A 576,716-nucleotide genomic window follows, 5' to 3' on the forward strand; every position below is an offset into this window, starting at 1 on the left:
ATATACATGAAGTAATATGGTATAATGCAAAGATACACAAATGCAGAAGATATACAAAAAAATATACATATAAAATGACATTCACATTAAAAGAATTTTATGGACCGGTTTCCCTTGTTGTTTAATATAAATATAATATATAGTAATCGGACAAGACACTCAGCATATGACAACATATATATGATTATATATATCAAAGGGAATAAGAGATCCTTTGTTAGGTAAAAATCTAATCCATATCCATTAACCTATGATTTTCCACATATATGCAGCATATGCTAGCCTTTCAATAGTGCACTATATTAGATAGGAAATACTTATTACACACCAATCCAACATTCCACTATTATTAAAACAAGTAATATTCCAACAACATTTTTGGTTGCAAGCATATAGTAAGGGAGTAAAAAACGCATAATATGAACTAGGGTGCTCATATTATGCGTTTTTTACTCCCTTACTATATGCTTGCAACCAAAAATGTTGTTGGAATATTACTTGTTTTAATAATAGTGGAATGTTGGATTGGTGTGTAATAAGTATTTCCTATCTAATATAGTGCACTATTGAAAGGGTAGCATATGCTGCATATATGTGGAAAATCATATGTTAATGGATATGGATTAGATTTTTACCTAACAAAGGATCTCTTATTCCCTTTGATATCTATAATCATATATATGTTGTCATATGCTGAGTGTCTTGTCCGATTACTATATATTATATTTATATTAAACAACAAGGGAAACCGGTCCATAAAATTCTTTTAATGTGTATGTCATTTTATATGTATATTTTTTTGTATATCTTATGCATTTGTGTATCTTTGCATTATACCATATTACTTCATGTATATTCACATATATGAATTTGCCATTGTATATCTCCATTTTCTCGGATCCCTTGCAACTACTACTTGAGGAGTTGCCTCTAGTGAAACCACACATGTGAATTTAATCAGTGGAGCAGGGATCTGATATAAGGGAGTTGGTTATACTTTAAGTCAGAACATGACTAAGACCTGAAGCGTCGAAACGCGTTGTTCTGCCATCTTTCTGACATCTATCATGGTATCTGCTGGATTTTTACTGCCTTATTTTCAATAAAAAAGGATTTTTTAATCTACTCCTGGCGCTGGAAATCACTCTTTCTACTTCTAATCTGGATGGTTGCCGAACCTTGTTCCGTGCGCAGGACCCCTGATTACAACCAGCAGGTCATTCCCCAGTGAGCTGGACCCTCCCTTATCTTTTTTTGTATTCAGTACAAACAGGGATTGGCCCCCTTCTCAGCGAGCTGGATATTTCATTCTGTGAATCCCCCTGACTGTGTGTGTCCTAATGGGAACCGGTCGCTCTCAGCCCTTAGCCACATTGAGGCCTATTTTAGACCCATGGTAAGGTTTTAATATTAGAGAGTGTAGGTACTATCCCAACTGGGTACACCTTGACGTTTGGTGGGATAGCTTTATGCTTTTTTTGATCAAAAACAGTGTTTACTAAGTACCCTATGTTTATATGAACTATGCTTTTATTTAGTTACAGCAGGGTATGTTTTCACAATTTTTTTCCTTGATTTCTTTTTGTCTCATGGCCAGTGTGAACATGGTCTCACAAGTTCCATGTATACCATCTCATACTCCGGCTCACTTTTTTTTTTTTTTGTTTTTTTTTTTGTTTTTTGTATTTGTTTTTTTTTCTTTTTAATGAGCTTCAGTGTGCAATGCAGAGGTGCTGCAAATATCTTAGCACCAGTGGGACACTAATGAAGTCCAACAGCCACTTTTAGGATGTCACTAAGTTTCCTCAGTGTTTGGTATTATAATGGCTTTGTAACAATGAGCTTGAGTGTGCAATGCAGAGGTGCTGCAACTATCTTTGCACCAGTGGGACACTAATGAAGTCCAACAGCCACTTTTAGGATGTCACTAAGTTTCCTCAGTGTTTGGTATTATAATGGCTTTGCATTAATGAGCTTGAGTGTGCAATGCAGAGGTGCTACAAATAGATTTGCACCAGTGGGACACTAATGAAGTCCAACAGCCACTTTTAGGATGCCACTAAGTTTCCTCAGTGTTTGGTATTATAATGGCTTTGTAACAATGATCTTGAGTGTGCAATGCAGAGGTGCTACAACTATCTTTGCACCAGGGGACACTAATGAAGTCCAACAGCCACTTTTAGGATGCCACTAAGTTTCCTCAGTGTTTGGTATTATAATGGCTTAGTAACAATGAGCTTGAGTGTGCAATGCAGAGGTTCTGCAAATATCTTTGCACCAGTGGGACACTAAGGAAGTCCAACAACCACTTTTAGAATGGCACTAAGTTTCCTCAGTGTTTGGTATTATAATGGCTTTGTAACAATGAGGTTGAGTGTGCAATGCAGAGGTTCTGCAACTATCTTTGCACCAGTGGAACACTAATGAAGTCAAACAACCACTTTTGGGATGCCACTAAGTTTCCTCAGTGTTTGGTATTATATTGGCTTTGTAACAATGAGCTTGAATGTGCAATGCAGAGGTGCTGCAAATAGATTTGCACCAGTGGGACACTAATGAAATCTAACAGCCTCTTTTAGGAAGCCACTAAGTTTCCTCAGTGTTTGGTATTATAATGGCTTTGTAACAATGAGCTTGAGTGTGCAATGCAGAGGTGCTGCAAATATCTTTGCACCAGTGGGACACTAATGAAGTCCAACAGCCACTTTTAGGATGCCACTAAGTTTCCTCAGTGTTTGGTATTCTAATGGCTTTGTAACAATGAGCTTCAGTGTGCAATGCAGAGGTGCTGCAAATAGATTTTCATCAGTGGGACACTAATGAAGTCCAACATCCACTTTTAGGATGCCACTAAGTTTCTTCAGTGTTTAGTATTGTAATGGCTTTGTAACAATGAGCTTGAGTGTGCAATGCAGAGGTGCTGCAAATAGATTTGCATTAGTGGGACACTAATGAAGTCCAACAGCCACTTTTAGGATGCCACTAAATTTCCTCAGTGTTTGGTATTATAATGGTTTTGTATCAGTGAGCTCGAATGTGCAATGCAGAGGTGCTGCAAATAGATTTGCACCAGTGAGACACTAATAAAGTCCAACAGCCACTTTTAGGATGCCACTAAGTTTCCTCAGTGTTTGATATTCTAATGGCTTTGTAACAATGAGCTTGAGTGTGCATTGCATAGGTGCTGCAAATATCTTTGCACCAGTGGGACACTAATGAAGTCCAACAGCCACTTTTAGGATGCCACTAAGTTTCCTCAGTGTTTGGTATTCTAATGGCTTTGTAAAAATGAGCTTCAGTGTGCAATGCAGAGGTGCTGCAAATTGATTTTCATCAGTGGGACACTAATGAAGGCCAACAGCCACTTCTAGGATGCCACTAAGTTTCCTCAGTGTTTGGTATTATAATGGCTTTGTGACAATGAGCTTGAGTGTGCAATGCAGAGGTTCTGCAACTATCTTTGCACCAGTGGGACACTAACGAAGTCCAACTGCCACTTTTAGGATGCCACTAAGTTTCCTCAGTGTTTGCTAGTATAATGGCTCTGTAACAATGAGCTTGAGTGTGCAATACAGAGGTTCTGCAAATATTTTTGCACCAGTGGGACACTAATGAAGTCCAACAGCCACTTTTAGAATGCCACTAAGTTTCCTCAGTGTTTGCTAGTATAATGGCTTTACAATGAGCTTGAATGTGCAATGCAAAGGTGCTGCAAATAGATTTGCACCAGTAAGACACTAATGAAGTTTAACAGCCACTTTTAGGATGCCTCTAAGTTTCCTCAGTGTTTGGTATTATAATGGCTTTGTAACAATGAGCTTCAGTGTGCAATGCAGAGGTGCTGCAAATATCTTTCCACCAGTGGGCCACTAATGAAGTCCAACAGCCTCTTTTAGGATGTCACTAAGTTTCCTCAGTGTTTGCTAGTATAATGGCTTTGTAACAATGAGCTTGATTCTGCAATGCAGAGGTGCTGCAACTATCTTTGCACCAGTGGGACACTGATGAAGTCCAATAGCCACTTTTTAGGATGCCACTAAGTTTTCTCAGTGTTTGGTATTATAATGGCTTTGTAGCAATGAGCTTGAGTGTGCAATGCAGAGGTGCTGCAAATAGATTTGCACGAGTGGGACACTAATGAAGTCTAACAGCCACTTTTAGGATGCCACTAAGTTTCCTCAGTGTTTGGTATTATAATGGCTTTTTAACAATGAGCTTGAGTGTGCATTGCAGAGGTGCTGCAAATATCTATGTAGCAGTGGGACACTATTGAAATCCAACAGCCACTTTTAGGATGCCACAAAATTTCCTCAGTGTTTGGTATTATAATGGTTTTGTATCATTGCGCTTGAGTGTGCAATGCAGAGGTGCTGCAAATAGATTTGCTCCAGTGAGACACTAATGAAGTCCAACAGCCACTTTTAGGATGCCACTAAGTTTCCTCAGTGTTTGGTATTATAATTGGCTTTGTAACAATGAGCTTCAGTGTGCAATGCAGAGGTGCTGCAAATATCTTTGCACCAGTGGGACACTAATGAAGTCCAACAGCCACTTTTAGGATGCCACTAAGTTTCCTCAGTGTTTGGTATTCTAATGGCTTTGTAACAGTGAGCTTGAGTGTGCAATGCAGAGGTGCTGCAAGTATCTTTGTACCAGTGGGACACTAATGAAGTCCAACAGCCACTTTTAGGATGCCACTAAGTTTCCTCAGTGTTTGCTAGTATAAAGACTTTGTAACCATGAGCTTGAGTGTGCAATGCAGAGGTGCTGCAAATATCTTTGCACCAGTGGGACACTAATGAAGTACAACAGCCTCTTTTAGGATGTCACTAAGTTTCCTCAGTGTTTGGTATTATAATGGCTTTGTAACAATGAGCTTCAGTGTGCAATGCAGATGTGCTGCAAATATCTTTCCACCAGTGGGACACTAATGAAGTCCAACAGCCTCTTTTAGGATGTCACTAAGTTTCCTCAGTGTTTGGTATTATAATGGCTTTTGTAACAATGAGCTTGAGTGTGCATTGCAGAGGTGCTGCAAATACCTTTGTACCAGTGGGACACTAATGAAGTCCAACAGCCACTTTTAGGATGCCACTAAGTTTCCTCAGTGTTTGGTATTATAATGGCTTTGTAACAATGAGCTTGAGTGTGCAATGCAGAGGTGCTGCAAATATCTTTGCACCAGTGGGACACTAATGAAGTCCAACAGCCACTTTTAGGATGCCACTAAGTTTCCTCAGTGTTTGGTATTCTAATGGCTTTGTAACAATGAGCTTCAGTGTGCAATGCAGAGGTGCTGCAAATAGATTTTCATCAGTGGGACACTAATGAAGTCCAACAGCCACTTTTAGGATGCCACTAAGTTTCTTCAGTGTTTAGTATTGTAATGGCTTTGTAACAATGAGCTTGAGTGTGCAATGCAGAGGTGCTGCAAATATCTTTGCCCCAGTGGGACACTAATGAAGTCTAACAGCCACTTTTAGGATGCCAATAAGTTTCCTCAGTGTTTGGTATTATAATGGCTTTGTAACAATGAGCTTGAGTGTGCAATGCAGAGGTGCTGCAAATAGATTTGCATTAGTGGGACACAAATGAAGTCCAACAGCCACTTTTAGGATGCCACTAAATTTCCTCAGTGTTTGGTATTATAATGGTTTTGTATCAGTGAGCTTGAATGTGCAATGCAGAGGTGCTGCAAATAGATTTGCACCAGTGAGACACTAATAAAGTCCAACAGCCACTTTTAGGATGCCACTAAGTTTCCTCAGTGTTTGATATTCTAATGGCTTTGTAACAATGAGCTTGAGTGTGCATTGCATAGGTGCTGCAAATATCTTTGCACCAGTGGGACACTAATGAAGTCCAACAGCCACTTTTAGGATGCCACTAAGTTTCCTCAGTGTTTGGTATTCTAATGGCTTTGTAAAAATGAGCTTTAGTGTGCAATGCAGAGGTGCTGCAAATTGATTTTCATCAGTGGGACACTAATGAAGGCCAACAGCCACTTTTAGGATGCTACTAAGTTTCCTCAGTGTTTGGTATTATAATGGCTTTGTGACAATGAGCTTGAGTGTGCAATGCAGAGGTTCTGCAACTATCTTTGCACCAGTGGGACACTAACGAAGTCCAACTGCCACTTTTAGGATGCCACTAAGTTTCCTCAGTGTTTGCTAGTATAATGGCTTTGTAACAATGAGCTTGAGTGTGCAATACAGAGGTTCTGCAAATATTTTTGCACCAGTGGGACACTAATGAAGTCCAACAGCCACTTTTAGAATGCCACTAAGTTTCCTCAGTGTTTGCTAGTATAATGGCTTTACAATGAGCTTGAGTGTGCAATGCAGAGGTGCTGCAAATAGATTTGCACCAGTAAGACACTAATGAAGTCTAACAGCCACTTTTAGGATGCCTCTAAGTTTCCTCAGTGTTTGGTATTATAATGGCTTTGTAACAATGAGCTTCAGTTTGCAATGCAGAGGTGCTGCAAATATCTTTCCACCAGTGGGCCACTAATGAAGTTTAACAGCCTCTTTTAGGATGTCACTAAGTTTCCTCAGTGTTTGCTAGTATAATGGCTTTGTAACAATGAGCTTGAGTGTGCATTGCAGAGGTGCTGCAAATACCTTTGTACCAGTGGGACACTAATGAAGTCCAACAGCCACTTTTAGGATGCCACTAAGTTTCCTCAGTGTTTGGTATTATAATGGCTTTGTAACAATGAGCTTGAGTGTGCAATGCAGAGGTGCTGCAAATAGATTTGCATCAGTGGGACACTAATGAAGTCCAACAGCCACTTTTAGGATGCCACTAAGTTTCCTCAGTGTTTGGTATTAAAATGGTTTTGTATCAGTGAGCTTGAGTGTGCAATGCAGAGGTGCTGCAAATATCTTTGCACCAGTGGGACACTAATGAAGTCCAACAGCCACTTTTAGGATGCCACTAAGTTTCCTCAGTGTTTGCTAGTATAAAGGCTTTGTAACCATGAGCTTGAGTGTGCAATGCAGAGGTGCTGCAAATATCTTTGCACCAGTGGGACACTAATGAAGTACAACAGCCTCTTTTAGGATGTCACTAAGTTTCCTCAGTGTTTGCTAGTATAATGGCTTTGTAACAATGAGCTTGATTGTGCAATGCAGAGGTGCTGCAACTATCTTTGCACCAGTGGGACACTGATGAAGTTCAATAGCCACTTTTTAGAATGCCACTAAGTTTTCTCAGTGTTTGGTATTATAATGGCTTTGTAGCAATGAGCTTGAGTGTGCAATGCAGAGGTGCTGCAAATATCTTTGCACTAGTGGGACACTAATGAAGTCCAACAGCCACTTTTAGGATGCCACTAAGTTTCCTCAGTGTTTGGTATTATAATGGCTTTTTAACAATGAGCTTGAGTGTGCATTGCAGAGGTGCTGCAAATATCTATGTAGCAGTGGGACACTATTGAAATCCAACAGCCACTTTTAGGATGCCACTAAATTTCCTCAGTGTTTGGTATTATAGTGGTTTTGTATCATTGCGCTTGAGTGTGCAATGCAGAGGTGCTGCAAATAGATTTGCTCCAGTGAGACACTAATGAAGTCCAACAGCCACTTTTAGGATGCCACTAAGTTTCCTCAGTGTTTGGTATTATAATTTGCTTTGTAACAATGAGCTTCAGTGTGCAATGCAGAGGTGCTGCAAATATCTTTGCACCAGTGGGACACTAATGAAGTCCAACAGCCACTTTTAGGATGCCACTAAGTTTCCTCAGTGTTTGGTATTCTAATGGCTTTGTAACAGTGAGCTTGAGTGTGCAATGCAGAGGTGCTGCAAATACCTTTGTACCAGTGGGACACTAATGAAGTCCAACAGCCACTTTTAGGATGCCACTAAATTTCCTTAGTGTTTTGTATTCTGATGGCTTTGTAACAGTGAGCTTGAGTGTGCAATGCAAAGGTGCTGCAAATAGCCTTGCACCAGTGGGACACTTATGAAGTCCAAAAGCCACTTTTAGGATGCCACTAAGTTTTCTCAGTGTTTGGTATTATAATGGCTTTGTAACAATGAGCATGAGTGTGCAATGCAGAGGTGCTGCAAATAGATTTGCATCAGTGGGACACTAATGAAGTCCAACAGCCGCTTTTAGGATGCCACTAAGTTTTCTCAGTGTTTGGTATTCTAATGGCTTTGTAACAGTGAGCTTGAGTGTGCAATGCAAAGGTGCTGCAAATAGATTTTCATCAGTGGGACACTAATAAATTCCAACAGCCACTTTTAGGATGCCACTAAGTTTCCTCAGTGTTTGGTATTGTAAAGGCTTTGTAACAATGAGCTTGAGTGTGCAATGCAGAGATGCTGCAAATAGATTTGCATCAGTGGGACACTAATGAAGTCCAACAGCCACTTTTAGGATGCCACTAAGTTTCCTCAGTGTTTGGTATTATAATGGCTTTGTAACAATGAGCTTGAGTGTGCATTGCAGAGGTGCTGCAAATACCTTTGTACCAGTGGGACACTAATGAAGTCCAACAGCCACTTTTAGGATGCCACTAAGTTTCCTCAGTGTTTGGTATTATAATGGCCTTGTAACAATGAGCTTGAGTGTGCAATGCAGAGGTGCTGCAACTAGATTTGCATCAGTGGACACTAATGAAGTCCAACAGCCACTTTTAGGATGCCACTAAGTTTCCTCAGTGTTTGGTATTATAATGGCTTTGTAACAATGAGATTGAGTGTGCAATGCAGAGGTGCTGCAAATATCTTTGTACCAGTGGGACACTAATGAAGTCTAACAGCCACTTTTAGGATGCCACTAAGTTTCCTCAGTGTTTGGTATTATAATGGCTTTATAACAATGAACTTGAGTGTGCATTGCAGAGGTGCTGCAAATACCTTTGTACCAGTGGGACACTAATGAAGTCCAAAAGCCACTTTTAGGATGCCACTAAGTTTCCTCAGTGTTTGTTATTATAATGGCTTCGTAACAATGAGCTTGAGTGTGCAATGCAGAGGTGCTGCAAATATCTTTGTACCAGTGGGACACTAATGAAGTCTAACAGCCACTTTTAGGATGCCACTAAGTTAACTCAGTGTTTGGTATTATAATGGCTTTATAACAATGTGCTTGAGTGTGCATTGCAGAGGTGCTGCAAATACCTTTGTACCAGTGGGACACTAATGAAGTCCAAAAGCCACTTTTAGGATGCCACTAAGTTTCCTCAGTGTTTGGTATTATAATGGCTTCGTAACAATGAGCTTGAGTGTGCAATGCAGAGGTGCTGCAAATATCTTTGTACCAGTGGGACACTAATGAAGTCTAACAGCCACTTTTAGGATGCCACTAAGTTTCCTCAGTGTTTGGTATTATAATGGCTTTATAACAATGAGCATGAGTGTGCAAAGCAGAGGTTCTGCAAATAGCCTTGCACCAGTGGGACACTTATGAAGTCCAAAAGCCACTTTTAGGATGCCACTAAGTTTCCTCAGTGTTTGGTATTATAATGGCTTTGTAACAATGAGCTTGAGTGTGCAATGCAGAGGTGCTGCAAATATTTTTGCACCAGTGGGACACTAATGAAGTCTAACAGCCACTTTTAGGATGCCACTAAGTTTCCTCAGTTTTCGGTATTATAATGGCTTTGTAACAATAAGCTTGAGTGTGCAATGCAGAGGTGCTGCAAATATTTTTGCACCAGTGGGACACTAATGATGTCTAAAAGCCACTTTTAGCATGCCACTAAGTTTCCTCAGTGTTTGGTATTATAATGGCTTTGTAACAATGAGCTTGAGTGTGCAATGCAGAGGTGCTGCAAATTTCTTTGCACCAGTGGGACACTAATGAAGTCCAACAGTCACTTTTAGGATGCCACAAAGTTTCCCCAGTGTTTGGTATTCTAATGGCTTTGTAACAATGAGCTTGAGTGTGCAATGCAAAGGTGCTGCAAATAGATTTTCACCAGTGGGACACTAATGAAGTCCAACAGCCACTTTTAGGATGCCACTAAGTTTCCTCAGTGTTTGGTATTATAATGGCTTTATAACAATGAGCTTGAGTGTGCAATGCAGAGGTGCTGCAAATATTTTTGCACCAGTGGGACACTAATGAAGTCTAAAAGCCACTTTTAAGATGCCACTAAGTTTCCTCAGTGTTTGGTACTATAATGGCTTTGTAACAATGAGCTTCAGTGTGCATTGCAGAGGTGCTGCAAATATCTTTCCACCAGTGGGACACTAATGAAGTCCAACAGCCACTTTTAGGATGCAACTAAGTTTCCTCAGTGTTTGGTATTATAATGGCTTTGTAAAAATGAGCTTGAGTGTGCAATGAAGAGGTGCTGCAAATTTCTTTGCACCAGTGGGACACTAATGAAGTCCAACAGCCACTTTTAGGATGCCACAAAGTTTCCCCAGTGTTTGGTATTATAATGGCTTTGTAACAATGAGCTTGAGTGTGCAATGCAGAGGTGCTGCAAATATCTTTGCACTAGTGGGACACTAATGAAGTCCAACAGCCAGTTTTAGGATGCCACTAAGTTTGCTCAGTGTTTGCTAGTTTAATGCATTTGTAACAATGAGCTTGAGTGTGCAATGCAGAGGTTCTGCAAATATCTTTGCACCAGTGGGACACTAATGAAGTCCAACAACCACTTTTAGAATGGCACTAAGTTTCCTCAGTGTTTGGTATTATAATGGCTTTGTAACAATGAGCTTGAGTGTGCATTGCAGAGGTGCTGCAAATATCTTTGTACCAGTGGGACACTAATGAAGTCCAATAATCACTTTAAGGATGCCACTAAATTTACTCAGTGTTTGGTATTATAATGGCTTTGCAACAATGAGCTTGAGTGTGCAAAGCAAAGGTGCTGCAAATAGAAATTCATCAGTGGGACACTAATGAAGTCCAACAGCCACTTTTAGGATGCCACTAAGTTTCCTCAGTGTTTGGTATTGTAATGGCTTTGTAACAATAAGCTTCAGTGTGCAATGCAGAGGTGCTGCAAATATCTTTGCACCAGTGGGACACTAATGAAGTCCAACAGCCACTTTTAGGAAGCAACTAAGTTTCCTAAGTGTTTGCTAGTATAATGGCTTTGTAACAATGAGCTTGAGTGTGCAATGCAGAGGTGCTGCAAATATCTTTGCACTAGTGGGACACTAATGAAGTCCAACAGCCACTTTTAGGATGCCACTAAGTTTCCCCAGTGTTTGGTATTCTAATGGCTTTGTAACAATAAGCTTCATTGTGCAATGCAGAGGTGCTGCAAATAGATTTGAACCAGTGGGACACTAATGAAGTCCAACAGCCACTTTTAGGATGCCACTAAGTTTGCTCATTGTTTGCTAGTTTAATGCATTTGCAACAATGAGCTTGAGTTTGCAATGCAGAGGTGCTGCAAATATCTTTGTACCAGTGGGACACTAATGAAGTCCAACAACCACTTTTAGGATGCCACTAAGTTTCCTCAGTGTTTGGTATTATAATGGCTTTGTAACAATGAGCTTTAGTTTGCATTGCAGAGGTGCTGCAAATATCTTTGTACCAGTGGGACACTAATGAAGTCCAACAACCACTTTTACGATGCCACTAAGTTTCCTCAGTGTTTGGTATTATAATGGCTTTGTAACAATGAGCTTGAGTGTGCAATGCAGAGGTACTGCAAATAGATTTTCACCAGTGGGACACTAATGAAGTCCAACAGCCACTTTTAGGATGCCACTAAGTTTCCTCAGTGTTTGGTATTGTAAAGGCTTTGTAACAATGAGCTTGAGTGTGCAATGCAGAAATGCTGCAAATAGATTTGCATCAGTGGGACACTAATGAAGTCCATCAGCCACTTTTAGGATGCCACTAAGTTTCCTCAGTGCTTGGTATTATAATGGCTTTGTAACAATGAGCTTGAGTGTGCATTGCAGAGGTGCTGCAAATACCTTTGTACCAGTGGGACACTAATGAAGTCCAACAGCCACTTTTAGGATGCCACTAAGTTTCCTCAGTGTTTGGTATTATAATGGCCTTGTAACAATGAGCTTGAGTGTGCAATGCAGAGGTGCTGCAACTAGATTTGCATCAGTGGACACTAATGAAGTCCAACAGCCACTTTTAGGATGCCACTAAGTTTCCTCAGTGTTTGGTATTATAATGGCTTTGTAACAATGAGCTTGAGTGTGCAATGCAGAGGTGCTGCAAATATCTTTGTACCAGTGGGACACTAATGAAGTCTAACAGCCACTTTTAGGATGCCACTAAGTTTCCTCAGTGTTTGGTATTATAATGGCTTTATAACAATGAACTTGAGTGTGCATTGCAGAGGTGCTGCAAATACCTTTGTACCAGTGGGACACTAATGAAGTCCAAAAGCCACTTTTAGGATGCCACTAAGTTTCCTCAGTGTTTGTTATTATAATGGCTTCGTAACAATGAGCTTGAGTGTGCAATGCAGAGGTGCTGCAAATATCTTTGTACCAGTGGGACACTAATGAAGTCTAACAGCCACTTTTAGGATGCCACTAAGTTAACTCAGTGTTTGGTATTATAATGGCTTTATAACAATGTGCTTGAGTGTGCATTGCAGAGGTGCTGCAAATACCTTTGTACCAGTGGGACACTAATGAAGTCCAAAAGCCACTTTTAGGATGCCACTAAGTTTCCTCAGTGTTTGGTATTATAATGGCTTCGTAACAATGAGCTTGAGTGTGCAATGCAGAGGTGCTGCAAATATCTTTGTACCAGTGGGACACTAATGAAGTCTAACAGCCACTTTTAGGATGCCACTAAGTTTCCTCAGTGTTTGGTATTATAATGGCTTTATAACAATGAGCATGAGTGTGCAAAGCAGAGGTTCTGCAAATAGCCTTGCACCAGTGGGACACTTATGAAGTCCAAAAGCCACTTTTAGGATGCCACTAAGTTTCCTCAGTGTTTGGTATTATAATGGCTTTGTAACAATGAGCTTGAGTGTGCAATGCAGAGGTGCTGCAAATATTTTTGCACCAGTGGGACACTAATGAAGTCTAACAGCCACTTTTAGGATGCCACTAAGTTTCCTCAGTTTTTGGTATTATAATGGCTTTGTAACAATAAGCTTGAGTGTGCAATGCAGAGGTGCTGCAAATATTTTTGCACCAGTGGGACACTAATGATGTCTAAAAGCCACTTTTAGCATGCCACTAAGTTTCCTCAGTGTTTGGTATTATAATGGCTTTGTAACAATGAGCTTGAGTGTGCAATGCAGAGGTGCTGCAAATTTCTTTGCACCAGTGGGACACTAATGAAGTCCAACAGTCACTTTTAAGATGCCACAAAGTTTCCCCAGTGTTTGGTATTCTAATGGCTTTGTAACAATGAGCTTGAGTGTGCAATGCAAAGGTGCTGCAAATAGATTTTCACCAGTGGGACACTAATGAAGTCCAACAGCCACTTTTAGGATGCCACTAAGTTTCCTCAGTGTTTGGTATTATAATGGCTTTATAACAATGAGCTTGAGTGTGCAATGCAGAGGTGCTGCAAATATTTTTGCACCAGTGGGACACTAATGAAGTCTAAAAGCCACTTTTAGGATGCCACTAAGTTTCCTCAGTGTTTGGTATTATAATGGCTTTATAACAATGAACTTGAGTGTGCATTGCAGAGGTGCTGCAAATACCTTTGTACCAGTGGGACACTAATGAAGTCCAAAAGCCACTTTTAGGATGCCACTAAGTTTCCTCAGTGTTTGTTATTATAATGGCTTCGTAACAATGAGCTTGAGTGTGCAATGCAGAGGTGCTGCAAATATCTTTGTACCAGTGGGACACTAATGAAGTCTAACAGCCACTTTTAGGATGCCACTAAGTTAACTCAGTGTTTGGTATTATAATGGCTTTATAACAATGTGCTTGAGTGTGCATTGCAGAGGTGCTGCAAATACCTTTGTACCAGTGGGACACTAATGAAGTCCAAAAGCCACTTTTAGGATGCCACTAAGTTTCCTCAGTGTTTGGTATTATAATGGCTTCGTAACAATGAGCTTGAGTGTGCAATGCAGAGGTGCTGCAAATATCTTTGTACCAGTGGGACACTAATGAAGTCTAACAGCCACTTTTAGGATGCCACTAAGTTTCCTCAGTGTTTGGTATTATAATGGCTTTATAACAATGAGCATGAGTGTGCAAAGCAGAGGTTCTGCAAATAGCCTTGCACCAGTGGGACACTTATGAAGTCCAAAAGCCACTTTTAGGATGCCACTAAGTTTCCTCAGTGTTTGGTATTATAATGGCTTTGTAACAATGAGCTTGAGTGTGCAATGCAGAGGTGCTGCAAATATTTTTGCACCAGTGGGACACTAATGAAGTCTAACAGCCACTTTTAGGATGCCACTAAGTTTCCTCAGTTTTTGGTATTATAATGGCTTTGTAACAATAAGCTTGAGTGTGCAATGCAGAGGTGCTGCAAATATTTTTGCACCAGTGGGACACTAATGATGTCTAAAAGCCACTTTTAGCATGCCACTAAGTTTCCTCAGTGTTTGGTATTATAATGGCTTTGTAACAATGAGCTTGAGTGTGCAATGCAGAGGTGCTGCAAATTTCTTTGCACCAGTGGGACACTAATGAAGTCCAACAGTCACTTTTAAGATGCCACAAAGTTTCCCCAGTGTTTGGTATTCTAATGGCTTTGTAACAATGAGCTTGAGTGTGCAATGCAAAGGTGCTGCAAATAGATTTTCACCAGTGGGACACTAATGAAGTCCAACAGCCACTTTTAGGATGCCACTAAGTTTCCTCAGTGTTTGGTATTATAATGGCTTTATAACAATGAGCTTGAGTGTGCAATGCAGAGGTGCTGCAAATATTTTTGCACCAGTGGGACACTAATGAAGTCTAAAAGCCACTTTTAGGATGCCACTAAGTTTCCTCAGTGTTTGGTACTATAATGGCTTTGTAACAATGAGCTTCAGTGTGCATTGCAGAGGTGCTGCAAATATCTTTCCACCAGTGGGACACTAATGAAGTCCAACAGCCACTTTTAGGATGCCACAAAGTTTCCCCAGTGTTTGGTATTATAATGGCTTTGTAACAATGAGCTTGAGTGTGCAATGCAGAGGTGCTGCAAATATCTTTGCACTAGTGGGACACTAATGAAGTCCAACAGCCAGTTTTAGGATGCCACTAAGTTTGCTCAGTGTTTGCTAGTTTAATGCATTTGTAACAATGAGCTTGAGTGTGCAATGCAGAGGTTCTGCAAATATCTTTGCACCAGTGGGACACTAATGAAGTCCAACAGCCACTTTTAGGACGCCACTAAGTTTCCTCAGTGTTTGGTATTATAATGGCTTTGTAACAATGAGCTTGATTGTGCATTGCAGAGGTGCTGCAAATATCTTTGTACCAGTGGGACACTAATGAAGTCCAATAATCACTTTAAGGATGCCACTAAATTTACTCAGTGTTTGGTATTATAATGGCTTTGCAACAATGAGCTTGAGTGTGCAAAGCAAAGGTGCTGCAAATAGAAATTCATCAGTGGGACACTAATGAAGTCCAACAGCCACTTTTAGGATGCCACTAAGTTTCCTCAGTGTTTGGTATTGTAATGGCTTTGTAACAATAAGCTTCAGTGTGCAATGCAGAGGTGCTGCAAATATCTTTGCACCAGTGGGACACTAATGAATAGTGATGAGCGAGCATGCTTGTCACTACTCGGTACTCGCACGAGTATCGCTGTACTCGGGCTGCTCGGCGGGGACCGAGTAATCTCGCGATACTCGTGCTGTACTCGTGGTCTTCATTTCTGCATGTTGGCGCTCTTTTGAGAGCCAGCCCTCATGCAGGGATTGGCTGGCAGACCACTGCAATGCCACAGCCCTGTTAGTTGTGGAATTGCAGTGATTGGCCGGCCTGCACAGCGTGACCGAGCCTTTATATCGGCCGGCGCGCTGTGCTCTGCTCACAGCTATTCAGACAGTCAGTGTAGGGAGAGTGTCGCTGATTCAGGGAAAGCTTTGCGGCCCTTTATAGCTTTTTCAGTTGCAGGGCTGCAAACAGTGTGACCAAAAGTCCTTCTCAGGACTATTCTAGTTGTATACAGGCAGGCAGGGTATAGCCAGGTCGGAGTACAGTAGCAGAATCCTTCTCAGGACTATTGTTGCTATATACAGGCAGGGTATAGCCAGGTCTGAATACAGGCTAGTGACCAAAAGAGTCCTTGTCAGGACTATTGTACCAGTATACAGGCAGGCAGGCAGGCAGGGTAGTGGTGACCGTATACCAGCCTTCATCATATCTGGGGCTGGTGTACACAGTGTAAAACAGTCCAGATAGTGTCTGACTTGTCTGTAATTGTCGCTCCCCAAAAAAACCTGTTAGGTTATTATTGCGTCCGTGCTTGGTTTTTAAAACCGCACGTGTGTGCCTGTTGGTTGCAGCGTACAGGTGCACTTGTGTGCAATTTCCACACACTTTGATATAACGCACAAGTAGTGAATATACACGTCAGCAGTGCACAGCATTGCAAAATGCGCAAGGGCATTGGCAAGGAACAAGGAAGTGGACGTGATGGTGGTGCAGGCAGAGGCCGAGGTCGTGGGCAAGCTCTAATTTCGCCACAACAAAGGGCCACATCTAGTCGCTCGCACGTCCTGTCCCAAATTCTTGGGGACCGCAGCAGTACACCGCTCTTGAACCAAGACCAGTGTCAACAGGTTGTTAGTTGGATAGCAGATAATGCTTCCAGTCAGATTGGCACCACCACAAACACTCTGTCTTCCACACGGTCAAGTGTCAGTAGCCGTGATACTGCACCGCACATTTCTGAACCTGATCCTCCTTCCTACCACCAGGCTGAGTACACGTCCTCCTCGGACATTAATGATCCCACACTTGGACACTCGGAAGAGCTGTTCACGTTTCCATTCACACATTCTGGCCTCTCGCCAGCTCATATTGAAGTGGGTCATGAGGAGATCGTCTGTACAGATGGCCAAATATTTGAGCAGCCACGTTCTCACGAAGTTGGCAACGTGTCTCAACAAGTGGTGGACGATGATGAAACACAATTGTCAGCAAGTCAGGAGGAGGAGCAGGGTGCGGAAGAGGAAGACGACGTGGTGGATGATCCAGTAACTGACCCAACCTGGCAGGAGGATATGCAGAGCGAGGACAGCAGTGCACAGGGGGAGGGAGGCGTAGCATCACAACAGGCAGTAAGAAGCAGGGTGGTGGCCCCAGGCAGAAGTCAGGCAACCGTTCCCCGGAACAACACGACGACACAAGGTGCCTGTACAAATGTTAGGTCTTCCCGAGTCTGGCAGTTTTTTAAGTTGGATCCAGATGATTCAAAAAAGGCCATTTGCAACACCTGCCGTGCCAGCATCAGCAGGGGTACCAAAACTAGCAGCCTGACCACCACCAGCATGATCAGGCACATGTCAGCCAAGCACCCGACTTTGTGGGAAGTACAACAGAGTCGAGGAGCAGTGCTTGCTGATGTCACTGCTACGTCTTCGCTGGTTGTGCATGCGAGCCAATCCTCTGTCCATGCTGCCTGCGAACAAGCCTCCTCCACTCCTGCACCTGCAGTTGCCTACGCAGAAAGAACACCATCATCAAGCACGTCCTTGTCCCAGCGCAGCGTTCAGTTATCCATTCAGCAAACCTTTGAATGCAGGCGCAAATACACTGCCAACACCCCACATGCCACAGTTCTAAATGCTAACATTTCGCGACTGCTTGCGCTGGAAATGTTGCCTTTTAGGCTGGTGGAGACTGAAGCATTCCGTGACCTGATGGCGGCAGCTGTCCCACGTTACTCGGTCCCCAGCCACCACTATTTCTCCCGGTGTGCCGTCCCCGCGTTGCATAACCACGTGTCACAAAACATCACACGTGCCCTGAACAACGCTGTTTCACCCAAGGTCCACCTAACCACAGACACGTGGACAAGTGCTTGTGGGCAAGGCCGCTACATCTCGTTGACGGCACACTGGGTTAATATTGTGGAAGCTGGGACCCAGTCTGAGCGAGGGACGGAACACGTCCTTCCCACACCAAGGTTTGCAGGCCCTACCTCAGTCAGTGTTTCACCCACACTCTACAGCTCCGGAATGTCATGCTCTTCAGCCTCCTCCTCCTCCTGCGCATCCTCATCCACTGTGCCCTCCACACCAGTCACAAGCTGGAAGCACTGCAGCACTGCCTCGGCGAAGCGGCAACAGGCTGTGCTGAAGCTAATCTGCATAGGTGACAAACCCCACAATGCAGAAGAGCTGTGGACAGCTCTGAAACAGCAGGCAGATCACTGGCTCACACCTCTGAACCTAAAGCCAGGAAAGGTCGTGTGTGACAATGGCCGGAACCTGGTGGCGGCTTTGAGGCGAGGCCAGCTGACACATGTTCCATGCGTGGCCCATGTGCTCAACCTCGTGGTTCAGCGGTTTATAAAGTCATACCCAGAGCTGTCTGATCTACTGGTAAAAGTTCGCCGCCTGTCTGCACATTTTCGAAAGTCACCTACTGCTTCAGCCGGCCTTGCCGGCTTTCAGCGCCGTTTGCATCTTCCGGCTCACAGACTGGTGTGTGATGTCCCCACGCGTTGGAATTCAACTCTGCACATGTTGGTCAGGATATGTGAGCAGAAGAGGGCAGTTGTTGAGTACCTGCATCACCTAAGCCGTCGGGAAATGGGTCAAACTCCACACATAACACCTGAGGAGTGGAGATGGATGTCAGACCTATGTACCATCCTCCAAAACTTTGAGGACTCCACCAAGATGGTGAGTGGTGATGACGCCATTATTAGCGTCACCATACCGCTACTCTGCCTTCTAAAACGGTCTCTGCTGAAAAACAAACATGATGCATTGCAGGCGGAGTGCGATGAGTTGCAGCAAGAAACAGTAATGGGTGTGGGTGATAACACACAGCCCAGCCTCGTCTCATCACAACGTGCAGTGGAGGACTATGACGAGGAGGAGGATGAAGACATGGAGCAACTCTCCGGCCAAATTGAGGATATGACATGCACACCAGTCATATCCTCGGTTCAGCGTGGCTGGCCAGAGGACAGGGTAGATGAGGAGGAGGAGGAGGAGGAGGAGGAGGAGGACAGCATGTTCAGTCATCTTGTTGGTCAGGCTACTGAAGTCCTGGCTGTTAAGAGTCTGGCGCACATGGCTGACTTTATGGTAAGCTGCCTGTCTCGTGACCCTCGCGTTAAGAACATCTTGGCCGACAATCATTACTGGTTGGTAACACTGTTAGACCCACGCTACAAGGAGAACTTTTTGTCTCTTATTCCCGTGGAGGAGAGGTCAACCAAAATGCAGCAGTTTCGGAAGGCCATACTCACGGAAGTAGGCAAAGCATTCCCCTCACAAAACGCTAGCGGCATAGGTCATGAATCAGTGGACAACCGAGGCGTACAGCCGAGAGAGGCACAAGTCCAATCCGCCAGAGGTAGGGGAACAGTCTTTAAGATGTGGGACAGTTTTCTCAGCCCCTCACGTACCACAGCCCCTGAGGTGCGGGGTAGTGCCACAAGAAATCCTAAGTTTGCCCAGATGCTGAAGGAGTACCTTGCAGATCGAACAACAGTACTCCGACATTCCTCTGTGCCTTACAATTATTGGGTATCCAAGCTGGACACGTGGCATGAATTGGCTCTCTACGCCTTGGAAGTCCTGGCCTGCCCTGCTGCTAGCGTTTTGTCAGAGCGTGTTTTTAGTGCCACAGGTGGAATCATTACAGATAAACGCACCCGCCTGTCAACTGAAAATGCTGACAGGCTGACTCTGATCAAGATGAACAAGGGTTGGATTGGGCCAGACTTCACCACACCACCAGCAAATGAGAGCGGAATTTAAAGTTTGCCATGTACCTCCACTCACCCATGGGTACACACTTCTGGACTTTGGATAATCGCTGGACTCCTCCTCCTTCTCCTCATGCGCCACCATGATGATGACCGTTACAAATTGCAATACTTAGGCCTTTGTTTCAGGTATACCCCCAGTGGTAAATTTTTTCGCCCATTCTTTGCAGAATGGACATTACAACGACAGGAGACCCGCTCCTTTGCAATGGGAACAATGTTTTGAGGCCCTCATGCACGTTTCTACCCAGGGACAACGTGGAGCCTCCCAATTTTTGGCTGCCCTGCCTAAGGGCTATACTATAATACACCCACTTCCTTAAAATGGACACTTAAGGTTTTGAGGCCCTCATGCACGTCTCTACCCAGGGACAACGTGGAGCCTCCCAATTTTTGGCTGCCCTGCCTAAGGGCTATACTATAATACACCCACTTCCTTAAAATGGACACTTAAGGTTTTGAGGCCCTCATGCACGTCTCTACCCAGGGACAACGTGGAGCCTCCCAATTTTTGGACGCCCTGCCTAAGGGCTATACTATAATACACCCACTTCCTTAAAATGGACACTTAATGTTTTGAGGCCCTCATGCACGTCTCTACCCAGGGACAACGTGGAGCCTCCCAATTTTTGGCTGCCCTGCCTAAGGGCTATACTATAATACACCCACTTCCTTAAAATGGACACTTAATGTTTTGAGGCCCTCATGCACGTCTCTACCCAGGGACAATGTGGAGCCTCCCAATTTTTGGCTGCCCTGCCTAAGGGCTATACTACAATAGACCCACTTCCTTCCAATGGGCACTTCAGGTTTACAGGCCATCATGCACGTCTCTATCCAGGGACAATGTGGAGCCTCCCAATTTTTGGCTGCCCTGGCAAAGGGCTATACTGAAATAGACCCACTTCCTTACAATGGGCACTTCAGGTTTACAGGCCATCATGCACGTCTCTATCCAGGGACAATGTGGAGCCTCCCAATTTTTGGCTGCCCTGGCAAAGGGCTATACTGAAATAGACCCACTTCCTTACAATGGGCACTTCAGGTTTAAAGGCCATCATGCACGTCTCTATCCAGGGACAATGTGGAGCCTCCCAATTTTTGGCTGCCCTGGCAAAGGGCTGTACTGAAATAGACCCACTTCCTTACAATGGGCACTTCAGGTTTAAAGGCCATCATGCACGTCTCTATCCAGGGACAATGTGGAGCCTCCCAATTTTTGGCTGCCCTGGCAAAGGGCTATACTGAAATAGACCCACTTCCTTACAATGGGCACTTCAGGTTTAAAGGCCATCATGCACGTCTCTATCCAGGGACAATGTGGAGCCTCCCAATTTTTGGCTGCCCTGGCAAAGGGCTATACTGAAATAGACCCACTTCCTTACAATGGGCACTTCAGGTTTACAGGCCATCATGCACGTCTCTACCCAGGGACAACGTGGAGCCTCCCAATTTTTGGCTGCCCTGGCAAAGGGCTATACTGAAATAGACCCACTTCCTTACAATGGGCACTTCAGGTTTACAGGCCATCATGCACGTCTCTATCCAGGGACAATGTGGAGCCTCCCAATTTTTGGCTGCCCTGCCTAAGGGCTATACTACAATAGACCCACTTCCTTCCAATGGGCACTTCAGGTTTACAGGCCCTCATGCACGTCTCTACCCAGGGACAACGTGGAGCCTCCCAATCTTTGGCTGCCCTGCCTAAGGGCTATACTATAATACACCCACTTCCTTAAAATGGACACTTAATGTTTTGAGGCCCTCATGCACGTCTCTACCCAGGGACAACGTGGAGCCTCCCAATTTTTGGCTGCCCTGCCTAAGGGCTATACTATAATACACCCACTTCCTTAAAATGGACACTTAATGTTTTGAGGCCCTCATGCACGTCTCTACCCAGGGACAACGTGGAGCCTCCCAATTTTTGGCTGCCCTGCCTAAGGGCTATACTATAATACACCCACTTCCTTAAAATGGACACTTAATGTTTTGAGGCCCTCATGCACGTCTCTACCCAGGGACAATGGGGAGCCTCCCAATTTTTGGCTGCCCTGGCAAAGGGCTATACTGAAATAGACCCACTTCCTTACAATGGGCACTTCAGGTTTACAGGCCATCATGCACGTCTCTACCCAGGGACAACGTGGAGCCTCCCAATTTTTGGCTGCCCTGGCAAAGGGCTATACTGAAATAGACCCACTTCCTTACAATGGGCACTTCAGGTTTACAGGCCATCATGCACGTCTCTATCCAGGGACAATGTGGAGCCTCCCAATTTTTGGCTGCCCTGGCAAAGGGCTATACTGAAATAGACCCACTTCCTTACAATGGGCACTTCAGGTTTACAGGCCATCATGCACGTCTCTATCCAGGGACAATGTGGAGCCTCCCAATTTTTGGCTGCCCTGGCAAAGGGCTATACTGAAATAGACCCACTTCCTTACAATGGGCACTTCAGGTTTAAAGGCCATCATGCACGTCTCTATCCAGGGACAATGTGGAGCCTCCCAATTTTTGGCTGCCCTGGCAAAGGGCTATACTGAAATAGACCCACTTCCTTACAATGGGCACTTCAGGTTTAAAGGCTCTCATGCACGTCTCTACCCAGGGACAACGTGGAGCCTCCCAATTTTTGGCTGCCCTGCCTAAGGGCTATACTACAATAGACCCACTTCCTTCCAATGGGCACTTCAGGTTTACAGGCACTCATGCACGTCTGTATGCAGGGGCATTGGTGAACCTCACAATTTTGGACTGCCCTGGCAAAGGAAAATACTACAAAGACTCACTTCCTCAAAATGGGCACATTAGACTCAAGAGGCCTTCATGTACGTCTCTTCTCAGGGACATCGGAGTGCCACACAATGTTTTCACGTAAAATCTTTCATGTATTAATCTCAAAAAGTAACATACACCAGCTCTATCTCACTATTGGGTATGTGCCCTTAACATTTCCGCCATGAAAAATCATTTTGGGGTCATTTTGGAAGGTTTTCTGGTGAGTCCGTAAAAATGGCGTAAAACGCGGACAAAATTGTTCACAGCTGTGACTTTTCAGTGATAAATGCTTCAAGGGGTCTTCCCCATGCTGTTGCCATGTCATTTGAGCACTCTTCTGAGACTTTTGTGACATTTTTAGGGTTTCTCCATGCTGCCGGGGGGTCATTTCACAAAAATACTCGGGTCTCCCATAGGATAACATTGGGCTCGTTGCTCGGCCCGAGTACACGAGTATCTTGGGAGGCTCGGCCCGAGCTTCGAGCACCCGAGCTTTTTAGTACTCGCTCATCACTACTAATGAAGTCCAACAGCCACTTTTAGGAAGCAACTAAGTTTCCTAAGTGTTTGCTAGTATAATGGCTTTGTAACAATGAGCTTGAGTGTGCAATGCAGAGGTGCTGCAAATATCTTTGCACTAGTGGGACACTAATGAAGTCCAACAGCCACTTTTAGGATGCCACTAAGTTTCCCCAGTGTTTGGTATTCTAATGGCTTTGTAACAAAGAGCTTGAGTGTGCAATGCAGAGGTGCTGCAAATAGATTTTCACCAGTGGAACACTAATGAAGTCCAACAGCCACTTTTAGGAGGTCACTAAGTTTCCTCCGTGTTTGCTAGTATAATGGCTTTGTAACAATGAGCTTGAGTGTGCAATGCAGAGGTGCTGCACATATTTTTTCACCAGTGGGACACTAATGATGTCCAACAGCCACTTTTAGGATGCCACTAAGTTTCCTCAGTGTTTGGAATTATAATGGCTTTGTAACAATAAGCTTCAGTGTGCAATGCAGAGGTGCTGCAAATAGATTTGAACCAGTGGGACACTAATGAAGTCTAACTGCCACTTTTAGGATGCCACTAAGTTTCCTCAGTGTTTGGTATTATAATGGCTTTGCATCAATGAGCTTTAGTGTGCAATGCAGAGGTGCTGCAAATAACTTTGCACTAGTGGGACACTAATGAAGTCCAACAGCCACTTTTAGGATGCCACTAAGTTTGCTCATTGTTTGCTAGTTTAATGCATTTGCAACAATGAGCTTGAGTTTGCAATGCAGAGGTGCTGCAAATATCTTTGTACCAGTGGGACACTAATGAAGTCCAACAACCACTTTTAGGATGCCACTAAGTTTCCTCAGTGTTTGGTATTATAATGGCTTTGTAACAATGAGCTTTAGTTTGAATTGCAGAGGTGCTGCAAATATCTTTGTACCAGTGGGACACTAATGAAGTCCAACAACCACTTTTACGATGCCACTAAGTTTCCTCAGTGTTTGGTATTATAATGGCTTTGTAACAATGAGCTTGAGTGTGCAATGCAGAGGTACTGCAAATAGATTTTCACCAGTGGGACACTAATGAAGTACAACAGCCACTTTTAGGATGCCACTAAATTTCCTCAGTGTTTGGTATTATAATGGATTTGTATCAATGATCTTGAATGTGCAATGCAGAGGTGCTGCAAACAGATTTGCACCAGTGAGACACTAATGAAGTCCAACAGCCACTTTAAGGATGCCACTAAGTTTCCTCAGTGTTTGGTATTATAATGGCTTTGTAACAATGAGCTTCAGTGTGCAATGCATAGGTGCTGCAAATATCTTTGCACCAGTGGGACACTAATGAAGTCCAACAGCCACTTCTAGGATGCCACTAAGTTTCCTTAGTGTTTGGTATTATAATGGCTTTGTAACAATGAGCTTGAGTGTGCAATGCAGAGGTGCTGCAAATAGATTTGCATCAGTGGGACACTAATGAAGTCCAACAGCCACTTTTAGGATGCCACTAAAGTTCCTCAGTATTTGGTATTCTAATGGCTTTGTAACAATGAGCTTGAGTGTGCAATGCAAAGGTGCTGCAAATAGATTTTCATCAGTGGGACACTAATGAAGTCCAACAGCCACTTTTAGTATGCCACTAAGTTTCTTCAGTGTTTGGTATTGTAATGGCTTTGTAACAATGAGCTTCAGTGTGCAATGCAGAGGTTCTGCAAATATCTTTGCACCAGTGGGACACTAATGAAGTCCAACAGCCACTTTTAGGATGCCACTAAGTTTCCTCAGTGTTTGGTATTATAATGGCTTTGTAACAATGAGCTTGAGTGTGCAATGCAGAGGTGCTGCAAATATTTTTGCACCAGTGGGTCACTAATGAAGTCTAACAGCCACTTTTAGGATGCCACTAAGTTTCCTCAGTGTTTGGTATTATAATGGCTTTGTAACAATGAGCTTGAGTGTGCAATGCAGAGGTGCTGCAAATAGATTTGCATCAGTGGGACACTAATGAAGTCCAACAGCCACTTTTAGGATGCCACTAAAGTTCCTCAGTATTTGGTATTATAATGGCTTTGTAACAATGAGCATGAGTGTGCAATGCAGAGGTGCTGCAACTATCTTTGCACCAGTGAGACACTAATGAAGTCCAATAGCCACTTTTTAGGATGCCACTAAGTTTTCTCAGTGTTTGGTATTATAATGGCTTTGTAGCAATGAGCTTGAGTGTGCAATGCAGAGGTGCTGCAAATATCTTTGCACCAGTGGGACACTAATGAAGTCTAACTGCCACTTTTAGGATGCCACTAAGTTTCCTCAGTGTTTGGTATTATAATGGCTTTGCATCAATGAGCTTTAGTGTGCAATGCAGAGGTGCAGCAAATAACTTTGCACTAGTGGGACACTAATGAAGTCTAACAGCCACTTTTAGGATGCCACTAAGTTTGCTCAGTGTTTGCTAGTTTAATGCATTTGCAACAATGAGCTTGAGTTTGCAATGCAGAGGTTCTGCAAATAGCTTTGCACCAGTGGGACACTAATGAAGTCCAAAAGCCACTTTTAGGATGCCAATAAGTTTCCTCAGTGTTTGGTATTATAATGGCTTTGTAACAATGAGCTTGAGTGTGCAATGCAGAGGTACTGCAAATAGATTTTCACCAGTGGGACACTAATGAAGTCCAACAGCCACTTTTAGGATGCCAATAAGTTTCCTCAGTGTTTGCTAGTATAATGGCTTTAACAAGGAGCTTGAGTGTGCAATACAGTGGTGCTGCAAATATCTTTGCACTAATGGGACACTAATGAAGTCAAACAGCCACTTTTAGGATGCCACTAAGTTTCCTCAGTGTTTGGTATTATAATGGCTTTGTAACAATGAGCTTGAGTGTGCAATGCAATGGTGCTGCAAATAGATTTGCACGAGTGGGACACTAATGAAGACTAACAGCCACTTTTAGGATGCCACTAAGTTTCCTTAGTGTTTGGTATTATAATTGCTTTGTATCAATAAGCTTGAGTGTGCAATGCAGAGGTGCTGCAAATAGATTTGCACCAGTGGGACACTAATGAAGTCAAACAGCCACTTTTAGGATGCCACTAAGCTTCCTCAGTGTTTGCTAGTATAATGGCTTTAACAAGGAGCTTAAGTGTGCAATGCAGAGGTTCTGCAAATAGCTTTGCACCAGTGGGACACTAATGAAGTCCAAAAGCCACTTTTAGGATGCCAATAAGTTTCCTCAGTGTTTGGTATTATAATGGCTTTGTAACAATGAGCTTGAGTGTGCAATGCAGAGGTGCTGCAAATATCTTTGCACTAATGGGACACTAATGAAGTCCAACAGCCACTTTTAGGATGCCACTAAGTTTCCTCAGTGTTTGGTATTATAATGGCTTTGTAACAATGAGCTTGATTGTGCAATGCAGAGGTGCTGCAAATATTTTTGCTCCAGTGGGACACTAATGAAGTCTAACAGCCACTTTTAGGATGCCACTAAGTTTCCTCAGTGTTTGGTATTAAAATGGCTTTGTAACAATGAGCTTGAGTGTGCAATGCAGAGATGCTGCAAATAGATTTGCATCAGTGGGACACTAATGAAGTCCAACAGCCACATTTAGGATGCCACTAAATTTCCTCAGTGTTTGGTATTATAATGGTTTTGTAACAATGAGCTTGAGTTTGCAATGCAGAGGTGCTGCTAATAGATTTGCACCAGTGAGACACTAATGAAGTCCAACAGACACTTTTAGGATGCCACTAAGTTTCCTCAGTGTTTGGTATTATAATGGCTTTGTAACAATGAAATTGAGTGTGCAATGCATAGGTGCTGCAAATATCTTTGCACCAGTGGGACACTAATGAAGTCCAACAGCCACTTTTAGGATGCCACTAAGTTTCCCCAGTGTTTGGTATTCTAATGGCTTTGTAACAATGAGCTTGAGTGTGCAATGCAAAGGTGCTGCAAATAGATTTTCACCAGTGGAACACTAATGAAGTCCAACAGCCACTTTTAGGATGCCACTAAGTTTCTTCAGTGTTTGGTATTGTAATGGCTTTGTAACAATGAGCTTCAGTGTGCAATGCAGAGGTGCTGCAAATATCTTTGCACCAGTGGGACACTAATGAAGTCCAACAGCCACTTTTAGGATGCCACTAAGTTTCCTTAGTGTTTGGTATTATAATGGCTTTGTATCAATGAGCTTGAATGTGCAATGCAATGGTGCTGCAAATAGATTTGCACGAGTGGGACACTAATGAAGTCTAACAGCCACTTTTAGGATGCCACTAAGTTTCCTTCGTGTTTGGTATTATAATTGCTTTGTATCAATAAGCTTGAGTGTGCAATGCAGAGGTGCTGCAAATAGATTTGCACCAGTGGGACACTAATGAAGTCAAATAGCCACTTTTAGGATGCCACTAAGTTTCCTCAGTGTTTGCTAGTATAATCTCTTTAACAAGGAGCTTAAGTGTGCAATGCAGAGGTTCTGCAAATAGCTTTGCACCAGTGGGACACTAATGAAGTCCAAAAGCCACTTTTAGGATGCCAATAAGTTTCCTCAGTGTTTGGTATTATAATGGCTTTGTAACAATGAGCTTGAGTGTGCAATGCAGAGGTGCTGCAAATATCTTTGCACTAATGGGACACTAATGAAGTCCAACAGTCACTTTTAGGATGCCACTAAGTTTCCTCAGTGTTTGGTATTATAATGGCTTTGTAACAATGAGCTTGATTGTGCAATGCAGAGGTGCTGCAAATATATTTGCTCCAGTGGGACACTAATGAAGTCTAACAGCCACTTTTAGGATGCCACTAAGTTACCTCAGTGTTTGGTATTATAATGGCTTTGTAACAATGAGCTTGAGTGTGCAATGCAGAGGTGCTGCAAATAGATTTGCATCAGTGGGACACTAATGAAGTCCAACAGCCACATTTAGGATGCCACTAAATTTTCTCAGTGTTTGGTATTATAATGGTTTTGTAACCATGAGCTTGAGTTTGCAATGCAGAGGTGCTGCTAATAGATTTGCACCAGTGAGACACTAATGAAGTCCAACAGCCACTTTTAGGATGCCACTAAGTTTCCTCAGTGTTTGGTATTATAATGGCTTTGTAACAATGAGCTTGAGTGTGCAATGCATAGGTGCTGCAAATATCTTTGCACCAGTGGGACACTAATGAAGTCCAACAGCCACTTTTAGGATGCCACTAAGTTTCCTCAGTGTTTGGTATTCTAATGGCTTTGTAACAATGAGCTTCAGTGTGCAATGCAGAGGTGCTGCAAATATCTTTGCACCAGTGGGACACTAATGAAGTCCAACAGCCACTTTTAGGATGCCACTAAGTGTCCTCAGTGTTTGGTATTATAATGGCTTTGTAACAATGAGCTTGAGTGTGCAATGCAGAGGTGCTGCAAATATCTTTGCACCAGTGGGTCACTAATGAAGTCCAACAGCCACTTTTAGGATGCCACTAAGTTTCCTTAGTGTTTGGTATTATAATGGCTTTGTATCAATAAGCTTGAGTGTGCAATGCAGAGGTGCTGCAAATAGATTTGCACCTGTGGGACACTAATGAAGTCAAATAGCCACTTTTAGGATGCCACTAAGTTTCCTCAGTGTTTGATAGTATAATGGCTTTAACAAGGAGCTTAAGTGTGCAATGCAGAGGTGCTGCAAATATCTTTGCACCAGTGGGACACTAATGAAGTCCAAAAGCCACTTTTAGGATGCCACTAAGTTTCCTCAGTGTTTGGTATTCTAATGGCTTTGTAACAATGAGCTTCAGTGTGCAATGCAGAGGTGCTGCAAATATCTTTGCACTAGTGGGACACTAATGAAGTCCAACAACCACTTTTAGGATGCCACTAAGTTTCCTCAGTGTTTGGTATTATAATGGCTTTGTAACAATGAGCTTGAGTTTGCATTGCAGAGGTGCTGCAAATATCTTTGTACCAGTGGGACACTAATGAAGTCCAACAACCACTTTTACGAGGCCACTAAGTTTCCTCAGTGTTTGGTATTATAATGGCTTTGTAACAATGAGCTTCAGTGTGCAATGCAGAGGTACTGCAAATAGATTTTCACCAGTGGGACACTAATGAAGTACAACAGCCACTTTTAGGATGCCACTAAATTTCCTCAGTGTTTGGTATTATAATGGATTTGTATCAATGAGCTTGAATGTGCAATGCAGAGGTGCTGCAAATAGATTTGCACCAGTGAGACACTAATGAAGTCCAACAGCCACTTTAAGGATGCCACTAAGTTTCCTCAGTGTTTGGTATTCTAATGGCTTTGTAACAATGAGCTTGAGTGTGCAATGCAAAGGTGCTGCAAATAGATTTTCATCAGTGGGACACTAATGAAGTCCAACAGCCACTTTTAGGATGCCACTAAGTTTCTTCAGTGTTTGGTATTGTAATGGCTTTGTAACAATGAGCTTCAGTGTGCAATGCAGAGGTTCTGCAAATATCTTTGCACCAGTGGAACACTAATGAAGTCCAACAGCCACTTTTAGGATGCCACTAAGTTTCCTCAGTGTTTGAAATTATAATGGCTTTGTAACAATGAGCTTGAGTGTGCAATGCAGAGGTGCTGCAAATATTTTTGCACCAGTGGGTCACTAATGAAGTCTAACAGCCACTTTTAGGATGCCACTAAGTTTCCTCAGTGTTTGGTATTATAATGGCTTTGTAACAATGAGCTTGAGTGTGCAATGCAGAGGTGCTGCAAATATCTTTGCATCAGTGGGACACTAATGAAGTCCAACAGCCACTTTTAGGATGCCACTAAAGTTCCTCAGTATTTGGTATTATAATGGCTTTGTAACAATGAGCATGAGTGTGCAATGCAGAGGTGCTGCAACTATCTTTGCACCAGTGAGACACTAATGAAGTCCAATAGCCACTTTTTAGGATGCCACTAAGTTTTCTCAGTGTTTGGTATTATAATGGCTTTGTAGCAATGAGCTTGAGTGTGCAATGCAGAGGTGCTGCAAATATCTTTGCACCAGTGGGACACTAATGAAGTCCAACAGCCACTTTTAGGATGCCACTAAGTTTCCTCAGTGTTTGGTATTATAATGGCTTTGCATCAATGAGCTTTAGTGTGCAATGCAGAGGTGCTGCAAATAACTTTGCACTAGTGGGACACTAATGAAGTCTAACAGCCACTTTTAGGATGCCACTAAGTTTGCTCAGTGTTTGCTAGTTTAATGCATTTGCAACAATGAGCTTGAGTTTGCAATGCAGAGGTTCTGCAAATAGCTTTGCACCAGTGGGACACTAATGAAGTCCAAAAGCCACTTTTAGGATGCCAATAAGTTTCCTCAGTGTTTGGTATTATAATGGCTTTGTAACAATGAGCTTGAGTGTGCAATGCAGAGGTACTGCAAATAGATTTTAACCAGTGGGACACTAATAAAGTCCAACAGCCACTTTTAGGATGCCACTAAGTTTCCTCAGTGTTTGCTAGTATAATGGCTTTAACAAGGAGCTTGAGTGTGCAATGCAGTGGTGCTGCAAATATCTTTGCACTAATGGGACACTAATGAAGTCAAACAGCCACTTTTAGGATGCCACTAAGTTTCCTCAGTGTTTGGTATTATAATGGCTTTGTAACAATGAGCTTGAGTGTGCAAAGCAATGGGGCTGCAAATAGATTTGCACGAGTGGGACACTAATGAAGTCTAACAGCCACTTTTAGGATGCCACTAAGTTTCCTTAGTGTTTGGTATTATAATTGCTTTGTATCAATAAGCTTGAGTGTGCAATGCAGAGGTGCTGCAAATAGATTTGCACCAGTGGGACACTAATGAAGTCCAACAGCCACTTTTAGGATGCCACTAAAGTTCCTCAGTATTTGGTATTATAATGGCTTTGTAACAATGAGCATGAGTGTGCAATGCAGAGGTGCTGCAACTATCTTTGCACCAGTGAGACACTAATGAAGTCCAATAGCCACTTTTTAGGATGCCACTAAGTTTTCTCAGTGTTTGGTATTATAATGGCTTTGTAGCAATGAGCTTGAGTGTGCAATGCAGAGGTGCTGCAAATATCTTTGCACCAGTGGGACACTAATGAAGTCCAACAGCCACTTTTAGGATGCCACTAAGTTTCCTCAGTGTTTGGTATTATAATGGCTTTGCATCAATGAGCTTTAGTGTGCAATGCAGAGGTGCTGCAAATAACTTTGCACTAGTGGGACACTAATGAAGTCTAACAGCCACTTTTAGGATGCCACTAAGTTTGCTCAGTGTTTGCTAGTTTAATGCATTTGCAACAATGAGCTTGAGTTTGCAATGCAGAGGTTCTGCAAATAGCTTTGCACCAGTGGGACACTAATGAAGTCCAAAAGCCACTTTTAGGATGCCAATAAGTTTCCTCAGTGTTTGGTATTATAATGGCTTTGTAACAATGAGCTTGAGTGTGCAATGCAGAGGTACTGCAAATAGATTTTAACCAGTGGGACACTAATAAAGTCCAACAGCCACTTTTAGGATGCCACTAAGTTTCCTCAGTGTTTGCTAGTATAATGGCTTTAACAAGGAGCTTGAGTGTGCAATGCAGTGGTGCTGCAAATATCTTTGCACTAATGGGACACTAATGAAGTCAAACAGCCACTTTTAGGATGCCACTAAGTTTCCTCAGTGTTTGGTATTATAATGGCTTTGTAACAATGAGCTTGAGTGTGCAATGCAATGGTGCTGCAAATAGATTTGCACGAGTGGGACACTAATGAAGTCTAACAGCCACTTTTAGGATGCCACTAAGTTTCCTTAGTGTTTGGTATTATAATTGCTTTGTATCAATAAGCTTGAGTGTGCAATGCAGAGGTGCTGCAAATAGATTTGCACCAGTGGGACACTAATGAAGTCAAACAGCCACTTTTAGGATGCCACTAAGCTTCCTCAGTGTTTGCTAGTATAATGGCTTTAACAAGGAGCTTAAGTGTGCAATGCAGAGGTTCTGCAAATAGCTTTGCACCAGTGGGACACTAATGAAGTCCAAAAGCCACTTTTAGGATGCCAATAAGTTTCCTCAGTGTTTGGTATTATAATGGCTTTATAACAATGAGCTTGAGTGTGCAATGCAGAGGTGCTGCAAATATCTTTGCACTAATGGGACACTAATGAAGTCCAACAGCCACTTTTAGGATGCCACTAAGTTTCCTCAGTGTTTGGTATTATAATGGCTTTGTAACAATGAGCTTGATTGTGCAATTCAGAGGTGCTGCAAATATTTTTGCTCCAGTGGGACACTAATGAAGTCTAACAGCCACTTTTAGGATGCCACTAAGTTTCCTCAGTGTTTGGTATTAAAATGGCTTTGTAACAATGAGCTTGAGTGTGCAATGCAGAGGTGCTGCAAATAGATTTGCATCAGTGGGACACTAATGAAGTCCAACAGCCACATTTAGGATGCCACTAAATTTCCTCAGTGTTTGGTATTATAATGGTTTTGTAACAATGAGCTTGAGTTTGCAATGCAGAGGTGCTGCTAATAGATTTGCACCAGTGAGACACTAATGAAGTCCAACAGACACTTTTAGGATGCCACTAAGTTTCCTCAGTGTTTGGTATTATAATGGCTTTGTAACAATGAGCTTGAGTGTGCAATGTATAGGTGCTGCAAATATCTTTGCACCAGTGGGACACTAATGAAGTCCAACAGCCACTTTTAGGATGCCACTAAGTTTCCCCAGTGTTTGGTATTCTAATGGCTTTGTAACAATGAGCTTGAGTGTGCAATGCAAAGGTGCTGCAAATAGATTTTCACCAGTGGGACACTAATGAAGTCCAACAGCCACTTTTAGGATGCCACTAAGTTTCTTCAGTGTTTGGTATTGTAATGGCTTTGTAACAATGAGCTTCAGTGTGCAATGCAGAGGTGCTGCAAATATCTTTGCACCAGTGGGACACTAATGAAGTCCAACAGCCACTTTTAGGATGCCACTAAGTTTCCTCAGTGTTTGGTATTATAATGGCTTTGTAACAATGAGCTTGAGTGTGCAATGCAGAGGTGCTGCAAATATCTTTGCACCAGTGGGACACTAATGAAGTCCAACAGCCACTTTTAGGATGCCACTAAGTTTCCTTAGTGTTTGGTATTATAATGGCTTTGTATCAATGAGCTTGAGTGTGCAATGCAATGGTGCTGCAAATAGATTTGCACGAGTGGGACACTAATGAAGTCTAACAGCCACTTTTAGGATGCCACTAAGTTTCCTTAGTGTTTGGTATTATAATTGCTTTGTATCAATAAGCTTGAGTGTGCAATGCATAGGTGCTGCAAATAGATTTGCACCAGTGGGACACTAATGAAGTCAAATAGCCACTTTTAGGATGCCACTAAGTTTCCTCAGTGTTTGCTAGTATAATCTCTTTAACAAGGAGCTTAAGTGTGCAATGCAGAGGTTCTGCAAATAGCTTTGCACCAGTGGGACACTAATGAAGTCCAAAAGCCACTTTTAGGATGCCAATAAGTTTCCTCAGTGTTTGTTATTATAATGGCTTTGTAACAATGAGCTTGAGTGTGCAATGCAGAGGTGCTGCAAATATCTTTGCACTAATGGGACACTAATGAAGTCCAACAGCCACTTTTAGGATGCCACTAAGTTTCCTCAGTGTTTGGTATTATAATGGCTTTGTAACAATGAGCTTGATTGTGCAATGCAGAGGTGCTGCAAATATATTTGCTCCAGTGGGACACTAATGAAGTCTAACAGCCACTTTTAGGATGCCACTAAGTTACCTCAGTGTTTGGTATTATAATGGCTTTGTAACAATGAGCTTGAGTGTGCAATGCAGAGGTGCTGCAAATAGATTTGCATCAGTGGGACACTAATGAACTCCAACAGCCACATTTAGGATGCCACTAAATTTCCTCAGTGTTTGGTATTATAATGGTTTTGTAACAATGAGCTTGAGTTTGCAATGCAGAGGTGCTGCTAATAGATTTGCACCAGTGAGACACTAATGAAGTCCAACAGCCACTTTTAGGATGCCACTAAGTTTCCTCAGTGTTTGGTATTCTAATGGCTTTGTAACAATGAGCTTCAGTGTGCAATGCAGAGGTGCTGCAAATATCTTTGCACCAGTGGGACACTAATGAAGTCAAACAGCCACTTTTAGGATGCCACTAAGTGTCCTCAGTGTTTGGTATTATAATGGCTTTGTAACAATGAGCTTGAGTGTGCAATGCAGAGGTGCTGCAAATATCTTTGCACCAGTGGGTCACTAATGAAGTCCAACAGCCACTTTTAGGATGCCACTAAGTTTCCTTAGTGTTTGGTATTATAATGGCTTTGTATCAATAAGCTTGAGTGTGCAATGCAGAGGTGCTGCAAATAGATTTGCACCTGTGGGACACTAATGAAGTCAAATAGCCACTTTTAGGATGCCACTAAGTTTCCTCAGTGTTTGCTAGTATAATGGCTTTAACAAGGAGTTTAAGTGTGCAATGCAGAGGTGCTGCAAATATCTTTGCACCAGTGGGACACTAATGAAGTCCAAAAGCCACTTTTAGGATGCAATCAAGTTTCCTCAGTGTTTGGAATTATAAAGGCTTTGTAACACTGAGATTGAGTGTGCAATGCAGAGGTTCTGCAAATAGCTTTGCACCAGTGGGACACTAATGAATTCCAAAAGCCACTTTTAGTATGCCAATAAGTTTCCTCAGTGTTTGGTATTATAATGGGTTTGTAACAATGAGCTTGAGTGTGCATTGCAGAGGTGCTGCAAATATCTTTGCACTAGTGGGACACTAATGAAGTCCAACAGCCACTTTTAGGATGCCACTAAGTTTCCTCAGTGTTTGGTATTGTAATGGCTTTGTAACAATGAGCTTCAGTGTGCAATGCAGAGGTGCTGCAAATATCTTTGCACCAGTGGGACACTAATGAAGTCCAACAGCCACTTTTAGGATGCCACTAAGTTTCCTCAGTGTTTGGTATTATAATGGCTTTGTAACAATGAGCTTGAGTGTGCAATGCAGAGGTTCTGCAACTATCTTTGCACCAGTGGGACACTAATGAAGTCCAAAAGCCACTTTTAGGATGCCACTAAGTTTCCTCAGTGTTTGATATTATAAAGACTTTGTAACAATGAACTTGAGTGTGCAATGCAGAGGAGCTGCAAATAGATTTGCATCAGTGGGACACTAATGAAGTCCAACAGCCACATTTAGGATGCCACTAAATTTCCTCAGTGTTTAGTATTATAATCGTTTTGTATCAATGAGCTTGAGTTTGCAATGCAGAGGTGCTGCTAATAGATTTGCACCAGTGAGACACTAATGAAGTCCAACAGCCACTTTTAGGATGCCACTAAGTTTCCTCAGTGTTTGGTATTATAATGGCTTTGTAACAATGAGCTTGAGTGTGCAATGCAAAGGTGCTGCAAATAGATTTTTATCAGTGGTACGCTAATGAAGTCTAACAGCCACTTTTAGGATGTCACTAAGTTTCCTCAGTGTTTGGTATTTTAATAGCTTTGTAACAATGAGCTTGAATGTGCAATGCAGAGGTGCTGCAAATAATTTGCATCAGTGGGACACTAATGAAGTCCAACAGCCACTTTAAGGATGCCACTAAGTTTCCTCAGTGTTTGGTATTATAATGGCTTTGTAACAATGAGCTTGCGTGTGCAATGCAGAGGTGCTGCAAATAGCTTTGCACCAGTGGGACACTAATGAAGTCCAACAGCCACATTTAGAATGCCACTAAGTTTCCTAAGTGTTTGGTATTTTAATGGCTTTGTAACAATTAGCTTGAGTGTGCAATGCAAAGGTGCTGCAAATAGATTTTCATCAGTGGGACACTAATGAAGTCCAACAGCCAGTTTTAGGATGCCACTAAGTTTCCTCAGTGTTTGGTATTATAATGGCTTTGTAACAATGAGCTTGAGTGTGCAATGCAAAGGTGCTGCAAATAGATTTTTATCAGTGGTACGCTAATGAAGTCTAACAGCCACTTTTAGGATGTCACTAAGTTTCCTCAGTGTTTGGTATTCTAATGGCTTTGTAACAATGAGCTTGAGTGTGCAATGCAGAGGTGCTCTAAATTTCTTTGCACCAGTGGGACACTAATGAAGTCCAACAGCCACTTTTAGGATGCCACTAAGTTTCCTCAGTGTTTGGTATTATAATGGCTTTGTAACAATGAGCTTGAGTGTGCAATGCAGAGGTGCTGCAAATAGATTTGCATCAGTGGGACACTAATGAAGTCCAACAGCCACTTTTAGGATGCCACTAAGTTTCCTCAGTGTTTGGTATTATAATGGCTTTGTAACAATGAGCTTGAGTGTGCAATGCAGAGGTGCTGCATATATCTTTGTACCAGTGGGACACTAATGAAGTCTAACAGCCACTTTTAGGATGCCACTAAGTTTCCTCAGTGTTTGGTATTATAATGGCTTTGTAACAATGAGCTTGAGTGTGCATTGCAGAGGTGCTGCAAATACCTTTGTACCAGTGGGACACTAATGAAGTCCAAAAGCCACTTTTAGGATGCCACTAAGTTTCCTCAGTGTTTGCTATTATAATGGCTTTGTAACAATAAGCTTGAGTGTGCAATGCAGAGGTGCTGCAAATATCTTTGCACCAGTGGGACACTAATGAAGTCTAAAAGCCACTTTTAGGATGCCACTAAGTTTCCTCAGTGTTTGGTATTATAATGGCTTTGTAACAATGAGCTTGAGTGTGCAATGCAGAGGTGCTGCAAATAATTTGCATCAGTGGGACACTAATGAAGTCCAACAGCCACTTTAAGGATGCCACTAAGTTTCCTCAGTGCTTGGTATTATAATGGCTTTGTAACAATAAGCTTGAGTGTGCAATGCAGAGGTGCTGCAAATAGCTTTGCACCAGTGGGACACTAATGAAGTCCAACAGCCACTTTTAGAATGCCACTAAGTTTCCTCAGTGTTTGCTAGTTTAATGGCTTTGTAACAATGAGCTTGAGTGTGCAATGCATAGGTGCTGCAAATAGATTTGCATCAGTGGGACACTAATGAAGTCCAACAGCCACTTTAATGATGCCACTAAGTTTCCTCAGTGCTTGGTATTATAATGGCTTTGTAACAATGAGCTTGCGTGTGCAATGCAGAGGTGCTGCAAATAGCTTTGCACCAGTGGGACACTAATGAAGTCCAACAGCCACATTTAGAATGCCACTAAGTTTCCTAAGTGTTTGGTATTATAATGGCTTTGTAACAATTAGCTTGAGTGTGCAATGCAAAGGTGCTGCAAATAGATTTTCATCAGTGGGACACTAATGAAGTCCAACAGCCAGTTTTAGGATGCCACTAAGTTTCCTCAGTGTTTGGTATTATAATGGCTTTGTAACAATGAGCTTGAGTGTGCAATGCAGAGGTGCTGCAAATATTTTTGCACCAGTGGGTCACTAATGAAGTCTAACAGCCACTTTTAGGATGCCACTAAGTTTCCTCAGTGTTTGGTATTATAATGGCTTTGTAACAATGAGCTTGAGTGTGCAATGCAGAGGTGTTGCAAATAGATTTACATCAGTGGGACACTAATGAAGTCCAACAGCCACTTTTAGGATGCCACTAAATTTCCTCAGTATTTGGTATTATAATGGCTTTGTAACAATGAGCTTGAGTGTGCAATGCAGAGGTGCTGCAACTATCTTTGCACCAGTGAGACACTAATTAAGTCCAATAGCCACTTTTTAGGATGCCACTAAGTTTTCTCAGTGTTTGGTATTATAATGGCTTTGTAGCAATGAGCTTGAGTGTGCAATGTAGAGGTGCTGCAAATATCTTTGCACCAGTGGGACACTAATATAGTCCAACAGCCACTTTTAGGATGCCACTAAGTTTCCTCAGTGATTGGTATTATAATGGCTTTGTAACAATGAGCTTGAGTGTGCAATGCTGTCACGCTCCCCGGGTCTTCCGCTCCGCTCCCCGGCTCACCTGCCACGCTCCCCGCTCTCCAGCCTCCAGTGCCCGCGCTTCCCAAGCCTCCTGGTCCCCGCTCCCGCCGCCCGTCGGCTTCCCAGTCCCTGGTCGGCTCTGCTGCGTCCTCCTCTCAGCTTCCTGCCCTGGCTTCTGGCACCCGGGCCGCGCGCACGCGCATTAGGGCGCGCGCGCGGTCACTGACCCTTTCTTAAAGGGCCAGTGTCCACTGACAGGAAATGATGCATACAGGTACAGGGTATAAAGGGGGTTAATGTCCAAGGGAGCGGGGCCTGTTCTTCGTGTTTTCCCAAGCTAGGAGTCAGGTCTCCTTGTGTTCTGTGAGATACTTACCTCTCTGTCTTCTAGAGCCGATCCTGCATCGCCATCCGGTCCTGCTGTATCTCGAACCCCGAACGCTGCCCATCTGCCATCCTGACAGTCCGTACCATCTCGGTTCCCTGCGGTGACCCGTCATCTCGCTCCAACGGTTCCGGACCCCGCCAGACATCATCTCGGCTTCCGAACCTGAGCTCCGTCACCCGGACCAACATCAGTGACCTCGTGGTCCCAGGGACTTCTCCATTGTGTTCCAGTGCACGGACTGTCCTGATACCTAAAGTGCTCCAGCTACCGGACTCCTTTCCCTCATCAGGGAGTTCGGCCCAGTGGATCCACCTCTCGGGTCTGCCCATCCATCTGGCCCTAACAGTAAGAACAGGCCATGGATCCCGCCGAAGCACTAGCGGCCTTGCAAGAGGAACTCCAACGCCAGCGTGAAGTCCAGACCCGCATGCTGAACTTTATGACCTCCGTGGACGCCCGCTTGAACACGCTACAAGCCTCGGTTACATCTTCAGCGCCCCGGGTCTCCACGAGTCAATCCACGGCCCCCGCTCCTGTGGCAGCCTCCTCGGATGCTTCCAGACTGCGTTTGGCCTCACCACCCCGGTACGCCGGAGATCCCAAGACCTGCAGGGGGTTTATAAACCAATGCTCCCTCCATTTCACGCAGCTGCCCCATTTGTTTGCCTCCGACCAAGCCAAGGTCGCCTTCATCATGTCTCACCTAGAGGGCGAGGCACTGGCGTGGATGAACCCCTTGTGGGAGAAGGAGGACCCTATGACCAAGAACCTCCAGGAGTTCCTGCAGGCCTTTCGCAGCACCTTTGACGAACCCGGACGCGCCTCCGCGTCTGCTTCATCTCTTCTCCGGTTACGTCAGGGGGCTCTGACGGTGGGTCAATACGCCATCCGTTTCCGCACCTTGGCTTCAGAACTCGGGTGGAATAACGAGGCCCTAACCGCCGCCTTCTGAGAAGGACTCTCGGGTCGAATCAAAGATGAGCTGGCTGGACGTGACGTACCGTCCACCCTGGACGCCTTGATTACCCTAGCGACTCGAGTGGACATACGCTTTCAGGAGCGGTCCAAAGAGGTGTCCCGTGAGAGACGTCCGGTAAGGCATTCCTCTCCTCCACAGAAGCCCGCCGTACTCCAGTCAACGGCCTCTGGTGTCTCCATCCATGAGCCCATGCAGATCGACCGTGTGCGACAGTCAGAACAACGCCGAGCAGAGCGGCTCGCCAAGGGTCTCTGCTTCTACTGCGGAGAGGGCACACACCTGCTACGCTCCTGTCCAGAGAGGCCGGGAAACTCCAAAGCCTAGGGTTGGTAGGAGAGGCTACCCTAGGTGCTGGGACTCTCTCAGACCCAGTTACATGGACTGTGTAAGTGACAACGGGAGAGACGCGGTTTACGGCTGAGGCGTACCTCGATTCTGGGGCAGCAGGCAATTTCATCCAGCAGGCCACGGTGGACAAATACCAGGTGCCTGTTACTCCACTCGCCAAACCTCTTGTGATTGCCTCTGTGGATGGGAGACCCCTCTCTGACACCATCTCCTGGATCACCAAGCCGCTTGAACTGCGTATCGGTGCTCTGCACACTGAGAACATTGCTCTCTACGTCCTCCCACATATGTCACATCAAATCCTGCTGGGCCTTCCTTGGTTGCGGACACACGAGCCTTCAGTTAGCTGGGGCACTGGCGATATCACTCGATGGGGGTCTTCTTGCCATGAGAACTGTCTGAAGACCATACAACCTATCCGGCGTCCTCCGGTTCCCGAGTCCCTACCGGGACTGCCCTCAGCCTATTGGTCCTTCGTGGACGTCTTTGATAAGGAGTCCGAAGTACTTCCGCCACATCGTCCTTACGATTGTGCCATTGATCTGCTCCCGGGAACTACACCACCTCGAGGACGGATATATCCACTGTCTCCAGCCGAAACAAGGGCCATGTCTACGTACATCACAGAGAGCCTGGCTAAGGGATTCATTCGGAGATCCTCCTCTCCTGCTGGAGCAGGCTTCTTCTTCGTAAAGAAGAAAGAGGGCGACCTACGCCCATGTATAGACTACCGGGGATTGAACCTAATCACCGTAAAAAACAAGTACCCCCTACCGCTCATCCCCGAATTGTTTGATCGGCTCAGAGGAGCTCGTGTGTTCACCAAGTTGGATCTTCGGGGTGCCTACAACCTGGTCCGTATCCGCTCAGGGGATGAATGGAAGACCGCGTTCAACACTCGCGATGGGCACTATGAATACTGCGTGATGCCCTTCGGCCTGTGTAACGCACCAGCAGTCTTCCAAGAATTAGTGAACGATGTGTTCCGGGACCTTCTCTACGTTTGTGTGGTGGTATATCTGGATGACATCCTTGTCTTCTCTCCGGACCTCCAGACCCACCGAGAGAACGTGCAACTGGTTCTACAAAGACTGAGAGAGAATCGTCTGTACGCCAAGTACGAGAAGTGCGTCTTCGAACAGTCTTCTCTCCCCTTCCTGGGTTACCTCATCACCGATACCGGACTGCAGATGGATCCAAAGAAGGTCTCTTCCGTTCTCAACTGGCCTCCTCCTTCTGGACTGAAGGCAATCCAACGCTTTCTGGGATTCGCCAACTATTACCGCCAGTTTATTCCTCACTTCTCGGCTCTGACTGCTCCTCTTTCCGCCTTGACCAAGAAGGGGGCTAATCAAAAGGACTGGTCATCTGCGGCTGACGCCGCGTTTGGCTCTCTAAAGCGAGCCTTTGCCTCCTCTCCTGTACTTCATCGTCCAGAGTTAAACCGCCAGTTCACCTTGGAGGTGGATGCCTCCTCCTCGGGAGCCGGAGCAGTGCTCATGCAGAAGTCCTCCTCCGGGAAGATGGTGACTTGCGGTTTTTTCTCCAAGAGCTTCTCAGCACCTGAACGCAACTACACCATCGGTGACCGAGAGCTGTTGGCAGTCAAACTGGCTCTGGAGGAATGGCGCTATCTTCTGGAAGGAGCAGTGTACCCCGTCATTATTTACACGGACCACAAAAACCTGGAATACCTGCGGACGGCTCAGCGACTGAACCCACGGCAAGCCAGGTGGTCCTTGTTCTTTGCCCGGTTCGACTTCCAGCTCCATTTCCGACCCGCGAACAAGAATGTACGCGCTGATGCCTTGTCTAGGTCTTTCATGCCCATGGAGCAGGAGGAAGAGACATCCCAACCCATCATCTGCCCTAGCAAGATCGTTCCGGTGGCTCCTGTCACTCTGGCCCAGATACCGCCTGGGAAGACCTATGTCTCTGAGACTGACAGGCAAAGAGTGTTACACTGGGGCCATGCCTCGAAAACAGCCGGTCATGCAGGTCAGAAGAGAACATGGAGTGCGATTGCACGTCATTACTGGTGGCCATCTCTTCGCACGGACATCGCCTCTTTTGTCTCTGCCTGCTCCTCCTGTGCCAGGAACAAGACTCCCAAACACCTGCCATATGGCCGTCTTCTGCCTCTGCCCATACCCTCAGTTCCCTGGCAACACATAGCGATGGACTTTATTACGGACTTGCCATTGTCCTCCGGACACACAGTCATATGGGTCGTGGTGGATCGGTTCTCTAAAATGGCCCATTTCGTTCCTATGGCTGGACTGCCCTCTGCCCAGGAACTCGCGGACGCCTATATACATCACATCTTCCGCTTGCATGGCTTTCCATCACACATAGTGTCCGACAGAGGAACTCAGTTCACCTCCCGCTTCTGGAGGGCTCTCTGTAAACATCTGGGAGTGACTCTGGACTTTTCTTCGGCCTACCATCCTCAGTCGAACGGCCAAGTGGAACGGGTCAATCAGATATTGACCTCTTTCTTACGTCACTACGTCAACGCCCATCATGACGGTTGGTCCACGCTTCTTCCTTGGGCTGAATTCTCCCATAATCACCACGTCAGTGAGTCCTCCTCCAGTTCTCCCTTCCATGTCGTCTACGGACTTCAGCCGTCTGTCCCATTGCCTGTATCCTCTTCCTCGGACATCCCTGCTGCTGATGCAGTACTCCGTGACTTTACAACCATTTGGGACTCAGTTAAGGCCTCCCTTGCACGTGCATCCCTGCGGATGAAGAGACATGCGGACAAGAGACGTCTGGATCCTCCATGTTTCTCTCCGGGAGATCTCATCTGGCTTGCTTCCAAATACATCCGACTGAAGATACCATCCTACAAGCTGGGACCTCGCTACATCGGACCGTTTAAAGTCCTCGGCAAGATCAATGAGGTCTCCTACAAACTACAGCTCCCGGCCACGATGAGGATACCCAACTCCTTCCACGTGTCTCTGCCTCAAGCCGGTTGTCCTTGGTCCCTTCTCCGCTGCCGCCAGTCCGGCTCCTCCTCCTATTGCTGAGGACGACATCTATGCGGTAAGGGATATCGTGGCCATGAAGACCGTACGAGGTCGACAGTTCTTCCTGGTGGACTGGGAAGGGTATGGTCCTGAGGATAGGTCCTGGGAGCCCAGGGAGAACGTGGGCACTCCTCTCATCCATGCCTTCCTGTCCCGGTTGCGGGGAGGGGGGCGTGGGGAGGGGGTACTGTCACGCTCCCCGGGTCCTCCGCTCCGCTCCCCGGCTCACCTGCCACGCTCCCCGCTCTCCAGCCTCCAGTGCCCGCGCTTCCCAAGCCTCCTGGTCCCCGCTCCCGCCGCCCGTCGGCTTCACAGTCCCTGGTTGGCTCTGCTGCGTCCTCCTCTCAGCTTCCTGCCCTGGCTTCTGGCACCCGGGCCGCGCGCACGCGCATTAGGGCGCGCGCGCGGTCACTGACCCTTTCTTAAAGGGCCAGTGTCCACTGACAGGAAATGATGCATACAGGTACAGGGTATAAAGGGGGTTAATGTCCAAGGGAGCGGGGCCTGTTCTTCGTGTTTTCCCAAGCTAGGAGTCAGGTCTCCTTGTGTTCTGTGAGATACTTACCTCTCTGTCTTCTAGAGCCGATCCTGCATCGCCATCCGGTCCTGCTGTATCTCGGACCCCGAACGCTGCCCATCTGCCATCCTGACAGTCCGTACCATCTCGGTTTGTAACACTGTAATGGCTTTGTAACACTGAGATTGAGTGTGCAATGCAGAGGTTCTGCAAATAGCTTTGCACCAGTTTGACACTAATGAAGTCCAAAAGCCACTTTTAGGATGCCAATAAGTTTCCTCAGTGTTTGGTATTATAATGGCTTTGTAACAATGAGCTTGAGTGTGCAATGCAGAGGTGCTGCAAATATCTTTGCACTAGTGGGACACTAATGAAGTCCAACAGCCACTTTTAGGATGCCACTAAGTTTCCTCAGTGTTTGCTAGTATAATGGCTTTGTAACAATGAGCTTGAGTGTGCAATGCATAGGTGCTGCAAATATCTTTGCACCAGTGGGACACTAATGAAGTCCAACAGCCACTTTTAGGCTGCAACTAAGTTTCCTCAGTGTTTGGTATTCTAATGGCTTTGTAACAGTGAGCTTGAGTGTGCAATGCAAAGGTGCTGCAAATAGATTTTCATCAGTGGGACACTAATGAAGTCCAACAGCCACTTTTAGGATGCCACTAAGTTTCCTCAGTGTTTGGTATTGTAATGGCTTTGTAACAATGAGCTTCAGTGTGCAATGCAGAGGTGCTGCAAATATCTTTGCACCAGTGGGACACTAATGAAGTCCAAAAGCCACTTTTAGGATGCCACTAAGTTTCCTCAGTGTTTGGTATTATAATGGCTTTGTAACAATAAGCTTGAGTGTGCAATGCAGAGGTGCTGCAAATATTTTTGCACCAGTGGGACACTAATGAAGTCTAAAAGCCACTTTTAGGATGCCACTAAGTTTCCTCAGTGTTTGGTATTATAATGGCTTTGTAACAATGAGCTTGAGTGTGCAATTCAGAGGTGCTGCAAATAATTTGCATCAGTGGGACACTAATGAAGTCCAACAGCCACTTTAAGGATGCCACTAAGTTTCCTCAGTGTTTGGTATTATAATGGCTTTGTAACAATGAGCTTCAGTCTGCAATGCAGAGGTGCTGCAAATAGCTTTGCACCAGTGGGACACTAATGAAGTCCAACAGCCACTTTTAGGATGCCACCAAGTTTCCCCAGGGTTTGGTATTAAAATGGCTTTGTAACAATTAGCTTAAGTGTGCAATGCAGAGGTGCTGCAACTATCTTTGCAACAGTGGGACACTAATGAAGTCTAACAGCCACTTTTAGAATGCCACTAAGTTTCCTAAGTGTTTGGTATTATAATGGCTTTGTAACAATTAGCTTAAGTGTGCAATGCAGAGGTGCTGCAACTATCTTTGCAACAGTGGGACACTAATGAAGTCTAACAGCCACTTTTAGGATGCCACTAAGTTTCCTCAGTGTTTGGTATTATAATTGTCTTTGTATCAATAAGCTTGAGTGTGCAATGCAGAGGTGCTGCAAATAGATTTGCACCAGTGGGACACTAATGAAGTCTAACAGCCACTTTTAGGATGCCACTAAGTTTCCTCAGTGTTTGGTATTATAATGGCTTTGTATCAATAAGCTTGAGTGTGCAATGCAGAGGTGCTGCAAATAGATTTGCACCAGTGGGACACTAATGAAGTCAAATAGCCACTTTTCGGATGCCACTAAGTTTCCTCAGTGTTTGCTAGTATAATGGCTTTAACAATGAGCTTGAGTGTGCAATGCAGAGGTGCTGCAAATATCTTTACACCAGTGGGACAATAATGAAGTCCAACAGCCACTTTTAGGATGCTACTAAGTTTCCTCAGTGTTTGGTATTATAATGGCTTTGTAACAATAAGCTTCAGTGTGCAATGCAGAGGTGCTTCAAATAGATTTGCACCAGTGGGACACTAATGAAGTCCAACAGCCACTTTTAGGATGCCACGATGTTTACTCAGTGTTTGGTATTATAATGGCTTTGTAACAATGAGCTTCAGTGTGCAATGCAGAGGTGCTGCAAATAGCTTTGCACCAGTGGGACACTAATGAAGTCCAACAGCCACTTTTAGGATGCCACCAAGTTTCCCCAGTGTTTGGTATTATAATGGCTTTGTAACAATTAGCTTAAGTGTGCAATGCAGAGGTGCTGCAACTATCTTTGCAACAGAAGGACACTAATGAAGTCTAACAGCCACTTTTAGAATGCCACTAAGTTTCCTAAGTGTTTGGTATTATAATGGCTTTGTAACAATTAGCTTAAGTGTGCAATGCAGAGGTGCTGCAACTATCTTTGCAACAGTGGGACACTAATGAAGTCTAACAGCCACTTTTAGGATGCCACTAAGTTTCCTCAGTGTTTGGTATTATAATTGTCTTTGTATCAATAAGCTTGAGTGTGCAATGCAGAGGTGCTGCAAATAGATTTTCACCAGTGGGACACTAATGAAGTCTAACAGCCACTTTTAGGATGCCACTAAGTTTCCTCAGTGTTTGGTATTATAATGGCTTTGTATCAATAAGCTTGAGTGTGCAATGCAGAGGTGCTGCAAATAGATTTGCACCAGTGGGACACTAATGAAGTCAAATAGCCACTTTTCGGATGCCACTAAGTTTTCTCAGTGTTTGCTAGTATAATGGCTTTAACAATGAGCTTGAGTGTGCAATGCAGAGGTGCTGCAAATATCTTTACACCAGTGGGACAATAATGAAGTCCAACAGCCACTTTTAGGATGCTACTAAGTTTCCTCAGTGTTTGGTATTATAATGGCTTTGTAACAATAAGCTTCAGTGTGCAATGCAGAGGTGCTTCAAATAGATTTGCACCAGTGGGACACTAATGAAGTCCAACAGCCACTTTTAGGATGCCACGATGTTTACTCAGTGTTTGGTATTATAATGGCTTTGTAACAATGAGCTTGATTGTGCAATGCAGAGGTGCTGCAAATAGATTTGCACCAGTGGGACACTAATGAAGTCCAACAGCCACTTTTAGGATGCCACTAAGTTTCCTCAGTGTTTGCTAGTATAATAGTTTAGTAACAATGAGCTTGAGTGTGCAAAGGGCAGGAGGGTACAGTGGCCTTGTTGTGGGTCAGTGTAGAGGAAAGGAAGCCTCACTTTCTATCCTTCCTAATGGTGAAATGCAGCAAGGAACTCCCTGACCTTAGCTACACAGACGCTCTTATCTGTAGCTGTTAAAAACTGTTTCCACGGACCTGACTGTCACCTATGGCTCTGAACCTGCTTTAATTAGCCCTTGCAAGGGCTGAAAGAAACTTCTATCCCTATTCTGTATAGCGCTGTGTGTAGAGCGTACACAGCAGTATCGGCGACAGGAGCTGCGTGAGAGGTGACTGACACCCAGACGCAGAATGCAGATAATGCCATGCTGGAACAAAATGTCCGTTTTTATAATGCAGGGACATGTGACATGGATATCCTATCACACATGCCGTTGCTTCTCTGGCTAAAAGTCCACTTAGCTGTGTGTGTGTCTGGGATTGGCTGACATGCTGGCCCGCCCCACTACACGCGCGCTTAGGGAGTGAAGGAAGAACAGGAAAAAAAAAATTGGCGATCGCCATTATCCCAGCAGCAATGATCTGAACGCGCTGTTCCCACACACTATATGCTGAAATTTCATAATAGTGTGAGTCACAGAGTGACTTACACTATTACAGCGGAAAGCCAGCTAGTAATTATCATGGCTTCTTGCTGCTAGAACCGTTCTCGAACGTAACTAGAACTATCGAGCTTTTAGCAAAAAGCTCGAGTTCTAGTTCGATCTAGAACAGCCCCCAAAATCACTCGAACCGCCAACTGGAGAACCACGAACCACGCTCAACTCTAGTCTCCAACCTCATCAATTTCCCTGTGTGTTTTCATTCCCCTCGTCCTGAGTCCTCCAAGACAACCTCTTCCTGCCCTGACCGAATAGTAAAGTTGTCGTTCCAATCAGGTATCTGTGCTCCTCATCATGTTCTACATTGTCTCCACCAGGAGGATTTACTTTTTGGAAATGAGGGTGTAGATTAGGCTCAGCACCTTCTTCATTGGGGCCTGAATCCCACTCACAAAGCTTCTGGCCATCTGCGCAGATCATTTCCCCTGTCTCATGGAACTCAACACGTCAGATTATCTGCTACACCGGCAAGCTTTAAACTGAATCTGAAAACTCATTTGTTCAGAAATGACTATAACCTTCAATGACACCACCACCGTATGTACCTGACTCTCAACCTACACCACTCTTACTGTCCCCTCCCAAAAATCCTTTAGAATGTAATCCCGTAAGGGCAGGGCCCTCTTCCCTCTGTACCAGTCTGTCTATATTTACTTGTATATGTATTCTGTATGTAACCCCCTTCTCATGTACTGCACCATAGAATCAATGGTGCTCTATAAATCAATAATAATACAAAAATAATAACTTTCTTGTCTGTACTCACTGCAACTTTGGAGCAGACCTCTGATTCCCAGGCTATAGTGTGACTGAACAGCTATGCAGACTCAACCATCTCTGTTACCCCATACTCAGCAGGGCTGGTGGAAACTTGAGAGCTGATAGGAAGCAAGTTCGATTGGGTTGACACCACAGAGGAATGGAGTATTTGGGATCTTGAACTTGAGGTGGAGGAGAGGCCACTTTATGGAGCACTTCAGATCCATTGAAGCAGCTGCTGTTTTGGCCTCATCTACATTTGTTAGTGATGGTGGTGTCCATGAAAAAAGGGATCATATCAGATTATCCATGGGAAGAAGTACACCTGTTCTTTTGGATGGTATTTGTTGTTACAAAATGGTTCCGCCTTAAACGCAAGCAGCCAGCTGCGGTTTCAGTTGCGCCCAGGCATCAGCTGCCATTTAGGGCTGTGCCTCGGGTTGTCCAGCTGGCTGCTTTTTCCTCCACGTCTAAGTGTGGCGAGGCGGCTAGTGCGCATGCGTATGCCGATTTACCCTAGCCGCAGTTTAACTACAGTGTTTCGCCTAGTGAGTATGCTCAGCCTGACTGTACCATTCCTAAGGCTAAGTTTTCATTTCGGGCTACAGCACATGCTCCCACACTTAGTGCGAAAAGCCTCTTTGCACAGGTACTTGCACTCCGTGCCGGGTCTAAGTCCTGTGTTGTGCCTAGACACCATGCTAAAGCTGACAGTCTTTTTTCGGAGACTGTATTTCATGCTACTGAGCATGCTCAGGCACTTACTGCATCAAAAAGACTAGGTCCGGTAATGAACTCTTTGGCCCTGCCCCTGATATGGGGGGCCCATATAGACCACAAGGCATCAGGTGTCCTGACGATGTGGCCAGGCCACTCCCAAATGGCTTGCAGAGGCCCGCCCCATGACTTGTCACCTCATTATTGATGGTCAGACGATGACTGGTGAGGTGTTTGGGTCGTGGCAGCCATGAGGTCATCATTGAAGTTGCGGTTCCAAATAGGACGCTAGTTATGCCACTCATGATGTGTCACTCTACTTTTGTCTGCAGGAGGTGCATTGTGGTCCACCCTGGTTTGGGGAGGACCCAGGTTGTAAAAGGATCTGGAGCCAACAAGGAGATGCGCAGTCTTCTATTATGCTCCGAAAGAGCACACCTCCATGTGTTGAACCCATTGCGGCTTTAGGCCAGAGGTAGGCAGGGATAGCGCATTGATGCAGGCCGCCACCACAGTTGGTAACGCAGAACGGTTAAGACTAGCTTCTGTCCTACCAGTCCTGCTTCTGCAGCCCAGTGGCATTAACAGGTCTGCTGCTGCTGATGCACCTGCTGTCCACAGGTGTGGCCCCTATGCACACAGTCAGCGTACTCAATGGCCCCTGTGTTGTTAACAGGGAGTTCCTGGGCTGGGTGGGCGTGTGGACCCTGTGACGCTAACAGGGCTCCCAGTCTCCAGATCCGAGTGGCGTCTAACTCGGTTCAGGCTACTATTAGTTTCATAGCCACACAGCTCTGTATCCTCCACCTAACCTTCTAGTTGCAAACCTCTCCTTTTCCATCTGGGAGCACGGTGGACACTGACTGCCGATGGGGATATATACCTTTCTCTTTCTTTTCTTATTAATTTTCTTTATATAGCGGTAGCATAGTATATACCACCTTATCCAAATCTGCCAGTCCCACCGTAACAGATGCTGTTTCTTCAGCAAATGTTACTGTTGCTTAACCACCAAACCCACGGACAAAAACTTTTTTCCCCTTTCCAACACACCTGTTCCCCTTTCCACCAGCTTTCCAACACACCTGTTCCCCTTTCCACCAGCATCTGTCCTTTTTCAACTCATTTTGTATATGATAAAAGTGCAACTCTGCAGGGACACCGTATTCAACGCCATCTCAGCACAGCAGCCAGCCCTCGGTCCCTCAGATGTGGACAGGTAAAAGACTATTTCCTCATATCCATGACAAAGCGTTGAGATTCACTCTGTGCAGTGGCGCGCTCGCCACGCTCGGGTCCGGGGACTTCTGCGGCTGCTGCTCGGTGGCTCGAGCGGTGGGCCGGACACGGGGACTCGAGCGGCGCTCCTCGCCCGTGAGTGAAAAGGGATGGTTTTGGTTAGGGAGATTTTTCGTGACGCCACCCACGGGACGTGGTGATAATGGCACCACCGCTGCTGGTAACGGGGATCCCGGGGGAGGTGGTAGGGTGCAGCTGACATGTTGTCCCCTCCATGGGTAGGGGGGTTTGGTGACCCCGGGGCCCAGTGGTGTGACGGGGAGGCTGGATGGCTGGGGTGCAGGATTGCAGGGACATCGCGGCGCGGTGCCGGACGGCACTGGTGTACTTACTCAGACAATCACTGACAAAGTCTCTGGTAAACCAAAACGGCCGGATGGACGGGTCCCGCAGCCGGCTGCAGTGTTGATGTTGTGCTCTCCCCGGATGGCTGATGATGGCTGTCTTTCCTTGCACCTTTGTGTATTGTGTTGACTCCGATGGTTTCCCAAACGGTAGTCCGCTCCTCGACGTATAGGTGCCGGAGGAGCCCGTTTTGCCCGCAGGCGCTGGCCCTTGGATCTCTAGCCTGTGGCGGTGGCTGTATATCCTCACGGTGTGAGCGGCTGCCTGTAATCGGGACTTGGGTAGTTGGGAAACCCCTGGGGTTCCTGTCACTTTCGGGTTTGACTATTGTCGGCGACTCCAAGCCTGGTCGGGGTCCGATGGCCCTGCCTGTGTGCTCAACTTCACTCCGCTCCCCGGTTCAGTATCGGTGGGCCACCGTTCAATCCCGGTCCTACGGTTCCGCAGAGTTCCGCTGACTTCTGCAGATAGCCACCACCATCTGCCAACCTTGCTGTAGGCGCCTGGGCTCCAACCCAGACACGTCAGTAGTTTACTCCTTTCACTTCAAACTCCAAACTGATCTGACTCCTTTTCCCGCCTCCAGGACTGTGAACTCCTCGATGGACGGGGCCAACCGCCTGGCTCCGCCCCACCTGTTGTGGACATCAGCCCCTGGAGGGAGGCAACAAGGGTTTTTGTCTGACTGTTGTAACTGCCTAGGGTGGGGTGTGTGTGTGTGTTGTTACCTGTAACCCCTGGCTAGTCCAGGGTGTCACTGCAGCACTGGTATTTAGTGGAAAAGCAGATCTAAGATTGCATACCACCTTCTGCTGATACTCCTGTTTACGTGCATCCCTTTCTATGGGAGGAATTATTTCGCCAAATTTTGTCTTGTACCGGGGATCTAACAGTGTGGCAACCCAGTAGTGAGAATTACTTCGAATTCGTACAATCCGAGGGTCATGTTGTAGGTAGTGCAGTAAGAAGGCGCTCATGTGTCTTGTGCATCCACGAGGACCAAGTCCTTGGTGTGTTGGTGGCAGAGAGGTGAGAATTGTGCCTCCTTCCTCTGCCCTCCCCCCCAACCTCTCACAACCGAAATGTGAGCAAGCTCTCACTCATCTGCTGAGTCTCCCATGCCCATCGCCAGTTCACTCTCCAGTTCTTCATGGGCTCCTGCACCTTCCTCAACAGTTTTTGCTGATACTATGCGCCCTTGTTAATCCCTCTACCCCACCACGACTGCCGCCTAGGTGCCGCTGACCATCTGGACCTTGTAGATCTTGTTATCCCTTCCGCATATGACTCCTCCTCTACTTCCTCCCCTTCCTCTTGTCCCAACACCTGACTCCGAATAATGCTTACAGTGTGCTCCATCATGTAGATGACCAGAATTGTCACGCTGAGAATGGCATTGCCAGTGCTAAACATCTTCGTCGACATTTGTAAACTGTGCTGAAGAGTGCATAGGTCCTTGATCTGACACCACTCCAGCAGCGTGATCTGCACCACCTCTGGATCAAGTTAGGCCAGGCTATATGTCATAACGTATTGCAGCAGGGTTCGGCGGTGCTGCCACAAACGCTGCAACATGTGCAGATTCAAGTTCCTGCGTGTTGGCACATCGCATTTCAGGCGTTTAACCACCAGACCTAAAGACTTCTGTAGCGACGAAAGTTGTTGAGCTGCTGTGTGTGAACGATGGAAGTGAGCACATAGTGAGCTTGCCCGCTGCACAAGGCCATGTAGGCCGGGATGGTGTTTTAAAAATTGATGGAGAATTAGATTCAACACGTTAGCCATACAAGGCACGTGTGTCACATTGCCCTGACGATGGCCCACAGACAGGTTTGCATCATTGCCGCACACGGCTGTTAAGTCACCAACGGAGTCCACTCCATCAATTTGTACTCCAGTCACCAGGTGACAACGTGTTCCTTTCATGCATAGTGCTGATGATGGGATAGGAGTCGATGCCAGCGGCGTAGGTGGACGCAGGTTATGCTCACCCACTGGGCTGCATTACCTTGACAGATGCAGAATCTCTGGCTGAATGTAGGTGGTGGTAACTCACAGATATCTCACATGCCCATCCTGTCTGCAGACCACTGCCAGACATAGCGATGAACCTCTGGTTACTTTTACCCCCAGTTCAGTTGTATGATTTTGTGTGCTTGTTACCTGACTAATTTTCCTGCTTGCTGTTTATGTACCTTGTTGGCCGATCCGCATTTCACCTCTGCTTGTTTTCTGATTAAGTTCTGGCCGTCCCATTCTGTTCCTGTTCCTCAATTAATGTTTTGACCCTGCCTGACTACTATTCTCTGGAACTGCAGCCTTCCACGGGTATTGATCACCTTGGGCCCTGTGTAATTCCTAATCCCTGTATAGGGGTTAAAGGGTTTCAGGGTTCTGGGGGTCCTGCTTGGTGAGTGGCTTCCCTCTAGCCTATCCTTTACAGCCCATCTGAGTGTGTGGATCAAGGAAGGCGTTACACCATGCTCTCTGCAGAAAGCCATGTAGGCCAGGAGAATGCTTTAAAAATTGCTGGACAACCAGGTTCAATACGTGAGCCACACAAGGCACGTGTGTCACATTGTCACGGTGAAGGCCGCACCCATGTTTTCATCATTGTTGCACCCGGCCTTCCCTGTCTGCTGGTTGAGTGGAGACAACCATTGATGAAACTCGGTCTCCTGAGCTAAACGTTCACAACCTCTCAGCGGTGTGACTCACATTTCCCATACATTTCAAAGTAAACATTTGAACGCCTGATGGCATTGAGCTTTGCTGCCAGCATAGTAAGGAGGTGTGTGGTATTCCTTGTGCGCAGTTACAAGGAAGGGTGGCCTGACCACACAGGGTTTGGGCCGAGGTGGAGGACCCACACGAGGTTGAGGAGGCAGAAGCAGTGTATTAACTTCTACATACAGAGGAAGGATTGACACAACTCGTGGGGACGGCAAGACTTGTACAGCAGACCCTTCTCCATCTCTCCCCATAGTAACGCATTGCCCAGTCAGCGACATGTAACACCCCTGTCCATGCTTACTGGGCCAAGTATCTGTGGTGAAATGCACCCTGTCACACAAAGTCTCAAAGAAGCGGTGATGTTTGGTGTGACATGCTGGTGTAGCGCGGTCACGCCTTTGTTGGAGAAGGAGTGGCGCCTGGGCATCGGCTCTTGGGGCACTGTGATGGGCATAAGGTCTCAAAAATCCTCGGTTAAAAAGGTTGGAAAGGCAGCATTTTGGTAGCCAACAGTTTGCAGATGCTGAAAGTCAACCTCTAAGCCATGTCTATGTCATGCCCTTCTAAAAGCATGTAAAACACAGCAAGGGGACTCCAACCACAGTCTCCCTTGTTTCCACTAATTGGGCCACACACACCCCACTTGACTGGCATCAGTAGACCCCTATTTTCAAGATGAAAAAGATGGTTTGCATGAAGCACTCTCAAAAATACGCGTGCCTTTCGCCTCCCCTGGCTGACCTACGGGAAGAAAAGTCCTCTGAGAGCCATGACTTGTTCATCTTGGTTCTTTTTTCAAAAGCAAGGGGACTCCAACCACAGTCTCCCTCGTTTCCACTAATTGGGCCACACACACCCCACTTGACTGGCATCAGTTGACCCCCATTTTCAAGATGAAAAAAATGGTTTGCATGAAGCACTATCAAAAATACGCGTGCCTTTCGCCTCCCCTGGCTGATCCAGGGGAAGAAAAGTCCTCTGAGAGCCATGACTTGTTCATCTTGGTTCTTTTTTCAAAAGCGAGGGGACTCCAACCACAGTCTCCCTTGTTTCCAGTAATTGTGCCACACACACCCCACTTGACTGGCATCAGTTGACCCCTATTTTCAAGATGAAAAAGATGCTTTGCATGAAGCACTCTCAAAAATACGCGTGTCTTTCGCCTCCCCTGGCTGACCCACGGGAAGAAAAGTCTTCTGAGAGCCATGACTTGTTCATCTTGGTTCTTTTTTCAAAAGCGAGGGGACTCCAACCACAGTCTCTCTTGTTTCCACTAATTGGGCCACACACACCCCACTTGACTGACATCAGTTAACCGCCATTTTCCAGATGAAAAAGATGCTTTTCATGATGCACTCTCAAAAATACGCGTGCCTTTCGCCTCCCCTGGATGACTCAGGGGAAGAAAAGTCCTCTGAGAGCCATGACTTGTTCATCTTGATTCTTTTTTCAAAAGCGAGGGGACTCCAACCACAGTCTCCCTCGTTTCCACTAATTGGGCCACACACACCCCACTTGACTGGCATCAGTTGACCCCCATTTTACAGATGAAAAAGATGCTTTGCATGAAGCACTCTCAAAAATACGCGTGCCTTTCGCCTCCCCTGGATGACTCAGGGGAAGAAAAGTCCTCTGAGAGCCATGACTTGTTCATCTTTGTTCTTTTTTCAAAAGCGAGGAGACTCCAACCACAGTCTACCTCGTTTCCATTACTTGGGCCACACACACCCCACTTGACTGGCATCAGTTGACCCCCATTTTCAAGATGAAAAAGATGCTTTGCATGAAGCACTCTCAAAAATACGCGTGCCTTTCGCCTCCCCTGGCTGACCCAGGGGAAGAAAAGTCCTCTGAGATGGATTGATAGATACATGGATAGATAGATGGATAGATGGATGGATAGATAGATGGATAGATAGATAGATAGATAGATAGATAGATAGATAGATAGATAATGGATAGATAGATAAATAATGAATTGATAGATAGATGAATAGATAGATAGATAATTGATAGATAGATAGATGGATAAATAGATATATAAATAGAGGGATAGATAGATGGATAGATAGATGGATAGATGAATGGATAGATGGATGGATAGATACATGGATAGATGGATTGATAGATGGATGGATGGATGGATAGATATAGATAGATGGATAAATAATGGATAGCTAGATAGATAGATGGCTAGATAGATAGATAGATGGATAGATAGATGATATTACAGCTTTTATTTGTGATGAATGTGTTTCGCCCTCAACAGTATGTGTGATGGAGCAGTGACCCTGCGGAAGCTTGGATCTGATGGATCTGAGTTCTCGCAGGGTCACTGCCGGTCAGTGACGTCACTTTGAGTTGTGCCTTACAGCAGCAGAAGTTCCCGCGACCGTGAGAAATGACCTGGAGTTACCCCTGCAGAATCGTCCCCGGAATGAGGCTGCATTGAGCACTTGCTAACAGACATTGCTGGATCAGTGTGGATTACACCGGACCTGGTTATTTGTGGGGGTTAATAAAGTGGTGACAGAGGGGCTTTTTGGTGTTTTATTTCAAATAAAGGATTTTTTATTGTTGTGTTTATTTACTTTACTTACAGATTAGTGATCACGTGTCATAAATGATGCCATTACTAATCTTGGACTTAAGGCCACTTTACACGCTGCGATATCATGACCAATATCGCTAGCGTGCGCACCCGAACCCATCGTTTGTGCGTCACGGGCAAATCGCTGCCTGTGGCGCACAAAATCGCACACCCTCGTCACACTACTTACCTGCCTAGCAACGTCACTGTGACTGGCGAACCGCCTCCTTTCTAAGGGGGCCGTTTGTTTGGCGTCATAGCGACGTCAATAGGCGGCGGCCCAATAGAAGCGGAGGGGCGGAGATGAGCGGAACGTAAACATCCCGCCCACCTCCTTCCTTCCTCATTGCCGCCGGCGGCAGGTAAGTGGAGGTTCCTCGTTCCTGCGGTGTCACACATAGCGATGTGTGGTGCTGCAGGAGCGACGAACTACATTGTTACTGCAGCAGCAACGATATTTGAGATTAGGGGGCATGTCACCGATGAGCGATTTTGAACATTTTTGCGACGATTCAAAATCGCTCATAGGTGTCACACGCAACGACATTGCTAATGCGGCCAGATGTGCGTCACAAATTCCGTGACCCCAACGACATCGCTTTAGCGATGTCATAGTGTGTAAAGTGGCCTTTAGTGGCAGCTATGGGCCGCTATTAACTCCTTATTACCCCGATTGCCACCACATCACAGCAACCGAGAAGAGCCGGTGACACGCCGGGACTGTCGCATCTAATGGATGCGACATTCTCAAAGCAGCAGCGGGCTGATATTCTCAGCTGCGAGAGGGGGGGCTGAACTATTGCCCTCGCCCTCCCCAGCCTGAAAATATTGGCCCGCTGCTGTGTGCTTACCTCGGCTTGGTATCATTTGTAGGGGACCGCACGACGTTGTTTTAAATTATTTATTTATTTATTTTACTACACGATATAGACCCGCCCACCGGTGGCTGTGATTGGTTTCAGTGAGACAGCTGTCTGTCACTCATCATGGGGGCATGTCTGACTGCAACCAATCAAAGGCACCGGAGGGCGGAGGAAGCAGGGAATACGAGATGGAATGATGGATTAATGAGCGGCCGGCATTTTCAAAAGCTGGAGAACCTTCCACAGTGTGACAGCTTTGCAGCGCCGCGCCTGTGATTGGTGAGTAAGAAAGAGAGAAGAGAGAGACCGACTGACCAAAAAGAAAGCCATGGACCCCATAGGGGGGAGGGGCAACATGACCAGAGGGAAGGGAGGGAGTGAGGGGGTTAATTAAGTGAAAATAGGTGCATTATGGGGCACTGTAGGGGATTGGTGGAAAAAGGGTCCCTGTAGGGGAGGGGGGGTATATACGCAATTGGGGAGGGGTCTTACCTCCCTTGTGACTCCGGACGGTGACGGATTCCCGCCCACCCTCCCTTGTGTTTTGTGAGTTTGTTTTCGGCTATGTCGGTTCAAATAAAAAAAAAAAGAAAAGAAATAATGGACTGAAGAAATTAAAAAAAAAAAAAAAAAAGTGATGAAGGGGTCATATGTTTTGTCGCAGCAGCGGGGGTAGGTCTGGTCCAGAGGCGGTTGTAAGGGATTGGTAGCTGGACCGAGAGGCACTGTCTTGGCATGGTGTCTCTGGGTTCCGGGAAATTGCAGGCACGGGGTTCTGCAAAGTTTGGGGGGCATTAATCCATGGGGTGATTAATACCTCATCTCTGGGTCGGAGTGTTGCATATATTGTTGTTGCGTATATTGTTGCGGATATTGGTGTAGAAAGTAGTTTCTGGACCAGGCCTACATAGGGTTATATGTACCATTTATTATCTATGTATTACCTATTATTATTTGTTTGGGGTCGCCCGTTGGACGGCGCCCTCTTGTGTTAGAATGTTAATAATAGGTAATAAAGGCTGTGGCCAATTTGTTTAAGCAAGTCGCATGCAGTCAGTGTGTTATTTATTAGGTTTAAGTTTGGGGAGTATAGTAAAACCATCACGACCGGAGAATCCTTCCTCAGTGGTCATGGCCGCTGGCTTATATAGCCCCTATGACGCTGTGCGACCAAGCCAATCACAGTAACACTACAACAAAGATGGCTGCGGCATTACTGTGAGGGTAAGCAACATCAGATGTGTTTATTGGCTGGAAAAAGGCGCCAGGAAGTCAGAAATGAAAATGAAAGTATCGAAGCAAATACCATATTATCTGTCAGATAGCGAATACTTCGAATACCCCATTATCCGTTGTATACCGAATAGTGGTGAATACATTCACTCATCCCTATTTATCACACCTTCTGGCGTTAATTCCCCCACAATTGTCCTCCGATTATTAATTGGTTGGAGTGTTCGTTTTTCATATATATCTATTTATTATGATTTTAAACTTATTTAATAAAATTGTAAATTTTAGGTATTTTTTTCTTTGTTAATGCATCATGGACAAAGGAACATCATCCTTAAGATTATTGATATTTTTCATCAATTTTGCTTCTCAGGTCCTCAGACTGATCTCTACTTCCCCATTTTATCTGGTTTCAACTGTGATTTTCATATTGCCCAAACCTGTTATTTGCAACAGGTGAGTTTCAACAACGAACATTACATTCTTGAAACAAAGTTGTATACAAACAATTTTAGAAAGGTACCAACAATTTTGAAAGGCCTATTTTTGAGGCTTTGTGTGAAATTATGTCCAATTTGCCTTTTTTCTCTGTCTTTTTTGTGTTGTTCCAATGCACTTAAATAAAGGAAATAAATGTGTATAACAAAACGTGTAATTTCAAGAATTTTCTGGGAGAAATACTTCATTTTTTGGGACAATTTCAAGGGTGTCATTTCTTTCGGCCATGACTATATAAGAATCACACAATAGACAATAGGTAATAGTCACAGCTCACCTTCTACCCCTCCTAAGAGAATGACAAATCATACAGGATGCATGGAAATTATTTCCATATAAGACAATTAGCACCTCCAATCCTTTGTTACCTATGGTCCATGTATCTACCGCGAATAATTTCTCTAAATGCCACTAATTGCTTCAGGCAAAATAGTGTCTGCAAAAGTACATATTGAAAGAAAAAAATCTACAATCAAAAAATAAAATCAGTAGATAAAAAAAGATATGCTTCACTGCCAGGTTTTAATTAGTACAAAATATTGGTATTACATTCTCTGTAATATTTCACTTTCAATTTCCCATCATTATAAGACTTAACCTAACAATCTACAGTGTGTCCACCCATATCCTGTCCACTGCCATTAACTTGAGAACAGCGGCAGCTCTAGGCATAGAAGTGGTGTCTAGGTATGGTAAAGTAACCATGTGCTACACAATGAAACCACCTACTAAGAAAAGGAGAAGAAAAGGTATACCAACATGGGATCACCACAACAATATATAAAGAAAAAATATTTTATTGATACACGCAGAAACAAGAAAACACATATCTCCGCACTTGGAGTGTGGGCAGACAATAACACAATTTAAAAACACTTAAAAAGCCAAAGGCATGGACACCATACACGCCAGGAACAGTAACATATGAAAAATACAATGTAAATACAGCGAAGGTACTCTATGAGATATTGCACAAAGCCCGGTCCCAGAATAGGTCTGTTTATAATGGTAATAAGACAGAGACTGTATGATATAATATACAGAATAAGTGGGATGCAAAATTGGAAAAACCGCTGTTCAGATACAAACAGATATGCTAACACCTGATATATAGAATATAAGAAATCACACGTGTTGCAGTAAGTTACCCCTATATGCAGTGACCACGGAGGTCAATGAGTCGTACAGTAGAGACCTAGTGGTGCACCATGTGCATTACAGGCAAGTTTATAGCTAATCAGGGTATGGGCAGCACACTGCAGGTACGTATGGAGGTTAGACTAGATCTGCAAAGTATTTAGCACAATACAAGTGCATCAACAGAAGGCAACGCAATAAATATTAATATAGAGCCATGGACTAACAAAGAGTACCACATACAGTAAGTATCTCAGGTATATAGGGATATTCACCATGCCCATCACCCCTATGATAAACCTGTTAATGCACCATGTGCAATATGAACCAGTATATAGTTAATATAGTGTACGCAAAATACTGCAGATATATATAAAGGCTTGGAAAGATCTGCGCAATATATTTAACATGATGCAAGTGTATCAATGAAGGGCAACGCAGTGAATATCAATATGGGACCAATGAGTGTGAAAAAATACCTCATGCAACCAATATCCCTTGCAAAATAAGAGGTGTGAACCATGCCTGTTACTTCTAAAATAGGGCCAAAAAAGCCACTAGGGCCATGCAAGGAAGCCAAGGCAGGGATTTACAGATTTAAGCTAGAGATGCAAGTGCGGGACCGTACTTACTACCCCAAAAGATAATGGCAGCCATGTAGGAGGAGTAGATAAGGAGAGCACCAACTAAGTTCCTGGCGTTGAACCCCACGCGTATCGCCACCTGTACAGTGGCTTCCTCAGGGGAAAAGAAAGGCTCAGGGGGAAGGTGACGCCGAAACGTGCGCATCGGGGCTGGCGTCACATGTGAGCACAGGTCTTCTCTTTCCCAGGTAAAAAAACCTTTTTCTCTATACCTATCATGTCTTCATTTAGGCGGTTTTACACACATCTGCCCTAGATGTCTTTGCATAACAGGCCATACTAACTTTTTTTGAGCTGTGTATATACACTACTTGATAACATTTCCTTACATTGCATACTACAGCCATTATTACTGCACATACTCATGTGAGTGCTAACAGTGCATATTGTTCTGTTTTTTACACTCTCTATGGTCAGCACTATATGTGTTCACTATTACTTGCTTTATTAAAAAGATACCTCATGGTTAGGTCTTTTTGTTATTGCATATATGCCATAGACGTTATTTTTGTGAACAATTGTGTTAATCTGACATGTTACCGTATATCTGATCTTTTCCATTTTAAAACAAATCATTTGTTCTAGTACTTTAATACCTGTGCATTGATACCTGTCCTTGACCTTTCAATATTGATACATGTGATGCCTCTGTTCTAGGTTCACTGCCAGTTGGCATTCATTTTAATAATAAAATTTGTTACATTTTTGACCAAATCGGTTCTTTTTAGAAATTTTTGTTTTATATCTTGGTGCCTTAGTCATTATTACCGTAGGTCAGCTACATCCCTATGACCCACACACTACTTTTTGAACATGTAATAAGTATCTTACTGTTACGGGGAGCTGTCTGATAATAACTGAAAGGAGTATCAGACAGTCAGGGTCCACTGTGCAAAGACTTTGCTGCAGACTATGGCAGAGTGCAATACCTCTGTTAACTCACAGAAGGATATAATAAGTAAGTAAAGCAATTCCTCCCTTACTTGGAGGGTGTGTGGAATGATCTCTGTTAATAATCACAGAGACAAAAGCAATGTGTGCGAAATGGCACCTACCTAGGTCCGCTCTTCTAGTGGTGCAAAAGAGACGAACAGCAGCATAAGCCGCACAAAGCTCCTACCTGCGTTCGCTCCACTAGTGTGCGAGGACACGAACCACTAGATATGGCACCTGCCTAGGTCCGCTCTTCTAGTGGTGCAAAAGAGACGAACAGCAGCGTAAGCCGCACAAAGCTCCTACCTCTGTTCGCTCCCCTAGTGTGCGAGGATACGAACAACTGCCAGACGCAGTATAAGGAACGTTACCCTAGCGGCAACGTCCACCTACGAGTAGAATCACAAGGCCCAGCCAGACCATGTGCCTCAGGCACCTGCCTATGTCCGCTCCCCTAAGAGGTAAGGATATGGACAGCAGCCGAAGCTGTAAGGTATAAGAACGCTACCCTGCCGGTAGCGCTCACCTAGCATAGACAGAGGAATGCCTAGAGGAACGCGCACAGAGCGTCTACTCATATGCATGAACCAAGAGGACTGAGCACCATGCGGCGTGTGTCAGGGTCTTATATAGACTCTGTGCCTCATCCAAGATGGAGGACACCAGAGCCAATCCGCTGCCAGAACGACAGGAGTGACGTCATGCTGGCCTATCACCGAGCAAGACGTCACAAGCACATGACCAACGACCAATCGGCATAGAAGGTGTCAGAGACATGTGACCTCGTGTCAGCGATGATGTCACCCGCACATGTGCAATGGCTCCAAGATTGGACTTAGTCTCCGGCGCTCGCACATGTGCAGTAGCAAGAAATCTGGACTTAGTCTCCAGCGCTCGCACATGTGCAGTAGCAAGAAATCTGGACTTAGTCTCCAGCGCTCGCACATGTGCAGTAGCAAGAAATCTGGACTTAGTCTCCAGCGCTCGCACATGTGCAGTAGCAAGAAATCTGGACTTAGTCTCCAGCGCTCGCACATGTGCAGTAGCAAGAAATCTGGACATAGTCTCCAGTGCTCACAGCAACCGTAACAGTACCTCCCCCTCAAGGGCCCCCCTCCCGGCGACGCAGGTAATCGGCAACTAAGTCGGGAGCATGGACAGCCTCCTCAGGCTCCCAAGAGCGATGTTCCGGGCCATAGCCCTCCCAATCTATCAAGAAGAACCTGCGCCCTCTAACCATCTTAGAACCAACTATGGCTCGTACCTCATAGCTAGAGCGAGAGGAATCAGAGGCAGGAGAGTGCACTTCACGAGCGTGAGGTAAAATAGCCGGCTTTAGCAGTGAGACATGGAATTTGTCATGAATCCTAAGATGGACAGGTAACTTCAATTGATAGACTACAGGATTTACCTGTCGAAGAACCTCATAAGGACCCAGGAAGCGAGGAGCAAATTTGACAGAGCTCACTCTAAGTCTCACGTGTTTTGCAGAGAGCCACACAAAGTCCCCTGGAGAAAAGACAGGAGCCGGGCGACGAAACCGATCGGACACCGTCTTCATACGGTCCTTAGCTGCTTGGATCGACTCTTGAGTCCGATCCCAAACCTCTCTGGCATTAGTTGCCCAGTCGGCCACAAGAGGAGGAGGTGCAGCAGCGGGAAACGGTACCGGTACCCTAGGGTGTTGCCCATTATTGAGTACGAACGGTGTCTGCCCAGTGGCCTCAGCCAGCGAATTGTTAAGGGCAAATTCTGCCCAGGGTAGGAGGGAGGACCAGTTATCGTGGTTCTCAGCAACAAAGTGTCGAAGGTATATAATCATAGATTGATTGGTACGTTCAACCAAACCATTAGTCTCCGGATGGTATGCCGAAGAGAGATTCAACTCAATTTGCAGAAGGCTACAAAGATCTCGCCAGAAACGGGAAGTAAATTGCGGGCCTCTATCACAAATGATACGATCTGGCATCCCGTGAAGCCTAAAGACATGCTTGAGGAATAGTTTGGCTAGTACCCTGGAAGATGGGATTCTCGATAACGGTACGAGATGAACCATCCGGGAGAAATGGTCCGTAATGACCCACACAAATCTATGTCCCTGTGAACATGGAAGATCACCCACAAAGTCCATGCCTACCACCTCCCATGGTCTATCTGGCACTGGTAAAGGATGCAAGAGCCCAGCCGGTCTCTGCCGTAATGGACGGTTGCGAGCACACGAGTAGCAGGAACCGACATATCTCTTGACGTGGCTGGCTAAGTGTGGCCACCAATACCACCTCTCCAGTAACTCTCGTGTCCGCCTAATACCAAAATGCCCACCCACCTTTGAGGTGTGGGCCCATGACAGTATATCATTCTGTCGATCAGGCGGAACAAAGGTCTTGCCCGGTGGGATTTGGTCTAACGTCACAGGGGAGAGCGTATGAAAAACCCTGGAGGGAAGGATAAGACGAGGTTCGTCAATCTCTTCCTGGGTAGAAAGCATAGAGCGAGACAGGGCGTCTGCCTTGTTATTCTTACTCCCAGACAAATAGTTGATGGAGAAGTGAAAGCGGGAGAAAAACAAGGACCAGCGGGCTTGGCGAGGATTCAGACGCTGAGCGGTTTGTAAGTACGTCAGATTCTTATGGTCTGTATAGACCTGGAAAGGATGTTTCGCTCCTTCCAGCAAGTGACGCCACTCCTCCAAGGCTAATCTCAAGGCGAGCAGTTCCCTATCCCCAATGGTATAGTTTCTCTCTGCCGGTGAAAAGGTTTTAGCAAAGAAGAAACACGGCCTTTTTCTACCTGCACCGTTCTTTTGATACAAGACCGCACCAGCACCCACTGAAGAGGCATCAACCTCTAAGAGGAAGGGCTTATTCTCATCGGGTCTTTGAAGAACGGGAGCAGTTGAAAAGTGTCTTTTTACTGCCTCAAAAGCCTGAGATGTCTCAGTAGACCAGGCTTTGGGATTAGCACCTTTCTTAGTCAAGGCCACCAAAGGGGCCACCAAAGTAGAAAAATGGGGTATGAACTGCCTGTAATAATTTATGAATCCTAAGAAGCGTTGCACCGCCTTCAAGGAATGAGGTTCGGACCATTGCAGGACAGCAGAGAGCTTCGCAGGATCCATAGCCAGACCCTCTTGTGAGATAATGTAACCCAAAAAAGGCAATGAGGACTGCTCGAATACACATTTCTCGAGTTTAGCAAACAATGAGTGCTCCCTTAAACGGGAAAGGACACGAACGACATCCTGACGATGAGTCTCCAGATCAGGAGAAAAAATCAGGATGTCGTCCAGATACACCACTACTGAGGATAACAGTAAATCCCTGAACACATCGTTTACGAAGTCCTGAAATACTGCGGGTGCATTACATAACCCAAAAGGCATGACGAGGTATTCATAGTGACCGTCTCGGGTGTTAAAAGCGGTCTTCCATTCGTCACCCTTTCGAATTCGTACCAAGTTATACGCACCCCGCAGATCCAACTTCGTAAAAACTTGAGCTCCTCTCAGTCTGTCAAAGAGCTCCGAAATTAAAGGTAATGGGTATTTGTTCTTTATTGTGATTGCGTTGAGACCCCTGTAATCTATGCAGGGACGCAAATCACCCTCTTTCTTCCGAACAAAGAAAAACCCAGCTCCCGCGGGAGAGACAGACTTACGAATGAACCCCTTCTCTAAACTCTCTCTTATATAGGTCGACATGGCCTCCGACTCAGGTATCGACAGGGGGTAAACCCTGCCTTTAGGTGGAACCGAACCTGGGATAAGGTCTATGGCACAGTCATACGGCCTATGGGGTGGAAGAACCTCAGCACCCTGTTTGGAGAACACGTCAGCGAAATCCAAATAGGGTGTAGGTATGGGAGAGAGATCAGTTGATGCAACCGCAACGACCTTAGGTGGTAAGGGAAGACATCGGGACTGACATTTCGAACCCCAACTAATAATGCTGTCAGACTCCCAGTCAATGTGAGGAGCATGAGTCCGAAGCCATGGAAGACCCAGAAGGACGTCGTCTATACCCTCAGGCAAAACAAGAAAAGAAATCTCCTCTATGTGACCCTGAGACAGGGAAAGGCGCAAGGGAACTGTCCTCAATGTAATGGAGTCAGACAACATAGTTCCATTAACAACACGGACAGGAATAGGCGCCTCTAACATGATAGAGGGAATATTGTGTCCCTTTACAAATCCTGAGGACACAAAAATCCCGTCAGCTCCGGAATCCACAAAAGCCATAATAGGCCATGTATTCTCAGATAACGAGAGCTGACCTGGGATACAACACTTAGAGGGTGCAGAAGACGTCTCTAGTAACCCCCCTCTAATGGTTACTAGGCCAGGGAGTTTCCCTGACGACTAGGACACTTGTTGGCATAGTGCCCAGCCTGACGACATACGTAACATATAGGAGGACCAGACTTGCGTAGTCTGGAGAACGTATGACCTAACTCCATAGGAGTGGGAGATGTTTCAGATGCTGAGGAAGATGGTAGTGGACCCTCAACAACTGGAATAGCCCGATGCTTAGGGCGTGAGGAAGAGACCTCGAGTCTACGTTCCTTATGGCGTACATCGATCCTCGTTGCTACTGTGATCAAGTCCTCCAGAGAAGCAGGGACCTCACGAGTAGCAAGGGCATCCTTGACATAGCCTGCCAACCCTCTCCAGAAGATAGGAATCAACACCTTCTCTGGCCAATCTAGTTCTGCCACCAGAGTTCTAAAAGCAATGGCATAAGAACTAGTGGATAACGAACCCTGAGATAGATCTAACAGTCTCAGGGCCGCATCATGGGTAACCTGCGGACCCATGAATACCGCCTTAAGAGCATCAAGAAAGTCTTGATGTCTCAGAGTAACCACATCAGAGCGCTCCCATAGGGGAGTCGCCCATTCTAAGGCTTTGTCCTGAAGTAAGGAGATGATAAAGCCTACTCTGGACCTCTCCGTAGAGAAGCGAGAAGAGTTGACCTCTAGGTGTATCTGACACTGACTAATGAAACCACGACATGATCTGGCATCGCCAGAATATCTGTTTGGCAGAGCAAGTCGAGGATCATGTGCAGATGTCACCATGGTCTGAGGTTTATCTTCTATACTCTTGAGCCGTGACTCAAGTACTTGTATGTAACGGTGTAACTGCTGATATTCTGCCATAACTGCCAGACCCTTGGCTCAGTCCTAATGTTACGGGGAGCTGTCTGATAATAACTGAAAGGAGTATCAGACAGTCAGGGTCCACTGTGCAAAGACTTTGCTGCAGACTATGGCAGAGTGCAATACCTCTGTTAACTCACAGAAGGATATAATAAGTAAGTAAAGCAATTCCTCCCTTACTTGGAGGGTGTGTGGAATGATCTCTGTTAATAATCACAGAGACAAAAGCAATGTGTGCGAAATGGCACCTACCTAGGTCCGCTCTTCTAGTGGTGCAAAAGAGACGAACAGCAGCATAAGCCGCACAAAGCTCCTACCTGCGTTCGCTCCACTAGTGTGCGAGGACACGAACCACTAGATATGGCACCTGCCTAGGTCCGCTCTTCTAGTGGTGCAAAAGAGACGAACAGCAGCGTAAGCCGCACAAAGCTCCTACCTCTGTTCGCTCCCCTAGTGTGCGAGGATACGAACAACTGCCAGACGCAGTATAAGGAACGTTACCCTAGCGGCAACGTCCACCTACGAGTAGAATCACAAGGCCCAGCCAGACCATGTGCCTCAGGCACCTGCCTATGTCCGCTCCCCTAAGAGGTAAGGATACGGACAGCAGCCGAAGCTGTAAGGTATAAGAACGCTACCCTGCCGGTAGCGCTCACCTAGCATAGACAGAGGAATGCCTAGAGGAACGCGCACAGAGCGTCTACTCATATGCATGAACCAAGAGGACTGAGCACCATGCGGCGTGTGTCAGGGTCTTATATAGACTCTGTGCCTCATCCAAGATGGAGGACACCAGAGCCAATCCGCTGCCAGAACGACAGGAGTGACGTCATGCTGGCCTATCACCGATCAAGACGTCACAAGCACATGACCAACGACCAATCGGCATAGAAGGTGTCAGAGACATGTGACCTCGTGTCAGCGATGATGTCACCCGCACATGTGCAATGGCTCCAAGATTGGACTTAGTCTCCGGCGCTCGCACATGTGCAGTAGCAAGAAATCTGGACTTAGTCTCCAGCGCTCGCACATGTGCAGTAGCAAGAAATCTGGACTTAGTCTCCAGCGCTCGCACATGTGCAGTAGCAAGAAATCTGGACTTAGTCTCCAGCGCTCGCACATGTGCAGTAGCAAGAAATCTGGACTTAGTCTCCAGCGCTCGCACATGTGCAGTAGCAAGAAATCTGGACATAGTCTCCAGTGCTCACAGCAACCGTAACACTTACACTATATATCTTTAAGTGTTGTGCATGGTCGTTTTCTCTAATCAACTTCTGTACATTCTAATCATAGCATTTCTGCATGCAAGTTGTCAATTTGTATTGAATTGATGATGCCCTACAACTTTGTAATTCACTTTTTTTCTCTATCTCGTTCCGTTTTCAAAATAAAAATGCTAACTCCGCTGTTTTCCACTAGGTGGCGCTATAGATGGTTTCATTGCCTAACGCATGGCTACTTTACTATACCTAGACACCACTTTTATGCCTATAGCAGCCGCCGTTCTCAAGTTAATAGCGGTGGACAGGATATGGGTGGACACGCTGTATATTAAAATATTATTGGGACATTTGATTGTGGAGTAGAAAAGTATACTTCTCCAAGGTAGTTTTATCTTTCAAACAGTTCATGTTATGAACACTTTGTCCCATATAATTTCAGTTATCTTGTAAGTTGCTGTTATCTTTGAAGCTATTAATTTTCCATGTGTCACTCAGATATTTTTGGACTTCAATAGCAGGGCTTCGTGTCACTGCATTTAATGCTAGAAGCTTCTGAAACATGTCTAGTGCACGCCATGTAAATTGCTTCCACTGAGAAGGTGTTTTCTGGTAATTTCCTGTGGTTTGCCAGGAAATAAATTTTTCATACTGACTGTCTTCATATGATGCTTTATCCCACGGAAAGTATCCAGTTGAGATGCAAAACAGAAGAATACCAAATGCCCACACATCAAGGCTGGAGTCAAGTTCAAGAGTATCATTTTCTTCTAAAATACATAGTTCAGGAGATGAATATGGAACAGTTCCTTTTAAAGGAGATATGTTGAAACCTTCAAGCCTTGTTAATCCAAAATCAGCAAGTTTTATACAGTGACAATCTTTGTCAAAAAGTAGAATATTATCCAGTTTGACATCTCTATGAACAAGAGCTTTGCTATGCATAAAGTCAAGAGCTTCAGCCAACTGCATGGCACATCGTTTCACCATTATATCAGGTAAACCTACCTAAAAAATAATAAAATATGATAAGAACTAAAAAAGTTAATGTAAATAAGTCAGTTGTATAAAAATATAATGAAAATTAAAGCAGTATTCCCAGAAACAAAAGTTATCTAATATCCAAAAGATGGAGGATCAATTCTTGATTGATGAAATCCTGAGCGTTGAGTTCCCCAGCAATCCAAAATACAGAAATATTTAATGATTTTGTGTGTGCTCGACATCAGTAAGTTAGTAGATAATTATACATCCAGGGAATACTCTTTTAAATATTAATAGCAAATATTTTAATTATTTGTTAACATGTTTGACTCTATTAAACATATTAACAAATTATATGCAGTGTGTCCACCCATATCCTGTCCACCTCCATTAACTTGAGAATGGCGGCAGCTACAGGCATAGAAGTGGTGTCATGTCAAGGTATAGTAAAGTAGCCATGCGTTACGCAATGAAACCACCTATAGTGCCACCTGGTGGAAAACAAAGGAGTTAGCATTTTTATTTCGAAAATGGAAAGGGATAGAGAAAAAAAGTGAATTACAAAGTTGTAAGGCATCATCAATTCAATACGAATCAACACCTTGCATACAGAAATGCTATGATTAGAATGTGTAAAACTCACAAGGCTGAGGAGGACGTGAAGTGATACCTCATGGAGACCTTCCTTCAAGTCAATGGGAATGGTGGCTCACTTGACCTGCCCCCATTGGACTTCTTTCTGTGATGTCACATCAAACAGCAGGTGTATGTGACCCCTCCACCAACATTGTAGGACCTACGATGATGTATCACAGATGCTTGTGCAAACGTGTCACCTACCATATTGCACAATGTGCAGCAATATACAGTATGCTGTCTAGAGTCCAGATGTGCATTGCAGCTGACGGTGGCCACTTTGAGCATCAAAGTTAAATGAGAACCATATGCGTGACCAGCATTCAATATTTTGGGGGTGGTCATGCGCTTCATATCATAGCATTTCTGTATGCAAGGTGTCAATTTGTATTTAATTGATGATGCCCTACAACTTTGTAATTCACTTTTTTTGTCTATCTCGTTCCATTTTCGAGATAAAAATGCTAACTTCGTTGTTTTCCACCAGGTGGCACTATAGGTGGTTTCATTGCATAGCGCATGGCTACCTTACTATACCTAGATACCACTTCTATGCCTATAGCTGCCGCCGTTCTCAAGTTAATGGCGATGGACAGGATATGGGTGGACACACTGTATATCAGGAAGATCTTTCTTAGTGCATTTATGATGAAGTATATTTTTATCTTTTGTCATCTTCAGATTACAGGACCTACAGCTTACTCACTTTTCTGTTGAAAAGCCCTTTGGGCTTGAAATTTTTCAGTGGCAGCATTAAGGAGTACATAGCCACTACTGATTAACTTTCAGCAATAATTTTTTAATTATTTTTTTTATTATTTATGAAATTCCTTGTGTTGTATAAATAATGTATTATCTATATAATATGGGTCAGTGTCATTATGGTGATACCTTATTTGCATAGTTTTTAAAATCTTAATATATTTCCACAATAAATACTGTTAAAAATCATTAGATTTTGTACTGCATATTAACTAGAGATGAGCGGATCACAAAAAATTTGAATTCACCTGTTTGCATGTTTTTTTCCAATAAATTTGATCCACTGAGAAGTTATTCTCCACTAATTGTCTCGGTTATGACAAGGAAATATGGCGCAAAAAGCAACACAACACAAGGGATACACCGAGGACACTTTAACAACGGTGGGTCCTAGCGCTAATAAGAGGAAAATTGGACACCTCCTCAACTTACCTGCAACTGTACTCTGCACTCCTAGGCAGTCCCTATACAGGTTCTTCACCTTTCATCGAGCAAGAACCTGAAGCCCTACAATTGTCCTGGCTAGTGGGTGGACAGGTAAGGGACGCTAGCCCCACCGCTGTACTAAAACAACACACAAGGAAAAGAATCACAGAAGGGTAAACACACCAACAGATTGCTGCATTGGTGGTCCTACAAAATTTGTTAGTGCAGTATCTACACACTGCATTTTGCCAAATTAAATTGCCTGTAGAAAGTTTTAAAAACACTGCTCTGGGTATAACCATGTATTGGAGGTCATAAAAAAAATTGTTAGTGCAGTATCTACACATTGCATCTTAAACATTTAAATTGCCTATAGAAAAAATTAAAAACTTAGTTCTCGGTATAGCAACGTACTATTGGCGGTCCTACAAAAAAAATTGTTAGTGAAGTATCTATACATTTTATCTTGGCAATTGTAATTGCCTGTAGAAAATTAAAAAACACTACGTATTATTATGTATTATTGGCAGTCCTAAAAAAAATTTATTGCAGTATCTACACACTGTATTTTGGCAATTTAAATTGCCTTTACAAAAATTTAAAAATACCGCTCTACTATCTTTTATTCATCTCAATATTTCCTTCCTTATCTGCGAACATTGTGAAAAATGACTCAGTAGAGGCAAAAAAATCAATAAATTGGACTACTACATGCATGAACTGGCACATGTGCAAACAACGTGCCTTACTGTAGTAAAATGCAGACTAACATGCCTACCCAACCACCGGCCACCAAATCAACCACATCTGCTGCTTCCTTCTCCTGTAATCCACACCTCATGAGCCCAGTAGTTGAGTGTCCCACTGAAAGTTGTCAGTAATGTCGTTTCACCAACAATTTAGGACTACCTAAATGTGATCTTTACACAACATTCTTCAGTAGTGCACAAATGAGTAATGCGTGTCTTTACTGATTTAAAAAAAATGCCGGCCCATAGCCTGTGTGTTGCATGGACCATAATTCCCTGTACTGAGGTTTTTGAAGGCAGAGTCTACAAGATGTGTCTCCAGATCTTGTGTAGTAGTTATGGGCAGTCCGGCTTTTTTGGGTGATCCGGTTCCCATGGCTCCGCTCACCAAAAAGAGCCGGATCTTTCAGGTCATTCTCGGCTCCTTATTAAATATGTGTTCACCCCAGGTGAACACATATTTAAGATTATAGTTACGCCGTCAAAGCCCCTCCCACCCATGGCTAAACCCGCCCACTTACAAGTGACCAATTAGATTGTGGAGTAGGCGGTGCCCAGATGCGGGTGGGCAGGGCTCCAGCGGCAAAAAGAGTCGTTTAGTGATTTTAGTGGCTCACACTGGTGATCCGGCTCCTGTCGGTCACTGCAGGGAGCCGGATCTTTTGTGTCGGATCATTCGCGACTGACACATCACTATTGTGTAGAGGCACACAGCCTGTGTGTTGCATGGTCCGCAACTCCCTACTGTTTTAATGCCCTATGGGGAGGGGGCAATTGATGCTACTGTACTGCTGTTTTTGAAGGCAGAGACTATAAGATGTGTCTCCAACTGTTGTGTAGAGGTTACTGCCAGGGTTCTTGGAAAGAGAGACCAACACCTGTGACAGATGCATGTCTTCATCTAAAAAAAAATACCGGCCCACAGCCTGTGTGTTGCATGGACCATACCTCCATGTTGTTTTAAGGCCCTATGGGGAAGGGGTGCAATTGATGGTACTATACTGTACTGTCTGCCTGAAAGGATTTTTAAGATTTATAGTTTCATATGGTTTGGGAACAATATAAACATTACCAAATGGTAAAAATATAAAACCATCTTTTAAAATGCTCTGCCAAGAAGGGAATTTTGTTACTTACCGTAAATTCCTTTTCTTCTAGCTCCTATTGGGAGACCCAGACGATTGGGTGTATAGCACTGCCTCCGGAGGCCACACAAAGCATTACACTAAAAAGTGTAAGGCCCCTCCCCTTCTGGCTATACACCCCCAGTGGGATCACTGGCTCACCAGTTTTAGTGCAAAAGCAAGAAGGAGGAAAGCCAATAACTGGTTTAAACAAATTCACTCCGAAGTAACGTCGGAGAACTGAAAACCGTTCAACATGAACAACATGTGTACCCGAAAAACAACCAAAAATCCCGAAGGACAACAGGGCGGGTGCTGGGTCTCCCAATAGGAGCTAGAAGAAAAGGAATTTACGGTAAGTAACAAAATTCCCTTCTTCTTCGGCGCTCCATTGGGAGACCCAGACGATTGGGACGTCCAAAAGCTGTCCCTGGGTGGGTAAAGAAATACCTCATGTTAGAGCTGCAAAGACAGCCCTCCCCTACGGGGAGGCAACTGCCGCCTGCAGGACTCTTCTACCTAGGCTGGCGTCCGCCGAAGCATAGGTATGCACCTGATAATGTTTGGTGAAAGTGTGCAGACTCGACCAGGTAGCTGCCTGGCACACCTGTTGAGCCGTAGCCTGGTGTCGTAATGCCCAGGACGCACCCACGGCTCTGGTAGAATGGGCCTTCAGCCCTGATGGAACCGGAAGCCCAGCAGAACGGTAGGCCTCAAGAATTGGTTCTTTGATCCATCGAGCCAGGGTGGCCTTGGAAGCCTGCGACCCTTTGCGCTTACCAGCGACAAGGACAAAGAGTGCATCCGAGCGGCGCAGGGGCGCCGTGCGGGAAATGTAGATTCTGAGTGCTCTCACCAGATCCAACAAATGTAGATCCTTTTCATACCGATGAACTGCATGCGGATAAAAGGAAGGCAAGGAGATATCCTGATTAAGGTGAAAAGAGGATACCACCTTAGGGAGAAACTCCTGAATGGGGCGCAGCACTACCTTGTCCTGGTGGAACACCAGGAAAGGAGCTTTGCATGACAGCGCTGCTAGTTCAGACACTCTCCGAAGAGACGTGACCGCTACCAGAAAGGCCACTTTCTGTGAGAGTCGAGAAAGTGACACATCCCTCAGAGGCTCGAAAGGCGGCTTCTGGAGAGCAACAAGGACCTTGTTTAGATCCCACGGATCTAACGGCCGCCTGTACGGAGGTACGATATGACACACCCCCTGCAGGAACGTGCGCACCTGCGAAAGTCGTGCTAGACGCTTCTGAAAAAACACGGATAGTGCCGAGACTTGCCCTTTAAGGGAGCCGAGCGACAAGCCCTTTTCCAACCCAGATTGCAGGAAGGAAAGAAAGACAGGTAACGCGAATGGCCAGGGGGATAATCCTTGTGCAGAGCACCAGGATAAGAAAATCTTCCACGTTCTGTGGTAGATCTTAGCAGAAGTGGACTTCCTAGCCTGTCTCATGGTGGCCACGACCCCTTGGGGTAATCCTGAAGACGCTAGGATCCAGGACTCAATGGCCACACAGTCAGGTTCAGGGCCGCAGAATTCCGATGGAAAAACGGCCCTTGGGACAGTAAGTCTGGACGGTCTGGAAGTGCCCACGGTTGGCCGACCGTGAGATGCCACAGATCCGGGTACCACGACCTCCTCGGCCAGTCTGGGGCGACGAGTATGACTCGGCCACAGTCGGATCTGATCTTGCGTAACACTCTGGGCAAGAGTGCCAGAGGTGGAAACACATAAGGGAGCCGGAACTGTGACCAATCTTGCACTAAGGCGTCTGCCGCCAGAGCTCTTTGATCGCGAGACCGCGCTATGAAGGTCGGGACCTTGTTGTTGTGCCGGGACGCCATTAGGTCGACGTCCGGCACCCCCCAGCGGCGGCAGATTTCCTGAAACACGTCCGGGTGAAGGGACCATTCCCCTGCGTCCATGCCCTGGCGACTGAGGAAGTCTGCTTCCCAGTTTTCTACGCCCGGGATGTGAACTGCTGATATGGTGGATGCTCTTTCCTCCACCCACATCAGAATCCGCCTGACTTCCTGGAAGGCTTGCCGACTGCGTGTCCCTCCTTGGTGGTTGATGTATGCCACCGCTGTGGAGTTGTCCGACTGAATTCGGATCTGCTTTCCTTCCAGCCACTGCTGGAAGGCCAATAGGGCAAGATACACTGCCCTGATTTCCAGAACATTGATCTGAAGGGTGGACTCCTGCTGAGTCCACGTCCCTTGAGCCCTGTGGTGGAGAAAAACTGCTCCCCACCCTGACAGACTCGCGTCTGTCGTGACCACTGCCCAGGATGGGGGCAGGAATGATCTTCCCTGTGATAATGAGGTGGGAAGAAGCCACCATTGCAGAGAGTCCTTGGCCGTCTGAGAAAGGGAGACTTTCCTGTCTAGGGAAGTTGTCTTCCCGTCCCATTGGCGGAGAATGTCCCATTGAAGTGGGCGCAGATGAAACTGCGCGAACGGGACTGCCTCCATTGCTGCCACCATCTTCCCTAGGAAGTGCATGAGGCGCCTTAAGGGATACGACTGACTCTGAAGGAGAGACTGCACCCCTGTCTGTAGTGACCGCTGCTTGTCCAGCGGAAGCTTCACTATCGCTGAGAGAGTATGAAACTCCATGCCAAGATACGTTAGTGATTGAGTCGGTGCCAGGTTGGACTTTGAAAAGTTGATGATCCACCCGAAAGTCTGGAGAGTCTCCAGCGCAACATTCAGGCTGTGTTGGCATGCCTCTTGAGAGGGTGCTTTGACAAGTAGATCGTCTAAGTAAGGGATCACCGAATGTCCCTGAGAATGCAAGACTGCTACCACTGCCGCCATGACCTTGGTAAAAACCCGTGGGGCTGTCGCCAGACCAAATGGCAGAGCTACGAACTGGAGATGGTCGTCTCCTATCACGAAACGTAGAAAACGTTGGTGCTCTGTAGCAATCGGCACGTGGAGATAAGCATCCTTGATGTCTATTGATGCAAGGAAATCTCCTTGAGACATTGAGGCAATGACGGAGCGGAGGGATTCCATCCGGAACCGCCTGGCGTTCACATGCTTGTTGAGCAGCTTTAGGTCCAGAACAGGACGAAACGAGCCGTCCTTTTTTGGAACCACAAAGAGATTGGAGTAAAAACCTTGCCCTTGTTCCTGCAGAGGAACAGGGATCACCACTCCTTCTGCTTTTAGTGAGCACACCGCTTGCAGAAGGGCATCTGCTCGGTCGGGATGTGGGGAGGTTCTGAAGAACCGAGGCGGAGGACGAGAACTGAATTCTATCCTGTACCCGTGAGACAAAATGTCTGTTACCCACCGGTCTTTGACCTGTGGCAGCCAAATGTCGCAAAAGCGGGAGAGCCTGCCACCGACCGAGGATGCGGAGGGATGAGGCCGAAAGTCATGAGGCAGCCGCCTTGGAAGCGGTTCCTCCGGTTGCTTTCTTGGGGCGTGAATGAGCCCGCCAGGAATCTGAGCTCCTTTGCTCCTTCTGAGTCCCTTTGGACGAGGAGAATTGGGTCTTGCCGGAGCCTCGAAAGGACCGAAACCTCGACTGCCACTTCCTCTGTTGAGGTTTGCTTGATCTGGGCTGGGGTAAGGAGGAATCCTTACCCTTGGATTGCTTAATGATTTCAGCCAATTGTTGACCAAACAGTCTATCTACAGATAGTGGCAAGCTGGTTAAACATTTTTTGGAAGCAGAATCCGCTTTCCATTCTTTTAACCACAAGGCTCTGCGCAAGACAACAGAGTTGGCAGACGCAATTGAGGTACGGCTTGTAGAGTCCAGGACAGCGTTGATAGCGTAAGTCGCAAACGCAGACATTTGCGAGGTTAGGGACGCTACTCGCGGCACTGCTGGACATATGATAGAGTCCACCTGTGCCAGGCCAGCTGAAATAGCTTGGAGTGCCCACACGGCCGCGAATGCTGGAGCAAACGACGCGCCGATAGCTTCATAGACAGACTTTAACCAAAGGTCCATCTGTCTGTCATTGGCATCTTTAAGTGAAGCCCCGTCTTCCACTGCAACTATGGATCTAGCCGCAAGCCTGGAGATTGGGGGGTCCACCTTTGGACACTGGGTCCAGCGTTTGACCACGTCAGGGGGAAAGGGATAACGTGTATCCTTAAGACGTTTGGAGAAACGCTTATCTGGGCAAGCATGGTGTTTCTGGACTGATTCTCTGAAGTCAGCGTGGTCCAGAAAAGTACTCAGTTTAGGCTTGGGATACCTGAAATGGAACTTCTCCTGCTGTGCAGCTGCCTCCTCCGCAGAAGGGGCAGGGGGAGAAATTTCCAATAGACTATTGATGGCCCCTATAAGGTCATTTACCATGGCGTCACCATCAGGAGTATCCAGATTGAGAGCGGTTTCAGGATTAGACTCCTGATCCCCCTCCTCTGTCTCATCATGTAGAGACTCTTCTCGCTGAGACCCTGATCCGCGTGATGACGTGGAGGGTCTCTCCCAGCGAGCACGCTTAGGCTGTCTGGGACTGTCATCTGAATCAGAGCCGTCAGGCTGAGATGCCTGGGACCCCCTTGAAGCACGGATTAACTCCAACTGAGGGGGACCGGGGAACATTGCCGCAGCATTGTCCATGGACTGAGTAACTGGCCTGGCCTGCAAGGTCTCTAGGATCTTTGTCATAGTGACAGACATCCTGTCAGCAAAAACTGCAAACTCTGTCCCCGTCACCGGGACAGGGTGCACCGGCGACTCTGCCTGGGCCACTACCACCATAGACTCCGGCTGACGAAGTGGCACAGGGACCGAACATTGCACACAATGGGGGTCATTGTAACCTGCCGGTAGATTAGCCCCACAAGCGGCACAAGTAGCGCTCACAGCCTGTGTCTTGGCACCCTTGCGTTTTGCAGATGACATGTTGTCGTCTCCTCAGAGCAATTGGGGTATACAGCCAAGAAGCGACCTTACAGTGCAAAATATATATATATATGGTACAGAGAAAAAAGTACACAAATATAACACTGTGGCACTAGTGGGGCCAGCACTTAAGTGCTGCTTACCGCCCGCTTAACGCGGGTGTGTGGTCGCCAGAAATCCCTTGTCTGGGTCTCCCAGAGCCTGTGTCCGTTCTCCAGCCAGACTGCATGTAGTAATGGCTGCCGGCGTCCTGTGGAGAGGGGCGGGCCCTGGGCGTGTGCAGACAAAAAGCGGGAAACCTGCGTCCCCCTGTGCTCAGTGAGAGGGCTGGAGCATGTAAATAAGGCTCCAGCCCTCGGCGCTGACTAATCGTACAGCGTCTCTCCCTTGCCCTGATTGACAGGGTGGGGGCGGGAACGAAGCGGAGCTAGGCCGCAGAAGCCGGGGACTAAATTTATAAGCGACGCCGTCGTAAAAGCACGGTCGGCGCTAAGTCCCCGGCGCACTACAAGTCGCAGCCGCGCCGCCGCTCCAGGGGCGGCCGGCGCGGCAGTCCCCAACATATAAAGTCACACAGAAAAACTGTAGTGACTATAACCCCAGCGCGCAGCGCTACTGTCCCCGGCGCACTAGCACACCCAGCAAGCCTGGAGTGTGCGCGGCTTGTACATACGGGGACACAGAGTACCTTAATGTCGCAGGGCCTTGTCCCTGAACTGTACCCAGCTCCGTATCCAGCAGGTTCCATGGGTCTGTGGATGGAGCCCGGCCTCAGGGCTTGTGGGCCGGTAAGATCCCACTTCCTCAGAGCCCCTCAGGGGGATGGGGAAGGAAAACAGCATGTGGGCTCCAGCCTCCGTACCCGCAATGGGTACCTCAACCTTAACAAACACCGCCGACATAAAGTGGGGTGAGAAGGGAGCATGCTGGGGGCCCTAGTATGGGCCCTCTTTTCTTCCATCCGACATAGTCAGCAGCTACTGCTGACTAAACAGTGGAGCTATGCGTGGATGTCTGACCTCCTTCGCACAAAGCAGAAAACTGGTGAGCCAGTGATCCCACTGGGGGTGTATAGCCAGAAGGGGAGGGGCCTTACACTTTTTAGTGTAATGCTTTGTGTGGCCTCCGGAGGCAGTGCTATACACCCAATCGTCTGGGTCTCCCAATGGAGCGCCGAAGAAAGTTTTTTTTTTATCACTTTTCTCATAAATATCCCTCAAAACAAGAAGAATGGTTTATTCATATGAAGACTAAAATCTTAAGAAATGTGGTACAATCCTATTGGTATGTTGCTTTTAGAAAGTATAAAGGCTGCTTTACACCAGAAGATCTATCGTGCAATAGATCGTCGGAGTCACGGTCTTTGTGACGCACATCCGGCATCGCTTGCGATGCTGGCCTGTGTGACACCTCCTAGCGACGCAGTATCGCTCACAAATCGTGAATCATGTACTGCTCGTTAGGTTTCATAATATCATTTAATTTAATTTTTCATCGTTCCCGGGGTAGCACACGCCGCTCCGTGTGATACCCCGGGAACGATGAACATTGCTTACCTGCGACCTGCGGCCCTCGCCGGCTATGTGGAAGGAAGGAGGTGGGCGGGATGTTTACGTCCCGCTCATCTCCGCCCCTCCGCTTCTATTGGCCGGTGGCCGTGTGACGTCCTGTGACGCCGAACGTCCCTCCCACTCCAGGAAGTGGACGTTCGCCGCCCACAGCGAGGTCGGATGGGAGGTAAGTACGTGTGACGGGGGGTTACCGACTTTGTGCGCCACGGGCAGCGATTTGCCCGTGACGCAAAAAGGATGGGGGCGGGTACGATCGATTGTGAAATTGCACAATCGGTCGTACCGTGTAAAGCAGCCTTTAGTAGAGATGAGTGAACCCCCCGCGAGCCGAAATGAACATGGAAGACACATCTTTTAGTCTCTTATGATATTGTACTACTGTTTTGGAAGGCAATTGCTCCCGCCCAATAGGGAATTGCCCCCTCCCCATAGGGCTTTAAAGCACCAGGGAGTTACAGTCCATGCAACACAGGCTAGTCTTTTTTTTATTTTTTATTTTTTTTAAATCAAGACATGCATTACTGGGCCAGTGGCGGGTGAAGGCCTTTGTTTCCAATAACACTGTGAGCCAGTAACCTCTACACAACATTTTGAGACACATCTTTTAGTGTCTGTCTTTAGAAACAGCAGTACATTACCATCAATTGCCCCATTGCTCCTAGAACTTGAAAATAGCAGGGAGTTACGGTCGATGCAACACAGTCTGTGGGTCGGCATTTTTTTTTATTTAAAACAGTAAAGACATGCATTACACTATTAAGCACTAATGAAGAATGTTGTGTAAAGATCATAGAATTTTGGTAGTCCGAATTTCTTGGCGAAACCTCATTAATGACAACTTTCAATGAGACACCCAACTACTGGGCTCATGAGGTGTTGATCATCACAGAAGAAGGAAGCAGCAGATGAGGGGGCAATTCCCTATGGGGATGAGGCAATTGATGGTAATGTAGTGCTGTTTTGGAAGGCAGAGACTAAAAGATGTGTCTCCAAATATTGTGGAGAGCTAACTGCCTGTGTTCTTGGAAACAGAGGCCTACACCTGCCACTGGCTCACTAATGCATGTTTTGAGCAAAAAAAAAAAATACCGTCCCACAGCCTATTTGTTTTGTGGACTGTAGCAACCTGCTGTTTTAAAGCCCTATGGAACAATCCCCTTTGTGGGGATCCCTATGGAACAATCCCCTTTGTGTGCCCCCATTGATTTGGTGGCCGGTGGGTTGGTTAGGGATGGTGGTATACATTTTAACACAGAGAGATTACCACAGCAATGCATGTTGCTTGCTCATGTACGAGTTCATTCATGTAGTAGTAGTCAAGCTTTTTGAATGTTTGACTCTACTGAGTCGTTTCTCCCAATATTGGCAAATAACAGAGGAAATCTGAAGGTGGATAACAGACAGGTGTAGGGCTGGTGCTCCCATACCCATGCCACTACAGACAAGACCCAACTTGGAGACCAATGTTGGAGGATCCAGATTCAAAAACCTTTCAGGCAGACAGCAGAGTAGGATAGTGGCATCAATTGCCCCCTCACCAAAGGGCCTTAAAACACAAGGGAGTTATGGTTCATACAACACAGGCTGTAGGCCAGTATTTTCTTTTTTTTGTAAATCAAGACATGCATTACAGAGCCAGTGGCAGGCCAGAACACTGGTAGTAACCTATGCCCAACAATCGGAGACACATCTTTTACTCTCTGTGTTCCAAAACAGCAGTACTCTATCATATCAATTGGCCCAGTCACAAAGGGGATTGTTCCATAGGGCTTTAACACAGCAGGTTGCTACAGTCCACAAAACAAATAGGCTGTGGGACGGTATTTTTTTTTTTTACTCAAAACATGCATTAGTGAGCCAGTGGCAGGTGTAGGCCTCTGTTTCCAAGAACACAGGCAGTTAGCTCTCCACAATATTTGGAGACACATCTTTTAGTCTCTGCCTTCCAAAACAGCACTACATTACCATCAATTGCCTCATCCCCATAGGGAATTGCCCCCTCCACATAGCGCTTTAAAACTGCAGGGAGTTGGGAGAGGTCTGCCACAAATCAGCAAATGAAATCATACAAAGATTGCAGGTACTTGTAATGCATCATAAACAGTTTTGGCCAGTGTGCCGCCCCCGCGTCAGCAGCTGAGCTGCTCGGATCCGGATTCTCAGTGGCTCGAGGGACTCCGGGTCGTGCGGCCACTCAAATGAAGGGGGTTATTTACAAGGGGTATTATTGAGTTCGTGACGCCACCCGTGGTATGTGGTATCTAGGAGTACCACCGCTGCAGTTGGTGAGTACCCGGGGATGATGGAATGGGAGAGCAAGGTGTTGTAACCCTCCACGGGTAGGGGGAGTACCCTGGAACTCAGTGATTGAAGGGGATGCCGTTGGATGCAAGGGGGTTCACTGTAGTACTCACTCAGTCCATTAAGCAGACACCGACAACTGGTCAAACAAGTCTCTGGACACCACTGCCACTAAGGGGAGTTTAGTTCGGGTCCTGTCCCCAATGGTGCTGCCTGGTGATCTGTGACCTGCCTCCTGGCACTAAGTTTACTTCTCTGATGGTCCCGGTAGTATGAAACTTGCTGGGTCCCGCTCCCCACTATGGTTAAGTGTGGGAGCTTGCTCTCAGGGCTCACGATTGGGATTTTCTGGACCATTTTGGGTTGGAAAGTCCTATCCCCCTCGTTGCGCTAATGTCCCGATTTTGGAGCAGATCGGGAACGGATCTTGAAGGCTCTATTCTCCGCAGGTAAATTATCGGGTTGCCTAAAGCTACTCCCTGACCTAGGGTCTACGTACCAAGTCGTGCCTCGGTCCCGGACCGTTGATTGTGCAAGGCCGCTGGCTGTCCTCCTCGACAGGTCTGTGCCCCTTGCCATGATCCCCTGCGACCGGGAGTCTGACTCTTCTAGGCCCAGACCACCATGTGCTACCTAGATCGTTTCCCAGGAGCCCCGCTCCCGACCTCCTCTTACTTTCACTCCTCAGACTACACTCTTCTCTTGACACTCCTCACCTCCCCTTCCCAACCCCCCCAGGTGGGCGACTCCATTCTACTGGTGTGTTTGGTGGGTGTGGTGCAGGTTGTATCTAGGATTTGATTAGCTGATGTAGGCAACACCTTATAGTTAGGGTCCCAAAACCAAGAAGGAGGTGGATACTGCAAGGGAGGGCAGATTGTGCCATACCCTGTGATGACCCGATAGTCCAGGGGCTCGTCCTGGAGCTACAGGACATCAGAGGTTTATTTTCTTTTTTTTTTTTTTATTCAAAACTGTAGAGAAAGGAAAAGAAGAACATTTTTTTATTTACAGGTTTCATCCAACATTAGGGAGGCATACACTTGAACGTTACTGTAACTTTTGAGTTCATCAGATCAACAATGGAACGCTACCGGTTATGTTAGTAGAGGAGGCTCAACCTGCTCCGTTGCAGCCCCTTCCTGTGACGGTCCAGTCCCAACGTCCCTCCCGGATCCCATCAACCCAACACCCAAACAACCTGACCCGCTGCATATCTATTCAAAATACAATACTTTATTAATAAGTCTTAAAAGGGAAAAATCCCAACATTTTCAAATTGAAGATAAAATACAATAAACCAAAAACACAAAGGAGGGGCCTGGCCCTTAAATCACCCTGGATTTCCCCCTTCCTTGCTGCGGAGGTCGGCACCCTAAAGCCTGCGCAGTTTGGCACCCCCACTCAACGAAGACTATCCCTCCGGATAGTGGTTGAGGTAGGTTTACGGAAGGTCCTGGTTTGGATCTTACCCTGGGGATCCCTAAAGATTGATATATCCAAAAAATCAATCCTGTCTTTCTGAAAATTTGAGGTAAACCTCAGACCCAGATTGTTCTTGTTAAGGTCACCCACAAACCTCCTAAACTCTCCTTCGCCACCCGACCACAGCACCAGCACATCATCGATGTAACACCCCCAGAATGTTATGTGGGGGCTCCACCAAGACGTCTCCTCACCAAAAACGATGGTATCCTCCCACCAACCCAGGTAGAGGTTAGCGTATGTGGGAGCACATGGGCTCTCCATCGCTGTACCCCTGAGCTGGTGGAAAAATCTCCCATCGAATCTGAAAACATTATATTTGAGTATGAGGTCAAGGATAGCAATGATAAACTGGTTATGTGCAGAGAACTGTGTGCCCCTTGTACTGAGGAAGTGCTCCACCGCATTGATACCCAGGTCATGTGGGATGCAGCTATAGAGGGTCTCTACATCAATTGAGGCATAGCAAATATTCTCCTCTATAACCACATCCTCCAATTTTAAGAGCAGATCCGAGGTATCGTGCAAATAGAATGGTAGTGCTGTGATGAAACTCCTCAAAACCCTATCCACATAGATGCTACTATTTTGTGTAAAGGAGTCAACCCCCAACACTATCGGGTGTCCGCGTAGGGGGTCCACCCCTTTATGCACCTTTGGAAGAGAGTAGAAGACTGGTAGTACTGGAAATTTGGAGTACATAAAGTCCAACTCGTTTTTCAAGATCAGTCCCCGGGACTGGGCCCCCTCAAGCAATATGAGGATTTTCTGATTAAATCCCACTGTCGGATCCCTCCTAATGACTCCATATGTGTCTTTATTATCCAGAATGTCGCAGCACATCCTCCTATATTGATTATGGGTCATCACCACCAAATTGCCGCCTTTGTCAGATGGCTTTATGACAATTGCATCATCTTTCATTAAGGTTTCCAGAGCCTCCCTCTCCTACCCCTTCAGATTGCCTTTAGGAGTCCAACCTTTCCTCTTCAGTTGGCCAAGTTCGTCCGTCACTAACTTGGTGAAGATATCAATACTATTAACCTCGGAACTCGGTGGCATTTTTTGACTCTTAGGTCTTAAATCTGTAAAGGGACCAAGTCCCGGAACTGCAAGACTGTCACTCCACAGTTCACTTAGAGTTCTAAAATCCGGGAGGTCTTCCTCAGATATCCCCAACCTTAAAAATTCCTGTTTATCATGACAATTAACGAAACGTCTCCACTTAAGTTTGCGTGAAAAGAGGTTGATATCTTTTATCCAGCCAAACTCATCATATGAGTTTGTAGGAACAAACGAAAGACCCTTAGAAAGAAATTGGCATTCAAAGGGGGTAAGTATACGGGAGGTTAAGTTGATGATGCAATTGTCATCTCTGTGGCTCATTTGTGGTTCATTCTCGCAGGGTTGTTCCTCAGATTGTAAAAGTTCTGATGAGTTTATTTGCTCTAAAAAAGAGGACGCACCTGAGGCTGAAGGAAAGGAGGAGGAAGTATGAGGAGAAGCGGAGGAGTCCACTCTTTGATTTGTATTTTTCTTTGTGAATCTTCCCCATTTCCCCTTTCTGGGGGGACCACTAGTCCGATAACTAGATTTAAGTCTGGCTCCCCTTTCAATGTCGGCAGAGGCTGTATCCGACCTCTCAGTATCAGATGTATCCGTATCTGATGCAGAGCTATCTCGTGGCTGCTCAGCAGGGTCCCCCTGGAGCATGGGGTAAATCCTACCCTCCTTAAACTCCAGCAAATCCCTGCTAAATTGTTTTTGCTTGCGATCTTTAATGGAATTTTGAAACTTTTCTATCGCAAACTGCAGAGCAGCTTCTTTTCTTTGAAAGTCTATATCAGTTTTAAATTTGAGAGCCTCCTCGGTCAAATGTGGTCAGCCTCCTTGATGTATAATCAAATATAATTCTCTCCTCCTTCAAAAGTACACCCATCAGTCGTATAGAACTCTCTGTTAGTTCCTTCTCCCAGGCTGTCAGAAGTTCTGGGGACCGGGAACGTTTTGATGGAATAAGATTTATTCTTAAACCTCTAGGAACAATTTTATTTTTAATATAGTTCTCCAGTGATTATATCTCCCACCAGGATTTTAAATTATCTTTATAACGGCCTGTGAGTTCCTGAAAGATGTTCCTAATATTTGAGGTTCTTGGGGTATCAGAATTTGTCACGCAGTCAGAGAAGGCATCCCTTGCATCTAGTGCCCACTGCTCCCGATTCACAGGCCCTGACAAAAATCCTGCCATCAAAAGATTTGTAAATACTCAGAAAAAATAGCTTAGAAGTACAAGTGTATAAACCTAAGGCAAAAAAACTTCTAAAATACAATACTTTATTAATAAGTCTTAAAAGGGAAAAATCCCAACATTTTCAAATTGAAGATAAAATACAATAAACCAAAAACACAAAGGAGGGGCCTGGCCCTTAAATCGCCCTGGATTTCCCCCTTCCTTGCTGCGGAGGTCGGCACCCTAAAGCCTGCGCAGTTTGGCACCCCCGCTCAACGAAGACTATCCCTCCGGGCCCTAAACTGACCCTGACAATTAGGAGGTGACAGTATTATGGAGGAAAATTCCAAATATCGAATCAACAATCAATTTAAAGAAATGTAATCCAGATACACTATGACCAATACAATTAAATTGGAGGCATAGTAGGGTATAATCACCCAAACAAAAATCACCCATCAACAACCTAATGGTTCCAAACAGAAACATCCAACGCGTTTCCCCTCATCTATTTGAGGTTCTTCAGGGGTGGATAAATTAGTAGTTAGTTCAAGGAACATTAAAACATGAAAGATGCTGGTGGTCCCATGTGACACTGCAAGTAAGCAAACACCCACTTCCCCCCAGAAGTATCAAGTCCCAACAGAACACCGTGTTATGATCAGCACCTAAATGGCCCCAGAATAAAGGACCAAAAATACTAGCACCCACCAGGGTAACCAAATTTAATCAAGGTGTCTATGCAGATAAGGGGTGGACTCAACGGGATAAACAGCATTTGTTCAGAATAGCAAGCATTGGCTACTTATCTTAGGCCACAGTGCACGACGATAAAGGGACATTCTTCATAGGACTCCCTGGATGTGGAGTGAGTCCAAAGCCCCACTACAGCAAAATATACGCTCCTCCGTTCACAATCCAACAGTCCAGAGGTGGCTAGAGTGCTTGAATGTAGATTAGGGTTCAAGGAACCACCCACATAAATATTAGCCTATTTATGGAACAAATCCCAAGTGATCTCACCTGTGATGCAGCGAACATTAACCCTTTCCAGTCTGTTGTTGAAGGAACACGTGTACACACAAGGTGTACGTGTCCATACAAGCACTTCCATCTCTCCATGTGTCACGGTCATGTGATCGGGGGTTTCCCGATGACGCAGACCCGCGCACGCGCATACTCAGTCGTCCACTCCAGAATGCCAGGACGAAAAGATGATCGTCCCACGTGTCCCAGGTCTGTTATGATCAGGTGAGGAGTAATCCCCACCGATGACGCAGCCCGCACCTGCGCACTGTGTGCGTCCCAGGCTGAGACGCGAATAGGGAGGCGCTCGCAAGGATGCAGACCCGGCCCACATCATGTGTCCCGGGCTGTCATGGTCACGTGAGCGGAGTTTCCCGATGACACTACTCGCGCCTGCGCAGTATGTGCGTTCCATCCCGAGACGCACAGATCATATGTTCACTCAGAGGTGGGGCCGTCCTAAGGCGTCTGGATATGCCCCCTTCTCTCTCAGAGTATACAGAGAGAGGGAGCCAGTTATTTAGACCTAAGTATGCAGGGTGATAGTGCTAAGATTAAAGACTGTAAATCGACTGGAATAATAGCCAGCCATTAAGGGAGATAATATAGGTTCATGGTGAGAGCATCCATAAATAGGGTCCATATAAGATCCCATTAAGGTAACTCTGATAAATAATTAGATATCAATAAAAAGATGCAGACCTCCAATAAGGTAGATAAATCAAGCCAGCTCCCTTGCGGACTAATAGGCATGACAGAAAAAATAGTCCAGAAGGAATCGGGCAAGATTCAGGGCAAAGATAGCAAGGAGACACCTAGGAAGGGGAACCACTTTAGAACAATTATAGAAAACAACCGAAGTGTAATTGTTCATTGAGTCCAGATGGACTCACAGTACATAACCTGTGAATCCACCGGGCCTCTCTTTGCAAGATGAGTCTATCCCAGTTACCACCCCTATCCGGCTTTGACACCACCTCGATGGCATTAAAGGCCAAACCGTCTAGTCTACCCCCATTCTCCAAACGAACATGTCTAGATATGGGAGTGTCCCTGGCGTTTCTAATGTCCCCAATGTGGTCTCCTATCCGTCTCTTAAATTCACGCTTTGTCTTCCCAACATACTCCTTCCCACAATCACACCTAAAGAGGTAGATCGCACCAACCGTGGTGCAATTAGCAAATTGTCTGTTGAAGTACGTTCTCCCTGTCACTTCACTGAGGAACCGATCCCCTCGTCTGATGAACTTACAAAAAGTGCATCACCCGCACCTAAATGTGCCCACTTTTCTAGTGTCGAGCCAGGTTGATCCAGATGGAGAGCAATAATTGCTATGGACCAACCTGTCCCGAATTGTTCTACCTCGTCTAAATGTGATGGAAGGAGAAGGGGGTATGGAGCCCGCAATTTCCGGGTCCGCCTTCAGAATATTCCAGTATTTTCCAAGAATTCTACGCACATCCTCTGACCGGTCATCAAAATCCCCAATTATTCTCATCACCTGGGCTGTATCTCTAATCCTCATTTGTAGTGTGACACTTCTTGGTGTAGTTACTGCGTTATTATAGGCTGCAAAGCCATAACCCCCTGAGTCTGAGGAGAGGGATACCTAGGGGACAGTACCTGCGGATGAGAAGAAATTGTTCTTCCAATACAGATTTTTATCAACAAGCAGGTGACCTAAGAAGGAGGTTCCTTTCTAAGGGTTACCCCGAACAGGTTTTGAGTGCAGCCTATAAGAAAACAGTAACTACACCAAGAAGTGTAACACTACAAACGAGGATTAGAGATACAGCCCAGGTGATGAGGATCATTGGGGATTTTGATGACCGGTCAGAGGATGTGCGTAGAATTCTTGGAAAATACTGGAATATTCTGAAGGCGTACCCGGAAATTGCGGGCTCCATACCCCCTTCCCCTTCCATCACATTTAGACGAGGTAGAACAATTCGGGACAGGTTGGTCCATAGCAATTATTGCTCTCCATCTGGATCAACCTGGCTCGACACTAGAAAAGTGGGCACATTTAGGTGCGGGAGATGCACTTTTTGTAAGTTCATCAGATGAGGGTATCGGTTCCTCAGTGAAGTGACAGGGAGAACGTACTTCAACAGACAATTCGCTAATTGCACCACGGTTGGTGTGATTTACCACTTTAGGTGTGATTGTGGGAAGGAGTATGTAGGGAAGACAAAACGTGAATTTAGGAGACGGATAGGAGACCACATTGGGGACATTAGAAACGCCAGGGACACTCCCATATCTAGACATGTTCGTTTGGAGCATGGGGGTAGACTAGACGGTTTGGCCTTTAATACCATCGAGGTGGTGTAAAGCCGGATAGGGGTGCTAACTGGGATAGACTCATCTTGCAAAGAGAGGCCCGGTGGATTCACAGGTTATGTACTGTGAGTCCATCTGGACTCAATAAACAATTACATTTCGGTTGTTTTCTGTAATTGTTCTAAAGTGGTTCCCCTTCCTAGGTGTCTCCTTGCTATCTTTGCCCTGAATCTTGCCCGATTCCTTCTGGCCTATTTTTTCTGTCATGCCTATTAGTCGGCAAGGGAGCTGGCTTGATTTATCTACCTTATTGGAGGTCTGCATCTTTTTATTGATATCTAATTATTTATCAGAGTTACCTTAATGGGATCTTATATGGACCCTATTTATGGATGCTCTCACCATGAACCTATATTATCTCCCTTAATGGCTGGCTATTATTCTAGTCGATTTACAGTCTTTAATCTTAGCACTATCACCCTGCATACTTAGGTCTAAATAACTGGCTCCCTCTCTCTGTATACTCTGAGAGAGAAGGGGGCATCACCGGACGCCTTAGGATGGCCCCACCTCTGAGTGAACATCTCATCTGTGCGTCTCGGGATGGAACGCACATACTGCGCAGGCGCGAGTAGTGTCATCAGGAAACTCCGCTCACGTGACCATGACAGCCCGGGACACGTGATGTGGGCCGGGTCTGCCTCCTTGCGAGCGCCTCCCTATTCGCGTCTCAGACTGGGACGCATACAGATCGCAGGTGCGAGCTGCGTCATCGGTGAGGATTCCTCCTCACCTGATCATAACAGACCTGGGACACGTGGGACGATCATCTCTTCGTCCTGGCGTTCTGGAGTGGACGACTGAGTATGCGCGTGCGCGGGTCTGCGTCATCGGGAAACCCCCGATCACATGACCGTGACACATGGAGAGACGGAAGTGCTTGTATGGACACGTACACCTTGTGTGTACACGTGTTCCTTCAACAACGGACTGGAAAGGGTTAATGTTCACTGCATCACAGGTGACATCACTTGGGATTTGTTCCATAAATAGGCCAATATTCATGTAGGTGGTTCCTTGCCCTCTAATCTACATTCAAGCACTCTAGCCACCTCTGGACTGGAGGATGGTGAACGGAGGAGCGTATATTTTGCTGTAGTGGGGCTTTGGACTCACTCCACATCCAGGGAGTCCTATGAAGAATGTTCCTTTATCGTCGTGCACTGTGGCCTAAGATAAGTAGCCAATGCTTGCTATTCTGAACAAATGCTGTTTATCCCCTTGAGTCCACCCCTTATCTGCATAGACACCTTGATTAAATTTGGTTACCCTGGTGGGTGCTAGTATTTTTGGTCCTTTATTCTGGGGCCATTTAGGTGCTGATCATAACACGGTGTTCTGTTGGGACTTGATACTTCTGGGGGGAAGTGGGGGTTTGCCTACTTGCAGTGTCACATGGGACCACCAGCATCTTTCATGTTTTAATGTTCCTTGAACTAACTACTAATTTATCCACCCCTGAAGAACCTCAAATAGATGAGGGGAAAAGCGTTGAGTGTTTCTGTTTGGAACCATTAGGTTGTTGACGGGTGATTTTTGTTTGGGTGATTATACCCTACTATGCCTACAATTTAATTGTATTGGTCATAGTGTATCTGGATTACATTTCTTTAAATTGATTGTTGGTTCGATATTTGGAATTATCCTCCATAATACTATCATCTCCTAATTGTCAGGGTCAGTTTAGGGCCCGAAGGGATAGTCTTCGTTGAGCGGGGGCGCCAAACTGCGCAGGCTTTAGGGTGCCGACCTCCGCAGCAAGGAAGGGGGAAATCCAGGGCGATTTAAGGGCCAGGCCCCTCCTTTGTGTTTTTGGTTTATTGTATTTTATCTTCAATTTGAAAATGTTGGGATTTTTCCCTTTTAAGACTTATTAATAAAGTATTGTATTTTAGAAGTTTTTTTGCCTTAGGTTTATACACTTGTACTTTTAAGCTATTTTTTGTGAGTATTTGCATATCTATTCGTGGGTCCGTGACCAGGTTAAGGTCCCGCGTGTTGCAAAAGACGACTCTGGTAGGCACAGGAGGTGCAACTATTTACAATACACAAGTCTGTGTTGGCCACAACCAGTCCTGTGACCATGGTCCATTTTTACCACTAAACATAGGTGCACAATTATAACAAAGTCTATGCACCTGGTGTACACACAATATCAACTTCTTAATCAGGTGACTTTCTCTATTGATTAAATCTGATTGATTAAAACTCTTTTGTTTCATAACATTACATAACATGGGAGAAGCAGGAAGCTGATTTGCATATTTCCAGTGCATTCTGGGAAGAGGAGAAGAGTCACCTTAAGCTGATCGATTGCTGGGACTTGTCGGGTCTCGCTGTTTGAGGACATCGCAAAACCAGGGATTGGAGAAGCAGGAAGCTCATTTGCATATTTCCAGTGCATTCTGGGAAGAGGAGAAGAGTCACCTTAAGCTGATATATTGCTGGGACTTGCCAGGTCTCGCTGTTTGAGGACATCGCAAAACCAGGGATTGGACTTTTGCCTATCATACACTACATCAGCAATATGGAAGAGAAGAAAATCCACATGGTCACCTGCAACACATGCTACATGTTTACGGATCTGCCGCACAAAAAAACAACTTCACCTGTGAAAAGTGCAAACTTGTTGCCCTCTTAGAGGAAAAGGTGCAGGGACTGGAAGAAAGAATAGCAACTTTGAAGCTAATTAAAGAACATGAGGACTTCTTGGAAGAGGTAGAAGCAACCGTTCAAGATATGGAAAGTGAGAAAAGCTTCAGAACACATACAGAGGCTGAAAAGTGGACACATGTGACCAAAAGAAGCCAGCGTATCAAGTGGTCGTCACCACCCACACAGCTTAGCAACGAATATGAAGCCCTCATGCTGGAGAACGAAAATGGCACAGCTCAAGATGATACCATATCTACAGGAGAAGACACAGTATCATCAAAAGAAGTTACTTTGTCAACAAAAGCAGAAACAAAAGACACTCAAAAACACTCAGGAGCAACAAGCAGTGCGTCCAGAAAGAAAAGAAGAGTGGTAGTTATGGGCGACTCACTACTAAGAGGCACGGAGGCAACTATCTGCAGGCCGGACATAACCGCACGAGAAGTATGCTACCTCCTGGGAGCAAAAATCAAGGATGTGGCCAACAGGATACCAACTATCCTCGGATCCAAGGACGAATACCCATTCCTATTGATACATGTAGAAACAAACGACACAGCAAGAAATGATCTACCAACTATTTGCGAAGACTTTGAATTTTGGGGAAGAAAATAAAGGAACGTAAAGGGTTCTTTACAGTTAGAGCAGTCAGACTGTGGAATGCCCTACCACAAGAGGTAGTAATGGCAGATACTATAACAGCTTTCAAAAAAGGGCTGGATGATTTCCTCAGTACACACAACATTGTTGGTTATAAATGACTATGTGACCAAATGTAGAACTGGTGGAGGAAGGTTGAACTAGATGGACCTAGGTCTTTTTTCAACCTTAGTAACTATGCAACTATGTAACTATGGAACGTACAGGTTGTTTTCTCATCAATCCTCCCAGTCGATGGCCATGGTGTCAGAAGATGGAATAGGATACTAGATTTGAACAACTGGCTACGACGATGGTGCAGGATTTGGATTCTTGGACCATGGAGTGAATTACCTCTACGATGGACTTCTCGCAAGAGACGGGATACACCTCACAAAACCTGGGAAACACACGTTCGCCAGAAGGCTTGCCACACTCATCAGGAGGGCTTTAAACTAGAAGAAGAGGGGATGGGAGAAAAAACAGCAGACAAGAACATGCAGCAGAAGGACAAACTATTCAAGGGCACTAGATGCCATAAAGAGAACCCAAGACAGGGTACTAAGAAGGAAGCTAAGAAAAGGGGAGCAAAACTTCTTTCCTGCATGCTGACCAATGCAAGAAGCCTAACCAATAAGATGGAAGAACTGGAGCTGGTAATGTATGAGGAAAAATACGACATAGTAGGAATAACAGACATGGTTAGATAACAGTTATGACTGGGCGGCTAACCTGCAAGGATATGAATTGTTTAGGAGGGATCGTAAAAAAAGGAAAGGGGGTGGAGTCTGTCCAGTTTAAAGCCCAGACTAAGAGAAGATATCCAAGAGGGAAATGAAGAGGTGGAGTCTCTATGGGTGGAAATACAAGGAGGGAAAACTAATAAAATCCTCATAGGGGTTTGTTATAAGCCACCAAATATAACAGAAACCACTGAAAATGTATTATTGAAACAAATAGAGAAAGCAGCAAATCACAATGAGGTGATTATTATGGGGGACTTCAACTACCCCGATATAGACTGGGAAACTGAAACCTGCGTATCTCAGAAAGGAAACCGGCTTCTGTCAGTAACTAAGGATAATTATCTGTCCCAACTTGTGCCGGGCCCAACTAGAGGGGCAGCCATTCTCGACTTAATTTTAAGCAACAGGCCAGATAGAATAACAGACGTACGAGTGGATGGGCACCTAGGGAATAGTGACCACAATATAATACAATTCCACTTGTCCTTCAGTAAGGTGCCTTGTAGGGGGGTTACAAAAACACTGAATTTCAGGAAAGCAAAATTTGATCAGCTTAGAGAAGACCTTCGGCAAATTGATGGGGACAATGTCCTCAAAAATGGGAGCACAGAAAATAAGTGGGAAATTTTTAAATCGGTATTAAACACCCACTGCGAGCGAGCCATACCATACGGAAATAAAAGGGTTAGGAACAGGAGAAAACCAATGTGGCTAAATAAGGATGTAAAAGGGGCAATGAATAATAAGAAAAAGGCATTTAAAAAGCTAAAACAAGAAGGCAGCGAAGAAGCATTAAAAAGATATAGAGAAACAAAATAAAATGTGTAAAACACAAATACATTTAGCAAAAGTAGAAACTGAGAGACTCATTGCTAAGGAAAGCAAAACAAATCCCAAACTATTCTTTAATTATATAAACATAAAAAAGATTAAAATTGATGGTGTTGGACCTTTAAAGAACAATGAGGTTAAAATCATAGAAAGCGATGTGGGAAAAGCAAATGTTTTAAATACTTTTTTCTCAACTGTGTTCACACAGGAAAAGCATATGCCACAGGAAATGCAGAGTGATCATGTAAACGCTTCATTAAGTATGACTTGCCTAACCCAGGAAGAAGTGCAGAACCGACTTAGTAACATTAAAATTGACAAATCACCAGGCCCTGATGGCATTCACCCTCGGGTATTAAGGGAGTTAAGTAATGTGATAGACAGGCCTCTATTCCTTATATTTAAAGACTCTATAGAAACTGGGTCTGTTCCACTAGATTGGCGGCTAGCAAATGTGGTACCAATATTCAAAAAAGGGTGTAAAAGGGAACCTGGAAACTATAGGCCGGTAAGCTTAACATCTGTTGTGGGTAAAATGTTTGAAGGGTTTTTAAGGGATACTATTATGGAATGTCTTAATGTTAATAATTGTTTAACTCCATATCAACATGGATTTATGAAGGAACACTCCTGTCAAACTAACCTGATCAGCTTCTATGACAATGTAAGCTCTCACATGGACCGAGGAGAATCATTGGATGTCATTTATCTCGACTTCGGTAAAGCATTTGACACTGTCCCACATAAAAGACTGATACGTAAAATGAGAAAGCAAGGGCTTGGGCCCAGCGAAAATATGTGTAGATGGGTAGGTAGCTGGCTTAGTGATAGAAAACAAAGAGTGGTTATTAATGGCGCATACTCAGATTGGGCCAGGGTTACTAGTGGGGTGCCACAGGGGTCTGTATTGGGCCCCCTACTATTTAATATATTTATTAATGATCTGGTGGATGGATTACAGAGTAAAATATCAGTATTTGCAGATGATACAAAACTATGTAAGGTAGTTAACACAAAGGAGGACAGTTTGCAACTACAGATAAATTTGAGTAAATTGGAGAATTGGGCTGAAAAATGGCAAATGAGGTTTAACACAGATAAGTGTAAGGTTATGCACATGGGAAGGAGAAACAGATGCTACGATTACTTACTAAATGGAAAACTGCTGGGGAAATAAGACATGGAAAAAGACTTAGGCATATTAGTGAATAAGAAGCTAAATTGGAGTGCCCAGTGTCTGGCAGCAGCCACCAAAGCAAATAGGGTGATGGGATGTATTAGAAGAGGTCTGGGGGCACGAGATGAAAACATCATTCTCCCTCTGTACAAATCACTCGTCAGACCACACTTGGAGTATTGTGTGCAATTTTGGGCGTCGGTGCTGAAGAAAGACATTACTGGACTTGAAAGGGTTCAGAGGTGGGCTACTAAAATAATAAATGGAGTGGGTGCATTACAATACACGGAAAGGTTATTAAAATTAGGACTATTTACTCTAGAAAAGAGACGACTTAGGGGAGACCTAATAAATATGTACAAATATATCAGAGGGCCATACAGAGATCTCTCCCATGATCTGTTTGTACTAAGGACTATGACAAGAACAAGGGGGCATTCTCTTCGATTGGAGGAAAGGAAATTCCTACATCAGCATAGAAGAGGGTTCTTCACGGTAAGAGCAGTGAGGCTCTGGAACTCTCTTCCTGAGGAAGTGGTGATGGCCAACTCACTGGAAGAATTTAAGAGAAGAATGGATGCTTTTCTTGATAGCAAAAGTATAGAAGGTTATAAATAGCATAATCTTACAGGTAGATAGGAGAGCGACCAAGATTATTAGAGGAATGGGTGGGCTGCAATACCAAGACAGGTATTTTAGTTTAGTTTAATAAACTTGGGGGTTATTTAGTTTGGAAAAAAAAAGGCTTAGGGGGGATCTAATCACAATGTATAAACATATGAGGGGACAGTACAGCGACCTTTCCAAAGATCTCTTTACACCTAGGCCTGCGACTGGAACATGGGGTGATCCGCTACGTCTTGAGGAAAGAAGGTTTAATCATAAGCACAGACAAGGATTCTTTACTGTATGAGCAGTGAGAGTAAGGAACTCTGTGCCGCATGATATTGTAATGAGTGATTCACTACTAACATTTAAGCAGAGCCTAGATGTCTTTCTTGAAAAATTTAATATTACCAGTTATGTATATTAGATTTTATGACAGGGTGTTGATCCAGGGAACTAGTCTGATTGCCGGATGTGGAGTCAGGAAGGACTTTTTTTCCCCATTGGAGCTTGTTTGACACATTGGGGTTTTTTTGCCTTCCTCTGGATCAACATGTTAGGCTACGGGTTGAACGACATGGACTTAGGCGGGCTTTGCACGTTGCGACATCGCAAGCCGATGCTGCGATGTTGCACGCGATAGTCCCCGCCCCCGTCGCAAGTGCGATATCTTGTGATAGCTGGCGTAGCGAAAATTATCACTACACCAGCTTCACATGCACTCACCTGCCCTGCGACCGTCGCTCTGGCCGGCGACCCGCCTCCTTCCTAAGGGGGCGGGTCGTGCGGTGTCATAGTGACATCACACGGCAGGCTGCCAATAGCGGTGGAGGGGCAGAGATGAGCACGATGTAAACATCCCGCCCACCTCCTTCCTTCCTCATAGCAGCCAGCGGCAGGTAAGGAGATGTTCCTTGCTCCTGCGGCTTTACACACAGCGATGTGTGCGGCCGCAGGAACGAGGAACAACATCGTACCTGTCGCGGCACAGGCATTATGGAAATGTCGGAAAATACACCGATGATACGATAACGACGCTTTTGCACTCGTTCATCGTATCATCTAGGATTTACACGCTACGATGTCGAAAGTGACGCCGGATGTGCGTCACTTTCGATTTGACCCCACCGACATCGCACGTGCGATGTTGCAACGTGCAAAGCCGCCCTTAGGCGGGCTTTGCACGTTGCAACATCGGTAACAATGTGTTACCGATGCTGTAGCGATAGTCCCGCCCCCGTCGCACGTGCAATATCTAGTGAAAGCTGCCGTAGCGATTATTATCGCTACGGCAGTTTCACACGCACATACCTGCCGTGCGACGTCCCTCTGGCCGGCGACCCGCCTCCTTCCTAAAGGGGCGGGTTGTGCGGCGTCACAGCGACGTCACACGGCAGGCGGCCAATTGAAGTGGAGGGGCGGAGATGAGCTGGATGTAAACATCCCGCCCACCTCCGTCCTTCTCATTGCAGCCGGCGGCAGGTAAGGTGAAGTTCCTCGCTCTTGCGGCTTCATACACAGCGATGTGTGCTGCCACAGGAGCAAGGAACAACATCGCACCTGTCACTGCACCGGCATTATGGAAATGTCGGAGGCTGCAGCGATGATACGATAACGACGCTTTTGCACTCGTTCATCGTATCAAAAAGGTTTTACACGTTGCGATATCGACTGCAACGCCGGATGTGCGTCACTTTCGATTTGACCCCATCGACATCGCACGTGCAATGTCGCAACGTGCAAAGCCGCCCTTAGAGTCTCCCTTCAACCTTATAAACTATGAAACTATTACTCCATATTGAAAATAATAAACTATGTAAAACAATAAAAGAAAACACAGATACCTAACAGTTTATACTTTTACATTACAGGGTACCATCAAGATTCTTCCCTATACCACCGTGGGGGCTGACCAAAGTTAACCCGGGTCGACCTTCTCAACTCTAGACCCTCTTCCCCCACTTGTGACATGGCAATACTTTCTGCAGGTTCCTCGCCCTCAGTGACAGGTGTAGATGGTAGGACTCTACGTGTGCGTGGTAAGGGTACAGGTGCTACTCTGTGCTGAAGTGGGTGCATTGTCAGTAAGCCTTTCCTGTTCTGGTTCTTCCACTGGTTGTGGGAATGTTAACACAGGGACTATTACTGCTCCATTCTGCATGGGCCAATCTACTGGGAAGTCACCTAGAATGGTACGGATCATTCTCTTCCTTCCTTCCACCACTTGAGGTCGGGGCTGAGGTCCATCTGCTACTCGTAAGGGCTCTGGACATTTTTTTAGATGGTCCCGAGAGACAGTAGCCGTGGTTCTTCCCTGATCCTTGCTGATTAGGCAAGTCTTTTGGTTGTCGAAGTTGGATGGTTGTACCACATATGGCTCCTTTTCCCATTGATCATCCAATTTGTGCAGCTTTCTCTTCCTCTTTAGCACGATCTCCCCTGGTGAGAAAGGGGTTGCTTTTGCCTGCTTGTTAAAGTTCTTCTCTTGCTTTTCCCTGTTTTGATTCAAACTCTCTTCAACACACTTTTGAATCTGTTTATACTGGATCTGGTGACGGGAGTCCCAATCCGCCCCAGGCAAGTAGGTTTCAGGTAACTCGACCTCCATCTCCAAGTCCACTGGCAGTCTTCCAGGTCTGGCTCTCATCAGGTAAGCTGGGGTGCATTTGGTGGATCCCACAGGAATGTTGTTATAGATATCCACAAGGTCTGGTAGCTTTTCAGGCCACTGGCTTCACTCTTCAAGGGGAAGAGTCTTCAGCAGATTGATTACTAGATGGTTCATCTTCTCGTACATCCCATTCGTCTGTGCATGGTAGGGTGTTGTACGTATCTTTTTGCAGGCTTTTGTACAGGCTACAGAACTCTTGGAAGATTTCAGCCTCAAATGCCAGACCTTGGTCGGTAAGGACTCGATCGACACCTTTGCCGCTGTGCTGGCAGTTAGATCTTTAACAGGTCCCACCACCAGGAACCGAGAGTAGTGGTCTACCATCATGAGCGCGTACGTATACCCACTCCTGCTGGGGGTTAACTTTACAAGATCCATGGCCACAATCTCTAGGGGTTGTTTGGTGACTATCGGCTGGAGTGGGGCTCACTGACTGGTGCCATCTTGCCTTCTCAAAGCATAGGGACCGCAATTCCTACACCAAGCCTCGATGGAGTCTCTCATCCCGATCCAATAGAAGCGACTTCTCAGCAACATCTCCAACTTTTTCCATCCAAAGTGCCCGGCTCCATCATGGTACGCTTCCAGCACCACCCGGACATATGCCCGAGGTATCACGATCTGGCAGATTCTCTCATGTGTCTTGGGGTTGGTTAAGCTTCTGCACAGTTTACCTTGGTGGAGATAAAGCTGACTTCTGTCCTGCCACAGCTTTCTTGCTTCCTCTGGGGTTCCCGGCTCAAGACGGGCACCAGCTCTGGCCAGCAATGCTTTATCTAATCAGATTGCAGGGTCCCGTCCTGGGCCTCTTGCCAACCGTGATGGGGCAATGGATCACAAGTCATTTATTGCTGATAGGTACATGGTCGAGACCGTTCCATATGAGCGGGCCGATGGAACGAAGACAATTCAATCTTCTCCAGGTCATCTTCATTCCTCTCATCATCTAACAGATGGGGCATCCTAGACAGGGCATTAGCGTTAGTGTTCCTGCAGCCAGCCCTATACTTTATGACAAAATCATAGTTCGCCAACCTTGCGACCCACATTGCTCCAATGCTCCTAGCTTCACCGTATCCAGGTGAGTCAACGGGTTACACAGTAAACTTTGTGGCAAGAAGGTAGTGCTTAAACCTCTCCATCACAGCCCATACAAGTGCCAGTAACTTCAGCTTGAAAGAACTATAGCTCTCTAGGTTTCTCTCCATGGACCTTAGTTTCTGGCTAGCATAGGCTATCACCTTCTCCTTTCCCTTCTGCATCTGTGACAGATCGGCTCCCAGCCCTACATTACTGGCATCCGTACACAGTATAAACGGGAGACCGTAGTCGTGATACGGCAGAATTTCATCCCCTGTCAGGACTGACTTCATTCGCTCAAAGGAATCTTCCTGTTCCTTGTCCCATTGGAATGGAGGGCCAGAGGACTTGCCGTGCACAGGCTGTCCCACCAGAAGGTCCTGCAAAGGGGCCGCCATCTGCATGTATCCCTTGACAAACCTCCAGTAGCACCCCATCAGGCCCAGGAACTGCCACACCTCTCTGATGGTGTTGGGCCTTGGCCAATTCTAGATGGCTGTGATTTTCTCTGGATCCGGTGCTACACCTTTAGCACTGACCACATGTCCCAGGTACTGTACCTTCGGCTTCAGCAGGTGGCACTTGGATGGCTTGAGCTTCATCCCATACTTGGACAGTTCCTCAAATACCTCCACCAAGTGTTCCAGGTGTGCCTCGTACATCTTAGAGTACACAATGACGTCATCCAGATACAGCAAGACCGTATCAAAATTGCAGTGGCCCAAGCAGCACTCCATGAGCCTTTGGAATGTCCCCGGTGCATTGCACAGTCCGAATAGCATGCTATTGAATTCACATATTCCCATCAGGGTGGCAAACGCGGTTTTCTCATGGTCTTCTTTGGCAACAGCCACCTGCCAGTATCCGCTGGTGAGGTCAAGGGTAGAAAAGTAAGTAGCAGATTTCAGGGCAGCCAATGATTCCTCAATGCGGGGCAAGGGGTAGGCATCTTTGTGCATGATTTTATTTATCTGTCGGTAGTCTACACACATTCTCATAGTACCGTCCTTTTTTCTTCACCAGTACCAGTGACACAGCCCAGGGACTGCCACTGTCATGGATTACTTCAGCTTCCTTCATGCTTCTGAGTATGTCTTTAGCACACTGGTAATGAGCAAGTGGTATGGGCCTATACCTCTCTTTAAAAGGTGGGTGAGTACCCATGGGTATGCGGTGTTGTACCCCCTTTATCCGCCCAAAATCCAATAAATACTTACTAAAGATCTGCTCATACTCCTGGACAACCCTGTAGACCCCTTGTTTATGATGTGCAGGTGTAGAGTCGGTGCCCACGTGTTGCTCCTGACACCACTTCTCTAACGGTTCCTGGGGGCTGTCACTGGGGAACTGATTGGGCTGCCTTGGGGAACCCGCCACGTGGATGGCATCTGCATTAACTACAAACAGCTTGGCAATAGTGGCATACTTGGGTAGTGTGATCACCTCTTCCCCCCAATTCAACACTCACACGGGCACTCTCCACTTCCGGACATCAACTACCCCCTGGCCGTAAACATGGGGTGCCAATGCTCTGAAGGCAGGGGCTCTACTACTGCCTGGTAATCCTGTCCATGGGAGCCTACAATTGCCCTGCCCCATATCATCATCTCGCTTCGCATGGGCACTATAATCGGGGCCACATTTATTACCCACACACTATCTATCTCACCTCCGGAAAGATGTACCTGTTGCCGCTGCACGAGGGCTCGGATTTCACGTTGCAGGACTCTCTTCTGCCCTGCCCCTGCAGTCTCAGACAGCTGTTGAAGCAAAAACAATACTTCTTCCATACAATTTTCAATGGCATTTGTACCTAAAATAATCTTAGGGTTCCGATCACTAGGGTCATTCTGTACGACTATGAGGCCTTGCCTCACCAACTCTACCCGGCCCACTTTAATGGTCACCTCCTTGAACCTGATTTGAGTCACTAGTAAACCGGTGACGGCGTAGATAGTAATGCTGTCATCTGGTGGGGTGAGTTCATCGTCAAGCCAAAATTTCTTATACAGTACATAGGGAATAGTTGTTACCTGGGAACCGGTATTAAGGAGTGCAGAAGTCGGGATCCCATCCAGGGTAATGGAAATGATGTGCCGTCCCCCTACATACCGCTACCGCCAGTCTGCTGGGCCTTGAGAGTTTATTCCTGGGGATTGGCCCAGCAGACTGGCGGGAGCGGTATGGCCAGTTTTGTTACACTTATAACAAACAGGTTGACCATACTGGTCACTGTTCCGTCCTTTATACACCAGGGTCCTCATCCTCATGCATGGGTTGTTCTCCGGACAGTCAGCTAATTGGATCTCTCTCGTCGGGATGGCCTTGGACTTGAGTTGCATCGCCTCCAAGATCCTTGCGACATAGCTACTTAGCTGCTGTACCTGTGAAGACGAATCGCTGATTCCACCTACAGACACTACTGGGGGAGTTGGCTCCGGCAGTGCCAAGGCAGGGGGATTCACATGCAACAGGGATGTACCAGCTTACCAGGACTGGCGTGGAAAGTCAGGAGCCTCCAGGGGCTGCAGGGCTTTGATTGCTTGCTCCTTCATGGGTAGTAAAGTCCAAGGTAGGATGTTCCAGGGCCCACAGCCGGAGCTGCTTACGGTCCTCCACTGATCCCAAGCCCTGGAGGAACTGCTCCACAAGCATCTTGTTCCCCTCTGGCTCACTGATATTGTTGGTCAGTCTCAGAGTCTGTAGCGCTGCTTTTAGCTTTAGGGCATAATCCCTAATGCTGTCTTGGGGACGTTGTTTACAGCTATAGAACCTCATCCTCAACTCAGCTTCAGTGCGGGTCTCAAATGCAGCTCCCAGTCTCTTAAAGATGGCGGATACTGAGACCCGATCCTCCTCAGTCAATATTTCCACTTCTAATTCAGCAGTGCCGATCAGCTGCCCGAGTACCACAGACGCCCACTGCCACTCCCGTCAGGGCGTATATGTCAAGGACATTACAGATTTTTCTCTTGAACCCCTGCAGCGCATCTGGTCGGCCATCATACTGCGGGAGCCAGGCGGTGCCAGGCACATAGGGCAAGGTGATCGGCATGATGGGCGCGACCGCCTCGGCTTCCGGTGCCGCTGCCCTTGCGACCGGGGCAGCGCCTTCGCCATCTGCATCGCCCTGGTCTGGTGGGGGTAACGCTGCAAGATTTCCATCGTCTGGCGCAGACATCTTTTACCTTCCCCCTTGGTTTTCGCCTTTGGTGCTGTGGCCCTCTGGGAACTTCCAGTTCCGGGCTTAATCTCAAGATGAAGAGCGGGGCTTCGGCTTTGTGCGCTTTTGATAGAAAAGACAGCGTTTTGGCGCCAAAAGATGGCGGAAGACGGCGGAAGTGCCGGAAATGGGAATTTTGACTCGCGGTTTCGACTTCTAAGGCGCCCGTCACCCAGGTAAGTGGGTCCTGCTCGAATCCTGTTTGTGACGCCAGGAATTTGAGGTGTGTCACCCCCGCATCAGCAGCCGAGCTGCTCGGATCCAGATTCTCAGTCGCTCGAGGGTCTCCGGACCCAGGGGTCGTGCGGCCACTCAAATGAAGGGGGTTACTTACAAGGGGTATTATAGAGTTTGTGACGCCACTCGTGGTGTGTGGTATCTAGGAGTACCACCACTGCAGTTGGGGAGTACCCGGGGATGATGGAATGGGGAAGCCAGGTGTTGTAACCCTCCACGAGTAGGGGGAGTACACCGGGACTCGATGGTTGAGGGGAATGCAGTTGGATGCAAGGATGGTCACTGTAGTACTCAGTCCATTAAGCAGACACTGACAACTGATCAAACAAGTCTCTGGACACCGCTGTCGCTGAGGGGAGCTTAGTTTAGGTCCCGTCCCCAATGGTGCTGCCTGGTGATCCGTGACCTGCCTTCTGGCACTAAGTTTACTTCTCTGATGGTCCCGCTTGGGATTTTCTGGACCATTTTGGGTTGGAAAGTCCTATTTCCCTCGTTGCGCTAATGCCCCGATTTTGGAGTGGGTGGGGAATGGATCTTGAAGGCTCCCTTCTCCGCGGGTAAATTATCGGGTTGCCTGAAGCTACTCCCCGACCTACGGTCCACATACCCAGTCGTCCCTCGGTCCCGGTCCGGTGATGGTGGAAGGACGCCGGCTGTCCTCCTCAACAGGTCCGTGCCCCTTGCCACGCCCCTGTGACCGGGGGTCTGACTCCTCTAGGCCCAGACTACCATGTGCCACCTAGATCGTTTCCCAGGAGCCCTGCACCCGACATCCTCTCACTTTCACTCCTTAGACTACACTCTCCTCTTGACACTCCTCACCTCCCCTTCCCAACCCCTTCAGGTGGGCGACTCTATTCCACTCAAGTCGTCCACTGGTATGTTTGGTGGTGTGGTGCAGGGTGTATCTAGGATTTGATTAGCTGATGTAGGCAACACTATATAGTTAGGGACTCAAAACCAAGAAGGAGGTGGATACTGCATGGGAAGGCAGATTGTGCAATACCCTGTGACGACCCGATAGTCCAGGGGTGTCACACCAGCAGTAGTTTAGAAGAAGAATGTGCAGTGTCGGGATAGGTGTTGTGCCACAAATCAGCACATGAAATCAGAAATAGGGATTTGCAGGAACTTATAGTGCATGGAAAACTGTTGCCAGGCAGTGAGGCATCCAAATAGCTCTTGGTGCCTGCTCCAAATTTCACAGGCTGAGGCCAGCACATCAATAGGTATTGTTAGTGCAGTCTGTACACAATGCATGTTGGCAATTGTAATTGCCTTTAGAAAATTAAAAAAAACCCTGTACTCTGGGTATAACCACGTATTAAGGGTGGTCCTAATAAAGATTTTAGTGCAGTATCTAAAAAGTGTTTATTGTGACTTTTCTGGGTCTGCTGTAAATTATGTTACTGGAATCAATTTATAGGTATTGTTAGTGGTGACGGCTGAAAAATCGCCATTGAACAAGGAAAAATGGTGTTCTAACTTTTCCATGTTTGTTCAAAATTATTCAGTGAAATACTATTGTAGGTAGTGGTACTTTTTATGCCTTCACAATATTGGCAACTTAGGCAGGAAATAAAAAATGTATCTTTTGAGTACTTGTGTTACAGGTGTGGGCATGGAGTTGAGAAACATCTCTTTGAAAGGGTACATATACCATGAGTGGTAAATCCCAACAATATGGTTGTAGAATGGGTAACGGGCGGGGTGCTTGAGGTGTACGTGTGGGAAGTTTTATTAGTCAAAGATCTAGTGAGCAAACATCGGCTCAGCCTGTCCTAAGAGAAATGAGAACAACTTATGTTACTGGAGCGGCCTCTTCCTCTTCCTCCACCTCCACATCACACACAGTTCATTCCTCAGAGGTATCACTGTTATGATCCGAAACCATGGAAGACCACCACAAATCATTGGTAAAAGGTGACAAAAGCATTGGCAACTAATCTGGCCACCATGCCCTTACTAACCATCAACACTAGAAGTAGCCGAGGGGTGAACTAACATCCTGTGCACCGCGAACCCAGCCAGAGAACTAGCTATCCTAAAGGAAGGAAAGATGAATAACTCTCTGCCTCAGAAAATAGACAAAGAATAGCAAGCCCCCCACATTCAAAGACTGCGGTGAGATAGGAAAACACAATACAGAGATAGATGATAGGATTAGCAAAAGGTGAGTCCCCCACTGACTAAAATAGGAAAGGACAGGAAAGGGGCTGGTGGTGGCCAGAGAAAAACCCTGCAAAATTCCAAATTCCTGATAGTATAAAAGGCCCTCAAAATGCACGATCTGCACTCCGACCTATACCAGGCGCTCTTGTCATACCAATGAACAGAAAACAAGAATCATTACAAATTCAAAAAGCCACAAACACATGGACATAAAGGAGCTATACTTCAAACATAACTGCAGGGAGTTTCCCAGCTAAGCAAGCTGAAAGGGAAAATCCCTGCATGCAAATAAACTGAAAACAACCACAGCAAATGACAAACTCAGATAAGAGTAAAAGAACCAAACAACAAATAAAGAGCAAGCACTTATCTGAGGTAGATGTGGTGTGGAGCAGAATGAAGCAGGTTGGTGAACAAAGAACAACTGACATCCGGCATAGCCTGCCATCAGACTAGGATTTAAATAAGCAGAGAGTTAGCAATGGAAACACCCATAGCTCAACACATCTGGCTATGTCCAAACCATTCCTGCCCACAAGAGGGAGCCTCCCAGCAGCCAAAGCATAACTGACATTCACAACATATCACCCTAATTATACTAGTTTGTGCACGCGTCAGAAATCTCCAACCAGCAAACTGACTGTGGGGACCCAGACAAGGCTGAGTCTGCAAAGCTTTTTCACACATTCTATCCCAGGGGCATCACAGGTCCGCTCCAAATATTCCTAGACTCTTGAGGAGGAAAGCATCTGCATCGATGTCCAAAATATTTGTGAGTTAGATCCTGGCCCGAACGAAGTAGGGTCCAAGCAGGATCCCAACTTTCCTCAACTAACGTTAAGCTCTGGGGATGATGATGAGACTCAGATACCTGAGTCAAACACATACTGTGATGTGATATCAGGTCAGGAAGAGGAGGAGGGAGACCACATACAGCATGATGGCGAAGTTGTAGATCCCACTTGGTGTGAAAAGTGGCACGCAGAAGGAGCAGGAAGCCAAAGATGTTACAGTGTCGATTCCCGCACAAACATGTAGTGATTAGAGATGAGCGAACCGGTCCCGGTTCGGCTCGAGGCGGTTCGCCGAACGGGGGGTCTGGCTCGAGTTCGGCTCGTCGAACGTTCGACGAACCGAACTCGAGCCCATAGGAAACAATGGCAGGCAATCACAAACACAGTAAAACACCTAGAAAACACCCTCAAAGGTGTCCAAAAGGTGACAAACAACTCACAACACAACACAAACACATGGGAAAGTGACAAGGACATGTACTCATGCGAAAACAAAACAGCTGGACAAGGAAAAAGAGGAGGACACACAGATATAGGCATGGCACGCCCTTCTAAAGTCATGTAAAACACCGCAAGGTGACTCCAAGCGGAGTCTCCCTTTTTTCCAAAAATTGGGCCCCACACACCCACCCCTTCAGTGGCAGCAGTTGTGCCCCAGTTGTACACTTCACAGCTAGATTTGCATCAAGCACATTCAAAAATACGCCATTCTTATCCGTCCCCAGGATGACACCGGGGTAGGTAGCAAAGTCTTTCCTGATCCCAGCTCTGTTCATCTTGGCTTCTTTTAAAAACACAGCAAGCAAGGGTTACTCCAAGCGGAGTCTCCCTTTTTTCCAAAAATTGGGCCCCACACACACCCACCCCTTCAGTGGCAGCAGTTGTGCCCCAGTTGTACACTTCACAGCTAGATTTGCATCAAGCACATTCAAAAATACGCCATTCTTATCCGTCCCCAGGATGACACCGGGGTAGGTAGCAAAGTCTTTCCTGATCCCAGCTCTGTTCATCTTGGCTTCTTTTAAAAACACAGCAAGCAAGGGTTACTCCAAGCGGAGTCTCCCTTTTTTCCAAAAATTGGGCCCCACACACACCCACCCCTTCAGTGGCAGCAGTTGTGCCCCAGTTGTACACTTCACAGCTAGATTTGCATCAAGCACATTCAAAAATACGCTATTCTTAACCGTCCCCAGGATGACACCGGGGTAGGTAGCAAAGTCTTTCCTGATCCCAGCTCTGTTCATCTTGGCTTCTTTTAAAAACACAGCAAGCAAGGGTTACTCCAAGCGGAGTCTCCCTTTTTTCCAAAAATTGGGCCACACAGACACCCACCCCATCAGTGGCAGCACTTGGGCCCTAGTTGCAAACAGGATGTTTTGATTTGCATCAAGCACATTCAAAAATACGCTATTCTTAGCCGTCCACAGGATGACACCGGGGTAGGTAGCAAAGTCTTTCCTGATCCCAGCTCTGTTCATCTTGGCTTCTTTTAAAAACACAGCAAGCAAGGGTTACTCCAAGCGGAGTCTCCCTTTTTTCCAAAAATTGGGCCACACAGACACCCACCCCATCAGTGGCAGCACTTGGGCCCTAGTTGCAAACAGGATGTTTTGATTTGCATCAAGCACATTCAAAAATACGCTATTCTTAGCCGTCCCCAGGATGACACTGGGGTAGGTAGCAAAGTCTTTGCTGACCCATGACTTGTTCATCTTGGCTTCTTTTAAAAACAATGTAAGCAAGGGTTACTCCAAGCGGAGTCTCCCCTTTTTTCCAAAAATTGGGCCCCACACACACCCACCCATTCAGTGGCAGCAGTTGTGCCCCAGTTGTACACTTCACAGCTAGATTTGCATCAAGCACATTCAAAAATACGCCATTCTTATCCGTCCCCAGGATGACACCGGGGTAGGTAGCAAAGTCTTTCCTGATCCCAGCTCTGTTCATCTTGGCTTCTTTTAAAAACACAGCAAGCAAGGGTTACTCCAAGCGGAGTCTCCCTTTTTTCCAAAAATTGGGCCACACAGACACCCACCACATCAGTGGCAGCACTTGGGCCCTAGTTGCAAACAGGATGTTTTGATTTGCATCAAGCACATTCAAAAATACGCTATTCTTAGCCGTCCCCAGGATGACACCGGGGTAGGTAGCAAAGTCTTTGCTGACCCATGACTTGTTCATCTTGGCTTCTTTTAAAAACAATGTAAGCAAGGGTTACTCCAAGCGGAGTCTCCCTTTTTTCCAAAAATTGGGCCACACAGACACCCACCCCATCAGTGGCAGCACTTGGGCCCTAGTTGCAAACAGGATGTTTTGATTTGCATCAAGCACATTCAAAAATACGCTATTCTTAGCCGTCCCCAGGATGACACCGGGGTAGGTAGCAAAGTCTTTCCTGATCCCAGCTCTGTTCATCTTGGCTTCTTTTAAAAACACAGCAAGCAAGGGTTACTCCAAGCGGAGTCTCCCTTTTTTCCAAAAATTGGGCCACACAGACACCCACCCCATCAGTGGCAGCACTTGGGCCCTAGTTGCAAACAGGATGTTTTGATTTGCATCAAGCACATTCAAAAATACGCTATTCTTAGCCGTCCCCAGGATGACACCGGGGTAGGTAGCAAAGTCTTTCCTGATCCCAGCTCTGTTCATCTTGGCTTCTTTTAAAAACACAGCAAGCAAGGGTTACTCCAAGCGGAGTCTCCCTTTTTTCCAAAAATTGGGCCACACAGACACCCACCCCATCAGTGGCAGCACTTGGGCCCTAGTTGCAAACAGGATGTTTTGATTTGCATCAAGCACATTCAAAAATACGCTATTCTTAGCCGTCCCCAGGATGACACCGGGGTAGGTAGCAAAGTCTTTCCTGATCCCAGCTCTGTTCATCTTGGCTTCTTTTAAAAACACAGCAAGCAAGGGTTACTCCAAGCGGAGTCTCCCTTTTTTCCAAAAATTGGGCCACACAGACACCCACCCCATCAGTGGCAGCACTTGGGCCCTAGTTGCAAACAGGATGTTTTGATTTGCATCAAGCACATTCAAAAATACGCTATTCTTAGCCGTCCCCAGGATGACACCGGGGTAGGTAGCAAAGTCTTTCCTGATCCCAGCTCTGTTCATCTTGGCTTCTTTTAAAAACACAGCAAGCAAGGGTTACTCCAAGCGGAGTCTCCCTTTTTTCCAAAAATTGGGCCACACAGACACCCACCCCATCAGTGGCAGCACTTGGGCCCTAGTTGCAAACAGGATGTTTTGATTTGCATCAAGCACATTCAAAAATACGCTATTCTTAGCCGTCCCCAGGATGACACTGGGGTAGGTAGCAAAGTCTTTGCTGACCCATGACTTGTTCATCTTGGCTTCTTTTAAAAACAATGTAAGCAAGGGTTACTCCAAGCGGAGTCTCCCCTTTTTTCCAAAAATTGGGCCCCACACACACCCACCCATTCAGTGGCAGCAGTTGTGCCCCAGTTGTACACTTCACAGCTAGATTTGCATCAAGCACATTCAAAAATACGCCATTCTTATCCGTCCCCAGGATGACACCGGGGTAGGTAGCAAAGTCTTTCCTGATCCCAGCTCTGTTCATCTTGGCTTCTTTTAAAAACACAGCAAGCAAGGGTTACTCCAAGCGGAGTCTCCCTTTTTTCCAAAAATTGGGCCACACAGACACCCACCACATCAGTGGCAGCACTTGGGCCCTAGTTGCAAACAGGATGTTTTGATTTGCATCAAGCACATTCAAAAATACGCTATTCTTAGCCGTCCCCAGGATGACACCGGGGTAGGTAGCAAAGTCTTTGCTGACCCATGACTTGTTCATCTTGGCTTCTTTTAAAAACAATGTAAGCAAGGGTTACTCCAAGCGGAGTCTCCCTTTTTTCCAAAAATTGGGCCACACAGACACCCACCCCATCAGTGGCAGCACTTGGGCCCTAGTTGCAAACAGGATGTTTTGATTTGCATCAAGCACATTCAAAAATACGCTATTCTTAGCCGTCCCCAGGATGACACCGGGGTAGGTAGCAAAGTCTTTCCTGATCCCAGCTCTGTTCATCTTGGCTTCTTTTAAAAACACAGCAAGCAAGGGTTACTCCAAGCGGAGTCTCCCTTTTTTCCAAAAATTGGGCCACACAGACACCCACCCCATCAGTGGCAGCACTTGGGCCCTAGTTGCAAACAGGATGTTTTGATTTGCATCAAGCACATTCAAAAATACGCTATTCTTAGCCGTCCCCAGGATGACACCGGGGTAGGTAGCAAAGTCTTTCCTGATCCCAGCTCTGTTCATCTTGGCTTCTTTTAAAAACACAGCAAGCAAGGGTTACTCCAAGCGGAGTCTCCCTTTTTTCCAAAAATTGGGCCACACAGACACCCACCCCATCAGTGGCAGCACTTGGGCCCTAGTTGCAAACAGGATGTTTTGATTTGCATCAAGCACATTCAAAAATACGCTATTCTTAGCCGTCCCCAGGATGACACTGGGGTAGGTAGCAAAGTCTTTGCTGACCCATGACTTGTTCATCTTGGCTTCTTTTAAAAACAATGTAAGCAAGGGTTACTCCAAGCGGAGTCTCCCCTTTTTTCCAAAAATTGGGCCCCACACACACCCACCCATTCAGTGGCAGCAGTTGTGCCCCAGTTGTACACTTCACAGCTAGATTTGCATCAAGCACATTCAAAAATACGCCATTCTTATCCGTCCCCAGGATGACACCGGGGTAGGTAGCAAAGTCTTTCCTGATCCCAGCTCTGTTCATCTTGGCTTCTTTTAAAAACACAGCAAGCAAGGGTTACTCCAAGCGGAGTCTCCCTTTTTTCCAAAAATTGGGCCACACAGACACCCACCACATCAGTGGCAGCACTTGGGCCCTAGTTGCAAACAGGATGTTTTGATTTGCATCAAGCACATTCAAAAATACGCTATTCTTAGCCGTCCCCAGGATGACACCGGGGTAGGTAGCAAAGTCTTTGCTGACCCATGACTTGTTCATCTTGGCTTCTTTTAAAAACAATGTAAGCAAGGGTTACTCCAAGCGGAGTCTCCCTTTTTTCCAAAAATTGGGCCACACAGACACCCACCCCATCAGTGGCAGCACTTGGGCCCTAGTTGCAAACAGGATGTTTTGATTTGCATCAAGCACATTCAAAAATACGCTATTCTTAGCCGTCCCCAGGATGACACCGGGGTAGGTAGCAAAGTCTTTCCTGATCCCAGCTCTGTTCATCTTGGCTTCTTTTAAAAACACAGCAAGCAAGGGTTACTCCAAGCGGAGTCTCCCTTTTTTCCAAAAATTGGGCCACACAGACACCCACCCCATCAGTGGCAGCACTTGGGCCCTAGTTGCAAACAGGATGTTTTGATTTGCATCAAGCACATTCCAAATCCACAAGCATTTACTCTCCCCAGGATGACACAGGGGTAGTAAATTCCTTCTGGATCCATGACTTGTTCATTTTGATGAACGTCAGTCTGTCCACATTGTCACTGGACAGACGCGTGCGCTTATCTGTCAGCACACACCCAGCAGCACTGAATACACGTTCAGAGACAACGCTGGCAGCTGGACACGACAAAATCTCCAAGGCGTAAGTTGCGAGCTCTGGCCATTTTTGTAGGTTTGAAGCCCAAAAGGAGCAAGGCTCCAGTTGCACAGTCATGGCATCGATGTTCATTTGGAGATACTCCTGTATCATCCTCTCCAGCCGTTGACTATGTGTCAGACTTGTTGTCTCTGGTGGCCTTGCAAAAGAGGGTCTAAAAAAATTATGAAAAGATTCCATAAAATTGCTGTTACCGGCACCAGAAAAGGTCCTACTGGTACGGGTAGACTGTTGAAGATGACGAGACCGTCCCATGTTTGTCAAGTTACAACTGGGAGATTCACTCCCTGCACCTGCACGGTTGTTTGGTGGAAAAGCCGAGCTAAGATCTAGTAACAGCTTCTGCTGATACTCCTGCATACGTGCGTCCCTTTCTATGGCTGGAATTATGTCACAAAATTTGGACTTGTACCGGGGATCTAATAGTGTGGCAATCCAGTAGTCATCATCACTTCTAATTTTGACAATACGACTGTCATGTTGGAGGTAGTGCAACAAAAAGGCACTCATGTGTCTTGCGCAGCCATGCGGACCAAGTCCATGCTGTGTTTGTGGCATAGAGGTGCTACCCGTTCTTTCTTCCTCTGACATCTGACCCCAACCTCTTTCAACTGAAATTTGACCAAGGTCTCCCTCATCCGCTGAGTCTTCCATGTCCATGGACAGTTCGTCCTCCATTTCTTCATGTTCTCCTGCACCTTGCTCAACATTTCGCCTGCTACTATGCGCCCTTGTCGATCCCTGTCCCCCATGGTCCCATGCCTGCTGCGTTGGTGATGATGAACGTCTGGACCTTCGTGATGTTGTTGTCCCTTGCGCATATGAATCCTCCTGTAGTTCCTCCCCTTCATGTTGTCCCACCCCCTGACTCCGAATAGTGTTTAGCGTGTGCTCCAGCATGTAAATGACTGGAATCGTCATGCTGATAATGGCATTGTCAGAGCTAAACATATTCGTCGCCATGTCGAAACTGTGCAGAAGGGTGCATAGGTCCTTGATCTGAGACCACTCCATCAGGGTGATCTGCCCCACCTCTGCATCTCGTTGGCCCAGGCTATACGTCATGACGTATTGCACCAGGGCTCTGCGGTGCTGCCACAGTCGCTGTAACATGTGGAGAGTTGAATTCCAGCGTGTCGCCACATCGCATTTCAGGCGATGAACCGGCAGGCCGAAAGACTTCTGGAGCGATGCAAGTCGCTCTGCTGCGGCGCTTGAACGGCGGAAGTGAGCTGACAGTTTTCGTGCCCTGTTCAGAAGGCCATCTAGGCCGGGATAGTGTGTTAAAAATTGCTGCACGACAAGGTTCAACACGTGAGCCATACAAGGTACGTGTGTCACCTTGCCCAGGCGAAGTGCCGCACCCAGGTTTGCAGCATTGTCGCACACGGCCTTACCAGGCTGCAGTTTGAGTGGAGACAACCATTTATTAAACTCGGACCGCAAAGCTGACCACAACTCCTCAGCTGTGTGACTCTTATTACCAAGACATGTCAAGCTAAAGACCGCCTGATGCCGTTGCGCTCTGCTGCCAGCATAGTAATGAGGGGTGCGTGATTCCTTCTGCGCAGTGAGAACGCTGGTGGCCTGACCAGGCAGGCTTGGGGCGGAGGTGGAGGACCCAGATGAGGTGGAGGATGCAGAAGCAGTGGCGGAACTTGGACAGACAGAGGATTGACACACAAGTCGTGGGGACGGCAAGACTTGTGCAGCAGACCCTTCACCATCTATCACCATAGTTACCCAGTGCCCAGTCAGCGACATGTAACGTCCCTGTCCATGCTTACTGGTCCAAGTATCGGTGGTGAAATGCACCCGTTCACACACAGAGTTTCTCAAGGAAGCGGTGATGTTGTGTGCGACATGCTGGTGTAGCGCGGGCACACCTTTCTTAGAGAAGTAGTGGCGACTAGGCATCTGGTACTGGGGCACAGCGACAGACATAAGGTCTCTAAAATCCTGTGTGTCCACTAGGCGGAAAGGCAGCATTTCGGTAGCCAACAGCTTACAGAGGGATAGAGTCAACCTCTTAGCTTTGTCATGGGTCGGAGGAAGTGGCCTTTTATTTGACCACATCTGAGGGACAGAGATCTGGCTGCTGTGTGTAGACGGTGTTGAGTAGGGTGTCCCTGGAAAAATGCAGGTTTGTGAGGAAAGTGCAGGCGGAGACATGATGTTGCCTTCATCCAACGTTGGTGCTATCGATGTCTGAGAGAGCTGTACACACTCACTTGTTTCCCCTTCCAAACCAACTGACGACCTTACAAGCAAACTGCCTGTTGCGGTTACAGTGGTGGAAGTTTTGCGTGGAAAAACAGGTGTGGCAGCTGTCCCCACAGTCCTAGAAGATGAAGAGCGCGCGGATGCAGTGGAAGGGGCGGGCGGTGGATGGTTCGCTCCGCTAGGCCGCATTGCAGCACGGTGAGCTTCCCACCGGGACTTATGATATTTATTCATGTGACGATTCATGGAAGAAGTTGTCAAACTGCTGAGCTTTTGACCTCTACTAAGAGAATCATGACAAATGTTACATATCACATGAGTTGGGCGATCTTTTTCGATGTGAAAAAAGGACCAGGCTAGGCAAGGCTTAGAGGCCATGCGACCTGTTGATCCACCCCGAATAATGCTCATAGGCAGAGTGGTGGCTGAGGATGCAGTTGTAGACGTGCTACCAGTGCTCCGACTCTGTCCAGGAAGGCGCAAGGTAACTTCGTCGTCGGTTGCATCCTCCTCCACCGCCTCTGTTGACCTCCTCGAGTGCCTGACTGGGGGTTGACAGTAGGTGGGATCTAGAACGTCATCATCAATTGTTGTGTTTGCACTCCCCTCCCCCTCAGACCGAGCCTCTTCTTGCCCTGACGGAATATTTAAGTTGTCATCCCAATCGGGTATCTGCGTCTCATCTTCATCAGTATGTTCCTCATTGTCTATAACCACAGGTGTTACAGTTTGTGACAAAGGGTCAACATTATGCTCAGAAACTTGGTCCTCACGGCCTGAATCTGAGTCACAAAGGTTCTGGGCATCACTGCAGACCATTTCCTGTTCTGTACTCACTGTAGCTTGGGAGCAGACCTCTGATTCCCAGGCTATAGTGTGACTGAACAGCTCTGCAGACTCAGCCATCTCAGTTCCACCATACTGTGCAGGGCTGATGGAGACTTCAGAGCTGGGAGAAATCAAGTGTGATTGGGATGACAACTCAGAGGACTGGTGTTTTTTGGATGCGGTACTTGAAGTGGCTGAGAGGGCACTTGTTGGACCACTTGAGATCCATTCAAGCATTTTCCTTTTTTGCCCATCATCTACCTTTCTTCCTGTTGTTCGTGTCCGTAAAAAAGGGAGCACATCGGATTGTCCACGGTAAGTAGTAGACATCTTACTTTTGCTGGTAGATGGTCTATCTTCAGCAGATGATAATGGAGCTTTGCCACCTTCCCCACGGACAAAACCTTTTTTGCCTTTTCCACCACGCCTCTTCCCCTTTCCACCAGCATCTGTCATTTTGCCACTCATGTTGATTGCGACAAGATTGTGGACTGAAAATGTGGTAGTAAAAATTGAGAGGTGGTGAAGATTGCAGTGGTGGTCTAGCTTTATTAACAGCAGAATAATAAAGAATAAATATCCCTGACAATGCAACTTAGTTATAATTAGTTGGAGTGTGCAACGCAGGCAGACGTGCTGCAAATGTCTTTGCACTAGTGGGACTATAGCAAAGTCCAATAGCCACGTATAGGATGCCACTAGGTACACTGAGTGTTTGCTAGTATAATGGCTTGGTTAGAATGAGTTGTAGTGTGCAACGCAGGCAGACGCGCTCTGCAAATGTCTTTGCACTAGTGGGACTATAGCAAAGTCCAATAGCCACGTATAGGATGCCACTAGGTACACTGAGTGTTTGCTAGTATAATGGCTTGGTTAGAATGAGTTGTAGTGTGCAACGCAGGCAGACGCGCTCTGCAAATGTCTTTGCACTAGTGGGACTATAGCAAAGTCCAATAGCCACGTATAGGATGCCACTAGGTACACTGAGTGTTTGCTAGTATAATGGCTTGGTTAGAATGAGTTGTAGTGTGCAACGCAGGCAGACGCGCTCTGCAAATGTCTTTGCACTAGTGGGACTATAGCAAAGTCCAATAGCCACGTATAGGATGCCACTAGGTACACTGAGTGTTTGCTAGTATAATGGCTTGGTTAGAATGAGTTGTAGTGTGCAACGCAGGCAGACGCGCTCTGCAAATGTCTTTGCACTAGTGGGACTATAGCAAAGTCCAATAGCCACGTATAGGATGCCACTAGGTACACTGAGTGTTTGCTAGTATAATGGCTTGGTTAGAATGAGTTGTAGTGTGCAACGCAGGCAGACGCGCTCTGCAAATGTCTTTGCACTAGTGGGACTATAGCAAAGTCCAATAGCCACGTATAGGATGCCACTAGGTACACTGAGTGTTTGCTAGTATAATGGCTTGGTTAGAATGAGTTGTAGTGTGCAACGCAGGCAGACGCGCTCTGCAAATGTCTTTGCACTAGTGGGACTATAGCAAAGTCCAATAGCCACGTATAGGATGCCACTAGGTACACTGAGTGTTTGCTAGTATAATGGCTTGGTTAGAATGAGTTGTAGTGTGCAACGCAGGCAGACGCGCTCTGCAAATGTCTTTGCACTAGTGGGACTATAGCAAAGTCCAATAGCCACGTATAGGATGCCACTAGGTACACTGAGTGTTTGCTAGTATAATGGCTTGGTTAGAATGAGTTGTAGTGTGCAACGCAGGCAGACGCGCTCTGCAAATGTCTTTGCACTAGTGGGACTATAGCAAAGTCCAATAGCCACGTATAGGATGCCACTAGGTACACTGAGTGTTTGCTAGTATAATGGCTTGGTTAGAATGAGTTGTAGTGTGCAACGCAGGCAGACGCGCTCTGCAAATGTCTTTGCACTAGTGGGACTATAGCAAAGTCCAATAGCCACGTATAGGATGCCACTAGGTACACTGAGTGTTTGCTAGTATAATGGCTTGGTTAGAATGAGTTGTAGTGTGCAACGCAGGCAGACGCGCTCTGCAAATGTCTTTGCACTAGTGGGACTATAGCAAAGTCCAATAGCCACGTATAGGATGCCACTAGGTACACTGAGTGTTTGCTAGTATAATGGCTTGGTTAGAATGAGTTGTAGTGTGCAACGCAGGCAGACGCGCTCTGCAAATGTCTTTGCACTAGTGGGACTATAGCAAAGTCCAATAGCCACGTATAGGATGCCACTAGGTACACTGAGTGTTTGCTAGTATAATGGCTTGGTTAGAATGAGTTGTAGTGTGCAACGCAGGCAGACGCGCTCTGCAAATGTCTTTGCACTAGTGGGACTATAGCAAAGTCCAATAGCCACGTATAGGATGCCACTAGGTACACTGAGTGTTTGCTAGTATAATGGCTTGGTTAGAATGAGTTGTAGTGTGCAACGCAGGCAGACGCGCTCTGCAAATGTCTTTGCACTAGTGGGACTATAGCAAAGTCCAATAGCCACGTATAGGATGCCACTAGGTACACTGAGTGTTTGCTAGTATAATGGCTTGGTTAGAATGAGTTGTAGTGTGCAACGCAGGCAGACGCGCTCTGCAAATGTCTTTGCACTAGTGGGACTATAGCAAAGTCCAATAGCCACGTATAGGATGCCACTAGGTACACTGAGTGTTTGCTAGTATAATGGCTTGGTTAGAATGAGTTGTAGTGTGCAACGCAGGCAGACGCGCTCTGCAAATGTCTTTGCACTAGTGGGACTATAGCAAAGTCCAATAGCCACGTATAGGATGCCACTAGGTACACTGAGTGTTTGCTAGTATAATGGCTTGGTTAGAATGAGTTGTAGTGTGCAACGCAGGCAGACGCGCTCTGCAAATGTCTTTGCACTAGTGGGACTATAGCAAAGTCCAATAGCCACGTATAGGATGCCACTAGGTACACTGAGTGTTTGCTAGTATAATGGCTTGGTTAGAATGAGTTGTAGTGTGCAACGCAGGCAGACGCGCTCTGCAAATGTCTTTGCACTAGTGGGACTATAGCAAAGTCCAATAGCCACGTATAGGATGCCACTAGGTACACTGAGTGTTTGCTAGTATAATGGCTTGGTTAGAATGAGTTGTAGTGTGCAACGCAGGCAGACGCGCTCTGCAAATGTCTTTGCACTAGTGGGACTATAGCAAAGTCCAATAGCCACGTATAGGATGCCACTAGGTACACTGAGTGTTTGCTAGTATAATGGCTTGGTTAGAATGAGTTGTAGTGTGCAACGCAGGCAGACGCGCTCTGCAAATGTCTTTGCACTAGTGGGACTATAGCAAAGTCCAATAGCCACGTATAGGATGCCACTAGGTACACTGAGTGTTTGCTAGTATAATGGCTTGGTTAGAATGAGTTGTAGTGTGCAACGCAGGCAGACGCGCTCTGCAAATGTCTTTGCACTAGTGGGACTATAGCAAAGTCCAATAGCCACGTATAGGATGCCACTAGGTACACTGAGTGTTTGCTAGTATAATGGCTTGGTTAGAATGAGTTGTAGTGTGCAACGCAGGCAGACGCGCTCTGCAAATGTCTTTGCACTAGTGGGACTATAGCAAAGTCCAATAGCCACGTATAGGATGCCACTAGGTACACTGAGTGTTTGCTAGTATAATGGCTTGGTTAGAATGAGTTGTAGTGTGCAACGCAGGCAGACGCGCTCTGCAAATGTCTTTGCACTAGTGGGACTATAGCAAAGTCCAATAGCCACGTATAGGATGCCACTAGGTACACTGAGTGTTTGCTAGTATAATGGCTTGGTTAGAATGAGTTGTAGTGTGCAACGCAGGCAGACGCGCTCTGCAAATGTCTTTGCACTAGTGGGACTATAGCAAAGTCCAATAGCCACGTATAGGATGCCACTAGGTACACTGAGTGTTTGCTAGTATAATGGCTTGGTTAGAATGAGTTGTAGTGTGCAACGCAGGCAGACGCGCTCTGCAAATGTCTTTGCACTAGTGGGACTATAGCAAAGTCCAATAGCCACGTATAGGATGCCACTAGGTACACTGAGTGTTTGCTAGTATAATGGCTTGGTTAGAATGAGTTGTAGTGTGCAACGCAGGCAGACGCGCTCTGCAAATGTCTTTGCACTAGTGGGACTATAGCAAAGTCCAATAGCCACGTATAGGATGCCACTAGGTACACTGAGTGTTTGCTAGTATAATGGCTTGGTTAGAATGAGTTGTAGTGTGCAACGCAGGCAGACGCGCTCTGCAAATGTCTTTGCACTAGTGGGACTATAGCAAAGTCCAATAGCCACGTATAGGATGCCACTAGGTACACTGAGTGTTTGCTAGTATAATGGCTTGGTTAGAATGAGTTGTAGTGTGCAACGCAGGCAGACGCGCTCTGCAAATGTCTTTGCACTAGTGGGACTATAGCAAAGTCCAATAGCCACGTATAGGATGCCACTAGGTACACTGAGTGTTTGCTAGTATAATGGCTTGGTTAGAATGAGTTGTAGTGTGCAACGCAGGCAGACGCGCTCTGCAAATGTCTTTGCACTAGTGGGACTATAGCAAAGTCCAATAGCCACGTATAGGATGCCACTAGGTACACTGAGTGTTTGCTAGTATAATGGCTTGGTTAGAATGAGTTGTAGTGTGCAACGCAGGCAGACGCGCTCTGCAAATGTCTTTGCACTAGTGGGACTATAGCAAAGTCCAATAGCCACGTATAGGATGCCACTAGGTACACTGAGTGTTTGCTAGTATAATGGCTTGGTTAGAATGAGTTGTAGTGTGCAACGCAGGCAGACGCGCTCTGCAAATGTCTTTGCACTAGTGGGACTATAGCAAAGTCCAATAGCCACGTATAGGATGCCACTAGGTACACTGAGTGTTTGCTAGTATAATGGCTTGGTTAGAATGAGTTGTAGTGTGCAACGCAGGCAGACGCGCTCTGCAAATGTCTTTGCACTAGTGGGACTATAGCAAAGTCCAATAGCCACGTATAGGATGCCACTAGGTACACTGAGTGTTTGCTAGTATAATGGCTTGGTTAGAATGAGTTGTAGTGTGCAATGCAGGCAGACGCGCTCTGCAAATGTCTTTGCACTAGTGGGACTATAGCAAAGTCCAATAGCCACGTATAGGATGCCACTAGGTACACTGAGTGTTTGCTAGTATAATGGCTTGGTTAGAATGAGTTGTAGTGTGCAACGCATGCAGACGCGCTCTGCAAATGTCTTTGCACTAGTGGGACTATAGCAAAGTCCAATAGCCACGAATAGGATGCCACTAGGTACACTGAGTGTTTGCTAGTATAATGGCTTGGTTAGAATGAGTTGTAGTGTGCAACGCAGGCAGACGCGCTCTGCAAATGTCTTTGCACTAGTGGGACTATAGCAAAGTCCAATAGCCACGTATAGGATGCCACTAGGTACACTGAGTGTTTGCTAGTATAATGGCTTGGTTAGAATGAGTTGTAGTGTGCAACGCAGGCAGACGCGCTCTGCAAATGTCTTTGCACTAGTGGGACTATAGCAAAGTCCAATAGCCACGTATAGGATGCCACTAGGTACACTGAGTGTTTGCTAGTATAATGGCTTGGTTAGAATGAGTTGTAGTGTGCAATGCAGGCAGACGCGCTCTGCAAATGTCTTTGCACTAGTGGGACTATAGCAAAGTCCAATAGCCACGTATAGGATGCCACTAGGTACACTGAGTGTTTGCTAGTATAATGGCTTAGTTATCAGTTGGAGTGTGCAGAGGACAAGAGGGTACAGTGGCAGGATTGTGGTGCTCTGGGTAGAGGAATGGAAGACTGCCTTTCTATTCCCTCCTAATGGTGAAATGCAGGTAGGAAATCCCTGACCTGGGCTACACAGACGCTGTTGCTGTTTGCAGGACCTGTCACCTATGGCTCTCTGACCCTGCCGGTTGGAGCCCTTAAAAGGACTGCTATAAAGTGCTCTCCCTAAGCTGTCTAACGCTGTGTATGCAGCGCATACAGCTGTATCGGCTATAGGACTCAGGAAGACGGAGCTGCGACAGTGATGTCTGACACCAAAGACGCAGAAGGCAGATAATGGCGTCCGTGAAGAAAATGTCCGGTTTTATAATGCAGGGACATGTGACATGCAGATCCTATCACACATGCCGTTGCTTCTCTGGCTCAAAGTCCACTTAGCTGTGTGTGTGTCTGGGATTGGCTGACATGCTGGCCCGCCCCACAAGACGCGCGCGCTTAGGGAAGGAAGACAAGAAAAAAAAAAAAAAAAAATGGCGATCGCCATTATAGAAACAGCAGTGATCTGAAGGCGCTGTTCACGCACACTATACACTGAAATGTGATAATAGTTTGATTCACAGAGTGACTTACACTATTACAGCAGAAACCAAGCTATGATTTAGCTGTTTTTTGGCTGCTAGAACCGTTCTCGAACGTTTCTAGAACTACCGAGCTTTTGCAAAAAGCTCGAGTTCTAGTTCGATCTAGAACATGCCCCAAAATCACTCGAGCCGCGAACTGGAGAACCACGAACCACGAACCGCGCTCAACTCTAGTAGTGATGCAACCATGAGAAGTACTGCATCTTCAGCCACCACTGTGGCTGTGGGCAGTAGCGGTTGTGGATCTGCAGTTCGCAAGAAGTTTTAACTAGCCTTGGTTTTGAGACCACAAATGATAACCCAATTTGCATTATCTGCTAGTGTTGTAAAGAACGACTGAGTAAAAAATGTAATAATTTGACTGCTACAAGCATGAACAGGCACAACAATCAACATTGCATTACTGTGGCAACCTCACTGCGCTAAAATGCTGAGTAGTAGGCCTACCCATCCACCGACTGCCACATCAACATCATCTGCCACTTCTTTCTCCTCCTGCATCACCAAGGAAAGGATTGTAACCTAGGTCTCCATCCGCAGAACCTCCTCTTGTGTACCTGCTATAGTGGGGGGGAGTGAGAGACCTTCAGGTGGTACAGAAATGGCTGTGTCTGGTGCTTTGGATCCATGGGAGACATTGACAACAACACATGGTTCTCAACCCAGCATTCCATCTACCCCTACAACTCCCTCACAGTTGTGCACTCCTCCACCCTCTCTAAGCACAGCAGCCAGTCCTCGGTCACGCAGGTTTGGTCATGTAAAAGAGCATTGCCTCCCACATATGAGAAAGAAAAGTATTTACACTTGACCATATCTAAATTGTTGGCAACGGAAATGCTGCCTTTCTGGCTGGTGGATACAGATGGTTTCTGAAACCTAATGGCCGTCGCAGTCCCCCAGTACCATTTGCCCAGTCGCCATTACTTCTCTAATAAAGTTGTGTCTGCGCTACAACATCAAGTTGCAGCCAAGATTACCTTCTCCTTGGAAAACTCTGTGTCTCCCAGGGTGCATTTCAGCACTGACACCTGGACCAGCAAACATGGGCAGGGACTTTACATTTTGCTGACTGGACATTGAGTTACTCTGGTGACTGCAGGAGCAGGTGGCGAAGGGGCTGCTTCCGAAGTGTTGAAATAAGGCTTTTTAGTCAAAATTCTGGATCTACCACCTCCTCTGCTTCCTCTACCTCCTCTAGGGCCTCCACCTGCGCCATCAACCTCTCCTTTAATCTACCTTGTGTTACAAGAGTGTCCCCCCACCTACGCACAGTTCGGCCATGGCTCAAAGCAATCAGGCAGTGCTGAAATTATTCTGCATTGGAGAATGCAGTCATACAGCTGGAGAGGTTTGGAAATCCTTTCGGGCCGAGTTTGATCAGTGGCTGTCTCCACGGAAACTGGGGCCAGGGAAGGCCGTGTGCAACAATGGTGCAAACCTGTTAGCGGCCCTACACCAGGGCGAGACCACACATGTGCCTTGCATGGCTCATGTTCTGAGCCTAGTTGTACAGAAATTTCTATAACAGTATCCTAAGCTGGATGCAGTACTGCTGCAGAAGGTATGGCTGGTGTGTGCTCATGTACAGCCCCAGGGCTATGGGGTACTTGGTCCCAGGCCAAATATATTCGGGGAACAGTTCACTGGGTGGCCGTTGCCCAGTTCTGTGATCCTGGGGATAGCTTTAAAAGGGGGATTATGTACAGGGGAGTATTTATAAAGTTTGTATCATGACACCAATTGCGAGTTGCGGTTATGGTGATGGAACCGCCACTGCACAGTTTCTCACCGCTGGGGCTGATGTTGATGGCAGCCTGGATGTTGGGCCCTCCGCAAGTAGGGCCGGGGCCCCAGGGGGGTATGTGATGGAGTTAGGCGGGGAAAGAAGGTATGCCACACAAGGGATTGCAGTTTAACTGGGTTCTTTACTCACGGCAACTTGATAACTGGTACCCGGATAAAGGCTGGTATTCAACGCTGGTTCCCTTAGTCCCAGTGCTGGTGTAGTGACCTGGTGGCTTCTTTCCCCTGCACAATTCTCAAGTTGGTGGGTCCCCATGGCTTGAAGCGTCTGGGGTTCCCCTTCTAGTTGCCTCTCAGTCTTTAGTTCGTATGGTGGCACTTTGAATCCTGTAGGGTCGGTGTTCTGTTCTGGTCCCTGGTTCTCCCGTCACTGCTGGTGCCCCCAGACTTTACGGTCAGGGAGGTCCTGGATGGTCCCCTCACTGTGCAGATTTTATCAGGTCTGCCTGGAGCATTTGCCTGACCTAGGGCTCTGTACCCCGTCGGTGCTATGGGTCTAGGAGTACTCCATTGTACTCCTCCAGCAACAACACGGCTGGGCCCTTAGGTCACCATCACACACTCCCATCAGTGCGGTTACGTCCGTCTCCTCTCACTTCCATTTACTGCCTCTACTCACTTTCTACTACTGACTGTCTGCCCCCCTCCCACCTGGTTATCATCTAGTGGACTGGATCGGCTCCACCCCTGGGTGGCCATCTATTGGGTCCAAGTCTAGTCCGTCACCAGTCCTTGGGGATGGGGGAAAAAACGGGGATTATAATGTTTTTTGCTTTTGCTGGTCTTCCAGGTTCCTGAGGGTAGGCCCTGCATCTTTGACAGGATGCAGTACCTTGTAGCTCCTGATGGGTTCAGGGGCACTACATTGCCCCTTGGTTAATTCCAGCACGTCCTCAGGCTGCAAAGGTGACACAGGTTAACACTTTTCATTTTTCAAACATGAACATTCTTCCAGCACAGGGGAGGCATTTTCTTTAATATTGCTAACTGGAGTACCCTGCCCATCAACCACCACCCAAAGGTCCTGGTCCCAAAACCCCTACGAGGAATGTCACCGGTTTCCATGGTGACTGGGTCTCGGCTGCCTCTGCCGCAGACCCTTCCTGTGACCTTTTCCTCTCCATGCTGGTGGTGTCAATGAGGGTCCTTTGTATAAGGTTATACTCTAGTAGTAGGCGCAACTGGTGCCACTTATTTACAAGTAAAAGTTTTTACTGCTGCCAGTCCTGCAGTGTTGGTCCATATTTTTCAAATCATTATTGAAATCAGGTTAGCTCAACATGCTTTACACACTATCAACATTTTACAGCTTTTAACTCTATTTACATGAGGACACCGTCTTACACCTTTTCCTGTTGACACTTATTCTCTGTATCTAAAGGCCATGTCTCACTTAGCGACATCGCTGCTGAGACACGTTTTTTGTGACGCAACAGCGATTTTCCTAGCGATGTCGCTGTGTGTAACATCCAGCAACGACCTGGCCCCTGCTGTGAGGTCGCCGGTCGTTGCTGAATGTCCTGGACCATTTTTTGGTCATTGCTCTCCCGCTGTGAAGCACACATCGCTGAGTTTGACAGCGAGAGAGCAATGATCTGAATTTGCAGGGAGCAAGGAGCCGGCTTCTGCGGACGCTGGTAGCCAAGGTACACATCGGGTAACCAAGCAAAGCGCTTTGCTTGGTTACCCAATATTTACCTTGGTTACCAGCGTCCGCAGCTTCTAGAAGCCGGCTCCCTGCTCCCTGCACATGTAGCCAAGGTACACATCGGGTAACTATAAGGAAAGTGCTCTGCTTAGTAACCCGATGTGTATTATGGTTACCAAGCACAGCGTCGTTACACAGGTCGCTGGTGGCTGGTGGCTGATCTCTGATCGCTGTAGAGATAACCCCAGCCTCCTTCATGTTCCTCAACATCTCCTTAGCACACTAATAGTGAGTGAATGGTATAGGTCTGTATTAGTGATGAGCGAGCATGCTTGTCACTACTCGGTACTCGCACGAGTATCGCTGTACTCGGGCTGCTCGGCGGGGACCGAGTAATCTCGCGATACTCGTGCTGTACTCGTGGTCTTCATTTCTGCATGTTGGCGCTCTTTTGAGAGCCAGCCCTCATGCAGGGATTGGCTGGCAGACCACTGCAATGCCACAGCCCTGTTAGTTGTGGAATTGCAGTGATTGGCCGGCCTGCACAGCGTGACCGAGCCTTTATATCGGCCGGCGCGCTGTGCTCTGCTCACAGCTATTCAGACAGTCAGTGTAGGGAGAGTGTTGCTGATTCAGGGAAAGCTTTGCGGCCCTTTATAGCTTTTTCAGTTGCAGGGCTGCAAACAGTGTGACCAAAAGTCCTTCTCAGGACTATTCTAGTTGTATACAGGCAGGCAGGGTATAGCCAGGTCGGAGTACAGTAGCAGAGTCCTTCTCAGGACTATTGTTGCTATATACAGGCAGGGTATAGCCAGGTCTGAATACAGGCTAGTGACCAAAAGAGTCCTTGTCAGGACTATTGTACCAGTATACAGGCAGGCAGGCAGGCAGGGTAGTGGTGACCGTATACCAGCCTTCATCATATCTGGGGCTGGTGTACACAGTGTAAAACAGTCCAGATAGTGTCTGACTTGTCTGTAATTGTCGCTCCCCAAAAAAACCTGTTAGGTTATTATTGCGTCCGTGCTTGGTTTTTAAAACCGCACGTGTGTGCCTGTTGGTGGCAGCGTACAGGTGCACTTGTGTGCAATTTCCACACACTTTGATATAACGCACAAGTAGTGAATATACACGTCAGCAGTGCACAGCATTGCAAAATGCGCAAGGGCATTGGCAAGGAACAAGGAAGTGGACGTGATGGTGGTGCAGGCAGAGGCCGAGGTCGTGGGCAAGCTCTAATTTCGCCACAACAAAGGGCCACATCTAGTCGCTCGCACGTCCTGTCCCAAATTCTTGGGGACCGCAGCAGTACACCGCTCTTGAACCAAGACCAGTGTCAACAGGTTGTTAGTTGGATAGCAGATAATGCTTCCAGTCAGATTGGCACCACCACAAACACTCTGTCTTCCACACGGTCAAGTGTCAGTAGCCGTGATACTGCACCGCACATTTCTGAACCTGATCCTCCTTCCTACCACCAGGCTGAGTACACGTCCTCCTCGGACATTAATGATCCCACACTTGGACACTCGGAAGAGCTGTTCACGTTTCCATTCACACATTCTGGCCTCTCGCCAGCTCATATTGAAGTGGGTCATGAGGAGATCGTCTGTACAGATGGCCAAATATTTGAGCAGCCACGTTCTCACGAAGTTGGCAACGTGTCTCAACAAGTGGTGGACGATGATGAGACACAATTGTCAGCAAGTCAGGAGGAGGAGCAGGGTGCGGAAGAGGAAGACGACGTGGTGGATGATCCAGTAACTGACCCAACCTGGCAGGAGGATATGCAGAGCGAGGACAGCAGTGCACAGGGGGAGGGAGGCGTAGCATCACAACAGGCAGTAAGAAGCAGGGTGGTGGCCCCAGGCAGAAGTCAGGCAACCGTTCCCCGGAACAACACGACGACACAAGGTGCCTGTACAAATGTTAGGTCTTCCCGAGTCTGGCAGTTTTTTAAGTTGGATCCAGATGATTCAAAAAAGGCCATTTGCAACACCTGCCGTGCCAGCATCAGCAGGGGTACCAAAACTAGCAGCCTGACCACCACCAGCATGATCAGGCACATGTCAGCCAAGCACCCGACTTTGTGGGAAGTACAACAGAGTCGAGGAGCAGTGCTTGCTGATGTCACTGCTACGTCTTCGCTGGTTGTGCATGCGAGCCAATCCTCTGTCCATGCTGCCTGCGAACAAGCCTCCTCCACTCCTGCACCTGCAGTTGCCTACGCAGAAAGAACACCATCATCAAGCACGTCCTTGTCCCAGCGCAGCGTTCAGTTATCCATTCAGCAAACCTTTGAACGCAGGCGCAAATACACTGCCAACACCCCACATGCCACAGTTCTAAATGCTAACATTTCGCGACTGCTTGCGCTGGAAATGTTGCCTTTTAGGCTGGTGGAGACTGAAGCATTCCGTGACCTGATGGCGGCAGCTGTCCCACGTTACTCGGTCCCCAGCCGCCACTATTTCTCCCGGTGTGCCGTCCCCGCGTTGCATAACCACGTGTCACAAAACATCACACGTGCCCTGAACAACGCTGTTTCACCCAAGGTCCACCTAACCACAGACACGTGGACAAGTGCTTGTGGGCAAGGCCGCTACATCTCGTTGACGGCACACTGGGTTAATATTGTGGAAGCTGGGACCCAGTCTGAGCGAGGGACGGAACACGTCCTTCCCACACCAAGGTTTGCAGGCCCTACCTCAGTCAGTGTTTCACCCACACTCTACAGCTCCGGAATGTCATGCTCTTCAGCCTCCTCCTCCTCCTGCGCATCCTCATCCACTGTGCCCTCCACACCAGTCACAAGCTGGAAGCACTGCAGCACTGCCTCGGCGAAGCGGCAACAGGCTGTGCTGAAGCTAATCTGCATAGGTGACAAACCCCACAATGCAGAAGAGCTGTGGACAGCTCTGAAACAGCAGGCAGATCACTGGCTCACACCTCTGAACCTAAAGCCAGGAAAGGTCGTGTGTGACAATGGCCGGAACCTGGTGGCGGCTTTGAGGCGAGGCCAGCTGACACATGTTCCATGCGTGGCCCATGTGCTCAACCTCGTGGTTCAGCGGTTTATAAAGTCATACCCAGAGCTGTCTGATCTACTGGTAAAAGTTCGCCGCCTGTCTGCACATTTTCGAAAGTCACCTACTGCTTCAGCCGGCCTTGCCGGCTTTCAGCGCCGTTTGCATCTTCCGGCTCACAGACTGGTGTGTGATGTCCCCACGCGTTGGAATTCAACTCTGCACATGTTGGTCAGGATATGTGAGCAGAAGAGGGCAGTTGTTGAGTACCTGCATCACCTAAGCCGTCGGGAAATGGGTCAAACTCCACACATAACACCTGAGGAGTGGAGATGGATGTCAGACCTATGTACCATCCTCCAAAACTTTGAGGACTCCACCAAGATGGTGAGTGGTGATGACGCCATTATTAGCGTCACCATACCGCTACTCTGCCTTCTAAAACGGTCTCTGCTGAAAAACAAACATGATGCATTGCAGGCGGAGCGCGATGAGTTGCAGCAAGAAACAGTAGTGGGTGTGGGTGATAACACACAGCCCAGCCTCGTCTCATCACAACGTGCAGTGGAGGACTATGACGAGGAGGAGGATGAAGACATGGAGCAACTCTCCGGCCAAATTGAGGATATGACATGCACACCAGTCATATCCTCGGTTCAGCGTGGCTGGCCAGAGGACAGGGTAGATGAGGAGGAGGAGGAGGAGGAGGAGGAGGACAGCATGTTCAGTCATCTTGTTGGTCAGGCTACTGAAGTCCTGGCTGTTAAGAGTCTGGCGCACATGGCTGACTTTATGGTAAGCTGCCTGTCTCGTGACCCTCGCGTTAAGAACATCTTGGCCGACAATCATTACTGGTTGGTAACACTGTTAGACCCACGCTACAAGGAGAACTTTTTGTCTCTTATTCCCGTGGAGGAGAGGTCAACCAAAATGCAGCAGTTTCGGAAGGCCATACTCACGGAAGTAGGCAAAGCATTCCCCTCACAAAACGCTAGCGGCATAGGTCATGAATCAGTGGACAACCGAGGCGTACAGCCGAGAGAGGCACAAGTCCAATCCGCCAGAGGTAGGGGAACAGTCTTTAAGATGTGGGACAGTTTTCTCAGCCCCTCACGTACCACAGCCCCTGAGGTGCGGGGTAGTGCCACAAGAAATCCTAAGTTTGCCCAGATGCTGAAGGAGTACCTTGCAGATCGAACAACTGTACTCCGACATTCCTCTGTGCCTTACAATTATTGGGTATCCAAGCTGGACACGTGGCATGAATTGGCTCTCTACGCCTTGGAAGTCCTGGCCTGCCCTGCTGCTAGCGTTTTGACAGAGCGTGTTTTTAGTGCCGGAGGTGGAATCATTACAGATAAACGCACCCGCCTGTCAACTGAAAATGCTGACAGGCTGACTCTGATCAAGATGAACAAGGGTCGGATTGGGCCAGACTTCACCACACCACCAGCAAATGAGAGCGGAATTTAAAGTTTGCCATGTACCTCCACTCACCCATGGGTACACACTTCTGGACTTTGGATAATCGCTGGACTCCTCCTCCTTCTCCTCATGCGCCACCATGATGATGACCATTACAAATTGCAATACTTAGGCCTTTGTTTCAGGTATACCCCCAGTGGTAAATTTTTTCGCCCATTCTTTGCAGAATGGACATTACAACGACAGGAGACCCGCTCCTTTGCAATGGGAACAATGTTTTGAGGCCCTCATGCACGTCTCTACCCAGGGACAACGTGGAGCCTCCCAATTTTTGGCTGCCCTGCCTAAGGGCTATACTATAATACACCCACTTCCTTAAAATGGACACTTAATGTTTTGAGGCCCTCATGCACGTCTCTACCCAGGGACAACGTGGAGCCTCCCAATTTTTGGCTGCCCTGCCTAAGGGCTATACTATAATACACCCACTTCCTTAAAATGGACACTTAATGTTTTGAGGCCCTCATGCACGTCTCTACCCAGGGACAACGTGGAGCCTCCCAATTTTTGGCTGCCCTGCCTAAGGGCTATACTATAATACACCCACTTCCTTAAAATGGACACTTAATGTTTTGAGGCCCTCATGCACGTCTCTACCCAGGGACAACATGGAGCCTCCCAATTTTTGGCTGCCCTGCCTAAGGGCTATACTATAATACACCCACTTCCTTAAAATGGACACTTAATGTTTTGAGGCCCTCATGCACGTCTCTACCCAGGGACAACGTGGAGCCTCCCAATTTTTGGCTGCCCTGGCAAAGGGCTATACTGAAATAGACCCACTTCCTTACAATGGGCACTTCAGGTTTAAAGGCCATCATGCACGTCTCTATCCAGGGACAATGTGGAGCCTCCCAATTTTTGGCTGCCCTGGCAAAGGGCTATACTGAAATAGACCCACTTCCTTACAGTGGGCACTTCAGGTTTACAGGCCATCATGCACGTCTCTATCCAGGGACAATGTGGAGCCTCCCAATTTTTGGCTGCCCTGGCAAAGGGCTATACTGAAATAGACCCACTTCCTTACAATGGGCACTTAATGTTTTGAGGCCCTCATGCACGTCTCTACCCAGGGACAACGTGGAGCCTCCCAATTTTTGGCTGCCCTGCCTAAGGGCTATACTATAATACACCCACTTCCTTAAAATGGACACTTAATGTTTTGAGGCCCTCATGCACGTCTCTACCCAGGGACAACGTGGAGCCTCCCAATTTTTGGCTGCCCTGCCTAAGGGCTATACTATAATACACCCACTTCCTTAAAATGGACACTTAATGTTTTGAGGCCCTCATGCACGTCTCTACCCAGGGACAACGTGGAGCCTCCCAATTTTTGGCTGCCCTGCCTAAGGGCTATACTATAATACACCCACTTCCTTAAAATGGACACTTAATGTTTTGAGGCCCTCATGCACGTCTCTACCCAGGGACAACGTGGAGCCTCCCAATTTTTGGCTGCCCTGCCTAAGGGCTATACTATAATACACCCACTTCCTTAAAATGGACACTTAATGTTTTGAGGCCCTCATGCACGTCTCTACCCAGGGACAACGTGGAGCCTCCCAATTTTTGGCTGCCCTGCCTAAGGGCTATACTATAATACACCCACTTCCTTAAAATGGACACTTAATGTTTTGAGGCCCTCATGCACGTCTCTACCCAGGGACAACGTGGAGCCTCCCAATTTTTGGCTGCCCTGCCTAAGGGCTATACTATAATACACCCACTTCCTTAAAATGGACACTTAATGTTTTGAGGCCCTCATGCACGTCTCTACCCAGGGACAACGTGGAGCCTCCCAATTTTTGGCTGCCCTGCCTAAGGGCTATACTGAAATAGACCCACTTCCTTACAATGGGCACTTCAGGTTTACAGGCCATTATGCACGTCTCTATCCAGGGACAATGTGGAGCCTCCCAATTTTTGGCTGCCCTGGCAAAGGGCTATACTGAAATAGACCCACTTCCTTACAATGGGCACTTCAGGTTTACAGGCCATCATGCACGTCTCTATCCAGGGACAATGTGGAGCCTCCCAATTTTTGGCTGCCCTGGCAAAGGGCTATACTGAAATAGACCCACTTCCTTACAATGGGCACTTCAGGTTTACAGGCCATCATGCACGTCTCTATCCAGGGACAATGTGGAGCCTCCCAATTTTTGGCTGCCCTGGCAAAGGGCTATACTGAAATAGACCCACTTCCTTACAATGGGCACTTCAGGTTTACAGGCCATCATGCACGTCTCTATCCAGGGACAATGTGGAGCCTCCCAATTTTTGGCTGCCCTGGCAAAGGGCTATACTGAAATAGACCCACTTCCTTACAATGGGCACTTCAGGTTTACAGGCCATCATGCACGTCTCTATCCAGGGACAATGTGGAGCCTCCCAATTTTTGGCTGCCCTGGCAAAGGGCTATACTGAAATAGACCCACTTCCTTACAATGGGCACTTCAGGTTTACAGGCCATCATGCACGTCTCTATCCAGGGACAATGTGTAGCCTCCCAATTTTTGGCTGCCCTGGCAAAGGGCTATACTGAAATAGACCCACTTCCTTACAATGGGCACTTCAGGTTTACAGGCCATCATGCACGTCTCTATCCAGGGACAATGTGGAGCCTCCCAATTTTTGGCTGCCCTGGCAAAGGGCTATACTGAAATAGACCCACTTCCTTACAATGGGCACTTCAGGTTTACAGGCCATCATGCACGTCTCTATCCAGGGACAATGTGGAGCCTCCCAATTTTTGGCTGCCCTGGCAAAGGGCTATACTGAAATAGACCCACTTCCTTACAATGGGCACTTCAGGTTTAAAGGCCATCATGCACGTCTCTATCCAGGGACAATGTGGAGCCTCCCAATTTTTGGCTGCCCTGGCAAAGGGCTATACTGAAATAGACCCACTTCCTTACAATGGGCACTTCAGGTTTACAGGCCATCATGCACGTCTCTATCCAGGGACAATGTGGAGCCTCCCAATTTTTGGCTGCCCTGGCAAAGGGCTATACTGAAATAGACCCACTTCCTTACAATGGGCACTTCAGGTTTACAGGCCATCATGCCCGTCTCTATCCAGGGACAATGTGGAGCCTCCCAATTTTTGGCTGCCCTGGCAAAGGGCTATACTGAAATAGACCCACTTCCTTACAATGGGCACTTCAGGTTTACAGGCCATCATGCACGTCTCTATCCAGGGACAATGTGGAGCCTCCCAATTTTTGGCTGCCCTGGCAAAGGGCTATACTGAAATAGACCCACTTCCTTACAATGGGCACTTCAGGTTTACAGGCCATCATGCACGTCTCTATCCAGGGGCATTGGTGAACCTCACAATTTTGGACTGCCCTGGCAAAGGAAAATACTACAAAGACTCACTTCCTCAAAATGGGCACATTAGACTCAAGAGGCCTTCATGTACGTCTCTTCTCAGGGACATCGGAGTGCCACACAATGTTTTCACGTAAAATCTTTCATGTATTAATCTCAAAAAGTAACATACACCAGCTCTATCTCACTATTGGGTATGTGCCCTTAACATTTCCGCCATGAAAAATCATTTTGGGGTCATTTTGGAAGGTTTTCTGGTGAGTCCGTAAAAATGGCGTAAAACGCGGACAAAATTGTTCACAGCTGTGACTTTTCAGTGATAAATGCTTCAAGGGGTCTTCCCCATGCTGTTGCCATGTCATTTGAGCACTCTTCTGAGACTTTTGTGACATTTTTAGGGTTTCTCCATGCTGCCGGGGGGTCATTTCACAAAAATACTCGGGTCTCCCATAGGATAACATTGGGCTCGTTGCTCGGCCCGAGTACACGAGTATCTTGGGAGGCTCGGCCCGAGCTTCGAGCACCCGAGCTTTTTAGTACTCGCTCATCACTAGTCTGTATCTTTCCTTGATAGGGGGACGATCCCCTGTGGGTATGTGATAATGTACTCCTTTTATCCTCCCAAAGTCTAGTGGATGCTTACTTAAGACTTGTTCGTATACCTGCACTACCCGGTAGACTTCGTGTTTCTGGTGTGGAGGGGTGGAATCAATACCTACATGCAGCTCCTGACACCAATCCTCTAACTGCTTTTGGGGACTGTCAACTTCTGCCTTTTCTTGAGGGGTCAAGGGTTTTACTGCTTGGATAGAATCATCGTTGACAGTGAACAGTTTGGCAATAGTAGCGTACCTGAGCAATTTGGTTTCCTCCTCCCCACAATTTAACACTCGCACGGGCATCTTCCTTTGCGAACATCAACTACTCCCCTGGCTGTCAGGATGGAAGACCAATTCTTTGAGTAGATGGGCTTCACCATTGCCTGATAATCCTGCCCATTGAGGCCTACTGCCACCCGACACTATATCATTGTACTGCCCCGCGCTCGGCTGCAGCCGAGCCGCTCGGATCCGGGCTCGTTGGTGGGTGCCTCGAGCGCCTCCGGACCCGGGATCACTGCCCTGAAAGGGGATGCTGGTGCTTTTTGGTGGGGGGTGTTAGGTAGGTGCACGGCCGGAGCCGCGCTTGAGTTCGTGACGCCACCCATGGGATGTGGTGAAGATAGACACCCCCGCTGCAGTTACAGGGCACCCGGGGGAGATGGTTATGCACCAAGATGTTAACCCCTCCGTGGGCAGGGATGATGGCCCCAGGACCAGTTGGGTGTTAGTAGCTGGGCCCTGCAGGGCGGTGCGCGGCCGGATGGCACTGTTGTACTCACTGTTATTGACACACACAAGTCTCTGGTAAACAAAGTTGATGGTGGTCGGTGCCCGCAGCCGGCTGCGTCTGGTCCCCCATTCGGTACGGTGGTCTTGGCCTTCTCCTGCACCATGTAGTGTATTTGGGCTGCCTGCACTTCAGCGACGGAAATCCGCTCCTCGGCTGTATGTATGTCGGGAGAGCCCTTTTGCCCGCAGATGCTGGCCTGTGGGATCTCTCTGCCTGTGCGGTGGCTTTCTATCCCCCTCGGTGGGCTGTTGTCTTCAGTCGGGACTTGGGTGGGAAAGGACCTAAAGTCCAGATCGCAATCAGTAATTTAACTCAGTCCATTGGCTTCTGGACCTCGTTTCAGGGTCTGAGTACCCCCCTGTGTGCTCCGGTTGCCGAGTCGGTTCCCCGGGTCAGTACTGGCGGGCCACTACCCTGTCCCGGTCCACCACGGTTCTACCGAGCTGTCTTCCCGACTCCTGCAGGCTAGACCACCATCTGCCTCCTAGCCAAAGGTGCCTGGGCTCCGACCCCGGCACTTGTATGACTGTCACAGGCCTGTCCTACACTGTTCAACACTCAAACTCAACTCCGACTGACTGACTGCTGTGTTTCCTGCCTCAGGCCGTCTGAACTCCTCGGTGGGCTTGGCCAACTGCTTGGCTCCGCCCCCTGGTTTGTCTATTAAGCTCTGAGGGAGGTGACTAGGTTTTTATGGTTGGCTGGGGTTACCTTATTAGGGGACAGGTGTTATGCGGGGGTCTATCTGTGACTACCTGGCTAGTCCAGGGCGTCACCCTCCCCCTTGGTTAATTACAGACCGTCCGCGGGCTGTCCGACCACCACAGTTTATTTTGTAACTGAACAAGATAAAAGGAGAACATATTTACAATTATAATAGCAATATTTACAATCAAGCATATGGTATTTCTTCCCTTGCGGGAGGCATGTCACTTACACGTTGCAAACATATTAAAGAAACATTTTTATTAACCGGGAATGGGACGGGACCAGCCTTTCAGTTGCCCACCCAAACAAACCTAAACCTTGATGTTGCCTCTAAAAACAGGTCAGCACCCCTTTTCCCCAGTCCAGGAATCGGGTTCAGGTCCGAGTATTGCCCATACGGGCAGGGTACAAAGTTCCATACTCGGCAGTAGAGATGAGCGAACCAGTCGCGGTTCGGCTCGAGGTGGGTTCGCCGAACGGAGGTCCTGTTCGAATTCGGTTCGTCGAACGTTCGACGAACCGAACTCGAACTGCATAGGAAACTATGGCAGGCAATCACAAACACATAAAAACACCTAGAAAATACCCTCAAAGGTGTCCAAAAGGTGACAAACAACTCACAACACAACACAAACACATGGGAAAGGGACAAGGACATATACTCATGCGAAAACAAAACAGCTGGACAAGGAAAAAGAGGAGGAGACACAGATATAAAGAAACATCGATGCCATTACTGTGCAACTTGAGCACTGCTCATTTTAGGCTTCCAATCTGGATAAATTGCCTGAGCTTGCCACGTACGCCTTGGGGATCTTGTCGTGTCCTGCAGCCAGCGTTCTCTCGGAACCTGTCTTCACTGCTGCTGGGGGTCTGCTGGCAGATAAGCGCACGTGTCTGTCCACTGACAATGTGGACATGGCTCTCAGAGGACTTTTCTTCCCCTGGGTCAGCCAGGGGAGGCGAAAGGCACGCGTATTTTTGAGAGTGCTTCATGCAAAGCATCTTTTTCTTTTTCAAAAAGGGGGTCAACTGATGCCAGTCAAGTGGGGTGTGTGTGGCCCAATTAGTGGAAATGAGGGAGACTGTGGTTGGAGTCCCCTCGCTGTGTTTCTAAAAGAACCAAGATGAACAAGTCATGGCTCTCAGAGGACTTTTCTTCCCCTGGGTCAGCCAGGGGAGGGGAAAGGCACGCGTATTTTTGAGAGTGCTTCATGCAAAGCATCTTTTTCTTTTTCAAAAGGGGGGTCAACTGATGCCAGTCAAGTGGGGTGTGTGTGGCCCAATTAGTGGAAACGAGGGAGACTGTGGTCGGAGTCCCCTCGCTGTGTTTCTAAAAGAACCAAGATGAACAAGTCATGGCTCTCAGAGGACTTTTCTTCCCCTGGGTCAGCCAGGGGAGGCGAAAGGCACGCGTATTTTTGAGAGTGCTTTATGCAAAGCATCTTTTTCTTTTTCAAAAGGGGGGTCAACTGATGCCAGTCAAGTGGGGTGTGTGTGGCCCAATTAGTGGCAACGAGGAAGACTGTGGTTGGAGTCCCCTCGCTGTGTTTCTAAAAAAATCAAGATGAACAAGTCATGGCTCTCAGAGGACTTTTCTTCCGCTGGGTCAGACAGGGGAGGCGAAAGGCACGTGTATTTTTGAGAGTGCTTCATGCAAAGCATCTTTTTCTTTTTCAAAAGGGGGGTCAACTGATGCCAGTCAAGTGGGGTGTGTGTGGCCCAATTAGTGGCAACGAGGGAGACTGTGGTTGGAGTCCCCTCGCTTTTGAAAAAAGAACCAAGATGAACAAGTCATGGCTCTCAGAGGACTTTTCTTCCCCTGGGTCAGCCAGGGGAGGTGAAAGGCACGCGTATTTTTGAGAGTGCTTCATGCAAAGCATCTTTTTCTTTTTCAAAAGGGTGGTCAACTGATGCCAGTCAAGTGGGGTGTGTGTGGCCCAATTAGTGGAAACGAGGGAGACTGTGTTTGGAGTTCCCTCGCTGTGTTTTACATGATTTTCGAAGGGCATGACATGCCTAAGAGGTTGAGTTTCATCATCTGCAACTTGTTGGCAACAGAAAGGCTGCCTTTACACCCTTTTGAGACCGAGGATTTTCGAGACCTTATGGCCATTCCAGTGCCCCAAGAGCCGATGGCCAGTCATCACTCCTTCTCCAAGAAAAGCGTGCCCGCGCTACCACAGCAGGTCGCACACAACCTCACCGATTCCTTGAGAAACTCTGTGTGTGACAGGGTGCATTTCACCACAGATACTTGGACCAGTAAGCATGGACAGGAGAGTTACATGTTGCTGACTGGGCCCTGGGTAAGTATGGTGAGAGATGGAGAAGGGTTTGCTGTACAAGTCTTGCCGTCCACACGACTTGTGTGTCTATCCTTCATCTGTATGTACAAGTTCCTCCACTGCTTCTGCCTCCTCAACCTCATGTGGGTCCTCCACCTCGGCCCAAACCCTGTGTGGTCAGTCCACCTTTCCTTGTAACTGCGCTCAAGGAATCCCACACACCTCCTTACTATGCTGGCAGCAGAGCTCAAGGCCATCAGGCGGTCAAATGTTTACTTTGAAATGTAGGGGAAATGTGAGACACCGCTGAGGAATTGTGGACGGTTAGCTCTGGAGAGTGAGACCGAATTTCATCCATGGTTGTCTCCACTCAACCAGCAGCCAGGGAAGGTCGGGTGCGACAATGATGCAAACCAGTCTGCGACCCTTCGTCAGGGCAATGTGACACACGTGGCTTGTATGGCTCACGTGTTGAATAGAGATGAGCGAACCGGTCCCGGTTCGGCTCGAGGTCGGTTCGCCGAACGGAGGTCCCGTTCGAGTTCGGTTCGTCGAACGTTCGACGAACCGAACTCGAACCGCATAGGAAACAATGGCAGGCATTCACAACCACATAAAAACACCTAGAAAACACCCTCAAAGGTGTCCAAAATTTGACAAACAACTCACAACACAACACAAACACATGGGAAAGTGACAAGGACATATACTAATGCGAAAACAAAAGAGCAGGACAAGGAAAAAGTGGAGGACACACAGATATAGGCATGGCACGCCCTTCTAAAATCATGTAAAACACGGCAAGGTGACTCCAAGCGGAGTATCCCTTTTTTCCAAAAATTGGGCCACACACACACCCACCCCTTCAGTGGCAGCACTTGTGCCCCAGTTGTACACTTCACAGCTAGATTTGCATTAAGCACATTCAAAAATACACCATAATTAACCGTCCCCAGGATGACACCGGGGTAGGTAGCAAAGTCTTTCCTGATCCCAGCTCTGTTCACCTTGGATCCTTTTAAAAAACACAGCAAGCAAGGGTTACTCCAAGCGGAGTCTCCCTTTTTTCCAAAAATGGGGCCCCACACACACCCACCCCATCAGTGGCAGCAGTTGTGCCCCAGTTGTACACTTCACAGCTAGATTTGCATCAAGCACATTCAAAAATACGCCATAATTAACCGTCCCCAGGATGACACCGGGGTAGGTAGCAAAGTCTTTCCTGATCCCAGCTCTGTTCATCTTGGATCCTTTTAAAAAACACAGCAAGCAAGGGTTACTCCAAGCGGAGTCTCCCTTTTTTTCCAAAAATTGGGCCACACAGACACCTTATCAGTGGCAGCACTTGTGCCCTAGTTGCAAACAGGATGTTTTGATTTGCATCAAGCACATTCAAAAATACGCTATTCTTAACCGTCCCCAGGATGACACCGGGGTAGGTAGCAAAGTCTTTCCTAATCCCAGCTCTGTTCATCTTGGATCATTTTTAAAAACACAGCAAGCAAGGGTTACTCCAAGCGGAGTCTCCCTTTTTTCCAAAAATTGGGCCCCACACACACCCACCCCTTCAGTGGCAGCAGTTGTGCCCCAGTTGTACACTTCACAGCTAGATTTGCATCAAGCACATTCAAAAATACGCCATTCTTAACCGTCCCCAGGATGACACCGGGGTAGGTAGCAAAGTCTTTCCTGATCCCAGCTCTGTTTATCTTGACTCCTTTTAAAAAACACAGCAAGCAAGGGTTACTCCAAGCGGAGTCTCCCTTTTTTCCAAAAATTGGGCCCCACACACACCCACCCCTTCAGTGGCAGCAGTTGTGCCCCAGTTGTACACTTCTAAGCTAGATTTGCATCAAGCACATTCAAAAATACGCCATTCTTAACCGTCCCCAGGATGACACCGGGGTAGGTAGCAAAGTCTTTCCTGATCCCAGCTCTGTTCATCTTGGCTCCTTTTTAAAAACACAGCAAGCAAGGGTTACTCCAAGCGGAGTCTCCCTTTTTTTCCAAAAATTGGGCCCCACACACACCCACCCCTTCAGTGGTAGCAGTTGTGCCCCAGTTGTACACTTCACAGCTAGATTTGCATCAAGCACATTCAAAAATACGCCATTCTTAACCGTCCCCAGGATGACACCGGGGTAGGTAGCAAAGTCTTTCCTGATCCCAGCTCTGTTCATCTTGGCTCCTTTTAAAAAACACAGCAAGCAAGGGTTACTCCAAGCGGAGTCTCCCTTTTTTCTAAAAATTGGTCCCCACACACACCCACCCCTTCAGTGGCAGCAGTTGTGCCCCAGTTGTACACTTCACAGCTAGATTTGCATCAAGCACATTCAAAAATACGCCATTCTTAACCGTCCCCAGGATGACTCCGGGGTAGGTAGCAAAGTGTTTCCTGATCCCTGCTCTGTTCATCTTGGCTCCTTTTAAAAAACACAGCAAGCAAGGTATACTCCAAGCGGAGTCTCCCTTTTTTCCAAAAATTGGGCACCACACACACCCACCCCTTCAGTTGCAGCAGTTGTGCCCCAGTTGTACACTTCACAGCTAGATTTGCATCAAGCACATTCAAAAATACGCCATAATTAACTGTCCCCAGGATGACACCGGGGTAGGTAGCAAAGTCTTTCCTGATCCCAGCTCTGTTCATCTTGGATCCTTTTAAAAAACACAGCAAGCAAGGTATACTCCAAGCGGAGTCTCCCTTTTTTCCAAAAATTGGGCCCCACACACACCCACCCCTTCAGTGGCAGCAGTTGTGCCCCAGTTGTACACTTCACAGCTAGATTTGCATCCAGCACATTCAAAAATACGCCATTCTTAACCGTCCCCAGGATGACACAGGGGTAGGTAGCAAAGTCTTTCCTGATCCCAGCTCTGTTCATCTTGGATCCTTTTAAAAAACACAGAAAGCAATGGTTACTCGAAGCGGAGTCTCCCTTTTTTTCCAAAAATTGGGCCACACAGACACCTTATCAGTGGCAGCACTTGTGCCCTAGTTGCAAACAGGATGTTTTGATTTGCATCAAGCACATTCAAAAATACGCTATTCTTAACCGTCCCCAGGATGACACCGGGGTAGGTAGCAAAGTCTTTCCTAATCCCAGCTCTGTTCATCTTGGATCATTTTTAAAAACACAGCAAGCAAGGGTTACTCCAAGCGGAGTCTCCCTTTTTTCCAAAAATTGGGCCCCACACACACCCACCCCTTCAGTGGCAGCAGTTGTGCCCCAGTTGTACACTTCACAGCTAGATTTGCATAAAGCACATTCAAAAATACGCCATTCTTAACCGTCCCCAGGATGACACCGGGGTAGGTACAAAGTCTTTCCTGATCCCAGCTCTGTTCATCTTGGCTCCTTTTTAAAAACACAGCAAGCAAGGGTTACTCCAAGCGGAGTCTCCCTTTTTTCCAAAAATTGGGCCCCACACACACCCACCCCTTCAGTGGCAGCAGTTGTGCCCCAGTTGTACACTTCACAGCTAGATTTGCATCAAGCACATTCAAAAATACGCCATTCTTAACCGTCCCCAGGATGACACCGGGGTAGGTAGCAAAGTCTTTCCTGATCCCAGCTCTGTTCATCTTGGCTCCTTTTAAAAAACACAGCAAGCAAGGGTTACTCCAAGCGGAGTCTCTCTTTTTTCCAAAAATTGGGCCCCACACACACCCACCCCTTCAGTGGCAGCAGTTGTGCCCCAGTTGTACACTTCACAGCTAGATTTGCATCAAGCACATTCAAAAATACGCCATAATTAACCGTCCCCAGGATGACACCGGGGTAGGTAGCAAACTCTTTCCTGATCCCAGCTCTGTTCATCTTGGATCCTTTTAAAAAACACAGCAAGCAAGGTATACTCCAAGCGGAGTCTCCCTTTTTTCCAAAAATTGGGCCCCACACACACCCACCCCTTCAGTGGCAGCAGTTGTGCCCCAGTTGTACACTTCACAGCTAGATTTGCATCAAGCACATTCAAAAATACGCCATAATTAACCGTCCCCAGGATGACACCGGGGTAGGTAGCAAAGTCTTTCCTGATCCCAGCTCTGTTCATCTTGGATTATTTTTAAAAAACACAGCAAGCAAGGGTTACTCCAAGCGGAGTCTCCCTTTTTTTCCAAAAATTGGGCCACACAGACACCTTATCAGTGGCAGCACTTGTGCCCTAGTTGCAAACAGGATGTTTTGATTTCCATCAAGCACATTCAAAAATACGCTATTCTTAACCGTCCCCAGGATGACACCGGGGTAGGTAGCAAAGTCTTTCCTTATCCCAGCTCTGTTCATCTTTGATCATTTTTAAAAACACAGCAAGCAAGGGTTACTCCAAGCGGAGTCTCCCTTTTTTCCAAAAATTGGGCCCCACACACACCCACCCCTTCAGTGGCAGCAGTTGTGCCCCAGTTGTACACTTAACAGCTAGATTTGCATCAAGCACATTCAAAAATATGCCATTCTTAACCGTCCCCAGGATGACACCGGGGTGGGTAGCAAAGTCTTTCCTGATTCCAGCTCTGTTCATCTTGGCTCCTTTTTAAAAACACAGCAAACAAGGGTTACTCCAAGCGGAGTCTCCCTTTTTTCCAAAAATTGGGCCCCACACACACCCACCCCTTCAGTGGCAGCAGTTGTGCCCCAGTTGTACACTTCACAGCTAGATTTGCATCATGCACATTCAAAAATACGCCATTCTTAACCGTCCCCAGGATGACACCGGGGTAGGTAGCAAAGTGTTTCCTGATCCCAGCTCTGTTCATCTTGGCTCCTTTTAAAAAACACAGCAAGCAAGGGTTACTCCAAGCGGAGTCTCCCTTTTTTCCAAAAATTGGGCACCACACACACCCACCCCTTCAGTGGCAGCAGTTGTGCCCCAGTTGTACACTTCACAGCTAGATTTGCATCAAGCACATTCAAAAATACGCCATAATTAACTGTCCCCAGGATGACACCGGGGTAGGTAGCAAAGTCTTTCCTGATCCCAGCTCTGTTCATCTTGGATCCTTTTAAAAAACACAGCAAGCAAGGTATACTCCAAGCGGAGTCTCCCTTTTTTCCAAAAATTGGGCCCCACACACACCCACCCCTTCAGTGGCAGCAGTTGTGCCCCAGTTGTACACATCACAGCTAGATTTGCATCAAGCACATTCAAAAATACGCCATAATTAACCGTCCCCAGGATGACACCGGGGTAGGTAGCAAAGTCTTTCCTGATCCCAGCTCTGTTCATCTTGGATCATTTTTAAAAAACACAGCAAGCAAGGGTTACTCCAAGCGGAGTCTCCCTTTTTTTCCAAAAATTGGGCCAGACAGACACCTTATCAGTGGCAGCACTTGTGCCCTAGTTGCAAACAGGATGTTTTGATTTGCATCAAGCACATTTAAAAATACGCTATTCTTAACCGTCCCCAGGATGACACCGGGGTAGGTAGCAAAGTCTTTCCTGATCCCAGCTCTGTTCATCTTGGATCATTTTTAAAAACACAGCAAGCAAGGGTTACTCCAAGCGGAGTCTCCCTTTTTTCCAAAAATTGGGCCCCTCACACACCCACCCCTTCAGTGGCAGCAGTTGTGCCCCAGTTGTACACTTCACAGCTAGATTTGCATCAAGCACATTCAAAAATACGCCATTCTTAACCGTCCCCAGGATGACACAGGGGTAGGTAGCAAAGTCTTTCCTGATCCTAGCTCTATTCATCTTGGATCCTTTTAAAAAACACAGCAAGCAAGGGTTACTCCAAGCGGAGTCTCCCTTTTTTCCAAAAATTGGGCCCCACACACACCCACCCCTTCAGTGGCAGCAGTTGTGCCCCAGTTGTACACTTCACAGCTAGATTTGCATCAAGCACATTCAAAAATACGCCATAATTAACCGTCCCCAGGATGACACCGGGGTAGGTAGCAAAGTCTTTCCTGATCCCAGCTCTGTTCATCTTGGATCCTTTTAAAAAACACAGCAAGCAAGGTATACTCCAAGCGGAGTCTCCCTTTTTTCCAAAAATTGGGCCCCACACACACCCACCCCTTCAGTGGCAGCAGTTGTGCCCCAGTTGTACACTTCACAGCTAGATTTGCATCAAGCACATTCAAAAATACGCCATAATTAACCGTCCCCAGGATGACACCGGGGTAGGTAGCAAAGTCTTTCCTGATCCCAGCTCTGTTCATCTTGGATCATTTTTAAAAACACAGCAAGCAAGGGTTACTCCAAGCGGAGTCTCCCTTTTTTCCAAAAATTGGGCCCCTCACACACCCACCCCTTCAGTGGCAGCAGTTGTGCCCCAGTTTTACACTTCACAGCTAGATTTCCATCAAGAACATTCAAAAATACGTCATTCTTAACCGTCCCCAGGATGACACCGGGGTAGGTAGCAAAGTCTTTCCTGATCCCAGCTCTGTTCATCTTGGCTCCTTTTAAAAAACACAGCAAGCAAGGTATACTCCAAGCGTAGTCTCCCTTTTTTCCAAAAATTGGGCCCCACACACACCCACCCCTTCAGTGGCAGCAGTTGTGCCCCAGTTGTACACTTCACAGCTAGATTTGCATCAAGCACATTCAAAAATACGCCATAATTAACCGTCCCCAGGATGACACCGGGGTAGGTAGCAAAGTCTTTCCTGATCCCAGCTCTGTTCATCTTGGATCATTTTTAAAAAACACAGCAAGCAAGGGTTACTCCAAGCGGAGTCTCCCTTTTTTTCCAAAAATTGGGCCACACAGACACCTTATCAGTGGCAGCACTTGTGCCCTAGTTGCAAACAGGATGTTTTGATTTGCATCAAGCACATTCAAAAATACGCTATTCTTAACCGTCCCCAGGATGACACCGGGGTAGGTAGCAAAGTCTTTCCTGATCCCAGCTCTGTTCATCTTGGATCATTTTTAAAAACACAGCATCAAGGGTTACTCCAAGCGGAGTCTCCCTTTTTTCCAAAAATTGGGCCCCACACACACCCACCCCTTCAGTGGCAGCAGTTGTGCCCCAGTTGTACACTTCACAGCTAGATTTGCATCAAGCACATTCAAAAATACGCCATTCTTAACCGTCCCCAGGATGACACCGGGGTAGGTAGCAAAGTCTTTCCTGATCCCAGCTATGTTCATCTTGGCTCCATTTAAAAAACACAGCAAGCAAGGGTTACTCCAAGCGGAGTCTCCCTTTTTTCCAAAAATTGGGCCCCACACACACCCACCCCTTCAGTGTCAGCAGTTGTGCCCCAGTTGTACACTTCACAGCTAGATTTGCATCAAGCACATTCAAAAATACGCCATAATTAACCCTCCCCAGGATGACACCGGGGTAGGTAGCAAATTGTTTCCTGATCCCAGCTCTGTTCATCTTGGCTCCTTTTAAAAAACACAGCAAGCAAGGGTTACTCCAAGCGGAGTCTCCCTTTTTTCCAAAAATTGGGCCCCACACACACCCACCCCTTCAGTGGCAGCAGTTGTGCCCCAGTTGTACACTTCACAGCTAGATTTGCATCAAGCACATTCAAAAATACGCCATTCTTAACCGTCCCCAGGATGACACCGGGGTAGGTAGCAAAGTCTTTCCTGATCCCAGCTCTGTTCATCTTGGCTCCTTTTAAAAAACACAGCAAGCAAGGGTTACTCCAAGCGGAGTCTCCCTTTTTTCCAAAAATTGGGCCCCACACACACCCACCCCTTCAGTGGCAGCAGTTGTGCCCCAGTTGTACACTTCACAGCTAGATTTGCATCAAGCACATTCAAAAATACGCCATTCTTAACCGTCCCCAGGATGACACCGGGGTAGGTAGCAAAGTCTTTCCTGATCCCAGCTCTGTTCATCTTGGCTCCTTTTAAAAAACACAGCAAGCAAGGGTTACTCCAAGCGTAGTCTCCCTTTTTTCCAAAAATTGGGCCACACAGACACCTTATCAGTGGCAGCACTTGTGCCCTAGTTGCAATCAGGATGTTTTGATTTGCATCAAGCACATTCAAAAATACGCTATTCTTAACCGTCCCCAGGATGACACCGGGGTAGGTAGCAAAGTCTTTCCTGATCCCAGCTCTGTTCATCTTGGATCATTTTTAAAAACACAGCAAGCAAGGGTTACTCCAAGCGGAGTCTCCCTTTTTTCCAAAAATTGGGCCCCACACACACCCACCCCTTCAGTGGCAGCAGTTGTGCCCCAGTTGTACACTTCACAGCTAGATTTGCATCAAGCACATTCAAAAATACGCCATTCTTAACCGTCCCCAGGATGACACCGGGGTAGGTAGCAAAGTCTTTCCTGATCCCAGCTCTGTTCATCTTGGCTCCTTTTTAAAAACACAGCAAGCAAGGGTTACTCCAAGCGGAGTCTCCCTTTTTTCCAAAAATTGGGCCCCACAAACACCCACCCCTTCAGTGGCAGCAGTTGTGCCCCAGTTGTACACTTCACAGCTAGATTTGCATCAAGAACATTCAAAAATACGCCATTCTTAACCGTCCCCAGGATGACACCGGGGTAGGTAGCAAAGTCTTTCCTGATCCCAGCTCTGTTCATCTTGGATCATTTTTAAAAACACAGCAAGCAAGGGTTACTCCAAGCGGAGTCTCCCTTTTTTCCAAAAATTGGGCCCCTCACACACCCACCCCTTCAGTGGCAGCAGTTGTGCCCCAGTTGTACACTTCACAGCTAGATTTGCATCAAGCACATTCAAAAATACGCCATTCTTAACCGTCCCCAGGATGACACAGGGGTAGGTAGCAAAGTCTTTCCTGATCCTAGCTCTATTCATCTTGGATCCTTTTAAAAAACACAGCAAGCAAGGGTTACTCCAAGCGGAGTCTCCCTTTTTTCCAAAAATTGGGCCCCACACACACCCACCCCTTCAGTGGCAGCAGTTGTGCCCCAGTTGTACACTTCACAGCTAGATTTGCATCAAGCACATTCAAAAATACGCCATAATTAACCGTCCCCAGGATGACACCGGGGTAGGTAGCAAAGTCTTTCCTGATCCCAGCTCTGTTCATCTTGGATCCTTTTAAAAAACACAGCAAGCAAGGTATACTCCAAGCGGAGTCTCCCTTTTTTCCAAAAATTGGGCCCCACACACACCCACCCCTTCAGTGGCAGCAGTTGTGCCCCAGTTGTACACTTCACAGCTAGATTTGCATCAAGCACATTCAAAAATACGCCATAATTAACCGTCCCCAGGATGACACCGGGGTAGGTAGCAAAGTCTTTCCTGATCCCAGCTCTGTTCATCTTGGATCATTTTTAAAAACACAGCAAGCAAGGGTTACTCCAAGCGGAGTCTCCCTTTTTTCCAAAAATTGGGCCCCTCACACACCCACCCCTTCAGTGGCAGCAGTTGTGCCCCAGTTTTACACTTCACAGCTAGATTTCCATCAAGCACATTCAAAAATACGTCATTCTTAACCGTCCCCAGGATGACACCGGGGTAGGTAGCAAAGTCTTTCCTGATCCCAGCTCTGTTCATCTTGGCTCCTTTTAAAAAACACAGCAAGCAAGGTATACTCCAAGCGTAGTCTCCCTTTTTTCCAAAAATTGGGCCCCACACACACCCACCCCTTCAGTGGCAGCAGTTGTGCCCCAGTTGTACACTTCACAGCTAGATTTGCATCAAGCACATTCAAAAATACGCCATAATTAACCGTCCCCAGGATGACACCGGGGTAGGTAGCAAAGTCTTTCCTGATCCCAGCTCTGTTCATCTTGGATCATTTTTAAAAAACACAGCAAGCAAGGGTTACTCCAAGCGGAGTCTCCCTTTTTTTCCAAAAATTGGGCCACACAGACACCTTATCAGTGGCAGCACTTGTGCCCTAGTTGCAAACAGGATGTTTTGATTTGCATCAAGCACATTCAAAAATACGCTATTCTTAACCGTCCCCAGGATGACACCGGGGTAGGTAGCAAAGTCTTTCCTGATCCCAGCTCTGTTCATCTTGGATCATTTTTAAAAACACAGCATCAAGGGTTACTCCAAGCGGAGTCTCCCTTTTTTCCAAAAATTGGGCCCCACACACACCCACCCCTTCAGTGGCAGCAGTTGTGCCCCAGTTGTACACTTCACAGCTAGATTTGCATCAAGCACATTCAAAAATACGCCATTCTTAACCGTCCCCAGGATGACACCGGGGTAGGTAGCAAAGTCTTTCCTGATCCCAGCTCTGTTCATCTTGGCTCCTTTTAAAAAACACAGCAAGCAAGGGTTACTCCAAGCGGAGTCTCCCTTTTTTCCAAAAATTGGGCCCCACACACACCCACCCCTTCAGTGTCAGCAGTTGTGCCCCAGTTGTACACTTCACAGCTAGATTTGCATCAAGCACATTCAAAAATACGCCATAATTAACCCTCCCCAGGATGACACCGGGGTAGGTAGCAAATTGTTTCCTGATCCCAGCTCTGTTCATCTTGGCTCCTTTTAAAAAACACAGCAAGCAAGGGTTACTCCAAGCGGAGTCTCCCTTTTTTCCAAAAATTGGGCCCCACACACACCCACCCCTTCAGTGGCAGCAGTTGTGCCCCAGTTGTACACTTCACAGCTAGATTTGCATCAAGCACATTCAAAAATACGCCATTCTTAACCGTCCCCAGGATGACACCGGGGTAGGTAGCAAAGTCTTTCCTGATCCCAGCTCTGTTCATCTTGGCTCCTTTTAAAAAACACAGCAAGCAAGGGTTACTCCAAGCGGAGTCTCCCTTTTTTCCAAAAATTGGGCCCCACACACACCCACCCCTTCAGTGGCAGCAGTTGTGCCCCAGTTGTACACTTCACAGCTAGATTTGCATCAAGCACATTCAAAAATACGCCATTCTTAACCGTCCCCAGGATGACACCGGGGTAGGTAGCAAAGTCTTTCCTGATCCCAGCTCTGTTCATCTTGGCTCCTTTTAAAAAACACAGCAAGCAAGGGTTACTCCAAGCGTAGTCTCCCTTTTTTCCAAAAATTGGGCCACACAGACACCTTATCAGTGGCAGCACTTGTGCCCTAGTTGCAATCAGGATGTTTTGATTTGCATCAAGCACATTCAAAAATACGCTATTCTTAACCGTCCCCAGGATGACACCGGGGTAGGTAGCAAAGTCTTTCCTGATCCCAGCTCTGTTCATCTTGGATCATTTTTAAAAACACAGCAAGCAAGGGTTACTCCAAGCGGAGTCTCCCTTTTTTCCAAAAATTGGGCCCCACACACACCCACCCCTTCAGTGGCAGCAGTTGTGCCCCAGTTGTACACTTCACAGCTAGATTTGCATCAAGCACATTCAAAAATACGCCATTCTTAACCGTCCCCAGGATGACACCGGGGTAGGTAGCAAAGTCTTTCCTGATCCCAGCTCTGTTCATCTTGGCTCCTTTTTAAAAACACAGCAAGCAAGGGTTACTCCAAGCGGAGTCTCCCTTTTTTCCAAAAATTGGGCCCCACAAACACCCACCCCTTCAGTGGCAGCAGTTGTGCCCCAGTTGTACACTTCACAGCTAGATTTGCATCAAGAACATTCAAAAATACGCCATTCTTAACCGTCCCCAGGATGACACCGGGGTAGGTAGCAAAGTCTTTCCTGATCCCAGCTCTGTTCATCTTGGCTCCTTTTTAAAAACACAGCAAACAAGGGTTACTCCAAGCGGAGTCTCCCTTTTTTTCCAAAAATTGGGCCCCACAAACACCCACCCCTTCAGTGGCAGCAGTTGTGCCCCAGTTGTACACTTCACAGCTAGATTTGCATCAAGCACATTCAAAAATACGCCATTCTTAACTGTCCCCAGGATGACACCGGGGTAGGTAGCAAAGTCTTTCCTGATCCCAGCTCTGTTCATCTTGGCTCCTTTTAAAAAACACAGCAAGCAAGTGTTACTCCAAGCGGAGTCTCCCTTTTTTCCAAAAATTGGGCCCCACACACACCCACTCCTTCAGTGGCAGCAGTTGTGCCCCAGTTGTACACTTCACAGCTAGATTTGCATCAAGCACATTCAAAAATACGCCATTCTTAACCGTCCCCAGGATGACACCGGGGTAGGTAGCAAAGTCTTTCCTGATCCCAGCTCTGTTCATCTTGGCTCCTTTTAAAAAACACAGCAAGCAAGGGTTACTCCAAGCGGAGTCTCCCTTTTTTCCAAAAATTGGGCCCCACAAACACCCACCCCTTCAGTGGCAGCAGTTGTGCCCCAGTTGTACACTTCACAGCTAGATTTGCATCAAGCACATTCAAAAATACGCCATTCTTAACCGTCCCCAGGATGACACCGGGGTAGGTAGCAAAGTCTTTCCTGATCCCAGCTCTGTTCATCTTGGCTCCTTTTAAAAAACACAGCAAGCACGTGTTACTCCAAGCAGAGTCTCCCTTTTTTCCAAAAATTGGGCCCCACACACACCCAGCCCTTCAGTGGCAGCAGTTGTTCCCCAGTTGTACACTTCACAACTAGATTTGCATCAAGCACATTCAAAAAAACGCCATAATTAACCGTCCCCAGGATGACACCGGGGTAGGTAGCAAAGTCTTTCCTGATCCCAGCTCTGTTCATCTTGGATCCTTTTAAAAAACACAGCAAGCAAGGGTTACTCCAAGCGGAGTCTCCCTTTTTTTCCAAAAATTGGGCCACACAGACACCTTATCAGTGGCAGCACTTGTGCCCTAGTTGCAAACAGGATGTTTTGATTTGCATCAAGCACATTTAAAAATACGCTATTCTTAACCGTCCCCAGGATGACACCGGGGTAGGTAGCAAAGTCTTTCCTGATCCCAGCTCTGTTCATCTTGGATCATTTTTAAAAACACAGCAAGCAAGGGTTACTCCAAGCGGAGTCTCCCTTTTTTCCAAAAATTGGGCCCCACACACACCCACCCCTTCAGTGGCAGCAGTTGTGCCCCAGTTGTACACTTCACAGCTAGATTTGCATCAAGCACATTCAAAAATACGCCATTCTTAACCGTCCCCACGATGACACCGGGGTAGGTAGCAAAGTCTTTCCTGATCCCAGCTCTGTTCATCTTGGATCCTTTTAAAAAACACAGCAAGCAAGGGTTACTCCAAGCGGAGTCTCCCTTTTTTTCCAAAAATTGGGCCACACAGACACCTTATCAGTGGCAGCACTTGTGCCCTAGTTGCAAACAGGATGTTTTGATTTGCATCAAGCACATTCAAAAATACGCTATTCTTAACCGTCCCCAGGATGACACCGGGGTAGGTAGCAAAGTCTTTCCTAATCCCAGCTCTGTTCATCTTGGATCATTTTTAAAAACACAGCAAGCAAGGGTTACTCCAAGCGGAGTCTCCCTTTTTTCCAAAAATTGGGCCCCACACACACCCACCCCTTCAGTGGCAGCAGTTGTGCCCCAGTTGTACACTTCACAGCTAGATTTGCATCAAGCACATTCAAAAATACGCCATTCTTAACCGTCCCCAGGATGACACCGGGGTAGGTACAAAGTCTTTCCTGATCCCAGCTCTGTTCATCTTGGCTCCTTTTTAAAAACACAGCAAGCAAGGGTTACTCCAAGCGGAGTCTCCCTTTTTTCCAAAAATTGGGCCCCACACACACCCACCCCTTCAGTGGCAGCAGTTGTGCCCCAGTTGTACACTTCACAGCTAGATTTGCATCAAGCACATTCAAAAATACGCCATAATTAACCGTCCCCAGGATGACACCGGGGTAGGTAGCAAAGTCTTTCCTGATCCCAGCTCTGTTCATCTTGGATCCTTTTAAAAAACACAGCAAGCAAGGTATACTCCAAGCGGAGTCTCCCTTTTTTCCAAAAATTGGGCCCCACACACACCCACCCTTTCAGTGGCAGCAGTTGTGCCCCAGTTGTACACTTCACAGCTAGATTTGCATCAAGCACATTCAAAAATACGCCATAATTAACCGTCCCCAGGATGACACCGGGGTAGGTAGCAAAGTGTTTCCTGATCCCAGCTCTGTTCATCTTGGCTCCTTTTAAAAAACACAGCAAGCAAGGGTTACTCCAAGCGGCGTCTCCCTTTTTTCCAAAAATTGGGCCCCACACACACCCACCCCTTCAGTGGCAGCAGTTGTGCCCCAGTTGTACACTTCACAGCTAGATTTGCATCAAGCACATTCAAAAATACGCCATTCTTAACCGTCCCCAGGATGACACCGGGGTAGGTAGCAAAGTCTTTCCTGATCCCAGCTCTGTTCATCTTGGCTCCTTTTAAAAAACACAGCAAGCAAGGGTTACTCCAAGCGGAGTCTCCCTTTTTTCCAAAAATTGGGCCCCACACGCACCCACCCCTTCAGTGGCAGCAGTTGTGCCCCAGTTGTACACTTCACAGCTAGATTTGCATCAAGCACATTCAAAAATACGCCATTCTTAACCGTCCCCAGGATGACACCGGGGTAGGTAGCAAAGTCTTTCCTGATCCCAGCTCTGTTCATCTTGGCTCCTTTTAAAAAACACAGCAAGCAAGGGTTACTCCAAGCGGAGTCTCCCTTTTTTCCAAAAATTGGGCCCCACACACACCCACCCCTTCAGTGGCAGCAGTTGTGCCCCAGTTGTACACTTCACAGCTAGATTTGCATCAAGCACATTCAAAAATACGCCATTCTTAACCGTCCCCAGGATGACACCGGGGTAGGTAGCAAAGTCTTTCCTGATCCCAGCTCTGTTCATCTTGGCTCCTTTTAAAAAACACAGCAAGCAAGGGTTACTCCAAGCGGAGTCTCCCTTTTTTCCAAAAATTGGGCCCCACACGCACCCACCCCTTCAGTGGCAGCAGTTGTGCCCCAGTTGTACACTTCACAGCTAGATTTGCATCAAGCACATTCAAAAATACGCCATTCTTAACCGTCCCCAGGATGACACCGGGGTAGGTAGCAAAGTCTTTCCTGATCCCAGCTCTGTTCATCTTGGATTATTTTTAAAAAACACAGCAAGCAAGGGTTACTCCAAGCGGAGTCTCCCTTTTTTCCAAAAATTGGGCCCCACACGCACCCACCCCTTCAGTGGCAGCAGTTGTGCCCCAGTTGTACACTTCACAGCTAGATTTGCATCAAGCACATTCAAAAATACGCCATTCTTAACCGTCCCCAGGATGACACCGGGGTAGGTAGCAAAGTCTTTCCTGATCCCAGCTCTGTTCATCTTGGATTATTTTTAAAAAACACAGCAAGCAAGGGTTACTCCAAGCGGAGTCTCCCTTTTTTTCCAAAAATTGGGCCACACAGACACCTTATCAGTGGCAGCACTTGTGCCCTAGTTGCAAACAGGATGTTTTGATTTCCATCAAGCACATTCAAAAATACGCTATTCTTAACCGTCCCCAGGATGACACCGGGGTAGGTAGCAAAGTCTTTCCTGATCCCAGCTCTGTTCATCTTGGATCATTTTTAAAAACACAGCAAGCAAGGGTTACTCCAAGCGGAGTCTCCCTTTTTTCCAAAAATTGGGCCCCTCACACACCCACCCCTTCAGTGGCAGCAGTTGTGCCCCAGTTGTACACTTCACAGCTAGATTTCCATCAAGCACATTCAAAAATACGCCATTCTTAACCGTCCCCAGGATGACACAGGGGTAGGTAGCAAAGTCTTTCCTGATCCCAGCTCTATTCATCTTGGATCCTTTTAAAAAACACAGCAAGCAAGGGTTACTCCAAGCGGAGTCTCCCTTTTTTTCCAAAAATTGGGCCACACAGACACCTTATCAGTGGCAGCACTTTTGCCCTAGTTGCAAACAGGATGTTTTGAATTGCATCAAGCACATTCAAAAATACGCTATTCTTAACCGTCCCCAGGATGACACCGGGGTATCATAGTATCATAGTTTTAAGGTTGAAGGGAGACTCTAAGTCCATCTAGTTCAACCCGTAGCCTAACATGTTGATCCAGAGGAAGGCAAAAAACCCCAATGTGGCAAACAAGTTCCAATGGGGAAAAAATTTCATTCCTGACTCCACATCCGGCAATCAGACTAGTTCCCTGGATCAATACCCTGTCATAAAATCTAATATACATAACTGGTTATATTAAATTTTTCAAGAAAGGCATCCAGGCTCTGCTTAAATGTTAGTAGTGAATCACTCATTACAACATCATGCGGCAGAGAATTCCATAGTCTCACTGCTCGTACAGTAAAGAATCCTCGTCTGTGATTATGATTAAACCTTCTTTCCTCAAGACGTAGCGGATGCCCCCGTGTTCCAGTCGCAGGCCTAGGTGTAAATAGATCTTTGGAAAGGTCTCTGTACTGTCCCCTCATATATTTATACATTGTGATTAGATCTCCCCTAAGCCTTCGTTTTTCCAGACTAAATAACCCCAAGTTTAATAACCTGTCTTCGTATTGCAGCCCCCCCATTCCTCTAATAATCTTGGTCGCTCTTCTTTGCACCCTCTCCAGTTCAGCTATGTCCTTCTTATATATCGGTGACCAGAATTGTACACAGTATTCTACGTGCGGTCGCACTAGTGACTTGTACAGAGGTAGAACTATATTTTTTTCATGAACACTTATACCTCTTTTAATACATCCCATTATTTTATTAGCCCTGGCAGCAGCTGCCTGACACTGTCCACTAAAGTGAAGTTTACCATCCACCCATACACCCAAGTCTTTTTCTGTGTCTGTTTTACCCAGTGTTCTACAATTAAGTACATAATCATAAATGTTATTTCCTCTACCCAAGTGCATGACCTTACATTTATCTACATTAAACTTCAATTGCCACTTCTCAGCCCAATCCTCCAATTTACATAAATCTCCCTGTAATATAAAATTATCCTCCTCTGTATTGATTACCCTGCAGAGTTTAGTATCATCTGCAAATATTGAAATTCTACTCCGCATGCCCCCAACAAGGTCATTTATAAATATGTTGAAAAGAAGCGGGCCCAATACTGACCCCTGTGGTACCCCACTATGAACTGAGACCCAGTCCGAGTACGTACCATTAATAACCACCCTTTGTTTCCTATCACTGAGCCAGTTTTTAACCCAGTTACACATATTTTCCCCTATCCCCATTATTCTCATTTTATGTACCAACCTTTTGTGTGGCACCGTATCAAAAGCTTTTGAAAAGTCCATATACACAACATCCACTGCATTTCCCTGGTCCAGGCTTGAACTTACCTCTTCATAGAAGCTGATCAAATTAGTTTGACAGGATCGATCCCTCATAAACCCATGTTGATACTCTGTCATAAGGTTATTTTTCTTGAGATACTCCAGTATAGCATCTCTCAAGAAACCCTCAAGGATTTTACCAACCGTAGAGGTTAAACTTACCGGCCTATAATTTCCCGGCTCAGTTTTTGTCCCCTTTTTGAATATTGGCACCACATTTGCTATGCGCCAGTCCTGCGGTACCGACCCTGTTATTAAGGAATCTGAGAAGATTAAAAATAATGGTCTATCTATCACAGAACTCAATTCCTGTAGTACTCTGGGGTGTATGCCATCCGGGCCCGGAGATTTGTCAACCTTAGTGATTTCGAGGCGGCGGCGTACTTCCTGCTGGGTTAAGCAGGTAATATTCAAGGGTGAATTTATGGCATCACTGGTCATGTCATCTGCCATGGCATTTTCTTGTATAAAAACCGTAGAAAAAAAGTCATTCAGCAGGTTGGCTTTACCCTCATCCCCTTCCACCATTTCACCAAGACTATTTTTAAGGGGGCCAACACTATCGCTTTTCAGTTTTTTACTGTTTATGTAGTTAAAGAATATTTTAGGATTATTTTTACTTTCTCTCGCAATGAGTCTCTCTGTCTCAAACTTAGCTAACTTAATTTGCTTTTTACATATTTTATTTAATTTTCTATAATTATATAATGCCTCATCACTACCTACCCTCTTTAATTCTTTTAAGGCTTTCTGTTTTTCTTTTATTGCTTCCCTTACAGCTCTATTTAGCCATAGGGGTTTCCTCCTATTTCTAGCATGTTTGTTCCCATAGGGTATATTTTCTGCACAAGCCCTATTCAGGATGCTCATAAAAGTCTCCCATTTGCTTTGTGTACTTTTATTACTTAGTACATCATCCCAGTTTATTGCACTAAGATCATCTCTCAACCGTTTAAAATTTGCTTTCCTGAAGTTTAGTGTCCTTGTAGCCCCTCTACTATACATCTTACTAAAGAATACATGAAAACTTATTATTTTGTGATCACTATTCCCCAAGTAACCCCCAACTTGTATATTTGATATGCGGTCTGGCCTATTGGTTAGTACAAGGTCTAGTAGTGCTCCCCCTCTTGGTAGGTAGCAAAGTCTTTCCTAATCCCAGCTCTGTTCATCTTGGATCATTTTTAAAAACACAGCAAGCAAGGGTTACTCCAAGCGGAGTCTCCCTTTTTTCCAAAAATTGGGCCCCACACACACCCACCCCTTCAGTGGCAGCAGTTGTGCCCCAGTTGTACACTTCACAGCTAGATTTGCATCAAGCACATTCAAAAATACGCCATTCTTAACCGTCCCCAGGATGACACCGGGGTAGGTAGAAACGTCTTTCCTGATCCCAGCTCTGTTCATCTTGGATCATTTTTAAAAAACACAGCAAGCAAGGGTTACTCCAAGCGGAGTCTCCCTTTTTTTCCAAAAATTGGGCCACACAGACACCTTATCAGTGGCAGCACTTGTGCCCTAGTTGCAAACAGGATGTTTTGATTTGCATCAAGCACATTCAAAAATACGCTATTCTTAACCGTCCCCAGGATGACACCGGGGTAGGTAGCAAAGTCTTTCCTGATCCCAGCTCTGTTCATCTTGGATCATTTTTAAAAACACAGCAAGCAAGGGTTACTCCAAGCGGAGTCTCCCTAATTTCCAAAAATTGGGCCCCACACACACCCACCCCTTCAGTGTCAGCAGTTGTGCCCCAGTTGTACACTTCACAGCTAGATTTGCATCAAGCACATTCAAAAATACGCCATAATTAACCGTCCCCAGGATGACACCGGGGTAGGTAGCAAAGTGTTTCCTGATCCCAGCTCTGTTCATCTTGGCTCCTTTTAAAAAACACAGCAAGCAAGGGTTACTCCAAGCGGAGTCTCCCTTTTTTCCAAAAATTGGGCCCCACACACACCCACCCCTTCAGTGGCAGCAGTTGTGCCCCAGTTGTACACTTCACAGCTAGATTTGCATCAAGCACATTCAAAAATACGCCATTCTTAACCGTCCCCAGGATGACACCGGGGTAGGTAGCAAAGTCTTTCCTGATCCCAGCTCTGTTCATCTTGGATCATTTTAAAAAACACAGCAAGCAAGGTATACTCCAAGCGGAGTCTCCCTTTTTTCCAAAAATTGGGCCCCACACACACCCACCCCTTCAGTGGCAGCAGTTGTGCCCCAGTTGTACACGTCACAGCTAGATTTGCATCAAGCACATTCAAAAATACGCCATAATTAACCGTCCCCAGGATGAAACCGGGGTAGGTAGAAAAGTCTTTCCTGATCCCAGCTCTGTTCATCTTGGATCATTTTTAAAAAACACAGCAAGCAAGGGTTACTCCAAGCGGAGTCTCCCTTTTTTTCCAAAAATTGGGCCACACAGACACCTTATCAGTGGCAGCACTTGTGCCCTAGTTGCAAACAGGATGTTTTGATTTGCATCAAGCACATTCAAAAATACGCTATTCTTAACCGTCCCCAGGATGACACCGGGGTAGGTAGCAAAGTCTTTCCTGATCCCAGCTCTGTTCATCTTGGATCATTTTTAAAAACACAGCAAGCAAGGGTTACTCCAAGCGGAGTCTCCCTTTTTTCCAAAAATTGGGCCCCACACACACCCACCCCTTCAGTGGCAGCAGTTGTGCCCCAGGTGTACACTTCACAGCTAGATTTGCATCAAGCACATTCAAAAATACGCCATTCTTAACCGTCCCCAGGATGACACAGGGGTAGGTAGCAAAGTCTTTCCTGATCCCAGCTCTATTCATCTTGGATCCTTTTAAAAAACACAGCAAGCAAGGGTTACTCCAAGCGGAGTCTCCCTTTTTTTCCAAAAATTGGGCCACACACGCACCCACCCCTTCAGTGGCAGCAGTTGTGCCCCAGTTGTACACTTCACAGCTAGATTTGCATCAAGCACATTCAAAAATACGCCATTCTTAACCGTCCCCAGGATGACACCGGGGTAGGTAGCAAAGTCTTTCCTGATCCCAGCTCTGTTCATCTTGGATCATTTTAAAAAACACAGCAAGCAAGGTATACTCCAAGCGGAGTCTCCCTTTTTTCCAAAAATTGGGCCCCACACACACCCACCCCTTCAGTGGCAGCAGTTGTGCCCCAGTTGTACACGTCACAGCTAGATTTGCATCAAGCACATTCAAAAATACGCCATAATTAACCGTCCCCAGGATGAAACCGGGGTAGGTAGAAAAGTCTTTCCTGATCCCAGCTCTGTTCATCTTGGATCATTTTTAAAAAACACAGCAAGCAAGGGTTACTCCAAGCGGAGTCTCCCTTTTTTTCCAAAAATTGGGCCACACAGACACCTTATCAGTGGCAGCACTTGTGCCCTAGTTGCAAACAGGATGTTTTGATTTGCATCAAGCACATTCAAAAATACGCTATTCTTAACCGTCCCCAGGATGACACCGGGGTAGGTAGCAAAGTCTTTCCTGATCCCAGCTCTGTTCATCTTGGATCATTTTTAAAAACACAGCAAGCAAGGGTTACTCCAAGCGGAGTCTCCCTTTTTTCCAAAAATTGGGCCCCACACACACCCACCCCTTCAGTGGCAGCAGTTGTGCCCCAGGTGTACACTTCACAGCTAGATTTGCATCAAGCACATTCAAAAATACGCCATTCTTAACCGTCCCCAGGATGACACAGGGGTAGGTAGCAAAGTCTTTCCTGATCCCAGCTCTATTCATCTTGGATCCTTTTAAAAAACACAGCAAGCAAGGGTTACTCCAAGCGGAGTCTCCCTTTTTTTCCAAAAATTGGGCCACACACGCACCCACCCCTTCAGTGGCAGCAGTTGTGCCCCAGTTGTACACTTCACAGCTAGATTTGCATCAAGCACATTCAAAAATACGCCATTCTTAACCGTCCCCAGGATGACACCGGGGTAGGTAGCAAAGTCTTTCCTGATCCCAGCTCTGTTCATCTTGGATTATTTTTAAAAAACACAGCAAGCAAGGGTTACTCCAAGCGGAGTCTCCCTTTTTTCCAAAAATTGGGCCCCACACGCACCCACCCCTTCAGTGGCAGCAGTTGTGCCCCAGTTGTACACTTCACAGCTAGATTTGCATCAAGCACATTCAAAAATACGCCATTCTTAACCGTCCCCAGGATGACACCGGGGTAGGTAGCAAAGTCTTTCCTGATCCCAGCTCTGTTCATCTTGGATTATTTTTAAAAAACACAGCAAGCAAGGGTTACTCCAAGCGGAGTCTCCCTTTTTTTCCAAAAATTGGGCCACACAGACACCTTATCAGTGGCAGCACTTGTGCCCTAGTTGCAAACAGGATGTTTTGATTTCCATCAAGCACATTCAAAAATACGCTATTCTTAACCGTCCCCAGGATGACACCGGGGTAGGTAGCAAAGTCTTTCCTGATCCCAGCTCTGTTCATCTTGGATCATTTTTAAAAACACAGCAAGCAAGGGTTACTCCAAGCGGAGTCTCCCTTTTTTCCAAAAATTGGGCCCCTCACACACCCACCCCTTCAGTGGCAGCAGTTGTGCCCCAGTTGTACACTTCACAGCTAGATTTCCATCAAGCACATTCAAAAATACGCCATTCTTAACCGTCCCCAGGATGACACAGGGGTAGGTAGCAAAGTCTTTCCTGATCCCAGCTCTATTCATCTTGGATCCTTTTAAAAAACACAGCAAGCAAGGGTTACTCCAAGCGGAGTCTCCCTTTTTTTCCAAAAATTGGGCCACACAGACACCTTATCAGTGGCAGCACTTTTGCCCTAGTTGCAAACAGGATGTTTTGAATTGCATCAAGCACATTCAAAAATACGCTATTCTTAACCGTCCCCAGGATGACACCGGGGTAGGTAGCAAAGTCTTTCCTAATCCCAGCTCTGTTCATCTTGGATCATTTTTAAAAACACAGCAAGCAAGGGTTACTCCAAGCGGAGTCTCCCTTTTTTCCAAAAATTGGGCCCCACACACACCCACCCCTTCAGTGGCAGCAGTTGTGCCCCAGTTGTACACTTCACAGCTAGATTTGCATCAAGCACATTCAAAAATACGCCATTCTTAACCGTCCCCAGGATGACACCGGGGTAGGTAGAAACGTCTTTCCTGATCCCAGCTCTGTTCATCTTGGATCATTTTTAAAAAACACAGCAAGCAAGGGTTACTCCAAGCGGAGTCTCCCTTTTTTTCCAAAAATTGGGCCACACAGACACCTTATCAGTGGCAGCACTTGTGCCCTAGTTGCAAACAGGATGTTTTGATTTGCATCAAGCACATTCAAAAATACGCTATTCTTAACCGTCCCCAGGATGACACCGGGGTAGGTAGCAAAGTCTTTCCTGATCCCAGCTCTGTTCATCTTGGATCATTTTTAAAAACACAGCAAGCAAGGGTTACTCCAAGCGGAGTCTCCCTAATTTCCAAAAATTGGGCCCCACACACACCCACCCCTTCAGTGTCAGCAGTTGTGCCCCAGTTGTACACTTCACAGCTAGATTTGCATCAAGCACATTCAAAAATACGCCATAATTAACCGTCCCCAGGATGACACCGGGGTAGGTAGCAAAGTGTTTCCTGATCCCAGCTCTGTTCATCTTGGCTCCTTTTAAAAAACACAGCAAGCAAGGGTTACTCCAAGCGGAGTCTCCCTTTTTTCCAAAAATTGGGCCCCACACACACCCACCCCTTCAGTGGCAGCAGTTGTGCCCCAGTTGTACACTTCACAGCTAGATTTGCATCAAGCACATTCAAAAATACGCCATTCTTAACCGTCCCCAGGATGACACCGGGGTAGGTAGCAAAGTCTTTCCTGATCCCAGCTCTGTTCATCTTGGATCATTTTAAAAAACACAGCAAGCAAGGTATACTCCAAGCGGAGTCTCCCTTTTTTCCAAAAATTGGGCCCCACACACACCCACCCCTTCAGTGGCAGCAGTTGTGCCCCAGTTGTACACGTCACAGCTAGATTTGCATCAAGCACATTCAAAAATACGCCATAATTAACCGTCCCCAGGATGACACCGGGGTAGGTAGAAAAGTCTTTCCTGATCCCAGCTCTGTTCATCTTGGATCATTTTTAAAAAACACAGCAAGCAAGGGTTACTCCAAGCGGAGTCTCCCTTTTTTTCCAAAAATTGGGCCACACAGACACCTTATCAGTGGCAGCACTTGTGCCCTAGTTGCAAACAGGATGTTTTGATTTGCATCAAGCACATTCAAAAATACGCTATTCTTAACCGTCCCCAGGATGACACCGGGGTAGGTAGCAAAGTCTTTCCTGATCCCAGCTCTGTTCATCTTGGATCATTTTTAAAAACACAGCAAGCAAGGGTTACTCCAAGCGGAGTCTCCCTTTTTTCCAAAAATTGGGCCCCACACACACCCACCCCTTCAGTGGCAGCAGTTGTGCCCCAGGTGTACACTTCACAGCTAGATTTGCATCAAGCACATTCAAAAATACGCCATTCTTAACCGTCCCCAGGATGACACAGGGGTAGGTAGCAAAGTCTTTCCTGATCCCAGCTCTATTCATCTTGGATCCTTTTAAAAAACACAGCAAGCAAGGGTTACTCCAAGCGGAGTCTCCCTTTTTTTCCAAAAATTGGGCCACACAGACACCTTATCAGTGGCAGCACTTGTGCCCTAGTTGCAAACAGGATGTTTTGATTTGCATCAAGCACATTCAAAAATACGCTATTCTTAACCGTCCCCAGGATGACACCGGGGTAGGTAGCAAAGTCTTTCCTAATCCCAGCTCTGTTCATCTTGGATCATTTTTAAAAACACAGCAAGCAAGGGTTACTCCAAGCGGAGTCTCCCTTTTTTCCAAAAATTGGGCCCCACACACACCCACCCCTTCAGTGGCAGCAGTTGTGCCCCAGTTGTACACTTCACAGCTAGATTTGCATCAAGCACATTCAAAAATACGCCATTCTTAACCGTCCCCAGGATGACACCGGGGTAGGTAGAAACGTCTTTCCTGATCCCAGCTCTGTTCATCTTGGATCATTTTTAAAAAACACAGCAAGCAAGGGTTACTCCAAGCGGAGTCTCCCTTTTTTTCCAAAAATTGGGCCACACAGACACCTTATCAGTGGCAGCACTTGTGCCCTAGTTGCAAACAGGATGTTTTGATTTGCATCAAGCACATTCAAAAATACGCTATTCTTAACCGTCCCCAGGATGACACCGGGGTAGGTAGCAAAGTCTTTCCTGATCCCAGCTCTGTTCATCTTGGATCATTTTTAAAAACACAGCAAGCAAGGGTTACTCCAAGCGGAGTCTCCCTTTTTTCCAAAAATTGGGCCCCACACACACCCACCCCTTCAGTGGCAGCAGTTGTGCCCCAGTTGTACACTTCACAGCTAGATTTGCATCAAGCACATTCAAAAATACGCCATTCTTAACCGTCCCCAGGATGACACCGGGGTAGGTAGCAAAGTCTTTCCTGATCCCAGCTCTGTTCATCTTGGATCATTTTAAAAAACACAGCAAGCAAGGTATACTCCAAGCGGAGTCTCCCTTTTTTCCAAAAATTGGGCCCCACACACACCCACCCCTTCAGTGGCAGCAGTTGTGCCCCAGTTGTACACTTCACAGCTAGATTTGCATCAAGCACATTCAAAAATACGCCATAATTAACCGTCCCCAGGATGACACCGGGGTAGGTAGAAAAGTCTTTCCTGATCCCAGCTCTGTTCATCTTGGATCATTTTTAAAAAACACAGCAAGCAAGGGTTACTCCAAGCGGAGTCTCCCTTTTTTTCCAAAAATTGGGCCACACAGACACCTTATCAGTGGCAGCACTTGTGCCCTAGTTGCAAACAGGATGTTTTGATTTGCATCAAGCACATTCAAAAATACGCTATTCTTAACCGTCCCCAGGATGACACCGGGGTAGGTAGCAAAGTCTTTCCTGATCCCAGCTCTGTTCATCTTGGATCATTTTTAAAAACACAGCAAGCAAGGGTTACTCCAAGCGGAGTCTCCCTTTTTTCCAAAAATTGGGCCCCACACACACCCACCCCTTCAGTGTCAGCAGTTGTGCCCCAGGTGTACACTTCACAGCTAGATTTGCATCAAGCACATTCAAAAATACGCCATAATTAACCGTCCCCAGGATGACACCGGGGTAGGTAGCAAAGTGTTTCCTGATCCCAGCTCTGTTCATCTTGGCTCCTTTTAAAAAACACAGCAAGCAAGGGTTACTCCAAGCGGAGTCTCCCTTTTTTCCAAAAATTGGGCCCCACACACACCCACCCCTTCAGTGGCAGCAGTTGTGCCCCAGTTGTACACTTCACAGCTAGATTTTCATCAAGCACATTCAAAAATACGCCATAATTAACCGTCCCCAGGATGACACCGGGGTAGGTAGCAAAGTCTTTCCTGATCCCAGCTCTATTCATCTTGGATCCTTTTAAAAAACACAGCAAGCAAGGGTTACTCCAAGCGGAGTCTCCGTTTTTTCCAAAAATTGGGCCACACAGACACCTTATCAGTGGCTGCACTTGTGCCTTAGTTGCAAACAGGATGTTTTGATTTGCATCAAGCACATTCAAAAATACGCTATTCTTAACCGTCCCCAGGATGACACCGTGGTAGGTAGCAAAGTCTTTCCTAATCCCAGCTCTGTTCATCTTGGATCATTTTTAAAAACACAGCAAGCAAGGGTTACTCCAAGCGGAGTCTCCCTTTTTTCCAAAAATTGGGCCCCACACACACCCACCCCTTCAGTGGCAACAGTTGTGCCCCAGTTTTACACTTCACAGCTAGATTTGCATCAAGCACATTCAAAAATACGCCATTCTTAACCGTCCCCAGGATGACACCGGGGTGGGTAGCAAAGTCTTTCCTGATCCCAGCTCTGTTCATCTTGGCTCCTTTTTAAAAACACAGCAAACAAGGGTTACTCCAAGCGGAGTCTCCCTTTTTTCCAAAAATTGGGCCCCACACACACCCACCCCTTCAGTGGCAGCAGTTGTGCCCCAGTTGTACACTTCACAGCTAGATTTGCATCAAGCACATTCAAAAATACGCCATTCTTAACCGTCCCCAGGATGACACCGGGGTAGGTAGCAAAGTGTTTCCTGATCCCAGCTCTGTTCATCTTGGCTCCTTTTAAAAAACACAGCAAGCAAGGGTTACTCCAAGCGGAGTCTCCCTTTTTTCCAAAAATTGGGCACCACACACACCCACCCCTTCAGTGGCAGCAGTTGTGCCCCAGTTGTACACTTCACAGCTAGATTTGCATCAAGCACATTCAAAAATACGCCATAATTAACTGTCCCCAGGATGACACCGGGGTAGGTAGCAAAGTCTTTCCTGATCCCAGCTCTGTTCATCTTGGATCCTTTTAAAAAACACAGCAAGCAAGGTATACTCCAAGCGGAGTCTCCCTTTTTTTCCAAAAATTGGGCCACACAGACACCTTATCAGTGGCAGCACTTGTGCCCTAGTTGCAAACAGGATGTTTTGATTTGCATCAAGCACATTTAAAAATACGCTATTCTTAACCGTCCCCAGGATGACACCGGGGTAGGTAGCAAAGTCTTTCCTGATCCCAGCTCTGTTCATCTTGGATCATTTTTAAAAACACAGCAAGCAAGGGTTACTCCAAGCGGAGTCTCCCTTTTTTCCAAAAATTGGGCCCCACTGACACCACTTCAGTGGCAGCACTTGTGCCCCAGTTGTACACTTCACAGGTACATTTGCATCAAGCACATTCAAAAATATGCCATCCTTAACCGTCCCCAGGATGGCACCGGGGTAGGTAGCAGAGTCTTTGCTGATCCCAGATCTGGTCATCTTGGATCATTTTTAAAAGCACTGGAAGCAAGGGTTACTCCAAGCGGAGTCTCCCTTTTTTCCAAAAATTAGGCCCCACACACACCCACCCCTTCAGTGGCAGCAGTTGTGCCCCAGTTGTACACTTCACAGCTAGATTTTCATCAAGCACATTCAAAAATACGCCATAATTAACCGTCCCCAGGATGACACCGGGGTAGGTAGCAAAGTCTTTCCTGATCCCAGCTCTATTCATCTTGGATCCTTTTAAAAAACACAGCAAGCAAGGGTTACTCCAAGCGGAGTCTCCGTTTTTTCCAAAAATTGGGCCACACAGACACCTTATCAGTGGCTGCACTTGTGCCTTAGTTGCAAACAGGATGTTTTGATTTGCATCAAGCACATTCAAAAATACGCTATTCTTAACCGTCCCCAGGATGAGACCGTGGTAGGTAGCAAAGTCTTTCCTAATCCCAGCTCTGTTCATCTTGGATCATTTTTAAAAACAGAGCAAGCAAGGGTTACTCCAAGCGGAGTCTCCCTTTTTTCCAAAAATTGGGCCCCACACACACACACCCCTTCAGTGGCAGCAGTTGTGCCCCAGTTGTACACTTCACAGCTAGATTTGCATCAAGCACATTCAAAAATACGCCATTCTTTACCGTCCCCAGGATGACACCGGGGTAGGTAGCAAAGTGTTTCCTGATCCCAGCTCTGTTCATCTTGGCTCCTTTTAAAAAACACAGCAAGCAAGGGTTACTCCAAGCGGAGTCTCCCTTTTTTCCAAAAATTGGGCCCCACACACACCCACCCCTTCAGTGGCAGCAGTTGTGCCCCAGTTGTACACTTCACAGCTAGATTTGCATCAAGCACATTCAAAAATACGCCATAATTAACCGTCCCCAGGATGACACCGGGGTAGGTAGCAAAGTCTTTCCTGATCCCAGCTCTGTTCATCTTGGATTATTTTTAAAAACACAGCAAGCAAGGGTTACTCCAAGCGGAGTCTCCCTTTTTTTCCAAAAATTGGGCCACACAGACACCTTATCAGTGGCAGCACTTGTGCCCTAGTTGCAAACAGGATGTTTTGATTTCCATCAAGCACATTCAAAAATACGCTATTCTTAACCGTCCCCAGGATGACACCGGGGTAGGTAGCAAAGTCTTTCCTGATCCCAGCTCTGTTCATCTTGGATCATTTTTAAAAACAGAGCAAGCAAGGGTTACTCCAAGCGGAGTCTCCCTTTTTTCCAAAAATTGGGCCCCACACACACACACCCCTTCAGTGGCAGCAGTTGTGCCCCAGTTGTACACTTCACAGCTAGATTTGCATCAAGCACATTCAAAAATACGCCATTCTTTACCGTCCCCAGGATGACACCGGGGTAGGTAGCAAAGTGTTTCCTGATCCCAGCTCTGTTCATCTTGGCTCCTTTTAAAAAACACAGCAAGCAAGGGTTACTCCAAGCGGAGTCTCCCTTTTTTCCAAAAATTGGGCCCCACACACACCCACCCCTTCAGTGGCAGCAGTTGTGCCCCAGTTGTACACTTCACAGCTAGATTTGCATCAAGCACATTCAAAAATACGCCATAATTAACCGTCCCCAGGATGACACCGGGGTAGGTAGCAAAGTCTTTCCTGATCCCAGCTCTGTTCATCTTGGATTATTTTTAAAAACACAGCAAGCAAGGGTTACTCCAAGCGGAGTCTCCCTTTTTTTCCAAAAATTGGGCCACACAGACACCTTATCAGTGGCAGCACTTGTGCCCTAGTTGCAAACAGGATGTTTTGATTTGCATCAAGCACATTCAAAAATACGCTATTCTTAACCGTCCCCAGGATGACACCGGGGTAGGTAGCAAAGTCTTTCCTGATCCCAGCTCTGTTCATCTTGGATCATTTTTAAAAACAGAGCAAGCAAGGGTTACTCCAAGCGGAGTCTCCCTTTTTTCAAAAAATTGGGCCCCACACACACACACCCCTTCAGTGGCAGCAGTTGTGCCCCAGTTGTACACTTCACAGCTAGATTTGCATCAAGCACATTCAAAAATACGCCATTCTTTACCGTCCCCAGGATGACACCGGGGTAGGTAGCAAAGTGTTTCCTGATCCCAGCTCTGTTCATCTTGGCTCCTTTTAAAAAACACAGCAAGCAAGGGTTACTCCAAGCGGAGTCTCCCTTTTTTCCAAAAATTGGGCCCCACACACACCCACCCCTTCAGTGGCAGCAGTTGTGCCCCAGTTGTACACTTCACAGCTAGATTTGCATCAAGCACATTCAAAAATACGCCATAATTAACCGTCCCCAGGATGACACCGGGGTAGGTAGCAAAGTCTTTCCTGATCCCAGCTCTGTTCATCTTGGATTATTTTTAAAAACACAGCAAGCAAGGGTTACTCCAAGCGGAGTCTCCCTTTTTTTCCAAAAATTGGGCCACACAGACACCTTATCAGTGGCAGCACTTGTGCCCTAGTTGCAAACAGGATGTTTTGATTTCCATCAAGCACATTCAAAAATACGCTATTCTTAACCGTCCCCAGGATGACACCGGGGTAGGTAGCAAAGTCTTTCCTGATCCCAGCTCTGTTCATCTTGGATCATTTTTAAAAACACAGCAAGCAAGGGTTACTCCAAGCGGAGTCTCCCTTTTTTCCAAAAATTGGGCCCCTCACACACCCACCCCTTTAGTGGCAGCAGTTGTGCCCCAGTTGTACACTTCACAGCTAGATTTGCATCAAGCACATTCAAAAATACGCCATTCTTAACCGTCCCCAGGATGACACCGGGGTAGGTAGCAAAGTCTTTCCTGATCCCAGCTCTGTTCATCTTGGCTCCTTTTAAAAAACACAGCAAGCAAGGTATACTCCAAGCGGAGTCTCCCTTTTTTCCAAAAATTGGGCCCCACACACACCCACCCCTTCAGTGGCAGCAGTTGTGCCCCAGTTGTACACTTCACAGCTAGATTTGCATCAAGCACATTCAAAAATACGCCATAATTAACCGTCCCCAGGATGACACCGGGGTAGGTAGCAAAGTCTTTCCTGATCCCAGCTCTGTTCATCTTGGATCATTTTTAAAAAACACAGCAAGCAAGGGTTACTCCAAGCGGAGTCTCCCTTTTTTTCCAAAAATTGGGCCACACAGACACCTTATCAGTGGCAGCACTTGTGCCCTAGTTGCAAACAGGATGTTTTGATTTGCATCAAGCACATTCAAAAATACGCTATTCTTAACCGTCCCCAGGATGACACCGGGGTAGGTAGCAAAGTCTTTCCTGATCCCAGCTCTGTTCATCTTGGATCATTTTTAAAAACACAGCAAGCAAGGGTTACTCCAAGCGGAGTCTCCCTTTTTTCCAAAAATTGGGCCCCACACACACCCACCCCTTCAGTGTCAGCAGTTGTGCCCCAGTTGTACACTTCACAGCTAGATTTGCATCAAGCACATTCAAAAATACGCCATAATTAACCGTCCCCAGGATGACACCGGGGTAGGTAGCAAAGTGTTTCCTGATCCCAGCTCTGTTCATCTTTGCTCCTTTTAAAAAACACAGCAAGCAAGGGTTACTCCAAGCGGAGTCTCCCTTTTTTCCAAAAATTGGGCCCCACACACACCCACCCCTTCAGTGGCAGCAGTTGTGCCCCAGTTGTACACTTCACAGCTAGATTTGCATCAAGCACATTCAAAAATACGCCATTCTTAACCGTCCCCAGGATGACACTGGGGTAGGTAGCAAAGTCTTTCCTGATCCCAGCTCTGTTCATCTTGGCTCCTTTTAAAAAACACAGCAAGCAAGGGTTACTCCAAGCGGAGTCTCCCTTTTTTCCAAAAATTGGGCCCCACACACACCCACCCCTTCAGTGTCAGCAGTTGTGCCCCAGTTGTACACTTCACAGCTGGATTTGCATCAAGCACATTCAAAAATACGCCATAAATAACCGTCCCCAGGATGACACCGGGGTAGGTAGCAAAGTGTTTCCTGATCCCAGCTCTGTTCATCTTGGCTCCTTTTAAAAAACACAGCAAGCAAGGGTTACTCCAAGCGGAGTCTCCCTTTTTTCCAAAAATTGGGCCCCACACACACCCACCCCTTCAGTGGCAGCAGTTGTGCCCCAGTTGTACACTTCACAGCTAAATTTGCATCAAGCACATTCAAAAATACGCCATTCTTAACCGTCCCCAGGATGACACCGGGGTAGGTAGCAAAGTCTTTCCTGATCCCAGCTCTGTTCATCTTGGCTCCTTTTAAAAAACACAGCAAGCAAGGGTTACTCCAAGCGGAGTCTCCCTTTTTTCCAAAAATTGGGCCCCACAAACACCCACCCCTTCAGTGGCAGCAGTTGTGCCCCAGTTGTACACTTCACAGCTAGATTTGCATCAAGCACATTCAAAAATACGCCATAATTAACCGTCCCCAGGATGACACCGGGGTAGGTAGCAAAGTCTTTCCTGATCCCAGCTCTGTTCATCTTGGATCCTTTTAAAAAACACAGCAAGCAAGGGTTACTCCAAGCGGAGTCTCCCTTTTTTCCAAAAATTGGGCCACACAGACACCTTATCAGTGGCAGCACTTGTGCCCTAGGTGCAAACAGGATGTTTTGATTTGCATCAAGCACATTTAAAAATACGCTATTCTTAACCGTCCCCAGGATGACACCGGGGTAGGTAGCAAAGTCTTTCCTGATCCCAGCTCTGTTCATCTTGGATCATTTTTAAAAACACAGCAAGCAAGGGTTACTCCAAGCGGAGTCTCCCTTTTTTCCAAAAATTGGGCCCCACACACACCCACCCCTTCAGAGGCAGCAGTTGTGCCCCAGTTGTACACTTCACAGCTAGATTAGCATCAAGCACATTCAAAAATACGCCATTCCTAACCGTCCCCAGGATGACACCGGGGTGGGTAGCAAAGTCTTTCCTGATCCCAGCTCTGTTCATCTTGGCTCCTTTTTAAAAACACAGCAAGCAAGGGTTACTCCAAGCGTAGTCTCCCTTTTTTTCCAAAAATTGGGCCACACAGACACCTTATCAGTGGCAGCACTTGTGCCCTAGTTGCAATCAGGATGTTTTGATTTGCATCAAGCACATTCAAAAATACGCTATTCTTAACCGTCCCCAGGATGACACCGGGGTAGGTAGCAAAGTCTTTCCTGATCCCAGCTCTGTTCATCTTGGATCATTTTTAAAAACACAGCAAGCAAGGGTTACTCCAAGCGGAGTCTCCCTTTTTTCCAAAAATTGGGCCCCACACACACCCACCCCTTCAGTGGCAGCAGTTGTTCCCCAGTTGTACACTTCACAGCTAGATTTGCATCAAGCACATTCAAAAATACGCCATTCTTAACCGTCCCCAGGATGACACCGGGGTAGGTAGCAAAGTCTTTCCTGATCCCAGCTCTGTTCATCTTGGCTCCTTTTAAAAAACACAGCAAGCAAGGGTTACTCCAAGCGGAGTCTCCCTTTTTTCCAAAAATTGGGCCCCACACACACCCACCCCTTCAGTGGCAGCAGTTGTGCCCCAGTTGTACACTTCACAGCTAGATTTGCATCAAGCACATTCAAAAATACGCCATTCTTAACCGTCCCCAGGATGACACCGGGGTAGGTAGCAAAGTCTTTCCTGATCCCAGCTCTGTTCATCTTGGCTCCTTTTAAAAAACACAGCAAGCAAGGGTTACTCCAAGCGGAGTCTCCCTTTTTTCCAAAAATTGGGCCACACACACACCCACCCCTTCAGTGACAGCACTTGTGCCCCAGTTGTACACTTCACAGCTAGATTTGCATCAAGCACATTCAAAAATACGCCTTAATTAACCGTCCCCAGGATGACACCGGGGTAGGTAGCAAAGTCTTTCCTGATCCCAGCTCTGTTCATCTTGGATCCTTTTAAAAATCACAGCAAGCAAGGGTTACTCCAAGCGGAGTCTCCCTTTTTTTCCAAAAATTGGGCCACACAGACACCTTATCAGTGGCAGCACTTGTGCCCTAGTTGCAAACAGGATGTTTTGATTTGCATCAAGCACATTCAAAAATACGCTATTCTTAACCGTCCCCAGGATGACACCGGGGTAAGTAGCAAAGTCTTTCCTAATCCCAGCTCTGTTCATCTTGGATCATTTTTAAAAACACAGCAAGCAAGGGTTACTCCAAGCGGAGTCTCCCTTTTTTCCAAAAATTGGGCCCCACACACACCCACCCCTTCAGTGGCAGCAGTTGTGCCCCAGTTGTACACTTCACAGCTAGATTTGCATCAAGCACATTCAAAAATACGCCATTCTTAACCGTCCCCAGGATGACACCGGGGTAGGTAGCAAAGTCTTTCCTGATCCCAGCTCTGTTCATCTTGGCTCCTTTTTAAAAACACAGCAAGCAAGGGTTACTCCAAGCGGAGTCTCCCTTTTTTCCAAAAATTGGGCCCCACACACACCCACCCCTTCAGTGGCAGCAGTTGTGCCCCAGTTGTACACTTCACAGCTAGATTTGCATCAAGCACATTCAAAAATACGCCATTCTTAACCGTCCCCAGGATGACACCGGGGTAGGTAGCAAAGTTTTTCCTGATCCCAGCTCTGTTCATCTTGGCTCCTTTTAAAAAACACAGCAAGCAAGGGTTACTCCAAGCGGAGTCTTCCTTTTTTCCAAAAATTGGGCCCCACACACACCCACCCCTTCAGTGGCAGCAGTTGTGCCCCAGTTGTACACTTCACAGCTAGATTTGCATCAAGCACATTCAAAAATACGTCATTCTTAACCGTCCCCAGGATGACACCGGGGTAGGAAGCAAAGTCTTTCCTGATCCCAGCTCTGTTCATCTTGGCTCCTTTTTAAAACACAGCAAGCAAGGGTTACTCCAAGCGGAGTCTCCTTTTTTTCCAAAAATTGGGCCCCACACACACCCACCCCTTCAGTGGCAGCAGTTGTGCCCCAGTTGTACACTTCACAGCTAGATTTGCATCAAGCACATTCAAAAATACGCCATTCTTAACCGTCCCCAGGATGACACCGGGGTAGGTAGCAAAGTCTTTCCTGATCCCAGCTCTGTTCATCTTGGATCCTTTTAAAAAACACAGCAAGCAAGGGTTACTCCAAGCGGAGTCTCCCTTTTTTCCAAAAATTGGGCCCCACACACACCCACCCCTTCAGTGGCAGCAGTTGTGCCCCAGTTGTACACTTCACAGCTAGATTTGCATCAAGCACATTCAAAAATACGCCATTCTTAACCGTCCCCAGGATGACACCGGGGTAGGTAGCAAAGTCTTTCCTGATCCCAGCTCTGTTCATCTTGGCTCCTTTTAAAAAACACAGCAAGCAAGGGTTACTCCAAGCGGAGTCTCCCTTTTTTCCAAAAATTGGGCCCCACACACACCCACTCCTTCAGTGGCAGCAGTTGTGCCCCAGTTGTACACTTCACAGCTAGATTTGCATCAAGCACATTCAAAAATACGCCATTCTTAACCGTCCCCAGGATGACACCGGGGTAGGTAGCAAAGTCTTTCCTGATCCCAGCTCTGTTCATCTTGGCTCCTTTTAAAAAAACACAGCAAGCAAGGGTTACTCCAAGCGGAGTCTCCCTTTTTTCCAAAAATTGGGCCCCACAAACACCCATCCCTTCAGTGGCAGCAGTTGTGCCCCAGTTGTACACTTCACAGCTAGATTTGCATCAAGCACATTCAAAAATACGCCATTCTTAACCGTCCCCAGGATGACACCGGGGTAGGTAGCAAAGTCTTTCCTGATCCCAGCTCTGTTCATCTTGGCTCCTTTTAAAAAACACAGCAAGCAAGTGTTACTCCAAGCGGAGTCTCCCTTTTTTCCAAAAATTGGGCCCCACACACACCCAGCCCTTCAGTGGCAGCAGTTGTTCCCCAGTTGTACACTTCACAGCTAGATTTGCATCAAGCACATTCAAAAATACGCCATAATTAACCGTCCCCAGGATGACACCGGGGTAGGTAGCAAAGTCTTTCCTGATCCCAGCTCTGTTCATCTTGGATCCTTTTAAAAAACACAGCAAGCAAGGGTTACTCCAAGCGGAGTCTCCCTTTTTTTCCAAAAATTGGGCCACACAGACACCTTATCAGTGGCAGCACTTGTGCCCTAGTTGCAAACAGGATATTTTGATTTGCATCAAGCACATTTAAAAATACGCTATTCTTAACCGTCCCCAGGATGACACCGGGGTAGGTAGCAAAGTCTTTCCTGATCCCAGCTCTGTTCATCTTGGATCATTTTTAAAAACACAGCAAGCAAGGGTTACTCCAAGCGGAGTCTCCCTTTTTTCCAAAAATTGGGCCCCACACACACCCACCCCTTCAGTGGCAGCAGTTGTGCCCCAGTTGTACACTTCACAGCTAGATTTGCATCAAGCACATTCAAAAATACGCCATTCTTAACTGTCCCCAGGATGACACCGGGGTAGGTAGCAAAGTCTTTCCTGATCCCAGCTCTGTTCATCTTGGCTCCTTTTAAAAAACACAGCAAGCAAGGGTTACTCCAAGCGGAGTCTCCCTTTTTTCCAAAAATTGGGCCCCACACACACCCACTCCTTCAGTGGCAGCAGTTGTGCCCCAGTTGTACACTTCACAGCTAGATTTGCATCAAGCACATTCAAAAATACGCCATTCTTAACCGTCCCCAGGATGACACCGGGGTAGGTAGCAAAGTCTTTTCTGATCCCAGCTCTGTTCATCTTGGCTCCTTTTAAAAAACACAGCAAGCAAGGGTTACTCCAAGCGGAGTCTCCCTTTTTTCCAAAAATTGGGCCCCACAAACACCCACCCCTTCAGTGGCAGCAGTTGTGCCCCAGTTGTACACTTCACAGCTAGATTTGCATCAAGCACATTCAAAAATACGCCATTCTTAACCGTCCCCAGGATGACACCGGGGTAGGTAGCAAAGTCTTTCCTGATCCCAGCTCTGTTCATCTTGGCTCCTTTTAAAAAACACAGCAAGCAAGTGTTACTCCAAGCGGAGTCTCCCTTTTTTCCAAAAATTGGGCCCCTCACACACCCAGCCCTTCAGTGGCAGCAGTTGTTCCCCAGTTGTACACTTCACAGCTAGATTTGCATCAAGCACATTCAAAAATACGCCATAATTAACCGTCCCCAGGATGACACCGGGGTAGGTAGCAAAGTCTTTCCTGATCCCAGCTCTGTTCATCTTGGATCCTTTTAAAAAACACAGCAAGCAAGGGTTACTCCAAGCGGAGTCTCCCTTTTTTTCCAAAAATTGGGCCACACAGACACCTTATCAGTGGCAGCATTTGTGCCCTAGTTGCAAACAGGATGTTTTGATTTGCATCAAGCACATTTAAAAATACGCTATTCTTAACCGTCCCCAGGATGACACCGGGGTAGGTAGCAAAGTCTTTCCTGATCCCAGCTCTGTTCATCTTGGATCATTTTTAAAAACACAGCAAGCAAGGGTTACTCCAAGCGGAGTCTCCCTTTTTTCCAAAAATTGGGCCCCACACACACCCACCCCTTCAGTGGCAGCAGTTGTGCCCCAGTTGTACACTTCACAGCTAGATTTGCATCAAGCACATTCAAAAATACGCCATAATTAACCGTCCCCAGGATGACACCGGGGTAGGTAGCAAAGTCTTTCCTGATCCCAGCTCTGTTTATCTTGGATCATTTTTAAAAAACACAGCAAGCAAGGGTTACTCCAAGCGCAGTCTCCCTTTTTTTCCAAAAATTGTGCCATACAGACACCTTATCAGTGGCAGCACTTGTGCCCTAGTTGCAAACAGGATGTTTTGATTTGCATCAAGCACATTCAAAAATACGCTATTTTTAACCGTCCCCAGGATGACACCGGGGTAGGTAGCAAAGTCTTTCCTGATCCCAGCTCTGTTCATCTTGGCTCCTTTTTAAAAACACAGCAAGCAAGGGTTACTCCAAGCGGAGTCTCCCTTTTTTTCCAAAAATTGGGCCACACAGACACCTTATCAGTGGCAGCACTTGTGCCCTAGTTGCAAACAGGATGTTTTGATTTGCATCAAGCACATTCAAAAATACGCTATTTTTAACCGTCTCCAGGATGACACCGGGGTAGGTAGCAAAGTCTTTCCTGATCCCAGCTCTGTTCATCTTGGCTCCTTTTTAAAAACACAGCAAGCAAGGGTTACTTCAAGCGGATTCTCCCTTTTTTTCCAAAAATTGGGCCACACAGACACCTTATCAGTGACAGCACTTGTGCCCTAGTTGCAAACAGGATGTTTTGATTTGCATCAAGCACATTCAAAAATACGCTATTCTTAACCGTCCCCAGGATGACACCGGGGTAGGTAGCAAAGTCTTTCCTGATTCCAGCTCTGTTCATCTTGGATCCTTTTAAAAATCACAGCAAGCAAGGGTTACTCCGAGCGGAGTCTCCCTTTTTTCCAAAAATTGGGCCCCACACACACCCACCCCTTCAGTGGCAGCAGTTGTGCCCCAGTTGTACACTTCACAGCTAGATTTGCATCAAGCACATTCAAAAATACGCCATAATTAACCGTCCCCAGGATGACACCGGGGTAGGTAGCAAAGTCTTTCCTGATCCCAGCTCTGTTTATCTTGGATCATTTTTAAAAAACACAGCAAGCAAGGGTTACTCCAAGCGCAGTCTCCCTTTTTTTCCAAAAATTGTGCCATACAGACACCTTATCAGTGGCAGCACTTGTGCCCTAGTTGCAAACAGGATGTTTTGATTTGCATCAAGCACATTCCAAATCCACAAGCATTTACTCTCCCCAGGATGACACAGGGGTAGTAAATTCCTTCTGGATCCATGACTTGTTCATTTTGATGAACGTCAGTCTGTCCACATTGTCACTGGACAGACGCGTGCGCTTATCTGTCAGCACACACCCAGCAGCACTGAAGACACGTTCAGAGACAACGCTGGCAGCTGGACATGACAAAATCTCCAAGGCGTAACTGGATAGCTCTGGCCATTTTTCTAGATTTGAAGCCCAAAATGAGCAAGGCTCCATTTGCAAAGTCATGGCATCGATGTTCATTTGGAGATACTCCTGTATCATCCTCTCCAGCCGTTGACTATGTGTCAGACTTGTTGTCTCTGGTGGCCTTGCAAAGGAGGGTCTAAAAAAATTATGAAAAGATTCCATAAAATTGCTGTTACCAGCACCAGATACGGTGCCACTGGTACGGGTAGACTGTTGAAGATGACGAGACCGTCCCATGTTTGTCAAGTTACAACTGGGAGAATCACTCCTTGCACCTGCACGGTTGTTTGGTGGAAAAGCCGAGCTAAGATCGAGTAACAGCTTCTGCTGATACTCCTGCATACGTGCGTCCCTTTCTATGGCTGGAATTATGTCACAAAATTTGGACTTGTACCGGGGATCTAATAGTGTGGCAATCCAGTAGTCATCATCACTTCTAATTTTGACAATACGAGGGTCATGTTGGAGGTAGTGCAACAAGAAGGCACTCATGTGTCTTGCGCAGCCATGCGGACCAAGTCCACGCTGTGTTTGTGGCATAGAGGTGCTAAGCGTTCTTTCTTCCTCTGACATCTCCCCCCAACCTCTTTCAACAGAATTTTGACCAAGGTCTCCCTCATCCGCAGAGTCTTCCATGTCCATGGACAGTTCGTCCTCCATTTCTTCATGTTCTCCTGCACCTTCCTCAACATTTCGCCTGCTACCATGCGCCCTTGTTGATCCTTGTCCCCCATGGTCCCATGCCTGCCGCGTTGGTGATGATGAACGTCTGGACCTTGGTGATGTTGTTGTCCCTTGCGTATATGAATCCTCCTGTAGTTCCTCCCCTTCCTGTTGTCCCACCCCCTGACTCCGAATAGTATTTAGCGTGTGCTACAGCATGTAAATGACTGGAATTGTCATGCTGATAATGGCATTGTCAGCGCTAAACATATTTGTCGCCATGTCGAAACTGTGCAGAAGGGTGCATAGGTCCTTGATCTGAGACCACTCCATCAGGGTGATCTGCCCCACCTCTGCATCTCGTTGGCCCAGGCTATACGTCATGACGTATTGCACCAGGGCTCGGCGGTGCTGCCACAGTTGCTGTAACATGTGGAGAGTTGAATTCCAGCGTGTCGCCACATCGCATTTCAGGCAATGAACCGGCAGGCCGAAAGACTTCTGGAGCGATGCAAGTCGCTCAGCTGCGGCGCTTGAACGGCGGAAGTGAGCAGACAGTTTTCGTGCCCTGTTCAGAAGGCCATCTAGGCCGGGATAGTGTGTTAAGAATTGCTGGACAACAAGGTTCAACACGTGAGCCATACAAGGCACGTGTGTCACCTTGCCCAGGCAAAGGGCCGCACCCAGGTTTGCAGCATTGTCGCACACGGCCTTACCAGGCTGCAGGTTGAGCGGAGACAACCATTTATTAAACTCGGACCGCAGAGCTGACCACAACTCCTCAGCTGTGTGACTCTTATTCCCAAGACATGTCAAGCTAAAGACCGCCTGATGCCGTTGCGCTCTGCTGCCAGCATAGTAATGAGGCGTGCGTGATTCCTTCTGCGCAGTGAGAACGCTGGTGGCCTGACCAGGCAGGCTTGGGGCGGAGGTGGAGGACCCAGATGAGGTGGAGGAGGCAGAAGCAGTGGCGGAACTTGGACAGACAGAGGATTGACACACAAGTCGTTGGGACGGCAAGACTTGTGCAGCAGACCCTTCAACTTCTATCACCATAGTTACCCAGTGCCCAGTCAGCGACATGTAACGTCCCTGTCCATGCTTTCTGGTCCAAGTATCGGTGGTGAAATGCACCCGTTCACACACAGAGTTTCTCAAGGAAGCGGTGATGTTGTGTGCGACATGCTGGTGTAGCGCAGGCACACCTTTCTTAGAGAAGTAGTGGCGACTAGGCATCTGGTACTGGGGCACAGCGACAGACATAAGGTCTCTAAAATCCTGTGTGTCCACTAGGCGGAAAGGCAGCATTTCGGTAGCCAAGAGCTTACAGAGGGATAGAGTCAACCTCTTAGCTTTGTCATGGGTCGCAGGAAGTGGCCTTTTATTTGACCACATCTGAGGGACAGAGATCTGGCTGCTGTGTGTAGACGGTGTTGGGTAGGGTGTCCCTGGAAAATTGAAGGTTTGTGAGGAAAGTGCAGGCGGAGACCTGATGTTGCCTTCATCCAACGTTGGTGCTATCGATGTCTGAGAGAGCTGTACACACTCACTTGTTTCCCCTTCCAAACCAACTGACGACCTACCAAGCAAACTGCCTGTTGCGGTTACAGTGGTGGAAGTTGTGCGTGGAAAAACAGGTGTTACAGCTGTCCCCACAGTCATAGAAGATGAAGAGAGTGCGGATGCACTGGAAGGGGCAGGCGCTGGATGGTTCGCTCCGCTAGGCCGCATTGCAGCAAGGTGAGCTTCCCACCGGGACATATGATAATTATTCATGTGACGATTCATGGAAGAAGTTGTCAAACTGCTGAGGTTTTGACCTCTACTAATAGAACCATGACAAATTTTACAGATCACAAAATTTGGGCGATCTTTTGCTATGTCAAAAAAGGACCAGGCTAGGCAAGGCTTAGAGGGCATGCGACCTGTTGATCCACCCCGACTAGTGCTCAGAGGCAGAGTGGTGGCTGAAGATGCAGTTGTAGACGTGCTACCAGTACTCCGACTCTGTCCAGGAAGGCGCAAGGTAACTTCGTCATCAGATGCATCCTCCTCCACCACCTCTGTTCACCTCCTCGAGTGCCTGACTGTGGGTTGACAGTAGGTGGGATCTAGAACTTCATCATCAATTGTTGTGTTTGCACTCCCCTCCCCCTCAGACCGAGCCTCTTCTTGCCCTGACCGAATATTTAAGTTGTCATCCCAATCGGGTATCTGCGTCTCATCTTTATCAGTATGTTCCTCATTGTCTATAACCACAGGTGTTACAGTTTGTGACAAAGGGTCAACATTATGCTCAGAAACTTGGTCCTCACGGCCTGAATCAGAGTCACAAAGGTTCTGGGCATCACTGCAGACCATTTCATGTTCTGTACTCACTGTAGCTTGGGAGCAGACCTCTGATTCCCAGGCTATAGTGTGACTGAACAGCTCTGCAGACTCAGCCATCTCAGTTCCACCATACTGTGCAGGGCTGATGGAGACTTCAGAGCTGGGAGAAAGCAAGTTTGATTGGGATGACAACTCAGAGGACTGGTGTTTTTTGGATGCGGTACTTGAAGTGGCTGAGAGGGCACTTGTTGGACCACTTGAGATCCATTCAAGCATTTTCCTTTTTTGGCCATCATCTACCTTTGTTCCTGTTGTTCGTGTCCGTAAAAAAGGGAGCACATCGGATTGTCCACGGTAAGTAGTAGACATCTTACTTTTGCTGGTAGATGGTCTATCTTCAGCAGATGATAATGGAGCTTTGCCACCTTCCCCACGGACAAAACCTTTTTTTCCTTTTCCACCACGCCTCTTCCCCTTTCCACCAGCATCTGTCATTTTGCCACTCATGTTGATTGCGACAAGATTGTGCACTGAAAATGTGGTAGTAAAATTTGAGAGGTGGTGTAGATTGCAGCGGTGGTCTAGCTTTATTAACAGCAGAATAATAAAGAATAAATATCCCTGACAATGCAACTACGGCCCTTAAACTGGCAGCATAAATTGCTAGTATAATGGATTAGTAACTATGGGTTTGAGTGTGCAATGCAGGCAGACGTGCTGCAAATATCTTTGCACTAGTGGGACTAGACAAAAGTCCAATAGCCACGTTTAGGATGCCACTAGGTACACTGAGTGTTTGCTAGTATAATGGCTTAGTTATAATGAGTTGGAGTGTGCAATGCAGGCAGACGTGCTGCAAATATCTTTGCACTAGTGGGACTAGACAAAAGTCCAATAGCCACGTTTAGGATGACACTAGGTACACTGAGTGTTTGCTAGTATAATGGCTTAGTTATAATGAGATGGAGTGTGCAATGCAGGCAGACGTGCTGCAAATATCTTTGCACTAGTGGGACTAGACAAAAGTCCAATAGCCACGTTTAGAATGCCACTAGGTACACTGAGTGTTTGCTAGTATAATGGCTTAGTTATAATGAGTTGGAGTGTGCAATGCAGGCAGACGTGTTGCAAATATCTTTGCACTAGTGGGACTAGACAAAAGTCCAATAGCCACGTTTAGGATGACACTAGGTACACTGAGTGTTTGCTAGTATAATGGCTTAGTTATAATGAGATGGAGTGTGCAATGCAGGCAGACGTGCTGCAAATATCTTTGCACTAGTGGGACTAGACAAAAGTCCAATAGCCACGTTTAGAATGCCACGAGGTACACTGAGTGTTTGCTAGTATAATGGCTTAGTTATAATGAGTTGGAGTGTGCAATGCAGGCAGACGTGCTGCAAATATCTTTGCACTAGTGGGACTAGACAAAAGTCCAATAGCCACGTTTAGGATGCCACTAGGTACACTGAGTGTTTGCTAGTATAATGGCTTAGTTATAATGAGTTGGAGTGTGCAATGCAGGCAGACGTGCTGCAAATATCTTTGCACTAGTGGGACTAGACAAAAGTCCAATAGCCACGTTTAGAATGACACTAGGTACACTGAGTGTTTGCTAGTATAATGGCTTAGTTATAATGAGTTGGAGTTTGCAATGCAGGCAGACGTGCTGCAAATATCTTTGCACTAGTGGGACTAGACAAAAGTCCAATAGCCACGTTTAGGATGACACTAGGTACACTCAGTGTTTGCTAGTATAATGGCTTAGTTATAATGAGTTGGAGTGTGCAATGCAGGTAGAGGTGCTGCAAATGTCTTTGCACTAGTGGGACTAGACAAAAGTCCAATAGCCACGTTTAGGATGACACTAGGTACACTGAGTGTTTGCTAGTATAATGGCTTAGTTATAATGAGTTGGAGTGTGCAATGCAGGCAGACGTGCTGCAAATATCTTTGCACTAGTGGGACTAGACAAAAGTCCAATAGCCACGTTTAGGATGACACTAGGTACACTGAGTGTTTGCTAGTATAATGGCTTAGTTATAATGAGATGGAGTGTGCAATGCAGGCAGACGTGCTGCAAATATCTTTGCACTAGTGGGACTAGACAAAAGTCCAATAGCCACGTTTAGAATGCCACTAGGTACACTGAGTGTTTGCTAGTATAATGGCTTAGTTATAATGAGTTGGAGTGTGCAATGCAGGCAAACGTGCTGCAAATATCTTTGCACTAGTGGGACTAGACAAAAGTCCAATAGCCACGTTTAGGATGCCACTAGGTACACTGAGTGTTTGCTAGTATAATGGCTTAGTTATAATGAGTTGGAGTGTGCAATGCAGGCAGACGTGCTGCAAATATCTTTGCACTAGTGGGACTAGACAAAAGTCCAATAGCCACGTTTAGGATGACACTAGGTACACTGAGTGTTTGCTAGTATAATGGCTTAGTTATAATGAGATGGAGTGTGCAATGCAGGCAGACGTGCTGCAAATATCTTTGCACTAGTGGGACTAGACAAAAGTCCAATAGCCACGTTTAGAATGCCACTAGGTACAATGAGTGTTTGCTAGTATAATGGCTTAGTTATAATGAGTTGGAGTGTGCAATGCAGGCAGACGTGCTGCAAACATCTTTGCACTAGTGGGACTAGACAAAAGTCCAATAGCCTCGTTTAGGATGCCACTAGGTACACTGAGTGTTTGCTAGTATGATGGCTTAGTTATAATGAGTTGGAGTGTGCAATGCAGGCAGACGTGCTGCAAATATCTTTGCACTACTGGGACTAGACAAAAGTCCAATAGCCACGTTTAGGATGCCACTAGGTACACTGAGTGTTTGCTAGTATAATGGCTTAGTTATAATGAGTTGGAGTTTGCAATGCAGGAAGACGTGCTGCAAATATCTTTGCACTAGTGGGACTAGACAAAAGTCCAATAGCCACGTTTAGGATGACACTAGGTACACTCAGTGTTTGCTAGTATAATGGCTTAGTTATAATGAGTTGGAGTGTGCAATGCAGGTAGAGGTGCTGCAAATGTCTTTGCACTAGTGGGACTAGACAAAAGTCCAATAGCCACGTTTAGGATGACACTAGGTACACTGAGTGTTTGCTAGTATAATGGCTTAGTTATAATGAGATGGAGTGTGCAATGCAGGCAGACGTGCTGCAAATATCTTTGCACTAGTGGGACTAGACAAAAGTCCAATAGCCACGTTTAGGATGCCACTAGGTACACTGAGTGTTTGCTAGTATAATGGCTTAGTTATAATGAGTTGGAGTGTGCAATGCAGGCAGACGTGCTGCAAATATCTTTGCACTAGTGGGACTAGACAAAAGTCCAATAGCCACGTTTAGGATGCCGCTAGGTACACTGAGTGTTTGCTAGTATAATGGCTTAGTTATAATGAGTTGGAGTGTGCAATGCAGGCAGACGTGCTGCAAATATCTTTGCACTAGTGGGACTAGACAAAAGTCCAATAGCCACGTTTAGGATGACACTAGGTACACTGAGTGTTTGCTAGTATAATGGCTTAGTTATAATGAGTTTGAGTGTGCAATGCAGGCAGACGTGCTGCAAATATCTTTGCACTAGTGGGACTAGACAAAAGTCCAATAGCCACAATTAGGATGACACTAGGTACACTCAGTGTTTGCTAGTATAATGGCTTAGTTATAATGAGTTGGAGTGTGCAATGCAGGCAGACGTGCTGCAAATATCTTTGCACTAGTGGGACTAGACAAAAGTCCAATAGCCACGTTTAGGATGCCACTAGGTACACTGAGTGTTTGCTAGTATAATGGCTTAGTTATAATGAGTTGGAGTGTGCAATGCAGGCAGACGTGCTGCAAATATCTTTGCACTAGTGGGACTAGACAAAAGTCCAATAGCCACGTTTAGGATGACACTAGGTACACTCAGAGTTTGCTAGTATAATGGCTTAGTTATAATGAGTTGGAGTGTGCAATGCAGGCAGACGTGCTGCAAATATCTTTGCACTAGTGGGACTAGACAAAAGTCCAATAGCCACGTTTAGGATGCCACTAGGTACACTGAGTGTTTGCTAGTATAATGGCTTAGTTATAATGAGTTGGAGTGTGCAATGCAGGCAGACGTGCTGCAAATATCTTTGCACTAGTGGGACTAGACAAAAGTCCAATAGCCACGTTTAGGATGCCACTAGGTACACTGAGTGTTTGCTAGTATAATGGCTTAGTTATAATGAGTTGGAGTGTGTAATGCAGGCAGACGTGCTGCAAATATCTTTGCACTAGTGGGACTAGACAAAAGTCCAATAGCCACGTTTAGGATGACACTAGGTACACTCAGTGTTTGCTAGTATAATGGCTTAGTTATAATGAGTTGGACTGTGCAATGCAGGCAGACGTGCTGCAAATATCTTTGCACTAGTGGGACTAGACAAAAGTCCAATAGCCACGTTTAGGATGCCACTAGGTACACTGAGTGTTTGCTAGTAGAATGGCTTAGTTATAATGAGTTGGAATGTGCAATGCAGGCAGACGTGCTGCAAATATCTTTGCACTAGTGGGACTGACAAAAGTCCAATAGCCACGTTTAGGATGACACTAGGTACACTCAGAATTTGCTAGTATAATGGCTTAGTTATAATGAGTTGGAGTGTGCAATGCAGGCAGACGTGCTGCAAATATCTTTGCACTAGTGGGACTAGACAAAAGTCCAATAGCCACGTTTAGGATGACACTAGGTACACTGAGTGTTTGCTAGTATAATGGCTTAGTTATAATGAGTTGGAGTGTGCAATGCAGGCAGACGTGCTGCAAATATCTTTGCACTAGTGGGACTAGACAAACGTCCAATAGCCACGTTTAGGATGACATTAGGTACACTCAGTGTTTGCTAGTATAATGGCTTAGTTATAATGAGTTGGAGTGTGCAATGCAGGCAGACGTGCTGCAAATATCTTTGCACTAGTGGGACTAGACAAAAGTCCAATAGCCACGTTTAGGATGACACTAGGTACACTGAGTGTTTGCTAGTATAATGGCTTAGTTATAATGAGTTGGAGTGTGCAATGCAGGCAGACGTGCTGCAAATATCTTTGCACTAGTGGGACTAGACAAAAGTCCAATAGCCACGTTTAGGATGACACTAGGTACACTCAGTGTTTGCTAGTATAATGGCTTAGTTATAATGAGTTGGAGTGTGCAGAGGACAGGAGGGTACAGTGCCAGGATTGTGGGGCTCTGGGTAGAGGAATGGAAGCCTGCCTTTCTATTCCCTCCTAATGGGGAAATGCAGCGAGGAAATCCCTGACCTTAGCTACACAGACGCTGTCTCTGTTTTCAGGACCTGTCACCTATGGCTCTGACCCTACCGGTACGAGCCCTTAAAAGGACTTATAGAAAGTGCTATACACTGAAATTTCATAATAGTGTGAGTCACAGAGTGACTTACACTATTACAGCGGAAAGCCAGCTAGGAATTAGCTGTTTTTTTGCTGCTAGAACCATTATCGAACGTTTCTAGAACTATCGAGCTTTTGCAAAAAGCTCGAGTTCTAGTTCGATCTAGAACAGGCCCCAAAATCACTCGAGCCTAGAACTGGAGAACCTCGAACCTAGAACCGCGCTCAACTCTAGTGTTGAATCTGATTCCCCAGCAATTTTTAAAATACCATCCCGGCCTACATAGCCTTGTGCAGCGCGCACGCTGCTATGTGCTCACTTTCATCCTTCGCACCCAGCAGCTCAACAACTTTCATCGCTCCTGAAGTCTGAGGGTCTGGCGGTTAAACGCTGGAAATGCGATGTTCCGACACGCAGGAATTGGAATCTGCACATGTTGCAGCGTCTGTGGCAGCACCGCAGAGCCCTGCTGAAATACGGTATGATGTATACCCTGGGCTAACTTGATCCAGAGGTGGTGCAGATCACGCTGCTTGAGTGGTGTCAGATCAAGGACCTATGCACCCTTCTACACAGTTTACAAATGTCAACGAAGATGTTTAGCAATGGCGATGCCATTCTCAGCGTGACAATTCTGGTCATCTACAAGATGGAGCACACTGTAAGCATTATTCGGAGTCAGGTGTTGGTCCAAGAGGAAGGGGAGGAAGTACAGGAGGAGTCATATGCAGAAGGGACAATAAGATGTACAAGGTCCATATGGTGAGCGGCACCTAGGCGGCAGTCATGGTGGGGGATAGGGATTAACAAGGGCGCATAGTTTCAGCAAAAATTGTTGAGGAAGGTGCAGGAGCCCATGAAGAAATGGAGGACGAACTTGCGATGGGCATGGAAGACTCAGCAGATGAGTGAGAGCTTGCTCACATTTCGGTTGTGCGAGGTTAGGGGGAGAGGGCAGAGGAAGGAGGCACGATTCTCTCCTCTCTGAAACCAACAAACCAAGGACTTGGTCCTCCTGGATGCACAAGACACATGAGCTCCTTCTTGCTGCACTACCTACAACATGACCCTCGGATTGTACGAATTCGAAGTAATGCGAACTACTGGGTTGCCACACTGTTAGATCCTCGGTAGAAGACCAAATTTGGCTAAATAATTCCTCCCATAGAAAGGGACGCACGTATACAGGAGTATCTGCAGAAGGTGGTACGGATTCTTAGATCTGCTTTTATCAGTAAACACCAGTGCTGCACAGAGTGAATCTCAACGCTTTGTCATGGATAGGAGGAAATGGTCTTTTACTTGTCCACATGTGAGGGACTGAGGGCTGGCTGCTGTGCTGAGACGGCATTGAGTACGGTGTCCCTGCAGAGTTGCACTTTTGGTCATATACCAAATGAGTTGAAAAAGGACAGATGCTGGTGGAAAGGGGAACAGTTGTGTTGGAAAGGGGAAAAAAGTTTTTGTCCGTTGGTTTTTTTTTTTGGTTAAGCAAAAGTAACATTTGATGAAGAAACACCATCTGTTACAGTGGGACTGGCAGATTTGGATAAGGTGGTATATACTATGTTACCGCTATATAACGAAAATTAATAAGAAAAGAAAGAGAAAGGTATATATCCCCATCAGCAGCCAATGTCCACCGTTCTCCCAGATGGAAAAGGAGAGGTTGGCAACTGGAAGGTTAGGTGGAGGATACAGAGCTGTGTGGCTATGAAACTAATAGTTGCCTGAACCGAGTTAGACGCCACTCGGATCTTGAGAGTGGGAGCCCTGTTAGCGTCACAGGGTCCACACGCCCACCCAGCCCAGGAACTCCCTGTTAACATCACAGGGGCCATTCAGTACGCTGACCGTGTGCATTGGTGCCACACCTGTGGACAGCAGGCGCATCAGCAGCAGCAGGCCTGTTAATGCCACTGGGCTGCACAAGCAGGAGTTGTAGGACAGGAGCTGGTCTTAAACGTTCTGCGTTACCAACTGTGGTGGCGGCCTGCATCGACGCCTTATCCCTGCCTACCTCTGGCCTAAAGCCGCAATAGGTTCAACACATGGAGGTGTGCTCTTTCGGAGCATAATAGAAGACTGCGCACCTCCTTGTTGGCTCCAGCCCGTTTTATAACCTGGGTCTGCCCCAAACCAGGGTGGACCACAATGCACCTCCTGGAAACAAAAGCAGAGTGACACGTCATGAGTGGCATAACTAGCGTCCTATTTGGAAACGCAACTTCAATAATGACCTCATGGCTGCCACGACACAAACACCTCACCAGTCATCGTCTGACCATCAATAATGAGGTGACAAGTCATAGGGGCGGGCCTCTGCAAGCTATTTTGGAGTGGCCTGCCCACATCGTCAGGACACCTGATGCCCTGTGGTCTATATGGGCCCCCCACATCAGGGGCAGGGCCAAAGAGTTCATTACCGGACCTAGTCTCTGATGCAGAAAGTGCCTGGGCATAGTCAGTTACATGAAATACAGTCTCTGAAAAAAGACTATCAGCTTTAGCATGGTGTCTAGGCACAAAACAGGACTTAGACCTGGCACGGAATGCAAGTACCTGTGCAAAGAGGCTTTTCGCACTAAGTGTGGGAGCATGCGCTGCATCCCGAAATGAAGACTTAGCCTCAGGAATGGCACAGTCAGGCTGAGCATACTCACTAGGCGAAACACTGGAGTTAGGCTGCAGCTGGGGTAAATCGGCACACGCATGCGCACTAGCTGCCTCTCCACACTTACACGTGGAGGAGAAATTGCTCTTCGGGTGTGGACTTGTAGATGCTGTCTATGAACAGAAGGAAAAGCTAAAGGAAGCCTCACTTTCTATCCCTCCAAATTATCAAATGCAGCAATGAATTCCCTGAGTTTGCTGTAACATTAACGTAGCAAAATGTGTATGAGGGTGTCCTGCACAGGTGCTAGAAATAGCTTGGCACCAGTGGGACAATAATGAAATGCAACAGCCAGTTCTATGATGCCACTAAATGCCAGTATTTTTTGTTATCATTATAGCTTATTAAAAACAGAGCAGGAGGGTGTCCTGCACAGGTGCTACAAATAGCTTGGCACCAGTGGGACAATAATGAAATACAACAGCTAGTTCTATGATGCCACTAAATGGCAGTATTTTTTGCTATCATTATAGCTTATTAAAAACAGAGCAGGAGGGTGTCCTGCACAGGTGCTACAAATAGCTTGGCACCAGTGGGACAATAATGAAATACAACAGCCAGATCTATGATGCCACTAAATGGCAGTATTTTTTGCTATCATTATAGCTTATTAAAAACAGAGCAGGAGGGTGTCCTGCACAAGTGCTACAAATAGCTTGGCACCAGTGGGACAATACTGAAGTCCAACAGCCACGTTTAGGATGCCACTAGGTTCACTCAGTGTTTGCTAGTATAATGGCTTAGTTACAATGAGTTTGAGTGTGCAATGCAGGCAGACGTGCTGCAAATATCTTTGCACTAGTGGGAATATACAGAAGTCCAATAGCCACGTTTAGGATGCCACTAAGTTCACTCAGTGTTTGCTAGTATAATGGCTTAGTAACAATGAGTTTGAGTGTGCAATGCAGGCAGACGTGCTGCAAATATCTTTGCACTAGGGGGACTATACCAATAGCCACGTTTAAGATGCCACTAGGTTCACTCAGTGTTTGCTAGTATAATGGCTTAGTTACAATGAGTTTGAGTGTGCAATGCAGGCAGACGTGCTGCAAATATCTTTGCACTAGTGGGACTATACAGAAGTCCAATAGCCACGTTTGGGATGCCACTAAGTTCACTCAGTGTTTGCTAGTATAATGGCTTAGTAACAATGAGTTTGAGTGTGCAATGCAGGCAGACGTGCTGCAAATATCTTTGCACTAGTGGGACTATACAGAAGTCCAATAGCCACGTTTAGGAAGCCACTAAGTTCACTCAGTGTTTGCTAGTATAATGGCTTAGTAACAATGAGTTGGAGTGTGCAATGCAGGCAGACGTGCTGCTAATATCTTTGCACTAGTGGGACTATACAGAAGTCCAATAGCCACGTTTAGGATGCCACTAGGTTCACTCAGTGGTTGCTAGTATAATGGCTTAGCTACAATGAGTTTGAGTGTGCAATGCAGGCAGACGTGCTGCAAATATCTTTGCACTAGTGGGACTATACAGACGTCCAATAGCCATGTTTAGGATGCCACTAAGTTCAATCAGTGTTTGCTAGTATAATGGCTTAGTAACAATGAGTTGGAGTGTGCAATGCAGGCAGACGTGCTGCTAATATCTTTGCACTAGTGGGACTATACAGAAGTCCAATAGCCACGTTTAGGATGCCACTAGGTTCTCTCAGTGTTTGCTAGTATAATGGCTTAGTTACAATGAGTTTGAGTGTGCAATGCAGGCAGACGTGCTGCAAATATCTTTGCACTAGTGGGACTAAACAAAAGTCCAATAGCCACGTTTAGGATGCCACTAGGTTTACTCAGTGTTTGCTGGTATATTGGCTTAGTTACAATGAGTTTGAGTGTGCAATGCAGGCAGACGTGCTGCAAATATCTTTGCACTAGTGGGACTATACAGAAGTCCAACAGCCACGTTTAGGATGCCACTAAGTTCACTCAGTGTTTGCTAGTATAATGGCTTAGTAACAATGAGTTGGAGTGTGCAATGCAGGCAGACGTGCTGCAAATATCTTTGCACTAGTGGGACTATACAGAAGTCCAATAGCCACGTTTAGGATGCCACTAGGTTCACTCAGTGTTTGCTAGTATAATGGCTTAGTTACAATGAGTTTGAGTGTGCAATGCAGGCAGACGTGCTGCAAATATCTTTGCACTAGTGGGACTATACAGAAGTCCAATAGCCACGTTTAGGATGCCACTAAGTTCACTCAGTGTTTGCTAGTATAATGGCTTAGTAACAATGAGTTTGTGTGTGCAATGCAGGCAGATGTGCTGCAAATATCTTTGCACTAGTTGGACTATACATAAGTCCAATAGCCACGTTTAGGATGCCACTAAGTTCACTCAGTGTTTGCTAGTATAATGGCTTAGTAACAATGAGTTGGAGTGTGCAATGCAGGCAGATGTGCTGCAAATATCTTTGCACTAGTGGGAGTATACAGAAGTCCAATAGCCACGTTTAGGATGCCACTAGGTTCACTCAGTGTTTGCTAGTATAATGGCTTAGCTACAATGAGTTTGAGTGTGCAATGCAGGCAGACGTGCTGCAAATATCTTTGCACTAGTGGGACTATACATAAGTCCAATAGCCACGTTTAAGATGCCACTAAGTTCACTCAGTGTTTGCTAGTATAATGGCTTAGTAACAATGAGTTGGAGTGTGCAATGCAGGCAGACGTGCTGCAAATATCTTTAAGTATCTTTGCACTAGTGGGACTATACAGAAGTCCAATAGCCACGTTTAGGATTCCACTAGGTTCACTCAGTGTTAGCTAGTATAATGGCTTAGTTACAATGATTTTGAGTGTGCAATGCAGGCAGACGTGCTGCAAATATCTTTGCACTTGTGGGACTATACAGAAGTCCAATAGCCACGTTTAGGATGCCACTAAGTTCACTCAGTGTTTGCTAGTATAATGGCTTAGTAACAATGAGTTGGAGTGTGCAATGCAGGCAGACGTGCTGCATATATCTTTGCACTAGTGGGACTATACAGAAGTCCAATAGCCACGTTTAGGATGCCACTAAGTTCACTCAGTGTTTGCTAGTATAATGGGTTAGTAACAATGAGTTGGAGTGTGCAATGCAGACAGACGTGCTGTAAATATCTTTAAGTATCTTTGCACTAGTGGGACTATACAGAAGTCCAATAGCCACGTTTAGGATGCCACTAGGTTCACTCAGTGTTAGCTAGTATAATGGCTTAGTTACAATGAGTTTGAGTGTGCAATGCAGGCAGACGTGCTGCAAATATCTTTGCACTTGTGGGACTATACAGAAGTCCAATAGCCACGTTTAGGATGCCACTAAGTTCACTCAGTGTTTGCTAGTATAATGGCTTAGTAAGAATGAGTTTGAGTGTGCAATGCAGGCAGACGTGCTGCAAATATCTTTGCACTAGTGGGACTATACAGAAGTCCAATAGCCACGTTTAGGATGCCACTAAGTTCACTCAGTGTTTGCTAGTATAATGGCTTAGTAACAATGAGTTGGAGTGTGCAATGCAGGCAGACGTGCTGCAAATATCTTTGCACTAGTGGGACTATATAGAAGTCCAATAGCTATGTTTAGGATGCCACTAGGTTCACTCAGTGTTTGCTAGTATAATGGCTTAGCTACAATGAGTTTGAGTGTGCAATGCAGGCAGACATGCTGCAATTATCTTTGCACTAGTGGGACTATACAGAAGTCCAATAGCCATGTTTAGGATGCCACTAAGTTCACTCAGTGTTTGCTAGTATAATGGCTTAGTAACAATGAGTTGGGGTGTGCAAAGGGCAGGAGGGTACAGTGACAGGGTTGTGGGTCTCTGGGTAGAGGAAAGGAAGCCTGCCTTTCTATCCCTCCTAATGGGGAAATGCAGCGAGGAAATCCCTGACCTTAGCTACACAGACGCTGTCATCTTGTGTATCTGTTAAACTCTGTTTTCACGGACCTGTCACCTATGGCTCTGACCCTGCCGGTATGAGCCCTTAAAAGGACTGATAGAAAGTGCTATCCCTAAGCTGTCCAGCGCTGTGTATGGAGCGTAAACAGCAGTATCGGCGATAGGAGCTGCGCCAGTGATGTCTGACACCAAGGACGCAGAAGGCAGATAATGGCGTGCTGGAGGAAAATGTCCGGTTTTATAATGCAGGGACACGTGACATGGACATCCTATCACACATGCCGTTGCTTCTCTGGCTAAAAGTCCACTTAGCTGTGTGTGTGTCTGGGATTGGCTGACATGCTGGCCCGCCCCACTACACGCGCGCGCTTAGGGAAAGAAGACAAGGAAAAAAAAAAAAATGGCGATTGCCATTATACATACAGCAGTGATCTGAATGCGCTGTTCCTGCACACTATACACTGAAATGTCATAATAGTGTGAGTCACAGAGTGACTTACACTATTACAGCGGAAAGCCAGCTAGGAATTAGCTGTTTTTTTTGCTGCTAGAACCGTTCTCGAACGTATCTAGAACTATCGAGCTTTAGCAAAAAAGCTCTAGTTCTAGTTCGATCTAGAACAGCCCCCAAAATCACTCGAGCCGCGAACTGTAGAACCTCGAACCGCGAACCGCGCTCAACTCTACTCGGCAGTCTCTCAGAGGCCCCACGTCCAGGGGACCCCTGACCCGGAGGGTTTGTCACCGGTCTGCATGGTGATGAGACCTCAGCCTACAACATCCCGCAGGCCCTTCCTCCAACTAGCCTCTCCGGAGACTGTAGGACCTGAAAGGGTGGTCCGGGATTATTTACAAGCCCAAAAAATTTTGGATTGCCTGCAAGTTCTCAGCCAAGTTCATGGTAAAACGGGGTAAACAGCGGGAATCAAACAAAATCCCAACGGGGACGGGCATTATGGTAGCCGGGAACCACTACCTTTTAACATTATTAATCTTTAAACAGCAATCTCGTGGCGCAGCTGCCGGTGCTGCCGCTCCCAGCACAGGGCACGGACTCCGTGCTCCCCTTCCTGCCCAGGAGCCAGGCTCACTCGGATGCCCCCGGCGCCGGCCACGACCGGACTCACATTCTGCCGTGGGCCCCACTGCTCAGTGGCCTGGTCGTCCTCTCTACATGGGCACTCCGGCTGCTCCACAGCCGGGACTGGGCACTTGGGAGTGAACAGCTGCCGGAGCCGTCGTCATCTCTGTTGCGGCCATGCTCGGGGCCGGATGGGATGCCGTCGGCGATGCTGGAGCGATGGTGACGGTAAGGCCGGAGGGCCCAGTAGCTGGGTCCTCCCCTTTAGGTGGTACGGGCTCCGCTGCCACGGACTGAGGCAGCGGGTCGGTCGGGGCGGTGACTGTGGACACGGGTGACGAGGGTGATGGTGTGGTGGACGGGAGCAGGCTGGGTCCCTCAGCCGAGACAACCAGTTCCTGGGGAACATAGGGGCATGGGTCACTGCTTACTCGCTCCTCCGAGATCATCTCCATTTCGCGTGCCCGGAGAGCTGCAGCCATGCCCTTCATCTCCGACGTCCACTTCGCCAGCTTGAAGTGAGCTTGGGCCTGGATCTTCCGACACATCCTGCCGCGTTGATGTCCAGGAATGGGTTTCTGCAGAGTCCTGGCTTCCCTGCACTTATCAGCCACGGTTACATCAGCTCTTCCCGCTTCTCCCCCTTGGTCTTTTCGCGGCACTCTCTTCTTCGGCCGATCACTTTCGCTTTTCAACCTCTCGCTTTCCTGCACGGCCGCGTTCCCAGAAGGCGGGGTTTCAGCTTTCACGCCCTTTCTGCGGGGAAGAAGACTCCAGCGGGAATTTTCACGTCAAAAGATTGCGGCAAGATGGCGGATTCTGAAAATTTCGCAACAAATCACCGCTGACTTCACTTCAAGGCGCACTTCACTGGGTAAGTGAATTGGTAAGTATCCTGTTCGTGACGCCAGAAGAGTCGATGTGTACCGCCCCGCGCTCGGCTGCAGCCGAGTCACTCGGATCCAGGCTGGTTGGTGGGTGGCTCGAGCACCTCCGGACCCGGGGTCACTTTGCTCTGAAAGGGAATGCTGGCGCTTTTTGGTGGGGGGTGTTAGGTAGGTGCACGGCCGGAACCGCGCTTAAGTTCATGACGCCACCCATGGGATGTGGTGACGGTAGACACCACCGCTGCAGTTACGGGGCACCTGGGGGAGATGGTTATGCAGCAAGATGTTAACCCCTCTGTGGGCAGGGATGATGGCCCCGGGACCAGTTGGGTGTTAGTAGCTGGGTGGTGCAGGGCGGTGCGTGGCCGGATGGCACTGTTGTACTCACTGTTATTAACACACACAAGTCTCTGGTAAACAAAGTTGATGGTGGTCGGTGCCCGCAGCCGGCTGCGTCTGGTCCCCCACCCGGTTCGGTGGTCTTGGCCTTTCTCCTGCACTGTGTTGTGTATTTGGGCTGCCTGCGCCTCAGCAACGGGAGTCCGCTCCCCGGCTGTATGTATGTCGGGAGAGCCCTTTTTCCCGCAGATGCTGGCCTGTGGGATCTCTCTGCCTGTGCGATAGCTTTCTATCCCCCTCGGTGGGCTGTTGTCTTCAGTCAGGACTTGGGTGGGAAAGGACCTAAAGTCCAGATCGCAATAAGTCAATTAACTCAGTCCAGTGGCTTCTGGACCTCGTTTCAGGGTCTGAGTACCCACCTGTGTGCTCCGGTTTCCGAGTCGGTTCCCCGGGTCGGTATCGGTGGGCCACTACCCTGTCCCGGTCCACCACGGTTCCACCGAGCTGTCTTCCCGGCTCCTGCAGGCTAGGCCACCATCTGCCTCCTAGCCAAAGGTGCCGGGCTCTGACCCCGGCACCTGCCAGACTGTCACAGGCCTATCCTACAGGCCTGACTTCCTCCACTGCTCAACACTCAAACTCAACTCCGACTGACTGCCTACTCGTTTCCTGCCTCAGGCCGTCTGAACTCCTCGGTGAGCGTGGCCAACCGCCTGGCTCCACCCCCTGGTGTGTCCATTAAGCTCTGAGGGAGGTGACTAGGTTCTTATGGTTGGCTGGTGTTACCTTATTAGGGAACAGGTGTTATGCGGGGGTCTGTGACTACCTGGCTAGTCCAGGGCGTCACCCTCCCCCTTGGTTAACTACAGACCGTCCGCGGGCTGTCCAACCACCACAGTTAATTTTGTAACTGAAAAAGATAAAAGGAGAACATATTTACAATTATAATAGCAATATTTACAATCAAGCACATGGTATTTCTTCACTTGCGGGAGGCATGTCACTTAAACATTGCAAACATATTAAAGGAACATTTTTATTAACCGGGAACGGGACGGGACCAGGTCCTTTCAGTTGTCCACCCAAACAAACCTAAACTTTGATGCTGCCTCTAAAAACAGGTCAGCACCCCTTTTCCCCAGTCCAGGAATCGGGTTCAGGTCCGGGTATTGCCCATACGGGCCGGGTACAAAGTTCCATACTCGGCAGTCTCTCAGAGGCCCCACGTCCAGGGGACCCCTGACCCGGAGGGTTTGTCACCAGTCTGCATGGTGACAGGACCTCAGCCTACAACATCCCACAGGCCCTTCCTCCAACCAGCTCCGGAGACTGTAAGACCTGAAAGGGTGGTCCGGGATTATTTTTAAGCCCAAAAGTTTTTGGGTGGCCTGCAAGTTCTCAGCCAAGTTCATGGTACAACGGGGTAAACAGCGGGAATCAAACAAAGTCCCAATGGGGACGGGCATTATGGTAGCTACCTTTTAACATTCTTAAACTTTAAACAGCAATCCCGTGGCCCAGCTGCCGTTGCTGCCACTCCCAGCACAGGGCACGGACTCCGTGCTCACCTTCCTGCCCAGGAGCCAGGCTCACTCGGATGCCCCCGGCGCCGGCCACGACAGGACTCACATTCTACCGTGGGCCCCACTGCTCAGTGGCCTGCTCCTCTTCTCTGCAGGGGCACCCCGGCTGCTCCACAGCGGGTACTGGGCACTTGGGAGTGAACAGCGTCGCTGCTGCAGTCAACTTCTGTGCGAAGATCACCTCCGTTGCGGCCGGGCGGACTGCCGGAGTCATCGTCATCTCCGTTGCTGTCATGCTCGGGGCCGGATGGGATGCCGTCGGCGATGCTGGAGCGATGGTGATGGTAAGGCCGGAGGGCCCAGTAGCTGGGTCCTCCCCCATAGGTGGTACGGGGTCTGCTGCCACGGACTGAGGCAGCGGGTCAGTCGGGGTGGTGGCTGTGGACACGGGTGACGAGGGTGACGGTGTGGTGGACGGGAGCAGGCTGGGTCCCTCAGCTGAGACGACCGGTTCCTGGGGACAATAGGGGCGTGGGTCACTGCTTACCCGCTCCTCCGAGATCATCTCCACTTCGCGTGCCCGGAGAGCTGCAGCCATGCCCGTCATCTCCGACGCCCACTTCGCCAGCATGAAGTGAGCTTGGGCCTGGATCTTCCGACACATCCTGCCGCGTTGGTTTCCGAGTCGGTTCCCCGGGTTGGTATCGGCGGGCCACTACCCTGTCCCGGTCCACCACGGTTCCACCGAGCTGTCTTCCCGGCTCCTGCAGGCTAGGCCACCGTCTGCCTCCTAGCCAAAGGTGCCGGGCTCTGACCCCGGCACCTGCCAGACTGTCACAGGCCTATCCTACAGGCCTGACTTCCTCCACTGCTTAACACTCAAACTCAACTCCGACTGACTGCCTACTTGTTTCTTGTTTGCCTACTGCCTCAGGCCCTCTGAACTCCTCGGTGAGCGTGGCCAACCGCCTGGCTCCACCCCCTGGTGTGTCCATTAAGCTCTGAGGGAGGTGACTAGGTTTTTATGGTTGTCTGGTGTTACCTTATTAGGGTACAGGTGTTATGTGGGGGTCTATCTGTCACTACCTGGCTAGTCCAGGGCGTCACATCAGCATCTTACTTCACGGGGGTATCACAATAGGACCGGAGTCTATTACCCGTACATTACCAATTTCCCCACCAGATAGGTTTACCTGTTGTCTATGCAGGAGAGCTTTGATTTCTCTTTGCAGGACTCTCTGTTTCCCAGCACCTGCAGTTTCAGCAAGCTGACTATTTTCAATCACATTAGTACCCAAAATCATCTGTGGATTCTTATCATTGGCATCAGTTTTGACTACAATCAATCCTTGGCTCTTGACTATGGAAAGTCTGACTGACGGCCTTACTGCTTTAACCTCTTAACCTAAAATAAAACACAAGACTACGTGACATTGGATGTAAAGGCCACAGCAGCCCCGTTTATTATCACCAAAATAATAACACTTTAACCATAAACATAGTAATAATTCAATAAAACATAACCACTAGCAAAGGAGGGGGGGTAATTGAAGAGTACCATTGTACATGACTGCAACATCAGCTCCATTATATGCCCTTAGCCGCACCACACCGACTCGAGGACACCCAGCCAAGTGTTGCCCAACCACTGCCCTGCTGGGACTGAGCCCAGCAGGGACCCACGTTAACATGCCCCGCTGTGACCCAGCACAGCAGGGTCCCACGTTAACATGTCCCTCTTTGACCCAGCACAGTAGGGACCCACCTTAACCACCACACCATTGCACCACCAGGGGTAACCCGCTCCTGCACTGGGTTCCCCCCTGCTCTTTGTGCAATCCACTGACTTCAAATACCCCCCTCCTTTCCGCCACAGCGAGCACGTATGACACCTTGTACGTGCGAGTCCTGCCACCCAAGACCTTCCAGGGCCAACACCACAGTTCCGTTTAACCAATACCTGACTGTCCCCACCATCCAGATGAAACCACCCCATTAAACTTCCAAAAGTAACCAGAGACTTCAAAGCTCCCCTGCCCCTGAACCATCTTCCCTCACATGGCCGGCCGCACTTAAAAACCGGTACCCAGCCGGGCCCAAAACAGCCTGCGCGACCAGTCCCCAACGAAAAGCATGAGATGCCAGCCCTATCCCGAAAGAATTGGATGCGAACTCTGCTTCGTTGAGACCGCAACACTGCAGGCATCTCTGAAAATGCAACAAACTAATAATTGAACCAAGCCAACCTACCTTGATGCAACCAACCGGGGACCCGCATGGGTTCCCCTAACCCATGAAAACACGCTTTGTCAACCAACAAAGATGTCCCCAAAAGGAGTGACACCCTACAAGTGACCGCATGGGCACCAACACCCCGACGGACAGACACAGGCCCAAAGCGGTTATGCCTTGTGTCATGGAACAAGCCCCTTTTCGTCATGGTGCCCAGTTCCCTTACACCCGGGAGCCGCACAAAAACCTACGATTGTCGCTCCACCTACTGGGACAGCACAGTCCTTAAATATCCGACTTCATGGCCATGCCAATCACAATCCATTAAAACATCCTAATTACCCCAGGGCCACCAACTTAAGCCTGTCCAGCCAAACTGAAACCCCTTTATGTTACCGCTGATCAAAACGTCTGTACCCCCAAAAGAAGGTCCAAAACTTCTAACAGACCAGAGCACCTCACCGCTCGAGTAGTGCCCAAACATGATCCAATCAGGCCTGGGGTGCAGGCCGCGGCATGCAATACCCTCGGTTAATAGGATGCCTTAAAACAGCCCCAAATACCAAACAAACAATAGACATCGCTCCACAGACTAAATTGTCGTCAACCTGTACCCTGAAATTACCACTGTAAAGCCAACCTGTGGAACACTCATAAAATCACAAGAAGGCGATAAGACTCGTCCTGCAGTCCAAAGAATCCTTGCCTCCGCTAATTGCACCCTGTACGGGCCCACAGCCAATTGAAAATCATAATGACAGCCTTGGTTTGCAAATGCTTACCCTTGCCTCAAATAAATCCAGGCACCCCCCGACAATTCCAAACTAAGAAAACTGAATAAAGCATCTCACAGCCCCCCAACTCATTCAACACCAAAACCCCTTCGCAGGCAGCCGCCCGTCATACTAGCCACTATACGACCGTCAGTCCCAACCGTTTAAAGAAGACCTGTGCCTGGTAAGTGGCCTATTGCACACGACTGACATCAAATCACCAAAACGACACTAATGGCGAAATCCCTCAGTACATGAACCTGGCATGCAGAGCCCAATATGCTCAAGGTTTGATGAGCCGACATTGGCAACCAGCCACACTACTTGTGCTAACTTCCCAAATTGTCCCACCAAAACTATACCAATGTTGTGTCTCGAGTAGAATGTGTCCCCATGGCATGAAAACCACATTAACATTATGACTGCAGGTCCCAAGCCGCGACAGCTCAGGCACCGGCAGCACCAAGTGGTACGAATAACCAATGTAGCATTGGAAACTTGCCCGACCCCAATTATCCTCTGCCGGTGTACAAATCCCGTCACCACTCACCAAAGTCAGTTACTACACAACGAAGGAAACAATCCAAACATGCCGATATTGAGGGGAGCCATGATCCCAGCCACAACAATATCCTGAAATACATGAAACTGACCTGGAAAACCCGGACCACAACCCACCATGACCGTTGGAACCCCGGTCTTTGTGAAATGATCACCTTCCACCCCCCTGGCTAAGCCTTACAAATTCCATAATCCGCAGTATGTATTCTACTTTTGCTCACTCATCTGCCAACAGATACCAATGTAAAACACTGCCAGTACGTAAGCCCGTCGTCGAGAAATCCCCGCTCAGAAAGAAGCCTGCCAGCAGCACATGCGAATCCCTCAAGGACTGCACACAATGCCAAAACTATCGTGGTGCTGAAAACCCGTAACAATGGGCAACGCCACAACGTAGACCGCCAACCGGAACTCAAAACCTTCTACCGTGTTTCCCCGAAAGTAAGACAGTGTCTTACTTTCTTTTTATCCCCAAAAGCCCCACTATGTCTTACTTTCGGGGTATGTCTTATATTGGAAAAAAATTGTCGAATTTTTTGTTTTAACCATAAAATTAACGTTTATTAACAACCTGAACAGTATTGTATTCACCACAGAACAGTTTTATAAGGAAGTGGCAAGAATGTCTTGTTACAACATACAAGTAAAATATATCTTTGTACCACTGCATAACATGTAAAACAATGAAAAATGGTAAGAACGAACAGTGGAATACTGGAAGATAAAACAGATTTATTCCATGACAACCATGTCATCATCCTCAGGAATATCATCATAAACATCCACACTCTTAGGTTCCTGTGGATTTTCTTGGGACTCTCGGGATGACATTTCTTGCCGAATCATTGGCCCATATTTCTCATGGGTAGCAACGGCACTGTCCTGAAATGAGCAGGCTTTGTCCAGGTAGCCAGCTCGCAGTGCATTTACAACGTAGGTGTTAGGCGGGCTTTGCACGTTGCGACATCGCAAGCCGATGCGGCGATGTCGCACGCGATAGTCCCCGCCCCTGTCGCAGGTACGATATCGTGTGATAGCTGGCGTAGCGAAAATTATCGCTACGCCAGCTTCACATGCACTCACCTGCCCTGCGACCGTCGCTCTGGCCGGCGACCCGCCTCCTTCCTAAGGGGGCGGGTCGTGCGGCATCATAGCGACGTCACACGGCAGGCGGCCAATAGCGGCGGAGACGAGCAGGATGTAAACATCCTGCCCACCTCCTTCCTTCCGCATATCCTACGGAAGCCGCAGTGACGCCGGTAGGAGATGTTCCTCGCTCCTGTGGCTTCACACACTGCGATGTGTGCTGCCGCAGGAACGAGGAACAACATCGGACTGTCGCGTCAGCGTAATTATGGATTACGCCGACGCTGCACCGATGATACGATTACGACGATTTTGCGCTCGTTAATCGTATCATCTAGGTTTTACACAGTACGATGTCGCATGCGATGCCGGATGTGCTTCACTTTCAATTTGACCCCACCGACATCGCACCTGCGATGTCGTAGTGTGCAAAGCCGCCCTTAGTGATCTTATTCCAAGAATTCTTCACCCAGTTAACAATCTCTGGCAGTTTGGGCTTCAGATAGTTCCCACGTACATTTCTCTCCATTCGGTTTTCCATGTAGTCATTGATTTCTGCACGCAGATAGTCCTTGAACGGCTTGTTAATGGCGATATCGAGAGTCTGAAGATAAGCCATCATCCCTGCAGGAATCATGATTTGGTCGATTCTCCGCTCATGAAGGAAGTTTTTCATGGTTTTGGCGCGGTGTGTGCTGGCTGCATCCCAGATCAGCATCCCTCTTTTGTTCCCGCGCATTACAAGCGGCAGCATTAAATCAAGCCACTTTCTTATAACATCTTGTGTGGCCCATGCTTTTTCAGTTTCCAGCACATAAATGCCAGAAATCCGATCAATCTTCTCCTTCTTGCCCTTTGCAATGAGTAGCGGTGTTGCTTTAGTGCCATCCAGACGAATCGTCAAAATGCAGGTGACACGTGCACTTTCATAAGCGGTGGAGGGAACGTACACTGAGGAGGCACCTCCTTGATCAATGGTGGTTTGAGCTGCTTGGCCCATGAACACGGCAGTTTCATCCATGGCGATCATGTTGCAAAGACTGTATTTGAAGAAGTCAATGTCATCCACAAACTTCTTGTAGGCTAATGCACGTTTAACAATCTCAGCATCTTCCAACCTAAAGAGGGTTGTGGATCTTCTCAAAGACAGGTCATTGCGTTCAAGAAAGTTATCCACCCAGTGCTGTGATGCCTTGAATTGTTCAGGGGAAATGTCAAACTGTGGCGACACTGCAAGGGCATATTCCTGAATCTGAGCCCTGGTCACCACCAATGTCTTTGCTCTCCTGTCTGCAACTCACTCAGAGACCAGGCTTTCCAGCTCTGTATACATTGGTTGCCGGCCACATCCAATCTTGTGCTTTTTAGCCATTCCGCTCTCCACTTTTTCACTCAGGTTAGTGTATTCTGCACGCCATTTTTGGACCAGTCGGTGATCCAACATTTTCTCCTTGCAGAACTGCACTACATTTTTGCCCCAAGATTCTTCAACAATCGCTTTTTTATACTCCACGGTGTAACTCTTCCTTTTACCACTGGAACCGGAAGCGCTCATGTCTAGGGGCAAAAATATAGCATACGGTATAAGCACTGCTTGTGGTTCCGTATCACAGTCTCCCATAGGGTTACAGCCCCATACAGTATCCCACACAGCCTCCCATAGGGTTACAGCCCCATACAGTATCCCACATAGCCTCCCATAGGGTTACAGCTCCATACAGTATCCCACACAGCCTCCCATAGGGTTACAGCCCCATACAGTATCCCACACAGCCTCCCATAGGGTTACAGCCCCATACAGTATCCCACATAGCCTCCCATAGGGTTACAGCTCCATACAGTATCCCACACAGCGTGTTTTTGTATGTTGTCCATGGTCCTGATGGACCACGGAAAACATTACTGCTGCTCCCGCGACCTCCACATCCCTCCGCTCATCCCGCTCTAGCCGTCCGCATCCCGCAGTTAAAGGGGCACTGACAGCTAAAAAAACTGTGTAAGGGTATGTGCGCACGTGTGCGTATTACATGCAGTTACGCTACGTTCTGAACCGCAGCGTAACTTGCATGCGTCCTGTGTCCCCTGCACAGTCTATGGAGATTGTGCAGGAGCCGTGCGCACGTGGCATGTTACCGTAGAACGCAGTGATTCGGCTGCTGCCCGAATCGCTGCGTTCTACGGTAAGAAGTGACATGTCACTTCTTTCGTGCGTTCTGCATGCTGTCTATAGGGAGAGGCAGCATGCAGAGCGCACGAATCTGCCGGCACCATGCGCTTCAGAACGCAGCTTTTCAGCTTCGCTCTGAAGCGCACATTTTCGGTGCGGTGCAGAGTGCACACGTGCGCACATACCCTAAAATGTGTTTTTTTAGTGTATATGCATTTTACCTTCTGTGACGGGCGGGGGGGAAAGGTTTCTTTGGAGTAGGGACGTGCCCGAGTAAATTTGCATAGGCGCGTCCTAAGCCGTCAAACAGCTCATGTGGGCACAGCAAAGTTCAAACCTGTACCTACGGTATACCTGAATCTAACCCAGTGTGATACAGTACCACCTGCTGTATTTAATCCAGTGTGACATCTGCTGATACCCACTGGGTTACATTATAAACAATGAGAACAAGAAGAGAAATGGCACAAAAATGGAATGCATAAATATCAATTTTATTAACACCGATAAAAAATATATGAATATCAGGCTAGTCATAAGAATTGCATAATCAAGTAAGACAGAAAGGGGGGGGGGTGAAGTCACAAAGCTGCAAATGGATACAAGACTTGGTATAGAACACAATTGATATAAAAACAGTCCACCCGCCACTAAAGAAAAACAGGGGGAGGGCCCATGAATAGTAGAAAAGATATTAAGGGATTGTGTGTCAAAGGTAAATGGGCCCGGGAAGAAGCCCCTGAACCCCAGCAAGTAACAGGTAACAGAGAACCCCACAACAGCTGAGTATGAGCACAGTACAATGGCTATTCAAAAGCTGAGGAGAGGTACCGGAATAATAACAGAGGAGAAAAAAGTAAAAAAGAGGGACAGGTGTATCAGTGGCAGTCCATAACTAAAGAAGGGGTAAGGAAGAGTTACAATCCAGATGCATAAACCTGTATAAAACAGGGAATGCCAAAGGTAAAAGTAGTAAACATAAATGAGTAAATCTGGATGGTAAGGACTGGCAGTGATACACCTGAGCACCAAGAAAATGGATGAAAACAGTAGTCGTGAACAGAGAGGTGCAGGTGGTAATAGAATAGTATGGACTAGTCGTGGAGCAAAGAGAGGAGACTCTGGTGATAAATAGGAATATCAAGTATAGTCATGGGGCCGAAAGGTGCCATACACTAATAGCACAATTACGGCCAGGTCTAAGAAAATGAGGACAGAGTGCAGCACAGTTCCTGGACTAGTCGTGGAGCAAAGAGAGGAGACTCTAATGTTAGATAAAGTTATCAAGTGTAGTCGTGGGGCCAAGAGGTGCCATAACCTGATGGCACAATTGCGGCCAGGTCTTAAGGAAATGAGGGCAAAGTGCAGCGCAGCCCCTAGACTAGCAGAAGTGAACAGACAGAGAGGAAGGAGAAAAAACAGTGAGTATGCCAGCCAGAGAAAGTACAACGCTGTATAATGCGTTGCTGGCACATCTAAGTAGGAGTACAAGTATACCTGGTGGGGTAGTGGAACGTGGCGGCGGATAGACGGTCCCAACAGCCGTTTCGCCTGGACGCTTTTTCGAGGGAAGATACTTCCATCGAAAAAGCGTCCAGGCGAAACGGCTGTTGGGACCGTCTATCCGCCGCCACGTTACTTCCCTCGAAAAAGCGTCCAGGCGAAACGGCTGTTGGGACCGTCTATCCGCCGCCACGTTCCACTACCCCACCAGGTATACTTGTATTCCTACTTAGATGTGCCAGCAACGCATTATACAGCGTTGTACTTTCTTTGGCTGGCATACTCACTGTTTTTCCTCCTTCCTCTCTGTCTGTTCACTTCTCCTAGTCTAGGGGCTGCGCTGCACTCTGCCCTCATTTCCTTAAGACCTGGCCGCAATTGTGCCATCAGGTTATGGCACCTCTTGGCCCCACGACTACACTTGATAACTTTATCTAACATTAGAGTCTCCTCTCTTTGCTCCACGACTAGTCCAGGAACTGTGCTGCACTCTGTCCTCATTTTCTTAGACCTGGCCGTAATTGTGCTATTAGTGTATGGCACCTTTCGGCCCCATGACTATACTTGATATTCCTATTTATCACCAGAGTCTCCTCTCTTTGCTCCACGACTAGTCCATACTATTCTATTACCACCTGCACCTCTCTGTTCACGACTACTGTTTTCATCCATTTTCTTGGTGCTCAGGTGTATCACTGCCAGTCTTTACCATCCAGATTTACTCATTTATGTTTACTACTTTTACCTTTGGCATTCCCTGTTTTATACAGGTTTATGCATTTGGATTGTAACTCTTCCTTACCCCTTCTTTAGTTATGGACTGCCACTGATACACCTGTCCCTATTTTTTACTTTTTTCTCCTCTGTTATTATTCCGGTACCTCTCCTCAGCTTTTGAATAGCCATTGCACTGTGCTCATACTCAGCTGTTGTGGGGTTCTCTGTTACCTGTTACTTGCTGGGGTTCAGGGGCTTCTTCCCGGGCCCATTTACCTTTGACACACAATCCCTTAATATCTTTTTTACTATTCATGGGCCCTCCCCCTGTTTTTCTTTAGTGGCGGGTGGACTGTTTTTATATCAATTGTGTTCTATACCAAGTCTTGTATCCATTTGCAGCTTTGTGACTTCATCCCCCCCCCTTTCTGTCTTACTTGATTATGCAATTCTTATGACTAGCCTGATATTCATATATTTTTTATCGGTGTTAATAAAATTGATATTTATGCATTCCATTTTTGTGCCATTTCTCTTCTTGTTCTCATTGTTTATAATGTTCTTCAAAGTAGGCACTTCCCCTGTGGGAACCTTCGGTTTGTTTCCCTCAGTGACAATATAATTAGCCATGTATTTTTTGTTTACAATCCACTGGGTTACATACAGCAGATGATACCCCAGTGTGTATGTTTTACTGATGTACCGTATGATTAATACTGGGTGCATTACCGTATTTTAAGCAGGAGGCGGCAGTGACAAGTGCAGGGGACGGCGCGGTGACGTATGGAGGGGGGATGGTGCATACGTGGGCAGTAGGCGGCGCTCATTTGAACCAGACGGAGGCGGCAGACGCGGTGACGTATGGAGGGGGGGACGGTGCGGACGTGGGCAGGAGGCGGCGTGCATTAAGATCAGAGGGAGGCGGCAGACGCGGTGACGTATGGAGGGGGGGACGGTGCGGACGTTGGCAGGAGGCGGCGCGCATTAAGATCAGAGGGAGGCGGCAGACGCGGTGACGTATGGAGGGGGGGGACGGTGCTGACGTGGGCAGGAGGCGGCGCTCATTAAGATCAGAGGGAGGCGGCAGACGCGGTGACGCATGGAGGGGGGGACGGTGCGGACGTGGGCAGGAGGCGGCGCGCAGCTAGATGAGAGGGAGGCGGCACTTTCGTGTTTCCCCGAAAGTAAGCCGACCCCCCCGAAACCCCCGATACGTCTTACAATCGGGGGTGTCTTACTATCGGGGAAACACGGTATATTAGCGGGCCCTACTCCAATGCCCATCCGCGGTTGCCCAAACAGGCACTCCAACCCGGTGTAGCCAAATCCCATGCAACATTGTACCATAGTTTGAGCGCCCAAGGATGAAGCACTCCGCTGGGTCCAAGGCCAGCCAGACATAAAACCATAGGGGGTTTGGCCCGGCCGCACTCTGTGCCGAGACCCAGAACAGCCAAACTACTCCGAAGACAACTGAAAATTACCCAACTCCAAAAAAGCAGAAATCCACCCCATGCTGTATCCACTCGCAGAAACTGAGCCAGTGAAAGCTCAAACCACACCGGAAACGGAAAACAGTGGACTATTATCTTATCGAGAAGATAACTCAACCAGCGCACACCGCCATGCCATTGTTCCACTTGTGAAAGAACTAAGGCAGGCCCCTGGCCCCGGAAATTTACCAATGAACTGTATTAAGATAAGATACGCTATGACCCCTCACAACCCAACTAGTCTCTACTGCGGGGCAACCCAGCCGTCGCTATCAGGGGACTCCTGATAAACCTCGACCAGCCAGGCTCATTCCTCTACAGCCTGCAATAACGACCCTCCACTGCCTCAATAGACAGAAAAACACTCGTCCGCCACCCGTGGTGAACCCAAACAGGGAAATGACTACCGATAAATGCCTCTATCGGTGCCACGGGAATTATATACATACCATTTTTTTTATATATATATATATATGAGCTTCTTCTTAAATCATTGCACTTGGATCTCACCAAAGCACCGAAGTAACTGTAGGGTTCACAACCCTGTTAAATAGACAATTACAACCATCCCAATGACCGCGGCCAACGCACCAGGTCATTAAACTGTCGACGTATACACCCCCGACCCCAAAAAATGTAATAACCTCCATGATCGCAGCAACTACTCCCGTTCAACATTCAAAAAACCTCCCGAGCTCAAGACCCTTGTCCTGGTCGACCCGGTAGCAGAGGACCCCAAACAATCCCGCAAGGATTACAACCTTTCCCCATATTCAGCCAGGCCACAATGCCTGTACCAAACCGCGACTAACTACACAACAACCATAACACTATAGTTAACCCCAGCACCAAAGCGCAAGTTGCCAAACAAAGCAGCACTTGAGCTTGCTGCAGGTCCGACAACTTGTGATCAACTATAACCCCCCCAGAACCAAGACCTTTGAAAAACAAACTCCCCCCACTACTATCAAAATACGAACCCAAGTATGCTGCATCACCAACGTCCCCACCTAATCAATAAACAGAGTACGAGGTGCAAGTGAACCATAAATCTTACCAGGCTGACTCCAAGGTGTCCTCGGAACAGCCGTTAGTGATCCTCTGCGCCGAGCAGCCCCAGGCCCCGGGACCTCACCAGCTTCACCGGCAAGGTCGACCGGACACCCAGGCTGGAAGCCAACTTCAAGATTGTTGCCGACCCGGAGCAGTAGTTAGGTAGCTCCGGTCGCTCCTCTGTCATGCTTCTTTCAGTTGTCCCACACAGGCCCTGCACGGCTGCGTAGACCGCACTATGTGCCGGCCTTCAGTCACATGACCTAACCGTCGGGCCATGTGACGAAGACGTCAGGGCATGTGACTGCGGCGCCAGACCACGTGACCGCGTCCCGTGGCCGCACCGCCCGCGCCCCTGCTCAGCACCAGAGTTTAACAGCGGCCCTGCACTGCTGCGCAAGCTGCATCCGCTGCCCAGGAGCACGGACCAGCCCTGCGCTGCCCGGGAGCACGCACCAGCCCAGCGCGGATGCGCAGGCTGCACTTCCGGGTTCTCCGTCCGGTCACATGACCGCACCGCCGGGCCATGTGACCACGGCATCTGGACGTCGGGGCCAGGCGAGTGCGACGCTGGACCACATGACCGCGCCGCGGGCCACGTGGCTGCGCCACCCACATCACCATACCAACCCCATGCCGCAACAGCGAAGGTCGATGACATCACTCACCTCCACATCGCTGTACTCTCCACAGCGTTGCCTCCCCCGATGTCTTCGCTGCTGCCCGGGATCACGCACTGGCCCTGCGCGGGCGCGCAGGCCGCACTTCCGGGTTCGCCGTCCGGTCACATGACCGCACCGCCGGGCCATGTGACCACGCCATCCGGACACCAGGGCCAGGTGAGTGCGACGCCGGACCACATGACCGCGCCATGGGTCACGTGGCTGTGCCGCCCACATCACCATGCCGACCCCGCGCCGCAACAGAAGGTTCTCCCCCGACGTCCTCGCTGCTGCTGCCCGGTATCACGCACTGGCCCTGCGCGGACACGCAGGTCGCACTTCCGGGTTCGCCGTCCGGTCACATGACCGCACCGCCGGGCCATGTGACCACGCCATCCGGATGCCAGGGCCAGGTGGGTGTGACGCCAGACCACATGACCGCGCCACGGGTCACGTGGCCGCGCCGCCCACATCACCATGCTGACCCCGCGCCGCAACAGAGAAGGGCGATGACGTCACTCACCCCCTAGTCACTGCACTCTCTACGTCGTTGCCTCCCTCAGACGTCCTTAATGCTGCCTCCATCCCGATTACCATTTTTGCTGCTTGCGGAGGGGTCCTGCTGGGCTCTGGATCCTGTGACGGGAGTTCGGTTGCCTCAGCCTCCTCCTCATTCAACGTCCACCGCTGCCGTGTCCCCTGGAACCGGCGCTGCCTATGCCGCTCCACCGCAGCCGACATCCTTCCTGACTGAGGCCTCCTGTTGGACCATCCTCGATTCCAGACGTCTTCCAGGTGCTGAATGACCAACCCCCAACAACTCTGCCCTATATACTAACCCACACTGACCTACCCCTAACTAATCAAATGTCCCTCTAACTCCTGTAGCCCCACCTCTTGGTTTCCCACCCAAAATAGCTCACACCTTAACCCTTTGCTATACCCTCTGGCCTAGCATCCCTCCTAGTCATGTTGCCCTTCCTTGAGCCCCTTTGGGGCAGCAGTCCGGGCTGTCTTTAACTCTACCCTCACCACTTTTATGGTTACTTCCTTAAACCCAATCTGAGTCACTGGTAATCTATTAACAGCATAAATAGTGAGGCCCGAATCCGGCCGGGGGAGTTGAGCATCTGACGAGAATCTCTTATAGAGTACATACGGAATGGTTGTTACCTGCGAGCCGGTGTCCAACAATACAGAGGTGGGGATTCCAAGTTGATAAACAGAACTGGTCATCCTCCCACATACCGATCTTACCAGTCAGATGGGCCTTGTCGTTGAATTCCTGGGGGTTGGCCCTTGAGCCCACGGATTTCCAGTTTAAAAGACACTCTCGTGGAAAATGTCTGGTCTTGCTGCAGCGACGGCAGATGGGTTGCCCAGACGAATCATGGCGATCGCTGCTCCTCCCTCTGTACGATGGGCTCCTCCTTCCTCACAACCATGGAACGTCTTCAGGCCAGTCTGCTAGCTGGATCTTCTCCGCCGGCTTGAGTTCTGGCTGGAGTTGCATCACTTTTAGGATCATGGCTACATCCTTGCTCAGCTCTTGTACCTGAGAACACAAGTAATTTGGAGCATCAGGGGGCGCTGCCTTTCTGTTAGCTTCTACCACAGTTAAGAGGATTCCACTTGCAAGGGTGAGGTACTGGCTTGCCAGAACGGGGGGGCAGAGTCTGCGTTTGCAGGGAATTGCAGAGCTTTTATGGTCCGGTCCTTTAGAACAACAAAGTCTTGGACCCACAAGCGCAGCTGCTTTTGGTCCTCCACTGATTGTAACCCCTGCAGGAACTGTTCAACCATGATCTTGTTCCCTTCTGGATTGCTGATGGGGTCTACATGTTTCAGGGTCCGCAGTGCTGCTTGCAGCCTTAGGGCATAGTCTCTGATACTGTCCTGGGAAAGCTGCTTGCAATTGTAAAATCCCATTCTCAGCTATGCCTCTGTATGGGTTTCAAAAACAATTTTTAGCTTTTCAAAGATGATGTTTGTGATGACATGGACTTAGCAGGGGTTACATTTCTTAAAATTCAGCCAGACATGAAGATAGTTTGTTTATAGATGGGGATAAGCTCTCATTGTTCTTACAAGACTCTTGTTGACTCATGTAATTGCCTTGGCTAATGAAGGCCAGACACCCAGATAAATCAATTATGCAAACTTCCCATTGTATTACTAAGTGAATTGCTAGATGAGCTGTAACTTACCTGTCTCACCCTTGTCTCTGGATATTTCAATATGGCTTGAAATCTAGACAATAAGAGCCCAGTCTTTTCCACCAATCGTGAAGACCCCAATGGTCTGAATGAAGAGCTCTGAGGTATAAGAAGGAGGACTGTCCATTGCCCAGGGAGACTCTTGCTACATGCTTCCAATCTAGGACCTGCGGATCCGATTGGCAAGCCATAACCAAACCTGGATTATAACACTATATGGACTTCAGCATTGAATGCAAGGATTCGGCTGTGATGCTAAGGACTACCTAAGGAAGGAATCCAGCTTGGGACAATCCAGTCATCTGACTACAGACTTTGCAGTCCTCAGTCAGCTCCCTAAATCTGGCGTTATTCCATTCTCTGTGGGTGCCCGCCGAAAGCGGGGTGCTGCTGGATTGGAGTAAGTAGCCCTGGAAGCTCTGAGGCACGGACATTCTAAATCCCTGGTGAGCCAGCAGAAGGGTGAGAAACTGTTGCCTGTTACATTTGTGTGTTTTGCTGGTTATGTGCTATGTGCCGTTAATTGTTTGGGGATCCAATAAAGTCTAAATATTGTGATTCCCTCACTCTGTGTTGTCTGAGTAGTGTTCCGCCCACGGTTAAGGAGTGCGGGCGTTCAGTTGGGATGATCCCTGAGTCATGCTGTCTTTCAAAAGGCGGCCGGGCCAGCGGACGAGAGAACCCACTGACCCCGTGTCTCCACAATTGGTGGCAGCAGTGGGATACTACTCAGCCTGGTTTATCCAGGGGAGCTGCAGAGGACTGGTGTTCGTGGACACCGTCCAGGGCTCAACAACCAGGGAGACACATAAGCATACCTAGCAGGCCATAGGGGAGGCATTCAGGTTTCGGTCGCTGCCATGTCCAACCCCACCAGCTCAGCCATGGGACAAGGACCAGAGAGGAGTTACGATGGCAGCAGTAAATGGATGCTGAAGGATCGGTGCCAGATGCAAAAGATTGAATACAGGAACACTGACACTCGGTCGGACTTGATCCAGAAATTGGTCCATTGGGATGCCCAGAATGATGCAGAGGATGATGAGGACACCGCCGATGTGATACCAGAGGATGTAAACTGTGTATCTCATCCTAGATCCAGTGAGAGTCTGGAAACAAACCAAGCCCACGTAGACCGAGTCAAGGAATTGTTGGCTGCATTCGGGCCTGAAGCTTCAAGAGAAGAGAGGGCTGGAGTTCTGTAATTCGTGTTGGTGGTGTGATGGCGTATGCGACAGAGCAGTGAGGGACGCCAGGCCAAGGAACAATCCAAAGAGCTTTATTGGAACCATAAAGATAAAGCACCAAACATAAATATAAATCCTTAAAGTCCACCTTGCAGGCAGGCATTTTCCAATGCCTCAATTAGTTGCTCCTTAGAGAGTCCTTTGTAGCCGACTCCTATTTCACGGGCCTTTGTTTTGAGGTTCAACATAGTCCAGTTCCTGTATCCTGAGGTCCTGGTTTCAGATGTTGATGGGCAGTTGTCCTCCATTTCTTCTGCTCTGATCCCGCTGCTGCCAACCAGTTTGTGACGAGGTATGCGACAGAGCAGTGAGGGACGCCAGGCTAAGGAACAATCCAAAGGGCTTTATTGGAACCACAAAGATAAAGCACCAAACATAAATATAAATCCTTAAAGTCTGCAAGGTGTCCACAACAAAACAAAAGATCCAGGGGTGCCAGCCAGTATTCCAACGCCAGGGAAAATATGACAATGGTCCTTATATGAGTTCCTTGAGTCCAACAGGGTGAACAACAAAACACAATCCCACGTGGCCACTGATCTCCAGTCTGTAACAGTCCATACACAGGCTCTAGGATCCAGCCTCAGCTATAGATCCTAGTCCTTCTCCAGCCGAGATCCAACTAACTGACCTAACATGAGTCTCATTGTTCTTCTCTCCTGGGATCAACCCCTAAGGTGGGCCCAACTCCGCCTGGACATTTGATGACATTTGATACATGAATGGACTTTAGACTGCTGGCTCTGTTCTGTTTACCAAGTTGTGGATTGGTGAAGTCCCATGCTGAGAAGAACAAACAATCTCCCACCAGTAGTACATACAGGACAGTCAAGGAGAGACAGACTATTACACCATGAGCACAGGCAGGGGAGGGACACTCTGTCAAAGGGAGTTCCAATTTCTTTACCATCAGGACCAACCTCCAGGATAGACTACCACCAAGGAATTCTTCTTCGCTACAGGGACATGCCAGTGTTTAATGATTTTAGCACTGAGATAGATGAACACTTGCAAAACTTTGGGGTGCTAATGCGTATGCACCAGGTGCCCATAAATGTATGGTCCAAATACCTGTGGACAAGCTTGCCGGTTCGAGCCCAGGAGGCTGTCCGATCACTTGGGCCTCAGGACTGCCTGGACTTCGGATTTATTAAGGACACTTTGTTGGCCCTTTTTACCATAACACCCGAAAGACATCGCACTAAGTTCCGGACTATGTCTCGCCAGGGTGTCTCGTCCGTTGAATTTGGCAGTCAACTCTGACGACACTATAATCGCTGGCTCAATGGTCGGGCTGCCAACTCCGTTGCTGCCCTCCAGGATGTGATAGTGCTTGAACAGCTGCTGGAGAAGATGGACCTGGAAATCCGTGAATGGGTAGCTGACAGGAAGCCCGACACCCCAGAGCAAGCAGCGCGATTGGCTGACGAATTTACAGCCAACCAACCCAGCTGGAGACCCAATAGGCCCACTGATCCCAGGAGGTCCCTCAACCATGGATCCCAGCGACCTCCAGACTCCCGTGCTGGACTAACTCATTACCCCACAGAAGCCCCAACAAGAAAAAGGTTCACCAACAGGGCCAGGGACTTGTCTAACCCACGACGCTGTTATACGTGTGGGCGCCTTGGACACATGGCCAAAGAGTGTCTTCCAAGTCACGGCCCCATGCCTGGAGCCTGTCTGCCCGTCCAACCAGTCAACATATGCCGAGATGAACCAGCGAGACCTGAGGAATGCTACTCCCAAGAAACACCAATAGCTGAGGAAGTGGTTTACTCAGTCCATACTCTACGACAGACCGGACACCATAAGCCAGCCAACCTCCATCGCCACATCCAGACGGTCAAGGTTGGTGATATACAGGCTCAGGGACTTCGAGACACTGGTCAGCCCAGATATCGTTCCCACAGAACATCATTTACCTGGCCGCCAAGTGAACATCTCCCTTGCTGGGGGCCAGCGCTTGAACATCCCTCTGGCACGAGTGCAGTTGGACTGGGGAACTGACCAAGGAGAGGTTGAAGTGGGGCTCCTGGACAGCCTCCCCACCCCTGTTATTTTGGGAAATGACCTAGGACAAGAACTATCCAGCCAGTTTGTCACCGCCATCACCCGCAGCCAAGCCAAACACCATCCTGGTGCAGGTCATTCTACCAACCCTTCCGAGGAGAACCCTCCTCCTCAATCTTCAGCCTCCTCCTCAGAGCCATCACATGTGAGTACATCAGATCCAACTGTGGCCATTGACTTGGGGGAGATAAATAGTAAGGAATTCAGGGAAGCCCAACTGACAGACCCCACCCTAGAGATTACCCGTAGTGGGCCTCCCAACCTGGGGGAGGAAATCAGGGGGAGGTGTATAGATGGGAAAAGGGCCCCTTATATTGGGAAAAGCCCAGAAAAACCATGGACCCGTGTACATCAGCTTGTGGTACCCCAGCAATATCGACCCCAACTATTCCGTTTAGCTCATGTCATGTTGATCCGGTGGCTGGGCACATGGGGGCCAAAAAGATAGGGCCCGCCTGTTGCACAGTTTTTTCTGGCCAAAGGTCACTCAAGATGTGCAAAAATACAGAGCCTCTTGCCCAGTGTGTCAATGTATGGTGGAAGCCCCTTGTCGTGCCCCAGTCCTACCCATACCCTTAATAGGAGAACCCTCCTCCTCAATCTTCAGCCTCCTCCTCAGAGCCATCAAATGGCAAGAACCATGGCAACGCGGGTGGGCTTCCTTGACAGGTGGAAAAGGATGATCGAAAACCTATCCTGTCTGGCTATTATTAAGAAGGGGGAGGAATGTGATGAAATGGACTTTGTCAGTGCTTAGCAGGGGTTACATTTCTTAAAATTCAGCCAGACATGAAGACAGTTTGTTTATAGATGGGGGATAAGCCCTCATTGTTCTTACAAGACTCTTGATGACTCATGTAATTGCCTTGCTAATGAAGGTCAGACACCGAGATATATCAATTATGCAAACTTCCCATTGTATTACTAAGTGAATTGCTAGATGTGATGTAACTTACCTGTCTCACCCTTGTCTCTGAATATTTGAATATGGCTTGAAATCTAACCAATAAGAGCCCAGTCTTTTCCACCAATCGTGAAGACCCCCCTGAATGGAGAGCTCAGAGGTATAAGAAGGAGGACTGTCCATTGACCAGGGAGACTCTTGCTACATGCTACCAATATAGGACCTGAGGATCCGATTGGCAAGCCATAATCAAACCTGGATTATAACACTATATGGACTTCAGCATTGAATGCAAAGATTTGGCTGTGATACCAAGGACTACCTAAGGAAGGAATCCAGCTTGGGACAATCCAGCCATCTGACTACAGACTTTGCGGACCTAAGCCAGCTTCATAAATCTGGCGTTATTCCATTCTCGGTGGGTGCCCACCGAAAACGGGGTGCTGCTGGATTGGAGTAAGTAGCCCTGGAAGCTCTGAGGCACAGACATTCTAAATCCCTGGTGAGACAGCGGAAGGGTAAGAAACTGTTGCCTGTTACATTTGTGTGTTTTGCTGGTTATGTGCTTTGTGCCGTTAATTGTTTGGGGATCCAATAAAGTCTTAATTAGAGATGGGCGAACCGGTCCCGGTTTGGCTCGAGGTCGGTTCGCCGAACGGAGCTCCCGTTCGAGTTCGGTTCGTCGAACGTTCGACGAACCGAACTCGAACTGCATAGGAAACAATGGCAGGCAATTCACAAACACATAAAAACACCTAGAAAACACCCTCAAAGGTGTCCAAAAGGTGACAAACAACTCACAACACAACACAAACACATGGGAAAGTGACAAGGACATATACTCATGCGAAAACAAAAGAGCAGGACAAGGAAAAAGTGGAGGACACACAGATATAGGCATGGCACGCCCTTCTAAAATCATGTAAAACACCGCAAGGTGACTTCAAGCGGAGTATCCCTTTTTTCCAAAAATTGGGGCCCACACACACCCACCCATTCAGTGGCAGCACTTGTGCCCTAGTTGTACACTTCACAGCTAGATTTGCATCAAACACATTCAAAAATATGCCATCCTTAACCGTCCCCAGGATGACACCGGGGTAGGTAGCAAAGTCTTTGCTGAACCATGACTTGTTCATCTTGGCTCCTTTTAAAAAACACAGCAAGCAAGGGTTACTCCAAGCGGAGTCTCCCTTTTTTTCCAAAAATTGTGCCCCACACACACCCACCCATTCAGTGGCAGCACTTGTGCCCTAGTTATACACTTCACAGCTAGATTTGCATCAAGCACATTCAAAAATACGCTATTCTTAACCGTCCCCAGGATGACACCGGGGTAGGTAGCAAAGTCTTTCCTGATCCCAGGTCTGTGCATCTTGGATCATTTATAAAAAACACAGCAATCAAGGGTTACTCCAAGCAAAGTCTTTCCTGATCTCAGCTCTGTTCATCTTGGCTTCTTTTAAAAACAATGTAAGCAAGGGTTACTCCAAGCGGAGCCTCCCTTTTTTCCAAAAATTGGGCCCCACACAGACACCTTATCAGTGGCAGCACTTGTGCCCTAGTTGCAAACAGGATGTTTTGATTTGCATCAAGCACATTCCAAATCCACAAGCATTTACTCTCCCCAGGATGACACAGGGGTAGTAAATTCCTTCTGGATCCATGACTTGTTCATTTTGATGAACGTCAGTCTGTCCACATTGTCACTGGACAGACGCGTGCGCTTATCTGTCAGCACACTTCCAGCAGCACTGAAGACACGTTCAGAGACAACGCTGGCAGCTGGACAAGACAAAATCTCCAAGGCATAACTGGAGAGCTCTGGCCATTTTTCTAGATTTGAAGCCCAAAAGGAGCAAGGCTCCATTTGCAAAGTCATGGCATCGATGTTCATTTGGAGATACTCCTGTATCATCCTCTCCAACCATTGACTATGTGTCAGACTTGTTGTCTCTGGTGGCCTTGCAAAGGAGGGTCTAAAAAAATTATGAAAAGATTCCATAAAATTGCTGTTACCAGCACCAGATATGGTCCTACTGGTACGGGTAGACTGTTGAAGATGACGAGACCGTCCCATGTTTGTCAAGTTACAACTGGGAGAATCACTCCCTGCACCTGCACGGTTGTTTGGTGGAAAAGCCGAGCTAAGATCGAGTAACAGCTTCTGCTGATACTCCTGCATACGTGCGTCCCTTTCTATGGCTGGAATTATGTTACAAAATTTGGACTTGTACCGGGGATCTAATAGTGTGGCAGTCCAGTAGTCATCATTATTATTATTATTATTATTGTTTATTTATAGAGCACCATTGATTCCATGGTGCTGTACATGAGGGGGTTACATACAGAATACATATACACGTTACAATAGACAGACTAGCACAGAGGGAAGAGGGCCCTGCCCTTGCGGGCTTACATCCTAAAGGATTTTGGGGAGGAGACAGTAGGTGGGGTGTAGGTTGGGCGGCAGCTCCGCACGGTGGTGGGGCGGCAGCTCCGCACGGTGGTGGGGCGGCAGCTCCGCACGGTGGTGGGGCGGCAGCTTCGCACGGTGGTGGGGCGGCAGCTCCGCACGGTGGTGGGGCGGCAGCTCCGCACGGTGGTGGGGCGGCAGCTCCGCACGGTGGTGGGGCGGCAGCTCCGCACGGTGGTGGGGCAGTGAGGTCATTGTAGATTATAGGCATTTCTGAACAGATGAGTTTTCAGAGTCCGTTTGAAGTTTGCAAGTGTAGTAGATAGTCTGACGTGTTGAGGCAGCGAGTTCCAGGAGACTGGGGATGCTCGGGAGAAGTCTTGGAGTCGGTTGCATGAGGAGCGAATGAGACAGGAGGAGAGAAGGAGATCTTGGGAGGACCGGAGGTTACGTTTTGGAGTGTAGCGAGAGATTAGTTCAGAGATATATGGAGGAGACAGATTATGGATAGCTTTGTAGGTCAGGGTTAGTAGTTTGAATTGGATACGATAGAAGATTGGGAGCCAGTGGAGGGACTTGCAGAGAGGAGAAGCGGGGTGGTATTGAGGCGAGAGGTGGATCAGTCGGGCAGCAGAGTTAAGGATGGACTGGAGAGGGGTGAGTGTATTAGCAGGGAGACCACAGAGGAGGATGTTGCAGTAGTCGATGCGGGAGATTATGAGGGCATGCACTAGCATTTTTGTAGATTGGGGATTGAGGAAAGGGCGGATTCTGGAGATATTTTTGAGTTGAAAATGGCAGGAGGTGGTGAGGGATTGGATGTGCGGTATGAAGGACAGGGCAGAGTCAAAGGTCACTCCGAGGCACCGAACTTTGGGTGCTGGGGAGAGCGTAATGTTATTAATTGTAATGGATAGATCAGGTGGAGAGTGCAGGGGAGATGGAGGAAAGATGATCAGTTCAGTTTTGGCCATATTGAGCTTTAGGAAGCGAGAGGAAAAGAAGGAAGATATAGCAGATAGGCACTCTGGGATTCTGGACAGCAGAGATGTGACATCTGGACCAGAGAGGTAGATCTGAGTGTCATCGGCATATAGGTGGTACTGAAAGCCATGGGACTTTATGAGTTGTCCCAGGCCAAATGTATAGATAGAAAAAAGTAAGGGTCCCAGGACAGAGCCTTGAGGGACACAAACAGAGAGAGAACGGGATGAAGAGGTTGTGTGGGAATGGGAGACACTAAAAGTGCGGTTGGAGAGGTATGAAGAGATCCAAGAGAGGGCGAGGTCTCTGACACCAAGGGAAGAGAGGATCTGTAGTAGCAGGGAGTGGTCAACAGTGTCAAAGGCTGAGGATAGGTCTAGAAGTAGGAGTACAGAGAAGTGGTTGTTAGCTTTGGCGGTAAGTAAGTCATTTGTGATTTTAGTCAGGGCAGTTTCAGTGGAATGATGTGGACGGAAGCCGGACTGTAGGTTGTCAAAGAGAGAGTTAGAGGAGAGGTGGGAGGAAAGTTCAGCATGGACGTGCTGTTCCAGGAGTTTTGAGGCAAGTGGGAGTAGCGATATGGGTCGATAGCTGGTAGTAGAGGTTGGGTCGAGGGAAGGTTTCTTTAGGATAGGTGTGACTGTTGCATGCTTAAAGGCAGAAGGGAAGGTACCAGTTGTTAGAGATAGGTTGAAGAGATGGGATAAGGCTGGAATAAGGATAGTGGTGAGGTTGGGGAGGAGGTGGGATGGGATGGGGTCAAGTGCGCATGTAGTGAGGTGCGCTTTTGAGAGAAGATGTGCAAGCTCTCCTTCGGTGATGGTGGGGAGGAAGTTTATGGGGGAGGAGCAGTGGTCTGTTATATGAAGGGGTTGTGGTGGTTCAGCAGAAAAGACTTGTCTGGTTTGGTCGATCTTTTCTTTGAAATATGTGGCAAATTCTTCTGCGGAGATGAGGGAGGTTGGAGGGGGCAGCGGTGGGCGAAGGAGGGAGGTAAAAGTATTAAATAGCTGTTTGGGGTTGTGTGTTAAAGAGGATATGAGGTTTTTGAAGTAATTCTGTTTAGCCGAGGTAAGGGCCAAGCGAAATGTGTGAATTGCATTTTTGAATGTGGTGAAGTCTTCCTGGGAGTGCGTTTTCTTCCAGCGCCGCTCTGCGGCTCTAGACACTTGCCGTAGTTTTTTAGTGAGGCTGTTGTGCCAGGGTTGTCTATTGATTCGTTTTGCTCTGCCGTTCACAAGAGGAGCGACTGAATCAATAGCTGATGTGAGAGTGGCGTTGTAGAAAATGGATCAATTCTAATTTGACAATATGAGGGTCATGTTGGAGGTAGTGCAACAAGAAGGCACTCATGTGTCTTGCGCAGCCATGCGGACCAAGTCCACGCTGTGTTTGTGGCATAGAGGTGCTAACCGTTCTTTCTTCCTCTGACATCTCCCCCCAACCTCTTTCAACAGAAATTTGACCAAGGTCTCCCTCATCCGCTGAGTCTTCCATGTCCATGGACAGTTCGTCCTCCATTTCTTCATGTTCTCCTGCACCTTCCTCAACATTTAGCCTGCTACCATGCGCCCTTGTTGATCCCTGTCCCCCATGGTCCCATGCCTGCCGCGTTGGTGATGATGAACGTCTGGACCTTGGTGATGTTGTTGTCCCTTGCGCATATGAATCCTCCTGTAGTTCCTCCCCTTCCTGTTGTCCCACCCCCTGACTCCGAATAGTGTTTAGCATGTGCTCCAGCATGTAAATGACTGGAATTGTCATGCTGATAATGGCATTGTCAGCGCTAAACATATTCGTCGCCATGTTGAAACTGTGCAGAAGGGTGCATAGGTCCTTGATCTGAGACCACTCCATCAGGGTGATCTGCCCCACCTCTGCATCTCATTGGCCCAGGCTATACGTCATGACGTATTGCACCAGGGCTCGGCGGTGCTGCCACAGTCGCTGTAACATGTGGAGAGTTGAATTCCAGCGTGTCGCCACATCGCATTTCAGGCGATGAACCGGCAGGCCGAAAGACTTCTGGAGCGATGCAAGTCGCTCAGCTGCGGCGCTTGAACGGCGGAAGTGAGCAAAACAGTTTTCGTGCCCTGTTCAGAAGGCCATCTAGGCCGGGATAGTGTGTTAAAAATTACTGGACGACAAGGTTCAACACGTGAGCCATACAAGGTACGTGTGTCACCTTGCCCAGGCGAAGGGCCGCACCCAGGTTTGCAGCATTGTCGCACACGGCCTTACCAGGCTGCAGGTTGAGTGGAGACAACCATTTATTAAACTCGGACCGCAGAGCTGACCACAACTCCTCAGCTGTGTGACTCCTATTCCCAAAACATGTCAAGTTAAAGACCGCCTGATGCCGTTGCGCTCTGCTGCCAGCATAGTAATGAGGCGTGCGTGATTCCTTCTGCGCAGTGAGAACGCTGGTGGCCTGACCAGGCAGGCTTGGGGCGGAGGTGGAGGACCCAGATGAGGTGGAGGAGGCAGAAGCAGTGGCGGAACTTGGACAGACAGAGGATTGACACACAAGTCGTGGGGACGGAAAGACTTGTGCAGCAGACCCTTCACCATCTATCACCATAGTTACCCAGTGCCCAGTCAGCGACATGTAACGTCCCTTTCCATGCTTACTGGTCCAAGTATCGGTGGTGAAATGCACCCGTTCACACACAGAGTTTCTCATGGAAGCGGTGATGTTGTGTGCGACATGCTGGTGTAGCGCGGGCACACCTTTCTTAGAGAAGTAGAGGCGACTAGGCATCTGGTACTGGGGCACAGCGACAGACATAAGGTCTCTAAAATCCTGTGTGTCCACTAGGCGGAAAGGCAGCATTTCAGTAGCCAAGAGCTTACAGAGGGATAGAGTCAACCTCTTAGCTTTGTCATGGGTCGCAGGAAGTGGCCTTTTATTTGACCACATCTGAGGGACAGAGATCTGGCTGCTGTGTGTAGACGGTGTTGAGTAGGGTGTCCCTGGAAAAATGCAGGTTTGTGAGGAAAGTGCAGGCGGAGACATGATGTTGCCTTCATCCAACGTTGGTGCTATCGATGTCTGAGAGAGCTGTACACACTCACTTGTTTCCCCTTCCAAACCAACTGACGACCTACCAAGCAAACTGCCTGTTGCGGTTACAGTGGTGGAAGTTGTGCGTGGAAAAACAGGTGTGACAGCTGTCCCCACAGTCCTAGAAGATGAAGAGCGTGCGGATGCACTGGAAGGGGCAGGCGGTGGATGGTTTGCTCCGCTAGGCCGCATTGCAGCACGGTGAGCTTCCCACCGGGACATATGATATTTATTCATGTGACGATTCATGGAAGAAGTTGTCAAACTGCTGAGGTTTTGACCTCTACTAATAGAACCATGACAAATTTTACAGATCACATAATTTGGGCGATCTTTTGCTATGTCAAAAAAGGACCAGGTTAGGCAAGGCTTAGAGGGCATGCGACCTGTTGATCCACCCCGACTAGTGCTCAGAGGCAGAGTGGTGGCTGAGGATGCAGTTGTAGACGTGCTACCAGTACTCCGACTCTGTCCAGGAAGGCGCAAGGTAACTTCGTCATCAGTTGCATCCTCCTCCACCACCTCTGTTGACCTCCTTGAGTGCCTGACTGTGGGTTGACAGTAGGTGGGATCTAGAACTTCATCATCAATTGTTGTGTTTGCACTCCCCTCCCCCTCAGACCGAGCCTCTTCTTGCCCTGACCGAATATTTAAGTTGTCATCCCAATCGGGTATCTGCGTCTCATCTTCATCAGTATGTTCCTCATTGTCTATAACCACAGGTGTTACAGTTTGTGACAAGGGTCAACATTATGCTCAGAAACTTGGTCCTCACGGCCTGAATCAGAGTCACAAAGGTTCTGGGCATCACTGCAGACCATTTCCTGTTCTGTACTCACTGTAGCTTGGGAGCAGACCTCTGATTCCCAGGCTATAGTTTGACTGAACAGCTCTGCAAGACTCAGCCATCTCAGTTCCACCATACTGTGCAGGGCTGATGGAGACTTCAGAGCTGGGAGAATGCAAGTTTGATTGGGATGACAACTCAGAGGACTGGTGTTTTTTGGATGCGGTACTTGAAGTGGCTGAGAGGGCACTTGTTGGACCACTTGAGATCCATTCAAGCATTTTCCTTTTTTGGCCATCATCTACCTTTGTTCCTGTTGTTCGTGTCCGTAAAAAAGGGAGCACATCGGATTGTCCACGGTAAGTAGTAGACATCTTACTTTTGCTGGTAGATGGTCTATCTTCAGCAGATGACAATGGAGCTTTGCCACCTTCCCCACGGACAAACCCTTTTTTTCCTTTTCCACCACGCCTCTTCCCCTTTCCACCAGCATCTGTCATTTTGCCACTCATGTTGATTGCGACAAGAATGTGCACTGAAAATGTGGTAGTAAAAATTGAGAGGTGGTGAAGATTGCAGTGGTGGTCTAGCTTTATTAACAGCAGAATAATAAAGAAAAAATATCCCTGACAATGCAACTACGGCCCTTAAACTGGCAGCATAAATTGCTAGTATAATGGATTAGTAACTATGAGTTGGAGTGTGCAATGCAGGCAGAGGTGCTGCAAATATCTGTGCACTACTGGGACTATACAGAAGTCCAACAGCCACGTTTAGGATGCCACTAGGTACACTCAGTGTTTGCTAGTATAATGGCTTAGTTACAATGAGTTTGAGTGTGCAATGCAGGCAGACGTGCTGCAAATATCTTTGCACTAGTGGGACTATACAAAAGTCCAATAGCCACGTTTAGGATGCCACTAGGTACACTCAGTGTTTGCTAGTATAATGGCTTAGTTATAATGAGTTTGAGTGTGCAATGCAGGCAGACGTGCTGCAAATATCTTTGCACTAGTGGGACTATACAGAAGTCCAACAGCCACGTTTAGGATGCCACTAGGTACAATCAGTGTTTGCTAGTATAATGGCTTAGTTACAATGAGTTTGAGTGTGCAATTCAGGCAGACGTGCTGCAAATAGCTGTGCACTACTGGGACTATACAGAAGTCCAACAGCCATGTTTAGGATGACACTAGGTACACTCAGTGTTTGCTAGTATAATGGCTTAGTAAATATCAGTTTGAGTGTGCAATGCAGGCAGAGGTGCTGCAAATATCTGTGCACTACTGGGACTATACAGAAGTCCAACAGCCACGTTTAGGATGACACTAGGTACACTCAGTGTTTGCTAGTATAATGGCATAGTTATAATGAGTTTGAGTATGCAATGCAGGCAGACGTGCTGCAAATATCTGTGCACTAGTGGGACTATACAGAAGTCCAACAGCCACGTTTAGGATGACACTAGGTACACTCAGTGTTTGCTAGTATAATGGCTTAGTTATATTGAGTTTGAGTGTGCAATGCAGGCAGATGTGCTGCAAATATCTGTGCACTACTGGGACTATACAGAAGTCCAACAGCCACGTTTAGGATGCCACTAGGTTCAATCAGTGTTTGCTAATATAATGGCTTAGTTACAATGAGTTTGAGTGTGCAATGCAGGCAGACGTGCTGCAAATGTCTTTGCACTAGTGTGACTAGACAAATGTCCAATAGCCACGTTTAGGATGCCACTAGGTACAATCAGTGTTTGCTAGTATAATGGCTTAGTTACAATGAGTTTGAGTGTGCAATGCAGGCAGACGTGCTGCAAATAACTGTGCACTACTGGGACTATACAGAAGTCCAACAGCCATGTTTAGGATGACACTAGGTACACTCAGTGTTTGCTAGTATAATGGCTTAGTAAATATCAGTTTGAGTGTGCAATGCAGGCAGAGGTGCTGCAAATATCTGTGCACTACTGGGACTATACAGAAGTCCAACAGCCACGTTTAGGATGACACTAGGTACACTCAGTGTTTGCTAGTATAATGGCTTAGTTATGAGTTTGAGTGTGCAATGCAGGCAGACGTGCTGCAAATATCTGTGCACTACTGGGACTATACAGAAGTCCAACAGCCACGTTTAGGATGCCACTAGGTACACTCAGTGTTTGCTAGTATAATGGCTTAGTTATAATGAGTTGGAGTGTGCAATGCAGGCAGACGTGCTGCAAATATCTGTGCACTACTGGGACTATACAGAAGTCCAACAGCCACGTTTAGGATGACACTAGGTACACTCAGTGTTTGCTAGTATAATGACTTAGTTATAATGAGTTTGAGTGTGCAATGCAGGCAGACGTGCTGCAAATATCTGTGCACTACTGGGACTATACAGAAGTCCAACAGCCACGTTTAGGATGCCACTAGGTTCAATCAGTGTTTGCTAATATAATGGCTTAGTTACAATGAGTTTGAGTGTGCAATGCAGGCAGACGTGCTGCAAATATCTTTGCACTAGTGGGACTATACAAAAGTCCAATAGCCACGTTTAGGATGCCACTAGGTTCACTCAGTGTTTGCTAGTATAATGGCTTAGTTATAATGAGTTTGAGTGTGCAATGCAGGCAGACGTGCTGCAAATATCTTTGCACTATTGGGACTATACAGAAGTCCAATAGCCACGTTTAGGATGCCACTAGGTTCAATCAGTGTTTGCTAGTATAATGGCTTAGTTACAATGAGTTTGAGTGTGCAATGCAGGCAGACGTGCTGCAAATATCTGTGCACTACTGGGACTATACAGAAGTCCAACAGCCACGTTTAGGATGCCACTAGGTACAATCAGTGTTTGCTAGTATAATGGCTTAGTTACAATGAGTTTGAGTGTGCAATGCAGGCAGACGTGCTTCAAATATCTTTGCACTAGTGGGACTATACAAAAGTCCAATAGCCACGTTTAGGATGCCACTAGGTACACTCAGTGTTTGCTAGTATAATGGCTTAGTTATAATGAGTTGGAGTGTGCAGAGGACAGGAGGGTACAGTGCCAGGATTGTGGGGCTCTGGGTAGAGGAATGGAAGCCTGCCTTTCTATTCCCTCCTAATGGGGAAATGCAGCGAGGAAATCCCTGACCTTAGCTACACAGACGCTGTCTCTGTTTTTAGGACCTGTCACCTATGGCTCTGACCCTGCCGGTACGAGCCCTTAAAAGGACTGATAGAAAGTGCTCTCCCTAAGCTGTCCAGCGCTGTGTATGGAGCGCATACAGCTGTATCGGCGATAGGACTCAGGACGGAGCTGCACCAGTGATGTCTGACACCAAGGACGCAGAAGGCAGATAATGGCGTGCTGGAGGAAAATGTCCGTTTTTATAATGCAGGGACATGTGACATGGACATCCTATCACACATGCCGTTGCTTCTCTGGCTAAAAGTCCACTTAGCTGTGTGTGTGTCTGGGATTGGCTGCCATAATGGCCCTCCCCACTACACGCGCGCGCTTAGGGAAGGAAGACAAGGAAAAAAAAAAAAAAATGGCGATCGCCATTATACAAACAGCAGTGATCTGAAGGCGCAGTTCCCGCACACTATACTCTGAAATTTCATAATAGTGTGAGTCAGAGTGACAGAGTGACTTACACTATTACAGCGGAAAGCCAGCTAGGAATTAGCTGTTTTTTTGCTGCTAGAACCGTTCTCGAACGTTTCTAGAACTATCGAGCTTTTGCAAAAAGCTCGAGTTCTAGTTCGATCTAGAACAGGCCCTAAAATCACTCGAGCCTAGAACTGGAGAACCTCGAACCGCGAACCGCGCTCAACTCTAGTCTTAATATTGTGATTCCCTCACCCTGTGTTGTCTGAGTAGTTTTCCGCCCACGGTTAAGGAGTGCGGGCGTTCAGTTGCGATGAGCCCTGGGTCATGCTGTCTTTCTAAAGGCGGCCGGGCCAGCGGACGAGAGCACCCACTGACCCCCGTGTCTCCACAGTGTTCACTGATCCCCGGTCGTCATCTGACCAGGTCTAACTTCCAGCTCTGCTGCACCTGTTAACTGTCCCAGCACCACAGACGCTCTCTACATGCCGGTCATCGCATACATGTCCAATAAGGTGCAGATTTTCTTTTTAAACCTGAGTAAGGCATCCGGTTTGCCATCATACTAGGGCAGCCACGTCGCTCCTGGGACATACGGCAAGGTAATCGAAATGATCGGTGCTACCACTCCGGCTCCAAGCTCTGCAGCTTGCGCTGCCGGAGCAGGCCCCGCTGTATTCCCGTCGTCTTGCACCACTGGAGCAGGCCCCGCTGCACTCCCGTCGTCTTGTGCCTGCATTTTTTCCGTCCCCATTAGTTTTTCTCACCACTCTCGTGGGGACTGGAGAACTTCAGGAACTTCCGGGTTAGGTCACTGCCACCCGCGCTTGCAGGAGTCGTGGGTGTGATCCCTTTTCACACCTTTTTCACCACAGCGATGGCGCAGTTGCTTTTTTTCACAAAAATTGCGACAGTTGTACAAGTCACAAAAACAGTCCATAAGGCGCACGTCACCCGGTTTTAACGGGACTAGTCCAATCCTGTTTGTGACGCCAGGAAAGCTGTACTGCCACAGGGCTATGGAGTACTCGGTCCAGGGCCATATATATATATATATATATATATATATATATATATATATATATATATATATATATATATGGGGAACAGTTAATTGGGTGGCCGTTGCCCGGTTCCGTGACCCTGGGGGTAGCTTTAAAAGGGGGATTATGTACAGGGGAGTATTTATAAAGTTTGTATCGTGACACCACTGGTGGGTTGCGGTTATGGTGATGGAACAACGCTGCACAGTTTCTGATGTTGGTAGCAGTCTGGATAATGGACCCTCCTCAAGTAGGGCCGGGGCTCCAGGGGGGTAGGTAATGAAGTTAGGCGCGGAAAAAAGGTAGGCCACACAAGGGATTGCAGTGTAACTGGGCTCTTTACTCATGGCAGCTTGATAAGTGGTACCTGGAGGAAGGCTGGTGTTCACCCTGGTTCCCTTAGTACCAGTGCCGGTTTAGTGACCTGGTGGCTTCTTTCCCCTGCACCCTTCTCAAGTTGGTGGGCCCCCATGGCTTGGAGCGTCTATAGGTCGCCTCTTAGTTGTCTTTCAGTCTTTAGTCCATACGGTGGCAGTTTTAACCCTGTAGGTTCGATGTTCTGTTCCGGTCCCTGGTTCTCCCGTCACTGCTGGTGGCGGACTTTATGGTCAGTGAGGTCCTGGATAATCCCCTCACTGTGCAGATTTTATCATGTCTGCCTGGAGCATTTGCCTGACCCAGGGCTCTGTCAGTGCTATGGTTCCGGGAGTACTCCACCGTACTCCTCCAGCAACCACACGTCTAGCCCTTCAGGTCACTGTCACACACTCCCGTTAGTGCAGTTACGTCCGTCTCCTCTCACTTCCACTTCCTGACTCTACTCACTCTCTACTACTGACTGTCTGCCCCCTCCCACCTGGTTGTGGTATAGTGGACTGGATAGGCTCGACCCCTGGGTGGCCATCCATTGGGTTCAAGTCTAGTTCGTTACCAGTAAAGATGAGTGGTGTTCGAATCTAACCATTGGCCAATTTCAAATTCGATTTGTTTTGGGCGATGTTCGAGTCGTTCGACGAACTCGAACGATTTACTTAACGTTCGACCGTTCGAGTTATCGTTCGATAACGGTTAGATCACCAAAAGCGTAGCTAGTTACTAGCTGGCTTTTCAGTGTAGTACTGTCAGTCACTGTTAATAATGATATTATCAAAATTCACTGTATAGTGTGCGAGGGGGACGGGGTTTAGATCAGTGCTGCTGAGTGCTGAAAGAATGGCGATTGCCATTTTTTTTTCCTAACTGCGTGTACAGTGGGGCGGGCCAGGCTGTCAGCCAATCATAGACACACACACAGCAAAGTGGGTTTTTGCCAGACAAGCAAGGGCATGCTTCATTGGCTGTGCATGTCACGTGTCCTTGCCCTATAAGACCCGGCCATTTTCCCCATTGCTGCCATTATCTCAGTGCTGCGGGTGTGTGTCAGTCACCGCTCCAGCTGCTGCTGCTGCTGTGGGCGCTATACACTTATACAGTGCAATCTACACTTGGTTAGGGATTAGGGACTACTTGATATTTCAGCCCTTTTCAGGGCTAGATTACAGCAGTTCATAGGCATTTTTGCTAGGCAGGTCTGTGCCAGCGCTGTGCAAGGGTTTTTCACAGTGTCTGTCTAAATCAGCTCAGGTAATTCCTTGGGGCATAGTATCAGTGTGTGTGATAGTCAGTGACGTACCACTGCTTTCCACAAACATAGCCCAGTTCTCTATTTCTGCTAGACAATTTGTAACTGCAAAAAGTGCAGGCAATTGTTTGGGGCATAGCATCAGCGTGCGTGATAGTCAATGACAAACCACTGCATTAAACAAACATAGCCCAGTTCTCCATTTCTGCTAGACAATTTGTAACTGCAAAAAGTGCAGGCAATTGTTTGGGGCATAGTATCAGCATGTGTGATACTCAGTGACCTACCACTGCTTTCCACAAACATACCTCAGTTCTCCATTTCTGCTAGACAATTTGTAACTGCAAAAAGTGCAGGCAATTGTTTGGGGCATAGTATCAGCATGTGTGATACTCAGTGACCTACCACTGCTTTCCACAAACATACCTCAGTTCTCCATTTCTGCTAGACAATTTGTAACTGCAAAAAGTGCAGGCAATTGTTTGGGGCATAGTATCAGCGTGTGTGATAGTCAGTGACGTACCACTGCTTTACACAAACATAGCCCAGTTCTCCATTTCTGCTAGACAATTTGTAACTGCAAAAAGTGCAGACAATTGTTTGGGGCATAGTATCAGCATGTGTGATACTCAGTGACCTACCACTGCTTTCTACAAACATACCTCAGTTCTCCATTTCTGCTAGACAATTTGTAACTGCAAAAAGTGCAGGCAATTGTTTGGGGCATACTATCAGCGTGTGTGATAGTCAGTGACGTACCAATGCTTTCCACAAACATAGCCCAGTTCTCCATTTCTGCTAGACAATTTTTAACTGCAGCTAGTCTAGTCAATCCCTTGGGCATAGTATCAGTGTGTGATAGTCAGTGGCATAGCACTGCTGTCAAGAAAGCTACCCCACCTCTCCATATGTAGTAGCCAATTAGCCAATTTTTAACTGAAACAAACAGTTGCCAATTTGATCCCATACAAAATGAGTGGCAAAAGGCCAGATGCTGGTGGAAAGGGGAACAGGTGTGTTTGAAAGGGAAAAAAAGTTTGTGTCCGTGGGGTAGGTGGTAAAGCAACAGTAACATCTGCTGAAGAAAGACCATCTTCCAGCGAAAATAAGATGTCTACTTTTTTCTGTGGACAATCTGATATGATTAAATGGTAAGTCCAGGTATGGTATGCTTGAACAAAATTTCTTTATTTTTCAACAATTATTGTACTGCCCACCCAACGTTTTGGCCCAGGGCTGGGCTCCCACCACGTAGTTATTACACTACCATGCCACTCTAGGCCTTTTCTTGGTGCTCTCACCCTTATCCAGAGGCCCCTAGTATCACGGATGTCATATTGCCCATCCATTTGTCATATTGCATATGATTGATAATCGCAGCACACATATGACTATGTCCCTTTGTGTGAGCCCTTTCTCATTATATGCCTACCTCACCCTCCCTTTTTGGGTTTTCCTTGTCTACCTTATCGGTAGCAACCAATTCCTCCTGTTGGACTAATCCATCTGCTGACTTTACTAAGTCCTGCTGTACCTACATGATTCTTCATTATAACCATTATAACCATTTTCACGGTGCTCTTGACCCCTGATGAAGGCTCCTGCGTGAGCCAAAACGTTGGGCGGGCAGTACAATAATTGTTGAAAAATAAAGAAATTTTGTTCAAGCATACCATACCTGGACTTACCATTTTTTCATATGCTGTGTGCCGGGATTACCCTTCTTGATTGACTTTTTTTTTTTTTTTTTTTTCCCGAGCACCAGGTCATTGCAGTGAGCACAACTTATTCTTCATTGCTAATCTGATATGATTGTCCACCTTTGTTACGGACACGACCATCGCTACCAAATGTAGATGAGCCACAAAAAGAGCAGGTGCTTGAATGGATCTCAAGTGCTCAATCACGTGGCCTCTCCTCCACTTCAACTTCATCAACATCCCAAATACTCCAGTCCTCTGAGGTGTCACCCCAATCGCACATGCTTCCTACCAGCTCTCAAGTCTCTACCCGCCCTGCTGAGTATGGGGTAACAGAGATGGTGCAGTCTGCAGAGCTTATCAGTCACACTATAGCCTGGGAATCAGAGGTCTGCTCCAAAGCTGCAGTGAGTCCAGACAAGGAAATTATGTGCATTGATGCCCAGAAGCTTTGTGAGTCGGATCCAGGCCCAGATGAAGAAGGTTTTAAACATAATGTAGACCCTCATTACCTAACTGTAACTCCTCTTGGTGGAGACAATGAGGAACATGCTAATGACGATGAGACTCAGATACCTGATTGGAATGACAACTTGACTATTCGGTCAGGGCAGGAAGAGGTTGGCTCTGAGGACGAGGGGAGTGAGAATACACAGGGTGATGATGAGGTTTGAGATCCAACTTACTTTCAACCCACAGTCAGCCAGTCAATGAGGTCAGCAGAGGAGGTGGAGGAGGATGCTACTGACGACGAGGTTAGGTTGCGCCTTCCTAGACAGAGAGGGAGTACTGGAAGCACGTCAACAACTGCATCCTCAGCCACAACTCTGCCTCTGAGCAGAAGTCGGGGTGGCTCTGCAGGTCGCATGGGCTCTAAGCCTTGTCTAGCCTGGTTCTTTTTTGACATCGCAAAGGAACACCCAACTCATGTCATCTGTAAGATTTGTCGCTAATCTCTAAGTAGAGGCCAAAAACTCACTAGTTTGAGTACTTCATCCATGAACCGTCACATGGATATGAAGCATAAGTCACAGTGGGAAGCTCACTCTTATACAATGCAGCCTAGGGGAGCGGGCCAGCCACCGTCTGCCCCTTTCAATTGCATCCGTGTGCTCTTCATCCTCTGTGACTGTGGGGACAGCAGTCACACATGGTTTTGGATGCAGACCTTCCACCTCTTTACCTGCAACAGGCAGTGCGATTGGCAAGTCGTCAGTTGTTTTGGAAGTGGAAACAGCTGCTGGTGTTGAGCTCTCTCAGACACCGAGAGCACCACCTTTAGGCAGGCTTTGCACACTACGACATCGCAGGTGCGATGTCGGTGGGGTCAAATTGAAAATGACGTACTTCCGGCAACGCATGCGACATCGTAGTGTGTAAAGGCTCGATGATACGATTAACAAGCGCAAAAGCGTCGTAATCGTATCATCGGTGCAGCGTCGGCGAAATCCATAATTTCGCTGACGCAACGGTCTGATCTTGTTCCTCGCTCCTGCGGCAGCACACATCGCTGTGTGTGAAGTCGCAGGAGCGAGGAACATCTCCTACCGGCGTCACCACGGCTTCCGTAGGATATGCGGAAGGAAGGAGGTGGGCGGGATGTTTACATCCCGCTCATCTCCGCCCCTCCGCTCCTGTTGGCCGCCTGCCGTGTGACATTGCAGTGACGCCGCACGACCCGCCCCCTTAATAAGGAGGCGGGTCGCCTGCCAGAGCGATGGTCGCAGGACAGGTGAGTCCATGTGAAGCTGCCGTAGCGATAATGTTCGCTACGGCAGCTATCACAAGGATATCGCAGTTGCGACGGGGGCGGGGACTATCGCGCTCGGCATCGCAGCATCGGCTTGCGATGTCGTAGTGTGCAAAGTGCCCCTTAGATGAAGGCAACATTATGTCTCCGTCTGCACCTTCCACACAGACCAGTAGTTTGCCAGGGACACCACCCTACTCAATGCCGTCTCAGCACAGCAGCCAGCCCTCGGTCCCTAAGATGTGGACAAGTAAAAGACTAGAAACCTTAGAAAAATATTCAGGGGGGTCTTTAGACAAAGTACACCTCAAAAAATCAAACCCCACCATAAAATTCAATACTTTATTCTATTAAACCAACAAAGTGCAAATTTAAAAACAGAGTAGGTTTGACACATTAAATTCCGGTTACAGGGAGGATTCCGGGCAGATTCCCTATTCTTACCCTTCCTGACCGCAGGGGTCGGCACCCTACACAGATAGACGCAGTGGTGCCCCCGCTCAACGTGGACTGACCCTTCAAACCCTATGCTGACAGTCTTATTCGTGCTGCTGATCTCTGTGAGAGCCTTATGTAGTATCTCGTGAGGTTCTCATACACCCACACAGGCACTCAAGGAAATATGTATTTAGTATGACAGTTATCATTTTTCCTTTTAGATATACTAGATAGAAATCTTTTCTTTACTCAGCATTTTTGTAGATGGCATAGTCAGTTTATCAAGTAGAAGACACTGTCCATGTTTTAAAGCATCAAACTCTGGATATCACCAGTAGATAATGTAGCAAATCGTTACTGCTTCGCCATAAAGCGTAACTCACTGCCCGACGCGTTTCTCCTCCTGGACCAACAATTGAACGGAGGTTCATCAGGGGCTATTCAAAGCTCAGTTGCGCAGATGACAGACTGAAAATACCAATATGTCTATATTAGATGACTGGTCACCATTTTAAGAGTCCATGTATAGCAGTCCCAAAGAAAGGCCATTACTCACATTATATTAGTGCCATAATTAATGATTCAATCCTTCAATGAGGTATTGTTGTTCTTGCTAAAAATATATGTATCTAAATCCATCACATTCTCATCAGATTAAAAACAACAGACTATTTTTGAGACCAATACTCACTCAGAATATACCATTGCCTGGGACTGCATGTTCTATTTGAGCCATGAGTACACAATTCCTCAATGAGGTATTATTGTCAGCTGTAAGACAATATAAGAATCCAATAAAGCCCCCTCATATCCTTCATATTGTCCAGGTCAAATCAGCAATCCCTCTCAAAAGGGGTACTTACTCAGATATCCCACTGCATGGGTCTATAAGCCGGCCGCACGCCAGTAGTGCAAGGGTAATGGCGCCTAGTTCATTTCAAAACGCTGCCAGGTTTAAATCCCCCTCCAGGTCAGCGTCATATTACCTCATTTCCGGTCTTTCGTTCATTGCCGGTCATCCAGGGGGGAAGGAGGCGTTATCCATGGAGCCTGATGTTAATCGTCAGCTGGTACCGCCCACATATGATGCTCTATGACGCGCACCCGATCTCATTGGTCATTCTCAACTGGGCAATGTGGAGTTTCTCTATTTCCGGTTTACGTAGGTCATGAGATCAATAACCCCATCTGGAGCGTTACCATGCCTCCCTTCTGATGCTTATCATCATGGAGGGAGCGTCATAACCGGTCTCCGCTCTCCGCACAGCCCTTATGTGGGAACAGCATCATATTACCTCACTTCCTGTACTGGAAAGGAGTCCGTGCATACTCTGCGAGTGGCGTCATGGTGCCCTACTTCCGTTTCTCGTAGAATACATAATTTTAGGATAATCCATGTCCATATTTGAGGGGGAACTGTATTATTATATATCTAGGATCTTCAAAGGTCCCCAATCAATTCTGGAGTCCTTGTTAACCACCCTGTATTCATGTATACTGTTAAACTCTCCACGTCTTACTATCCCTATATATCACACAGGGACCTCAGATGTACCCTAGCTGTTTACCCCCCCCTATTATTTAAGGACCCATAGCCCTTCATGACCTATTCGTTAGATTTGGACCCATGTAGTCCCTGATCCTGACCCAGAGAAAAATGAAGGAGGACTCTAAAGGAGACCAGTCATTCCCAATTAGACCACTGGCCTAACCCTGCATACAACCTGCATTTGAAATTTGGTCGTGTATGTAAAGACGGTACCTACATTAGCTAACTAAATATTTATAGCCTCATTTTAGACACTCTCCTCCCATTGGAAGGACCATTATGTGTTTCCTGGATAGATTTGTCCAAAATTAAATAAAACTCACAAAGCTCAACTGCTCATTGAGCCCCTCCGGATGTATAGTTCGCAACCAGAAGATCCAACGGGTCTCCCTTTGGATGATCGTTTTGTCCCAGTCTCCTCGTCTCACAGGGACCGGTATGGTCTCAATGGTCCTAAAGGAGAGAACTCCCACATCCCCGCCATGACAACCATTAACATGGCGGGCAATAGGGGTATCCCTTTTATTCCTCACATCTCCTAGGTGTTCGCTATTCCTGATTCTCAGTTGTCTTTTGGTTTTCCCAACATAATTAATTGGGCATGTGCACGTACAAAGGTAGACCACTCCCTCTGTCCTACAGTTAGCAAAATTTCTATTTCTATATACCCTCCCTGTGCTAACACTTGCAAATTCCTTCGATGGAGTGATGTATCTACAGAAGGAACATTTCCCACACCTGAAGGTCCCCATTTCTCTCTGGTCTAACCAGGTACCTGCTTTCTGTGGGGGAGTGTATAAGCCGTGGACAACATGATCCCTTATTGTTCGGCCCCTCCTATATGTCACAGATGGTATATTTGTGATCGATTCACCAATATCCGGGTCATTCACCAGAATTCCCCAGTACTTTCTCAGAATCCCCATCACTTTCCCATTCTGATCGTCAAATGTGCCAATTAGCCTAGTCTTCAAGGCTTCCTCATTTCTCTGTCTTGGGACCAATAGTTTTGTCCGTTCACTTTGCCAAGCGTGTTCACAGGCCGCATTTTTTGTTCCCAAAGGATACCCTCTTTGGATGAATCTATTCCTCAAGAACCTTGACTGTTTGTCAAAATCCTCTACCAAGGAGCAGTTCCTGCGTACTCGCAGGAACTGCCCCTTGGGGATGCCTTTTTTCAGGGGGATTGGATGGAAACTCTTCCAATGCAATAGATTGTTGGTGGAATTAGGTTTCCTATAAATGTCCGTCCTCAACCGTCCATTGGCATCCTTCTGGATGAAGATATCCAAAAATGGGATCCTGTCACCTCCGATCTCATATGTCAGCCTGAGGCCAAGATTATTATTGTTGAGGTGTCCCACAAACGAGATAAATGATTCCTCAGTCCCGGACCATACAATAATAACATCGTCAATGTATCGCCCCAGAAACTTATCTGGGGGCTCCACACTGTGTCCTCTTCACCAAAAACCACTGTATCCTCCCACCAGCCCAGGAACAAATTTGCGTATGTGGGGGCACATGGGCTCCCCATCGCGGTGCCCCTGAGCTGGTGGTAAAATCTCGAGTCAAAGATGAAGTAGTTCTTGGTTAGGACAAATTCCATTAGATTCCGTACAAAACTATTGAGGGGATTATACTGAATCCCATGGGATGAGAGAAAGTAGTCGATGGCACCTAGGCCATGTTCATGGGGGATTCGGCTATATAACGATTTCACGTCTATTGATGCCAAAATGGCCTCTTTTTCCACTGTTACACCCTCTAGTCTTCTGAGTAAATCCATCGAATCTCTAATGTGCGACTGTAAGGCTGTTACAAATGGTCGTAAAATTTGGTCTCATTTCTCTCCTTTTTAAAAAAGAAGACGGAGTGGGAGGGGAAGGAGCCACAGATGTGGAGGGTAATCCTGAGCCAGATGAACCATTGCAATCTGTACCCCCTTGATAGGTGTTTTGATTGTATCTTGCCCCTCCTCCCCTTCTGAAACCTCCCTTCCATCTCCTCCTTGTTGATCCTTTTGGAATCCAAGGATTTCTGTTGTTCCTAATCTCTGAGTCTGACGACTCTGCCTCCGTAGATGAAACATCACTTGGAAAGATATGATGACTATTATCCTGAAAATTGTATGCCTGCTTCTCCCTAAAATCTTTTAGGTCCCTCCCGAACCTCTTGTGCTTCCTATCTTTGATGCTAATTCTGTAGCGTTCAACTGAGGTTTTTAACGCTGTTTCCCTACTAGAAAAGTCTATTTCTGTCTTATGTTTGAGAGCAGTCTCAATGAGTTCCTGCAATCTTACAGTAGTTTTCTGTAGGGTATTCTTCTCTTCTTCGAGAAGAATCCCCATAAATCTCCCAGATGAAGAGATAGACATCTCTTCCCACTTCGCTAGTAGTTCCAGTGACCTCGATCTAGGGGCAGGTGAAATCGAAATGCGTAGGCCTCTAGGGACCACCCGGTTCTTGATGTAATTGTCGAGGGACTGCACCTCCCACCAAGATTTTATATTTTCTTTATATCCAATCAGTAGGTCCGAAAAGATTGATCTCAAAGTTTGTGTTTGTGTAGGGGTTTCCTCATTGAGCAGTTCAGAGAAAGCTTCCTTAGCATCATTCAGCCAAGTGTTATCCCCAATAGGTCCAGACAAAAATCCAGCCATACTAATTCAACTAGAAACCTTAGAAAAATGTTCACGGGGGTCTTTAGACAAAGTACACCTCAAAAAATCAAACCCCACCATAAAATTCAATACTTTATTCTATTAAACCAACAAAGTGCAAATTTAAAAACAGTGAGTGAGTTACGCTTTATGGCGAAGCAGTAGCGATTTGCTACATTATCTACTGGTGATATCCAGAGTTTGATGCTTTAAAACATGGACAGTGTCTTCTACTTAAACTGGCTACGTCATCTACAAAAATGCTGAGTAAAGAAAAGATGTCTATCTAGTATATTTAAAAGGAAAAATTATAAATGTCATACTAAATACATATTTCCTTGAGTGCCTGTGTGGGTGTATGAGAACCTCACGAGATACTACATAAGGCTCTCACAGAGATCAGCAGCACGAATAAGACTGTCAGCATAGGGTTTGAAGGGTCAGTCCACATTGAGCCCCCGCTGCGTCTATCTGTGTAGGGTGCCGACCCCTGCGGTCAGGAAGGGTAAGAATAGGGAATCTGCCCGGAATCCTCCCTGTAACCGGAATTTAATGTGTCAAACCTACTCTGTTTTTAAATTTGCACTTTGTTGGTTTAATAGAATAAAGTATTGAATTTTATGGTGGGGTTTGATTTTTTGAGGTGTACTTTGGACAAGTAAAAGACAATTTCCTCCTAGCCATGACAAAGCTAAGAGGTTGGCTTTCAGCATCTGCAAACTGTTGGCTACAGAAATGCTGCCTTTCCGCCTGGTGGACACACAGGATTTTTGAGACCTTATGTCCGTCGCAGTGCCCCAGTACCAGATGCCCAGTCGCCACTACTTCTCCAAGAAAGGTGTGCCTGCGCTACACCAGCATGTCACACACAACATCATCGCTTCCTTGAGAAACTCTGTGTGCATTTCACCACAGATATTTGTACCAGTAAGCATGGACAGGGGTGTTACATGTCGCTGACTGGGCACTTGGTAACTTTGGTGAGAGATGGAGAAGGGTCTGCTGTACAAGTCTTGCCATCCCCATGAGTTGTGCGTCAATCCTCTGTATGTAGAAGTTCCTCAACTTCTTCCGCCTCTTACACCTCGTCTGGGTCCTCCACCTCCTCTTAAAGCCTGTCTGGTCAGGCCACCTGCGTTGTAACTGCGCACAAGGAATCCCGCACACCTCCTTACTATATATACAAGAGAACCGAGAGTTTTTCATGTGCAAAAGATAGACAATTTTATTAGATACAGAGGGTGAGTTAACCATAAAATCACATAAAATCCACACTTTACAAAACCCAAAGCTGGGGTGTACACCATATCAGGGCATGGTCTCCCACTCTTGGTTGTACGTCCCAATGAACCTCACTGTACCGTCCTGTTTTTTTGGCTTTTTTGAAGTATTAATCAACAACTGTGCTCTGGAGGTCTTTTTTGCACGGTTATAGCCAGATTTTATACTCCTCATACTGTACCCCCTATCACGAAAGCAATCTCTGAGGTCCACAGATTGTGCTTCGAACATGGTGTCGGATGAGCATATCCGTCGCATCCTCAGGTATTGCCCGGTCGGGACGGCGCGAATTACAGATGGATTATGGGCTGAGGACGCATGCAGCAGTGCATTTACAGACGTCTCCTTGCGGAAGACGTCCGTTTGGATCGATCTCTTGTCATCAACGGTAATTAATATGTCCAGGAAATCGATCCTGCATCTGCTGCTTTTGTAGGTTAACTTGATATTAAATTTATTGGTATTCAATTGTCCCATGAACCTATTGAGCTGTTCCGCGTCACCCTGCCACACAAAAAGGATGTCATCTATGTATCGCAGCCAACACTGCACATGGGCGCAAAGCTCAGGGCCTCCGTCACCGAAAACTAGCCTCTCCCAGTATCCCAGAAAGAGGCCGGCGTACGAAGGCGCACAAGCCGCGCCCATGGCAGTGCCCCGCTGCTGCAAGTAAAAGACATCCTTAAAAACAAAAAAGTGTGACAGGGCGAAGCGGAGGAGCTCAATGATCAGTTCGCCCATATCGTCATCGCGACCCGACATCCTGAGGAAGAGACGGACCGCTCTGAGACCGTCCTCGTGAGAGATACAAGTATAGAGGCTCTCGATGTCAGCGGTGACCAAGATCATGTCATCCTCCACAAAGACACCGTCAATGCGACTCAGGACGTCCGTAGTGTCACGCACATAGGAGGGCAAAGCTTCCACCAAAGGTTTTAGATGCATGTATTGATAGGTGGACATTGAATTGAATTGTATTAATAATATGCACCGGATTGGGTGCACTACTATGTGATATCATTGTCACCCAAGACCATGCCCTGATATGGTGTACACCCCAGCTTTGGGTTTTGTAAAGTGTGGATTTTATGTGATTTTATGGTTAACTCACCCTCTGTATCTAATAAAATTGTCTATCTTTTGCACATGAAAAACTCTCGGTTCTCTTGTATATATAATATGCTTTTGAGTTTGTGCCAATTGTGGGGGCTCTTACCATATTGTCCCCACATATCATTATGTTGTGCTTTTTGGAGTGCTTTCCTAACTTACACCTCCTTACTATGCTGGCAGCAGAACTCAATGCCATCAGGCGGTCTTTACGTTGAAATGTCTGGGAAATGTGAGTCACACAGCTGACGAGTTGTGGTCAGCTCTGGAGACCAAGTTTCATCAATGGTTGTCTCCACTCAACCTGCAGCCAGGGAAGGCCGTGTGTGACACTGCTACAAACCTGGGTGCAGCCCTTTGCCGGGGCAATGTGGCGCACGTGCCTTGTATGGCTGACGTGTTGAACCTTATTGTCCAGCAATTTTTAACCCACTATCCCGGCCTATATGGGCTTCTGCAGAGGGCACGGTCACTATGTGCTTATTTTGAGTGACCGCGCGACCCCTCCCAGGTCTGGAGACTTCTCGAGCCACCGCGGCTCCAGATCCGAGCAGTCTTGGCTGCTGACGCTGGGGCGGTACACCTCGAAACTTCTGGCGTCACAAACAGGATACGAGAATGGACTCACTTACCTGGGTGACGTGCGCCTTGAAAGCCGAAAACCGTGAATCAAAATTCCTCTTCCCGCCAATTCCGCCTATTTCTCGCGCCAAAACGCTGTCTTCCCCGTGAAAGCATGTGAAGTTTAAGCCCCGCCCCTTTGTATTGCGTGTGAGGCTGGAACCGGAAGTTCCCAGAGGGTCACTGCACGCGAAAGAGTGCTGAGTGAAAACCGAGGAGGCGTGCCGGAATGTAACAATAGCGGAAGAGAAGCAGGGATGCCAGGACTCTGCCATAACGTTCCTGGACGATGCAGAGGCAAGATGGCGGAGCGCAGCTGGTCACCGGAGCGTGCTGTCCCCAGATCCGTGACTTGGATAGAAGAAGAGACGGAACAGCTGTGCAGGAGAATGCGGACGCAGTTCCTCTTTATACTAAACCACTGGAGGGAAGAGATGAGGAGTCTGGCAATGGCGGTGCGAGCCTGTGAGATGGAAGTCCCAGGAGAAGAGAGGGTAAGTGGTTACCCAGTCCCTGTCGATTACCCTAATCCGGCCACAGCAGCTGAGGGATCCGGACTGCCCCCGCTCGTGGCGAGCATTCCACCGTCACCTACCCCGGCCTCGGCGGACGCTGAGCTGCCCACCCCAATCCCGGCAGCGGAACCTGCAGTACTTGAATATGAGGCTCCAGTTACAGAAACCCCGCTCTCAACCATGGTCCCAGTCATGACAGCGGTCGTCTGGACCAGACCCGGCCGCATCACCGGGCCCGTCCTCAGAGGTGAAGCGCCCGGACCCTGCAACCCCGGCTGCGGAGCAGTCGGTTCTTCAGTTCACAGCTACGGAAGTGGAGCCTACAGAACCACCAGTTCCACTACCGCGCGGCATCCCGATGGCTGTTGGGGCCGCAAGAGTCCACCTAAAGCCAGAGCCAGTTAGGGAGCTGAGGCCGGACGCTTATGCCCCCTACTGGGAACGACACCAGTACCAGTTGCAAGCAGAGATAGCAACCCGAAACCGGCGACGACAGGAGCTTGCCGCCCGCAACAGAGCAGAGAAAGAGCAAGTGAGGAGCGCTGCCTCCCAGGTCAAGGGTGACGGGTCCGTGGCCTTGTGGATTGGTTTAACCCCGAGCAGGGGGTGGGGTTTTATCCGTGAAGCAGGCCTCGCAGTGGGGGTGTTTGTGTCCCGGGGGGATTTAGCCCAGCACCTCACTTGGGGGCATCCTGAGCACAACCTGCAACCTGAACAAATGGTCACTTACACCCTGCATTGCGGAGAGAGGGGCTGGTATGCCCTGGAGGTGACAAAGCATGTGATGTTTTTGAAGAAGGGTTTGTGCCAGCGTCGGTAGCATGTAGTCACAAGGAAGCATGGCTACAGAACCTGGCAATCTACTATTAAAATGTTATAATGCCAGTAGTTTAACGATGCCATAGAACTGTCAGGTATCGGTGTTTTCGGTTGTTATTTTCCAGTTTGTTGTTTTTTATGTAGAAATGTTAGCAAATGAATACTTGAATAACCAATTGCAAATGAACGAAGAAGTTACCTGATGAACAACCAGATTCCTTTACAGAGTGTACACCCCGTACATGGACATGTATGTTATGTTATATATATATATATATATGTATATATATATATATATATAAAAGAAAAAATGGACCATAATCATAGGACTGGCGTGACCAACACAAACTTGTGTATTGTATATAGTTGCACCTCTAAAACCAAGCCCAGGATCTTAACCCGGTCACGGACCCACCGTAGGTTTCCAGGGGTTCAGGTTGTTTGGGTGGCGGGGTATTGGGATCCAGGACATTGGGACTGGTCTGTCGCAGGAAGGGGCTGCAACATAGCAGGTTGAGCATCCGTTACCACTAAAACCGGTAGCGTCCAATCGTTGGGCGATAAACTCTTCAAAATGTTTGGTAACATTTAAGAAAAGTGCCTCCCCTGCGCGAGATGAAAAATGTTAATATAAAGTGTTAACCCTTTTTTTACCTTTTCCCTACAGTTAAAAAAAAAAAAATAATAAACCTCTGGTGTCCTGTAGCTCGGCGACGAGCTACATTTAACCAAGGGCGAATGTGATGCCCTGGCCTATCAGGTCGTCACAGGAAATTGCGCAATATGCCCTTCTGCATGGTATCCAATCCTCCTTGGTTACGGGTCCCTGGCCTTTGGTGCTGCTAAGAACGAGCTAATTAAAACCCTAGAACACTCTGCACCACACCCACCAGACACACCAATGGGTAGCCTGAAAAGAAAAGGGCCGCCCATTTGGGGGGTTGGTTGGGAGGGTCAGGAGTGTCAGGAGCAGTTAGTTGTGTGGTGACTCTCGTGAGGAGAAGCCACCAGTCAGTTGAGAGAGGAGTAACATTGGAGGAAATTGAGAGCAGGGATCCTTGAGAATACTAGGTGGCAGCCGTTGGTCTGGGCCTGTTAGGAGCTGGAACCCAGGTCGCAGGGGATCATGTCAAGGGGCATAGAACTGCGGAGGAGGGCAGCCGGCGGCCTTGAGACATCTCCGGGCAGAGGCAAGGGCACGACAGGGTACGTGGACCCTAGACCGGGAAGTAGCTTCCAGCGTCCCGGTAATTTACCCGACGAGGACGAAGTATTCAAGATTCGATCTCCACCCGCTCCAAAATTGGGGTACTAGCGCAACGAGGGGGATAGGACTTTTCCAATAGAAGTCAACAGCCCACCGATTAGGGATAAGAGGTCACCGCCAAGGCCCATAGATCCCACGGACCAGCGTCTGAGGGCACGGCTCCTTAGGCCACATCCATTCGGGAGCGGACTCCTACGTTTCAAACAGGGAAGTCATTTCTACTTAAAACAGTGCAGAGGACAGAGATAGAGACCACCAGCCGGGTTGGGGACCCTGAATGCAACCGGTTGCGGCACCGACCACCATCACCTTGGTTTACCAGAGACTCGTGTGTTTTACTAACAGTGAGTACACCAGTACCCGCTGCGGTCGCTATCCCCCGCACCGAGCCACCGGGCCCCGGGGCCACCATCCCTGCCCACGGTGGCTGCACCACATCTCCCCCCAGGTGCCCCATAACTGCAGCGGTGGTGTCCCAATTCACCATGCAAAGTGGGTGGCGTCACGAACTTAATACGGCCCAGCCCGTACATATACATCACCCCTTTTATTCGGTGTGTCCGCAAGACCCCCGAGTTCATAGACCCTCAAGCCACCACCCCTGAAGGTCCAGACCCGAGCAGCGCCGGCTGGCTGGCCGGTTGGCACGGAGGTGGCACACCCTGAAACCTGGCATTACGAACAGGATACTTACCCATCCACTTACCTTGTAGAAGTGCGCCTTGTATTGGACAGTCAGCGGTGATCCGTTGCAAAATATTCAGAAGTCGCCATTTTGGTTGCCATTTTTAGGCGCAAAAACTGCAGCCCAGAGTCTTCTTCCCCGCGAAAAGGGTGCAAAAGCCGATGCCCTACCCCCTGGGAACGTGGCCGAAAAGCGAGGCCGGAAGTCGGAAAATGAAACTAGCAGGCCTGAAAGAGGAGTGCCGGCAACAGACCAAGGAGGGGCGGGTGAAGATTTCTGTAGCATGTGACCGAACAGATAAAGGGCAGGGACTCCAGGACCCTGCCACCCTTCTTGTTCCTGGACACCATCAGAGTAACATGGACGACCCGTCTGGCAAGCCCGGAGTGCAGAAGCCCGTGCCCGGACCAGCGGCCTGGGTAGAAGCCCAGACGGAGTGCATGTGCCACCAGATCCAGGCACAGGCGCGCTTTATCCTTGAGCGATGGACGGCCGAGATGGCGGAGTTGGCTGCAGACGTTCGGGCTCGTGAAGTGAAGGCAACCTTGGAGGAGCGGGTATGCGACCCACGCCCCTATGTCCCTCAGGGACCGGCCGACCAGGCTGAGGGGCCCGGCCTGCGTCTGCCCGCCATGCTTCCTCCCTCACCGCCCGCACCTGCCGCTTACACCCCGCTTGGTCCGCTGCCACCAGCATCGTCAGCGGTGTCCATTCCACTGGCCCGCGAGGACCTGCCAGAGGAAGCCGCCGACATCACGCCCGTCACCGCCCCGGCACCCATCCCAGCTCCATGCAAAACCCACGCCAGGAAGGTACCCCATCCGGCCCTGAGCCCAGCATTGATCCCGATCCCAGAGGACACAATGCCCGAGATGACAACGGCCCCGGCTGCCGGCCCGGCCACAGCAGAGGCAGTCCCCAACCGGAAGCCAGTACCACAAGTCACGCTGACCGCTCCCAGATACCCGGCCTCGGCTAAGGCATGGCAAGGATGTAGCTGCCAGGCAGCAGAGCAGGCCATGTCACAGCGGGGTCCCCCATTGCAGAAAGCGTCGGTTGTAGCCGGCATGGAGGGACTCCGGCTGGGCCCGTCTCCCACGCAGGTTGACCCGGAGCAGGCAGCAGAAGCTCCATATTGGGAGCGGCAGCGGCGGCAGCTGGGTAAAGAAATAGCCGCCCGGGAAAAGTGGAAGTTAAAGGTCCTGTCGCGGACCTACACGGAGAAGGACAATTTGCGGAATGCTACGTTTTGGGTGCGGGGCCCGGTCTGCCAGGGTCATGTCTGGCACTTTGACCCCCAGAGGGGATGGGGTTTTATCTTCGAGCCGGGCCTGGAGGCCGAGATATTCGTGTCCCAGAGGGAAGTATACCCGCTTTTGCTCGTCGGCCATCCCGACCAAGACCTGGAGACCGGGGAGTTGGTGGTCTACACCTGACACTGCGAGGAAAGGGGGTGGTTTGCTTTCGATGTGAAGAGGTGGACAAAAACCGAGGCCCAGCACCACACACCCACCTCTCCCCGGCAACTTCATCAGATTAAGAAAGTTAGGTAGCGGTTCCCGGCTCCCTCCCCTGCAAAGTCCCCGTTGGGACTGTCTGTTGGTCCCCGTTTACAGTTAAATCCCCGTTTCTAAAGACAATGGCTTAGAACTTGCGAGCCAACCCATAAACTTTTGGGTCTTGTAAATAGCCCCCGACCTACCTTCTCACCATGCAGCAGTCTCCGGAGAGGCTGATTGGAGGAAGGGCCTGCAGTAGAGTCTGCCGAGGCCCAGTCACCATTGGGACTGGTGACTATCCTCCGGGTCAGGGGTCCCCTTGACGTGGGGTCCCTGTAAAGGACTGCCGGGTAAGGAACTTTTTACCCGGCCCGTATGGGCAACACCCGGACCTAACCTGGACATGGGCAAGGGGTGCCAACCTGTGTTTAGAGGTGGCATCAAGGTTAGGTTGTTTTGGGTGGGTGAGGTGAGAAGGACCCGTCGCGGTTGTTTATATGTGCAACATTTAAGCAAAATACCTCCCGTAAGAGAAGAGTTAAAATATACTTCTATGTAAATATGTTATTATAATTGTAAGATGTTTTACCCGTTTTATTTTCTTTTTCTAGTTCAATAAACGGTGGTGGTCGGACAGCCCGCGGATGGTCTGTATTCAACCAAGGGGGAATGTGACACCCTGGCAAAACCAGGTAGTCTCAGTTAGGCCCCGGCATAACACCTTCCCTCATTAGGCAACACACAGCCGACTTGAAACCCTAGTCACCCCCCTTAGGGAATGATAGACACACCAGTGAGCTTGACCAGGTGGTTGGAACACGCCCACCTAGGGGTTTACAAAGCCCGGGGCGGGAAAGCAAATAGATAAGTTTTAGAGTTCAAGTTGGAGAAGAGCGTGGGCTGAAGCTAAGTGTAGCTCCAGCAGGAGAAGTCTAGATTGAACGGTACCAGGTTAGGAGCCCTGGTGCCACTGGCTAGGTGGCAGACGGTGGTCTCCATCAGTAGGAGACGGGAAGATGGCTCGGTGGAACCGAAGTGGACCGGGACAGGGTTGTAGCCCGCCGGTACCGACACGAGGAACCGACCCGGAAACCGTAGCACAAGGGGGGTACTCGGACCAGAACCAGAACCAAGCAGACTGATTAATTAACCGATTGAGGTCAGGACTAGAGGTCCTGTCCCACCAAAAGTCCCTCATAGAAGACAACAGCCCACCGATTATTGATAAGAGGTCACCGCCAGGGCCCATAGATCCCTTGGGCCAGAGTTTGCGGGCACGGCTCCTTAGGCCACATCCAGCTTGGAGCAGACTCCTACGTTTCAAACTGGGAAGTCATTTCTACTTGAAACAGTGCAGAGGACAGAGATAGAGACCACCAGCCGGGTGGGGGATCTTGAATGCAACCAGCCGCGGCACCGGCCACCATCACCTTGGTTTACCAGAGACTCATGTGTTTTACTAACAGTGAGTACATCAGTACCCCCTGCAGTCGCTATCCTCTGCACTGAGCCACCAGGCCCCAGGGCCACCATCCCTGCCCACGGAGGGGCTAACAACTTGCTGCACCACATCTCCCCCCGGATGCCCCATAACTGCAGCGGTGGTGTCCCAATTCACCACGCACCGTGAATGGTGTCACAAACTTAATACGGCCCAGCCCGTACATATACGTCCCCCTTTTATTCGGGTCCAGAGACCCTCTAGCCACCACCCCTGAAGGTCTGGATCCGAGCAGCGCCGGCTGCTGGCATGGGGGCGGCACATTTCCTTAACATTGTTAAGCATGTACTGGAGGTTGTAGGTTCATGCAATACAAATGTATATGGGACTGACCTGACATTACAATTGATGTACCATATACTGATGGTATTTCTTCTGATGTATTTCTGTATTGATATTGGTTTTAATGCTGTGTATCTGTACTTATCGGGTTATATGGATGTATTTCTGTACTGCTGGTGGTTCTGGTGATGAATTTCTGTATTGCTGGTGGTTATGGTGTGGAGTTTCTGTACTGCTGGCTGTTTTGATAATGAATTTCTGTACTGCCGGTGGTTTTGATAATTAATTTCTGTACTGCATGGCACTTGGTGGGGAATTTCTGGTGGTTCTGGTCGGGAATTTCTGTACTGCTGGTGGTTGTATACCTGTGCTGTTATTAGTTTTGATCTTGTACACAAGTAAGAATTCCTAACTTGTAAGATTGTGTTATACGTTTCTATATTAAAGAGGTTGTTCATTACTTTAACATTGATGACCTATCCTAAGGATATCTTTAGGATATCCTTAGGATAGGTCATTAATTTCTGATCAAACGGGGTCTGGCCTGCCAGCCAATCAGCTGTTCCAGTTACTGGCGGCTGCAGCAGGTGGCCGGAAATGCTCAAATCCGGATTGGCTCCATTTTCTGATTGTAGCCATGGCTTGGTACTGTACATCCGCTCCTATTCAAATCAATGAGGTGCATGTGCAGTACCCGGCATACTTGAGCTCACATGATCGTCCACTCTTGCGTCGTACATTGGAGAATCCTAAGTGTGCAGAGCATTCGTTGTGGGAATCGAGAAGTCTACAGTCACCTAGAGTGACTGCAGACTTTCACTGTAAACCTGGACAATCCCTTTAATTATAAAATTAAGCCCTGTAGCCTAATACTAACAGCATGTAATGTACTCACTGTCAGGATTCAGCTCTTCATTCTGGCTCTAGCAGTCATCACATGTCTGCTCCACTCACATGCAATTTTCATATTTAGTCATGTGACAATTTGCTTCTCTTTCTACTTCTCTGTTTTTTATTGAACATCGAGAGAATTAGGAACAGCAGCTCATCTGTACATGAGTAATTGTGCAGGTCATGAGCAGTCACAAGAAGACTAACCAAACTGCGGGGGAGGGGCACCAAACAGAATTCTTGCCCCAGGTGCCAGAAAGTCTAGATATGTGACGCCCCTGGACTAGTCAGGTCGTCACAGGGTACTGCACACTCTTTATCTCTATTGCTGGACTCAACTCCTCTTGGTTCTGGGTTCCCAACTTGCAGTAGTCCCTCCATCACCAACCAAAATCCCAATCACACTTCGAACCACACCCTGTCAGGCACACCAGTGGGCTGCTAGGCTGGAATAGGGCCGCCCACCTAGTGGTCATGCAGGGAGGTGTGAGGTGACAAGTCAGTGGTGTGGTACCCCTCGAGCAGTGAGGAGCTTGAGGGAAGCTGGGAGTTGGAGCTCCAAGGGGAGAAGTAGATTGGGTTGCAGATGGTAGTCTGGACCCAGAGGAGTTTGAGGCTTCAAGCAACCCAGCAATTAACCTGCGGAGGACAGGGCCTTTATGGACTGTTGACAATCAAAGTGAGGAGGTACTCCGACACAAAACCTCCATGCAGACAAAAATTGTTAAAGATTAAAAAAACATTTTTCATTTTTAATAGATAAAAAACATGGTGAGGATAAAATTTCCTATGATTGACGTGTTTCAGACGCTGGGTCTTTAGTCATAATCATGAGGAGAAACCACACTAGTGAAATATAAATAGTCTTGTGAAAGCTAAAAAAAAGAGGAAATGACATGGTCAAAACAATTAATTATGCAAAATAGAGGACATTAAATATGCAAAAGAGTATATGACCTTAGACTCAATAAATTTACCAAAGATCAGTCCGTTTGTTTAAACCTGCAGGTTGTCTGGTATTCATATATAATATCATGAAGGCTTCTTGTTGGTGTAACATTTGAATATGATTGTCACCTGCAGTGCTTTTTTGTAAAAAATATTTGCTGGTACGCATCTCTGAGACAAGGAGTGGGGAAGGGGGGGTGCAGTTAGGCGAGTTTGAGGAGTGGGAGGGAGTGCTGTTGTTGCTGTCATGCTGCCGGGAGATCCTGTGCACGGTTTACTCCATACTACATACGGTACTGTATGCTGGAGAGAGGCAGGGGGTGCAGAACTACAAGGCTCAGCATACTCCATCCACTAGTGTATGCAGGAGAGGCAGGGTGAGCAGAACTACAAGGCTCAGCATACTCCATCTACTAGTAGGTAAAAGAGATTTTCCGGCTCACCTAATCTGGAAACACCCAGAAGCCATGGATAGTGCACGGAGAAGAAAGGAGTAGCCAGTCCTTGTAGTAATAATAGAAAGGGAAATCACCAGCACTTGAATCCAGGCAAATTTCTTAAAATGAAAAATTCTTTATTTTCGTGTCATTAAAAGTCCATAAATTGGTGGTTATGCCCTGTAACAGAGAGGACGCGTTTCGAACGTCTAGTTCTTATTCAATCTCTACACCAACTAGTCAACGGATTGTTTAAAAAGGGGGCTAAACCCAACCACATGATCAATGGTAACAAGGAGCATGGTGTCTGCTAAGAAATTAACTCTATATGGTAAACTCATTTACATTTCAATATATACATTTGAGACATGTCCATATATATACAACAAGTTTAGTAAGCAAACATTATTTCATTCCTTTTATTCAAACCTTGAGGAAATCTTGTACCCATTAAGAAAATCCATTTTATTTCTCTTTGGAAAAGTATATCCCTTAAATTTCCGCCTCTTTTAGGTAATTTAATTTTTTCAATGGCATTGACTTTCATGCCATTGAAATTGCCAGCATGTGCGTCCCGAAAATGTTGGGACGCACCCGACAATTTTCTGGTAGTGGCATTATTCACATCGTAGATGTGTTCTGATATTCTTTTTTTAAGGGATCTACAAGTGCTGCCTATATATTGTAGTTGGCAGATCGTACAAGATATCAGGTAAACTACATGATCTGAGCTGCAGTTTATTAGGGACGTAATTTCATAGGTTTTTTTATCTGTATATGAGGTAAAGTTTTTGGTATTTGACATGTATTTGCAAAGACCGCAAGCTTTATGGCCACATTTGTAAGAACCTGTAGTGGACAACCAACTGCCAGTGTTTTTTTCTTTTCCGTTGGAAAAGTCGCACCTGTTAGTATGGTCGCTAGGTGATAATACAGATCCTAAGGTACTATTTCTTTTTGAAACAAATTTAACCCCCTCTTTCAGAATATCATGAAGAATATCATCAGTAGCTAGAATCGGTAAGTATTTTTTAATGATTTTAATTACTTCATGATAGTTTTTACTATACATTGTGGAAAAAACCACTTGTGATTCCTTTTGGGGGTTAATTCTGTTCATTTCCAAATATTGAGATCTACTTTTGGTATTAGCTTTAATTTTAGCTTTCTCAAGATTTTTAGAACTGTATCCTCTAGCTAAGAATCTTTTTTCTATGATGTTACATTCCGTCTCAAAACCAATTTCAGTAGTACAACACCTCTTGGCACGGATAAATTCCCCAGTAGGGATGTTATTAATAACATGTTTGGGGTGGCAACTCCCCGCATGTAAAAGGGAGTTCCCTGAAATGGGCTTCCTATACAGACCACAATTTATTTCTCCATTAATACTATTCCCATAGAGTTGTATATCTAAAAAATTAATTTTTGATAAATCTTGGAGAAACGTAAAGGAAAGATTGTGGGCATTGTTATTAATATAAGATATGAAATTTTCAATCTTTTGATTGGGATTTTGCCACACAATAAGTATATCGTCTATATACCTTAAATAAAGTGCAATATCCGATGAAAAAGGATTGCATTGGTTGAATATAAATTGTTCCTCCCACCAAAACATGAATAAACCTGCTAGCGAGGGAGAGAACCGTGCGCCCATAGAACATCCCTGCAATTGTAAATATCCGTTGCCAAGAAAGGTGAAGTAATTATTTTTAAGTAAAAAAGTAGTTACTTCCAATAAAAAATTCTGAAGTTCAAAAGAATAATTAGAGTATTTTTCCAATAGATCTTTTAAGGCTAAAATAGCAAGTGAATGCGGAATGGAAGTGTATAACGATTGTACATCGCATGTTACCCAGCTATAGTTACTAAGCCATTTCATTTGTGAGATTATATTCAATACGTGTTTACTATCTAACACGTATCCAGGAGACATTTTTGGAAGAAATTGTAGATGGTTATCCAACCATTCTGACAAGTGTTCAGTAATTGAATTTATACCTGAAACAATAGGTCTCATTTTAGGGGGGAATGTGTTCTTGTGTGATTTTGGTAGAGCATGTAGGAGTGGTATTAGAGAGGAAGAGGGATTGAGAAATTCTTTTTGTTTTTCACTTATTAGGCCAAGGTGAAAACCATTCTCAAGAATTCTTTCCAAAGATTTTTTAATACCGGCAGAAGGGTCGTACTCGACTCTCCTGTAGGTGTTACAATCCTGTAGCATTTTTAATACCTCCTTCTCATATAATCCCGTATCTAACACTACCACTGCCCCCCCTTTGTCAGAATTTTTAATAATAATGTTGGTATTGTTACGTAAAGAAAAAACCGCATCTTTCTCTGATTTAGATAAATTGTGGGCCATGACTTTTTGTTGTTTGGAAAGAGCGGTCAATTCTTTTTCCACTACATTCTGGAAATCTGACATCTGCTCACATCTTGAAGCAATAGGGTAAAAAGACGGATTAGGAACATTCATTTGAGGAACCGCACAATATGCATTGCAAGTAGTGTTATTATCACTGGACAAGTCATATAGATTTTGTAAAGACATTTGTTCTTGAAAAGATACAGGGGAAAAGTATGTATTTTCTGATGTATCCGAAGCAACAGGAACATTCTCATTATGAAAAAAGTGTTTTTTAACTGTTAATTTCCGAACAAACTTGTTGACATCTAGTATTGTTTTAAAAAGGTCAAATTTTTTGTTAGGAACGAAATTAAGACCCTTTTTTAGAACACTTATTTCACTGTTGTTCAGGATACATGCTGACATATTTATAACAGAATAACTGTTAACAACATTTATTTCTTCTTCCCCCTCGTATAATGGCCATGCTGGTATCCATTGTTTTCTATGTTTTCGACCCCCCCTCCTTGTTTTTTTCGATTTTTTTGGAAAAAGGATTGACTTTTCAAGTTTTTTGAAACATTGAGGGAGGTAGAGGGAATGTCCAAATTAGTATCCGATGTGTCGGTATTATAGTCCGTAGTATCAGCATCCGTAGTTTCAAGATCTGTAGATGAAAAACTAACGCGGCTCGAAGTATTACGTTTTTTGTTGTTTTTTAATATAGATTTAGGACCAGTCCGAGAAAATTTTCTGAAGTTATGCCAATTATAGACTTTATTGTCCTCATAGTCTCTTAAGTCTCGGACAAATTTCTTCTCCTTAAATGTGGCAATCGTGTCCTCTAAGGTTGTGATTTTGGCATTTATTTGGTCTCTCATATTTTTATATGATTCCAAGTTGTTATATTGGACAAGAGAGATTTCTATTTCTTTAATTTTCATTTCCAACTGTGATATTTTATTTTGCTCTTCCTCCACAATCAGTTGAATAAGCTTTTTAGAACAATCAGATAAAATTATGTCCCATTTTCCAACAAAATCTTGGTTGAACTCCACTGTGGGTCTTTTATTCAGGCGGAGTCCTCTGGGGATCATGCTTCTATCAAGATAGGCTTGTAAAGTCTTATTGTCCCACCAGGTGCGTATTCTCGCCGTCATAACTTTTTCCAGTTCCCACAAGAGTTGGTTCAGCTCAGCATGCGTTTCCGCAGGAATGTCATGTTTATTTAGAGAAAAAATCTTAGCAGCTCTCTCCGTTCTAATTTGGTCAGACATAGAGAAATTTTCATGGTTTTGTATGTCATCAGCATTAGTAATCTGGTTTTCCATTTTGTTAGGAACAATAAGTCATATAACACATCATATATGGGAGAACTAATCTTCTTTGTTATATTACAGTCCAAAGATGGTAATACATATGACTTACTTCAAGTTCCTGGTTGGAACAATCAGGGAGCACGGATGGAATGGTTCAAGGTAGAAGGTAAAAGAGATTTTCCGGCTCACCTAATCTGGAAACACCCAGAAGCCATGGATAGTGCACGGAGAAGAAAGGAGTAGCCAGTCCTTGTAGTAATAATAGAAAGGGAAATCACCAGCACTTGAATCCAGGCAAATTTCTTAAAATGAAAAATTCTTTATTTTCGTGTCATTAAAAGTCCATAAATTGGTGGTTATGCCCTGTGCAGAGAGGACGCGTTTCGAACGTCTAGTTCTTATTCAATCTCTACACCAACTAGTCAACGGATTGTTTAAAAAGGGGGCTAAACCCAACCACATGATCAATGGTAACAAGGAGCATGGTGTCTGCTAAGAAATTAACTCTATATGGTGCGACTTTTCCAACGGAAAAGAAAAAAACACTGGCAGTTGGTTGTCCACTACAGGTTCTTACAAATGTGGCCATAAAGCTTGCGGTCTTTGCAAATACATGTCAAATACCAAAAACTTTACCTCATATACAGATAAAAAAACCTATGAAATTACGTCCCTAATAAACTGCAGCTCAGATCATGTAGTTTACCTGATATCTTGTACGATCTGCCAACTACAATATATAGGCAGCACTTGTAGATCCCTTAAAAAAAGAATATCAGAACACATCTACGATGTGAATAATGCCACTACCAGAAAATTGTCGGGTGCGTCCCAACATTTTCGGGACGCACATGCTGGCAATTTCAATGGCATGAAAGTCAATGCCATTGAAAAAATTAAATTACCTAAAAGAGGCGGAAATTTAAGGGATATACTTTTCCAAAGAGAAATAAAATGGATTTTCTTAATGGGTACAAGATTTCCTCAAGGTTTGAATAAAAGGAATGAAATAATGTTTGCTTACTAAACTTGTTGTATATATATGGACATGTCTCAAATGTATATATTGAAATGTAAATGAGTTTACCATATAGAGTTAATTTCTTAGCAGACACCATGCTCCTTGTTACCATTGATCATGTGGTTGGGTTTAGCCCCCTTTTTAAACAATCCGTTGACTAGTTGGTGTAGAGATTGAATAAGAACTAGACGTTCGAAACGCGTCCTCTCTGTTACAGGGCATAACCACCAATTTATGGACTTTTAATGACACGAAAATAAAGAATTTTTCATTTTAAGAAATTTGCCTGGATTCAAGTGCTGGTGATTTCCCTTTCTATTATTACTACAAGGACTGGCTACTCCTTTCTTCTCCGTGCACTATCCATGGCTTCTGGGTGTTTCCAGATTAGGTGAGCCGGAAAATCTCTTTTACCTTCTACCTTGAACCATTCCATCCGTGCTCCCTGATTGTTCCAACCAGGAACTTGAAGTAAGTCATATGTATTACCATCTTTGGACTGTAATATAACAAAGAAGATTAGTTCTCCCATATATGATGTGTTATATGACTTATTGTTCCTAACAAAATGGAAAACCAGATTACTAATGCTGATGACATACAAAACCATGAAAATTTCTCTATGTCTGACCAAATTAGAACGGAGAGAGCTGCTAAGATTTTTTCTCTAAATAAACATGACATTCCTGCGGAAACGCATGCTGAGCTGAACCAACTCTTGTGGGAACTGGAAAAAGTTATGACGGCGAGAATACGCACCTGGTGGGACAATAAGACTTTACAAGCCTATCTTGATAGAAGCATGATCCCCAGAGGACTCCGCCTGAATAAAAGACCCACAGTGGAGTTCAACCAAGATTTTGTTGGAAAATGGGACATAATTTTATCTGATTGTTCTAAAAAGCTTATTCAACTGATTGTGGAGGAAGAGCAAAATAAAATATCACAGTTGGAAACGAAAATTAAAGAAATAGAAATCTCTCTTGTCCAATATAACAACTTGGAATCATATAAAAATATGAGAGACCAAATAAATGCCAAAATCACAACCTTAGAGGACACGATTGCCACATTTAAGGAGAAGAAATTTGTCCGAGACTTAAGAGACTATGAGGACAATAAAGTCTATAATTGGCATAACTTCAGAAAATTTTCTCGGACTGGTCCTAAATCTATATTAAAAAACAACAAAAAACGTAATACTTCGAGCCGCGTTAGTTTTTCATCTACAGATCTTGAAACTACGGATGCTGATACTACGGACTATAATACCGACACATCGGATACTAATTTGGACATTCCCTCTACCTCCCTCAATGTTTCAAAAAACTTGAAAAGTCAATCCTTTTTCCAAAAAAATCGAAAAAAACAAGGAGGGGGGGTCGAAAACATAGAAAACAATGGATACCAGCATGGCCATTATACGAGGGGGAAGAAGAAATAAATGTTGTTAACAGTTATTCTGTTATAAATATGTCAGCATGTATCCTGAACAACAGTGAAATAAGTGTTCTAAAAAAGGGTCTTAATTTCGTTCCTAACAAAAAATTTGACCTTTTTAAAACAATACTAGATGTCAACAAGTTTGTTCGGAAATTAACAGTTAAAAAACACTTTTTTCATAATGAGAATGTTCCTGTTGCTTCGGATACATCAGAAAATACATACTTTTCCCCTGTATCTTTTCAAGAACAAATGTCTTTACAAAATCTATATGACTTGTCCAGTGATAATAACACTACTTGCAATGCATATTGTGCGGTTCCTCAAATGAATGTTCCTAATCCGTCTTTTTACCCTATTGCTTCAAGATGTGAGCAGATGTCAGATTTCCAGAATGTAGTGGAAAAAGAATTGACCGCTCTTTCCAAACAACAAAAAGTCATGGCCCACAATTTATCTAAATCAGAGAAAGATGCGGTTTTTTCTTTACGTAACAATACCAACATTATTATTAAAAATTCTGACAAAGGGGGGGCAGTGGTAGTGTTAGATACGGGATTATATGAGAAGGAGGTATTAAAAATGCTACAGGATTGTAACACCTACAGGAGAGTCGAGTACGACCCTTCTGCCGGTATTAAAAAATCTTTGGAAAGAATTCTTGAGAATGGTTTTCACCTTGGCCTAATAAGTGAAAAACAAAAAGAATTTCTCAATCCCTCTTCCTCTCTAATACCACTCCTACATGCTCTACCAAAATCACACAAGAACACATTCCCCCCTAAAATGAGACCTATTGTTTCAGGTATAAATTCAATTACTGAACACTTGTCAGAATGGTTGGATAACCATCTACAATTTCTTCCAAAAATGTCTCCTGGATACGTGTTAGATAGTAAACACGTATTGAATATAATCTCACAAATGAAATGGCTTAGTAACTATAGCTGGGTAACATGCGATGTACAATCGTTATACACTTCCATTCCGCATTCACTTGCTATTTTAGCCTTAAAAGATCTATTGGAAAAATACTCTAATTATTCTTTTGAACTTCAGAATTTTTTATTGGAAGTAACTACTTTTTTACTTAAAAATAATTACTTCACCTTTCTTGGCAACGGATATTTACAATTGCAGGGATGTTCTATGGGCGCACGGTTCTCTCCCTCGCTAGCAGGTTTATTCATGTTTTGGTGGGAGGAACAATTTATATTCAACCAATGCAATCCTTTTTCATCGGATATTGCACTTTATTTAAGGTATATAGACGATATACTTATTGTGTGGCAAAATCCCAATCAAAAGATTGAAAATTTCATATCTTATATTAATAACAATGCCCACAATCTTTCCTTTACGTTTCTCCAAGATTTATCAAAAATTAATTTTTTAGATATACAACTCTATGGGAATAGTATTAATGGAGAAATAAATTGTGGTCTGTATAGGAAGCCCATTTCAGGGAACTCCCTTTTACATGCGGGGAGTTGCCACCCCAAACATGTTATTAATAACATCCCTACTGGGGAATTTATCCGTGCCAAGAGGTGTTGTACTACTGAAATTGGTTTTGAGACGGAATGTAACATCATAGAAAAAAGATTCTTAGCTAGAGGATACAGTTCTAAAAATCTTGAGAAAGCTAAAATTAAAGCTAATACCAAAAGTAGATCTCAATATTTGGAAATGAACAGAATTAACCCCCAAAAGGAATCACAAGTGGTTTTTTCCACAATGTATAGTAAAAACTATCATGAAGTAATTAAAATCATTAAAAAATACTTACCGATTCTAGCTACTGATGATATTCTTCATGATATTCTGAAAGAGGGGGTTAAATTTGTTTCAAAAAGAAATAGTACCTTAGGATCTGTATTATCACCTAGCGACCATACTAACAGGTGCGACTTTTCCAACGGAAAAGAAAAAAACACTGGCAGTTGGTTGTCCACTACAGGTTCTTACAAATGTGGCCATAAAGCTTGCGGTCTTTGCAAATACATGTCAAATACCAAAAACTTTACCTCATATACAGATAAAAAAACCTATGAAATTACGTCCCTAATAAACTGCAGCTCAGATCATGTAGTTTACCTGATATCTTGTACGATCTGCCAACTACAATATATAGGCAGCACTTGTAGATCCCTTAAAAAAAGAATATCAGAACACATCTACGATGTGAATAATGCCACTACCAGAAAATTGTCGGGTGCGTCCCAACATTTTCGGGACGCACATGCTGGCAATTTCAATGGCATGAAAGTCAATGCCATTGAAAAAATTAAATTACCTAAAAGAGGCGGAAATTTAAGGGATATACTTTTCCAAAGAGAAATAAAATGGATTTTCTTAATGGGTACAAGATTTCCTCAAGGTTTGAATAAAAGGAATGAAATAATGTTTGCTTACTAAACTTGTTGTATATATATGGACATGTCTCAAATGTATATATTGAAATGTAAATGAGTTTACCATATAGAGTTAATTTCTTAGCAGACACCATGCTCCTTGTTACCATTGATCATGTGGTTGGGTTTAGCCCCCTTTTTAAACAATCCGTTGACTAGTTGGTGTAGAGATTGAATAAGAACTAGACGTTCGAAACGCGTCCTCTCTGTTACAGGGCATAACCACCAATTTATGGACTTTTAATGACACGAAAATAAAGAATTTTTCATTTTAAGAAATTTGCCTGGATTCAAGTGCTGGTGATTTCCCTTTCTATCCATCTACTAGTGTATGCAGGAGAGAGAGGCAGGGGCAGCAGAACTACAAGGCTCAGCATACTCTATCCACTAGTGTATGCAGGAGAGCAGACAGCAGCTGCCGAACTACAAGGCTCAGCATCCTTCAGCCAAGACTGTATGCAGGAGTTTTTTTGCCCAAAAACGTAAAATGTAAAAAAAACCAAATGACGTGGGCTTTGCCATATTTTTGTATGCTAGCCAGGTACAGCAGGCAGGTACGGGCTGCCCCCAACCCGCAGCTGCCTATTTGTACCCGGCTGAGAACCAAAAATATAGGGAAGCCCTTTTTTTAATTATTTCATGAATTTCATGAAATAATTTAAGAAAAAAAAAATGACGTGGGCTTCGCACAAATTTTGTGTCCAGCCAGATACAACTAGGCAGCTGGGGATTGGAATCCGCACCGCAGAGTGCCCAAGCTTTCAGGGCACCCCTGCTGCAAATTGCAGTCCACAGCCTCCCCAGAAAATGCCGCTTTCATAGAAGCGCCATATTCTGGTGCTGTATCCAACTCTTCCAGCGACCCTGGTGACGGGTGGCTCGCTGGGTAATAAGGGCTTAGGGCCAGCTGTATAATTATAAACTGGCCCTAAGCCCGAAATTCATGGTGTCATGCTAATATTAGATATGGCCACCATGTATTTCTTGTAAAGATAAAAAAACACAAGACAGAGAAAATATTTTTATTAGAAATAAAACACAACACAATTAGTGACTCCATCTTTATTGAAATAAAGAACCACCCTCCGCAGTAATCCTGAGTCAAGGGCCCCGCGCCGTTCAATCCGGATCCAATATCATCCAATATCATCTGATCGGTTTGCTGGAAGGCGAAGCGATCAGATGATGTCAGGTTAAAGGACATGAATCACATGACACAGCAGCTGATTGTATAAAAGCCGTTTATACAATAAGCTGATGCATCGGTGCAAAAAAAAAAAGCTACTTACCTGTCTGCAAACTCCCGGGACACGACTGATCGCTCCAGGAGCCACCCCTAATCAGCTGCTGTAGTCACCTCAGAGCATCACCTGATCACTTAAACCAGCTGGGCAGTAAAAAGCCGGCCCCACCGCTGGACTTAGACTGTCAGCTGATGCCGTAGCGTGACTGCACCAGCTAATTACTGGCAGGTCCTGAAGCTGATCAGACGTGTCCCGGGAGGCTGCACACCGGTAAGTGAGAGATTTTTTTCTAATGCTTCCGCTTAGCAGCTGGGAGCGGACATGGCGCCAGTGGTAGCAGGGGGAAGAAGAGCACTGGGGGACGGGAGGGGGGGCGAGTACTGGGGGGACACAATCTCCGGCGGCAGGAGCAGCAGAGTGATTACAGGGCAGGTGGGAGGGAGTGGAGGTCGGTGGGGGGGTTTGAATCGGGCGACAGGGGGCAACGGAGGTCGGGGGGGGAGTGGAAGACAGCAGAGGGGAGCAAATACCTTACTGGATGGCAGCAGATCGGGGTGACCGGCCGTGACATCGATCTTCAGCGTCCATGAACATCTTGAAGAGGGCGGGCACCCACCGCCCCTCCACATCTGATTGGAGGGATAGTGTCACATGGCTGCTAGCTCCAATCAGATTGGAGGGGGGGGACACAGAGGTCACCCTGCTCCAGGCAATGGCTGATAATATAGCAAATTTCCAAATTAGCCATGTGGATAGAGCCAGAGGTGCTTATCCTCAGCGCTCTTCAGATTTTACGGTACGCCGTACCGGCGCGTAACACCGCAAAAAAAGCACTTGTCACCTGTATTATTGGTTGTAATGTGTTTCAGGGCATGTACTTTGAAATTACTCAAATCACCACAATGGGCATGTACAAAATGAGATGAAGCACCAGAAAGATTCCTAGAAGTGGGGTTGCGTATGTCATAAATATGTTTGGAGATACGGACACGTAAGGGGCGGCTAGTACAACCGACATACTGAAGATGGCATTACTGACAAGTGATGATGTCGCGGGCGGGGAAGGTGCTGCGCTCACCACGCTCAGGTCCGGTGCTGCTGCTGCTCGGTGGCTCGAGTGGTGGGCCGGATCCGGGGACTCGAGTGGCGCTCCTCGCCCGTGAGTGAAAGGGGATAATTTTTGGGTTTGGGAAGTCAGTCCGTGACGCCACCCACGGTTTGTGGTGAGGTTGGGGGCACCACCGCTGCTCTGGACGGGGATCCCGAGAGCGATGACAGGGAGCAGCGGAGATGTTTCTCTCCCCTCCGTGGGTATGGGGTTTTGGTGGTCCCGGGGCCTGGTGATGATGACTGTAAGGTGGATGGCGGGGTTTGGCGAGGTGCAGGGTCGCGGGGGGGCAGCAGCGCAGTGCCAGGCGGCACGGTGGTACTCACTCAGCCAATGACGTAGACGGAGTCTCTGGTAAAACAAACGGCTGGATGGACGGGTACCGCAGCCAGCTGCGATGGTCACTCCCGGTAGGTTGGCGGTGACTGTCTCTCCCTGCACCTGTGATGTGTTGTCGGTTCTGATGGCTTCCCACCGGTAACCCGATTCCCAGGGTTGTATTTGCCAGAGGAGCCCCCTTTTGCCAGCAGGCTCTGGCCCTGGGAACTCTAGCTGTGGCGGTAGCTGTATTTCCCATCACGGTTGAGCGGTTGCCTTCAGTCGGGTCTTTGCTGCTGGGAAACCCCGGAGGTTCCCGTCGCAGACAGATTTGACCGGTTTAACGGTGACTCCAAGCCTGGTCGGGGTCCGTAGGCCCTGCCGAATGGTGCTGGCTCCTCTTCGCTCCCCGGTTCGGTAACGGCGGGCCACCGCCCGTCCCCGGTCCTCACGGTTGTGCGTCAATCAACCTCGCCTGCATACGGTCACCACCGTCTGCCAACCTTGCTGTATGTGCCCGGGCCACGTACCCGGACACGGTCAGTCTGCTCCTCAACTACCACTTCAATCCTTCCACTTCACTCTCCCTCACTGAACTCCCTTCCTTTCCCGCCTCCAGGACTGTGAACTCCTCGGTGGGTGGGGCCAACCGCCTGGCTCCACCCCACCTGGTGTGGACATCAGCCCCTGGAGGGAGGCAACAAGGATTTGTGTGTGTGACTGATGTGCCTAACCGAGGTGTGGGGTGTGTTGTTGCAGTACCTGTGACGTCCTGGCTTGTCCAGGGCGCCACAATGACATAAATGACAAAAGAATCACTACAATTCAAAAAGACATCATTCTTTAGAATTTTGTTGGTGGCAGTGGACAGAATGAATTTTTCATTAGTCATGAATGGACATAAACCACATGCCCTCCAGCCTCATTTAACCCCTTAACGACCGCCGATACGCCTTTTAACGTCGACAAATTAGGGTACTTATTCCAAACCGCCGCTTTTTAACGGCGGTCAGAAAAAAGGGTCTAGCGCCCCCAAGAGTCAGAAAATTTCCGGGGTCTCAGCTGCCGGGGGTAGCTGAGACCCTGGAGATCATGATTCGGGCCGGTTTTTCCGGTCCCCAGTCACGTGATGACCGGTATACACCGTATACCGATCATCAAGTTATAGCAAATGACCGCGCCGGTAAAAAATGATTTATCTCCCATCTGGCATGATCAAACATGCCAGATGGGAGATAAATCTTTTCCCCGGTTCCCTCCGGTCCCCTCGGTATCCCCAAAGTGCCCCCCCCGACCCCCAACCCCCTCCCGAAAATCCAAGATGGCCGCGCGCACCGGCAAGCACAGCAGCGCGCCGGCCGCATTTACACTGTTCCTATGGTTTCTGTCGTATGTGCCATAACACATACGACAGAAACCTGCTCCCCAGGTCCCCCCCTGTCCCCCCCGGTGTTCCCCGGTGTCATACATACCTGTCGGAGCACTGATCCCCCGCGGCCCCCTCCTCCGGCTCCTTCTCAGCAGACGCCGGTCACATGTGCCGAGCAGCTGACAGCTTCCTGTGTTCAGGACGCTGGCTGCTGCTGCTGCTCAGCACACTGTCTGCAGCTGTGACCCAGGGAGGGTGGGTGCAGATTCTTTGCACCCACTCTCCTCAAATGGAGGGTCTGCCCTCCTAGAAAATGGGGGATACGTTCCCTGAACGTGTCCCCCATATTCTAGAAGGTCCAGAGTCGACGTGGGACGTCCAAATGGATTACAGCGGATTTTTTTTCTTTTTCTTTTCAATAAATTGGTCAATCAGGGAATGTTTTGGGGAGTGTTTTTTCAAATAAATTTTTTTTGTTGTCAATTTTTTTTTATTACTGTCAATTAGTTATGTCGGGTATCTGATAGACGCCGTGACATAACTAATTGCTGGGCTTGATGCCAGGTGACATTACACACCTGGTATCAACCCCATTTATTACCCCTGTGAGGTAGCACGGTCGGCTGCGCAGCAGAAGACACGGGATCCAGGCATTAAGTTTCACAGCACACGGTTTAATGTCCAAACAAGAATCCACACCAATATACATGTGCCTCTCCAGCAGAGAACTCAGGGAGTTGTGTTCACTCCCTCACACCCGGCACACCTGCCCTTGTTCCTGTTTCCATTTAACCCTTCCTTCAGCCTGTAGGGAAACAGCATTAACCCCAGAGTGGATTTACTTTCTATCATGGAGTGAGCACAACCGGGGCGAGACATACCGGCCGTCATAGATAACCCCGGTCACAGTCTCACATACCCCCCCCTCAGTTCAAGCGTGCGGGGTTGAACTCCCGCCATCAAACACGGCCCGCGGGACAAGGCATCGGCGTTGCCCTGCAACCCACCGGCCCTATGTTCAACCGTAAACCGGAAGTTCTGCAGAGAAAGGAACCACCGGGTAACCCGGGCATTCCGTTCCTTGGCGGACCTCATCCAGACCAGTGGAGAGTGATCCGTCACCAAGCGAAACTGCCGTCCCAGCAGGTAATAGCGTAGGGACTCCAAGGCCCACTTGATCGCCAGGCACTCCTTCTCCACTACGCTATAATTCCGCTCGGGAGGGGTGAGCTTCCTACTTAAGAAGGTGACGGGGTGTTCCTCCCCCTGGACCACCTGAGACAACACTGCCCCCAGGCCGACCTCAGAGGCGTCAGTCTGTACTATGAACTCCTTCCGGAAATCAGGGTGTACGAGAACGGGCTATCCGCACAGGACCCCCTTCAGGGCCCGGAAGGAGTCCTCGGCCTGCGGAGTCCAGCGCACCATGACGGACTTCTTGCCTTTGAGAAGGTCCGTCAAGGGGGCTGACAGTCCCGCAAAATCCTTTACAAACCTCCTGTAGTACCCCACGATACCCAGGAAGGCCCTAACCTGCTTCGTGGTCAGGGGTCTAGGCCACTTCTGGATCGCCTCAACCTTGTTAATTTGGGGCTTAATCACTCCTTGGCCTATCACGTAGCCCAAGTAGCGGGCTTCCGTGAGTCCCAACGCACATTTCTTGGGATTGGCTGTCAATCCGGCTGTTCGAAGCGCGTCCACCACCGCTTGTACCTGTTCCAAGTGGGTCTGCCAATCGGAGCTGTAAATAATGATGTCATCAAGGTACGCTGATGCATACGCCTGGTGAGGTTCCAGCACTAAGTCCATCAACCTCTGGAACGTGGCCGGAGCGCCATGTAACCCAAAAGGCAAGACAACATAGTGGAAGAGACCCTCCGGCGTAACAAAAGCGGTTTTCTCCTTGGCGGACTCCGTCAGTGGCACCTGCCAGTACCCCTTGGTCAGGTCGAGCGTGGTAAAATACCGCGCCTGTCCCAGCCTATCAATCAGCTCATCCACTCTGGGCATGGGGTAGAGATCGAACTTGGATATTTCGTTCAATCTCCTAAAGTCATTGCAGAACCTTAAGGAGCCATCGGGTTTTGGTATTAGGACAATCAAACTAGCCCATTCACTCCGGGATTTTTCGATGACCCCCAGGCGTAACATTGTCTTTACTTCCTCCGATATGGCTTGTCGTCGAGCCTCCGGTACCCGGTATGACTTCAGGCGTACCTTCAGGTGGGGCTCGGTGACAATATCATGTCGTATCAGACTGGTCCTACAGGGCAGCTCGGAGAAGACATCGGGGTTCTGCTGAACCAACCGTCTGGCCTCTCGCCTCTGAGTCTTGGTGAGGGCTTCTCCAATCCTTACTTCCGGTTCGTCCTCTCCGGAGGTCGCTGGAGCCGGAGGTGAACGACCCGAAGAGGAGGGAGATGGGGAAAAAACAGCCATCAGGCTTTCCCGTTCCTGCCAAGGTTTTAATAGATTGACATGGTATATTTGTTCAGGTTTCCGCCTACCGGGCTGCAATACTTTATAGTTAACCACCCCGATTCTTTCCTTTATCTCGTAGGGGCCTTGCCACTGAGCCAGGAATTTACTCTCCGCCGTGGGGATTAATACCAACACCCGATCCCCGGGTTTAAAGGTCCGCACGGTGGCTTGTCTATTGTAGCGGCCGCTTTGCGCGGCCTGAGCCTCCTGTAAATGCTCCTTCACAATTGGCATGACCGCGCTTATGCGGTTCTGCATACCCAAAATGTGTTCAATCACACTTTTATGGGGGGTGGGCTCTTGCTCCCATGTTTCCTTTGCCAGGTCCAACAATCCCCGGGGATGTCGCCCGTATAACAATTCAAAAGGCGAAAACCCCGTGGATGCCTGTGGCACCTCACGGATGGCAAACATCAAATAGGGAAGCATCATAACCCAGTCTTTCCCGTCTTTTGAAATTACCCTTTTTAGCATGGTTTTCAGGGTTTTATTGAAACGCTCGACTAAACCGTCCGTTTGAGGATGATACACAGACGTACGCAACTGCTTGATCTGGAGTAGCCGGCATAGCTCTTTGGTCACTTTAGACATGAATGGGGTCCCCTGATCCGTAAGGATCTCCTTGGGCAACCCCACCCGGCAGAACACAGCAAACAACTCCCGAGCTATAAGCTTTGCTGCAGTATGTCTGAGAGGTATCGCCTCGGGATACCGGGTGGCATAGTCAACGATCACTAGGATGTGTTGGTGCCCTCGAGCGGACTTTACGAGGGGCCCCACCAGATCCATCCCTATCCGTTCAAAAGGGACTTCTATAATGGGTAACGGTACCAACGGACTGCGAAAATGGGTCAGGGGTGCGGTAAGCTGACACTCCGGGCAGGTTTCGCAGAACCGTTTTACCTCCCCAAAGACTCCGGGCCAATAGAACCTTTGCAATATTCGCTCCTGCGTTTTCTTGACCCCTAGGTGGCCACTCATCAGGTGTTTATGAGCCAAGTCGAGGACCCGCCGACGATGCGGCTGGGGTACCACCAACTGCTCTACCCCCACGCCCCGTATTTCATCTACCCAGTAGAGTAAATCCTGCTTAAGAGCGAAATGGGGGTACCTTACCTGGGCACCGGGCAGCTGTGCCACCCCGTCAATTACTGTCACCCGACTCCGGGCATGTATTAATGTAGGGTCCTGGAGTTGGGCAGTCCCAAACGTATCCGGGGACGCCTCCAACTCCGGGATGGGTTCGACCGTCTCAGCCTCTCCTGCCAATACCTCTAGGGGCGACCTATCAGGTTCACATTCTGTCCCTATCATGGGGACCCCTACGGCAGGTGTCCCGGATTCAGGATTGTAGGGCTCAGGTCCCGGACTGACCAATATCTGAGGAGACTTAGGGGGTCCCTTCCATAAAGTCCAAAAATAGGGCAGATCCCTTCCTAGGATCACGTCATAAGGAAGAGTGTTAAGAAGTCCCACCTCATGTTGCACCTGACCGCAAGGTGCTGTGATGGTGACAATCCCCGTGGGATAGTCTCGGCGGTCCCCATGTATGCAAACCACCCCCACGGTACGTCCTGTGGCCTTTACTTTAGCCCTCAAGGTGGATCGCACAAGGGTCACTAAGCTTCCAGAATCCAACAATCCTGTAACCGGACATCCATTCACCTGTATTTGGCACAAGTGGGGCTCCGTCTCTGGGGAGACCAGGTCAGCGGTACACACCACCTGAGCATACATTGAACCCCGCCGGGTAACCCCACAATCCATGGGCTCCGTGGTGAGTGGACACTGGGCTTCCATATGTCCCACCCGCTGGCACCGCCAACATCTAATGGGGACGGAAACCCCCTTGATGGGTTGTCGTTTAGGGTACAGAACCTTCCGGACCTCAGGATTGGCGGCCGCGGCCTCAGGCGGGACGGTAGGGGACTCCTGCACCGTTGTCGGCGGTGGGTCCTTGGCCCTAGGCTTGGAGGGGCCGGACCGACGGGCGGTACGCAGAGTCTCAGTGTCCCGTATCAAGTCCTGCGTAGCCACATGCCGCTCTACCAGGGACACTAATTGGTCCAGGGTACTCGGGTCACCCTGTCCTACCCACCGTTGAACGGTGACGGGTAAAGTGCGCACAAAACGATCCACTACTACCCTTTCCACCATCTGCACCGGGCTCAGAGTGTCAGGCTGCAACCATTTTTTTACAAGATGCAACAAGTCATAGGCCTGGGAGCGTATGGGTTTGGCTTCCTCATAGAACCACTGATTTACCCGCTGAGCCCGTACATAGGTATTCACCCCCAATCGTGCCAGTATTTCGGCTTTTAGGGTCACATAGTCAATGGCGTCCTCGGTACAGAGGTCCAGGTACGCTTTTTGGGGTTCCCCCGTCAGATAGGGCGACAATACCTCAGCCCACTGGGGGGTCGGCAGCTTTTCCCGCTCGGCCACCCGCTCAAACACCGCCAGGAACGCTTCCACATCATCCCCCGGGGTCATCTTTTGCAACGCTTGTCTCACCGCTTTCCGGACGCTGCCGTCATCACCCGGTCCCGGGGTTGTTGCTGCCGGTCCAGCACGGATCGACTTGGCCAGGAGAACCATCTGTTCTTGATGTCTTTGTTCCTGCAATTGTAAGGCTTGCTGCTGACGTGCATTGGCCTGAACCAGCTGTTCTTGGTGCGATTTCAAGGATTGGAGCAGGTGTGCATTGGTCTGTTGCTGCTGTGCATTAGCTTGTTGCTGCTGTGCATTAGCCTGAGCCAAATGCTTTAGTATGTCCTCCATGGCGTCGCTGGGTTTGGGCCGTAGTATAGCCGCTTGAATCCAGGACATGTGCTACCGGGTCACCAGAAAAGGAAGCTACACCTCACCGGCTGGGATGCCCGCCGATTCTCCACCATAAGTGAGGTAGCACGGTCGGCTGCGCAGCAGAAGACACGGGATCCAGGCATTAAGTTTCACAGCACACGGTTTAATGTCCAAACAAGAATCCACACCAATATACATGTGCCTCTCCAGCAGAGAACTCAGGGAGTTGTGTTCACTCCCTCACACCCGGCACGCCTGCCCTTGTTCCTGTTTCCATTTAACCCTTCCTTCAGCCTGTAGGGAAACAGCATTAACCCTAGAGTGGATTTACTTTCTATCATGGAGTGAGCACAACCGGGGCGAGACATACCGGCCGTCATAGATAACCCCGGTCACAGTCTCACACCCCGTTAGCCAACGCACCAGGGCGCGGGATGAGCTGGGGCGAAGCGCCAGAATTGGCGCATCTAATGGATGCGCCATTTCTGGGGCGGCTGCGGCCTGCTATTTTTAGGCTGGGAAGAGTCCAATAACCATGGCTCTTCCCATCCTGAGAATACCAGACCCCAGCTGTCAGCTTCACCTTGGCTGGTGATCTAATTTGGGGGGACCCCACGTTTGTTTTGTTTTTTTTAATTATTTATTTATAAATAATTAAAAAAAAAAAAACAGCTTGGGGAGCCCTCCAAATTGATCACCAGCCAAGGTGAAGCTGTCAGCTGTGGTTTGCAGGCTACAGCTGTCTGCTTTACCCTAGCTGGCTATCAAAAATAGGGGGGACCCCACGTCATTTATTTTAATTATTTTTTTTTTTTTGGGCTAAATACAAGGCTAGGCATCCTTTAGTGTCACATGAAAGGCACTAAAGGGCGCCAGCTTAGAATATGCAGGGGGGTGGGACGTTATATATGTTTGACATCTATCCATTCATCCATTGTAGCATTTTACGCTGTGTGCCCACAATCAGGGTTTGCAACGTTTTGGGCGCAGAGTGTTTTCCCTGCGTCCATAACGCTGCATTGTGCAGTAGAAGCACAGTGACAGGATTTTTAGAAATCCCGTGGCCACTGTGTTTCTTTTCTCCGCAGCATAAATCGACCTGTGGCGCAGCTTCCCGAGCCTCAGCATGTCAATTTATGCTGCGGAGATGAGTGTTCTTTGCAGGTAGCATAGAGCTAAAGTCCACAGCAGCCTGAACCCATGGGCAGCTGCGTTCTCCCGTGGACCACACTCACATTTCTGCAGGAGGCTGACACTGGGTACTAGACGCCGTGTCGCTGGATCATGGCCACATAGCCTAAAGGCTACTTTACACGCTGCGATATCGGTCCCGATATCGCTAGCGTGGGTACCCGCCCCCATCTGTTGTGCGACACGGGCAAATCGCTGCCCGTGCCGCACAACATCGCGCAGACGCGTCACACATACTTACCTGCCCGGCGACGTCGCTGTGACCGGCGAACCGCCTCCTTTCTAAGGGGGCGGTCCGTGTGGCGTCACAGTGACGTCACTGAGCGGCCGCCCAATAGAAGCGGAGGGGCGGAGATGAGTGGCCGGAACATCCCGCCCACCTCCTTCCTTCCTCATAGCGGCCGGGAGGCAGGTAAGGAGAGGTTCCTTGTTCCTGCGGCGTCACACATAGCGATGTGTGCTGCCGCAGGAGCGACGAACTACATCGTTACTGCTGCAGTAACGATAATCGAGAATGGACCCCCATGTCACCGATGAGCGATTTTGCACGTTTTTGCAATGATGCAAAATCGCTCATCGGGGTCACACGCAGCAACATCGCTAATGCGGCCGGATGTGCGTCACCAATTCCGTGACCCTAACGACTCCGCATTAGCAATGTCGCAGCGTGTAAAGCCCCCTTAACAGTGAGAAATTTGTTGCTACAGCAACATTTTTGTGAAGTACCTGTGGATTCAAAATGTTTACTATACTCCTGAGTAAAATCCTGGAGGGGTCCAGTTTCCAAAATGAGGTCACTTGTGGGGGGTTTCTGATGTATAGGTACCCAAGGGGCCCTGCTAATGTGACATGGTGCGCGCAATTTACTTCAACTTTTCCAAAATTCAAATGGTGCTCCTTCCATTCCAAGCCCTCCCATTTATCCAAACAAAGGTTTTTGGCCACATGTGGGGTATCCCTGCGCTCACAAGAAATTAGATAACAACCTGTGGGGTACACGTTTTGTTGTTGCCTCTTGAAAAAGTGAAAAATGTGTCGCTAAATCAACATTTTTGTGAAAAAAATTAAAATTTCAATATGGCAACCTAAGCTTATCAAATTCTGTGAAGTATTTGTGGATTCAAAATGCTCAATATACACCTAGATTAAAGCCTTGAGGGGTCTTATTTCCAGAATGGGGTCACTTGTGGGGGACCTCTACTGCTTAGGCACCTCAGGGGCTCTCCTAATGCAACATGGCGTCCGCTATTGATTCCAGCCAATTTTGCAGTCAAATTGCACTCCTTCTCTTCTGAGCCCTGTAGTGTGCCCAAACAGTTGATTTCCACCACATACAAGATATCAACAAACTCAGGAGAAATTGCGCAATAAATTTCATGGTGATTTTTTTCCTGTTACCCTTGTGAAAAAAAAAGCTACCTGGTTGAAGTAACAATTTTGTGGTAAAATTTTATTTTTTTATTTTCATGGCTCAACGTTATAAACTTCTGTAAAGCACCTGGAGGTTCAGGGTACTCACCAAACATCAAGATAAATTCCTTGAGGGGCCTAGTTTCCAATATGGGGTCACTTGTGGTGTTTTTTTGCTGTTTACGTACCTTAGGGGTCCTCCAAATGCGACATGGTGCCCGCAATCTTTTTCAGCCAAATTTCCTTTCCAAAATTCAAATATTGCTCCTTTCGTTCCAAGCCCTCCCATTTGACCAAACAAAGGTTTCAGACCACATGTGAGGTATCACCGCGCTCATAAAAAAGTGGGTAACAAACATTGGGGTCAAATTTTTGGAATTACCTCTTGAAAAAGTGAAAAAATTGATGCTAAAGCAACATTTTTGAGAAAAAAATGAAAATGTTCAATGTGACAACGTAACGTTATCAAAATCTGTGAAGTACCTGTGGATCCAAAATGCTCACTATACCCCTAGATAGAAGCCTTAAGGGGTCTAGTTTCCAAAATGGTGTCACTTGTGAGGGGTTTCTGCTGTATAGGTACCTTAGCGGACATGTAAATGCAACATGGTGCCCGCAATCTATTTCAGCCAAATTTGCTTTCCAAAATTCAAATATTGCTCCTTCTGTTCCGAGCCCTCCCATTTGTCCAAACAAAGGTTTCTGACCACATGTGGGGTATTGGCACGTTCATAAGAAAGTGGGTAACAAGTTTTGGGGTTCATTTTGTTGTGTTATTTCTTCTAAAAGTGAATAAATTTGGGGTAGAGCAACATTTTAGGTAAAATTTTATTTTTTGCTTTTTTTCATTCCACTTTGCTTTAGTTCCTGTGAAGCACCTGAAGGGTTAATAAACTTCTTGGATGTGGTTTTGAGTACTTTGAGGGGTGCTGTTTTGAGAATGGTGTCACTTTTAGGTATTTTCTGTCACTTAGGCCTCTCAAAGTCACTTCAAATGTGATGTGGTCCCTAAAAAAATGGTTTTGTGAATTTTGTTGAAAAAATGGGAAATTGCAGATGAACTTTGACCCCTTCTAACTTCCTAACCCCAAAACATTTTGTTTCAGAAATTGCGCTAATGTAAAGTAGACATGTGGGAAATGTTATTTATTAACTGTTTTGTGTGACATAACTCTCTGGGTTAAGGGCATAAAAATTAAAAGTTTGAAAATTGCAAAATTTTCAAAATTTTCATCAAATTTCCGATTTTTTCACAAATAAAAGCAAAAAATATCGTTCTAAATTTATAACTATCATGAAGTACAATATGTCACGAAAAAACATTGTCAGAATCACCAAGATCCGTTGAAGCGTTCCAGAGTTATAACCTCATAAAGGGACACTGGTCAGAATTGCAAAAAATGGCCTGGGCATTAAGTATAAAACTGGCTTCGTCCTTAAGGGGTTAAAAAAATCTGTCAATGACAGCCAGTTACGATGTGATTTTTTTACACATTTTTTTAGTATGATCAGAAGGAGAAATGGTACTGCGAATACTTTTGCCTTTTTTAGAAACAAAATTGACCCCCAAATCAAGAATCTTTCAGACTGTTTCATCCGAGTGTAAAACTGGAAGATATTTTTTGATTATGCCAACAATTTGGGAATGGTTCACACTAAATCCTGTAGAAAAAGTCACTTGACCCACTGCTGGTTGTAATGGATCAGAAGTAGTGGAATCCTTGTATTTGAGAAGATCCTGTCTACATCGTGATTGCACTTTCAATTGTGCTTTAGCAATTGTGTCCTAGGAATAACCCCCGTTGTGAAATCTCCTGTGAATGGGATGGCATTCCTGCTGATAATCCTCATTTGTTGAACAGCAGCGCTTGGCCTGTACAAACTCCCCCACAGGTAGATTAGTGATAATGTGACAGGTGTGGCTGCTAGCAGCATGTAGGAGCGAATTCCCTGCAACAACAGCCTTGCGATATAATGTGCATTTAATTTGATGATCATTTACACAGCCAGTCAAAGTCATGTCTAAATAGTTGATGTGTTCAGAATTTACCAAATAGGTGAAAAAAACATTGAAGGGATTATTATTAGAGTTGAGCGCGGTTCGAGGTTCTCCAGTTCTAGGCTCGAGTGATTTTGGGGCCTGTTCTAGATCGAACTAGAACTCGAGCTTTTTGCAAAAGCTCGATAGTTCTAGAAACGTTCGAGAACGGTTCTAGCAGCAAAAAAACAGCTAATTCCTAGCTGGCTTTCCGCTGTAATAGTGTAAGTCACTCTGTGACTCACACTATTATGACATTTCAGTGTATAGTGTGCGTGAACAGCGCCTTCAGATCACTCCTGTTTGTATAATGGCGATCGCCATTTTTTTTTTTTTTTCCTTGTCTTTCTTCCCTAAGCGCGCGCGTCTTGTGGGGCGGACCAGCATGTCAGCCAATCCCAGACACACACACAGCTAAGTGAACTTTTAGCCAGAGAAGCAACGGCATGTGTGATAGGATGTCCATGTCACATGTCCCTGCATTATAAAACCGGACATTTTCCTCCAGGACGCCATTATCTCTTCTGCGTCCTTGGTGTCAGACATCACTGGCGCAGCTCCGTCCTGAGTCCTATCGCTGATACAGCTGTATGCGCTCCATACACAGCGCTGGACAGCATAGGGATAGCACTTTCCATCAGTCCTTTTAAGGGCTCGTACCGGCAGGGTCAGAGCCATAGGTGACAGGTCCTGAAAACAGCGACAGCGTCTGTGTAGCTAAGGTCAGGGATTTCGTCGCTGCATTTCCCCATTAGGAGGGAATAGAAAGGCAGGCTTCCTTTCCTCTACCCAGAGCCCCACAATCCTGGCACTGTACCCTCCTGTCCTCTGCACACTCCAACTCATTATAACTAAGCCATTATACTAGCAAACACTCAGTGTACCTAGTGGCATCCTAAACGTGGCTATTGGACTTTTGTCTAGTCACACTAGTGCAAAGACATTTGCAGCACCTCTGCCTGCATTGCACACTCCAACTCATTATAACTAAGCCAATATACTAGCAAACACTCAGTGTACCTAGTGGCATCCTAAACGTGGCTATTGGACTTTTGTCTAGTCACACTAGTGCAAAGATATTTGCAGCACGTCTGCCTGCATTGCACACTCCAACTCATTATAACTAAGCCATTATGCTAGCAAACACTCAGTGTACCTAGTGGCATCCTAAACGTGTCTATTGGACTTTTGTGTAGTCACACTAGTGGAAAGATATTTGCAGCACGTCTGCCTGCATTGCACACTCAAACTCATTGTTACTAAGCCATTATACTAGCAAACACTGAGTGAACTTAGTGTCATCCTAAACGTGGCTATTGGACTTTTGTCTAGTCACACTAGTGCAAAGATATTTGCAGCACGTCTGCCTGCATTGCACACTCAAACTCTTTTTAACTAAGCCATTATACTAGCAAACAGTCAGTGTACCTAGTGGCATCCTAAACGTGGCTATTGGACTTTTGTGTAGTCACACTAGTGGAAAGATATTTGCAGCACGTCTGCCTGCATTGCACACTCAAACTCTTTTTAACTAAGCCATTATACTAGCAAACAGTCAGTGTACCTAGTGGCATCCTAAACGTGGCTATTGGACTTTTGTCTAGTCACACTAGTGGAAAGATATTTGCAGCACGTCTGCCTGCATTGCACACTCAAACTCTTTTTAACTAAGCCATTATACTAGCAAACAGTCAGTGTACCTAGTGGCATCCTAAACGTGGCTATTGGACTTTTGTCTAGTCACACTAGTGCAAAGATATTTGCAGCACGTCTACCTGCATTGCACACTTAAACTCTTTTTAACTAAGCCATTATACTAGCAAACAGTCAGTGTATCTAGTGGCATCCAAAACGTGGCTATTGGACTTTTGTCTAGTCACACTAGTGCAAAGATATTTGCAGCACGTCTGCCTGCATTGCACACTCAAACTCTTTTTAACTAAGCCATTATACTAGCAAACAGTCAGTGTACCTAGTGGCATCCTAAACGTGGCTATTGGACTTTTGTGTAGTCACACTAGTGGAAAGATATTTGCAGCACGTCTGCCTGCATTGCACACTCAAACTCATTGTTACTAAGCCATTATACTAGCAAACACTGAGTGAACTTAGTGTCATCCTAAACGTGGCTATTGGACTTTTGTCTAGTCACACTAGTGCAAAGATATTTGCAGCACGTCTGCCTGCATTGCACACTCAAACTCTTTTTAACTAAGCCATTATACTAGCAAACAGTCAGTGTACCTAGTGGCATCCTAAACGTGGCTATTGGACTTTTGTCTAGTCACACTAGTGCAAAGATATTTGCAGCACGTCTGCCTGCATTGCACACTCAAACTCTTTTTAACTAAGCCATTATACTAGCAAACAGTCAGTGTACCTATTGGCATCCTAAACGTGGCTATTGGACTTTTGTCTAGTCACACTAGTGGAAAGATATTTGCAGCACGTCTGCCTGCATTGCACACTCAAACTCTTTTTAACTAAGCCATTATACTAGCAAACAGTCAGTGTACCTAGTGGCATCCTAAACGAGACGGCCAGAGAGCCCCATAGGGGTGAACAGGCCCATGACGATCGGGAGGGTTAGGGTAGGAAAGAGTTAAGTGCTAAGGTTGGAGGCACATAGGGGCTGCCTGATTGGTGGGAGAGTCGGGAAAAGGGATTGGGTGAGGGACAGGATATGGGAGGGTTGGTGTGTGGGTATAAAGGGGGCTGTGCAGAGGTCACTGCCCCTTTTGACCTACAGACAGCGTGTCCCGCCCACCCGCCCTGCAATAATGTAAAAAAAAAAAAAAAAAAAAAAAAAAAAATATATATAAATAAATAAATAAATAAAAAGGATAATAATAATAATAAAATGAATAACGAGTATATAAAAAAAAAAAAAAAAAAAAGAAAAAGAAATTAATATAAAATGGAAAATAAATGTGAAAATATATAAAAAAAAAAAAAAAGGAATGTTTTCTTTTGAGTTGTTGTCACAGCGGGGTGATAGGTCCGTTCAGAGAGGTTTGGTGTACCGACAGTAGGTTTGTTGGTATGAAGCCACTCAGGGGGAGTGGCTTTGAGTTGGATGGGAACTTGTAGGCGGAGGTCCTGCAGGTTCTGGGGAGGGGTAATTAACGATGGAACGTTAATTACCCTACACCTCGGGTCGGTTTGGTCACGGCCGAGGTGGTCCCCTGGGCCGGTTGGAGGTTACGGCCGGGGGATAGGAATGATGGTTTGGCTCTCAGATGGACCTATCAGGTGTCATTTTGTGGAGAATATGTATATATGTACAGGTTCAGGTGTTAATGGGGTGGCATGTTGAGCCACAAGTTTGGTACATATATACTGTTGAATAAAGCTGTGGCCATTCGGCAATAAAGTTGGAGTCTGTGTCGTTACTAATATGTTTAAATTAAGGGGAAGTTTGTCACTGGAGACCCGTTTATCCCTTATAGATACGTCATGGCTATTGGACTTTTGTGTAGTCACACTAGTGGAAAGATATTTGCAGCACGTCTGCCTGCATTGCACACTCAAACTCTTTTTAACTAAGCCATTATACTAGCAAACAGTCAGTGTACCTAGTGGCATCCTAAACGTGGCTATTGGACTTTTGTGTAGTCACACTAGTGGAAAGATATTTGCAGCACGTCTGCCTGCATTGCACACTCAAACTCTTTTTAACTAAGCCATTATACTAGCAAACAGTCAGTGGACCTAGTGGCATCCTAAACGTGGCTATTGGACTTTTGTGTAGTCACACTAGTGGAAAGATATTTGCAGCACGTCTGCCTGCATTGCACACTTAAACTCTTTTTAACTAAGCCATTATACTAGCAAACAGTCAGTGTACCTAGTGGCATCCTAGACGTGGCTATTGGACTTTTGTGTAGTCACACTAGTGGAAAGATATTTGCAGCACCTCTGCCTGCATTGCACTCTCAAACTCATTGTTACTAAGCCATTATACTAGCAAACACTGAGTGAACTTAGTGTCATCCTAAACGTGGCTATTGGACTTCTGTATAGTCCCACTAGTGCACAGATATTTGCAGCACCTCTGCCTGCATTGCACACTCAAACTCATTGTTACTAAGCCATTATACTAGCAAACACTCAGTGTACCTAGTGGCATACAAGAAGTGGCTGTTGTACTCCATTAGTTCCCCACTGGTGCAAATCTATGTGCAGCACCTCTGCATGACACCCTCCTGCTCTGTTTTTAATGAGCTATAATGATAGCAAAAAATACTGCCATTTAGTGGCATCATAGAACTGGCTGTTGTATTCCATTAGTGCCCCACTGGTGCCAAGCTATTTCTAGCACCTCTGCATGACACCCTCCTGCTCTGTTTTTAATAAGCTATAATGATAGCAAAAAATACTGCCATTTAGTGGCATCATAGAACTGGCTGTTGTATTCCATTAGTGCCCCACTGGTGCCAAGCTATTTCTAGCACCTCTGCATGACACCCTCCTGCTCTGTTTTTAATAAGCTATAATGATAGCAAAAAATACTGCCATTTAGTGGCATCATAGAACTGGCTGTTGTATTCCATTAGTGCCCCACTGGTGCCAAGCTATTTCTAGCACCTCTACATGACACCCTCATGCACATTTTGCTACGCTAATGTTATAGCAAACTCAGGGAATTCATTGCTGCATTTGATAATTCGGAGGGATAGAAAGTGAGGCTTCCTTTAGCTTTTCCTTCTGTTCATAGACAGCATCTCCAAGTTCACACCCGAAGAGCAATTTCTCCTCCACGTCTAAGTGTGGAGAGGCAGCTAGTGCGCATGCGTGTGCCGATTTTTCCCCAGCTGCAGCCTAACTACAATGTTTCGCCTAGTGACTTTTTCAAAAAAATCCAGCACCGAATCCAGGAAATGTATTAAAAATTAATGACGTTTATTGAAACATATTAAAAAGTCCAAATAGGGTCCAGAGCAAAGAAACGGAGAGGACGCGTTTCGAACTGTATAGTTCTTAGTCTGTCTCTAGCTAATGAATGAAATGGACTGATTAAAATAAGCTGAGAACCGGACATGAACAATGGTGGGCGGAGAGAAGGGGAGGAAGGAGCAGACAGAAAGTTGAGGAGAGAGGAAAGAAGAGGAAAAAAAAAAAAAAAAAATATCCTGTATACCGGGCACACTGCCTCATATATCCCTGCATACCGCCTCATATACCGTGTATACCGTCTCATATATCTTGTATACCGTGTATACTGCCTCATATATCCCTATATACTACCTCATGTGTCCCTGTATACTGCAAAAAAAAAATAAAAAAAAAAAAAAAAATAATGTATTATCCTGTATACCGGTCACACTGCCTCATATATCCCTGCATACCGCCTCATATACCGTGTATACCGTCTCATATATCTTGTAACCGTGTATAATGCCTCATGTGTCCCTGTATACTGCAAAAAAAAAAAAAAAATATCCTGTATACCGGGCACACTGCCTCATATATCCCTGCATACCGCCTCATATACCGTGTATACCGTCTCATATATCTTGTATACCGTGTATACTGCCTCATATATCCCTATATACTACCTCATGTGTCCCTGTATACTGCAAAAAAAAAAAAAAAAAAAAAAAAAAAGGGGTAGAATAGCAAAGTTGATATAAGAGCAATATGAAATAAATAATAAGGCCGATTAAGGCCATAGGATCATTTTATACAATCAATATGTCAAAAGCAAATCACTCTTAAGGTTCATAGGATCATTTTTATACAATCAATATGTCAAAAACAAATCATTTTTAAGGTTCATGCCGAAAGGTGATCTAGTGCCCATTAGAAAGATCAATTTGGTCTCCCTCCGTAACAATAAATCTTTCAAGTTACCTCCTCTTTTAGGTAATCTAACCTTTTCCAAGGCGACTACTTGCATAGTATCTGTATTCCCCGCATGTTTTAGCATAAAATGTTGGGAGGCACCTGACAGATTTCTTGTTGTTACATGGCTTGCATCGTACACGTGTTCCGAGATTCTCTTTCTCAAGGGGCGTGTAGTACTGCCAATATATTGAATACAACATTTAGTGCAAGATATGCAATAAATTACATGGTCAGTACCACAATTGATCATGTCCTTAATCAAAAAAGATTTACCATTAACATAGGAAGAGACCATTTTTGTACCCACCATAAATTTGCATAAACCGCATAATTTGCACCCACACCTATAGGAACCGCATGTGGGGAGCCAAGAACGGTGATCATTGCTATTAATAGCCTTATGGAATTTTCTATGATCACTGGGAGCCAATTGGTTGCCCAGGGTAACGTTTCTTTTAGGTACAAATTTTATTCCCTGATCCAGCACTTTTTGCAAAACATCATCAGATGACAAAATAGGTAAAAATTTCTTGATGATGCGAACCACTTGGTGGTAATCCCTCATGTGTCCCTGTATACTGCAAAAAAAAAAACATTTCGAAACGCGTCCTCTCCGTTTCTTTGCTCTGGACCCTATTTGGACTTTTTAATATGTTTCAATAAACGTCATTAATTTTTAATACATTTCCTGGATTCGGTGCTGGATTTTTTTGAAAAAGTCTCCATACAAGATTGCCAGCTGGTTTATCCTTGCACGTGTCTGGGAAGCATTGGTCTCCTTCATACCACAGGTGAGCGGATACATACACTTTCCTTGGATTTCGCCTAGTGAGTATGCTCAGCCTGATTGTGCCATTCCTGACGCTAAGTCTTCATTTCGGGATACAGCGCATGCTCCCACACTAAGTGTGAAAAGCCTCTTTGCACAGGTACTTGCATTCGGTGCCGGGTCTAAGTCCTGTTTTGTGCCTAGACACCATGCTAAAGCTGATAGTCTTTTTTCAGAGACTGTATTTCATGCTACTGAGCATGCTCAGGCACTTACTGCATCAGAGACTAGGTCCGGTAATGAACTCTTTATCCCTGCCCCTGATGTGGGGGTCCCATATAGACCACAGGGCATCAGGTGTCCTCCCAAATGGCTTGCAGAGGCCCACCCCTATGACTTGTCACCGCATTATTGATGGTCAGACGATGACTGGTGAGGTGTTTGGGTCATGGCAGCCATGAGGTCATCATTGAAGTTGCGGTTCCAAATAGGACGCTAGTTATGCCACTCATGACGTGTCACTCTACTTTTGTCTCCAGGAGGTGCATTGTGGTTCACCCTGGTTTGGGGCGGACCCAGGTTATAAAAGGGGCTGGAGCCAACAAGGAGGTGCGCAGTCTTCTATTATGCTCCGAAAGAGCACACCTCCATGTGTTGAACCCATTGCGGCTTTAGGCCAGAGGTAGGCAGGGATAGGGTGTCGATGCAGGCCACCACCACAGTTGGTAACGCAGAACGGTTAAGACCAGCTCCTGTCCTACCAGTCCTGCTTGTGCAGCCCAGTGGCATTAACAGGCCTGCTGCTGCTGATGCGCCTGCTGTCCACAGGTGTGGCCCCTACGCACACGGTCAGCGTACTCAATGGCCCCTGTGTTGTTAACAGGGAGTTCCTGGGCTGGGTGGGCATGTGGACCCTGTGACGCTAACAGGGCTCCTAGTCTCCAGATCCGAATGGCGTCTAACTCGGTTCAGGCTACTATTAGTTTCATAGCCACACAGCTCTGTATCCTCCACCAAACCTTCCAGTTGCCAACCTCTCCTTTTCCAACTGGGAGCACGGTGGACACTGACTGCTGATGGGGATATATACCTTTCTCTTTCTTTTCTTATTAATTTTCGTTATATAGCGGTAACATAGTATATACCACTTTATCCAAATCTGCCAGTCCCACTGTAACAGATGGTGTTTCTTCAGCAAATGTTACTGTTGCTTAACCACCAAATCCACGGACCAAAACTTTTTTCCCCTTTCCAACACACCTGTTCCCCTTTCCACCAGCATCTGTCCTTTTTCAACTCATTTTGGTATATGACCAAAAGTGCAACTCTGCAGGGACACCGTACTCAACGCCATCTCAGCACAGCAGCCAGCCCTCGGTCCCTCAGATGTGGACAAGTAAAAGACCATTTCCTCCTATCCATGACAAAGCGTTGAGATTCACTCTGTGCAGCACTGGTGTTTAGTGGAAAAGCAGATCTAAGATTGCGTACCACATTCTGCAGATACTCCTGTATACGTGCGTCCATTTCTATGGCAGGAATTATTTCGCCAAATTTTGTCTTGTACCGGGGATCTAACAGTGTGGCAACCCAGTATTCAGGATTACTTTGAATTCGTACAATCCGAGGGTCATGTTGTAGGTAGTGCAGCAAGAAGGCGCCCATGTGTCTTGTGCATCCAGGAGGACCAAGTCCTTGGTGTGTTGGTGGCAGAGAGGTGAGAATCGTGCCTCCTTCCTCTGCCCTCTCCCCACAACCTCGCACAACCGAAATGTGAGCAAGCTCTCACTCATCTGCTGAGTCTTCCATGCCCATCGCCAGTTCATCCTCCATTTCTTCATGGGCTCCTGCACCTTCCTCAACACTTTTTGCTGATACTATGCGCCCTTGTTAATCCCTCTCCCTCACCATGACTGCCGCATAGGTGCCGCTGACCATCTGGACCTCGTAGATCTTGTTATCCCTTCCGCATATGACTCCTCCTGTACTTCCTCCCCTTCCTCTTGTCCCAACACCTGACTCCGAATAATAAATACAGAGTGCTCCTTCATGTAGATGACCAGAATTGTCACGCTGAGAATGACATTGCCAGTGCTAAACATCTTTGTCGACATTTGTAAACTGTGTAGCAGGGTGCATAGGTCCTTGATCTGACACCACTCCAGCAGCGTGATCTGCACCACCTCTGGATCAAGTTATCCCAGGCTATATGTAATAACGTATTGCAGCAGTGTTCGGCGGTGCTGCCACAAACGCTGCAACATGTGCAGATTCAAATTCCTGCGTGTCGGCACATCGCATTTCAGGTGTTTAACCACCAGACCTAAAGACTTCTGTAGCGACGAAAGTTGTTGAGCTGCTGTGTGCGCACGATGGAAGTGAGCACATAGCGAGCGTGCCCGCTGCACAAGGCCATGTAGGCCGGGATGGTGTTTTAAAAATTGCTGGAGAATTAGGTTCAACACGTGAGCCATACAAGGCACGTGTGTCACATTGCCCTGACGATGGCCCGCAGCCAGGTTTGCATCATTGCCGCACACGGCTGTTAAGTCACCAACGGAGTACGCTCCGTCAATTTGTACTCCGGTCGCCAGGTGACAACGTGTTCCTTTCATGCATAGTGCTGATGATGGGAGAGGAGTCGATGCCAGCGGCGCAGGTGGACGCAGGTTATGCTCACCCACTGGGCTGCATTACCTTGACAGATGCAGAATCTCTGGCTGAATGTAGCTGGTGGGTATCTCACAGATGAAATACCATCATTCAGCTACAACCAATGGGAAGACACCACACCCTTTTTTATGCCCATCCTGTCTGCAGACCACTGCCAGACATAGCTATGAACCTCTGGTTAATTTTACCCCCAGTTCAGTTTTATGATTTTGTGTGCTTGTTACCTGACTACTTTTCCTGCTTGCTGTTTATGTACCTTGTTGGCCGATCCGCATTTCACCTCTGCTTGTTTTCTGATTAAGTCCTGGCCGTCCCATTCTGTTCCTGTTCCTCAATTAATGTTTTGTCCCTGCCTGACTACTATTCTCTGGAACTGCAGCCTTCCACAGGTATTAATCACCTTGGGCCCTGTGTAGTTCCTAATCCCTGTATAGGGGTTAAAGGGTTTCAGGGTTCTAGGGGTCCTGCTTGGTGAGTGGCTTCCCTCTAGCCTATCATTTACAGCCCATCTGAGTGTGTGGATCAAGGAAGGCGTTACACCGTGCTCTCTGCAGAAGGCCATGTGGGCCAGGATAGTGCTTTAAAAATTGCTGGACAACCAGGTTCAACACGTGAACCACACAAGGCACGTGTGTCACATTGTCACAGCGAAGGGCCACATCCATGTTTGCATCATTGTCGCACCCGGCCTTCCCTGGCTGCTGGTTGAGTGGAGACAACCATTGATGAAACTCGGTCTCCAGAGCTAACCGTCCACAACTTCTCAGCGGTGTGACTAACATTTCCCATACATTTCAAAGTAAACCTTTGACCGCCTGATGGCATTGAGCTCTGCGGCCAGCATAGTAAGGAGGTGTGTGGTATTCCTTGTGCGCAGTTACAAGGAAGGGTGGCCTGACCACACAGGGTTTGCGCCAAGGTGGAGGACCCACACGAGGTTGAAGAGGAAGAAGCAGTGTATTAATTTCTACAAACAGAAGAAGGATTGAAACAACTCATGGGGCCGGCAAGACTTGTACAGCAGACCCTTCTCCATCTCTCCCCACAGTAACCCATTGCCCAGTCAGCGACATGTAACGCCCCTGTCCATGCTTACTGGGCCAATTATCTGTGATGAAATGCACCCTGTCACACAGAGTTTCTCAAGGAATCAGTGATGTTTAGTGCGACATGCTGGTGTAGCGCATGCACGTCTTTGTTGGAGAAGGAGTGGCGCCTGGGCATCGGCTTTTGGGGCACTGCGATGGGCATAATGTCACGAAAATCCACGGTTAAAAAGGTTGGAAAGGCAGCATTTTGGTAGCTAACAGTTTCCAGATGCTGAAAGTCAACCTGTAAGCCGTGTCATGCCCTTCTAAAAGCATGTAAAACACAGTAAGGGGACTCCAACCACAGTCTCCCTCGTTGCCACTAACTGGGCCACACACACCCCACTTGACTGGCATCGGTTGAGCCCCCTTTTGAAAAAGAAAATAATGCTTTGCATGAGGCACTCTCAAAAATACGCGTGCCTTTCCCGTCCCCTGGCTGACCCAGGGGAAGAAAAGTCCTCTGAGAGCCATGACTTGTTCATCTTGGTTATTTTAGAAACACAGCGAGGGGACTCCAACCACAGTCTCCCTCGTTGCCACTAACTGGGCCACACACACCCCACTTGACTGGCATCGGTTGAGCCCCCTTTTGAAAAAGAAAAGGATGCTTTGCATGAGGCACTCTCAAAAATACGCGTGCCTTTCCCGTCCCCTGGCTGACCCAGGGGAAGAAAAGTCCTCTGAGAGCCATGACTTGTTCATCTTGGTTCTTTTAGAAACACAGCGAGGGGACTCCAACCACAGTCTCCCTCGTTGCCACTAACTGGGCCACACACACCCCACTTGACTGGCATCGGTTGAGCCCCCTTTTGAAAAAGAAAAAGATGCTTTGCATGAAGCACTCTCAAAAATACGCATGCCTTTCTCGTCCCCTGGCTGACCCAGGGGAAGAAAAGTCCTCTGAGAGCCATGACTTGTTCATCTTGGTTCTTTTAGAAAAACAGCGAGGGGACGCCAACCACAGTCTCCCTCGTTGCCACTAACTGGGCCACACACACCCCAATTGACTGGCATCGGTTGAGCCCCATTTTGAAAAAGAAAAAGATGCTTTGCATGAGGCACTCTCAAAAATACGCGTACCTTTCCCGTCCCCTGGCTGACCCAGGGGAAGAAAAGTCCTCTGAGAGCCATGACTTGTTCATCTTGGTCCTTTAAGAAACACAGCGAGGGGACTCCAACCACAGTCTCCCTCGTTGCCACTAACTGGGCCACACACACCCCACTTGACTGGCATCGGTTGAGCCCCCTTTTGAAAAAGGAAAAGATGCTTTGCATGAGGCACTCTCAAAAATACGCGTGCCTTTCCCGTCCCCTGGCTGACCCAGGGGAAGAAAAGTCCTCTGAGAGCCATGACTTGTTCATCTTGGTTCTTTTAGAAACACAGGGAGGGGACTCCAACCACAGTCTCACTCGTTGCCACTAACTGGGCCACACACACCCCACTTGACTGGCATCGGTTGAGCCCCCTTTTGAAAAAGAAAAAGATGCTTTGCAAGAGGCACTCTCAAAAATACGCGTGCCTTTCCCGTCCCCTGGCTGACCCAGGGAAAGAAAAGTCCTCTGAGAGCCATGACTTGTTCATCTTGGTTCTTTTAGAAACACAGCGAGGGGACTCCAACCACAGTCTCCCTGGTTGCCACTAACTGGGCCACACACACCCCACTTGACTGGCATCGGTTGAGCCCCCTTTTGAAAAAGAAAAAGATGCTTTGCATGAAGCACTCTCAAAAATACGCGTGCCTTTCCTGTCCCCTGGCTGACCCAGGGGAAGAAAAGTCCTCTGAGAGCCATGACTTGTTCATCTTGGTTCTTTTAGAAACACAGCGAGGGGACTCCAACCACAGTCTCCCTCGTTGCCACTAACTGGGCCACACACACCCCACTTGACTGGCATCGGTTGAGCCCCCTTTTGAAAAAGAAAAAGATGCTTTGCATGAGGCACTCTCAAAAATACGCGTGCCTATCCCGTCCCCTGGCTGACCCAGGGGAAGAAAAGTCCTCTGAGAGCCATGACTTGTTCATCTTGGTTCTTTTAGAAACACAGCGAGGGGACTCCAACCACAGTCTCCCTCGTTGCCACTAACTGGGCCACACACACCCCACTTGACTGGCATCGGTTGAGCCCCCTTTTGAAAAAGAAAAAGATGCTTTGCATGAAGCACTCTCAAAAATACGCGTGCCTTTCCCGTCCCCTGGCTGACCCAGGGGAAGAAAAGTCCTCTGAGAGCCATGACTTGTTCATCTTGGTTCTTTTAGAAACACAGCGAGGGGACTCCAACCACAGTCTCCCTCGTTGCCACTAACTGGGCCACACACACCCCACTTGACTGGCATCGGTTGAGCCCCCTTTTGAAAAAGAAAAAGATGCTTTGCATGAGGCACTCTCAAAAATACGCGTGCCTATCCCGTCCCCTGGCTGACCCAGGGGAAGAAAAGTCCTCTGAGAGCCATGACTTGTTCATCTTGGTTCTTTTAGAAACACAGCGAGGGGACTCCAACCACAGTCTCCCTCGTTGCCACTAACTGGGCCACACACACCCCACTTGACTGGCATCGGTTGAGCCCCCTTTTGAAAAAGAAAAAGATGCTTTGCATGAAGCACTCTCAAAAATACGCGTGCCTTTCCCGTCCCCTGGCTGACCCAGGGGAAGAAAAGTCCTCTGAGATCCATGACTTGTTCATCTTGGTTCTTTTAGAAACACAGCGAGGGGACTCCAACCACAGTCTCCCTCGTTGCCACTAACTGGGCCACACACACCCCACTTGACTGGCATCGGTTGAGCCCCCTTTTGAAAAAGAAAAAGATGCTTTGCATGAAGCACTCTCAAAAATACGCGTGCCTTTCCCGTCCCCTGGCTGACCCAGGGGAAGAAAAGTCCTCTGAGAGCCATGACTTGTTCATCTTGGTTCTTTTAGAAACACAGCGAGGGGACTCCAACCACAGTCTCCCTCGTTGCCACTAACTGGGCCACACACACCCCACTTGACTGGCATCGGTTGAGCCCCCTTTTGAAAAAGAAAAAGATGCTTTGCATGAAGCACTCTCAAAAATACGCGTGCCTTTCCAGTCCCCTGGCTGACCCAGGGGAAGAAAAGTCCTCTGAGAGCCATGACTTGTTCATCTTGGTTCTTTTAGAAACACAGCGAGGGGACTCCAACCACAGTCTCCCTCGTTGCCACTAACTGGGCCACACACACCCCACTTGACTGGCATCGGTTGAGCCCCCTTTTGAAAAAGAAAAGGATGCTTTGCATGAGGCACTCTCAAAAATACGCGTGCCTTTCCCGTCCCCTGGCTGACCCAGGGGAAGAAAAGTCCTCTGAGAGCCATGACTTGTTCATCTTGGTTCTTTTAGAAACACAGCGAGGGGACTCCAACCACAGTCTCCCTCGTTGCCACTAACTGGGCCACACACACCCAACTTGACTGGCATCGGTTGAGCCCCCTTTTGAAAAAGAAAAAGATGCTTTGCATGAGGCACTCTCAAAAATACGCGTGCCTTTCCCGTCCCCTGGCTGACCCAGGGGAAGAAAAGTCCTCTGAGAGCCATGACTTGTTCATCTTGGTTCTTTTAGAAACACAGCGAGGGGACTCCAACCACAGTCTCCCTCGTTGCCACTAACTGGGCCACACACACCCCACTTGACTGGCATCGGTTGAGCCCCCTTTTGAAAAAGAAAAAGATGCTTTGCATGAAGCACTCTCAAAAATACGCGTGCCTTTCCCGTCCCCTGGCTGACCCAGGGGAAGAAAAGTCCTCTGAGAGCCATGACTTGTTCATCTTGGTTCTTTTAGAAACACAGCGAGGGGACTCCAACCACAGTCTCCCTCGTTACCACTAACTGGGCCACACACACCCCACTTGACTGGCATCGGTTGAGCCCCCTTTTGAAAAAGAAAAAGATGCTTTGCATGAGGCACTCTCAAAAATACGCTTGCCTTTCCCGTCCCCTGGCTGACCCAGGGGAAGAAAAGTCCTCTGAGAGCCATGACTTTTTCATCTTGGTTCTTTTAGAAACACAGCGAGGGGACTCCAACCACAGTCTCCCTCGTTGCCACTAACTGGGCCACACACACCCCACTTGACTGGCATCGGTTGAGCCCCCTTTTGAAAAAGAAAAAGATGCTTTGCATGAAGCACTCTCAAAAATACGCGTGCCTTTCCCGTCCCCTGGCTGACCCAGGGGAAGAAAAGTCCTCTGAGATCCATGACTTGTTCATCTTGGTTCTTTTAGAAACACAGCGAGGGGACTCCAACCACAGTCTCCCTCGTTGCCACTAACTGGGCCACACACACCCCACTTGACTGGCATCGGTTGAGCCCCCTTTTGAAAAAGAAAAAGATGCTTTGCATGAGGCACTCTCAAAAATATGCGTGCCTTTCCTATCCCCTGGCTGACCCAGGGGAAGAAAAGTCCTCTGAGAGCCATGACTTGTTCATCTTGGTTCTTGTAGAAACACAGCGAGGGGACTCCAACCACAGTCTCCCTCGTTGCCACTAACTGGGCCACACACACCCCACTTGACTGGCATCGGTTGAGCCCCCTTTTGAAAAAGAAAAAGATGCTTTGCATGAGGCACTCTCAAAAATACGCGTCCCTTTCCCGTCCCCTGGCTGACCCAGGGGAAGAAAAGTCCTCTGAGAGCCATGACTTGTTCATCTTGGTTCTTTTAGAAACACAGCGAGGGGACTCCAACCAGAGTCTCCCTCGTTGCCACTAACTGGGCCACACACACCCCACTTGACTGGCATCGGTTGAGCCCCCTTTTGAAAAAGAAAAAGATGCTTTGCATGAGGCACTCTCAAAAATACGCGTGCCTTTCCCGTCCCCTGGCTGACCCAGGGGAAGAAAAGTCCTCTGAGAGCCATGACTTGTTCATCTTGGTTCTTTTAGAAACACAGCGAGGGGACTCCAACCACAGTCTCCCTCGTTGCCACTAACTGGGCCACACACACCCCACTTGACTGGCATCAGTTGAGCCCCTTTTTGAAAAAGAAAAAGATGCTTTGCATGAGGCACTCTCAAAAATACGCGTGCCTTTCCCGTCCCCTGGCTGACCCAGGGGAAGAAAAGTCCTCTGAGAGCCATGACTTGTTCATCTTGGTTCTTTTAGAAACACAGCGAGGGGACTCCAACCACAGTCTCCCTCGTTGCCACTAACTGGGCCACACACACCCCACTTGACTGGCATCGGTTGAGCCCCCTTTTGAAAAAGAAAAAGATGCTTTGCATGAAGCACTCTCAAAAATACGCATGCCTTTCCCGTCCCCTGGCTGACCCAGGGAAAGAAAAGTCCTCTGAGAGCCATGACTTGTTCATCTTGGTTCTTTTAGAAACACAGCGAGGGGACTCCAACCACAGTCTCCCTCGTTGCCACTAACTGGGCCACACACACCCCACTTGACTGGCATCGGTTGAGCCCCCTTTTGAAAAAGAAAAAGATGCTTTGCATGAAGCACTCTCAAAAATACGCGTGCCTTTCCCGTCCCCTGGCTGACCCAGGGGAAGAAAAGTCCTCTGAGAGCCATGACTTGTTCATCTTGGTTCTTTTAGAAACACAGCGAGGGGACTCCAACCACAGTCTCCCTCGTTGCCACTAACTGGGCCACACACACCCCACTTGACTGGCATCGGTTGAGCCCCCTTTTGAAAAAGAAAAAGATGCTTTGCATGAGGCACTCTCAAAAATACGCTTGCCTTTCCCGTCCCCTGGCTGACCCAGGGGAAGAAAAGTCCTCTGAGAGCCATGACTTTTTCATCTTGGTTCTTTTAGAAACACAGCGAGGGGACTCCAACCACAGTCTCCCTCGTTGCCACTAACTGGGCCACACACACCCCACTTGACTGGCATCGGTTGAGCCCCCTTTTGAAAAAGAAAAAGATGCTTTGCATGAAGCACTCTCAAAAATACCCGTGCCTTTCCCGTCCCCTGGCTGACCCAGGGGAAGAAAAGTCCTCTGAGATCCATGACTTGTTCATCTTGGTTCTTTTAGAAACACAGCGAGGGGACTCCAACCACAGTCTCCCTCGTTGCCACTAACTGGGCCACACACACCCCACTTGACTGGCATCGGTTGAGCCCCCTTTTGAAAAAGAAAAAGATGCTTTGCATGAAGCACTCTCAAAAATACGCGTGCCTTTCCCGTCCCCTGGCTGCCCCAGGGGAAGAAAAGTCCTCTGAAAGCCATGACTTGTTCATCTTGGTTCTTTTAGAAACACAGCGAGGGAACTCCAACCACAGTCTCCCTCGTTGCCACTAACTGGGCCACACACACCCCACTTGACTGGCATCGGTTGAGCCCCCTTTTGAAAAAGAAAAAGATGCTTTGCATGAGGCACTCTCAAAAATATGCGTGCCTTTCCCGTCCCCTGGCTGACCCAGGGGAAGAAAAGTCCTCTGAGAGCCATGACTTGTTCATCTTGGTTCTTGTAGAAACACAGCGAAGGGACTCCAACCACAGTCTCCCTCGTTGCCACTAACTGGGCCACACACACCCCACTTGACTGGCATCGGTTGAGCCCCCTTTTGAAAAAGAAAAAGATGCTTTGCATGAAGCACTCTCAAAAATACGCGTCCCTTTCCCGTCCCCTGGCTGACCCAGGGGAAGAAAAGTCCTCTGAGAGCCATGACTTGTTCATCTTGGTTCTTTTAGAAACACAGCGAGGGGACTCCAACCAGAGTCTCCCTCGTTGCCACTAACTGGGCCACACACACCCCACTTGACTGGCATCGGTTGAGCCCCCTTTTGAAAAAGAAAAAGATGCTTTGCATGAGGCACTCTCAAAAATACGCGTGCCTTTCCCGTCCCCTGGCTGACCCAGGGGAAGAAAAGTCCTCTGAGAGCCATGACTTGTTCATCTTGGTTCTTTTAGAAACACAGCGAGGGGACTCCAACCACAGTCTCCCTCGTTGCCACTAACTGGGCCACACACACCCCACTTGACTGGCATCAGTTGAGCCCCTTTTTGAAAAAGAAAAAGATGCTTTGCATGAGGCACTCTCAAAAATACGCGTGCCTTTACCGTCCCCTGGCTGACCCAGGGGAAGAAAAGTCCTCTGAGAGCCATGACTTGTTCATCTTGGTTCTTTTAGAAACACAGCGAGGGGACTCCAACCACAGTCTCCCTCGTTGCCACTAACTGGGCCACACACACCCCACTTGACTGGCATCGGTTGAGCCCCCTTTTGAAAAAGAAAAAGATGCTTTGCATGAAGCACTCTCAAAAATACGCATGCCTTTCCCGTCCCCTGGCTGACCCAGGGGAAGAAAAGTCCTCTGAGAGCCATGACTTGTTCATCTTGGTTCTTTTAGAAACACAGCGAGGGGACTCCAACCACAGTCTCCCTCGTTGCCACTAACTGGGCCACACACACCCCACTTGACTGGCATCGGTTGAGCCCCCTTTTGAAAAAGAAAAAGATGCTTTGCATGAGGCACTCTCAAAAATACGCGTGCCTTTCCCGTCCCCTGGCTGACCCAGGGGAAGAAAAGTCCTCTGAGAGCCATGACTTGTTCATCTTGGTTCTTTTAGAAACACAGCGAGGGGACTCCAACCACAGTCTCCCTCGTTGCCACTAACTGGGCCACACACACCCCACTTGACTGGCATCGGTTGAGCCCCCTTTTGAAAAAGAAAAAGATGCTTTGCATGAGGCACTCTCAAAAATACGCGTGCCTTTCCCGTCCCCTGGCTGACCCAGGGGAAGAAAAGTCCTCTGAGAGCCATGACTTGTTCATCTTGGTTCTTTTAGAAACACAGCGAGGGGACTCCAACCACAGTCTCCCTCGTTGCCACCAACTGGGCCACACACACCCCACTTGACTGGCATCGGTTGAGCCCCCTTTTGAAAAAGAAAAAGATGCTTTGCATGAAGCACTCTCAAAAATACGCGTGCCTTTCCCGTCCCCTGGCTGACCCAGGGGAAGAAAAGTCCTCTGAGAGCCATGACTTGTTCATCTTGGTTCTTTTAGAAACACAGCGAGGGGACTCCAACCACAGTCTCCCTCGTTGCCACTAACTGGGCCACACACACCCCACTTGACTGGCATCGGTTGAGCCCCCTTTTGAAAAAGAAAAAGATGCTTTGCATGAGGCACTCTCAAAAATACGCGTGCCTTTCCCGTCCCCTGGCTGACCCAGGGGAAGAAAAGTCCTCTGAGAGCCATGACTTGTTCATCTTGGTTCTTTTAGAAACACAGCGAGGGGACTCCAACCACAGTCTCCCTCGTTGCCACTAACTGGGCCACACACACCCCACTTGACTGGTATCGGTTGAGCCCCCTTTTGAAAAAGAAAAAGATGCTTTGCATGAGGCACTCTCAAAAATACGCGTGCCTTTCCCGTCCCCTGGCTGACCCAGGGGAAGAAAAGTCCTCTGAGAGCCATGACTTGTTCATCTTGGTTCTTTTAGAAACCCAGCGAGGGGACTCCAACCACAGTCTCCCTCGTTGCCACTAACTGGGCCACACACACCCCACTTGACTGGCATCGGTTGAGCCCCCTTTTGAAAAAGAAAAAGATGCTTTGCATGAAGCACTCTCAAAAATACGCGTGCCTTTCGCCTCCCCTGGCTGACCCCGGGGAAGAAAAGTCCTCTAAGAGCCATGTCCACATTGTCAGTGGACAGACACGTGTGCTTATCTGCCAGCAGACCCCCAGCAGCACTGAAGACAGGTTCCGAGAGAACGCTGGCTGCAGGACACGACAAGATCCCCAAGGCGTACGTGGCGAGCTCAGGCAATTTATCCAGATTGGAAGCCTAAAATGAGCAGGGCTCAAGTTGCACAATAATGGAATCGATGTTTCCTTGCATATTGTTACAGGGGGCTGTCTGATAATAACCTAAAGGAGTATCAGACAGTCAGGGTCCACCGTGCAAAGACTCTGCTGCAGACTATGGCAGAGTGCAATACCTCTGTTAACTCACAGAAGGATATAATAAGAAAGTAAAGCAATTCCTCCTTTACTTGGAGGGTGTGTGGAATGATCTCTGTTAATAATCACAGAGACAAAGGCAATGTGTGCGAAATGGCACCTACCTAGGTCCGCTCTTCTAGTGGTGCAAAAGAGACGAACAGCAGCGTAAGCCGCACAAAGCTCCTACCTGCGTTCGCTCCACTAGTGTGCGAGGACACGAACCACTAGATATGGCACCTGCCTAGGTCCGCTCTTCTAGTGGTGCAAAAGAGACGAACAGCAGCGTAAGCCGCACAAAGCTCTTACCTCTGTTCGCTCCCCTAGTGTGCGAGGATACGAACAACTGCTAGTCGCAGTATAAGGAACGTTACCCTAGCGGCAACGTCCACCTACGAGTCGAACCACAAGGCCCAGCCAGACCATGTGCCTCAGGCACCTGCCTATGTCCGCTCCCCTAAGAGGTAAGGATACGGACAGCAGCCGAAGCTGTAAGGTATAAGAACGCTACCCTGCCGGTAGCGCTCACCTAGCATAGACAGAGGAATGCCTAGAGGAACGCGCACAGAGCGTCTACTCTTATGCATGAACCAAGAGGACTGAGCGCCATGCGGCATGTGTCAGGGTCTTATATAGACTCTGTGCCTCATCCAAGATGGAGGACACCAGAGCCAATCCGCTGCCAGAACGACAGGAGTGACATCATGCTGGCCTATCACCGAGCAAGGCATCACAAGCACATGACCAGCGACCAATCGGCATAGAAGGTGTCAGAGACATGTGACCTCGTGTCAGCGATGATGTCACCCGCACATGTGCAATGGCTCCAAGATAGGACTTAGTCTCTGGTGCTCGCACATGTGCAGTAGCAAGAAATCTGGACTTAGTCTCCAGCGCTCGCACATGTGCAGTAGCAAGAAATCTGGACTTTGTCTCCAGTGCTCGCAGCAACCGTAACAGTACCTCCCCCTCAAGGGCCCCCCTCCCGGCGACGCAGGTAATCGGCAACTAAGTCGGGAGCATGGACAGCCTCCTCAGGCTCCCAAGAGCGATGTTCCGGGCCGTAACCCTCCCAATCTATCAAGAAGAACCTGCGCCCTCTAACCATCTTAGAACCAACTATGGCTCGTACCTCATAGCTAGAGTGAGAGGAATCAGAGGCAGGAGAGTGCACTTCATGAGCGTGAGGTAAAATAGCCGGCTTTAGCAGTGAGACATGGAATTTGTCATGAATCCTAAGATGGACGGGTAACTTCAATTGGTAGACTACAGGATTTACCTGTCGAAGAACCTCATAAGGACCCAGGAAGCGAGGAGCAAATTTGACAGAGCTCACTCTAAGTCTCACGTGTTTTGCAGAGAGCCACACAAAGTCCCCTGGAGAAAAGACAGGAGCCGGGCGACGAAACCGATCGGACACCGTCTTCATACGGTCCTTAGCTGCTTGGATCGACTCTTGAGTCCGATCCCAAACCTCTCTGGCATTAGTTGCCCAGTCGGCCACAAGAGGAGGAGGTGCAGCAGCGGGAAACGGTACCGGTACCCTAGGGTGTTGCCCATTATTGAGTACAAACGGTGTCTGCCCAGTGGCCTCAGCCAGCGAATTGTTAAGGGCAAATTCTGCCCAGGGTAGGAGGGAGGACCAGTTATCGTGGTTCTCAGCAACAAAGTGTCGAAGGTATATAATCATAGATTGATTGGTACGCTCAACCAAACCATTGGTCTCCGGATGGTATGCCGAAGAGAGATTCAACTCAATTTGCAGAAGGCTACAAAGATCTCGCCAGAAACGGGAAGTAAATTGCGGGCCTCTATCACAAATGATACGATCTGGCATCCCGTGAAGCCTAAAGACATGCTTGAGGAATAGTTTGGCTAGTACCCTGGAAGATGGGATTTTCGATAACGGTACGAGATGAACCATCCGGGAGAAATGGTCCGTAATGACCCACACAAATCTATGTCCCTGTGAACATGGAAGATCACCCACAAAGTCCATGCCTACCACCTCCCATGGTCTATCTGGCACTGGTAAAGGATGCAAGAGCCCAGACGGTCTCTGCCGTGATGGACGGTTGCGAGCACACGAGTAGCAGGAACCGACATATCTCTTGACGTGGCTGGCTAAGTGTGGCCACCAATACCACCTCTCCAGTAACTCTCGTGTCCGCCTAATACCAAAATGCCCACCCACCTTTGAGGTGTGGGCCCATGACAGTATATCATTCTGTCGATCAGGCGGAACAAAGGTCTTGCCCGGTGGGATTTGGTCTAACGTCACAGGGGAGAGCGTATGAAAAACCCTGGAGGGAAGGATAAGACGAGGTTCGTCAATCTCTTCCTGGGTAGAAAGCATAGAGCGAGACAGGGCGTCTGCCTTGTTATTCTTACTCCCAGACAGATAGTTGATGGAGAAGTGAAAGCGGGAGAAAAACAAGGACCAGCGGGCTTGGCGAGGATTGAGACGCTGAGCGGTTTGTAAGTACGTCAGATTCTTATGGTCTGTATAGACCTGGAAAGGATGTTTCGCTCCTTCCAGCAAGTGACGCCACTCCTCCAAGGCTAATCTCAAGGCGAGCAGTTCCCTATCCCCAATGGTATAGTTTCTCTCTGCTGGTGAAAAGGTTTTCGCAAAGAAGAAACACGGCCTTTTTCTACCTGCACCGTTCTTTTGATACAAGACCGCACCAGCACCCACTGAAGAGGCATCAACCTCTAAGAGGAAGGGCTTACTCTCATCGGGTCTTTGAAGAACGGGAGCAGTTGAAAAGTGTCTTTTTACTGCCTCAAAAGCCTGAGATGTCTCAGTAGACCAGGCTTTGGGATTAGCACCTTTCTTAGTCAAGGCCACCAAAGGGGCCACCAAAGTAGAGAAATGGGGTATGAACTGCCTGTAATAATTTATGAATCCTAAGAAGCGTTGCACCGCCTTCAAGGAATGAGGTTCGGACCATTCCAGGACAGCAGAGAGCTTCGCAGGATCCATAGCCAGACCCTCTTGTGAGATAATGTAGCCCAAAAAAGGCAAGGATGACTGCTCGAATACACATTTTTCGAGTTTAGCAAACAATGAGTGCTCCCTTAAACGGGAAAGGACACGAACGACATCCTGACGATGAGTCTCCAGATCAGGAGAAAAAATCAGGATGTCGTCCAGATACACCACTACTGAGGATAACAGTAAATCCCTGAACACATCGTTTACGAAGTCCTGAAATACTGCGGGTGCATTACATAACCCAAAAGGCATGACGAGGTATTCATAGTGACCGTCTCGGGTGTTAAAAGCAGTCTTCCATTCGTCACCCTTTCGAATTCGTACCAAGTTATACGCACCCCGCAGATCCAACTTCGTAAAAACTTGAGCTCCTCTCAGTCTGTCAAAGAGCTCCGAAATTAAAGGTAATGGGTATTTGTTCTTTATTGTGATTGCGTTGAGACCCCTGTAATCTATGCAGGGACGCAAATCACCCTCTTTCTTCCGAACAAAGAAAAACCCAGCTCCCGCGGGAGAGACAGACTTACGAATGAACCCCTTCTCTAAACTCTCTCTTATATAGGTCGACATGGCCTCCGACTCAGGTATCGACAGGGGGTAAACCCTGCCTTTAGGTGGAACCGAACCTGGGATAAGGTCTATGGCACAGTCATACGGCCTATGGGGTGGAAGAACCTCAGCACCCTGTTTGGAGAACACGTCAGCGAAATCCAGATAGGGTGTAGGTATGGGAGAGAGATCAGTAGATGCAACCGCAATGACCTTAGGTGGTAAGGGAAGACATCGGGACTGACATTTCGAACCCCAACTAATAATGCTGTCAGACTCCCAGTCAATGTGAGGAGCATGAGTCTGAAGCCATGGGAGACCCAGAAGGACGTCTTCTATACCCTCAGGCAAAACAAGAAAAGAAATCTCCTCTATGTGACCCTGAGACAGGGAAAGGCGCAAGGGAACTGTCCTCAATGTAATGGAGTCAGACAACATAGTTCCATTAACAACACGGACAGGAATAGGCGCCTCTAACATGATAGAGGGAATATTGTGTCCCTTTACAAATCCTGAGGACACAAAAGTCCCGTCAGCTCCGGAATCCACAAAAGCCATAATAGGCCATGTATTCTCAGATAACGAGAGCTGACCTGGGATACAACACTTAGAGGGTGCAGAAGACGTCTCTAGTAACCCCCCTCTAATGGTTACTAGGCCAGGGAGTTTCCCTGACGACTAGGACACTTGTTGGCATAGTGCCCAGCCTGACGACATACGTAACATATAGGAGGACCAGACTTGCGTAGTCTGGAAGACGTATGACCTAACTCCATAGGAGTGGGAGATGTTTCAGATGCTGAGGAAGATGGTAGTGGACCCTCAACAACTGGAATAGCCCGATGCTTAGGGCGTGAGCAAGAGACCTCGAGTCTACGTTCCTTATGGCGTACATCGATCCTCGTTGCTACTGTGATCAAGTCCTCTAGAGAAGCAGGGACCTCACGAGTAGCAAGAGCATCCTTGACATAGCCTGCCAACCCTCTCCAGAAGATAGGAATCAACACCTTCTCTGGCCAATCTAGTTCTGCCACCAGAGTTCTAAAAGCAATGGCATAAGAACTAGTGGATAACGAACCCTGAGATAGATCTAACAGTCTCAGGGCCTCATAATGGGTAACCTGCGGACCCATGAATACCGCCTTAAGAGCATCAAGAAAGTCTTGATGTCTCAGAGTAACCACATCAGAGTGCTCCCATAGGGGAGTCGCCCATTCTAAGGCTTTGTCCTGAAGTAAGGAGATGATAAAGCCTACTCTGGACCTCTCCGTAGAGAAGAGAGAAGAGTTGACCTCTAGGTGTATCTGACACTGACTAATGAAACCACGACATGATCTGGCATCGCCAGAATATCTGTTTGGCAGATCAAGTCGAGGATCATGTGCAGATGTCACCATGGTCTGAGGTTTATCCTCTATACTCTTGAGCCGTGACTCAAGTACTTGTATGTAACGGTGTAACTGCTGATATTCTGCCATAACTGCCAGACCCTTGGCTCAGTCCTAATGTTACAGGGGGCTGTCTGATAATAACCTAAAGGAGTATCAGACAGTCAGGGTCCACCGTGCAAAGACTCTGCTGCAGACTATGGCAGAGTGCAATACCTCTGTTAACTCACAGAAGGATATAATAAGAAAGTAAAGCAATTCCTCCTTTACTTGGAGGGTGTGTGGAATGATCTCTGTTAATAATCACAGAGACAAAGGCAATGTGTGCGAAATGGCACCTACCTAGGTCCGCTCTTCTAGTGGTGCAAGAGAGACGAACAGCAGCGTAAGCCGCACAAAGCTCCTACCTGCGTTCGCTCCACTAGTGTGCGAGGACACGAACCACTAGATATGGCACCTGCCTAGGTCCGCTCTTCTAGTGGTGCAAAAGAGACGAACAGCAGCGTAAGCCGCACAAAGCTCCTACCTCTGTTCGCTCCCCTAGTGTGCGAGGATACGAACAACTGCTAGTCGCAGTATAAGGAACGTTACCCTAGCGGCAACGTCCACCTACGAGTCGAACCACAAGGCCCAGCCAGACCATGTGCCTCAGGCACCTGCCTATGTCTGCTCCCCTAAGAGGTAAGGATACGGACAGCAGCCGAAGCTGTAAGGTATAAGAACGCTACCCTGCCGGTAGCGCTCACCTAGCATAGACAGAGGAATGCCTAGAGGAACGCGCACAGAGCGTCTACTCTTATGCATGAACCAAGAGGACTGAGCGCCATGCGGCGTGTGTCAGGGTCTTATATAGACTCTGTGCCTCATCCAAGATGGAGCAAGAAGTAGCTCGGGCACTCAAAGAATTGAAAAAACGAAAGTATTGATGCTTGTCAATGCCAATTTTTATTTTTATTTTTCATGCAAAGGTTTGTGCTATGACGTTTCGGCCATACAATTCTGGCCTTTATCAAATAAATGTGCTGGAACAAAGGAAAAAAGAAAAATACAATATCAAATCTCATATACATATACAGTTGATTTTACACATACAGTCAATTATATACGTAGTGCATGTAACAAAAATTTGGCCAATGTTTTTTGGCGTTTTTAGAACTATACGTATAACAAACAGAAAACCCAATGTACAATAGTATAAATTATCAATTCATGATCGTACAATTGAGAGACCCTAATATACATGACATACATGTAAAAAAGGATTATATAGAAAATACGTACCACAGGAAACGTATATGTGGTTAAACTGGTAGAACTAAGTTCACATATGTTGATCAGTGGTACCCTAGTGATCAACCTGAAGTGAAAAACAAACCCATCTTAGGAATATTGTAGATATTTCATGTATACATATATGAAAGGGACCATAAGGAAAATACATGAAATCAGTAACAAAATTTACCTTTGCTATTCTCTATGTGAAATGTCTCTTAGAGACCCAGATGTTCACTAACAAGCTGTGGTGTATGGTCCGCTATAACACTTGAGATACACAAAGAGTGATAAGAATTAAATTGGAACCACCATCTGGTGAAAAAAAGTAATGATTCTGAAAAGACTGGGGGGGGGGGGGGGGGGGGGGGGAAAGGTCAGGCAGGGCTTAGTCCAGATTCAGTCACCATGTTGGGCGCAGCAAGAAATGTAGTGTTACCTTAGTCAACGTCATTTAACCTCTCAAGGGGCTCATACTCGTGTTGTTGCTGTGCTATGGGACCAAGTTCCTTCAAATATGAAGAGTAAAACATAAAGAGTAAAAGGCTGACAGAGAAACATGGAAGGAATGAAACATATATGAACAGGATAGGATTTTCATCACTCACTACTGTGTGTGTTGAAATTTAATCCTTGGTGTACTTTTAAGGATCCTTTAGGAAATATCTCCTTGTGTGTCTATAAGTTTTTGTACGATATAAAAAAATGATGATTAACCTCTCTACACCAGGAGTGTCAATAAATCCAGGTTGGACGCGCGTCCATGCCCCACACACGGCATGTGAGAGTGAATGGGGCGTGATACCCTTGTATGAAAAAATGATTAGTCTTATGGAGTAATATATATCTCTTTCAGTTTTAAGATCCTATTGCCTCCCCTCCTACTAACCGGGATATGCTCAATCACCCGGTTAGTAGGAGGGGAGGCAATAGGATCTTAAAACTGAAAGAGAGGGAATCCTTTTGGATTTATACTCTACAGACACTCGAGCCCAATGGCCTCAATCGTGAATATGAGGTGTCTTATTAGTCTAAGTAGAACTTTATATGTAATAAGGGACCTGAGAATTTAATTGAATTTATTGGGGTTATAGGGGATACTTACTATTGGATAGGGGTTTTTCCCTCCTCACTTTTGCAGAATTCACTATGACATGTTTATTGATTATATAATTCCTACAGATCCTCACAAGGGGGCTATAGATACAGGACCTACAGGATTACTGACAGTGTATTTCCACTGAACCACCACTGCATCTGACCTATCCAGATACTCACTGGGGGGCTGTAGATACAGGACCTACAGGATTACTGACAGTGGGTTTCCACTGAATCACCACTGCATCTGACCTATCCAGGTAATGAACAGGGATTTATTGACACTCCTGGTGTAGAGAGGTTAATCATCATTTTTTTATATCGTACAAAAACTTATAGACACACAAGGAGATATTTCCTAAAGGATCCTTAAAAGTACACCAAGGATTAAATTTCAACACACACAGTAGTGAGTGATGAAAATCCTATCCTGTTCATATATGTTTCATTCCTTCCATGTTTCTCTGTCAGCCTTTTACTCTTTATGTTTTACTCTTCATATTTGAAGGAACTTGGTCCCATAGCACAGCAACAACACGAGTATGAGCCCCTTGAGAGGTTAAATGACGTTGACTAAGGTAACACTACATTTCTTGCTGCGCCCAACATGGTGACTGAATCTGGACTAAGCCCTGCCTGACCTTCCCCCCCCCCCTCCCCCCCAGTCTTTTCAGAATCATTACTTTTTTTCACCAGATGGTGGTTCCAATTTAATTCTTATCACTCTTTGTGTATCTCAAGTGTTATAGCGGACCATACACCACAGCTTGTTAGTGAACATCTGGGTCTCTAAGAGACATTTCACATAGAGAATAGCAAAGGTAAATTTTGTTACTGATTTCATGTATTTTCCTTATGGTCCCTTTCATATATGTATACATGAAATATCTACAATATTCCTAAGATGGGTTTGTTTTTCACTTCAGGTTGATCACTAGGGTACCACTGATCAACATATGTGAACTTAGTTCTACCAGTTTAACCACATATACGTTTCCTGTGGTACGTATTTTCTATATAATCCTTTTTTACATGTATGTCATGTATATTAGGGTCTCTCAATTGTACGATCATGAATTGATAATTTATACTATTGTACATTGGGTTTTCTGTTTGTTATACGTATAGTTCTAAAAACGCCAAAAAACATTGGCCAAATTTTTGTTACATGCACTACGTATATAATTGACTGTATGTGTAAAATCAACTGTATATGTATATGAGATTTGATATTGTATTTTTCTTTTTTCCTTTGTTCCAGCACATTTATTTGATAAAGGCCAGAATTGTATGGCCGAAACGTCATAGCACAAACCTTTGCATGAAAAATAAAAATAAAAATTGGCATTGACAAGCATCAATACTTTCGTTTTTTCAATTCTTTGAGTGCCCGAGCTACTTCTTGTAACATTGACTTTTTTTTCTCGGTGGCACCTAAATTATTGTGAGCCAGATTCTATGCTATATATCATCCAAGATGGAGGACACCAGAGCCAATCCGCTGCCAGAACGACAGGAGTGACATCATGCTGGCCTATCACCGAGCAAGGCATCACAAGCACATGACCAGCGACCAATCGGCATAGAAGGTGTCAGAGACATGTGACCTCGTGTCAGCGATGATGTCACCCGCACATGTGCAATGGCTCCAAGATAGGACTTAGTCTCTGGTGCTCGCACATGTGCAGTAGCAAGAAATCTGGACTTAGTCTCCAGCGCTCGCACATGTGCAGTAGCAAGAAATCTGGACTTTGTCTCCAGTGCTCGCAGCAACCGTAACACATATACTCATATATCTGTGTGTCCTCCTCTTTTTACTTGTCCAGCTCTTTTGTTTTCGCATGAGTATATGTCCTTGTCACTTTCCCATGTGTTTGTGTTGTGTTGTGAGTTGTTTATCACCTTTTGGACACCTTTGAGGGTGTTTTCTAGGTGTTTTTATGTGTTTGTGATTGCCTGCCATTGTTTCCTATGCAGTTCGAGTTCTTTTCGTCGAACGTTCGACGAGCCGAACTCGAACGGGACCTCCGTTCGGCGAACCGACCTCGAGCCGAACCGGGACCGGTTCGCTCATCTCTAATTATTATTTAAATAATCCATGAAATAAGGAATAAGATCTCTTCATCCCTTCCAAACAATAAGACCATCATCAATAAATCTCATATAACAATGTATATGGATCAAAAATGGATTCATGTCAGTATATATATAATTATCCTCCCAAAAATTCATGTAGATGATTGCTACTTATGGGGAAAGCTTGGCCCCCATCGAACAACCAAGCTTCTGTAAAAAGAATTTATTTGTGAATCTGAAAAAAATTATTTTGAAGCAAAAATAATGTAGCATCCAAGATGAAATTCTGCAGACTGATAGAATATTGTAAATATTTCTGCATATAATTTTTGACAGCTACCAGTGCTAATGTGTGAGGGATGGAAAAATATAATGATTAGTGATGAGCGAGTACTAAAAAGCTCGGGTGCTCGAGGCTCGGGCCGACCATCCCAAGATACTCGTGTATCCGGAACGAGCACCGAGCCCAATGTTATCCTATGGGAGACCCGAGTATTTTTATGAAATGACCCCCGGCAGCATGTAGAAACCCTAAAAATGTCACAAAAGTCTCAGAAGAGTGCTCAAATGACATGGCAACAGCATGGGGAAGACCCCTTGAAGCATTTATCACTCAAAAGTCACAGCTGTGAACAATTTTGTCTGAGTTTTACGCCATTTTTACGGACTCACCAGAAAACCTTCCAAAATGACACCAAAATGAATTTTCATGGCGGAAATGTTAAGGGCACATACCCAATAGTGAGATAGAGCTGGTGTATGTTACTTTTTGAGATTAATACATGAAAGATTTTACGTAAAACATTGTGTGGCACTCCGATGTCCAAAACGCACGTTTTGTGCTTTTTACTAGCGATGTCGGTCATTTTTTTTTTCATTCTATCTCCCGTCGGTCGGTCTTGCTCTGTCAGTCTCTCTCTCTCTTGTCTGTCCCCCTCTCACAGTCTGTCGGTCATTCTCCCCCCTCTCTCTTACTTACCGTTCCCCGATTACTGCCGCGGCGCTGCACAGCTGTTCACTAAACTCCGGCGGCTTTTCCTCTTTTGAAAAAGCCGGAGATTAAACAATCTCGTATTCCCTGCTTTCCTGCTTTTCGGCGCCTATGATTGGTTGCAGTGAGACACGCCCCCATGCTGAGTGACAGGTGTCTCACTGCACCCAAACACAGCAGCCGGTGTGTGTGTGTATACTGTGCAGTGAAATAAATAATTAAATAATTTAAAAAAACGGCGTGCGGTCCCCCCAATTTTAATACCAGCCAGATAAAGCCATACGGCTGAAGGCTGGTATTCTCAGGATGGGGAGCTCCACGTTATGGGGAGCCCCCCAGCCTAACAATATCAGTCAGCAGCCGCCCAGAATTGCCGCATACATTAGATGCGACAGTTCTGGGACTGTACCCGGCTCTTCCCGATTTACCCTAGTGTGTTGGCAAATCGGGGTAATAAGGAGTTAATGGCAGCCCATAGCTGCCACTAAATCCTAGATTAATCATGTCAGGCGTCTCCCCGAGATTCCTTCCATGATTAATCTGTAAATTACAGTTAAAAAACACACACACCCGAAAAATCCTTTATTAGAAATAAAAAACACTAACAAAGTCCCTCATCACCAATTTATTAACCCCGACAAACCCTCCATGTCCGGCGTAATCCACGGACCTCCAGCGTCGCGTCCAGCTGTGCTGCATGAAGGTGACAGGAGCTGCAGAATACACCACCGCTCCGGTCAGCTTCACACAGCAACTGAGGTGAGTATAGCGATCAGCTGAGCTGTCCCTGAGGTTACCTGGATGCAGCGGTGGCCGCGGGTAACCTCAGTGACAGCTCAGCTGATCGCGCTACTCACCTCAGTTGCTGTGTGAAGCTGACCGGAGCGGCGTTGTATTCTGCAGCTCCTGTCACCTGAATGTAGCAGAGCTGGATGCGACGCTGGAGGACTGTGGAGTATGCCGGACATGCAGGGTTTGTCGGGGTTAATAAATTGGTGATGAGGGACTTTGTTATTGTTTTTTATTTCTAATAAAGGATTTTTTCGGGTGTGTGTGTTTTTTAACTGTAATTTACAGATTAATCATGGAAGGAATCTCGGGGAGACGCCTGACATGATTAATCTAGGATTTAGTGGCAGCTATGGGCTGCCATTAACTCCTTATTACCCCGATTTGCCAACGCACTAGGGTAAATCGGGAAGAGCCGGGTACAGTCCCAGAACTGTCGCATCTAATGTATGCGGCAATTCTGGGCGGCTGCTGACTGATATTGTTAGGGTGGGGGGCTCCCCATAACGTGGGGCTCCCCATCCTGAGAATACCAGCCTTCAGCTGTATGGCTTTATCTGGCTGGTATTAAAATTGGGGGGACCGCACGCCGTTTTTTTTAATTATTTATTTATTTATTTTACTGCACAGTATAGACATGCCCACCGGCTGCTGTGATTGGGTGCAGTGAGACACCTGTCACTCAGCGTGGGGGCGTGTCTCACTGCAACCAATTATAGGCGCCTGTGGGCGTGGAAAGCATGGAATATGAGATGGCTGTGTGCAGAGCACAGCGCGCCCGCCGGTATAAAGGCTCGGTCACGCTGTGCAGGCCGGCCAATCACTGCAATTCCACAACTAACAGGGCTGTGGCATTGCAGTGGTCTGCCAGCCAATCCCTGCATGAGGGCTGGCTCTCAAAAGAGCGCCAACATGCAGGGATGAAGACCACGAGTACAGCACGAGTATCGCGAGATTACTCGGTCCCCGCCGAGTAGCCCGAGTACAGTGATACTCGTGCGAGTACCGAGTAGTAACAAGCATATTCGCTCATCACTAATAATGATGTAACATCACATGTAATCCAAGAAAATTCGGCAGACCATTGCAGAGAATTCATGACATTAATGAACATCATACCTCCCAACATTTAAAGATGAGAAAGAGGAACAAAGAGCGGCAATTTTAAGCCACGCCCCTAACCACACCCATTTTGCAATCTGTCACACCCACATTCAATCCTTTTCAGCACTGCTGATCAGATTGTTTAAGGCTGCGTGCCCACGATCAGTATTTGCAGCATTTTGGATGTAGCATGTTTTTGCTGTGTCTAAAACGCTGCATTGTACAGTACAAGCACAGTGGAGAGATTTCTAGAAATCTCCTGCCCACTGTGCTTGTTTTTAATCCAGCAAACACTGACCTGCGGAGCGTCTTTCCAGACTGCAGCCTATCAATTGTTTGCTGCAGTTGCATGCGTCCTCCGTAGGGAGAACACAGCAGGAGACGGCAGCGCACTGAACTCTGATCGTGGGCACAGGCAGCTGCGTTCTCCTGCAGAGGAGATGTGCAGCCCCGCAGGTCAGGACCCGCTGCCTCCAGGACACAGCGAGTCCTGATCATGGGCACAGGCAGCTGCGATCTCCTGCGTTCTCCTGCGGAGGAGACGTGCAGCCCCGCAGGTCAGGACGCGCTGCCTCCAGGACACAGTAAGTCCTGATCGTGGGCACAGGCATACGCACATATACGGTACATATTTGAAGACAAATTCCCTAAAATACATATAAACAGACAAATCTATACACAGTCATCTGCACTGTCATACATAGATATATACATCATACAAATACACACATTGGAGGTAATAACGTGGGGAAGCCGGCAACAGCCGCACTCACCTACCCCGTTTGTCTCTATCCAGCTCCTCCTCGGCATGTGATCATTTGGCAACACTTTAACAGACCTAGCCACGCACGGTGCACACTGACACCGCTGTGTATGTATCACAAGAGAAGATGGGGGTTTTATATACTCTATCTATAATATTTATATATATATATACATATATATATATATATATATATATATACACACTGTATATATACAGTATATACAGCACAGGAGGGGCTGGGGCTACAGTATATGCAGCACAGGAGGGGCTGGGGGCTACAGTATACACAGCACAGGAGGGGCTGGGGGCTACAGTATACACAACACAGGAGGGGCTGAGGGCTACAGTATATACACATCACAGGAGGGGCTGGGGGCTACAGTATATACACATCACAGGAGGGGCTGGGGGCTACAGTATATACAGTACATGAGGGGCTGGGGGCAACAGTATATACAGCACAGGAGAGTCTGGGGACTACAGTATATACACCACAGGAGGGGCTGGGGGCTACAGTATATACAGCACAGGAGGGTCTTGGGGCATAGACAGTACTTGAGGGGGCATACATATTAGGCCTGTTTCAGATGTCAGTGATTCTTGTATGTATGTGCTAGTTTTTATACGTACCAGAATCACTGACCTATGCAGACTCATTATAATCATTGGGTCTGCACACACATCAGTGATTTTTCACTGACCGTGTCTCCATGCGGCGTACATGCGTATCCGTGATTGCCGCACAGAAACATGTCTGTTTTTTTCTGGCATCACTGATGTCCCACGGACCACACTATGGTGTGATCTGTGAAACACGTACCAGAAAAACACGGACATTTAAAATAAAAAGCTTTTTCAACTCACCTTCTCCAGCGATGCTGCGTTCGACAGCTGCTCTCTGCTTCTTCCTGCCCGGCTCATTATGGCATGCATATTCATTTATGCAGCCAGAGCTGACCCGGAAGTAGCTGCAGAGGTGAGAGAGCGGTGGCTGGATGCTGAATCGCGGGACTCTTCAGCACCACGGAGAGCAGGAGCGGGGGCAGGTGAGTATATGTCCATGTGCAATCACAGAGTACGGATCACGTATCATGGATTGCACATGGACAACCACTGTGTGCCATGAATCACAGAGTATGAAGGGACATATGCGTGTTTAACACGTCAGTGAAGAACGTCTGTGTTTTTCACTGAGGGACATACATGTTACTAAGGGGTACACACATTACTGGGGGAAATACACTTTACTGTGGGGCATATAAATAACTGGTAGCATAGATATTACTAAGGGGCATATAGCTCTGGTGTTGGGGCTTATACAGCTCTGGGGGCACATACAGCTCTGATGGGGGGGGGGGCTGGGGGCACACAGATCTGGTGGGGGGGTGGCTGGAGGCATATAGCTCTGGTGAGGAGAGGGCTGGGGCATACAGATCTGGTGAGGGGGGGCTGGGATACATCTGGTGGGGGGGCTGGAGGCATACAGACCTGGGAGGTGCTGGGGGGCATATAGATCTGGTGGGGGGGCTGGGGGGAATACAAATCTGGTGTGGGGGCTAAGGGGCATACAAATCTGGTGTGGGGGCTGGAGGTATACAAATCTGGTGTGGGGGTTGGGTGGCATACAGATCTGGTGAGAGGGAGTGGCTAGAGGCATATAGCTCTGGTGAGGAGAGGGCTGGGGCATACAGATCTGGTGACAGCGGGCTGGGGGATACAGATCTGGTGGGAAGGGGCTGGAGGCATAAAGAGCTGGGGGGCATATAGATCTGGTGGGGTGGCTGGGGTATATAAATCTGGTGTGGGGGCTGGGGGGCATACAAATCTGGTGAGGGGAGTGGCTGGAGGCATTTAGCTCTGGTGAGGAGAGGGCTGCTGGGGCATACAGATATGGTGAGGGGGGGCTGGGGGATACATATCTGGTGGGAGGGGGTTGGAGGCATACAGAGCTTGGGGTGCTGGGGGGTATATAGATCTGGTGGGGGGCATACAAATTTGGTGAGGGGGCCATACAGATGTGGTGAGGCGGGGTGACTGGAAGCATATAGCTCTGGTGAGGAGGGGGTTGGGGCATACAGCTTGGGGTAGGTGGGGGGTCACATACAGCGTTCCTTGGTGTTCAACTCCTCTTCCTGCAGTCTCTTTATCTGTGGACAGACCTCAGCATGTTGCTCGGTAGCTTCACCCACAGATGCACTTCCGTACACAAACAGCCCAGCAGTGAGCAGTGAGTGCACACTGAGCTGCAGGTGCCGATTTAAAGTGCCGGCAGCCAGAGTGCTGCTGCCGCCCACCCATAACAGCGGTAGCACAGAGCCAGAGCAGTGAAGCAGCGCTCGGCTCTGCTCTGCTCATGTGCATTAGGAGGGGGAGAAAGTCAGACGGGGAGAGAGCGGGTGGGCGGAGCCATGGGACAAAAGCCTCACGATCGTGACACCCGCTGAAATCCGGTACAGTCCCGCTGTATCCGGGACGGTTGGGAGGTATGATGAACATGAATGAATCTTGAACATAACTACAGGAGACATGAGTGAGAGGCTGTAAATGATCATCAATCCACTCTCCCAAATGTTCGAGTAAGGCGTCTACACCCGAGACTATAAGCCTTAAGGGAGGTGGAAAGTTTTCTTTATGCACCTTAGGTAGTGCATGCACAAAAGGTATTCTTGAGTGTGATGGTTTGAGGAAATCCAATTGTTTGGGAGAGATTAACCCTTCCTGAACTCCTCTTTGAAGAAGAGTGCTCAAATTAGTCTGAATTTTAGAAGAAGGATCCGACTGTAAATGTTCATAGGTTTTAGAGTCCTGTAAGATTTTAAGAATCTCTCTTTCGTATAAAGCAGTATCCAAAATGACAATAGAGCCTCCTTTGTCAGAGTTCTTGATAGTTAAATTGCATTAGAACTCAATTTTTTCCACGCAAAGCGTTCCCTGCTAGTAAGATTATGTTTGAAGGGCGTATCCTGAGAAAAAAAAGAGTCTTGAGATCTGTTTCAACCAGAGACTGAAAATCGTCCATACTTTTAGTTCTACTTTGAATGGGGTAATATGTTGGATTGGGAATATTTCTCACAAAAGCTGCATCAGTCAAGGTATCATAGTATCATAGTATCATAGTTTTAAGGTTGAAGGGAGACTCTAAGTCCATCTAGTTCAACCCGTAGCCTAACATGTTGATCCAGAGGAAGGCAAAAAACCCCAATGTGGCAAACAAGTTCCAATGGGGAAAAAATTTCCTTCCTGACTCCACATCCGGCAATCAGACTAGTTCCCTGGATCAATACCCTGTCATAAAATCTAATATACATAACTGGTTATATTAAATTTTTCAAGAAAGGCATCCAGGCTCTGCTTAAATGTTAGTAGTGAATCACTCATTACAACATCATGCGGCAGAGAATTCCATAGTCTCACTGCTCGTACAGTAAAGAATCCTCGTCTGTGATTATGATTAAACCTTCTTTCCTCAAGACGTAGCGGATGCCCCCGTGTTCCAGTCGCAGGCCTAGGTGTAAAAAGATCTTTGGAAAGGTCTCTGTACTGTCCCCTCATATATTTATACATTGTGATTAGATCTCCCCTAAGCCTTCGTTTTTCCAGACTAAATAACCCCAAGTTTAATAACCTGTCTTGGTATTGCAGCCCACCCATTCCTCTAATAATCTTGGTCGCTCTTCTTTGCACCCTCTCCAGTTCAGCTATGTCCTTCTTATATATCGGTGACCAGAATTGTACACAGTATTCTACGTGCGGTCGCACTAGTGACTTGTACAGAGGTAGAACTATATTTTTTTCATGAACACTTATACCTCTTTTAATACATCCCATTATTTTATTAGCCCTGGCAGCAGCTGCCTGACACTGTCCACTAAAGTGAAGTTTACCATCCACCCATACACCCAAGTCTTTTTCTGTGTCTGTTTTACCCAGTGTTCTACAATTAAGTACATAATCATAAATGTTATTTCCTCTACCCAAGTGCATGACCTTACATTTATCTACATTAAACTTCAATTGCCACTTCTCAGCCCAATCCTCCAATTTACATAAATCTCCCTGTAATATAAAATTATCCTCCTCTGTATTGATTACCCTGCAGAGTTTAGTATCATCTGCAAATATTGAAATTCTACTCCGCATGCCCCCAACAAGGTCATTTATAAATATGTTGAAAAGAAGCGGGCCCAATACTGACCCCTGTGGTACCCCACTATGAACTGAGACCCAGTCCGAGTACGTACCATTAATAACCACCCTTTGTTTCCTATCACTGAGCCAGTTTATAACCCAGTTACACATATTTTCCCCTATCCCCATTATTCTCATTTTATGTACCAACCTTTTGTGTGGCACCGTATCAAAAGCTTTTGAAAAGTCCATATACACAACATCCACTGCATTTCCCTGGTCCAGGCTTGAACTTACCTCTTCATAGAAGCTGATCAAATTAGTTTGACAGGATCGATCCCTCATAAACCCATGTTGATACTCTGTCATAAGGTTATTTTTCTTGAGATACTCCAGTATAGCATCTCTCAAGAAACCCTCAAGGATTTTACCAACCGTAGAGGTTAAACTTACCGGCCTATAATTTCCCGGCTCAGTTTTTGTCCCCTTTTTGAATATTGGCACCACATTTGCTATGCGCCAGTCCTGCGGTACCGACCCTGTTATTAAGGAATCTGAGAAGATTAAAAATAATGGTCTATCTATCACAGAACTCAATTCCTGTAGTACTCTGGGGTGTATGCCATCCGGGCCCGGAGATTTGTCAACCTTAGTGATTTCGAGGCGGCGGCGTACTTCCTGCTGGGTTAAGCAGGTAATATTCAAGGGTGAATTTATGTTATCACTGGTCATGTCATCTGCCATGGCATTTTCTTGTATAAAAACCGTAGAAAAAAAGTCATTCAGCAGGTTGGCTTTACCCTCATCCCCTTCCACCATTTCACCAAGACATTTTTCACCAAGACTATTTTATAAGGTAGGATCCCTAAGATTCACACCTGGAATATTTTCCATATCCTTAGATGAAAGATGTTCACAAAAAGTAGTTGATTGTAGATTAGGAAAAAATGGCTTACGGGATCTCAAAATTCTGGTCTCATTTGACTCAAATAAGTGTTTTTTGACAGTAACATTGCGAATGAACTTATTGACATCCAACATAGTGGTGAATAAACTGAACTTCTTTGCAGGGACAAAATTCAAACCTTTACTCAGCAATTTCATTTGGTCATTGTTTAGGATAGAACCCGATAAATTCAAGACTGAGAAAGATTCACTGTCATTTTTTAAACATTGTTGCGGGTGAAATAACCGTGTCCTATTCCGCTAGTACTTGCGACCCGCCGCCTCGTTTTTTTGGTTTTGGATTGTTTTTTGGAAAAACTTGTAAAAAACTTGCTGACTCATTAGATGTGGTAGGCGTCTCAAGGTCTGAGAGATCAGTGTTGGGATCACTGGACTGAGCTTTAGTAGAGCTGAAACTCACTGTGGAAGTATTATGATATTTATTTTTAAGAATAGATTTTACTGGCTTGTGTTTTTCTCTATACAAGTGCCAATCATACACATGGTTAGAGGAGTAATCCAAAGTGTCCCGTTTAAACTTATTTTGTTTAATGGTAGTAATGAATTCCTCTAACTTGATCAAATTATCATTGATCTTTTTTTGTGATGCCAAAAAAGCAGAGGATTGGACATGTGTTTGTAGATTACTCTCAATTTCTTTAATACTATTTTCCAGAGAATCCATTTTTTTCTGTTCATAGGTGAGGATTAATTCTATGAGCTTGATGGAACAATTAGAAAGGATTTGATCCCATAATTTTCTGAAATCCTCATCATAGACTGTAGTAGGTCTCTTTTTTATCCTTAAACCTCGTGGTAACATGTTGTGTTCCAAATAAGCTCTCAAAGTCTTAGAATCCCACCAGGTTTTTAATCGGTATCTGGTGCTTAATCTCATTTTGTACATGCCCATTGTGGTGATTTGAGTAATTTCAAAGTACATGCCCTGAAACACATTACAACCAATAATACAGGTGACAATCGTATTCAAATGTTACCATGTGTATGATTTGCACTTGTATAGAGAAAAACACAAGCCAGTAAAATCTATTCTTAAAAATAAAAATCATAATACTTCCAGAGTGAGTTTCAGCTCTACTGAAGCGGAGTCCAGTGATCCCAACATATTACCCCATTCAAAGAAGAACTAAAAGTATGGACGATTTTCAGTCTCTGGTTGAAACAGATCTCAAGACTCTTTTTTCTCAGGATACGCCATTCAAACAGAATCTTACTAGCAGGGAACGCTTTGCATGGAAAAAATTGAGTTCTATCTGCAATTTAACTATCAAGAACTCTGTGAAAGGAGGCTCTATTGTCATTTTGAACACTGCTTTATATGAAAGAGAGATTCTTAAAATGTTACAGGACTCTAAAACCTATGAACATTTACAGTCGGATCCTTCTTCTAAAATTCAGACTAATTTGAGCACTCTTCTTGAAAGAGGAGTTCAGGAAGGGTTAATCTCTCCCAAACAATTGGATTTCCTCAAACCATCACAACCAAGAGTACCTTTTGTGCATGCACTACCTAAGGTGCATAAAGAAACCTTTCCACCTCCTTTAAGGCTATGTGCCCACGCTGCGGAAAATGCGCGGATTTTGCCGCGGATTTCTCGCGGAAAAGCCGTGGATTTCCCGAAAATCTGCAGCTCAGGCACTTCCCAGCCATTTCTATGGCATTTTGGAAATGCTGTGCCCACGCTGCGGATTTTTCCGCAGCGGATTTCGTGCGGATTTTGATCCGGAAAAATCTGCAACATGTCAATTATTGTTGCGGATTTTCATCCGGATTTTGGCTTTAAAATGGGGGGAAAAAAAAAAAAATCCGCACCAAAATCCGCATCAAATCCGCGGCAATTCCGCGGTAAATCCGCGGCAAATCCGTACCTTTGAAAAGGTGCAGATTTTGCGGGAAAGCTGCGGATTTTGATGCAGAAAAATCCGCAGCTACATTCTCCAGTGGACAGATAGCCTAAAGCTTATAGTCTCGGGTGTAGACTCCTTTACTCGAACATTTGGGAAAGTGGATTGATGATCATTTACAGCCTCTCACTCATGTCTCCTGTAGTTATGTTCAAGATTCCAAACACGTCATTAATGTCATGAATTCTCTGCAATGGTCTACCGAATTTTCTTGGATTACATGTGATGTTACATCATTATATTCTTCCATCCCTCACACATTAGCACTCGTAGCTGTCAAAAATTATATGCAGAAATATTTACACTATTCTATCAGGCTGCAGAATTTCATCTTGAATGCTACATTATTTTTGTTTCAAAATAATTTTTTCAGATTCACAAATAAATTCTTTCTACAGAAGCTTGGTTGTTCGATGGGGGCCACGTTTTGCCCATCAGTAGCAATCATCTACATGAATTTTTGGGAGGATAATTACATATATACTGACATGAATCCATTTTTGAGCCATATACATTGTTATATGAGATTTATTAATGATGGTCTTATTGTTTGAAAGGGACGAAGAGATCTCATTCCTTATTTCATGAATTATTTAAATAATCCCTTCAATGTTTTTTTCACCTATTTGGTAAATTCTGAACACATCAACTATTTAGACATGACTTTGACTGGCTGTGTAAATGATCATCAAATTAAATGCACATTATATCGCAAGGCTGTTGTTGCAGGGAATTCGCTCCTACATGCTGCTAGCAGCCACACCTGTCACATTATCACTAATCTACCTGTGGGGGAGTTTGTACAGGCCAAGCGCTGCTGTTCAACAAATGAGGATTATCAGCAGGAATGTCATCCCATTCACAGGAGATTTCACAACAGGGGTTATTCCTAGGACACAATTGCTAAAGCACAATTGAAAGTGCAATCACGATGTAGACAGGATCTTCTCAAATACAAGGATTCCACTACTTCTGATCCATTACAACCAGCAGTGGGTCAAGTGACTTTTTCTACAGGATTTAGTGTGAACCATTCCCAAATTGTTGGCATAATCAAAAAATATCTTCCAGTTTTACACTCGGATGAAACAGTCTGAAAGATTCTTGATTTGGGGGTCAATTTTGTTTCTAAAAAAGGCAAAAGTATTCGCAGTACCATTTCTCCTTCTGATCATACTAAAAAAATGTGTAAAAAAATCACATCGCAACTGGCTGTCATTAACAGATTTTTTTAAATGAGGCAGGAGGGCATGTGGTTTATGTCCATTCACGACTAATGAAAAATCCATTCTGTCCACTGCCACCAACAAAATTCTAAAGAATGATGTCTTTTTGAATTGTAGTGATTCTTTTGTCATTTATGTCATCACTTGTCAGGAATGCCAGCTTCAGTATGTCGCTTGTACTAGCCGCCCCTTACGTGTCCGTATCTCCGAACATATTTATGACATACGCAACCCCACTTCTTGGAATCTTTCTGGTGCTTCATCTCATTTTGTACATGTCCATTGTGGTGATTTGAGTAATTTCAAAGTACATGCCCTGAAACACATTACAACCAATAATACAGGTGACAATCGTATTCAAATGTTACACCAACAAGAAGCCTTCATGATATTATATATGAATACCAGACAACCTGCAGGTTTAAACAAACAGACTGATCTTTGGTATATTTATTGAGTCTAAGGGTACCTTCACACTTAGCGATGCAGCAGCGATCCGACCAGCGATCTGACCTGGTCAGGATCGCTGCTGCATCGCTACATGGTCGCTGGTGAGCTGTCAAACAGGCAGATCTCACCAGCGACCAGTGAACAGCCCCCAGCCAGCAGCGACGTGCAAGCGACCACCTTGGTTACCCGATGTTTATCTTGGATACAGCTTACCTCAGCTGTCAGATGCCGGCTCCTGCTCCCTGCTCGCTTCATTTGTCGCTCTCTCGCTGTCACACACAGCGATCTGTGTGTCACAGCGGGAGAGCGGCTTTGAAGAAAACGAACCAGGGCTGTGTGTAACGAGCAGCGATCTCGCAGCAGGGGCCAGATCGCTGCTCAGTGTCACACACAGCGAGATCGCTAATGAGGTCACTGCTGCGTCACAAAAAGCGTGACTCAGCAGCGATCTCGGCAGCGAGCTCGCTGTGTGTGAAGCACCCCTAAGGTCATATACTCTTTTGCATATTTAATGTCCTCTATTTTGCATAATTAATTGTTTTGACCATGTCATTTCCTCTTTTTTTAGCTTTCACAAGACTATTTATATTTCACTAGTGTGGTTTCTCCTCATGATTATGACTAAAGACCCAGCGTCTGAAACGCGTCAGTCATAGGAAATTTTATCCTCACCATGTTTTTTATCTATTAAAAATTAAAAATGTTTTTTTAATCTTTAACAATTTTTGTCTGCATGGACATTTTGTGCCGGAGTACCTCCTCACTTTGATTGTCTACAGCCTCCCTTGTTCTACTAAGCACCGTCCAGGAGCTTTCATCCAGCTGAATTTACAACAAACTGGTGAGCTGAAAACCCTTTTTTTTCTCCTTTATGGACTGTTCCCACGAAGCTCAGAGATCGGAGGCACTAGTGCAATGAGGGCTTTCCAACCAAAGCAGCCCACTAAAATCCCAAGCGTGAGCTCCTGAGTGCACAGCTCTTTGACACCAAACAGTGGGGAGCGGGGCCCAGACAGCTCCAAGCTAACGGGCCACTTAGACTACTAAAATCTGTGCACGGAAGCAGGCTCCGGACCATCAGGCAGCACTGCAGGGGACGGAACCCAGACAAGCTCCCCCAAGAGGGCAGCGGCACCCAGAGACTTGGTTTACTACGTTGTCACCGTCTGCTTTCCTTCTGAGTGAATACCTGATTACCCCTTGCTCCAGCAAGCCTGCACTTCCCTGCAATCCATTCCACCTTCCACAGTCCCGGGGCCTTCCCTACCCTTGGAGGGAAAATGTCATCTGGCTGCCCCCACTCCCATCAGCAGTGGCGGTACTCCCTATTGCCGCACACCACTGGTGGCGTCACAAACTATCTAATCCCCCTGTAAACAATCTCCCGCCACAGTTTAGAGTGACCCTGAGCCCCCGGGTCCGGAGACCCTCGAGCCACGAGTAGCGACACCCGGATCTGAGTGGTTCGACCGCTGCAGGGGGGGCATAGATACACCCCTGCGGTGACCTGTTCTCTGGAGGTGCCTGCCGATCTGTTCACTAGCAGCAGGCAGTGGTGGCACACTATGTGAAAGGGGTGGGGATTGTAATTTTCTATAAGGTGGGGATGAGAGTATCTTCTATCAGTGTTCTGGGGCATCTGATCTATGTAGTTTCAATCCTCCATTCCCAATCCACACACTGTGTATGTATACATACCTCCCAACATTTAAAGATGAGAAAGAGGGACAAAGTCTCCTGCGTTCTCCTGCGGAGGAGACGTGCAGCCCCACAGGTCAGGACCCGCTGCCTCCAGGACACAGTGAGTCCTGATCCTGGTCACAGGCAGCTGCGGTCTCCCGCGTTCTCCTGCGGAGGAGATGTGCAGCCCCGCAGGTAAGGACCTGCTGCCTCCAGGACACAGCGAGTCCTGATCATGGGCACAGGCAGCTGCAGTCTCCTGAGAAGGAGACGTGCAGCCCCGCAGGTCAGGACCCACTGCCTCCAGGACACAGTGATTTCTGATCGTGGGTACAGGCATACGCACATATACGGTACATATTTGAAGACAAATTCCCTAAAATACATATAAACAGACAAATCTATACACAGTTATCTATACTGACATACATAGATATATACATCATACATATACACACATTGGAGGTAATAATATGGGGAAGCCGGCAGCAGCCGCACTTACCTACCCCGCTTGTCTCTGTCCAGCTCCTCCTCGGCATGTGATCACTTGGCATTTGGCATCACTTTAACAGACCTAGCCACGTACAGTACACACTGACACCACTGTGTAGGTATCACAAGGGAGGATGGGGGTTTATATACTAATATATATATATATATATATATATACATATATATATATATATATATATATACTCTGTATATATAAAGTATATATCACAGGAGGGGCTGGGGTCTACAGTATATACATCACAGGAGGGGCTGGGGGCTACAGTATATACATCACAGGAGGGGCTGGGGTCTACAGTATATACAGCACAGGAGGGTCTTGGGGAATACACAGTACTTGAGGGGGCATACATATTAGGCCTGTGTTAGATGTCAGTGATTCTGGTATGCATGAGTTAGTTTTTATATGTACCAGAATCACTGTCCTATGCAGACCCATTATAATCAATGGATCTGCACACACATCAGTGATATTTCACTGACCGTGTCTCCGTGCGGCGTACATGCGTATCCGTGATTGCTGCACAGAAACATGTCCGTTTTTTTTCCGGCATCACTGATGTTCCACGAACCACACTATGGTGTGATCTGTGAAACACGTACCAGAAAAACATGGACATTGAAAATAAAAAGCTTTTTCAACGCACCTTCTCCAGCGATGCTCAGTTCAGCAGCTGCTCTCTGCTTCTACCTGCCTGGTTTATTATGGCATGCATATTCATTTATGCAGCCAGAGCCGACCCGGAAGTAGCTGCAGAGGTGAGAGAGCGGTGGCTGGATGCTGAATCGCGGGACTCTTCAGCACCACGGAGAGCAGGAGCGGGGGCAGGTGAGTATATGTTCATGTGCAATCATGGAGTACGGATCACGTATCACGGATTGCACATGGACAACCACTGTGTGCCGTGAATCATGGAGTATGAAGGGACATATGCGTGTTTAACACGTCAGTGAAGAATGTCTGTGTTTTTCACTGAGGGGCATACACATTACTAAGGGGTATACACATTACTAGGGGAAATAAACTTTACTGTGGGGCATACAAATTACTGGTAGCATAGATATTACTAAGGGGCATATAGCTCTGGTGTTGGGGCTTATACAGCTCTGGGGGCACATACAGCTCCGATGGGGTGGCTGGGGGCATACAAATATGGTGGGGGGGTGCCTGGAGGCATATAGCTCTGGTGAGGAGAGGGCTGGGGCATACAGATCTGGTGAAGAGGGGCTGTGGCATACAGATCTAATGAGGGGGGGTTGGGGCATACAGATCTGGTGAGGACAGGGCTGGGGCATACAGATCTGGTGAGGGCGGGCTGGGGCATAGAGATCTGGTGAGGGGGGGCTGGGGCATACAGCTCTGGTGAGGAGAAGGCTGGGGCATACAGATCTGGTGAGGAAGGGGGTTGGGGCATACAGATCTGGTGAGGGGGGGGGCTGGGGCATACAGATCTGGTGAGGGGGGCTGGGGCATAGAGATTTGGTGAGGAGAGGGCTGGGGCATACAGATCCGGTGAGGGGGGCTGGGGCATATGTGGCGCCCCTGACCTGGTCAGGCACCACGGAGTGTTGCACCCATGCTTGGGGCAGTGCTTTTAGGTAATCTCCAAAGGCCAGGATGAGGTGTGCACATACAAACACTTAGCAACCAGGTCTCCCACACCACTAGAGGGGACACTTGGGTAGCCCTGAAGAGGTTAACTTTCAATTCCTTGTAAGGGGTGTAGAGGTGGGGCTGGAATCTAGAAGCAGGGTAGACAGGAAGAGAAGGAGGAGTCGAGAGCGGGAAGTTGAGGAGTGTGGAAGGGAGCAGAGGGGCTCCCATGCTAGCCAGGCCCTGTGGAGTGCAGTAGCTGAAAATGGGGGAGAACGGGTACCCGTGGGTTAGCCTGAAAGACACCTAGAGAGAGGTGGCCAAGTAAGGGAATCACTGGTATTCCAGCACGCAAGGGGAGACAGGTCCCCAGAGCAGACAGCTAATCATCCAGAGCTGCTCAACCTTCAGGTGGGGTACTTCACGCCCTCACCACCATAATACAGAGTCTGAGCCCAAGCAGCAATCAAGAGGCCCACAAGGGGACAGGGCCAGAAGTCATCCCACCAAGGTCTACGCTGCCAGCAGATCGGCCAGAGAGGGGAGCGGGGTCAGAAACAGCTTCCCTGGCGGAAACCTACTGTCAGGTTTCCGGGTTTTCCAGTTCTCTTTTGAAAGAGCTTGCCCTCAGTTAACATGGAGTTTAATGTTCTGTTGCCCTACTTCCTGTCCAGCTGCTTAAAAGGCCGCCTCTAAGCCTAGTCCAGTGCCTGAGTATACTGCTTGCTGTGTGCTCCTGCTTTGCTGCTTCTACTTCCTGATTGCCTTTTGGATCCTTCTGAAAGACTACCGACAGACTCTGGACCATTCCCGGTTTCTTCAAGCTGTGCCCGGACTCCGTCTGCCGTCTTTGGTCAGCACTTCTGCCCGGTTCCTTCTGGTTCGTAACCACTCCGGACTATCATCCCGTACGGACACTGCTGGACTTTTACCACTTGCCCCTTGTGTCCCGGCTGCTGCGCATTTAGGCCTTCCGGGGTGATTGCCGGACAGTCCCTGTATAGGGGTTCGCTCTGGTGGTCTCCCTGGGGGAGTCCGGTGCGTGGCCCCGGGAATCCCCTTCGCTCCGTTTCGGGAAGGTATTTCGTGTGTGTTCTACTGTGTTTGTTCCGTTGTGTATCTACCGTGGTTACATGTTATAAACATCTTGTACCAAGAACTCGTCTCTGGTGGTCATTGCCCTAACGCTATCGAAATCCTCAGAACATACAATAGTATTACACCTACCATACTTCATGTAAGGGGTCCTCCCAAACAAAAGGAGTGCAAGGAGGGCGAGTGGACAGCTACCCTCAGAACAGCCTTCTGGAATTCCTGGTTCCACCTGGTTATCACAGTGTCGCCCGGGCATCTCACAGTGACCACCAAACAGTGAGTAAACACATTAAAAGACTTCCTGGACTGTGTTTGATTCATTTTGCGCCATGTGGTTCCACCCACTCAAAACGGGCCCTGGGGCCAGCCCTACTCTCGGGGGGCCACACCATCTAACAGCACCTACCAACAACTCCAAGTGCCCCTTAACCTGCAGTGGTAGTCCCCTGACCGCAAAACCGAGAGTGGCGTCACGAAAATCCTAAAGAGAAGGTTCCCTACCTGTGACCAGCCCGTCCCGTGGAGTCCCTGAAGGTAACGCACCGGACCGCTGCAGCAGCCCTGGGCTCCACACATACAGATCTGGTGAGGTGGGGTTGGGGCATACAGATCTGGTGGGAGGGGGCTGGAGGCATACAGAGCTGGGGGGTGCTGGGGGGCATATAGATTTGGTGGGGGGCCTGGGGGGCATACAAATCTGGTGTAGGGGCTGGGGGGCATAAAAATCTGGTGTGAGGGCTGGGGAGGCATGTACAAATCTAGTGTGGGGGCTGGGGGGCATACAAATCTGGTGCGGGGGTTATGCAGATCTGGTGAGGGGGGTGACTGGAGGCATATAGCTCTGGTGAGACTGGGGCTGGGGCATACAGCTCTGGGTAGGTGGGTTGTCACATACATCATTCCTTGGTGTTGCAGCTCCTCTTCCTCCGGTCTCTTCATCTGTGGACAGAGCTCAGCATGTTGCGCGGTAGCTCCGCCCACAGATGCACTTCCGTACACAAGCAGCCCAGCTGAGAGCAGTGCACTAGGCTACAAGTGCGGGATTTAAAGTGCCGGCAGCCAGGAAAGTGCTGCTGCCGCCGACCCGTAACAGCGGCAGCACACAGAGCCAGAGCAGTGAAGTAGAGCTCGGCTCTGCTCATGTGAATAGGAGGGGGAGAAAGTCAGACGGGGAGAGAGCGGGTGGGCGGAGCCATGGGACACAGGGCTCACGATCGTGACACCGGGACACCCGCTCAGATCCGGTACAGTCCCGCTGTATCCGGGACGGTTGGGAGGTATGTGTATAGATGGGTGAAACGCTCCAGCACACTGTGTATGTATAAATTGGGAATGGAGGACTGAAACTCCATGGGTGAAATTATCCAGCAGTTTTGCACTATATTCTGTGTAGCACTTTCTATATGAAAAACGTGTGAAAATTGGCAATAGTCTTGTTTACAGATTGAAGTTGGACTGTTTAACCCCTTCAGCCCCCGGGCACTTTCCGTTTTTGTTTTTTGCTCCCCTTATTCCGAGAGGCGTAACTTTTTTATTTTTCCATCAATCTTGCCATATGAGGGCTTGTTTTTTGTGGGACGAGTTGTACTTTTAAATGAAACCATAAGTTTTACCATATAGTGTACTGGAAAACGACAAAAAAATTGGGATATTTTATTCACTGTGTTCACTATATGGTAAAACTGAGGTATCTATGTGATGCCTCAGGTCAGTGCGAGTTTGTAGACACCAAACATAAATAGGTTTCCTTGTATCTAAGGGGTTAAAAAAAATTCACAAGCTTGTTCAAAAAAAGTGGCTCATGTTTTGCGCCATTTCCAAAACCCATAGCGTTCTCATTTTTCGGGATCTGAGGCTCAGTGATGGCTTATTTTTTGCATCTCGACCTGACGGTTTTAACGGTACCATGTTTGCGCAGATGCTACGTTTTGATCGCCTGTTATTGCATTTTGCGCAAAATTTGCGGCGACCAAAAAACATAATTTTGATGTTTGGAATTTTTTTGCCGCTACGCCATTTACTGATCAGATTCATTGATTTTATATTTTGATAGATCGGGCATTTCTGAACACGGCGATACCAAATATGTGTGTATTTTTTATTTTTTTAACCCTTTAATTTTCAATTGGGTGAAAGGGGGTGATTTGAACATTTGAGTTTTTTTATTTTTTGTTTATTTTATTTTTTAAAACTTTTTTTTTACTTTTTTTTTTATTTTACTAGTCCCCCTAGGGGGCTATAGCGATCAGCAATCCGATCGCTCTGCACTATCTGCAGATCTCAGCTACAGAGCTGAGAACTGCAGATTTACTGCTTTACTTTCAATGCCGGCTGTATTCCGGCATTGAGAGGAAGTGAGTCATGTTAGCTACAGGCGTCATCACATGACCCTGTGCTACCATGGCAACCACCGAAAGTCACGTGATCTTGTCACGTGACTTCCGGTGGGGGCGGGGTAAGTGACTGTCATGGCGGCGCCCATATACATATCGCTGCCAGATTTTGGCAGCGAAATGTAAGGGGTTAATGGCCGCGGGTGGAAGCGATTCCACCCGCGGCTAGCAGGCACACATGTCAGCTGTTGATAACAGCTGATATGTGCGTGGATCGCCGCCGCCTGCCGGCGGCAGGGGGCGGGGCTTACCGGCACACGATCCATGACGTACCCAGTACGTCATGGGTCGTTAAGGGGTTAATACTATGCCTTAGTGTTTTGTTTTTAAACTGAAGGGTATATTTATAAGATTAGTGTATGTTTTTAAGGTTATAGTTTTGGCAACTATTTTTTAGAAATTATCTGTTTCAAGTGTATGATGATGGACCCGTCATATAACCTGTCACTTGACCCGTCACATGACCCGTGTGTAGGGAAGGGGGGCCCACAGATCTTGAATAGCCCAGGGCCCTGGTTACCCTTAATCCACCCCTGATTGTGTGTCAAGGAAAAATTCATCAGTTTCCAGTCATCTGCTTATTTTGCCAACTAAAATCTCACCTTGTGTAACTGCTTGTTGTGCAGTCGTTGCCATACAACACTGTGAAATCTGCTGCCTTTCAAGAAGTGATGGTCTCTGCTCAGCCTTGCTGTAAGACCTTAAGCTGCAAACATGTTTTTAGTGGCAGCAATGCACCACTACAACTGTGCCAAACATAAAGAAAAGCCCGGACGCCTGCCCTGAAAGGGCTCAAGGGAGGGCAACATGACTGAGGAGGGATGCTAGGCCTGAGGGTTAGCAAGGGGTTAAGGTGCAGGGTAGTTTGTGCGGGAAAAGTGGGAGGTGGAGTTATGGGGCTGTGGGGCCATGTAATTGGTCAGGGGGTTGCTAGTGTAGGGGGGGTATATATAGGGCCGGATTAGGAGGTGGGAGGTCATTCCTACCTGGAAGACGCTTGGAATTGTCCCCTGTCCAGGTGAAGTCGGCTATGGCGGAGCGGAGCTGGTTCCAGGGACGCAGTGGATGGCGGTCGTGTGCTGGAGGAGGTCCAGGCTTCTACAGGACCTCGACTCCAGATGGCGCTCTGGACCGGAGGCCTGGCGGGACCCATCTGGCGACGGCGGCTGGATCCAGGTGCAGAGGCAGCGGTCGGTGGACGGCGGTGGAGCGACGCTGCGAGGAGCCCGACGGTGAGGTGGTGAGTGACGTCACCGGCCTCAATACCTTTCCCGCGGCGCGGGGTCACCAGGGTGACGTGGCCACGTGACCCGGGGCGCGGTCACGTGGTCCGACGTCGCCGTCACGTGCCCCCGGCGTCCTGACGTCACGGTCACATGGCTCGGCGGTGCGGTCATGTGACCGGGCGCTGAACCCGGAAATGCGGCCTGCGCGATAGCGCAGGGCTACGTCAGCACAGAGGGGGCTGCTGCGGCCCGTTTTCACAGGGCCTGGTCACGGAGGAGCTTTAGGAAGGGAGCGGATGAGGGCCCATGGCGGGTTTCCACCTGTCATGGGAAGATGTCGGCGCAGAAACTGCGGACCGGGACGGCAATCAAGCTGCGGTGCGGGCGGTAGTGGGTTGGTAAGTGCCATCACTGGCCCCTTCTATTTTCCATCAGTTACGGCGCAGGGGTCAGCGTGACACCATGGGTGGCGCGGCCACGTGATCCAGGGCTCGGTGCGTGGTCTGGCGGCACAATCATATGCCCCTGGCGTCACGGTCATCTGCGACTGCCGGGGATCTCGGTGGAGCAGTCTGAACAGGGTCCAGCGGGCAGTGGCGGCACGACTGGCGCTGGCTCGGGGGGTCAGCGAACGGCAGGGCTGTTCCAGAGCTGGACTTGTCGCGTGCTCGTCTGCATATTCCAGGAGTGCGGCCTGCGCAGCCGCGTAGGGTCAGGCCAGTGGTCGGGTGGCAGCACGTGTTCCAGCTGGCGGATGTGCGGCTGGAGCGCACCACCCCCCAAGTTGTGGCTCCGAGCCAGTGACTATGGGACAAGCGTCCCCGGACGGATGGTCAGTCCGGCCGGTGGCGTTGCGGCCCTGGAAGGCTGCAACCTGCGTTACCCGTGGAAAAGATGGCGGTGCTCAACGCGGAGGACACGTGACGGCTGTTCCGTGGGATTCCATGGAGTCAGCCTAGTAACTTAAGGCTCACTTAAAACCTTGTATTAATGCTTGGATTAAGGTGGGTGGTAAGGGTGTTGATACGTATGATTTTGGGTGCAATAGGGCGTTAGTTTGTGTGTCAGTGGGTTTCGTCAGGAGGTTGGGGGCCCTGTGTACGGCATTGAATTTTGTGTGGGAGTGGTTGCTATGTGGTCCCGGATGCCATGCTAGGGGGTTTTCATGCTAGGATGTCTATCTCTAGGTGAGGACATTGTTTATTCTGATTGGCGTAATTGCGCTTGCATTATCTGGGTGATTTTGTATGACTGGGTGATTTCCTGGTGGTTCACGACTGATTCAGGTGTAAGCCGGCGGTGGTGGGGAGATTGAGGCAGGGATACGAATACTTGCAAAGGGGTGGTGGATAGCCGTGTTCAGGGCGATTCCATGGTTTAGGTAATGGTCATAGGGGCCTTTTGGCTAGAGGATTATCGCGGTTCATAGTATTTGATAAGGGTTCCATGGTAGTCCACTGACGTGATGGCCCATTCTGCCGGGGGCATTTGCATTTGGCGGCTTATTCTTGAGCATTGCATGGGGTGTGCTATCGCCGGTGGGAGGTGAAGGGGAAGGTGGTTGCGTTTTACGAGGGGGTGTTTTCTATTTTATAGGCATCGGTCTAGGTCCGGTTCCCCAACAGGGGTTGTGTGAGTGCTGGGGTTTTTTCAGGTTCCCTGGGACGCGGCATGTTTTGTTGCGGCCAGATGTTAAGGAGAGGTCGAGAGGATTGGGACAGCAGTTCTTTGGAGATCTGTCCTTCCTTGCGGCGGTTGATGACACCTCCCTGGGGGTCTTGAAATTGACCATTCACCTGTATGCGGTGCCCAGGCTAGCCGTCTATTAACAGGAGTGATAGGCGATTAATATATTAAAAAAAAAAAAAAAAAAAAAAAAAGGCACGATTTTATGGCCTTTGCCTGTAATCGGGTTTCAGTGTTTGTGTACGATTGCTTTCGTAGATATATTGTGTGGAGCTGGGTGTTTTATGGTTGCTCAATATCTGGTTATTGTGGTCCATGGTTCAGGTTCGGTCCCATAGTTGGGGGATTATCCAATGTTCGGGATTGCTGAGTGCTTATTTTCTGCTTCTGGGACAACCTGGGACTGCTAAGCTGTTTCTTCATGCCCAGGGTGTATTTGCAGAGTTAGCATGTGTTTGATAAGTCAATGTGTTTGGTTCGTCTAGGTGGGGCCCTATGTCTGAGGTCAGGTTACGGGCCATTATCTGGTTCCGGTGTATATCGTGCTCCTGTTTTGTGGTCAAGTTTGGTTTATTGAATACGGGGATCCACGTGCCGTTTGGGGGGCCTTTACAGGATCTGCGAATTCATGGTGAGGTTATGAGAGTTTGCTGGCAGTGTCTGCACAGGGGCAGTTTTAACAAGTTTTATACGCGCGGATTGGTATGCGGTCTTAGTAGGGTTGCCGGCTTAACGTTAACAGACCTTATCGGACTGCATTCGTTATGGCAGTTGATCGTAGCTCCACAGGAGTTTATTATGAGTAGGTGGTTCTCGTTTACGATGGGCTTGGGGGTTTTCTTTTGGGGACAGCTGGCTTTGCTTTGCCTTATGGGTATACTGCTCATCGTAGAGTGTTTCTTTCTGGTGCTCCCGGATAGGGGGCTCGGGTAATGTGTAGGTGCGAGAAATGAGTGACATTTGGGTGGGGTATACAGTGTGTGGATTATTGGTGTCGGGGGCCTCTCATTGGCGACTTGTGTGATTTTCAGCTAGCTAGTGCTGATGGCGGGTGTTGTTCCAATTTTAGTTATGCGGATAGATCATGGGGCATGTTGTGGTTTCGCCGGCTGTCACGCGGCAGTGTAGCCCCTCCCGGCACTACATTGCCAGGTGGTTTCTTGGTTTTACGTATTTGTCGGGACTGGCAGGTATTACGGGTACGCAGTCGTGCGGCGCAGCTATGGGTGAGTTATTCGAAGTAGTGTGCGAGTAGGTCGCAACTATGGCATTACCTCCCTCAATGTCGGGCTGGATGGCAGTGGTAGTCAGTGCGGTGTGCACTGACTCTTATGGTTTAAGGACCTGGTAATCGTCTGGGGTGGTGCCCCGTGTCGGGGGTGTTTTGCGGCACTTTAAGGCTGAGTGGCGGACAAGCACCAGGCACCTGTAGGTGCAACGTTTGACGGTTGGCCCTGGCTTATGGTGCCTAAAAGCTTCGGAGAAATGTGGTGTCTAAGTTTTCCGGACTACGGGTTGAGTGGGAGTTGATGCTCTCTCATTTTGTGAGTAGTATTGAGTCTGCAGTTCAGCAGGGATTGGGCGTGGGGTACAGTTGGCTTTTGGCGAGAGGGTGGCAACGGTAGTGTTGTTCTTTCGGGTTCGACGTGCACGGAGATACCAATGATTAACTGTGGTCATGTGCCCCTCTTACGGGGCTCTGAGCAATATGTGGTGGTCAGAAGGGTGTATTCTGACTTAGTTTTGGGAAATCGTCTGGTGGTGGGAGTATCGTTACACATTGGTATAGTTAAGGTCTTTTCTTCAGGCCAGTGGTCGGCTTGACTGTCTTTGGTTCCGTGTTGTTGTGACTTCGGGGTGGAATGGTTTTGACTATTGGGCTGGGTAGGAATTTCAGGATCGGTGCGATCACACACAGTTTTCGGGAACAGCAGCGTTTTGGTACTGCACGTGGGTGGAGGAGACGTGGTCGCTGGGGGCATCCGGGGTGCTTGATTCGTGACATCGGGTCTGTTTGCCCCGAGCCATTTCTTCCTGCCTGAGTGCCGTGCTCATGTTGTTGTTCACAGGGGCATGACTGCCTAGTGGTTTTATTACTGGGCATGTTTTAGGAATCTGTCAGAGGTTGGGGAAACAGGAGAGGTTGTTTTGTTTCCAATTATAAGGGTTGGCTTTGCTTAATTATCATTTGATGTGTAATTTTCGGAGGCGCCTGCTGTGTAGCTGTCTCAACGAGGCCGAGCTTGCCCCTTGTTCCATGGAGATGGGGGTGGCAGCTCAGGTGGCTCGTTGGGGACTGGTCGCGCAGGCGGTGCATAGGATCGGATAATGTGGTCGGCTAGTGGCAGGTCTTGGGTGCGGCTGCCCTTGTTGTACTGGTACACCAATAATGGTTGGCTTTGCTTAACTATCAGTTGGTGGGTAATTTTCAGAGGCGCCTGCAGTGTAGCTGTCTCAACGAGGCTGAGCTTGCCCCTTATTTCATGGAGATGGGGGCGGCGGCTCAGGTGGCTCGTTGGGGACTTGTCGCGCAGGCGGTACATAGGATCGGAAGATGTGGTCGGCTGGTTACAGGTCTTGGGGGTGGCTGCCCTTGTTGTACTAGTACACCAATAATGGTTGGCTTTGCTTAACTATCAGTTGATGGGTAATTTTTGGAGGCGCCTGCAGTGTAGCTGTCTCAACGAGGCTGAGCTTGCCCCTTATTTCATGGAGATGGGGGCGGCGGCTCAGGTGGCTCGTTGGGGACTGATCGCGCAGGCGGTACATAGGATCGGACGATGTGGTCGGCTGGTTGCAGGTCTTGGGGGCGGCTGACCTTGTTGTACTTGTGGTTTGGGGTTGGCATCGTGAGGTCTAGAGGGGGTTATTTTGCTCGATTGGCATTGGTCCCACAGCATTGGTTACTCGAGCCGAGGAGCCGGCTCGGGTCGGGGTTTTTTGGTGGTGGGGCTTGCACGTACAAGGAGTCATACGTGCTCGCTGTGGCGGAAAGGAGGGGGGTATTTGAAGTCGGAGGATTGCACAAAGAGCGGGGGGGAACCCAGTGCAGGAGCGGGTTACCCCTGGTGGTGCAATGGTATGGTTGGTGGGTCCCTACTGTGCTCGGTCACAGCGGGACATGTTAACGTGGGACCCTGCTGTGCTGGGTCACAGCAGGGCATGTTAATGTGCTGGGTGTCCTCGAGCCGGTGTGGTGCGGCTGAGGGCACATGGTGGAGCAACACTCGGCTGGGTGTCCTCGAGTCGGTGTGGTGCGGCTGAGGGCACATGGTGGAGCTGGTGTTGCAATCATGTACAAAGGGACTCTTCACTTACCCCCCCTCCTTTGCTGGTGGTTATGTTTATGGAGTTATTTACTATATTTATGAATAAAATGTTATTGATTATTTTGGTGTTAATAAACGAGGCTGCTGTGGCCTTTTACATCCAATGTCACGCAGTCTGTGTCTTATTTAAGTGAAAAGCGGTAAAAGGTGGATAACTGGTTTGGTTCAGAACGGCAAGTTAGGGCCGTCAGTCAGACGTTCCTAAGTCAAGAAAAGCCCGGACGCCTGCCCTGAAAGGGCTCAAGGGAGGGCAACATGACTGAGGAGGGATGCTAGGCCTGAGGGTTAGCAAGGGGTTAAGGTGCAGGGTAGTTTGTGCGGGAAAAGTGGGAGGTGGAGTTATGGGGCTGTGGGGCCATGTAATTGGTCAGGGGGTTGCTAGTGTAGGGGGGGTATATATAGGGCCGGATTAGGAGATGGGAGGTCATTCCTACCTGGAAGACGCTTGGAATTGTCCCGCCCACCCGCCCTATTTTAGGATTTCTGGCGATCGACATGGAGAGATGAAGAGGATTGACCTTGTCGCAGCAGTTGGCGGAAAGGAGGGGGGTATTTGAAGTCGGAGGATTGCACAAAGAGCGGGGGGGGACCCAGTGCAGGAGCGGGTTACCCCTGGTGGTGCAATGGTATGGTTGGTGGGTCCCTACTGTGCTCGGTCACAGCGGGACATGTTAACGTGGGACCCTGCTGTGCTGGGTCACAGCAGGGCATGTTAATGTGCTGGGTGTCCTCGAGCCGGTGTGGTGCGGCTGAGGGCACATGGTGGAGCAACACTCGGCTGGGTGTCCTCGAGTCGGTGTGGTGCGGCTGAGGGCACATGGTGGAGCTGGTGTTGCAATCATGTACAAAGGGACTCTTCACTTACCCCCCCTCCTTTGCTGGTGGTTATGTTTATGGAGTTATTTACTATATTTATGAATAAAATGTTATTGATTATTTTGGTGTTAATAAACGAGGCTGCTGTGGCCTTTTACATCCAATGTCACGCAGTCTGTGTCTTATTTAAGTGAAAAGCGGTAAAAGGTGGATAACTGGTTTGGTTCAGAACGGCAAGTTAGGGCCGTCAGTCAGACGTTCCTAAGTCAAGAAAAGCCCGGACGCCTGCCCTGAAAGGGCTCAAGGGAGGGCAACATGACTGAGGAGGGATGCTAGGCCTGAGGGTTAGCAAGGGGTTAAGGTGCAGGGTAGTTTGTGCGGGAAAAGTGGGAGGTGGAGTTATGGGGCTGTGGGGCCATGTAATTGGTCAGGGGGTTGCTAGTGTAGGGGGGGTATATATAGGGCCGGATTAGGAGATGGGAGGTCATTCCTACCTGGAAGACGCTTGGAATTGTCCCGCCCACCCGCCCTATTTTAGGATTTCTGGCGATCGACATGGAGAGATGAAGAGGATTGACCTTGTCGCAGCAGTTGGCGGAAAGGAGGGGGTATTTGAAGTCGGAGGATTGCACAAAGAGCGGGGGGGAACCCAGTGCAGGAGCGGGTTACCCCTGGTGGTGCAATGGTATGGTTGGTGGGTCCCTACTGTGCTCGGTCACAGCGGGACATGTTAACGTGGGACCCTGCTGTGCTGGGTCACAGCAGGGCATGTTAATGTGCTGGGTGTCCTCGAGCCGGTGTGGTGCGGCTGAGGGCACATGGTGGAGCAACACTCAGCTGGGTGTCCTCGAGTCGGTGTGGTGCGGCTGAGGGCACATGGTGGAGCTGGTGTTGCAATCATGTACAAAGGGACTCTTCACTTACCCCCCCTCCTTTGCTGGTGGTTATGTTTATGGAGTTATTTACTATATTTATGAATAAAATGTTATTGATTATTTTGGTGTTAATAAACGAGGCTGCTGTGGCCTTTTACATCCAATGTCACGCAGTCTGTGTCTTATTTAAGTGATAAGCGGTAAAAGGTGGATAACTGGTTTGGTTCAGAACGGCAAGTTAGGGCCGTCAGTCAGACGTTCCTAAGTCATGTCCTACTATCAAGCAACGAATATTAAAAGCAGCCAGAAGTATTGGAACAAAGATGACAAACCTGCATGCCTGGGACTTGAAGATTCTTATTGTCCAAATATAGAAGTTGGAGACCTGGTGGTGGCCTACCTATGCGACTCTAAAAAGCGATTACCTAAGGAGGTCATCACCAGGAACTCAATAATAACATGGTGGAAATTCGGAGCCCATTCTAGAAAAATACACGGCACCAAATCAATAGGTTGGATGAAGATAGAAACGCTTTCTGCATTCTCACCAAGATTAAAGCTCAACCACTGGAAATCCAAGGGAATATGCTTAATCTCAGACATACTCGATAACGATAAACTGAAACCCTACCTAGATTTAGCAAAAGAATTCAAACTAACAAAGTCAAATAAGAAAACTTGGAAATAATAGAAAAAATATTTATGAAACCTAGAGTACCGCCCCGCGCTCGGCTGCAGCCGAGCCGCTCTGATCCGGGCTCGTTGGTGGGTGGCTCGAGCACCGCCGGACCCGGGGTCACGTCGCTCTGAAAGGGGATGCTGGCACTTTTTGGTGGGGGGTGTTAGGTAGGTGCACGGCCGGAGCCGCGCTTGAGTTCGTGACGCCAGCCACGGGATGTGGTGAATGTAGACACAACCGCTGCAGTTACGGGGCACCCGGGGGAGATGGTTATGCAGCAAGATGTTAACCCCTTCATGGGCACGGATGATGGCCTCGGGACCCGTTGGGTGTTAGTAGCTGGGCGGTGCAGGGCGGTGCGCTGCCGGATGGCACTGTTGTGCTCACTGTTATTGACACACACAAGTCTCTGGTAAACAAAGTTGATGGTGGTCGTTGCCCGCAGCCGGCTGCGACTGGTCCCCCACCCGGTTGGTGGTCTTGGCCTTTCTCCTGTACCATGTAGTGTATTTGGGCTGCCTGCGCTTCAGCGATAATAAACTGTGGAGGAAAGAGGCGCAATAGGGTCTTACCCAAGTAACAATGGGAGAAAATGGAGGGAGATACTACTCACCTATAGGGGTTGTGAAAGTCACAACTCCTATAACAGCATGTATGTAGAAGGTCCAGAGTCACAGCAGCGGTCCCTCGGTTTTGGCAGATAACAGAGAGTAATAGGATGAGGGTTTCCAGGCCGCGCCAATGACGATCACATTAAACTGCTAGATTAATGTTGCTTTTTATTCCAATTACAGGTCTACGCGTTTCGGAAGGCACCCCTTCCTTCTTCAGGACCAGATGGCAAGAAAACATCAAATCTCAGATTTGATGTTTTCTTGCCATCTGGTCCTGAAGAAGGAAGGGGTGCCTTCCGAAACGCGTAGACCTGTAATTGGAATAAAAAGCAACATTAATCAAGCAGTTTAATGTGATCGTCATTGGCGCGGCCTGGAAACCCTCATCCTATTACTCTCTGTTATCTGCGCTTCAGCGATGGGAGTCCACTCTCCGGCTGTATGTATGTCGGGAGAGCCCTTTTGCCCGCAGACGCTGGCCCGTGGGATCTCTCTGCCTGTGCGGTGGCTTTCTATCCCCCTCGGTGGGCTGTTGTCTTCAGTCGGGACTTGGGTGGGAAAGGACCTAAAGTCCAGATCGCAATCAGTCAATTAACTCAGTCCAGTGGGTTCTGGACCTCGTTTCAGGGTCTGAGTACCCCCTTGTGTGCTCCGGTTTCCAAGTCAGTTCCACGGGTCGGTACCGGCGGGCCACTATGCTGTTCCGGTCCACCACGGTTCCACCGAGCCATCTTCCCAGCTCCTGCAGGCTAGGCCACCGTCTGCCTCCTAGCCAAAGGTGCCCGGGCTCCAACCCCTTCACCTGTCAGACTCCTTCACTCCTCACTCCACTTCACTCCAGACTAATCTACTGCTTTTCTTGCCTCAGGCCCTCTGAACTCCTCGCTGGGCGTGGCCAACTGTCTGGCTCCACCCCCTGGTGTGTCCATTGAGCTCTGAGGGAGGTGATTAGGTTTTTATGGTTGGCTGGTGTTACCTCATTGGGGGACAGGTGTAATGCGGGGGCCTACCTGTGACTACCTGGTTAGTCCAGGGCGTCGCACCCCCCCTTGGTTAACTACAGACCGTCCGCGGGTTGTCCGACTACCACCGTTTATTTTGTAACTGAAAAAGATAAAAAGGAGAACATATATACAATTATAATAACAATATTTTCAATGAAGCATATGGTATTTCTTCCCTTGCGGGAGGCATGTCACTTAAACGTTGCAAACATATCAAAGGAACATTTTTATTAACCGTGACGGTACCGGAACCTTTCCATTTGCCCACTCAAGCAAACCTAAACCTTGATGCTGCCTCTAAAAACATGTCAGCACCCCTTTTCCCCAGTCCAGGAATCGGGTTCAGGTCCGGGAATTGCCCATATGGGCCGGGTAAAAAGTTCCTTACCCGGCAGTCTCTCAGAGGCCCCATGTCCAGGGGACCCCTGACCCGGAGGGTTGTCACCGGTTCCAATGGTGACTGGACCTCGGCTTACAACATCCCACAGACCCATCCCCCAACCAGCCTCTCCGGAGACTGTAGGACCAGAAAGGGTGGTGATTATTTACAAGCCAAAAAGTTTTTTGGTGGCCTGCAAGTTCTCAGCCATGTTCATTTTAAAACAGGGTAAACATCGGGAATCAAACAAACTCCCAACGGGGACGGGCAGTATAGTAGCCGGGAACTGCTACCTCCTTAACAGGCTTCTTCATCCTCCTCAAAACTGTATGGTTGGGGAGGGGACTGGGTGTGCCTCCGGGCACTGCGGCTCACCCTCCTTTTCACGTTGAGGGCGAACCATCCCCTCTCCCCACAATGCCGGGTGTAGCTCACCAGCTCTCCAGGCTCCAGGTCCCGCTCGGGGTGACCAACGGGCAGGTGCGGGTATACGTCCCTGCGGGATACACACACTTCCGCCTCCAGGCTGAGCTCATAGATAAACCCCATCCACGGCTGGAGTCAAACTGCCGGACTTGGCCTTCATAGGTCGGGCCCCGCACCCGATAGGTGGCGCTGCGGAGGTTCTCCTTTTCCCTGTTGGTATGGGCCAGCACCTCCGCCTTCTGCTTTTCACATCCCGCGATCTCCCGACCCAGCTGGAGCTGCTACCGCTCCCAATACGGAGCGTCTGCTGGCGACCTTTGCGTGGGGGTCGGGGCCAGCTGGAGCTTCCCGTGCCGGCTACGTCCGGCACCTTCTGGACTGGGGGACTCCGCTGTGACATGGCCTGCTGTGCTGCCTCACAGCGGAAATCCCGTGACGTCTCAGCCGAGGCTTGGAACCTGGGAGCGGCCAGCATTACCTGCTGGGCTGGCTTCCGGACCACGGCCAGATCCATCTTGGCTGGGCGGACTGCCGGGGCCGGCATCTCTTGGGATGCGATCACTTCCGGGACTGGCAGGTCCACACCGGGAGCGAGCATCCTCTGGAGATGGGTCTTCCAGGGAAGTGGTATTGGCGCCGGTCGGATGACTGGCCGTCTTCGGGCTGCTTCCACTGGTGGGTCCTCACAGGTGGATTGGACGGGCTCCGTTGCCGGTGAAAGGGGCAGCGAACCGTGCGGAGGAGTGGCGGCAGCCAGTACAAGCGGTGAGGGAGGCAACATAGAGGGCAGGGGAAGACCGGGTTCCTCAGCTGTGTCGGCCGGTCCCTCAGGGACATAGGGGCGTGGGTCGCTTACCCGCTCCTCCAAAATTGCCTCCACTTCACGTACTCGCACGGCCGCATCTATCTCCTCCATCTCGGCCACCCACCGCTCCATTAGGAAGCGCACCTGGGCCTGCAAACGGCGACACATCAGTGTCGTCCGGGCTTCCACCCACGCTGCTGTTCAAGGTGTGGGCTCCGGTGCTGCAGGCTTGCAGGATGGGTCAGCCATGGCGCTTTCGCGGGGTCCAGGAAACAGAAGTGTGGCAGAGTCCTGGAGTCCCTGCCCTTTATCAGCTCGGTCATATGTCGCTGAATCTTCACCCGCACCCCTTGGTTGTTTCACGGCACTACCTTCTTCGGCCGGACAGTTTTGCTTTTCGACCTCTCGCTTTGCTGCACGGCCGCATTCCCAGGGGGCGGGGCTTCAGTTTTTTTTCGCGCCCTTTGTGGGGGGAAGAAGACTTTGGCGGGAATCTTCGCACCAAAAGATGGCGTCAAGATGGCGGTTTCTGCAAATTTTACAACGGATCACCGCTGATTTCACTTCAAGGCGCACTTCACTAGGTAAGTAAATAGGTAAGTATCCTGTTTGTGACGCCAGAAGAGTCAATGTGTATCGCCCCGCGCTCGGCTGCTGTTGAGCCGCTCGGATCCGGGCTCGTTGGTGGCTCGAGCGCCTCTGGACCCGGGGTCATGTCGCTCTGAAAGGGGATGCTGGCGCTTTTTGGTGGGGGGTGTTAGGTAGGTGTGTACCACCCTGCAGGCTCGACTGCGACCGCCGAGCCACTCGGATCCATGCTCATACTGCGGGTGGTGGCTCGAGCCTCTCATGGACCCGGGGGTCACGTCGCTCTGCAAGGGAGTTGGCGCTACACACGGGGGCTCGGGTGAGGAGTTCCACGGTTGGGGGCTGCAGTGGTTTTTGGTAAGGGATGAAAGTTCGTGACGCCACCCACGGGTTGTGGTGAATGGATGGACACCACCACTGCCGTTAACTAGGCCTCCCGGGGACGGTGTTGCGCAGCTTGTTGGTGACCCCTCCGTGGGTAGGGGAGCGATGGTCCTGGGGGCCCGAGGGAGGTGCTGAGGCGTGGGAGAGGGTAATGCGTGCTGGACGCTGGTGTGGTGCGGCGCGGTGTGCGGCCCGGAGGCACTGGTGTACTCACTCTGACACAATACACTGGTGTCTCTGGTAAACCAAACTGAGTGATGAACGGGGTCAGCAGGCGGCTGCAGCTTCTTCCCAGAATAGGTTGGTGGTTTCCGTCTTTTTCTTGCACCTCTATGTGTAAATGTTTGACTCCTATGCCTAGACACCGGTAGTCCGCTCCCCGACTTGTATATGCCGTAGGAGCCCGTTTCCCCGCAGACGCTGGCCCTTTGGGTCTCTATGCCTTGGCGGTGGCTTCTACCCTGTATGGTTGGGCTGTTGTCTTCTAACAGGACTTGTGTGGGATAGGTCCTTAAGTCCAGTCCGCAATCAGTTGATTTGACTCGGCCCTGTAGGTTTGGGGCTTTGTCTGGGTCTGAGTACCCCTCCTGGTGCTCTGGTTTCCAATCTGTTCCCCGGTTCGGTACCAGCGGGCCACCGTCCAACCCCGGGCCCTACGGTTCCACCGGCTGTAATCCCAGCTCCTGAAGGCGGCCACCACCATCTGCCTCCTTGCCAATGGCAACTGGGCTCCGACCCAGCCACCGGAGTAGTCTGTTGACAGGCCTGGGCTCAGGTCTGCACCTGAACTTGACCTCTCTCCTTCACTGTCAGAACTAATCTGTAGACTCTTGTATCTTTTCCCGCCTCCAGGCCTGTGAACTCCTCGGTGGGTGGAGCCAACTGCCTGGCTCCGCCCCCCCTGGTGTGTGCATCAAACCTGGAAAGTGGTGACAAGGTTTTTAAGTTTAACTATAAATACAAACAGTTGCACACTGAAAAAGCCAAAAATATACTAGGGAATATATGGCACTGCATTACTGCAAAAGAGAGATATTTAGTTTATGTATTGGCCAATGCATGTAAGCCCGGACACCAAACGGCAAGGTATATCTCTGTATTCCGGGAACCTAACTCAAATGCCACTATCTAGGTTAAAAACATCCATATCTGGGAAAAAATGCCACTATTTGGACTGCAAACCTCCATGTATGGGCAGTTAGGCTCCTGCTATAATGGTTATGAACAGCCAGGTCTTAGGGGCACTTTGCACACTGCGACATCACAGGTGCGATGTCGGTGGGGTCAAATTGAAAGTGACGCACATCCGGCATCGCATGCAACATCGCAGTGTGTAAAGCCTAGATGATACGATTAACGAGCGCAAAAGCATCGTAATCATATCATCGGTGCAGCGTCGGCGTAATTCATAATTACGCTGACGCGACGGCCCGATGTTGTTCCTCGCTCCTGCGGCAGCACACATCGCTGTGTGTGAAGCCGCAGGAGCGAGGAACATCTCCTACCGGCGTCACCGCGGCTTCCGTAGGATATGCGGAAGGAAGGAGGTGGGCAGGATGTTTACATCCTGCTCATCTCTGCCCCTCCGCTCCGATTGGCCGCCTGCCGTGTGACGTCGCAGTGACGCCGCACGACCCGCCCCCTTAACAAGGAAGCGGGTTGCCGGCCACAGGGACGTCGCACGGCAGGTGAGTGTGTGTGTGAAGCTGGCGTAGCGATAATTTTCGCTACGCCAGCTATCACCACATATCGCTGCTGCGACGGGGGCGGGCACTATCGCACTCGGCATCGCAGCATCGGCCTGCGATGTTGCAGTGTGTAAAGTGCCCCTTAGGGCGGAGTGCCCAGTCAGAAAGAGACTCACTAGAAATATCAAAAAACTGACCCGCACATCCAACAAATGTGAACAGGTGCTAACTGAAAAAACATAGTAACTATAAATGCAAACAGTTGCACACTGAAAAAGCCAAAAATATACTAGGGAAAATATGGCACTGCATTACTGCAAAAGAGAGATCTTTAGTTTATGTATTGGCTAATGCATGTAAGCCCGGAAACCAAACGGCAAGTAGTGGCATTTTTTCCCAGATATAGATGTTTTTAACCTAGATAGTGGCATTTGAGTTAGGTTCCCGAAATACAGAGTTATACCTTGCCGTTTGGTTTCCGGGCTTACATGCATTGGCCAATACATAAACTAAATATCTCTCTTTTGCAGTAATGCAGTGCCATATTTTCCCTAGTATATTTTTGGCTTTTTCAGTGTGCAACTGTTTGCATTTATAGTTACTATGTTTTTTCAGTTAGCACCTGTTCACATTTGTTGGATGTGCGGGTCAGTTTTTTGATATTTCTAGTGAGTCTCTTTCTGACTGGGCACTCCGCCCTAAGACCTGGCTGTTCATAACCATTATAGCAGGAGCCTAGCTGCCCACACATGGAGGTTTGCAGTCCAAATAGTGGCATTTTTTCCCAGATATGGATGTTTTTAACCTAGATAGTGGCATTTCAGTTAGGTTCCCGGAATACAGAGATATACCTTGCCGTTTGGTGTCCGGGCTTACATGCATTGGCCAATACATAAACTAAATATCTCTCTTTTGCAGTAATGCAGTGCCATATTTTCCCTAGTATATTTTTGGCTTTTTCAGTGTGCAACTGTTTGCATTTATAGTTTCTATGTTTTTTCAGTTAGCACCTGTTCACATTTGTTGGATGTGCGGGTCAGTTTTTTGATATTTCTAGTGAGTCTCTTTCTGACTGGGCACTCCGCCCTAAGACCTGGCTGTTCATAACCATTATAGCAGGAGCCTAGCTGCCCATACATGGAGGTTTGCAGTCCAAATAGTGGCATTTTTTCCCAGATATGGATGTTTTTAACCTCTAGGTTAAAAACATCCATATAGTGGCATTTGAGTTAGGTTCCCGGAATACAGAGATATACCTTGCCATTTGGTTTCTGGGCTTACATGCATTGGCCAATACATAAACTAAATATCTCTCTTTTGCAGTAATGCAGTGCCATATTTTCCCTAGTATTTTTTTTGCTTTTTCAGTGTGCAACTGTTTGCACTTATAGTTACTATGTTTTGTCAGTTAGCACCTGTTCACATTTGTTGGATGTGCGGGTCAGTTTTTTGATATTTCTAAGGTTTTTAAGTTTGACTGATGTCACCTAATCGGGAGGGGGTGTGGTGTTGTGTGTGTGACTACCTGACTAGTCCAGGGCGTCACAGGTGCACGTCCGGAGCCGCGCTTGAGTTCGTGATGCCACCCACGGGATGTGGTGAAGGTAGACACCATCGATGTAGTTACGGGGCACCTGGGGGAGATGGTTATGCAGCAAGATGTTAACCCCTCCGTGGCCCCAGGACAAGTTGGGTGTTAGTAGCTGGGTGGTGCAGGGCGGTGCGCGGCCAGATGGCACTGTTGTACTCACTGTTATTGACACACACAAGTCTATGGTAAACAAATTTGATGGTGGTCGATGCCCGCAGCCGGCTGCGTCTGGCCCAGTCTTGGCCTTTCTCCTGCACCGTGTAGTGTATTTGGGCTGCCTGCGCTTCAGCGACTGGAGTCCGCTCCCCGGCTGTATGTATGTCGGGAGAGCCCTTTTGCCCGCAGACGCTGGCCCGTGGGATCTCCCTGCCTGTGCGGTGGCTTTCTATCCCCCTCGGTGGGCTGTTGTCTTCAGTCGGGACTTGGGTGGGAAAGGACCTAAAGTCCAGACCGCAATCAGTCAATTAACTCAGTCCAGTGGGTTCTGGACCTCGTTTCAGGGTCTATGTACCCCCCTGTGTGCTCCGGTTTCCGAGTTGGTTCCCCGGGTTGGTACCGGTGGGCCACTATGCTGTCCCGGTCCACCACGGTTCCTCCGAGTCATCTTCCCTGCTCCTGCTGGCTAGGCCACCATCTGCCTCCTAGCCAAAGGTGCCCGGGCTCCAACCCCGGCACCTGTCAGACTCCTTCACTCCTCACTCCACTTCACTCCAGACTAATCTACTGTTTTTCCTGCCTCAGGCCCTCTGAACTCCTCGGTGGGCATGGCCAACCGCCTGGCTCCACCCCCTGGTGTGTCCATTGAGCTCTGAGGGAGGTGACTAGGTTTTTATGGTTGGCTGGTGTTACCTTATTGGGGGACAGGTGTAATGAGGGGGTCTACCTGTGACTACCTGGCTAGTCCAGGCCGTCACACTAGCACCACCTTCCACCTTCCAAGTAACATCACAGCTCTCTTAAAGAATCCAAATAATCAAAACACTTGGAAAACCAAATATATCTACCAAATTTATAACGAAGACACAAATCTCCTTAAACCACTTAGAAAAACCTTAAAACACTTGGAAAAGTGGAAAATCGAGTTAAAAATTCCAGAAAATCAATTTGAAGAAAGATTTCAAAAGTCATTGGCCACAGTCTACAAAAATATACCTTGCTCTTATAGAAACCAATTATAAGATAATAACCCGCTGGTATTACACACCCCATAATTCGCATTTAATTAACCCAGATACCTCAAACAAATGCTGGAGAAACTGTGGAAATTCAGGCAACATAACTCACATATTTTGGTCCTGTCCAAAAATTAAGAAATACTGGAGAGAGATTCAATCTCTTATAAGGTCCATTACACAGCTAGATGTAACTCTAACTCCAGAATTAGTTCTTCTTCTCTTAAACATTGAAACAATACCTAAACATTTTAGGCCCATAGTAATACATATTCTACTAGTGTCCACTAATCTCATTGCATCCAAATGGAAAAGTGGAAAAGTGAGAAAGCTCCTAATATTCAAGAAGCTAAGGAGAAACTAACTCTACATAAAACTTTAGAGTACTATTATGCCATATAAAATAATACTCAAACCAAGTACCTCACCAAATTGACCCATGGCCAGAGCCCAATCACCGACAAACTATATAGCCCAACTGACGTTAAGAAAACACTAACTATATTCAAGAAATACAAGCTCACTAATAATTCCAGGCTTGAAGCTCAAGTCTTTGATATCTCCCTGATCTAAAACTCACTAGAATTATATGTGTTTGATCTTGCAAATTTGCTAGACTGTCTGCGGAATCCATTTCAGGAAGTTGTTAATTTTATTAGTTGTTTCGTTATGTTTTTCAAAAGGTTAATTCATAAGCAAAATTGATTTGACCAACAAAATACACTGCTTGATGTTTTAACACTGACAAACTGGGGGGGTCAAAATACGTGAATTTTCTTAACCTTGTTATTACTATCTATATGTCCTTAAATTTTCTAACACATGATTTCAAGATTTGTTAACTATAAAACCTAATAAAAATAATTTGAACGAGATGGGAACAATGTCTCCTTTTACACCCCCTTTGCTTCATGTTCAACTGACATAATTCCATCCCCAATATGTACAGGGCACATTATACATTACACACACAAACATTATTTTTGCTTATGCAAGGTAAAGGAATTCCAAGTGGATTTCCAGCTTAAAAGCCTAAGGATAAAAGCCATATGGTAAAGAAGTTGCTACTGTGCATCAAGCATCAACTAACTCACTTGCTGATTCCTCTTAAACTGCAATTCAGAAACATTCTTCACACAACCCACCAGCTGCCTTAGTGGGGGCGTAGTAACTCATTCTCAGTACATGACCCCTATTCTAAATTTATTCACTAATATGCATGCATGAGGTAGTTATTAGCAGTTGCCAGGAAAGTGTCAGTTCATTTTGAAGCAGTGTGGCAAAGCACGCTGAACTGACTTTGCAAAAATAGAATGGGCTGCCAGAGAAGCACAAAATTTGTGACATCAAAACCTACTGGAATTCAATGCTTTGTATGTTGCAGCTTCTGTATGTAATGTAAAGTGGTGACAGACTACATCTTGCAGCAAGCAAACTGGAACGTGGATGACTTTGAAATCTAATATTGGCAGCTAGTAGAGATGTGCATCTGCTACTGCACCACTTGGAACAGGCAAAAAACAAATTCAACAGGACCTTGTGTGGAATCAACAACATGTGATTAGGGATGAGCGAATGTATTCGCCACTATTCGGTATCCGACGGATAACAGGCTATTCGCACCATTCATTATCCGATGAATAAAACAGTATCAGCTCCGATACTTTCAGTTTAATTTCTGACTTCCTGGCGCCTGTTTTCCAGCCAATGAACACATCTGATGTTGCTTTCCCTCACAGTAATGCTGCAGACATGTTGTGGTATTACTGTGAGGGTATGGGAAAAAGACAAGTTTATGAGGGCACCACTACAATAATGGTTGGTATCAATCCATTAGGCACACCTATAACAACAGAGCAATGCAGAAGAACAAGAAGGTGTGTAGAAAAATGGGATCACCAAATATTAAGTCAAATAGAACAATTTTTATTTAGCAAAAAAGACACCAATACAATATTAAAACCATTTAAAATACACACAGAGTGTTCAAACAAACAAATAGGGTTGCATATAATAAAACAAAACCCCACAAGTCACCCCCTCCATATGGATAAGTATCATGTACAAAGCACACTATAGGCCACTAAATAAAGGCAAAGCCTCAATACAAATGAGTACAGATTAGTGATGAGCGAGTACTAAAAAGCTCGGGTGCTCGAAGCTCGGGCCGAGCCTCCCAAGATACTCGTGTACTCGGGCCGAGCAACGAGCCCAATGTTATCCTATGGGAGACCCGAGTATTTTTGTGAAATGACCCCCCGGCAGCATGGAGAAACCCTAAAAATGGCACAAAAGTCTCAGAAGAGTGCTCAAATGACATGGCAACAGCATGGGGAAGACCCCTTGAAGCATTTATCACTGAAAAGTCACAGCTGTGAACAATTTTGTCCGCGTTTTACGCCATTTTTACGGACTCACCAGAAAACCTTCCAAAATGACCCCAAAATGATTTTTCATGGCGGAAATGTTAAGGGCACATACCCAATAGTGAGATAGAGCTGGTGTATGTTACTTTTTGAGATTAATACATGAAAGATTTTACGTGAAAACATTGTGTGGCACTCCGATGTCCCTGAGAAGAGACGTACATGAAGGCCTCTTGAGTCTAATGTGCCCATTTTGAGGAAGTGAGTCTTTGTAGTATTTTCCTTTGCCAGGGCAGTCCAAAATTGTGAGGTTCACCAATGCCCCTGCATACAGACGTGCATGAGGGCCTCAAAACATTAAGTGTCCATTGTAAGGAAGTGGGTGTATTATAGTATAGCCCTTAGGCAGGGCAGCCAAAAATTGGGAGGCTCCACATTGTCCCTGGATAGAGACGTGCATGATGGCCTGTAAACCTGAAGTGCCCATTGTAAGGAAGTGGGTCTATTGTAGTATAGCCCTTAGGCAGGGCAGCCAAAAATTGGGAGGCTCCACGTTGTCCCTGGATAGAGACGTGCATGAGGGCCTGTAAACCTGAAGTGCCCATTGTAAGGAAGTGGGTCTATTGTAGTATAGCCCTTAGGCAGGGCAGCCAAAAATTGGGAGGCTCCACGTTGTCCCTGGATAGAGACGTGCATGAGGGCCTGTAAACCTGAAGTGCCCATTGTAAGGAAGTGGGTGTATTATAGTATAGCCCTTAGGCAGGGCAGCCAAAAATTGGGAGGCTCCACGTTGTCCCTGGATAGAGACGTGCATGAGGGCCTGTAAACCTGAAGTGCCCATTGTAAGGAAGTGGGTGTATTATAGTATAGCCCTTAGGCAGGGCAGCCAAAAATTGGGAGGCTCCACATTGTCCCTGGATAGAGACGTGCATGATGGCCTGTAAACCTGAAGTGCCCATTGTAAGGAAGTGGGTCTATTGTAGTATAGCCCTTAGGCAGGGCAGCCAAAAATTGGGAGGCTCCACGTTGTCCCTGGATAGAGACGTGCATGAGGGCCTGTAAACCTGAAGTGCCCATTGTAAGGAAGTGGGTGTATTATAGTATAGCCCTTAGGCAGGGCAGCCAAAAATTGGGAGGCTCCACATTGTCCCTGGATAGAGACGTGCATGATGGCCTGTAAACCTGAAGTGCCCATTGTAAGGAAGTGGGTCTATTGTAGTATAGCCCTTAGGCAGGGCAGCCAAAAATTGGGAGGCTCCACGTTGTCCCTGGATAGAGACGTGCATGAGGGCCTGTAAACCTGAAGTGCCCATTGTAAGGAAGTGGGTGTATTATAGTATAGCCCTTAGGCAGGGCAGCCAAAAATTGGGAGGCTCCACATTGTCCCTGGATAGAGACGTGCATGATGGCCTGTAAACCTGAAGTGCCAATTGTAAGGAAGTGGGTCTATTGTAGTATAGCCCTTAGGCAGGGCAGCCAAAAATTGGGAGGCTCCACGTTGTCCCTGGATAGAGACCTGTTAGGTTCTTAGTGCCTCCGTGCTTGCATTTAAAAACCGCACGTGTGTGCCTGTTGGTGGCAGCTTTCCGCTGCATTTGTGTGAGTTTTGCAAAAACTTGGATATAACGCACAAGTCTAGTGAATACACATCAGCACAGCATTGCAAAATGCGCAAGGGCGTTGTCAACGAACAAGGAAGTGGACGTGATGGTGGTGCAGGCAGAGACCGAGGTTGTGTGCAAGCTCTAATTTTGCCACAACAAAGGGCCACATCTAGTCGCTCGCACGTCCTGTCCCAAATTCTTGTGGACCGCAGCAGTACACCGCTCTTGAACCAAGACCAGTGTCAACAGGTTGTTAGTTGGATAGCGGATAATGCTTCCAGTCAGATTGGCACCACCACAAACACTCTGTCTTCCACACGGTCAAGTGTCAGTAGCCGTGATACTGCACCGCACATTTCAGAACCTGATCCTCCTTCCTACCACCAGGCCGAGTACACGTCCACGGACATTACTGATCCCACACTTGGACACTCGGAAGAGCTGTTCGTTCACGTTTCCATTCACAAATTCTGGCCTCTCGCCAGCTCCTGTTGAAGTGGGCCATGACGAGATTGTATGTACAGATGCCCAAATATTTGAGCAGCCACGTTCTCACGAAGTTGGCAACGTGTCTCAACAAGGGGTGGACGATGATGAGACACAATTGTCAGGAAGTCAGGAGGAGGAGCAGGGTGCGGAAGAGGAAGACGACGTGGTGGATGATCCAGTAACTGACCCAACCTGGCAGGAGGATATGCAGAGCGAGGACAGCAGTGCACAGGGGGAGGGAGGCGTAGCATCACAACAGGCAGTAAGAAGCAGAGTGGTGGCCCCAGGCAGACGTCAGGCAACTGTTCCCCGGAACAACACGACACAAGGTGCCTGTACAAATGTTAGGTCTTCCCGAGTCTGGCTGTAATACTATTGTATGTATTGAGGATTTCGATTGCGTTAGGGCAATGACAACCAGAGACGAGTTCTTGGTGCAAGACGTTTATAATATGCAACCAGCAAATATGTACATAAACGGAGCAAAAACACAGTAGAACATAAATACAGGAAATACCTTCCAGGGACGGAGCGAAAGGGAATTCCCGGGACCGCGCACCGGACTCCCCCAGGGAGACCACCAAGAGCGAACCCCTATACAGGGACTGTCTGGCAATCACCCCAGAAGCCCTAAATGCGCAGCAGCCGGGACACAAAAGGGCAATAGGTAAGTCCAAAAATGTCCGTACGTGATGTGAGTCCAGAGTGGTATTAAACGGAAGGAACCGGGCAGAAGTGCCGACCAAAGATGGCAAACAGAGTCCGGGCACAGCTAGATGATACCAGATGAAGTCCAGAGTCGGTGTCGGTTGTTTTCCAAGAGGATCCGAATAACAATCAGGAACCAAAAGCAGCAGGGCAGGAGCACACAGGAAGCAGTATACTCAGGCACTGGACTAAGCTTTAGGGGCGGCTTTTAAACAGATGGACAGGAAGTAGGGCAACAGAACAGAAAACTCCATGTTAACAAAGGGCAAGCTCTTTCAAAAGAAAACTGGAAAACCCGGAACTCTGACACTGGCAGTTTTTTAAGTTGGCTCCAGATGATTCTAAAAAGGCCATTTGCAACACCTGCCATGCCAGCATCAGCAGGGGTACCAAAACTAGCAGCCTGACCACCACCAGCATGATCAGGCACATGTCAGCCAAGCACCCGACTTTGTGGGAAGTACAACAGAGTCGAGGAGCAGTGCTTGCTGATGTCACTGCTACGTCTTCGCTGGTTGTGCATGCGAGCCAATCCCCTGTCCATGCTGCCTGCGAACAAGCCTCCTCCACTCCTGCACCTGCAGTTGCCTACGCAGAAAGAACACCATCATGAAGCACGTCCTTGTCCCAGCGCAACGTTCAGTTATCCATTCAGCAAACCTTTGAATGCAGGCGCAAATACACTGCCAACACCCCACATGCCACAGTTCTAAATGCTAACATTTCGCGACTGCTTGCGCTGGAAATGTTTCCTTTTAGGCTGGTTGAGACAGAAGCATTCCGCGACCTGATGGTGGCAGCTGTCCCACGTTACTCGGTCCACAGCCGCCACTATTTCTCCCGGTGTGCCGTCCCCGCGTTGCATAACCACGTGTCACAAAACATCACACGTGCCCTGAACAACGCTGTTTCAGCCAAAGTCCACCTAACCACAGACACGTGGACAAGTGCATGTGGGCAAGGCCGCTACATCTCGTTGACGTCACACTGGGTTAATATTGTGCAAGCTGGGACCCAGTCTGAGCGAGGGACGGAACACGTCCTTCACACACCAAGTTTTGCAGGCCCTACCTCAGTCAGGGTTTCACACACACTCTACAGCTCCGGAATGTCATGCTCCTCAGCCTCCTCCTCCTCCTGCGCATCCTGATCCACTTTACCCTCCACACCAGTCCCAAGCTGGAAGTGTCGCGGGCGGAGGAGGGGACGGTGCGCTCTCCCACTGCTCGGGTCCGGCTGACGCTGCTCTACGGCTGCTGCTGCTCGTTGGCTCGAGCGATGGCCGGATCCCGGGGACTCGAGCGGCGCTACTCGCCCGTGAGTGAAAAGGGGTGGTTTGGGTTTTGGGGATATTGTCCGTGACGCCACCCACGGTTGTGGTGATTGTGTGGACACCACCGCTGCTCTGGACGGGGATCCCGGGAGCCTGTGACAGGGAGCAGCTTTGTTGTTATTTCTCCCCTCCGTGGGTAGGGGGGTTGGTTGTCCCGGGGCCTGGTGATGGGGTAGACATGGATGACAGGCGGGTTGCGGGGCCTGATGAGGTGCAGGGTCGCAGGGGCAGCGCTGTGCCGCACGGCACGGAGGTACTCACTCAGCCCAATGATGATGACACAGTTCACGGTTAAACAAGTGGCTGGAAGGACGGGTCACTCGGACGGCTGCGGTTGTTCCTCCCTGCAGGTTAGTGATGACTGTCTCTCCCTGCACCTAAGTTAAGTGTTGGTAGTGATGGTTTCCCAACGGTAACCCGCTCCCCGACCTGGATATGGGCCGGAGGAGCCCCTTTTGCCCACAGGCGCTGGCCCTGAGAGACGGTTGCCCTTGGCGGTGGCTGTGTCTCTCCTTCACGGTTGTACGGTTGCCTTCTATCTGGACTTGGCTGTTTGGAAACCCTGAGGTTCCCTTCACTAACGGATTTGGCAAATTCACGGCGACACCAAGCCTTGCCGGGATCCGAAAGTCCTCTGCCAATGGTGCTGGCTTCTCTTTGTATACCGGTCCGGTACGGCCGGGTCACCACCCGTCCACGGTCCTTACGGCAGACTCCAATCGGCCTCCACTGCAGACGGTCACCACATCCTGCCAACCTTGCTGTCCTGTCCGGGCCACACACCCGGACCAACTTCAGGCTCTTTGCTGTCACTTTTCTCCTCTCTACTACTTTCCTCCTTCCACTTCCTTAGCTTAACTCTCACTGCCTGTGTTTTCCCTCCTCCTCGGTGGGTGGAGACCAACTGCCTGGCTCCACACCCTGGTGTGGACAACAGCCCCTGGGGAAGGAAACAAGGATTTTGTGTTTTGACTATGATATGCCTGCAGGGAGTGTGGGGTGTTTAAGTGTTGTGCTCTGTGGCCCCTGGCTTGTCCAGGGCGACACAGAAGCACTGCAGCACTGCCTCGGCGAAGCGGCAACAGGCAGTGCTGAAGCTAATCTGCATAGATGACAAACCCCACAATGCAGAAGAGGTGTGGACAGCTCTGAAACAGCAGGCAGATCACTGGCTCACAACTCTGAACCTAAAGCCAGGAAAGGTCGTGTGTGACAATGGCCGGAACCTGGTGGCGGCTTTGAGGCGAGGCCAGCTGACACATGTTCCATGCGTGGCCCATGTGCTCAACCTCGTGGTTCAGCGGTTTCTAAAGTCATACTCAGAGCTGTCTGATCTGCTGGTAAAAGTTCGCCGCCTGTCTGCACATTTTCGAAAGTCACCTACTGCTTCAGCCGGCCTTGCCGGCTTAAGACGCCGTTTGCATCTTCCGGCACACAGACTGGTGTGTGATGTCCCCACGCGTTGGAATTCAACTCTGCACAAGTTGGTCAGGATATGTGAGCAGAAGAGGGCAGTTGTTGAGTACCTGCATCACCTAAGCCGTCGGGAAATGGGTCAAACTCCACACATAACACCTGAGGAGTGGAGATGGATGTCCGACCTATGCACCATCCGCCAAAACTTTGAGGACTCCACCAAGATGGTGAGCGGCGATGACGACATTATTAGCGTCACCATACCGCTTCTCTGCCTTCTAAAATGGTCTCTGCTCAAAAAACAACCATGATGCATTGCAGGCGGAGCGCGATGAGTTTGAGCAAGAAACAGTAGTGGGTGTGGGTGATGATAACACACAGCCCAGCCTCGTCTCATCACAACGTGCAGTGGAGGACTATGACGAGGAGGAGGATGAAGACATGGAGCAACTCTCTGGCCAAATTGAGGATATGACATGCAGTCATATCCTCGGTTCAGCGTGGCTGGCCAGAGGACAGGGTAGATGATGAGGAGGAGGAGGAGGAGGACAGCATGTTCAGTCATCGTGTTGGTCAGGATACTGAAGTGATGGCTGTTAAGAGTCTGGCACACATGGCTGACTTTATGGTAAGCTGCCTGTCTCGTGACCCTCGCGTTAAGAACATCTTGGCCGACAATCATTACTGGTTGGTAACACTGTTAGACCCACGCTAAAAGGAGAACTTTATGTCTCTTATTCCCGAGGCGGAGAGGTCAGGCAAAATGCAGCAGTTCCAGAAGGCCATAGTCACGGAAGTAGGCAAAGCATTCCCCCTCACAAAACGCTAGCGGCATAGGTCATGAATCAGTGGACAACCGCGGCGTACAGCCGAGAGAGGCACAAGTCCAATCCGCCAGAGGTAGGGGAACAGTCTTTAAGATGTGGGACAGTTTTCTCAGCCCCTCACGTACCACAGCCCCTGAGGTGCGGGGTAGTGCCACAAGAAATCCTAAGTTTGCCCAGATGCTGAAGGAGTACCTTGCAGATCGAACAACTGTACTCCGACATTCCTCTGTGCCTTACAATTATTGGGTATCCAAGCTGGACACGTGGCATGAATTGGCTCTCTACGCCTTGGAAGTCCTGGCCTGCCCTGCTGCTAGCGTTTTGTCAGAGCGTGTTTTTAGTGCCACAGGTGGAATCATTACAGATAAACGCACCCGCCTGTCAACTGAAAATGCTGACAGGCTGACTCTGATCAAGATGAACAAGGGTTGGATTGGGCCAGACTTCACCACACCACCAGCAAATGAGAGCGGAATTTAAAGTTTGCCATGTACCTCCACTCACCCATGGGTACACACTTCTGGACTTTGGATAATCGCTGGACTCCTCCTCCTTCTCCTCATGCGCCACCATGATGATGACCGTTACAAATTGCAATACTTAGGCCTTTGTTTCAGGTATACCCCCAGTGGTAAATTTTTTCGCCCATTCTTTGCAGAATGGACATTACAACGACAGGAGACCCGCTCCTTTGCAATGGGAACAATGTTTTGAGGCCCTCATGCACGTCACGTGTGGATTACGTCGGAGTTGGAGGGGTATTTGGGGATTTTAATAAAGTGGTGAAAGAGGGTGGGGTTTTTTTTTGTTTTTTATTCCAATTAAAGGAATTTTTGGATGTATGTATTTATCTACTTTCACTTAGAGGTTAATCATGGGGGGTGTCTCATAGACGCCAGCCATGAATAACCTAGGACTTAGTGGCAGCTATGGGCTGCCATTAACTCCGCATTACCCCGATTGCCACCACACCAGGGCAATTCGGGATGAGCTGGTTAGAGTCCCGGGACCGTCGTGTCTAATAGATGTGGCAATTCTGGGCGGTTGCTGGCTGATATTTTTAGGCTGGGGGGCTCCCCATAACGTGGGGCTCCCCATCCTGAGAATACCAGCCTTCAGCCATGTGACTTTACTTTGGATGGTATCAAAATTGGGGGGGAACGCACGCCTTTTTTTTAATTATTTATTTATTTTACTGCACTACATAGGTCCGCACATCGGCGGCTGTGATTGGTTGCAGTGAGACAGTTGTCACTCAGTGTGGGGGCTCGTCTGAATGCAACCAATCATAAGGACAGGTGGGCGGGGAAAGCAGTGAATACGAGATGGAATAATGAGCGGCCGGCATTTTCAAAAGCAGGATAAGCCGCCGGAACTTTGTGACAGCCACAGCCGTTCAGCACCGCGCCGGTGATCGGTCAGTGATCGGTGAGTATGAGAGAGGGGGAGAGGGAGAGACCAACAGATAAAAAGAGACCAACTGACAGAGAGAGAGACCGACGGACAGACAGCGAGAGACCGACATGTACAGAGAGAGAGACTGACATCGATAGATAGATAGATAGACAGATAGATAGAGGGATAGATAGATAGATAGATAGAGGGGTAGATAGATAGATAGATAGAGGGATAGCTAGAGAGATATAGATAATAGATGAGAAAGACATATATAATGTCCCACTACCCAGCATTTTGTAACTTTGCACCTTTTGGTGCCTTTCACGTGGCACTAAAGGGTGCTTAGCCTTGTATTTATCCCAAAAAATAAATAAATAATTAAAAAAACGACGTGGGTTCCCCCTTATTTTTTGTAGCTAGCTCAGGTAAAGCAGACGACTGCAGACTGCTGACCACAGCTTACAGCTTCACCTTGGCTGGTAATCCAAAACAGAGGGCACCCCATGCTATTATGTTAAATTAAATAAATAATTTAAAACAATAAACGTGGGGTCCCCCCCAAATTGGACCACCAGCGGACAGCTGTGGTCTGATATTCTCAGACTAGGGAGGTCCACCATTATTAGACACTCCCCAGCCTAAAAATAGCAGGCCGCAGCCGGCCCAGAAGTGGGGCATCCATTAGATGCGCCAATCCTAGCGCTTCGCCCCAACTCCTCCCGTTGCCCTAGTGCGGTGGCAAACAAGGTAATATATGGGGTTGATGTGTAATGTCACCTGGCATCAAGCCCTGGGGTTAGTGATGTCACGGTGTCTATCAGATACCCGACATCATAGCCCAGTCAGTAATAAAACATAAACAACAAAAAAAAATTATTTGAAAAAACACTCCCCAAAACATTCCCTCTTTCACCAATTTATTGGAAAAAAAACAATCAAATCCGGGTCTGGTGTAATCCAAAAAGGGGGTTCCATGATGATCCATACTCACTGTCTCAGTCAGTGATGAACAGAATGTTCCCTATTGGCTGGGAGAGCAGTGCAGTGACCTGAGCTAACATCATGAGGTCAGGCCAGGTCACCGCAGGGGATGACCATCGATGACTTCAGGAGGTTAGCTAGGTACATTACCTCCAGTGAGGAAGTCCTGCACTCCTGACGTCAGCACTTGCCACTGACTTCAATGACCGCCGCGTTCACAAGAAAGGATGAGCGGGACACAGACTGCAGGGGCACCTGACGGAAGTCACACGGAAGTGCTATCGTGCGGCTTCCGGGAAATTTGCAGACCCAGTGACTTGTATTGATTCACGGTCCGTTATTACGGATCTCTCTCTCTCTCCCATACTGATTCTTCCTTTTCCCATCCATTTCAGCCTTTTCCTCAGTCACCACAGCTCGCCGTTAGGTTCAACGTGAAATTATTCGGGTTTCCCATTGCACATTGGATATTTGAAAATAGTTGAATAGTGGCGACCTATTCGTCGGATATTCGCAAAGTCAGATATTTTGGTATTTGGTCATCCCTACATGTGATCTTCATCTTGAAAAACCTACCAAAATGAAAGAGAGAATAGAGGAAGAATCAAAACTTACACCTCTACATCGCCCCCTAATGTCTGTTCGGGACCTTCAAAGTCCATGTGTCCATTTTCCATGTTGCAGGATTTAGAGGAGAATCAGCTACAAGCGGAAAGGAACATAGATATGGCAAAGGCAAGGTTTGAGGCTAACAGAATGAAGATAACAATATATACACTGCTAATAGTAACCAATAGGGATGACCGAATGTATTCGCCACTATTCGGTATCCGGAGGATAATGGGGTATTCGAGGTATTCAGTATCCGATGGCTAATATGGTATTCGCTCCGATACTTTCATTTTCATTTCTGGACTTCCTGGCGCCTTTTTCCAGCCAATGAACACATCTGACTAGAGTTGAGCGCGGTTCGCGGTTCGAGGTTCTCCAGTTCGCGGCTCGAGTGATTTTGGGGGCTGTTCTAGATCGAACTAGAACTCGAGCTTTTTTACTAAAGCTCGATAGTTCTAGATACGTTCGAGAACGGTTCTAGCAGCAAAAAAAACAGCTAATTCCTAGCTGGCTTTCCGCTGTAATAGTGTAAGTCACTCTGTGACTCACACTATTATGACATTTCAGTGTATAGTGTGCAGGAACAGCGCATTCAGATCACTGCTGTATGTATAATGGCAATCGCCATTTTTTTTTTTTCTCCTTGTCTTCCTTCCCTAAGCGCGTGCGTGTAGTGGGGCGGGCCAGCATGTCAGCCAATCCCAGACACACACACAGCTAAGTGGACTTTTAGCCAGAGAAGCAACGGCATGTGTGATAGGATGTCCATGTCACATGTCCCTGCATTATAAAACCGGACATTTTCCTCCAGCACGCCATTATCTGCCTTCTGCGTCCTTGGTGTCAGACATCACTGGCGCAGCTCCGTCCTGAGTCCTATCGCCGATACTGCTGTATACGCTCCATACACAGCGCTGGACAGCTTAGGGATAGCACTTTCTATCAGTCCTTTTAAGGGCTCATACCGGCAGGGTCAGAGCCATAGGTGACAGATCCGTCAAAACAGAGTTTAACAGCTACACAAGATGACAGCGTCTGTGTAGCTAAGGTCAGGGATTTCCTCGCTGCATTTCCCCATTAGGAGGGATAGAAAGGCAGGCATCCTTTCCTCTACCCAGACACCCACAACCCTGACACTGTACCCTCCTGCCCTTTGCACACTCCAACTCATTGTTACTAAGCCATTATACTAGCAAACACTGAGAGAACTTAGTGGCATCCTAAACGTGGCTATTGGACTTCTGTATAGTCCCACTAGTGCAAAGATATTTGCAGCACGTCTGCCTGCATTGCACACTCCAACTCATTGTTACTAAGCCATTATACTAGCAAACACTGAGTAAACTTAGTGGCATCCAAAACGTGGCTATTGGACTTCTGTATAGTCCCACTAGTGCAAAGATATTTGCAGCACGTCTGCCTGCATTGCACATTCCAACTCATTGTTACTAAGCCATTATACTAGCAAACACTAAGTGAACTTAGTGGCATCCTAAACGTGGCTATTGGACTTCTGTATAGTCCCACTAGTGCAAAGATATTTGCAGCACGTCTGCCTGCATTGCACACTCCAACTCATTGTTACTAAGCCATTATACTAGCAAACACTGAGTGAACTTAGTGGCATCCTAAACGTGGCTATTAGACTTCTGTATAGTCCTACTAGTGCAAAGATATTTGCAGTACGTCTGCCTGCATTGCACACTCCAACTCATTGTTACTAAGCCATTATACTAGCAAACACGGAGTGAACATAGTGGCATCCTAAGCGTGGCTATTGGACTTCTTTATAGTCCCACTAGTGCAAAGATATTTGCAGCACGTCTGCCTGCATTGCACACTCCAAATCATTGTTACTAAGCCATTATACTAGCAAACACTGAGTGAACTTAGTGGCATCCTAAACGTGGCTATTGGACTTCTGTATAGTCCCACTAGTGCAAAGATATTTGCAACACGTCTGCCTGCATTGCACACTCCAACTCATTGTTACTAAGCCATTATACTAGCAAACACTGAGTGAACTTAGTGGCATCCTAAACGTGGCTATTGGACTTCTGTATAGTCCCACTAGTGCAAAGATATTTGCAGCACGTCTGCCTGCATTGCACACTCCAAATCATTGTTACTAAGCCATTATACTAGCAAACACTGAGTGAACTTAGTGGCATCCTAAACGTGGCTATTGGACTTCTGTATAGTCCCACTAGTGCAAAGATATTTGCAACACGTCTGCCTGCATTGCACACTCCAACTCATTGTTACTAAGCCATTATACTAGCAAACACTGAGTGAACTTAGTGGCATCCTAAACGTGGCTATTGGACTTCTGTATAGTCCCACTAGTGCAAAGATATTTGTAGCACGTCTGCCTGCATTGCACACTCCAACTCATTGTTACTAAGCCATTATACTAGCAAACACTGAGTGAACTTAGTGGCATCCTAAACGTCGCTATTGGACTTCTGTATAGTCCCACTAGTGCAAAGATATTTGCAGCACGTCTGCCTGTGTGAAGCCCCACAGGTGTTGTGTCGGTGCATTACCTTCAGGGACTCCACTCGGCTGTCTGGATCCTGTCACCGGTAGGAGATCTTCTATTTGTCGTGACGCCACTCTCAGTATTGCGGTCAGTGGGGACCGCCACTGCAGGTTGAGGGACGCCTGGGGCTGATGGTGAGTGCAGTTAGTTGGAATAGCCTCCTGAGAGTGAGGCAAGCCCCAGGGCCCTGTGTAGGTGCGTAGTACCACAAGGCGCAGAATAACTCCACACACGCAGAATGTCTTTCAGGGGTTTTACTCACTTCAGATGGCAGGGTGAGTAACCCGGGCGTAGCTGGGATGAACCAGGCTGGAACCAGGTATCCTTCAGGCTGACTTCTGATGGTGACTACCAACTCGCCTTCCTTAGCCCTTGGTGGTTTGGGGTAACCCCGACTTTTAGTCCCTATGGGGGTCACCCAGGGAAGTTGCTGGTGCCTCTCTTCCCTTCGTTTGCCGTTTGCTTGTTGCCTGGGCCAGATCACTCCAGCTGCTTGCCTCCTGTGAACTATGGGCCCTAACTGTGGCTACGTGGCTGCGGCTTTTAGGTGTTGTGGTGTGGGCTTTGAGGGCCCCACACCGGCAGGTTTAGCAGGGAAAGGTGGATCTATCCCCGCTCCGGGATCTGCCGCCCGTTTGGGCCTGGTTCTCCCTAGCAGTCTCCTTACTTCCCACTCTGTGCTCTCTCTCTAGCTGGAGATGGGTTTCGGGTAGCACTCCTAGGTGACCGTTCTCCCCCGTCGGTAGCCACTGCGCGGACGCTGTCAGACTGCAACAGCCCCAGGGGTAGGGGTCTGCTCTCCTCGGAGCTCCCTGGACTCTGCACTGAACCGGCTCACTCCTGGGACCTTCACTGCTGCTCCTGTCTGAGCTTCACTTCCATGCTCCTCACTTCTCCACCCTCTGCTTCAGACTGTTTACTCCTCCTTCTCTTTTCCCCTTGTGCCTGCCTACGCCACCTAGCAACCAGGCTCTCCTACCACACCCCTTGAGAGGAGATGGAGGCTTTTGGCCCCCTCCACTATTCCAGTGGAGGTGAAGGCTTTGCCCCCTCCTGGGATCCCCAGGGGTCCTCTCAAAGGTACATGTGTGAGACCTGATCACTATGCGCCTGTGTAGTCACACCTCGGTCAGCCTTCTGGATTACCTGTTTGTACTGTCCCCAGCATGGGTGCAGTACTCAGTGGTGCCTGACCAGGTCAGGGGCGCCACATTCCCCCTTAGTTATCACCAGCACGTCCTCGGGCTGCAAGACAACATTTTAAAATGCATAAAACATTAAAACATGTAAAACATTTTTAAAACCACCAGGTACCATACATCACCACCCTCCACCCACAAGTCCGTTAACCCACCCAAAACCCTCTCACGTTGGCCGCGCCTTCAGCCACTTCTGGCAGGATGTAGAGGCGGCTTTCATGGGCTGGTGGTTTCAGGGTATACCTGGCCTGGTGGATCCGCGCCTTCAGCCTCTTCTGGCAGGATGTAGAGGCGGCCTCCACAGTTGGTGCTGACCAGGTACCCTCTTTGTAGTGGAGAGCCAGGCCCCATAAACAGGCATGCTCTCTGGTTGCAGGTGAGCCAAGGCCCTATATACGGACGTGCTCCCTGGTTGCAGACGAGCCAAGCCCCTAATCAGGCTGACTCTGGTGGCGGTGGTGCCCTCTGGTGTAACTATTTACACTGCGAGAGTTTGTGGCTATAGCCAGTTCATAGCCTTAAGGTTCATTTCTCACATTAGTTTATGTGGGCACATACTTAAACTTTAAAACGTTGCAAAAACTTCAAAACTGGTAACTTGCTGTATTTCTTATGTTATTTACATGGATTCCTCCTCACCAGGGCTTGGGCCTGTAGGGCTGCGGCACCTGTTGCTTTCTTGACCTCTTTCTTCTTCTGTGTCTGTTTCTTTTCCTTTAGGACATGGTGTTACATCGAGTGCATACCAGCCTCTTTCTCCTTGATGCATTGTAAATTGCACTGTGTCTCCCATTCTTAGGTTTCTTCCAGGATGTCCTCTGGGCAAATGAGCTCTCACGTCTCTTCTATTGACAAAAATGCCTTCTTTCATACCAGGTGCAACTATAAAGCCGTATCCTGATTTTAGGCTAAAATCTTCTACTACTCCTCTACAAAGGGGTCCTCTGACCTGGGCTTTGGCCCTTCTCAGGAACCGTTTCTCCTCTAGGTCTCTGGCCGTTATTTCATCTCTCTGTTCTGGGGACTGCGGTGCAGGGGAAAACTGGGTTCTGCTACGGCGCCGTGTCTTGCGGGATGGATTCTGCGAGGTACAGCTTACAAGCGAGGCTTTTGGGTAGATCTTCTTCAGCAGACGGTGTCAAGTCTTCTTCATCCCAGCGGGAATATGGCAACATCTCCGGCTCTGGGCATGGATCCACTGCTGGTATCTCCGGGGTCAGCTCCTCAGCCTCCTGGCCTCCTCTCCCCCTTAGTTCTTCTGAGCACTCCTTCGGTGGCAGTGCTGGGGATGGGCTTTCTTCAGCAGACCCAGACGGGGAACTCTTTGGCGTGGTTGCTGCAGGAGTTGTCGGAATCCTCTTGGGGGTGTGCGGAGGGAGCATGTACTGATCCACCATCTCCTGTGGGAACTTGGCCTCCAGGTCAGCCTTCAGCTGCCAGTATGCGGAGTCTTCACCTATCAGGGATTTCCTTGCAGGGACCTCCTTGGGCTGGGGAGCGGTGGCTGCTCTGGCCTTGCAGGCCGGGGGAAATGGTGATGCAATCTTATCTTGGCGGGCCGCGCCTGGCATGGCGGCGGCCTGGTCTTGGCGGGCCGCGCCCTGCATGGCGGCGGCCTGGATCGGCGTCGCTGTCGCGATGGGATCGGTGCAGGCTGGGCTGGGCGTCGCTGCAGCGATCGGAGCTTGGCGGGCCGCACCTGGCGGGGCTGCGGCCTGGTTCAGCACCTCACTTGCGGCGCGGACGAGCGTTGCTGCTGCGGTGGGGTCTCGGCGGGCCGGGCCTAGCATGGCGGCGGCCTGGGTCAGCGTCACACCTGCGGCGTGGATGAGGGTCGCGGCGGCAGCCGGTTCTCTGCGGACCGGACTGGGCGTTGCTGCAGGGACCGGGTCTTGGTGGGCCGAGCAGGGCATCGCTGCGGCGGCCTGAGCTTGGCGGGCTGCACCTGGCGTGGCTGCGGCCTGCTTCAGCGTCGCCGCGCCGGACGCCTCTTCAGGGACCGCGGACGTGGCAGCAGGGATCGGGGCACTCGCGCTGGCAGGGGCATCACTGGACTCACCCATCGGTGGCAGCATCGGGGTCTGAGTCGTCACCGCCCGGTCTGGCACTCGGCGCGCGGCTCTCCCCTCATAGGCCTGAACCGCCGCGGTCATCCACAGAAACTCCGTCCGTCCCTCTCTGATCAGCCTTCCGACCCTGGCCTCCAGTTGATCGCAGAACTCGGCGAGCTCCCGACACCACCAGGCAGCGGAGCCTGGCTCTGGGTCTCTGCATTCAGACGCCATTTTCTCTAACAACAAGCTGCTGGCTTCTTTTCCGTTCCGCCGTCTCTGGACGCTTCCGCTCTCTTCACAAGCGAGGTCAGAACTCTGCAGGGGATCTCTGGGTAGCCACACCTCTTCGTGGGCGGTAACTTCTCCCAGCGCGGGCTGCTGTTGTTTTTCGGCGCGCTTTTCATGATGGCAATATGGCGGCGCTTCCAATTTTCCAAGCGGACCGCCCAGGCACATGGTCACCTGTCTGAACAGGTCTAGTCCTTATCCTGTTCGTGACGCCAGATGTGAGGCCCCACAGGTGTTGTGTCGGTGCATTACCTTCAGGGACTCCACTCGGCTGTCTGGATCCTGTCACCGGTAGGAGATCTTCTATTTGTCGTGACGCCACTCTCAGTATTGCGGTCAGTGGGGACCGCCACTGCAGGTTGAGGGACGCCTGGGGCTGATGGTGAGTGCAGTTAGTTGGAATAGCCTCCTGAGAGTGAGGCAAGCCCCAGGGCCCTGTGTAGGTGCGTAGTACCACAAGGCGCAGAATAACTCCACACACGAAGAATGTCTTTCAGGGGTTTTACTCACTTCAGATGGCAGGGTGAGTAACCCGGGCGTAGCTGGGATGAACCAGGCTGGAACCAGGTATCCTTCAGGCTGACTTCTGATGGTGACTACCAACTCGCCTTCCTTAGCCCTTGGTGGTTTGGGGTAACCCCGACTTTTAGTCCCTATGGGGGTCACCCAGGGAAGTTGCTGGTGCCTCTCTCCCCTTCGTTTGCCGTTTGCTTGTTGCCTGGGCCAGATCACTCCAGCTGCTTGCCTCCTGTGAACTATGGGCCCTAACTGTGGCTACGTGGCTGCGGCTTTTAGGTGTTGTGGTGTGGGCTTTGAGGGCCCCACACCGGCAGGTTTAGCAGGGAAAGGTGGATCTATCCCCGCTCCGGGATCTGCCGCCCGTTTGGGCCTGGTTCTCCCTAGCAGTCTCCTTACTTCCCACTCTGTGCTCTCTCTCTAGCTGGAGATGGGTTTCGGGTAGCACTCCTAGGTGACCGTTCTCCCCCGTCGGTAGCCACTGCGCGGACGCTGTCAGACTGCAACAGCCCCAGGGGTAGGGGTCTGCTCTCCTCGGAGCTCCCTGGACTCTGCACTGAATCGGCTCACTCCTGGGACCTTCACTGCTGCTCCTGTCTGAGCTTCACTTCCATGCTCCTCACTCCTCCACCCTCTGCTTCAGACTGTTTACTCCTCCTTCTCTTTTCCCCTTGTGCCTGCCTACGCCACCTAGCAACCAGGCTCTCCTACCACACCCCTTGAGAGGAGATGGAGGCTTTTGGCCCCCTCCACTATTCCAGTGGAGGTGAAGGCTTTGCCCCCTCCTGGGATCCCCAGGGGTCCTCTCAAAGGTACATGTGTGAGACCTGATCACTATGCGCCTGTGTAGTCACACCTCGGTCAGCCTTCTGGATTACCTGTTTGTACTGTCCCCAGCATGGGTGCAGTACTCAGTGGTGCCTGACCAGGTCAGGGGCGCCACACCTGCATTGAACACTCCAACTCATTGTTACTAAGCCATTATACTAGCAAACACTGAGTGAACTTAGTGGCATCCCAAACCTGGCTATTGTACTTCTGTATAGTCCAACTAGTGCAAAGATATTTGCAGCACGTCTGCCTGCATTGCACACTCCAACTCATTGTTACTAAGCCATTATACTAGCAAACACTAAGTGAACTTAGTGGCATCCTAAACGTGGCTATTGGACTTCTGTATAGTCCCACTAGTGCAAAGATATTTGCAGCACGTCTGCCTGCATTGCACACTCCAGCTCATTGTTACTAAGCCATTATACTAGTAAACACTGAGTAAACTTAGTGGCATCCTAAACGTGGCTATTGGACTTCTGTATAGTCCCACTAGTGCAAAGATATTTGCAGCACGTCTGCCTGCATTGCACACTCCAACTCATTGTTACTAAGCCATTATACTAGCAAACACTGAGTGAATTTAGTGGCATCCTAAACGTGGCTATTGGACTTCTGTATAGTCCCACTAGTGCAAAGATATTTGCAGCACGTCTGCCTGCATTGCACACTCCAACTCATTGTTACTAATCCATTATACTAGCAAACACTGAGTGAACATAGTGGCATCCTAAGCGTGGCTATTAGACTTCTTTATAGTCCCACCAGTGCAAAGATATTTGCAGCACGTCTGCCTGCATTGCACACTCCAATTCATTGCTACTAAGCCATTATACTAGCAAACACTGAGTGAACTTAGTGGCATCCTAAACGTGACTATTGGACTTCTGTATAGTCCCAGTAGTGCAAAGATATTTGCAACACGTCTGCCTGCATTGCACACTCCAACTCATTGTTACTAAGCCATTATACTAGCAAATAGTGATGAGCGAGCATGCTTGTCACTACTCGGTACTCGCACGAGTATCGCTGTACTCGGGCTGCTCGGCGGGGACCGAGTAATCTCGCGATACTCGTGCTGTACTCGTGGTCTTCATTTCTGCATGTTGGCGCTCTTTTGAGAGCCAGCCCTCATGCAGGGATTGGCTGGCAGACCACTGCAATGCCACAGCCCTGTTAGTTGTGGAATTGCAGTGATTGGCCGGCCTGCACAGCGTGACCGAGCCTTTATATCGGCCGGCGCGCTGTGCTCTGCTCACATCTATTCAGACAGTCAGTGTAGGGAGAGTGTCGCTGATTCAGGGAAAGCTTTGCGGCCCTTTATAGCTTTTTCAGTTGCAGGGCTGCAAACAGTGTGACCAAAAGTCCTTCTCAGGACTATTCTAGTTGTATACAGGCAGGCAGGGTATAGCCAGGTCGGAGTACAGTAGCAGAGTCCTTCTCAGGACTATTGTTGCTATATACAGGCAGGGTATAGCCAGGTCTGAATACAGGCTAGTGACCAAAAGAGTCCTTGTCAGGACTATTGTACCAGTATACAGGCAGGCAGGCAGGCAGGGTAGTGGTGACCGTATACCAGCCTTCATCATATCTGGGGCTGGTGTACACAGTGTAAAACAGTCCAGATAGTGTCTGACTTGTCTGTAATTGTCGCTCCCCAAAAAAACCTGTTAGGTTATTATTGCGTCCGTGCTTGGTTTTTAAAACCGCACGTGTGTGCCTGTTGGTGGCAGCGTACAGGTGCACTTGTGTGCAATTTCCACACACTTTGATATAACGCACAAGTAGTGAATATACACGTCAGCAGTGCACAGCATTGCAAAATGCGCAAGGGCATTGGCAAGGAACAAGGAAGTGGACGTGATGGTGGTGCAGGCAGAGGCCGAGGTCGTGGGCAAGCTCTAATTTCGCCACAACAAAAGGCCACATCTAGTCGCTCGCACGTCCTGTCCCAAATTCTTGGGGACCGCAGCAGTACACCGCTCTTGAACCAAGACCAGTGTCAACAGGTTGTTAGTTGGATAGCAGATAATGCTTCCAGTCAGATTGGCACCACCACAAACACTCTGTCTTCCACACGGTCAAGTGTCAGTAGCCGTGATACTGCACCGCACATTTCTGAACCTGATCCTCCTTCCTACCACCAGGCTGAGTACACGTCCTCCTCGGACATTAATGATCCCACACTTGGACACTCGGAAGAGCTGTTCACGTTTCCATTCACACATTCTGGCCTCTCGCCAGCTCATATTGAAGTGGGTCATGAGGAGATCGTCTGTACAGATGGCCAAATATTTGAGCAGCCACGTTCTCACGAAGTTGGCAACGTGTCTCAACAAGTGGTGGACGATGATGAGACACAATTGTCAGCAAGTCAGGAGGAGGAGCAGGGTGCGGAAGAGGAAGACGACGTGGTGGATGATCCAGTAACTGACCCAACCTGGCAGGAGGATATGCAGAGCGAGGACAGCAGTGCACAGGGGGAGGGAGGCGTAGCATCACAACAGGCAGTAAGAAGCAGGGTGGTGGCCCCAGGCAGAAGTCAGGCAACCGTTCCCCGGAACAACACGACGACACAAGGTGCCTGTACAAATGTTAGGTCTTCCCGAGTCTGGCAGTTTTTTAAGTTGGATCCAGATGATTCAAAAAAGGCCATTTGCAACACCTGCCGTGCCAGCATCAGCAGGGGTACCAAAACTAGCAGCCTGACCACCACCAGCATGATCAGGCACATGTCAGCCAAGCACCCGACTTTGTGGGAAGTACAACAGAGTCGAGGAGCAGTGCTTGCTGATGTCACTGCTACGTCTTCGCTGGTTGTGCATGCGAGCCAATCCTCTGTCCATGCTGCCTGCGAACAAGCCTCCTCCACTCCTGCACCTGCAGTTGCCTACGCAGAAAGAACACCATCATCAAGCACGTCCTTGTCCCAGCGCAGCGTTCAGTTATCCATTCAGCAAACCTTTGAACGCAGGCGCAAATACACTGCCAACACCCCACATGCCACAGTTCTAAATGCTAACATTTCGCGACTGCTTGCGCTGGAAATGTTGCCTTTTAGGCTGGTGGAGACTGAAGCATTCCGTGACCTGATGGCGGCAGCTGTCCCACGTTACTCGGTCCCCAGCCGCCACTATTTCTCCCGGTGTGCCGTCCCCGCGTTGCATAACCACGTGTCACAAAACATCACACGTGCCCTGAACAACGCTGTTTCACCCAAGGTCCACCTAACCACAGACACGTGGACAAGTGCTTGTGGGCAAGGCCGCTACATCTCGTTGACGGCACACTGGGTTAATATTGTGGAAGCTGGGACCCAGTCTGAGCGAGGGACGGAACACGTCCTTCCCACACCAAGGTTTGCAGGCCCTACCTCAGTCAGTGTTTCACCCACACTCTACAGCTCCGGAATGTCATGCTCTTCAGCCTCCTCCTCCTCCTGCGCATCCTCATCCACTGTGCCCTCCACACCAGTCACAAGCTGGAAGCACTGCAGCACTGCCTCGGCGAAGCGGCAACAGGCTGTGCTGAAGCTAATCTGCATAGGTGACAAACCCCACAATGCAGAAGAGCTGTGGACAGCTCTGAAACAGCAGGCAGATCACTGGCTCACACCTCTGAACCTAAAGCCAGGAAAGGTCGTGTGTGACAATGGCCGGAACCTGGTGGCGGCTTTGAGGCGAGGCCAGCTGACACATGTTCCATGCGTGGCCCATGTGCTCAACCTCGTGGTTCAGCGGTTTATAAAGTCATACCCAGAGCTGTCTGATCTACTGGTAAAAGTTCGCCGCCTGTCTGCACATTTTCGAAAGTCACCTACTGCTTCAGCCGGCCTTGCCGGCTTTCAGCGCCGTTTGCATCTTCCGGCTCACAGACTGGTGTGTGATGTCCCCACGCGTTGGAATTCAACTCTGCACATGTTGGTCAGGATATGTGAGCAGAAGAGGGCAGTTGTTGAGTACCTGCATCACCTAAGCCGTCGGGAAATGGGTCAAACTCCACACATAACACCTGAGGAGTGGAGATGGATGTCAGACCTATGTACCATCCTCCAAAACTTTGAGGACTCCACCAAGATGGTGAGTGGTGATGACGCCATTATTAGCGTCACCATACCGCTACTCTGCCTTCTAAAACGGTCTCTGCTGAAAAACAAACATGATGCATTGCAGGCGGAGTGCGATGAGTTGCAGCAAGAAACAGTAATGGGTGTGGGTGATAACACACAGCCCAGCCTCGTCTCATCACAACGTGCAGTGGAGGACTATGACGAGGAGGAGGATGAAGACATGGAGCAACTCTCCGGCCAAATTGAGGATATGACATGCACACCAGTCATATCCTCGGTTCAGCGTGGCTGGCCAGAGGACAGGGTAGATGAGGAGGAGGAGGAGGAGGAGGAGGAGGACAGCATGTTCAGTCATCTTGTTGGTCAGGCTACTGAAGTCCTGGCTGTTAAGAGTCTGGCGCACATGGCTGACTTTATGGTAAGCTGCCTGTCTCGTGACCCTCGCGTTAAGAACATCTTGGCCGACAATCATTACTGGTTGGTAACACTGTTAGACCCACGCTACAAGGAGAACTTTTTGTCTCTTATTCCCGTGGAGGAGAGGTCAACCAAAATGCAGCAGTTTCGGAAGGCCATACTCACGGAAGTAGGCAAAGCATTCCCCTCACAAAACGCTAGCGGCATAGGTCATGAATCAGTGGACAACCGAGGCGTACAGCCGAGAGAGGCACAAGTCCAATCCGCCAGAGGTAGGGGAACAGTCTTTAAGATGTGGGACAGTTTTCTCAGCCCCTCACGTACCACAGCCCCTGAGGTGCGGGGTAGTGCCACAAGAAATCCTAAGTTTGCCCAGATGCTGAAGGAGTACCTTGCAGATCGAACAACAGTACTCCGACATTCCTCTGTGCCTTACAATTATTGGGTATCCAAGCTGGACACGTGGCATGAATTGGCTCTCTACGCCTTGGAAGTCCTGGCCTGCCCTGCTGCTAGCGTTTTGTCAGAGCGTGTTTTTAGTGCCGCAGGTGGAATCATTACAGATAAACGCACCCGCCTGTCAACTGAAAATGCTGACAGGCTGACTCTGATCAAGATGAACAAGGGTTGGATTGGGCCAGACTTCACCACACCACCAGCAAATGAGAGCGGAATTTAAAGTTTGCCATGTACCTCCACTCACCCATGGGTACACACTTCTGGACTTTGGATAATCGCTGGACTCCTCCTCCTTCTCCTCATGCGCCACCATGATGATGACCGTTACAAATTGCAATACTTAGGCCTTTGTTTCAGGTATACCCCCAGTGGTAAATTTTTTCGCCCATTCTTTGCAGAATGGACATTACAACGACAGGAGACCCGCTCCTTTGCAATGGGAACAATGTTTTAAGGCCCTCATGTACGTTTCTACCCAGGGACAACGTGGAGCCTCCCAATTTTTGGCTGCCCTGCCTAAGGGCTATACTATAATACACCCACTTCCTTAAAATGGACACTTAAGGTTTTGAGGCCCTCATGCACGTCTCTACCCAGGGACAACGTGGAGCCTCCCAATTTTTGGCTGCCCTGCCTAAGGGCTATACTATAATACACCCACTTCCTTAAAATGGACACTTCAGGTTTAAAGGCCATCATGCACGTCTCTATCCAGGGACAATGTGGAGCCTCCCAATTTTTGGCTGCCCTGGCAAAGGGCTATACTGAAATAGACCCACTTCCTTACAATGGGCACTTCAGGTTTACAGGCCATCATGCACGTCTCTACCCAGGGACAACGTGGAGCCTCCCAATTTTTGGCTGCCCTGGCAAAGGGCTATACTGAAATAGACCCACTTCCTTACAATGGGCACTTCAGGTTTACAGGCCATCATGCACGTCTCTATCCAGGGACAATGTGGAGCCTCCCAATTTTTGGCTGCCCTGGCAAAGGGCTATACTGAAATAGACCCACTTCCTTACAATGGGCACTTCAGGTTTAAAGGCCATCATGCACGTCTCTATCCAGGGACAATGTGGAGCCTCCCAATTTTTGGCTGCCCTGGCAAAGGGCTATACTGAAATAGACCCACTTCCTTACAATGGGCACTTCAGGTTTACAGGCCATCATGCACGTCTCTATCCAGGGACAATGTGGAGCCTCCCAATTTTTGGCTGCCCTGGCAAAGGGCTATACTGAAAAAGACCCACTTCCTTACAATGGGCACTTCAGGTTTAAAGGCCATCATGCACGTCTCTATCCAGGGACAATGTGGAGCCTCCCAATTTTTGGCTGCCCTGGCAAAGGGCTATACTGAAATAGACCCACTTCCTTACAATGGGCACTTCAGGTTTAAAGGCCATCATGCACGTCTCTATCCAGGGACAATGTGGAGCCTCCCAATTTTTGGCTGCCCTGGCAAAGGGCTATACTGAAATAGACCCACTTCCTTACAATGGGCACTTCAGGTTTAAAGGCCATCATGCACGTCTCTATCCAGGGACAATGTGGAGCCTCCCAATTTTTGGCTGCCCTGGCAAAGGGCTATACTGAAATAGACCCACTTCCTTACAATGGGCACTTCAGGTTTACAGGCCATCATGCACGTCTCTATCCAGGGACAATGTGGAGCCTCCCAATTTTTGGCTGCCCTGGCAAAGGGCTATACTGAAATAGACCCACTTCCTTACAATGGGCACTTCAGGTTTAAAGGCCATCATGCACGTCTCTATCCAGGGACAATGTGGAGCCTCCCAATTTTTGGCTGCCCTAGCAAAGGGCTATACTGAAATAGACCCACTTCCTTACAATGGGCACTTCAGGTTTAAAGGCCCTCATGCACGTCTCTACCCAGGGACAACGTGGAGCCTCCCAATTTTTGGCTGCCCTGCCTAAGGGCTATACTACAATAGACCCACTTCCTTCCAATGGGCACTTCAGGTTTACAGGCCCTCATGCACGTCTGTATGCAGGGGCATTGGTGAACCTCACAATTTTGGACTGCCCTGGCAAAGGAAAATACTACAAAGACTCACTTCCTCAAAATGGGCACATTAGACTCAAGAGGCCTTCATGTACGTCTCTTCTCAGGGACATCGGAGTGCCACACAATGTTTTCACGTAAAATCTTTCATGTATTAATCTCAAAAAGTAACATACACCAGCTCTATCTCACTATTGGGTATGTGCCCTTAACATTTCCGCCATGAAAAATCATTTTGGGGTCATTTTGGAAGGTTTTCTGGTGAGTCCGTAAAAATGGCGTAAAACGCGGACAAAATTGTTCACAGCTGTGACTTTTCAGTGATAAATGCTTCAAGGGGTCTTCCCCATGCTGTTGCCATGTCATTTGAGCACTCTTCTGAGACTTTTGTGACATTTTTAGGGTTTCTCCATGCTGCCGGGGGGTCATTTCACAAAAATACTCGGGTCTCCCATAGGATAACATTGGGCTCGTTGCTCGGCCCGAGTACACGAGTATCTTGGGAGGCTCGGCCCGAGCTTCGAGCACCCGAGCTTTTTAGTACTCGCTCATCACTACTAGCAAACACTGAGTGAACTTAGTGGCATCCTAAACAAGGCTATTGGACTTCTGTATAGTCCCACTAGTGCAAAGATATTTGCAGCACGTCTGCTTGCATTGCACACGCCAACTCATTGTTATAAAACATAGTGGCATCCAAAAAGTGGCTGCTATACTCCATTGTTGTCCCACTGGTGCCAAGCAATTTGCAGCACCTCTGCATTAAACCTTCATGCACATTTTGCTACGCTATTTTTATAGCAAACAGTGCTGAACATAAGTGGCATACAAAAAGTGGCAGCTATATTAATTTTGTGTCCCACTGGTGCCAAGCAATTTCCAGCATCTTTGTATTTAACCCTCATGCACATTTTGCTATGCTTTTTTTATAGCAAACAGTGCTGAACATAAGTGGCATCCAAAAGTGGCTGCTATACTAATTTTGTGTCCCACTGGTGCCAAGCAATTTCCAGCACCTCTGCATTAAACCCTCATGCAAATTTTGCTATGCTATTTTTATAGCAAACAGTGCTGAACATAAGTGGCATCCAAAAAGTGGCAGCTATACTAATTTTGTGTCCCACTGGTGCCAAGCAATTTCCAGCATCTCTGCATTAAACCCTCTTGCACATTTTGCCATGCTATTTTTATAGAAAATAGTGCTGAACATCAGTGGCATCCATAAAGTGGCTGCTATAATAATTTTGTGTCCCACTGGTGCCAAGCAATTTGCAGCACCTCTGCATTAAACCCTCATGCACATTTTGCTACGCTATTTTTATAGAAAACAGTGCTGAATATTAGTGGCATCCAAAAAGTGGCTGCTATACTCATTTTGTGTCCCACAGGTGCCAAGCAATTTCCAGCATCTCTGTATTAAACCCTCATGCACATTGTGCTACGCTATTTTTTATAGCAAACAGTGCTGAACATAAGTGGCATCTAAAAAGTGGCTGCTATACTAATTTTGTGTCCCACTGGTGCCAAGCAAATTCCAGCACCTCTGCATTAAACCCTCATGCACTTTTGCTACGCTATTTTTATATCAAATAGTGCTGACCATCAGTGGCATCCAAAAAGTGGCTGCTATAGTAATTTTGTGTCCCACTCATGCCAAGCAATTTCCAGCACCTCTGCATTAAACCCTCATGCACATTTTGCTACGCTATTTGTTTTTTATAGCAAACAGTGCTGACACTTATTGGCATTCAAAAAGTGGCTACTATACTCCGTTTTTGTCCCACTGGTGAAAAGCAATTTCCAGCACCTCTGCATTAAACTCTCATGCACATTTTGCTACGCTATTTTTATAGCAAACAGTGCTGAACATAAGTGGCATCCAAAAAGTGGCTGCTATACTAATTTTGTGTCCCACGGGTGCCAAGCAATTTCCAGCATCTCTGTATTTAACCCTCATGCACATTTTGCTATGCTTTTTTTATATCAAACAGTGCTGAACATAAGTGGCATCCAAAAAGTGGCTGCTATACTAATTTTGTGTCGCACTGGTGCCAAGCAATTTCCAGCACCTCTGCATTAAACCCTCATGCACATTTTGCTACACTATTTTTATAGCAAACAGTGCTGAAACTTAGTGGCATCCAAAAAGAGGCTACTATACTCCATTGTTGTCCCACTGGTGAAAAGCAATTTCCAGCACTTCTGCATTAAACCCTCATGCACATTTTGCTACGATATTTTTATAGCAAACAGTGCTGAAACTTAGTGGCATTCAAAAAGTGGCTGCTACACTCCATTGTTGTCCCACTGGTGCCAAGCAACTTCCATCACCTCTGCATTAAACCCTCATGCACATTTTGCTATGCAATTTTTAGAGCAAACAGTGCTGAACATAAGATGCATCAAAAAAGTGTCTGCTATACTAATTTTGTGTCCCACTGGTGCCAAGCAATTTCCAGCACCTCTGCATTAAACCCTCATGAACATTTTGCTACGCTATTTTTATAGCAAACAGTGCTGAACATCAGTGGCATGCAAAAAGTGGCTGCTATATTAATTTTGTGTTCCACTGGTGCCAAGCAATTTCTAGCACATCTGCATTAAACCCTCACACACATTTTGCTAGGCTATTTTTATAGCAAACAGTGCTGAACATAAGTGGCATTCAAAAAGTGGCTGCTACACTCCATTTTTGTCCCATTGATGCCAAGCAAGTCACAGCACCTCTGCATTCAAGAGTCATGCACATTTTTCTACGCTATTTTTATAGCAAACAGTGCTGAAAATTAATGGCATCTACAAAGTGTCTGCTATACTTATTTTGTGTCCCAATGGTGCCAAGCAAGTCCCAGCACCTCTGCATTCAACACTCATTCACATTTGGCTATGTTATTTTTATAGCAAACAGTGCTGAAAATTAGTGGCATTCACAAAGTGTCTGCTACATTAATTTAGTGTCCCACTTGTGCCAAGCAATTTCCAGCACCTCTGCATTAAACCCTCATGCACATTTTGCTACACTATTTTTAGAGCAAAAAGTGCTAAAACATAGTGGCATCCAAAAAGTGGCTGCTATACTCCATTGTTGTCCCACTGGTGCCAAGCAATTTGCAGCACCTCTGCATTAAACCTTCATGCACATTTTGCTATGCTATTTTTATAGCAAACAGTGCTGAACATAAGTGGCATCCAAAAAGTGGCAGCTATACTAATTTTGTGTCCCACTGGTGCCAAGCAATTTCCAGCATCTTTGTATTTAACCCTCATGCACATTTTGCTATGCTATTTTTATACCAAACAGTGCTGAACATAAGTGGCATCCAAAAAGTGGCAGCTATACTAATTTTGTGTCCCACTGGTGCCAAGCAATTTCCAGCATCTCTGCATTAAACCCTCTTGCACATTTTGCCATGCTATTTTTTATAGAAAATAGTGCTGAACATCAGTTGCATCCATAAAGTGGCTGCTATACTAATTTTGTGTCCCACTGGTGCCAAGCAATTTGCAGCACCTCTGCATTAAACCCTCATGCACATTTTGCTACGCTATTTTTATAGCAAACAGTGCTGAATATAAGTGGCATCCAAAAAGTGGCTCCTATACTCATTTTGTGTCCCACAGGTGCCAAGCAATTTCCATCATCTCTGTATTAAACCCTCATGCACATTGTGCTACGTTATTTTTTATAGCAAACAGTGCTGAACATAAGTGGCATCTAAAAAGTGGCTGCTATACTAATTTTGTGTCCCACTGGTGCCAAGCAAATTCCAGCACCTCTGCATTAAACCCTCATGCACTTTTGCTACGCTATTTTTATATCAAATAGTGCTGACCATCAGTGGCATCCAAAAAGTGGCTGCTATAGTAATTTTGTGTCCCACTCATGCCAAGCAATTTCCAGCACCTCTGCATTAAACCCTCATGCACATTTTGCTACGCTATTTGTTTTTTATAGCAAACAGTGCTGACACTTATTGGCATTCAAAAAGTGGCTGCTATACTCCGTTTTTGTCCCACTGGTGAAAAGCAATTTCCAGCACCTCTGCATTAAACTCTCATGCACATTTTGCTACGCTATTTTTATAGCAAACAGTGCCGAACATAAGTGGTGTGACGACATGGACTCTCATGGGTTAAAGTTTCTTAACATTCAGCCAGACATATTGTTCTACTGTATGGTAACTCATGTTTGCTTAACTATTGTTTGGGACTAGACCCTTCCGAGCATTCATTGTAATGTAGTTGTGTATTGTAATCTAATGTGATTACCTTAGTAGCCATTGTCGAGTTTGTGACTTGCAGACTTCATGTAGATATCTTCAGTCTTTCTATGCACATCATTTAAATGAACATTGTCCATGCAGCTTGAGATTCATCCAATGGGAGAGGCGATCTTGTCCAACCAATCGATGAGGACGCAGTGTATCCAAGTGGAAGGCTGTGGCTATAAAAGGGATTTCTTTAAGCCACCAGGTGGTTGTTGATGGATGCTGATGGATCCAGTCTAAGCTCTTTGGAGCTGACTAAAGGATCAGGATATCTTATGGCTTCAATCTAGGGACTCCGGTTCTGGTTGGAGACCATATCCACAGCCTAGGGATTTCGACTCCGGCTGCCAGGATTGTAACATCATACAGGACTACCTAAGGAGGACACTCAGGTTGGGACAGTTCAGTCACCTGGAACAGACTTTGCAGACCTCAGCCAGCTTAGTAAATCTGGCGCTATTCCTTTCTCGGTGGGTGCCCGCCAAAAGCGGGGTGCTGCTGGATTGGAGTAAGCGGCCCTGGAACCTCTGAGGCAAGGACATTCTAAATCCCTGGTGAGCCAGCAGAAGGGTGAGACTCTGTTGCCTGTTACATTTGTGTGTTTTGCTGGTTATGTGCTATGTGCCGTTAATTGTTTGGGAATCCAATAAAGTCTAATTATTGTGGTTCCCTCACCCTGTGTTGTCTGAGTAGTGTTACGCCCATGGTTAAGGAGGCCGGCGTTCAGTTGGGATGAGCCCTGAGCCACGCTGTCTTTCTAAAGGCGGCCGGGTTTCAGTGGACGAGAGCACCCACTGAGCCCCGTGTCTCCACAATTGGTGGCAGCAGTGGGATACTACTCAGCCTGGTTTACCCAGGGGAGCTGCAGCGGACTGGTGTTCGTGGACACCGTCCAGGGCTCAACAACCGGGGAGGCACATAAGCATACCCAGCAGGCCATAGGGGAGGCATTCAGGTTTCGGATGCTGCCATGTCCAGCCCCACCAGCTCAGCCATGGGACAAGGACCAGAGAGGAGATACGACCGAAGCAGTAAATGGATGCTACAGGATCTGTGCCAGATGCGAAAGATTGACTACGGGAACACTGACACTCGGTCAGGCTTGATCCGGAAATTAGTCTGTTGGGATGCCCAGAATGATGCAGAGGATGATGAAGACACTGCCGTTGTGTTATCAGAGGAGGTAAACCCTGTATCTCATCCTAGATCCATTGACAGTCTGGAAACAAACCAAACCCAAGCAGACCGAGTCAAGGAATTGTTTACTGCATTGGGGCCTGAAGCTTCAAGGGAAGAGAGGGCTGGTGTTCTGCAATTTGTGTTTGGATTGGCACAGTTCCAAAGTGAACTAATTCAGACCCTGTGGGAAATACATGGAGTCCGCCCCATGCGCACAACCCCCTACCATCCTGAAACAAATGGATTGTGTGAGCGCTTCAACAAAACGCTCAAGCAGCTCATTAGCCGATATGTAGAGTTCGATGGGGGGACTGGGAGAAAAACTTGCAGCAGCTCCTTTTTGCTTACCGGGAGGTGCCGCAGGTCTCCACTGGGTTCTCTCCCTTTGAATTGCTGTACGGCCGAAAATTACGAGGGCCCCTAGAGCTGGTACAAGAGAGTTGGGAGGGAACGTTACCCACAGAAGAGGTTCCCATACTGGACTATGTTCAAAAGTTTAGGGAAAGGATGAGGCACCTCATGGCGTTAGCCCACGGGAATTTAGAAGTGGCTCAGGAAAGGCAAAAACGATGTTACGACCGCACTGCCCGGCCCCGAGAATTTGCCTGTGGACAGAAGGTCCTAGTACTAGTACCGGTGCGAAAAAACAAGCTGCAAGCCATGTGGACGGGTCCATTCACCATTACCAAGAAATGTGGCAATACTGACTACACCGTGGCCCTGGATCGAGCAGGTGTTCGTGAGCGTACCTACCACATCAACAGGCTAAAAGCTTATGAGGAACGAGAAGTCACCAATTTAGCAGTTTGCTGTCCAGAGTTAGATGATCAACAGTTGGACCAGATCCCAGACCTATTAGTGGACTCCAAAATGGAAATGGGGGTAAAAGATGTATCACTAGGGAGGCAGCTTTGTCCATCACAGAAGCGACAGATATCAGACATACTCGGAACATATGAAACCCTGTTCACAAGTCAGCCTGGTAGAACCCCCCTGGTCCAGCATCATGTCAATACAGGGGCAGCCACCCCACTAAGACAACCCGCCTACCAAGTGACCCCTCCTGTGTTGGCAATGATGAAGGCCGAGGTGGATGACATGTTAAATATGGGAGTCATAGTCCCCTCCCATAGCCCATGGGCTGCCAGTGTGGTGTTGGTGCCAAAAAAGGACAAGAGTACTCGTTTCTGTGTGGACTATAGATGGCTCAATGAGGTCACGATTACAGATGCTTACCCCATGCCCCGGGTGGATGAACTACTAGATAGGTTAGGGGGGTCTCGGTTTATATATACCCTTGATTTGAGCAAGGGATGTGCCAGTGTTTAATGATTCCAGCACTGAGATAGATGAACACTTGCAAAACTTTGAGATGCTAATGGGTATGCACCAGGTGCCCACAGATGAGTGGTCCAAATACCTGTGGACAAGCTTGCCAGTCTGGGCCCAGGAGGCTGTCCGATCACTTGGGCCTCAGGACTGCTTGGACTATGGAATTATTAAGGACACTTTGTTGGCCCTTTTTACCATAACACCCGAGAGACATCGCACTAAGTTCCGGACTATGTCTCGCCAGGGTGTCTCGTACGTCGAATTTGGCAGTCAACTCCGACGACACTGTAATCACTGGCTCGATGGTCGGGCTGCCCACTCCGCTGCTGCCCTCCGGGATGTGATAGTGCTTGAACAGCTGCTGGAGCAGATGGACCCGGAAATCCGAGAATGGGTAGCTGACAGGAAGCCCGACACCCCAGAGCAAGCAGCGCGATTGGCTGATGAATTTACAGCCAACCGACCCAGCTGGAGGCCCTATAGGCCCACCGATCTGAGGATGTCCCTCAACCATGGATCCAAGCAACCCCCAGACTCACGTGCTGGACTAACTCATTACCCCACAGAAGCCCCAACAAGACAAAGGTTTACCAACAGGGTGGGTGACTTGTCTAACCCACGGCGCTGTTATACGTGTGGGCGCCTTGGACACATGGCCAAAGAGTGTCTAAAAAAACCGGGGCCCCATGCCTGGAGCCCGTCTACCAGTCAACATATGCTGAGATGAACCAACGAGACCTGAGGAATGCTACTCCCGAGAAACACCAATAGCTGAGGAAGTGGTTTATGCAGTGCACACCCTACGGCAGGCCGGACACCGTACACCAGCCAACCTCCATCCCCACATCCAGACGGTCAAGGTCGGTGATATACAGGCTCAGGGACTTCGAGACTCGGGATCTTCCATCACCCTGGTCAGCCCAGATATTGTTCCCACAGAACATCATTTACCTGGCCGCCAAGTGACCATCACCCTTGCTGGGGGCCAGCGCTCGAACATCCCTCTGGCACGAGTGCAGTTGGACTGGGGAACTGACCAAGGAGAGGTTGAAGTGGGGCTCATGGACGGCCTCCCCACCCCTGTAATTTTGGGAAATGACCTAGGACAAGGACTATCCAGCCAGTTTGTCACGCCATCACCCGCAGCCAAGCCAAACACCATCCTGGTGCAGGTCTTTCTTCCAGCCCATCAGAGGAGAACCCTCCTCCTCAATCTTCAGCCTCCTCATCAGAGCCAACAAATGTGAGTACATCAGACCCAACTGGGGCCATTGACTGGGGGGAGATAGATCGTAAGGAGTTCAGGGAAGCTCAACTGTCAGACCCCACCCTAGAGCTTAAACGTAGTGCGGCCGCCCAACCTGGGAGAGGAAATCAGGGGGAGGTATATAGATGGGAAAAAGGCCTCTTATATCGGGAGAAGCCCGCATCTTGCCCAGAAAAATCCTGGACCCGTGTACATCAACTTGTGGTACCCCAGCAATACCGACCCTAACTATTGCGTTTAGCTCATGATGTTCCTGCGGCTGGGCACATGGGGACCAAAAAGACTCGGGCCCACCTGCTGCGTAGTTTTTTCTGGCCAAGGGTCACTCAAGAAGTCCAAAAACACAGAGCCTTTTGCCCAGTGTGTCAGCGTATGGGGGGAGCCCCATGGCGTGCCCCACTTCAACCCATGACCTTGATAGGAGAACTGTTCCAGAGAGTTGCCATTGATATAGTAGGCCCCTAAGCCATCCCCAGCCGCAGTGGAAAAAGATTCCTCCTCACCCTGGTAGACTTTGCCACCCGTTACCCAGAAGCCGTTGCCTTAACCTCCATAGATGCAGAGCACGTGGCTCAAGCCCTACTGTACATCTTTAGCCATGTAGGGTTTCCACAGGAAGTATTGACTGACCAGGGGGAGGTGTATAGATGCGAGCCTCTGTTGCTGACCTCACCATTAAAAAGGACAATGCCGTCAAGAGAAGAAGGATGATCGGAAGCCTATCAGGTCTGGCTACAATTAAGAAAAGGGAAGAATGTGACGACATGGACTCTCATGGGTTAAAGTTTCTTAACATTCAGCCAGACGTATTGTTCTACTGTGTGGTAACTCATGTTTGCTTAACTATTGTTTGGGACCAGACCCTTCGGAGCATTCATTGTAATGTAGTTGTGTATTGTAATCTAATGTGATTACTTTAGTAGCCATTGTCGAGTCTGTGACTTGCAGACTTCATGTAGATATCTTCAGTCTTTCTATGCACATCATTTAAATGAACATTGTCCATGCAGCTTGAGATTCATCCAATGGGAGAGGCGATCTTGTCCAACCAATCGATGAGGACGCAGTGTATAAAAGTGGAAGGCTGTGGCTATAAAAGGGATTTTTTTAAGCCACCAGGTGGTTGTTGATGGATGCTGATGGATCCAGTCTAAGCTCTTTGGAGCTGACTAGAGGATCAGGATATCTTATGGCTTCAATCTAGGGACTCCAGTTCCGGTTGGAGACCATATCCACAGCCTAGGGATTTCGACTCCGGCTGCCAGGATTGTAACATCATACAGGACTACCTAAGGAGGACACTCAGGTTGGGACAGTTCAGTCACCTGGAACAGACTTTGCAGACCTCAGCCAGCTTCCTAAACCTGGTGCTATTCCTTTCTCGGTGGGTGCCCGCCAAAAGCGGGGTACTGCTGGATTGGAGTAAGCGGCCCTAGAACCTCTGAGGCAAGGACATTCTAAATCCCTGGTGAGCCAGCGGAAGGGTGAGACTCTGTTGCCTGTTACATTTGTGTGTTTTCCTGGTTATGTGCTATGTGCCATTAATTGTTTGGGGATTCAATAAAGTCTAATTATTGTGGTTCCCTCACCCTGTGTTGTCTGAGTAGTGTTACGCCCACGGTTAAGGAGGACGGCGTTCAGTTGGGATGAGCCCTGAGCCACGCTGTCTTTCTAAAGGCGGCAGGTTTCAGTGGACGAGAGCACCCACTGAGCCCCGTGTCTCCACAAGTGGCATCCAAAAAGTGGCTGCTATACTCATTTTGTGTCCCACTAGTGCCAAGCAATTTCCAGCACCTCTGCATTAAACCCTCATGCACATTTTGCTACCCTTTTTTTTATAGCAAACAGTGCTGAAACTTAGCGTCATCCAAAAAGTGGCTACTATACTAATTTTGTTTCCCACTAATGCCAAGCAATTTCCAGAACCTCTGCATTAAACCCTCATGCACATTTTGCTATGCTATTTTTATAGCAAACAGTGATGAACGTAAGTGGCATCCAAAAAGTGGCTGCTATACTAATTTTGTGTCCCACTGGTGCCAAGCAATTTCCAGCACCTCTGCATTAAACCATCATGCACATTTTGCTACGCTATTTTTATAGCAATCAGTGCTGAACATAAGTGGCATCCAAAAAGTGGCTGCTATACTAATTTTGTTTCCCACTGATGCCAAGGAATTTCCAGAACCTCTGCATTAAACCCTCATGCACATTATTCTACGCTATTTTTATAGCAAACAGTGCGGAACATAAGTGGCATCCAAAAAGTGGCTGCTATACTAACTTTCTGTCCCACTGATGCCAAGCAATTTCCAGCACCTCTGCATTAAACCCTAATTTACATTTTGCTACGCTATTTTTATAGAAACCAGTGCTGAACATAAGTAGCATTCAAAAAGTGGCTGCTATACTAATTTTGTGTCCCACTGGTGCCAAGCAGTTTCCAGCACCTCTGCATTAAACCCTCATGCACATTTTGCTACGCTATTTTTAAAGTAAACAGTGCTGAAACTTAGTGGCATCCAAAAAGTGGCTGCTATACGCCATTGTTGTCCCAATGGTGCCAAGCAATTTGCAGCACCTCTGCATTAAACCCTCATGCACATTTTGCTACGCTATTTTTATAGCAAACAGTGCTGGACATAAGTGACATCCAAAAAGTGGCTGCTATACTAATTTTGTGTCCCACTGGTGCTAACCAATTTCCAGCACCTCTGCATTAAACCCTGTTGAACATTTTGCTACACTATTTTTTCAGCAAACAGTGCTGGAACTTAGTGGCATCCAAAAAGTGGCTACTATACTCCATTGTTGTCCCACTGGTGAAAAGCAAATTCCAGCACCTCTGCATTAAACCCTCATGCACATTTTGCTACGCTATTTTTATAGCAAACAGTGCTGGACATAAGTGACATCCAAAAAGTGGCTGCTATACTAATTTTGTGTCCCACTGGTGCTAACCAATTTCCAGCACCTCTGCATTAAACCCTCATGCACATTTTGCTACACTATTTTTTCAGCAAACAGTGCTGGAACTTAGTGGCATCCAAAAAGTGGCTACTATACTCCATTGTTGTCCCACTGGTGAAAAGCAAATTGCAGCACCTCTGCATTAAACCCTCATGCACATTTTGCTACGCTATTTTTATAGCAAACAATTCTGAATATAAGTGGAATCCAAAAAGTGGCTTCTATACGAATTTTGTGTCCCACTGGTGCTAACCAATTTCCAGCACCTCTGCATTAAACCCTCATGCACATTTTGCTAAACTATTTTTTCAGCAAACAGTGCTGGAACTTAGTGGCATCCAAAAAGTGGTTGCTATACTCCAATGTTGTCCCACTGGTGCCAAGCAATTTGCAGCACCTCTGCATTAAACCCTCATGCACATTTTGCTATGCTATTTTTACAGCAAACAGTGCTGAACATAAGTGGCATCCAAAAAGTGGCTGCTATAATAATTTTGTGTCCCACTGGTTCCAAGCAATTTCCAGCAGCCCTGCATTAAACCCACATGCACAGTTTGCTACACTATTTTTATAGCAAACGGTAGTGAACAGAAGTGGCATCCAAAAAGTGGCTGCTATACTAATTTTTTGTCCCACTGGTTCCAAGCAATTTCCAGCACCTCTGCATTAAACCCTCATGAACATTTTCCTACGCTATTTTTATAGCAAACAGTGCTGAACATAAGTGGCATCCAAAAAGTGGCTGCTATACGAATTTTGTGTCCCACTGGTGCTAACCAATTTCCAGCACCTCTGCATTAAACCCTCATGCCCATTTTCCTACACTATTTTTTCAGCAAACAGTGCTGGAACTTAGTGGCATCCAAAAAGTGGCTACTATACTCCATTGTTGTCCCACTGGTGAAAAGCAATTTCCAGCACCTCTGCATTTAAACCCTCATGCACATTTTGCTACACTATATTTATAGCAAACAGTGCTGAACATAAGTGTCATCCAAAAAGTGGCTGCTATACGAATTTTGTGTCCCACTGGTGCTAACAAATTTCCAGCACCTCTGCATTAAACCCTCATGCACATTTTGCTACACTATTTTTTTTAGCAAACAGTGCTGGAACTTAGTGGCATCCAAAAAGTGGCTACTATACTCCATTGTTGTCCCACTGGTGAAAAGGAAATTCCAACACCTTTGCATTAAACCCTCATGCACATTTTGCTACGCTATTTTTAAAGCAAACAATTCTGAATATAAGTGGCATCCAAAAAGTTGCTTCTATACTAATTTTGTGTCCCACTGGTGCCAAGTAATTTCCAGCACCTCTGCATTAAACCCTCATGCACATTTTGCTACACTATTTTTTATAGCAAACAGTGCTGAAACTTAGTGGCATCCAAAAAGTGGCTGCTATACTAATTTTGTGTCCCACTGATGCCAAGCAATTTGCAGCACCTGTGCATTTAACACTCATGCACATTTTGCTACGCTATTTTTATAGCAAACAGTGCTGAACATAAGTGGCATCTAAAAAGTGGCTGCTATACTAATTTTGTGTCCCACTGGTTCCAAGCAATTTCCAGCATCCCTGCATTAAACCCACATGCACAGTTTGCTACACTATTTTTATAGCAAACGGTAGTGAACAGAAGTGGCATCCAAAAAGTGGCTGCTATACTAATTTTTTGTCCCACTGGTTCCAAGCAATTTCCAGCACCTCTGCATTAAACCCTCATGAACATTTTCCTACGCTATTTTTATAGCAAACAGTGCTGAACATAAGTGGCATCCAAAAAGTGTCTGCTATACGAATTTTGTGTCCCACTGGTGCTAACCAATTTCCAGCACCTCTGCATTAAACCCTCATGCCCATTTTGCTACACTATTTTTTCAGCAAACAGTGCTGGAACTTAGTGGCATCCAAAAAGTGGCTACTATACTCCATTGTTGTCCCACTGGTGAAAAGCAATTTCCAGCACCTCTGCGTTAAACACTCATGCACAGTTTGCTGCGATATTTTTATAGCAAACAGTGCTGAAACTTAGTGGCATTCAAAAAGTGGCTGCTACACTCCATTGTTGTCCCACTGGTGCCAAGCAATTTCCAGCACCTCTGCATTTAAGCCCTCATGCACATTTTGCTACGCTATATTTATAGCAAACAGTGCTGAACATAAGTGTCATCCAAAAAGTGGCTGCTATACGAATTTTGTGTCCCACTGGTGCTAACAAATTTCCAGCACCTCTGCATTAAACCCTCATGCACATTTTGCTACACTATTTTTTTTAGCAAACAGTGCTAGAACTTAGTGGCATCCAAAAAGTGGCTACTATACTCCATTGTTGTCCCACTGGTGAAAAGGAAATTCCAACACCTCTGCATTAAACCCTCATGCACATTTTGCTACGCTATTTTTAAAGCAAACAATTCTGAATATAAGTGGCATCCAAAAAGTTGCTTCTATACTAATTTTGTGTCCCACTGGTGCCAAGTAATTTCCAGCACCTCTGCATTAAACCCTCATGCACATTTTGCTACACTATTTTTTATAGCAAACAGTGCTGAAACTTAGTGGCATCCAAAAAGTGGCTGCTATACTAATTTTGTGTCCCACTGATGCCAAGCAATTTGCAGCACCTGTGCATTTAACACTCATGCACATTTTGCTACGCTATTTTTATAGCAAACAGTGCTGAACATAAGTGGCATCCAAAAAGTGGCTGCTATACTAATTTTGTGTCCCACTGGTGCCAAGCAATTTCCAGCATCTCTGCATTGAACCCTTATGCACATTTTGCTACGTTATTTTTATAGCAAACAGTGCTGAACATAAGTGGTATCCAAAAAGTGGCTGCTATACTAATTTTGTGTCCCACTGATGCCAAGCAATTTCCAGCACCTCTGCATTAAACCCTGATTCACATTTTGCTACCCTAAATTTTTAAAGCAGACAGTGCTGAACATAAGTAGCATCCAAAAAGTGGCTGCTATACTAGCTTTGTGTCCCACTGATGCCAAGCAATTTCCAGCACCTCTGCATTAAACCCTCATGCACATTTTGCTACGCTATTTTTATAGCAAACAGTGCTGAACATAAGTAGCATCCAAAAAGTGGCTGCTATACTAATTTTGTGTCCCACTGATGCCAAGCAATTTCCAGCACCTCTGCATTAAACCCTGATTCACATTTTGCTACCCTATTTTTTAAAGCAAACAGTGCTGAACATAAGTAGCATCCAAAAAGTGGCTGCTATACTAGCTTTGTGTCCCACTGGTGCTAACCAATTTCCAGTACCTCTGCATTAAACCCTCATGCACATTTTGCTACACTATTTTTTTAGCAAACAGTGCTGGAACTTAGTAGCATCCAAAAAGTGGCTACTATACTCCATTGTTGTCCCACTGGTGAAAAGCAATTTCCAGCACCTCTGCATTAAACCCTCATGCACACTTTGCTACGCTATTTTAATAGCAAACAGTGCTGAACATAAGTGGCATCCAAAAAGTGGCTGCTATACTAATTTTGTGTCCCACTGGTGCCAAGCAATTTCCAGCATCCCTGCATTAAACCCTCATGCACATTTTGCTATGCTATTTTTATAGCAAACAGTGCTGAACAGAAGTGGCATCCAAAAAGTGGCTGCTATACTAATTCTGTGTCTTACTGGTGCCAAGCAATTTCCAGCATCCCTGCATTAAACCCTCATGCACATTTTGCTATGCTATTTTTATAGCAAACAGTGCTGAACAGAAGTGGCATCCAAAAAGTGGCGGCTATACTAATTTTGTGTCCCACTGATGCCAAGCAATTTGCAGCACCTCTGCATTAAACACTCATGCACATTTTGCTACGCTATTTTTATAGCAAACAGTGCTGAACATAAGTGGCATCCAAAAAGTGGCTGCTATACTAATTTTGTGTCTTACTGGTGCCAAGCAATTTCCAGCATCTCTGCATTAAACCTTCATGCACATTTTGCTACGCTACTTTTATAGCAAATAGTGCTGAACATCAGTTGCATCCAAAAAGTGGCTGCTATACTAATTTTGTATCCCACTGGTGCAAAGCAATTTCCAGCACCTCTGCATTAAACCCTCATGCACATTTTGCTACGCTATTTTTAAAGCAAACAGTGCTGAAACTTAGTGGCATCTAAAAAGTGGCTGCTATACTAATTTTGTGTCCCACTGATGCCAAGCAATTTGCAGAACCTCTGCATTAAACCCTCATGCACATTTTGCTACGCTATTTTTATAGCAAACAGTGCTGAACATAAGTGGCATCCAAAAAGTGGCTGCTATACTAATTTTGCGTCCCACTGGTGCTAACCAATTTCCAGCACCTCTGCATTAAACCCTCATGCACATTTTGCTACACTATTTTTTCAGCAAACAGTGCTGGAACTTAGTGGCATCCAAAAAGTGGCTGCTATACTCCAATGTTGTCCCACTGGTGCCAAGCAATTTGCAGCACCTCTGCATTAAACCCTCATGCACATTTTGCTATGCTATTTTTACAGCAAACAGTGCTGAACATAAGTGGCATCCAAAAAGTGGCTGCTATACGAATTTTGTGTCCCACTGATGCTAACCAATTTCCAGCACCCCTGCATTAAACCCACATGCACAGTTTGCTACACTATTTTTATAGCAAACGGTAGTGAACAGAAGTGGCATCCAAAAAGTGGCTGCTATACTAATTTTTTGTCCCACTGGTTCCAAGCAATTTCCAGCACCTCTGCATTAAACACTCATGCACAGTTTGCTGCGATATTTTTATAGCAAACAGTGCTGAAACTTAGTGGCATTCAAAAAGTGGCTGCTACACTCCATTGTTGTCCCACTGGTGCCAAGCAATTTCCAGCACCTCTGCATTTAAACCCTCATGCACATTTTGCTACGCTATATTTATAGCAAACAGTGCTGAACATAAGTGGCATCCAAAAAGTGGCTGCTATACGAATTTTGTGTCCCACTGGTGCTAACAAATTTCCAGCACCTCTGCATTAAACCCTCATGCACATTTTGCTACACTATTTTTTTTAGCAAACAGTGCTGGAACTTAGTGGCATCCAAAAAGTGGCTACTATACTCCATTGTTGTCCCACTGGTGAAAAGGAAATTCCAACACCTCTGCATTAAACCCTCATGCACATTTTGCTACGCTATTTTTAAAGCAAACAATTCTGAATATAAGTGGCATCCAAAAAGTTGCTTCTATACTAATTTTGTGTCCCACTGGTGCCAAGCAATTTCCAGCACCTCTGCATTAAACCCTCATGCACATTTTGCTACACTATTTTTTATAGCAAACAGTGCTGAAACTTAGTGGCATCCAAAAAGTGGCTGCTATACTAATTTTGTGTCCCACTGATGCCAAGCAATTTGCAGCACCTGTGCATTTAACACTCATGCACATTTTGCTACGCTATTTTTATAGCAAACAGTGCTGAACATAAGTGGCATCCAAAAAGTGGCTGCTATACTAATTTTGTGTCCCACTGGTGCGAGCAATTACCAGCATCTCTGCATTGAACCCTTATGCACATTTTGCTACGTTATTTTTATAGCAAACAGTGCTGAACATAAGTGGTATCCAAAAAGTGGCTGCTATACTAATTTTGTGTCCCACTGATGCCAAGCAATTTCCAGCACCTCTGCATTAAACCCTGATTCACATTTTGCTACCCTAAATTTTTAAAGCAAACAGTGCTGAACATAAGTAGCATCCAAAAAGTGGCTGCTATACTAGCTTTGTGTCCCACTGGTGCCAAGCAATTTCCAGCACCTCTGCATTAAACCCTCATGCACATTTTGCTACGCTATTTTTATAGCAAACAGTGCTGAACATAAGTGGCATCCAAAAAGTGGCTGCTATACTAATTTTGTGTCCCACTGATGCCAAGCAATTTCCAGCACCTCTGCATTAAACCCTGATTCATATTTCGCTACCCTATTTTTTAAAGCAAACAGTGCTGAACATAAGTAGCATCCAAAAAGTGGCTGCTATACTAGCTTTGTGTCCCACTGGTGCTAACCAATTTCCAGTACCTCTGCATTAAACCCTCATGCACATTTTGCTATACTATTTTTTTAGCAAACAGTGCTGGAACTTAGTAGCATCCAAAAAGTGGCTACTATACTCCATTGTTGTCCCACTGGTGAAAAGCAATTTCCAGCACCTCTGCATTAAACCCTCATGCACACTTTGCTACGCTATTTTTATAGCAAACAGTGCTGAACATAAGTGGCATCCAAAAAGTGGCTGCTATACTAATTTTGTGTCCCACTGGTGCCAAGCAATTTCCAGCATCCCTGCATTAAACCCTCATGCACATTTTGCTATGCTATTTTTATAGCAAACAGTGCTGAACAGAAGTGGCATCCAAAAAGTGGCTGCTATACTAATTCTGTGTCTTACTGGTGCCAAGCAATTTCCAGCATCCCTGCATTAAACCCTCATGCACATTTTGCTATGCTATTTTTATAGCAAACAGTGCTGAACAGAAGTGGCATCCAAAAAGTGGCTGCTATACTAATTTTGTGTCCCACTGATGCCAAGCAATTTGCAGCACCTCTGCATTAAACACTCATGCACATTTTGCTACGCTATTTTTATAGCAAACAGTGCTGAACATAAGTGGCATCCAAAAAGTGGCTGCTATACTAATTTTGTGTCTTACTGGTGCCAAGCAATTTCCAGCATCTCTGCATTAAACCTTCATGCACATTTTGCTACGCTACTTTTATAGCAAATAGTGCTGAACATCAGTTGCATCCAAAAAGTGGCTGCTATACTAATTTTGTATCCCACTGGTGCAAAGCAATTTCCAGCACCTCTGCATTAAACCCTCATGCACATTTTGCTACGCTATTTTTATAGCAAATAGTGCTGAACATCAGTGGCATCCAAAAAGTGGCTGCTATACTAATTTTGTGTCCCACTGATGCCAAGCTATTTCCAGCACCTCTGCATTAAACCCTCATGCACATTTTGCTACGCTATTTTTACAGCAAACTTTGCTAAAACGTAGAGGCATCCAAAAAGTGGCTAATATACTCCATTGTTGTCCCACTGGTGCCAAGCAATTTCCAGCACCTCTGCATTAAACCCTCATGAACATTGTGCTACACTTTTTTTTATAGCAAACAGTGCTGAAACTTATTGGCATCCAAAAAGTGGCCACTATACTCCATTGTTGTCCCACTGATGCCAGGCAATTTCCAGCACCTCTGCATTAAACCCTCATGCACATTTTGCTACGCAATTTTTATAGCAAATAGTGCTAAACATCAGTGGCATCCAAAAAGTGGCTTCTATACTAATTTTGTGTGCCACTGGTGCCCAGCAATTTCCAGCATCTCTGCGTTAAACCCTCATGCACATTTTGCTACGATATTTTTATAGCAAATAGTGCTGAACATCAGTTGCATCCAAAAAGTGGCTGCTATACTAATTTTTTATCCCACTGGTGCAAAGCAATTTTCAGCACCTCTGCATTAAACCCTCATGCACATTTTGCTACACTATTTTTTTAGCAAACAGTGCTGGAACTTAGTGGCATCCAAAAAGTGGCTACTATACTCCATTGTTGTCCCACTGGTGAAAAGCAAATTCTATCACCTCTGCATTAAACCCTCATGCACATCTTGCTACGCTGTTTTTATAGCAAACACTGCTGAACATAAATGGCATCCAAAAAGTGGCTTCTGTACTAATTTTGTGTCCCACTGGTGCTAACCAATTTCCAGCACCTCTGCATTAAACCCTCATGCACATTTTGCTACTTTATTTTTTTAGCAAACAGTGCTGGAACTTAGTGGCATCCAAAAAGTGGCTACTATACTCCATTGTTGTCCCACTGGTGAAAAGCAAATTCTATCACCTCTGTATTAAACCCTCATGCACATCTTGCTATGCTATTTTTATAGCAAACACTGCTGAACATAAATGGCATCCAAAAAGTGGCTTCTATACTAATTTTGTGTCCCACTGGTGCCAAGCAATTTCCAGCACCTCTGCATTATACCCTCATGCACAGTTTGCTACGTTATTTTTATAGCAAACAGTGCTGAAACTTAGTGGCATCCAAAAAGTGGCTACTATACTCCATTGTTGTCCCACTGGTGAAAAGCAATTTCCAGCACCTCTGCATTAAACCCTTATGTACATTTTGCTACGCTATTTTTATAGCAAAATAAATCGTTAAAAAAATGATATAGCGCCCCGCAGTATTTTTGATTCCCAGTGCAGTTAAAGCAGACAGCTACAGGTTGCCACCCCCATCTGCAGGGTGTTACTTTGGCTGGCAATAAAAATACAGGGAAGCCCATTATTTTTTTTTATTTCAAAAAATAGTAAAAAAAAAAATGAAGTGGGGTCCCCCCATTTTTGATAGCCAGCTAGGGTAAAGTAGACTGCTGTAGCCTGAAAACCACAGCTGGCAGCTTTATCGTGGTTGGTGATCCAATGTGGAGGTCACCCCATGCTCTTTTTTATAATTATTTTATAAATAATAATATTTACAAAAAAAAGTAGGGTCCCCCCCAAATTGGATCACCAGCCAAGGTGAAGCGGACAGATGTGGTCTGGTATTCTCAGGGTGGGAAGGTCCATAGTTATTGACACTTCACAGCCTAAAAATAGCAGCAGGCGCCCCAGAAGTGGCGCATCTACTAGATGCACCAATCCTGGCATCTCACCCCAGCTCATCCTGTGCCCTGGTGTAGTGGCAAACGGGGTAATAAATGGGGTTGATACTAGCTGTAAGGTCACCTGACATCAAGCCCAGCAGTTTGTGATATTATGGCGCCTATCAGATACCCGACATCACAAACTGTCAGTATTAACAAAAAAATAGACAAAAAAATGTATTTTAAAAAACACTCCCCAAAACATTCCCTCTTTCACCAATTTATTGCAGGGAAAAAAAAATAAGGGGGTCCCACGACGACTTTGGACCGTCTAGAATATGGGGGTACACGCTCAGGGAATGTATCCCCCATTTTCTAGGAGTGCAGACCCTCCATGTGAGGAGTGTGGGTGCAATGAATCTGCACTCACTCTCTCCGGGTCCACAGCAGCAGAGTCCATGTCGTAACTGTTGCTACCAAAGCTGCAATGCCCTGCTCATGAGGTAAGGGCATGCCTAATCAGGAGAACTATTCTACATTTCCAAATATTGGTATTTGCTATTATTGCTATTCCACCTACTATATATTGGGGATAGGGTCTTGGAGATGGAATACCCCTTTAAGTCCAGTTGTCCAGCTAAATGAATACTAAACAACAGAGCTCGCTATTTAGACATGTTTTCTTGTGGCGTACAACGGACTCTCATGTTTGGTAGTCGTTCAGCAAGGCAACTATAAAATCAAATACCCCCTTTTGGAAATGTAGTATAGCTCTCCTGATCAACTATGTTTCTCACCTCATGAGCAGGGCATTGCAGTAGCTTACAGATGCATGGTTACCACCCCTCACTGTGTCTGAACACAGGAAGCTGAGCTGACAACCACTCTGTGCATGCGGCAGCATCTATTGTGAAGGAGGGGGCTGCGGGGGATCAACGCTGCACAGATACCGTGGGACACCGGGGAACACCGGTGGGGTTATAGGGGGTGACCTGGCAGGGCCTGGGGAGGAGTTTTCTATTGCATGTGTCATGGCACATGCGACAGAAATCAGAGGAGTAGGGGGAATTTTAGCAAAAAGCTCGAGTTCGAGTTCGATCTCGAGCACCCCCAAAATCACTCGAACATCAACTGGCGAACCTCGAACCTCGAACATCGCTCATCTCTAATGTTGAAGTTGAGGTGGAGGAGAGGCCACTTGTTGAAGCATTTGAGATCCATTCAAGCATGTTCTTTTTTTGTGCATCATCTACCTTTGGTAGAGTTGTTCGGCTCCGAAAAAAAGGGAGCACATCAGAATGTCCACGGAAAGTAGTAGACATCTTACTTTTGCTGGAAGATGGCCTTTCTTTACCAGATGTTTCTATAGCTTTACCACCTACCCCACGGACAGAAACTTTTTTTCCCCTTCCAACATGCCTGTTCCCCTTTCCACCAGCATCTGTCCTTTTGACACTCATTTTGTTTGTGACCAGATTAGACACTTAACCCTATAACGCATACCTGGGGCCTCACAGGCCTGCTAGGTCATTTGTTTTCTATGGTAGATTGAATTGCTTGCGCGTTCTAGGGTTAAAATGTAGGAAAAATGAAGAGGTGGTGTACAATGCAGAGGTGGTCTAGCTTTATTGGCAGCTGAAGAACCAACATTGACTATACCTGACAATGAAACTATGTCCCTAAAAATGGCATCACTTTTGGCAATTAAAATTGCGTAGCACAACTGGACAGGTGCTGTACAATGCAGAGGTTGTATTGCTAAATTGTCAGCAGAGGAACACTAACGTAGTATCCCAGACAATTTTAGTATGCCACTAAAAGTGTCAGCACTGTTTGCAATTAAAATTGCGTAGCAAAAATGGGCAAGTGTGTAGAATGCACAGGTGCTTTAGGTAGCTGGACAGCAAAGGAACACTAAGTTAGTATCCCAGACAATTTTAGTATGCCACTAAAAGTGTCAGCACTGTTTGCAATTAAAATTGCGTAGCAAAATTGGGCAGGTGTGTAGAATGCACAGGTGCTGTAGGTAGCTAGACAGCAAAGGAACACTAAGTTAGTATCCCAGACAATTTTAGTATGCCACTAAAAGTGCCAGCACTGTTTGCAATTAAAATTGCGTAGCAAAAATGGGCATGTGTGTAGAATGCACAGGTGCTTTAGGTAGCTGGACAGCAAAGGAATATTAAGGCGGGCTTTCCACGTTGCGACATCGGTAACGATATATCATCGGTGTCACATCGTTAGTGACGCACATCCAGCGTCGTTGCTGACATCGCAGCATGTAAACCCTAGGAGCGATGATCACCGATCGCAAAAATGTAAAAAATCGTTCATCAGTGACACGTCGCTCCTTTTCATAATATCGCTGCTGCTGCCGGTACGATCTTGTTCGTCATTCCTGCGGCACTATACATTGCTGTGTGTGAAGCCGAAGGAACGACAAACATCTCCTTACCTGCGTCCCGCCAGCAATGTGGAAGGAAGAGGGTGGGCGGGATGGTATGTCCTGCTCATCTCCACCCCTCTGCTTCTATTGGCCGGCGGCTTAGTGACGTCGCGGTGACGTCGCTGTGAGGCTGAACGCACCTCCCACTTGAAGGAGGTATTGTTCGGTTGTCATAGCAACGTCGCCGACCAGGTATATGCGTGTGACACTGCCGTAGCAATAATGTTCGCTACAGCAGCAATCACCACAGATCGGCCGTGCGACGGGGGCGGGTGCTATCACGCTCAACATCGCTAGCAATTGCTAGCAATGTCGCAGCGTGTAAAGCGGCCCTAAGTTAGTATCCCAGACAATTTTAGTATGCCACTAAAAATGTCAGCACTGTTTGCAATTAAAATTGCGTAGCAAAAATGGGCAGGTGTGTAGAATGCACAGGTCCTGTAGGTAGCTGTACAGCAATAGAAGCCTCACTTTCTATCCCTGCCAATGAAAAAATGCACCAAGGAATTGCCTGAGCTGATGTAGCCAGACACAGTTATATAAACCCCTGCACAGTGTTGGCACGGACCTGCCTAGCAACAATGGTTATGAACGGCTGTAATGCATCCCTGAAAATAGCTGAAATTACAAGTATTCCTTAATTTCTAAAGCACTATGTAGATTGCACTGTATGTCTATAGTGCACACAGCAGCAGCAGCGGGGGCGGTGACTGTCACCCACCCGCAGCAGAGAGATAATGGCGGCGATGGGGAAAATGGCCATGTCTTATAAGGCAAGGACATGTGACATGCACAGCCTATGACACATGCCCTTGCTTGTCTGGCAAAAATCCACTTTGCTGTATGTATGTCTGTGATTTGCTGACAGCCTGGACCGCCCCAATGTACGCGCGGTTAGGAAAAAGAAAATAAAAATGGCGATCGCCATTCTTTCAGCACTCAGCAGCAGCACTGATCTAAACCCCCTCCCCCCCGCACACTATACACTGAATTTTGATAATATCATGATTCACAGTGACTCACACTTTTACAGAGAAAAGCCAGCTAGTAACTAGCTATGGTTTTTGGTTATCGAACCGTTCTCGAACGTAACTTGAACTACCGAACGTTTAGCAAATCGTTTGAGTTCGTCGAACGATTTGAACACCCCCCAAAATCACTCGAACATGAAATTGGCGAACCGTTCGACTTGAACATCGCTCATCTCTACTGATAACATACATAGAAGTTGACACTAAGAGGTTTGAATTCCTAATAAAGGTAACATCCTCACCTGTGACCTGTTTGCTTGTAATCAGCATGTGTGCATAAAAGCTGAGTGAGTTTCTTGGATCCAGACAGACTCCTACATCTTTCATCCAGCCACTGACATTTCTGGATTGTGAGTCATGGGAAAATCAAAAGAATTCTCAATGGATCTATGGGAATAGATAGCTGAACTGTGTAAAACAGGAAAGGGATACAAAAAGATATCCCAAGAATTGATAATGCCAGTCAGCAGTGTTCAAACTGTGATTAACAAATGGATAATTAGGGGCTGTTTAAAAATCAAACTACGATCAGGTAGACCAACAAAAATGTCGTCCACAACCGCCAGGAAAATTATTTGGGATGCAAAGACAAATGCACAAATAACATCAACTGAAATACAGGACTCACTGAAAACTAGCGGTGTGGCTGTTTCAAGATACACAATAAGGAGGCACTTGAAAAAAATGGACTGCATGGTCGAGTCACCAGAAGAAAGCCATTACTGCGCAAATACCACAAAGTATCTGTCCTACAATACGCCAAACAGCACAGAGACAAGCCTCCAAACTTTTGGAATCAGGTAATTTGGAGTGATGAGGCCAAAATCGAACTTTTTGATCACAACCATAAATGTTACTTTTAGAGAGGTGTCAACAAGGCCTATGATGAAAGGAACACTATTCCACCTGTAAAGCACAGAGGTGGACCGCTGATGATGTGGGGCTGTGTCAGCTATGAAGGCACAGGAAACTTGGTCAAAATTGAAGGAAAGATGAATGCAGCACGTTATCAGCAAATACTAAAGGTAAATTTGCACTCATCAGCCCGGAAGCTGCACATGGAACTTACTTGGACGTTCCAACATGACACCCATCCAAAACACAAGGCCAAGTTGACTTGTTATTGGCTAAGTGAAGGTTTTGGAGTTCTAATCTCAGTCTCCTGACTTCAATATCATTGAGCCACTCTGGGGAGAACTCAAGCTCACAGTTCATGCAAAAAGGCCCATGAATTTAAAGGAACTGGAGGCTTTTTGCCAAGAAGAATGGGCAGCTTTACCATCTGAGAAAATAAAGAGCATCATCAACAACTACAACAAAAGACTTCAAGCTGTCATTGACGTTAGAGGGAGCAATACACAATATTAAGAACTGGAGTATGTGAATTTTTGATCAAGGTCATTTGGATGTTTTCAATCTTGAATATTTTTTTTAATAAGAAACAGTAGGATTAGACGGCAATTTTGTATAAGTTAAGTATCTCCTGAACTTGTGCAACATAAGCAAAAGTGACCATTGCCACCACCAGACCCCTTCGACCCCCATTTAAAAGTCACATCCAACATCATGGTTAATTCACGGAGAGCAGATTTCTCTTTAAAAGATACATTTGATCTTGTTTTCATAGACTACATTTGATAATTTAATGTTTTCAATTCTACCTCAACTGCCTCCTGAAATTGATCCAAACACTCACGGCATGTCTGTTATGGGGTAAAAAACGGATTTGATGTAGAAAAATCATTGTTGCAGCGTGTATTCATCTGATCAAGCTCAGAGATATCTAAACTTCCGAATTGAAAGGTTGCATATTGTTCTTTGAAATCAAAATTGTGACAAAGGGGATCTTGTGGTGGCAATGGACACTTCTGCTTATGTTGCACAAATTCAGGAGATGCTTAAGGATTCAACAACAAATACAAAATTTCCTTCTAATCCTACTGTTTCTTATTCAAAAAATGTTGGAGATTTAATCAATGATGTTGTTTTAAGTGTTTTTTTTTTCCAAAAAACAGATGGCACATCTTGATGTGGTCAGCCCTGTTGTTCCAATACTACATGCACTCTCCAAGGTGCATAAAGGGTTAAATCCCGCAACAATGAGATCGATAGTATTGGGTATTGGTTCTTTATCAGAGCACCTTGGGGAGTGGGTGGATTCAATGCTACAGCCTATAGCCCAAACTATTCTGGCATATATTAAAGATATCGGGTGATCTCTGTGATCAATTTTGCAATAAGATTTGGTCGGATCAATTTTTATGGATAAGTGTGGATGTAACATCATTGTATTCATCCCTACCATTAAAGTTCCAATTGATGCCTTGAATTTTCATCTTGACAGATTAAGTTTTTCCATGAATTTAAAAAATGTTGTAATTCAGTCTGTTGAATTTTTGATTAACCATAATTATTTTTTGTTTGATGGAAACTTTTATTACAGCATAAAGGAGTTTCTATGGGAGCTACGTTTTCCTTATCCCTTGCAATTTTGGTTATGGCTTTTTTTTAAAACAATTTTATTTATTACGATCGCAATCCATTTTTTTCTTCCATTTTCTGGTATGGCAGATACATCGACAATACGCTCCCTATTTGATGTGGCTATGTATCTGCCATACCATTATTCATTGATTTTCATTAATTCCAATCCTTACAAATTAACTTTTACATATGAAAGTCAGATATATAAAATTAATTTTTTTGATTTAAATATAATTGGGGTTCCCAACAAATTAATCCAGACTACCTTATTTTGGAAGGAATTATCAGGAAATACATTGTTGCATGCAAAACATTTTCATCCCAAGTATGTAATAAAATCGGTACCTGTAGAGGAACTCACTTGGGTGGTATGTAATTGCAGTGATCTAGTAGATGGGCTGCGGAATAGACACATCATGCAAAAGAATATATGCATGCGGTTATCTGGCTTGGTGTCTGAACTGTGGCAGAAAAGCCGCATTGAGAAAAATTAGATCTGATTTGGTATGTTATAACAAAAGTAGGAAAACAATTGATCACAACAATGTTTAAAAAAAACGGTGCTTTCTCTGCAATTTAGTGCACAGTACATGTCTATAAAATATAGTAAATAAATATTTGCCTATCTTGCATGAGGACTCTGAGTTATGGCACATTTAAAATATTTGAAAAACGGACCCCTGCAGTGGGAGATATAATATCTCCAAGTTTTTTGAATACTGGTGGAAAGAAAGGTACTTTGTTAGGCCTCTGCCACACTCACGTGGAAATCACGCACATGCCGCGAGATACGTATTTTTCCTGCGTGTTGCATGTGGTAAGTACGTGTCTCTGGTACGTGCGGTCCACGTGTGTTCTCCGTGTGCTATCTGTGATAACACATGGAGAACCGGTAATTTATATACTCACGTGGTCCTCGCTGCTGTCCAAGGTTCTGATCTTCGGCTCCAGCCCCGTCCACTCTCCGCTGATGCTGCTTCCGGCCGAGCGGAGGGACGGAGATTAGAGCCCGTGACAGCACGCCCACCTCCTTTACACACTCATAATGAGCGGCAGCCGGCAGCAACTGTTTGCAGCGGAAGATTCTGCAGGGCTGGTGGAGGTGAGTATGTGTTTTTTTTATTTTACAATAATGATGTTGACTCGCCCACCCCAGGGCTATGGGACACCCGGTACCGGGCCGGACTAGTCCGGTGGTAGTCAGTGGTGGCTGGGCCCGGCTCCGTGGACCTGGTGGGTGTCAGTAGAATATTTAGGGCTTGATGAATAAAGTTTGTGTTCGTGACGCCACCTGTGGTCTGCGGCTATTAAGCCGCCACTGCTGTGTGAGGCCTCCGGGGTGATGTTATGGCAGCAATGGTGGTACTGCTCCCCACAGGTGGAGCGGAGCCCCGGGGACACTGTTAGTGCTCGTGAAAGTCTATGGGGTTGTGTGGCTAACACGGTGCAGGGCCAACAGGCAATGAAAGAACCAGGCACAAACAACAGTCTCTTTACCTTTTCCTCTTTTACTGTGGGAACAGTCCAGTCCTGGGAGACCGTTACAGGTGGTGATGGGGATCCGGTCGGCCTGGAAGTACTTGGGGTGATCTTTCTGGCCAGCTGAGTATGAGGCCTACTCCTGTGCTTTTCTTTGTTATGATAGGACCCTGCTTCTCTGAATCCAGCAATGGCCCTCTTTGCTGCTGGGACTGATGGTACGTCCCTTTGTCTCTGTGGTAGGCTGTGCAGGCCCTCTCTGGTGCTTCTCTGCTGGAGTCCACACCGGGCCCTGATACTGCAGCTGTACCTTTGGGATGTTTATAGGCCAGGTGCTTGCAGCTCTCCTGCCCTTCGGATTCAGCTACCAGGGAGTATTTTAAGCCCTGGTGGCCACAGACTCCGATGTCCGAGTCTCTCCGCTGCCTCTCAGCTACTCCTGCTTCCCTGGGCCAAGCTACTCTAGCTCTAGGCCCCAGATCCACAGGACAGCTTACTCGGCGTCTGCTTCCTTCCACTTCTCTCTACAGACTGACCACTACTTCCTCCCTCAGGCCAGACTTGAGGAAAGCTCCCTGGAATTCCAGGTTCAGAGCTCCCCCTGCTGGCCGGAGGGAGAACTGCGTTGGGTGTTAAACTTGCTGGCCAATGGACCTCCCCATTACCTCCAGGCTCAGCATTAACCCTTTGGAAGGTCAATGCTGTTGTGGCGACCAGGTCCTGGGGTGCCACAATGACATGTTTCTCCGGCGCGTGTCACACGGAACCGCATCCCCACCACATCCGTGTGGTACGGGTGCGGGCCGTGTGACACCCGTGCTGCTGGAGAAAATGTGGACATGTCAGCGTGAGGAACACACGGACACATGTGTTACGATTGCTGTGGCACTGGAGACTATGTTCGGATTTCTTGCTACTGCACATGTGCGTGCACTGGAGACTATGTTCGGATTTCTTGCTACTGCACATGTGCAAGCGCTGGAGACTAAGTCCTATCTTGGAGCCATTGCACATGTGCGGGTGACATCATCGCTGACACGAGGTCACATGCCTCTGACACCTTCTAAGCTGATTGGCCGCTGGTCATGTGCTTGTGACACGTGGTCACATGTCTCTGACACCTTCTATGCCGATTGGTCACAGGTCATGTGCTTGTGACGCTTTGCTCGGTGATAGGTCAGCGTGACATCATTGCTGTCATTCTGGCAGTGGATTGGCTCTGGTGTCCTCCATCTTGGATGAGGCACAGAGTCTATATAAGACCCTGACGCACGCCGCCCGGCGCTCAGTCCTCTTGGTTCCTGCATAGGAGTAGATGCTCTGTGCATGTCCCTTGCGGCACCTATTCTATCTAAGTGCGCGTTATCGGTAGGGTAACGCTCTTGTACCTTGCAGCTTATGCTGTGGTCCGTATCCTCGCACCTTAGTGGAGCGGACATAGGCAGGTGCTTGCTGCACATGGTCTGACTGGGCCTTGTGCTTCTACTCTGAGGTGAGCGCTATCGGTAGGGTAGCGCTCCTGTACCTTTCAGCCATACTGTTGTCCGTGTCCTCGCACCTTAGTGGAGCGGACATAGGTAGGTTAGGTGGTCGTTGCCTTCTAGGGTAACGCTCCACTACGCTGCCTCCTGCAGCAGTCTGTATCCTCGCACACTAGGGGAGCGGTCATAGGCAGGAGTTTCACGCTAGCAGCCTTGCTGCTATCCGTATCCTTGCACCACAAGTGGAGCGGACATAGGTAGGTGCCATATTGCACACACTACACCTAGTCTCTGTGACTGTTAACTGAGACAGGTGCTTTCACGCTCACAGACTGTGAGACTTCTATGCACTTTTATGTTGTATTCCTCACTCTTTTGCATTTCCACTCCTATGTTATTCTAATAAGGTAGTCGTTGTGACTTAAACAGTATACGCCGCTATTGGTCTTGGTGACACTGTGACGTAACAGTGTCAGTACCGCTTTGGTGGCACAGGTTTCCCCTATCCTCTGCCATACTCTGCAGCAGAGCTCTGCACGGTGGACCCTGACTGTCGGATAGCCTTCTATTCCCTTATTATCCGACAGCCCCCGTAAAATTAGGACTGAGCCAAGGGTCTAACAGAGATGGCAGAGTATCAACAATTACATCAGTATATACAGGTTCTTGAAGCAAGGCTCAAGACTGTAGAGGATAAACCTAAAACTTTGGTGTCTTCGCTACATGACCCACGACTTGCTCTACCCAACAGATACTCTGGCGATGCCAGGTCTTGTCGTGGGTTCATAAGCCAGTGTCAGATTCACCTTGAGGTTAATTCCTCTCACTTCTCTACGGAGAGGTCCAAAGTAGGCTTTATTATATCCCTGCTTCAGGATAAAACCTTAGAGTGGGCTACGCCCTTATGGGAGCGCTCTGATTTGGTTACTCAGAGACATCAAGACTTCCTTGATGCTCTTAAAGCGGTGTTCATGGGACCGCAGGTTACCAATGATGCGGCTTTGAGACTGCTAGATCTGTCTCAAGGTTCGTTATCTACCAGCTCTTATGCCATTGCTTTTCGTACCTTGGCAGCAGAGTTAGACTGGCCTGAGAAGGTGTTAATACCTATGTTCTGGAGGGGTCTTGCAGGCTATGTCAGAGATGCTCTTGCTATTCGGGAAGTTCCTCCTTCTCTTGAGGACATAATTACTAGAGTTGAGCGCGGTTCGTGGTTCGTGGTTCTCCAGTTCGCGGCTCGAGTGATTTTTGGGCTGTTCGAGATCGAACTAGAACTCGAGCTTTTTGCTAAAAGCTCGATAGTTCTAGATATGTTCGAGAACGGTTCTAGCAGCAAAAAGCAGGGCTTTTTACAGCTACAGTGAGCAGGAGCCATCGCTGGCAGCCTGCCACAAGCTGGTAACCAAGATAAACATCGCGTATCCAAGCAAAGCGCTTTGGTTAGTAACCCGATGTTTATCTTAGTTACGTGCAGGAAGCCCACACTTTCCCGCTCAGCTCGCTCCACCCCCTCCTGCCCGCGGCATGTACACATACATACACATACACAAACACACACACACACACACACATCCAACCCCCCCCCCCCCCCGCCCGCCCGCCCGCTCGCCCGCTCGCTCGCTCGCTCGGCTTACCTGCGGTGATGAAGTCCCGCCATCCCGACCTCAGCGCTGTCACTGTCCTCCATGGCCGCCGCTTGTCACATCACCTATCGCTTCCGACCCGAGACTGACACTGGCGGTGACGTCACGGACCTCTCGCGATACTTGATGTGAAGGCGCCGGTCATTGACCTCAGTGACAGGGGCTGTCAGTGTGCTGGAGATCAGCGCAGGTAATGTACCTCACTGACAGCAGCACTTGTCACCCCCCTGCAGTGACCTGGGCTGACCCATTGATGTTAGCTCAGGTCACTGCACTGCTCTCCCAGCCAATGGGGAACATCCTGCTCTTCATTGACTGGGACAGTGTGCATCGTCATGGCAACCCCTTGGATTACACCAGACCTGGATTTGTTTTTCAATCTAATAAATTGGTTAAAGAGGGAATGTTTTGGGGAGTGTTTTTTCAAATAAAAATGTGTTTGTCGTCTATTTTTTTTTTATTACTGACTGGGTTGGTGATGTCGGGTATCTGATAGACGCCTGACCTCACCAACCCCAGGGCTTGATGCCAGGTGACATTACACATCTGGTATTAACCCCAAATATTACCCCGTTTGCCACCGCACCAGGGCGCGGGATGAGCTGGGGCGAAGCACCAGGATTGGCGCATCTAATGGATGCGCCACTTCTGGGGCGGCTGCGGCCTGCTATTTTTAGGCTGGGGAGATTCCAATAACCATGGACCTCCCTAGTCTGAGAATATCAGGCCCCAGCTGTCTGCTTTACCTTGGCTGGTGATCCAATTTTGGGGGACCCCTACGTGTTTTTTTTTTAATTATTTATTTAATTTAAAATAACAGCGTGGGGTGCCCTCAGTTTTGGATTACCAGCCAAGGTGAGGTTGCCAGCTGTGGTCTGCAGGCTGCAGCCGTCTGCTTTACCCTAGCTGGCTACAAAACTAGGGGGAACCCTATGTCATTTTTTTTTCATTTTTTTGGCTAAATACAAAGCTAAGCACCCCTTAGTGCCACATGAAAGGTACCAAAGGGTGTTCCACTTTTTCTCCATTTTTTTCTCCACTTTCTCTCCACTTTTTCTCCACTTTTTTTCCATTTTTTTCTCCACTTATTCTCCACTTTTTCTCCTCTTATTCTCCACTTTTTCTCCACTTTTTCTCCACTTTTTCTCCTCTTATTCTCCACTTTTTCTCCACTTTTTCTCCACTTTTTCTCCATTTTTTTCTCCACTTTCTCCACTTTTTCTCCACTTTTTTCTACACTTTTTCTCCTCTTAATCTCCACTTTTTCTCCACTTTTTCTCCACTTTTTCTCCACTTTTTTCTCCACTTTTTCTCCTCTTATGCTCCACTTTTTCTCCACTTTTTCTCCACTTTTTCTCCACTTTTTCTCCACTTTTTCTCCTCTTAATCTCCACTTTTTCTCCTCTTATGCTCCACTTTTTCTCCACTTTTTCTCCACTTTTTCTCCACTTTTTTCTCCACTTTTTCTCCTCTTATGCTCCACTTTTTCTCCACTTTTTCTCCACTTTTTCTCCACGTTTTCTCCACGTTTTCTCCACTTTTTTCTCCACTTTTTCTCCTCTTATGCTCCACTTTTTCTCCACTTTTTCTCCACTTTTTCTCCTCTTAATCTCCACTTTTTCTCCACTTTTTCTCCACTTTTTCTCCACTTTTTCTCCACTTTTTTCTCCACTTTTTCTCCACTTTTTCTCCTCTTATGCTCCACTTTTTCTCCACTTTTTCTCCACTTTTTCTCCACTTTTTCTCCTCTTATGCTCCACTTTTTCTCCACTTTTTCTCCTCTTATGCTCCACTTTTTCTCCACTTTTTCTCCACTTTTTTCTCCACTTTTTCTCCTCTTATGCTCCACTTTTTCTACACTTTTTCTCCACTTTTTCTCCTCTTATGCTCCACTTTTTCTCCACTTTTTCTCCACTTTTTCTCCATTTTTTTCTCCACTTATTCTCCACTTTTTCTCCTCTTATTCTCCACTTTTTCTCCACTTTTTCTCCACTTTTTCTCCTCTTATTCTCCACTTTTTCTCCACTTTTTCTCCACTTTTTCTCCATTTTTTTCTCCACTTTCTCCACTTTTTCTCCACTTTTTTCTCCACTTTTTCTCCTCTTATGCTCCACTTTTTCTCCTCTTAATCTCCACTTTTTCTCCACTTTTTCTCCACTTTTTCTCCACTTTTTTCTCCACTTTTTCTCCTCTTATGCTCCACTTTTTCTCCACTTTTTCTCCACTTTTTCTCCACTTTTTCTCCACTTTTTCTCCTCTTAATCTCCACTTTTTCTCCTCTTATGCTCCACTTTTTCTCCACTTTTTCTCCACTTTTTCTCCACGTTTTCTCCACTTTTTTCTCCACTTTTTCTCCTCTTATGCTCCACTTTTTCTCCACTTTTTCTCCACTTTTTCTCCACGTTTTCTCCACTTTTTTCTCCACTTTTTCTCCTCTTATGCTCCACTTTTTCTCCACTTTTTCTCCACTTTTTCTCCACTTTTTCTCCACTTTTTCTCCACTTTTTCTCCATTTTTTTCTCCACTTATTCTCCACTTTTTCTCCTCTTATTCTCCACTTTTTCTCCACTTTTTCTCCACTTTTTCTCCTCTTATTCTCCACTTTTTCTCCACTTTTTCTCCACTTTTTCTCCATTTTTTTCTCCACTTTCTCCACTTTTTCTCCACTTTTTTCTCCACTTTTTCTCCTCTTATGCTCCACTTTTTCTCCTCTTAATCTCCACTTTTTCTCCACTTTTTCTCCACTTTTTCTCCACTTTTTTCTCCACTTTTTCTCCTCTTATGCTCCACTTTTTCTCCACTTTTTCTCCACTTTTTCTCCACTTTTTCTCCTCTTAATCTCCACTTTTTCTCCTCTTATGCTCCACTTTTTCTCCACTTTTTCTCCACTTTTTCTCCACGTTTTCTCCACTTTTTTCTCCACTTTTTCTCCTCTTATGCTCCACTTTTTCTCCACTTTTTCTCCACTTTTTCTCCACTTTTTCTCCACGTTTTCTCCACTTTTTTCTCCACTTTTTTCTCCACTTTTTCTCCTCTTATGCTCCACTTTTTCTCCACTTTTTCTCCACTTTTTCTCCTCTTAATCTCCACTTTTTCTCCACTTTTTCTCCACTTTTTCTCCACTTTTTCTCCACCTTTTTCTCCACTTTTTCTCCACTTTTTCTCCTCTTATGCTCCACTTTTTCTCCACTTTTTCTCCACTTTTTCTCCACTTTTTCTCCTCTTATGCTCCACTTTTTCTCCACTTTTTCTCCTCTTATGCTCCACTTTTTCTCCACTTTTTCTCCACTTTTTTCTCCACTTTTTCTCCTCTTATGCTCCACTTTTTCTACACTTTTTCTCCACTTTTTCTCCTCTTATGCTCCACTTTTTCTCCACTTTTTCTCCACTTTTTCTCCATTTTTTTCTCCACTTATTCTCCACTTTTTCTCCTCTTATTCTCCACTTTTTCTCCACTTTTTCTCCACTTTTTCTCCTCTTATTCTCCACTTTTTCTCCACTTTTTCTCCACTTTTTCTCCATTTTTTTCTCCACTTTCTCCACTTTTTCTCCACTTTTTTCTCCACTTTTTCTCCTCTTATGCTCCACTTTTTCTCCTCTTAATCTCCACTTTTTCTCCACTTTTTCTCCACTTTTTCTCCACTTTTTTCTCCACTTTTTCTCCTCTTATGCTCCACTTTTTCTCCACTTTTTCTCCACTTTTTCTCCACTTTTTCTCCACTTTTTCTCCTCTTAATCTCCACTTTTTCTCCTCTTATGCTCCACTTTTTCTCCACTTTTTCTCCACTTTTTCTCCACGTTTTCTCCACTTTTTTCTCCACTTTTTCTCCTCTTATGCTCCACTTTTTCTCCACTTTTTCTCCACTTTTTCTCCACTTTTTCTCCACGTTTTCTCCACGTTTTCTCCACTTTTTTCTCCACTTTTTCTCCTCTTATGCTCCACTTTTTCTCCACTTTTTCTCCACTTTTTCTCCTCTTAATCTCCACTTTTTCTCCACTTTTTCTCCACTTTTTCTCCACTTTTTTCTCCACTTTTTCTCCACTTTTTCTCCTCTTATGCTCCACTTTTTCTCCACTTTTTCTCCACTTTTTCTCCTCTTATGCTCCACTTTTTCTCCACTTTTTCTCCACTTTTTCTCCTCTTATGCTCCACTTTTTCTCCACTTTTTCTCCACTTTTTTCTCCACTTTTTCTCCTCTTATGCTCCACTTTTTCTCCACTTTTTCTCCACTTTTTCTCCTCTTATGCTCCACTTTTTCTCCACTTTTTCTCCTTTTCTTCTCCATTTTTTTCTCCACTTATTCTCCACTTTTTCTCCTCTTATTCTCCACTTTTTCTCCACTTTTTCTCCACTTTTTCTCCTCTTATGCTCCACTTTTTCTCCACTTTTTCTCCACTTTTTCTCCATTTTTTTCTCCACTTTCTCCACTTTTTCTCCACTTTTTTCTCCACTTTTTCTCCTCTTATGCTCCACTTTTTCTCCTCTTAATCTCCACTTTTTCTCCACTTTTTCTCCACTTTTTCTCCACTTTTTTCTCCACTTTTTCTCCTCTTATGCTCCACTTTTTCTCCACTTTTTCTCCACTTTTTCTCCACTTTTTCTCCTCTTAATCTCCACTTTTTCTCCTCTTATGCTCCACTTTTTCTCCACTTTTTCTCCACTTTTTCTCCACGTTTTCTCCACTTTTTTCTCCACTTTTTCTCCTCTTATGCTCCACTTTTTCTCCACTTTTTCTCCACTTTTTCTCCACTTTTTCTGCACGTTTTCTCCACGTTTTCTCCACTTTTTTCTCCACTTTTTCTCCTCTTATGCTCCACTTTTTCTCCACTTTTTCTCCACTTTTTCTCCTCTTAATCTCCACTTTTTCTCCACTTTTTCTCCACTTTTTCTCCACTTTTTCTCCACTTTTTCTCCACTTTTTTCTCCACTTTTTCTCCACTTTTTCTCCTCTTATGCTCCACTTTTTCTCCACTTTTTCTCCACTTTTTCTCCACGTTTTCTCCACGTTTTCTCCACTTTTTTCTCCACTTTTTCTCCTCTTATGCTCCACTTTTTCTCCACTTTTTCTCCTCTTAATCTCCACTTTTTCTCCACTTTTTCTCCACTTTTTCTCCACTTTTTCTCCACTTTTTTCTCCACTTTTTCTCCACTTTTTCTCCTCTTATGCTCCACTTTTTCTCCACTTTTTCTCCACTTTTTCTCCACTTTTTCTCCTCTTATGCTCCACTTTTTCTCCACTTTTTCTCCACTTTTTCTCCTCTTATGCTCCACTTTTTCTCCACTTTTTCTCCACTTTTTTCTCCACTTTTTCTCCTCTTATGCTCCACTTTTTCTCCACTTTTTCTCCACTTTTTTCTCCACTTTTTCTCCTCTTATGCTCCACTTTTTCTCCACTTTTTCTCCACTTTTTCTCCACTTATGCTCCACTTTTTCTCCACTTTTTCTCCACTTTTTTCTCCACTTTTTCTTCTCTTAATCTCCACTTTTTCTCCACTTTTTCTCCACTTTTTCTCCACTTTTTCTCCTCTTAATCTCCACTTTTTCTCCTCTTATGCTCCACTTTTTCTCCACTTTTTCTCCACGTTTTCTCCACTTTTTTCTCCACTTTTTCTCCTCTTATGCTCCACTTTTTCTCCACTTTTTCTCCACTTTTTCTCCACTTTTTCTCCACGTTTTCTCCACTTTTTCTCCACTTTTTCTCCACTTTTTCTCCTCTTAATCTCCACTTTTTCTCCACTTTTTCTCCACTTTTTCTCCACTTTTTCTCCACTTTTTCTCCACTTTTTTCTCCACTTTTTCTCCACTTTTTCTCCTCTTATGCTCCACTTTTTCTCCACTTTTTCTCCACTTTTTCTCCACGTTTTCTCCACGTTTTCTCCACTTTTTTCTCCACTTTTTCTCCTCTTATGCTCCACTTTTTCTCCACTTTTTCTCCACTTTTTCTCCTCTTAATCTCCACTTTTTCTCCACTTTTTCTCCACTTTTTCTCCACTTTTTTCTCCACTTTTTCTCCACTTTTTCTCCTCTTATGCTCCACTTTTTCTCCACTTTTTCTCCACTTTTTCTCCTCTTATGCTCCACTTTTTCTCCACTTTTTCTCCACTTTTTCTCCTCTTATGCTCCACTTTTTCTCCACTTTTTCTCCACTTTTTTCTCCACTTTTTCTCCTCTTATGCTCCACTTTTTCTCCACTTTTTCTCCACTTTTTTCTCCACTTTTTCTCCTCTTATGCTCCACTTTTTCTCCACTTTTTCTCCACTTATGCTCCACTTTTTCTCCACTTTTTCTCCACTTTTTTCTCCACTTTTTCTCCTCTTAATCTCCACTTTTTCTCCACTTTTTCTCCACTTTTTCTCCACTTTTTCTCCACTTTTTCTCCACTTTTTTCTCCACTTTTTCTCCACTTTTTCTCCTCTTATGTTCCACTTATTCTCCACTTTTTCTCCACTTTTTCTCTACTTTTTCTATGGTCGGTCTACCCATTAGCTCTGCCATGCATAGTGTAGCTCTACACCTACTGCACATGTTACTTTATGATTGACATCTCTTTCGTACCAGAGCTGTCTAAGTCTACTCTGACCCCATATTTGTCATTACTATATTGTCCTTGTACTGTATTATGACATTTGTATCATTTGTTTCATTTCTTGCTGTGTTGCAATTTTTTTGCTGCATCCCAATTGTACCTCTACATTGTTCGAGTTTATGTTATTGTTCTCTCACTCTTATGTGATACTGATTATTGTCATTTTTCATGATTACATGCAGATAAGTCCAATCTGACGAAGGCTCAGGCCGAAACGTCATTTGTAACTTGTTTTGGACAAAAACATATATGCTTATGAAAAAAAAATTTTCTTAATACGGACCAATAAAGAGTGATTTTGCATTACTATCCGTTGTGACTTACTGACTTAGTCTGGGAGATATAGAGTGCCGAGGTTACTCACTAATTTTATCTATTATTACCTCTGAGCACCTATATACCAGTGAGCAGAGCTTCCTCTACAGTAGTTCTCCTGATTAGGCATGCCCTTACCTCATGAGCAGGGCATTGCAGCTTTGGTAGCAACCATTACGACATGGACTCTGCTGCTGTGGACCCGGGGAGAGTGAGTGCAGATTCATTGCACCCACACTCCTCACATGAAGGGTCCGCACTCCTAGAAAATGGGGGATACGTTCCCTGAGTGTCTCCCCCCCATATTCTAGACGGTCCAGAGTCGTCGTGGGACCCCTTTATTTTTTTTCTTACAATAAATTGGTGAAAGAGGAAATGTTTTGGGGACTGTTTTTTCAAATAAATTTCTTTTGTCGATTTTTTGTTTTTGTTAGTACTGACAGTTTATGATGTTGGGTATCTAATAGACGCCATGACATCACAAACTGCTGGGCTTGATCTCAGGTGACTTTACAGCTAGTATCAACCCGATTTATTACCCCGTTTGCCACTGCACCAGGGCACGGGATGAGCTGGGGTGAAGCGCCAGGATTGGCGCATCTAGTGGATGCGCCACGTCTGGGGTGCCTGCGGCCTGCTATTTTTAGGCTGTGAAGGCCCAATAACTATGGACCTTCCCACCCTGAGAATACCAGACCACAGCTGTCCGCTTTACCTTGGCTGGTGATCCAATTTGGGGGGTCCCCTACTTTTATTGTGTAATTATTAATATTTATAAAATAATTATAAAAAAGAGCCTGAGGGGACCTCCACATTGGATCCCCAACCACGGTAAAGCTGCCAGCTGTGGTTTTCAGGCTACAGCCGTCTGCTTTACCCTAGCTGGCTATCAAAAATGGGGGGACCCAACGTAATTTTTTTTTTTTAACTATTTTTTAAATAGAAAAAATTAATGGGCTTCCCTGTATTTTGATTGCCAACCAAGGTAACGGCAGGCAGATGGGGGTGGCAACCCATAGCTGTCTGCTTTATCTGCGCTGAGAATCAAAAATACCGCGGAGCGCTACGTCATTTTTTTAAAGATTTATTTTTACAGCACTGTGATGTCCAGCAATCAAAATACAGGGAAGCCCATTTTATTTTTAGTTATTTAAATAAATAATTAAAAAAAATATATGTTAGCTCCCACTGCATTTTTTGTATTGCTAGCTAAGGGTAATCCAAGCAGCTACTGGCTGCTAACCCCCACTGCTTGGTGTTACCTTCACTGGCAATGGAAAATCCAGGGAAGCATTTTTTTTTTTTTTGCTAAAAAGCTACAAAAAAAGGACGTGAGCTTCGCCATATTTTTGTATGCTAGCCAGGTATAGCAGGCAGGTGCTGGAAGAGTTGGATACAGCGCCAGAAGATGGCGCTTCTATGAAAATGCCATTTTCTGAGGTGGCTGCAGACTGCAATTCGCAGCAGTGGGGCCCAGAAAGCTCAGGCCAACCGGTGGTGCGGATTCCAATCCCAGCTGCCTAGTTGTACCTGGCTGGACACAAAAATGGGGCAAAGCCTACGTCATTTGTTTTCTAATTATTTCATGAAATTCATGAAATAATAAAAAAAGGGCTTCCCTTTATTTTTGGTTCCCAGCCGGGTACAAATAGGCAACTGGGGGTTGTGGGCAGCCGTACCTGCCTGCTGTACCTGGCTAGCATACAAAAATATGGCGAAGCCACATAATTTTTTCAGGGGGCAAAAAACTTCTGCATACAGTCCTGGATGGAGTATGCTGAGCCTTGTAGTTCTGCAGCTGCTGTCTGTCTGTATGGAGAAGAGCAGACAGCAGCTGCAGAACTACAAGGCTCAGCATACTCCATCCAGGACTGTATGCAGAAGTTTTTTGCCCACCAAAAAAATGACGTGGGCTTCGCCATATTTTTGTATGCTAGCCAGGTACAGCTGGCAGCCACGGGCTGCCTCCAACCCCCAGTTGCCTATTTGTACCCGGCTGGGAACCAAAAATATAGGGAAGCCCGTTTTTTTTAATTATTTCACTTATTTCATGAAATAATTAAAAAACAAATGACGTGGGCTTCGCCCTATTTTTGTGTCCAGCCGGGTACAACTAGGCAGCTGGGGATTGGAATCCGCAGCACAGGTTAGCCCGAGGTTTGTGGGCGCCTCTGCTGCGGATTTCAGTCCGCAGCCATCCCAGAAAATGGCGCTCTCATAGAAGCGCCATCATCTGGCGCTGTATCCAACTCTTCCAACAGCCCTGGAGCCGGGTGGCTTGTTGGGTAATCATGAGTTAATACTGGCTTTGTTTTACCAGCCAGTATTAAGCCAGAGATTCTTAATGTCAGGCACGTTTGACCCGGCCATTAAGAATCTCCAATAAAGGGTTAAAAAAAGACACCACACAGAGAAAAAATACTTTAATAGAAATAAATACACAGACACATTAGAGACTCCATCTTTATTACCCCTGTCAGCCCTCCACGATCCTGCTCTTCTGTCTTCTTTCTTTCTAGTGTAGTAGTAGTGACGATTGTAGTGAGGGGCATCACTTGGGGCTGGGGAACCTCCATCCTAACTACAATGCTCACTACAATCGGGAAGCAGCGTGCAGCCTTCACTCCGTGAGTGATCACTGCTGGCTGCTAGCGGTAACGCTGACAGACGCGTTACCATAGCAACGGTGCTCCCGGAGCCGCGGTTAGCGGTGATGTCACCGCTAACTGCGTTGCTATGGCAACGGTGATCTCCGTTAATGACCGGCTGTGTCAGCCGGTCCCTAACGGAACGGGGAGTCGACCGTGTGCTAGAGCATGTCGCCGGTACACGGCGATACACATATGTGCACCGTGTACCGGAGAGATGCACTCGCAGGTCCTACATGACGTGTCATAGTCATGTGACCAGTCTGTAGCCAATGAGATAATAGCCACGTGACTGGTCACATGGCTATTTTGACGTCACGATAGGTCCTGCTTCTCTGCTGGCAGTGCAGGTCACCGGGAGGATTCAGCGATCATCGGATGGAATAGCGGCAGGAGACAGAGTGCAGAAGGGATCGCGAGGACCGGTAAGTGTTATGGCAATGTTTATTAACTGTTTGTGTACATTTATAATGCATTTTTATGTGTTTGTGATTGCCTCCCATTCTAGCCTATACGTTCGAGTTCGGTTCGTCGAACGTTCGACGAACCGAACTCGAACGGGACCCCCGTTCGGCGAACCGGCCTCGAGCCGAACCGGGACCGGTTCGCTCATCTCTAATAATTACGGTAGCAACTAGGATCGATGTACGCCATAAGGAACGTAGACTCGAGGTTACCTTGTCACGTCCCAAGCGTCGAGTTGGTTCAGATGCTGTGGTTCCTTCTCCATCTTCATCAGCATCTGACACATCTCCTACTCCTATGGAGTTGGGTTATACTACTTCCCGACCTCGTAAGGCGGGCTTGCCTATCTGTTACATATGTCGTCAGGCTGGGCACTATGCCAACAAGTGTCCTAGCCATCAGGGAAACTCCCAGGACTAGTAACCATTAGAGGGGGGTTACTAGAGACGTCTTCTGCACCCTCTAAGTGTAGTGTCCCAGGTCAGCTCTCATTCTCTGAGAATATATGGCCTATTATGGCTTTTGTGGATTCCGGAGCTGACGGGACTTTTGTGTCCTCAGGATTTGTAAAGAGACACAATATTCCCTCTATCATGTTAGAGGCGCCTATTCCTGTCCGGGTTGTTAATGGGACTATGTTGTCTGACTCCATTACATTGAGGACAGTTACCTTGCGCCTTTCCCTGTCTCATGGTCACATAGAGGAGATTTCTTTTTTTGTTTTACCTGAGGGTATAGACGACATACTTCTGGGTCTCCCATGGCTTCGGACTCATGCTCCTCTAATTGACTCCGACAGCGTTATTAGTTGGGGTTCAAAATGTCAGTCCCGATGTCTTCCCTTACCACCTAAGGTCGTTGCGGTTGCATCAACTGATCTCTCTCCCTTACCTACACTCTATGTAGATTTTGCTGATGTGTTTTCCAAGCAGGGTGCTGAGACTCTTCCACCTCATAGGCCTTATGACTGTGCTATAGACCTCTTGCCGGGTTCTGTTCCACCAAAGGGCAGGGTCTATCCCTTGTCTTTCCCAGAATCCGAGGCTATGTCGGCCTATATAAAGGATAGTCCGGAGAGGGGCTTCATCCGCAAGTCTGTCTCACCTGCAGGGGCTGGGTTTTTCTTTGTGCGGAAAAAAAAAGGTGATCTGCGTCCCTACATAGACTACAGGGGTCTTAACGCCATCACTGTAAAAAACAGATACCCCTTGCCCCTAATTTCTGAACTGTTTGACAGACTACGGGGAGCTAAGGTATTTACGAAGTTGGATCTGTGAGGTGCTTATAACTAGAGTTGAGCACGGTTCGCGGTTCGTGGTTCTCCAGTTCGCGGCTCGAGTGATTTTGGGGGCTGTTCTAGATCGAACTAGAACTCGAGCTTTTTTGCAAAAGCTCGATAGTTCTAGATACGTTCGAAAACGGTTCTAGCAGCAAAAAACCCAGCTAATTCCTAGCTGGCTTTCCGCTGTAATAGTGTAAGTCACTCTGTGACTCACACTATTATGATATTTCAGTGTATAGTGTGCGGGAACAGCGCATTCAGATCACTGCTGTTTGGATAATGGCGATCGCCATTTTTTTTTTTTTCCTTGTCTTCCTTCCCTAAGCGCGCGCGTGTAGTGGGGAGGGCCAGCATGTCAGCCAATCCCAGACACACACACAGCTAAGTGGACATTTAGCCAGAGAAGCAACGGCATGTGTGATAGGAGGTCCATGTCACATGTCCCTGCATTATAAAAATGAGTACCTGCCCGTCCGGACGCCATTATCTCTTCTGCGTCCTTGGTGTCAGACATCACTGGCGCAGCTCCTATCGCCGATACAGCTGTATACGCTCCATACACAGCGCTGGACAGCATAGGGATAGCACTTTCTATCAGTCCTTTTAAGGGCTCATACCGGCAAGGTCAGAGCCATAGGTGACAGGTCCTGAAAACAGAGTTTAAGAGCTACACAAGATGACAGCGTCTGTGTAGCTAAGGTCAGGGATTTCCTCGCTGCATTTCCCCATTAGGAGGGATAGAAAGGCAGGCTTCCTTTCCTCTACCCAGAGACCCACAACCCTGCCACTGTACCCTCCTGCCCTTTGCACACTCCAACTCATTGTTACTAAGCCATTATACTAGCAAACACTGAGTGAGCTTAGTGGCATCCTAAACGTGGCTATTGGACTTCTGTATAGTCCCAGTAGTGCAAAGATATTTGCAGCACGTCTGGCTGCATTGCACACTCAAACTCATTATAACTAAACCATTATACTAGCAAACACTGAGTGAACTTAGTGGCATCCTAAACGTGGCTATTGGACTTCTGTATAGTCCCAGTAGTACACAGATATTTGCAGCACGTCTGCCTGCATTGCACACTCAAACTCATTATAACTAAGCCATTATACTAGCAAACACTGAGTAAACTTAGTGGCATCCTAAACGTGGCTATTGGACTTCTGTATAGTCCCAGTAGTGCACAGATATTTGCAGCACGTCTGCCTGTATTGCACACTCAAACTCATTATAACTAAGCCATTATACTAGCAAACACTGAGTGAACTTAGTGGCATCCTAAACGTGGCTATTGGACTTCTGTATAGTCCCAGTAGTGCAAAGATATTTGCAGCACGTCTGCCTGCATTGCACACTCAAACTCATTATAACTAAGCCATTATACTAGCAATTTATGCTGCCAGTTTAGGGGCCATAGTTGCATTGTCAGGGATATTTATTCTTTATTATTCTGCTGTTAATAAAGCTAGACCACCGCTGCAATCTACACCACCTCTCAATTTTTACTACCACATTTTCAGTGCACAATCTTGTCGCAATCAACATGAGTGGCAAAATGACAGATGCTGGTGGAAAGGGGAAGAGGCGTGGTGGAAAAGGAAAAAAAGGGTTTGTCCGTGGGGAAGGTGGCAAAGCCCCATTATCATCTGCTGAAGATAGACCATCTACCAGCAAAAGTAAGATGTCTACTACTTACCGTGGACAATCCGATGTGCTCCCTTTTTTACGGACACGAACAACAGGAACAAAGGTAGATGATGGCCAAAAAATGAAAATGCTTGAATGGATCTCAAGTGGTCCAACAAGTGCCCTCTCAGCCACCTCAAGTACCGCATCCCAAAAACACCAGTCCTCTGAGTTGTCATCCCAATCAAACTTGCTTTCTCCCAGCTCTGAAGTCTCCATCAGCCCTGCACAGTATGGTGGAACTGAGATGGCTGAGTCTGCAGAGCTGTTCAGTCACACTATAGCCTGGGAATCAGAGGTCTGCTTCCAATTTACAGTGACTACAGACCAGGAAATGGTCTGCAGTGATGCCCAGAACCTTTGTGACTCTGATTCAGGCAGTGAGGACCAAGTTTCTGAGCATAATGTTGACCCTTTGTCACAAACTGTAACACCTGTGGTTATAGACAATGAGGAACATACTGATGACGATGAGACGAAGATACCAGATTGGGAAGACAACTTAAATATTCGGTCAGGGCAAGAAGAGGCTTGGTCTGAGGGGGAGGGGAGTGCAAACACAACAATTGATGATGAAGTTCTAGATCCCACCTACTGTCAACCCCCAGTCAGGCACTCAAGGAGGTCAACAGAGGCGGTGGAGGAGGATGCAACCGACGACGAAGTTACCTTGCGCCTTCCTGGACAGAGTCGGAGCACTGGTAGCATGTCTACAACTGCATCATCAGCCACCACTCTCCCTCTGAGCACTAGTCAGGGGGGCTTAGCAGGTCGCATGCCCTCTAAGCCTTGCCTAGCCTGGTCCTTTTTTGACATAGAAAAAGATCGCCCAAATTATGGGATGTGTAAAATTTGTCGTGATTCTGTTAGTAGAGGTCAAAACCTCAGCAGTTTGACAACTTCTTCCATGATTCGTCACATGAATAAATATCATAGGTCCCAGTGGGAAGTTCACCGTGCTGCAATGCGGCCTAGCGGAGCGAACCATCCACGGCCTGCCCCTTCCAGTGCATCCGCGCGCTCTTCATCTTCTAGGACTGTGGGGACAGCTGTCACACCTGGTTTTCCACGCACAACTTCCACCACTGTAACCGCAACAGGCAGTTTGCTTGGTAGGTCGTCAGTTGGTTTGGAAGGGGAAACAAGTGAGTGTTTACAGCTCTCTCAGACATCGATAGCACCAACGTTGGATGAAGGCAACATCAGGTCTCCGCCTGCACTTTCCTCACAAACCTGCATTTTTCCAGGGACACCCTACTCAACACCGTCTACATACAGCAGCCAGATCTCTGTCCCTCAGATGTGGTCAAATAAAAGGCCACTTCCTGCGACCCATGACAAAGCTAAGAGGTTGACTCTATCCCTCTGTAAGCTCTTGGCTACCGAAATGCTGCCTTTCTGCCTAGTGGACACACAGGATTTTAGAGACCTTATGTCTGTCGCTGTGCCCCAGTACCAGATGCCTAGTCGTCACTACTTCTCTAAGAAAGGTGTGCCCGCGCTACACCAGCATGTCGCACACAACATCACCTCTTTCTTGAGAAACTCTGTGTGTGAACGGGTGCATTTCACCACCGATACTTGGACCAGTAAGCATGGACAGGGACGTTAAATGTCGCTGACTGGGCACTGGGTAACTATGGTGATAGATGGTGAAGGGTCTGCTGCACAAGTCTTGCCGTCCCCACGACTTGTGTGTCAATCCTCTGTCTGTCCAAGTTCCGCCACTGCTTCTGTCTCCTCCACCTCATCTGGGTCCTCCACCTCCGCCCCAAGCCTGCCTGGTCAGGCCACCAGCGTTCTCACTGCGCAGAAGGAATCACGCACCCCTCATTACTATGCTGGCAGCAGAGCACAACGGCATCAGGTGGTCTTTAGCTTGACATGTCTTGGTAATAGGAGTCACACAGCTGAAAAGTTGTGGTCAGCTCTGCGGTCCGAGTTTAATAAATGGTTGTCTCCACTCAACCTGCAGCCTGGTAAGGCCGTGTGCGACAATGCTGCAAACCTGGGTGCGGCCCTTCGCCTGGGCAAGGTGACACACGTACCTTGTATGGCTCACATGTTGAACCTTGTCGTCCAGCAATTTTTAACACACTATCCCGGCCTAGATGGCCTTCTGAACAGGGCACGAAAACTGTCTGCTCACTTCCGCCGTTCAACCGCCGCAGCTGAGCGACTTGCATCGCTCCAGAAGTCTTTCGGCCTGCCGGTTCATCGCCTGAAATGCGATGTGGCGACACGCTGGAATTCGACTCTCCACATGTTACAGCGACTGTGGCAGCACCGCCGAGCCCTGGTGCAATACGTCATGACGTATAGCCTGGGCCAACGAGATGCAGAGGTGGGGAAGATCACCCTGATGGAGTGGTCTCAGATCAAGGACCTATGCACCCTTCTGCACAGTTTCGACATGGCGACGAATATGTTTAGCGCTGACAATGCCATTATCAGCATGACAATTCCAGTCATTTACATGCTGGAGCACACGCTAAACACTATTCGGAGTCAGGGGGTGGGACAACAGGAAGGGGAGGAACTACAGGAGGATTCATATGCGCAAGGGACAACAACATCACCAAGGTCCAGACGTTCATCATCACCAACGTGGCAGGCATGGGACCATGGGGGACAGGGATCAACAAGGGCGCATAGTAGCAGGCGAAATGTTGAGGAAGGTGCAGGAGAACATGAAGAAATGGAGGACGAACTGTCCATGGACATGGTAGACTCAGCGGATGAGGGAGACCTTGGTCAAATTTCAGTTGAAAGAGGTTGGGGGGAGATGTCAGAGGAAGAAAGAACGGGTAGCACCTCTATGCCACAAACACAGCGTGGACCTTGTCCGCATGGCTGCGCAAGACACATGAGTGCCTTCTTGTTGCACTACCTCCAACATGACCCTCGTATTTTCAAAATTAGAAGTGATGATGACTACTGGCTTGCCACACTATTAGATCCCCGGTACAAGTCCAAATTTTGTGACATAATTCCAGCCATAGAAAGGGACGCACGTATGCAGAAGTATCAGCAGAAGCTGTTACTCGATCTTAGCTCGGCTTTTCCACCAAACAACTGTGCAGGTGCAGGGAGTGAATCTCACAGTTGTAACTTGACAAACATGGGACGGTCTCTTCATCTTCAACAGTGTACTCGTAAACGTAGGACTGTATCTGGTGCTGGTAACAGCAATTTTATGGAATCTTTTCATAATTTTTTTAGACCCTCCTTTGCAAGGCCACCAGAGACAACAAGTCTGACACATAGTCAACGGTTGGAGAGGATGATACAGGAGTATCTCCAAATGAACATCGATGCCATGACTTTGCAAATGGAGCCTTGCTCATTTTGGGCTTCAAATCTAGAGAAATGGCCAGAGCTCTCCAGTTACGCCTTGGAGATTTTGTCGTGTCCAGCTGCCAGCGTTGTCTCTGAACGTGTCTTCAGTGCTGCTGGGTGTGTGCTGACAGATAAGCGCACGCGTCTGTCCAGTGACAATGTGGACAGACTAATGTGCATCAAAATGAACAAGTCATGGATCCACCAGGAATTTACTACCCCTGTGTCATCCTGGGGAGAGTAAATACTTGTGGATTTTGAATGTGCTTCATGCAAATCTAGCTGTGAAGTGTACAACTAGGGGAAAAAAAAGGGAGACTCCGCTTGGAGTAACCCTTACTTACATTGTTTTTAAAAATGATCCAAGATGAACAGAGCTGGGATCAGGAAAGACTTTGCTACCTACCCCGGAGTCATCCTGGGGACGGTTAATTATGGCGTATTTTTGAATGTGCTTGATGCAAATCTAGCTGTGAAGTGTACAACTGGGGCACAAGTGCTGCCACTGAAGGGGTGTCTGTGTGGCCCAATTTTTGGAAAAAAGGGAGACTCCGCTTGGAGTCACCTTGCGGTGTTTTACATGATTTTAGAAGGGCATGCCATGCCTATATCTGTGTCTCGTCCTCTTTTTCCTCGTAACGCTGTTTTGTTTTCACATGAGAATTTGTCCTTGTCACTTTCCCATGTGTTTGTGTTGTGTTGTGAGTTGTTTGTCACCTTTTGGACACCTTTGAGGGTGTTTTCTAGGTGTTTTTATGTGTTTGTGATTGCCTGCCATTGTTTCCTATGCAGTTCGAGTTCGGTTCGTCGAATGTTCGACGAACTGAACTCGAACGGGAGCTCCGTTCGGCGAACCGACCTCGAGCCGAACCGCGACCGGTTCGCTCATCTCTACTTATAACTTAGTGTGAATTCGAGAGGGTGACGAATGGAAGACCGCTTTTAACACCAGAGAAGGTCACTATGAATACCTCGTCATCCCTTTCGGTCTGTGTAAAACATCTGCAGTGTTCCAGGACTTCGTAAATGACGTGTTTAGGGATTTACTGTTATCATCGGTGGTGGTATACCTGGATGATATACTAATTTTTTTCTCCCGACCTGGAGACACATCGGTTGGATGTGATCAGGGTTCTGTAACGTCTAAGGGAGCACTCTCTGTTTGCCAAACTCGAGAAATGTATATTTGAGCAAGCCTCTCTACCCTTCTTAGGCTATATCATTGGGATTGGCAATGGATCCTGCGAAGCTTTCTGCAGTTATGGAATGGGCTGAACCTCATTCCTTGAAAGCAGTACAACACTTCCTGGGATTCATAAATTACCGGCAATTTATACCACTCTTTTCTACCTTGGTAGCTCCGTTATTGGCTTTGACTAAAAAGGGCGCCAATCCTAAGATCTGGTCTACTGAGACATATCAGGCTTTTAAGGCAGTTAAAGAACACTTTTCATCTGCTCCTGTCCTCCAAAGACCTGACGAGAATAAGCCCTTTCTCATGGAGGTGGACGCGTCCTCTGTAGGAGCTGGAGCAGTTCTATATCAAAAGAACAGCTCAGGTAGAAAAAGACCGTGTTTTTTCTTTGCAAAGACGTTCTCTCCTGCTGAGAGGAACTACACTATTGGTGACAGGGAACTACTTGCCCTAAAATTAGCATTGGAAGAGTGGCGTCACTTGCTCGAGGGAGCCAGGCAGCCCTTTCAGGTCTTTACAGACCATAAGAACCTGACATATTTGCAAACTGCACAACGTTTGAATCCTCGGCAAGCTCGCTGGTCCTTGTTTTTCTCTCGGTTTAACTTCTCCATTAATTATCTTACCGGGAGTAAGAATAATAAGGCCGATGCACTCTCTCGCTCTATGGAATCATCTCATGAAGAGAATGAGGACCCTCGTCTCATTCTTCCATCAAGGGTTTTTCACACAGTCTCTCCTGTAACGTTAGACCAAATCCCACCGGGCAAGACCTTTGTTCCGCCTAATCGACAAAATGATATATTGTCGTGGGCCCACACCTCAAAGGTGGGTGGGCATTTTGGTATTAAACGGACACGAGAGTTACTCGAGAGGTGGTATTGGTGGCCACACTTAGCCAGCCACGTCAAAAGATATGTCGGTTCCTGCCACTCATGTGCTCACAACCGTCCGTTACGGCAGAGACCAGCTGGGCTCTTGCATCCTTTGCCAGTGCCAGATAGACCATGGGAAGTGGTAGGCATGGACTTTGTGGGTGATCTTCCGTGTTCACAGGGACATCGATTTGTGTGGGTCATTACGGACCATTTCTCCTGGATGGTTCATCTCGTACCGTTAGCAAGATTCCCATCTTCCAGGGTACTAGCCAAACTATTCCTCAAGCATGTCTTTAGGCGTCATGGGATGCCAGATCGTATCATTTGTGATAGAGGTCCGCAATTTGCTTCCCGTTTCTGGCGAGATCTTTGTAGCCTTCTGCAAATTGAGTTGAATCTCTCTTCGGCATACCATCCAGAGACCAATGGTTTGGTTGAGCGTACCAATTAATCCATGATTATATACCTTCGACACTTTGTTGCTGAGAACCACGATAACTGGTCCTCCCTCCTATCCTGGGCAGAGTTTGCCCTTAACAATTCTCTGGCTGAGGCCACTGGGCAGACACCGTTCGTACTCAACAATGGGCAACACCCTAGGGTACCGGTACCGTTTCCCGCTGCTGCACCTCCTCCTCTTGTGGCCGACTGGGCAACTAATGCCAGAGAGGTCTGGGATCGGACTCAAGAGTTGATCCAAGCAGCTAAGAACCGTATGAAGACGGTGTCCGATCGGTTTCGTCGCCCGGCCACTGTCTTTTCTCCTGGGGACTTTGTGTGGCTCTCAACAAAAAACGTGAAACTTAGAGTGAGCTCTGTCAAATTTGCTACTCGCTTCCTGGGTCCTTAAGAGGTTATTTGACAGGTAAATCCTGTAGTCTACCAATTGAGGATACCCGTCCATCTTAGAATCCATGACAAATTCCATGTTTCACTGTTAAAGCTGGCTATTTTACCTCACGCTTGTGAAGTGCACTCTCCTGCCTCTGATTCCTCTCGCTCTAGCTATGAGGTACGGGCCATAGTTGGTTCTAAGATGGTTCGAGGCCGCAGGTTCTTCTTGATAGATTGGGAGGGCTACGGCCCGGAATATCGCTCTTGGGAGCCTGAGGAGGCTGTCCATGCTCCCGACTTAGTTGCCGATTACCTGCGTCGCCGGGAGGGGGGCCCTTGAGGGGGAGGTACTGTTACGATTGCTGTGGCACTGGAGACTATGTTCGGATTTCTTGCTACTGCACATGTGCAAGCGCTGGAGACTAAGTCCTATCTTGGAGCCATTGCACATGTGCGGGTGACATCATCGCTGACACAAGGTCACATGTCTCTGACACCTTCTAAGCTGATTGGCCGCTGGTCATGTGCTTGTGACACGTGGTCACATGTCTCTGACACCTTCTATGCCGATTGGTCGCAGGTCATGTGCTTGTGACGCTTTGCTCGGTGATAGGCCAGCGTGACGTCATTGCTATCATTCTGGCAGTGGATTTGCTCTGGTGTCCTCCATCTTGGATGAGGCACAGAGTCTATATAAGACCCTGATGCACGCCACCTGGCACTCAGTCCTCTTGGTTCCTGCATAGGAGTAGACGCTCTGTGCATGTCCCTTGCGGCACCTATTCTATCTAGGTGAGCGTTATCGGTAGGGTAACGCTCTTGTACCTTGCAGCTTATGCTGTGGTCCGTATCCTCGCACCTTAGTGGAGCGGATATAGGCAGGTGCTTGCTGCACATTTTCTGACTGGGCCTTGTGGTTCTACTCTGAGGTGAGCGCTATCGGTAGGGTAGCGCTCCTGTACCTTTCAGCCATACTGTTGCCCGTGTCCTCGCACCTTAGTGGAGCAGACATAGGTAGGTTAGGTGGTCGTTGCCTTCTAGGGTAATGCTCCACTACGCTACCTCCTGCAGCAGTCCGTATCCTCGCACACTAGGGGAGCGGTCATAGGCAGGAGTTTCAAGCTAGCAGCCTTGCTGCTGTCCATATCCTTGCACCACAAGTGGAGCGGACATAGGTAGGTGCCATATTGCACACACTACACCTAGTCTCTGTGACTGTTAACTGAAACAGGTGCTTTCACGCTCACAGACTGTGAGACTTCTATGCACTTTTATGTTGTATTCCTCACTCTTTTGCATTTCCACTCCTATGTTATTGTAATAAGGTAGTCGCTGTGACTTAAACAGTATACGCCGCTATTGGTCTTGGTGACACTGTGACGCAACAGTGTCAGTACCGCTTTGGTGGTACAGGTTTCCCCTATCCTCTGCCATACTCTGCAGCAGAGCTCTGCACGGTGGACCCTGACTGTCAGATAGCCTTCCATTCCCTTATTATCCGACAGCCCCAGTAACAACTTGTAAGTACGGAACGGACACACGTTCCGTTCCAAAATACTTACGTGTGTCCAAACCATTATAAAATTATATGTCCAAGTGTATACGTGCCTCCAGTACGTGAAAAAACTGGCAAACACGTACCGGAGGCACAAACTTGTTACAGAGGCCTTAGACTGTAAAGGTTTTTTCCGATGTGGGACTACCCAATGTAAAACTTGCAGACATGTTAAAATTAATCATGAGTTTTTGATAGTATAAATTCCAAAAAATATACAACTTAACAATATATAAATAGTAATTCACGAAAAGTTGGATATTTAATCCAATGCTCTTTTTGCTCCAAATGTTGGGTAGGATGTACCACTTGAAAGTCATATAAGTTAGGAACCCAGTCAAAAGGTTCGCCGTGACATGGCAGTGGGCTTCATACAGTCTGATCTGAATGTTAAACCAAGAACCTCATGTTCAGGTACTTAATTTTTGCCTGGTGGCATTAGATCAAAATATGATTTTTAGAGGTGTGGTTCATGTCTAATTCTCCAGTTGTGCTATTTTGCATTCTATTCCCCTCAGTTTTTTACTTGAACCAGCACTCCTCCCATTTGGCACAGTCGTTTTTAATTAGCAGGAGACTGCAAAGCAAGGGCTTGCCTTGTTTGCTCTCAGTTCACACTGAGAGCTTGTGGAAGATGAGTGTACTGGTATTTTTACATGATGCTGCTATTGTGTGGTGGCCATTGTTGTGGTGGTTTTGTGTTGGTTTTGATCAAAATATGATTTTTGGAGGTGCGGATCATGTTTAATTCTCTTAAGCGGGCTTTACTTTATAGCACCCGCCCAAGTCGGTGGCGCGTCACGGGGTGATCGCTGCCGTAGTGAACAATGTCGCTACGGCAGCATCACACGCAATTACCTGTTCACCGACGTCACTGTGGCCGCCGAACAATCTCTCCTTTAAGGGGGAGGTTCGTTCGGCGTCACAGCGGCGTCACTAAGCGGCGCCCAATAGAAGCGGAGGGGCGGATATGAGCAGTCGAAACATCCCGCCCACCTCCTTCCTTCCTCATTGCCGGCGGATGCAGGTAAGATGTTGTTCCTCGTTCCTGCAGTGTCACACATAGCGATGTGTGCTGCCGCAGGAACAACAAACAACCTGCGTTCCAAACGAGGAACAATTTTTTAAAAATGAATGACGTGTACATGACGAACAATTTGACACCTTTTTGTGATCATTACTGATCACAAAAAGGTGTCACACACAATGACATTGCTAATGAGGCCGGATGTGCGTCACCAACACCGAGACCCTGACGATATCTCATTAGCGATATCGTTGTGTGTGTGTAAATGAGCCTTTAGTGTATGTAAACTTTTGACATTTAAGAAACTAATAAAAATGCCTTAAAACATTCTCTCTCTCAGTATACTGACATTTTGCAAATATAAATAATTTTGGTAATACTAATTGACCTAAAACAGCAAAGGTTTATTCTAATTTCATGCTGGATAGTGAGAAAAGCATGCATATGTGTCTTTTTAGATACTAGTTTCAACTGTAAGTGCTCAGCATAGAGAACAGGATAAATATGGACTTATCCAAAACGTTCTATACTCAAATTGCCACCAAATAGCATTGAACTCAACCAACAAAAACACAAGTCCATCATCTGTTAAAAAAATATAGGGGGTTTCCACAATACTAGTAGTAGAAAAGCTGTGAAAAAAATGCTATGGCTCTCTCCTCAAAAAATAACCTTACAAAATCTGCACTCCCAAATCCAAATGCCCCCTCTCTTCTGAGCCACAATGTGCCTAAACCAAAGATAATTGAATAGGATAACTGAAGTGAGCACTAATATATATATTATGAGTGCAAGCCAAAAAATACATACTATATAAGGATAAGGCTGCACATCAAACTTAGATAATAGCATAATGCCTCAAGCATATGGAAAAAAATTGGAAAATACAATGAAAAATGCTACTTGCTAATTTGAACATGTGAATAATGAATTGCATACCTGCCATGAATATTAGGAAAAAGGAGATATTTAGCAATCGCATTGATCAATGTAGCTGAGCCCCAAAACCTCGTCAAGGTATGTGTCTATATTGGGGTCCCTAGCTCTGTGACCCTAACTGTGTGTCATCTCATTGCAATTAAAAACTGCTGTGGGTGGAGAGGGGTAACTAAGGACTTTCTTATATAGGAGATAGAAAAAACATGGCCGAAAGGGGCGGAGCTGTGTTCACATTCAGAAAAAAACTACATATAACTGAATAGGATAACTGAAGTGAACACTAATATATATATTATGAGTGCAAGCCAAAAAAGACATATTCTATAAAAGGAACCTTTTATAGTATGTATTTTTTGACTTGCACTCATAATATATATATTAGTGCTCACTTCAGTTATCCTATTCAGTTATATGTAGTTTTTTTCTGAATGTGAACACAGCTCCGCTCCTTTCGGCCATGTTTTTTCCATCTCCTATATAAGAAAGTCCTTAGTTACCCCTCTCCACCCACAGCAGTTTTTAATTGCAATGAGATGACACACAGTTAGGGTCACAGAGCTAGGGACCCCAATATAGAGATATACCTTGACGAGGTTTTGGGGCTCAGTTACATTGATCAATGCGATTGCTAAATATCTCCTTTTTCCTAATATTCATGGCAGGTATGCAATTCATTATTCACATGTTCAAATTAGCAAGTAGCATTTTTCATTGTATTTTCCAATATTTTTCCATATGCTTGAGGCATTATACTATTATCTAAGTTTGATGTGCAGCCTTATCCTTATATAAACCAAAGATAATGTCCAACGTTTGGCATTATTGTAATAAGGAGAGTAGGCGTAAATGTATGGGGTGCAGGTTTCTAGAAGCATGAGCTGGGCACAATGTATGGGCACGACAATGTATTGGGCACAATATGGACTTGTTAGCAGTTTTTAACTCTGCAACATTCTCTGCGTTTGACACCATTGGTATTTCCCAGAGACTAAAGTTTCACTACACCCAAAGATGAATTTCCAAAAGGGTGTAATTTCCAAAACTTAGTCACTTGAAGGGATTTTTTTTTCTGTTCTGGCACGTAGGAGCTCTGCAAATTAAGTCTGCAAACTATTCTAGGAAAATCTGTGCTCCAAAAAACAATTGGCGCCTTCAATCCCAAGCCCTGTGGTACAACCAAACAGTGGGATATTACCACGTTCAGGAGAAATTGTGTAACACATTATGGGGGCCTTTTTTATTTATTCCCCTTCTGAAAATTGGAAATCTGGGGTTGAAATAACATTTTAGTGGTGAAATGTAATTATTTTTTGTTCACTGTCTAATAGTATAAAATTTTGTAACACACCTGTAGCGTCAATATGCTCACTGCACAACTTGGATGAATTCACTGAGGGGTGCAGTTGGTAAAATAAGGTTACTTGTGGGAGATATATGTTGACATGGTACCCGCAACCATTCCAGCTACAGTAAATCTTAACTCAAATATGGCTTTCGTTCCCTTCTTTACTTTGTACTTTGACTCAAAAGTAGTTTCTGATCACATATGCACATATGGCGTATTGGCGTACTCAGGAGAAATTGCACAACAAAATATATAGTCCATTATCTCATGTTATTCTTGTGACTTTTAAAAATTTGTGGTTAAAGCAACATTTTTGTATTTAAAAATGTATATTTTCATTTTCATGGCTAAAAAATAAAATATAAAATAAAATTATTTGAAGCATATGGGGATTTAAGGTGCTCAACAAACATATAGATTCAAGTGCTTCTCAATAAATTAGAATATTATCAAAAAGTTAATTTATTTCAGTTAGTTAATGTAACAGGTGAAACACATACATTATATAGAGTAATTGCAAACAGTGATCTATTTCAAATGTTTATTTCTAATAATGCTGATAATTATGGCTTACAGCCAATGAAAACCCAAAGGTCATTATCTCAGAAAATTAGAATAATTAACACAAAACACATGCAAAGGCTTCCAAAGCATTTAAAAGGACACCTTACTCAGGTTCAGTAGTCTACACAATCATGGGTAAGACTGCTGGCTTGACAGATATTCAGAAGGCTGTCACTGACACACTACACAGGGAGGGTAAGGCACAAAAGGTCATTGCTAAAGAAGCTAGCTGTTTAAACTGTGCTATATCCAAGCATATAAATGGAAAGTTGAGTGGAAGGAAAATGTGTCGAAGAAAAAGGTGTACAAGCAACTGGGATAACCGCAGCCTTGTTAGGATTGTTAAGTGCTTCAAGTGCTTCAAGAGCCACCACATACAGATGTATCTAGGACATGGGCTACAACTGTCGCATTCCTTATGCTAAACCACTCATGACCAATAGACAATGCCAGAAGCGTCTTACCTGGACCAAGGAGAAAAAGAACTGGACTGTTGCTCAGTGGTCCAAGGTGTTTAGAGATAAAAGTAAATTTTGCATTTAATTTGGAAATCAAGGTTCCAGAGTCTAGAGGAAGAGTGGAGAGGCAAACAATCCAAGCAGCTTGAGATCTAGTGTGAAGTTTCCACAATCAGTGATGGTTTGGGGAGCCATGTCATCTATTGCTGTAGGTCCACTGTGTCTTATCAAGACCAAAGTCAGCGCAGCCGTCTAACAGGAAATTTTAAAGCACTTCATGCTTCACTCTGCTGACAAGCTTTTTGGAGATGAAAATTTCATTTTCCAGCAGGACTTGGCAACTGTCCATACCGCCAAAGTACCAATACCTGGTTTAATAACCACAGTATCACTGTGCTTGATTGGCCAGCAAACTCGCCTGACCTAAACCCCATAAAGAATCTATGAAGTATTATCAAGAGGACGATGAGAGACACTAGCCCCAACAATGCAGATAAACTGAAGGCTGCTATCAAAGCAACCTGGGCTTCCATAACACCTCAGCAGTGCCACAGGCTGATCGCTTCCATGCCACATCGTATTGATGTAGTAATTTATACAAAAGGAGCCCGACCAAGTATTGAGTGCAATTACTATACATACTTTTCAGTAGGCCAACATTTCTGAGCGAAAAATAATTTTTCAGTTCGTCTTATAAAATATTCTAATTTTTTAAGATAATGACTTTTGGTTTTCATTAGCTTTAAGCGATAATCATCAACATTGTGGCTTTTGTGCCTTACCCTCCTTGTGGAGTGTTCCAAAGACTGCCTTTTGGACATCTGTCAAGTCAGCAGCCTTTCCCATGATTGTGTAGCCTACTGAACCACACTAAGGGACCATTTTAAATGCTTAGCAAGCCTTTGCAGGTGTTTTGTGTAATTATTGTAATTTTCTGAGATAATGACTTTTGGGTTTTTATTAGCTGTAAGCCATAATTATTGACATTAACAGAAATAAAAACTTGAAGTAGATCACTCTGTATATAATGACTCTATATAATATACAGTATGTGTTTCACTTTTTGTATTGAATAACTGAAACAAATTAACTTTTTGATGATATTTTAATTTATTGAGAAGCACTTGTAAATTCTTTGTGGGGTCTAGTTTAAAAAATGTTTTCACTAGTGGGGGAGCTCCACTGTGCAGACACATCAGAAGGTCCCTAAATTCGACATGGTGTCCGCTATCTATTCAAGACAATTTTGCTCACTAAAATTCAAATGCCACTCCTTCCATTCCCAGCCCTTCCTTGCACCAAAACAGTTGAGTTCTACTACATGTGGGGCATCAGTGTACTTAGGAGAAATTGCACAACAAACTGTACTGTGCATTATTTCCTGCTACCCTTGTGAAAATAAAAGATGTTGGGTTAAAGAAACATTTTTGTGGTAAATATATATTTGTTTATTTTCATGGCTCAATGTTATGAATTTCTTTGAAGTATCTGGGGGTTCAAGGTGCTCAACAAACATCTACATAAATTTCTTGAGGGGTCTAATTTCCAAATTGGGGTCACTTGTGGGGTAGCTCTACTGTATAGGCACATCAGATGCTCTCTAAACATGACATGGCGTCCGCTATCTATTCCAGACAATGTTGCACTCAAAAATTCAAATACTGCTGCTTCCCTTCCTAACCCTGCCATGCTCCCAAGCGGTAGATTTCCACCACATATGAGGTATCAGTTTACTCAGGAGAAATTGCACAACAAATTATATGGTGCATTTTCTCTTGATGCCCATGTGAAAATGCAAAATCTTTTGGCTAAAGTAAAATTTTTGCGGGAAAAAGTAACATTTTTATTTTTTCATTGAAGATTGCTTTAGTTCCTGTGAAGCACCTAAAGGGTTAATAGACGTCCTCGGTGTGATTTTGAGTACTTTGAGGGATGCAGTTTTTAGAATGGTGTCATTTTTGGGTATTTTCTTTCACCTAGGTCTCTCAAAGTCACTTAAAATGTGATGCAGTTGCTAAAAAATGGTTTTGTAAATTCTGTTGTAAAAATGAGAAATTGCTGATATGTTTTGAACCCGTATAACGTCTTAACAAAAAAATTATGTTTGAAAAATTGTGCTGATGTAAAGTAGAATAAAAATTAAATAATTGAAAATTGCAACATTTTCAAAATTTTAGCCAAATTTCTGATTTTAAACGCAAAAAATATCATCCTAAATTTACTACTATCATGAAGTCCAATATGTCACAAAAAACAGTCTCGGAATCACACTGGTCAGAATTAGTGTTGAGCGAGTAGTTAACTATTTGTACTCGCTATTCGTTATGAATGCAATGTAAGTCAATGGAAAATTTCTCGCTAAATAGCGAGTAACCCGAAAGCCGTACTATTTTCTAGTCGTACAAAAAGTATAGCTTTTTGGTTACTCGCTACCTTAGCGAGTATTTCCCATTGACTTACATTGTGCTTGCTACTCGTAACGAATATCCGAGTAGCGGACAGTACTCGCTAACAGCATAGTGAGTACGAATAGTTAACTACTCACTCAACACTAGTCAGAATTGAAAAAATTGGCCGGGACATGAAGGTGAAAACAGGTTGGGTGGTAAAGGGGCTAAAGAAGTTAAAGTGGATGAAATATCAATTATTATCTTTCGTTAAAATAACTACCTGTAATGTAAAAAACATACTCTTAAAGAATTTGAATTTGAATTTTCCCAGTAAATTTGATTATCAGCAAAGTTATTGTCTGCAAATCCTTATTATGCTGTGGGGTCTCCCCAGAGAATAATAAATGTAAGGTTACAAATAATAATAATAATAATAATAATAATAATCTCCCTGGTCACATCTCCATCCACTTTACTGCTCGCTGCCTGCCATATGGTCCTCCGCTCATCATCTTCTACTCTTCTTTTCTCATTTCAGGTGAAAACAAGGTGAGCCATGAGGTGAGTATTGTTATTTTTTTTCTTGTCTTTTTTCTTACCATTTAAGGCCCTGGCTGCATAGCTAAAATCGCACAAAGCGAATTATAAACGATTTCTATACTAGGATAAATACATTTTTGGAAAATTCGAGTAGAATTCAATTTTACCCGACTAACTTCAAACACTACTACTTTGACACATGATATGTTTCTGTCATTAGGTTTGCACAGACCTTGATCCATAACTCTGGTGTTACAGTAAATGTTGATGAACAGAAAGAATAAACAAAGGAAAAGTCAGAAGTGTGTCCTGCAAATGGGAAATTTTAGAAGGTATGACAAGACATCTATAAATCTGTGATAATATCATGCTGATTTTTAGTGGAATTTCTTGCTAAAGGATACTTGTCATCTCTAGTGATGGGCAAAATCTCCGATGTTCAGCATCGGGAGACTCATCTGAGCTTTATGTAAAGTTCGAGTTCAGGTTCTGAGATAACACGAGCTTGCCTCCGAACACTGACCTTTGACTTTACAGTTATGGGATTGGGAGAGGGGGGCTGTAAAATAAAGAATATAGTTAATGTAGCACCCCTGAGGTACCAGGTGCCACAAATGTGAACGTGGAAACCTAAATGCCAGAATCATCCACTGCCTAGCCTTGCTTGCGAAGGGCCCAAAAGACCTAAGCTGCATTACTCCACCAGCCCCATCAGAACCCTGCAGCAGCGGCTTCAATAACTTGGCCACATACCGCAAGTGGCGTAGTCGAAAAACTCTTAATTTTTATTTCTCCCATTTCTTTTATTTTTACCCCGTTTTATTCAGACTGACCCCCAGGGTCATGGAACTGGGCATCGGCCACGACCATGACTGTCCCCCACACTGCGCGTGGACCACGCGCCAGGGACCGAGTACCCCACAGCCCTGGGGCATCACACCCCGAACTTGGCGTAGTCGGAAGGATTCTGACTAGACCTGTAAAACCGGGTGACAAGCATGCCTTACAAATGGAACTGTGACTAAAACTTGAAAAATTGCCGCCATTTTGGACTTTAAAAATAACTGCGCCAAAAGGCGCAAAGGGCACAAAGCCAGAGACCCCGCTTCCTGGGAGTGCATGAACCATGTAAAACAAAACCAATGCAGGGACACCGGAATCCTGCTGCAGAAAGTTTCCGGAAAGCAGAGCGACAACTTGGCTGCCCCAGGGGACAGAGCACTTGACCGTCCAGAAGTGGGGACTGCTGCCTGGCTGGAGGAAGAGCTGGGCCTACTCTGCATCCGGATGTGGGTCCAGTTCCTTTGCCAAATGACCAAATTGAGAGATGAGATGCGGAGGATGGTAGCGGCAGTGTGGGCCCAAGAAAAGCGGGCCTTGCATGAGGAGCGGTGCCAGGAGCAGGTAGGAACAAAAACCTCCCTGGCCCCATCGGCTCCCCCGGTAGCGGAACCCGTGCCATCCCAGGCAGCCGACCGGGCTGCGAAACCACCTCAATCCTAAGTCGCTGACCGGGCCATTCCATCGCCACCGTACCCGGCCGATGTCGAGGCTGCACCGCTTCCATTCCTGTCAGCGGAATCTGTGCCAACTCCGGTCGCTGACCCAAAGGCGTTACCAGTCCCTTTCCCAGCAAGATTGAACCCGGCCATATCCCCTTCTCCAGAGGAGAAGGCCCAAGCCATCTGGTCCTTGGTAGCTCCACTTGACCAGGTTGCACTGCTCCGATTCCCGGCCACGGAACTGGCCATACCGCCTCCTGAACCAGCAGTGGAGTACCCAGAGGCATGCCAGTCCAACCTGGAGTGGGGAAAAATTTGAACAGCCCCCACAGTGGTCCAGGCCTCCAAGCTGAACACCGCCATCTCGGAGGAGCTCTGCGCGGCATGCAGGGCCATGGTTCACCAGATGGCCTCGGAGCAGGAGGAGCAGGAAGCACAGAAGGTGCAGGTGCGGGCCCGCAACCTCCATGAAAAGGAGATTCTGCGGCGGGCTGGTTGGAAAGACTTGACTTCGTCACCATGGTGTGGTGGATGAGTTTAATCAGAAGAAGGGGTGGGGCTTAATCACTGAGCTGGGGTTGCAAGTTGGTGTCTTTGTTACCTGGCGAGATATGATGGCCCACCTTTAGAAGGGACACCCTGGCTGGGAGTTGCACCCAGGTGACAGGGGTCACTTACACCCGGCATCATGGGGAGCTCGGCTGGTATGCCCTGGATGTGAAAGTGTGTCCAATGGAGGGCACTGCAGTGGTACCAGTCCCCACCTCCTTCCCAAATTCTAGATCCCAGTATTAAAGTGTGTGGTAGCTGAACCAGGCTACCCAGTTTGTTTATTTGTTATAAAAATGTTGTATAATGATTACATAAAAGTTTGATTCACAGGTTTTATAAAACGTGGACCACAGTCACAGGACTGGTTGTGCCAATACCAGAGTACTACCTCACCAAAGGACCCTAATTGACACCGCCAGCAAGGTGAGGATGGTTGCAGGAAAGGTCTGCGGTAGAGTCGGCCGAGACCTTGTCACCATGGAAACTAGTGACCTTCCTCCTAGAGGGTTTTGGGACCAGGACCTTTGGGTGGTGGGTGACAAGGGGAGTGCTCAAGTTTTCAACGGTTCAAGGAAATGTCTCCCTTGCATGGGATGAATGTTCATATGCTGAAATGTTTAATGTTTACAAAATTTAAAAAACAAAATTACCTTGTCATTTTTGCAGCCCGCAGACATGCTGGAATTAACCAAGGGGGGAAAAGTTTGGGGGTGTGAAGCCCCAGGGCTGTGGGGTACTCGGTCCCATGCGCGTGGTGCACACTGTGGGAGACAGTCGTGGTCATGGCCGATACCCGATTTCGTGACCCTGGAGGTTGGACCGAATAAAAAGGGATAAAAATAAAAGGGAGAAATAAAAATAGAGTTTTTCGACTACACCACTTGCGGTATGCGGCCAGGTTATTGAAGCCGCCGCTGCAGGGTTCTGCTGGCGCTGGTGGAGTAATGCAACTTAGGTGTTTTGGGCCCTCTGCAAGCATAGCTAGGCCCCAGCAGTGGATAATGGGGGTTATAGTGGGGAACAGTCAGTGTGAATGTACAGAGGCGATAAGGAAACAGTCCACACCAGTATTGCAGTTTTAACTTACCTTGTCTTTACTTTGTCTCAGCGCTTGGACCCGCTGGTGCCAGTTTCAGGTGTTCCTGCTCCCTTTGTTCTCTGTGCCAGTTGTGACCTGGGGTAGCTGTCCTCCATGCACACTCATTTGTATTGGTCTCCCGTAGCCTAGAGCTTCTTGGGAACCCCTCCGTTTCTGTCTTGGTCCTATTGCAGGCAGCCTGGACTATTTAATGGGTTCAATCTCCGGTCCCCTCTTTGCTGCTTATGCTTCAGACTCTTTGGTTGGCAATGGACCCTGGAGATCTTCTCTCCTGGCAGATTTAACAGTTGACTATAAAGTGTCCCGCTGTCCTAGAGTCTGCACTCTGCCTCGTGCTGAGTCCTGTTTGCCTAGGTTCCAGACTTCCACAGGCGCCTCGCGGTTCCTGGAGTATTCCACTTCCACAGGTAACCCACGGTCCCTGGAGTCCTGGTTCCTTACTCCACAGTAGAGATGAGCGAACCGGTCCCGGTTCGGCTCGAGGCCGGTTCGCCGAACGGGGGTCCCGTTCGAGTTCGGTTCGTCGAACGTTCGACGAACCGAACTCGAACGTATAGGCTAGAATGGGAGGCAATCACAAACACATAAAAATGCATTATAAATGTACACAAACAGTTAATAAACATTGCCATAACACTTACCGGTCCTCGCGATCCCTTCTGCACTCTGTCTCCTGCCGCTATTCCATCCGATGATCGCTGAATCCTCCCGGTGACCTGCACTGCCAGCAGAGAAGCAGGACCTATCGTGACGTCAAAATAGCCATGTGACCAGTCACGTGGCTATTATCTCATTGGCTACAGACTGGTCACATGACTATGACACGTCATGTAGGACCTGCGAGTGCATCTCTCCGGTACACGGTGCACATATGTGTATCGCCGTGTACCGGCGACATGCTCTAGCACACGGTCGACTCCCCGTTCCGTTAGGGACCGGCTGACACAGCCGGTCATTAACGGAGATCACCGTTGCCATAGCAACGCAGTTAGCGGTGACGTCACCGCTAACCGCGGCTCCGGGAGCACCGTTGCTATGGTAACGCGTCTGTCAGCGTTACCGCTAGCAGCCAGCAGTGATCACTCACGGAGTGAAGGCTGCACGCTGCTTCCCGATTGTAGTGAGCATTGTAGTTAGGATGGAGGTTCCCCAGCCCCAAGTGATGCCCCTCACTACAATCGTCACTACTACTACACTAGAAAGAAAGAAGACAGAAGAGCAGGATCGTGGAGGGCTGACAGGGGTAATAAAGATGGAGTCTCTAATGTGTCTGTGCATTTATTTCTATTAAAGTATTTTTTCTCTGTGTGGTGTCTTTTTTTAACCCTTTATTGGAGATTCTTAATGGCCGGGTCAAACGTGCCTGACATTAAGAATCTCTGGCTTAATACTGGCTGGTAAAACAAAGCCAGTATTAACTCATGATTACCCAACAAGCCACCCGGCTCCAGGGCTGTTGGAAGAGTTGGATACAGCGCCAGATGATGGCGCTTCTATGAGAGCGCCATTTTCTGGGACGGCTGCGGACTGAAATCCGCAGCAGAGGCGCCCACAAACCTCGGGCTAACCTGTGCTGCGGATTCTAATCCCCAGCTGCCTAGTTGTACCCGGCTGGACACAAAAATAGGGCGAAGCCCACGTCATTTGTTTTTTAATTATTTCATGAAATAAGTGAAATAATTAAAAAAAACGGGCTTCCCTATATTTTTGGTTCCCAGCCGGGTACAAATAGGCAACTGGGGGTTGGAGGCAGCCCGTGGCTGCCAGCTGTACCTGGCTAGCATACAAAAATATGGCGAAGCCCACGTCATTTTTTTGGTGGGCAAAAAACTTCTGCATACAGTCCTGGATGGAGTATGCTGAGCCTTGTAGTTCTGCAGCTGCTGTCTGCTCTTCTCCATACAGACAGACAGCAGCTGCAGAACTACAAGGCTCAGCATACTCCATCCAGGACTGTATGCAGAAGTTTTTTGCCCCCTGAAAAAATTATGTGGCTTCGCCATATTTTTGTATGCTAGCCAGGTACAGCAGGCAGGTACGGCTGCCCACAACCCCCAGTTGCCTATTTGTACCCGGCTGGGAACCAAAAATAAAGGGAAGCCCTTTTTTTATTATTTCATGAATTTCATGAAATAATTAGAAAACAAATGACGTAGGCTTTGCCCCATTTTTGTGTCCAGCCAGGTACAACTAGGCAGCTGGGATTGGAATCCGCACCACCGGTTGGCCTGAGCTTTCTGGGCCCCACTGCTGCGAATTGCAGTCTGCAGCCACCTCAGAAAATGGCATTTTCATAGAAGCGCCATCTTCTGGCGCTGTATCCAACTCTTCCAGCACCTGCCTGCTATACCTGGCTAGCATACAAAAATATGGCGAAGCTCACGTCCTTTTTTTGTAGCTTTTTAGCAAAAAAAAAAAAAATGCTTCCCTGGATTTTCCATTGCCAGTGAAGGTAACACCAAGCAGTGGGGGTTAGCAGCCAGTAGCTGCTTGGATTACCCTTAGCTAGCAATACAAAAAATGCAGTGGGAGCTAACATATATTTTTTTTAATTATTTATTTAAATAACTAAAAATAAAATGGGCTTCCCTGTATTTTGATTGCTGGACATCACAGTGCTGTAAAAATAAATCTTTAAAAAAATGACGTAGCGCTCCGCGGTATTTTTGATTCTCAGCGCAGATAAAGCAGACAGCTATGGGTTGCCACCCCCATCTGCCTGCCGTTACCTTGGTTGGCAATCAAAATACAGGGAAGCCCATTAATTTTTTCTATTTAAAAAATAGTTAAAAAAAAAAAATTACGTTGGGTCCCCCCATTTTTGATAGCCAGCTAGGGTAAAGCAGACGGCTGTAGCCTGAAAACCACAGCTGGCAGCTTTACCGTGGTTGGGGATCCAATGTGGAGGTCCCCTCAGGCTCTTTTTTATAATTATTTTATAAATATTAATAATTACACAATAAAAGTAGGGGACCCCCCAAATTGGATCACCAGCCAAGGTAAAGCGGACAGCTGTGGTCTGGTATTCTCAGGGTGGGAAGGTCCATAGTTATTGGGCCTTCACAGCCTAAAAATAGCAGGCCGCAGGCACCCCAGACGTGGCGCATCCACTAGATGCGCCAATCCTGGCGCTTCACCCCAGCTCATCCCGTGCCCTGTGCAGTGGCAAACGGGGTAATAAATCGGGTTGATACTAGCTGTAAAGTCACCTGAGATCAAGCCCAGCAGTTTGTGATGTCATGGCGTCTATTAGATACCCAACATCATAAACTGTCAGTACTAACAAAAATAAAAAATCGACAAAAGAAATTTATTTGAAAAAACAGTCCCCAAAACATTTCCTCTTTCACCAATTTATTGTAAGAAAAAAAATAAAGGGGTCCCACGACGACTCTGGACCGTCTAGAATATGGGGGGGAGACACTCAGGGAACGTATTCCCCATTTTCTAGGAGTGCGGACCCTTCATGTGAGGAGTGTGGGTGCAATGAATCTGCACTCACTCTCCCCGGGTCCACAGCAGCAGAGTCCATGTCGTAATGGTTGCTACCAAAGCTGCAATGCCCTGCTCATGAGGTAAGGGCATGCCTAATCAGGAGAACTACTGTAGAGGAAGCTCTGCTCACTGGTATATAGGTGCTCAGAGGTAATAATAGATAAAATTAGTGAGTAACCTCGGCACTCTATATCTCCCAGACTAAGTCAGTAAGTCACAACGGATAGTAATGCAAAATCACTCTTTATTGGTCCGTATTAAGAAAATTTTTTTTTCATAAGCATATATGTTTTTGTCCAAAACAAGTTACAAATGACGTTTCGGCCTGAGCCTTCGTCAGATTGGACTTATCTGCATGTAATCATGAAAAATGACAATAATCAGTATCACATAAGAGTGAGAGAACAATAACATAAACTCGAACAATGTAGAGGTACAATTGGGATGCAGCAAAAAAATTGCAACACAGCAAGAAATGAAACACATGATACAAATGTCATAATACAGTACAAGGACAATATAGTAATGACAAATATGGGGTCAGAGTAGACTTAGACAGCTCTGGTACGAAAGAGATGTCAATCATAAAGTAACATGTGCAGTAGGTGTAGAGCTACACTATGCATGGCAGAGCTAATGGGTAGACCGACCATAGAAAAAGTAGAGAAAAAGTGGAGAAAAAGTGGAGAATAAGTGGAACATAAGAGGAGAAAAAGTGGAGAAAAAGTGGAGAAAAAAGTGGAGAAAAAAGTGGAGAAAAAGTGGAGAAAAAGTGGAGAAAAAGTGGAGAAAAAGTGGAGAAAAAGTGGAGATTAAGAGGAGAAAAAGTGGAGAAAAAAGTGGAGAAAAAGTGGAGAAAAAGTGGAGCATAAGTGGAGAAAAAGTGGAGAAAAAGTGGAGAAAAAGTGGAGCATAAGAGGAGAAAAAGTGGAGAAAAAGTGGAGAAAAAGTGGAGCATAAGAGGAGAAAAAGTAGAGAAAAAAGTGGAGAAAAAGTGGAGAAAAAGTGGAGCATAAGAGGAGAAAAAGTGGAGAAAAAGTGGAGCATAAGAGGAGAAAAAGTGGAGAAAAAGTGGAGAAAAAGTGGAGAAAAAGTGGAGCATAAGAGGAGAAAAAGTGGAGAAAAAGTGGAGAAAAAAGTGGAGAAAAAGTGGAGAAAAAGTGGAGAAAAAGTGGAGAAAAAGTGGAGATTAAGAGGAGAAAAAGTGGAGAAAAAGTGGAGAAAAAGTGGAGCATAAGAGGAGAAAAAGTGGAGAAAAAAGTGGAGAAAACGTGGAGAAAACGTGGAGAAAAAGTGGAGAAAAAGTGGAGAAAAAGTGGAGCATAAGAGGAGAAAAAGTGGAGAAAAAGTGGAGAAAAAAGTGGAGAAAAAGTGGAGAAAAAGTGGAGAAAAAGTGGAGAAAAAGTGGAGAAAAAGTGGAGATTAAGAGGAGAAAAAGTGGAGAAAAAGTGGAGAAAAAGTGGAGAAAACGTGGAGAAAAAGTGGAGAAAAAGTGGAGAAAAAGTGGAGCATAAGAGGAGAAAAAGTGGAGAAAAAAGTGGAGAAAACGTGGAGAAAAAGTGGAGAAAAAGTGGAGAAAAAGTGGAGCATAAGAGGAGAAAAAGTGGAGATTAAGAGGAGAAAAAGTGGAGAAAAAGTGGAGAAAAAGTGGAGATTAAGAGGAGAAAAAGTGGAGAAAAAAGTGGAGAAAAAGTGGAGAAAAAGTGGAGCATAAGTGGAGAAAAAGTGGAGAAAAAGTGGAGCATAAGAGGAGAAAAAGTGGAGAAAAAAGTGGAGAAAAAGTGGAGAAAAAGTGGAGCATAAGAGGAGAAAAAGTGGAGAAAAAAGTGGAGAAAAAGTGGAGAAAAAGTGGAGCATAAGAGGAGAAAAAGTGGAGAAAAAGTGGAGAAAAAGTGGAGCATAAGAGGAGAAAAAGTGGAGAAAAAGTGGAGAAAAAAGTGGAGAAAAAGTGGAGAAAAAGTGGAGAAAAAGTGGAGATTAAGAGGAGAAAAAGTGGAGAAAAAGTGGAGAAAAAGTGGAGCATAAGAGGAGAAAAAGTGGAGAAAAAAGTGGAGAAAACGTGGAGAAAACGTGGAGAAAAAGTGGAGAAAAAGTGGAGAAAAAGTGGAGCATAAGAGGAGAAAAAGTGGAGAAAAAGTGGAGAAAAAAGTGGAGAAAAAGTGGAGAAAAAGTGGAGAAAAAGTGGAGAAAAAGTGGAGATTAAGAGGAGAAAAAGTGGAGAAAAAGTGGAGAAAAAGTGGAGCATAAGAGGAGAAAAAGTGGAGAAAAAAGTGGAGAAAAAGTGGAGAAAACGTGGAGAAAAAGTGGAGAAAAAGTGGAGAAAAAGTGGAGAAAAAGTGGAGCATAAGAGGAGAAAAAGTGGAGAAAAAAGTGGAGAAAACGTGGAGAAAAAGTGGAGAAAAAGTGGAGAAAAAGTGGAGCATAAGAGGAGAAAAAGTGGAGATTAAGAGGAGAAAAAGTGGAGAAAAAGTGGAGAAAAAGTGGAGAAAAAGTGGAGAAAAAGTGGAGCATAAGAGGAGAAAAAGTGGAGAAAAAAGTGGAGAAAAAAGTGGAGAAAACGTGGAGAAAAAGTGGAGAAAAAGTGGAGAAAAAGTGGAGAAAAAGTGGAGAAAAAGTGGAGAAAAAGTGGAGAAAAAGTGGAGCATAAGAGGAGAAAAAGTGGAGAAAAAAGTGGAGAAAACGTGGAGAAAAAGTGGAGAAAAAGTGGAGAAAAAGTGGAGCATAAGAGGAGAAAAAGTGGAGATTAAGAGGAGAAAAAGTGGAGAAAAAGTGGAGAAAAAGTGGAGAAAAAGTGGAGAAAAAGTGGAGCATAAGAGGAGAAAAAGTGGAGAAAAAAGTGGAGAAAAAGTGGAGAAAAAGTGGAGAAAAAGTGGAGATTAACAGGAGAAAAAGTGGAGCATAAGAGGAGAAAAAGTGGAGAAAAAAGTGGAGAAAAAGTGGAGAAAGTGGAGAAAAAAATGGAGAAAAAGTGGAGAAAAAGTGGAGAAAAAGTGGAGAATAAGAGGAGAAAAAGTGGAGAAAAAGTGGAGAAAAAGTGGAGAATAAGAGGAGAAAAAGTGGAGAATAAGTGGAGAAAAAAATGGAGAAAAAGTGGAGAAAAAGTGGAGAAAAAGTGGAGCATAAGAGGAGAAAAAGTGGAGAAAAAGTGGAGAAAAAGTGGAGCATAAGAGGAGAAAAAGTGGGGAAAAAAGTGGAGAAAAAGTGGAGAAAAAGTGGAGCATAAGAGGAGAAAAAGTGGAGAAAAAGTGGAGAAAAAGTGGAGCATAAGAGGAGAAAAAGTGGAGAAAAAGTGGAGAAAAAGTGGAGAAAAAGTGGAGCATAAGAGGAGAAAAAGTGGAGAAAAAGTGGAGAAAAAAGTGGAGAAAAAGTGGAGAAAAAGTGGAGAAAAAGTGGAGAAAAAGTGGAGATTAAGAGGAGAAAAAGTGGAGAAAAAGTGGAGAAAAAGTGGAGCATAAGAGGAGAAAAAGTGGAGAAAAAAGTGGAGAAAACGTGGAGAAAACGTGGAGAAAAAGTGGAGATTAAGAGGAGAAAAAGTGGAGAAAAAAGTGGAGAAAAAGTGGAGAAAGTGGAGAAAAAAATGGAGAAAAAGTGGAGAAAAAGTGGAGAAAAAGTGGAGAATAAGAGGAGAAAAAGTGGAGAAAAAGTGGAGAAAAAGTGGAGAATAAGAGGAGAAAAAGTGGAGAATAAGTGGAGAAAAAAATGGAAAAAAAGTGGAGAAAAAGTGGAGAGAAAGTGGAGAAAAAAATGGAGAAAAAGTGGAACACCCTTTGGTACCTTTCATGTGGCACTAAGGGGTGCTTAGCTTTGTATTTAGCCAAAAAAATGAAAAAAAAAATGACATAGGGTTCCCCCTAGTTTTGTAGCCAGCTAGGGTAAAGCAGACGGCTGCAGCCTGCAGACCACAGCTGGCAACCTCACCTTGGCTGGTAATCCAAAACTGAGGGCACCCCACGCTGTTATTTTAAATTAAATAAATAATTTAAAAAAAAAACACGTAGGGGTCCCCCAAAATTGGATCACCAGCCAAGGTAAAGCAGACAGCTGGGGCCTGATATTCTCAGACTAGGGAGGTCCATGGTTATTGGAATCTCCCCAGCCTAAAAATAGCAGGCCGCAGCCGCCCCAGAAGTGGCGCATCCATTAGATGCGCCAATCCTGGTGCTTCGCCCCAGCTCATCCCGCGCCCTGGTGCGGTGGCAAACGGGGTAATATTTGGGGTTAATACCAGATGTGTAATGTCACCTGGCATCAAGCCCTGGGGTTGGTGAGGTCAGGCGTCTATCAGATACCCGACATCACCAACCCAGTCAGTAATAAAAAAAAAATAGACGACAAACACATTTTTATTTGAAAAAACACTCCCCAAAACATTCCCTCTTTAACCAATTTATTAGATTGAAAAACAAATCCAGGTCTGGTGTAATCCAAGGGGTTGCCATGACGATGCACACTGTCCCAGTCAATGAAGAGCAGGATGTTCCCCATTGGCTGGGAGAGCAGTGCAGTGACCTGAGCTAACATCAATGGGTCAGCCCAGGTCACTGCAGGGGGGTGACAAGTGCTGCTGTCAGTGAGGTACATTACCTGCGCTGATCTCCAGCACACTGACAGCCCCTGTCACTGAGGTCAATGACCGGCGCCTTCACATCAAGTATCGCGAGAGGTCCGTGACGTCACCGCCAGTGTCAGTCTCGGGTCGGAAGCGATAGGTGATGTGACAAGCGGCGGCCATGGAGGACAGTGACAGCGCTGAGGTCGGGATGGCGGGACTTCATCACCGCAGGTAAGCCGAGCGAGCGAGCGAGCGAGCGGGCGAGCGGGCGAGCGGGCGGGCGGGCGGGGGGGGGGTGGTGGATGTGTGTGTGTGTGTGTGTGTTTGTGTATGTGTATGTATGTGTACATGCCGCGGGCAGGAGGGGGTGGAGCGAGCTGAGCGGGAAAGTGTGGGCTTCCTGCACGTAACTAAGATAAACATCGGGTTACTAACCAAAGCGCTTTGCTTGGATACCCGATGTTTATCTTGGTTACCAGCTTGTGGCAGGCTGCCAGCGATGGCTCCTGCTCACTGTAGCTGTAAAAAGCCCTGCTTTTTGCTGCTAGAACCGTTCTCGAACGTATCTAGAACTATCGAGCTTTTAGCAAAAAGCTCGAGTTCTAGTTCGATCTCGAACAGCCCAAAAATCACTCGAGCCGCGAACTGGAGAACCACGAACCACGAACCGCGCTCAACTCTACTCCACAGTCCCTCACTCCTGTTACAGTTTTCCGTTGTTACTTCAGGTCTCTCTACACCTTTCTTTCTGTACTTTCATGCTTTCACTGCTCCGACTACCACTCTCAACTCTCCTCATTCCTAACTCCACTGACTTCCTTCTCCTTCTTACTCAACTCTACTGACTCAAACTTGACTAAACACTTCCTCCCGCCAACTTCCCAACTGACCACTGGCCCCTCCCCTTCCTGGGTTTCTCCCTACAGATTGGGTGGCAACTATCCAATCAGTGCCCATCCCTTTTACCTGTTGTTAGGCAGTCTCCCAGTCTGGAATTGGGGTATGTGTGTGGCCTCAAGGTACTGGTGTGTTGACTGGCATGGATATTCCGGGGTTTGGGTTTCCATGTTCACATTCGTGGCACCTGGTACATCAGGGGTGCTACATTGATAATAAGCATTGTCACTATACTTACGACTCCCACGACGCGACCTGCAAACTCGCTCAGCTGCTGTCTTCCAGCTGCTTCTGGTTATTGATCCGATCATTAACTTCCGGTGGTATGCACTGCACTGCTCATCACTCGACAGTCTTCGGCTGTTTTTGGCCGTGTTCACGGTGATGTCAGGATTCACCCAAGTACATGGTTAAGCCACGGACTTGGGTGAGCCCTGACATTACTGCGAACATGGCTGAAAACAGCCGAAGACTGCTGAGTGAGGAGCAGTGCAGTTAATACCAATTGAACTTTCATTGTCACTGTCACTGTCAGCCTACTTCTCAGTCTGTAAAAATGCTTGTCTTTACACAGCGATGAATCAGAGCTGACCCTGTAGACTATGTCGGACAAAGGATTTTTTAAAAATAAATATGGAGTCTATCATTTTTTTTGTTTTAATTCTAATAAAAAATTTTTTTTCCATGTGTTGTGTTTTTCTTTTTACTGTTTACTAGAAATTCATGGTGGCCATGTCTAATTTGGTGTGACACAATGGATTTCAGGCGTAGTACCAGCTGAGAATACAAAGCCCTTTATTACCCAGCGTGCCACCGCCATCAGGGCCACAGGACGAGCCGAGTAAAGCACCTGGAAATGGGGCTAAGAAACAATGCACCCTATCCAGGGCCGGCTGCGGGCTGCTGAGAATCTCACCTGACTGTAGATCAAAATACAGCGGGAGCCAACGCATTTTTTAATTATTTTTTTAAATAATTTAAAAAAAAATAATGGGCTTCCCTGTATTTTGATTGCATTGTTTCTTAGCGCCATTTCCAGCTGCTTTACCCGGCTTGTCCAGCGGCCCTGATGGCCATGGCATGCTGAGTAATAAAGGGGTTAATACCAGCTTTGTATTCTCAGCTGTTACTAAGCCCGAAATTCATGGTGTCATGCCAATTTAGACATGGGGACCATGAATTTCTACTAAACAGTAAAAAGAAAAGCAAAACACATAGCAAAATTTCTTTTATCAGAAATAAAGCAAAAAAAAATTAGAGACTCCATCTTTATTTAAAAAAAAAAATCCTTAGCCCAATGTAGTCCACAGGGAAAGCAATGTCAGCTCTGCTTCATCACTGTGTAAAGACAACCGTCTCTACAGAGTGAGAAGCAGGGAAGACAATGTCAGCTTTGCTTCATTGCTCTGGACAGGGCAAGAAGCATGCTGAAACTGAGGATATGATTCCACTTGCGTATGACTAATGCAGTCTCGCATTGGTATCACCCGGCACGGGCTGACACTCTCCTGACAGGAGCACCTCAGCTTCATGGAAATACATGCACCCGACCTGCTACTGTTGGGAGAGTGTGCACCGTGCCGGGTGATACCGATGCGAGACTCGTACAGTGACAGTCAAAAATCAATCGAGTCCATGGCAGCCATGGACTCGGGTGAACCCTGACATCACCGCAAACATGGCCGAAAATAGTCAAAGACTGCCGAGTGACAGCAGTGCAGTGAATACCCCTGGAAGTTAATGATCGGACTTGGAAGCAGAAGCGACTGGGAGACATAGTCTGTAGGGCGTGTCGCGGGACCTGTAAGTATAATTGTAATATTTTTTAATAATGTGCTTGATTTTACAGCCCCTGGACCAAACTGGACCCGAACTGTAACACAAGCTTCCCAGGAAAGCTCATGATTGGGATAGTGTGCACGAACATTGTGTTCGGTACGGACTCTGAACTTTACAGTTCGGATCCGCCCATCACTAGTCATCTCCTATTTACCTGCAGAAAGCTGTTACTATATTTTGAGCATGCTGTAATTACCCAGAACATTGAGTGACAGCTTGCTCTGACGAGTGAATGCATGAAACATATGTTTCCTAAGTGCAGTGTAGTGAGCCATGACAGTATCCGCTCACCACAATGACAATAACTGAGTGGCTGGAGGGAGAATATAACTTAATTTTCTCCCTGTGTTCGTGCTTACAGCAAGTTGCCCTGATTTAAATTATATTTACCTGAAGATTAAAAGAATATCTGCTGGTAAATAATGTTTTTAGAGGTGACAGGTTCCCTTTAATTCTAAATTCCATATCTCAGAATGGTGAATTCTATAGATACAGTTAGGTCCAGAAATATTTGGACAGTGACACAAGTTTTGTTATTTTAGCTGCTTACAAAAACATGTTCAGAAATACAATTATATATATAATATGGGCTGAAAGTGCACACTCCCAGCTGCAATATGAGAGTTTTCACATCCAAATCGGAGAAAGGGTTTAGGAATCATAGCTCTGTAATGCATAGCCTCCTCTTTTTCAAGGGACCAAAAGTAATTGGACAAGGGACTCTAAGGGCTGCAATTAACTCTGAAGGTGTCTCCCTCGTTAACCTGTAATCAATGAAGTAGTTAAAAGGTCTGGGGTTGATTACAGGTGTGTGGTTTTGCATTTGGAAGCTGTTGCTGTGACCAGACAACATGCGGTCTAAGGAACTTTCAATTGAGGTGAAGCTGAACATCCTGAGGCTGAAAAAAAAGAAAAAATCCATCAGAGAGATAGCAGACATGCTTGGAGTAGCAAAATCAACAGTCGGGTACATTCTGAGAAAAAAGGAATTGACTGGTGAGCTTGGGAACTCAAAAAGGCCTGGGTGTCCACGGATGACAACAGTGGTGGATGATCGCCGCATACTTTCTTTGGTGAAGAAGAACCCATTCACAACATCAACTGAAGTCCAGAACACTCTCAGTGAAGTAGGTGTATCTGTCTCTAAGTCAACTGTAAAGAGAAGACTCCATGAAAGTAAATACAAAGGGTTCACATCTAGATGCAAGCCATTCATCAATTCCAAAAATAGACAGGCCAGAGTTAAATTTGCTGAAAAACACCTCATGAAGCCAGCTCAGTTCTGGAAAAGTATTCTATGGACAGATGAGACAAAGATCAACCAGTACCAGAATGATGGGAAGAAAAAAGTTTGGAGAAGAAAGGGAACAGCACATGATCCAAGGCACACCACATCCTCTGTAAAACATGGTGGAGGCAACGTGATGGCATGGGCATGCATGGCTTTCAATGGCACTGGGTCACTTGTGTTTATTGATGACATAACAGCAGACAAGAGTAGCCGGATGAATTCTGAAGTGTACCGGGATATACTTTCAGCCCAGATTCAGCCAAATGCCGCAAAGTTGATCGGACGGCGCTTCATAGTACAGATGGACAATGACCCCAAACATACAGCCAAAGCTACCCAGGAGTTCATGAGTGCAAAAAAGTGGAACATTCTGCAATGGCCAAGTCAATCACCAGATCTTAACCCAATTGAGCATGCATTTCACTTGCTCAAATCCAGATTTAAGACGGAAAGACCCACAAACAAGCAAGACCTGAAGGCTGCGGCTGTAAAGGCCTGGCAAAGCATTAAGAAGGAGGAAACCCAGCGTTTGGTGATGTCCATGGGTTCCAGACTTAAGGCAGTGATTGCCTCCAAAGGATTCGCAACAAAATATTGAAAATACAAATATTTTGTTTGGGTTTGGTTTATTTGTCAAATTACTTTTGACCTCCTAAAATGTGGAGTGTTTGTAAAGAAATGTGTACAATTCCTACAATTTCTATCAGATATTTTTGTTCAAACCTTCAAATTAAACGTTACAATCTGCACTTGAATTCTGTTGTAGAGGTTTCATTTCAAATCCAATGTGGTGGCATGCAGAGCCCAACTCGCGAAAATTGTGTCACTGTACAAATATTTCTGGACCTAACTGTAACTCAATGCTCTTTACTATGTGACCACATATACCACATATTTTGTTTACTATGATCAGGATTGCACCTATCTAGCAATGAAACCACTTATATCCTAAAGAAGAATACATATGATGCTAATATTCCTTAAAAGATACATTTTTATTGATGACAAAATTATTTAAAAATACATATATGGACAATAGGTCACAGCAAGGTAAGGAGAAATACAACTGCGACTCCCATTCATTGGGGAGAAGATGGGTTGGAGCCAACAAAATCCCTCACATAGATAGAAAGGATCATATTGATCAGGGATCATTGGTCTGCATACAATTATACTGCATCAGAGGTCACTATATGCGTGTAAGTTTTACTGGTAGTTTACATATAAGATGGCAAATAGAGACCGAAAAGGTCAGCACTGACTATATATTTATTATCCCAGTGGATTTAACAAATTACAGAAAATAAGTGTCAGTATCCCTTGGTCTCTCTGTCACCATGTAGCTGGCAAAGCACATATAAAAGATAAGTATCGCATTATACCCCAATCCACCAGAATTTCAAATCACAGCAGAATAGGGGCATGGTCTAGAATATATATTGTATTTAAGCTGGTCCGTATCTTCCCAAGATAGTATATCAGGGAGATGGAAATTCCCCAGTCTCTGGCTTATAAAATCTAAGTCAGAGGAAACGTATAGACCAGCCCACCCACAGATAATCTATCAGTTAGACAGCCTGGTGGATATCACACACCCCCACCCACCACCAGGGGCAAAGAGGTGTGTGCTCTTTGGTCGCCAGCCTACAATTCACAAACTAACCATAGCATTTGCCGCAAATTGCAGCTACAGACCTCACACATAGATTACAGGATTGCATGCATATCAACAACGTTAATCGTACAGACCTTACAGCAGTGATTACGGCTCCCTCCCACCGCGCCTCAACGCGTTTCACCACCTGGGCTTCGTCAGGAGGCGGATACTTACCCCATCAGGCTGTCGCTCCTTATATATCAACCCCAGCATGTATACACGTGGTGTATAATTGTAACCCACATTCCATGCTTGCAGCGGCGCGGACATTCTTTCGGCTGGGGGTGTGTAGAATAGTGACCTCACTCCAGTTCGAGGCTAGGGGCGGGACATACGCAGGCCCCGCAGCCACGGCAACGTGATGCCTAGGCTGCAGAGCATGCACACAGCCCGCACCCAGCAGCCATATTGTGGAGCGAGGTAACCACCAGCCTGAATTCTGCCACGCACAGCATGGATGGTCCAGCGGTACAGAAAATTCCCGCACTCGCTGGCCACGTGAATCTAACCTAGGATCGAGGTCACAGATAGTCACTGCGGGCTTAACCCATAACTACCCCTGTACTCAGTACTGTTTTTATTAACTATTTTTGGGAGCCGCAATCACTGCAAAATAGTACGAAGAAAACAGAAGAAGAGAAAGAAAGGAGAACAGAAGAGCTAAGAAAGAGAGACGACAAGAGAAAAGAGAAAAGAAAGAGAACATCGGTTGGATCGGTCGTACATAGCACGAACAGCCATGTGTATAAAACACCCAATCTAACAGACCCATATACTAATACCGGACATCTATAATCATACGGGCAGAATGTTAAACATACTGGGAGCGGTATATAGACTGTTTGCACATATCAATCTCTTTTATTACAAAACGTCCACTATGTGAATTTAGCTGGCTAAAGGGAGCAACACTCGTACAGCACTCCCTGTATCCTTAATTGTACCTATATATTCATACACCCAACATCTAAATTCGATGCACTCCAACATTAAAATCATCATAAATTGAATAGAGGTGGGAGGCACATTAGTCCATTGCTGGGTGATGTCCAAATCCAATATAATTAGTACGCATAGGGTCCACATATTAACCATAAAGGGTCGATTAGTCCGTCGACAAAAATTGCTTCAACCGCACCAATCATGCGTGTAGATGTCATATATAATCCAACATATGATGTCATATAGTATGGTCCGTCCTTACAGATGTACTGACAGGTATATAGATGCCAAGATGGTGGATGGGTCCAACTGACTGGTATAGAATCCCCACAAGCCGCGTCACCGATCGTCACAAATCAATATAGAAGACCTCGTACTGAATGCATGTAACCTCAAAAAAACAAGAAATAGGATTAAAAGCTAAATAGGACGTATCGTACCCTGTAATCAACTTACATAAATACCCCCATAATGAAAACAATTTAAAACAAATCAGAATAAAAAGATATGTGTTATATGTGGTTACATAAGTTTATATTTACCTGTATTTTTACAGGAATCATCCCACAATTGTGTAAAATGGACTGGCGCAGCAGGGTGGCAGATCTATTTAAGTGCGACTCCTCAGTGCTTTTAAACCAGACATCACTTACTAATAAGGAAATCTGTAACCAGTATAGGGATTGTGTTCACAAGAAAATTAAAATATGGTAGACCAATATGTCACTCGAGAATTACTTAGCAAATAATATTACTCCAAGAGGGCTAAGGATCCAAATATACCCATCGTTCCCACTCAAGGATCAAAATTATACTAAAAGATGGGAGGAAGCAGCAGAAAGCTGCACTAAGACTTTCTTGGAGATTATTATAGATAAAAACAAAACATCACTTGCAGTCTTAGACAATGAGATAGTGAGTCTACAAGCTAATATGCGTAAAGAGCTCCCCGCGGAAGTGCTTAACAAATTTTTGGAGGAAATTGAAAAAGACACACAAAAATGGGAAAAAGAAATCAGTACCACAAAAGCAAAAAAATACCAAAGGGATGTCTCCGATTACACAAATAAAAGAATCTTTAAGTGGCAGTTCACATCAGGCTCAACTAAAAGAAAGAGAGAGAAAATGGGTTCCGTATCTTCAGCTACTATAATGAGTGAAGCGGAGCAATCTGAGGAGGAGGCACCATCCGTCAGCATGATTAACACGAGATCTGGCGGTGTGAGGAAATATTGCGGTCAGACTTTTCAGACTATGAACGAACGCTTGGACCAATACAAGGTAATTAATCTTTCAGATCATGAATTGTCCGACGTCCAGGCCCAGCTGCTTGCTAGGGGCCTCTCCTTCGCCCCTACCATGCAGCTGGATACGTTCACGGCCATAAAAGATGTGCACTTATTTGCCCGCAAACTATTGTTCAAACGAATGTTTAATCAATCCACTGCAGGGGGGCCAACAGAGGTGGAGAGGGAAGCAGAAGCACTAGAGGCGCTTGAAATTCTGACGGAGGGAGCAGATGGTGCTACTATAAGTAAGTTCCCCATCCACCTCTACCCAAAATCAAAAAGATTTCCACCCCTCAGTCAATGTCCTGCGGTTGATGTCTTTGTTAAAATGGTGTCACGGGATATTGAACATCTTAATCATAAGCCTAACAGATTTTCAAACCTGAGTGCATTGGAGCGGAGAGCTCTGGACGAGTTGAAAGGATGGACAGATGTACAGTTTAGGCCAGCGGACAAGGGTGGCAACCTTGTCATCTGGCCTAATAACATGTACGAGAAGGAAGCTAGTAGACAACTTAATAACAAAGCATGTTACAAGAGATTGTACATGGACCCGTTGTCGGGATTCCAAAGTGAATTAGTCAATATCTTGGCAATGCGTTAAGGGAAGGCATCATCCCTAAGAAATTATTTGATTGTCTAATTGTTAAACATCCAAGGATGCCAACCCTTTATCTAACACCCAAGCTCCATAAAAACAACTCCTGTCCACCCGGACGCCTAATTGTGTCAGGGTTGGATGGGCTCTGTGAGGGGGTATGCCAGATGTTAGATTACTATCTGAAGCAACTGGCTACCTCCCTCCCATCATTTATCAGAGACACCACCAAGGCATTGAAGAGATTGGATAACATCATACTGGAGCCTGGGACCGTCATGGTGACTGCAGACATGGAAAGTCTGTATACATCTATTAGTCACCCTGACGGCCTCAGGGCCACAGTGTATTTTTTGAACACCAGTGGCCTGGATGATAAACTAGTGGAGCTCCTATTAACATTATTAGAGTTTATCCTGACCCATAATGTATTTACATTTAAGGGAGCCACATACATCCAGAAGCAGGGCACAGCCATGGGGGCGGCTTGTGCCCCGGCGTATGCCAATTGCTTTTTGGGGGCTTGGAAAAGGGAACTATTCCTCACGGAGCCAGATGTCAGCATCCATAAAGTTAACAACTGGATGCGATACATTGATGACATCTGGTTCCTGTGGGAAGGCACCCCAAGGAGCTGAGCGAATTTATTGAGAGGCTGAATCATAATTCCATCAATATTTTTCCTCACATTTCGGTCTGGGCGTGAGATTGATTTTTTTGGATTTAAAAATCCAAACAACTAGCGAAGGGAGGCTCACCACTGAAATCTTCAGAAAACCGACGGCAACTAATTCATTTCTGCATGCCCAGTCGTCACACCTCCCGACAACGATCAAGAGTATCCCCACCGCCCAATTCCTCAGAGCCCGGAGGATTTGCTCGACCGAGGAGGCATTCTCGGTGCAAGCAGAGGACCTAACTCAAAGGTTCCTGCACCGAGGGTACAGTAAAAGAACGATTAAAAAAGGTCTTGATCGAGCCAAAAAATGCACGAGGGTCTCATTGTTATATACTAACTACACGCAGCCCAGGAAACAAGAGCAAAATGCGGTCCGCCTAATCACGACGTATAATAATCGGTGGTATGACATGGTGGGGATCATTAAAAAACATTGGAGGATCTTAACAACAGACCCCATATTAAAAAAGAACATCCCACAATATCCACTAATTATGGCACGTCGGGCTAGGAATATGAGGGATCACCTAGTACGAAGTCATTATGGACGTACATCAAGTAGCCATCAAAAAACGGGAACAGTGGGCTTTTACCCATGTGGACTTTGCAAAGCCTGCAGGAATATGCACAAGGCAAAAACAATCTCCGGTACTAAGGGTGATAGGGAATACGACATTAGAGTGCTGTTAAACTGTTCCTCTAAAGCTGTTATATATCAAGCCACTTGTCCCTGTGGGTTATACTACATTGGTATGACCACCAGGGAATTGAAAATCCGTGTTGGGGAACACATTAGGGATATTAAAAACTCAAAAGAAGCATCTAATGTCGAAAAACTTAAAACGATCCCAAGACACTTTAGGGAATTCCATAATTCGGATTCCCGCCAATTGACCGTTAAAGCGATTGATCAGATTAAACCCGATATGAGGGGCGGAGATATTGGAAGAACCCTCGCACGCTTGGAAAGCCGGTGGATCTACCGGTTGTGAACGGTGGCCCCGGATGGGCTTAACGAAAACTTTGGTTTTAATGCCTTTTTGTAAGCACGATCACCTATACTGGCTAATGTCTTTTTATTCTGATTTGTTTTAAATTGTTTTCATTATGGGGATATTTATGTAAGTTGATTACAGGGTACGATACGTCCTATTTAGCTGTTAATCCTATTTCTTGTTCTTTCGAGGTTACATGCATTCAGTACGAGGTCTTCTATATTGATTCGTGACGATCGGTGACGCGGCTTGTGGGGATTCTATACCAGTCAGTTGGACCCATCCACCATCTTGGCATCTATATACCTGTCAGTACATCTGTAAGGACGGACCATACTATATGACACCATATGTTGGATTATATATGACATCTACAAGCATGATTGGTGCGGTTGAAGCAATTTTTGTCAACGGACTAATCGACCCTTTATGGTTAATATGTGGACCCTATGCGTACTAATTATATTGGATTTGGACATCACCCAGCAATGGACTAATTCGCCTCCCACCTCTATTCGATTTATGATGATTTTAATGTTGGAGTGCATCGAATTTAGATGTTGGGTGTATGAATATATAGGTACAATTAAGGATACAGGGAGTGCTGTACGAGTGTTGCTCCCTTTAGCCAGCTAAATTCACATAGTGGACGTTTTGTAATAAAAGAGATTGATATGTGCAAACAGTCTATATACTGCTCTTAGTATGTTTAACATTCTGCCCGTATGATTATAGATGTCCGGTATTAGTATATGGGTCTGTTAGATTGGGTGTTTTATACACATGGCTGTTCGTGCTATGTACGACCGATCCAACCGATGTTCTCTTTCTTTTCTCTTTTCTCTTGTCGTCTCTCTTTCTTAGCTCTTCTGTTCTCCTTTCTTTCTCTTCTTCTGTTTTCTTCGTACTATTTTGCAGTGATTGCGGCTCCCAAAAATAGTTAATAAAAACAGTACTGAGTACAGGGGTAGTTAGGGGTTAAGCCCGCAGTGACTATCTGTGACCTCGATCCTAGGTTAGATTCACGTGGCCAGCGAGTGCGGGAATTTTCCATACCGCTGGACCATCCATGCTGTGCGCGGCAGAATTCAGGCTGGTGGTTACCTCGCTCCACAATATGGCTGCTGGGTGCGGGCTGTGTGCATGCTCCGCAGCCTAGGCATCGTGTTGCCGTGGCTGCGGGGCTGCGTATGCCCCGCCCCTAGCCGGAACTGGAGTGAGGTCACTTTTCTACACTCCCCCAGCCGGAAGAATGTCCGCGCCGCTGCAAGCATGGAATGTGGGTTACAATTATACACCACGTGTATACATGCTGGGGTTGATATATAAGGAGCGACAGCCTGATGGGGTAAGTATCCGCCTCCTGACGAAGCCCAGGTGGTGAAACGCGTTGAGGCGCGGTGGGAGGGAGCCGTAATCACTGCTGTAAGGTCTGTACGATTAACGTTGTTGATATGCATGCAATCCTGTAATCTATGTGTGAGGTCTGTAGCTGCAATTTGCGGCAAATGCTATGGTTAGTTTGTGAATTGTAGGCTGGCGACCAAAGAGCACACACCTCTTTTCCCCTGGTGGTGGGTGGGGGTGTATGATATCCACCAGGCTATCTAACTGATAGATTATCTGTGGGTGGGCTGGTCTATACGTTCCCTCTGACTTAGATTTTATAAGCCAGAGACTGGGGAATTTCCATCTCCCTGATATATTATCTTGGGAAGATACGGATCAGCTTAAATACAATATATATTCTAGACCATGCCCCCATACATATTCTGCTGTGATTTGAAATTCTGGTAGATTGTGGTATAATGCGATACTTATCTTTTATATGTGCTTTGCCAGCTACATGGTGACAGAGAGACCAAGGGATACTGACACTTATTTTCTGTAATTTGTTAAATCCACTGGGATAATAATAAATATATAGTCAGTGCTGACCTTTTCGGTCTCTTTTTGCCATCTTATATCTAAACTACCAGTAAAACTTCCACGCATATAGTGACCTCTGATGCAGTATAATTGTATGCAGACCAATGATCCCTGATCAATATGATCCTTTCTATCTATGTGAGGGATTTTGTCGGCTCCAACCCATCTTCTCCCCAATGAATGGGAGTCGCAGTTGTATTTCTCCTTACCTTGCTGTGCCCTATTGTCCATATATGTATTTTTAAATAATTTTGTCATCAATAAAAATGTATCTTTTAAGGAATATTAGCATCATATGTATTCTTCTTTAGGATATAAGTGGTTTCTTTATTATGTGATTATCAATTTCACTTTATATAAACTTACTTTTGGGACAATGATAGAATGCAAATCACCAGCAGTAGCAAGCTCTTGAGCAAATGAAAAATATCTATTGGTTTCAAAGGTCACTTGAAAAGTTTTTATAATATTAGGATGTAATGAGAGGCACAATGACACGCAGTATTCCATTAGAAAATTCTCCTTCTTTGTGGATCTTTTTTTCATCAGTTTTAAAGCCATAATTTTACCTGTAAATTAAAAAAAATAGAAAAGAAAATTCAAACAATCGTATAAAAATACAGCATTACACTTTGTTTATTTCGAGGTTTAGTTATTTTGCTGTCATGTTGCCTTTCCAGTATCCAAACCAATTTTCACTCTTTGACAATTGCAGATAAAATGTAAATTATGAAATAAAAATTACATACAAAATACGTACAGTACAGACCAAACGTTTGGACACACCTTCTCATCTCTAGAATAACTATTAAGAGGAGACTTTGTGCAGCTGGCCTTCATGGTAAACTAGCTGCTAGGAAACCACTGCTAAGGACAGGCAACAAGCAGAAGAGACTTGTTTGGGCTAAGGAACGCAAGGAATTGACATTAGACCAGTGGAAATCTGTGCTTTGGTCTGATGAGTCCAAATTTGAGATCTTTGGATCCAACCACCGTGTCTTTGTAGAAAAGGTGAACGGATGGACTCTACATGCCTGGTTCCCACCGTGAAGCATGGAGGAGGAGGTGTAATGGTGTGGGGGTGCTTTGCTGGTGACACTGTTGGGGATTTATTAAAAATTGAAAAAATTGTTTAAAAGAACAGAGAGTCCTCAGTGGTTGATACCTTTTAATGGCTAACTGAAAAGATGGTAATAATTGCAAGCTTTCGAGACTACTCAGGTCTCTTCATCAGGCATGGTATAACACAAAATCTGAAGAGTCACGTATTTATACACAACAGGACATAGAATAGTGCAGTTGTGTATAAATACGTGACTCTTCAGATTTTGTGTTATACCATGCCTGATGAAGAGACCTGAGTAGTCTCGAAAGCTTGCAATTATTACCATCTTTTCAGTTAGCCATTAAAAGGTATCAACCACTGAGGACTCTCTGTTCTTTTAAACAATTTTTTTATCTCTACTGGCTAACACGGTACAAAGATATATTTTACTTGTATTAAAAATTGAAGGCATACTAAACCAGCATGGCTACCACAATATCTTGCAGTGGCATGGTATTCCATCCGATTTGCGTTTAGTTGGACAATCATTTGTTTTTCAACAGGACAATGACCCCAAACACACCTTCAGGCTGTGTAAGGGCTTTTTGAGTAAGAAGGAGAGTGATGGGGTTCTACGCTAGCTGACCTGGCCTCCACAGTCACCAGACCTGAACCCAATCGAGATGGTTTGGGGTGAGCTGGACCACAGAGTAAAGGCAAAAGCGCGAACAAGTGCTAAGCATCTCTGGGAACTCCTTCAAGACTGTTGGAAGACCATTTCCGGTGACTACTTCTTGAGGCTCATCATGAGAATGCCAAGAGTGTGCAAAGCAGTAATCAAAGCAAAAGGTGGCTACTTTGAAGAACCTAGAATATAAGACATATTTTTAGTTATGTCACACTTTTTAAAGTATTTCATTCCACATATCTTAATTCATAGTTTTGATGCCTTCAATGTGAATATACAATTTTTAGAGTCATGAAAATAAAGAAAACTCTTTGAATGAGAAGGTGTGTCCAAACTTTTGGTCTGTACTGTATGTTAGAAATGTAAAAGGATAACATAATACAGGAAAAGTTGTCACTATCGCTAGAGGTGCATACTCATTAATGATGCTGGGGCTTCAAGTCTTTACAAGATATGTTATTTTTATTAATGTCAAAAGAATGCATTTTCAAATCAAGACCAGATTCTTCATTGGCACAAATACACAAGCAAGTAAACTGAATATATGCACAAACATGTTGAAAGAGAACCTGTCATGTAAAAAAAATGCTTTTTCTCTTCAGATATAGGGTTAATCTGAAGGTTACTAGCTTTGTAAACTTCTCTGGCTGCTGCAGGGAAATCCTGCCAATTGGGAGGAAATGAGCTTTGCATCAAAATAGTGTCAGCTGTCATTCAGTGCCAGGGTGTGGTGACAGCCACTTAAGCCTGAGGCTGCTGAAAGGAGTAAAGATCATTTTCTACCTGCAGCGGGCTTTCAGTTGGGAGGCCGTGCAGTTTTAGAACGTTATCAATCTGTAGATTAACCCCATATCTGCAGGTTTACAGTAGAAATGAGCAAACCTTTGAAAGTTCGGTTCGCCGAACCTTACTGAACCAACGCTACATTCGCTGAACCTTTTCGAATCTTTTCGAACCTTTTCGAACCCCATTGGATTCAATGGGAGGCCAAATGTAAGGCAGAGAAAACATCTTTGGGAGGGTTAAAAACTTCAAAAAAAACAAAAATATGTTTTACAGTGCACCACCACTGTTTTGGAATAGCCATTAGCTAACTAGACATACATAAGACATTAGAAATATAGTGGTGAATGAGAGACAGGTGTAGGGCTGGCGCACCCATACCCCTGCCAGAACAGACAACACATACAACTTGGAGACCCATCTTGGAGTCTTAATATTCAAAAACCATTCAGGCGTCTAGAAGGACAGTGACATGAATTGTCTTCTCCAATTTCCCCATAGTGTATTTGCAGAGCAGGGAATTATGGTCCATGCAACACACAGGATGTGGGCTGGCATTTTTATTTTAAAAATCAAAACATGCAAGGGTGACAGGTGTAGGCCTCTTGCATCCTACTTAGAGTCTCCACATTTCCAAAAATTAAGGTCAGGCAACAGAAAAAGTGGCAACAATTGGCATAGACTACAAATAGTCCAACAAAGCAACATGGATGCTTGGGATCAGCCCTGTAACAAGGCCTGAACCAACATTTCTACCTTCACTAGAGAAAGCAAGATCACAGACAGGTGTAGGTGTTGTGAATAGAGATGAGCGAACCTCTAGAGGCTCGAGTTCGGCTCGGTTCGTCGAACGGAGGCTGCGTTCGAGTTCGGTTCGACGAACCTCTCGAACCCCGTTGAAAACAATGGGAGGCAATCACAAACACATAAAAACACCTAGAAAACACCTTCAAAGGTGTCCAAAAGGTGGCAAACAACTCACAAGACAACACAAACACATGGAAAAGTGACAAGGACAAATACTCATGCGAAAACAAAACAGCTGGATGAGAAAAAAGAGGAGGAGACATAGATATAGGCATGGCATGTGTACTGCCCCGCGGCCTCGGCTGCGGCCGCCGAGCCGCTCGGATCCGTGCTCGCGTTCTACGGGTGGTGGCTCGAGCCTCTCACGGACCCGGGGGTCACGTCGCTCTGCAAGGGGGTTGGCGTTACACACGGGGGATGTGGGTATTTGGTTTTGGGATGATTGTTCGTGACGCCACCCACGGGATGTGGTGATGGTGGACACCACCGCTGCGGTGAAGGTACAGGAACTCCCGGGAGTGGTGTAGTGGCGCAGCTAGGTGTTGACCCCTTCGTGGGTAGGGGATGTTGGTCCCGGGGCCCGGTCGGGCTGTGAGCAGGGGTGCAGGGCGCAGTGTTGCAGTGCAGCGCGGTGCGGTGCCTGATGGCACTGTTGTACTCACGATTAAACCACACAGAGTCACTGGTAAACCAAACAAAGGGATGGACGGGGCCCGCAGCCGGCTGCAGCTTCCTAGTCGGGTTGGCAATGTCCGCCTTTCTCCTGTACCTGTGTTTGTAGTGTGACCACTGTGCCTGGGCACTGGTGGTCCGCTCCCCGGCGTGTATGTGTCGCAGAAGCCCCTAATGCCCGCAGATACTGGCCCTTGGATCTCTAGCCTCTGACGATGGCTACTATCCGGACGGGTTGGGCTGTTGCCTTCAAACGGGACTTTGGTGGGAATGAACCCCTGAGGTCCAGACCGCAATTAGTTAATTCGACTATGATGGTGGCGTATAGCCTAGTCGGGGTCTGAGTACCCTGCCTGGTGCTTCGGAATCCAATTAGCTCCCCGGTTCGGTTCCAGCGGGCCACTACCCTGTGCTGGTCCCTTACGGTACCGCTGGTTGTATTCCCGGTCTCCTGCAGGCGGCCACTGCCATCTGCCTGCCTGACTGTTTGAGCCGTCTGTCTGCACTGGACTTCTGTCTGACTGACTTTCGTCTCACTGACTCTTATCCGACTTTTTGTCTGACTACTGTCTTCCTGCCTCAGGCCAGCAGACTCCTCGGGGGGCGTGTCTTTCCGCCTGACTCTGCCCACCTGGTGTGCCTGTCTAACACTGAGGGAGGCAATGAGGTCTTTGTGGTTGACTGATGGTACCTTTCTAGTGTGGGGGTGTATGTGGTGAGTGTTGTGACCTGTGACCCCTGGGGTCCAGGGCGTCACATTCCCCTTTGGTTTAAAGCAGACCGTCCGCTGGCTGCCCGTCCACACCGGTTTTTATTTTTCTGAAAGATAACAAGTAAAACATTCAAAAGCATTTTTTTTTTCATTTCTTCCCTTACGGGAGGCACATCACTTGAACCGTTGCAAACGGGAAAACATTTTTAATAACAAGGAAATGGGTTCTTCCACTTTCCCTTCCAAGCAACCTGAACCTTGATGCTGCCCCTAAGAAACAGGCAGCACCCCTTTTCCCCAGTCCTGAAAATGGAAACTGGCCCAGGCCACCCAAGCGGGAACGGGTACGGTGATACGCACCCGGCAGTCCTTCACAGGCCCCATGTCCAAGGGGACCCCTGACCTGGAGGATGGTCACCGGTCCTGGTGGTGACCAGACCCCAGCCTGGTCTGCTGCGGGTCCTTCCTCCAACCAGCCTCTCCGGAGACTGGCAATTGCGGGAAGGGGCAGTTGGGGACTATTTACAAGCCCAATAGTTTTTGGGTGGCTTGCAAGTTCTCAGCCTTGTCTTTGAGGGAGAAAAGGGGACAACATCAGTCCCAATGGGGACGGGCACTTCACCAACCAACAGGCTACCACAAACACTTTGGGTCCCAACGGAACAGTCACTTTTTGAATCAGGTGAAAGCCTCGGGTGATTAATGCTCATTCATTCAGATATTTACACAATCAATACATCGCACCCCTAGATAGCAGTTTCCCTGTACCTAAGTGGGGGCCTACCTAGGTTAGGTCATGTGGACCTTTTGGGCCCAGTGTCATCAGTGGGAGGTAGTGGGACAGAGGGGATAACTGACCCCTCTTCCCTGGTGTCAGGTATGGCAGGTAGAGACCTACGGGGGCGTAGCACTGGGCACTGGTTCGGTTGGCTCGCTGGTGGATGTCTCCGTCTCTCCTTCTTCCATGGGTTGTGGGAATGTTATCACGGGAACAATCACCACGCCATTCTGCATAGGCCAGTCTGCTGGAAAGTCTCCCATTATGGTATGAATCACCTCCTTCTTCTGTTCCCCGCTCGGCACGGAAGCCGGAGTCCCATCTACCAGCCTTAGGAGGTCTGGGCATCTCTTCAGGTGGTCCCTGGAAATGGTAGCCGTGGTCTTCCCCTGATCGCGACTGATCAGATAAGTCTTGTCATTTTCCCATCCAGTGGGTTGTACGACATAGGGGGTCCTCTCCCACTGGTCGTCGAGCTTATGTGTCCTTCTCTTGCGCTTTAGCACCACATCTCCAGGTACAAAGGGGGCAGCCAGAGCCCGCCTGTTGAAGCGCTGCTCTTGTTTTTCTCGGCTCTGGCGCAGATTCCTTTCCACATATTCTTGGATCTGTCGATACTGCGTCTGTCGCTTGGCATCCCAGTGGTTAGTGGAGGAGAGAGCTTCGGGTGCTTCTATGTCCATCTCCAGGTCTACGGGCAGCCGCCCCAGTCGGGCTCTCATTAGATATGCCGGCGTGTACTTGGTGGAACTGCAGGGGATGTTATTGTACATATCCACCAGGTCAGGCAACTTCTCAGGCCACAGGTTCCTTTCCTCCAGCGGTAGCGTCTTGAGGAGGTTCAGGACCAGGTGATTCATTTTCTCACACATCCCATTAGTGTGGGCATGGTATGGTGTAGTCCAGATCTTTTTACACCCATACAAGTGACAGAACTCCTGGAACACCTCCGCTTCAAAGGCCGAGCCCTGGTCTGTGAGCACCATTTCCGGGTAGCCGTGCGGTCGACAGAAGTAGGCCTGGAAGGCTCTAGCTGCAGTACGGCCCATCAGATCTTTAACTGGGACAACCACCATGAACCTGGAGTAATGGTCCACGATGGTCAGGGCATATGTGTACCCACTTCGGCTGGGCGTGAGCTTGACGTGGTCCAGGGCATCCAACTCCAATGGCTGGTGGGTGATGATCGGCTGAAGGGGGGCCTTCTGGCTGGCCTCATCTCGCCTTCTCAGGGTGTAGGGGCCACATTCTCGACACCAGGCCTCCACAGACTCCCGCATCCCACTGCAGTAGAACCGCTCTCTCAACAACATCTCCAGCTTCTTCCAACCGAAGTGTCCTGCTCCATCGTGGTAGGCCTTCAGGACCCTGGGTACACTAGCTTGGGGAACCACCAATTGGCGAACCTTCTCATGGGTCTTTGGATTGATCATTTCTCGGCACAGCTTCCCCTGATGCCGGTGCAGCCGGTTGCTCTCCTTCCACAACTTTTGGGCTTCTGAGGGGGCCATGGGATCCATCCGGGAGGAGCCCTGCGCAATCATGGCTTTAACTAGCTGGACCACAGGTTCCTGATCCTGGGCTTCCTGCCACCCCTGACCGGGCAGCGGGTCAAGGTTCACCTGCTGTTGGTTAACGCAGGGCTTCTCATCTCGGGGCCGATGGAAGGCGGGCAGCTCAATTTCTTCAAGGTCGTCATCCTCCACCCAGTCATCAGGTAGGTGCGGCATTCAAGACAGCGCATTTGCATTGGTGTTCTTGCGGCCGGCCCTGTACTTGATAGTGAAGTCGAGCCATCCACCGCATCTCCAGGGCACCCAACTTGGCCGTGTCTAGATGTGTCAATCTATTGTTGTACATGTAGGCAGTGAAGTTCGCCGCTGCAAGGTAATGCTTGAACCTTTCAGTTATTGCCCACACAAGGGCTAAGAACTCCAGCTTGAAGGAACTGTAATTTTCGGGGTTCCGTTCCGTCGGCCGAAGCTTTCTGCTAGCGTAGGCGATCACCGTTTCCTTTCCATCCTGCACAAGGCCTGACAAGACCGCACCCAGGCCCACATTACTGGCGTCGGTATAGAGGATGAACGGGAGACTGTAGTCCAGGTAGGCCAGGTTTTCTTCGCCCGTTAGGGCTGACTTCAACTGGTGGAAGGACTCCTCATGTTTCTCACTCCAGGCAAACGGGGGGCCGGGGGCTCTCCCATTCTTAGTCTGTCCCACGAGGAGGTCTTGCATGGGCGCGGCTATCTTCATGTATCCCTTGATGAAACGGCGGTAGTAGCCCACCAGGCCCAGGAACTGCCTGACTTCTCTCACCGTGGTCGGTCGTGGCCAGCTCTGGATGTTAGCAACCTTCTCCAGATCCTGGGCTACGCCTTCGGCGCTCACCACATGTCCGAGGTATTGCACTTTGGGTTTCAGCAGATGGCACTTGGACAGCTTCAACTTCATCCCGTACTTGGAGAGGGCTGTGAACACTTCGGCCAGGTGCTCCGGGTGGGCCTCATACATCTTGGAAAACACAATCACATCGTCCAGATACAATAGGACAATCTCGAAGTTGAGATGCCCCAAGCAGCACTCCATGAGCTGTTGGAAGGTCCCCGGGACATTGCACAGCCCGAACGGTATACTGTTGAACTCGCAGAGTCCCATGGGGGTAGCAAATGCGGTCTTTTCGCGGTCTTCTGGTGCGACCGCCACCTGCCAGTATCGCTGGTAAGGTCAAGAGTTTAGAAATAATTAGCAGTTTTTAGTGCAGCCAGCGACTCTTCGATGCGAGGGAGGGGGTAGGCATCTTTATGCGTTATCTGATTGATCTTCCGGTAATCCACACACATCCTCATGGTACCGTCTTTCTTCTTTACCAGCACCAACGGAGCTGCCCAGGGACTACAACTATCCCAGATGACCCCTGCCTCTTTCATGTTCCTCAGCATGTCTTTGGTGCATTGATAGTGTGCTGGTGGTATTGGCCTATACCTCTCTTTGATAGGCGCATGCGTGCCTGTGGGGATGTGATGCTGAACCCCTTTAATCCTCCCAAAATCTGGCGGATGCTTGCTAAAAACCTGCCCATACTCCTGTACTACCCTGTATACCCCGTCTTTGTGGTGTACCGGGGTAGATTCGGTGCCGACATGTAGCTTTCGGCACCACTCCTGTAGCGGTGGAGATGGAGTGTTACTACTCATGTCGGGTGTAGAGGTAGTGGTGGTGGTCTCATGGATGGCTTGGGGGTCGAGGGTAAACAGCTTAGCTATGGTGGCATAGCGGGGGAGCCTAACTTCTTCCTCCCCGCAATTCAGCACTCTCACAGGCGCTCTCCCCTTTTTGACGTCAATCACCCCTCTGGCTACCATTACCGTGGGTCAGTGCTCAGAAGGCGAAGGCTCCACCAACGCTGGGTAATCCCATCCCTGGGGGCCTACTGCTTCCCTACACCAAATCACCATTTCGATTCTTGGCGGAACCACCAAGGGAGCTGCAACCATCACTCGCACCCCACCAATCTCTCCACCCGTCAGGCTCACTTGCTGCTGGTGCAGGAGGGCCCAGATCTCACGCTGTAGGGCCCCCTGCCGACACCCTCCTGCAGTGGCAGACAGTTGCTGCAGCAAGCTCAACACCTATCCCATACAGTGCTCTATCACATTGGTCCCGAGGACCACTTTTGGGTTATGGTCACTGGACTCATTCAGCACCACAATCATCCCTTGGCGTTTCAGCTGGGTCTGTCAGGGTCACTTCCCTGAGTCCCACTTGGGTCATAGGGAGCCCATTGGCCGCAATAACGGTCATGATATCATTGGGAGGGGCAAGTTCACTATCGGCCCAATATCGTTGGTACAATGAATAAGGCATAGTGGTTACCTGCGATCCAGTGTCCAGCAGGGCCATAGTCGGGACGCCGTCCACCGCCAGGGGGATGATGGGGCGGCCTCCCACAAACTGGTCTCTCCAATCAGCCGGGCCATGGGGGTCTACTCCTGAGGATTGGCCCTTGGCCTCAGGGGTTGCTCGTTTAACGGGCATCGCCTAGCGTAGTGGCCAGACTTGTTGCACCTGTAGCACACACGCGGTCCATACCGAGGGTCAGTGTTCTTCCTCCGATGCATCCAAGGGACGTCCTCTGGGCTGTCAGCGAGCTGGATCTTTTCCTGGGGCTTAACTCTCGTCAGGAGCTGGAGTGCGGCGAGGATCCGGGTAAGGTATTCATTCATACGTTGGACCTGCGAGGCCAGTGCTTCTATTGTCCCGACGGGTGTAGCAGGGGCCGGTAGAGCTAAAGGAGGGGGTGCTACTGAGACGGGAGCGGTTTCAATCGGCCAAGGGGCCGCGTCAGGAGTGCCACCAGTTGATGCTTGCAGGGCCTTGATGGCCCGCTCCTTTTGTACTGTAAAGTCTAAGTCGGTGTGCTCTAGAGTCCATAACTGCAGCTGTTTGCGATCTTCAGCAGACCCCAGTCCCTGCAGAAACTGCTCCACTAACATCTTGTTGCTGTCAGCGTCGCGAATGGTATCCACCCGCCTCAGGGTCCAGAGGGCCGTCTGCAAGCGCAGGGCATAATCCCTGATACTGTCCGTGGGCAGCTGCCTACATTGGTACAACTGCATCCGCAACTCAGCCTCGGTCCGGGTCTCAAAGGCTGTCTGGAGTTTTTCAAAGATAGTGGCCACCAAGGCCCGGTCCGTGTCGGTCCAGGTCTCCGTCTCCTGTTCAGCCGCGCTGGTCAACTGCCCGAGTACTACTGCCGCACGCTGTCTACCGGTCATAGCGTACAAGTCAAGAACCGGATTTATCTCTTTCCGGAACACTTGCAAGGCGTCCGGCTTCCCATCGTACTGGGGTAGCCAGGTAGCACCGGGCACATATGGCAGGGATATCGGCATTACCTGGTCGACCACTGGACCTGCGGCCTCCCCTGCTCTTGCGACCGGAGCGAGGGCCGCCACGTACCCTTCTTCGGCCGCCGCCGCTCCTGCAGCTGACGCCTCTCCGCCGTCTCCGGTTGGGGCGAACATCTTCTTCTCGTCCCCCCTTGGTTTTTCTACAGCACTTCTCTCTTTGGGGGTGGGCCTTCACTGCTCGGGGAAGACGACTCGAGCGGGAAACTTTCGCGCCAAAGATGGCGGATCTTCAAATTTTTCAGCGGGACGCCGCTGACAGGGATCACAAGGCACACTTCTACCGGTAAGTAGACTGGTTCTATCCTGTTCGTAACACCAGAAGAGTCGATGTGTACCGCCCCGTGCCCGCGTTCTATGGGTGGTGGCTCGAGCCTCTCACGGACCCGGGGGTCATGTCACTCTGCAAGGGGGTTGGCGTTACATACAGGGGATGCGGGTATTTGGTTTTGGGATGATTATTCATGGCGCCACCCACGGGCTGTGGTGATGGTGGACACCACTGCTGCGGTGAAGGTACGGGAACGGTGTAGTGGCACAGCTAGGTGTTGACCCCTCCGTGGGTAGGGGATGTTGGTCCCGGGGCCCGGTCGGGGCTGTGGGCAGGGGTGCAGGGCGCAGTGTTGTGGTGCCTGATGGCACTGTTGTACTCACGATTAAACCACACAGAGTCACTGGTAAACCAAACAGAGGGATGGATGGGGCCCACAGCCGGCTGCAGCTTCCTAGTCGGGTTGGCAATGTCAGCCTTTCTCCTGCACCTGTGTTTGTAGTGTGACCACTGTGCCTGGGAACTGGTGATCCGCTCCCCGGCGTGTTTGTGTCGTAGGAGCCCCTGTTGCCCGCAGACGCTGGCCCTTGGATCTCTGGCCTCTGGCGGGGGCTACTATCCGGACAGGTTGGGCTGTTGTCTTCAAACGGGACTTTGGTGGGAATGAACCCCTGAGGTCCAGACCGCAATCCGTTAATTCGACTATGATGGTGGCATATAGCCTAGTCGGGATCTGAGTACCCTGCCTGGTGCTCCGGTATCCAGTTAGCTCCCCGGTTCGGTGACGGTGGGCTACTACCCTGTCCCGGTCCCTTACGGTTCCATTGGTTGTATTCTCGGACTCCTGCAGGCAGCCACTGCCATCTGCCTGCCTGACTGTTTGAGCCGTCTGTCTGCACTCGACTTCTGTCTGACTAACTTTCGTCTCACTGACTCTTATCCGACTTTTTGTCTGACTACTGTCTTCCTGCCTCAGGCCAGCAGACTCCTCGGGGGGCTTGTCTTTCTGCCTGACTCCGCCCACCTGGTGTGCCTGTCTAACACTGAGGGAGGCAATGAGGTCTTTGTGGTTGACTGATGGTACCTTTCTAGTGTGGGGGTGTATGTGGTGAGTGTTGTGACCTGTGACCCCTGAGGTCCAGGGCATCACATATGCCCTTCTAAAATCATGTAAAACACAGCAATGGAACTCCAAGCGGAGTCTCCCTTTTTTCCAAAAATTGGGCCCCACAGACACCACTTCAGTGGCAGCACTTGTGCGCCAGTTGTACACTTCACCTGTACATTTGCATCAAGCACATTCAAAAATACGCCAGCCTTAACTGTCCCCGGGATGACACCGGTGTAGGTAGCAAAGTCTTTGCTGATCCATGATCTGTTCATCTTGATGAATGTTAGTCTGTTTACATTGTCACTGGTCAGACGTGTGCGCTTATTTGTCAGCACACACCCAGGAGCACTGAAGACACGTTCAGAGACAACGCTGGCTGCGGGACACGACAAGATCTCCAAGGTGTAAGTGGCGAGCTCAGGCCATTTTTCAAGATTTGAAGCCCAAAATGAGCAAGGCTCCAGTTGCAAAGTCATGGCATCGATGTTCATTTGGAGATACTCCTGTATCATCCTCTCCAGCCGTTGACTATGTGTCAGACTTGTTGTCTCTGGTGGCCTTGCAAAGGATGGTCTAAAACAATTATGAAACGATTCAATAAAATTGCTGTTACCAGCACCAGATACTGTGCTCCTGGTACGGTTAGACTGTTGATGACGAGACAGTCCCATGTTTGTCAAGTTTCAACTGGGAGATTCACTCCGTGCATCATTGGTGTTTGCTGGAAAAGCCAAGCTAAGATCGAGTAACAGCTTCTGCTGATACTCCTGCATATGTGCGTCCCTTTCTATGGCTGGAATTATTTCACGAATCTAAGAAGTAGTGGGAGAAAGACAGGCGCTTAGGGTTTTAACCGATAAACAACAGTAGGGGGATTGTAAGGTGCACTCACCTATGAATGTTGTGAGACGGTCACAACAACTGATGGAGCATTGAGGCTGGTGGAGACAGCTGCGGACCCGTCAGATAAGAACAGGAAACTTCTAAAGAAAATCGGGGATCATCGCCACGCTTATCACCATTGAATCCAATGAATAATTTTCAGGTCATTTATTGAAGAAGTACGTTTCAGGGGTCTCTGCCACCTTCCTCAGCACAAGTAAATGATGACACAGAAGATCTCTGTGTCATCATTTACTTGTCCTGAGGAAGGGGGCAGAGATCCCTGAAAAGCGTAGACTTGTACTTCTTCAATAAATAACCTGAAAATTATTCATTGGATTCAATGGTGATAAGCGTGGCGATGATCCCCGATTTTCTTTAGAAGTTTCCTGGAATTATTTCACAAAATTTGGACTTGTACCGGGGATCTAATAGTGTGGCAACCCAGTAGTCATCATCACTTCTAATTTTGACAATCCGAGGGTCATGTTGTTGGTAGTGCAGCAAGAAGGCGCTCATGTGTCCTGCGCATCCATGCGGACAAAGTTCTCGCTGTGTTTGTGGCATAGAGGTGCTAACCGTGCTTTCTTCCTCTGACATCTCCCCCCAACCTCGTTAAACCGAAATTTGACCAAGGTCTCCCTCATCTGCTGAGTCTTCCATGTCTATTGAGAGTTCGTCCTCCATTTCTTCATGTTCTCCTGAACCTAACTCAACATTTTGCTGCTACCATGCGCTCTTGTTAATCCCTCTCCTCCACTATTCCATGCTTGCCGCCTTGGTGATGATGAACGTCTGGACCTTGTATACGTTGGTATCCCTTGCGCATATGAATCCTCCAGTACTTCCTCCCCTTCCTCTTGTCCCACCCCCGGCTACGAATAGTGTTTAGCGTGTGCTCCAGCATGTAAATGACTAAATTGTCATGCTGATAATGGCATTGTCAGCGCTAAACATATTCGTCGCCATGTCGAAACTGTGCAGAAGGGTGCATAGGTCTTTGATCTGAGACCACTACATCAGCTAGATCTTCCCCACCTCTGTATCTCGTTGGCCCAGGCTATACGTCATAATGTATTGCACCAGGGCTCGGCGGTGCTGCCACAGTCGCTGTAACATGTGGAGAGTGGAATTCCAGCATGTCGCCACATCGCATTTCAGGCGATGAACCGGCAGGCCAAAAGACTTCTGGAGCGATGCAAGTTGGTCAGCTGCGGCGGTTGAACGGCGGAAGTGAGCAGAGAGTTTTCGTGCCCTGTTCAGAAGGCCATCTAGGCTAGGATAGTGGGTTAAAAATTGCTGAACAACAAGTTTCAACACGTGAGCCATACAAGGCACATGTGTCACCTTGCCCAGGCGAAGGGCCGCACCCAGGTTTGCAGCATTGTCGCACATGGCCTTCCCTGGCTGCAGGTTGAGTGGAGACAACCATTTACGAAACTCAGACCGCAGAGCTGACCACAACTCCTCAGCTGTGTGACTCACATTTCCCAGACATTTCAACGTAAAGACCGCCCGATGCTGTTGAGCTCTGCTGCTAGCAAAGTAAGGAGGTGTACGGGATTTCTTGTGCGCAGTTACAACACGGGTGGCCTGAACAGGCAGGCTTGGGGGGGAGGTGGAGGACCCAGACGAGGTTGAGGAGGCAGAAGCAGTGGAGGAACTTCGACATACAGAGGATTGACGCACAAGTCGTGGGGACGGCAAGACTTGTTCAGCAGACCCTTCTCCATTTATTACCATAATTACCCAGTGCCCAGTAAACGACGTGTAATGCCCCTGTCCATGCTTACTTGTCTAAGTATCAGTGATGAAATGCACCCGGTCACACACAGAGTTTCTTAAGGAAGTGGTGATGTTGTGTGCAACATGCTGGTGTAGCGCAGGCACACCTTTCTTGGAGAAGTAGGGGCGACTGGGCATCTGGTACTGGGGCACTGCGATGGACATAAGGTCTCAAAAATCCTCTGTGTCCACCAGGCGGAAAGGCAGCATTTCCGTAGCCAAGAGCTTACAGAGGGATAATGTCAACCTCTTAGCTTTGTCATGGCTGGGAGGAAATGGCCTTTTATTTGTCTACATCTGAGGGACCGAGATCTGGCTGCTGTGTGGAGACGGTGGTGAGTAGGGTGTCCCTGCAAAACTTTAGGTCTGTGAGGAAAGTGCAGGCGGTGACATGATGTGGCCTTCATCCAAAGTTGGGGCTCCAAATGTCTGAGAGAGCTGTACACCAGCACTTGTTTCCCCTTCCAAAACAACTGACGACCTACCAAGCAAACTGCCTGTTGTGGTTAAAGTGTTGGAAGGTCTGCGTGGAAGAACAGGTCTGATAGCTGTCCCCACAGTCATAGAAGATGAAGAGCGCGCAAATGCACTGGAAGGGGCAGGCGGTGGATGGCCCGCTCCGCTAGGCCGCATTGCAGCACCATGAGCTTCCCACTGGGACATATGCTTGTTATTCATGTGACGATTCATGGAAGAAGTTGTCAAACTGGTGAGGTTTTGGCATCTACTTATAGATTGCCCACAAATTTTACAGATCACATGATTTGGGAGATCCTTTGCAAGGTCAAAAAAGGACCAGGCTAGGCAAGGCTTAGAGGCCATGTGACCTGCAAAGCCACCCCCGACTTGTGCTCAGAGGCAGAGTGGTGGCTGAGGATGCACTTGAAGACATGCTTCCAGTACTCCGACTCTGTCCAGGAAGGCGCATGGTAACTTCGTCGTCAATTGCATCCTCCTCCACCGCCTCTGGTGACCTCCTCGAGTGCCCGACTGAGGGTTAACAGTATGTGGGATCTAGAACTTCATCATCAAGCGTTGTATTTGCACTCCCCTCGCCCTCTGACCTAACCTCTTCCTGCCCTGACTGAATAGTTAAGTTGTCATCCCAATCTGGTATCTGCGTCTCATCGTCATCAGTATGTTCCTCATTGTCTCCACCAACAGGTGTTACAGTTTGGGAATGAAGGTCTACATTATGCTCATAAACTCGGCCATCAGGGCCTGAATCTGACTCACAAAGCTTCTGGGCATCACTGCAGACCATTTCCTGGTCTGTACTCACTGTAGCTTGGGAGCAGACCTCTGATTCCCAGACTATAGTGTGACTGAACAGCTCTGCAGACTCAGCCATCTCTGTTACACCATACTGTGCACGGCGTGTGGATACTTGAGAGCTGGGAGAAAGCAAGTGTGATTGGGATGACAACTTAGAAGACTGTTGGTTTTTGGATATTGACGTTGAGGTGGAGGAGAGGGCACTTGTTGGAGCACTTGCGATCCATTCAAGCATGTTCTTTTTTGTGCATCATCTACCTTTGTTACAGTTGTTCGGGTCCGTAAAAAAAGGAGCACATCGGATTGTCCACGGAAAGTAGTAGACATCTTACTTTTGCTGGAAGATGGCCTATCTTCAGCAGATGTTAATGTACCTTTCACACCTTCCCCATGCACACAAACTTTTTTCCTTTTCCAACACGCCTGTTCCCCTTTCCACCAGCATCTGTCCTTTTGCCACTCATTTTGTTAGCGACAAGATTGGACACTTAAAATGTGGTAGAAAAAATTGAGAGGTGGTGTAAATTGCAGAGGTGGTCTAGCTTTATTGACAGCTGAAGAACCAACATTGACTATCCCTGACACTGCAACTATGGCCCTAAAACTGGCAGCACTGTTTGCTATAAAAATAGCGTAGCTAAATGTGCAGGACGGTAGATTGCAGAGGTGGTGGAGCTTGCTTGGCACCAGTAGGACACTAAATTTAGTATAGCAGACACTGTTTGGATGCCACTAAGTTTCAGCATTGTTTGCTATAAAAATAGCGTGGCCAGTAGGGGCAGGTGGGAACAGTGGCTGGGTTCTGTGGGTACCAGGACAGTAAAGGAAGCTTCACTTTCTATCCCTCCTAATGATGAAATGCAGCAAGGAATTCCCTGAGCTGAGGTACACAGTAGAGATGAGCGAACCGGTCCCGGTTCGGCTCGAGGTCGGTTCGCCAAACAGAGCTCCCGTTCGAGTTTGGTTCGTCGAACGTTCGACGAACCGAACTCGAACTGCATAGGAAACAATGGCAGGCAATCACAAACACATAAAAACACCTAGAAAACACCCTCAAAGGTGTCCAAAAGGTGATAAACAACTCACAACACAACACAAACACTTGGGAAAGTGACAATGACATATACTCATGCGAAAACAAAAGAGCTGGACAAGGAAAAAGAGGAGGAGACACCGATATATGATTATATGCAAGGAAACATCGATGCCATTACTGTGCAACTTGAGCCCTGCTCATTTTAAGCTTCCAATCTGGATAAATTGCCTGAGCTCAACATGTACGCCTTGGGGATCTTGTCGTGTCCTGCAGCCAGCGTTCTCTCGGAACCTGTCTTCAGTGCTGCTGGGGGTCTGCTGGCAGATAAGCACACGTGTCTGTCCACTGACAATGTGGACATGTCTCTCAGAGGACTTTTCTTCCCCTGGGTCAGCCAGGGGAGGTGAAAGGCATGCGTATTTTTGAGAGTGCTTCATGCAAAGCATCTTTTTCATCTTGAAAATTGGGTCAACTGATGCCAGTCAAGTGGGGTGTGTGTGGCACAATTAGTGGAAACGAGGGAGACTGTGGTTGGAGTCCCCTCGCTGTGTTTCTAAAAGAACCAAGATGAACAAGTCATGGCTCTCAGAGGACTTTTCTTCCCCTGGGTCAGCCAGGGGACGGGAAAGACACGCGTATTTTTGAGAGTGCTTCATGCAAAGCATCTTTTTCTTTTTCAAAAGGGGAGTCAACTGATGCCAGTCAAGTGGGGTGTGTGTGGCCCAGTTAGTGGAAACGAGGGAGACTGTGGTTGGAGTCCCCTCGCTGTGTTTCAAAAAGAACCAAGATGAACAAGTCATGGCTCTCAGAGGACTTTTCTTCCCCTGGGTCAGCCAGGGGAGGTGAAAGGCACACGTATTTTTGAGAGTGCTTCATGCAAAGCATCTTTTTCATCTTAAAAATTGGGTCAACTGATGCCAGTCAAGTGGGGTGTGTGTGGCCCAGTTAGTGGAAACGAGGGAGACTGTGGTTGGAGTCCTCTCGCTGTGTTTCTAAAAGAACCAAGATGAACAAGTCATGGCTCTCAGAGGACTTTTCTTCACCTGGGTCAGCCAGGGGACGGGAAAGGCACGCGTATTTTTGAGAGTGCTTCATGCAAAGCATCTTTTTCATCTTGAAAATTGGGTCAACTGATGCCAGTCAAGTGGGGTGTGTGTGGCCCAGTTAGTGGAAACGAGGGAGACTGTGGTTGGAGTCCCCTCGCTGTGTTTCTAAAAGAACCAAGATAAACAAGTCATGGCTCTCAGAGGACTTTTCTTCCCCTGGGTCAGCCAGGGGACGGGAAAGGCACGCGTATTTTTGAGAGTGCTTCATGCAAAGCATCTTTTTCATCTTGAAAATTGGGTCAACTGATGCCAGTCAAGTGGGGTGTGTGTGGCCCAGTTAGTGGAAACGAGGGAGACTGTGGTTGGAGTCCCCTCGCTGTGTTTCTAAAAGAACCAAGATGAACAAGTCATGGCTCTCAGAGGACTTTTCTTCCCCTGGGTCAGCCAGGGGACGGGAAAGGCACGCGTATTTTTGAGAGTGCTTCATGCAAAGCATCTTTTTCATCTTGAAAACTGGGTCAACTGATGCCAGTCAAGTGGGGTGTGTGTGGCCCAGTTAGTGGAAACGAGGGAGACTGTGGTTGGAGTCCCCTTACTGTGTTTTACATGCTTTTAGAAGGGCATGACATGGCTTAGAGGTTGACTTTCAGCATCTGGAAACTGTTGGCTACCAAAATGCTGTCTTTCCAACCTTTTTAACCGAGCTTTTTCGAGACCTTATGCCCATCGCAGTGCCCCAAGAGCCGATGCCCAGGTGCCACCCCTTCTCCAACAAAGGCGTGCACGCGCTACACCAGCATGTCGCACTAAACATCACTGATTCCTTGAGAAACTCTGTGTGACAGGGTGCATTTCACCACAGATAATAATTGGCCCAGTAAGCATGGACAGGGGCGTTACATGTCGCTGACTGGGCAATGGGTTACTGTGGGGAGAGATGGAGAAGGGTCTGCTGTACAAGTCTTGCCGTCCCCACGAGTTGTGTCAATCCTTCTTCTGTATGTAGAAGTTAATGCACTGCTTCTGCCTCTTCAACCTCGTGTGGGTCCTCCACCTTGGCGCAAACCCTGTGTGGTCAGGCCACCCTTCCTTGTAACTGCGCACAAGGAATACCACACACCTCCTTACTATGCTGGCAGCAGAGCTCAATGCCATCAGGTGGTCAAAGGTTTACTTTGAAATGTATGGGAAATGTGAGTCACACCGCTGAGAAGTTGTGGACGGTTAGCTCTGGAGACCGAGTTTCATCAATGGTTGTCTCCACTCAACCAGCAGCCAGGGAAGGCCGGGTGCGACAATGATGCAAACATGGGTGCGGCCCTTCGCTGTGACAATGTGACACACGTGCCTTGTGTGGTTCACGTGTTGAACCTGGTTGTCCAGCAATTTTTAAAGCACTATCCTGGCCCACATGGCCTTCTGCAGAGAGCACGGTGTAACGCCTTCCTTGATCCACACACTCAGATGGGCTGTAAATGATAGGCTAGAGGGAAGCCACTCACCAAGCAGGACCCCTAGAACCCTGAAACCCTTTAACCCCTATACAGGGATTAGGAATTACACAGGGCCCAAGGTGATCAATACCTGTGGAAGGCTGCAGTTCCAGAGAATAGTAGTCAGGCAGGGTCAAAACATTAATTGAGGAACAGGAACAGAATGGGACGGCCAGGACTTAATCAGAAAACAAGCAGAGGTGAAATGCGGATCGGCCAACAAGGTACATAAACAGCAAGCAGGAAAAGTAGTCAGGTAACAAGCACACAAAATCATAAAACTGAACTGGGGGTAAAAGTAACCAGAGGTTCATAGCTATGTCTGGCAGTGGTCTGCAGACAGGATGGGCATAAAAAAGGGTGTGGTGTCTTCCCAATGGTTGTAGCTGAATGATGGTATTTCATCTGTGAGATACCCACCAGCTACATTCAGCCAGAGATTCTGCATCTGTCAAGGTAATGCAGCCCAGTGGGTGAGCATAACCTGCGTCCACCTGCGCCGCTGGCATCGACTCCTCTCCCATCATCAGCACTATGCATGAAAGGAACACGTTGTCACCTGGCGACCGGAGTACAAATTGATGGAGCGGACTCCGTTGGTGACTTAACAGCCGTGTGCGGCAATGATGCAAACCTGGCTGCGGGCCATCGTCAGGGCAATGTGACACACGTGCCTTGTACGGCTCACGTGTTGAACCTAATTCTCCAGCAATTTTTAAAACACCATCCCGGCCTACATGGCCTTGTGCAGCGGGCACGTTCGCTATGTGCTCACTTCTATCGTGCGCACACAGCAGCTCAACAACTTTCGTCGCTACAGAAGTCTTTAGGTCTGGTGGTTAAACGCCTGAAATGCGATATGCCGACACGCAGGAATTTGAATCTGCACATGTTGCAGCGTTTGTGGCAGCACCGCCGAACCCTGCTGCAATACGTTATGACATATAGCCTGGGATAACTTGATCCAGAGGTGGTGCAGATCACGCTGCTGGAGTGGTGTCAGATCAAAGACCTATGCGCCCTGCTACACAGTTTACAAATGTCGACGAAGATGTTTAGCACTGGCAATGTCATTCTCAGCGTGACAATTCTGGTCATCTACATGATGGAGCACACTGTAATTATTATTCGGAGTCAGGTGTTGGGACAAGAGGAAGGGGAGGAAAAACAGGAGGAGTCATATGCGGAAGGGATAACAAGATCTACGAGGTCCAGATGGTCAGCGGCACCTAGGCGGCAGTCATGGTGAGGGAGAGGGATTAACAAGGGCGCATAGTATCAGCAAAAAGTGTTGAGGAAGATGCAGGAGCCCATGAAGAAATGGAGGACGAACTGGCGATGGGCATGGAAGACTCAGCAGATGAGTGAGAGCTTGCTCACATTTCGGTTGTGCGAGGTTGTGGGGAGAGGGCAGAGGAAGGAGGCACGATTCTCACCTCTCTGCCACCAACACACCAAGGACTTGGTCCTCCTGGATGCACAAGACACATGACCGCCTTCTTGCTGCACTACCTACAACACGACCCTCGGATTGTACGAATTGAAAGTAATCCTGACTACTGGGTTGCCACACTGTTAGATCCCTGGTACAAGACAAAATTTGGCGAAATAATTCCTGCCATAGAAATGGACGCACGTATACAGGAGTATCTGCAGAAGGTGGTACGCAATCTTAGATCTGCTTTTCCACTAAACACCAGTGCTGCACAGAGTGAATCTCAACGCTTTGTCATGGATAGGAGGAAATGGCTCAAATAGCTTGGCACCAGTGGGGCACTAATGGAATACAACAGCCAGTTCTATGATGCCACTAAATGGCAGTATTTTTTGCTATCATTATAGCTTATTAAAAACAGAGCAGGAGGGTGTCATGCAGAGGTGCTAGAAATAGCTTGGCACCAGTGGGGCACTAATGGAGTACAACAGCCACTTCTTGTATGCCACTAAGTTTACTCAATTTTTGGTATTATAATGTATTAGTAACAATGAGCTTGAGTGTGCAATGCAGGCAGAGGTGCTGCAAATATCTTTGCACTAGTGGGACTATACAAAGGTCCAATAGCCACGTTTAGGATGCCACTAGGTACACTGAGTGTTTGCTAGTATAATGGCTTAGTTATAATGAGTTTGAGTGTGCAATGCAGGCAGACGTGCTGCAAATATCTTTGCACTAGTGGGACTATACAAAAGTCCAATAGCCACGTTTAGGATGCCACTAGGTACACTGAGTGTTTGCTAGTATAATGGCTTAGTTATAATGAGTTTGAGTGTGCAATGCAGGCAGACGTGCTGCAAATATCTTTGCACTAGTGGGACTATAGCAAAGTCCAATAGCCACGTTTAGGATGCCACTAAGTACACTGAGTGTTTGCTAGTATAATGGCTTAGTTATAATGAGTTGGAGTGTGCAGAGGACAGGAGGGTACAGTGCCAGGATTGTGGGGCTCTGGGTAGAGGAATGGAAGCCTGCCTTTCTATTCCCTCCTAATGGGGAAATGCAGCGACGAAATCCCTGACCTTAGCTACACAGACGCTGTCTCTGTTTTCAGGACCTGTCACCTATAGCTCTGACCCTGCCGGTACGAGCCCTTAAAAGGACTGATAGAAAGTGCTATCCCTAAGCTGTCTAGCGCTGTGTATGGAGCGTATACAGCAGTATCGACGATAGGACTCAGGACGGAGCTGCGCCAGTGATGTCTGACACCAAGGACGCAGAAGGCAGATAATGCCGTGCTGGAGGAAAATATCCGGTTTTATAATGCAGGGACATGTGACATGGACATCCTATCACACATGCCGTTGCTTCTCTGGCTAAATGTCCACTTAGCTGTGTGTGTCTGGGATTGGCTGACATGCTGGCCCGCCCCACAAGACGCGCGCGCTTAGGGAAGGAAGACAAGGAAAAAAACAAAAAAATGGCGATCGCCATTATACAAACAGCAGTGATCTGAAGGCGCTGTTCACGCACACTATACACTGAAATTTCATAATAGTTTGAGTCACAGAGTGACTTACACTATTACAGCGGAAAGCCAGCTAGGAATTAGCTGTTTTTTTGCTGCTAGAACCATTATCGAACGCTTCTAGAACTATCGAGCTTTTGCAAAAAGCTCGAGTTCTAGTTCGATCTAGAACAGGCCCCAAAATCACTCGAGCCTAGAACTGGAGAACCTCGAACCTAGAACCGCGCTCAACTCTAGTACACAGACGCTGTTATCTAAAGCTGTATACAGCGTTTCCACGGACCTGCCTGTCAGCTATGGCTCTGAGCGCCTGGAAATCAGCCCTAAAAAGGGCTGAAAAAAAATGCACTCCCTAATCTGTACAGCGCTGTGTGTACAGCGTACACAGCAGGAGCGGCGGCAGGAGTGGCGTGAGTGGTGACTGTCATCCACACACACAAGGCAGATAATGGCGGAGTGAGGGAAAATGGCAGTATTTATAAGGCAATGACATGTGACATGGACAGCCTATGACACATGCACTTGCTTGTCTGGCAAAAAGTACACTTAGCTGTGTGTGTGTGTCTGTGATTGGCTGACATCCTGGCCCGCCCCACTGCACGCGGACTTAGGGAAAAAAAAAAAAATGGCGATCGGCATTCTCTCAGCAGCAGAGATCTAAACTGTGTCCCCCCCCGCACTATACGCTGAAATTTGATAATAGTGTGAGTCACAGTGACTCATACTTTTACAGTGAAAAGCCAGCTAGTAAATAGATAGGCTTTTTGCTGATCGAACCGTTCTCGAACGTAACTCGAGCTATCGAGCTTTTAGCAAAAAGCTTTAGTTCGCGTTCGATCTCGAGCACCCCCCAAAATCACTCGAACAGGAAATTGGCGAGCCTCGAACATCGCTCAACTCCAGTTGTGAATGTCATCCAAGTAGGTACTGGTGTGGAGCTCCCTCTGGTGCCAGGAATGGTAATGAAGCGGAGTTGGAATCTGTGATTCAGACAGGTGATGGAATTAATTGGGAATCCAGGAAATCCTGTTGCAGATCAGCCTAGTTTATTTAGGAGAGCATTTTGTGCCTAGCGGTTGCCGGTGATAAATGTTCCTGCCTGCTTCTGAAGATGGCTGGGAGTTTTGACTTCTGTTTTTCCTATTCCCAAATGCTTTTCTTAGTTTCTATTAACTAATTCACCCCTGGTGTGATTCTGTGCCCTGTCTTTCTGCGACCCCTCCCTTCTACTCACACCTGAGACATTCTCAATGCATTTAGAGATGTTTAAATTTGATGGTTCAGGTCTGCTATGACCCTGGTCTGGTGTGATTTTATAAGTGGGATTTAGTAAGTGGGACGTCAGAAATATACCAGAAATGTTCCAGAAGTAAACGGAAGGTGAGATTTAACTCTTTAACTGTGTTTGCCACTTTCATTATTTGTTTCTTTTTTCCAATTTTTAAACCTTACTCTTACCATGCTTACTTATGCCCTCACAGTCTTTTCTCCACTTCTCATCACTCTCCTTCAATATCCCCAAACCCCACCACTGCCCAAACAAATAATTATCTCCCCTTCCTTCCTACCTTCTCATCTGTCCCCATCTGCTGACCTGCTCCTAAACCTCAGATCTCTCCTAATAACACGCAGAACATGCCGTCCACTCTCCTTCTCCCACCTGCTCTCCCTTTCTCTACTTCTCCTCACTGCTGGTGACGTATCTCCCAATCCTGGCCCCCCACAGATGGTAAACCCCTCTTTATCACCCCCTTATCACTCCACACCTACAAGTAACTACCGCAACCTCTCCAATATAAAATCCATTCCACTCTCACCCACTCCGCCGCCCCCTCTCTCTGGAGCGCTCTTGAATGCCCGTTCTGTCTGTAATAAACTGCACATCATTCACGACCTCTTTACCTCTAGTAATCTATACTTTCTGGGCCTGAACGAAACATGGCTGACACCCTTCGACACTGCCTCCCCAGCTGCGCTGTGCTACGGTGGCCTTCACTTCCCCCACACCCCTCGCCCTGGCGATAGACAGGGTGGAAGAGTGGGTCTCCTTCTTTCTGACAACTGCAGATTTAACCCAATCCCACCTCTACTCTTCCTTGTCTTGCCTTCCTTTGAAGTGCACTCTGTCCGAATCTATTCTCCCTCCAACCTTCAAGTGGCCATCATACAGTATACAGATCCCCAGGCCCTACCACTGCCTTCATCGACCAGTTCTCTGCCTGGCTTCTACACTTTCTCTCTGCTGACATTCCCACTATCATCATGGGTGACTTTAACATCCCCACTGACATCTGCCAGTCGGCGGCCTCCAAACTCCTGTCCCTCACTTCGTCTTTTGGACTAACTCAGTAATCCGCCTCTGCCACCCATCAAGATGGACACACACTAGACCTTATCTTCACCCGTCTCTGTTCTCTATCTGACCTCACAACCTCCCCCCTCCCCCTATCTGACCACCACCTACTGATCTTTTCAGCCCTGTCCTCCTGACCTGCCCCCCTGTCCAGCACTTAGCATACCCCCGCAGAAACCTTGCACATCTCAACATGCACACCCTCTCTGACTCTATCCTACCGCTGTCCTCCATATCGTCACTCCATGACACAAAGAGTGCCACCACTTTTTATAACACCACCCTCACATCAGCTATTGATTCACTCGCTCCCCTTGGAAAGGACAAGTTTTTGAGGGCACAACTACAATAATGGTTGGGATCAATCCATTAGACACACCTGAAACAACCAAGCAATGCAAAAGGAACAAGAAGGTGTGTAAGAAAAATGGGATCACTAAATATAGAATCAAATATAACAATTTTTATTTAGCAAACAGACACCAATATTATATTAAAACCATTTAAAATACACAGAGGACAGACTTCCGGGCGGCAGAGCTTCAGAATGGCTGCTTTTTAAGAGAGCTCCCTGTTACAGCCTGAGAAAAGCCCAAATAGAAATCAGCAGAGGGCCTACCGAAAACCAGGCAGTGGGGATAAGGTCAGGACAAGGGCAGTGCAGCGTTAGCCCGGCTCTCCTGTGTCCCCGGGGGTCCTAGAAGCACGTCACACCGAGCAGCAGCAAGCTCAGCATACAGGACTGCACGCTTTTTACCTGTCACACAGAGCTCCGTGGACAGGCCGACCTCAGAGATACTGTGAGTGAGGGACGAGGGGGGAGGTGAGAGACATTCGGCTGTGAGAGCAGGTCAGGAGATAAACAGAGGGCTGAGGAGGGGGCAGCTACATCCCTGCAGGTCTCATCTCACTTAAGGCCCAGTCACACACAACGACTTACCAGCGATCCCGAAAACGATGCGACCTGATAGGGATCGCAGGTAAGTTGCTGGGAGGTCGCAGGTGAGATGTCACACAGTCAGATCTTACCAGCGATGCAGTAACAATACAGGTCGCAGTAGCGACCTGTATAACGATCTCAGCAGTCACTGTGACCCTGTCACACAGTGTCAAACACAGCGATGTGTCCTGCACAGCAGGACATCGCCTTTGAAGAAAATGGCCTGGACCATTCTGCAACGATTAGCGATCTCACAGCAGGGGCCTGATCGCTGGTAAGTGTCACACATAACGAGATTGCTAACGGGATCGCCACTGCGTCACCAAACGGTGACTCAGCTGCGATCTCGCTAGCGATCTCGTTATGTGTGACAGTACCTTTAAACAGCACAAGACCTGTAATCTGCAACAGTAAACAGAGGCAGATAAGCCTGAAGTGCATCACAGCTCAACTTGATTAACCCTTACTTCACCACTTCACCAGCACTGACAGTATAAAAGAGGGTTAAAAACAAAAAAAAAAAAAAAGAAGTGGGATCAGTCATCTGGCCTTCCTCCTGCCCCTCTGGCCAGTCTTTTTCAAGTAACATCTATACACTCTCATACACAGCGTGGAAATAATTGTGAAACAGCCAAGTTTACCACACAGATGTAATTAAGCTTATGTTATTGTGAGTCACCACAGTCTCTAAAGAAGCTCTATATTTACAGATCTTACTATGGATAAATTTGTGGGTAAGAGCAATGCCACACAATCAAGTAAAGGAATTAGACCGGAAAGACGAAACCAAAATGCACCCCCATCTCCAGGTGCTTCCCCTGAGGCAACTACAGACGCACCCCAGGCCACTGCTAAGGCCATCATGGATCTCTTGTTGCCGGCGATTGATGGGCGGCTGGCAGCCTTCCAGTCTTCATTAGACATTATAGTCACCCAAGTTAATGTCCAGGGTTCAAGGCTTACAGATGTGGAGCAGAGGGTCTCTGACATGGAGGACTCTATAAAGGAAGTTTCAGAGATGCTGGAGAGCAGGAATAAGGACATTGCTGTATTGCTGGACAAGGTAGATGATTTTGAGAACAGGTCTAGACGCAATAATTTAATAATTTAAGGTTGGTGGGCCTCCCTGAATCGGTTCGGCAAGCTGATCTACTGAAACTCACTTCAGAATTGCTACTAGGAGCTTTGAAATTGGATCTAAAGTTGGGGCCAATTGCTATTGAAAGGGCTCACAGAGTGGGCCCACCTCGAAATGATGGAGAGGTCAGACCCAGACAAGTAATTTTTAAGGTCCTGGACTTCCAAGACAAGATCAAATTGCTGACAGCATTTAGGAAAAATCGCTCACTTAAATACAATAACTCTAAACTGCTTTTGTTCCAAGATTACTCAGCAGCCTTGACAACAAGACGCAAAGCCTTCAATCCAGTATACAAACTATTGGTGGAAAAAAATATTCGCTTCAGTTTATTGTATCCTGCTGTTCTACGCTTCACTACAGGGGGAAAGAATTGGACTTTTGAAGATCCTAAGTTGGCTCTAAATTATCTTCTTCAGGAAAATGGAGCTTCGCCAGCAGTCAACATAGACACTTAAATTGGAGATGTCACTGTGTTACAGTTCTGATGTTCATTCTGTTTTTTTTTTTCAGTGTCAGGACTGCCAGATAGGCAGGTAACACTGTTATTAGGTTAAGGTTTTTGTTTAGATGGGAAGGGGTTAGGGGGCTCTGCGTGCGTACCTTTAGTTTAGCTCTCATATGGGTTGTCGCGTTTATTCGCTGGGATGGACGTGGGAACCCAAATAGGTTGTTTATAATTTTACAATTAATTCCTCCTTCTGGAATAGGATAAATGACTAACACAGAGAGCACAAATGTGTCCACGATTAAATCGCTGTATTGGTGCTCCTGGAACGTTAACGGGTTAAACTCTCCTATTAAGAAGAAAAAGGTTTTAAAATATCTACATCGTTTAAATTGCCATATTGTCTTCTTACAGGAAACACACTGGATGAAGGGCAATCACCCATTTCTTCACAGCAGAAAATATGCCGTATGCGCAGAAGCGTCATTTACGAGAAAACAAAGAGGGGTGGCGATATTGATCAATAAGCATATTAGTCATAAAGTTCTGGAGGTTTCAGAGGACCCTATGGGGAGATTATTATTGGTGAAAGTGAAGATAGAGGGCACTATCTACAACTTAGCAAACATATATGCACCAAATATTCCTGATCCACAGTTCAGAGCCAGATTGATCGAAAGTATCACAGGTTGGGATATGACTAATTTAATTGTAGGCTGACTAATTTAATTGTAGGCAGAGATTTCAATGAGGCTCATGATGGGATTTTAGACAGGTCAAGTCCCTAGCCATCACCTCTATTGGCGCTCCACAGTGGTTTGCAATATCTCGTCAATCAATTGGGACTAATAGACACATGGCGCATGCAGCACCCAATAGATAAAGATTATACATTTTATTCACATGTCCATAACTTACATACACGGATTGATTATTGGCTACTAAGCCCAGCACTGATGCCACATTTACTTTCCTCCAACATCCTAGATATGTGTATTTCGGATCATGCACCTGTTACTTTTAAATTGTTATTATCTACCACAATACTACAGGAAAGAAGGTGAAGGTTTCCTTCATATTTATATCAATCTGAGGATTTCAAAGCTTCTTTACAGAACTACTGGAGCTTTTATGAGAATGATAATCACGAGCATAGTGGGGACGCTGGCTTATATTGGGCTGCCTCCAAGGCAGTAGTCAACAGAGAACAATAGAAGAAAATCAGTTTTTCATCAGCCGCGCCAATGATCACTTCTCAGGTATTCAGATTAATGGATCTTTTATTTTGCACAGGTCTACGCGTTTCTGGAGTCTCAGCTCCTTTCCTCAGGACCATCAGGCATAAGAACACATCAAATCTACCATAATGGAGACGAACACAGTTTAAATACATTTGATGACATCACAAGACCGCCCCTGATAGAAAAAACTGGCGGGAAAAGGGTGCATTGCAGTGAAGCATGACACAATACAATTAGTTTCATGAATGATGTGAAAAATAAAGTCAATTATAGTAGACATGACCCACATCTCAAATCGTGATGTAATAAATTAATCGAGAATGAAAAACAATAGAACATATATAAGTGTAATCATGATTATCTCTCAAAAAAAAAAGAATTATATACATCTGTGCAAGAAAGACATATGAAATGAGCCTAGAACTCACTTAAACATGTCTGTGCTGGGAACCACGAAAATATAAGATAGGTCAGTGAGAGCATGAAACCACACATCCAGTCAGGTATACAGTGTTTCTGGGTGAAGAAAGAAACTCAAAATCCCCTGAATCAGTGAAAAAATGAACCACAACCAATGTTCCAGATAGAGAATCATAATAAAGATGAGAAATAAAATCCAAGAATCAAGGAACCGCTCAATACCATGATATAGTGAGTGAGTTCAAGAGTTCATGAGCGTGGGAAAAAAAACCACTCCGCATGCGTAGAAAGCAAGTGCTAGACCCAGAGAGGAGAAATGAGTTCAGAACCGTGAGGAAAAAAAAAAGTTACGGTGCTTGCGTTATTCAGAGACCAAGGGCAAGTTTAGAATATTTGAACCGAGTAAATAAAAAACAGATATATAACGACCAACAGTGAATGTGCATTATCAGACTTTAAAAACCTGACTATATATAATAATCAGGGGAAAAAACATTTTTTAGAAAGGACACCTAAAGAAAGAGCAAAGAAACCTCCTACAGAAGGTCAGATGAAAAATAGTATATGGTATTGAGCGGTTCCTTGATTCTTGGATTTTATTTCTCATCTTTATTTGTGGTGTACCGGGGTAGATTCGGTGCCGACATGTAGCTCTCGGCACCACTCCTGTAGCGGTGGAGATGGAGTGTTACTACTCATGTCGGGTGTAGAGGTAGTGGTGGTGGTCTCATGGATGGCTTGGGGGTCGAGGGTAAACAGCTTAGCTATGGTGGCATAGCGGGGGAGCCTAACTTCTTCCTCCCCGCAATTCAGCACTCTCACAGGCGCTCTCCCCTTTTTGACGTCAATCACCCCTCTGGCTACCATTACCGTGGGTCAGTGCTCAGAAGGCGAAGGCTCCACCATCGCTGGGTAATCCCATCCCTGGGGGCCTACTGCTTCCCTACACCAAATCATCATTTCGCTTCTTGGCGGAACCACCAAGGGAGCTGCAACCATCACTTGCACACCACCAATCTCTCCACCCATCAGGCTCACTTGCTGCTGGTGCAGGAGGGCCCAGATCTCACGCTGTAGGGCCCCCTGCTGACCCCCTCCTGCAGTGGCAGACAGTTGCTGCAGCAAGCTCAACACCTATCCCATACAGTGCTCTATCACATTGGGTTATGGTCACTGGACTCATTCAGCACCACAATCATCCCTTGGCGTTTCAGCTGGGTCCGTCAGGGTCACTTCCCTGAGTCCCACTTGGGTCATAGGGAGCCCATTGGCCGCAATAACGCTCATGATATCATTGGGAGGGGCAAGTTCACTATCGGCCCAATATCGTTGGTACAATGAATAAGGCATAGTGGTTACCTGCGATCCAGTGTCCAGCAGGGCCATAGTCGGGACGCCGTCCACCGCCAGGGGGATGATGGGGCGGCCTCCCACAAACTGGTCTCTCCAATCAGCCGGGCCATGGGGGTCTACTCCTGAGGATTGGCCCTTGGCCTCAGGGGTTGCTCGTTTAACGGGCATCGCCTAGCGTAGTGGCCAGACTTGTTGCACCTGTAGCACACAGGCGGTCCATACCGCGGGTCGGTGTTCTTCCTCCGATGCATCCAAGGGACGTCCTCTGGGCTGTCAGCGAGCTGGATCTTTTCCTGGGGCTTAACTCTCGTCAGGAGCTGGAGTGCGGCGAGGATCCTTGTAAGGTATTCATTCATACGTTGGACCTGCGAGGCCAGTGCTTCTATTGTCCCGACGGGTGTAGCAGGGGCCGGTAGAGCTAAAGGAGGGGGTGCTACTGAGACGGGAGCGGTTTCAATTGGCCAAGGGGCCGCGTCAGGAGTGCCACCAGTTGATGCTTGCAGGGCCTTGATGGCCCACTCCTTTTGTACTGTAAAGTCTAAGTCGGTGTGCTCTAGAGTCCATAACTGCAGCTGTTTGCGATCTTCAGCAGACCCCAGTCCCTGCAGAAACTGCTCCACTAACATCTTGTTGCTGTCAGCGTCGCGAATGGTATCCACCCGCCTCAGGGTCCAGAGGGCCGTCTGCAAGCGCAGGGCATAATCCCTGATACTGTCCGTGGGCAGCTGCCTACATTGGTACAACTGCATCCGCAACTCAGCCTCGGTCCGGGTCTCAAAGGAGGTCTGGAGTTTTTCAAAGATAGTGGCCACCAAGGCCCGGTCCGTGTCGGTCCAGGTCTCCGTCTCCTGTTCAGCCGCGCTGGTCAACTGCCCGAGTACTACCGCCGCACGCTGTCTACCGGTCATAGCGTACAAGTCAAGAACCGGGTTTATCTCTTTCCGGAACACTTGCAAGGCGTCCGGCTTCCCATCATACTGGGGTAGCCAGGTAGCACCGGGCACATATGGCAGATAGATCGGCATTACCTGGGCGACCACTGGACCTGCGGCCTCCCCTGCTCTTGCGACCGGAGTGAGGGCCGCCACGTACCCTTCTTCGGGCGCCGCCGCTCCTGCAGCTGACGCCTCTCCGCCGTCTCCGGTTGGGGGGAACATCTTCTTCTCGTCCCCCCTTGGTTTTTCTACAGCACTTCTCTCTTTGGGGGTGGGCCTTCACTGCTCGGGGAAGACGACTCGAGCGGGAAACTTTCGCGCCAAAGATGGCGGATCTTCAAATTTTTCAGCGGGACGCCGCTGACAGGGATCACAAGGCACACTTCTACCGGTAAGTAGACTGGTTCTATCCTGTTCGTAACACCAGAAGAGTCGATGTGTACCGCCCCGTTCTCGCGTTCTATGGGTGGTGGCTCGAGCCTCTCACGGACCCGGGGGTCATGTCACTCTGCAAGGGGGTTGGCGTTACACACAGGGGATGCGGGTATTTGGTTTTGGGATGATTATTCATGGCGCCACCCACGGGCTGTGGTGATGGTGGACACCACTGCTGCGGTGAAGGTACGGGAACGGTGTAGTGGCACAGCTAGGTGTTGACCCCTCCGTGGGTAGGGGATGTTGGTCCCGGGGCCCGGTCGGGGCTGTGGACAGGGGTGCAGGGCGCAGTGTTGTGGTGCCTGATGGCACTGTTGTACTCACGATTAAACCACACAGAGTCACTGGTAAACCAAACAGAGGGATGGATGGGGCCCACAGCCGGCTGCAGCTTCCTAGTCGGGTTGGCAATGTCAGCCTTTCTCCTGCACCTGTGTTTGTAGTGTGACCACTGTGCCTGGGAACTGGTGATCCGCTCCCCGGCGTGTTTGTGTCGTAGGAGCCCCTGTTGCCCGCAGACGCTGGCCCTTGGATCTCTGGCCTCTGGCGGGGGCTACTATCCGGACGGGTTGGGCTGTTGTCTTCAAACGGGACTTTGGTGGGAATGAACCCCTGAGGTCCAGACCGCAATCAGTTAATTCGACTATGATGGTGGCATATAGCCTAGTCGGGATCTGAGTACCCTGCCTGGTGCTCCGGTATCCAGTTAGCTCCCCAGTTCGGTGACGGTGGGCTACTACCCTGTCCCGGTCCCTTACGGTTCCGCTGGTTGTATTCTCGGACTCCTGCAGGCAGCCACTGCCATCTGCCTGCCTGACTGTTTGAGCCGTCTGTCTGCACTCGACTTCTGTCTGACTGACTTTCGTCTCACTGACTCTTATCCGACTTTTTGTCTGACTACTGTCTTCCTGCCTCAGGCCAGCAGACTCCTCGGGGGGCTTGTCTTTCTGCCTGACTCCACCCACCTGGTGTGCCTGTCTAACACTGAGGGAGACAATGAGGTCTTTGTGGTTGACTGATGGTACCTTTCTAGTGTGGGGGTGTATGTGGTGAGTGTTGTGACCTGTGACCCCTGAGGTCCAGGGCATCACATATGCCCTTCTAAAATCATATAAAACACAGCAATGGAACTCCAAGCGGAGTCTCCCTTTTTTTCCAAAAATTGGGCCCCACAGACACCACTTCAGTGGCAGCACTTGTGCCCCAGTTGTACACTTCACAGGTACATTTGCATCAAGCACATTCAAAAATGCGCCAGCCTTAACTGTCCCAGGGATGACACTGGTGTAGGTAGCAAAGTCTTTGCTGATCCCAGATCTGTTCATCTTGGATCATTTCTAAAAACACTGCAAGGAGATTCCAAGCAGAGTCTCCCTTTTTTCCAAAAATTGGGCCCCACAGACACCACTTCAGTGGCAGCACTTGTTCGCCAGTTGTACACTTCACCGGTACATTTGCATCAAGCACATTCAAAAATACGCCAGCCTTAACTGTCCCCGGGATGACACCGGTGTAGGTAGCAAAGTCTTTGCTGATCCATGATCTGTTCATCTTGATGAATGTTAGTCTGTCTACATTGTCACTGGTCAGACGTGTGCGCTTATCTGTCAGCACACACCCAGGAGCACTGAAGACACGTTCAGAGACAACGCTGGCTGCGGGACACGACAAGATCTCCAATGTGTAAATGGCGAGCTCAGGCCATTTTTCAAGATTTGAAGCCCAAAATGAGCAAGGCTCCAGTTGCAAAGTCATGGCATCGATGTTCATTTGGAGATACTCCTGTATCATCCTCTCCAGCCGTTGACTATGTGTCAGACTTGTTGTCTCTGGTGGCCTTGCAAAGGATGGTCTAAAAAAATTATGAAACGATTCAATAAAATTGCTGTTACCAGCACCAGATACGGTGCTGCTGGTACGGTTAGACTGTTGATGACGAGACAGTCCCATGTTTGTCAAGTTTCAACTGGGAGATTCACTCCGTGCATCATTGGTGTTTGCTGGAAAAGCCGAGCTAAGATCGAGTAACAGCTTCTGCTGATACTCCTGCATATGTGCGTCCCTTTCTATGGCTGGAATTATTTCACGAATCTAAGAAGTAGTGGGAGAAAGACAGGCGCTTAGGGTTTTAACCGATAAACAACAGTAGGGGGATTGTAAGGTGCACTCACCTATGAATGTTGTGAGACAGTCACAACAACTGATGGAGCATTGAGGCTGGTGGAGACAGCTGCGGACCCGTCAGATAAGAACAGGAAACTTCTAAAGAAAATCGGGGATCATCGCCACGCTTATCACCATTGAATCCAATGAATAATTTTCAGGTCATTTATTGAAGAAGTACGTTTCAGGGGTCTCTGCCACCTTCCTCAGCACAAGTAAATGATGACACAGAAGAGCTCTGTGTCATCATTTACTTGTCCTGAGGAAGGAGGCAGAGATCCCTGAAAAGCGTAGACTTGTACTTCTTCAATAAATAACCTGAAAATTATTCATTGGATTCAATGGTGATAAGCGTGGCGATGATCCCCGATTTTCTTTAGAAGTTTCCTGGAATTATTTCACAAAATTTGGACTTGTACCGGGGATCTAATAGTGTGGCAACCCAGTAGTCATCATCACTTCTAATTTTGACAATCCGAGGGTCATGTTGTTGGTAGTGCAGCAACAAGGCGCTCATGTGTCCTGCGCATCCATGCGGACAAAGTTCCCGCTGTGTTTGTGGCATAGAGGTGCTAACCGTGCTTTCTTCCTCTGACATCTCCCCCGAACCTCGTTCAACCGAAATTTGACCAAGGTCTCCCTCATCTGCTGAGTCTTCCATGTCTATTGAGAGTTCGTCCTCCATTTCTTCATGTTCTCCTGAACCTAACTCAACATTTTGCTGCTACCATGCGCTCTTGTTAATCCCTCTCCCCCACCGTCCCATGCTTGCCGCCTTGGTGATGATGAACGTCTGGACCTTGTATACGTTGGTATCCCTTGCGCATATGAATCCTCCAGTACTTCCTCCCCTTCCTCTTGTCCCACCCCCGACTACGAATAGTGTTTAGCGTGTGCTCCAGCATGTAAATGACTAAATTGTCATTGGCATTGGCATTGTCAGCGCTAAACATATTCGTCGCCATGTCGAAACTGTGCAGAAGGGTGCATAGGTCTTTGATCTGAGACCACTCCATCAGCTAGATCTTCCCCACCTCTGTATCTTGTTGGCCCAGGCTATACGTCATAACGTATTGCACCAGGGCTCGGCAGTGCTGCCACAGTCGCTGTAACATGTGGAGAGTGGAATTCAAGCGTGTCGCCACATCGCATTTCAGGCGATGAACCGGCAGGCCAAAAGACTTCTGGAGCGATGCAAGTTGGTCCGCTGCGGCGGTTGAACGGCGGAAGTGAGCAGAGAGTTTTCGTGCCCTGTTCAGAAGGCCATCTAGGCTAGGATAGTGGGTTAAAAATTGCTGGACAACAAGTTTCAACACGTGAGCCATACAAGGCACATGTGTCACCTTGCCCAGGCGAAGGGCCGCACCCAGGTTTGCAGCATTGTCGCACATGGCCTTCCCTGGCTGCAGGTTGAGTGGAGACAACCATTTACGAAACTCAGACCGCAGAGCTGACCACAACTCCTCAGCTGTGTGACTCACATTTCCCTGACATTTCAACGTAAAGACCACCTGATGCTGTTGAGCTCTGCTGCTAGCATAGTAAGGAGGTGTGCGGGATTTCTTGTGCGCAGTTACAATGCGAGTGGCCTGACCAGGCAGGCTTGGGGGGGAGGTGGAGGACCCAGACGAGGTTGAGGAGGCAGAAGCAGTGGAGGAACTTCGACATACAGAGGATTGACGCACAAGTCGTGGGGACGGCAAGACTTGTTCAGCAGACCCTTCTCCATTTATTACCATAGTTACCCAGTGCCCAGTCAATGACGTGTAACGCCCCTGTCCATGCTTACTTGTCTAAGTATCAGTGATGAAATGCACCCGGTCACACACAGAGTTTCTTAAGGAAGTGATGATGTTGTGTGCAACATGCTGGTGTAGCGCAGGCACACCTTTCTTGGAGAAGTAGGGGCGACTAGGCATCTGGTACTGGGGCACTGCGATGGACATAAGGTCTCGAAAATCCTCTGTGTCCACCAGGCGGAAAGGCAGCATTTCCGTAGCCAAGAGCTTACAGAGGGATAAAGTCAACCTCTTAGCTTTGTCATGGCTGGGAGGAAATGGCCTTTTATTTGTCTACATCTGAGGGACCGAGATCTGGCTGCTGTGTGAAGACGGTGGTGAGTAGGGTGTCCCTGCAAAACTTTAGGTCTGTGAGGAAAGTGCAGGCGGTGACATGATGTGGCCTTCATCCAAAGTTGGTGCTCTAAATGTCTGAGAGAGCTGTACACTAGCACTTGTTTCCCCTTCCAAAACAACTGACGACCTACCAAGCAAACTGCCTGTTGTGGTTAAAGTGTTGGAAGGTCTGCGTGGAAGAACAGGTCTGATAGCTGTCCCCACAGTCATAGAAGATGAAGAGCGCGCAAATGCACTGGAAGGGGCAGGCGGTGGATGGCCCGCTCCGCTAGGCCGCATTGCAGCACCATGAGCTTCCCACTGGGACATATGCTTGTTATTCATGTGACGATTCATGGAAGAAGTTGTCAAACTGGTGAGGTTTTGGCCTCTACTTATAGATTGCCCACAAATTTTACAGATCACATGATTTGGGAGATCCTTTGGAAGGTCAAAAAAGGACCAGGCTAGGCAAGGCTTAGAGGCCATGTGACCTGCAGAGCCACCCCCGACTTGTGCTCAGAGGCAGAGTGGTGGCTGAGGATGCACTTGAAGACATGCTTCCAGTACTCCGACTCTGTCCAGGAAGGCGCATGGTAACTTCGTCGTCAATTGCATCCTCCTCCACCGCCTCTGGTGACCTCCTCGAGTGCCCGACTGAGGGTTGACAGTATGTGGGATCTAGAACTTCATCATCAAGCGCTGTATTTGCACTCCCCTCGCCCTCTGACCTAACCTCTTCCTGCCCTGACTGAATAGTTAAGTTGTCATCCCAATCTGGTATCTGCGTCTCATCGTCATCAGTATGTTCCTCATTGTCTGCACCAACAGGTGTTACAGTTTGGGAATGAAGGTCTACATTATGCTCATAAACTCGGCCATCAGGGCCTGAATCTGACTCACAAAGCTTCTGGGCATCACTGCAGACCATTTCCTGGTCTGTACTCACTGTAGCTTGGGAGCAGACCTCTGATTCCCAGACTATAGTGTGACTGAACAGCTCTGCAGACTCAGCCATCTCTGTTACACCATACTGTGCATGGCGTGTGGATACTTGAGAGCTGGGAGAAAGCAAGTGTGATTGGGATGACAACTTAGAAGACTGTTGGTTTTTGGATATTGTCGTTGATGTGGAGGAGAGGGCACTTGTTGGAGCACTTGCGATCCATTCAAGCATGTTCTTTTTTGTGCATCATCTACCTTTGTTACAGTTGTTCGGGTCCGTAAAAAAAGGAGCACATCGGATTGTCCACGGAAAGTAGTAGACATCTTAATTTTGCTGGAAGATGGCCTATCTTCAGCAGATGTTAATGTACCTTTCCCACCTTCCCCATGCACACAAACTTTTTTTCCTTTTCCAACACGCTTGTTCCCCTTTCCACCAGCATCTGTCCTTTTGCCACTCATTTTGTTAGTGACAAGATTGGACACTTAAAATGTGGTAGAAAAAATTGAGAGGTGGTGTAAATTGCAGAGGTGGTCTAGCTTTATTGACAGCTGAAGAACCAACATTGACTATCCCTGACAATGCAACTATGGCCCTAAAACTGGCAGCACTGTTTGCTATAAAAATAGCGTAGCTAAATGTGCAGGACGGTAGATTGCAGAGGTGGTGGAGCTTGCTTGGCACCAGTGGGACACTAAATTTAGTATAGCAGACACTGTTTGGATGCCACTAAGTTTCAGCATTGTTTGCTATAAAAATAGTGTGGCCAATAGGGGCAGGTGGGAACAGTGGCTGGGTTCTGTGCGTACCAGGACAGTAAAGGAAGCTTCACTTTCTATCCCTCCTAATGATGAAATGCAGCAAGGAATTCCCTGAGTTGAGGTACACAGACGCTGTTATCTAAAGCTGTATACAGCGTTTCCACGGACCTGCCTGTCAGCTATGGCTCTGAGCGCCTGGAAATCAGCCCTAAAAAGGGCTGAAAAACAATGCACTCCCTAATCTGTACAGCGCTGTGTGTACAGCGTACACAGCAGGAGCGGCGGCAGGAGTGGCGTGAGCGGTGACTGTCACCCACACACACAAGGCAGATAATGGCGGAGTGAAGGAAAATGGCAGTATTTATAAGGCAATGACATGTGACATGGACAGCCTATGACACATGCACTTGCTTGTCTGGCAAAAAGTACACTTAGCTGTGTGTGTGTGTCTGTGATTGGCTGACATCCTGGCCCGCCCCACTGCACGCGCGCTTAGGGAAAAAAAAAAAAATGGGGATCGGCATTCTCTCAGCAGCAGAGATCTAAACTGTGTCCCCCCCCCGCACTATACGCTGAAATTTGATAATAGTGTGAGTCACAGTGACTCACACTTTTACAGTGAAAAGCCAGCTAGTAAATAGATAGGCTTTTTGCTGATCGAACTGATCTCGAACGTAACTCGAGCTATCGAGCTTTTAGCAAAAAGCTTTAGTTCACGTTCGATCTCGAGCACCCCCCAAAATCACTCGAACATGAAATTGGCGAACCTCGAACATCGCTCAACTCTAGTTGTGAATGTCATCCAAGTAGGTACTGGTGTGGAGCTCCCTCTGGTGCCAGGAATGGTAATGAAGTGGAGTTGGAATCTGTGATTCAGACAGGTGATGGAATTAATTGGGAATCCAGGAAATCCTGTTGCAGATCAGCCTAGTTTATTTAGGAGAGCATTTTGTGCCTAGCGGTTGCCGGTGATAAATGTTCCTGCCTGCTTCTGAAGATGGCTGGGAGTTTTGACTTCTGTTTTTCCTATTCCCAAATGCTTTTCTTAGTTTCTATTAACTAATTCACCCCTGGTGTGATTCTGTGCCCTGTCTTTCTGCGACCCCTCCCTTCTACTCACACCTGAGACATTCTCAATGCATTTAGAGATGTTTAAATTTGATGGTTCAGGTCTGCTATGACCCTGGTCTGGTGTGATTTTATAAGTGGGATTTAGTAAGTGGGACGTCAGAAATATACCAGAAATGTTCCAGAAGTAAACGGAAGGTGAGATTTAACTCTTTAACTGTGTTTGCCACTTTCATTATTTGTTTCTTTTTTCCAATTTTTAAACCTTACTCTTACCATGCTTACTTATGCCCTCATAGTCTTTTCTCCACTTCTCATCACTCTCCTTCAATATCCCCAAACCCCACCACTGCCCAAACAAATAATCATCTCCCCTTCCTTCCTACCTTCTCATCTGTCCCCATCTGCTGACCTGCTCCTAAACCTCAGATCTCTCCTAATAACACGCAGAACATGCCGTCCACTCTCCTTCTCCCACCTGCTCTCCCTTTCTCTACTTCTCCTCACTGCTGGTGACGTATCTCCCAATCCTGGCCCCCCACAGATGGTACACCCCTCTTTATCACCCCCTTATCACTCCACACCTACTAGTAACTACCGCAACCTCTCCAATATAAAATCCATTCCACTCTCACCCACTCCGCCACCCCCTCTCTCTGGAGTGCTCTTGAATGCTCTTCTGTCTGTAATAAACTGCACATCATTCACGACCTCTTTACCTCTAGTAATCTATACTTTCTGGGCCTGAACGAAACATGGCTGACACCCTTCGACACTGCCTCCCCAGCTGCGCTGCGCTACGGTGGCCTTCACTTCCCCCACACCCCTCGCCCTGGCGATAGACAGGGTGGAAGAGTGGGTCTCCTTCTTTCTGACAACTGCAGATTTAACCCAATCCCACCTCTACTCTTCCTTGTCTTGCCTTTCTTTGAAGTGCACTCTGTCCGAATCTATTCTCCCTCCAACCTTCAAGTGGCCATCATACAGTATACAGATCCCCAGGCCCTACAACTGCCTTCATCGACCAGTTCTCTGCCTGGCTTCTACACTTTCTCTCTGCTGACATTCCCACTATCATCATGGGTGACTTCAACATCCCCACTGACACCTGCCAGACGGCGGCCTCCAAACTCCTGTCCCTCACTTCGTCTTTTGGACTAACTCAGTGGTCCGCCTCTGCCACCCATCAAGATGGACACACACTAGACCTTATCTTCACCCGTCTCTGTTCTCTATCTGACCTCACAACCTCCCCCCTCCCCCTATCTGACCACCACCTACTGACCTTTTCAGCCCTGTCCTCCTGACCTGCCCCCCTGTCCAGCACTTAGCATACCCCCGCAGAAACCTTGTACATCTCAACATGCACACCCTCTCTGACTCTATCCTACCGCTGTCCTCCATATTGTCACTCCATGACACAAAGAGTGCCACCACTTTTTATAACACCACCCTCACATCAGCTATTGATTCACTCGCTCCCCTTGGAAAGGACAAGTTTTTGAGGGCACCACTACAATAATGGTTGGGATCAATCCATTAGACACACCTGAAACAACCAAGCAATGCAAAAGGAACAAGAAGGTGTGTAAGAAAAATGGGATCACTAAATATAGAATCAAATATAACAATTTTTATTTAGCAAACAGACACCAATATTATATTAAAACCATTTAAAATACACAGAGGACAGACTTCCGGGCGGCAGAGCTGCAGAATGGCTGCTTTTTAAGAGAGCTCCCTGTTACAGCCTGAGAAAAGCCCAAATAGAAATCAGCAGAGGGCATACCGAAAACCAGGCAGTGGGGATAAGGTCAGGACAAGGGCAGTGCAGCGTTAGCCCGGCTCTCCTGTGTCCCCGGGGGTCCTAGAAGCACGTCACACCGAGCAGCAGCAAGCTCAGCATACAGGACTGCACGCTTTTTACCTGTCACACAGAGCTCCGTGAACAGGCCAACCTCAGAGATACTGTGAGTGAGGGGCGAGGGGGGAGGTGAGAGACATTCGGCTGTGAGAGCAGGTCAGGAGATAAACAGAGGGCTGAGGAGGGGGCAGCTACATCCCTGCAGGTCTCATCTCACTTAAGCTGGTGTCACACTAAACGACAGCGACAACGACGTCGCTGTTACGTCACCATTTTCGGTGACGTAACAGCGACCTTGTAAGTCGCTGTTATGATCGCTGCTTAGCTGTCAAACACAGCAGAAGCAGCGATCATAAGGTCGCTGTGCTACATGTTCAGAGAGCAGGGAGCCGCGCTTAGCGCTGGCTCCTTGCTCTCCTGCAGCACACATCGGGTTAATTAACCCGATGTGTGCTGCAGCTACATGTCACAGTTCAGAGAGCAGGGAGCCGCGCTTAGCGCTGGCTCCTTGCTCTCCTGCAGCACACATCGGGTTAATTACCCGATGCGTACTGCAGCCACATGTCACAGTGCAGGAGCCGGCACTGGCAGCAAGAGCGGAGGCTGGTAACCAGCGTAAACATCGGGTAACCAGGGAAAGGTCTTCCCTTGGTTACCCGATGTTTACGCTGGTTACAGCTTACCGCAGCTGCCAGTGCCGGCTCCTGATCGCTTCATTTCGTCGCTCTCTCGCTGTCACACACAGCGATGTGTGTGTCACAGCGGGAGAGTGACGACCAAAAAATGAAGCTGGACATTCAGCAACGACCGGCGACCTCACAGCAGGGGCCAGGTCGTTGCTGGATGTCACACACAGCGACAGCGACGGGACGTCACTGCAACGTCACAGAAAATGGTGACGTAGCAGCGACGTCGTTGTCGTCGTCGTTATGTGTGACACCAGCTTAAAACAGCACAAGACCTGTAATCTGCAACAGTAAACAGAGGCAGATAAGCCTGAAGTGCATCACAGCTCAACTTGATTAACCCTTACTTCACCACTTCACCAGCACTGACAGTATAAAAGAGGGTTAAAAACAAAAAAAAAAAAAGAAGTGGGATCAGTCATCTGGCCTTCCTCCTGCCCCTCTGGCCGGTCTTTTTCAAGTAACATCTATACACTATCATACACAGCGTGGAAATAATTGTGAAACAGCCAAGTTTACCACACAGATGTAATTAAGCTTATGTTATTGTGAGTCACCACAGTCTCTAAAGAAGCTCTATATTTACAGATCTTACTATGGATAAATTTGTGGGTAAGAGCAATGCCACACAATCAAGTAAAGGAATTAGACCGGAAAGACGAAACCAAAATGCACCCCCATCTCCAGGTGCTTCCCCTGAGGCAACTACAGACGCACCCCAGGCCACTGCTAAGGCCATCATGGATCTCTTGTTGCCGGCGATTGATGGGCGGCTGGCAGCCTTCCAGTCTTCATTAGACATTATAGTCACCCAAGTTAATGTCCAGGGTTCAAGGCTTACAGATGTGGAGCAGAGGGTCTCTGACATGGAGGACTCTATAAAGGAAGTTTCAGAGATGCTGGAGAGCAGGAATAAGGACATTGATGTATTGCTGGACAAGGTAGATGATTTTGAGAACAGGTCTAGACGCAATAATTTAATAATTTAAGGTTCGTGGGCCTCCCTGAATTGGTTCGGCAAGCTGATCTACTGAAACTCACTTCAGAATTGCTACTAGGAGCTTTGAAATTGGATCTAAAGTAGGGGCCAATTGCTAGTGAAAGGGCTCACAGAGTGGGCCCACCTCAAATGATGGAGAGGTCAGACCCAGACAAGTAATTTTTAAGGTCCTGGACTTCCAAGACAAGATCAAATTGCTGACAGCATTTAGGAAAAATCGCTCACTTAAATACAATAACTCTAAACTGCTTTTGTTCCAAGATTACTCAGCAGCCTTGACAACAAGACGCAAAGCCTTCAATCCAGTATACAAACTATTGGCGGAAAAAAATATTCGCTTCAGTCTATTGTATCCTGCTGTTCTACGCTTCACTACAGGGGGAAAGAATTGGACTTTTGAAGATCCTAAGTTGGCTCTAAATTATCTTCTTCTCATCTTTATTATGATTCTCTATCTCGAACATTGGTTGTGGTTCATTTTTTCACTGATTCAGGGGATTTTGAGTTTCTTTCTTCACCCTAAAACCCTATATACCTGGCTGGATGTGTGGTTTCATTCTCTCACTGACCTATCTTATATTTTCGTGGTTCCCAGTGCTGACATGTTTAAGTGAGTTCTAGGCTCATTTCATATGTCCTTCTTGCAGAGACGTATATAATTTTTTTTTTTTGAGAGATAATCATGATTACACTTATATATGTTCTATTGTTTTTCATTTTCGATTAATTTATTACATCACGATTTGAGATGTGGGTCATGTCTACTATAATTGACTTTATTTTTCACATCATTCATGAAACTAATTGTATTGTGTCATGCTTCACTGCAATGCACCCTTTTCCCGCCATTTTTTTTCCATCAGGGGCGGTCCTGTGATGTAACATACCCCCTGTGTTATTGGGGTAAAACCCTATTGAGCTTCTTTTCCACAGCTCTCTACTCCAAGGCAGTAGTAAGAGGTCAGATAATATCATATGTCAGCCATAAGAGAAAAAAGCTCCTGGAACAAACTATATCAGCACAAAAACTTCTCACGTAGGCATATAAAGATTTTAAAAATAACAACACGGATATGACAAAACAACATTTCTTGGTGGTCAAGGAGGCGGCGCACACCTTGGCCCATGAGATGGCACTTAGTAACCTGGACTACCATAAACATGAATATTTTAAACGGGGCAACAAACATGGGAAATTACTAACTTTTTTAACCAAACCCTTTAGAACCACCACTAGAATCCACAAAATTAAAAAGAAAGATGGAACTGTGGAGACACGGGGCTCAGTGGGTGCTCTCGTCCGCTGGCCTGGCCGCCTTTAGAAAGACAGCATGGCTCAGGGCTCATCCCAACTGAACGCACGACCTCCTTAATCATGGGTGGAACACTACTCAGACAACACGGGGTGAGGGAATCACAATATTAAGACTTTATTGGATCCCCAAACAATTAACGGCACATAACACATAACCAGCAAACACACAAATGTAACAGGCAACCCTCCTGCTGGCTCACCAGGGATTAGATTGTCCGTGCCTCAGAGCTTCCAGGGCTACTTACTCCAATCCAGCAGCACCCTGCTTTCGGCGGGCACGTACTGAGAAAGGAATAACGCCAGATTTAGGAAGCTGGCTGAGGTCTGCAAAGTCTGTAGCCAGGTGACCAAATTGTCCCAACCTGGGTTTCTTCCTTAAGTAGTCTCTGGTATGAAGATATAATCCTGGCAGCCGGAGTCGAAATTCCTACACTGTGGTTATGGTCTCCAATCGGAATCGGAGTCCCTAGATTGAAGCCATGTAGCCAAGTGATCCTCTAGTCGGAGCCAAAGTCCGTAGACTGAGTCCACAAGGTATCCTGGTTATGATCTCCTAGCCAGCTCCTAAAAGCTTAAACTGAATCATGTAACATCCATCAACCACTGGTGACTTAAAGAAGTCCCTTTTTATAGCCATCAACTTCCCTTCAGATATACTGTGCCCTTATCGGATTGGTTGTACAAGGTTGCTTCTCTTATTGGATGAATTTCAAGCTGCATGGATAATGTTCATTTAAATGATGTGGATAGAAAGACTGAGGATATACATGTAGTCTGAAATGCACAGACTAGACAATGGCCACTGAGGTAATTTACATTAGATTAGCAATACACAACTACATTACCATGATTGCTCGGAAGGGTCTGGAGAAACAATAGTTTAGCAAACATGAGTTAACACACAGAAGAACAATACGTCTGGCTAATGTAAGAAATTTAACCCACAACACACATTGAAAAAGTCTGTGTCATCACATTTCTCCCTCTTCTTAGTTAGCCAGATGGGAAAATGGTTGAATCTTGACGAGGTTTGTTGTTGATGGGACATCCAGACGTAGTAGGCCTCTTATCACCCTTCTCCTCTTGACAGCATTGTCCTTTTTAATGGTGAGGTCAGCAACAGAGGCTCGCATCTATACACCTTCCCCTGTTTACCTCCCCCAGGTTGAGCAGCCATATTGCAGACAAGCACCAAGGTGGGGTCCATGAGTCGGGCTTCCCTGAATTCCTTACGATCTATCTCCCCCCAGTCAATGGCCACAGTTGGGTTTGAGGTACTCACATTTGTTGGATCTGAGGAGGAGGCTAAAGATTGAGGAGGAGGGTTCCCCTCGGATGGGTTGGTAGAAATACCTGCACAAGGATGGTGTTTGGCTTGACTGCGGGTGATGGCAGTAACAAACTGGCTGGATAGTCCTTGTCCTCGGTCATTCTCCAAAATGACTGGTGTGAGCAGGTAATCCAAAAGCCCTACTTCCACTTCCCTCTGGGTGGTATCCGAAACAACAGGCTTGGTGGGGCCATCCATGAATCCCACTTCAATTTCCTCCTGGTTAGTCCCCGAAATAACAGGTGAGGGGAGGCTGTCCATAAGCTCCATATGGATCTCTTCCTGGTCACACACCAAAATAACAGGTGTGGGGATGCTATTCATAAGCTCCACATCAGCCTTGCTATGGTCAGTCTCCACAATGACAGGAATGGGGAGGCTGTTCACAAGTCCCACATCGATCGCTTCCTGGTTAGTCCCCAAAATACCAGGTGTGGGGAGGCTGTCCATAAGCTCCACCTCGACCTCTCCCTGGTCGGTCCTTAGGTTCAACTGCACACATGCCAGAGGGATGTCCGAGCCCTGGCCCTCAGCCAGGGAGATGGATAATTGGGAATCTGGTAAATGGTCTTCTGGGGAAACAATAACTGGGCTTACCAGGGTAATGGAGGAACGACTGTCTCGTAGTCCCTGACTCTGTATGTCACATACCTTGACCGGCTGAGCGGGCAGATGGGCTCCAAGCATGCGGCCTCGGTTTTGGAGACAATGTTTATCAATATGTCCAAGGCGCCCACATGTATAACAGCGCCATAGATTGGGCAAGTCAAAGGCCCTGATTGTAGTGCTTTGCTTCGGTGCAGCTTCTGCTGGGTAGCGGAGCCATCCTTCTCGAGCGGCTGGTGTTAGCAATACGGCAGCTGGAACCCCATAAACATATTCCAGAACACAAGCCCTCTCTTCTTTTGAGGATTTAGGCCCCAATGCAGCCAACATTGCTGTGGCTTGGGCCATTTTGGACCAAATTGATTCCCGATTGTCACTAGATCCATGATGTGGCACATAGTTTAAATCCTCTGGGTCAATATCGGCAGGATCCTCATCATCCTCTGCATCATTCTGGGCATCTCAACGGACTAATTTCTGGATCAAATCCGACCGAGTGTCAGTGTTCCTGTATTCAATCTTTCGCATCTGGCACAGATCCTGTAGCATCCATTTACTGCTGCTGTCGTAACTCCTTTCTGGTCCTTGTCCCATGGCTGAGCTGGTGGGGTTGGACATGGCAGCGTCCGAAACCTGAATGCCTCCCCTATGGCCTGCTAGGTATGCTTATGTGCCTCCCTGGTTGTTGAGCCCTGGACGGTGTCCACGAACACCAGTCCTCTACAGCTCCCCTGGAAAAACCAGGCTGAGTAGTGTCCCACCGCTGTCACCAATTATGGAGACACGGGGCTAAGTGGGTGCTCTCGTCCGCTGGCCCGGCCACCTTTAGAAAGACAGCATGGCTCAGGGCTCATCCCAACTGAACGCACGACCTCCTTAACCGTGGGTGGAACACTACTCAGACAACACAGGGTGAGGGAATCACAATGTTAAGACTTTATTGGATCCCCAAACAATTAACGGCACATAACACATAACCAGCAAAACACACAAATGTAACAGGCAACAGAGTCTCACCCTTCCGCTGGCTCACCAGAGATTAGATTGTCCTTGCCTCAGAGCTTCCATGGCTACTTACTCCAATCCAGCAGCACCCCGCTTTCGGCGGGCACCCACTGAGAAAGGAATAACGCCAGATTTAGGAAGCTGGCTGAGGTCTGTAAAGTATGTAGCCAGGTGACCAAATTGTCCCAACCTGGGTTTCTTCCTTAAGTAGTCTCTGGTATTGTTGGGGTGAACTCTTAATCAGAGATCACTAGTTTCCTACTGCCTAGCCTAATTGGTGTGGATCGAGTGCATGCTTGAAAATGAGATCAGGCACAGTCGGATATTCATCTTTCCTTGACAGAAGTCAACCCATGCTCTCCCTGATTTATTCAAGGGCATGCCTTTATATAACCTAGGAAAGGGGCATGGTCAGCCCCACAGTGAGCATACTTGGATGTGTCCATTGGTCAGTGGGTTGAACAATGTGTTAGTCCATGAGATGATTGGTGGGCGTCATTGTAGGTGGGTCTATGACGTCATCGGATGGATCCATGGTGATGGTGATGGGAGGGACGTCATCTGGTGGATCCATGCTGATGGTTTGGTCTGTGATGTCATCGGGGGCCATCTTTGCTTCCTCTGAAGAGTGACTGGCTTATGTATAGAGAATTGATTTAATTGAACACTTCTCACAGTGCTCTATGTCCAGAGGTTAATTAAGTATTTCATCTTATGGCTCTCCTCAACAGTCCCCCCTAAATACTTTATTAACCTTCTGACCCTACCGTGGTCCTCTAACAAATCAGCTCTAATGCTTTAACTGCAACTTTTTTTTGTTTTGCTATCCGCTATACAAGCAATGCTAAGCCTTTGCCCCCTCTGATACAAACTGTTGATCAGAGTTGATCACATCCTGCACACACAGTTCACAGAGGCATAGGTAATGTCCCAGTCCTTAGAATAGAGTATTTAATACCAAAGATTTTGAGATTAATCGATTAGAAAGAGTAAGGCAATTGTAAGAATAAGCTTCTTACCTTTATGCTGCAGCTTTTAGCATTACCGTTTCTGAAAGACTGATTCTCAGTCAACATCCGAGTGTTGTCCGCGTCTTCCGAGACTTTTCTACCTGAATACACCTAATTGTATCACAACACGAATGGATCTCTTCTTGTCTCGGGTCCATAATCTACCACCAGGAGGTCTTTAACAAGAATTCCCTTACACATGGATCCGATTGCCTTCAGTAACACAGAGTAGCACTTTTACGGCTTCAAATACCAACAAATAAGACAATACCAGTTACCAACAAGTGTATGTTATCCTTAAAAAGTCACTTAAACCCTTAAACTAATTGGTTGGTTCAGGTCAGATAATGTGTTTCCCACCATGAGCCCTTATTTGTGTAATGTTCCTGTACCCATTGTTCCCTTATCATGGTTAATTCCCATGTGTCAGCCCCAATCTAGAAATTCTCCATAAGGTTCTATGTGATATAATTCAGCACTATGTGTATCATGACCCTCATTCTGCTGGTATGATGACTCTTTACAGCGGCTGTTGTTTGCAGATGGGTTTTCCCTCAAGCTTCATGGAAGTTGCTGTGGTTGGGGAAAGCTGGATCGGTCCATCTGATTCTGATTCATGGCTCATTCTCACTTGTCTTTTTAACATCACCCAGTCTCCTGGCTTGACACCACATGCTCCTGACACTGATTTAGGATCTGTAATTGGAGGATACACATGTTTAACACACTATATAGGCAATTGTATAAGACTCGTACATCACTGGTCAGGATAGTACACTGTATCTGAAGTATCTATGAGAAACATAATCACGTTCTAGGTACTAAACCAAAAATAACTTATGTAAAGATCTACTTATTAAGAAAAAGGAAAATGAACATTTGTTACATGATTTTCCAGCGTCCACCATTATCTTGTGGATCATTACATTTTTATGTTATAATCATTAAAATTCCAAACATACACCAATGTAACTATAGACACAATTAGATATTCCAATAAAGGAGGGGGCAGGGATTGGGGCAATAGCCCTAAACTCTCCCTACCTCGCAGCGGAGGTCGGCACCCTATAAGGCGAATTGACGCCCCCGCGCACCGACGGCTCACCCTCCCTATCCCTATACTGCTAAGCTAATACATGCTGCTAATATCAATGTGGAAATATAGAAACCGTGAGATACAGGGGATAAAGAGGCGTCAATATGCAAGCATACACATATATATAAAAATATATATATACACATACATATACATATATATATATATATATATATATATATACAGTACATATATATATATATATATATATACACTTACATATATATATATACACATACACATACATACACATACACATATACATCCAATTAATAACCAAAGATTAAATATTCAATTACATAGCTGTTTGGTAGCTTAAATCAATATGATACAGCAAATTCAAGGACCAAACCCTAAAGAAATTAAATATCTCACATGTATAACATGTACCCGCTGTATAAATATAATAATAAGGCCAGGTAAAGTCATGAGGAAATCTCATCCAATCACAGACCCTACACTGTCTAATTCACACTCAGGCTAATAAAATAAATGCATATTTGTCAGACACTTAGCATGAAAGAAGCCCAACGCGTTTCTCCTCTCTTCACAATGGCAGACGGGGTTCATCAGGGGCATCCCCAGGTACTGTAAGATCTCTATAATGACTTCTGCTATAGGATATGTACTTTTACCACTTTTTAGGAACTCCATTTTTTACATACCAGCAGCACCATGAGTTTTTCAGCAGTAATGTTTTCCATACTGGATATGTTTCAGAGCAGGCCTGAAAAGAAATTCACACAACACGCACAAAACTCATATAAACCTACTCATGGTAGATGTATATGACTAATCTGCAATCACCGGAGCAGTAGAGCGGATGAGCGGGGTGTTTCTACGAGGTCTTTACAGTTTTTTCTACCTTAACAGGCACACGTCTTACAAGACTGGATGTGTCTGGCCACCTGGGTACTGAGCAGTGGTGCCGCCCATATCTTGTCCATCCCAACACCTTTGTCACATGTGTTACCTGGGCCATTATTGAGTAGAGAGCTCATGGCAGAGAAAGCTTATCGCCCTTTATCCACAGACCTTCCTCAGTCACTGGCTCCCTGCATCTCTCACTCCATCCCTTGCTGAATCACTTGTTCCTGTAGGGATTTAAAAACACAAGGAGTGACCAATGTCACGGACATGACAGGAGCCACCGAGGTATGGTACTGGTCTGCATTGATAAAGGACTCTCAACTCTAGGCCCAATCACTGCTTCTTTGTTGTCTGCACCTGTTCGAGCAGCTCCATCAGTCACCGGCTCCTTTGATAACAGGAGCCTCCACCTCGGCTCACACCCACTCTACGGTCTTTATAGGTTTATCACGTCACAATCCACATTTGACTATCCTACACCCCCTCCGCTCTAAGAACCACAGTGATCGCAAATCTTCATCTCGTTCTCCTATTCTGATGGGAGAGGAGCGAGTGGTTTGATTTTTTATTACCTCATGTTGCGTAACCTCAGCATATCCAGTGCAGAATCAACCAGCATCTTGGTATCTGGATCCATCTACGGAAAAACTCAAAATCTGCATTAGCAGTGGGGTCATCCGAGACATGTTCTCAAAACCTGACAATTCTTGTAACAATCATGAGATATATGTATGTCTGCTGTATCCTCCTCACAGATAAAAATATAAAGACAACTTAATAGAAAAACTCAATTGATGAACAAATTAAAACCTTAAATAATGTGTGACTTTCCACATAATCTTTCCCCCCCTTTTTGAATCTATTATCCAAAACATAATTAGATTCAAAAAGTGTGTGGCCCCAGAGCTCTACATTTAGGCATCAAAGTCACATTGTGTAGATTGTACCTAACCGGGAACACCATAAATATCGTGTTATGTGTAACCTTATAATGGAAAACTATTTCAATGGCTTTTTCAACCTTCGCTTGAACCACAGAAATCTGCATTATAATCTTTCTATAAAAAGAAAACAGATTATTCAATACATTATATATCAAACACAGAATGCCATAAATCATCCACATACTTCTAAACCAAATTATTGTAATTATTAATAAATATATTAACAAACATTATTATTAATAATAATAACAACAACAATAATATTATAATTAGCACCATTATTATTATTACCAATAATAACTATAATAATAACGTATCACAACCTCTGGATATTGGATATAGAGGCATTCATTTTTGAAAAATTGAGGAGATCATCAGCATCTCTGTGATACTGTCCTATAACTTGAATCGATAAAAGACTCTAGAACAAATAAACTAGCCATATGGGAACAGATATGAAATAAAAATTAATTTTCCAAACAAATCTGAACAAAATGCTGATTTGCCATAAAAAATTATCTTTCTAACAGACTTCTGACTTCTATGCTTGAATATCGATCAATAAATCTAAACATGTCTACAGTTAATTTTTATTCCTGTGGGATAAAATTATTAAAAATAAAAAAAAAACAACTAGTTTCAGTTACGTTTTCCAATACAATTTACAATGAATTAAATGCAGAAAGTCTTTTTTTTTTTTTTTTTTTTTTAAACATGCTTGGGCTGCGCTTTTCCCAAGAAACCCCCTTTGTAACTTGAAACTAGTGGAAAAACCTGTATTTTCCTCCTCCCACTAAGGCAAACAGGCCTTTTCCTTCTGTTGGACACACCAAGAAGCCAAATCTCTCCTCTCTCCTGGATATATCTTCCATTGATTCATTCATTCATTTCCTTTATTATACATTTATTCCTTTAAACCTACAACTCTCAGGAACAATCTATTAGATTCATAACTGGAATATTTATCACTTATTTATCATGACCTCTACTGCAAAGGTACGTTATTTATGAATTTTTATGTTAATGCTTTCTTAATCTATTATTTTCAATATTGTAATGAACTTTAACATATTCATCCCTAAGTCTCGCACAGCAGATATTCATTTAATCCAATTGTCTTCTTCACCTCAATCCAACATGCACATTGGACCCATCTTCCACAGCCTCCTCCAACACAACTACCCAATCATTCAATATTGAATATTTTAGTATTTTAGACTTTTACTAATACTTCACGTATTATTCAGTGAGTGCAGTTTTGTCAGTTTCACTGAGGCCTTATAGAAAATGGCCCCCACAGCACGTGATTTCCTTCTCATTTTTGGGATTGTAGCAGCATGTGGGGGGAGGGGAAACCCTGCCTTTGTCTCAACCATGCCTCGACACCATGTGCTTCATCCACCATTTTGGCATGTGGCAGGGAAAAGGACCTCACATCTGCTCCAACTCTCTCTCCTATTTTCTGTAGTCTGTACATATATATATATATATATATATATATATATATATATATATTTATACACACACACATACACATATGTCCACGATCTAAGTCTAATTATAGATAAAAACACTTATTTTTCTGGCTAAGTATATAGTAGTCCATCCAATCCATTGTTCAAACAATTACAGAGCACATGGTCTTCTTCACACATCCCCCGACTCACTTCCTTTTCTTTGTTTAAACCATGCTTGTCTCAGCCATGTGCTTCATCCAACATTTTAAAATCTGACCTAAAATGGCTGCCACCAAAAATAGCACATAGTTTATCACAGGATTGCGGCCTACTAAAATGGCTGCCACCAAAAAATAGCACATGGTTTATCACCGGATTGCGGCCTAGAGTCCCTACATCTCAACAAAGTCAACTCTCATCCAGATTTTTTCCGACCACAACTACACACAACTTCATCAATTTCTTCATCTTTCTCTCAAGATAACACCAAACAAAACCAACGAACAAAGACAGGAGGAGATGACTCATAACTGACACACAACTTGAACACTATGTAAAGTTTTGTTAAGTCTGCAGCAGGCGCCTCGTCACGGTGTCCCTGCCCAGTTTCTATATGGTCCGTAATTCATAAAGACACCAATGGTGTCACCCCTGGCTACAAGGTGCCCGTACCAGCCGATTCATGTCCAGCGCTCTTTCTAGACCCCAAGACACCTCGTACCAATTATATCACCCAAGCTTGCGCTAAGCCCCAATGGTATCCGTACCAGCCATTTCACGTCCAGCATTAGGCCCCAAGACTACTACGTACCAGCCACAACGCGCAACTTAAACGCTATGCCCCAATGGTATCCGTACCAGCCATTCCACGCTACACTGCACTAGGCCCCAAGATTACCACGTACCAGCAGTCCCACGTATTTCCTCACAGAGCAATAAACTGTACCACAGGTGACAATCGTATACTATACCACAGACAATATCCTTTACCATATCAGCAAATTTTAGAGCCCGTGAAAAACATGTGCCTAACCTGACCAATTAAAACCTGCGCTTTATCTCTAGGCCTCTTGCAGAGTCATTCACTCTAGGCCTCGAGCCACAACTCTATTTAAATCTCCACCAGAACCGCAAAACATATGACAGGCAACATCCAAAAACCGTACCACATGGAGCGTCCTCCACGTTTCCAAACACTGCTCAAAAACCCACATGCTATCCTGACTACCAATCAATCTCCCCTATTCACAAATACACAAGAGGCAGCAGGCAACTGAATATGTGACGGTTCTTCCGCAATTAAATATGGCCAGCAGCGGAGAGACTCTTCTGCCGTCACAGAGATCACAAAAACCGGACACGGTCAAGCAATCAGTGCCACACACCCTGAGACACACAAGTAAGACTTCAGATTATAAAAATCAGCAGATTTACCATGTGTTCTTGAATAAGAGTTGATCAGACTCTTGGCTCAGGATATCCAGCACGTCCTGCCATTCCAATCGCCGGTCCTCAAGATTGTAGAGTTTCTCCTATGCTGACCCCACATTGGGCTCCATTAATGTTGGGGTGAACTCTTAATCAGAGATCACTAGTTGCCTACTGCCTAGCCTAATTGGTGTGGATCGAGTGCATGCTTGAAAAATTAGATCAGACACAGTCGGATATTCATCTTTCCTCGACAGAAGTCAGCCCATGCTCTCCCTGATTTATTCAAGGGCATGCCTTTATATAACCTAGGAAAGGGGCATGGTCAGCCCCACAGTGAGCATACTTGGATGTGTCCATTGGTCAGTGGGTTGAACAATGTGTTGGTCCATGAGCTGATTGGTGGGCGTCATTGTAGGCGAGTCTATGACGTCATCGGATGGATCCATGGTGATGGTGATGGTGATGGGAGGGACGTCATCTGGTGGATCCATGCTGATGGTTTGGTCTGTGATGTCATCGGGGGCCATCTTTGCTTCCTCTGAAGAGTGATTGGCTTATGTATAGAGAATTGATTTAATTGAACACTTCTCACAGTGCTCTATGTCCAGAGGTTAATTAAGTATTTCATCTTATGGCTCTCCTCAACAGTATGATGATATAATCCTGGCAGCCGGAGTCGAAATTCCTAGACTGTGGTTATGGTCTCCAATTGGAATCGGAGTCCCTAGATTGAAGCCACGTAGCCAAGTGATCCTCTAGTCGGAGCCAAAGTCCCTAGACTGAGTCCACAAGGTATCCTGGTTATGATCCCCGAGCCAGCCTCTAAGAGCTTAGACTGGATCATGTAACATTCATCCATGTAGGATATTAAAAACTGACCTTGATAGTACAATATTACAAAAAGATCTGGATAAGATGTCAGAATGGGCAGATACTTGGCAAATGAGATTTAATGTTGATAAATGTAAAGTAATGCACCTAGGACGTAGTAATAGTAGTAATCCTATAACTGCATATACATTAAATGGAAGTAAACTTGGGACTACAGATCAGGAGAAGGACTTGGGTATTCTCATTACAAATAAGCTGAGCAGCAGCACTCAATGTCAAGCAGCAGCTGCAAAAGCAAACAAGATTCTAGGGTGTATAAAAAGAGAGATTAGATCCTGTGATCCCAACGTATTGTTACCCCTCTATAAATCACTTGTAAGGCCACATCTGGAATATGGGATCCAGTTTTGGGCTCCACATTTTAAAAAGGACATTCAGAAGTTAGAGTCAGTTCAAAGGCAGGCAACTAGACTACTACAAGGAATAGAAGGCCTCCCATATGATGACAGGTTGAAAAAGTTAGATATGTTTAGCTTAGAAAAAAGACGTCTCAGAGGAGATCTCATTTATATGTATAAATACATGTGTGGTCAATATAAAGGACTGGCACATGACTTATTTCTTCCAAAGACAATACTAAGGACCAGGGGGCACTCACTGCGAGTGGAAGAAAAGCGATTCCGACAGCTAAATAGGAAAGGGTTCTTTACAGTTAGAGCAGTCAGACTGTGGAATGCCCTACCACAAGAGGTAGTAATGGCAGATTCTATAACAGCTTTTAAAAAAGGGCTGGATGATTTCGTCAGTACACACAACTTTGTTGGTTATAAATGACTTGGTGACCAGAGGTAGAACTGGTGGAGGAAGGTTGAACTAGATGGACCTAGGTCTTTTTTCAACCTTAGTAACTATGTAACTATGTAACTATCAACCACTGGTGACTTAAAGAAGTCCCTTTTTATAGCCATCGTCTTCCCTTCAGATATACTGTGCACTTATCGGATTGGTTGTACAAGGTTGCTTCTCTTATTGGATGAATTTCAAGCTGCATGGATAATGTTCATTTAAATGATGTGGATAGAAAGACTGAGGATATACATGTAGTCTGAAATGCACAGGCTAGACAATGGCCACTGAGGTAATTTACATTAGATTAGTAATACACAACTACATTACAATGATTGATCGGAAGGGTCTGGAGAAACAATAGTTTAGCAAACATGAGTTAACACACAGAAGAACAATACGTCTGGCTAATGTAAGAAATTTAACCCATGACACACATTGAAAAAGTCTGTGTCGTCACAGGTACCATGGTAACAAAAGATGAGGAAATAGTGGAGGAGTTCAGGGCATTCTTTGGCTCGCTTTATGAGGCAGAACCGAGGGAGGTTGACTGGGAAGCTGATTTTATTCATGGTACCGTAGCACCCATCTTGACAGAGGAACAAAGAGTGGTACTAATTGCCCCTATAAATATTTCAGAAATTGTACAAACTATTGCCACTCTTAAACTAGCCAAAAGCCCAGGGCCAGATGGATTTAGTAACGAATATTCTAAGATCTTGGGAGCCTCTATCGGACCTCATTTATGTGCAGTGTATAATAAGATAGTCATGGATAGAATAATTCCTGACAGGTTCAATGAGGCAAACATTATAGTATTACCCAGGAAAAGACCCACTACAGGTGAAGGGATACAAACCCATCTAATTACTCAACTCTGATTTTAAAATTTTTACTAAAATACTGGCTGGTAGATTACAACAAGCGATTCCAAATCTTATTGTGCTCTTCAAAACGGGATTTGTGCATGGGAAATCCATCACCTATAACATCAGGACGGCTATTGGGGCTATCTCTTATAGTAGGAAGCATAAATGTACCAAACATATAGTAGTTAGCCTTGATGCGGACAAGGCCTTTGACAGGGTCTCTTGGGCCTATTTACATAATCTTTTGGCATGTTGCCAGGTGGGATCCTGGTTTTGCGAAGCAGTCAAGATGATATACACAGAACCCAAATCCAGACTATCTATAAATAATACATTCTCTGAGCCATTTGAGGTACAGAGGGGAACAAGGCAGGGGTGTCCCTTGTCACCTTTATTGTTTAATTTGGCTCTGGACCCGATGTTGAGGACCCTACATAATTTAGCAATATTTCAGGGCATGAGAGTCGGTGGGACAACAATTAAACTTTTGGCTTTTGCCTATGATATTTTATTGTTTATTGCCAATCCCTCTCAAGCGATTCCAGAGATAATGAACACATTGAATAATTTTGGAAAGGCCTCAGGCTTCAGGGTAAATTACAAAAAAACGGAGGCATTGGCAATGTACAAATCGGGTAAAATTGATAACAACTTATTTCCCTTCCAGTGGTGTACCAGGTCCATTAAATACTTGGGGATTCAGCTCCCAGCAAACCCTTTGTTACTATATCAAATTAATTATAAGCCTCTTATAAATTCACTAATACATCTACTCCAATCTTGAAAACATCTGAAAATATCCTTTTTGGGCCGATGTCACTTAATTAAAATGGTAGCATTTCCCAAAATAATGTTCTTATTTCAGACTCTCCCGTTGCTTCTACGCAAATCAGATATTAAGCTACTAAATTCATCCTTTGGAAAATTCATTTGGGGGCACAAGGGGCATACTAGGATCAGCTTAATCAAGCTTCAATTACCAAAAGAGGCAGTGTTACGGTTGCTGCGAGCACTGGAGACTATGTCCAGATTTCTTGCTACTGCACATGTGCGAGCGCTGGAGACTAAGTCCAGATTTCTTGCTACTGCACATGTGCGAGCGCTGGAGACTAAGTCCAGATTTCTTGCTACTGCACATGTGCGAGCGCTGGAGACTAAGTCCAGATTTCTTGCTACTGCACATGTGCGAGCGCCGGAGACTAAGTCCAATCTTGGAGCCATTGCACATGTGCGGGTGACATCATCGCTGACACAAGGTCACATGTCTCTGACACCTTCTATGCCGATTGGTCGCTGGTCATGTGCTTGTGACGTCTTGCTCGGTGATAGGCCAGCATGACGTCACTCCTGTCGTTCTGGCAGCGGATTGGCTCTGGTGTCCTCCATCTTGGATGAGGCACAGAGTCTATATAAGACCCTGACACACGCCGCATGGTGCTCAGTCCTCTTGGTTCTTGCATAAGAGTAGACGCTCTGTGCGCGTTCCTCTAGGCATTCCTCTGTCTATGCTAGGTGAGCGCTACCGGCAGAGTAGTGTTCTTATACCTTACAGCTTCGGCTGCTGTCCGTATCCTTACCTCTTAGGGGAGCGGACATAGGCAGGTGCCTGAGGCACATGGTCTGGCTGGGCCTTGTGATTCTACTCGTAGGTGCACGTTGCCGCTAGGGTAACGTTCCTTATACTGCGTCTGGCAGTTGTTCGTATCCTCGCACACTAGGGGAGCGAACAGAGGTAGGAGCTTTGTGCGGCTTACGCTGCTGTTCGTCTCTTTTGCACCACTAGAAGAGCGGACCTAGGCAGGTGCCATATCTAGTGGTTCGTATCCTCGCACACTAGTGGAGCGAACGCAGGTAGGAGCTTTGTGCGGCTTACGCTGCTGTTCGTCTCTTTTGCACCACTAGAAGAGCGGACCTAGGTAGGTGCCATTTCGCACACATTGCCTTTGTCTCTGTGATTATTAACAGAGATCATTCCACACACCCTCCAAGTAAGGGAGGAATTGCTTTACTTACTTATTATATCCTTCTGTGAGTTAACAGAGGTATTGCACTCTGCCATAGTCTGCAGCAAAGTCTTTGCACGGTGGACCCTGACTGTCTGATACTCCTTTTAGGTTATTATCAGACAGCCCCCCGTAACATTAGGACTGAGCCAAGGGTCTGGCAGTTATGGCAGAATATCAGCAGTTACACCGTTACATACAAGTACTTGAGTCACGGCTCAAGAGTATAGAGGATAAACCTCAGACCATGGTGACAGCTGCACATGATCCTCGACTTGCTCTGCCAAACAGATATTCTGGCGATGCCAGATCATGTCGTGGTTTCATTAGTCAGTGTCAGATACACCTAGAGGTCAACTCTTCTCGCTTCTCTACGGAGAGGTCCAGAGTAGGCTTTATCATCTCCTTACTTCAGGACAAAGCCTTAGAATGGGCGACTCCCCTATGGGAGCGCTCTGATGTGGTTACTCTGAGACATCAAGACTTTCTTGATGCTCTTAAGGCGGTATTCATGGGTCCGCAGGTTACCCATGATGCGGCCCTGAGACTGTTAGATCTATCTCAGGGTTCGTTATCCACTAGTTCTTATGCCATTGCTTTTAGAACTCTGGTGGCAGAACTAGATTGGCCAGAGAAGGTGTTGATTCCTATCTTCTGGAGAGGGTTGGCAGGCTATGTCAAGGATGCTCTTGCTACTCGTGAGGTCCCTGCTTCTCTGGAGGACTTGATCACAGTAGCAACGAGGATCGATGTACGCCATAAGGAACGTAGACTCGAGGTCTCTTCCTCACGCCCTAAGCATCGGGCTATTCCAGTTGTTGAGGGTCCACTACCATCTTCCTCAGCATCTGAAACATCTCCCACTCCTATGGAGTTAGGTCATACGTCCTCCAGACTACGCAAGTCTGGTCCTCCTATATGTTACGTATGTCGTCAGGCTGGGCACTATGCCAACAAGTGTCCTAGTCGTCAGGGAAACTCCCTGGCCTAGTAACCATTAGAGGGGGGTTACTAGAGACGTCTTCTGCACCCTCTAAGTGTTGTATCCCAGGTCAGCTCTCGTTATCTGAGAATACATGGCCTATTATGGCTTTTGTGGATTCCGGAGCTGACGGGACTTTTGTGTCCTCAGGATTTGTAAAGGGACACAATATTCCCTCTATCATGTTAGAGGCGCCTATTCCTGTCCGTGTTGTTAATGGAACTATGTTGTCTGACTCCATTACATTGAGGACAGTTCCCTTGCGCCTTTCCCTGTCTCAGGGTCACATAGAGGAGATTTCTTTTCTTGTTTTGCCTGAGGGTATAGACGACGTCCTTCTGGGTCTTCCATGGCTTCGGACTCATGCTCCTCACATTGACTGGGAGTCTGACAGCATCATTAGTTGGGGTTCGAAATGTCAGTCCCGATGTCTTCCCTTACCACCTAAGGTCGTTGCGGTTGCATCAACTGATCTCTCTCCCATACCTACACCCTATTTGGATTTCGCTGACGTGTTCTCCAAACAGGGTGCTGAGGTTCTTCCACCCCATAGGCCGTATGACTGTGCCATAGACCTTATCCCAGGTTCGGTTCCACCTAAAGGCAGAGTTTACCCCCTGTCGATACCTGAGTCGGAGGCCATGTCGACCTATATAAGAGAGAGTTTAGAGAAGGGGTTCATTCGTAAGTCTGTCTCTCCCGCGGGAGCTGGGTTTTTCTTTGTTCGGAAGAAAGAGGGTGATTTGCGTCCCTGCATAGATTACAGGGGTCTCAACGCAATCACAATAAAGAACAAATACCCATTACCTTTAATTTCGGAGCTCTTTGACAGACTGAGAGGCGCTCAAGTTTTTACGAAGTTGGATCTGCGGGGTGCGTATAACTTGGTACGAATTCGAAAGGGTGACGAATGGAAGACCGCTTTTAACACCCGAGACGGTCACTATGAATACCTCGTCATGCCTTTTGGGTTATGTAATGCACCCGCAGTATTTCAGGACTTCGTAAACGATGTGTTCAGGGATTTACTGTTATCCTCAGTAGTGGTGTATCTGGACGACATCCTGATTTTTTCTCCTGATCTGGAGACTCATCGTCAGGATGTCGTTCGTGTCCTTTCCCGTTTAAGGGAGCACTCATTGTTTGCTAAACTCGAGAAATGTGTATTCGAGCAGTCCTCATTGCCTTTTTTGGGTTACATTATCTCTGAAGAGGGTCTGGCTATGGATCCTGCGAAGCTCTCTGCTGTCCTGCAATGGTCCGAACCTCATTCCTTGAAGGCGGTGCAACGCTTCTTAGGATTCATAAATTATTACAGGCAGTTCATACCCCATTTTTCTACTTTGGTGGCCCCTTTGGTGGCCTTGACTAAGAAAGGTGCTAATCCCAAAGCCTGGTCTACTGAGACATCTCAGGCTTTTGAGGCAGTAAAAAGACACTTTTCAACTGCTCCCGTTCTTCAAAGACCCGATGAGAATAAGCCCTTCCTCTTAGAGGTTGATGCCTCTTCAGTGGGTGCTGGTGCGGTCTTGTATCAAAAGAACGGTGCAGGTAGAAAAAGGCCGTGTTTCTTCTTTGCTAAAACCTTTTCACCGGCAGAGAGAAGCTATACCATTGGGGATAGGGAACTGCTCGCCTTGAGATTAGCCTTGGAGGAGTGGCGTCACTTGCTGGAAGGAGCGAAACATCCTTTCCATGTCTGTACAGACCATAAGAATCTGACGTACTTACAAACCGCTCAGCGTCTGAATCCTCGCCAAGCCCGCTGGTCCTTGTTTTTCTCCCGCTTTCACTTCTCCATCAACTATCTGTCTGGGAGTAAGAATAACAAGGCAGACGCCCTGTCTCGCTCTATGCTTTCTACCCAGGAAGAGATTGACGAACCTCGTCTTATCCTTCGCTCCAGGGTTTTTCATACGCTCTCCCCTGTGACGTTAGACCAAATCCCACCGGGCAAGACCTTTGTTCCGCCTGATCGACAGAATGATATACTGTCATGGGCCCACACCTCAAAGGTGGGTGGGCATTTTGGTATTAGGCGGACACGAGAGTTACTGGAGAGGTGGTATTGGTGGCCACACTTAGCCAGCCACGTCAAGAGATATGTCGGTTCCTGCTACTCGTGTGCTCGCAACCGTCCATTACGGCAGAGACCGGCTGGTCTCTTGCATCTTTTACCAGTGCCAGATAGACCATGGGAGGTGGTAGGCATGGACTTTGTGGGTGATCTTCCATGTTCACAGGGACATAGATTTGTGTGGGTCATTACGGACCATTTCTCCCGGATGGTTCATCTCGTACCATTATCGAGAATCCCATCTTCCAGGGTACTAGCCAAACTATTCCTCAAGCATGTCTTTAGGCTTCACGGGATGCCAGATCGTATCATTTGTGATAGAGGCCCGCAATTTACTTCCCGTTTCTGGCGAGATCTTTGTAGCCTTCTGCAAATTGAGTTGAATCTCTCTTCGGCATACCATCCGGAGACTAATGGTTTGGTTGAACGTACCAATCAATCTATGATTATATACCTTCGACACTTTGTTGCTGAGAACCACGATAGCTGGTCCTCCCTCCTACCCTGGGCAGAATTTGCCCTTAACAATTCGCTGGCTGAGGCCACTGGGCAGACACCGTTCGTACTCAATAATGGGCAACACCCTAGGGTACCGGTACCGTTTCCCGCTGCTGCACCTCCTCCTCTTGTGGCCGACTGGGCAACTAATGCCAGAGAGGTTTGGGATCGGACTCAAGAGTCGATCCAAGCAGCTAAGGACCGTATGAAGACGGTGTCCGATCAGTTTCGTCGCCCGGCTCCTGTCTTTTCTCCAGGGCACTTTGTGTGGCTCTCTGCAAAACACGTGAGACTTAGAGTGAGCTCTGTCAAATTTGCTCCTCGCTTCCTGGGTCCTTATGAGGTTCTTCGACAGGTAAATCCTGTAGTCTATCAATTGAAGTTACCTGTCCATCTTAGGATTCATGACAAATTCCATGTCTCACTGCTAAAGCCGGCTATTTTACCTCACGCTCGTGAAGTGCACTCTCCTGCCTCTGATTCCTCTCGCTCTAGCTATGAGGTACGAGCCATAGTTGGTACTAAGATGGTTAGAGGGCGCAGGTTCTTCTTGATAGATTGGGAGGGCTATGGCCCGGAACATCGCTCTTGGGAGCCTGAGGAGGCTGTCCATGCTCCCGACTTAGTTGCCGATTACCTGCGTCGCCGGGAGGGGGGCCCTTGAGGGGGAGGTACTGTTACGGTTGCTGCGAGCACTGGAGACTATGTCCAGATTTCTTGCTACTGCACATGTGCGAGCGCTGGAGACTAAGTCCAGATTTCTTGCTACTGCACATGTGCGAGCGCTGGAGACTAAGTCCAGATTTCTTGCTACTGCACATGTGCGAGCGCCGGAGACTAAGTCCAATCTTGGAGCCATTGCACATGTGCGGGTGACATCATCGCTGACACGAGGTCACATGTCTCTGACACCTTCTATGCCGATTGGTCGCTGGTCATGTGCTTGTGACGTCTTGCTCGGTGATAGGCCAGCATGACGTCACTCCTGTCGTTCTGGCAGCGGATTGGCTCTGGTGTCCTCCATCTTGGATGAGGCACAGAGTCTATATAAGACCCTGACACACGCCGCATGGTGCTCAGTCCTCTTGGTTCTTGCATAAGAGTAGACGCTCTGTGCGCGTTCCTCTAGGCATTCCTCTGTCTATGCTAGGTGAGCGCTACCGGCAGGGTAGCGTTCTTATACCTTACAGCTTCGGCTGCTGTCCGTATCCTTACCTCTTAGGGGAGCGGACATAGGCAGGTGCCTGAGGCACATGGTCTGGCTGGGCCTTGTGATTCTACTCGTAGGTGGACGTTGCCGCTAGGGTAACGTTCCTTATACTGCGTCTGGCAGTTGTTCGTATCCTCGCACACTAGGGGAGCGAACAGAGGTAGGAGCTTTGTGCGGCTTACGCTGCTGTTCGTCTCTTTTGCACCACTAGAAGAGCGGACCTAGGCAGGTGCCATATCTAGTGGTTCGTATCCTCGCACACTAGTGGAGCGAACGCAGGTAGGAGCTTTGTGCGGCTTACGCTGCTGTTCGTCTCTTTTGCACCACTAGAAGAGCGGACCTAGGTAGGTGCCATTTCGCACACATTGCCTTTGTCTCTGTGATTATTAACAGAGATCATTCCACACACCCTCCAAGTAAGGGAGGAATTGCTTTACTTACTTATTATATCCTTCTGTGAGTTAACAGAGGTATTGCACTCTGCCATAGTCTGCAGCAAAGTCTTTGCACGGTGGACCCTGACTGTCTGATACTCCTTTTAGGTTATTATCAGACAGCCCCCCGTAACAGGCAGGGGGCATAAATCTTCCAGATCTGAGCAGATATAATCTAGCAGCAAATTTGAGATATGTGGTGGACTGGATGCGAGGAGTATCTCACTTTGCCAATGTACAATTGGAACAACAGCTATGTTCACAAGTCTCGTTAACAGCATTGCTGCATTTAGGAGATGAGGAAATACCGAGTGAGGTTAGCGATCATGCAACACTATGGCATACTATACAAACGTGGAGGAAGGTGAGGAAACTCGGTAAAATTAACACTTCAAGTTCCCCATTTCAACCCTTTATTGGAAATCCGAGATTCCTCCAGGGTCGCCCTCCGAGGATTTATGAAACATTGTCAATGCAGGGTTGTGCTTATGCTGCAGATCTATTGGAGCCTGACTGGTCGTTGCTTTCATACGAGAAGGCGGCACACCGCTTTCCAGCCTTTGTAGGTCAGCCTTTTCTTTTTCTTCAGGTGCGTAGCTTAGCACAAAAATATCTCATTGACAAGCCAAAGAGAGATCTTGGAGGAAATGTGGATAACTTTCTTAGGAGGGCAAGAAGCCAGGCGTCCTCGACTAGTCAGGTTTATTCAATGTTGCGTACAGTTTGGACATGGGAGGGGAAAACAACTGGTCCAGCAAAATGGAAGGCAGACATGCCAGAGTTCGAGGTAAAGGATTTTTTACAAGCCACGCTGTTGCAATGCAAATTTCTCTCGTCCAGTAGCTATACAGATATGGCCTTGATGATTCTACACAGAGCATACATTATTTCAAAAATTCAATCAAAAATGGGCACAAATGCCTTATACTCCTGTTCTAAATGTGGCATAAGAGACACTGACATGTTTCACCACTTATGGGACTGTGTTCAGATACAGGGAGTATGGAGAAGCATTCACTCAGTCTTACAAAATACATACAATATTCAGTTTGCTCTGACACCACAGTGGGTAATTTTTAACATGTTGGAGGAGGCTCAACAAAGTCTTCCGAGAGGTACCAGGGCAATGTTAACTATTTGGGCCTCGGCCACTAGGAAAAGTATCCTACATCTCTGGGTAAATCCTGAAGCACCCTCTATAGCGTTTATCCAAACAAAACTAATGTTCATATTCAATATGGACTGGCTGGATGCACTGTCGAATAAGGAGAAGTTGACTAAGCATTTCTTTGAAACATGGTCTTTATTTATACCTAACTTGTCTACAGTGCTTAAGGATAGACTTAAATCTCAGTTTGGACAGACCTCTTGGTACCTTCTTGAACTGCTCAATGGACACATACCAATTGCATAAGTTAGCCATTTTAAGTTGCTTCTGGTCACACGCAGAGTGAGGGGAGGGGGGGGCGGGACTGTTTTGATTATAATGTCATCAATGGAATGCTCTTTGTATAAGAGCAGATTGTAAAAGTAATTCTGTTAAAAATCAATAAAAAAGATGTTTAAAAAACAAATACACACAGAGTGTTCAAAACAAGTAGGGTCGCATATAATAAGACAAAACCCCACAATTTACTCCCTCCAAATGGATGAATGTCATATACAAAGCACACTATAGGTCAGCAAAGCCTCAGTACAAATGGCTACGGGTATAAATAACAGAGAAACATATAAACATCAAATACCTATGCGGTTGCACAAAATATCATAGATACCAGTCAGATGTTCAAATGGAGGTACCAGCAATCAAGAAAAAGGACCTATAGGAACAAATGGGGAAACCATAATGGAGGAAGGCAACAAAGAAAGACCCCCCAACGCGTGTCGCCACCCCTAGAGTGGCTTCATCAGTGAAAAATGGGGTGTGACTTTTCTTGATTGCTGGTACTTGTTTTGAACACTCTGTGTGTATTTTAAATGGCTTTAATATAATATTGGTGACTGTTTGCTAAATACAAATTGTTATATTTGATTCTATATTTGGTGATCCCATTTTTCTTACACAACTTCTTGTTCTTTCTGCACTCGCTCCCCTTGTGCATGGCAGAGTGAGACGAATCAATAGACAACCCTGGCACAACAGCCTCACTAAAAGACTACGGCAAGTGTCTAGAGCTGCCAAGTGGAGGTGGAAGAAATCGCACTCCCAGGAAGATTTCACCACATTCAAAACTGCAATTCACACATTTCATTCGGCCCTCACCTCTGCTAAACAGGATTACTTCAGAACCCTCATATCCTCTTTAACACACAACCCCAAACAGCTATTCAATACTTTCAACTCCCTCCTTCGCCCTCCACTACCCCCTCCAACTCCCCTCATTTGCGTAGAAGACTTTGCCACCTATTTCAAAGAAAAAATCGACCAAAACAGGCAAATCTTTTCTGTTCAACCACCACAACGCCTTCATATAACAGACCACTGCCCATCCCCCATATACTTCCTCCACACCATCACCGAAGGAAAGCTTGCACATCTTCTCTCAAAAGTGCATCTCACCACCTGCGCACTTGATCCCATCCCATCCCACCTCCTCCCCAACCTCACCCCTATCCTTATTCCAGCCTTAACCAATCTTTTCAAACTATCTTTAGCAACTGGTACCTTCCGTTCTGCATTTAAACACGCAACAGTCACACCTATCCTAAAGAAACCTTCCCTCGATCCAACCTCTACTACCAACTATCGCCCCATATCACTACTCCCATTCGCCTCAAAACTCCTGGAACAGCACGTCCATGCTGAACTTTCCTCCCATCTCTCATCTAACTCTCTCTTTGACAACCTACAGTCCGGCTTCCATCCACATCATTCTACCGAAACTGCCCTGTATAAAATCACAAATTACTTACTTACTGCCAAAGCTAACCATCACTTCTCTATACTCCTACTTCTAGACCTTTCCTCAGCCTTTGACACTGTTGACCACGCCCTCCTATTACAGATCCTCTCTTCCCTTGGTGTGAGAGACCTTGCCCTCTCTTGGATCTTTTCATACCTTTCCTACCGCACTTTTAGTGTCTCCCACTCCCGCACAACCTCTTCATCCTGCCTTCTCTCTGTTGGTGTCCCTCAAGGCTCTGTCCTGGGACCCTTACTTTTTTCTATCTATATATTTGGCCTGGGACAACTCATAAAGTCCCATGGCTTCAAGTACCACCTATACGCTGACGACACTGAGATCTACCTCTTGGGCCCAGATGTCACATCTCTGCTGTCCAGAATCCCGGAGTGTCTATCTGCTATATCCTCCTTCTTTTCCTATCGCTTCCTAAAGCTCAAAGTGGCCAAAACTGAACTAATCATCTTTCCTCCATCTCACCAACACTCTCTACCTTATCTATCTATTACAATAAATAACATCACACTCTCCCCAGTAACCAAAGTTCGGTGCATCGGAGTGACCCTCGACTCTGCCTTGTCTTTCATACCACACATCCAATCTCTTACCACCTCCTGCCATCTTCAACTCAAAAATATTTCCAGAATCCGTTATTTCCTCAATTCCCAATCTACAAAAATGCTAGTGCAAGCACACATAATCTCCCGCCTCGATTACTGCAACATCCTCCTCTGTGGCCTCCCTGCTAACACGCTCGCCCCTCTCTAGTCCATCCTTAATTCTGCTGCCCAACTGATCCACCTCTCTCCTCAATACCACCCCGCTTCTCCTCTCTGCAAGTCCCTCCACTGGCTCCCACTCCTCCACAGTATCCAATTCAAACTACTAACACTGACCTACAAAGCCGTCCATAATCTGTCTCCTCCATATATCTCTGAACGAATCTCTCGCTACACTCCAAAACGTAATCTCCGGTGCTCCCAAGATCTCCTTCTCTTCTCCACTCTCACTCGCTCCTCATGCAACCGCCCCCAAGACTTCTCCCGAGCATCCCCAGTTTTCTGGAATTCGCTGCCTCAACATGTCAGATTATCTGCTACACTTGCAAGCTTCAAACGGAACTTGAAAACTCATCTGTTCAGGAATGCCTATAATCTTCAATGACCTCACTGCTTCACCACCACCACCATGCGGAGCTGCTGCCTCACCACTGTGCGGAGCTGCCGCCTCACCACCATGCAGAGCTGCCGCCTCACCACTGTGCGGAGCTGCCGCCCAACCTACACCCCACCTACTGTCTCCTCCCCAAAATCCTATAGAATGTAATCCCACAAGGGTCCTCTTCTCTCTGTACTAGTCTGTCTACTATAAGTTGTATATGTATTCTGTATGTAAGCCCCTTCTCATGTACAGCAGCATGGGTTCAATGGTGCTCTATAAATAAATAATAATAATAATAATTTGGTGCCTGAATCTACTCCAGATAAGTGTAGTGTTTCTGTGCTTAATTGCTAGATTTGCACTCAAGAGTGTTTCTGCATATTCCATTTGGTTCTGTGTTTGGTTTCTTGTATGTGAGGATCTGTCTTTCTGCTTTTGTGAGCAGGGCAGTCCCTCCAGCAAGAAATGGAGCTTGCTCCCTGGTCAGTTTTGGATTATTTGCACTTTAGAAAATTACTTTGTCAGTGATTTTGTTTCTTCTGCAGTTCTGTTTAAAGTGTCAAGCACAAGAGTACCTGATATAGTGGGGGGGAGTCAGTTTGGTCTCAGTATTTTTTTATTACCAGGAGATTGGTATTTTTTCAGGTTTTTTTGCTTGCTGCAATCAGTTATCTGTCCTGTCCTGTTCTATTTTTAACCCACGACATTAACAACCATAATGGTCAAAAAAGTGACTCAAGGTCCAAATATGTAATTAGAAATTTTTTATTAGAAAAAAAGGTAGATACAACAAATAGGTGCTTCAAGAGTGGTAATTTAAACACTGGCGATGATTGGACGTGTTACAGGACCAAACCATAAGTATGATTACCAATGCAGATCAAATAGAATATATATACTCAAAAATTTCTAAAATATGTCTACAATATTTGTATGGAGAAAGACTGTGGAAAAAAGCGCAAATAGGGTCTTACCCCAATATGTGTGGGGTAGGGAGGGGGGAGTAAATACACTCACCAGATGCAGTTGTGAGAGTCACAACCACTATAACCGCATGTAATGTCGATCCTCGGCTGCAGCCACCAAAACAGCAGATAACAGAAAGCGAAGGAGAAAGGTGTTAAAATGCCGCGCCAATGGATCACTTAGGCAGATGTTTAGATCAATGTCACTTTATTGTCATATAGGTCGACGCGTTTCCGGAGCATCTGCCCCCTTCATCAGGACCATCAGGAACAGAAATAACATCAAATCTGTCCCAGTAAGACGATACATACAATATATAACCACAATGACGTCATCAGACCATCCCTCAAAAGAAAAAAATAGGCGGGAAATGATGCCACGTTGTCAAATGTGACGTACTCTATAACCCTTCCAAGGAAGCATAAAAAATACACAAAAAACAAAACGTGTAATATATGAAAAAATAGAACAATTGCAGTCGCTCACAAAAATGTAGAATGAAGCACATAACATAAATATATGTACATATAACATAAACTGCCCATTATAACAAAATTTGTGAAAAATCCCACCAATATCATTCAATTACAATTTATATATAACCACATGCACCATATGTTTGCATATGTTGAACAGTTGCGTGAAAACCCAGGGTCGGGGACGGGTAGAGAACTCTCCCTGCTCTGAGACTATTTTAATCAGTATGTGTACCGACAACCCGGCATAAACCCATGCCGCCACCAGAGTGTGTATATCAATTGTCCGAGATATGTGAGCAGAAGAACCGAGAAAAGCATAGGGAGATAAGATCGCACTCTAGGAAAAAAATAGAGAAACCGCTTCTGACCAATGAACTCAGAACGCGGTTCACCAGAGGGCAGAAGCGTGGGAACAATTAACCAGCGCATGCGTCAAAATAACAGATAGTTCACTGGAGGGCAAAAGCGTGGGAAACACCCATGTGCGCGTGCGTTACAAGTATGAAGTCCGAACAGACCGTGAATACAAGTCCATAATCATGGACAACCAGTACATAGCAATTATTCCAAAAATAACAACCCAGCACCAGTCCGAGTAAACAATTAATAGTATAATAAGAACAATATCCATGAATTGAACCCCGTAAAACAAAGTAATGCATACAAAGGTGTTACCTATGTATACAGAGGCATTATCCCAAGACATTAACGTGTATAGTGATGTGAAAAAGGACAAACAAACTCAAATAAAAAGTGCCATTTTAACAATATTTAGCACAAGATAATATCAAAAAAAGAAGGGGGGGAAAGACACAAAACAATGCCTACATCAACACTATACATACTCCGTGGAACCTAATTAGGGAATTATTGTAGGGAATTACCATCACAACGGGTGCCGAACAGGAGTCCAAGGAGAAAACAACGGACGAGGTAATGTGCAGAAGGGATATATAAATATAAAAATAAAAATAAAACACACTCATAAAAACATGCCTGCTGGAATCAAAATGCAACCAGGTATGTAGAAACACAAGAGAATGGTCCTGACAACACAAGAAAAAATTCTAAAATCACAGAGCAACCACTCTGAGTAAGCATGTAAAAATCGACCTCATAAATATAAAAAAGCACACAGCTAGTATATTAATATTGACATAAAATAGTAAAAAAAATATATATATATATTCTTCTTCCTTTCAACATATTTATAAATGACCTTGTTGGGGGCATGCGGAGTAGAATTTCAATATTTGCAGATGATACTAAACTCTGCAGGGTAATCAATACAGAGGAGGATAATTTTATATTACAGGGAGATTTACAGTTAGGTCCAGAAATATTTGGACAGTGACACAATTTTCGCGAGTTGGGCTCTGCATGCCACCACATTGGATTTGAAATGAAATCTCTACAACAGAATTCAAGTGCAGATTGTAACGTTTAATTTGAAGGTTTGAACAAAAATATCTGATAGAAATTGTAGGAATTGTACACATTTCTTTACAAACACTCCACATTTTAGGAGGTCAAAAGTAATTGGACAAATAAACCAAACCCAAACAAAATATTTTTATTTTCAATATTTTATTGCGAATCCTTTGGAGGCAATCACTGCCTTAAGTCTGGAACCCATGGACATCACCAAACGCTGGGTTTCCTCCTTCTTAATGCTTTGCCAGGCCTTTACAGCCGCAGCCTTCAGGTCTTGCTGTTTGTGGGTCTTTCCGTCTTAAGTCTGGATTTGAGCAAGTGAAATGCATGCTCAATTGGGTTAAGATCTGGTGATTGACTTGGCCATTGCAGAATGTTCCACTTTTTTGCACTCATGAACTCCTGGGTAGCTTTGGCTGTATGCTTGGGGTCATTGTCCATCTGTACTATGAAGCGCCGTCCAATCAACTTTGCGGCATTTGGCTGAATCTGGGCTGAAAGTATATCCCGGTACACTTCAGAATTCATCCGGCTACTCTTGTCTGCTGTTATGTCATCAATAAACACAAGTAACCCAGTGCCATTGAAAGCCATGCATGCCCATGCCATCACGTTGCCTCCACCATGTTTTACAGAGGATGTGGTGTGCCTTGGATCATGTGCCGTTCCCTTTCTTCTCCAAACTTTTTTCTTCCCATCATTCTGGTACAGGTTGATCTTTGTCTCATCTGTCCATAGAATACTTTTCCAGAACTGAGCTGGCTTCATGAGGTGTTTTTCTGCAAATTTAACTCTGGCCTGTCTATTTTTGGAATTGATGAATGGTTTGCATCTAGATGTGAACCGTTTGTATTTACTTTCATGGAGTCTTCTCTTTACTGTTGACTTAGAGACAGATACACCTACTTCACTGAGAGTGTTCTGGACTTCAGTTGATGTTGTGAACGGGTTCTTCTTCACCAAAGAAAGTATGCGGCGATCATCCACCACTGTTGTCATCTGTGGACGCCCAGGCCTTTTTGAATTCCCAAGCTCACCAGTCAATTCCTTTTTTCTCAGAATGTACCCGACTGTTGATTTTGCTACTCCAAGCATGTCTGCTATCTCTCTGATGGATTTTTTCTTTTTTTTCGGCCTCAGGATGTTCTGCTTCACCTCAATTGAGAGTTCCTTAGACCGCATGTTGTCTGGTCACAGCAACAGCTTCCAAATGCAAAACCACACACCTGTAATCAACCCCAGACATTTTAACTACTTCATTGATTACAGGTTAACGAGGGAGACGCCTTCAGAGTTAATTGCAGCCCTTAGAGTCCCTTGTCCAATTACTTTTGGTCCCTTGAAAAAGAGGAGGCTATGCATTACAGAGCTATGATTCCTAAACCCTTTCTCCAATTTGGATATGAAAACTCTCATATTGCAGCTGGGAGTGTGCACTTTCAGCCCATATTATATATATAATTGTATTTCTGAACATGTTTTTGTAAACAGCTAAAATAACAAAACTTGTGTCACTGTCCAAATATTTCTGGACCTTACTGTATGTAAATTGGAGGATTGGGCTGAGAAGTGGCAATTGAAGTTTAATGTAGATAAATGTAAGGTCATGCACTTGGGTAGAGGAAATAACATTTATGATTATGTACTTAATTGTAGAACACTGGGTAAAACAGACACAGAAAAAGACTTGGGTGTATGGGTGGATGGTAAACTTCACTTTAGTGGACAGTGTCAGGCAACTGCTGCCAGGGCTAATAAAATAATGGGATGTATTAAAAGAGGTATAAGTGTTCATGAAAAAAATATAGTTCTACCTCTATACAAGTCACTAGTGCGACCGCACTTAGAATACTGTGTACAATTCTGGTCACCGATATATAAGAAGGACATAGCTGAACTGGAGAGGGTGCAGAGAAGAGCCACCAAGATTATTAGAGGAATGGGTGGGCTGCAATACCAAGACAGGTTATTAAACTTGGGGTTATTTAGTTTGGAAAAACGAAGGCTTAGGGGGGATCTAATCACAATGTATAAATATATGAGGGGACAGTACAGAGACCTTTCCAAAGATCTTTTTACACCTAGGCCTGCGACTGGAACACGGGGGCATCCGCTATGTCTTGAGGAAAGAAGGTTTAATCATAATCACAGACGAGGATTCTTTACTGTACGAGCAGTGAGACTGTGGAACTCTCTGCCGCATGATGTTGTAATGAGTGATTCACTACTAACATTTAAGCAGAGCCTGGATGCCTTTCTTGAAAAATTTAATATTACCAGTTATGTATATTAGATTTTATGACAGGGTATTGATCCAGGGAACTAGTCTGATTGCCGGATGTGGAGTCAGGAAGGAAATTTTTTCCCCATTGAAACTTGTTTGCCACATTGGTTTTTTTTGCCTTCCTCTGGATCAACATGTTAGGCTACGGGTTGAACTAGATGGACTTAGAGTCTCCCTTCAACCTTAAAAACTATGATACTATGATACTATGATATGCACATAAAAAATATATATATATAAACAAATTATTAATAAATATAAAAAACACATAAAAACAGGGTAAGGCTATAAAAACAAAGGCTAGGGTGAGGCAATGAAAAGCCCCCCGAAAACTAAATTTAATGAAATAAGTCAGTTACCTCATTAAGGCCCTGTGGTTTTAGAGTATTTAATTTATATATCCAATACGTTTCTTTCCTATTTAAAATATCCAACCTATTGGGAACATATGGGGGTATCTGTTCAATCGGAGTGACCTTTAGTTTGATTTTTTTATCATGACATATAGTCGTATGTCGGGAAAGCCCATGAAGCATGTATCCCACCTTAATGTTATGTCTGTGCGAATTAATTCTATTGTGAAGAGCTTGAATGGTTTTCCCTATATAACGCTTATTGCAGTCACATTCAATCAAATAAATAACATAATCAGATTGACATGTAAGATGTCCACGTATCACAAATTCCATAGTCTCAGGGACAGAACCAAAACCGACCCTTCCATTCTGGATGGACCTACAACATAGGCAATTCTTAGTCAGACACCTATAGGCCCCCATAGGTTTATTCGTCCCCACCATACTAGAGGGACTCCTTAGTCTACTAGGGGCCAGCTGATATTTCAGGTTAGCAGCCCTACGGAAAGTGACCCCAGGTTGGGAAGGAAGCACCCCCTTGAGATACAGGTCATTCTGCAAAATGGACCAGTGCTTCCTTAATACCCCCTTAATGGCTTCTCCATCACAGCTGAAGGTGGTCAGGAAATTAGAGGTAAAACTATTATTCGGTATTAATTTATCAACCACTTTGTCACCTAAAAATGAACAATCTTTCTGTTTTTGATGTCTAACATCTTGATAAGCTTTCTTAACAACCGTAAGGGGATAATTTTTGTCCAGGAACCTTTCTTTTAGGATCTTAGCCTGGTCCTTAAAATCCTTATCTAACGTGCAGTTCCTCCTGACTCTTTGGTATTGGTTTTTGGGGACATTGAGCAGCCATTTGTCATAATGGTTACTATTAAAATTAATGTAACCGTTGCTGTCTACTTTTTTGAAGAAGGTCTTTGTGAGGAGGGAGCCCTCAGCATGCGAGATGGTAAGATCTAAAAAATCAATGGATGTCCAGCCTACAGTGGGAGAAAATTTCAAGCCCCAGGTATTGTTCTCTATCTCCTCCAGGAATAATAAATAATTATTTTCAACATTGTCCCAGATGATGAATAAGTCATCTATATATCTCTTATAGACCACTACATGTTTAAACAATTTGGAAGAATATATGTATTGCATCTCAAAGAGTCCTATTACTAAGTTGGCAAACGTAGGAGCTGCCCTCGAGCCCATGGCAACGCCACAGCATTGGTGATACATGTGCTCTTGGAACATAAAGAAGTTATTTTTGGAAATGAACTCCATACTATCCAAAATAAACCCCTTCTGCTCCACTGGTAACCGGTCATCTACTTCTACATATTGTTTAAAACACTCAAGCCCTAGGCTGTGCGAAATATTCGTGTATAAGGAAGCAATATCAAGAGTTAAAAACAGGAACGACTCTTTCCAAGCAACATCCTTTAAAATACTAATAAGGTGAGGCGAATCTCTAAGATAACCTCTTAGATTCGTGACGTGTGTCCTCATAATCGAGTCAACATAGGCCGCCAGATTCTCAGTCAGTGACCCAATCCCTGAGATGATGGGTCTCCCAGGGGGATTAATCAAGCATTTGTGGATTTTAGGGAGATGGTAGTAGAATGCCGTTTTGGGATTTTTAATGTCCAAACATTTATATTCATCTCTGTTAAGGATCCCCAATTCTGAGGCCTTTCTGATAAGCGTACAATATTCAACAATGGAATCCTGATATGTAGACAACTCCACTATCTCGTAGTGTGTATCATTGGACAACATTCTCAACGCCTCCTGGATATAACTGCTCTTATCCTGTAGGACAATGCCTCCCCCTTTATCGGCACTACGGATGACCAGATTGGGGTTATTCTTTAAGGATGCCAATGCCATTTTTTCTTCCTTAGACAGGTTGGCCCTAGGGGGGTTCTTATTCTTCTGGAGTTTCTTAAAATCTTCCAATACCAAATCATTGAAAGTTTTGATATGATGACCAATACTATGCAATGGATAAAAATTCGATTTTATTTTATAATCAGTATGAAGAAACTCATCCCTAATATCATCTTTCTTAGCGGGTACTGACCTGTTGATCTGAAAATGTCTAGTAAGCGTGAGTTTTCTGACAAACTTCTGAAAATCCAAAAACAGCTCAAAATCGTTGGAAGATTTGGCCGGGCAAAATGAAAGCCCTTTCTTCAAGACATTTATCTCATTTTTAGAGAGATTATAGCTGGAAAGGTTAAAAATACCAGAAGTGTCATCTTTTGTCAAGTGCTCCTTTTCTCTTTTTTGTTTGAGCCTGTACCCTGCTCTGGTCCCTCTGAAATGTTTTTTCTTTTCCCTCCTCTGGGTGTCAAAAAATTCGTGATAGGAACTTGTGAGCTCCTGGCAAGCGGTAAAAAAGGCACCACTACATTATCTTTATGGGTGTTGTCAACAATAATGGTACCGTCACCAGAGATAACCGGCTCAGTCAAAGAGGACAGTGTGACGGGATTACATTCAAGGGTCTCAGCAGACGTGGGTAGAGGTATATAATCATCATGCACAGACACATCCAACAGATCAATAAAATCACTATCCGGGTGACCATCAATCACAGGGGGCGTCATATTTGTCTCCAAAAAAGACAGAGAGTCTCTATTCTTTCGAATCCTCTCAATCTGTGACCTCAAGGACTCAAGTTGTAATCTTGTGTCCTCAAAATCAATGGGTCCTCTAGACAGAGGTTGTACCAGGGAGGTAGGTTCAGTAGGAACGATCTCAATGGGTCCTCTAGATTGAGGTTGTATGACAGAAGTAGGTTCAGTAGGACAACCCTCCACAGAAGTGCCCTCTGCCCCAGAAACCATTATAGAAGCAGCAGAAAACACTTCATCCGTGTTCTCAACCGCCGGAAACACATGGGGTGGAATATCCACCCGTGTATGAGACAAGGGTGGCCTAAAGGAAGCAACCCTAGGCACGGTACCACTGTTATCATGAGTGGTGTCCCTCCTATCACGGGAGCCAGTACTGTTCTTATGGTATCTACTATTAAAGAAATTCCTGTGACCACTACGGGATCTGGGTCTGCGTGTGGGAAGGTCCCTAGTGGTCACCACTGCTATTCCCTCCTGCGTTTTTTTAGGGATCATATCAGTCCTGTCCCTTTGTAATTTTTTGGACTTCCTAAAAATTGTGTCCTGTTCCAATTGAATAAGCTTAGCATTAATATCAGAATTCAAAATCCTGTATTCTGGATGTATATCATATTTACTAAGATCTTTATATAGTTCTGAAATATTATTGGAAGCCTCAGTAGCAATAGTATGCCGTTTTTTATAGAGACATTGTAGCATTCCCTGCATACAGTTCCTTAAAATAGTATCCCATTCATTAGAGAAAATGGGATCATTAGGGAAGGGCGAATCATGCTTGATTCTGAGGCCCCTAGGACAAAGTTTTTCCTCCAAATAAATAGTCAAAAACCGGGCATCAAGCCCAAACCGAAGCTCCTCTTTGAGCAAGTCCTCCAGGCGCAAGAACAATTTCTTCATCACACCAGTGTCCTCTTCTGAGTAAATATCAGGCAAATTCAATTCCCAGTCAATACTGTGTGTATCAGGAGTACCTACAGTTTGAAGTATCAGCTTCTCCCTTGAAGACAGGCGATTATTAAAATAGTCCATTATTCCTGATCAACGACCCTCTGCTGCTCCGTCCACAATAAAGAAGATCTGGTCTTGCCAGGTCCAGTGACGTAATACGGAGAAAGACTGTGGAAAAAAAAAGCGCAAATAGGGTCTTACCCCAATATGTGTGGGGTAGGGAGAGGGGAGTAAATACACTCACCAGATGCAGTTGTGAGAGTTACAACCACTATAACCGCATGTAATGTCGATCCTCGGCTGCAGCCACCAAAACAGCAGATAACAGAAAGCGAAGGAGAAAGGTGTTCAAATGCCGCGCCAATGGATCACTTAGGCAGATGTTCAGATTAATGTCACTTTATTGTCATATAGGTCGATGCGTTTCCGGAGCATCTGCCCCCTTCATCAGGACCATCAGGAACAGAAATAACATCAAATCTGTCCCAGTAAGACGATACATACAATATATAACCACAATGACGTCATCAGACCATCCCTCAAAAGAAAAAAATAGGCGGGAAATGATGCCACGTTGTCAAACGTGACGTACTCTATAACCCTTCCAAGGAAGCATAAAAAATACACAAAAAAACAAAACGTGTAATATATGAAAAAATAGAACAATTGCAGTCGCTCACAAAAATGTAGAATGAAGCACATAACATAAATATATGTACATATAACATAAACTGCCCATTATAACAAAATTTGTGAAAAATCCCACCAACATCATTCAATTACAATTTATATATACCCGCATGCACCATATGTTTGCATATGTTGAACAGTTGCGTGAAAACCCAGGGTCGGGGACGGGTAGAGAACTCTCCCTGCTCTGAGACTATTTTAATCAGTATGTGTACCGACAACCCGGCATAAACCCATGCCGCCACCAGAGTGTGTATATCAATTGTCCGAGATATGTGAGCAGAAGAACCGAGAAAAGCATAGGGAGATAAGATCGCACTCTAGGAAAAAAATAGAGAAACCGCTTCTGACCAATGAACTCAGAACGCGGTTCACCAGAGGGCAGAAGCGTGGGAACAATTAACCAGCGCATGCGTCAAAATAACAGATAGTTCACTGGAGGGCAAAAGCGTGGGAAACACCCATGTGCGCGTGCGTTACAAGTATGAAGCCCGAACAGACCGTGAATACAAGTCCATAATCATGGACAACCAGTACATAGCAATTATTCCAAAAATAACAACCCAGCACCAGTCCGAGTAAACAATTAATAGTATAATAAGAACAATATCCATGAATTGAACCCCGTAAAACAAAGTAATGCATACAAAGGTGTTACCTATGTATACAGAGGCATTATCCCAAGACACTAACGTGTATAGTGATGTGAAAAAGGACAAACAAACTCAAATAAAAAGTGCCATTTTAACAATATTTAGCACAAGATATTATCAAAAATAGAAGGGGGGGAAAGACACAAAACAATGCCTACATCAACACTATGTCTGTTCGGGCTTCATACTTGTAACGCACGCGCACATGGGTGTTTCCCACGCTTTTGCCCTCCAGTGAACTATCTGTTATTTTGACGCATGCGCTGGTTAATTGTTCCCATGCTTCTGCCCTCTGGTGAACCGCGTTCTGAGTTCATTGGTCAGAAGCGGTTTCTCTATTTTTTTCCTATAGTGCGATCTTATCTCCCTATGCTTTTCTCGGTTCTTCTGCTCACATATCTTGGACAATTGATATGCACACTCTGGTGGCGGCATGGGTTTATGCCGGGTTGTCGGTACACATACTGATTAAAATAGTCTCAGAGCAGGGAGAGTTCTCTACCCGTCCCCTACCCTGGGTTTTCACGCAACTGTTCAACATAAGGAGGATCAAGCCTGGAGCCATCTTATCCTTGGTCCACGCTGTCAGCAAATGGGTCAGAAAGGGGAGAACGGCAGTTGCAACTTCCCTGGGTGATTCCCACAGTACTACAAGTCAGGGGTCACCCCAAACAAGAAGGGCTAGGAAGGTGAGTCAGCAGTCACCCCTATATCAGCCGGAGGGATACCTGGTTCCACCTGGTTCATCATAGCATCACTCGGGTTGTCTCACTCTGCCAGCAAAAAGTGAGTAAAAAACCCTGAAAGACATTGCTGCCTGTGAGTGAGTTCTTCTGCGACCTGTGGTACTACACACTGACACTGAGCCCTGGGGCCAGCCTCACTTTCGGGAGGCCACAACATCAGACTGCATCTACCATCAGCCCCAGTCGCTCCCTAAACTGCAGTGGCGGTCACCCACTGACCGCAAATACCGAGAGTGGCATCACGATTCCCATTGAAGTTAACCTGACCTGCCTGTTGTCAGAAGAATCCCTGAAGACCCTGAGGCAACCTGAAGGTAACGGGGCTTCACATCCACATCATGTAAAGCACATAGTAATGCGCAATGCATGAGGTGTGTAACAAGAATCAATTAGAAAGATGGCTGTTGTTATTATATGTTACTAGAAAATAGCCGTTGGCTTAAATGCACATCATACCTGCCAGAGTATATGGTCCTGGTGCCACGTCCACGTCCTGACCCCGACACGTGTTTCGCCCTAGCGTCCTCAGAGGGCGTGTCTGGGGTCAGGGACACCTCCGTTTAAATAGCTTTAAGTAACCAATGAAAGATTAAAAAATTAAACCACCGTTATGTGGCGCATGCTGCCATACAGTGCCATTGGATTGAAATCACTTCCTAGTTGTGCGATCCAGCGTCACATGACCCGCCACACCATGTGGTCGGAAGTGCAGAGGGTCACATGAAGCTTCAATGGATGCACACCGGAGGTACAAAGGCGCCAACCGGCGCATGCGCACCAGCAGTGAGAAACTATAGAGGCCATTTTGGTACGGGGCACTATACAATTCGGACACATATATATATAAATCAATTTTACATAAAAACTGCTTATTGAGCAGAAACCGACATTGAATCGTAAATGAATAAAATGAATGTAGAAATAAATGGTGTGTCAATTAAATAGATTAAATAATGATAGTGTAATGTAATATCACTACATAATATATAAACATAATGATAAATAAAGTGTGAAATAATATTATTAATATCCTATTATGCAAAAAACAAACATTAATATTACCAATGAATTAAAGTGACTGGTGCTAAAATTTATATAAAGTGCTAAAGTGCATGGTATGCAAAAAAATCGCATTAAAGTGACATGTGCTTACTTATATGCGTGTAGTACGCACAAATATATAAAAAAAAGGATATACCGTAAGTGAAATATCGAATAGGTGCATAAAATATGATGTCATATCAGTTTCAGAATCAAAGACAATTTATCAATAAATATTAATAAATATATTTCAATTTTTTTATAAAAATATATATTTTTCTCAAGTTTTTATTACAATAGAAAACAAAACATACAAAAAATAAATAAATACAGTTCTTCTTATATGTAATAGGTGCCCTACAAAAAAACGCATCGGCCTAAACAGTAGAGAAAGAAAGGATATACTCCACATATGGTCATAATTGAGCACTCACGAAGTATCTATAAAAATAACAAAGATCAGGTAAAATCAAGATAAAAAATATATACTAGAAACACATAAAGAATGGTGGTGTCCAAAACCCCATCCATCCCTCATGATGAAATCAAACCCCTAAAAATCCTGTAGAGCAACCTATCTCTAAACTATCCCATATCATAATAATGCAGAAAATCCCATATTTTCGTTCAAACCAAAAGGAGCAAGGGTACCTAAACAGTAGATCCACCTATTCTCTAGTTGGGCTAAAGTTTTTCCAAGATTGCCTCCTCTCGGGCCCAAGGAAACCATATCAATGCCTTTTGCCTTCAACAAATAAGGATTAGATCCATGGAACCGTTTAAAGTGTCTCGGTAGTGTTTTTAAAGTTGTATCATCCATACAGGTCTTTGCTTTTTCGATATCTAAACAATGTTCCCTTATTCTCACTTTTAATCCTCTAGTGGTCAAACCAACATATGCCTTGCCACATGGGAATTGAGCCCTGTAAATGACCCCTTTAGATGAACAAGTGATTAGACGTCTAATATGATAGACCTTGGAGGCATCATGATTGTGAAATTTCTTAGATTTTTCCAAATTCGCACATGCTTTGCACAGTCCGCAAGGAAAAAAGCCAACAGTTTTTTCTCTGACCACTGTAGGCTCCATTTTGAGGGGATTATAATAGCTATGTACAAATAAATCACTCAAATTTTTGACTCTACGTGCTACAATGGATGGACCATTAGGGACAATTTTCCGTAAAGTGGGATCAGCTCGAAGCACGTGCCAATGTTTTTGGACAATCCTCCTGAAACCTTGCCATTTATCATTAAAAGTTGTTATTAGACGTACCTGTGGATCGACTCTCATTTTCTTATTATTGTTGGAATTTGTGTATAATAAAGAGTTCTTGAAACTTGTTCAGCTCTTTTAAATCCCCGTCTGATGGTTCTATGGCTATAGCCTCTCTCCAAAAATCTCTGAGCAAGATCAATAGAATGCATCTGAAAGTTGTCATTATCAGAGCAAATTCTTTTGGCCCTTAAAAACTGGCCAATTGGAATTCCTTGGATGGTATTTGCTGGATGTACAGATGAAGCATGAAGAAAGGAGTTCGTCGCTGGGACATCGCCATTCTTTATGTGTTTCTAGTATATATTTTTTATCTTGATTTTAACTGATCTTTTTTATTTTTGTAGATATTTCGTGAGTGACCGATTATGACCATATGTGGAGTTTATCCTTTCTTCCTCTACTGTTTAGGCTGATTCAGTGTTTTGGAGGGCACCTATTACATATAAGAAGAACTGTATTTATTTATTTTTTGTATGTTTTGTTTTCTATTATAATAAAAACTTGAGAAAAATATATATTTTTATAAAAAAAAATTGAAATATATTTATTAATATTTATTGATGAATTGTCTTTGATTCTGAAACTGATATGACATCATATTTTATGCACTTATTCGATATTTCACTTATATCCTTTTTTATATATTTATTCATACTACATGGATATAAGTAAGTACATGTCCCTTTAATGCGATTTTTTGCATACCATGCACTTTAGCACTTTATATAAGTTTTGGCACCAGTCACTTTAATTCATTAGTAATATTAATGTTTGTTTTTTGCATAATAGGATATTAATATACGTTTATATATTATGTAGTGATATTACATTACACTATCATTATTACATTTATTTAGATGACACACCATTTATTTCTCCATTCATCTTATTCATTTACGATTCAATGTTGATTTCGGGTCAATAAGCAGTTTTTATGTAAAATTGATTTATATATATGTGTCCGAATTATATAGTGCCCCGTACTAAAATGGCCTCTACAGTTTCTTACCGCTAGTGCGCATGCGCCGGCCGGCGCCATTGTACTTCCGGTGTGCATTCATTGAAGCTTCATGTGACCCTTTGCACTTCCGACCCCATGGTGTGATGGGTCATGTGACGCTGGATCGCACAACCAGGAAGTGATTTCAATCCAATGGCGCTGTATGGCAGCATGCGCCACATAACGGCGGTTTAATTTTTTAATCTTTCATTGGTTACTTAGCGCTATTTAAATGGAGGTGTCCCTGACCCCTGACACGCCCCCTGAGGACGCTAGGTCGAAACACGTGTCAGGATGTGGACGTGGCACCAGGACCATATACTCTGGCAGGTATGATGTGCATTTAAGCCAACGACTATTTTCTAGTAATATAAAAATAATAATAAAATAATAATAATAATATAAAATAACAATAATAATATAATAAAAATAATAAAATAATAATAATATAAAATAATAATAATAATAATATAAAATAACAACAGCCATCTTTCTAATTCATTCTTGTTACACACCTCATGCATTGCGCATTACTATGTGCTTTACATGATGTGCACATGTATACTTTTATTTATACTATGATAATATATGGAGAAACCAAGGGAAAAATTGTGAAAACATACCCTGCTGTAAATAAATAAAAGCATAGTGCATATAAACATAGGGTACTTAGTAAACACTGTTTTTGATCAAAAAGAGCATAAAGCTATCCCACCAATGCCAAGGTGTACCCAGTTGGGATAGTACCTACACTCTCTAATATTAAAACCTTACCATGGGTCTAAAATAAGCCTCAATGTGGCTAAGGGCTGAGAGTGACCCGGGTTCCAACAGGACACACACAGTCAGGGGGATTCACAGAATGAAATGTGGTTAATGTCGTGGGTTAAAAATTTAATCATTGAGTGTTGTCTATAAAAGTCCTGATTATATGTTTTTAAGATCTTGTGGTTTTCTGTCCTGTTCTATGTAGTAAGTCGGACCACACCTTTGCTGATCTATTTTTTCTATCTGTGTATTGTGTTTTCTTACATCACTGTTGTTGCATGTTGGGGGCTTGCTCTTTCTTTGGGAACTGCTCCGAGGCAAGTTAGGGTTCCTCATTTTTATCTTTGAGGTGTAGCAAGTTTCTCAGGCAGTGATGAGATGTCTAGGTGTGTTAGGAACATTACACTGCTACTTCTAGTGTTGTCTGATAGATAGGGGATTGTGGTCAGCTCAATTTCCAACTACTCTTGTGTTTTTGTTTTTTCCTTATTAATGGGATTTTTCGTGATCGTTAACGGTTATCAGATCATAACATGTAGTCCTCTTTCTCCCAGAACCCTGACACTACACCATTGCCTAATCTGCACAGTCTGGGACTGAGGTGAAAAAGTCATTGGACATCTGTGACTTGTTTATTTTTATGAAAGTTAGGTGGTCTATGCTTTCAGGGGACATCCAGATGTCCTTATCCATCAGTAAACCTCCAGCCGCGTTGAAGACACGTTCTGAGAGAACGTTGGCTGCTGGGCAGGCCAAAGCTTCCAAGGCTTGACTGGAAAGCTCAGTCCACTCTTCCATTTTTGAACACCAAAATGCAAAAGAATTCAGTCCCTCCATTTTGGCATCAATATTGAGCTCTTGATACTCCTGCACCATCCTCACCAGTTGTTCACTACAGTTAGGTCCAGAAATATTTGGACAGTGACACAATTTTCGCGAGTTGGGCTCTGCATGCCACCACATTGGATTTGAAATGAAACCTCTACAACAGTATTCAAGTGCAGATTGTAACGTTTAATTTGAAGATTTGAACAAAAATATCTGATAGAAATTGTAGGAATTGTACACATTTCTTTACAAACACTCCACATTTTAGGAGGTCAAAAGTAATTGGACAAATAAACCAAACCCAAACAAAATATTTTTATTTTCAATATTTTGTTGCGAATCCTTTGGAGGCAATCACTGCCTTAAGTCTGGAACCCATGGACATCACCAAACGCTGGGTTTCCTCCTTCTTAATGCATTGCCAGGCCTTTACAGCCGCAGCTTTCAGGTCTTGCTTGTTTGTGGGTCTTTCCGTCTTAAGTCTGGATTTGAGCAAGTGAAATGCATGCTCAATTGGGTTAAGATCTGGTGATTGACTTGGCCATTGCAGAATGTTCCACTTTTTTGCACTCATGAACTCCTGGGTAGCTTTGGCTGTATGCTTGGGGTCATTGTCCATCTGTACTATGAAGCGCCGTTCGATCAACTTTGCGGCATTTGGCTGAATCTGGGCTGAAAGTATATCCCGGTACACTTCAGAATTCATCTGGCTACTCTTCTCTGCTGTTATGTCATCAATAAACACAAGTGACCCAGTGCCATTGAAAGCCATGCATGCCCATGTCATCACGTTGCCTCCACCATGTTTTACAGAGGATGTGGTGTGCCTTGGATCATGTGCCGTTCCCTTTCTTCTCCAAACTTTTTTCTTCCCATCATTCTGGTACAGGTTGATCTTTGTCTCATCTGTCCATAGAATACTTTTCCAGAACTGAGCTGGCTTCATGAGGTGTTTTTCAGCAAATTTAACTCTGGCCTGTCTATTTTTGGAATTGATGAATGGTTTGCATCTAGATGTGAACCCTTTGTATTTACTTTCATGGAGTCTTCTCTTTACTGTTGACTTAGAGACAGATACACCTACTTCACTGAGAGTGTTCTGGACTTCAGTTGATGTTGTGAACGGGTTCTTCTTCACCAAGGAAAGTATGCGGCGATCATCCACCACTGTTGTCATCTGTGGACGCCCAGGTCTTTTTGAGTTCCCAAGCTCACCAGTCAATTCTTTTTTTCTCAGAATGTACCTGACTGTTGATTTTGCTACTCCAAGCATGTCTGCTATCTCTCTGATGGATTTTTTCTTTTTTTTCAGCCTCAGGATGTTCTGCTTCACCTCAATTGAGAGTTCCTTAGACCGCATGTTGTCTGGTCACAGCAACAGCTTCCAAATGCAAAACCACACACCTGTAATCAACCCCAGACCTTTTAACTACTTCATTGATTACAGGTTAATGAGGGAGACGCCTTCAGAGTTAATTGCAGCCCTTAGAGTCCCTTGTCCAATTACTTTTGGTCCCTTGAAAAAGAGGAGGCTATGCATTACAGAGCTATGATTCCTAAACCCTTTCTCCGATTTGGATTTTCAGCCCATATTATATATATAATTGTATTTCTGAACATGTTTTTGTAAACAGCTAAAATAACAAAACTTGTGTCACTGTCCAAATATTTCTGGCCCTGACTGTATGTGTCACACTTCTACTCTGTTCTGCTGGTGCATGTGATGGTAAAAAAAATATGTCACAAACCCCATAGAAATTGCTTCAGGTACTTCAACTGCTGCTAATATTTCTGCAATTACAACGGGACATTCCTGTGGTTGGAATTCTAGAATGCATGCTGTGTGCCTCACTGCTGTCTTGTGGAAAACTACTGTTAAGGTGGTCTACAAGCTTGTTTTGATACTCCAGCTTCCATGTGTCCCTTTTTAGGGAGGAAGCATCTTGATAAATTTACATTTTCATTTTAAAAAATCAAGATATGCATGAGTGACAGGCGTAGGCCTCTTGCTTACAGAACCCTGGTAATACAGACAAAAGACAATTTGTACACCCATCTGGGAGTATTGAGATTAAAATATCTTTCAGGCATACAGCAGTGCAGTGGCATCAATTTCCCCCTCCCCCATTTCCCCATACTGTGTTTGCACACCAGGGAAGTATGGCCCATGCAACACACAGCATGTGGGCTGGCATTTTCATTTTGATACCCATCTTGGAGTCTTCAGATTAAAACTTTTCAAGCAGACAGCAGGAAAGTGGCATTAAATGCCTCCCCCCATTTCCTCATAGTGTGTTTGTACAGCAGGGACGTATGGTTCATGAAACACACAGGATGTGGCCTTGGTGTCTCACGTGGGTCAAAAACACCAGGCATGGGCACTTCCATAACAGCTGACAGGCTCTCACTCACCCCCGACTGTAGCGGGTAAACAAGCGTAGGTTATGAGGGTGGAAACCTATGTGAGAATAGTTTCAATGGTGACAAAGGAGTAGAGATGAGCAAACCTCTCAAGGTTCTGTTCGCCAAGCCCAACCAAATAAACGGTACCTTCTCAAAACTGTTTGTTGAATTGAATCCGAACCGTTATCGCACTTTACCGGAATCCATTAGATTGAATACGAGGCCAAATGTAAGGCAGAGAAAACCTTTAGGGTTGCAAAACTATGTTTTACAGTGCAGTACCACTATTTTGGAATAGCAAATAACTTTCTAGACTATTGACATAAGAAATATAGAGGAAGATGAGAGACAGGTGTAGGGCTGGTGCTCCCATACCCCTGCCAGTACAGAAATAACACAACTTTGAATCCCATCTTGGAGTGTTGAGATTTAAAAACCTTTAACCAGACAGCAATAAAGTAGCATTAATTTCCCCCTCCCCATAGTGTCTTTGCACAGCAGGGAAGTACGGTCCATGCCTCACACAGGCTGTGGCCTGGCTTTTCAATTTTAAGAATGAAGACATGCAGAGGTGACATTTGTAGGCCTGTTTCTCCCAGAAGCCTGGCACTACCCTCAAAACACAACATTGAGAACCATCTTGGAGCCTTGACCTTTAAAACCTTTCAGGCAGACAGCAGTAAAGTAGCATAAATTGCCCACCTCCCCATAGTGAGAGATAGAATATCTAAAGTAAAATACAGAAAATCACATTGTTTAAATTATGCAAAATTATTTGCATATGCAGACCAGACGAAAATAGGTATTTGATCCCACTGGCAATCAAGACTTAATACTTGGTGGCAAAATCCTTGTTGTCATGCACAGCAGTCAGATTTTTTTGTAGTTGATGATTTTGCACACATATCAGAAGGAATTTTGGTCCATTCCTCTTTGCAAATCATCTCTAAATCATTAAGATTTTGAGGCTATCACTTTGGGAAGGAGGTTGCCGCTCAGGATTTTACAGTACATGGCTCCATCCATTGTCCCATTGATGTGGTGAAGTAGTCCTGTGCCATCAGCAGAGAAAGACCTCCAAAACATAATGTTCCCACCTTCGTGCTTGACAAGGGGGGACAGGTTTCTTTGGGTCATAGGTAGTATTTCTCTTCCTCCAAACACAGCGAGTTGAGGTCAAAGAGCTCAATTTTTGTCTCATCTGCCCACAGCACCTTCTCCAATCACTCTCAGAATCATCTAGGTGTTCATTGGCAAACTCAAAAAGGGCCTGCACATATGCCTTCTTGAGCAGTGGGACATTGCGGACACGGCAGGATTTTTTTGTAACAAATATTTTATTGGTATTTCTTATACAGAGAAAAGTACATGTTCTGTCATCTATTATTGCCAAACAGTAGTTGACACATTTTTAAAGAATGTAGAAATCAAAATTATTAGCAAACATTAGCATGTGATTATAGCAGTGAATAAAAATAGACATGAACTTTAAAGTAAACTTGGATAGTTGGATGGATGGACGTGTGTACTCGGAACCCACAAAACCCATCCACAAGGGCCAATCACGCTCGTGATCGTAATAAATAACCCTTATATCTATGCCTCCTCCCTCCTATAGCCTCTCTTCCGAACCTCCTTACATTCTACCATACGTTAATCCATTTATTATTTTATTATTTTATAGGTTGTCTGTATTGTCGATCACTCATTAATAGAGATGAGCCACCACCCTAGTACTCGAGTTTGGTTTGGTTCAGTTCGTCGAACGGCGGGTCTGTTTGTTGAACATTCGACGAACGTTCATCGAACATTTTCGAACACAGTCGAACACCATTGAAAACAATGTCAGGCAAAAACAAACACATACAAACAAACACATAGAAAACATCTCAGGTGTCCAAAAGGTGACAAACAACTCAGAAGACACCACAAACACATGTAAAAGTGACAAGTACATATATTCATGCTGAAAGAAAAGAGCTGGACAAGTAAAAGGAGAAGGAGACACAGATATAGGAGTATCTCCAAGTGAACATCGATGCCATGACTGTGCAACTGGAGCCTTGCTCATTTTGGGCTTCCAATATGGAAAAATGCCTGAGCTTGCCACTTACGCCTTGGAGATCTTGTCGTGTCCCGCAGCCAGCGTTCTCTCGGAATGTGTCTTCAGTGCTGCTGGGTGTGTGCTGACAGATTAGCGCTTGTGTCTGTCCAGTGACAATGTGGACAGACTAACAATCATCAAGATGAACAAGTCATGGATCCGCAAGGACTTTTCTACCCCTGTGTAATTCTGGGGAGATGAAAGGCTTGTGGATTTTTGAATGTGCTTCATGAAAAGAACCATTTTAAGTTTGCAACTAATGGGACAATTGATGCCACTTAAGTGGTGTCTGTGCCCAAATTTTTGGAAAAAATGGAGACTCTTGTTGGGGTCCCCTTGCTGTGTTTTACATGATTTTAGAAAAGCATGACATGCCTAAGAGGGTGACTTTCAGCATCTGCAGGCTGTTGGCTTCAGAAATGCTGCCTTTCCGCCTGGTGGACACAGAGGATTTTTGAGACCTTATAACCATCGCAGTGCCCCAGTACCAGATGCCCAGTCACCACTACTTCTCTAAGAAAGGTGAACCTACGCTACACCAGCATGTTGCACACAACGTTACCGCTTCCTCGAAAAACTTTGTGTGTGACAGGGTGCATTTCACCACAGATACATGGACCAGTAAGCATGGACAGGGGCGTTACATGTCGCTGACTGGGCACTGGGTAACTATGATGAGAGATGGAGAAGGGTCTGCTGTACACGTTTTGCTGTCCCCAAGAGTTGTGCGTCACTCTTCTGTATGTAGAAGTTCCTCCCCTGCTTCTGCCTCCTCAAACTCGTCTCGGTCCTCCACCCCCGCCCCAAGCCTGTCTGGTCAGGCCACCTGCGTTGTAACTGCGCACAAGAAATCCCGCACACTTCCTTACTATGCTGGCAGCAGAGCTCAATGGCATCAGGCGGTCTTTACTTTGAAATGTATGGGAAATGTGAGTCACACCGCTGAGGAGTTGTGGTCACCTCTGGAGATCGAGTTTCATCAATGGTTCTCTCCACTCAACCTGAAGCCCGGGAAGACCATGTGTGAAAATGCTGCAAACCTGGGTGCGGCCCTTCGCCGGGGCAATGTGACACACGTGCCTTGTATGGCTCACATGTTGAACCTGGTTGTCCAGCAATTTTTAACCCACTATCCCGGCCTAGATGGGCTTCTGCAGAGGGCACGGTGTACCGCCTGCCTGGATCCACAGACTCAGACGGGCTGTAAAGGATAGGCTAGAGGGAATCCACTCACCAAGCAGGGCCCCTAGAATCCTAAAACCCTTTAACCCCTATACAGGGATTTGGAATTACACATGGCCCAAGGTGATCACTACCTATGGAAGGCTGCAGTCTGAGAGAGTTTATTGAATTGTTGGTAGTTGACCCCCACCTTGCTATGCACCCCAATCTGGGATGTATTCCACCTGTCTAGATTTTGGCAGATGGTGGCTGTTCACAGTCATCAGGCCCTGTCCACAGGCTATTTACTTCATGCAGCATTTGCTTGGGCCTGTCCCGCCCACAGCCATCACTCAGTCATGGGTACGGGATTGAAAAAGACCAAGTAAATGCTGCTAAGAGCAGTTCTACTATTTCATATGTGTGGCCGCATGATACATTTTATAAAAATATTTTAGTGTAGCACTGCCACAAAGAGATTTGCCGTGACGTGGAGGGGTAGCTCAGAAAATTGCAATTTTTTGCCACAAATCTCAAATTTTTATAATAAGTACAGTTTGGAATTTTTAGTGCTAAAGTGCACATTTAGTGCTGGCTTTTTGTTTTTCTTCTAGTCTGAGAGAGTATTGGTCAGGCAGGGTCAAAACAGGAATTTTGGAACAGTGATCAGGCAGGCAAGGACGTAATCGGAAAACAAGCAGAGGGCAAATCCGGATCGTGCAACGAGGTACATAAACAGCAGGCAGGAGACGTAGTCAGGAAACAAGTGGTGGTCAAATCCGGATCGGGCAGCGAGGTACATAAACAGCAGGCAGGAGACGAGTCAGGAAACAAGCGGTAGTCAGCACACAAAATCACAAAACAGAACAGGGCAGAACAGGGACCAGAAGTTCAGAACTATCTCTGGCAGTCGTCAGTAGACAGGAGAGGCATTAAAAAGGGTGTGGTATCTTCCCATAGGTTGTAGCTGGATTATGGTACTTCAGCTGGCAGACACCTGCCACCTAGTCAGCCAGTGGAACTGCAGATCCCAAGGAAACCTAGCCCAGTGGATGAGCGGAGCCTGCGCTCAACGGCAACACTGGCATCGATTCCTCTCCCATCACCAGCACTATCCATGGCAGGAACAGGGTGTCTCCTGGAGATAGGAGTAGAAGTCACTGGAGCGGACTCCGGTGGCGACGTAACACATGGTCACTATGTGCTCACTTCCGCCGTTCACACCCCGCAGCTCAATGACCTGCATCGCTCCAGAAGTCTTTTGGTCTTGCGGTTCACCGGCTGAAATGCGATGTGCCGACACGCTGGAATTTGACTCTGCACATGTTGCAGCTACTGTGGCAGCACCACCGAGCAGTGGTGCAATTTATTATGACATATAGCCTGGGCTAACAAGATCCAGAGGTGGGGCAGATCACGCTGCTGGAGTGGTCTCAGATCAAGGACCTATGCACCCTTCTGCACAGTTTCGAAATGGCGACGAAGATGTTTAGCGCTGACGATGCCATTATCAGTATGACAATTCCGGTCATCTACATGCTGGAGCACACTTCAAACAGTATTCGGAGTCAGATGGTGGGAAAAGAGGAAGGGGAGGAAGTACAGGAGGAGTCATATGCGGAAGGGATAACAAGATCTCCAAGGTCCAGACGGTCAGCAGCACCATGGCGGCAGGCATGGGACAGTGGGGATGAGGGATTAACAAGGGCGCATGGTAGCAGCCAAACTGTTGAAGAAGGTGCAGGAGCCAAGGAAGAAATGGAGGACGAACTAGCGATGGGCATGGAAGACTCAGCAGATGAGGGAGACCTTGATCACATTTCTGTTGTGCCAGGTTGGGGGGAGAGGCCAGAGGAAAGAAGCATGATTCTCATCTCACCGACAATAACACAGCAAGGACTTCGTCCTTCTCGATGAGCAAGACACATGAGCGCCTTCTTGCTGCACTACCTACAACAGGACCCTCGGATTGTCACAATTCAAAGTAATGCTGACTACTGGGTTGCCACACTCTTAGATCCTCGGTACAAGACAAAATGTGGCGAAATAATTCCTGCCATAAAAAGGGACGCACATATGCAGGAGTATCTGCAGAAGCTGTTACACAATCTTAGATCGGCTTTTCCACTAAACACCACTGGTGCACAGAATGAATCTCACAGCTTTCTCATGGCTAGGAGGAAATTGTCTTTTACTTGTCCACATCTGAGGGACCAAGGGCTGGCTGCTGTGCTGAGACGGCGTTGAGTAGGGTGTCCCTGCAGAGTTGCAAATTTGGTCATATACAATATGAGTGGAAAAAGGCCAGATGCTGGTGGAAAGGAGAACAGGCGTGTTGGAAAGGAAAAAAAAGTTTGTGTCTGTGGGGTAGATTGTAAAGCAACAGTAACATCTGCTGAAAAAACATCATCTTCCAGTCAAAATAAGATGTCTACTTCTTTCCGTGGACAATCTGATATGACCACTTTCTTACGAACACAACCATCGCTACCAAATGTAGATGAAGCACCAAAAGAGAAGGTGCTTGAATGGATCTCAAATGCTCCATCAAGTGGTCTCTCCTCCACCTCAACTTCAACATCCCAAATACTCCAGTCCCCTGAGGTGTCACCCCAATCGCACTTGCTTCCTACCAGCTCTCAAGTCTCCACCAGCCCTGCTGAGTATGGGGAACAGAGATGGTTGAGTCTGCAGAGCTGTTCAGTCACACTATAGCCTGAGAATCAGAGGTCTGCTCCAAAGCTGCAGTGAATACAGACAAGGAAATGATCTGCACTGATGCCCAGAAGCTTTGTGAGTCAGATGCAGGCCCAGATGAAGAAGGTTCTGAACATAATGTAGACCCTTATTCCCAAACTGTAACTATTCTTGGGGGAGATAATGAGGAACATGCTGATGAGACTCAGAAACCTGTTTGGAAGGAAAACTTGACTATTCGGTCAGGGCAGGAAGAGGTTGGCTCTGAGGACGAGGGGAGTGAGAACACACAGGGTGATGATGAGGTTGGAGATCCCACTTACTGTCAACCCAAAGTCAGCCAGTCAATGAGGTCAGCAGAGGAGGTGGAGGAGGATGCTACTGACGACGAGGTTAGGTTGCGCGTTCCTGGACAGAGACAGAGTACTGGAAGCACGTCAACAACTGCATCCTCAGTCACAACCCTGCCTCTGAGTAGAAGTCATGGTGGCTCTGCAGGTCACATGGGCTCTAAGCCTTGCCTAGGCTGGGCCTTTTTTGACATCGCAAAGGATCACCCATCTCATGTCATCTGTAAGATTTGTCACCAATCTCTAAGTAGAGGCTAAAAACTTACTAGTTTGAGTACTTTGTCCATGAACTGTCACATGGATATGAAGCATAAGTCACAGTGGGAAGCTCACTGTGCTACAATGCGGCCTAGCAGGGCGGGCCAACCACCGTCTGCCCCATCAAGTGCATCCGCGTGCTCTTCATCCTCTGTGACTGTGGGGATAGCAGTCACACATGCTTTTCGATGCAGACCTTCCACCCCTTTACCCGCAACAGGCAGTGTGATTGGCAGGTTGCCAGCTGTTTTGGAAGTGGAAATGTGTCACTCGCGGATGATTGCTGCCTCCGCTGTTGTGGCCGGGGCTGCTCGAAGGGCGCTCGGATAAGGGATCGTGTCTTGGGCTCGAGTGGTGACCGGACCTGGGGGCTCATGCAACCGCCTGTCCTCGCACACAGTGAAAAAGGGAGGTATTTACAGGGGAGACTGTCTGTGACACCACCCGTGGGTTGCGGTGATGGGATGGTGGCACCGCCGCTGCCTCTCGGGGCCGACGTCCGGAACTGGTGATGTAAGGGGGCAGCAAGGTTGTTCACCCTCCACGGGTAGGGGTTTGGTGTAGTCCCGGGGCCCTGGTGTGGGTAAGGGGCAGGGCTGGGGCGTTGTCGGCAGGTTGGACCAGGTGAAACCGGTGTACCCACAATTATGAATAATCCACACAGAGTCCATACTGTAAACCAAGGCCGGATGACTGTTGCCTCTGGAGGGCTGTGCTCATCCCGCACATGGATTAACAATGTAGGGGCCCTTCCTCTGCACTTGTGTCTTTTCGTGTGTGGATTAGCCCTGCTTGAAACGGGAGAAATCCGCTACCCTGCAGCTTTGGACGCAGAGGGAGCCGTTGCCCGCAGACGCTGACCCGTGGGACTCCAGTGGGTTCTTGGCGGACACTCTGTCCCCGCGTTGGGCTGCCGCTCTTCTCTATCTGGGCTTCTCTCATCGGGAACAAGGCCTGGTACCTTGTCCCGCTGGTCAATTAACAAGGGGTTTGAAGCTTGCCTTGTCCTAGGGTCCAGGTACCCCGCCCGTGCACAGCCTCTGGACCGGATTCCCTCCATCAGTACCGGTGGGCTACGACCCTGCCCCGGTCCACTTCGGGTTTCCCACGACCGAGTCGCCATCTCCTGTGGCACTACAGAGCCGTCTGCCACCTAGTCGGTCCTCCCCTGGTCCCAGGGCTCAAACCCTGACCACACTGCACTCCGACTCCTCTGCTCCCCACACACTCCTCACTCTTCTGACTGAAACTCCGACTCAACTGTTCTCACTGGTTCCCACCCCCTGTCACCTCAAGACCCGTAGGTGGGCGTTCCCATCCGCCTGGTCCCGCCCACTGGTGAGTCCTGTGTGTCATGGGGGGGGCGACTAGGGTTTGTAGCTGATGTGCCTGTGTGTGGGATGTGTGGTGTAAATTCCCAAGGAGGAGACGATTCCTGAACCCTTTGTCGTGGTACAGTCATCTGTGACTACCTGGTTTTGCCAAGGCGTCACAGAAACAGCTGTTGATGTTGAGCTCTCTGAGACATCGAGAGCACCACCTTTGGATGAGGGCAATATTAAATCTCCGCCTGCACCTTCCTCAGCAGTTTTCCAGGGACACCCTACTCAATGCCGTCTCAGCACAGCAGCCAGCCCTCGGTCCCTCAGATGTGGACAAGTAAAAGACCATTTCATGCTAGCCATGACAAAGCTAAGAGGTTGAATTTCCCCATCTGCAAGCTGTTGGCTACAGAAATGCTGCCTTTCCGCCTGGTGGACACAGAGGATTTTCGAAACCTTATGACCATCGCAGTGCCCCAAAATCAGATGCCCAGTTGCCACTACTTCTCCATGAAAGGTGTGCCTGCACTACACCAGCATGTTGCACACAACATCACCGCTTCCTTCAGAAACTCTGTGTGTGACAGGGTACATTTCACTACAGATACTTGGACCAGTAAGCATGGACAGGGGCATTATATGTCGCTGACTGGGCACTGGGTAACAATGGTAAGGTATGGAGAAGGGTCTGCTGTACAAATCTTGCCATCCCCACGAGTTGTGCGTCAGTCCTCTGTATGTAGAAGCATGATTCTCACCTCGCCGCCACCAACACAGCAAGGAATTGGTCCTCCTGGATGCACAAGACACATGAGCGCTTTCTTGCTGCATTATCCCCGGTACAAGACAAAATTTGGCAAAATAATTCCTGCCATAGAAAGGGACGCACTTATGCAGGAGTATCAGCAGAAGCTGTTACAGAATCTTAGATCAGCTTTTCCACTAAACACTAGTGGTGCACAGAGTGAATCTCCAAGTGACCATCAATGCCATAACTGTGCAACTGGAGCCTTGCTCATTTTGGGCTTCCAATATGGAAAAATGGCCTTAGCTCGCCACTCACGCCTTGGTGATCTTGTTGTGTCCCGCAGCCAGCGTTCTCTCGGAACGTGTCTTCATTGCTGCTGGTGGTGTGCTGACAGATAAGCGCACGCGTCTGTCCAGTGACAATGTGGACAGACTAACGTTCATCAAGATGAACAAGTCATGGATCTGTGGCACCCCTGAGGCTTCCGTCGCCACAGGTCATTGCACCCCATCAGCGGTGTGATGCCCCATTCTGGGAGAGGAAGGGAGTGAACTCCGGTTCCCTGGTAAATCCACACTACACCCATTGTTAGGTACATACTGGGACCAGGGAAAGTGGCAGGCAACCCTCCCATGCTGCATGCTGAGAGGGGCTGTAAGACCCATCCCTGCTCCCATAGGGTGGTAGCTTAGCAAATGGGGAGGTGGGAGGAGCCAGAGAGCAGATAGAGAAAGGAAGGTCAAGTTAGTTTCAGTTTACCTCAGGGAGTGAGAGAAGCAGCATGTAGTTGGAGGAGAAGAACGAGAGAAAGGAGGGAGGAGGAGGCCTGCTGGAGGCAGGCAAGGAGGAGAAAGAAAAGAAAGAAAGAAAGAAGGAAAGAAAGCTCCAAGTCAGACAGGAGCAGAGGAACTGAAGGAGACGCTTCCTGGTGAAGACCCTGGGACCCAGAGGTCCAGGTGACACCACGTAGGAACAGAAAGGGTCGCAGGGCCGCGGGTAGTCCTGGAGGTACCACGAGCAGTCCTTGTTAGGTACCGAAGCCGAGGGCCTAGAGGCGCTACGGGTAGTTGCAGGCTGCGGTGGCCTGTTCCACATTGACATCGGTGGAGTGATTAAGCTGCGACAGGGGACGGTCCCTAGAGACTGGAGGAGTGCAAAGACAATCTCCAAACAGTAAAAACCGAGGCCCAGGGACGTTGTAAGCTCCCAGGGCCAGAACCCATAGCAGACCTTCAGAAAAGGGGTGATCAGCCGACAGGTGACCCCCCAGCCTGGAGGCTGTAGTGGAGGCCAAGCCAGGTCCATCTTAACTAAGGCAAGGCTAGCGAAGACAGCAGAGAAGGAGACACTAAGAGAAGGGTACCGGATTTCATGCTCTGAATCACCCAGAAGGCGGAGGTCCCTGACAGAGGTTCCAGCAGTCCAAGGGTCCTGCTACCCTGATAAGAACTGTGAGTAAAGAACTGGAACTGCACCCTTGAAGTTGCCTCAGTTATTTCATCTGCATAGACATTCACAAGCACCAACTGTGCCCCGGGCATTGCTCCACCTGTGGGGAGCAGCACCACCTTTGCAGCCATAACATCATCCCGGTGGCCTCACACAGCAGCGGCGGCTTAATAGCCGCATACCACAGGTGGCGTCACGAACACAACCACTAACAAGCAAGCCACATATTCCACTGACACCCACCAGGGCCACGGAGCCGGGCCCAGCCACCACTGACTACCACCGGACTAGTCCGGCCCGGCACCGGGTGTCCCATAGCCCTGGGGTGGGCGAGTCAGATCCGCAAGGACTTTTCTACCCCTGTATCATCCTGGGGAGACTAAAGGCTTGTGGATTTTTGAATGTGCTTCATGAAAATAACCATTTTAAGTTTGCAATTGTGGAACAATTGATGCCACTTAAGTGGTGTCTGTGCCCAAATTTTTGGAAAAAATGGAGACTCTTGTTGGAGTCCCCTTGCTGTGTTTTACATGATTTTAGAAAGGCATGACATCTCTGTTTCCTCCTCTTTTTACTCGTCCAGCTCTTTTCTTTTCGCATGAGTATATGTAATTGTCACTTTTCCATGTGTTTGATGTGTCTTCTGAGTAGTTTGTCACCTTTTGGACACCTTAGAAGGTGTTTTCTATGTGTTTTCTATGTGTTTTATATGTGTTTGTGTTTGCCTGCCACTGTTTTTAATGGTGTTTGACGGTATTCGAAAGTGTTGGACGAACGTTCGACGAACACACCCCATTTTGATGAGCCGAACATGAACACTAGGGTGGTGGCTCATCTCTATATAGGAACACTGACACTCGGTCGGACTTGATCTGGAGATTGGTCCATTGGGATACCCAGAATGATGCAGAGGATGATGAGGACATCGCCGATGTGGTATCAGAGGATGTAAACCGTATGTCTCATCCTATATCCAGTGACAGTCTGGAAACAAACGAAGCCCAAGCAGATCGAGTAAAGGAATTGTTGACTTTATTGGGGCCTGAAACTTCAAGGGAAGAGAGGGCTGGTTTTGTGCAATTAGTGTTGGGAGTTCCAATTTCCTTACCATCAGCACCTACCTCCAGGATAGACCACCACCAAGGAAGTCATCTCCGCTACAGGGACGTGCTAGTGTTTAAGGATTCCAGCACTGAGATAGATGAACACTTGAAAAACTTTGAGGTGCTAATGCATATGCATCAGGTGCCCACAGCTGAGTGGTCCAAATACCTGTGGACATGCTTGCCTGTCCGGGCCCAGAAGGCTGTCCAATCACATGGGCCTCAGGACTGCCTGGACTACGGAATTATTAAAGACACTTTGTTGGCCCTTTTTTACCATAACTCCTGTGATACATTTATATTTCTCACCAGGGTGTCTCGTACGTCGAATTTGGCAGTCAACTATGACGACACTGTAACCGCTGGCTCGATGGTTGGGCTGCCACTCCGCTGCTGCACGCCGGGATGTGATGGTGCTCAAACAGCTGCTGGAGAAGATGGACCCGGAAATCCGAGAATGGGTAGCTGACAGGAAGCCCGATACCCCAGAGCACGCAGCGCGATTGGCTGACAAATTTACAGCCAACCGACCCAGCTGAAAGCCCAATAGGCCCACCGATTCCAGGAGGTCCCTAAACCATAGAATCAAGTGACCTCTAGACTCCCATGCTGGACTAACTCATTACACCACAGAAGCCTCAACAAGACAAAGGTTTACCAACCTGGCCGGTGACTTGTCTAACCCACGGCGCTGTTATACGTGTATGCGCCTTGGACACATGGCTAAAGAGTGTCTTCAAAGTCGGCGCCCCATGCCTGGAGCACGTCGGTCAGTCCAACCAGTCAACATATGCCAAGATGAACCAACGAGACCTAAGGAATGCTACTCCCAAGAAACACCAATAGCTAAGGAAGTGGTTTACCCAGTCCACACCCTACGGCAGGCCGGACACCGGACACCAGCCAACCTCCATTGCCACATCCAGATGGTCAAGGTTGGTGATATACAGTCTCAGGGACTTCGAGTTACAGGATCTTTCATCACCCTGGTCAGCCCAGATATTGTTTCCGCAGAACATCATTTACCTGGCTGCCAAGTGACCATCTCCTTTGCTGGGGGCCAGCGCTCCAACATCCCTCTGGCACGAGTGCAGTTGGACTGGGGAACTGACCAAGGAGAGGTTGAAGTGGGGCTCATGGACAGCCTCCCCACCCCTGTTATTTTTGGAAATGACCTAGGACAAGGACTATCCAGCCAGTTTGTCACCACCATCACCCGCAGTCAAGCCAATCACCATCCTGATGCAAGTCTTTCTACCAACCAATCCGAGGAGAACCCTTTTCCTCAATCTTCAGCCTCGTCATAGGAGCCAACGAATGTGAGTAGCTCAGACCCAACTGTAGCCATTGACTGGGGGGAGATAGATTGTAAGGAATTCAGGGAAGCCCAACTGACAGACCTCACCCTACAGCTTATCCGTAGTGCGGCCGCCCAACCTGGGGGAGGAAATCAGAGTGAGGTATATAGATGGGAAAGAGGCATCTTATATCAGGAAAAGCCCGCATCCTGCCCAGAAAAATCCTGGACCTGTGTACACCCGGCCGTACAACCTGGGGGAGGAAATCAGGGGGAGGTATATAGATGGGAAAAGGAACCTCTTATATTGTGAAAAGCCTGCATCCTGCCCAGAAATACCCTGGACCCGTGTACATCAGCTTGTGGTACCCCAGCAATACCGACCCCAACTATTGCGATTAGCTCATGATGTTCCTGCGGCTGGGCACATGGGGGACAAAAAGTCCCGGGCCCGCCTGTTGCACAGTTTTTTCTGGCCAAATATCACTGAAGAAGTGTAAAAATACAGAGCCTCTTGCCCAGTGTGTCAACGTATGGGGGGAGCCCCATGTCGTGCCCCACTCCAACCCATGCCCTTGATAGGAGAACCGTTCCAGAGAGTTGCCATTGATGTAGTAGGCCTCTTAAACATCCCCTGTATCAAGTGAAAGCTGCACACTAAATTCAGAGAAATATGAACAAGCATAACTGCTTTATAATACATAAGGAAAGAAAAATACAACTAGCCATATGAAAAATTGAAAAAATTGAAATGTGACATTGCATAACTGCTGAGGATTATTTGAAAAAAAAAAAAGAGATATTCAGCTAATGTATTCATGAATTCATTACTACCCCATTACCAACTTCACGGTAATCTCTTATTTATGGGGTACCTAACCAAATGTTACCTCTATGTGCGGTTGAAACCTGCTGTGATTGTTAAGCAGTTTTTTTCTGTCTGAGAACCCAGTCCCGCCCTTTAGCCATGTTTATTCAATTTCCTATATAGCCAGGTCCCTTGCTTCCCATACACAGCAGGTTTCAACCGCACATAGAGGTAACATTTGGTTAGGTATCCATTAGAGATGAGCGAACCTCTGAAGGCTTGAGTTCGGTTTGGTTCGTCGAACGGAGGCCCCGTTCGACGAATGTTCGACGAACCGTTCGATGAACTGTTCGACGAACCTCTCGAACCCTATTGAAAACAATGGGAGGCAAATACAAACACATAAAAACACATAGAAAACACCTTTAAAGGTGTCCAAAAGGTGACAAACAACTCCCAAGACACCACAAATACATGGGAAAGTGACAAGGACATATACTCATGCGAAAACAAAACAGCTGGACGAGGAAAAAGAGGAGGAGACACAAATATATGAGTATATGCAAGGGAACATTGATGCCATTACTGTGAAACTTGAGCCTTGCTCATTTTAGGCTTCCAATCTGGATAAATTGCCTGAGCTCGCCACTTACGCCTTGGGGATCTTGTCGTGTCCCGCAGCCAGCGTTCTCTCGGAACGTGTCTTCAGTGCTGCTGGGGGTGTGCTGACAGATAAGCGCACGCATCTGTCCACTGACAATGTGGACAGACTAACGTTCATCAAGATGAGGAAGTCAAGGATCACAGAGGACTTTTCTACCCCTGTGTCATCCAGGGGAGGCGAAAGTCTGGTGTATTTTTGAGAGTGCTTCATTTAAAGCATCTTTTTAAGATTGCAACTGGGGGACAACTGATGCCAGTGAAGTGGTGTGTGTGGCCCAATTTTTGGAAATGAGGGAGACTGTGGTTGGAATCCCCTTTTTTAAAAAAAAAAAAATGAACCAAGATGAAGAAGTCATGGATCAGAGAGGACTTTTCTACCCCTGTGTCATCCAGGGGAGGCAAAAGTCTGGTGTATTTTTGAGAGTGATTCATGCAAAGCATCTTTTTAAGATTGCAACTGGGGGACAACTGATGCCAGTGAAGTGGTGTGTGTGGCCCAATTTTTGGAAACGAGGGAGACTGTGGTTGGAGTCCCCTTGCTGTGTTTTACATGATTTTAGAAGGGCATGACATGGCTTTGAGGTTGACTTTCAGCATCTGCAAACTGTTGGCTACAGAAATGCTGCCTTTCCAACCTTTTGAACAGAGGATTTTCGAGACCTTATGCCCATCGCAGTGCCCCAAGAGCCGATGCCCAGTCGCCACTCCTTCTTCAAGAAAGGCGTGCCCGCGCTACACCAGCATGTTGCACACAACATCACCGCTTCCTTGAGAAACTCTGTGTGTGACAGAGTGCATTTCCCCACAGACTCTTGGACCAGTAAGCATGGACAGGGGCGTTACATGTCGCTGACTGGGCACTGGGTAACTATAGTGAGAGATAGAGAAGAGTCTGCTGTACAAGTCTTTCCATCCCCACGAGTTGTGTGTCACTCCTTCCTCTGTGTGTAGAAGTTCCTCCACTTCTTCTGCCTCCTCAACCTCGTCTAGGTCCTCAACCTCCGCTCAAAACCTATATTGTAAGGCCACCTGTGTTGTAACTGTACACAAGGAATCCCGCACACCTCCTTACTATGCTGGCAGCAGGGCTCAATGGCATCAGGTGGTCGACTCTTTACTTTGAAATGTCTGGGAAATGTGAGTCACACCGCTGAGGAGTTGTGGTCGGTAAGCTCTGGAGAGTGAGACCGAGTTTCATCAATGGTTGTCTCCACTCAACCAGCAGACAGGGAAGGCCGGGTGTGACATTGATGCAAACCTGGGTGCGGTCCTTCACCGGGACAATTTGACACACGTGCGTTGTATGGCTCACGTGTTGAACCTGGTTATTCAGCAATTTTTAAACCACTATCCCGGCCTACATGGCCTTTTGCAGAGGACATGGTGTAACACCTGCCTGGATCCACACACTCAGACGGGCTGTAAAGGATAGGCTAGATGGAAGCCACTCACCAAGCAGGACCCCCAGAACCCTGAAACCCTTTAACCCCTATACAGGGATTTGGAATTACACAGGGCCCAAGGTGATCAATACCTGTGTAAGGCTGCAGTCCGAGAGAGTAATAGTCAGGCAGGGTCAAACCATGAATTGAGGAACATGAACAGAATCGGATGGCCAGGACTTAATCAGAAAACAAGCAGAGGTCAAATGCGGATCGGGCAATGAGGTACATAAACAGCAGGCAGGAGACGTATTAAGGAAACAAGCAGTAGTCAGCACACAAAATCACAAAACAGAACTGGGTGGAACAGGAACCAGAAGTTCAGAACTATGTCTGGCAGTGGTCAGCAGACAGGATTGGCCTAAAAAAGGGTGTGGTGTCTTCACATTGTTTGTAGCTGAATGATGGTACTTCAGCTGTGAGACAACCACCACCTACAGTCAGCCAGTGGTTCTGGATATCTGAAGGTAACCCAGCCCAGTGGCTGAGCGGAACTTGCGGCCACCGACGCCACTGGCATCGACTCCTCTCCCATCATCAGCACTATCTATGAAAGGAACACGGTGTCACCTGGCGAACGTAGTACAAGTTGCTGGAGCGGACTCCGGTGGTGACTTACTGTAACAGCCGTGTGCGACAATGATGCAAACCTGGGTGCGGCCCTTCGTCAGGGCAATGTGACACACGTGCCTTGTATGGCTCACGTGTTGAAGCTGGTTGTCCAGCAATTTTTAAACCACCATCCCGGCCTACATGGCTTTCTGCAGCGGCCACGCTTGCTATGTGCTCCCTTCCACCGTTCACACCCAGCAGCTCAACAACTTGCATCGCTCCAGAAGTCTTTCGGTCTGGCGGTTCAAAATGCGATTTGCCGACACGCAGGAATCTGCACATGTTGCAGCGTCTGTGGCAGCATCGGCGAGCGCTGCTGCAATACGTTATGAAGTATAGCCTGGGATAAAGAGATCCAGAGGTGGGGCAGATCACGCTTCTGGAGTGGTCTCAGATCAAGGACCTATGCACCCTTCTTCGAAGTTTACAAATGGCGACGAAGATGTTTAGCGCTGACGTTGCCATTATCGGCAGGGCCTTATTTGGAGTTCATGCTGCCCTAGGCACTGTCAGACGTGGCGCCCCTTTCTGATCAGTCAGATTAAGGGCAGGGCGGCAAGGTGGCTCAGTGGTTAGCACTGCAGTCTTGCAGCGCTAGGGTCCTGGGTTCAAATCCCACCAAGGAAACTATCTGCAAGGAGTTTGTATGTTCTCCCCGTGTTTGCATGGGTTTCCTCTGGGTACTCCGGTTTCCTCCCACACTCCAAAGACATACAGATAGGGACTCTAGATTGTGAGCCCCAATGGGGACAGCATTGCCAATGCATGTAAAGCGCTGTGGAATTAATAGCGCTATATAAATGAATAAAATTATTATTATTATGTGCACACAGCAGTTTGTTTTCAGATAGATCCGCCCTGTAACCCGCCCAAAAAAAACAAACTGTACATATAAAAGGAATGAACTCATATACTGCAATGTAAAAACCACTTGCTGTCCATATATTCAGTCTTTGGAGCTTTTTTAACCACGTCAGGTTTCCTCATACATGAAGCGGCTGACAGTGACCGGTCCATTATATGGCGGCTGCTGGTTGGACGCCGTTTACTAGTTTATTTAAAAAATACATAAAATCCAGTAGCTAAAAGATGTTGGAAAAAACGACCAAGAAGCAACAGCAAAAAAAAAAAAAAATTTGCTTCAGGATAAAATGACCACTATATCCTGAAGTGTCTTCTGTCTGAATAACTCCTGGGGTTCAGACATCTACAACACATGTGCACATGCCCTCAGAGTGCCCATAGCCTTCAGGTAGTAGTTATAACCTCCATATACATTAATCTAAAGTTGTCTAAACCCACCAATATCGACAAGTTCTGCTCACAGTCCAATGTGTATGGGGGCTCTAACTTCTGATTGTCAGAGGGAATAAGGATCCAGCATGTCCGATTACGGAGTGTAGATCCTATTATCCTCTAAATAATAAGCTGCTGCCAGAGATGTCCAGCAGCGGCTCTAATAGAGAACACAGGAACACTTTGCAAAATGAGTGTATATGGGAGAGCCGAGCAAGATAGCTGCCAGCCGAAAAATCAGACTATAGTGTATGGGGGCTTTAGTCTCTTATTTATTAGGCTGACAGACATGCAGATAGCTGTATTTTTAGTCCAGCACACTGCCCTATGTTTTAGGATCAAGACTGACAAGGTAAAGATTACAACAGGCACATGACTATCACCAGAACCACTGTCAGTACAGTAATACATCACTGACACCACACTAAATACAAGAATACATCACCAAAACCACAGTTAGTACAGTAATAAATCACCAGAACTACTGTCGTAACAGTAATACATCACGAAAACCACCCTAAATACAATAATACATCACGAAACCCACCCTAAAGACAATAATACATCACCAAAACCACCATCAGTATATGAATACATTGCCAACTTCTTACAGCAATCAAGTGCAGTGTCAGGTTAGACCCATATGCATATATGTATTGCATTAATGTACAACTCCCAGTATGTCCTTTACAATGCTAAGGAGATGCTGTTAGTTGTTACCAGCCATCATTAGACTGTGGACCATATAGGAACCACAATACTGATTAGTCACAGGCAGTAGACTTAACTTTTGGAGGATATCTGATATGTTTAGGTCCATTAATTGTGAGATTAGTAGGGCAGAGGTGGGTTCAGTAGGGAGAAGGGGCATCATGGGGTGGGACTTGAGACCCCCCACCGATTGCTCAAAAGACCTCTTAAGTTCACAGTTCAGGAGACAGGACTATGAAATTCTACTCCTGACATCCATTCTGTCTGCATGTTCTGGGAAACACTGGGGGCTATGGTGGTTGGACACCCCAGCGATTGGATAGTTATTTCCCATCCCAAGGATAGGGGATAACTTTCCAATGTGAAAAAAAAACCCTTTAAAGCAGAATTAACACTGCAGCCAAAGATGGGAAACTGATCACCCGAAGCACGAGCAACAACTTTCATTCGTCAGGTGAGATGATTTTTAAGCTGACTAAAAGGGAATCTCACCCCAAAATGACACCTAGACTGCAAAAATATTTATATGGGGGACGTAGTCTGTGGAGAAATAATCCCACCCATATAGAGTTCAGCTTAAAAGGAACCGGTCACGTCTTTTATTCATATTAAACTGCTCCATTGTCTTGTTAGTCAGAAAATGAGCATCACTTACGTTGCATCACTAACGAGACATTGGGGGCAGTTTAATATCGCAAAACGATGTGACAGGTTCCCTTTAATATTCACTGAAAAAGCCACATATATTTGATATGAAAATGAGGACATTTCTGTGCACCCTCAGCGCAGTCTAATGCCTGCTTTACATGGTACGACCGATCGTGCGATTTCACGATCAATCGTACCCGCCCCTGTCATTTTTGCGTCACGGGCAAATCGCTGCCCACAAACTTGTTTAACCCCCGTCACATGCACTTACCTTCCGGATGACCTCGCTGTGGGCGACGAACATCTACTTCCTGAAGTGGGAGGGACGTTCGGCGTCACAGCGACGTCACACGGCAGCCGGCCAATAGAAGTCGGGGGCGGAGATGAGCGGGATGTAAACATCCCGCCCACCTCCTTTCTTCCACATAGCCGGCGGGTGCCGTGGGACGCAGGTAAGCTGTGTTCATCGTTCCCGTGTTGTCACACGGAGCAACGTGTGCTGCCACGGAAACGATGAAAAACCAGTGCCATTTTAATAAAACAATTTTAAACAACTGAGCGACGAGTACACGACTCACGAGTTGTGAGCAATACTGTGTCGCTCAGAGGTGTCACACGAAATGACGTCATGCGCTATGCCGGATGTGCATCACGAAAACCGTGACCCTGACGACATATCGCACGATAGCTCATCTCGTGTAAAGCACCCTTAAGTCTAGGTACACCGATACCACCTAATATAGGAAAATAATATCCAGGCCTTTGTCTTGATTAATAGTGATCCATTGGTGAGAGTGATCAGTGTAACATCAGATCTCCTCTCTGCACCGCACCCAACACAGGAGGAGCACAGCAGCACACTGCAAGCGTCACAGCAGGTGTGTGTACTGCCCTGAGAGGGGCCCAGCCGCTTCCTCTGCTTGCTCGGGCCGAGCCGCTCGAGGTCCGGGCTCGGGTTTGTCGGTGGCACGAGCGCCTCCGGACCGGGGGCCACGTCACTCTTGTTAAAGGTGCTAGAGGTGGGGAGACAGAAGGCGCAAATAGGGTCTTACCCGGTAAAACCAGAAATGACGGAAAGTTATGATAACACTCACCTAATCAGGTTGTGCCAGTCACAACTCCTGAAATCGCATATGAGTGTCAGCTTGGTTAAAAAGCAGCGGCCCCGTGAAACAGCAAAAATCATGTATAAATATAGGAAAACGGGTTTTAGCCGCGCTGAAAAACCACTGGTGCAGGATTAATGAAGAAGTTTCTTTTTTATTACAGCATTTCCAACGCGTTTCAGAGACTGGAACCGTCTCCTTCCTCAGGGAAAAAAGAAATCATGCAGCTGTCTAACAGTCAAGTGTTATAAAGGAGGATAAAGACTGCCACGTTGACAGCCATGACGTCATCCACCCACTCTGTTTGCAGGGCAATGACTCATAGACACGTGGAGAACATACAAAAAAAATCACAATTAAATACAACAAATTATTGTAAAGCACAAAATACTGCATGCGATAAAAATAAACATTATTAAAAGTTTTTAAAAACAAGTTTTTCGTGGTCCATTTTTAACATACAAAATTTGAGATTTGCAGGCAAAATTCATAAAAAAAGGGGGTTAAATGGAAATGGAGAGGTGCGAACCTATGGACAAGTACTGGTATGCAAAGGGATTAAACCACCAAACCATTCCTCCAAATACATCTAGTGGGCTTGGTGGAAATGGGGATGGAATGTCCTAGAGTAGCACAGAAAGATCAGTTAATAAAGGCAAACGCCCTTAAAAAATGTGAAAATTTAATAAGTTTCTATATATATATATGAACTGTAGAACTGTGCAAGTACATAAACGTGATAAATGTTAGATCCATTTAATGCATCAAGCTTTCCTGCTTGGAAGGATCAAAGTGAAAAAATTTTGAAACAAAGAGGGACTAATGTGAGTCTGACATAAGGTGGAAAGAAACCGCATCTGTAGAAAGAAGCAAGTGCCAGTGGTGACGGGGTGAAATGAGTTCAGACCGTGGGAAAAAAACAAACTGCGCAAGCGCATGGGAAGGATATAACCTTGCCGGGGTGACGAAAGTTCAGACCGCATGGAAATGTGCTCAGTGACACAGAGTAGAGGGTGAATACACAAGTGAAAGTGCACTGTGCAAGGATGAAGGGTGTTCGGAGCTAGTGATTATACTGATACAATTATCGGGATGACTGATGGATACCAAACAGGGGGAAAAATACTTGTGAAATTAAAACACTCCAAAGAAGGCTATTACACCAAGATAATGACAATATAAAAATGTACATCATACGGGGATGAGGAGTGCATGGAGCTAGCGGTAATACCGGCATTACTATAGAGGAGAGGAACCAGGAGAAAAGGGGGACCGAATGTGTTTATAAATATTAAAATATTATTTTATTATATTATTATATTAAAATATTATAATATACTATTATATTAAAATATTATTATATTATTATTATATTATTATATTATTATATTAAAATATTAAAATGTATCAAATATAAAGATAAAAATTATTGACAATAACAAGGCATCCATTAATACCAATTATTAATATCTTTTAAATTTATTAGAAAGGGAAAATATTCAATATTAATTAATTAATACTTTAAATTTGGAGTGGAAGCACGCTGGAAAAAATGAAACTAACGAATCATAAAAATGTGTTAAAAAAATGTAAAAATTATAAAAAAACGTGCCAAAGGCACTGTAAAGGATAAAGTCCCCTTTACTCATAAGAAAGGATGTTTGTCTCTTTTTACATTATGACATAGCCATTCAAAAAACTGCACCATAACAAATTTTTAAAAATATAAAAGATCCTACCCATAGGCATGGGTCGCAAATACCTAGGGGCGACCCATGCCTATGGGTAGGATCTTTTATATTTTTAAAAATTTGTTATGGTGCAGTTTTTTGAATGGCTATGTCATAATGTAAAAAGAGACAAACATCCTTTCTTATGAGTAAAGGGGACTTTATCCTTTACAGTGCCTTTGGCACGTTTTTTATAATTTTTAAATTTTTTTAACACATTTTTATGATTCGTTAGTTTCATTTTTTCCAGCGTGCTTCCACTCCAAATTTAAAGTATTAATTAATTAATATTGAATATTTTCCCTTTCTAATAAATTTAAAAGATATTAATAATTGGTATTAATGGATGCCTTGTTATTGTCAATAATTTTTATCTTTATATTTGATACATTTTAATATTTTAATATAATAATATAATAATATAATAATAATATAATAATATTTTAATATAATAGTATATTATAATATTTTAATATAATAATATAATAAAATAATATTTTAATATTTATAAACACATTCGGTCCCCCTTTTCTCCTGGTTCCTCTCCTCTATAGTAATGCCGGTATTACCGCTAGCTCCATGCACTCCTCATCCCCGTATGATGTACATTTTTATATTGTCATTATCTTGGTGTAATAGCCTTCTTTGGAGTGTTTTAATTTCACAAGTATTTTTCCCCCTGTTTGGTATCCATCAGTCATCCCGATAATTGTATCAGTATAATCACTAGCTCCGAACACCCTTCATCCTTGCACAGTGCACTTTCACTTGTGTATTCACCCTCTACTCTGTGTCACTGAGCACATTTCCATGCGGTCTGAACTTTCGTCACCCCGGCAAGGTTATATCCTTCCCATGCGCTTGCGCAGTTTGTTTTTTTCCCACGGTCTGAACTCATTTCACCCCGTCACCACTGGCACTTGCTTCTTTCTACAGATGCGGTTTCTTTCCACCTTATGTCAGACTCACATTAGTCCCTCTTTGTTTCAAAATTTTTTCACTTTGATCCTTCCAAGCAGGAAAGCTTGATGCATTAAATGGATCTAACATTTATCACGTTTATGTACTTGCACAGTTCTACAGTTCATATATATATAGAAACTTATTAAATTTTCACATTTTTTAAGGGCGTTTGCCTTTATTAACTGATCTTTCTGTGCTACTCTAGGACATTCCATCCCCATTTCCACCAAGCCCACTAGATGTATTTGGAGGAATGGTTTGGTGGTTTAATCCCTTTGCATACCAGTACTTGTCCATAGGTTCGCACCTCTCCATTTCCATTTAACCCCCTTTTTTTATGAATTTTGCCTGCAAATCTCAAATTTTATATGTTAAAAATGGACCACGAAAAACTTGTTTTTAAAAACTTTTAATAATGTTTATTTTTATCGCATGCAGTATTTTGTGCTTTACAATAATTTGTTGTATTTAATTGTGATTTTTTTTGTATGTTCTCCACGTGTCTATGAGTCATTGCCCTGCAAACAGAGTGGGTGGATGACGTCATGGCTGTCAACGTGGCAGTCTTTATCCTCCTTTATAACACTTGACTGTTAGACAGCTGCATGATTTCTTTTTTCCCTGAGGAAGGAGACGGTTCCAGTCTCTGAAACGCGTTGGAAATGCTGTAATAAAAAAGAAACTTCTTCATTAATCCTGCACCAGTGGTTTTTCAGCGCGGCTAAAACCCGTTTTCCTATATTTATACATGACTCTTGTTAAAGGGGAAGTAGGCGATGGGAGGATGGTGGTCGTATAACGGGTCGTGACGCCACCCACGGGTCGCGGTGACAGGAGATGCACCACCGCTGCGGCTGAAGTAACGGCAGGCTCGTCTGGGATCGGTGTTGCGGCCGCAGCCGAGATGTTAGCCCCTCCGTGGGTAGGGGCGGTGTGTCCCGGGGCCCCGGTGGGGGACTGTAGGAGTCGGTGGTTGTTGTAGCCGGGGTGCAGGGCACCGTGCCGCGGTGTAGTGTGTCATGCCCCGATGGCACTGGTGTACGCACGATTAATTCACACTGAGTCACTGGTAAACCAAAGTTCGGTAGTGGTCGGTCCCGCGGCCGGCTGCTGATGTCCCCTGTGGGGTTGATGGTGGCCCCTTTCCCCGTGCACCTCTGGATGTTTGTGTTTCGGCCCCCCTGCCTGAGCAGTGCCAGCCCGCTCCCCGGCGTTGAGCTGCTGGAGGAGCCCTCGGTTGCCCGCAGGCGCTGGCCCGTCGGGTGTTTGGCCCTTGGCGGTGGCACTCACCCGGTCTCAGTGGGCTTTTGCTTTCTTTCGGGACTTTGGTTGTGGATAAACCCCTGAGATCCAGCCAGCAATCAGTCAATTTGCCTATACTCAGTGGCTTCTAAGCTAGGACGGGGTCTGAGTACCCTTCTTCTGTTTGGTGCTCCGGTACACGTTTGACTCCCCGGTTCGGGACCGGCAGGCTCCAACCCAAGCCTGGTCCATACGGTTCCGCCGGTTGCTGTACCGGTACTCCTGCAGACGGCCACCACCGCCTGCCTGCCTGCCTGACGTTCTCTAAAGGGGCCCAGGCTCCTAGCCGGGTCCCTGACAGTTTCTCTCCTCTTTCACCTCCTGTCACTGTCAACTCAAAACTCAACTGTTTGAACTTCCTGCCCCAAGACAGTAGTCTCCTCGGTGGGCGTGTCTTTCCACCTGACTCCGCCCACCTGGTGTGCTCTACTAGCCCTGGGGGAGGCATCAGGTCTCCCTATCGGGTGACATGTGTGTGACCTCACCGGGGGTGGGGGTGTGTGTATGTGGCTGATGTAATTACCTGTGACCCCTGGGGTCCAGGGCGTCACATACCCCCTTGGTTTAATGCAAACCGTCCGTGGGCTGCCAGACCAACTCCGGTTTATTTTTATTTTTCAAACTGTAAAACGGGAAAGAAAAATGGGAAAACACTTACAATTATAATAACATTTGTACAAACTATAGTTACTGAAGGTCTTCCCTTAACGGGAGGCATTTTACTTTAACGTTTCAAACTTTATTAAATGGGAACGGGTCCATGGCCTTCCGCCTTTCCCACCCAATCAACCTAGCCTTGATGCTGCCCCTAAGAAATGGGCAACACCCCTTTTCCCCAGTCCGGAAACAAGAACATGGTAGGTCTCCCAGGCGGTAACGGGTACAGTGCAGCGCACCCAGCAGTTGTTAAAGGGCTCCCCGGAGGATGGTCACCGGTCCCGGTGGTGACCGGACTCCCGCCTGCTCTGCTGCGGGTCCAACCTCCAATCTGCCTCTCCGGAGGCCAACGGGACGGGAAGGCATGTTAAAGGGGCAATTAGGGCAATATTTACAATCCCAAACGTTTTTGGTGGCCTTGTCCATGAGCAGTCACTCACGCAACATGGTGTAAAACGGGGGTTTCAAACACAAGTCCCAACGGGGACGGGTCCTTTTAGCTGCAACGGATTTCCACTTACTCAGCGGGAGGTTCCTCTTCTTCAACCTCCACATCAGGGGTGTACGGTGGAGGAGGGGGCTGTCTGCCACTCCGGACATCTAGGGCAAACCAGCCCCTCTCCCCTCGGTGCCGGGTGTAGTGCACCAAATCGCCGGGCAGGAGGTCACGGTCAGGGTGCCCGAACGGGAGATGGCTGTTTACATCCCGCCGGGAAAAGAACACCTCCGTCTCCAGACCGGGGTCGTACAAGAATCCCCAGCACTTGTCCTTATTGAAGCGCCGGACCTGGCCCTGGTGAGTGGGTCCTCGTACCCAGTAGCCAGCACTCCTGAGTAGAGATGAGCGAACTGGCCGTGGTTCGGTTCGCCGAACGGGGGTCTCGTTCGAGTTCGGTTCGTCGAACGTTGAGCCTTGTAGTTATGCAGCTGCTGTCTGCTCTTCTCCATACAGACAGACAGCAGCTGCAGAACTAGAAGGCTCAGCATACTCCATTCAGGACTAGGTAGAAAGAGGTTTTTTGCCCAGCTCACCTGTGTGATGGAAGCCAGTAATCCTGGGCTGTGCACGGAGAAGAGGTTTGGAGAGCCAGTCCATGTGCATTGAAATTGGTTGAAGGATTTCACCAGCACAAAACTCCAGGCATTTTGTTCTTTAAAATAAAAATTCCTTTATTTTCTTATCATTAAAAAGTCCATGCTATGGTGGTCAAGCCCATGTCAGAGAGGACGCGTTTCGAACATCCAGTTCTTATTCAGTCTCTAAACCATCTAGTCACAGAACTGTTTAAAAAGGGCTGAACCCAAACATGTGATCAAATGCAAGGAGAGAGCAAGACAATTACAAAAACATTAACCCCTTGAGTTATATCACTCCATAATTGCTTATAACACTTATATATATACAAAGTTTTTTTAGCCAGATTAATATGCAAACATCAATTCATTTCTTTTATTTAAACCTTTCGGAAATCTTGTGCCCATTAAAAACATCCATTTTATTTCTCTCTGAAAGAGGATATCTTTCAAATTTCCACCTCTTCTAGGTAGTTGAATTTTTTCAATGGCATTGACTTTCATGCCTGTTAAATTACCTGCATGTGCGTCGCGAAAATGTTGAGACGCTCCTGATAATTTTCTGGTGGTGGCATTATTAACATCATAAATGTGTTCAGATATCCTCTTTCTGAGAGAACGACAAGTGCTGCCTATATATTGTAACTGGCAAATAGTACACGATATTAAATAAACCACATGGTCTGAACTGCAGTTTATGAGTGACATTATTTTATACGTTTTTTTATCTGTAAATGAAGAAAATTCCTTCACATTTGACATATAACCGCATAGTCCACACGATCTGTGGCCACATTTGAAAGAGCCTGTGCTAGGTAACCATTTGCCAGTGTTTTTTTCTTTTTTAGTGGAACCGCACCTATTCATATGATCACTAGGTGATAACATGGATCCCAATGTAATGTTCCTTTTTGAAACAAATTTAACTCCATTTTTTAAGATTTTGTGTAATGTGTCATCTGTAGATAAAATGGGTAAATATTTTTTAATAATTTTAATTACATCATAATAATTCTTACTGTATGTTGTTGAAAAAACAACTGACAATTCTTTCTGGGGATTATCTCTGGTTTTATTCATGTCCAAATATTGTGACCTACTCACTTTGATTGCCTTGGTTTTGGCTTTCTGGAGATTTGTCATTTTATACCCTCTTGCCAAAAACCTTTTTTCAATAGTGCTGCATTCTACCTCAAAACCATTTTGGGTGTTGCAACATCTCCTAGCACGGACATATTCACCTGTAGGGATGTTATTTATAACATGCTTTGGATGGCAACTTCCCGCATGTAATAGTGAGTTGCCTGATATGGGTTTTCTATAAAGACTGCAATTAATTTCTCCATTATCACCCTTCCCATGGAATTGTATATCCAAAAAATTAATTTTTGATACATCATGAAAAAAAGTGAAAAAAAGATTATGGGCATTATTATTAATATATGATATGAAATCCTCAATTTTTTTGTTTGGATTTTGCCATACAATAAGTACATCATCTATAAATCTCAGATATTTGGACATGAATAAAACCAGAGATGAATTGATGTTTGCATATTAATCTGGCTAAAAAAACTTTGTATATATATAAGTGTTATAAGCAATTATGGAGTGATATAACTCAAGGGGTTAATGTTTTTGTAATTGTCTTGCTCTCTCCTTGCATTTGATCACATGTTTGGGTTCAGCCCTTTTTAAACAGTTCTGTGACTAGATGGTTTAGAGACTGAATAAGAACTGGATGTTCGAAACGCGTCCTCTCTGACATGGGCTTGACCACCATAGCATGGACTTTTTAATGATAAGAAAATAAAGGAATTTTTATTTTAAAGAACAAAATGCCTGGAGTTTTGTGCTGGTGAAATCCTTCAACCAATTCCATTCAGGACTGTATGCAGAAGTTTTTTGCCCCCTGAAAAAATTATGTGGGCTTCGCCATATTTTTGTATGCTAGCCAGGTACAGCAGGCAGGTACGGCTGCCCCCAACCCCCAGTTGCCTACTTGTACCCGGCTGGGAACCAAAAATAAAGGGAAGCCCTTTTTTTATTATTTCATGAATTTAATGAAATAATTAGAAAACAATTGACGTAGGCTTCGCCCCATTTTTGTGTCCAGCCGGGTACAACTAGGCAGCTGGGGATTGGAATCCGCAGCACAAGTTGGCCTGAGCTTTCTAGGCCCCACTGCTGCGAATTGCAGTCTGCAGCCGCCTCAGAAAATGGCACTTTCATAGAAGCGCCATCTTCTGGCGCTGTATCCAACTCTTCCAGCACCTGCCTGCTATACCTGGCTATCATATAAAAATATGGCGAAGCTCACGTCCTTTTTTTGTAGAAATTAAAAATGCTTCCCTGGATTTTCCATTGCCAGTGAAGGTAACACCAAGCAGTGGGGGTTAGCAGCCAGTAGCTGCTTGGATTACCCTTAGCTAGCAATACAAAAAATGCAGCGGGAGCCCATATATATTTTTTTTAATTATTTATTTAAATAACTAAAAACAAAATGGGCTTCCCTGTATTTTGATTGCTGGACATCACAGTGCTGTAAAAATAAATCTTCAAAAAAAAATGACATAGCGCTCCGCGGTAATTTTGATTTTCAGCGCAGATAAAGCAGACAGCTATGGGTTGCCACCCCCATCTGCCTGCCGTTACCTTGGTTGGCAATGAAAATACAGGGAAGCCCATTAATTTTTTCTATTTAAAAAATAGTTAAAAAAAAAATGACGTTGGGTCCCCCCATTTTTGATAGCCAGCTAGGGTAAAGCAGACGGCTGTAGCCTGAAAACCACAGCTGGCAGCTTTACCGTGGTTGGGGATCTAATGTGGAGGTCCCCCCAGGCTCATTTTTTATAATTATTTTATAAATATTAATAATTACACAAAAAAAGTAGGGTCCCCCCAAATTGGATCACCAGCCAAGGTAAAGCGGACAGCTGTGTTCTTGTATTCTCAGGGTGGGAAGGTCCATAGTTATTGGGCCTTCAAAGCCTAAAAATAACAGGCCGCAGGCACCCCAGACGTGGCGCATCCACTAGATGCGCCAATCCTGGCGCTTCACCCCAGCTCATCCCGTGCCCTGGTGCAGTGGCAAACGGGGTAATAAATCGGGTTGATACTAGCTGTAAGGTCACCTGACATCAAGCCCAGCAGTTTGTGATGTCATGGCGTATATTAGATACCCATCATCATAAACTGTCAGTACTAATGTGGCGCCCCAGGACCTGGTCGCCACAACAGCATTGCCCTCCCAAAAGGGTTAATGCTGAGCCTGGAGGTAATTGGGAGATCTATTGGCCAGTAAGTTAACACTCAACACAGTTCTCCCTCCGGCCAGCAGGGGGAGCTCTGAACCTGGAACTTCAGGGAGCATTCCTTAAGTCTGGCTGGAAGGAGGAAGTGTTAGTTAGTTTGGAGACAGGAGTGAAAGAGTGCAGACGCAGAGTAGTGCTGCCTTGTAAACTGGGGCCTAGAGCTGGGATAGCTTGGCCCAGTGAAGCAAGGGGAGCAGAGAGGCACAGCAGAGACTCGGACATCGGAGTCTGTAGTTGCCAGGGCATAAAATCCATCCCTGGTAGCTGAATCCGGAGGGCAGGAGAGCTGTAAGCCCCCTGCCCCAGAAGCAATCTGAAGGTACAACTGCATCCCAAGGGCCTGGTGTGGGCTCCAGCAGAGAAGCACCAGAGAGGGCCTGCGCAGTCTACCACACAGAAGAGGGGACGAACAACAAGTCCCAGCAGCAAGAGGGCAATTGCTAACCCAAAGTGCAGTGTCCTAAAACAGCAGAGAAAGATTAAGGAGTAGGCCTCATACTCAACTGGCCAAAGATCACCCCAGGCACTTCCAGGCCGGCCGGATCATCTATACCATCTGTGACGGTCTCCCTGGACTAAGTTTCTGCCGAGTAAAAGAGGAGAAGGTAAAGAGACTACTGTTTGTGCCTGTTTCTTTCATTGCTTGTCGGCCCTGCACCGTGTTAGTCACGCAGCACCATAGACTTCCACAAGCACCAACTGTGCCCCGGGCATTGCTCCACCTGTGGGGAGCAGTACCACCATCGCTGCCATAACATCATCCCGGTGGCCTCACACAGCAGCGGCGGCTTAATAGCCGCATACCACAGGTGGCGTCACGAACACAAACATTAAAGTCATCAGCCACATATTCAACTGACACCCACCAGGGCCACGGAGCCGGGCCCAGCCACCACTGACTACCACCGGACTAGTCCGGCCCGGCACCGGGTGTCCCATAGCCCTGGGGTGGGCGAGTCAACTTTTGGCGTCACGAACAGGATTTCGTGCCCGGTCACACCGGGTACTGTGCGCCTGAAGAACTGTGTAAAAGACTGTGTACTGGTTGTAAATTGCCGCCGCCATTAGCCGCGCCGAGCGCAGGAAGAAGGGGGACGTGCCTGACAAAGAGCGCGAAGGGAGCGCGCCATCAGAGCAGAGCGCTGTTAACCCCGCGCGACCCGGAAGAAAATTTGAAAAGTGAACGGAGCCTGGTAAGGTTCACTAAGGGGGAGGAAGATGTCCGAATCCGAGGGAGAGCAGGTGGCTGCCATCGCCCAGGGCGCCGCAGCACCGGCCGAAGTAGTCCCAGTCGCCGTCGCCCCAGCCCCCACTATAGCGCCGGTAATGCCGATCACCATGCCGTACATACCAGGAGCAGAATGGCTGCCGCAGTACTCCGGGGAGTCCCATACCTTGAGTGACTTCAGAGAAAGCCTGCACAGCTTGTTCCGGGTGTATCCTCTGACTGAGAGCCAGAAGGTGGGCATATTAATGGGACAGCTAGCCGGCGCAGCCCAGCGTGAAGCGAAGTCCTGGCCTGATACAGATAAAGGGACAGCAGCCCAGATACTGGCCAAACTAAAGAGCACTTTTGACACCCGCACCGCAGCAGAGATAAAGATGAGATTCTTTGGGTGCAAGCAACGGGCCACAGACAGCATAAGGGACTATGCCTTAAACTTGCAGGAGGCCCTGAAAGCAGTTAAACAGGTGGACCCAGAGAGTGTACGTGAAGAAGACAAACTCCTAACTGAGCAGTTCATAGAAGGGCTCCTGTCAGACGCCCACAGGACACAGCTGCGTATCATGGTCCTGCAGAACCCTGCTCTGGACTTTGCAAAGTTTAAGGACCAGGCCATCAGGGTACTGAGAGAATCTACACCGAATGACCCAGTACCCCTCCGGCCTCTTGCTATCACGTACCCCGGGGTGGTGCCTGCAACACGAGCCACTGCAGGGGCTGAGGCGCAGTCCCTGGATAAGGATCCCACGGCAGAGCTCAGACAGCAGTTCCAGGAGCTGACCAAGACTGTGGCTGCCCTTGCCAAGACCGTGCAGTCTCTACAAATGACCCCCTCGCCTGCAAAAATCGAGTTGGCCTCCAGCCCAGAAGACGTCCCATGGATGCGACAGAGGAGGATTCCGCCGACCCGAGGCAGAGACACAGACCGGTATGATTCAACAGGACAACCGATCTGCCGCCACTGCAACCAGGCGGGCCACATTGCACGACGCTGTCCTTTAAACGGGCTGAGCCTGGGGCCAGGAGCCAACCCCCAGGTGTGAGGAAGCCCGGCTCAAACCCCAGCCGCAGCAAGTATGTGGGAGGACGACCGGTCCTTCCCATTGTGCTGGATGGGATCCCTTTGAATGCCCTCCTGGATACGGGGTCCCAGGTAACAACCATCCCCCACAAACTGTACAAAAGATATTGGGCTGATTCAGACATTGACCATGGCCCAGATGATGATTTAACGATTGTGGCCAGTAATGGTCAGCCCTTACCTCAAATTGGGTACAAAGAAGTAACCATTAAAGTGGGGCGGGTGGAATTGCCATGTCAGGGGATGATAATTGTAGATATTGATCGCAAAGAATCTGACCCACTGCTAACCCTTGGTACAAATGTGATAGAAAATTGTATTGCCGAAGTGATAATTTTGTTGCAACAGGCGTCTGAAACTGCCAGCTCCGGGCAGCAGCGTGCCCTACAGAGGGAGATCAGAGCCCTGATGAGGAGGCAGCAAGTAGAGCTAGCCGGAGGAGAAATTGGCAGTGTGAGGGTAAGTGACCCCCTCCCCATTGTAATACCCCCAAGAAGTGAAATGTTGATATGGTGTCGGGCAGCAATAGGCCTCAAGGGTCAGGATTACCATGCCTTGGTAGAACCAGTGTATTCAGACAGTAGGCCTGGAGTCCTGATAGCCAGAGGGGTAGCGGACGTCCGCAAGGGGAGAGTGCCCGTCCGTGTCCTGAATTGTGGGGAGGAGGAGGCCAAATTGCCCCGGTACGCCACTGTAGCAAAACTGTACACTGTCAGTAACAATACCATTAAAGCAGTGGAACCCTTGATCCCGTCCGACCAGGCGGAAGACAATGGCTCCAAGGGGCAGCCGGAAGACTGGTGCCAAAAATTACATGTAGGCACCGACTCCACCCCCTCGCACCAAAAGCATGGGGTTTACCGGGTGGTACAGGAGTACGAGCGGGTCTTCAGCAAACACCCCCTAGATTTTGGGCAGGTGAAAGGGGTTAAACATCAAATCCCCACGGGTGATCATCATCCCATTAAAGAGAGATACCGCCCTGTACCCCCCGCACAGTATCAGTGTGCCAAGGAAATGTTACGGGAAATGAAGGAGGCTGGGGTTATCAGAGATAGTTGTAGCCCCTGGGCAGCTCCACTAGTGCTCGTAAAGAAAAAAGATGGTACAATGAGAATGTGTGTAGATTACAGGCAAATTAACCGCATTACACATAAAGATGCTTATCCACTGCCCAGAATAGAGGAGTCACTAACAGCCTTAAAGTCAGCTAACTATTTCTCCACCTTGGATCTCACCAGTGGGTATTGGCAGGTTCCCGTGGCAGAGGCGGACAAAGAGAAGACTGCATTCACGACACCAATGGGTCTCTGTGAATTCAACTGTATGCCATTCGGGCTCTGCAACGCCCCAGGGACATTCCAAAGGTTGATGGAGTGCTGCTTGGGCCATCACAACTTTGAAACCGTGCTGTTGTACCTGGATGACGTAATAGTCTACTCCAAGACTTATGAGGACCACCTGAAGCACTTAGCAGAAGTGTTTGAATCCTTGTCGAAATATGGCCTGAAGATCAAGCCGTCCAAATGTCACCTCTTGAAGCCAAAGGTACAGTACCTGGGTCATGTGGTCAGCGCAGAAGGTGTGGCACCTGATCCGGAGAAAGTCACTGTAATCAAGGACTGGCCAAGACCCACCACAGTGAAGGAGGTGCGGCAGTTCCTTGGACTGGTGGGCTACTACCGAAGGTTCATTGATGGTTTCACCAAGATAGCAGCGCCCCTTCAAGATCTCCTGGTGGGCCAGCCAAAGCAGGCTAAGAAGCAGAGCCCTCCATTTGAATGGAGCAGCCAACTGGAAACATCCTTTGTCCGGCTGAAAGGGGCTCTCACGGGAGAAGAAATTCTGGCCTACCCTGACTACAGCCAACCGTTTGTACTGTATACAGACGCCAGCAACGTGGGACTGGGAGCAGTTCTGTCCCAGGTACAGGGAGGCAGAGAGAGGGTGATAGCGTACGCCAGTAGGAAGCTTCGGCCCACAGAAAGGAATCCAGAAAACTACAGTTCCTTCAAGCTGGAGTTCCTCGCTATTGTTTGGGCAGTGACTGAACGCTTCAAGCACTATCTGGCATCGGCCAAGTTCACCATCTTCACGGACAACAATCCGTTGACACACCTGGCAACAGCCAAGTTAGGTGCGATGGAACAGCGATGGATGGCCCGGCTGTCTAACTTTGACTTTACCATCAAGTATCGGGCTGGCAAGAAGAATAACAATGCTGATGCGCTGTCCAGAATGCCTCACTTGCCCGAGTCTGGAGAAGACATGGATGAACTCGAAGAGATAGAGTTACCGGCTTTCCATCACCAAGGTGTGTCCCAGTGTGAGCATGCTGTAGGAGTGAAGCGCTCAAGCCAGCACGGGGTCTCGGTCAACCCCTTACTCCACCATAATTGGGAAGAAACACAGAACGGTGACCCGGCCGTGCGATTGGTCAAAGAGAAGCTAGCGCAAGCTGAGACCCATCTTGGCCCAGACGCTCCAGAGGAAGCCCAGCAGCTGTGGAAGGAGAGGGGACGACTGTTCACCTACCAAGGCAAGCTCTGCAAGAGATATGTCAACTATCGAACAAATGAACTTGTCTGGCAGATAGTGGTTCCGCAGAGAGATGCTCCAATGGTCCTAGCAGCGTATCATGATAACGCAGGACACTTCGGGTGGAAGAAGTTGGAAGCCCTACTCCGTGATCGGTTCTATTGGGTGCACATGAGAAAGATGATCGAGAAGTGGTGCCGAGACTGTGGCCCGTGTAACCTGAGGCGGAAAGACGATGCCAGCCAAAGGTCTCCCCTACAGCCAATTGTCACAAAGCAGCCCCTGGAGTTGGTGGCCCTGGACCACGTGAAGCTAACACCAAGCCGGTCAGGCTATGTGTACGCCCTCACCATTGTGGACCATTACTCTCGTTTCCTGGTAGTAGTGCCTGTGAAGGACCAGACAGCCAGGACAGCAGCTAGAGCGTTCCAGGCATCCTTTTGTCGACCTCACGGCTATCCGGAAAGGGTACTGACTGATCAGGGTCCTGCATTCGAGGCTGAAGTGTTCCAAGAGTTCTGTAACATGTACGGTTGTAAGAAAATCCGAACCACACCGTACCACCCCCAAACCAATGGACTGTGCGAGAAAATGAACCATGTGGTTATTGATATGCTGAAGACCCTGCCGCTGGAGGAAAGGAACCAATGGCCAGAAAAGTTGCCAGATCTGGTAGACCTGTACAACCACATCCCAGTGAATTCGACCAACTGCAGCCCCGCTTACCTGATGCGAGCCAGACCAGGCAAGTTGCCTGTAGACTTTGAGATGGGGACTGTGTCGCCTGAGGCGGTTCAAGAAATAGAGGATTGGGATACAGAACGGCAGCAGCGGTACCGTAAGGTCCAGGAGTGCGTAGAGAGGAGCCTGTCTCAAGCAAGAACGAGGCAAGAACAGCATTACAATCAAACAGCCCCAGCAACTCCCTTAGCACCTGGAGAACAAGTCCTCAAGAAGAAGCGGAAGACGCATAAATTGGATGATCAGTGGGAAAACGAGCCCTACACCATTATCCCCTCCAACTTTGACAATAGTAAGGTATGCCTCATAAGCAAAGATGAAGGCAAGACCTATCAAGCAATTTCCCGAGACCGCCTGAAAGCGTGCCCTGAACGGTGCAGAATCCAAAGAGAAATGGAAGGAGTACAAGGAAGTCCCCAAAGTCAAGAGAAAGGAGGGGAGATGATTCAAACCATCCTTGGAAAGTTCCCCAAAACTTGGACCCGAATAAACAATGCCATAGTGGTACCAGTTTTGACGTTTCCGCAGTTGGTCGAGCCAGAAACAGAAAAGGTTCCGGATCCACCTAAAGAATCGTCCGCTCCGGCACGAGATGACACGCCAGCAGTGGAGCAGGAGGATCAACCCCCTGTCAGTGGTGAACCTGTCATACCCTTGGCGACTCCTAGATCACAAAGGCAACCATCACGCTTACCTATGGGGGTTAGGCCCACCTGTAGTGCTGAGATAGAAGACGCACCACGTAGTCAGGGGCAAACACCAGAGCTACGTAGGTCCCAGCGCAGCACTCGGGGACAACCCCCTCTAAGGTATAGGGAGTCAACTGTATAAGGGAAAGAGTACTTATTAGGATGTAAATAGTTATGCAAAATGTCTGCCATGTTGTGTACAAAATGTTTTCTTTTTCTTTGATTGTGAAAATGGACAATTGGGCCACTGGACTATGGGTGGCCAACACCTAAATTGTTCATAGTTAGCACCAGTGTGCTCAACACCCCTGAAGAAAAACCCGTCCGGCGTGCATAGAGTGGGGTCATCAATGCTCTGACGCACGCCCAGAGCCTACGTTGGGGGTTTGAACGCGGCGGGTCCCCCATGGAGCAGTGTAATGGACACCCGGCAGGGAGCCACACTGGACTCTTATAGTAATGTTTAAGGTTGTAACGTTAAAGTAATTGCGCCTCCCATAATGGGATGAAATGTTCTAACATGTCATGTTTGTCTCTACAGTCCGGGAGTACTGAATTTAACTAAGGGGGAGTGTGGCGCCCCAGGACCTGGTCGCCACAACAGCATTGCCCTCCCAAAAGGGTTAATGCTGAGCCTGGAGGTAATTGGGAGATCTATTGGCCAGTAAGTTAACACTCAACACAGTTCTCCCTCCGGCCAGCAGGGGGAGCTCTGAACCTGGAACTTCAGGGAGCATTCCTTAAGTCTGGCTGGAAGGAGGAAGTGTTAGTTAGTTTGGAGACAGGAGTGAAAGAGTGCAGACGCAGAGTAGTGCTGCCTTGTAAACTGGGGCCTAGAGCTGGGATAGCTTGGCCCAGTGAAGCAAGGGGAGCAGAGAGGCACAGCAGAGACTCGGACATCGGAGTCTGTAGTTGCCAGGGCATAAAATCCATCCCTGGTAGCTGAATCCGGAGGGCAGGAGAGCTGTAAGCCCCCTGCCCCAGAAGCAATCTGAAGGTACAACTGCATCCCAAGGGCCTGGTGTGGGCTCCAGCAGAGAAGCACCAGAGAGGGCCTGCGCAGTCTACCACACAGAAGAGGGGACGAACAACAAGTCCCAGCAGCAAGAGGGCAATTGCTAACCCAAAGTGCAGTGTCCTAAAACAGCAGAGAAAGATTAAGGAGTAGGCCTCATACTCAACTGGCCAAAGATCACCCCAGGCACTTCCAGGCCGGCCGGATCATCTATACCATCTGTGACGGTCTCCCTGGACTAAGTTTCTGCCGAGTAAAAGAGGAGAAGGTAAAGAGACTACTGTTTGTGCCTGTTTCTTTCATTGCTTGTCGGCCCTGCACCGTGTTAGTCACGCAGCACCATAGACTTCCACAAGCACCAACTGTGCCCCGGGCATTGCTCCACCTGTGGGGAGCAGTACCACCATCGCTGCCATAACATCATCCCGGTGGCCTCACACAGCAGCGGCGGCTTAATAGCCGCATACCACAGGTGGCGTCACGAACACAAACATTAAAGTCATCAGCCACATATTCAACTGACACCCACCAGGGCCACGGAGCCGGGCCCAGCCACCACTGACTACCACCGGACTAGTCCGGCCCGGCACCGGGTGTCCCATAGCCCTGGGGTGGGCGAGTCACTAACAAAAAAAAAATCGACAAAAGAAATTTATTTGTAAAAATAGTCCCCAAAACATTTCCTCTTTCACCAATTTATTGTAAGAAAAAGAATAAAGGGGTCCCACGACGACTCTGGACCGTCTAGAATATGGGGGAGAGACACTCAGGGAACGTATCCCCCATTTTCTAGGAGTGCAGACCCTTCATGTGAGGAGTGTGGGTGCAATGAATCTGCACCCACTCTCCCCGGGTCCACAGCAGCAGAGTCCATGTCGTAATGGTTGCTACCAAAGCTGCAATGCCCTGCTCATGAGGTAAGGGCATGCCTAATCAGGAGAACTATTCTACATTTCCAAATATTGGTATTTGCTGATATTATTGCTATCCCACCTACTATATATTGGGGATAGGATCTTGGAGATGGACTACCCCTTTAAGTCCAGTTATCCAGCTGAATGAATACTTAACAACAGAGCTCGCTATTTAGATGTGTTTTCTTGTGGCGCATAACGGACTCTCATGTTTGGTAGTCGTTCAGCAGGGAAACTATACAAGCAAATGCCTCCATTTGGAAATGTAGTATATAGCTCTCCTGATCAATTATGTTCCTTACCTCATGAGCAGGGCATTGCAGTAATAATAATAATAATTTATATAGCGTTATTAATTCCATAGCGCTGTATGTCTTTGGAGTGTGGGAGGAAACTGGAGTACCCGGAGGAAACCCACACAAACACGGGGAGAACATACAAACGCCTTGCAGATGGTGTCCTTGGTGAGAGTTGAACCCAGGACCTCAGCGCTGCAAGACTGCAGTGCTAACCACTGAGCCACCGTGCCGCCCATTTAGCTTACAGATGCATAACCACCACTCACTGTGTCTGAACACAGGAAGCTGAGCTAACAGCCACTCTGTGCATGCGGCAGCGTCTATTGTGAAGGAGAGGGCCGTGGGGGGATCAACGCTGCACAGGTACCGTGGGACACCGGGGTTATAGGGGGTGACCTGGCAGGGCCTGGGGAGGAGTTTTCTGTCGCATGTGCCATGGCACATGCGACAGAAATCAGAGGAGTAGGGTGAATGCGGCCGGCGCGCTGCTGTGCGTGCGGCCATCTTGGATTTCTGGGAGGGCATCAGGGGGGGCACTTTGGCGACACCGGGGGACCGGAGGGGACCGGGGAGGAGATTCATCATGTTTGTTCATGCCAGATGGGAGATAAATAATTTTTTACCGGCGCTGTCATTTACTGTAACGTGATCATCGGTGTACGTTGTATACCTGTGATCACGTGAGCGGGGACCGGAAAAACCGTCCTGAATCATGATCTCCAGGGTCTCAGCTAGCCCTGAAACCCCGGAGATTTTCTGACGCTGGGGGGCGTTATTCACTTATTTCTGCCTGCTGTTTATAAACGGCAGATCAGAATAAGGCTACATTAACACGACCAATCCATTTTTGCGGTCTGCAAAAAACAGTTTTTTTTCACGGGTGCATCCGTGAGGCATCCGTTTCCGTTCCGTAGACGGTCCGTATGTCATCTGTTTTTCATTCGTGTGCCTTCCGTTTTTTTTGTGTACTGCAAAAAAACTGAAGGAGGGTAAATGCATAAATTTACCCAGGATCCATAGCTTCATCCTACATGAGGCGGTCACATGTTCACTCCAGTGCCATTTTCTACTGCTTTTCATAGCGTATAGCACTCTGGTGATTTTCTTGTGCTTGTACACTTCATATCAGTCTTTTCTGTCATTATAATGGCAGAAAGACACATAATGTCCCACTCTCCTGCATTTTGTAATTTTGCACCCTTTGGTGCCTTTCATGTGGCACTAAGGGGTGCTTAGCTTTGTATTTAGCCAAAAAAATGAAAAAAAAATTTGTAGCCAGCTAGGGTAAAGCAGACGGCTGCAGCCTGCAGACCACAGCTGGCAACCTCACCTTGGCTGGTAATCCAAAACTGAGGGCACCCCACGCTGTTATTGTAAATTAAATAAATAATTAAAAAAAAAAACACGTAGGGGTCCCCCCCAAAATTGGATCACCAGCCAAGGTAAAGCAGACAGCTGGGGTCTGATATTCTAAGACTAGGGAGGTCCATGGTTATTGGACTCTCCCCAGCCTAAAAATAGCAGGCCGCAGCCGCCCCGGAAGTGGCGCATCCATTAGATATGCCAATCCTGGTGCTTCGCCCCTGCTCATCCCGCGCCCTGGTGCGGTGGCAAACGGGGTAATATATGGGGTTAATACCAGATGTGTAATGTCACCTGGCATCAAGCCCTGGGGTTGGTGAGGTCAGGCGTCTATCAGATACCCGACATCACCAACCCAGTCAGTAATAAAAAAAAATAGACGACAAACACATTTTTATTTGAAAAAACACTCCCCAATACATTCCCTCTTTAACCAATTTATTAGAAAGAAAAACAAATCCAGGTCTGGTGTAATCCAAGGGGTTGCCATGACGATCCACACTTTCCCAGTCAATGAAGAGCAGGATGTTCCCCACTGGCTGGGAGAGCAATGCAGTAACCTGAGCTAACATCAATGGGTCAGCCCAGGTCACTGCAGGGGATGACAAGTGCTGCTGTCAGCGAGGTACATTACCTGCGCTGATCTCCTGCACTGCTGACAGCACCTGTCACTGAGTTCAATGACCGCCGCCTTCACAGCCAAGTATCGCGAGAGGCCCGTGACGTCACCGCTAGTCAGTCTCGGGTTGGAAGCGAGAGAAGGTAATGTGACAAGCGGCGGCCATGGAGGACAGTGACAGCGCTGAGGTCGGGACTTCATCACCGCAGGTAAGCCGAGCGGGACCATGTGTGCAGAGTGCCAGGAGGACGTCAGTGTCGTGGACTGCATGGCTGGGGACGTGTGTGTGTGTGTGTGCGTGTACATGCCACGTGCAGGAGGGGGCGGAGTGAGCTGAGCGGGGAAGTGTAGGCTTCCTGCACGTAACTAGGATAAATATGGGGTTACTAACCAAAGCGCTATGCTTGGATACCCGATGTTTATCTTGGTTACCAGCTTCTGGCACTGCACCTGCACACTGTAGCTGTAAAAAGCCCTGCTTTTTGCTGCTAGAACCGTTCTCGAACGTATCTAGAACTATCGAGCTTTAGCAAAAAGCTCGAGTTTTAGTTCTATCTAGAACAGCCCCCAAAATCACTCGAGCCGCGAACTGGAGAACCTCGAACCGCGAACCGTGCTCAACTTTACTCCTGAGGTATTCCTTCCCATCGATGGTACGGGCTAGCACCTCCTCTCTCCTTCTTTGACGGGCCGCAATCTCCCGACTCAACTGGCTAGGCTGCCGCTCCCAGTACGGTGGGTTTCCATACCCAGGGTCTGCTTCAGTGGGGGTCTGGCCCAGCCGGCGCTCTCCCGTGTCAACCACTGTCGACACCCTCGGAGGGGAGCGCCGCTGTGTCGCGGCCGGCTTTGCTGCCCTGCAGCTGCCTTCCCGCGGAACCTCAGCTGAGGCCCGCGACCCTGGAGCGGTTTGTTTCACCTTCAGGGCTTTCTTGGCTGGGCTGGTTGCTCGAGCCTGGATACCTCTGGGTGCGGCCACTTCAGGGGCCCTCGGCATCACCTCTGGCTCAGGCGCCGTCCGGTAACAGGTCCCCTCCGGCAACGGGTTCTGCGCGGCCGGGTTCCATTGCAGGTCCAGACCTGCCTCCTCCAGTAGCTTCCCGTGCGCGCCCGGGACGTACTCCGCCACCAATGTTGGGGGTGGGGATACGGGTGGAGGAGCAGCAACCACTGCTATGGGCAATGGAGGAGGCGGTATGGCGGGCAACAGCCACGATGGCCAACCCCTCAAGGGCACAGGGACGTGGGTCGCCTCCCCACCCTGCCAACACCGTCATCCTCTCACGGGCCCGCACAGCAGCCACTATTTCCCCCATCTCCGCTGCCCAGTGCTCTACCAGGAAGCTTACCTGGTGCTGGAGGCGGCGACACATCTCCTCCGTCCGGTCCTTCACCCACGCCTCTGTTCCTTGTGCGGGCTCCGAGGTATCGGGACGCTGGACGGGAGTCGCCATGCTGTACAGTGTAGGTCCAGGAACAGAACGGATGCAGGGTGCTGGAGTCCCTGCCTTTTTATCTTCTCGGTTACATCAGGCAGCCTTCTTGCTCGCCTCCCCCTTGGTTTTTTCTTAACACTCCTCCTTCGGGGGCGGGGCTTCACCTTTTGCGCCTTCACTGCTCAGGGAAGACAACTTGAGCGGGAACTTTTCGCGCCAAGATGGCGGGACTTCAACTTTTTCGGCTGGACGCCGCTGATGGAAACTTCTAAGGCGCACTTTCCACAGGTAAGTGGACTGTCCGAATCCTGTTCGTGATGCCAGAAAGAGCATATATGTGTACCGCCCTGAGAGGGGCCCGGCCGCTCCCTCCGCTTGCTCGGGCCGAGCCGCTCGAGGTCCGGGCTCGGGTTTGTCGGTGGCATGAGCGCCTCTGGACCAGGGGCCATGTCACTCTTGTTAAAGAGGAAGTAGGCGATGGGAGGATGGTGGTCGTGTAACGGGTCGTGACGCCACCCACGGGTCGTGGTGACAGGAGATGCACCACCGCTGCGCCTGAAGTAATGGCAGGCTCATCTGGATCGGTGTTGTGGCCGCAGCCGAGATGTTAGCCCCTCCGTGGGTAGGGGCGGTGTTACGGGGGGCTGTCTGATAATAACCGAAAGGAGTATCAGACAGTCAGGGTCCACCGTGCAAAGACTTTGCTGCAGACTATGGCAGAGTGCAATACCTCTGTTAACTCACAGAAGGATATAATAAGTAAGTAAAGCAATTCCTCCCTTACTTGGAGGGTGTGTGGAATGATCTCTGTTAATAATCACAGAGACAAAGGCAATGTGTGCGAAATGGCACCTAGCTAGGTCCGCTCTTCTAGTGGTGCAAAAGAGACGAACAGCAGCATAAGCCGCACAAAGCTCCTACCTGTGTTCGCTCCACTAGTGTGCGAGGACACGAACCACTAGATATGGCACCTGCCTAGGTCCGCTCTTCTAGTGGTGCAAAAGAGACGAACAGCAGCGTAAGCCGCACAAAGCTCCTACCTCTGTTCGCTCCCCTAGTGTGCGAGGATACGAACAACTGCCAGACGCAGTATAAGGAACGTTACCCTAGCGGCAACGTCCACCTACGAGTAGAATCACAAGGCCCAGCCAGACCATGTGCCTCAGGCACCTGCCTATGTCCGCTCCCCTAAGAGGTAAGGATACGGACAGCAGCCGAAGCTGTAAGGTATAAGAACGCTACCCTGCCGGTAGCGCTCACCTAGCATAGACAGAGGAATGCCTAGAGGAACGCGCACAGAGCGTCTACTCATATGCATGAACCAAGAGGACTGAGCACCATGCGGCGTGTGTCAGGGTCTTATATAGACTCTGTGCCTCATCCAAGATGGAGGACACCAGAGCCAATCCGCTGCCAGAACGACAGGAGTGACGTCATGCTGGCCTATCACCGAGCAAGACGTCACAAGCACATGACCAGCGACCAATCGGCATAGAAGGTGTCAGAGACATGTGACCTCGTGTCAGCGATGATGTCACCCGCACATGTGCAATGGCTCCAAGATTGGACTTAGTCTCCGGCGCTCGCACATGTGCAGTAGCAAGAAATCTGGACTTAGTCTCCAGCGCTCGCACATGTGCAGTAGCAAGAAATCTGGACTTAGTCTCCAGCGCTCGCACATGTGCAGTAGCAAGAAATCTGGACTTAGTCTCCAGCGCTCGCAGCAACCGTAACAGGCGGTGTGTCCCAGGGCCCCGATGAGGGACTGTAGGAGTTGGTGGTTGTTGTAGTCGGGGTGCAGGACGCCGTGCCGCGGTGTAGTGTGTTGTGCCCGGATGGCACTGGTGTATTCACGATTAATTTACACTGAGTCACTGGTAAACCAAAGTTCGGTAGTGGTCGGTCCCGCGGCAGGCTGCTGATGTCCCCTGTGGGGTTGATTGTGGCCCCTTTTCCCGTGCACCTCTGGATGTTTGTGTTTTGGCCCCCCTGCCTGAGCAGTGGAAGCCTGCTCCCCGGCGTTGAGCTGCTGGAGGAGCCCTTGGTTGCCCGTAGGCGCTGGCCCGTCAGGTGTTTGGCCCTTGGCAGTGGCGCTCACCCAGTCTCGGTGGGCTTTTGCCTTCTTTCGGGACTTTGGTTCTGGATGAACCCCTGAGGTCCGGCCAGCAATCATGGGCGTGTCTTTTTGTCTGACTCCGCCCACCTTGTGTGCTCTACTAGCCCTGGGGGAGGCATCAGGTCTCCCCTATCGGGTGACATGTGTGTGACCTCACAGGGGGTGGGGGTGTGTGTGTATGTGGGTGATGTAATTACCTGTGACCCCTGGCGTCCAGGGCATCACATGTGCACCCAACACAGGAGGAGCACAGCGACACACTCCAAGTGTCAGTGCTGCGTTCTGATGCCTGGATCCTGTGCATGTAGCTACCACTTGATGCACCTGGAATATAGCAAGTGAGTGGCTCCAGTGGGGAGGGGGACACGGCGCTGTGATGTGCTGTCTGCTCACTCAACACCCTTCCTCCTCATTGAATCTGCAGTCAAATGCAGGCAGCAACCAGGTGTCAGAACATACCTGCAGTCACAGTGTGTGTGCACCCACACCGACACTGCAGTCACATTGTGCGGGCACCCACACTGACACTGAGTGCTATTCCAATGTCAGGACACGTGCAGAAATACTAAGTGATTTTAGACAGCACTGACTGTCACGTAAGGACGAGGGTCTGTCTTTAATATGCAAATAGGAGAGTGCACCGCTGCACCAAGACATCGGCCGCCCCAGGGGGGGACAGAAACGTCTGCATATATATAATAACATATTAAGTTAAAACTGTAAATGCCAGAGTGACGTCCCCAGTATAAATGTGTCTGCAGATTAATTGGTATTTTGAGACTAAAAGTAATATGTCATTGTCCTGTGTCTGCCAAGATTTCCCTCTTGTTTGGTTTGCTGCAGCACATACTGAAATGGTGCACGTACAGGCAATCTGTCACCAGGTTTTTGCTCCACCTTCTGAGAGCAGCATAATGTAGAGACAGAGACCCTGATTCCAGCAGTGTATTACTTACTGAGCTGGTTTTCTCTGCTGCAGATCTCGCAGTTATACAGAGCTCATGAACATGCTGGACTACCTACAGCACACCATGTAGTCCTGTAATGATAACTACTGCTGATTAAACAGTGATTTTATCAAAACTACACTAAGCAGCCCAGTAAGTGACACATCACTGAAATCAGGGGCTATGCCCCTACATTATGCTGCTCTCAAATTAGGTGGCAAAAACCTGGTGACAAACTCTCTTTAAGACAATCAGTGTCAATATAATGCTGCTCACTAAAGAGTAACCACTATAAGTAAGCCCTAGGCTGTGCCCAAGAATAAATAATTGCCCATCACTGAGCTCACAGCACAAAAAATGACCCCACATCGTGTCACTTATAGTATACGGCCTTCACATTCTCTCCTATAACATTCCCACTACACTGCCCCATCAAATGAAAACCCCCACTGTCCTCCCCACTGAATTATACCCTCCAGACCATCCTTATTTATGAACTACTAGCTGTAGTACCCGGCATTGCCCGGGATGGTAACTGTCTCTCTCTTTCTCTCCCAGTCTCTGTCTGCCTCTCTGTCTTTTTCTTTGTCTGTCTGTGTCTATGTCTCTGTCTGACTATTTCTATCTCTGTCTGTATTTGTATCAGTCTGTTTCCATCTCTGTGTCTGTCTGTCTCTTTCCCCGTCTGTCTCTTTTCTGTCTGTCTTGGTCTGTCTCTTTGCCCGGGCTGTCTCTTTGCCCGGGCTGTCTCTTTGTCCGGGCTGTCTTTTTGCCCGGGCTGTCTCTGTCTGTGTCTCTGTCTGTCTTTTTCTGTCTCTCTATCCATCTCTCCACCAACATCATATAACCTCACGCATAAGCTTCAACTATCAGTTTATTTTGTTCCTATAGCAACCACTGACAGTTGCTATTAATAACCTATAGCTCCCACCTCCATTCAGTTTAATGTCGGCAGAATTTTAGAGACTAACTGTAAAGCACGGGGTTACATTTTTCTGTCAAAACATAGTCTACGATGCTCCTTGGGTCTGCAAAATTTCGGGATTGTAAATGCGACGGTGCGGATTCCTTTAGCGGACATACACACACACACACACACACACACACACACACATACACTCAGCTTTATATATTAGACTAGCTGTAGTACTCGGCGTTGCCCGGGATAGTAACTGTCTCTCTGTCTCTCTCCCAGTCTCTGTCTGTGTGTCGCTGTCTGCCTGTCTCTCTGTCTGTCTCTTTCCTTGTCTTTCTGTGTCTATGTCTCCATCTGACTATTTCTATCTCTGTCTGTATTTGTATCAGTCTATCGGTCTCCATCTCTGTGTCTGTCTTTCTCTCTCTATCTCTGTGTCTGTCTCTATGTGTGTGTCTGTCTGTCTCTTTCCCAGTCTGTCTCTTTTCCGTCTGTCTTGGTCTGTCTCTTTCCAGGACTGTCTCTTTTCCATCTGTCTTGGGCTGTCTCTTTCCAGGGCTGTCTCTTTCCAGGGCTGTCTCTGTCTGTGTCTCTGTCTGTCTGTCTTTTTCTGTCTCTCTATCCATCTCTCCACCGACATCATATAACCTCACGCATAAGCTTCAACTAACAGTTTATTTTGTTCCTATAGCAACTACTGACAGTTGCGCTATTAATAACCTATAGCTCCCAGCTTCATTCAGTTTAATGGCGGCAGGATTTTAGAGACTAACTGTAAAGCAAGGGGTTACATTTTTCTGTCAAAACATAGTCTACGACGCTCCCTGGGTCACACGAGGCGTCTGTGCAAAATTTCGTGATTGCAAATGCGAAGGTGCGGATTCCTTTAGCGGACATACACACACACACACACACACATACATACATACATACATACACACACACACACATACACTCACACACACACAAACACACGCATACACACATACTCTCAGCTTTATATATTAGATGTTCTCCACTGTCCCCACCTCTACATGCAGCCCCCACTTCACTGCCGCCCTCATGCTGTCCCCACTCTATAATGAACCTTCTGCTTTGCATTCTGTATACCGAGCCCTCCCAGGCTCCTAACTGAGCGCTCCCCATGCTGCCCCTTCTCCATATCAAGCCCCCTCCATACCGAGCCCCTTCCATATCGAGCCCCCTCCATACCAAGCCCCCCTCCATACCGAGCCCCCCCATGCTACCCCATTCTCCATACCATGCCTCACATTTTCCATACTGCAACCCCCATTTGCTATAATGTCCACCACCCTCATTTTCCATCCTCCATCCTCCATGTTGCACCCCCACATCATGCTTCATCCCCCATCCTCTATGTTGCACCCCCACATTATGCTTCATCCCCACATCCTCCATGTTGCGCCCCCACATCATGCTTCATCCTCCCATTCTCCATGTTGCGCCCCCCACATCATGCTCCATCCCCCCATCCTCCATGTTGCGCCCCCCACATCATGTTTCATGCCCCCATCCTCCATGTTGCACCCCCCACATCATGCTGCATCCCCCCATCCTCCATGTTGCACCCCCCACATCATGCTTCATGCCCCTTGTCCTCCTCTGCACGGCGCTGCTTCACGCTGCTGTCCTGTGACCTCTGCAGAGTGAGTGCACGGCCGCACATCGGGGCACGGAGCTGATTAGAGCTTCACTGACCCGGAAGTTCCGGGGCGCCGCTCACAGCTTCATTTATATTCGGCTGATAGACACGAATATAAATGACTGTGGCGCCCCCTCCCTCCTCCAAAAAGACGCAGGATTTAATAAAGAGTTTGGATGAACATTTTTTTTTTTTTAAGTTTCGGTCTTGGCACCGCCCCCTGGAAGGCCCCGCCCCAGGCACGTGCCCTCCAGTACCTAGTGGTAAATACGGCCCTGAATATCGGCATGACAATTCCGGTTATCTACATGCTGGAGCACACTCTAAACAGCATTAATAGTCAGGTGGTGGGACAAGAGGAATGGGAGGAAGTACAGGAGGAGTCATATGCTGAAGGGATAACAAGATCTACAAGGTCCAGACGGTCAGCAGCACCAAGGCGGAAGGCATGGGACGGTGGGGGAGAGGGATTAACAAGGGCGCATAGTATCAGCCTAACTGTTGAGGAAGGTGCAGGAGCCCAGTAAGAAATGGAGGACAAACTGGCGATGGGCATGGAAGACTGAGCAGATGAGGGAGAGTTTGCTCATATTTCGGTTGTGCGAGGTTGGGGGGAGACGGCAGAGGAAGGAGGCATGATTCTCACCTCTCCGCCACCAACAGAGCAAGGACTTGGTCCTCCTGGATGTGCAAAGCACATGAGCGCCTTATTGCTGCACTATCTAGAGCATGACCCTCGGATTGTCCGAATTTGATCAAATGCTGACTACTGGGTTGCCACACTGTTAGATCCCCAGTACAAAACAAAATTTGGCGAAATAAATCCTGCCATAGAAAGGGACAAACGTATATAGGAGTATCAGCAGAAGCAGGTACGCAATCTTAGCTCGGCTTTTCCACTAAACACCAGTGGTGCACAGAGTGAATCTCAACGCTTTGTCATGGCTAGGAGGAAATGGTCTTTTACTTGTCCACATCTGAGGGACCGAGGGCTTGCTGCTGTGCTGAGACGGCGTTGAGTATGGTGTCCCTGCAGAGTTGCAAATTTGTAAATATACAAAATGAGTGGCAAAAGGCCATATGCTGGTGGAAAGGGGAACAGGTGTGTTGGAAAGGAGAAAAAAGTTTGTGTCCGTAGGTTTGGTGGTTAAGCAACAGTAACATCTGCTGAAGAAACACCATCTGTTACGGGGGGACTGGCAGATTAGGATAAGGTGGTATATATCCCAGTCGCCAGTCGGGGTCCACCGTGCTCCCAGATGGAAAAGGAGATGCTGGCAACATGAAGGTTAGGCGCAGGATACAGAGCTGGGTGGCTCTGAAACTAATAGTAGCCTGAACCGAGTTAGACGACACATGGATCTGGAGACTGTGATCCCTATTAGTGTCACAGGGTCCACACACCCAGCCCAGGAACTCCCTGTTAACAGCACAGTGGCCATTGGATACGCTGTCTGTGTGTTTAGGGGGCACACCTGTGGACAGCAGGCGCAGCAGCAGCAGCCCAGTTAATACCACTGGGTTGCACTAGCATGACTGGTAGTACAGGAGCTTGTCTTAACCATTCTGCGTTACCAAGTGTGGTGGCGGCCTGCACCGACTCCCTATCCCTGCCTACCTCTGGCCTAAAGCAGCAATGGGTTCAACACATGGAGGTGTGCTCTTTCTGAGCATAATAGAAGACTGCGCACCTCCTTGTTGTCTCCAGCCCCTTTTCTAACCTGGGTCCGCCCCAAACCAGGCTGGACCACAATGCACCTCCATGAGCCAATAGCAGAGTGCCACGTCATCAGTGACATAACCAGTGGCCTATCCGTAACCGCCACTTCAATGATGACCGCATGGCAGATATGCCCCAAACACCTCACCAGTCATCGTCTGACGAACAATGATGAGGTTCCAAATCATTGGGCCGGTCATCTGTGAGCCAGTCCGGAGTGGCCACATCATCAGGACACCTGATGCCCTCTGGACTATCATTGACTGCCACCTCACAGACATGGCCAGTGAGTTCCTTAATGGACCTAGCCTCTGATGCACTAAGTGCCTGAGCATGCTAATTTGCCTTAAAACAGTCTCAGAAAACAGACTTGCAGCTTCTACATGCTCTCTAGGCACAACACCGGACTTAGACATGGCACGGAGTCCAACTACCTGTGAAAACAGGCTTTTCGCACTAAGTGTGGGAGCATGCGCTGTAGCCCGAACTGAGGACTTAGCCTCAGGAATGGCACAGTCAGGCTGAGAATACTTACTAGGCGAAACACTGGACTTAGGCTGTGGCTGGGGTAAATCGGCACACGCATGCACACTAGTCGCCTCTCCACACTAATACGTGGAGGAGAAAGCAGCCAGCTGGACGACCCGAGGGATGGCCAAAAATGGCAGCTGACGACTGGCCGCAACTGGAATCGCAGCAGGCTGCAAGAGTCTATGGCGGCATCAATTCGTAACACCAACTACCAGCCAAAATAAGAGGTGTACTTCTTCCCGTGGATAATCTGATATGATCCCTTTTTTCACGGACACGACCATCGCTACTGTAGATGAGGCACCAAAACAGCAGGTGCTTCAATGAATCTCAAGTGCTCTATAAAGGGCCCTCTCCTCCACCTCAAGTTCAATATCCCAAATACTCCATTCCTCTGTGGTGTCAACCCAATCGCATTTGCTTTCTAACAGCTCTGAGGTTTCCACCAGCCCTGTTGAGTATGGGGTAACAGAGATGGTTGAGTCTGCAGAGCTGTTCAGAAATATCAAAAAACTGACCCGCACATTAAACAAATGTGAACAGGTGCTAACTGAAAAAACATAGTAACTATAAATGCATACAGTCGCACACTGAAAAAGCCAAAAATGTACAAGGGAAAATATGGCACTGCATTACTGCAAAAGAGAGATATTTAGTTTATGTATTGGCCAATGCATGTAAGCCCGGAGACCAACGGCAAGGTATATCTCTTTAATCCGGGAACCTAACTTAAAATGCCACTATCTAGGTTAAAAACATCCTTATCTGGGCAAAATGCCACTATTTGGACTACAAACCTCCATGTATGGGCAGATAGGCTCCTGCTATAATGGTTATGAACACAGCCAGGTCTTGGGGCGGAGTGCTCAGTCAGAAAAAGACTCGCTAGAAATATCAAAAAACTGACCCGCACATCCAACAAATGTGAACAGGTGCTAACTGAAAAAACATAGTAACTATAAATGCATACAGTCGCACACTGAAAAAGCCAAAAATGTACAAGGGAAAATATGGCACTGCATTACTGCAAAAGAGAGATATTTAGTTTATGTATTGGCCAATGCATGTAAGCCCGGAGACCAACGGCAAGGTATATCTCTTTAATCCGGGAACCTAACTTAAAATGCCACTATCTAGGTTAAAAACATCCTTATCTGGGCAAAATGCCACTATTTGGACTACAAACCTCCATGTATGGGCAGCTAGGCTCCTGCTATAATGGTTATGAACACAGCCAGGTCTTAGGGCGGAGTGCTCAGTCAGAAAAAGAGCTGTTCAGTCACACTATAGCCTGGGAATCAGAGGTCTGCTCCAAAGCTGCTGTGAGTCCAGACAAGGAAATGATCTGCACTGATGCCCAGAAGCTTTGTGAGTCGGATCCAGGCCCCGATGAAGAAGGTGCTGAGCATAATGTACACCCTCATTCCCAAACTGTAAATCCTCCTGGTGGAGACAATGGGGAACATGCTGATGAGACTCAGATACCTGATTGGAACGACAACTTTACTATTCGGTCAGGGCAGGAAGAGGTTGGCTCGGAGGACTCAGGACGAGGGAAGTGAAAACACACAGGGTGATTATGAGGTTGGAGACCCCACTTACTGTCAAACCAAAGTCACCCAGTCGATGAGGTCAGCAGAGGTGGTGGAGGAGGATGCTACTGACGACGAGGTTACGTTGCGTCTTCCTGGACAGAGACAAAGTACTGGAAGCACGTCAACAATCTTGAATCCTCAGCCACAACTCTGCCTCTGAGCAGAAGTCGTGGTGGCTCTGCAGGTCACATGGACTGTAAGCCTTGTTTAACAGGGTGTATTGATCAGCTTTATCCACTGTCAATGCAACATGCTTATTTGACGTTCATTGCATGCATTGTTGCAGACTACACACAAGGGGCAGCTGTTTTTTTGCATATGCCTTTGTCTGTTTGGTCACTATAGCAATAGCAAAACAGTCTTCAGCTGTGGACTTGGAGAGCGGAGGAGATGCTGTATATGAACAAAAGGAAAAGCTAAAGGTGTGTATTACAGCAAGGAGCCTCCATGGAAACACTTCGGTCAATTGTGAGGGGAGTCGTGTTGGAGTTTGGTGAGGAGGACCGTAACGCCTGTGAGCAGCATCCTGTGACACAGACCGACATTCTTCCGGTGCTGTCTATACTGTTTACTATGAGAGGAGCGTAAAGTCTGTATTTATGGCAACTGGACACCACAGTACCCGGGTACTGTAGGCTGGGCTCAGACAGTAATGCGTGCACGCAACACTTTGTTTTCTTAGCAAAACACATATCTGTTCTGGTTTGGCCAACTATATAGAGAATAAGACTTGCTGCCTCTGCACTGTCAAATTGTCACTTACAGTTAAAAACACAGAGGGACAGCGACACATGTTTGCATTGACTGTTGCTTTACAAGATTTCCAGGACTGTGTTGCTGAGCTGTGTGGTTTTCATGTTACACTGTTATCATCTGCCTTATCTGTGAGGCTTCAGATAACAAGGGTATTCAGGGGTGGTAATGGGTTTTGTCTATGTTTAGGTAGATAAGTTGTAAGGTTTTGTGATGCGACACTGGTAAGTCGTGTTCGCGCAGACACACACACAATTACTCCTGCTACGCAGAGGGATTACCAGGTAGTAGGCAACTATTTAGACAGTCCCTTGGTTAGGCAAAACTTGGTGAGCAGGGGGTATAAATCGCCATTACAATTGTCGCAGCATAAGGGTGTAGGCTTTTGGAATTGTGAATAGATTGTTCTATTCGTTCAATTTTATGCATGGTTCTTATTGTTTGTTTTGGGAAAGTTAAATAATCATTTATCAACCCAACTGCCTAGAGTCCTTTTCCTAGTGTGTGGTTTTGCTGTATACTGGGGAGTCCACCCTGTACACTACTTTAAATGAAGCATAAGTCGCAGTGGAAAGGTCACTATGCTACAATGCGGC

General features: G+C 47.0%; 1 protein-coding gene across 1 annotated transcript; it reads right to left on the reverse strand.

The window, feature by feature from the left end:
• Positions 1-67,427: 67,427 nt before the first annotated feature.
• Positions 67,428-440,195, reverse strand: LOC142257150 (serine/threonine-protein kinase SBK1-like). The gene is made up of 2 exons (XM_075329266.1): positions 440,001-440,195; positions 67,428-68,109 (listed from the first exon to the last, which is right to left on the reverse strand). The coding sequence occupies exons 1-2, from the start codon at positions 440,193-440,195 to the stop codon at positions 67,540-67,542; spliced, it is 765 nt and encodes a 254-aa protein (XP_075185381.1). The 3' UTR covers positions 67,428-67,539.
• Between the last annotated feature and the right edge of the window lie 136,521 nt (positions 440,196-576,716).

The sequence above is a fragment of the Anomaloglossus baeobatrachus genome, chromosome 11 (genome assembly GCF_048569485.1).
Source record: "Anomaloglossus baeobatrachus isolate aAnoBae1 chromosome 11, aAnoBae1.hap1, whole genome shotgun sequence".
Lineage (NCBI taxonomy): Eukaryota > Metazoa > Chordata > Amphibia > Anura > Aromobatidae > Anomaloglossus > Anomaloglossus baeobatrachus.

What these genes read in the sequence shown, in the direction of transcription:
- LOC142257150 (XM_075329266.1), bottom strand. Translation starts at nt 440,195, where the DNA reads ATGGCTTTAAAACTGATGAAAAAAAGATCCACAAAGAAGGAGAATTTT. An exon ending in ATTCTATCATTGTCCCAAAA is followed by an intron (nt 68,110 to 440,000) that starts GTAAGTTTATAT and finishes ATTATTTTTTAG; the next exon opens with GTAGGTTTACCTGATATAAT.